We start from the raw sequence: 576,716 nt of genomic DNA, 5'->3' as shown, positions 1-576,716 counted from the left end.
CCTGCAGCAGCATTTGCTGATTTCATGAATCCCCAGAGCAGTGCACCATAGTGAGATGCCGCCCTGGCCTTGCCTATCTCCATCCCTGCAGCAGCGTTTGCTGATTTCCTGGATCCCCAGAGCAGTGCACCATAGCGAGATGCCGCCCTGGCCTTGCCTATCTCCATCCATGCTGCAGCGCTTGCTGATTTCCTGAATCCCCAGAGCAGTGCACCAGAGCGAGATGCCGCCCTGGCCTTGCATATCTCCATCCCTGCAGCAGCGTTTGCTGATTTCCTGAATCCCCAGAGCAGGGCACCGTAGTGAGATGCCACCCGGTCCTTGCATATCTCCATCCCTGCAGCAGCGTTTAGTGATTTCCTGAATACCCAGCAGTGCACCATAGTGAGATGCAACCCTGGCCTTGCACATCTCCATCCCTGCAGCAGCGTTTTCTGATTTTCTGAATCCCCAGAGCAGTGCACCATAGTGAGATGCCGCCCTAGCCTTGCATATCTCCATCCCTGCAGCAGCGTTTGCTGATTTCCTGGATCCCCAGAGCAGTGCACCATAGCGAGATGCCGCCATGGCCTTGCCTATCTCCATCCCTGCTGCAGCGCTTGCTGATTTCCTGAATCCCCAGAGCAATGCACCAGAGTGAGATTCCCTGCAGCAGCGTTTAGTGATTTCCTGAATACCCAGAGTGATGCACCGTAGTGAGATGCCACCCTGGCCTCGCACATCTCCATCCCTTCTGCAGCGTTTGCTGATTTCCTGAATCCTCAGAGCAGTGCACCATAGTGAGATGCCGCTGTGGCCTTGCGTATCTCCATCCCTGCAGCAGAGTTTGCTGATTTCCTGAAACCCGAGAGCAGTGCACCATAATGAGATGTGGCCCTGGCCTTGCATATCTCCATCACTTCAGCAGCGTTTGCTGATTTCCTGAATCCCCAGAGCAGTGCAACATAGTGAGATGCAGCCCTGGCCCTGTATATCTCCATCACTGCAGCAGCGTTTGCTGATTTCCTGAATCTCCAGAGCAGTGCACCATAGTGAGATGCCGCCCTGGCCTTGCATGTCTCCATTCCTGCAGCAGCGTTTGCTGATTTCCTGAATCCCCAGAGCAGTGCACCATAGCGAGATGCCGCCCTGGCCTTGCATATCTCCATCGCTGCAGCAGCGTTTGCTGATTTCCTGAATCCCCAGCACAGTGCACCATAGTGAGATGCCACCCTGGCCTCGCATATCTCCATCTCTGCAGCAGCATTTGCTGATTTCCTGAATCCTAAGAGCAGTGAACCTTAGTGAGATGCCGCCCTGGCCTTGCACATCTCCACCCCTGCTGCAGCGTTTGCTGATTTTCTGGATCCCCCGAGCAGTGCACCATAGTGAGATGCCGCCCTGTCCTTGCATATCTCCATCTCTTCAGTAGCGTTTGCTGATTTCCTGAATCCCCAGAGCAGCGCACCATAGTGAGATGCTGCCCTGGCCTTGCATATCTCCATCCCTGCAGCAGCGTTTGCTGATTACCTGAATCCCCAGAGCTGTGCACCATAGTGAGATGCCGCCCTGGCCTTGCATATCTGCATCCCTGCACCAACGTTCGCTGATTTCCTGAATCTTCAGAGCAGTGCACCATAGTGAGATGCCGCCCTGGCCTTGCATATCTGCATCCCTGCACCAACGTTCGCTGATTTCCTGAATCCTCAGAGCGGTGCACCATAGTGAGATGCCGCCCTGGCCTTGCACATCTCCCTCCCTGCTGCAGGGTTTGCTGATTTTCTGAATCCCCCGAGCAGTGCACCATAGTGAGATGCTGCCCTGGCCTTGCATATCTCCATCTCTGCAGCAGCGTTTGCTGATTTCCTGAATCCCCAGAGCAGCACACCATAGTGAGATGTCGCCCTGGCCTTCCATATCTCCATCCCTGCAGCAGCGTTTTCTGATTTACTGAATCCCCAGAGCAGTGCACCATAGTGAGATGTCGCCCTGGCCTTCCATATCTCCATCCCTGCAGCAGCGTTTGCTGATTTCCTGAATCCCCAGAGCAGTGCACCATAGTGAGATGCCGCCCTTGCCTTGCATATCTCCATCCCTGCAGCAGCGTTTGCTGATTCCCTGAATCCACAGAGCAGTGCACCATAGTGAGATGCCAGCCTGACCTTGCATATCTCCATCCCTGCTGCAGCGTTTGCTGATTTCCTGAATCCCCAGAGCAGTGCACCATAGTGAGATGCCGCCCTGGCCTTGCATATCTCTGTCCCAGCAGCAGCGTTTGCTGATTTCCTGAATCCCCAGAGCAGTGCACCATAGTGAGATGCCGCCCTGACCTTGCATATCTCTGTCCCAGCAGCAGCGTTTGCTGATTTCCTGAATCCCCAGAGCAGTGCACCATAGTGAGAGGCCGCCCTGGTCTTGTATATCTCCGTCCCTGCAGCAGCGATTGATGATTTCATGAATCCTAAGAGCAGTGCACCATAGTGAGATGCCACCCTGGCCTCGCATATCTCCATCTCTGCAGCAGCATTTGCTGATTTCCTGAATCCTAAGAGCAGTGCACCTTAGTGAGATGCCGCCCTGGCCTCGCATATCTCCATCCCTGCTGCAGCGTTTCCTGATTTCCTGAATCCCCAGAGCAGTGCACCATAGTGAGATGCCGCCCTGGCCTTGCATATCTCCATCCCTGCAGCAGCGTTTGCTGATTTCCTGGATCCTCAGAGCACTGCACCAGAGTGAGATGCCGCCCTGGCCTTGCATATCTCCATCCCTGCAGCAGCGTTTGCTGATTTCCTGGATCCTCAGAGCACTGAACCAGAGTGAGATGCCGCCCTGGCCTTGCATATCTCCATCCCTGCAGCAGCGTTTGCTGATTTCCTGGATCCTCAGAGCGCTGCACCAGAGTGAGATGCCGCCCTGGCCTTGCATATCTCCATCCCTGCAGCAGCGTTTGCTGATTTCCTGAATCCCCAGAGCAGGGCACCGTAGTGAGATGCCACCCTGGCCTTGCATATCTCCATCCCTGCAGCAGCGTTTACTGATTTCCTGAAAACCCAGAGCGGTGCACCGTAGTGAGATGCCACCCTGGCCTTGCACATCTCCATCCCTGCTGCAGTGTTTGCTGATTTCCTTAATCCCCAGAGCAGTGCACCATAGTGAGATGCCACCCGGTCCTTGCATATCTCCATCCCTGCAGCAGCGTTTAGTGATTTCCTGAATACCGAGCAGTGCACCATAGTGAGATGCCACCCTGGCCTTGCACATCTCCATCCCTGCAGCAGCATTTGCTGATTTCCTGAATCCCCAGAGCAGTGCACCATAGTGAGATGCCACCCTAGCCTTGCATATCTCCATCTCTGCAGCAGCGTTTGCTGATTTCCTGGATCCCCAGAGCAGTGCACCATAGCGAGATGCCGCCCTGGCCTTGCCTATCTCCATCCCTGCTGCAGCGCTTGCTGATTTCCTGAATCCCCAGAGCAGTGCACCATAGAGAGATGCCGCCCTGGCCTTGCATATCTCCACCACTGCAGCAGCGTTTGCTGATTTCCTGAATCCCCAGAGCAGTGCACCATAGTGAGATGCACCCCAGGCCTTGCATATCTCCATCCCTGCAGCAGCGTTTGCTGATTTTATGAGACCCCAGAGCAGTGCACCAGTGAGATGCTGCCCTGTCTTGCATATCTCCATCCCTGCAGCAGCGTTTGCTGATTTCCTGAATCCCCAGAACAGTGCACCATAGTGAGATGTCGCCCTGGCCTTGCATATCTCCATCCCTGCAGCAACGTTTGCTGATTTCCCGAATCCCCAGAGCAGTGTACCATAGTGAGATGTCGCCCTGGCCTTGCATATCTCCATTCCTGCAGCAGAGTTTGCTGATTTCCTGAATCCTCAGAGCAGTGCACCATACTGAGATGCCGCCCTGGCCTTTTATATCTCTATCCCTGCAGCAGCGTTTGCTGATTTCCTGAATCCCCAGAGCAGTGCACCATAGTGAGATGCTGCCCTGGCCTTGCATATCTCCATCCCTGCAGCAGCGTTTGCTGATTTCCTGAATCCCCAGAGCAGTGCACCATAGTGAGATGCACCCCAGGCCTTGCATATCTCCATCCCTGCAGCAGCGTTTGCTGATTTCCTGAGACCCCAGAGCAGTGCGCCCTGGCATTGCATATCTCCATCCCTGCAGCAGCGTTTGCTGATTTCCTGAATCCCCAGAGCAGTGCACCATAGTGAGATGCCGCCCTTGCCTTGCATATCTCCATCCCTGCAGCAGCGTTTGCTGATTTCCTGAATCCACAGAGCAGTGTACCATAGTGAGATGCCAGCCTGACCTTGCATATCTCCGTCCCTGCTGCAGCGTTTGCTGATTTCCTGAATCCCCAGAGCAGTGCACCATAGTGAGAGGCCGCCCTCGTCTTGCATATCCCCGTCCCTGCAGCAGCGATTGATGATTTCATGAATCCTAAGAGCAGTGCACCTTAGTGAGATGCCGCTCTGGCCTCGCATATCTCCATCACTGCTGCAGCGTTTCCTGATTTCCTGAATCCCCAGAGCAGTGCACCATAGTGAGATGCCGCCCTGGCTTTGCCTATCTCCATCCCTGCAGCAGCATTTGCTGATTTCATGAATCCCCAGAGCACTGCACCAGAGTGAGATGCCGCCCTGGCCTTGCCTATCTCCATCCCTGCAGCAGCGTTTGCTGATTTCCTGGATCCCCAGAGCAGTGCACCATAGCGAGATGCCGCCCTGGCCTTGCATATCTCCATCCCTGCAGCAGCGTTTGCTGATTTCCTGGATCCTCAGAGCGCTGCACCAGAGTGAGATGCCGCCCTGGCCTTGCATATCTCCATCCCTGCAGCAGCGTTTGCTGATTTCCTGAATCCCCAGAGCAGGGCACCGTAGTGAGATGCCACCCTGGCCTTGCATATCTCCATCCCTGCAGCAGCGTTTACTGATTTCCTGAAAACCCAGAGCGGTGCACCGTAGTGAGATGCCACCCTGGCCTTGCACATCTCCATCCCTGCTGCAGTGTTTGCTGATTTCCTTAATCCCCAGAGCAGTGCACCATAGTGAGATGCCACCCGGTCCTTGCATATCTCCATCCCTGCAGCAGCGTTTAGTGATTTCCTGAATACCGAGCAGTGCACCATAGTGAGATGCCACCCTGGCCTTGCACATCTCCATCCCTGCAGCAGCATTTGCTGATTTCCTGAATCCCCAGAGCAGTGCACCATAGTGAGATGCCACCCTAGCCTTGCATATCTCCATCTCTGCAGCAGCGTTTGCTGATTTCCTGGATCCCCAGAGCAGTGCACCATAGCGAGATGCCGCCCTGGCCTTGCCTATCTCCATCCCTGCTGCAGCGCTTGCTGATTTCCTGAATCCCCAGAGCAGTGCACCATAGAGAGATGCCGCCCTGGCCTTGCATATCTCCACCACTGCAGCAGCGTTTGCTGATTTCCTGAATCCCCAGAGCAGTGCACCATAGTGAGATGCACCCCAGGCCTTGCATATCTCCATCCCTGCAGCAGCGTTTGCTGATTTTATGAGACCCCAGAGCAGTGCACCAGTGAGATGCTGCCCTGTCTTGCATATCTCCATCCCTGCAGCAGCGTTTGCTGATTTCCTGAATCCCCAGAACAGTGCACCATAGTGAGATGTCGCCCTGGCCTTGCATATCTCCATCCCTGCAGCAACGTTTGCTGATTTCCCGAATCCCCAGAGCAGTGTACCATAGTGAGATGTCGCCCTGGCCTTGCATATCTCCATTCCTGCAGCAGAGTTTGCTGATTTCCTGAATCCTCAGAGCAGTGCACCATACTGAGATGCCGCCCTGGCCTTTTATATCTCTATCCCTGCAGCAGCGTTTGCTGATTTCCTGAATCCCCAGAGCAGTGCACCATAGTGAGATGCTGCCCTGGCCTTGCATATCTCCATCCCTGCAGCAGCGTTTGCTGATTTCCTGAATCCCCAGAGCAGTGCACCATAGTGAGATGCACCCCAGGCCTTGCATATCTCCATCCCTGCAGCAGCGTTTGCTGATTTCCTGAGACCCCAGAGCAGTGCGCCCTGGCATTGCATATCTCCATCCCTGCAGCAGCGTTTGCTGATTTCCTGAATCCCCAGAGCAGTGCACCATAGTGAGATGCCGCCCTTGCCTTGCATATCTCCATCCCTGCAGCAGCGTTTGCTGATTTCCTGAATCCACAGAGCAGTGTACCATAGTGAGATGCCAGCCTGACCTTGCATATCTCCGTCCCTGCTGCAGCGTTTGCTGATTTCCTGAATCCCCAGAGCAGTGCACCATAGTGAGAGGCCGCCCTCGTCTTGCATATCCCCGTCCCTGCAGCAGCGATTGATGATTTCATGAATCCTAAGAGCAGTGCACCTTAGTGAGATGCCGCTCTGGCCTCGCATATCTCCATCACTGCTGCAGCGTTTCCTGATTTCCTGAATCCCCAGAGCAGTGCACCATAGTGAGATGCCGCCCTGGCTTTGCCTATCTCCATCCCTGCAGCAGCATTTGCTGATTTCATGAATCCCCAGAGCAGTGCACCATAGTGAGATGCCGCCCTGGCCTTGCCTATCTCCATCCCTGCAGCAGCGTTTGCTGATTTCCTGGATCCCCAGAGCAGTGCACCATAGCGAGATGCCGCCCTGGCCTTGCCTATCTCCATCCATGCTGCAGCGCTTGCTGATTTCCTGAATCCCCAGAGCAGTGCACCAGAGCGAGATGCCGCCCTGGTCTTGCATATCTCCATCCCTGCAGCAGCGTTTGCTGATTTCCTGAATCCCCAGAGCAGGGCACCGTAGTGAGATGCCACCCGGTCCTTGCATATCTCCATCCCTGCAGCAGCGTTTAGTGATTTCCTGAATACCCAGCAGTGCACCATAGTGAGATGCAACCCTGGCCTTGCACATCTCCATCCCTGCAGCAGCGTTTTCTGATTTTCTGAATCCCCAGAGCAGTGCACCATAGTGAGATGCCGCCCTAGCCTTGCATATCTCCATCCCTGCAGCAGCGTTTGCTGATTTCCTGGATCCCCAGAGCAGTGCACCATAGCGAGATGCCGCCATGGCCTTGCCTATCTCCATCCCTGCTGCAGCGCTTGCTGATTTCCTGAATCCCCAGAGCAATGCACCAGAGTGAGATTCCCTGCAGCAGCGTTTAGTGATTTCCTGAATACCCAGAGTGATGCACCGTAGTGAGATGCCACCCTGGCCTCGCACATCTCCATCCCTTCTGCAGCGTTTGCTGATTTTCTGAATTCCCAGAGCAGTGCACCATAGTGAGATGCCGCTGTGGCCTTGCGTATCTCCATCCCTGCAGCAGAGTTTGCTGATTTCCTGAAACCCGAGAGCAGTGCACCATAATGAGATGTGGCCGTGGCCTTGCATATCTCCATCACTTCAGCAGCGTTTGCTGATTTCCTGAATCCCCAGAGCAGTGCAACATAGTGAGATGCAGCCCTGGCCCTGTATATCTCCATCACAGCAGCAGCGTTTGCTGATTTCCTGAATCTCCAGAGCAGTGCACCATAGTGAGATGCCGCCCTAGCCTTGCATGTCTCCATTCCTGCAGCAGCGTTTGCTGATTTCCTGAATCCCCAGAGCAGTGCACCATAGTGAGATGCCGCCCTGGCCTTGCATATCTCCATCGCTGCAGCAGCGTTTGCTGATTTCCTGAATCCCCAGCACAGTGCACCATAGTGAGATGCCACCCTGGCCTCGCATATCTCCATCTCTGCAGCAGCATTTGCTGATTTCCTGAATCCTAAGAGCAGTGAACCTTAGTGAGATGCCGCCCTGGCCTTGCACATCTCCACCCCTGCTGCAGCGTTTGCTGATTTTCTGGATCCCCCGAGCAGTGCACCATAGTGAGATGCCGCCCTGTCCTTGCATATCTCCATCTCTTCAGTAGCGTTTGCTGATTTCCTGAATCCCCAGAGCAGCGCACCATAGTGAGATGCTGCCCTGGCCTTGCATATCTCCATCCCTGCAGCAGCGTTTGCTGATTACCTGAATCCCCAGAGCTGTGCACCATAGTGAGATGCCGCCCTGGCCTTGCATATCTGCATCCCTGCACCAACGTTCGCTGATTTCCTGAATCCTCAGAGCAGTGCACCATAGTGAGATGCCGCCCTGGCCTTGCATATCTGCATCCCTGCACCAACGTTCGCTGATTTCCTGAATCCTCAGAGCGGTGCACCATAGTGAGATGCCGCCCTGGCCTTGCACATCTCCCTCCCTGCTGCAGCGTTTGCTGATTTTCTGAATCCCCCGAGCAGTGCACCATAGTGAGATGCTGCCCTGGCCTCGCATATCTCCATCCCTGCTGCAGCGTTTCCTGATTTCCTGAATCCCCAGAGCAGTGCACCATAGTGAGATGCCGCCCTGGCCTTGCCTATCTCCATCCCTGCAGCAGCGTTTGCTGATTTCATGAATCCCCAGAGCAGTGCACCATAGTGAGATGCCGCCCTGGCCTTGCCTATCTCCATCCCAGCAGCAGCGTTTGCTGATTTCCTGGATCCCCAGAGCAGTGCACCATAGCGAGATGCCGCCCTGGCCTTGCCTATCTCCATCCATGCTGCAGCGCTTGCTGATTTCCTGAATCCCCAGAGCAGTGCACCAGAGCGAGATGCCGCCCTGGCCTTGCATATCTCCATCCCTGCAGCAGCGTTTGCTGATTTCCTGAATCCCCAGAGCAGGGCACCGTAGTGAGATGCCACCCGGTCCTTGCATATCTCCATCCCTGCAGCAGCGTTTAGTGATTTCCTGAATACCCAGCAGTGCACCATAGTGAGATGCAACCCTGGCCTCGCACATCTCCATCCCTGCAGCAGCGTTTTCTGATTTTCTGAATCCCCAGAGCAGTGCACCATAGTGAGATGCCGCCCTAGCCTTGCATATCTCCATCCCTGCAGCAGCGTTTGCTGATTTCCTGGATCCCCAGAGCAGTGCACCATAGCGAGATGCCGCCCTGGCCTTGCCTATCTCCATCCCTGCTGCAGCGCTTGCTGATTTCCTGAATCCCCAGAGCAATGCACCAGAGTGAGATTCCCTGCAGCAGCGTTTAGTGATTTCCTGAATACCCAGAGTGATGCACCGTAGTGAGATGCTACCCTGGCCTCGCACATCTCCATCCCTTCTGCAGCGTTTGCTGATTTCCTGAATTCCCAGAGCAATGCACCATAGTGAGATGCCACCCGGTCCTTGCATATCTCAATCCCTGCAGCAGCGTTTAGAGATTTCCTGAATCCTCAGAGCAGTGCACCATAGTGAGATGCCGCTGTGGCCTTGCGTATCTCCATCCCTGCAGCAGAGTTTGCTGATTTCCTGAAACCCGAGAGCAGTGCACCATAATGAGATGTGGCCCTGGCCTTGCATATCTCCATCACTTCAGCAGCGTTTGCTGATTTCCTGAATCCCCAGAGCAGTGCAACATAGTGAGATGCAGCCCTGGCCCTGTATATCTCCATCACTGCAGCAGCGTTTGCTGATTTCCTGAATCTCCAGAGCAGTGCACCATAGTGAGATGCCGCCCTGGCCTTGCATGTCTCCATTCCTGCAGCAGCGTTTGCTGATTTCCTGAATCCCCAGAGCAGTGCACCATAGCGAGATGCCGCCCTGGCCTTGCATATCTCCATCGCTGCAGCAGCGTTTGCTGATTTCCTGAATCCCCAGCACAGTGCACCATAGTGAGATGCCACCCTGGCCTCGCATATCTCCATCTCTGCAGCAGCATTTGCTGATTTCCTGAATCCTAAGAGCAGTGAACCTTAGTGAGATGCCGCCCTGGCCTTGCACATCTCCACCCCTGCTGCAGCGTTTGCTGATTTTCTGGATCCCCCGAGCAGTGCACCATAGTGAGATGCCGCCCTGTCCTTGCATATCTCCATCTCTTCAGTAGCGTTTGCTGATTTCCTGAATCCCCAGAGCAGCGCACCATAGTGAGATGCTGCCCTGGCCTTGCATATCTCCATCCCTGCAGCAGCGTTTGCTGATTACCTGAATCCCCAGAGCTGTGCACCATAGTGAGATGCCGCCCTAGCCTTGCATATCTGCATCCCTGCACCAACGTTCGCTGATTTCCTGAATCCTCAGAGCAGTGCACCATAGTGAGATGCCGCCCTGGCCTTGCATATCTGCATCCCTGCACCAACGTTCGCTGATTTCCTGAATCCTCAGAGCGGTGCACCATAGTGAGATGCCGCCCTGGCCTTGCACATCTCCCTCCCTGCTGCAGCGTTTGCTGATTTTCTGAATCCCCCGAGCAGTGCACCATAGTGAGATGCTGCCCTGGCCTTGCATATCTCCATCTCTGCAGCAGCGTTTGCTGATTTCCTGAATCCCCAGAGCAGCACACCATAGTGAGATGTCGCCCTGGCCTTCCATATCTCCATCCCTGCAGCAGCGTTTTCTGATTTACTGAATCCCCAGAGCAGTGCACCATAGTGAGATGTCGCCCTGGCCTTCCATATCTCCATCCCTGCAGCAGCGTTTGCTGATTTCCTGAATCCCTAGAGCAGTGCACCATAGTGAGATGCCGCCCTTGCCTTGCATATCTCCATCCCTGCAGCAGCGTTTGCTGATTCCATGAATCCACAAAGCAGTGCACCATAGTGAGATGCCAGCCTGACCTTGCATATCTCCAACCCTGCTGCAGCGTTTGCTGATTTCCTGAATCCCCAGAGCAGTGCACCATAGTGAGATGCCGCCCTGGCCTTGCATATCTCTGTCCCAGCAGCAGCGTTTGCTGATTTCCTGAATCCCCAGAGCAGTGCACCATAGTGAGATGCCGCCCTGGCCTTGCATATCTCTGTCCCAGCAGCAGCGTTTCCTGATTTCCTGAATCCCCAGAGCAGTGCACCATAGTGAGATGCCGCCCTGGCCTTGCATATCTCCATCTCTGCAGCAGCGTTTGCTGATTTCCTGAATCCTAAGAGCAGTGCACCATAGTGAGATGCCACCCTGGCCTCGCATATCTCCATCTCTGCAGCAGCGTTTGCTGATTTCCTGAATCCTAAGAGCAGTGCACCTTAGTGAGATGCCGCCCTGGCCTCGCATATCTCCATCCCTGCTGCAGCGTTTCCTGATTTCCTGAATCCCCAGAGCAGTGCACCATAGTGAGATGCCGCCCTGGCCTTGCATATCTCCATCCCTGCAGCAGCGTTTGCTGATTTCCTGGATCCTCAGAGCACTGCACCAGAGTGAGATGCCGCCCTGGCCTTGCATATCTCCATCCCTGCAGCAGCGTTTGCTGATTTCCTGGATCCTCAGAGCACTGCACCAGAGTGAGATGCCGCCCTGGCCTTGCATATCTCCATCCCTGCAGCAGCGTTTGCTGATTTCCTGGATCCTCAGAGCACTGCACCAGAGTGAGATGCTGCCCTGGCCTCGCATATCTCCATCTCTGCAGCAGCATTTGCTGATTTCCTGAATCCTAAGAGCAGTGAACCTTAGTGAGATGCCGCCCTGGCCTTGCACATCTCCACCCCTGCTGCAGCGTTTGCTGATTTTCTGGATCCCCCGAGCAGTGCACCATAGTGAGATGCCGCCCTGTCCTTGCATATCTCCATCTCTTCAGTAGCGTTTGCTGATTTCCTGAATCCCCAGAGCAGCGCACCATAGTGAGATGCCGCCCTGGCCTTGCATATCTCCATCCCTGCAGCAGCGTTTGCTGATTACCTGAATCCCAGAGCTGTGCACCATAGTGAGATGCCGCCCTGGCCTTGCATATCTGCATCCCTGCACCAACGTTCGCTGATTTCCTGAATCCTCAGAGCAGTGCACCATAGTGAGATGCCGCCCTGGCCTTGCATATCTGCATCCCTGCACCAACGTTCGCTGATTTCCTGAATCCTCAGAGCGGTGCACCATAGTGAGATGCCGCCCTGGCCTTGCACATCTCCCTCCCTGCTGCAGCGTTTGCTGATTTTCTGAATCCCCCGAGCAGTGCACCATAGTGAGATGCTGCCCTGGCCTCGCATATCTCCATCCCTGCTGCAGCGTTTCCTGATTTCCTGAATCCCCAGAGCAGTGCACCATAGTGAGATGCCGCCCTGGCCTTGCCTATCTCCATCCCTGCAGCAGCGTTTGCTGATTTCATGAATCCCCAGAGCAGTGCACCATAGTGAGATGCCGCACTGGCCTTGCCTATCTCCATCCCTGCAGCAGCGTTTGCTGATTTCCTGGATCCCCAGAGCAGTGCACCATAGCGAGATGCCGCCCTGGCCTTGCCTATCTCCATCCATGCTGCAGCGCTTGCTGATTTCCTGAATCCCCAGAGCAGTGCACCAGAGCGAGATGCCGCCCTGGCCTTGCATATCTCCATCCCTGCAGCAGCGTTTGCTGATTTCCTGAATCCCCAGAGCAGTGCACCGTAGTGAGATGCCACCCGGTCCTTGCATATCTCCATCCCTGCAGCAGCGTTTAGTGATTTCCTGAATACCCAGCAGTGCACCATAGTGAGATGCAACCCTGGCCTTGCACATCTCCATCCCTGCAGCAGCGTTTTCTGATTTTCTGAATCCCCAGAGCAGTGCACCATAGTGAGATGCCGCCCTAGCCTTGCATATCTCCATCCCTGCAGCAGCGTTTGCTGATTTCCTGGATCCCCAGAGCAGTGCACCATAGCGAGATGCTGCCCTGGCCTTGTCTATCTCCATCCCTGCTGCAACGCTTGCTGATTTCCTGAATCCCCAGAGCAATGCACCAGAGTGAGATTCCCTGCAGCAGCGTTTAGTGATTTCCTGAATACCCAGAGTGATGCACCGTAGTGAGATGCCACCCTGGCCTCGCACATCTCCATCCCTTCTGCAGCGTTTGCTGATTTCCTGAATTCCCAGAGCAATGCACCATAGTGAGATGCCACCCGGTCCTTGCATATCTCCATCCCTGCAGCAGCGTTTAGTGATTTCCTGAATCCTCAGAGCAGTGCACCATAGTGAGATGCCGCTGTGGCCTTGCGTATCTCCATCCCTGCAGCAGAGTTTGCTGATTTCCTGAAACCCGAGAGCAGTGCACCATAATGAGATGTGGCCCTGGCCTTGCATATCTCCATCACTTCAGCAGCGTTTGCTGATTTCCTGAATCCCCAAGAGCAGTGCAACATAGTGAGATGCAGCCCTGGCCCTGTATATCTCCATCACTGCAGCAGCGTTTGCTGATTTCCTGAATCTCCAGAGCAGTGCACCATAGTGAGATGCCGCCTGGCCTTGCATGTCTCCATTCCTGCAGCAGCGTTTGCTGATTTCCTGAATCCCCAGAGCAGTGCACCATAGTGAGATGCCGCCCTGGCCTTGCATATCTCCATCGCTGCAGCAGCGTTTGCTGATTTCCTGAATCCCCAGCACAGTGCACCATAGTGAGATGCCACCCTGGCCTCGCATATCTCCATCTCTGCAGCAGCATTTGCTGATTTCCTGAATCCTAAGAGCAGTGAACCTTAGTGAGATGCCGCCCTGGCCTTGCACATCTCCACCGCTGCTGCAGCGTTTGCTGATTTTCTGGATCCCCCGAGCAGTGCACCATAGTGAGATGCCGCCCTGTCCTTGCATATCTCCATCTCTTCAGTAGCGTTTGCTGATTTCCTGAATCCCCAGAGCAGCGCACCATAGTGAGATGCTGCCCTGGCCTTGCATATCTCCATCCCTGCAGCAGCGTTTGCTGATTACCTGAATCCCCAGAGCTGTGCACCATAGTGAGATGCCGCCCTGGCCTTGCATATCTGCATCCCTGCACCAACGTTCGCTGATTTCCTGAATCCTCAGAGCAGTGCACCATAGTGAGATGCCGCCCCGGCCTTGCATATCTGCATCCCTGCACCAACGTTCGCTGATTTCCTGAATCCTCAGAGCGGTGCACCATAGTGAGATGCCGCCCTGGCCTTGCACATCTCCCTCCCTGCTGCAGCGTTTGCTGATTTTCTGAATCCCCCGAGCAGTGCACCATAGTGAGATGCTGCCCTGGCCTTGCATATCTCCATCTCTGCAGCAGCGTTTGCTGATTTCCTGCATCCCCAGAGCAACACACCATAGTGAGATGTCGCCCTGGCCTTCCATATCTCCATCCCTGCAGCAGCGTTTTCTGATTTACTGAATCCCCAGAGCAGTGCACCATAGTGAGATGTCGCCCTGGCCTTCCATATCTCCATCCCTGCAGCAGCGTTTGTTGATTTCCTGAATCCCCAGAGCAGTGCACCATAGTGAGATGCCGCCCTTGCCTTGCATATCTCCATCCCTGCAGCAGCGTTTGCTGATTCCCTGAATCCACAGAGCAGTGCACCATAGTGAGATGCCAGCCTGACCTTGCATATCTCCATCCCTGCTGCAGCGTTTGCTGATTTCCTGAATCCCCAGAGCAGTGCACCATAGTGAGATGCCGCCCTGGCCTTGCATATCTCTGTCCCAGCAGCAGCGTTTGCTGATTTCCTGAATCCCCAGAGCAGTGCACCATAGTGAGATGCCGCCCTGGCCTTGCATATCTCTGTCCCAGCAGCAGCGTTTGCTGATTTCCTGAATCCCCAGAGCAGTGCACCATAGTGAGAGGCCGCCCTGGTCTTGTATATCTCCGTCCCTGCAGCAGCGATTGATGATTTCATGAATCCTAAGAGCAGTGCACCATAGTGAGATGCCACCCTGGCCTCGCATATCTCCATCTCTGCAGCAGCGTTTGCTGATTTCCTGAATCCTAAGAGCAATGCACCTTAGTGAGATGCCGCCCTGGCCTCGCATATCTCCATCCCTGCTGCAGCGTTTCCTGATTTCCTGAATCCCCAGAGCAGTGCACCATAGTGAGATGCCGCCGTGGCCTTGCATATCTCCATCCCTGCAGCAGCGTTTGCTGATTTCCTGGATCCTCAGAGCACTGCACCAGAGTGAGATGCCGCCCTGGCCTTGCATATCTCCATCCCTGCAGCAGCGTTTGCTGATTTACTGGATCCTCAGAGCACTGCACCAGAGTGAGATGCCGCCCTGGCCTTGCATATCTCCATCCCTGCAGCAGCGTTTGCTGATTTCCTGGATCCTCAGAGCACTGCACCAGAGTGAGATGCCGCCCTGGCCTTGCATATCTCCATCCCTGCAGCAGCGTTTGCTGATTTCCTGAATCCCCAGAGCAGGGCACCGTAGTGAGATGCCACCCTGGCCTTGCGTATCTCCATCCCTGCAGCAGCGTTTACTGATTTCCTGAATACCCAGAGCGGTGCACCGTAGTGAGATGCCACCCTGGCCTTGCACATCTCCATCCCTGCTGCAGTGTTTGCTGATTTCCTTAATCCCCAGAGCAGTGCACCATAGTGAGATGCCACCCGGTCCTTGCATATCTCCATCCCTGCAGCAGCGTTTAGTGATTTCCTGAATACCCAGCAGTGCACCATAGTGAGATGCCACCCTGGCCTTGCACATCTCCATCCCTGCAGCAGCGTTTGCTGATTTCCTGAATCCCCAGAGCAGTGCACCATAGTGAGATGCCACCCTAGCCTTGCATATCTCCATCCCTGCAGCTGCGTTTGCTGATTTCCTGGATCCCCAGAGCAGTGCACCATAGCGAGATGCCGCCCTGGCCTTGCCTATCTCCATCCCTGCTGCAGCGCTTGCTGATTTCCTGAATCCCCAGAGCAGTGCACCATAGAGAGATGCCGCCCTGGCCTTGCATATCTCCACCCCTGCAGCAGCGTTTGCTGATTTCCTGAATCCCCAGAGCAGTGCACCATAGTGAGATGCACCCCAGGCCTTGCATATCTCCATCCCTGCAGCAGCGTTTGCTGATTTTATGAGACCCCAGAGCAGTGCACCAGTGAGATGCTGCCCTGTCTTGCATATCTCCATCCCTGCAGCATAGTTTGCTGATTTCCTGAATCCCCAGAACAGTGCACCATAGTGAGATGTCGCCCTGGCCTTGCATATCTCCATCCCTGCAGCAACGTTTGCTGATTTCCCGAAACCCCAGAGCAGTGTACCATAGTGAGATGTCGCCCTGGCCTTGCATATCTCCATTCCTGCAGCAGAGTTTGCTGATTTCCTGAATCCTCAGAGCAGTGCACCATACTGAGATGCCGCCCTGGCCTTTTATATGTCTATCCCTGCAGCAGCGTTTGCTGATTTCCTGAATCCCCAGAGCAGTGCACCATAGTGAGATGCCGCCCTGGCCTTGCATATCTCCATCCCTGCAGCAGCGTTTGCTGATTTCCTGAATCCCCAGAGCAGTGCACCATAGTGAGATGCACCCCAGGCCTTGCATATCTCCATCCCTGCAGCAGCGTTTGCTGATTTCCTGAGACCCCAGAGCAGTGCGCCCTGGCATTGCATATCTCCATCCCTGCAGCAGCGTTTGCTGATTTCCTGAATCCCCAGAGCAGTGCACCATAGTGAGATGCCGCCCTTGCCTTGCATATCTCCATCCCTGCAGCAGCGTTTGCTGATTTCCTGAATCCACAGAGCAGTGTACCATAGTGAGATGCCAGCCTGACCTTGCATATCTCCGTCCCTGCTGCAGCGTTTGCTGATTTCCTGAATCCCCAGAGCAGTGCACCATAGTGAGAGGCCGCCCTCGTCTTGCATATCCCCGTCCCTGCAGCAGCGATTGATGATTTCATGAATCCTAAGAGCAGTGCACCATAGTGAGATGCCACCCTGGCCTCGCATATCTCCATCTCTGCAGCAGCATTTGCTGATTTCCTGAATCCTAAGAGCAGTGCACCTTAGTGAGATGCCGCTCTGGCCTCGCATATCTCCATCCCTGCTGCAGCGTTTCCTGATTTCCTGAATCCCCAGAGCAGTGCACCATAGTGAGATGCCGCCCTGGCCTTGCCTATCTCCATCCCTGCAGCAGCGTTTGCTGATTTCATGAATCCCCAGAGCAGTGCACCATAGTGAGATGCCGCCCTGGCCTTGCCTATCTCCATCCCTGCAGCAGCGTTTGCTGATTTCCTGGATCCCCAGAGCAGTGCACCATAGCGAGATGCCGCCCTGGCCTTGCCTATCTCCATCCATGCTGCAGCGCTTGCTGATTTCCTGAATCCCCAGAGCAGTGCACCAGAGCGAGATGCTGCCCTGGCCTTGCATATCCCCATCCCTGCAGCAGCGTTTGCTGATTTCCTGAATCCCCAGAGCAGGGCACCGTAGTGAGATGCCACCCGGTCCTTGCATATCTCCATCCCTGCAGCAGCGTTTAGTGATTTCCTGAATACCCAGCAGTGCACCATAGTGAGATGCAACCCTGGCCTTGCACATCTCCATCCCTGCAGCAGCGTTTTCTGATTTTCTGAATCCCCAGAGCAGTGCACCATAGTGAGATGCCGCCCTAGCCTTGCATATCTCCATCCCTGCAGCAGCGTTTGCTGATTTCCTGGATCCCCAGAACAGTGCACCATAGCGAGATGCCGCCATGGCCTTGCCTATCTCCATCCCTGCTGCAGCGCTTGCTGATTTCCTGAATCCCCAGAGCAATGCACCAGAGTGAGATTCCCTGCAGCAGCGTTTAGTGATTTCCTGAATACCCAGAGTGATGCACCGTAGTGAGATGCCACCCTGGCCTCGCACATCTCCATCCCTTCTGCAGCGTTTGCTGATTTCCTGAATTCCCAGAGCAGTGCACCATAGTGAGATGCCGCTGTGGCCTTGCGTATCTCCATCCCTGCAGCAGAGTTTGCTGATTTCCTGAAACCCGAGAGCAGTGCACCATAATGAGATGTGGTCCTGGCCTTGCATATCTCCATCACTTCAGCAGCGTTTGCTGATTTCCTGAATCCCCAGAGCAGTGCAACATAGTGAGATGCAGCCCTGGCCCTGTACATCTCCATCACTGCAGCAGCGTTTGCTGATTTCCTGAATCTCCAGAGCAGTGCACCATAGTGAGATGCCGCCCTGGCCTTGCATGTCTCCATTCCTGCAGCAGCGTTTGCTGATTTCCTGAATCCCCAGAGCAGTGCACCATAGTGAGATGCCGCCCTGGCCTTGCATATCTCCATCGCTGCAGCAGCGTTTGCTGATTTCCTGAATCCCCAGCACAGTGCACCATAGTGAGATGCCACCCTGGCCTCGCATATCTCCATCTCTGCAGCAGCATTTGCTGATTTCCTGAATCCTAAGAGCAGTGAACCTTAGTGAGATGCCGTCCTGGCCTTGCACATCTCCACCCCTGCTGCAGCGTTTGCTGATTTTCTGGATCCCCCGAGCAGTGCACCATAGTGAGATGCCGCCCTGTCCTTGCATATCTCCATCTCTTCAGTAGCGTTTGCTGATTTCCTGAATCCCCAGAGCAGCGCACCATAGTGAGATGCCGCCCTGGCCTTGCATATCTCCATCCCTGCAGCAGCGTTTGCTGATTACCTGAATCCCCAGAGCTGTGCACCATAGTGAGATGCCGCCCTGGCCTTGCATATCTGCATCCCTGCACCAACGTTCGCTGATTTCCTGAATCCTCAGAGCAGTGCACCATAGTGAGATGCCGCCCTGGCCTTGCATATCTGCATCCCTGCACCAACGTTCGCTGATTTCCTGAATCCTCAGAGCGGTGCACCATAGTGAGATGCCGCCCTGGCCTTGCACTTCTCCCTCCCTGCTGCAGCGTTTGCTGATTTTCTGAATCCCCCGAGCAGTGCACCATAGTGAGATGCTGCCCTGGCCTCGCATATCTCCATCCCTGCTGCAGCGTTTCCTGATTTCCTGAATCCCCAGAGCAGTGCACCATAGTGAGATGCCGCCCTGGCCTTGCCTATCTCCATCCCTGCAGCAGCGTTTGCTGATTTCATGAATCCCCAGAGCAGTGCACCATAGTGAGGTGCCGCCCTGGCCTTGCCTATCTCCATCAATGCAGCAGCGTTTGCTGATTTCCTGGATCCCCAGAGCAGTGCACCATAGCGAGATGCCGCCCTGGCCTTGCCTATCTCCATCCATGCTGCAGCGCTTGCTGATTTCCTGAATCCCCAGAGCAGTGCACCAGAGCGAGATGCCGCCCTGGCCTTGCATATCTCCATCCCTGCAGCAGCGTTTGCTGATTTCCTGAATCCCCAGAGCAGGGCACCGTAGTGAGATGCCACCGGTCCTTGCATATCTCCATCCCTGCAGCAGCGTTTAGTGATTTCCTGAATACCCAGCAGTGCACCATAGTGAGATGCAACCCTGGCCTTACACATCTCCATCCCTGCATCAGCGTTTTCTGATTTTCTGAATCCCCAGAGCAGTGCACCATAGTGAGATGCCGCCCTAGCCTTGCATATCTCCATCCCTGCAGCAGCGTTTGCTGATTTCCTGAATTCCCAGAGCAATGCACCATAGTGAGATGCCACCCGGTCCTTGCATATCTCCATCCCTGCAGCAGCGTTTGCTGATTTCCTGGATCTCCAGAGCAGTGCACCATAGCGAGATGCCGCCCTGGCCTTGCCTATCTCCATCCCTGCTGCAGCGCTTGCTGATTTCCTGAATCCCCAGAGCAATGCACCAGAGTGAGATTCCCTGCAGCAGCGTTTAGTGATTTCCTGAATACCCAGAGTGATGCACCGTAGTGAGATGCTACCCTGGCCTCGCACATCTCCATCACTTCTGCAGCGTTTGCTGATTTCCTGAATTCCCAGAGCAATGCACCATAGTGAGATGCCACCCGGTCCTTGCATATCTCAATCCCTGCAGCAGCGTTTAGAGATTTCCTGAATCCTCAGAGCAGTGCACCATAGTGAGATGCCGCTGTGGCCTTGCGTATCTCCATCCCTGCAGCAGAGTTTGCTGATTTCCTGAAACCCGAGAGCAGTGCACCATAATGAGATGTGGCCCTGGCCTTGCATATCTCCATCACTTCAGCAGCGTTTGCTGATTTCCTGAATCCCCAGAGCAGTGCAACATAGTGAGATGCAGCCCTGGCCCTGTATATCTCCATCACTGCAGCAGCGTTTGCTGATTTCCTGAATCTCCAGAGCAGTGCACCATAGTGAGATGCCGCCCTGGCCTTGCATGTCTCCATTCCTGCAGCAGCGTTTGCTGATTTCCTGAATCCCCAGAGCAGTGCACCATAGCGAGATGCCGCCCTGGCCTTGCATATCTCCATCGCTGCAGCAGCGTTTGCTGATTTCCTGAATCCCCAGCACAGTGCACCATAGTGAGATGCCACCCTGGCCTCGCATATCTCCATCTCTGCAGCAGCATTTGCTGATTTCCTGAATCCTAAGAGCAGTGAACCTTAGTGAGATGCCGCCCTGGCCTTGCACATCTCCACCCCTGCTGCAGCGTTTGCTGATTTTCTGGATCCCCCGAGCAGTGCACCATAGTGAGATGCCGCCCTGTCCTTGCATATCTCCATCTCTTCAGTAGCGTTTGCTGATTTCCTGAATCCCCAGAGCAGCGCACCATAGTGAGAGGCTGCCCTGGCCTTGCATATCTCCATCCCTGCAGCAGCGTTTGCTGATTACCTGAATCCCCAGAGCTGTGCACCATAGTGAGATGCCGCCCTGGCCTTGCATATCTGCATCCCTGCACCAACGTTCGCTGATTTCCTGAATCCTCAGAGCAGTGCACCATAGTGAGATGCCGCCCTGGCCTTGCATATCTGCATCCCTGCACCAACGTTCGCTGATTTCCTGAATCCTCAGAGCGGTGCACCATAGTGAGATGCCGCCCTGGCCTTGCACATCTCCCTCCCTGCTGCAGCGTTTGCTGATTTTCTGAATCCCCCGAGCAGTGCACCATAGTGAGATGCTGCCCTGGCCTTGCATATCTCCATCTCTGCAGCAGCGTTTGCTGATTTCCTGAATCCCCAGAGCAGCACACCATAGTGAGATGTCGCCCTGGCCTTCCATATCTCCATCCCTGCAGCAGCGTTTTCTGATTTACTGAATCCCCAGAGCAGTGCACCATAGTGAGATGTCGCCCTGGCCTTCCATATCTCCATCCCTGCAGCAGCGTTTGCTGATTTCCTGAATCCCTAGAGCAGTGCACCATAGTGAGATGCCGCCCTTGCCTTGCATATCTCCATCCCTGCAGCAGCGTTTGCTGATTCCATGAATCCACAAAGCAGTGCACCATAGTGAGATGCCAGCCTGACCTTGCATATCTCCAACCCTGCTGCAGCGTTTGCTGATTTCCTGAATCCCCAGAGCAGTGCACCATAGTGAGATGCCGCCCTGGCCTTGCATTTCTCTGTCCCAGCAGCAGCGTTTGCTGATTTCCTGAATCCCCAGAGCAGTGCACCATAGTGAGATGCCGCCCTGGCCTTGCATATCTCTGTCCCAGCAGCAGCGTTTGCTGATTTCCTGAATCCCCAGAGCAGTGCACCATAGTGAGAGGCCGCCCTGGTCTTGTATATCTCCGTCCCTGCAGCAGCGATTGATGATTTCATGAATCCTAAGAGCAGTGCACCATAGTGAGATGCCACCCTGGCCTCGCATATCTCCATCTCTGCAGCAGCGTTTGCTGATTTCCTGAATCCTAAGAGCAGTGCACCTTAGTGAGATGCCGCCCTGGCCTCGCATATCTCCATCCCTGCTGCAGCGTTTCCTGATTTCCTGAATCCCCAGAGCAGTGCACCATAGTGAGATGCCGCCCTGGCCTTGCATATCTCCATCCCTGCAGCAGCGTTTGCTGATTTCCTGGATCCTCAGAGCACTGCACCAGAGTGAGATGCCGCCCTGGCCTTGCATATCTCCATCCCTGCAGCAGCGTTTGCTGATTTCCTGGATCCTCAGAGCACTGCACCAGAGTGAGATGCCGCCCTGGCCTTGCATATCTCCATCCCTGCAGCAGCGTTTGCTGATTTCCTGGATCCTCAGAGCACTGCACCAGAGTGAGATGCCGCCCTGGCCTCGCATATCTCCATCTCTGCAGCAGCATTTGCTGATTTCCTGAATCCTAAGAGCAGTGAACCTTAGTGAGATGCCGCCCTGGCCTTGCACATCTCCACCCCTGCTGCAGCGTTTGCTGATTTTCTGGATCCCCCGAGCAGTGCACCATAGTGAGATGCCGCCCTGTCCTTGCATATCTCCATCTCTTCAGTAGCGTTTGCTGATTTCCTGAATCCCCAGAGCAGCGCACCATAGTGAGATGCCGCCCTGGCCTTGCATATCTCCATCCCTGCAGCAGCGTTTGCTGATTACCTGAATCCCAGAGCTGTGCACCATAGTGAGATGCCGCCCTGGCCTTGCATATCTGCATCCCTGCACCAACGTTCGCTGATTTCCTGAATCCTCAGAGCAGTGCACCATAGTGAGATGCCGCCCTGGCCTTGCATATCTGCATCCCTGCACCAACGTTCGCTGATTTCCTGAATCCTCAGAGCGGTGCACCATAGTGAGATGCCGCCCTGGCCTTGCACATCTCCCTCCCTGCTGCAGCGTTTGCTGATTTTCTGAATCCCCCGAGCAGTGCACCATAGTGAGATGCTGCCCTGGCCTCGCATATCTCCATCCCTGCTGCAGCGTTTCCTGATTTCCTGAATCCCCAGAGCAGTGCACCATAGTGAGATGCCGCCCTGGCCTTGCCTATCTCCATCCCTGCAGCAGCGTTTGCTGATTTCATGAATCCCCAGAGCAGTGCACCATAGTGAGATGCCGCACTGGCCTTGCCTATCTCCATCCCTGCAGCAGCGTTTGCTGATTTCCTGGATCCCCAGAGCAGTGCACCATAGCGAGATGCCGCCCTGGCCTTGCCTATCTCCATCCATGCTGCAGCGCTTGCTGATTTCCTGAATCCCCAGAGCAGTGCACCAGAGCGAGATGCCGCCCTGGCCTTGCATATCTCCATCCCTGCAGCAGCGTTTGCTGATTTCCTGAATCCCCAGAGCAGTGCACCGTAGTGAGATGCCACCCGGTCCTTGCATATCTCCATCCCTGCAGCAGCGTTTAGTGATTTCCTGAATACCCAGCAGTGCACCATAGTGAGATGCAACCCTGGCCTTGCACATCTCCATCCCTGCAGCAGCGTTTTCTGATTTTCTGAATCCCCAGAGCAGTGCACCATAGTGAGATGCCGCCCTAGCCTTGCATATCTCCATCCCTGCAGCAGCGTTTGCTGATTTCCTGGATCCCCAGAGCAGTGCACCATAGCGAGATGCCGCCCTGGCCTTGTCTATCTCCATCCCTGCTGCAACGCTTGCTGATTTCCTGAATCCCCAGAGCAATGCACCAGAGTGAGATTCCCTGCAGCAGCGTTTAGTGATTTCCTGAATACCCAGAGTGATGCACCGTAGTGAGATGCCACCCTGGCCTCGCACATCTCCATCCCTTCTGCAGCGTTTGCTGATTTCCTGAATTCCCAGAGCAATGCACCATAGTGAGATGCCACCCGGTCCTTGCATATCTCCATCCCTGCAGCAGCGTTTAGTGATTTCCTGAATCCTCAGAGCAGTGCACCATAGTGAGATGCCGCTGTGGCCTTGCGTATCTCCATCCCTGCAGCAGAGTTTGCTGATTTCCTGAAACCCGAGAGCAGTGCACCATAATGAGATGTGGCCCTGGCCTTGCATATCTCCATCACTTCAGCAGCGTTTGCTGATTTCCTGAATCCCCAAGAGCAGTGCAACATAGTGAGATGCAGCCCTGGCCCTGTATATCTCCATCACTGCAGCAGCGTTTGCTGATTTCCTGAATCTCCAGAGCAGTGCACCATAGTGAGATGCCGCCCTGGCCTTGCATGTCTCCATTCCTGCAGCAGCGTTTGCTGATTTCCTGAATCCCCAGAGCAGTGCACCATAGTGAGATGCCGCCCTGGCCTTGCATATCTCCATCGCTGCAGCAGCGTTTGCTGATTTCCTGAATCCCCAGCACAGTGCACCATAGTGAGATGCCACCCTGGCCTCGCATATCTCCATCTCTGCAGCAGCATTTGCTGATTTCCTGAATCCTAAGAGCAGTGAACCTTAGTGAGATGCCGCCCTGGCCTTGCACATCTCCACCGCTGCTGCAGCGTTTGCTGATTTTCTGGATCCCCCGAGCAGTGCACCATAGTGAGATGCCGCCCTGTCCTTGCATATCTCCATCTCTTCAGTAGCGTTTGCTGATTTCCTGAATCCCCAGAGCAGCGCACCATAGTGAGATGCTGCCCTGGCCTTGCATATCTCCATCCCTGCAGCAGCGTTTGCTGATTACCTGAATCCCCAGAGCTGTGCACCATAGTGAGATGCCGCCCTGGCCTTGCATATCTGCATCCCTGCACCAACGTTCGCTGATTTCCTGAATCCTCAGAGCAGTGCACCATAGTGAGATGCCGCCCCGGCCTTGCATATCTGCATCCCTGCACCAACGTTCGCTGATTTCCTGAATCCTCAGAGCGGTGCACCATAGTGAGATGCCGCCCTGGCCTTGCACATCTCCCTCCCTGCTGCAGCGTTTGCTGATTTTCTGAATCCCCCGAGCAGTGCACCATAGTGAGATGCTGCCCTGGCCTTGCATATCTCCATCTCTGCAGCAGCGTTTGCTGATTTCCTGCATCCCCAGAGCAGCACACCATAGTGAGATGTCGCCCTGGCCTTCCATATCTCCATCCCTGCAGCAGCGTTTTCTGATTTACTGAATCCCCAGAGCAGTGCACCATAGTGAGATGTCGCCCTGGCCTTCCATATCTCCATCCCTGCAGCAGCGTTTGCTGATTTCCTGAATCCCCAGAGCAGTGCACCATAGTGAGATGCCGCCCTTGCCTTGCATATCTCCATCCCTGCAGCAGCGTTTGCTGATTCCCTGAATCCACAGAGCAGTGCACCATAGTGAGATGCCAGCCTGACCTTGCATATCTCCATCCCTGCTGCAGCGTTTGCTGATTTCCTGAATCCCCAGAGCAGTGCACCATAGTGAGATGCCGCCCTGGCCTTGCATATCTCTGTCCCAGCAGCAGCGTTTGCTGATTTCCTGAATCCCCAGAGCAGTGCACCATAGTGAGATGCCGCCCTGGCCTTGCATATCTCTGTCCCAGCAGCAGCGTTTGCTGATTTCCTGAATCCCCAGAGCAGTGCACCATAGTGAGAGGCCGCCCTGGTCTTGTATATCTCCGTCCCTGCAGCAGCGATTGATGATTTCATGAATCCTAAGAGCAGTGCACCATAGTGAGATGCCACCCTGGCCTCGCATATCTCCATCTCTGCAGCAGCGTTTGCTGATTTCCTGAATCCTAAGAGCAATGCACCTTAGTGAGATGCCGCCCTGGCCTCGCATATCTCCATCCCTGCTGCAGCGTTTCCTGATTTCCTGAATCCCCAGAGCAGTGCACCATAGTGAGATGCCGCCGTGGCCTTGCATATCTCCATCCCTGCAGCAGCGTTTGCTGATTTCCTGGATCCTCAGAGCACTGCACCAGAGTGAGATGCCGCCCTGGCCTTGCATATCTCCATCCCTGCAGCAGCGTTTGCTGATTTACTGGATCCTCAGAGCACTGCACCAGAGTGAGATGCCGCCCTGGCCTTGCATATCTCCATCCCTGCAGCAGCGTTTGATGATTTCCTGGATCCTCAGAGCACTGCACCAGAGTGAGATGCCGCCCTGGCCTTGCATATCTCCATCCCTGCAGCAGCGTTTGCTGATTTCCTGAATCCCCAGAGCAGGGCACCGTAGTGAGATGCCACCCTGGCCTTGCGTATCTCCATCCCTGCAGCAGCGTTTACTGATTTCCTGAATACCCAGAGCGGTGCACCGTAGTGAGATGCCACCCTGGCCTTGCACATCTCCATCCCTGCTGCAGTGTTTGCTGATTTCCTTAATCCCCAGAGCAGTGCACCATAGTGAGATGCCACCCGGTCCTTGCATATCTCCATCCCTGCAGCAGCGTTTAGTGATTTCCTGAATACCCAGCAGTGCACCATAGTGAGATGCCACCCTGGCCTTGCACATCTCCATCCCTGCAGCAGCGTTTGCTGATTTCCTGAATCCCCAGAGCAGTGCACCATAGTGAGATGCCACCCTAGCCTTGCATATCTCCATCCCTGCAGCAGCGTTTGCTGATTTCCTGGATCCCCAGAGCAGTGCACCATAGCGAGATGCCGCCCTGGCCTTGCCTATCTCCATCCCTGCTGCAGCGCTTGCTGATTTCCTGAATCCCCAGAGCAGTGCACCATAGAGAGATGCCGCCCTGGCCTTGCATATCTCCACCCCTGCAGCAGCGTTTGCTGATTTCCTGAATCCCCAGAGCAGTGCACCATAGTGAGATGCACCCCAGGCCTTGCATATCTCCATCCCTGCAGCAGCGTTTGCTGATTTTATGAGACCCCAGAGCAGTGCACCAGTGAGATGCTGCCCTGTCTTGCATATCTCCATCCCTGCAGCAGCGTTTGCTGATTTCCTGAATCCCCAGAGCAGTGCACCATAGTGAGATGCCGCCCTGGCCTTGCATATCTCCATCCCTGCAGCAGCGTTTGCTGATTTCCTGAATCCCCAGAGCAGTGCACCATAGTGAGATGCACCCCAGGCCTTGCATATCTCCATCCCTGCAGCAGCGTTTGCTGATTTCCTGAGACCCCAGAGCAGTGCGCCCTGGCATTGCATATCTCCATCCCTGCAGCAGCGTTTGCTGATTTCCTGAATCCCCAGAGCAGTGCACCATAGTGAGATGCCGCCCTTGCCTTGCATATCTCCATCCCTGCAGCAGCGTTTGCTGATTTCCTGAATCCACAGAGCAGTGTACCATAGTGAGATGCCAGCCTGACCTTGCATATCTCCGTCCCTGCTGCAGCGTTTGCTGATTTCCTGAATCCCCAGAGCAGTGCACCATAGTGAGAGGCCGCCCTCGTCTTGCATATCCCCGTCCCTGCAGCAGCGATTGATGATTTCATGAATCCTAAGAGCAGTGCACCATAGTGAGATGCCACCCTGGCCTCGCATATCTCCATCTCTGCAGCAGCATTTGCTGATTTCCTGAATCCTAAGAGCAGTGCACCTTAGTGAGATGCCGCTCTGGCCTCGCATATCTCCATCCCTGCTGCAGCGTTTCCTGATTTCCTGAATCCCCAGAGCAGTGCACCATAGTGAGATGCCGCCCTGGCCTTGCCTATCTCCATCCCTGCAGCAGCGTTTGCTGATTTCATGAATCCCCAGAGCAGTGCACCATAGTGAGATGCCGCCCTGGCCTTGCCTATCTCCATCCCTGCAGCAGCGTTTGCTGATTTCCTGGATCCCCAGAGCAGTGCACCATAGCGAGATGCCGCCCTGGCCTTGCCTATCTCCATCCATGCTGCAGCGCTTGCTGATTTCCTGAATCCCCAGAGCAGTGCACCAGAGCGAGATGCTGCCCTGGCCTTGCATATCCCCATCCCTGCAGCAGCGTTTGCTGATTTCCTGAATCCCCAGAGCAGGGCACCGTAGTGAGATGCCACCCGGTCCTTGCATATCTCCATCCCTGCAGCAGCGTTTAGTGATTTCCTGAATACCCAGCAGTGCACCATAGTGAGATGCAACCCTGGCGTTGCACATCTCCATCCCTGCAGCAGCGTTTTCTGATTTTCTGAATCCCCAGAGCAGTGCACCATAGTGAGATGCCGCCCTAGCCTTGCATATCTCCATCCCTGCAGCAGCGTTTGCTGATTTCCTGGATCCCCAGAGCAGTGCACCATAGCGAGATGCCGCCATGGCCTTGCCTATCTCCATCCCTGCTGCAGTGCTTGCTGATTTCCTGAATCCCCAGAGCAATGCACCAGAGTGAGATTCCCTGCAGCAGCGTTTAGTGATTTCCTGAATACCCAGAGTGATGCACCGTAGTGAGATGCCACCCTGGCCTCGCACATCTCCATCCCTTCTGCAGCGTTTGCTGATTTCCTGAATTCCCAGAGCAGTGCACCATAGTGAGATGCCGCTGTGGCCTTGCGTATCTCCATCCCTGCAGCAGAGTTTGCTGATTTCCTGAAACCCGAGAGCAGTGCACCATAATGAGATGTGGCCCTGGCCTTGCATATCTCCATCACTTCAGCAGCGTTTGCTGATTTCCTGAATCCCCAGAGCAGTGCAACATAGTGAGATGCAGCCCTGGCCCTGTACATCTCCATCACTGCAGCAGCGTTTGCTGATTTCCTGAATCTCCAGAGCAGTGCACCATAGTGAGATGCCGCCCTGGCCTTGCATGTCTCCATTCCTGCAGCAGCGTTTGCTGATTTCCTGAATCCCCAGAGCAGTGCACCATAGTGAGATGCCGCCCTGGCCTTGCATATCTCCATCGCTGCAGCAGCGTTTGCTGATTTCCTGAATCCCCAGCACAGTGCACCATAGTGAGATGCCACCCTGGCCTCGCATATCTCCATCTCTGCAGCAGCATTTGCTGATTTCCTGAATCCTAAGAGCAGTGAACCTTAGTGAGATGCCGTCCTGGCCTTGCACATCTCCACCCCTGCTGCAGCGTTTGCTGATTTTCTGGATCCCCCGAGCAGTGCACCATAGTGAGATGCCGCCCTGTCCTTGCATATCTCCATCTCTTCAGTAGCGTTTGCTGATTTCCTGAATCCCCAGAGCAGCGCACCATAGTGAGATGCCGCCCTGGCCTTGCATATCTCCATCCCTGCAGCAGCGTTTGCTGATTACCTGAATCCCCAGAGCTGTGCACCATAGTGAGATGCCGCCCTGGCCTTGCATATCTGCATCCCTGCACCAACGTTCGCTGATTTCCTGAATCCTCAGAGCAGTGCACCATAGTGAGATGCCGCCCTGGCCTTGCATATCTGCATCCCTGCACCAACGTTCGCTGATTTCCTGAATCCTCAGAGCGGTGCACCATAGTGAGATGCCGCCCTGGCCTTGCACTTCTCCCTCCCTGCTGCAGCGTTTGCTGATTTTCTGAATCCCCCGAGCAGTGCACCATAGTGAGATGCTGCCCTGGCCTCGCATATCTCCATCCCTGCTGCAGCGTTTCCTGATTTCCTGAATCCCCAGAGCAGTGCACCATAGTGAGATGCCGCCCTGGCCTTGCCTATCTCCATCCCTGCAGCAGCGTTTGCTGATTTCATGAATCCCCAGAGCAGTGCACCATAGTGAGGTGCCGCCCTGGCCTTGCCTATCTCCATCCCTGCAGCAGCGTTTGCTGATTTCCTGGATCCCCAGAGCAGTGCACCATAGCGAGATGCCGCCCTGGCCTTGCCTATCTCCATCCATGCTGCAGCGCTTGCTGATTTCCTGAATCCCCAGAGCAGTGCACCAGAGCGAGATGCCGCCCTGGCCTTGCATATCTCCATCCCTGCAGCAGCGTTTGCTGATTTCCTGAATCCCCAGAGCAGGGCACCGTAGTGAGATGCCACCGGTCCTTGCATATCTCCATCCCTGCAGCAGCGTTTAGTGATTTCCTGAATACCCAGCAGTGCACCATAGTGAGATGCAACCCTGGCCTTACACATCTCCATCCCTGCAGCAGCGTTTTCTGATTTTCTGAATCCCCAGAGCAGTGCACCATAGTGAGATGCCGCCCTAGCCTTGCATATCTCCATCCCTGCAGCAGCGTTTGCTGATTTCCTGAATTCCCAGAGCAATGCACCATAGTGAGATGCCACCCGGTCCTTGCATATCTCCATCCCTGCAGCAGCGTTTAGTGATTTCCTGAATCCTCAGAGCAGTGCACCATAGTGAGATGCCGCTGTGGCCTTGCGTATCTCCATCCCTGCAGCAGAGTTTGCTGATTTCCTGAAACCCGAGAGCAGTGCACCATAATGAGATGTGGCCCTGGCCTTGCATATCTCCATCACTTCAGCAGCGTTTGCTGATTTCCTGAATCCCCAGAGCAGTGCAACATAGTGAGATGCAGCCCTGGCCCTGTATATCTCCATCACTGCAGCAGCGTTTGCTGATTTCCTGAATCTCCAGAGCAGTGCACCATAGTGAGATGCCGCCCTGGCCTTGCATGTCTCCATTCCTGCAGCAGCGTTTGCTGATTTCCTGAATCCCCAGAGCAGTGCACCATAGTGAGATGCCGCCCTGGCCTTGCATATCTCCATCGCTGCAGCAGCGTTTGCTGATTTCCTGAATCCCCAGCACAGTGCACCATAGTGAGATGCCACCCTGGCCTCGCATATCTCCATCTCTGCAGCAGCATTTGCTGATTTCCTGAATCCTAAGAGCAGTGAACCTTAGTGAGATGCCGCCCTGGCCTTGCACATCTCCACCCATGCTGCAGCGTTTGCTGATTTTCTGGATCCCCCGAGCAGTGCACCATAGTGAGATGCCGCCCTGGCCTTGCATATCTCCATCTCTTCAGTAGCGTTTGCTGATTACCTGAATCCCCAGAGCTGTGCACCATAGTGAGATGCCGCCCTGGCCTTGCATATCTGCATCCCTGCACCAACGTTCGCTGATTTCTGAATCCTCAGAGCAGTGCACCATAGTGAGATGCCGCCCTGGCCTTGCATATCTGCATCCCTGCACCAACGTTCGCTGATTTCCTGAATCCTCAGAGCGGTGCACCATAGTGAGATGCCGCCCTGGCCTTGCACATCTCCCTCCCTGCTGCAGCGTTTGCTGATTTTCTGAATCCCCCGAGCAGTGCACCATAGTGAGATGCTGCCCTGGCCTTGCACATCTCCATCTCTGCAGCAGCGTTTGCTGATTTCCTGAATCCCCAGAGCAGCACACCATAGTGAGATGTCGCCCTGGCCTTCCATATCTCCATCCCTGCAGCAGCGTTTTCTGATTTACTGAATCCCCAGAGCAGTGCACCATAGTGAGATGTCGCCCTGGCCTTCCATATCTCCATCCCTGCAGCAGCGTTTGCTGATTTCCTGAATCCCCAGAGCAGTGCACCATAGTGAGATGCCGTCCTGACCTTGCATATCTCCATCCCTGCAGCAGCCTTCGCTGATTTCCTGAATCCCCAGAGCATTGCACCATAGAGAGATGCCGCCCTGGCCTTGCATATCTCCATCCCTGCAGCAGCGTTTGCTGATTTCCTGAATCCCCAGAGCAGTGCACCATAGTGAGATGCACCCCAGGCCTTGCATATCTCCATCCCTGCAGCAGCGTTTGCTGATTTTATGAGACCCCAGAGCAGTGCACCATAGTGAGATGTCGCCCTGGCCTTGCATATCTCCATCCCTGCAGCAGCGTTTGCTGATTTCTTGAATCCCAAGAGCAGTGCACCATAGTGAGATGTCGCCCTGGCCTTGCATATCTCCATTCCTGCAGGAGCGTTTGCTGATTTCCTGAATCCCCAGAGCAGTGCACCATAGTGAGATGCCGCCCTTGCCTTGCATATCTCCATCCCTGCAGCAGCGTTTGCTGATTCCCTGAATCCACAGAGCAGTGCACCATAGTGAGATGCCAGTCTGACCTTGCATATCTCCATCCCTGCTGCAGCGTTTGCTGATTTCCTGAATCCCCAGAGCAGTGCACTATAGTGAGAAGCTGCCCTGGCCTTGCATATCTCTGTCCCAGCAGCAGCGTTTGCTGATTTCCTGAATCCCCAGAGCAGTGCACCATAGTGAGATGCCGCCCTGGCCTTGCATATCTCTGTCCCAGCAGCAGCGTTTGCTGATTTCCTGAATCCCCAGAGCAGTGCACCATAGTGAGAGGCCGCCCTGGTCTTGTATATCTCCGTCCCTGCAGCAGCGATTGATGATTTCATGAATCCTAAGAGCAGTGCACCATAGTGAGATGCCACCCTGGCCTCGCATATCTCCATCTCTGCAGCAGCGTTTGCTGATTTCCTGAATCCTAAGAGCAGTGCACCTTAGTGAGATGCCGCCCTGGCCTCGCATATCTCCATCCCTGCTGCAGCGTTTCCTGATTTCCTGAATCCCCAGAGCAGTGCACCATAGTGAGATGCCGCCCTGGCCTTGCCTATCTCCATCCCTGCAGCAGCGTTTGCTGATTTCATGAATCCCCAGAGCAGTGCACCATAGTGAGATGCCGCCCTGGCCTTGCCTATCTCCATCCCTGCAGCAGCGTTTGCTGATTTCCTGGATCCCCAGAGCAGTGCACCATAGCGAGATGCCGCCCTGGCCTTGCCTATCTCCATCCCTGCTGCAGTGCTTGCTGATTTCCTGAATCCCCAGAGCACTGCACCAGAGTGAAATGCCGCCCTGGCCTTGCATATCTCCATCCCTGCAGCAGCGTTTGCTGATTTCCTGAATCCCCAGAGCAGGGCACCGTAGTGAGATGCCACCCTGGCCTTGCATATCTCCATCCCTGCAGCAGCGTTTACTGATTTCCTGAATACCCAGAGCGGTGCACCGTAGTGAGATGCCACCCTGGCCTTGCACATCTCCATCCCTGCTGCAGTGTTTGCTGATTTCCTGAATCCCCAGAGCAGTGCACCATAGTGAGATGCCACCCGGACCTTGCATATCTCCATCCCTGCAGCAGCGTTTAGTGATTTCCTGAATACCCAGCAGTGCACCATAGTGAGATGCCACCCTGGCCTTGCATATCTCCATCCCTGCAGCAGCGTTTGCTGATTTCCTGAATCCCCAGAGCAGTGCACCATAGTGAGATGCCGCCCTGGCCTTGCATATCTCCATCCCTGCAGCAGCGCTTGCTGATTTCCTGAATCCCCAGAGCAGTGCACCATAGTGAGATGCACCCCAGGCCTTGCATATCTCCATCCCTGCAGCAGCATTTGCTGATTTTATGAGACCCCAGAGCAGTGCACCAGTGAGATGCTGCCCTGTCTTGCATATCTCCATCCCTGCAGCAGCGTTTGCTGATTTCCTGAATCCCCAGAACAGTGCACCATAGTGAGATGTCGCCCGGGCCTTGCATATCTCCATCCCTGCAGCAGCGTTTGCTGATTTCCTGAATCCCCAGAGCAGTGTACCATAGTGAGATGCCGCCCTGGCCTTGCATATCTCCATCCCTGCAGCAGCGTTTGCTGATTTCCTGAATCCCCAGAGCAGTGCACCATAGTGAGATGCACCCCAGGCCTTGCATATCTCCATCCCTGCAGCAGCGTTTGCTGATTTCCTGAGACCCCAGAGCAGTGCGCCCTGGCATTGCATATCTCCATCCCTGCAGCAGCGTTTGCTGATTTCCTGAATCCCCAGAGCAGTGCACCATAGTGAGATGCCGCCCTTGCCTTGCATATCTCCATCCCTGCAGCAGCGTTTGCTGATTTCCTGAATCCACAGAGCAGTGTACCATAGTGAGATGCCAGCCTGACCTTGCATATCTCCGTCCCTGCTGCAGCGTTTGCTGATTTCCTGAATCCCCAGAGCAGTGCACCATAGTGAGAGGCCGCCCTCGTCTTGCATATCCCCGTCCCTGCAGCAGCGATTGATGATTTCATGAATCCTAAGAGCAGTGCACCATAGTGAGATGCCACCCTGGCCTCGCATATCTCCATCTCTGCAGCAGCATTTGCTGATTTCCTGAATCCTAAGAGCAGTGCACCTTAGTGAGATGCCGCTCTGGCCTCGCATATCTCCATCCCTGCTGCAGCGTTTCCTGATTTCCTGAATCCCCAGAGCAGTGCACCATAGTGAGATGCCGCCCTGGCCTTGCCTATCTCCATCCCTGCAGCAGCGTTTGCTGATTTCATGAATCCCCAGAGCAGTGCACCATAGTGAGATGCCGCCCTGGCCTTGCCTATCTCCATCCCTGCAGCAGCGTTTGCTGATTTCCTGGATCCCCAGAGCAGTGCACCATAGCGAGATGCCGCCCTGGCCTTGCCTATCTCCATCCATGCTGCAGCGCTTGCTGATTTCCTGAATCCCCAGAGCAGTGCACCAGAGCGAGATGCTGCCCTGGCCTTGCATATCCCCATCCCTGCAGCAGCGTTTGCTGATTTCCTGAATCCCCAGAGCAGGGCACCGTAGTGAGATGCCACCCGGTCCTTGCATATCTCCATCCCTGCAGCAGCGTTTAGTGATTTCCTGAATACCCAGCAGTGCACCATAGTGAGATGCAACCCTGGCGTTGCACATCTCCATCCCTGCAGCAGCGTTTTCTGATTTTCTGAATCCCCAGAGCAGTGCACCATAGTGAGATGCCGCCCTAGCCTTGCATATCTCCATCCCTGCAGCAGCGTTTGCTGATTTCCTGGATCCCCAGAGCAGTGCACCATAGCGAGATGCCGCCATGGCCTTGCCTATCTCCATCCCTGCTGCAGTGCTTGCTGATTTCCTGAATCCCCAGAGCAATGCACCAGAGTGAGATTCCCTGCAGCAGCGTTTAGTGATTTCCTGAATACCCAGAGTGATGCACCGTAGTGAGATGCCACCCTGGCCTCGCACATCTCCATCCCTTCTGCAGCGTTTGCTGATTTCCTGAATTCCCAGAGCAGTGCACCATAGTGAGATGCCGCTGTGGCCTTGCGTATCTCCATCCCTGCAGCAGAGTTTGCTGATTTCCTGAAACCCGAGAGCAGTGCACCATAATGAGATGTGGCCCTGGCCTTGCATATCTCCATCACTTCAGCAGCGTTTGCTGATTTCCTGAATCCCCAGAGCAGTGCAACATAGTGAGATGCAGCCCTGGCCCTGTACATCTCCATCACTGCAGCAGCGTTTGCTGATTTCCTGAATCTCCAGAGCAGTGCACCATAGTGAGATGCCGCCCTGGCCTTGCATGTCTCCATTCCTGCAGCAGCGTTTGCTGATTTCCTGAATCCCCAGAGCAGTGCACCATAGTGAGATGCCGCCCTGGCCTTGCATATCTCCATCGCTGCAGCAGCGTTTGCTGATTTCCTGAATCCCCAGCACAGTGCACCATAGTGAGATGCCACCCTGGCCTCGCATATCTCCATCTCTGCAGCAGCATTTGCTGATTTCCTGAATCCTAAGAGCAGTGAACCTTAGTGAGATGCCGTCCTGGCCTTGCACATCTCCACCCCTGCTGCAGCGTTTGCTGATTTTCTGGATCCCCCGAGCAGTGCACCATAGTGAGATGCCGCCCTGTCCTTGCATATCTCCATCTCTTCAGTAGCGTTTGCTGATTTCCTGAATCCCCAGAGCAGCGCACCATAGTGAGATGCCGCCCTGGCCTTGCATATCTCCATCCCTGCAGCAGCGTTTGCTGATTACCTGAATCCCCAGAGCTGTGCACCATAGTGAGATGCCGCCCTGGCCTTGCATATCTGCATCCCTGCACCAACGTTCGCTGATTTCCTGAATCCTCAGAGCAGTGCACCATAGTGAGATGCCGCCCTGGCCTTGCATATCTGCATCCCTGCACCAACGTTCGCTGATTTCCTGAATCCTCAGAGCGGTGCACCATAGTGAGATGCCGCCCTGGCCTTGCACTTCTCCCTCCCTGCTGCAGCGTTTGCTGATTTTCTGAATCCCCCGAGCAGTGCACCATAGTGAGATGCTGCCCTGGCCTCGCATATCTCCATCCCTGCTGCAGCGTTTCCTGATTTCCTGAATCCCCAGAGCAGTGCACCATAGTGAGATGCCGCCCTGGCCTTGCCTATCTCCATCCCTGCAGCAGCGTTTGCTGATTTCATGAATCCCCAGAGCAGTGCACCATAGTGAGGTGCCGCCCTGGCCTTGCCTATCTCCATCCCTGCAGCAGCGTTTGCTGATTTCCTGGATCCCCAGAGCAGTGCACCATAGCGAGATGCCGCCCTGGCCTTGCCTATCTCCATCCATGCTGCAGCGCTTGCTGATTTCCTGAATCCCCAGAGCAGTGCACCAGAGCGAGATGCCGCCCTGGCCTTGCATATCTCCATCCCTGCAGCAGCGTTTGCTGATTTCCTGAATCCCCAGAGCAGGGCACCGTAGTGAGATGCCACCGGTCCTTGCATATCTCCATCCCTGCAGCAGCGTTTAGTGATTTCCTGAATACCCAGCAGTGCACCATAGTGAGATGCAACCCTGGCCTTACACATCTCCATCCCTGCAGCAGCGTTTTCTGATTTTCTGAATCCCCAGAGCAGTGCACCATAGTGAGATGCCGCCCTAGCCTTGCATATCTCCATCCCTGCAGCAGCGTTTGCTGATTTCCTGAATTCCCAGAGCAATGCACCATAGTGAGATGCCACCCGGTCCTTGCATATCTCCATCCCTGCAGCAGCGTTTAGTGATTTCCTGAATCCTCAGAGCAGTGCACCATAGTGAGATGCCGCTGTGGCCTTGCGTATCTCCATCCCTGCAGCAGAGTTTGCTGATTTCCTGAAACCCGAGAGCAGTGCACCATAATGAGATGTGGCCCTGGCCTTGCATATCTCCATCACTTCAGCAGCGTTTGCTGATTTCCTGAATCCCCAGAGCAGTGCAACATAGTGAGATGCAGCCCTGGCCCTGTATATCTCCATCACTGCAGCAGCGTTTGCTGATTTCCTGAATCTCCAGAGCAGTGCACCATAGTGAGATGCCGCCCTGGCCTTGCATGTCTCCATTCCTGCAGCAGCGTTTGCTGATTTCCTGAATCCCCAGAGCAGTGCACCATAGTGAGATGCCGCCCTGGCCTTGCATATCTCCATCGCTGCAGCAGCGTTTGCTGATTTCCTGAATCCCCAGCACAGTGCACCATAGTGAGATGCCACCCTGGCCTCGCATATCTCCATCTCTGCAGCAGCATTTGCTGATTTCCTGAATCCTAAGAGCAGTGAACCTTAGTGAGATGCCGCCCTGGCCTTGCACATCTCCACCCATGCTGCAGCGTTTGCTGATTTTCTGGATCCCCCGAGCAGTGCACCATAGTGAGATGCCGCCCTGGCCTTGCATATCTCCATCTCTTCAGTAGCGTTTGCTGATTACCTGAATCCCCAGAGCTGTGCACCATAGTGAGATGCCGCCCTGGCCTTGCATATCTGCATCCCTGCACCAACGTTCGCTGATTTCTGAATCCTCAGAGCAGTGCACCATAGTGAGATGCCGCCCTGGCCTTGCATATCTGCATCCCTGCACCAACGTTCGCTGATTTCCTGAATCCTCAGAGCGGTGCACCATAGTGAGATGCCGCCCTGGCCTTGCACATCTCCCTCCCTGCTGCAGCGTTTGCTGATTTTCTGAATCCCCCGAGCAGTGCACCATAGTGAGATGCTGCCCTGGCCTTGCACATCTCCATCTCTGCAGCAGCGTTTGCTGATTTCCTGAATCCCCAGAGCAGCACACCATAGTGAGATGTCGCCCTGGCCTTCCATATCTCCATCCCTGCAGCAGCGTTTTCTGATTTACTGAATCCCCAGAGCAGTGCACCATAGTGAGATGTCGCCCTGGCCTTCCATATCTCCATCCCTGCAGCAGCGTTTGCTGATTTCCTGAATCCCCAGAGCAGTGCACCATAGTGAGATGCCGTCCTGACCTTGCATATCTCCATCCCTGCAGCAGCCTTCGCTGATTTCCTGAATCCCCAGAGCATTGCACCATAGAGAGATGCCGCCCTGGCCTTGCATATCTCCATCCCTGCAGCAGCGTTTGCTGATTTCCTGAATCCCCAGAGCAGTGCACCATAGTGAGATGCACCCCAGGCCTTGCATATCTCCATCCCTGCAGCAGCGTTTGCTGATTTTATGAGACCCCAGAGCAGTGCACCATAGTGAGATGTCGCCCTGGCCTTGCATATCTCCATCCCTGCAGCAGCGTTTGCTGATTTCTTGAATCCCAAGAGCAGTGCACCATAGTGAGATGTCGCCCTGGCCTTGCATATCTCCATTCCTGCAGGAGCGTTTGCTGATTTCCTGAATCCCCAGAGCAGTGCACCATAGTGAGATGCCGCCCTTGCCTTGCATATCTCCATCCCTGCAGCAGCGTTTGCTGATTCCCTGAATCCACAGAGCAGTGCACCATAGTGAGATGCCAGTCTGACCTTGCATATCTCCATCCCTGCTGCAGCGTTTGCTGATTTCCTGAATCCCCAGAGCAGTGCACTATAGTGAGAAGCTGCCCTGGCCTTGCATATCTCTGTCCCAGCAGCAGCGTTTGCTGATTTCCTGAATCCCCAGAGCAGTGCACCATAGTGAGATGCCGCCCTGGCCTTGCATATCTCTGTCCCAGCAGCAGCGTTTGCTGATTTCCTGAATCCCCAGAGCAGTGCACCATAGTGAGAGGCCGCCCTGGTCTTGTATATCTCCGTCCCTGCAGCAGCGATTGATGATTTCATGAATCCTAAGAGCAGTGCACCATAGTGAGATGCCACCCTGGCCTCGCATATCTCCATCTCTGCAGCAGCGTTTGCTGATTTCCTGAATCCTAAGAGCAGTGCACCTTAGTGAGATGCCGCCCTGGCCTCGCATATCTCCATCCCTGCTGCAGCGTTTCCTGATTTCCTGAATCCCCAGAGCAGTGCACCATAGTGAGATGCCGCCCTGGCCTTGCCTATCTCCATCCCTGCAGCAGCGTTTGCTGATTTCATGAATCCCCAGAGCAGTGCACCATAGTGAGATGCCGCCCTGGCCTTGCCTATCTCCATCCCTGCAGCAGCGTTTGCTGATTTCCTGGATCCCCAGAGCAGTGCACCATAGCGAGATGCCGCCCTGGCCTTGCCTATCTCCATCCCTGCTGCAGTGCTTGCTGATTTCCTGAATCCCCAGAGCACTGCACCAGAGTGAAATGCCGCCCTGGCCTTGCATATCTCCATCCCTGCAGCAGCGTTTGCTGATTTCCTGAATCCCCAGAGCAGGGCACCGTAGTGAGATGCCACCCTGGCCTTGCATATCTCCATCCCTGCAGCAGCGTTTACTGATTTCCTGAATACCCAGAGCGGTGCACCGTAGTGAGATGCCACCCTGGCCTTGCACATCTCCATCCCTGCTGCAGTGTTTGCTGATTTCCTGAATCCCCAGAGCAGTGCACCATAGTGAGATGCCACCCGGACCTTGCATATCTCCATCCCTGCAGCAGCGTTTAGTGATTTCCTGAATACCCAGCAGTGCACCATAGTGAGATGCCACCCTGGCCTTGCATATCTCCATCCCTGCAGCAGCGTTTGCTGATTTCCTGAATCCCCAGAGCAGTGCACCATAGTGAGATGCCGCCCTGGCCTTGCATATCTCCATCCCTGCAGCAGCGCTTGCTGATTTCCTGAATCCCCAGAGCAGTGCACCATAGTGAGATGCACCCCAGGCCTTGCATATCTCCATCCCTGCAGCAGCATTTGCTGATTTTATGAGACCCCAGAGCAGTGCACCAGTGAGATGCTGCCCTGTCTTGCATATCTCCATCCCTGCAGCAGCGTTTGCTGATTTCCTGAATCCCCAGAACAGTGCACCATAGTGAGATGTCGCCCGGGCCTTGCATATCTCCATCCCTGCAGCAGCGTTTGCTGATTTCCTGAATCCCCAGAGCAGTGTACCATAGTGAGATGTCGCCCTGGCCTTGCATATCTCCATTCCTGCAGCAGAGTTTTCTGATTTCCTGAATCCTCAGAGCAGTGCACCATACTGAGATGCCGCCCCGTTCTTTTATATCTCTATCCCTGCAGCAGCGTTTGCTGATTTCCTGAATCCCCAGAGCAGTGCACCATAGTGATATGCCTCCCTGGCCTTGCATATCTCCATCCCTGCAGCAGCGTTTGCTGATTTCCTGAATCCCCAGAGCAGTGCACCATAGTGAGATGCACCCCAGGCCTTGCATATCTCCATCCCTGCAGCAGCGTTTGCTGATTTCCTGAGACCCCAGAGCAGTGCGCCCTGGCCTTACATATCTCCATCCCTGCAGCAGCGTTTGCTGATTTCCTGAATCCCCAGAGCAGTGCACCATAGTGAGATGCCGCCCTTGCCTTGCATATCTCCATCCCTGCAGCAGCGTTTGCTGATTTCCTGAATCCACAGAGCAGTGTACCATAGTGAGATGCCAGCCTGACCTTGCATATCTCCGTCCCTGCTGCAGCGTTTGCTGATTTCCTGAATCCCCAGAGCAGTGCACCATAGTGAGAGGCCGCCCTCGTCTTGCATATCCCCGTCCCAGCAGCAGCGATTGATGATTTCATGAATCCTAAGAGCAGTGCACCATAGTGAGATGCCACCCTGGCCTCGCATATCTCCATCTCTGCAGCAGCATTTGCTGATTTCCTGAATCCTAAGAGCAGTGCACCTTAGTGAGATGCCGCCCTGGCCTTGCCTATCTCCATCCCTGCAGCAGCGTTTGCTGATTTCATGAATCCCCAGAGCAGTGCACCATAGCGAGATGCCGCCATGGCCTTGCCTATCTCCATCCCTGCTGCAGCGCTTGCTGATTTCCTGAATCCCCAGAGCAATGCACCAGAGTGAGATGCCACCCGGTCCTTGCATATCTCCATCCCTGCAGCAGCGTTTAGTGATTTCCTGAATACCCAGCAGTGCACCATAGTGAGATGCCACCCTGGCCTTGCACATCTCCATCCCTGCAGCAGCGTTTGCTGATTTCCTGAATCCCCAGAGCAGTGCACCATAGTGAGATGCCACCCTAGCCTTGCATATCTCCATCCCTGCAGCAGCGTTTGCTGATTTCCTGGATCCCCAGAGCAGTGCACCATAGCGAGATGCCGCCCTGGCCTTGCCTATCTCCATCCCTGCTGCAGCGCTTGCTGATTTCCTGAATCCCCAGAGCAGTGCACCATAGAGAGATGCCGCCCTGGCCTTGCATATCTCCACCCCTGCAGCAGCGTTTGCTGATTTCCTGAATCCCCAGAGCAGTGCACCATAGTGAGATGCACCCCAGGCCTTGCATATCTCCATCCCTGCAGCAGCGTTTGCTGATTTTATGAGACCCCAGAGCAGTGCACCAGTGAGATGCTGCCCTGTCTTGCATATCTCCATCCCTGCAGCAGCGTTTGCTGATTTCCTGAATCCCCAGAACAGTGCACCATAGTGAGATGTCGCCCTGGCCTTGCATATCTCCATCCCTGCAGCAACGTTTGCTGATTTCCCGAAACCCCAGAGCAGTGTACCATAGTGAGATGTCGCCCTGGCCTTGCATATCTCCATTCCTGCAGCAGAGTTTGCTGATTTCCTGAATCCTCAGAGCAGTGCACCATAGTGAGATGCGCCCTGGCCTTGCATATCTCCATCCCCGCAGCAGTGTTTGCTGATTTCCTTAATTCCCAGAGCAGTGCACCATAGTGGGATGCCTCCCTGGCCTTGCATACCTCCATCCCTGCAGCAGCGTTTGCTGATTTCCTGAGACCCCAGAGCAGTGCGCCCTGGCATTGCATATCTCCATCCCTGCAGCAGCGTTTGCTGATTTCCTGAATCCCCAGAGCAGTGCACCATAGTGAGATGCCGCCCTTGCCTTGCATATCTCCATCCCTGCAGCAGCGTTTGCTGATTTCCTGAATCCACAGAGCAGTGTACCATAGTGAGATGCCAGCCTGACCTTGCATATCTCCGTCCCTGCTGCAGCGTTTGCTGATTTCCTGAATCCCCAGAGCAGTGCACCATAGTGAGAGGCCGCCCTCGTCTTGCATATCCCCGTCCCTGCAGCAGCGATTGATGATTTCCTGAATCCTAAGAGCAGTGCACCTTAGTGAGATGCCGCTCTGGCCTCGCATATCTCCATCCCTGCTGCAGCGTTTCCTGATTTCCTGAATCCCCAGAGCAGTGCACCATAGTGAGATGCCGCCCTGGCCTTGCCTATCTCCATCCCTGCAGCAGCGTTTGCTGATTTCATGAATCCCCAGAGCAGTGCACCATAGTGAGATGCCGCCCTGGCCTTGCCTATCTCCATCCCTGCAGCAGCGTTTGCTGATTTCCTGGATCCCCAGAGCAGTGCACCATAGCGAGATGCCGCCCTGGCCTTGCCTATCTCCATCCATGCTGCAGCGCTTGCTGATTTCCTGAATCCCCAGAGCAGTGCACCAGAGCGAGATGCTGCCCTGGCCTTGCATATCCCCATCCCTGCAGCAGCGTTTGCTGATTTCCTGAATCCCCAGAGCAGGGCACCGTAGTGAGATGCCACCCGGTCCTTGCATATCTCCATCCCTGCAGCAGCGTTTAGTGATTTCCTGAATACCCAGCAGTGCACCATAGTGAGATGCAACCCTGGCCTTGCACATCTCCATCCCTGCAGCAGCGTTTTCTGATTTTCTGAATCCCCAGAGCAGTGCACCATAGTGAGATGCCGCCCTAGCCTTGCATATCTCCATCCCTGCAGCAGCGTTTGCTGATTTCCTGGATCCCCAGAGCAGTGCACCATAGCGAGATGCCGCCATGGCCTTGCCTATCTCCATCCCTGCTGCAGCGCTTGCTGATTTCCTGAATCCCCAGAGCAATGCACCAGAGTGAGATTCCCTGCAGCAGCGTTTAGTGATTTCCTGAATACCCAGAGTGATGCACCGTAGTGAGATGCCACCCTGGCCTCGCACATCTCCATCCCTTCTGCAGCGTTTGCTGATTTCCTGAATTCCCAGAGCAGTGCACCATAGTGAGATGCCGCTGTGGCCTTGCGTATCTCCATCCCTGCAGCAGAGTTTGCTGATTTCCTGAAACCCGAGAGCAGTGCACCATAATGAGATGTGGCCCTGGCCTTGCATATCTCCATCACTTCAGCAGCGTTTGCTGATTTCCTGAATCCCCAGAGCAGTGCAACATAGTGAGAAGCAGCCCTGGCCCTGTACATCTCCATCACTGCAGCAGCGTTTGCTGATTTCCTGAATCTCCAGAGCAGTGCACCATAGTGAGATGCCGCCCTGGCCTTGCATGTCTCCATTCCTGCAGCAGCGTTTGCTGATTTCCTGAATCCCCAGAGCAGTGCACCATAGTGAGATGCCGCCCTGGCCTTGCATATCTCCATCGCTGCAGCAGCGTTTGCTGATTTCCTGAATCCCCAGCACAGTGCACCATAGTGAGATGCCACCCTGGCCTCGCATATCTCCATCTCTGCAGCAGCATTTGCTGATTTCCTGAATCCTAAGAGCAGTGAACCTTAGTGAGATGCCGTCCTGGCCTGGCACATCTCCACCCCTGCTGCAGCGTTTGCTGATTTTCTGGATCCCCCGAGCAGTGCACCATAGTGAGATGCCGCCCTGTCCTTGCATATCTCCATCTCTTCAGTAGCGTTTGCTGATTTCCTGAATCCCCAGAGCAGCGCACCATAGTGAGATGCCGCCCTGGCCTTGCATATCTCCATCCCTGCAGCAGCGTTTGCTGATTACCTGAATCCCCAGAGCTGTGCACCATAGTGAGATGCCGCCCTGGCCTTGCATATCTGCATCCCTGCACCAACGTTCGCTGATTTCCTGAATCCTCAGAGCAGTGCACCAGAGTGAGATTCCCTGCAGCAGCGTTTAGTGATTTCCTGAATACCCAGAGTGATGCACCGTAGTGAGATGCCACCCTGGCCTCGCACATCTCCATCCCTTCTGCAGCGTTTGCTGATTTCCTGAATTCCCAGAGCAGTGCACCATAGTGAGATGCCGCTGTGGCCTTGCGTATCTCCATCCCTGCAGCAGAGTTTGCTGATTTCCTGAAACCCGAGAGCAGTGCACCATAATGAGATGTGGCCCTGGCCTTGCATATCTCCATCACTTCAGCAGCGTTTGCTGATTTCCTGAATCCCCAGAGCAGTGCAACATAGTGAGAAGCAGCCCTGGCCCTGTACATCTCCATCACTGCAGCAGCGTTTGCTGATTTCCTGAATCTCCAGAGCAGTGCACCATAGTGAGATGCCGCCCTGGCCTTGCATGTCTCCATTCCTGCAGCAGCGTTTGCTGATTTCCTGAATCCCCAGAGCAGTGCACCATAGTGAGATGCCGCCCTGGCCTTGCATATCTCCATCGCTGCAGCAGCGTTTGCTGATTTCCTGAATCCCCAGCACAGTGCACCATAGTGAGATGCCACCCTGGCCTCGCATATCTCCATCTCTGCAGCAGCATTTGCTGATTTCCTGAATCCTAAGAGCAGTGAACCTTAGTGAGATGCCGTCCTGGCCTGGCACATCTCCACCCCTGCTGCAGCGTTTGCTGATTTTCTGGATCCCCCGAGCAGTGCACCATAGTGAGATGCCGCCCTGTCCTTGCATATCTCCATCTCTTCAGTAGCGTTTGCTGATTTCCTGAATCCCCAGAGCAGCGCACCATAGTGAGATGCCGCCCTGGCCTTGCATATCTCCATCCCTGCAGCAGCGTTTGCTGATTACCTGAATCCCCAGAGCTGTGCACCATAGTGAGATGCCGCCCTGGCCTTGCATATCTGCATCCCTGCACCAACGTTCGCTGATTTCCTGAATCCTCAGAGCAGTGCACCATAGTGAGATGCCGCCCTGGCCTTGCATATCTGCATCCCTGCACCAACGTTCGCTGATTTCCTGAATCCTCAGAGCGGTGCACCATAGTGAGATGCCGCCCTGGCCTTGCACATCTCCCTCCCTGCTGCAGCGTTTGCTGATTTTCTGAATCCCCCGAGCAGTGCACCATAGTGAGATGCTGCCCTGGCCTCGCATATCTCCATCCCTGCTGCAGCGTTTCCTGATTTCCTGAATCCCCAGAGCAGTGCACCATAGTGAGATGCCGCCCTGGCCTTGCCTATCTCCATCCCTGCAGCAGCGTTTGCTGATTTCATGAATCCCCAGAGCAGTGCACCATAGTGAGGTGCCGCCCTGGCCTTGCCTATCTCCATCCCTGCAGCAGCGTTTGCTGATTTCCTGGATCCCCAGAGCAGTGCACCATAGCGAGATGCCGCCCTGGCCTTGCCTATCTCCATCCATGCTGCAGCGCTTGCTGATTTCCTGAATCCCCAGAGCAGTGCACCAGAGCGAGATGCCGCCCTGGCCTTGCATATCTCCATCCCTGCAGCAGTGTTTGCTGATTTCCTGAATCCCCAGAGCAGGGCACCGTAGTGAGATGCCACCGGTCCTTGCATATCTCCATCCCTGCAGCAGCGTTTAGTGATTTCCTGAATACCCAGCAGTGCACCATAGTGAGATGCAACCCTGGCCTTGCACATCTCCATCCCTGCAGCAGCGTTTTCTGATTTTCTGAATCCCCAGAGCAGTGCACCATAGTGAGATGCCGCCCTAGCCTTGCATATCTCCATTCCTGCAGCAGCGTTTGCTGATTTCCTGAATTCCCAGAGCAATGCACCATAGTGAGATGCCACCCGGTCCTTGCATATCTCCATCCCTGCAGCAGCGTTTAGTGATTTCCTGAATCCTCAGAGCAGTGCACCATAGTGAGATGCCGCTGTGGCCTTGCGTATCTCCATCCCTGCAGCAGAGTTTGCTGATTTCCTGAAACCCGAGAGCAGTGCACCATAATGAGATGTGGCCCTGGCCTTGCATATCTCCATCACTTCAGCAGCGTTTGCTGATTTCCTGAATCCCCAGAGCAGTGCAACATAGTGAGATGCAGCCCTGGCCCTGTATATCTCCATCACTGCAGCAGCGTTTGCTGATTTCCTGAATCTCCAGAGCAGTGCACCATAGTGAGATGCCGCCCTGGCCTTGCATGTCTCCATTCCTGCAGCAGCCTTTGCTGATTTCCTGAATCCCCAGAGCAGTGCACCATAGTGAGATGCCGCCCTGGCCTTGCATATCTCCATCGCTGCAGCAGCGTTTGCTGATTTCCTGAATCCCCAGCACAGTGCACCATAGTGAGATGCCACCCTGGCCTCGCATATCTCCATCTCTGCAGCAGCATTTGCTGATTTCCTGAATCCTAAGAGCAGTGAACCTTAGTGAGATGCCGCCCTGGCCTTGCACATCTCCACCCCTGCTGCAGCGTTTGCTGATTTTCTGGATCCCCCGAGCAGTGCACCATAGTGAGATGCCGCCCTGGCCTTGCATATCTCCATCTCTTCAGTAGCGTTTGCTGATTTCCTGAATCCCCAGAGCAGCGCACCATAGTGAGATGCTGCCCTGGCCTTGCATATCTCCATCCCTGCAGCAGCGTTTGCTGATTACCTGAATCCCCAGAGCTGTGCACCATAGTGAGATGCCGCCCTGGCCTTGCATATCTGCATCCCTGCACCAACGTTCGCTGATTTCCTGAATCCTCAGAGCAGTGCACCATAGTGAGATGCCGCCCTGGCCTTGCATATCTGCATCCCTGCACCAACGTTCGCTGATTTCCTGAATCCTCAGAGCGGTGCACCATAGTGAGATGCCGCCCTGGCCTTGCACATCTCCCTCCCTGCTGCAGCGTTTGCTGATTTTCTGAATCCCCCGAGCAGTGCACCATAGTGAGATGCTGCCCTGGCCTTGCACATCTCCATCTCTGCAGCAGCGTTTGCTGATTTCCTGAATCCCCAGAGCAGCACACCATAGTGAGATGTCGCCCTGGCCTTCCATATCTCCATCCCTGCAGCAGCGTTTTCTGATTTACTGAATCCCCAGAGCAGTGCACCATAGTGAGATGTCGCCCTGGCCTTCCATATCTCCATCCCTGCAGCAGCGTTTGCTGATTTCCTGAATCCCCAGAGCAGTGCACCATAGTGAGATGCCGCCCTGACCTTGCATATCTCCATCCCTGCAGCAGCCTTCGCTGATTTCCTGAATCCCCAGAGCATTGCACCATAGAGAGATGCCGCCCTGGCCTTGCATATCTCCATCCCTGCAGCAGCGTTTGCTGATTTCCTGAATCCCCAGAGCAGTGCACCATAGTGAGATGCACCCCAGGCCTTGCATATCTCCATCCCTGCAGCAGCGTTTGCTGATTTTATGAGACCCCAGAGCAGTGCACCATAGTGAGATGTCGCCCTGGCCTTGCATATCTCCATCCCTGCAGCAGCGTTTGCTGATTTCTTGAATCCCAAGAGCAGTGCACCATAGTGAGATGTCGCCCTGGCCTTGCATATCTCCATTCCTGCAGGAGCGTTTGCTGATTTCCTGAATCCCCAGAGCAGTGCACCATAGTGAGATGCCGCCCTTGCCTTGCATATCTCCATCCCTGCAGCAGCGTTTGCTGATTCCCTGAATCCACAGAGCAGTGCACCATAGTGAGATGCCAGTCTGACCTTGCATATCTCCATCCCTGCTGCAGCGTTTGCTGATTTCCTGAATCCCCAGAGCAGTGCACCATAGTGAGAAGCCGCCCTGGCCTTGCATATCTCTGTCCCAGCAGCAGCGTTTGCTGATTTCCTGAATCCCCAGAGCAGTGCACCATAGTGAGATGCCGCCCTGGCCTTGCATATCTCTGTCCCAGCAGCAGCGTTTGCTGATTTCCTGAATCCCCAGAGCAGTGCACCATAGTGAGAGGCCGCCCTGGTCTTGTATATCTCCGTCCCTGCAGCAGCGATTGATGATTTCATGAATCCTAAGAGCAGTGCACCATAGTGAGATGCCACCCTGGCCTCGCATATCTCCATCTCTGCAGCAGCGTTTGCTGATTTCCTGAATCCTAAGAGCAGTGCACCTTAGTGAGATGCCGCCCTGGCCTCGCATATCTCCATCCCTGCTGCAGCGTTTCCTGATTTCCTGAATCCCCAGAGCAGTGCACCATAGTGAGATGCCGCCCTGGCCTTGCCTATCTCCATCCCTGCAGCAGCGTTTGCTGATTTCATGAATCCCCAGAGCAGTGCACCATAGTGAGATGCCGCCCTGGCCTTGCCTATCTCCATCCCTGCAGCAGCGTTTGCTGATTTCCTGGATCCCCAGAGCAGTGCACCATAGCGAGATGCCGCCCTGGCCTTGCCTATCTCCATACCTGCTGCAGTGCTTGCTGATTTCCTGAATCCCCAGAGCACTGCACCAGAGTGAAATGCCGCCCTGGCCTTGCATATCTCCATCCCTGCAGCAGCGTTTGCTGATTTCCTGAATCCCCAGAGCAGGGCACCGTAGTGAGATGCCACCCTGGCCTTGCATATCTCCATCCCTGCAGCAGCGTTTACTGATTTCCTGAATACCCAGAGCGGTGCACCGTAGTGAGATGCCACCCTGGCCTTGCACATCTCCATCCCTGCTGCAGTGTTTGCTGATTTCCTGAATCCCCAGAGCAGTGCACCATAGTGAGATGCCACCCGGACCTTGCATATCTCCATCCCTGCAGCAGCGTTTAGTGATTTCCTGAATACCCAGCAGTGCACCATAGTGAGATGCCACCCTGCCCTTGCATATCTCCATCCCTGCAGCAGCGTTTGCTGATTTCCTGAATCCCCAGAGCAGTGCACCATAGTGAGATGCCGCCCTGGCCTTGCATATCTCCATCCCTGCAGCAGCGCTTGCTGATTTCCTGAATCCCCAGAGCAGTGCACCATAGTGAGATGCACCCCAGGCCTTGCAAATCTCCATCCCTGCAGCAGCATTTGCTGATTTTATGAGACCCCAGAGCAGTGCACCAGTGAGATGCTGCCCTGTCTTGCATATCTCCATCCCTGCAGCAGCGTTTGCTGATTTCCTGAATCCCCAGAACAGTGCACCATAGTGAGATGTCGCCCGGGCCTTGCATATCTCCATCCCTGCAGCAGCGTTTGCTGATTTCCTGAATCCCCAGAGCAGTGTACCATAGTGAGATGTCGCCCTGGCCTTGCATATCTCCATTCCTGCAGCAGAGTTTTCTGATTTCCTGAATCCTCAGAGCAGTGCACCATACTGAGATGCCGCCCCGGCCTTTTATATCTCTATCCCTGCAGCAGCGTTTGCTGATTTCCTGAATCCCCAGAGCAGTGCACCATAGTGATATGCCTCCCTGGCCTTGCATATCTCCATCCCTGCAGCAGCGTTTGCTGATTTCCTGAATCCCCAGAGCAGTGCACCATAGTGAGATGCACCCCAGGCCTTGCATATCTCCATCCCTGCAGCAGCGTTTGCTGATTTCCTGAGACCCCAGAGCAGTGCGCCCTGGCCTTACATATCTCCATCCCTGCAGCAGCGTTTGCTGATTTCCTGAATCCCCAGAGCAGTGCACCATAGTGAGATGCCGCCCTTGCCTTGCATATCTCCATCCCTGCAGCAGCGTTTGCTGATTTCCTGAATCCACAGAGCAGTGTACCATAGTGAGATGCCAGCCTGACCTAGCATATCTCCGTCCCTGCTGCAGCGTTTGCTGATTTCCTGAATCCCCAGAGCAGTGCACCATAGTGAGAGGCCGCCCTCGTCTTGCATATCCCCGTCCCAGCAGCAGCGATTGATGATTTCATGAATCCTAAGAGCAGTGCACCATAGTGAGATGCCACCCTGGCCTCGCATATCTCCATCTCTGCAGCAGCATTTGCTGATTTCCTGAATCCTAAGAGCAGTGCACCTTAGTGAGATGCCGCCCTGGCCTTGCCTATCTCCATCCCTGCAGCAGCGTTTGCTGATTTCATGAATCCCCAGAGCAGTGCACCATAGTGAGATGCCGCCCTGGCCTTGCCTATCTCCATCCCTGCAGCAGCGTTTGCTGATTTCCTGGATCCCCAGAGCAGTGCACCATAGCGAGATGCCGCCCTGGCCTTGCCTATCTCCATCCATGCTGCAGCGCTTGCTGATTTCCTGAATCCCCAGAGCAGTGCACCAGAGCGAGATCCCACCCTGGCCTTGCATATCTCCATCCCTGGAGCAGCGTTTGCTAATTTCCTGAATCCCCAGAGCAGGGCACCGTAGTGAGATGCCACCTGGTCCTTGCATATCTCGATCCCTGCAGCAGCGTTTGCTGATTTCCTGGATCCCCAGAGCAGTGCACCATAGCGAGCTGCCGCCCTGGCCTTGCCTATCTCCATCCCTGCTGCAGCAGAACTTGCTGATTTCCTGAATCCCCAGAGCAATGCACCAGAGTGAGATTCCCTGCAGCAGCGTTTAGTGATTTCCTGAATACCCAGAGTGATGCACCGTAGTGAGATGCCACCCTGGCCTCACACATCTCCATCCCTGCTGCAGCGTTTGCTGATTTCCTGAATTCCCAGAGCAATGCACCATAGTGAGACGCCGCTCTGGCCTTGCGTATCTCCATCCCTGCAGCAGCGTTTGCTGATTTCCTGAAACCCGAGAGCAGTGCACCATAATTAGATGTGGCCCTGGCCTTGCATATCTCCATCACTTCAGCAGCGTTTGCTGATTTCCTCAATCCACAGAGCAGTGCAACATAGTGAGATGCAGCCCTGGCCCTGAATATCTCCATCACTGCAGCAGCGTTTGCTGATTTCCTGAATCTCCAGAGCAGTGCACCATAGTGAGATGCCGCCCTGGCCTTGCATGTCTCCATTCCTGCAGCAGCGTTTGATGATTTCCTGAATCCCAAGAGCAGTGCACCATAGTGAGATGCCGCCCTGGCCTTGCATATCTCCATCGCTGCAGCAGCGTTTGCTGATTTCCTGAATCCCCAGCACAGTGCACCTTAGTGAGACGCCACCCTGGCCTTGCATATCTCCATCTCTGCAGCAGGGTTTGCTGATTTCCTGAATCCCCAGAGCAGTGCACCATAGTGAGATGCACCCCAGGCCTTGCATATCTCCATCCCTGCAGCAGCGTTTGCTGATTTAATGAATCCCCAGAGCAGTGCACCATAATGAGATGTGGCCCTGGCCTTGCATATCTCCATCGCAGCAGCAGCGTTTGCTGATTTCCTGAATCCCCAGAGCAGGGCACCGTAGTGAGATGCCACCCTGGCCTTGCATATCTCCATCCCTGCAGCAGCGTTTAGTGATTTCCTGAATACCCAGAGCAGTGCACCATAGTGAGATGCCACTCTAGCCTTGCACATCTCCATCCCTGCTGCAGCGTTTGCTGACTTCATGAATCCTAAGAGCAGTGCACCATAGTGAGATGCCGCCCTGGCCTTGCATATCTCCATCCCTGCAGCAGCGTTTGCTGATTTCCTGAATCTCCAGAGCAGTGCACCATAGTGAGATGCCTCCCTGGCCTTGCATGTCTCCATTCCTGCAGCAGCGTTTGCTGATTTCCTGAATCCCCAGAGCAGTGCACCATAGTGAGATGCCGCCCTGGCCTTGCATATCTCCATCGCTGCAGCAGCGTTTGCTGATTTCCTGAATCCCCAGCGCAGTGCACCTTAGTGAGATGCCGCCCTGGACTTGCATATCTCCATCCCTGCAGCAGGGTTTGCTGATTTCCTGAATCCCCAGAGCAGTGCACCATAGTGAGATGCACCCCAGGCCTTGCATATCTTCATCCCTGCAGCAGCGTTTGCTGATTTAATGAATCCCCAGAGCAGTGCCCATAATGAGATGTGGCCCTGGCCCTGAATATCTCCATCTCTGCAGCAGCGTTTGCTGATTTCCTGAATCTCCAGAGCAGTGCACCATAGTGAGATGCCGCCCTGGCCTTGCATGTCTCCATTCCTGCAGCAGCGTTTGCTGATTTCCTGAATCCCCAGAGCAGTGCACCATAGTGAGATGCTGCCCTGGCCTTGCATATCTCCATCGCTGCAGCAGCGTTTGCTGATTTCCTGAATCCCCAGCGCAGTGCACCTTAGTGAGATGCTGCCCTGGCCTTGCATATCTCCATCTCTGCAGCAGGGTTTGCTGATTTCCTGAATCCCCAGAGCAGTGCACCATAGTGAGATGCACCCCAGGCCTTGCATATCTCCATCCCTGCAGCAGCGTTTGCTGATTTCCTGAATCCCCAGAGCAGGGCACCGTAGTGAGATGCCACCCTGGCCTTGCATATCTCCATCCCTGCAGCAGCGTTTAGTGATTTCCTGAATACCCAGAGCGGTGCACCGTAGTGAGATGCCACCCTGGCCTTGCACATCTCCATCCCTGCTGCAGCGTTTAGTGATTTCTTGAATCCCCAGAGCAGTGCACCATAGTGAGATGCCAGCCTGGCTTTGCATATCTCCATCCATGCAGCAGCGCTTGCTGATTTCCTGATTCCCCAGAGCAGTGCACCATAGTGAGATGCACTCCAGGCCTTACATATCTCCACCCCTGCAGCAGCGTTTGCTGATTTCCTGAAACACGAGAGCAGTGCACCATAATGAGATGTGGCCCTGGCCTTGCATATCTCCATCACTTCAGCAACGTTTGCTGATTTCCTGAATCCCCAGAGCAGTGCAACATAGTGAGATGCAGCCCTGGCCCTGAATATCTCCATCACTGCAGCAGCGTTTGCTGATTTCCTGAATCTCCAGAGCAGTGCACAATAGTGAGATGCCGCCCTGGCCTTGCATGTCTCCATTCCTGCAGCAGCGTTTGCTGATTTCCTGAATCCCCAGAGCAGTGCACCATAGTGAGATGCCGCCCTGGCCTTGCATATCTCCATTGCTGCAGCAGCGTTTGCTGATTTCCTGAATCCCCAGCGCAGTGCACCTTAGTGAGATGCCGCCCTGGCCTTGCATATCTCCATCTTTGCAGCAGGGTTTGCTGATTTCCTGAATCCCCAGAGCAGTGCACCATAGTGAGATGCACCCCAGGCCTTGCATATCTCCATCCCTGCAGCAGCGTTTGCTGATTTAATGAATCCCCAGAGCAGTGCACCATAATGAGATGTGGCCCTGGCCTTGCATATCTCCATCGCAGCAGCAGCGTTTGCTGATTTCCTGAATCCCCAGAGCAGGGCACCGTAGTGAGATGCCACCCTGGCCTTGCATATCTCCATCCCTGCTGCAGCGTTTGCCGATTTCCTGAATCCCCAGAGCAGTGCACCATAGTGAGATGCCACCCTGGCCTTGCATATCTCCATCCCTGCAGCAGCCTTCGCTGATTTCCTGAATCCCCAGAGCAGTGCACCATAGAGAGATGCCGCCCTGGCCTTGCATATCTCCATCCCTGCAGCAGCGTTTGCTGATTTCCTGAATCCCAAGAGCAGTGCACCATAGTGAGATGCACCCCAGGCCTTGCATATCTCCATCCCTGCAGCAGCGTTTGCTGATTCTATGAGACCCCAGAGCAGTGCACCATAGTGAGATGCCGCCCTGGCCTTGCATATCTCCATCCCTGCAGCAGCGTTTAGTGATTTCCTGAATACCCAGAGCGGTGCACCGTAGTGAGATGCCACCCTGGCCTTGCACATCTCCATCCCTGCTGCAGCGTTTGCTGATTTCCTGAATCCCCAGAGCAGTGCACCATAGTAAGATGCCACCCGGTCCTTGCATATCTCCATCCCTGCAGCAGCGTTTAGTGATTTCCTGAATACCCAGCAGTGCACCATAGTGAGATGCCACCCTGGCCTTGCACATCTCCATCCCTGCAGCAGCGTTCGCTGATTTCCCGAATCCCCAGAGCAGTGCACCATAGTGAGATGCCGCCCTGGCCTTGCATATCTCCATCCCTACAGCAGTGGTTGCTAATTTCCTGAATCTCCAGAGCGGTGCACCAGAGTGATATGCCGCCCTGGCCTTGCATATCTCCATCCCTGCAGCAGCGTTTGCTGATTTCCTGAATACCCAGAGCGGTGCACCATAGTGAGATGCCGCCCTGGCCTTGCACATCTCCACCCCTGCTGCAGCGTTTGCTGATTTTCTGGATCCCCCGAGCAGTGCACCATAGTGAGATGCCGCCCTATCCTTGCATATCTCCATCTCTTCAGTAGCGTTTGCTGATTTCCTGAATCCCCAGAGCAGCGCACCATAGTGAGATGCTGCCCTGGCCTTGCATATCTCCATCCCTGCAGCAGCGTTTGCTGATTACCTGAATCCCCAGAGCTGTGCACCATAGTGAGATGCCGCCCTGGCCTTGCATATCTGCATCTCTGCAGCAACGTTTGCTGATTTCCTGAATCCTCAGAGCAGTGCACCATAGTGAGATGCCGCCCTGGCCTTGCATATCTCCATCCCTGCAGCAGCGTTTAGTGATTTCCTGAATACCCAGAGCAGTGCACCATAGTGAGATGCCACCCTGGCCTTGCACATCTCCCTCCCTGCTGCAGCGTTTGCTGATTTTCTGAATCCCCCGAGCAGTGCACCATAGTGAGATGCCGCCCTGGCCTTGCATATCTCCATCCCTGCAGCAGCGTTTAGTGATTTCCTGAATACCCAGAGCGGTGCACCATAGTGAGATGCCACCCTGGCCTTGCACATCTCCCTCCCTGCTGCAGCGTTTGCTGATTTCCTGAATCCCCAGAGCAGCGCACCATAGTGAGATGTCGCCGTGGCCTTCCATATCTCCATCCCTGCAGCAGCGTTTTCTGATTTACTGAATCCCCAGAGCAGTGCACCATAGTGAGATGTCGCCCTGGCTTTCCATATCTCCATCCCTGCAGCAGCGTTTGCTGATTTCCTGAATCCCCAGAGCAGTGCACCATAGTGAGATGCCGCCCTGACCTTGCATATATCCATCGCTGCAGCAGCCTTCGCTGATTTCCTGAATCCCCAGAGCAGTGCACCATAGAGAGATGCCGCCCTGGCCTTGCATATCTCCATCCCTGCAGCAGCGTTTGCTGATTTTATGAGACCCCAGAGCAGTGCACCAGTGAGATGCTGCCCTGTCTTGCATATCTCCATCCCTGCAGCAACGTTTGCTGATTTCCCGAATCCCCAGAGCAGTGCACCATAGTGAGATGTCGCCCTGGCCTTGCATATCTCCATCCCTGCTGCAGCGTTTGCTGATTTCCTGAATCCCCAGAGCAGTGCACCATAGTAAGATGTCGCCCTGGCCTTGCATATCTCCATTCCTGCAGCAGAGTTTGCTGATTTCCTGAATCCTCAGAGCAGTGCACCATACTGAGATGCCGCCCTGGCCTTTTATATCTCTATCCCTGCAGCAGCGTTTGCTGATTTCCTGAATCCCCAGAGCAGTGCACCATAGTGAGATGCCGCCCTGGCCTTGCATATCTCCATCCCTGCAGCAGCCTTTGCTGATTTCCTGAATCCCCAGAGCAGTGCACCATAGTGAGAAGCACCCCAGGCCTTGCATATCTCCATCCCTGCAGCAGCGTTTGCTGATTTCCTGAGACCACAGAGCAGTGCGCCCTGGCCTTGCATATCTCCATCCCTGCAGCAGCATTTGGTGATTTCCTGAATCCACAGAGCAGTGCACCATAGTGAGATGCCACCCTTGCTTTGCATATCTCCATCCCTGCAGCAGCGTTTGCTGATTTCCTGAATCCACAGAGCAGTGCACCATAGTGAGATGCCGCCCTGGCCTTGCATATCTCCATCCCTGCAGCAGCGTTTGCTGATTTCCTGAATCCACAGAGCAGTGCACCATAGTGAGATGCCACCCTTGCTTTGCATATCTCCATCCCTGCTGCAGCATTTGCTGATTTCCTGAATCCTAAGAGCAGTGCACATAGTGAGATGCCGCCCTGGCCTCGCCTATCTCCATCCCTGCAGCAGCGTTTGCTGATTTCATGATTCCCCAGAGCAGTGCACCATAGTGAGATGCCGCCCTGGCCTTGCCTATCTCCATCCCTGCAGCAGCGTTTGCTGATTTCCTGGATCTCCAGAGCAGTGCACCATAGCGAGATGCCGCCCTGGCCTTGACTATCTCCATCCATGCTGCAGCGCTTGCTGATTTCCTGAATCCCCAGAGCAGTGCACCAGAGCGAGATGCCGCCCTGGCCTTGCATATGTCCATCCCTGCAGCAGCGTTTGCTGATTTCCTGAATCCCCAGAGCAGGGCACCGTAGTGAGATGCCACCCTGGCCTTGCACATCTCCATCCCTGCAGCAGCGCTTGCTGATTTCCTGAATCCCCAGAGCAGTGCACCATAGTGAGATGCACCCCAGGGCTTGCATATCTCCATTACTGCAGCAGCGTTTGCTGATTTCCTGAAACCCGAGAGCAGTGCACCATAATGAGATGTGGCCCTGGCCTTGCATATCTCCATCACTTCAGCAGCGTTTGCTGATTTCCTGAATCCCCAGAGCAGTGCAACATAGTGAGATGCAGCCCTGGCCCTGAATATCTCCATCACTGCAGCAGCGTTTGCTGATTTCCTGAATCCCCAGAGCAGGGCACCGTAGTGAGATGCCACCCTGGCCTTGCACATCTCCATCCCTGCAGCAGCGCTTGCTGATTTCCTGAATCCCCAGAGCAGTGCACCATAGTGAGATGCACCCCAGGGCTTGCATATCTCCATTACTGCAGCAGCGTTTGCTGATTTCCTGAAACCCAAGAGCAGTGCACCATAATGAGATGTGGCCCTGGCCTTGCATTTCTCCATCACTTCAGCAGCGTTTGCTGATTTCCTGAATCCCCAGAGCAGTGCAACATAGTGAGATGCAGCCCTGGCCCTGAATATCTCCATCACTGCAGCAGCGTTTGCTGATTTCCTGAATCTCCAGAGCAGTGCACCATAGTGAGATGCCGCCCTGGCCTTGCATATCTCCATCCCTGCAGCAGCGTTTGCTGATTTCCTGAATCCCCAGAGCAGTGCACCATAGTGAGATGCCGCCCTGGCCTTGCATGTCTCCATTCCTGCAGCAGCGTTTGCTGATTTCCTGAATCCCCAGAGCAGTGCACCATAGTGAGATTGCGCCCTGGCCTTGCATATCTCCATCGCTGCAGCAGCGTTTGCTGATTTCCTGAATCCCCAGCACAGTGCACCTTAGTGAGATGCCGCCCTGGCCTTGCATATCTCCATCTCTGCAGCAGGGTTTGCTGATTTCCTGAATCCCCAGAGCAGTGCACCATAGTGAGATGCACCCCAGGCCTTGCATATCTCCATCCCTGCAGCAGCGTTTGCTGATTTAATGAATCCCCAGAGCAGTGCACCATACTGAGATGTGGCCCTGGCCTTGCATATCTCCATCGCAGCAGCAGCGTTTTCTGATTTCCTGAATTCCCAGAGCAGGGCACCGTAGTGAGATGCCACCCTGGCCTTGCATATCTCCATCCCAGCAGCGTTTAGTGATTTCCTGAATACCCAGTACCCAGAGCGGTGCACCGTAGTGAGATGCCGCTCTGGCCTTGCATATCTCCATCCCTGCAGCAGCGTTTTCTGATTTCCTGAATCCCCAGAGCAGTGCACCATAGTGAGATGCACCCCAGGCCTTGCATATCTCCATCCCTGCAGCAGCGTTTGCTGATTTCCTGAAACCCGAGAGCAGTGCACCATAATGAGATGTGACCCTGGCCTTGCATATCTCCATCACTTCAGCAGCGTTTGCTGATTTCCTGAATCCCCAGAGCAGTGCAACATAGTGAGATGCAGCCCTGGCCCTGAATATCTCCATCTCTGCAGCAGCGTTTGCTGATTTCCTGAATCTCCAGAGCAGTGAACCATAGTGAGATGCCTCCCTGGCCTTGCATGTCTCCATTCCTGCAGCAGCGTTTGCTGATTTCCTGAATCCCCAGAGCAGTGCACCATAGTGAGATGCCGCCCTGGCCTTGCATATCTCCATCGCTGCAGCAGCGTTTGCTGATTTCCTGAATCCCCAGCGCAGTGCACCTTAGTGAGATGCCGCCCTGGCCTTGCATATCTCCATCTCTGCAGCAGGGTTTGCTGATTTCCTGAATCCCCAGAGCAGTGCACCATAGTGAGATGCACCCCAGGCCTTGCATATCTTCATCCCTGCAGCAGCGTTTGCTGATTTAATGAATCTCCAGAGCAGTGCACCATAATGAGATGTGGCCCTGGCCCTGAATATCTCCATCTCTGCAGCAGCGTTTGCTGATTTCCTGAATCTCCAGAGCAGTGCACCATAGTGAGATGCCGCCCTGGCCTTGCATGTCTCCATTCCTGCAGCAGCGTTTGCTGATTTCCTGAATCCCCAGAGCAGTGCACCATAGTGAGATGCTGCCCTGGCCTTGCATATCTCCATCGCTGCAGCAGCGTTTGCTGATTTCCTGAATCCCCAGCGCAGTGCACTTTAGTGAGATGCTGCCCTGGCCTTGCATATCTCCATCTCTGCAGCAGGGTTTGCTGATTTCCTGAATCCCCAGAGCAGTGCACCATAGTGAGATGCACCCCAGGCCTTGCATATCTCCATCCCTGCAGCAGCGTTTGCTGATTTCCTGAATCCCCAGAGCAGGGCACCGTAGTGAGATGCCACCCTGGCTTTGCATATCTCCATCCAAGCAGCAGCGTTTAGTGATTTCCTGAATACCCAGAGCGGTGCACCGTAGTGAGATGCCAACCTGGCCTTGCACATCTCCATCCCTGCTGCAGCGTTTAGTGATTTCTTGAATCCCCAGAGCAGTGCACCATAGTGAGATGCCAGCCTGGCTTTGCATATCTCCATCCATGCAGCAGCGCTTGCTGATTTCCTGAATCCTCAGAGCAGTGCACCATAGTGAGATGCCGCTCTGGCCTTGCGTATCTCCATCCCTGCAGCAGCGTTTGCTGATTTCCTGATTCCCCAGAGCAGTGCACCATAGTGAGATGCACCCCAGGCCTTGCATATCTCCACCCCTGCAGCAGCGTTTGCTGATTTCCTGAAACGCGAGAGCAGTGCACCATAATGAGATGTGGCCCTGGCCTTGCATATCTCCATCACTTCAGCAACGTTTGCTGATTTCCTGAATCCCCAGAGCAGTGCAACATAGTGAGATGCAGCCCTGGCCCTGAATATCTCCATCACTGCAGCAGCGTTTGCTGATTTCCTGAATCTCCAGAGCAGTGCACAATAGTGAGATGCCGCCCTGGCCTTGCATGTCTCCATTCCTGCAGCAGCGTTTGCTGATTTCCTGAATCCCCAGAGCAGTGCACCATAGTGAGATGCCGCCCTGGCCTTGCACATCTTCATGGCTGCAGCAGCGTTTGCTGATTTCCTGAATCCCCAGCGCAGTGCACCTTAGTGAGATGCCGCCCTGGCCTTGCATATCTCCATCTCTGCAGCAGGGTTTGCTGATTTCCTGAATCCCCAGAGCAGTGCACCATAGTGAGATGCACCCCAGGCCTTGCATATCTCCATCCCTGCAGCAGCGTTTGCTGATTTAATGAATCCCCAGAGCAGTCACCATAATGAGATGTGGCCCTGGCCTTGCATATCTCCATCGCAGCAGCAGCGTTTGCTGATTTCCTGAATCCCCAGAGCAGGGCACCGTAGTGAGATGCCACCCGGTCCTTGCATATCTCCATCCCTGCAGCAGCGTTTAGTGATTTCATGAGTCCCCAGAGCAGTGCACCATAGTGAGATGCAGCCATGGGCTTGCATATCTCCATCGCTGCAGCAGCGTTTGCTGATTTCCTGAATCCCCAGAGCAGTGCACAATAGTGAGATGCCGCCCTAGCCTTGTATAACCCCATCCCTGCAGCAGCGTTTTCTGATTTCCTGAATCCCAAGAGCAGTGCACCATAGTGAGATGCACCCCAGGCCTTGCATATCTCCATCCCCGCAGCAGCGTTTGCTGATTCTATGAGACCCCAGAGCAGTGCACCATAGTGAGATGCCGCCCTGGCCTTGCATATTTCCATCCCTGCAGCAGCGTTTAGTGATTTCCTGAATACCCAGAGCGGTGCACCGTAGTGAGATGCCACCCTGGCCTTGCACATCTCCATCCCTGCTGCAGCGTTTGCTGATTTCCTGAATCCCCAGAGCAGTGCACCATAGTGAGATGCCACCCGGTCCTTGCATATCTCCATCCCTGCAGCAGCGTTTAGTGATTTCCTGAATACCCAGCAGTGCACCATAGTGAGATGCCACCCTGGCCTTGCACATCTCCATCCCTGCAGCAGCGTTCGCTGATTTCCTGAATCCCCAGAGCAGTGCACCATAGTGAGATGCCTCCCTGGCCTTGCATATCTCCATCCCTACAGCAGCGTTTGCTGATTTCCTGAATCTCCAGAGCAGTGCACTATAGTGAGATGCCGCCCTAGCCTTGCATATCTCCATCCCTACAGCAGCGGTTGCTAATTTCCTGAATCTCAAGAGCGGTGCACCAGAGTGATATGCCGCCCTGGCCTTGCATATCTCCATCCCTGCAGCAGCGTTTGCTGATTTCCTGAATACCCAGAGCGGTGCACCATAGTGAGATGCCGCCCTGGCCTTGCACATCTCCACCCCTGCTGCAGCGTTTGCTGATTTTCTGGATCCCCCGAGCAGTGCACCATAGTGAGATGCCGCCCTGTCCTTGCATATCTCCATCTCTTCAGTAGCGTTTGCTGATTTCCTGAATCCCCAGAGCAGCGCACCATAGTGAGATGCTGCCCTGGCCTTGCATATCTCCATCCCTGCAGCAGCGTTTGCTGATTACCTGAATACCCAGAGCTGTGCACCATAGTGAGATGCCGCCCTGGCCTTGCATATCTGCATCTCTGCAGCAACGTTCGCTGATTTCCTGAATCCTCAGAGCAGTGCACCATAGTGAGATGCCGCCCTGGCCTTGCATATCTCCATCCCTGCAGCAGCGTTTAGTGATTTCCTGAATACCCAGAGCAGTGCACCATAGTGAGATGCCACCCTGGCCTTGCACATCTCCCTCCCTGCTGCAGCGTTTGCTGATTTCCTGAATCCCCAGAGCAGCGCACCATAGTGAGATGTCGCCGTGGCCTTCCATATCTCCATCCCTGCAGCAGCGTTTTCTGATTTACTGAATCCCCAGAGCAGTGCACCATAGTGAGATGTCGCCCTGGCTTTCCATATCTCCATCCCTGCAGCAGTGTTTGCTGATTTCCTGAATCCCCAGAGCAGTGCACCATAGTGAGATGCCGCCCTGACCTTGCATATATCCATCGCTGCAGCAGCCTTCGCTGATTTGCTGAATCCCCAGAGCAGTGCACCATAGAGAGATGCCGCCCTGGCCTTGCATATCTCCATCCCTGCAGCAGCGTTTGCTGATTTCCTGAATCCCCAGAGCAGTGCACCATAGTGAGATGCACCCCAGGCCTTGCATATCTCCATCCCTGCAGCAGCGTTTGCTGATTTTATGAGACCCCAGAGCAGTGCACCAGTCAGATGCTGCCCTGTCTTGCATATCTCCATCCCTGCAGCAACGTTTGCTGATTTCCCGAATCCCCAGAGCAATGCACCATAGTGAGATGTCGCCCTGGCCTTGCATATCTCCATCCCTGCTGCAGCGTTTGCTGATTTCCTGAATCCCCAGAGCAGTGCACCATAGTAAGATGTTGCCCTGGCCTTGCATATCTCCATTCCTGCAGCAGAGTTTGCTGATTTCCTGAATCCTCAGAGCAGTGCACCATACTGAGATGCTGCCATGGCCTTTTATATCTCTATCCCTGCAGCAGCGTTTGCTGATTTCCTGAATCCTCAGAGCAGTGCACCATAGTGAGATGCCGCCCTGGCCTTGCATATCTCCATCCCTGCAGCAGCCTTTGCTGATTTCCTGAATCCCCAGAGCAGTGCACCATAGTGAGATGCACCCCAGGCCTTGCATATCTTCATCCCTGCAGCAGCGTTTGCTGATTTAATGAATCTCCAGAGCAGTGCACCATAATGAGATGTGGCCCTGGCCCTGAATATCTCCATCTCTGCAGCAGCGTTTGCTGATTTCCTGAATCTCCAGAGCAGTGCACCATAGTGAGATGCCGCCCTGGCCTTGCATGTCTCCATTCCTGCAGCAGCGTTTGCTGATTTCCTGAATCCCCAGAGCAGTGCACCATAGTGAGATGCTGCCCTGGCCTTGCATATCTCCATCGCTGCAGCAGCGTTTGCTGATTTCCTGAATCCCCAGCGCAGTGCACCTTAGTGAGATGCTGCCCTGGCCTTGCATATCTCCATCTCTGCAGCAGGGTTTGCTGATTTCCTGAATCCCCAGAGCAGTGCACCATAGTGAGATGCACCCCAGGCCTTGCATATCTCCATCCCTGCAGCAGCGTTTGCTGATTTCCTGAATCCCCAGAGCAGGGCACCGTAGTGAGATGCCACCCTGGCCTTGCATATCTCCATCCAAGCAGCAGCGTTTAGTGATTTCCTGAATACCCAGAGCGGTGCACCGTAGTGAGATGCCAACCTGGCCTTGCACATCTCCATCCCTGCTGCAGCGTTTAGTGATTTCTTGAATCCCCAGAGCAGTGCACCATAGTGAGATGCCAGCCTGGCTTTGCATATCTCCATCCATGCAGCAGCGCTTGCTGATTTCCTGAATCCTCAGAGCAGTGCACCATAGTGAGATGCCGCTCTGGCCTTGCGTATCTCCATCCCTGCAGCAGCGTTTGCTGATTTCCTGATTCCCCAGAGCAGTGCACCATAGTGAGATGCACCCCAGGCCTTGCATATCTCCACCCCTGCAGCAGCGTTTGCTGATTTCCTGAAACGCGAGAGCAGTGCACCATAATGAGATGTGGCCCTGGCCTTGCATATCTCCATCACTTCAGCAACGTTTGCTGATTTCCTGAATCCCCAGAGCAGTGCAACATAGTGAGATGCAGCCCTGGCCCTGAATATCTCCATCACTGCAGCAGCGTTTGCTGATTTCCTGAATCTCCAGAGCAGTGCACAATAGTGAGATGCCGCCCTGGCCTTGCATGTCTCCATTCCTGCAGCAGCGTTTGCTGATTTCCTGAATCCCCAGAGCAGTGCACCATAGTGAGATGCCGCCCTGGCCTTGCACATCTTCATGGCTGCAGCAGCGTTTGCTGATTTCCTGAATCCCCAGCGCAGTGCACCTTAGTGAGATGCCGCCCTGGCCTTGCATATCTCCATCTCTGCAGCAGGGTTTGCTGATTTCCTGAATCCCCAGAGCAGTGCACCATAGTGAGATGCACCCCAGGCCTTGCATATCTCCATCCCTGCAGCAGCGTTTGCTGATTTAATGAATCCCCAGAGCAGTCACCATAATGAGATGTGGCCCTGGCCTTGCATATCTCCATCGCAGCAGCAGCGTTTGCTGATTTCCTGAATCCCCAGAGCAGGGCACCGTAGTGAGATGCCACCCGGTCCTTGCATATCTCCATCCCTGCAGCAGCGTTTAGTGATTTCATGAGTCCCCAGAGCAGTGCACCATAGTGAGATGCCACCCGGTCCTTGCATATCTCCATCCCTGCAGCAGCGTTTAGTGATTTCCTGAATACCCAGCAGTGCACCATAGTGAGATGCCACCCTGGCCTTGCACATCTCCATCCCTGCAGCAGCGTTCGCTGATTTCCTGAATCCCCAGAGCAGTGCACCATAGTGAGATGCCTCCCTGGCCTTGCATATCTCCATCCCTACAGCAGCGTTTGCTGATTTCCTGAATCTCCAGAGCAGTGCACTATAGTGAGATGCCGCCCTAGCCTTGCATATCTCCATCCCTACAGCAGCGGTTGCTAATTTCCTGAATCTCCAGAGCGGTGCACCAGAGTGATATGCCGCCCTGGCCTTGCATATCTCCATCCCTGCAGCAGCGTTTGCTGATTTCCTGAATACCCAGAGCGGTGCACCATAGTGAGATGCCGCCCTGGCCTTGCACATCTCCACCCCTGCTGCAGCGTTTGCTGATTTTCTGGATCCCCCGAGCAGTGCACCATAGTGAGATGCCGCCCTGTCCTTGCATATCTCCATCTCTTCAGTAGCGTTTGCTGATTTCCTGAATCCCCAGAGCAGCGCACCATAGTGAGATGCTGCCCTGGCCTTGCATATCTCCATCCCTGCAGCAGCGTTTGCTGATTACCTGAATACCCAGAGCTGTGCACCATAGTGAGATGCCGCCCTGGCCTTGCATATCTGCATCTCTGCAGCAACGTTCGCTGATTTCCTGAATCCTCAGAGCAGTGCACCATAGTGAGATGCCGCCCTGGCCTTGCATATCTCCATCCCTGCAGCAGCGTTTAGTGATTTCCTGAATACCCAGAGCAGTGCACCATAGTGAGATGCCACCCTGGCCTTGCACATCTCCCTCCCTGCTGCAGCGTTTGCTGATTTCCTGAATCCCCAGAGCAGCGCAACATAGTGAGATGTCGCCGTGGCCTTCCATATCTCCATCCCTGCAGCAGCGTTTTCTGATTTACTGAATCCCCAGAGCAGTGCACCATAGTGAGATGTCGCCCTGGCTTTCCATATCTCCATCCCTGCAGCAGTGTTTGCTGATTTCCTGAATCCCCAGAGCAGTGCACCATAGTGAGATGCCGCCCTGACCTTGCATATATCCATCGCTGCAGCAGCCTTCGCTGATTTGCTGAATCCCCAGAGCAGTGCACCATAGAGAGATGCCGCCCTGGCCTTGCATATCTCCATCCCTGCAGCAGCGTTTGCTGATTTCCTGAATCCCCAGAGCAGTGCACCATAGTGAGATGCACCCCAGGCCTTGCATATCTCCATCCCTGCAGCAGCGTTTGCTGATTTTATGAGACCCCAGAGCAGTGCACCAGTGAGATGCTGCCCTGTCTTGCATATCTCCATCCCTGCAGCAACGTTTGCTGATTTCCCGAATCCCCAGAGCAATGCACCATAGTGAGATGTCGCCCTGGCCTTGCATATCTCCATCCCTGCTGCAGCGTTTGCTGATTTCCTGAATCCCCAGAGCAGTGCACCATAGTAAGATGTTGCCCTGGCCTTGCATATCTCCATTCCTGCAGCAGAGTTTGCTGATTTCCTGAATCCTCAGAGCAGTGCACCATACTGAGATGCTGCCATGGCCTTTTATATCTCTATCCCTGCAGCAGCGTTTGCTGATTTCCTGAATCCTCAGAGCAGTGCACCATAGTGAGATGCCGCCCTGGCCTTGCATATCTCCATCCCTGCAGCAGCCTTTGCTGATTTCCTGAATCCCCAGAGCAGTGCACCATAGTGAGAAGCACCCCAGGCCTTGCATATCTCCATCCCTGCAGCAGCGTTTGCTGATTTCCTGAGACCACAGAGCAGTGCGCCCTGGCCTTGCATATCTCCATCCCTGCAGCAGCGTTTGCTGATTTCCTGAATCCACAAAGCAGTGCACCATAGTGAGATGCCACCCTTGCTTTGCATATCTCCATCCCTACAGCAGCGTTTGCTGATTTCCTGAATCCCCAGCGCAGTGCACCTTAGTGAGATGCCGCCCTGGCCTTGCATATCTCCATCTCTGCAGCAGGGTTTGCTGATTTCCTGAATCCCCAGAGCAGTGCACCATAGTGAGATGCACCCCAGGCCTTGCATATCTTCATCCCTGCAGCAGCGTTTGCTGATTTAATGAATCTCCAGAGCAGTGCACCATAATGAGATGTGGCCCTGGCCCTGAATATCTCCATCTCTGCAGCAGCGTTTGCTGATTTCCTGAATCTCCAGAGCAGTGCACCATAGTGAGATGCCGCCCTGGCCTTGCATGTCTCCATTCCTGCAGCAGCGTTTGCTGATTTCCTGAATCCCCAGAGCAGTGCACCATAGTGAGATGCTGCCCTGGCCTTGCATATCTCCATCGCTGCAGCAGCGTTTGCTGATTTCCTGAATCCCCAGCGCAGTGCACCTTAGTGAGATGCTGCCCTGGCCTTGCATATCTCCATCTCTGCAGCAGGGTTTGCTGATTTCCTGAATCCCCAGAGCAGTGCACCATAGTGAGATGCACCCCAGGCCTTGCATATCTCCATCCCTGCAGCAGCGTTTGCTGATTTCCTGAATCCCCAGAGCAGGGCACCGTAGTGAGATGCCACCCTGGCTTTGCATATCTCCATCCAAGCAGCAGCGTTTAGTGATTTCCTGAATACCCAGAGCGGTGCACCGTAGTGAGATGCCAACCTGGCCTTGCACATCTCCATCCCTGCTGCAGCGTTTAGTGATTTCTTGAATCCCCAGAGCAGTGCACCATAGTGAGATGCCAGCCTGGCTTTGCATATCTCCATCCATGCAGCAGCGCTTGCTGATTTCCTGAATCCTCAGAGCAGTGCACCATAGTGAGATGCCGCTCTGGCCTTGCGTATCTCCATCCCTGCAGCAGCGTTTGCTGATTTCCTGATTCCCCAGAGCAGTGCACCATAGTGAGATGCACCCCAGGCCTTGCATATCTCCACCCCTGCAGCAGCGTTTGCTGATTTCCTGAAACGCGAGAGCAGTGCACCATAATGAGATGTGGCCCTGGCCTTGCATATCTCCATCACTTCAGCAACGTTTGCTGATTTCCTGAATCCCCAGAGCAGTGCAACATAGTGAGATGCAGCCCTGGCCCTGAATATCTCCATCACTGCAGCAGCGTTTGCTGATTTCCTGAATCTCCAGAGCAGTGCACAATAGTGAGATGCCGCCCTGGCCTTGCATGTCTCCATTCCTGCAGCAGCGTTTGCTGATTTCCTGAATCCCCAGAGCAGTGCACCATAGTGAGATGCCGCCCTGGCCTTGCACATCTTCATGGCTGCAGCAGCGTTTGCTGATTTCCTGAATCCCCAGCGCAGTGCACCTTAGTGAGATGCCGCCCTGGCCTTGCATATCTCCATCTCTGCAGCAGGGTTTGCTGATTTCCTGAATCCCCAGAGCAGTGCACCATAGTGAGATGCACCCCAGGCCTTGCATATCTCCATCCCTGCAGCAGCGTTTGCTGATTTAATGAATCCCCAGAGCAGTCACCATAATGAGATGTGGCCCTGGCCTTGCATATCTCCATCGCAGCAGCAGCGTTTGCTGATTTCCTGAATCCCCAGAGCAGGGCACCGTAGTGAGATGCCACCCGGTCCTTGCATATCTCCATCCCTGCAGCAGCGTTTAGTGATTTCATGAGTCCCCAGAGCAGTGCACCATAGTGAGATGCAGCCATGGGCTTGCATATCTCCATCGCTGCAGCAGCGTTTGCTGATTTCCTGAATCCCCAGAGCAGTGCACAATAGTGAGATGCCGCCCTAGCCTTGTATAACCCCATCCCTGCAGCAGCGTTTTCTGATTTCCTGAATCCCAAGAGCAGTGCACCATAGTGAGATGCACCCCAGGCCTTGCATATCTCCATCCCCGCAGCAGCGTTTGCTGATTCTATGAGACCCCAGAGCAGTGCACCATAGTGAGATGCCGCCCTGGCCTTGCATATTTCCATCCCTGCAGCAGCGTTTAGTGATTTCCTGAATACCCAGAGCGGTGCACCGTAGTGAGATGCCACCCTGGCCTTGCACATCTCCATCCCTGCTGCAGCGTTTGCTGATTTCCTGAATCCCCAGAGCAGTGCACCATAGTGAGATGCCACCCGGTCCTTGCATATCTCCATCCCTGCAGCAGCGTTTAGTGATTTCCTGAATACCCAGCAGTGCACCATAGTGAGATGCCACCCTGGCCTTGCACATCTCCATCCCTGCAGCAGCGTTCGCTGATTTCCTGAATCCCCAGAGCAGTGCACCATAGTGAGATGCCTCCCTGGCCTTGCATATCTCCATCCCTACAGCAGCGTTTGCTGATTTCCTGAATCTCCAGAGCAGTGCACTATAGTGAGATGCCGCCCTAGCCTTGCATATCTCCATCCCTACAGCAGCGGTTGCTAATTTCCTGAATCTCAAGAGCGGTGCACCAGAGTGATATGCCGCCCTGGCCTTGCATATCTCCATCCCTGCAGCAGCGTTTGCTGATTTCCTGAATACCCAGAGCGGTGCACCATAGTGAGATGCCGCCCTGGCCTTGCACATCTCCACCCCTGCTGCAGCGTTTGCTGATTTTCTGGATCCCCCGAGCAGTGCACCATAGTGAGATGCCGCCCTGTCCTTGCATATCTCCATCTCTTCAGTAGCGTTTGCTGATTTCCTGAATCCCCAGAGCAGCGCACCATAGTGAGATGCTGCCCTGGCCTTGCATATCTCCATCCCTGCAGCAGCGTTTGCTGATTACCTGAATACCCAGAGCTGTGCACCATAGTGAGATGCCGCCCTGGCCTTGCATATCTGCATCTCTGCAGCAACGTTCGCTGATTTCCTGAATCCTCAGAGCAGTGCACCATAGTGAGATGCCGCCCTGGCCTTGCATATCTCCATCCCTGCAGCAGCGTTTAGTGATTTCCTGAATACCCAGAGCAGTGCACCATAGTGAGATGCCACCCTGGCCTTGCACATCTCCCTCCCTGCTGCAGCGTTTGCTGATTTCCTGAATCCCCAGAGCAGCGCACCATAGTGAGATGTCGCCGTGGCCTTCCATATCTCCATCCCTGCAGCAGCGTTTTCTGATTTACTGAATCCCCAGAGCAGTGCACCATAGTGAGATGTCGCCCTGGCTTTCCATATCTCCATCCCTGCAGCAGTGTTTGCTGATTTCCTGAATCCCCAGAGCAGTGCACCATAGTGAGATGCCGCCCTGACCTTGCATATATCCATCGCTGCAGCAGCCTTCGCTGATTTGCTGAATCCCCAGAGCAGTGCACCATAGAGAGATGCCGCCCTGGCCTTGCATATCTCCATCCCTGCAGCAGCGTTTGCTGATTTCCTGAATCCCCAGAGCAGTGCACCATAGTGAGATGCACCCCAGGCCTTGCATATCTCCATCCCTGCAGCAGCGTTTGCTGATTTTATGAGACCCCAGAGCAGTGCACCAGTCAGATGCTGCCCTGTCTTGCATATCTCCATCCCTGCAGCAACGTTTGCTGATTTCCCGAATCCCCAGAGCAATGCACCATAGTGAGATGTCGCCCTGGCCTTGCATATCTCCATCCCTGCTGCAGCGTTTGCTGATTTCCTGAATCCCCAGAGCAGTGCACCATAGTAAGATGTTGCCCTGGCCTTGCATATCTCCATTCCTGCAGCAGAGTTTGCTGATTTCCTGAATCCTCAGAGCAGTGCACCATACTGAGATGCTGCCATGGCCTTTTATATCTCTATCCCTGCAGCAGCGTTTGCTGATTTCCTGAATCCTCAGAGCAGTGCACCATAGTGACATGACGCCCTGGCCTTGCATATCTCCATCCCTGCAGCAGCCTTTGCTGATTTCCTGAATCCCCAGAGCAGTGCACCATAGTGAGATGCACCCCAGGCCTTGCATATCTTCATCCCTGCAGCAGCGTTTGCTGATTTAATGAATCTCCAGAGCAGTGCACCATAATGAGATGTGGCCCTGGCCCTGAATATCTCCATCTCTGCAGCAGCGTTTGCTGATTTCCTGAATCTCCAGAGCAGTGCACCATAGTGAGATGCCGCCCTGGCCTTGCATGTCTCCATTCCTGCAGCAGCGTTTGCTGATTTCCTGAATCCCCAGAGCAGTGCACCATAGTGAGATGCTGCCCTGGCCTTGCATATCTCCATCGCTGCAGCAGCGTTTGCTGATTTCCTGAATCCCCAGCGCAGTGCACCTTAGTGAGATGCTGCCCTGGCCTTGCATATCTCCATCTCTGCAGCAGGGTTTGCTGATTTCCTGAATCCCCAGAGCAGTGCACCATAGTGAGATGCACCCCAGGCCTTGCATATCTCCATCCCTGCAGCAGCGTTTGCTGATTTCCTGAATCCCCAGAGCAGGGCACCGTAGTGAGATGCCACCCTGGCCTTGCATATCTCCATCCAAGCAGCAGCGTTTAGTGATTTCCTGAATACCCAGAGCGGTGCACCGTAGTGAGATGCCAACCTGGCCTTGCACATCTCCATCCCTGCTGCAGCGTTTAGTGATTTCTTGAATCCCCAGAGCAGTGCACCATAGTGAGATGCCAGCCTGGCTTTGCATATCTCCATCCATGCAGCAGCGCTTGCTGATTTCCTGAATCCTCAGAGCAGTGCACCATAGTGAGATGCCGCTCTGGCCTTGCGTATCTCCATCCCTGCAGCAGCGTTTGCTGATTTCCTGATTCCCCAGAGCAGTGCACCATAGTGAGATGCACCCCAGGCCTTGCATATCTCCACCCCTGCAGCAGCGTTTGCTGATTTCCTGAAACGCGAGAGCAGTGCACCATAATGAGATGTGGCCCTGGCCTTGCATATCTCCATCACTTCAGCAACGTTTGCTGATTTCCTGAATCCCCAGAGCAGTGCAACATAATGAGATGCAGCCCTGGCCCTGAATATCTCCATCACTGCAGCAGCGTTTGCTGATTTCCTGAATCTCCAGAGCAGTGCACAATAGTGAGATGCCGCCCTGGCCTTGCATGTCTCCATTCCTGCAGCAGCGTTTGCTGATTTCCTGAATCCCCAGAGCAGTGCACCATAGTGAGATGCCGCCCTGGCCTTGCACATCTTCATGGCTGCAGCAGCGTTTGCTGATTTCCTGAATCCCCAGCGCAGTGCACCTTAGTGAGATGCCGCCCTGGCCTTGCATATCTCCATCTCTGCAGCAGGGTTTGCTGATTTCCTGAATCCCCAGAGCAGTGCACCATAGTGAGATGCACCCCAGGCCTTGCATATCTCCATCCCTGCAGCAGCGTTTGCTGATTTAATGAATCCCCAGAGCAGTCACCATAATGAGATGTGGCCCTGGCCTTGCATATCTCCATCGCAGCAGCAGCGTTTGCTGATTTCCTGAATCCCCAGAGCAGGGCACCGTAGTGAGATGCCACCCGGTCCTTGCATATCTCCATCCCTGCAGCAGCGTTTAGTGATTTCATGAGTCCCCAGAGCAGTGCACCATAGTGAGATGCCACCCGGTCCTTGCATATCTCCATCCCTGCAGCAGCGTTTAGTGATTTCCTGAATACCCAGCAGTGCACCATAGTGAGATGCCACCCTGGCCTTGCACATCTCCATCCCTGCAGCAGCGTTCGCTGATTTCCTGAATCCCCAGAGCAGTGCACCATAGTGAGATGCCTCCCTGGCCTTGCATATCTCCATCCCTACAGCAGCGTTTGCTGATTTCCTGAATCTCCAGAGCAGTGCACTATAGTGAGATGCCGCCCTAGCCTTGCATATCTCCATCCCTACAGCAGCGGTTGCTAATTTCCTGAATCTCCAGAGCGGTGCACCAGAGTGATATGCCGCCCTGGCCTTGCATATCTCCATCCCTGCAGCAGCGTTTGCTGATTTCCTGAATACCCAGAGCGGTGCACCATAGTGAGATGCCGCCCTGGCCTTGCACATCTCCACCCCTGCTGCAGCGTTTGCTGATTTTCTGGATCCCCCGAGCAGTGCACCATAGTGAGATGCCGCCCTGTCCTTGCATATCTCCATCTCTTCAGTAGCGTTTGCTGATTTCCTGAATCCCCAGAGCAGCGCACCATAGTGAGATGCTGCCCTGGCCTTGCATATCTCCATCCCTGCAGCAGCGTTTGCTGATTACCTGAATACCCAGAGCTGTGCACCATAGTGAGATGCCGCCCTGGCCTTGCATATCTGCATCTCTGCAGCAACGTTCGCTGATTTCCTGAATCCTCAGAGCAGTGCACCATAGTGAGATGCCGCCCTGGCCTTGCATATCTCCATCCCTGCAGCAGCGTTTAGTGATTTCCTGAATACCCAGAGCAGTGCACCATAGTGAGATGCCACCCTGGCCTTGCACATCTCCCTCCCTGCTGCAGCGTTTGCTGATTTCCTGAATCCCCAGAGCAGCGCACCATAGTGAGATGTCGCCGTGGCCTTCCATATCTCCATCCCTGCAGCAGCGTTTTCTGATTTACTGAATCCCCAGAGCAGTGCACCATAGTGAGATGTCGCCCTGGCTTTCCATATCTCCATCCCTGCAGCAGTGTTTGCTGATTTCCTGAATCCCCAGAGCAGTGCACCATAGTGAGATGCCGCCCTGACCTTGCATATATCCATCGCTGCAGCAGCCTTCGCTGATTTGCTGAATCCCCAGAGCAGTGCACCATAGAGAGATGCCGCCCTGGCCTTGCATATCTCCATCCCTGCAGCAGCGTTTGCTGATTTCCTGAATCCCCAGAGCAGTGCACCATAGTGAGATGCACCCCAGGCCTTGCATATCTCCATCCCTGCAGCAGCGTTTGCTGATTTTATGAGACCCCAGAGCAGTGCACCAGTGAGATGCTGCCCTGTCTTGCATATCTCCATCCCTGCAGCAACGTTTGCTGATTTCCCGAATCCCCAGAGCAATGCACCATAGTGAGATGTCGCCCTGGCCTTGCATATCTCCATCCCTGCTGCAGCGTTTGCTGATTTCCTGAATCCCCAGAGCAGTGCACCATAGTAAGATGTTGCCCTGGCCTTGCATATCTCCATTCCTGCAGCAGAGTTTGCTGATTTCCTGAATCCTCAGAGCAGTGCACCATACTGAGATGCTGCCATGGCCTTTTATATCTCTATCCCTGCAGCAGCGTTTGCTGATTTCCTGAATCCTCAGAGCAGTGCACCATAGTGAGATGCCGCCCTGGCCTTGCATATCTCCATCCCTGCAGCAGCCTTTGCTGATTTCCTGAATCCCCAGAGCAGTGCACCATAGTGAGAAGCACCCCAGGCCTTGCATATCTCCATCCCTGCAGCAGCGTTTGCTGATTTCCTGAGACCACAGAGCAGTGCGCCCTGGCCTTGCATATCTCCATCCCTGCAGCAGCGTTTGCTGATTTCCTGAATCCACAAAGCAGTGCACCATAGTGAGATGCCACCCTTGCTTTGCATATCTCCATCCCTACAGCAGCGTTTGCTGATTTCCTGAATCCACAGAGCAGTGCACCATAGTGAGATGCCGCCCTGGCCTTGCATATCTCCATCCCTGCAGCAGCGTTTGCTGATTTCCTGAATCCACAGAGCAGTGCACCATAGTGAGATGCCGCCCTGGCCTCGCCTATCTCCATCCCTGCAGCAGCGTTTGCTGATTTCATGATTCCCCAGAGCAGTGCACCATAGTGAGATGCCGCCCTGGCCTTGCCTATATCCATCCCTGCAGCAGCGTTTGCTGATTTCCTGGATCTCCAGAGCAGTGCACCATAGCGAGATGCCGCCCTGGCCTTGACTATCTCCATCCATGCTGCAGCGCTTGCTGATTTCCTGAATCCCCAGAGCAGTGCACCAGAGCGAGATGCCGCCCTGGCCTTGCATATGTCCATCCCTGCAGCAGCGTTTGCTGATTTCCTGAATCCCCAGAGCAGGGCACCGTAGTGAGATGCCACCCTGGCCTTGCACATCTCCATCCCTGCAGCAGCGCTTGCTGATTTCCTGAATCCCCAGAGCAGTGCACCATAGTGAGATGCACCCCAGGGCTTGCATATCTCCATTACTGCAGCAGCGTTTGCTGATTTCCTGAAACCCGAGAGCAGTGCACCATAATGAGATGTGGCCCTGGCCTTGCATATCTCCATCACTTCAGCAGCGTTTGCTGATTTCCTGAATCCCCAGAGCAGTGCAACATAGTGAGATGCAGCCCTGGCCCTGAATATCTCCATCACTGCAGCAGCGTTTGCTGATTTCCTGAATCCCCAGAGCAGGGCAACGTAGTGAGATGCCACCCTGGCCTTGCACATCTCCATCCCTGCAGCAGCGCTTGCTGATTTCCTGAATCCCCAGAGCAGTGCACCATAGTGAGATGCACCCCAGGGCTTGCATATCTCCATTACTGCAGCAGCGTTTGCTGATTTCCTGAAACCCGAGAGCAGTGCACCATAATGAGATGTGGCCCTGGCCTTGCATATCTCCATCACTTCAGCAGCGTTTGCTGATTTCCTGAATCCCCAGAGCAGTGCAACATAGTGAGATGCCGCCCTGGCCTTGCATATCTCCATCCCTGCAGCAGCGTTTGCTGATTTCCTGAATCCCCAGAGCAGTGCACCATAATGAGATGTGGCCCTGGCCTTGCATATCTCCATCACTTCAGCAGCGTTTGCTGATTTCCTGAAACCCGAGAGCAGTGCACCATAGTGAGATGCCGCCCTGGCCTTGCATATCTCCATCCCTGCAGCAGCGTTTTCTGATTTCCTGAATCCCCAGAGCAGTGCACCATAGTGAGATGCCGCCCTGGCCTTGCATGTCTCCATTCCTGCAGCAGCGTTTGCTGATTTCCTGAATCCCCAGAGCAGTGCACCATAGTGAGATTGCGCCCTGGCCTTGCATATCTCCATCGCTGCAGCAGCGTTTGCTGATTTCCTGAATCCCCAGCACAGTGCACCTTAGTGAGATGCCGCCCTGGCCTTGCATATCTCCATCTCTGCAGCAGGGTTTGCTGATTTCCTGAATCCCCAGAGCAGTGCACCATAGTGAGATGCACACCAGGCCTTGCATATCTCCATCCATGCTGCAGCGTTTGCTGATTTAATGAATCCCCAGAGCAGTGCACCATACTGAGATGTGGCCCTGGCCTTGCATATCTCCATCGCAGGAGCAGCGTTTGCTGATTTCCTGAATTCCCAGAGCAGGGCACCGTAGTGAGATGCCACCCTGGCCTTGCATATCTCCATCCCAGCAGCGTTTAGTGATTTCCTGAATACCCAGTACCCAGAGCGGTGCACCGTAGTGAGATGCCGCTCTGGCCTTGCATATCTCCATCCCTGCAGCAGCGTTTAGTGATTTCTTGAATCCCCAGAGCAGTGCACCATAGTGAGATGCCGCTCTGGCCTTGCATATCTCCATCCCTGCAGCAGCGTTTTCTGATTTCCTGAATCCCCAGAGCAGTGCACCATAGTGAGATGCACCCCAGGCCTTGCATATCTCCATCCCTGCAGCAGCGTTTGCTGATTTCCTGAAACCAGAGAGCAGTGCACCATAATGAGATGTGACCCTGGCCTTGCATATCTCCATCACTTCAGCAGCGTTTGCTGATTTCCTGAATCCCCAGAGCAGTGCAACATAGTGAGATGCAGCCCTGGCCCTGAATATCTCCATCTCTGCAGCAGCGTTTGCTGATTTCCTGAATCTCCAGAGCAGTGCACCATAGTGAGATGCCTCCCTGGCCTTGCATGTCTCCATTCCTGCAGCAGCGTTTGCTGATTTCCTGAATCCCAAGAGCAGTGCACCATAGTGAGATGCCGCCCTGGCCTTGCATATCTCCATCGCTGCAGCAGCGTTTGCTGATTTCCTGAATCCCCAGCGCAGTGCACCTTAGTGAGATGCCGCCCTGGCCTTGCATATCTCCATCTCTGCAGCAGGGTTTGCTGATTTCCTGAATCCCCAGAGCAGTGCACCATAGTGAGATGCACCCCAGGCCTTGCATATCTTCATCCCTGCAGCAGCGTTTGCTGATTTAATGAATCTCCAGAGCAGTGCACCATAATGAGATGTGGCCCTGGCCCTGAATATCTCCATCTCTGCAGCAGCGTTTGCTGATTTCCTGAATCTCCAGAGCAGTGCACCATAGTGAGATGCCGCCCTGGCCTTGCATGTCTCCATTCCTGCAGCAGCGTTTGCTGATTTCCTGAATCCCCAGAGCAGTGCACCATAGTGAGATGCTGCCCTGGCCTTGCATATCTCCATCGCTGCAGCAGCGTTTGCTGATTTCCTTAATCCCCAGCGCAGTGCACCTTAGTGAGATGCTGCCCTGGCCTTGCATATCTCCATCTCTGCAGCAGGGTTTGCTGATTTCCTGAATCCCCAGAGCAGTGCACCATAGTGAGATGCACCCCAGGCCTTGCATATCTCCATCCCTGCAGCAGCGTTTGCTGATTTCCTGAATCCCCAGAGCAGGGCACCGTAGTGAGATGCCACCCTGGCCTTGCATATCTCCATCCAAGCAGCAGCGTTTAGTGATTTCCTGAATACCCAGAGCGGTGCACCGTAGTGAGATGCCACCCTGGCCTTGCACATCTCCATCCCTGCTGCAGCGTTTAGTGATTTCTTGAATCCCCAGAGCAGTGCACCATAGTGAGATGCCAGCCTGGCTTTGCATATCTCCATCCATGCAGCAGCGCTTGCTGATTTCCTGAATCCTCAGAGCAGTTCACCATAGTGAGATGCCGCTCTGGCCTTGCGTATCTCCATCCCTGCAGCAGCGTTTGCTGATTTCCTGATTCCCCAGAGCAGTGCACCATAGTGAGATGCACCCCAGGCCTTGCATATCTCCACCCCTGCAGCAGCGTTTGCTGATTTCCTGAAATGCGAGAGCAGTGCACCATAATGAGATGTGGCCCTGGCCTTGCATATCTCCATCACTTCAGCAACGTTTGCTGATTTCCTGAATCCCCAGAGCAGTGCAACATAGTGAGATGCAGCCCTGGCCCTGAATATCTCCATCACTGCAGCAGCGTTTGCTGATTTCCTGAATCTCCAGAGCAGTGCACAATAGTGAGATGCCGCCCTGGTCTTGCATGTCTCCATTCCTGCAGCAGCGTTTGCTGATTTCCTGAATCCCCAGAGCAGTGCACCATAGTGAGATGCCGCCCTGGCCTTGCATATCTTCATGGCTGCAGCAGCGTTTGCTGATTTCCTGAATCCCCAGCGCAGTGCACCTTAGTGAGATGCCGCCCTGGCCTTGCATATCTCCATCTCTGCAGCAGGGTTTGCTGATTTCCTGAATCCCCAGAGCAGTGCACCATAGTGAGATGCACCCCAGGCCTTGCATATCTCCATCCCTGCAGCAGCGTTTGCTGATTTAATGAATCCCCAGAGCAGTCACCATAATGAGATGTGGCCCTGGCCTTGCATATCTCCATCGCAGCAGCAGCGTTTGCTGATTTCCTGAATCCCCAGAGCAGGGCACCGTAGTGAGATGCCACCCGGTCCTTGCATATCTCCATCCCTGCAGCAGCGTTTAGTGATTTCATGAGTCCCCAGAGCAGTGCACCATAGTGAGATGCAGCCATGGGCTTGCATATCTCCATCGCTGCAGCAGCGTTTGCTGATTTCCTGAATCCCCAGAGCAGTGCACAATAGTGAGATGCCGCCCTAGCCTTGTATAACCCCATCCCTGCAGCAGCGTTTGCTGATTTACTGAATCCTCAGAGCAGTGCACCATAGTGAGATGCCGCCCTGGCCTTGCTTATCTTAATCCCTGCTGCAGCATTTGCTGATTTCCTGAATCCCCAGAGCAGCGCACCAGAGTGAGATGCTGCCATGGCCTCGCATACCTCCATCCCTGCAGCAGCGTTTGCTGATTTCCTGAATCCCCAGAGCTGCGCACCATAGCGAGATGCCGCCCTGGCAATGCATATCCCCATCCCTGCAGCAGTGTTCGCTGATTTCCTGAATCCCCAAAGCAGTGCACCATAGTGAGATGCCGCCCTGGCCTTGCATATCTCCATCCCTGCTGCAGCGTTTGCTGATTTCCTGAATCCCCAGAGCAGTGCACCATAGTGAGATGCCGCCCTGGCCTTGCATATCTCGATTCCTGCAGCATCGTTTGCTGATTTCATGAATCCCCAGAGCAGTGCACCAGAGTGAGATGCCGCCCTGGCCTTGCATTTCTCCATCCTTGCAGCAGCATTTGCTGATTTCCTGAATTCCCAGAGCAGTGCACCATAGTGATATGCTGCCCTGCCTTGCATATCTCCATCCCTGCAACAGCGTTCGCTGATTTCCTGAATCCACAGAGCAGTGCACCATAGTGAGATGCACCCCAGGCCTTGCATATTTCCTTACCTGCAGCAGCGTTTGCTGATTTCCTGAATCTCCAGAGCAGTGCACCAGTGAGATGCTGCCCTGTCTTGCATATCTCCATCCCTGCAGCAGTGTTTGATGATTTCCTGAATCCCCAGAGCAGTGCACCATAAGGAGATGCCGCCCTGGCCTTGCATATCTCCATCCCTGCAGCAGCGTTTGCTGATTTCCTGGATCCCCAGAGCGGTGCACTATAGTGAGATGCCGCCATGGCCTTGCATATCTCTATCCCTGCAGCAGCGTTTGCTGATTTCCTGGATCCCCAGAGCGGTGCACCATAGTGAGATGCTGCCATGGCCTTGCATATCTCCATCCCTGCAGCAGCGTTCGCTGATTTCCTGAATCCCCAGAGCAGTTCACCATATTGAGAGGCTGTCCTGGCCTTGCATATATCCATCCCTGCAGCAGCGTTTGCTGATTTACTGAATCCTCAGAGCAGTGCACCATAGTGAGATGCCGCCCTGGCCTTGCTTATCTTAATCCCTGCTGCAGCATTTGCTGATTTCCTGAATCCCCAGAGCAGTGGGGATGGGCAGCCGCATGCTTTAGCAGAGGGTAAGCAGTGTGCATTAGCAGATAGGCAGCAGCGTGCATTAGCAGATGGGCAGCAGGGTGTATTAGCAGATGGGCAGCAGTGTGCATTAGCAGACAGGCAGCAGTGTGGATTAGCAGAGGGGCAGCAGTGTGCATTAGCAGATGGGCAGCTACGTGCATTAGCAGAGGGGCAGCAGCGTGCATGCAGTGTGCATTATCAGATGGCAGTAGCGAGCATTAGCGGATGGGTAGCAGTGTGCATTAGCAGATGGGCAGCAGTGTGCATTAGCAGAGGGGCAGCAGTGTGCATTAGCAGATGGGCAGCAGTGTGCATTAGCAGAGGGGCAGAAGTGTGCATTAGCAGAGGGGAAGCAGTGTGCATTAGCCGATGGGCAGCAGTGTGCATTAGCAGATAGGCAGCAGCGTGCATTAGCAGAGGGGAAGCAATGTGCATTAGCAGAGGGGAAGCAGTGTGCATTAGCAGATGGGTAACAGTGTGCATTAGCAGATGGGCAGCAGCATGCATTAGCAGATGGGCAGCAGCATGCATTAGCAGAGGGGAAGCAGTGTTCATTAGCAGAGGGGCAGCAGCGTGCATTAGCAGATGAGCAGCAGCATGCATTAGCAGGTAGGCAGCAGCGTGCATTAGCAGATAGGCAGCAGCGTGCATTAGCAGAGGGGAAGCAGTGTTCATTAGCAGAGGGGCAGCAGCGTGCATTAGCAGATGGGCAGCCGCATGCATTAGCAGAGGGGAAGCAGTGTGCATTAGCAGATGGGCAGCAGTGTGCATTATCCGATGGGCAGCAGTGTGCATTAGAGGATAGGCAGCAGCGTGTATTAGCATATGGGCAGAAGTGTGGATTAGCAGAGGGGCAGCAGTGTGCATTAGCAGACAGGCAGCAGTGTGCATTAGCAGAGGGGCATCAGCGTGCATTAGCAGATGGGCAGCAGCGTGCATTAGCAGATGAGCAGCAGCATGGATTAGCAGATGGACAGCAGTGTGCATTTGCAGATAGGCAGCAGCGTGGATTAGCTGATGAGCAGCAGTGTGCATTTGCAGATAGGCAGCAGTGTGCATTTGCAGATGGGCAGCAGCGGGCATTAGCAGATGGGCAGCCGTGTGCATTAGCTTGTAGGCATCAGCGTGCATTAGCAGATGAGCAGCAGCATGCATTAGCAGATAGGCAGCAGCGTGCATTAGCAGATAGGCAGCAGCGTGCATGAGCAGAGGGGCAGCAGCGTGCATGAGCAGAGGGGCAGCAGCGTGCATTAGCAGAGGGGCAGCAGCGTGCATTAGCAGATGGGCAGCAGCGTGCATTAGCAGATGAGCAGCAGCATGGATTAGCATATGGGCAGCAGCATGCATTAGCAGATGGGCAGCAGCGTGCATTAGCAGATGGGCAGCAGTGTGCATTAGCAGAGGGGCATCAGCGTGCATTAGCAGATGGGCAGCAGCGTGCATTAGCAGATGAGCAGCAGCATGGATTAGCATATGGACAGCAGTGTGCATTTGCAGATAGGCAGCAGCGTGGATTAGCTGATGAGCAGCAGTGTGCATTTGCAGATAGGCAGCAGTGTGCATTTGCAGATGGGCAGCAGCGGGCATTAGCAGATGGGCAGCCGTGTGCATTAGCTTGTAGGCATCAGCGTGCATTAGCAGATGAGCAGCAGCATGCATTAGCAGGTAGGCAGCAGCGTGCATTAGCAGATAGGCAGCAGAGGGGCAGCAGAGTGCATGAGCAGAGGGGCAGCAGCGTGCATTAGCAGAGGGGCAGCAGCGTGCATAAACAGAGGGGCAGCAGTGTGCATTAGCAGAGGGGCAGCAGCGTGCCTTAGCAGAGGGGCAGCAGAGAGCCTTAGCAGATGGGCAGCCGTGTGCATTAGCTGGTAGGCATAAGCGTGCATTAGCAGAGGAGCAGCAGCATGCATTAGCAGATGGGCAGCAGCGTGCATTAGCAGATGGGCAGCAGTGTGCATTAGCAGAGGGGCAGCAGCGTGCATTAGCAGAGGGGCAGCAGCGTGCATTAGCAGATGGGCAGCAGCGTGCATTAGCAGATAGGCAGCAGCGTGCATGAGCAGAGGGGCAGCAGTGTGCATTACAAGAGGGGCAGCAGAGAGCCTTAGCAGGGGGGCAGCAGAGAGCCTTAGCAGAGGGGCAGCAGTGTGCATTAGCAGATGGGCAGCCATGTGCATTAGCTGGTAGGCATCAGCGTGCATTAGCAGATGGGCAGCAGCCTGCATTAGCCGATGGGCGATGTGTTCATTAGTTGGTAGGCATCAGCATACATTAGCAGATAGGCAGCAGTGTGCATTAGCAGATGAGCAGCAGCATGCATTAGCAGATGGGCAGCAGCGTGCATTAACAGATGAGCAGCAGCGTGCATTAGCAGATAGGGAGCAGCGTGCATGAGCAGAGGGGCAGCAGCGTGCATGAACAGAGGGGCAGCAGCGTGCATTAGCAGGGGGGCGGCAGCGTGCATTAGCAGGGGGGAGGCAGCGTGCATTAGCAGAGGGGCAGCCGTGTGCATTAGCTTGTAAGCATCAGCGTGCATTAGCAGAGGGGCAGCAGCGTGCATGAGCAGAGGGGCAGCAGCGTGCATGAACAGAGGGGCAGCAGCGTGCATGAACAGAGGGGCAGCAGCGTGCATTAGCAGAGGGGCAGCAGCGTGCATTAGCAGAGGAGCAGCAGCGTGCATTAGCAGAGGGGCAGCAGTGTGCATTAGCAGAGGAGCAGCAGTGTGCCTTAGCAGAGGGGCAGCAGAGAGCCTTAGCAGATGGGCAGCAGCGTGCATTAGCAGATGGGCAGCAGCGGGCATTAGCAGATGGGCAGCAGCGGGCATTAGCAGATGGGCAGCCGTGTGCATTAGCTTGTAGGCATCAGCATGCATTAGCAGATGAGCAGCAGCATACATTAGCAGAGAGGCAGGAGCATCCTGGTAATATAGCTCAGCGGGTTGAGCGCTCGCTGCTGCGATCTGAGCGTGATCTGCAGGTCGCAGGTTCGAATCCCGGCAAGGCCAACTCAGCCTTTCATCCGTCCGAGGTAGATAAATGAGTACCAATTTCGGTTGGGTGATATTGTATGTAAACTATGTGCTCTATAAAGCGCTTTGGATTAAGGTGCTATATAAATAACACATCATTATCATTATTATCATGCATTAGCAGATGGGCAGCAGCGTGCATTAGCAGATGGGCAGCAGCGTGCATTAGCAGATGGGCAGCAGCGTGCAGCGTGCATGAGCAGAGGGGCAGCAGCGTGCATGAGCAGAGGGGCAGCAGTGTGAATTAGCAGAGGGGCAGCAGCGTGCATTAGCAGAGTGGCAGCAGTGTGCATTAGCAGAGTGGCAGCAGCGTGCATTAGCAGATTGGCAGCAGCGTGCATTAGCAGATGGGCAGCAGCGTGCATTAGCAGATGGGCAGCAGCGTGCATTAGCAGATAGGCAGCAGCGTGCAGCGTGCATGGGCAGAGGGGCAGCAGCGTGCATGAGCAGAGGGGCAGCAGTGTGAATTAGCAGAGGGTCAGCAGCGTGCCTTAGCAGATGGGCAGCCATGTGCATTAGCTGGTAGGCATCAGCGTGCATTAGCAGATGAGCAGCAGCGTGCATTAGCAGATAGGCAGCAGCTTGCATTAGCAGATGGGCAGCAGAGAGCCTTAGCAGAGGGGCAGCCGTGTGCATTAGCAGAGGGGCAGCAGAGAGCCTTAGCAGATGGGCAGCAGCGTGCATTAGCAGAGGGGCAGCAGCGTGCATTAGCAGGGGGGCAGCAGCGTGCATTAGCAGAGGGGCAGCAGCGTGCATTAGCAGAGGGGCAGCCGTGTGCATTAGCATGTAGGCATCAGCGTGCATGAGCAGAGGTGCAGCAGCGTGCATGAACAGAGGGGCAGCAGCGTGCATTAGCAGAGGGAAGGCAGCGTGCATTAGCAGAGGGGCAGCAGCGTGCATTAGCAGAGGGGCAGCAGTGTGCATTAGCAGAGGAGCAGCAGTGTGCCTTAGCAGAGGGGCAGCAGAGAGCCTTAGCAGATGGGCAGCAGCGTGCATTAGCAGATGGGCAGCAGCGGGCATTAGCAGATGGGCAGCCGTGTGCATTAGCTTGTAGGCATCAGCGTGCATTAGCAGATGAGCAGCAGCATACATTAGCAGAGAGGCAGCAGCATGCTGGTAATATAGCTCAGCGGGTTGAGCGCTCTCTGCTGTGATCTGAGCGTGATCTGCGGGTCGCAGGTTCGAATCCCGGCAAGGCCAACTCAGCCTTTCATCCTTCCGAGGTAGACAAATGAGTACCAATTTCGGTTGGGTGATATTGTATGTAAAATATGTGCTCTATAAAGCGTTTTGGATTAAGGTGCTATATAAATAACACATCATTATCATTATTATCATGCATTAGCAGATGGGCAGCAGAGTGCATTAGCAGATGGGCAGCAGCGTGCAGCGTGCATGAGCAGAGGGGCAGCAGTGTGCATGAGCAGAGGGGCAGCATTGTGAATTAGCATAGGGGCAGCAGCGTGCCTTAGCAGATGGGCAGCCATGTGCATTAGCTGGTAGGCATCAGCGTGCATTAGCAGATGGGCAGCAGTGTGCATTAGCAGAGGGGCAGCAGCGTGCATTAGCAGATGGGCAGCAGCGTGCATTAGCAGAGTGGCAGCAGTGTGCATTAGCAGAGGGGCAGCAGCGTGCCTTAGCAGAGGGGCAGCAGCGTGCATTAGCAGAGGGGCAGCAGTGAGCCTTAGCAGAGGGGCAGCAGCGTGCATTAGCAGATGGGCAGCAGCGTGCATTAGCAGATGGGCAGCCATGTGCATTAGCTGGTAGGCATCAGCGTGCATTAGCAGATGGGCAGCAGCGTGCATTAGCAGATGGGCAGCAGCGTGCATTAGAAGATGGGCAGCAGCGTGCATGAGCAGAGGGGCAGCAGCGTGCATTAGCAGAGTGGCAGCAGTGTGCATTAGCAGATTGACAGAAGCGTGCATTAGCAGATGGGCAGCAGCGTGCATTAGCAGATGGGCAGCCCTGTGCATTAGCTGGTAGGCAGCAGCGTGCATTAGCAGATGGGCAACAGCGTGCATTAGCAGATGAGCAGTAGGCAGTAGCGTGCTTTTGATGCTGCACTCTTTGCATTTGGCATGCTCTGGTTCCTGCACACACTCTCTGGCATCACCCAGTCATGCTGCAAGTGCAGTCACTGCCTGCACTTCATATGGGAGCATCAATGAGAGGAATTCCCTTTTAAGTGGCCGAAGGTTTCCAATCTGAGTTTCCTATGCTTTGACCTTTTGAACTATCTTCACTGTAAATTCTTATGTTGCACTACTGGACCCTTGCATATGGAAGCCTTCTTACCTTCACAACACAAATATGCACTATCACCAGTGTGAGTTGTCTGAAATGGTGATCCATCAGCCAATTCAGATTCAGAGCATGTATATGACTTTTCAGTAGTGTGATTTCTCTGATGCACCAATAGAGGACCCCCCGCCTTCTCAGGTCATAGTGTCAAATCTCAGCTATTGAAATTCAGTGTGTTATGTTATGCCATGTTGCTGGAATGTACACCGTGCACTGTTTCATGTGCATGATCATCGGGTGCTCTGTTGTATCTGGAAAAGAGGAGCATGGTTTAGCTTATTGGCAATAGAGGTAAATCCACATGTCGATGCAATAAGACTGAACATACCCTGAGCTCTGTGTCTGGGTTTCTATCTAGCATAGAGGTTAGTGTCCACAGGAGAGCCCGGTGTGCCTGTGCTGCTAGGAGCATAGACGTTAGTGTCCACAGGGTAGCCCGGTGTGCCTGTGCTGCTAGGAGCATAGAGGTTAGTGGCCACAGGAGAGCCTGGTGTGCCTGTGATGCTAAGAGCATAGATGTTAGTGACCACAGGGGAGCCCGGTGTGCCTGTGCTGCTAGGAGCATAGAGGTTAGTGTCCACGGGGGAGCCCGGTGTACCTGTGATGCTAAGAGCATAGAGGTTATTGTCCACAGGGGAGCCGGTGTGCCTGTGCTGCTAGGAGCATAGAGGTAAGTGTCCACGGGGGAGCCTGGTGTGCCTGTGCTGCTAGGAGCATAGAGGTTAGTGTCCACAGGCGAGCCCGGTGTGCCTGTGCTACTATACTAGGAGCATAGAGGTTAGTGTCCACAGAGGAGCCCGGTGTGCCTGTAGTGCTAGGAGCATAAAGGTTAGTGTCCACAGGGGAGCCCAGTGTGCCTGTGCTGCTAGGAGCATAGAGGTTAGTGTCCATAGGGGAGCCCGGTGTGCCTGTGCTGCTAGGAGCATAGAGGTTAGTGTCCATAGGGGAGCCCGGTGTGCCTGTGGTGCTTGAAGCATAAAGGTTAGTGTCCACAGGGGAGCCGGTGTGCCTGTGCTGCTAGGAGCATAGAGGTTAGTGTCTGCGTTAGTGTCCACGGGGGAGCCCGGTGTGCCTGTGCTGCTAGGAGCATAGAGGTTAGTGTCCACAGGAGAGCACGGTGTGCCTGTGCTGCTAGGAGCATAGAGGTTAGTGTCCACGGCGGTGCCTGGTGTGCCTGTGCTGCTAGGAACATAGAGGTTTGTGTCCACGGGGGGAGCCCGGTGTGCCTGTGCTGCTAGGAGCATAGAGGTTAGTGTCCACGGGGGAGCCCGGTGTGCCTGTGCTGCTAGGAGCATAGACGTTAGTGTCCACAGGGGAGCCCGGTGTGCCTGTGCTGCTAGGAGCATAGAGGTTAGTGTCCACAGGGGAGCCCAGTGTGCCTGTGCTGTGACGGAGCCCGGTGTGCCTGTGCTGCTAGGAGCATAGAGGTTAGTGTCCATGGCAGAGCCTGGTGTGCCTGTGCTGCTAGGAGCATAGAGTTTAGAGTCCACAGGGGAGCCCATTGTGCCTGTGGTGCTAGGAGCATAGAGGTTAGTGTCCACAGGAGAGCACGGTGTGCCTGTGCTGCTAGGAGCATAGAGGTTAGTGTCCACGGTGGTGCCTGGTGTGCCTGTGCTGCTAGGAGCATAGAGGTTTGTGTCCACGGGGGGAGCCCGGTGTGCCTGTGCTGCTAGGAGCATAGAGGTTAGTGTCCACGGGGGAGCCCGGTGTGCCTGTGCTGCTAGGAGCATAGAGGTTAGTGTCCACGGCGGTGCCTGGTGTGCCTGTGCTGCTAGGAGCATAGAGGTTTGTGTCCAGGGGGGGAGCCCGGTGTGCCTGTGCTGCTAGGAGCATAGAGGTTAGTGTCCATGGCAGAGCCTGGTGTGCCTGTGCTGCTAGGAGCATAGAGTTTAGAGTCCACAGGGGAGCCCATTGTGCCTGTGGTGCTAGACGCATAGAGGTTAGTGTCCACAGGCAAGCCCGATGTGCCTGTGCTGCTAGGAGCATAGAGGTTAGTGTCCACAGGGGAGCCCGGTGTGCTAGTTGTGCTAGTCTGCATTGGTATATAAAGGTGGGTGAAAAACCAGAGGGTGTTTCACAGCTTAGTCACCGGGGATCCCATACTCAGGTGGCCAGGGGAGGGCCATTGTTTTTGGATCCTGACCATGGGGGTGGACAAGCAAGGGAGGATCAGCTGAGTAGAAGGTCCTCGGGGAGTGGGGGAAAAGCACCTGATGGTGAGACATGGTATCCCCCTGTTCCTATGCCCCATCCAACCCCTGTCCCTACCTATTCTATGGGAAACTACAGCTCCCATAATTCCTCCCCACTTTTACTTTGACAACACCACTGAGCCGAGGAATATAAGGAATGAGGCCAGAAAAATTACCACTAGTGACTTGCAATGGCGCTGTCCCTTTATAGAGATCAGACAGAGTAAGGCACGTAATCCCAACTACACACACCTGCCAGTTGTTAACAATCCCTGACAGGATAAAAGGTGGTGCGCACACGTACACTCTGAGCGAGGCTGGGCACGAAAAGGATCAACTCTGTCAGGGGTGATGCGAACCAGGCTATGGAAGTTGGAAGGCCAAAGTACGGACTGGCTGTCACAGAAAATGAAAGAAACCCAGGCAAGGATTCCATACTTTCGTAAAGCTGTAAGCATTCCAAACTTGAAAGCGCCTGATGTAAGGAACTCATGGTGAAAACAGTAAAGACAGACAAAAGTGATCACAGTTCAAGGGGTTTATTAAACTATAAACGCAGGGTGGAGAAACACCTACTTTTAACCTAAATCTAAGATGGGAGCAAGCGTCGACCATCAAATGAAAAATAAGGCAGTCCGAGTGGCCTCTTTCCAAAATAAAAGGGCCTATACTAAGAAAAACCTATTGTCAATCCTTACTCTAAATACGAAAAGAAGTGTGGGATAATGTTCTCAAAAAAGAAAGAAGTGTTCCTAAATAATAAGTCAGGATGTGATTGCCAGGGGTCTCCTATCCTCACGTTTTGAGCAAGGGACAAGGCGGAACTCCTGAGCACAGCACACACTCAAAGCTTTCCCAGCGCAAGCCATCAGTTCTGTTACAACTATCAGGTTCTTTGATGCTTAAGTCTCTTTCAATCAAAGTCAAAGTCTCTTGCTTTTGAGGGCCTGATGAATTCAACAAACAAAAAAAGTTCTGTTCCACATATACTTTGGGTGATGACTTCACTCCTGGGTCCCCCTCTTCCGGGTGCAGACCCGTAACAAATTGTATTCCACAAAACAAATCAATAGTTCTTTTCTCACTGGATTTTGGGTATTGAATTTACACCCCTGGATCTCCCTCCGCTGGGCTCGGACCCAACTGACGAGGGGGACAATTCACTTCCCCTGGTCATCTAATACTTCTTGCATGTATAAATCTTAATGTCTTTTTAAACGGTTCTTTGGGCTTTGCCCCGATTATCGGCTTCTCTCTGCCGGGTTCACTCTCGCCAACTTCCACAGACAGTTCACTGTATTTCTGGACTTTAGACTTCACCCCTTTTTGTTAGCATCCCTCCACCAGGTTCGTTCCTGTGAACACACTGTTCATATACTAATTTTCAGCATGCAGGATTCATTTCCCTTAGCTCTCCCAATCAGCTGTCAGTCAAACACTTCGATGGTACAGAGGATTTTACAAGATCCCTCTATGACCACTTTGACCTCTCTTCGCCTCTTCCCAAGGCCTTCTAGTTACGGTAGTTTCTACCATCGGGTAATTACCAAGATTTTCCCATGTGAGCACCCACATGGTGCCGGATGCCTCTGTTGTGGGTTTTCCCCTCTTTCTCAATAGTTCCTTTAAACCTTTCCAAGTTCAGATAAGCTGCTTGCAACTTTTTGTTCAAACACAGTTTGGTTTCTTATGAACTGTTCCCCGACTATGATGAACTGCTTGGCTTTCTTCTCCTCCGAGTCAAGTTTGGTACCACGAAGACCAGTGTTAGGGAGAATTCTCATTCTATGGCTAATTTCCCTTACCTATAGAGTCCCCCAGGAGCTTTGCTGGATTTGAAGGGTTTGTTTTTTTCTCCTGCTAAGAGTGTGACTCTTTTTCCCACTCTTAGGCATATTTGCTATGTGTGTTCTAGGCTATTTTTGTGTTTAATGTCGATGGGGTTTATCTCACCCTCATAGGAACCATCTTTTTACAAATGTGTTACACAGCACCCTCAGTGGAGTGACACAGGGGTGTCGTAGCGACCCCCAAAGATAGACTCCATACCCTTGGACTGACTACTGTCGCCCAGGGCATGTAAAGTCCCCATTGACTTTACTAGTCAATTTTGATTAACTAAACCAGTACAACCCATCTTACTATGGAGGTACTGGGAAGGGTTAATAATTTTTCCCTGGTGTTCATTTTCAAGAGAGTACCGTACAGTCCCTCACTCAAAAGTTTCTGGCTGGTGGCAGTGGTTACTACCAAAAATATTCGACCGCAAATATTTCCCTATGGGATTTTCCCATTGTTCGAGGTTACCACTTTTACTGACAGCCTCTAACATACCACCGGTTTATTTTATTATTAACTTTACTCCAACTAAATCTTTGTGGTACAGACTGATACCAAAGGGGATTTATTGCTCATACCTGTAGTCTTAATCTTCTGTATTGCTCCCTAAGGGAACTGCACAGGATTCTGCCTAACATTGGTGTACAGCAGTGAGGATACAAGTATTGGATTTACATTTTAGTGTGCTGCTAGTGCCTTGGTTCAATTAACCACAAGGCTAACGATCACAAAAAGTTTATTTTAAACAAAGTCAAAGTATGGAAAGTTACAGCCAGGAGACCCTCCTTTCTAATACTGCTGATTATTTAAGGGATCTGTGTAGAGAGAAAGATCTTCCTGTCAAATGCAAGAAATCAGAAATGATTGATAGACTGTTAGAAAAAAAAAGTCTGGATTGTGGTGCTGTAGGGCCTACTACTCCAGCAAATGTAGCAAAAATTGAGGATGATAATGTTGAAAATGTTATTATTGAAGCAGATGAGGAAGAGGAGGATAACGATGTAACCCCCTCTGGCCCTCTGCCTGCTCAAAGGTCTCAGCCTGTGGCTACTGGACCCTTACCAGGTCCTACATTAAGTCCTGAATTTATCACTCTAGAAAAAATGAGACTTGAACTAGAATTCAAAAGAATTAGTGCCCAAACTTAACAAGACAATTGACTTTGGAAAATGCTTAGCTACCCAAATCCTCTATATCTTCCAGTCCAAAAAGACCCTGGATGCCTAAAGAGATTGTGGGTATGTATGAACCTAAGTTGGATGTATTAGATTGGTTAGCTATGTTTGAATACAATCAAGGCTCCAGGATATCACAGGGAATCAGTTGATCCCCTGGTTATTCTCTAGGATCCGCCCTGTTGCATCTGATGTGGTAATGGAGTTGGGGGAGGTGGATAGGATGGATTATGAATGTGTAAAACTAGCTTTAATAGCCAGATTTGGGAAGACTCCTTCCCAGTACCTTAAGAGGTTTAGGACCCTCAAAAAGCATGATAGTACCCCTTGGGCTACTTGGGTGAATGAGTGTTTGAAGAACTTAGAGGGATGGATTAAGGGTTACAGAGTTAACACTTATGAAGGAATGAGAAATCTTGTCATGTTGGAGTATATCTATGATGCCTGCTCTCCTGAGCTCAGACAGTACTTGGCTGATTCAAAAGAACTAGATTCTTAGAAACTGGCTAAGGCTGCTGACTTGTGGGTTGCCAACAGGGCTACTAACAAGGATTCAGGGGTCACTCAGAAAAAGGATGAGGGAAAGCAGCCTAAGAAAGACAACAAAGAGAATTCAAATAATTCCAATTCCAAAGAGGGCCCCAAACCAAATTCTGAGGGTAAGCCCCAAGGGGAACCAAATCAGGCTAGTGTTCCTTCTGGTCCCAGACCAGAAGGAGGTCAGAACAAGCCACCATTCATAAAGACATTTGGGAAATGTTATGTCTGTGGCTCTACTGATCATGTGAAAGGGGATTCCAGATGTAAGGGTAAACCTTCAGGGGTCCACACTTTCTCCTTAGCCTTCGCTCCAGAGGAGGAAGTACATATGGCCAGTGGAAACATTCAACTACTAGCTGAAGACCCCATCAGAGTCTCAGCTAGTTTATCTTTAGTATCCCTAGGGTTGTGGGAACAACAGAATTTAGATGTGTATAATTCTATCCCTCCTATATTAAAGAGTATTATAAAGACAGTGTCCTAGTAAATGGTCAGGAGACCCCTGCAATTAGAGACACTGAGGCCAGCATAACTGTGGTGGATGAATCTTTTTTCAAGGTGGAGGATGTTGCTAAGGCACCCGAACGCCTCACCAAGTTAGCTGGAGGGCCTGTGCAGATGCTTCCCCAATTACCAGCTCTCATCCAGTGCAATGAAATGACTGTGAGGATACCTGTTAGTGTGCAATCTGAAGTACCTGGAACAGTTATTTTAGGGAATGACCTTAAGGAACTCGGAGTAGTGTCCAGTACCCCCGGACCTCCCTGCAAAAGATTGCAGGAGCTCACCAGACCTGCAAGGGAGAGGACCTTGAGGGGCTCTCCTGAGGAGATGATAGAAAAGGAAATCACTCCTACTCCACTGGAGTTACTAACTGATATTTAAAAGCAACCAGAAGCAAATGGGAAACCCAAGACTTCAAAGAAGGAACCAGCAGAAAGCACTCCAGTGCTTCCAACCAGGAAATCTCCTAAATTGTCGAAAATCACACCTGTGATTCCTCCTCCAGCTGAGGCTGAGAGTGAGGTACCACCCTTTGTGGTTGAACTAGAGCCTGAGGACTCATGTCAAGTAGAAGGCCAGGAACTCATTGGAGATCTTGACCCTGTGGACCATCCTGAGCTGCAGTCTTTACTGGCACTCGCCACCAGGCAGCTTCTCAGCTTGAAGAGCAAGAGCCTGGGAAGTATAGGGTACACTGGGAAGATGGCCTCTTCTATAGTGAACCGACAGAGTCAATCCCTGGAGACTACAAAAGACTTGTTGTGACCCAAGAAAACAGACTCCAATTCTTGCAACTAGCCCATGCGATACCTTTGGCTGGTCACTTGAGTTTCAAGAAGACCAAGGAAAGGTTCTCCCTCTACTTTTATTGGCCTAAAATGGGGGCTGAGGTAGATAAGTATTGCAAGAGTTTCCACAATTGCCAAACGTCTGGTAAAAGTGGCTCCAAGAACGTGGCACCCTTAGTGCCTCTCCCTGTGGTGGGTCTACCATTTGAGAGGGTAGGAATCGACATTGTTGGTCTCCTTGATCCTCCAACATCTTCAGGCAACAGGTTTATACATGTTGTAGTAGACCATGCTACTAGATAACCTGAAGCAATTCCTATGAGAACTGTTACAGCTCAGGCTGTAGCTGAGGCCCTCCTTGGTATTTTTACCAGGGTTGGGTTTCCTAAGGAGGTAATATCTGACAGGGGGTCAAATTTCATGTCCCACTACATGAAGGCCATGTGGAAAAACTGTGGAGTTACCTACAAGTTCTCAACAGCATACCACCCTCAGACAAATGGGTTGCTAGAAAGGTTCAACATAACCATGAAGAGCATGATAGGTGCTTTAGAGGATCCCCTTAAGAAAAAGTGGGATCTCCTACTTCCATGCCTTCTCTTTGCATATAGAGAAGTCCCTCAGGAGGGAGTGGGTTACAGTCCATTTGAACTTCTCTATGGCCATCCGGTCACAGGTCCATTGGCCCTGATCAAGGAGGGGTTAGAGAGTGCTCCTTCCCCCACACCAGTTAGAGTTACTGACTACGTGATAGGACTCTGGAGGAGAATGTCACACATGATGGCTGAAGCAAGGGATAACTTGAAAGCAGGTCAGGCTCTGGTGAATCATTGGCATGACCAGAAGGCCAACATGGTTGAGTTCGCTCAAGACCAGCTAGTACTTGTTATGTATTTCAAAAAAGGTAGCAGGCGCTCCTCTCCAGAAAGAACACGGCATGATAACCTGTTCTGAGATGAGAGTTTGCAGCACACGCTTTTTGCTCACTGTACCTTTCACAGATGGGAAATACCCATTTGCATATCAGTCTTTGTCCCGCCCACATGGGCAGTCCAGCACCGAAATGCTAGGGCAATTTCTCTCTGAACAAGAGTACCAACAGCAACCCCATACACGTGTTTAAGACTTGTTGGGCCTCACCAGTGAGGTGAAGCTGTGTCTCTCTGAGCACAGTGAGCAGGGAGTCCATGTCTGGTTGCCCCCAGGCAACTCAGGGTGACCAACCCCAAGTTCCTTGCAACTATTTCAAAAAAGGTAGCAGGCGCTCCTCTCCGAAAAAGAACACGGCATGATAACTTGTTCTGAGATGAGAGTTTGCAGCACACGCTTTTTGCTCACTGTACCTTTCACAGATGGGAACTATCCATTTGTATATCAGTCTTTGTCCCGCCCACATGGGCAGTCCAGCACCGAAATGCTATGGCAATTCCTCTCTGAACAAGAGTACCAACAGCAACCCCATACATGTGTTTAAGACTTGTTGGGGCTCACCAGTGAGGTGAAGCTGTGTCTCTCTGAGCACAATGAGCAGGGAGAGAATTGCCATAGCATTTCGGTGCTGGACTGCCCTTGTGGGTGGGACAAAGACTGATATGCAAATGAGTATTTCCCATCTGTGAAAGGTACAGTGAGCAAAAAGCAGATGGCTGCGAACTCTCAATGTGGTTAATAACCACTGAACAGGTTATCATGCCGTGTTCTTTCGTAAGAGGGGCGCCTGCTACCATTTTTGTATTTTTGTAAGGAACTTGGGGTTGGTCACCCTAAGTTACCTGGGGGCAACCAGACGTGGACTCACTGCTCACTGTGCTCAGAGAGGCACAGCTTTACCTCACTGATGAGGCCCAACAAGGCTGAAACACGTGTATGGAGTTGCTGATGGTACTCTTGTTCAGAAGAGAATTGCCATAGCATTTCGGTGCTGGACTGCCCTTGTGGGTGGGACAAAGACTGATATGCAAATGGATATTTCCCATCTGTGAAAGGTACAGTGAGCAAAAAGCAGATGGCTGCAAACTCACAATGTGGTTAATAACCACTGAACTGGTTATCATGCCGTGTTCTTTCGAGAGAGGGGCGCCTGCTACCATTTTTGTATTTTTGTAAGGAACTTGGGGTTGGTCACCCTAAATTACCTGGGGGCAACCAGACGTGGACTCCCTGCTCACTGTGCTCAGAGAGGCACAGCTTCACCTCACTGATGAGGCCCAGCAAGGCTGAAACACGTGTATGGGGTTGCTGTTGGTACTCTTGTTCAGAAGAGAATTGCCATAGTTCAGTGCTAGACTGCCCTTGTGGGTGGGAGAAAGACTGATATGCAAATGGATATTTCCCATCTGTGAAAGGTACAGTGAGCAAAAAGCAGATGGCTGTGAACTCTCAATGTGGTTAATAACCACTGAACAGTTTATAATGCTGTGTTCTTTCGAGAGAGGGGCGCCTGCTACCATTTTTGTAGTTTTTGTTATGGTTCCAACAAGGCAGAGGGCCTTGCAGGACAAATGGTTGGGACCCTTCAAGATTGTGGGAAAACTTGGAGAGGTGAACTATCTGGTGGACTTAGGCAATCCTAAGGAGGCTCCCAGATTCTTTCACACCAACCGTCTAAAAGCTTATGTCTCGAGACCAGAACTGGGAGCTTTGCTTCTAGCTTCAGCTCAAGAGGAGAAGGAGAGTGAACCTCTACCTGACCTCCTCAGAGGCAAACCTTTAGATGAGAAAGTAGAAGGAGTTAATCTCTCTTTTAATCTGACACCTGAACAACAAGAGGAGTGCAAAGTTTTGTTAAATCAATTTGCCCCTCTGTTTTCTCTAGCACCAGGCTTGACCCCTTGGGGCCAGCATGATATCAATACTGGTGACTGTTTACCTGTCAAAATCAGGGGTTACAGAATGTCAGACAATATAAGAACCCACATCAAAGTAGAGGTCAACAAGATGCTTGATCTCGGGGTATTAGAGCCCTCTACTAGTCTATGGTCTAGCCCAGTTGTGTTAGTACCAAAGGCAGGATCGAAGGAGTTGAGATTCTGTGTGGACTATAGAGCTCTAAATGCAGTCACTAAGACTGATGTCCACCCTTTGCCAAGAACAGATGAGTTGGTGGATAAACTTGGCGCCGCCAAGTTCCTCAGCACATGTGACTTGACGTCAGGCTATTGGCAAATAGCCCTGACTGACCATGCCAAGGAGAAAACTGCATTTTCCACCCCAGTTGGCTTATACCAGTTTAAGGTTATGCCTTTTGGACTAAAGAATGCATCTGCTACATTCCAAAGGATGGTACATCAGGTTCTGAATGGGATGGAGGACTTCTGCATGGCATACTTGGATGACATTGCAGTGTTCAGCCCTACTTGGGAAGAACATGTTGACCACCTAGGATATGTTTTACAGCCTCTTGAACAGGCCCATCTGACCATAGAGGCAATCAAATTTCAAATTGGTCAGAGTAAAGTGGTCTACCTTGGGCATGAGGTAGGAGGAGGTGAAATAAGGCCTTTGCTCAGCAAGATTGAAGCTGTGCAAAATTGGACAACCCTTCTACTCAAACCCAAGTGAGAGCCTTCCTGGGTACTTGAGGAATTTCATTGAGAACTATGGATCTATAGCTTCTCCTCTGAATGTAATCTCCTCTCCAAAATTCCCTAAAAAGGTCAAATGGAATGAAGAGTGCAATCAGGCCTTTGAAAGCCTGAAGAGAGACCTTTGTCAAGCTCCAGTCTCAGAGCTCCTGACTACCACCAACCCTTCATTGTGCAGACAGATGCTTCTAATATAGGTATAGGGGCAGTCCTCAGTCAACTGGATGAGAAAGGTAGGGAGCACCACATGTGTTTCATCAGTAGGAAACTGAAGGAACCTGAAACAAGGTGGGCAACTATTGAGAGAGAATGTTTTGCCATTGTGTGGTCTTTGAAGAAGTTTAGACCATGCTTGTAGGGATCTACTTTCATTATTCAAACAGACCACCAACCCTTGAGATGGTTGATGCAAATGAAAGGGGAAAACCCAAAACTGCTAAGATGGTCAATCTGCCTCCAAGGGTTTGATTTTACCATTGAGCACAGGTCAGGATGTCACCACCAAAATGCTGATGGTCTCTCTAGGATGTTTTTAACCGATTAGAGGTAAGAGACTCCTCCAGGAGTGGATTAGATCCTCCTGTCGCTTAGTCTGGGGGGGGGCGAGTGTTAGGGAGAATTCTCTTCTAAGGCCAATTTCCCTAACCTATAGAGTCTGCCAGCAGCTTTGCTGGATTTAAAGGGTTTATTTTTTTTCGCGTGCTAAGAGTGAGACCCTTTTTTTCCCACTCTTAGGCATATTTGCTATGTGTGTTCTAGGCTATTTTTTGTGTTTAATGTCTATGGGGTTTATCTCACCCTCATAGGAACCATCTTTTTACACATGTGTTACACAGCACCCTCAGTGCAGTGACACAGGGGTGTCGTAGCGACCCCCAAACATAGACTCGATACCCTGGGACTGACTACTGTCTCCCAGGGCATGTAAAGTCCCCATTGACTTTACTAGTCCATTTTAATGAACTAAACCAGTACAACTCATCTTACTATGGAGGTACTGGGAAGGGTTATTAGTTTTTCCCTTGTGTTCATTTTCGAGAGGGTACTGTACAGTCCCTCTCTCAAAAGTTTCTGGCTGGTGGCAGTGGTTACTACCGAAAATATTCGACCGCAAATATTTCCCTATGGGATTTTCCCATTGTTCGAGGCTACCACTTTTACTGACAGCCTCTAACATACCGCCGGTTTATTTTATTATTAACTTTACTCCGGTAGGTTTTATTTGCCAGAACTTTAATATAAAATCTTTCTCGTGTCTCTCTCTAAACTCCTAACCCAGGTCGGGGATCCTTTGTTTGTCCTTTTGGCGGGCTTCTGCCAAGAAGCCCTCCTTTCAGCGCCACTGAGTCTTGTGTGGGAGTGGGAGTAGGACCCCTGGACAGGGTTGCCGCAGCAGCTCATGTTGCACTCTAACCTGATAGGCTGGAGGGTCTCCCGCCAAGATGACCACTCCACTGTGTGAGTGACAGCTAGGCTGTATGAATGGGGATCTTTTTGCATAAAAGTAAGGTCCTCAGTACTGGAAGAGCAAGACGTCGCCACTGGAACTGAGGAACCGAAGAGGAGAGAAGCCAAAGACATTTGCAACGACTGAACCACCGGTGAATCCCTGCTGCAGCGGCTCACCACTTTTCTCCAAACGATGAGAGGAGATCTTCATCTGAAAGAGCCTTCTTCCCTTGAGCTGGTTGGGCCAACCAGTTTGCCAATCGCCTTCTTGGATCTGCCCTGGTGAATCATCAGTGCCCAGCACTTGGAGACCGGATAGCCAGGCAGCCATCCACCCGGACCGCGATTTAAAGGAGCGTACCTTTTATTCGTTGGGCAGCACCGCGGCTGGTTTCATCCCTGGGTAGTGCAGTCACTCGAACCTTCCTCCACGACGAGAGTCCCTCTTCCTCTGCTGGATCCCCCGAACTGCAGGAACTACCAGGAACAACCGCAGGAGCCTCTTCTTCACTTTAAGGTACTTTGTTCCGCCAGGCCTCCCTTTTCGTATGGTAGCTCTCAAGGTGTTTTAATCCTTTGCCTACCTGTTGGGTTGGCCAACCCTATCGTCTAACATTGTCTTTCGCCTTCTGCATCCACCTTTTTGAATCGTTAACCAAAGACTTGACTGCAGCTACAAGGACATTTTGCTCCTGGGCCCTTGCCCTGTACCACTTACTCAGGCACAGGACTATTCACTCTGGCTAAATTTGTTAGAACTGTCTTCTCTAGATTGCTTCTCAACTAGACCTGTGTTGGTGCACCTACTTCTTATAACCACCTTTTCCTTCCCACTTTTAAAACTTGTGAAGTGCCATTTTGCTCGGTTTTCATTTAAGTATTCTCTATGCTAAAGTACTACCTTGCCTAAACTTGTTCACAAACTTATTTGGAAGTGTTGCTAAGGTGCCTAAGAAGATATTCCTGTATAACTTGTCCTTTCCCTCCCTTGTGAGAAATTGCTAGAGTGCCTTTTGTGTTTGGTTTTCACTGTGCCGTTTTGCTCAATTTTCACTCTTGCTCAAACTTGTCTACAATTTAACTAGGGAGTTGTATACTTTGCTTGACTGGTTTTAACTTGCTTTATTAACTGTGATTAATGTGTTGAACTAGAAGTGTGTAAAATAAATATATATTCTTTTTAATACAAAGCTTTGTTCAGTGTTTCCTTGTACCATAGTACTGTAGTCCTATTGTGTAAACCCTGAATACTGCTCATCTCCCTCTTGAGATAAGTCTGACTGCTCAGCCACAGCTACCAACTAAATCTTTGTGGTACAGACTGATACCAACGGGGATTTATTGCTCATACATGTAGTCTTAATCTTCTGTAGTGCTCCCTAAGGGAACTGCACAGGATTCTGCCTAACACCCAGTGTCTCTCCCTGGCTTGGTTATCAGCGGAGGAGGGTCTTGTGTACCATTGACATCTGCTGCAACAAACGCTGGCCTTTGTTCTTGGTCTAATTTTTCCATCTGCTGAGGTTTCACGGGCCTTGATCAGAAAGGCAAGGTTGCTTCCCTCCCTGTCAACCCTTAGTATGCGCCGTCTTTCTCTTCCTCTTGAACTGCCATGCTGAGCTAGCTCACACATTGTGCGGTCTGCCTTGCTCATATTGCACTCTTGTGCTTCACCTTTTATCCCTGCGGGGAAGAGAAAGGGCTGTCAGGTGTGTGTGATTCTGGTTAATTGTCTGACTCTGCCTGACCCTTGGGTTGGGACATGTTAGGTAAACAGTTTTAGCATTTGTCTGCTGTCACAATTTAAGGAAGTGTGCGGGTTGGAAAGGAGGGCGATAGAGTTCCTGAGTATGCTACGTGGTATGATGGAGAAAAAGTGTTATACGGAATCATAGCTCTCGTACTAGGGTTGTGGGTACATTCAGAGGAGTGAGATTGGTAGGGGTTGTGGAATGAATGAAATTACCAGAGTTTTTATTGTGAGCTGAACAAGGGGGATTACCAGATATGGAGTGGTCGTTGGATTTTAATAAGGGAGATCCTTTGGGCGGAAGGGAGGTAGATGTGGAACAGCCTATAAAGGCTTTAGGGACTTTGTCACCATCTTTATCGGTATAATACTGTGTCTCACCAGGGGCATTTCCCTGAGAATAACCCAGGGCTCCCCTACCCAGGTGATCCTCTCTCGCTCGTCCACCCCCAGGGTTGGGATCTGAGAGTGCCAGCCCTTCCCTGGCCACCTGAATATGGAATTCTGGAGGTCTACTCTGGAGAATACCCACAGGTTCCTCACACTGAGAAGAGAGAATATTGCTGTAAAGTACTTCAAAGCGACCCGCTCCCCCCTGGGGTGAGCAACCGAGTCAGGGAGGAGTCGAGATGGAGGTGGTAACAGCCTTGACTCCGAGATCAAAGCTGTTGAGAAAGAAGCACAGTTTTGGACACAGTTGGTGAGTTATCGAAGGCAACAAAAGCCTGGTCTGTGTCAAAGTGAAAGTAAGATGTGTAAAAGTGTAAAGAAGTTTAATGAACTGATTGAAAGTATACAAAGTAACAGAGTGGTCCTGCGAGGTGGAATCACACATTTGAAAGTCTCTGTGAAATGTCTTTGATGTTATGATGATATGAAAAACCAAGACAAGAAAATTATTCACAATTACGAGCAAAGGTTGATTGAATGGAAATTGAGAGATATAAACTTTGAGCACGCCAAGGGTGCAAAATTTGAACTTTGATGTACAAATGACAAAATAAGGATATTACAAATACTAAGAGGCATTGGTTAAGAGTCAAAGGAAGATTGTTAAACTGGTAAAAAGGGAAGTCGAAGTGGTCATGCAGAGGACTGTGTAAAATCCTTGCAGTTTCAAATGTCTTCGACAATTCAAAGCTAACTCAAAGCAGAATAAGAGTAAGAGAATAATGCGTGAATCTTGGGGAAGGGAAACCCAGAAAGTGAAAAGAAAAGACCAGGCTCGAGCACGGCAGAAGTGTAAGAAAGGAGGGGTGGTTTGCCCACCCATACATTCAGCATGGAAAGGATCCTCTGCTCTTACAATAGTGGGGGCACGCCCTACTTACCCTTCTCTTGCACCTATGGAAAGATCCCTGTTAAAAGGGGGAAAGGAGCTACTGTGAGATAAATTTTGACTCCATTTTGTGCACCTCCAGACTCCATTTTTGGACTAGGCTGCATCCCAATCTCTGAGAAGCCTCCTCTCCCCTTTGCAGCACCGCACACAGGGCAAACACTGATAGCCCCCACCTCCTCCTCCCGTGTCTCTGGCACCCAAGCCCATTTCTCACGGATGTTCTGTAGCAAATTGTTGCAAGCGAACAGTGTATTCTTTTATCCTTCCTCTTAGCTCATTGCCCTGTATGTGAACAGGCCGAATCTTAACTTGTGGCTCATCCGTCTTCACAAACCTGCTCCCGCTCCTCTCACCCCCACCTTTGGAAAGTTACTGCACGCACACCCTCCTACCCCTGGTCCTCCTTTAATGTAACAGGAGAGTGACCCTTCTTCGCTGACCACGCTAGAGTGCCCCCAATATAACTGGTCTCATGTTGTCGTATGTCCTGTCTAAACACTTATCAATCGATTCCCTTCAGCTCTGAAGTGCCAGGACAGATAACTCTTAAATCTCGCCCACTGATAAACCACCTGGAGGGCAAGACCCTCATACCCTTCACTTGTACAAAGGCATGAGGCAGGAATATGTAAATAAGTGTGTACAATGTATAGGCCTTTTTCACATGCCAGGTTATGGTGTATGGGTTACTATTTACTGCATGTCATGAGAGAGTGTGAAGCTTAGTTAGACAGAGCATTCTCCTCTCCTAGACCCGAACTGACCTTCACCTTACACTGACCGGCCCAGCTGACCCACGTAATGCCTACCGGGCCGCCAAGCTACCAGCCAATCTCGTAGAGCCCGCCCCTACACCACCATACTGTAGCCACATCATGCACAAATCCCAATGTAACTTCTAGTCCTTATAGAAAACGTCACTAATGATGTTTCAAAAGCTTAAAGTGTAATGTTTCTGTATTGTTTGCCAGAGCGCTCTCGAGGCAGCAGAGTTCTCTGGATGCTGAATTTCATGTAAACCTTTGTTTCACTCACAACCATTCTCCTGGTCTCATTTCCTACTGGGATGTGTCCTTTATTATGAGTTTATAATTGTATTGTTGGGGAATGACCACATTCATTTGGTGACCCCGGCTACGTGAGTGTGGTTGCCCCGAAAAACACCCCTGTGTTGTGTGGCAAGATCCGGGACGCCCCCAGCAAAACCATTGCCACCTACGACTGACCAGTGAGCATACGCACCAAAGAGGTTCCAAGGGTCCCGGCCATTGCAAATACCCGACTGCTCGCCGGAGTGGGCCACGGCTTGGTTGGGGGCCGGGCCCGATTGTGGATAGACCATGAACGGAGGCTCTTGGATCACCCCAGACACGTGAGTATTGGTTGCGAGAAAATTAAAGTAGGGGAAATTTAAAAGGGGGTAAGAAGCTAAAGTGTAACAGTGAGGGAACGACATGGGAGTCCGATCTAGGGTGTAAGGGATTGTTATGACTATTGACTTTTGTGTTTTTCTTCTCTTTTCTTCATATGGCCATTATGTTTTTTATAAAGATAATGGAATAAGAGAAGAGTACGGGAACATAGCTCTGAAAGGGGGTGGAAGGCAGCGCTGCCCAGTAATGTCCCAATCAGTACAGGAATATAAGTGGAAGTAAAAAGGAAACACGTAGGAGTCTTGTATATTGAGTAGACTCAGGAGATATTAGCAAACTCTTTTTCTTGTGTGAACAAACTCTTTTAGGAGTAGGCCCAGAAGGGGCCCAGGGAGAGGTGAGTGTGAAGGGTGTCTGTACGGGTGTGGGGGGAGAATTCAAGAGCATCATAAAGGGGAAAGGATAAAACAGAAGTGTAGTTGTTCTATGTTCTATGTACACTGTTGTTAGTTGAGTATGTCAGTATGTTCTGGTGTGTCCGTTAAATGGTTTATGTTTCATTGGCTTTGATCATGGTCACAAAGTATTTCGAATAAGATAAGGTGTAAGTGAAATGTTTTCAATTGTGATGCTATAAATCTTTATATCAAAAAATCTGAGGTGAACTGACATAGTTTTGGTGGTATCATCGCACACACCCACGCACGCAAACAAGTGACAAGGTATAATAATGGGAGCAGATACATCTTTGATGCATATTTGTCAGCACCTCCCTCTGTATAGTGAAAAAATAAGGAAATATCATGACCAGTGGCTCACCGAGATTAAGGGGGAGGGGTCGTCCCAAGTGTGGCCGGAAGGGGGCATCTTTCGATAAGAGAGTATTAGATCTTGTGACGACATATTTGCTTGTCAAGTATAAAGGGAAACAACTCCAAAACAGACGGGAGGTTCTAGACCTCCGGAGGATGTTCGAAGAAACGCCTCCCACAAACAGCACGGAAAAAGAAGTACCAACTGAGGGGGTGCCCGTCCCAGTAGCAGAGGGATGAGAAAAGGACAGTGGGGAGCCCAAAAAACTGTACCCACTATTTACTAGACCTGCCGAGGGATATAATGACCCGATGTATCTGCCACAGCCAAGCGCGCCCTCCGCACCTGCAGCAGCGACCCTGCCACCTTATGATCTCAGAGGTCTGTACGGTCCCACATGCGCACCACCAGTGAACATTGCACGCTTAACTAGAGATTTTGAAGCACAATTGACCACCACACAAATGGAACTAACGTGGTTAAGATACTATGTGACAAGGACCAAATGTTGCCCGGGGCTTGGGAGCCACCCTCAATGCCAGGGGGCGGGCAGACACCATCACTAGTTTAACCGAAGATGAGTGGAAGTTGGGAGAAATTTTCTTCCACCTTAATAACAAACCCATAAAAGTACTACGAGTAGATCAAGAAAGCAATGGAACAAGTGAAGAACAAGGAAGTGTAGCTTTGGACAGGGAAATAGAAGAATGTTTGAGTTATTTAGATGCATATGAGGAAGGAACAGCGGCGGCAGGCCTGCCACTGGCGCACTGAGACATACCGGAAGAGGGAGAACTATTAAGCGAAAGATGGCAGGGAAGGCTCAGAAGCAGATTAGGGAACATGTCATTGAGTAAGAAAAAGGAGTGAAGGTGAGTAATACAGGAAGAAAAACAAAGATATAGATGTCCCTCATTTACAAAGGAGAAGGGAGGCCTCATTATGTACCCTGGGTGCTGATGGATAAAGTACTGCCTCCACTGTCGTGAGGGGCAGGGAAATTGATATACACCTTTGAGAAAAACACTGCAGGACTCCCACTGGCTCTATTTTTTATTTGTATAATTTTTTACATTTTTTATACAGGATCTTAACAGTTTGTTAGTTTCGGCTGTGGGTGACCAAGCAGACGGGGTGTGGGTAAAGGCGGGGTTCCCGGTAGTGACGGTAGATTGCAACCACCATGACTGGTCATCTTTTAATAACGTGAGAGCACAGGTGTAGCATGCGCTGCGGAGAACCTTTCCTGACACCCCTGATCTACATTCTGTGATGCAATGCACCATGGGGGACGAGGAAGAGGCTGCCCAGTACATTCTCCGGGTGCAGGACCTGTGGAGATCAGAGACGGGCACGGCTTGGGACCAATCAACCTCCCTTTTCTACTTTATCATTAAGAGAGGCCTCCCGAAGGAGGTACAGAAGGTCCTAGATAAAATTGCCGGGATAGAAGCCAAAGGCTGGCCTGAAATTCAGAGTATCATAGTACACCATTGTAGGAGGATCAAAGAAAGAGATAAAGAGATTGCACAGAGGAGGTTGGCAGATGAGGTGAAGCTTGTGCAGAATCAATTGGTGAAGGTCGTGGCGGTAGCAGCAGCTCTACCCACTGAAAGACAGGGGGACAGGAAGGAGTGGTCAGGTGTTCACTGGCAAGGATGGCAGCAGCATGGTCTGCAAACGGAAACGAGCAATGGGCTGGAGAGGAACAATTCGAAGAGCCCCAATGGCAGGGAAGGCCTGGAAGAGGAAGAGGTAGGTACAAGGGACAGAGAGGGGGGGGTATGGAGGACAAAGACCCTGAGGGGGAGGAGAAGGAATGTGTTAGAACTGCAGAAGGTACGACCATTTCTCCAGGGAATGCTGGACCCATCCCATGGGGTACTACTAAAATACACAACAATTCGGTAATGAACAACAGCTTGGCCACCCCCACCCAGGCAGCTGATATGGACTGCCTATAGGAGGAAACGGGCCACATGAACAATGGGCAAACAATTATCAACAAGGGCCCCAAATGCAACAGCAGGGACCACAAGCACCGCAACAAAGCATGCAACAGCGATTAGTGCACCAAAACACAATAGGGAATACACACACAAATCTGTTTGCCACTACAGTGAATGGCGCACCAGCACCCTATTGGGGAACAGCAATGGTAGGGGAAAGTGTTTTCTCCTTCCCAGGTACAAACACCCATCCGGATTAGGACAGCCCACATAGAGCACTTGCGTGTCCAGTCTTAACAACTACCCTACGTCCAGACGAGGAACCACTGGTGGGGGCGGAGATAGGAAACAAGTAGTTAATCTTCATGGTGGATTCAGGGGCGGAATAATTGTGCCTAATGGAAGAACAGTTTCCGCTTTCAGGAAGGAGTTTGGAAACACAGAGATTCTCTGGGGCAATTTTAAAGGTTCCCTACACTAAAGATTTGGATGTGACAGTGGGGGGAAGACAGTGCGAGCACCCCTACTATACCACGAAGACTCGCCAATAAACTTGCTAGAGTGGGACCTCCTCAGTAAGCTCAATATGACCATCTCATTTACCGAAAGGGGTGTGATATGTTAAACTATGGGGGTATGTCCACTGAGAGCCATGCTGATGATCAACACGATAACAAATGAAGTAGCAGTAACGGGACCTCCTCAGTAAGCTCAATATGACCATCTCATTTACCGAAAGGGGTGTGGTATGTTAAACTATGGGGGTATGTCCACTGAGAGCCATGCTGATGATCAACACGATAACAAATGAAGTAGCAGTAACGGGGGTTCTCAAAAATGCAGAAATGTTCGTCTATGGCATACATGTCCTAGCTAGAGTGGTACTGGAAGTAACACGGCAAGAAATGAGAGTACCCTCTGATTTTGTTTTCCGCCCAGTTGTGGCCCCAGAGGTTGTGCCAGGTACCGTCCTATACTTAGACTTGCAACGGGTACAAGTGACAGCCAAACATATTGTGGAAATAGGACTGGACACACATGGATATGAATGGAGAACAGTGCTATGCATAGATCACAATATAGAGCTGCATGATTTACTGACGAAGAGCGGTTCACTGACAATGACACTGATGGGGAAATCATAATGTAAATTTGTATGCCCTGTGACATAATGATTCAAAACAGACGAGTGACTAACCCCCCATGGCCATTGTCAGTGCACCGCCCTCAATGTTTGAGGAAGACATGAACCAAGTACCGCTGAACTTATGGACCATGGGACCACACGATGTAGGGCTCCTGCAGGAGCTTACGCCCGTAACAATAAAACTAAAGCCAGATGCAGTGCTACCCTGAGTAAAACAATACCCCTGGTCCAGGGAAGCAGAGGAGGGGATAAAAGAGACAATACATGCACTACTGCAGCAGGGTATCATCGTACCATCAAACTCCCCTTGCAATACAGCAATTTATCCAATTAAAAAAGCGAAGGGCAGGGCTTGGAGGATGATACAGGATTTACGCCCACTTAATGATGTCATACAAAAGGAGTTTCCCCTTGTCCCGAACCCGGCATCCATTTTGTGTAGTGTTCCAAAAACCGCCACATGTTTCACAGTAGTGGACTTGAAAAATGCTTTTTTCTCAGCACCACTTGACCCCAGCTCCCAATATCTGACAGCATTTACCCTAGGGGGAAAAAAATATGAGCATTACAGTTTGCCTCAGGGATATTGCAAAAGCCCAAGTATTTTTAATAGAATACTGCATGAAGATCTCGGCAACATTGATGTCAAAAGCACAGTAATACAATACGTAGATGACCTTCTAATATGCAGCAGAACTGAAGACACAGCCCACCAGCCCCGAGGAGCAGGAGGTCCATCATCACTGCGGGAGTAGTGTTGTCATCAGAGAGCCTGACCGGAGCATGCTAAATATTTAGGTTAGCCACTGGGCTACACCTCGATTATCTCACTGCAACTGCAAATATTCATCAGGATCGCACCGAAATTGCTGCTACAGATAGCGCGCTGACCTGGATTGCCATCACTACCCTGCACCAACCCTATCCAGCCCGTGTTTTCATTGCTGCCATTGCACCACACGTGGCTAAAACCACACCAAGATGGCCACCACATCACTGTGAGCTGCTTCCCAGCTCTAGAGGAACATCCTCATCGACTACTGCAGCCGGATTGGTTGATTAGCACCATATGTGCTCCAATTCTGAGCCGGTAGGCGTGAGCCGTCCCACCGCTTGAAGGACCACGCTTCAAGAACCCTACCTGTCCTGTGTCTGTCCATTGCCATCCGGACCGTCGGCCGGAAAATTTGCTTCAGCCACCTCCCTATATGAGTGAGGATATGTTGCCAGATTCCTCAAACTGAGGTGCCTTACATCTGTTCATCTACGCCTACTCACAGTGAGTTCAAACGTTAGCAAAACTCTGCTTGTCAGAAAACCCGGCGCACTCTCTAACTTTTCAGAACTTCCGATTTGTATACTGGTAACCACAGCATTTCTCCTGCGTGTCCATACACTCAACCTGCCCTACCATGTTCTTGCATGTGCTCAACATTATCTATCCTACACCCTGCTCATTGTATCCTTCGTCATTAGCAAGCGCAAGCTGCTCCTAATAATCCACTTAGCTAACTGCAGATAAATCACTATACTCGCCTAGCAAAATCTAACTCACCCCAGGCTGCCACTGCTAACCTGTGCACTACTTATCACCCATCAGCACCAAGTCCAAATAGATCATTACTGATAGTGTGATGCTTCTTGTGTTTATTGCGCTTGCAGTGTACCCTGTTATTGCACAATAACCTTGCAGGTCGAACCGCCTGCATATCATAATCCAGCCACTTGTGCACTGCATGACCCCAGTGTATTAGACCAATTGCGTTCTGCTTGCCTATATTAGACCAGTATATTTATGCATTAGTGGTTTAGCCTAATTGTGAACAGCCTGCATACACCAGCCCAACCCATCTGTGCACTGTATGACCTTATTGGATTAGAATAATTGTGAACTGCCTGCCTATCTTAGACCAGCATATCTGTGCATTACTCTAGCGGTTCAGACAAATGGTGAACTGCCGGTTTACAGCAGTCAGTCCAGTCTATTTGTGCTCTTTATGTCCCTAGTGGACTAAGCCTATTTGTGTACTGCCAGCGTATGTCAGTCCAGCCTTTGTTGCTTTGAATTACCTATAGTGCATTAGCCCATTGGTGAACTGCTGGTATATGCTAGACCAGCCTACTCCTTTGTGAATTGCCCTCTTATATAGCCATGAACAGATGTAAGCCCCAGCTGAATCAGCTATTCCTATTTTTACTTTGCCTCTATGCTACCATGGCCGTTATCAAGTTCGCACCATGCCCAACACAGCAGAGAAACCACAGACTAAGATCAAGACTTACCCGTCTTTATGAGATAAAGACTAATAGTAACTCCATCCTAATAAACGACCCTAAACTTAACGCCATCCCCCGAGTTCTGGAACTAATGTCCAAGCCTGAACAGGAGAGGAAGTATAGAATACCAAGCTCTATGCACGCCCCCTCCTCTTATACTCACTCCAGAAGTAACCAACCCAACATCATAGACTCTCACCCCCTTAAACTCAACAGCACCACAACGATAATGGGAGCTCTCATTAATTCCAGATCCCTTGTGGCACATGCCACTGAAATAGCAGGCACCCTATCTAATGGAAACCTGGACTTTCTAGCAATAACTGAGTCCCGGCTTCACGACGCAGCAGGCCCGGCCCTTATGCTAGCTATCCCAGACCATTATCATATACTCAGAATAGACAGACCCAATGCCAGAGGAGGCGGTCTAGCTATCATATCCAAAAATAACCTTGCCTTCACGCCACTAGCATATCATTCATGAGAGGTGCTCACAGCCAAACTACCCATCTCCAGCAACCGGACACTAACCATTCATTTGGTATGCAGACCCCCTGGCCCATTGGGAACTTTCAAGGAGGACCTATCTAGTCTTCTGGCCAATAATATGAAAGATTCCTCACAGATCTGGGTTTCAATGACCAAGAAGACAAACATGCCCAATCAGAAGCAGCCATATTGGCGGATCATGGCCTTACACAAAAAGTTCTCACTCCAACCCATATTAAAGGGAGGATCCTCGACTGGGTGGCCGAGTTGAACTGTAATATCTCCATTACCAACATCACCCCACAATCCTGGACTGACCACCACCTCATCAGCTTCTCCTCTACCCTTGAACTTTACAGCTCTAAAGCTATTGCTATGGAACCCCCTCTCCCAACCAGAAGTAATAAGGATATTACAGCAGAAAAACTACTACCTCACCTCGTACCATCCATCAATGCCCTTGTCAGTAACGCTGACCCTAACCTTCTAGTGGAGGTCTTCAACAATTCTATGATAAAGGCCCTTGACACCATTGCTCCTATCAAACTCCACAAAAGTAGGCAGAAATCACACCTTAATGCTTGGTTTACACCACACCTCAAAGAACTAAGACTCCAAAAACGGAAACTCCAAGCCACATGGCGACACTCTCCCACGGATGAGAATAAAGCAAAGCTAACTAATTTTGCTAACATGTATAAAAAAGAAATAATCCTTACAAAAAAGAACTTGTTCAATGACAGAATATCTAAGGCTAATTCCAACACCAAGGAATCATTTACTATCCTCTGGGGAATGAAAACCCCTATCACCCCCATAGACATGGGCCTCATTACGAGGAGGTAGCCATGGTGCTATTAGCACCATGGCTACCCCCTTACCGCATTCCGGGTCCGGGTTCCCGAAATAGGGACTTACCGGGTCATTCCAACCTTGGAGGACCCGGTAAATCCCCATTCGGGGAACCATTCCCCATTCCCATTCGAGCCCCCATAGGGCTCAATGGGAATGGGGATGGAGCTAATAAGGGTACCGCAATGTGGGTTACATAGGTGCAATTATGTAACCCACATGTGGTGACTAAAGTGTGTCATCTACACTGTACTATTTGTATCTGCTGTAACTAAGTTTTATCTCTGTTACGCCCAGCTACCCAAGGGTTTGGGGTGCATTATAAAATAAATAAACAAACAAACAAACAAACAAGAACAATGTAGAGCTGACTTAATAACATGGTTGAATTTACTGGAACACAAGGGGTACAAGGTGGACAAAGGAAAATTGCAGTACTGCTTGACAGAAGTATTGTATCTTGGACAGTTGATATCAAAAGATGGCAAACGTATAATTCCAGACAGCAGCAGCCATACGCGCAACACTAATGCCCAAACCTGTGAATAACATGCAGAAGTTTCTCGGCATATGTAATTACTGCCGAGCATGGATACTTGATTATGCAGCATGCACACGTCCCCTACTTCAGGCACTTAAAGAAGCACAAAAAGAAAGTATGCCAATCACATGGACACAAGAGATGATCAGAGCATTTTATAAATTGAAAGACCTCATTTCAGGATCACCCGTTCTGGCGACCCCAGATTATGATCGGGAGTTTTACTTATTCTCCCACTGCAACGGTACACTTATGACAGCTGTGCTAACACAAAAAAACATCATTAGGCTACAAGCCATTGGTCTACTACGGCGGCACTCTAGATTCTGTAATGCAAGGGCACTTCGCGTGCGAACAAGCTCTCGCAGCAGCCGCCTTTGCAATTGAAAAAAGCGGCACCATAGTGATGGGGTGCTCTGTGACACTATTTGTCAAACACTCATTGTTTGCAATACTTGAAAGAACAAAATCCACACTCACCACACAAAGGGCCACTGCGTACGAAATAATAATATCAAGCTCAAACATACATGTAGTATGTTGCGGGAGACCGCTGCTGCAGCTGCCCCTCCTACGCTGGTGAGCCCCTCTTGGGGATTTTGTGCCTTTGCGGGCTGATTTCCTTGTTTTCTGGTGCCCCGGGGCCCTGCTACCATCTCTTTCCCTCCCCGATCATTGTTGTTAATTGCCGCCCTCCATCGTGATTGGTCAGTGCCTTATCTTCCTGATCCCCCTGGGCATCCCTCTGACCGGTAGCCCCCTACAGTAGCGGCTCCTGTTGTGTCTGCAGGTGTCCGCAGGGGACCCCAGTTGTCAGTCTATCTACCAGGATGTTCACAAGCTTCCCTGCCAACCCCCCCCTTCCAACTTCAGTCTCTTAACGCAGGGTTTCCCCGCCCCCTATTTGCATTTGTATAATATTCACTTATCAGTATTATATTGCATGGTGAAACCTAGGCCTTTTTCTCCCTCCATTCAGGACTCTCAAACTTAGATGTCTTTTCTTCTGCTGTTTTTATATTATGCACTATATCACTATTTAAAATTTGCATTGTGAAACCCAGGCCTTTTCACCCTCCATTCAGGACTCGCAAACTTGGGTGTGTTTTTCCCATTGTTTTTATAATATGCACTGTATCAGTATTTAAAATTGCACTGTGAAAGCTAGGCCTTTTCTCCCTCCATTCAGAATTCTCAAACTGTGGTGTGTTTTCCCCACTGTTTTTAGATTATGCACTGTATCAGTATTTAAAACTGCATTGTGAAACCTAGGCCTTTTCTTTCTCCCTCCATTCAGGATTCTCAAACTGTGGTGTGTTTTTCCCGATGATTTTATAATTATGCACTGTATCAGTATTTAAATTTGCATTGTGAAACCTATGCCTTTTTCTCCCTCCATTCAGGATTCTCAAACTAGTTGTGCTTTAAAAAAGTACATTTTGTGTGCTCTATAATCCTGTGTGTCGTTGTCTTGTCCTATTGCTCACCCTGCTTGCCTTGCTGTGTCTTGTCTGCCTACTCTATTGTCCATCTCTAGTGCTTCACCCTCTCCCTTCCACCTACTCTATGGTGCTCTCTGTCTCCCCTATCTTTTCTAACTGCTTCTCTATTGACTATCCTGCTCTCTTCACTAAATCTGGTAGGAAGAAGTTTAAAAAGGATATCCTGGTCTCCAACCCAGGCCTCCCTATCGCTGATACCTACACCAGTGCTTCCGCCAAGGAAACTCTCACCGACATCCTCTTTGTCGTTCCTTTGCCTGACCTATGGACCCCTCATATGGTCTCGGTGCTCTCTCCTTTCTCCTCTTCTCCCATTAATGGTGGCACCCATTGCAACGCCCTCCTGGCCTCCTTCCACTCTTCCAAGGTCATCATTAATGTTTACTCGAATGGGACCGTCTTGGTCCAAGGCCCTCAGGCCAACCTTCACCTAATTTTTGGCCATTTTAACAAACACTACTGGATGGATTAACACCACATTTGCAAAAACACACTTTTGGGACAAAGCTGCCGCTACTTGCTTAAGTTTGGTGAAAATTCATCCAGCGGTTTGGGCTGTAGGTGCGAGAAAAATGTTATTTTAATTTTGTCTACAAGGATTTCAAAAATGTTGGGACCTCCCCAATAACTCTGCCCCCCCTGGACGAAACCACACCAAGCATTGCACAATCATTCCGAAGGGCTCATCTTTGCAAAGTTTGGCGAGGATTCGTCCAGGGGCGGCAAAGCCACCCAAAAAGTGATCTTTCTAGGAGCTGAGCAAATTAAACATAACTGCATGGCCGCTACCGCAGGCCGTGTGATATATATTTTTGGGAAAAACATTTTTACAAGAGAGTTGAGGTTAAACCAACAAAAACTTAAAAAATGTAACATCTACAAGCATCAAAACAATAATATGAAGGTAACAAGCGAATACATTTTATTAATGTCAGGAATTGGGGCTGAAGAGCAGCCAGGAAACGTATGGGGCATTAGAGACTACAGTTCCCAGCAGGCTTTGTGGGGAACTGTAGTCCTTTGTGCATAGCGCGAATGAACAGCTGGGGGCTGATTGTCATTCCTATTTCAACGGCCGGCCGCCGTTGTGCAGGTGTGGCTTATTGAGGGTATGCAGCACGGGCGGTCACGGCTGCTTTCAGGAGGTAATTTGGAGATCGGAGGAACGCCGAAGGAATGCTTCAGCACCTTCATTCCAGGCTGCAGCAGTGATGCAAGGCGGTGCTACATTTGGTCTGGGTCTTTTCCCATGGGAGGCCCGGGCCGGCAGTTAAGTGCTGGGAAATCTGATCAGGATGTTGTGATGTATGGTGCACCCGCATTGCTGTAGGCTAATAAGCATTGGGAAGTATCCAGTTATTTTTTCGAATGCAATATTTTCAAAAGACAAAATTTTGAAAATATTATTTCGAAAATCCATTTTTTCGAATACATTTGTTTCTACTATAATATTTAATTTTGAAATACAATTCATCTTTAGAATCTGGAATAATTTATTGAACAGTAAAATTCATTGAATAGAACTGTTAACTATTTTCACCGCTAGATGGCGGTACTGTATAACATTTGTAATTTAACTTAATAATTTTATTTTTATAAACGTAGTTCTTTGCGTAACCCTTACGCATGCGTCACGTGTGCGTATGCGCCATTTTGCGAGTCTGTTCGCTACTGTCGGGCGTCTTTGCTGCTGCTCTTCCCATTTCTCAGGATTTCTCTTTTTATCAGACCGTTTATTTTTTGTATTGCACGTGTTTTTGGGATTGCTTGGTTTCTTTCTTTATGGACCCTGGATTAAACTTATTTTTGCTGGAATGCTTTTTCTTGGTTTTTTTGGAATGCCTCGCGGATCAATTTCATGGATTATGGATTCTCTCCTTGGAATGGTTTTTAATGAATTTTTGCTTACTTTGGACGCATCCTGGATTAATTTTATGGTTTTTGGATACTTTATTTGGAATGGTTTTTAGACTTGTATTCGCAACTTCTGATTTGGTTTGCTTTTTTGGCCTTCAACCTCTAATTTTCTTATGGATTATCGTCGGACAACGTGGATTTTCGAAATGGGATTCCTTCTGAAAGATCGTTTATTTTGGTGAGTACCCTTACGTCCTAACACTTCAGATTATACGCTATTGCTTCTAAAAAGTCATATGCATCTTGTGTTTCAAAATTGTTCACTATACTTTGAATTCGTTGTTCATAGTCTCTATATTTTTTCTTTTTTACTTGTGCATTTTCCAGTGAAATGGTGTGAGGTAACTTAAACTCTTGTGCCGATTGTTTTATAATTAAGTCCCGTAAGAAATGCCATAGTGTTGGGTTGCTGATATTGAATCTCTTGTTTATTCTGTTGTGCCACCCTTTCAGCATGTTGTTCGTTTTCGCTCTACCCTCAATTACTGCAATATCGTTATTTTATGTGCTTTTGGGCACTCATAATGCATATAATTTGTGTATTCGTTGTGGATGGTGCGAGGGTTGCGTGGGTAGGTATCCCTTCCCCATGACAACGTCATTTTATTTAGACAAGTTAACCCTGACATTTAGGCATTGGGTTAACACATTTTTTGTTGTTGAAAATTTTGTTTCGATAAAATGGCCATCTCCATTATATTTATCTAATGTCGACACCTTTACATTCGACATTTTTTTTCGAAAATGTTGTTTGTCAGTAAAATATTTTCGGTAATATCACTATAAACCGCATTGGGAATCAGCGGGCATAAGGCAATTTGGTGGATATAAATGACATTATACGCAGATTCGTTCAGTATGAAACTTGCAGTCACAATTGCCTAAACTGCACGTTCAGCGCCACGTCTGTTTGGGGAGCATTACATGCAGCATTAAGACCCCCTAGCCTACGTTTTCTATTGATGTTTGCTTACGCTTGCCCATAGGGCCATGTGTGTGTCTCACTCATGAAGGGAGCCATTCCCGTGTATGTTACATCTCGCTTGCTTTTGTGACTAAGTGTGGCAATGTACTCGTGTGCTATATGTTACATGTACTACCGCAGTGTGGCAATATGTTAAGTGGAACTCTGTGAATTTAAGTGCACGCTTCATGTTATATATATATGCTTTATGTGCTAAAGCCTGTTAAGGCATCAGGTTGTGTAAGGAGGTACAGGGGAGGAATTAGATGCTGAAACAGACATAAGAAAGGTGCATGTAGGAAATGACTAAAGTCTACAGGCATTATTGCTCACTAGTGACTCGGTAGGCTGGTGTTAGGAGTGTATATCTATGTGTTTGTTCCTTTCCTTGAAAACCCCTTAGCCTGTTTCCCGGTTTCCATAATACCCCTTCCCTATCCACAACCTCTCCCTAATCCCTCCTTCCCCCATTGGCTGCCACGTGGCCCCCTGTGATTCTAATATCAGGAGCCTGTGCCAACCATGGGTGGAGGGGTCGATCTATTCAGCTTCTGTGGTTCGGGGGAGGGTGTCGTACCCTTACCCCCTCTTGTGTGAGTTTTGACAATCAATACATTAAAAAATATTCTATTAAACTAGATACCATGGCCTTCACTTACCTGTTTCTGTTTTGCAATATTTAGTTTTTTCCTCTAAAATGCTTCATAGTGAAAGTAATGTAATGTGTTGTGTGAAAATTCGTTATTAATGTAAAACTGTTTTTACAAATTTATGTTTTTAATGTTTATTACATTTGTGCTGCATGTGTTAATATTTTCAGTTTGCCTTATTTTACTAAATTTAATTGGCACATGTTTGCATTTTTTATGGATTCGTAAATGATTAGAAATGTTGTGTATATATTGTTATTTGTAGAAGTAAATGCTACTAAGCTTTTTCTGTATCTGATATTTAAATACTTTTTTTAGTTGTTTAGTATATGTTTTATTTTTATAATATTTATTGTTAAGCAAATTGTACATATTGACAATGATGTCATTACCAGGTTAAAGACATTTCCCTTCTCACTTTGTTATTTTGTTTGTAGTGTGAGAGTCAGGATAGAACGTTTGAACACAAGGATGGCTTTATTAATTTCAGACATCCTGACACAGAGATATCCTTAGTCTTTGGTTTGTAGGTACGGAAACTCCTTGTTAGAGCAAGGTCAGAGAGGCATTTTCCCAGCCCATTTAAGTTGAATAAAATACTTTAATCAAAAACATGACAAATTTGGTCCAGCTTTAATTTCTGACACCTCACACTTCTAAAGATTACATTTTTGTATGACCGCTGTACATTTTCATATTGAAAGTGTACATTTAATCCATCACTTTAAAACTGACATCAAAGTCTACTGTCACTTGCCTTTTATGTGAGTTTTCAGATGTTAATCGTGTAATGTATAAACTGTAAAACGCATGCGCTCAGCATACAGTTAGTATGAAAACCGTACATTTATTTCATCACTTTAAAACTGACATCAAAGTCAGCTGTGACTTGCCTTTCATGTGAGTTTTCAGGATATGCTAATTATATAATGTATGAAGAGTAAAACTCGCTCTGTGTACAGTCGTATGATTTGCTTTTCATGCGAGAAGAGATGTAATTTTGTAGTCTACCAACTGTCAAACTCATGCACTCATACGCTCTGTGCACATGCTTGCAGTGCATGTTGCAGGCATCTGTGTGGTAGGAGTATGTGTTGTAAGAGTGCATGTCATAGGAGTCCATGTTGTAGAAGCATGTGCCATAGGACTGTTTGTGTGCAGTAGGAGTATGTGTTGCAAGAGTGTGTGGTAAGTGGGTTTCGTAAGAGTGTGTGTGGTTGGAACAGGTGTCATAAGAGCATGTGCCGTACATCACACATGCAATGTTTAGTAGTGTGTGTTGTAGAATCACACGTTATAGCAGCGCATGTAAGAGTGTGCAGTAAATGTGTGTCATAAGTGTGTGTGTGTGGCAGGAGCATGTATCATAGGAGCACGTTATTAGTGTTAATATACTGTGGCGTGGTGGAGTAAAGAGTCGGATAAATGGGTGGCATGTTTTAACAATACTTTATTTTAGAAATGAAGAAAATAACCTACCTCTCCCTAAAGAGTTATCCCTAACTAAACAAATATCAACTGGGGTGCACGTCGTCAGGCTGTTTTTCCAAATGAAATTATCCGTCCTCTATTGAAAAACCTACTGTGAGGGTCCAGAAGTAAGAGACGGACACAAAGGTGTCATGTTGGTTGGTAAAGACTTTTATTAATAACACAAATGGGGGGGTTGGAGGAAATCTTAGCAATCTGTTACGCTCACCTGGCTCCCACAGAGGCGTCGATCTGAACTGGACAGCTGCAGTCTCCACCAATGTGATGCGTAGGGCCGAGATGACGGACTTGACTGGCCCACCTAGCTTCGTTTGCTTGGCCCGTAGGAATAGTCTTCTGCAAATGGAGAAAGGGAATTAACCACCTGTGGAGTTGAGCGTAAATCCCCCCCCACCCCTGCTGTTCTCCCCACAGATCTCCTTTGATGTCCCCTCTTATAGTCTCACCTGATGGTTTGAAAAGATGAGCTCTCCATCCTGCATTGAGCACAGGGGCTTGTTGATAACCAGTTGCTTCATTGGCTCGAAGGGATTGGTGAGTTCCAGAACAATATTGACTCCGAAAAGCAAGTAGTTCGTAAGAGTTCACATGTCTGACTTTCACTCTTGTCCGATTCCTTGCAGTTTGCAGCTTGACCCCAGCGAAGATTTCCTCGTGGTAGCTGACGAAGTTCAGGTAAGGATTTGGCTTATCCTACACAGTTCAATTAAATAAGGCCAGAATGTAATCTGTTGCTTGCTCCCTTATTCAGGTGTGGAGAGAAAATATGAAGTTCGGGGAATAATGCCTCCGGTGGTAAAATTAGGTAAGTCTATTGCGGTGAGAAGAATTCCCCTTGTCTGTCCCTTTGTCTCACCTTGTTGTCCTTTTGTTCCCCTTAGGGGCCGGGGTACGTCGAGGATGCAATGGAGACCCGTGAAGAGGAATAGTACCCCCGGCGGTAATCAGGTAAGTCTATGGGGATAGTTACTATTGCCTCTGTTTATTCCCTTGGCTCACCTTTGCTGTTCTTGTGTTCCCCTTAGGTGCCAGAGTGCGGCGGGAACGTGCAGAAGGATGCGGTGGATCGTGAGGATGCTGTGAAGGCCGGTGAGTTCAGGGCGGCACTGCAGCAGGTGAGGCGGCACGCGTATAATGTTTCTTTCTTCCAGCTCGAAGGCGCGGTGGATCCGGAATTCAGGTAAGGATCGAAGGTTTTGCTCTTATTCTAACCTCTTCTCCTTCTGTTCCTCCCTTTTTCTAGGAGCTGCAGACTCGAGGCGGGCGTGGCAGAAGACTGGATGCAGGCTTGCAGACACGGTGAGCGTTACGCTGCTGGATGCAGAATAAAGCAAAGCATGTGCTGCTCTTCGGGCGTGGTATAAATAGCCTCCAAAGTAGTCCCAGGTAAGTATTCCTCCCCAGCCCCACCCAAGTAAAAAATAGTCCCTAGGTAAAATAGTCCCTTCCAAGCCTCATTTGGCTTGGATCTCTGCAGCATGGTCTGCATCAGGTAAGTTTTACTCTATGAGCCTGGTGCCTATGGCGCCAGGACTGACTCTCCATATGAGCCTGGCGCCATAGGTGCCAGGATCGCACCCAAACAGCCCCTAGCAGGGGTTTTTTGGGCTTGCTCAAAATAACTTGATGCCTGCTTCCGGGGTTGCTGGACCTGGTCTGGTTCCCCGGCGGTAGACATCACGACACAAGCCCTATTTCTAAGATATTGTTGTACATATTCCATGGAGAGGACCATGGACTCTGAGATGGTTCAATGATCTCCTCAGCCACCATCTTCTCCATCTCCTGAATGATTATTTCCCTCCGAGCTTCAGGGATCCGGTAGGGCCTTAGATGTATAACCTTTCCTAGGCGGGTGCAAATATGATGATACACACGTCTTACCCTCCACGGTTCATGTAGAAAAACATCAGGAAACTGAATCAGGAGATCCTGAATATCCTGTTGATGCTGGGCAGGAAGGTCATTAGGGATTTATCCCCTTTTTCAGTCAACAGACTGGCCATTACCGGAGCTGTTGACTCATCTGGATCTTGTTTCCGCTCCTTAAGGATAGGATATATTTTATTTATAGCGTGTCTATTCACAAGTGTTTCAAGGTGCGACAAGGCAAAGGGGGGAACAAGGGAAGACAAGACAACAGTCTTACTAGGCCAAGTGACATTGAGATTGTGCAAGTGCAGGGCAGAGTGAAGGGGAAAAAGTGCCAGGGGAAGGGGAGGAGGATAAGTGTGAGACATAGAAGAAGACATACAAGTAGTGCAGCCAACAAGTGGCAGTGCAATGGGGGTTAAGTGCAGACAGCAAGGGTTTGATAAATACAAGTAGGGGGTGGCGTAGGGTTGCAGATACATCCCCAGTACAGGGGTGCCAGAAGCAGTGCAGGTGTGCAACTGGGAGGGCAGGGACTTGGGTCTGTGATTCAGAGGGTAGTCAGGTATCAGACAGGAGATCAGCAGGGAAGTGGAAGATGGATGGCAGAAGGAAAGAGGAAGGTCTTGAGCCACTTCTGGAACCAGAGATGGCTCTGCTCAAGTTTCAAAAAGGCAGGGAGGCTGTTGCAGAGGGAGGCACCAGCAGAAAAGAGAGATCAACTACCTGCTTAGAAAAACACCTGACTCTGAGGGAGTTAGAGATGGAGGAGTGAAGAGCTTGAGAAGGAAGAAATTGTCATGATCTCTGCTTCCAAAAGGTCAGGGTTTTCCCAACTCCCTTGGAAGCAGATCCATAACCCAGGTTCCGAGTGCCAACCAGTCCGAATTGGGACCTTTTGGACCCAGTCCTGGTGCCAGTGGCACCAGGCTCATAAATATGCCCAGTCCCAGCGCTGGAAGCGCCGGGCTCATAATGCTTGGGTGGACTTACCTGCAGCAGACCATGCTGCTTACTTGCCTGCCAGTTGAGCCTCTGATCCTCTTCTGTTTGGAACTACTTTTCCTGTTGGGTGGGGCAGGAGCCACTCCCTAGATTCAGAACACTGGAACTCTTCTGGAAAGCAGGAACTCTTTTCTTACCTAGGCGTGGCTGTGGAAGGAGACACCTAAGCACTACAGGAGGCTATTTAAACCACACCTGATGGATGAATCTTGCTTTGCGTTATTCTGCATCCTCTGCAGCAGAACGCTCATCGTGTCTTCTGCATCTGATCCTGGGCCTAAGGAAAAAGGCTTACCATCCTGAATCCAGTCTTCAGCAACACCTATAAAGACAAGAAAGAACAGGTTAGCATTACGGTCTTCAGTGACAGCTCTTCACTTACCTGGTCCATCGGCTGTCACCAACGCCTCGCGCTGCATTCCGGCATCTGAAAGACAAAGGCATACCTACTCTTTGTGCGCTCCGGAGGTCTTCACACTGCATTCCGGCATCTGAAAGACAAAAGCTTACCAACTCTTTGCACGCTCCGGAGGCGTTCAGCGCTGCATCCCGCATCTGAAAGACAAAACAAGGTGCGTTTAAAGACATTGGGGAACTTTAATACTCACGTGCCATTACTCCTTTCCACATCTAACCCAGCGGGTATTCCGGCACCCTGCAGCCGCTCCGAACTTGTACCTGCAAAATAAAAAGACAGTTAGAGCGCATCGTGAAGCAGGCAACAAGCGCTTACTTACGTGCTTCCAGGCGATTCTATTCATCACAGGGGCTCCATCTTCAACTCACTTCAGCCCGTCATCCGCCATCGCCGGAACCCTGCAAAACAAGAAACATCATTACTAAAGACTTTAAAGACATTAGAATTACTCGAAACTTACCGTTCGTGCAGTAAACGACGGACAGCAGTCCTCTGAAGTCAAGAGGCCTGCTCCCCTTATCCAGTGAAGAAACTGGTTACAGCACCCTGCCCCGAGGCAGATGGAGAGCACGGCGTTCACTTACCTAAAGTGAGAGCGTTAACCTTTGGGGTTCTACAGGAGAAGAGAAAGGGAAGAAGAGAGAGACATTCAATAACCCAGTTCCTTAATCCCATATTTTCTATCTGCAGACATCTTACCCTCTGAGTCAGACATACAGTGCACAGAGGTCCAGCCCAAAGAGCCAGCCGTGTGTTACACATCACCTTTGAAGATACGGTATACGCCCAGTCAAGACCGGCGCCTCTACGGGAATCAGGTGAGCGTTACAGAACGCAAAGCCTACCACAAAACTCCCGTCCAGGCGCTATGGAAACCTCGGATACCGACCAGCTAGCCCAGTTACTTGGGGAACTAAGGGCAGAAGTGCATGCAGCCCGTCAGGAAACAAACGCTCTAAGAAGGGAACTGATTATTTCCAAGGAGCGAACAGATGATCTCGCTAGACAATTGCTACAGTCACAAGCCGGACAGACCCTGTTACCCGCATCTGGGGGAAATCTTCCTTCTACATCCTCTATGAATCCAGTGCAGATCAACCTACCTGGGAATGTACCTCTGGCTCCGCCCGAACGATTTTCTGGTGACCCAAAGAGGTTTGCAGTATTTATCAATCAGTGCCGGTTGCATTTCTTATGCCGGCCAGCAGCCTTTCCAACTGATCAAGCTAAAGTAGCTTTCGTGCTTTCGTACCTTAGTGGCAATGCGGCAGACTGGTCGATCCCTCTAGTAAATCAAGATGATCCGGTCCTCCATGATTTTCAAGCTTTTCAGCTCAGTATGGAAAAACTGTTCGCAAGACATTCACAGGGGCAGGCCTTGGACAATGAGCTTCTTTCGTTGCGACAAGGTAATCAAGACCTTCTGGCTTATATTGCGTCTTTCAACAGACTGATAGTGGAAACTCAATGGCCTGAGGACAAAAGGATTACGCTGTTTTATAGAGGTCTACGTGGAGAGCTCAAAGATGTGTTAGCCCAAATAGTGAATCCCCCACAAGATTGTTCGGACTATATAGACTTAGTCGTTCAAATAGATCACAGACTGCAGAACAGGAAGGCCGATCGTTCCAAGTTTGATGCTCGAGTATTTTCCAAACCGCCAACTCCTTCCAAAGGAGTAGACTCCGGGGAACCCATGCAAATAGGGGGTCGAAAAGGTCCTCTAACACAAAAGGAGCGGGAAAGGAGAAAACAGTTGCAATTATGCCTCTATTGCGGAAACTCAGGGCACTTTCTTCGAGACTGTCCGGTGAAACCTGCCAAGAAGGCAGTAGGAGCTGCAGTTACCAAAGTTACAAACTCTGAGCAGGGAAACGACCTCGCCCGACAAGAATAGAGGTCCTCTTGCCGAGCGTGAAAACCAGTTCCGTGACCTCGCATTTCGTGATACCTATGGTCCTCATTAGCCCTGATAATCCGGAACGATTACATGCAATTGAAGCTTACGTCGACAGCGGTGCCATCGGCAATTATGTGGATCATGAAATGGTTTTGAGGATGAATCTAACTCTTTGTTCCAAGGCTGTAAAGGACGTCATTACTACGGTGGATGGTACGGAGATAGCCTCCGGGCCAGTAACGCATACCACTCAAGAGGTGACGCTAGTAAGTCAAGATGGACACCATGAGAAGATCGTGTTCGATTTGATCAAGGCCCCTCAGTTTCAGATTATTCTAGGAATACCTTGGTTAGAGAAACACAATCCTCTGATCGATTGGCGAGCAAGAACGGTCCAGTTTCCAGAATGTGTCTCTACTTGTCACCCTCCACCTGGTGTTGCACTGGCAGCAATTTCTTCAGAGACTCCCCAGTTACCTCCCGAATACCTAGAATACCAAGATGTTTTCCGGAAGGATCAGGCTAACGCTCTACCTCCTCATAGGTCTTATTACTGCCAGATAGACCTGATACCTGGATCTACTCCTCCTTGTAGCAGAATTTATGCCCTCACCGAGCCTGAGAACCTTCACCTTCGACAATACCTGGATCAATACCTGGCAAATGGGTTTATTCGTCCTTCCAAGTCCCCTGCTTCTTCAGCTTTGTTCTTCGTTCCAAAAAAGGAAGGAGACCTTAGAACTTGTATAGATTATCGCTCCCTGAACCAGATCACCGTTAAGAATAGATATCCGTTACCTTTGATCCCTGAACTCCTGGACAAAGTCAGAAAAGCATGCATATATACAAAGCTGGATCTTAGAGGAGCTTACCACTTGGTACGAGTAAAAGAGGGCGATGAATGGAAGACGGCCTTCCGCACCAAGTATGGGCTATTTGAATATCAGGTCATGCCCTTCGGACTTTGCAATGCCCCGGCCGCCTTTCAATATTTTATGAACAATATCCTCAGAGAGCTCATAGATGTGTGTGTTGTTGTTTACATTGACGACATCCTCGTTTATTCTTCATCGGAATCTGAACATCGGAAACACGTGAAAATCGTCCTCGAAAGATTGCGTCAACACAAACTTTTCGCTAAGTTGGAAAAATGTGTTTTCAACGTGACTGAAGTTGAATTCTTGGGATTCATATTATCACCTGGCGGAGTGCGTATGGATTCAAAGAAGGTCGATGCAGTTCTCAAATGGCCATCACCATCCTCCGTAAAAGGTGTGCAAAGCATGTTAGGCTTCGCTAACTTTTACCGCAGGTTTATCCCCGAATTCTCTCAAATAGTCCAGCCCATCACTGCCTTGTTAAAGAAAAACAAACGTTTTGAATGGTCTACCGAGGCGGAACAAGCTTTCCAGGATTTGAAGACTAAATTTATCTCTGCACCAATCTTAAAACACCCTCGCCCCGAACTCCCCTACATCGTGGAAACTGATGCTTCAAGCCTTGCCATGGGGGCAGTTCTATCACAAAAGGACCCGGTAACCAATCAGTTGCATCCCGTGGCATTTTGGTCTCACAAATTCTCGCCTCCTGAAATCAATTACACGATTACTGACAAGGAACTTCTGGCTATCAAGTCTGCCTTTAAGGCTTGGCGGCATTATCTGCTGGGGGCCCGACACACCGTTACTGTGATTACGGATCACCGAAACCTGCAATATTTGAAAACCGCAAAAGCCCAATCCTCTAGACAACTCCGTTGGGCATTATTCTTTGCCGAGTTTGACTTCATAATTACCTATCGACCTGGTACAAAGAACGGTAAAGCTGACGCCCTTTCTCGGATGGGAGTGGAAGAACACTTGATCAACCCTAAACCTGTACCAATCATTCCCGAACAAAGAATTCTGGGTGTAATCGCCACAGAATACATAGAGGAAGTTAAGGATAAAGCCAGGCAACTTGTAACTCCAGCAGACATACAGAATTGGCATCTGCAGGGAAAGGACTTTGCAGTAAAGGACAACTTATTGTATTTCCAAGAACGATTATACCTACCCAGCACAGATTTACAGAAAAAAGTAATCTCTTGTTATCACGATTCTTTAATGGAAGGACATCCCGGTATGGCCAAGACCTCAGAAAAGATCAAGCGCTACTTCTGGTGGCCGTCTTGGAAAAAAGATATCAGAGACTTTATAATGTCCTGTGGAGTATGCGCCCAAAACAAGAGTCAAAAGGAAAGACCAGCAGGCCTCTTACGCCCTATTGACATGCCACCTCGCCCTTGGCATACGCTTTCTATGGACTTCATCACCGATCTACCTCCATGCTCCGGATACAATACAATTCTAGTAATCGTGGACTTATTCTCCAAGATGGCGCATTTCATTCCGCTCAAAGGCTTGCCAACAGCAGCAACTCTGGCCCGAGAATTTCTCGAAAACATCGTCCGACTGCACGGTTTTCCTTCGGTTCTAATTTCGGATCAAGGTAGTCAATTTATTTCTCATTTTTGGCGAAGTTGCTGTCGGTCGGCTCAAATTGATGTGAGACTATCGACCAGTCACCACCCTCAGACCGACGGACAAACCGAGAGGACCAATCAAACTCTGGAACAGTATTTACGCTGCATGCTGCAACAAACTGAAAAAACTTGGAAAGACATCCTTTGGATAGCCGAATATGCCTATAATAACTCTGTCCATTCGGGAACTGGGAAAACCCCGTTTTTTCTTTTGTACGGCAGTCACCCTCGAACCTCGGAGTTGGATCCCCTCCAAGATCTTGAAACACCAGCAGTAGACTACCTGCATTCTACAATCACCCAAGCCTTTAAGGAAGCTGTTTCTCACCTTCAAAGGGCTAAAGAACAATACAAGAAAGGAGCAGATCAACATCGGAAGGAAGCCCCTCAATATCAAGTAGGGGATCTATTCTGGTTATCCACCAAATATCTACCTCTAAAAGGGCCACGCACATTCAACCCAAGATACCTTGGTCCCTATTCCATCACTACCATAGTAAACCCAGTAGCGGTCAAGTTGGACTTTCCCCCGCACATGAAGATACATCCGGTCTTCCACGTCTCTCTATTAAAACCTGTGCAACCTCAAACCCGACTAACTAAATCTCCAAAACCTATCCTAGTTGATGGAGAACTTGAGCTTGAAGTCAAAAGCATTCTGGACTCCAAGATCTCCAAATCTAAACTATTTTACCTAATTGACTGGAAAGGCTACGGCCCCCAAGAGAGATCCTGGGAACCTGCTGAATATGTCCACGCTCCTCGCCTAATCAAAAGATTTCACCGAACGTTTCCTGACAAGCCAAAACCCCCGGAGAAGCCCGGTTTGGGAGGGGCCTTGAGGGGGGGGGGGGGTACTGTCATGATCTCCGCTTCCAAAAGGTCAGGGTTTTCCCAACTCCCTTGGAAGCAGATCCATAACCCAGGTTCCGAGTGCCAACCAGTCCCAATTGGGACCTTTTGGACCCAGTCCTGGCGCCAGTGGCACCAGGCTCATAAATATGCCCAGTCCCAGCGCTGGAAGCGCCGGGCTCATAATGCTTGGGTGGACTTACCTGCAGCAGACCATGCTGCTTACTTGCCTGCCAGTTGAGCCTCTGATCCTCTTCTGTTTGGAACTACTTTTCCTGTTGGGTGGGGCAGGAGCCACTCCCTAGATTCAGAACACTGGAACTCTTCTGGAAAGCAGGAACTCTTTTCTTACCTAGGCGTGGCTGTGGAAGGAGACACCTAAGCACTACAGGAGGCTATTTAAACCACACCCGATGGATGAATCTTGCTTTGCGTTATTCTGCATCCTCTGCAGCAGAACGCTCATCGTGTCTTCTGCATCTGATCCTGGGCCTAAGGAAAAAGGCTTACCATCCTGAATCCAGTCTTCAGCAACACCTATAAAGACAAGAAAGAACAGGTTAGCATTACGGTCTTCAGTGACAGCTCTTCACTTACCTGGTCCATCGGCTGTCACCAACGCCTCGCGCTGCATTCCGGCATCTGAAAGACAAAGGCTTACCTACTCTTTGTGCGCTCCAGAGGTCTTCACACTGCATTCCGGCATCTGAAAGACAAAAGCTTACCAACTCTTTGCACGCTCCGGAGGCCTTCGTCGCTGCATCCCGCATCTGAAAGACAAAACAAGGTGCGTTTAAAGACATTGGGGAACTTTAATACTCACGTGCCATTACTCCTTTCCACATCTAACCCAGTGGGTATTCCGGCACCCTGCAGCCGCTCCGAACTTGTACCTGCAAAATAAAAAGACAGTTAGAGCGCATCGTGAAGCAGGCAACAAGCGCTTACTTACGTGCTTCCAGGCGCTTCTATTCATCACACGGGCTCCATCTTCAACTCACTTCAGCCCGTCATCCGCCATCGCCGGAACCCTGCAAAACAAGAAACATCATTACTAAAGACTTTAAAGACATTAGAATTACTCGAAACTTACCGTTCGTGCAGTAAACGACGGACAGCAGTCCTCTGAAGTCAAGAGGCCTGCTCCCCTTATCCAGTGAAGAAACTGGTTACAGCACCCTGCCCCGAGGCAGATGGAGAGCACAGCGTTCACTTACCTAAGGTGAGAGCGTTAACCTTTGGGGTTCTACAGGAGAAGAGAAAGGGAAGAAGAGAGAGACATTCAATAACCCAGTTCCTTAATCCCATATTTTCTATCTGCAGACATCTTACCCTTTGAGTCAGACATACAGTGCACAGAGGTCCAGCCCAAAGAGCCAGCCGTGTGTTACACATCACCTTTGAAGATACGGTACACGCCCAGTCAAGACCGGCGCCTCTATGGGAATCAGGTGAGCGTTACAGAAATGTCTGAAGAGAAAGCTGGAGATATATTGGTCCCAGGCCCCAGAAGGCCTTGTGGGAAATGTAAAGGGTCTTGAATTTGATCTTTTGCAGCCACTGGGAGCCAATGAAGCGATGTCAGTGTTAGGCAGAATCCAGAGCAGTTCCCTTAGGGAGCACTACACCAGATTAGGACTACAGGTATGAGCAAGAAAAATCCCCTTTGGTATCAGTCTGTACCACAAAGATATAGTTGTTAGCTGTGGCTAAGCAGTCAGACCTATCTCAAGAGGGAGATGAGCAGTATTCATGGTTTACACAATAGGTATCACAGTACTATGGCACAAGGAAACACTGACCAAAGCTTTGTATTAAAAAGCGAATATATAGATTTATTTTATACAAATCTAGTTCAACACATAAATCACAGTTGATAAAGCAAGTTAAGTTTAGTCAAGGAAAAGTATATACAACTTCCTAGTCAATTGTAGAAAGGTTTGCGGTAGAGTGAAAACTGAGCAAAACGGCACAGTGAAAACCAACTAGAAAGGGCACTCTAACAATTTAGCGAAAGGGAGGGAAAGCACAAGTTAAACCGAAATATCCTCAAACACCCCCTAGCAACACTTCCCTGAAGTATTGTGAACAAGTAATGCACAGTAATACTTTAGCAGAAAGATAAGTAATTGAAAACTGAGCAAAATGGCACTCCACAAGTTAAAACAGTTGGAAGGAAGAGGGGTTTAGAAGATTCAGGTGCATCAAAACATTTCTCACCTAGTGAGAGCAAATCTGACAAATCAGCCAGAGTCAATAGGCCTGAGCCAGAGTCAGTGGTACAGGACCAAGAGTCTTAGGAGCAAAAATGTTCTTGTAGCTACAGTCAAGTCTTTGGTTAACGAATATTGAAAAGCTAGATGCAAGGTGAAAGACAATGTTAGACGAAAGGGCGGCCGACCCAACCAGTAGATAAAGGATTTAATACACCTTTAGGGCTACCAAGGGAAAAGGGAGGCCTGGCGGAACAATGTACCTTAAACGAAGTGGCTCCTGCGGTGGCAGTTGTTCCTGCAGTTCGGGGATCCAGCAGAGAAAGAGAGGCTCTCGTTGTGGAGGAAGGTTCGAGTTACTGCACTACCCAGGGATGAAACCAGCCACAGTGCTGCCCAACAAAAAAAAAGGTACACTCCTTTAAATCGCGGTCCGGGTGGATGGCTGCCTGGCTATCTGGCCTCCAAGTGCTGGGCACTGGCGATTCGACCAAGGCAGGTCCGAGGAAGCGAATGGTGAATGGGTTGGTCCCACCAGCTCAAGGGAAGAAGGCTCTTGCAAAGAAGATGATCTCTGATCGTGTGGAAGAAAACTGGCGAGACACTGCAGCAGGGCTTCACCGGTGGTGCAGGTGCTGAAGATGTCCGTGGCTTCTCTCCCCTTCGGTTCCGTAGTTCCAGTGGCGACGAGTTGCTCTTCCAGTCCTCAGGACCCTGCTTTTATGCAAAAAGAACCCCATTCATACAGCCTAGCTGTCACTCACACAGTGGAGTGGTCATCTTGGCGGGAGACCCTCCAGCCTATCAGGATAGAGTGCAACATGGGCTGCGGAGGCAACCCTGTCCAGGGGGCCTACTCCCCCTCCCACACAATGGACCCACCCCAGACTCAGTGGTGCCGAAAGGAGGGCTTCTTGACAGAAGCCCGCCAAAAGGACGAACAAAGGATCCCCGACCTAGGTTAGGAGTTTAGAGTAAGACACGAGAAAGAATTTATATTAAAGTTCTGGCAAATAAAACCTACCGGAGTAAAGTTAATAATAAAATAGACCGGCGGTATGTTAGAGGCTGTCAGAATAATTGGTAGCCTCGAACAATGGGAAAATCCCATAGGGAAATATTCGCGGTCTAATATTTACGGTAGTAACCACTGCCACCAGCCAGAAACTTGAGAGAGGGACTGTACGGTACCCTCTCGAAAATGAACACCAGGGAAAAACTATCAACCCTTTCCAGTACCTCCATAGTAAGATGGGTTGTACTGGTTAAGTTCATAGGAATTGACTAGTAAAGTCAATGGGAACTTTACATGCCCTGGGGGACAGTAGTCAGTCCCAGGGTATGGAGTCTATGTTTGGTGGCCGCTACGACACCCCTGTGTCACTGCACTGAGGGTGCTGTGTAACACATGTGAATAAAGATGGTTCCTATGGGGGAGAGAAAATTCCATAGGCATTAAACACAAAAATAGCCTAGAGCACACATAGCAAAAATGCCTAAGAGTGGGAAAAAGAGTCTCACTCTTAGCAGGTAAAAAAACAAACCCCTCAAATCCAGCAAAGCTGCTGGGGGACTCTATAGGTAAGGGAAATTAGCCATAGAATGAGAATTCTCCCTAACAGTCAGTGCTGGGGAGATACGATCCCTGGTTTTATGGCCAAAGACAAATCTCGCAGTCCTGTTCTGGATGAGTTGCAAAGGACAGAGGGGAGAGATGGGTACATTTAAAAGGAGGCTGTTGAGTAGTCAGGCATAGAGAGAACAAGAGCTCTGGAGACAGTGAGCTTCTGGGGGAAGGAGAGGAAAGGAAGAATACCTCTGAGGAGGTGCAGTTGGTAATTTGACTTCTTAGAGACATCGGAAATGTGAGGAGAGAAGGAGAGTGTGGAATCAAAGATAACTCTGAGGTTCTTAGTCTCACAGGTGGGAGGCGGGAAGAGGGCCAATGGAGGCTGGCCAGAGAGTGGAGGGGAAAAGGGGTGCAGGTGTGCCGATAAGGAGGATCTCTGTCTTTCTGGCATTCAGGCAGAGATCATTGCCGGTGCACCACTCTTGGATTGCAAGGAGGTTGATATTGTAAATATGTACTTTTAGTCATCAGTCCGATTGGGAGACCTGGTAGTTGCATGGTCCAGTCTGCTCCAGGATTTCATATGGACCGTACCACTGGAGCAGCATTTTGGTTTCTGATGTAGTAAGTAGGACAGGGACTTTTTGTGCTACTGAGAAAGAGTGAGGGGTTGCCTTTCTTTCATAATAACAATTCTGCCTTTTCTGGGCCTTAGTTAGATAGGAGTTTGCATTGTGTCCCTTGCCAGTGCTATCAGCTACTTAATCCATTGTGCAGTTTGAGACAATGGTAAAATAGTGTCTTCCCCCTCTTCCCACGTCTCCCTAACCAGGTCTAGTACATCTCTGGGATCTCTTCCATAAAGAAGTTCTCAGGGTGAGAACCCCAGAGAGACTTTTTCCTATAGCGAATAAGACCCAGGGTACCACCATATCCCAATTTATTTTGTCTGCCTCCACCAGCATCTTTAATATATTCTTCAGGGTTTGGCTACATCTTTCGACCAGGCTGCCAGTCGTGGGTGATATACAGATGTCCCGGGTGTTTTAATTTGAAGGACTTCCTTCACCTCAGCCATGACTTTGCTCATAAAAGTTGTGCCTTGGATGGTAAGTATTGCTTTGGAGAAGTCGAGCATTGATAAGAAAGGGATTTGTTTTATATCTGTTGAGTGGTATTACTATGCATAGGTAAAGCCTCAGGAAGGCATGTGGCATATTCTAAGATTACCAACATATAACGGTTTCTCAATTTGGATGGCTCCAAGGGACCTACTATGTCCATCCCTATTCTCAAAAATAGTACACTCTTGATGGGCAATGGTTCTAAGCAAACTGGTGAAGGTTTTTGGGGGTCAGTCCTTTGGAACAAGGGGCAGGCAGTGACATAGTTTTAATATCAGCAAAATGCCCAGCCAATAGAATCTGTCAACCACTTGACCTTGGGTTTTAGCTCTGCTGAGATGTCTAGAGGTAAGAGGGGCATGGGCAATCTCAAGGACTACTCTCTGGTGGCTCCTGGGAACTACTATTTGGGACTGTGCCACCTCCTCACTGGTAACCATTCCCCTATACAGTAGGCCAAACAAATAGAAAAACTTGATACCATCAAATGGCAGGTCAACAAATATGGTCCTGTACATTGTACGTGAACTTGGTGGCGTGCATCCATGCTACTTGTCTTCTGTCTGGTAACATGCCCTTGTGAACCCTCAGTGGAATCACCAGTCAAACTTAATGACCTTTTCTGGAGTCAGAGTCATAGCAAGTAGTGAAGCAAACTGAGAAAAGCTTAACTGCTCCTTACACTCCTTTGTTCCTTTCACCAGGCCATCAGTGGTTTTACTTCTATTTGGCAATAGAACGACTAACTGTCTAGCCACTCTTTGTTTGAGACTACAACACGTCATTCACATTCATAATGCATCCTTTGCTGATTTCTAGGAGCACCATATTCAACCAAATTGGTTACCTCACCTGTCTTTTTAAAGGGCATTAGTTGTTTGAGCCAGTCAACTAATGTTTCAAAATCATTTGCTTTCTAGGCATAACATGAGGGCCTCTTGCCACTTTTGGTAACCCGTCAGATTTGTCTTTCAATTCAACGCTTTTAGATCAGTGACTTGTTCAACTATGGATGGTTTTAAGATTTCGTCCAATCCTCCCTCAAAAAGAAAAGGAGAAAATGTGGCTGAACAGAAGAACAAAAGAACTAAGCCAAAATCCCTTCTGCGGTACCTTCATATAGGCAAGCCATAAACAAAGTGGCAGAAGACCACACTTTCCCATAAGAGCTATTCTTAAGCACTCACTTTGCTGTTCAGAACCTTATTAAGGCTCTCTGTTAGACAATTAGTCACGGATGGTAGGATCCGTCACCCCATTCTCCATTCATGTGATCTTCACGTAAGATAAAATTACTTTTAAACTTTACGCAGAAAAACTACTGTGTGGAAACCAGTGGCCATGAAGACCCCAATAAGAGCTTGTATTATCACAAGGGTGATACTACACCTTAGAGGTATAGTTTTCATGATCAAGGATTAGCAAGATAAACAGGTACTCGCCAGTAGTAGGTGGGTGAATGAATTCACCATTGTGGATCCATACCCTTTGAATGGGTACCATTTGTAGTTGTACTAAGGGTGACTTGCTCAAACCGGTCTTGCAGTAACACCCAAAACTCACCCTTATTCTGGTCCAATACAGATGAGGACACATCCTCATCATTGTATTTTTTTACCGCAAGTTGTCCCATTAAGGTAATCCTATCAGCTAGCTACAACAGGAAGGATTCTTGCTCAGGGACAACACAAGCTTCAAGTAGGCTCCTGGCTCAGGGTCATCAGGCTCACTGTACAGTATCCTGTAAAATAATATGGAAACTCCCCTTTATACTAGACAAGTGCCTGCATGTGCAGATTCTCAAGTGTGCAACCTTCTCTTTATCTACTGAAGTATTCTGCCAAATTGCGACCACCCACTATAAGCAGTTCTTGCAGCTCTTCAACCTCTCCCAGGTCAGATGCAAGAGTATTCTGTGATCTTAGTTTCCTCTTTAGCAGGAGCAGAACTGTCTGCAGACCCAGGAGGCGAGTGATCCATGGCAGCACACCACAGTTTTGTTAAAGTTCTTTGCCAGCCTCTCTGCTACAGGAGCATACTCTTCTGCATGCTATTCCCCTGATGTTTTGATCACATCATGTCAGCTGCCACTCCTGTGCATTCAGGCAGCATCATGCCAAGTTAAATCTGGTTGTTCCCCTAGTAAGACTCTACATGAAAGTCTCTCTTGAAGGCTTACCTTCAACAATTCTATCCAGTCAACTTTCTTTCATGGTGGCAACCACAATATCTGACCCCCTCAGCAAGACCTCTGACCAACTTGGTGGGGAAATCATGAAAAGGAAGGACATATTTAGTAACTTAATCCTTTCTATTGCGGAAGAATTCTAACTATGTTATACAGTGATGTATTAGTGACTAAGAATATCCCCAGCTCCTGGGGGGTCTCCATCATATTACTAATTTTTAAAAAGGGCTCACGTATGTGCCCTACTAGCTATAGGCCAATTGCGATGGCAGATCCAAACTCTAGTTGACATACAAGATTGGATTCTGATTAATCACATTCTTGATAGCAAACAAATTGGTTTTAAGAAAAACTGTGGCACAGACTGTGGGGGCCTAATACTGCATTGCTAACAAAATCAATCAATGAGAAAGGGAGCAAGGGCAACGTTTATGGCGTCAATGGACTTGAGTATGGCCTTTGATTTAGTTGATAGAGTTACTTTATGGAAGAGATTGAGTGCCTTGGGCATGCCAAAACATCTCCTTTAAATTGTGATTAATCTTTATACAGACACCAAACTTACAGTACGTCTAAATTCAGAGGGTTTGTTATCACCAGAGATAGCAACATACAATGGCTTACACCAAGCTTGCATGCTAGCACCAACAATGTTTAACCTATATGTAAGTGGTGCTGAGAATGATCTGAAAAATAAGGGTTTGGTTTTGCCTAAATTGGGGAATGTTCGATTATCTTGGCTTGCCTATGCGGACGATTTTTTGTTATTGGGCAATACTAAGGTGGGCTTACAATGACTTATTACCGAATTTGAAAAGTTTATTAATCAGTTACAACTTAAAATTAACCCTATGAAAACTATTATTGTCCGCATGGGTAAACCAAGTAAGAATGCCAACACATGGTACTGCGAGGGAAAGCACATTAAAATTCAACCAGCATTCAAATATTTAGGATAGTGTTTTTCTGGTACAGGTTCAATCTCTCTAATGAAAACTCAGTTAAATGCAAAAATTGAAGTTGCGCTGAGACAAATGCGTCTTATCGAAAATAAATTTGGTAAGTTTACAATGAAACCTCTGAAGGAATACTATACCATGAAATTGATCCCGAGGCTTTTATATGGTATAGAATTATTTGCCTCAGATATTATGGAGTACCTAAAGTTGCTTGAGGGTAGACTATGGAGAGGTATTTTATTTTTCTTACCAAAGTGTATCCCTATTGAAGTCATTAGATATGAATTTGAGATACAATCTTTGCACTCACTTGTACTTGGGAAAATACGCCTTCTACGGAGGAAATGTATTATGCCTTGGGGCAACGATTTATATATTTCTGCTGGCAATGCCACATCTTGTTTGTTTATGAACAATTTGCACATTGAAGGTGATGGGCGAATGCATAGTGTATTTCACTCAATTTGTGAATTCTATCTTCTGTGTTAAACAAGAATGGCTCTGCCACAGAATGAGACATGAACATTCAGTAGCCTTAATATTAAGAGTCACTGCCTTTGTGAAAAATATTTGTGATCTCTCCTAGTGTCACAGTTAGTATTGTCTGTGATGTTTTAAATACTGTATAATATGTGATAGTGGTAACTTTCTTTCTTCTTTCATGAATGTAATTGATGAATGTATATTGCAATTAATTATGCAAGTATGTTGTGTATTTTGTTAAGTCTTTTGTATCATTTTGTAAAGGTTCACTATGATATTGGTATTTTCACCTTCTCTTTTAACGAATGTAATTGACGAATTTATGTTTTATTGTGAAAGTGTACGTTTTTAGATGGATATGTTGTGTTTCTTGATATGCTTTTGCAAAATGCTCTTTGTATTATAGTGTAAAGGTTTACTAAAGGTTTACTATAAACCAAAACAATTAAATAAATAAATATTTAGTTGTGAAGAAGGTATGCTTGGCTATGGCCGTCTTAGCCCTCACAGCGAATACGGCATTCATACTCTGCCCATTGATCAATATACTATACAGTGTAGGGGCATCATGACGTAAGACACAGACAAAGATTAAACAAAAGATAATAAATGTCAGGAAAGTCAAAGAGTTCAAGTTAATAGCCGGTCTCTGTCCAAAACCTATTCTTGCCCTCACCACTGGCGGCAATTCCTCCATTTCAAGGCCAATCTGGGAATTTCCCATTGTGCTAATTCTGCATAAAAAAGTGGGATAACAGAATTACCACCACTTGTTTACCACACTGCTGAACTTGTAATAAGGCACTAAAGTCAAGTAACTGCCGAAACCCTTTTGCAGATAAAGCCTTTTCTGTTTTATGATACCCTGCTTACCATAAATGACAGTAATACTAGGTTATGATGAAACTAGAATTCATAAAAAATCAGTTCCAAATTACTAAGTGTTGCAGTATCTCTTAAACATGGTGCTTTTTTCTCTATTTCTTGAATTCAGTGAAGTGTAGCATTTCGGTATGGAAAGACATTTTCCCAGTAGGGAAGAGGCTTGTTACTCATGTTATCAGAAATCTCTGTTATTATACTCAGACCAAAAAAATTATTACTGTCATTTATGGCAGAGGAGGATCATAAACTAAATGACAGAAACATCACAGGTACGTCAGAGAGAATAACCAGTTATATCATTAATAGGATGATGTAAGATTAATAGTATTTTGTACAATGTAATATATTCTCACCCGAACCCCCACCCACCCCTAAGGATACACCTGAGATGTGAAACCAATGCACATGTAGGCTTGCTTGTTTTTGTCTTTCCTCAATCATGAATTGTTGCGAGATAATATGCTCTGTGTAATACACATTTCAGAAATCACTTCATTGGTTAGTTATAAATTACTTGTAAAAATATAGAGACAATTTAATTGTTGAACTTGTACCATACAAAGACCTTACAACAGGGCAAACCAAATAACACACTTTCCTTTTATTCTATACAAACATCATACTTCAAAAAGTACCGGTCTGATAATAAGGTTTAGTAACATTATCCTCCAAAAACAGTAGGGCTCAGTGAAGGAGACATTGTAAGTTGTGGAGGTTTTGGGCATCCAAATTGTCCATATGTCAACAGCTTTTATGAATTCCGCTTTTCGCCACAGGTCATGGATTTCCATGAAAGTCTTTGTTTAGAACATTTATATGGCGTCACCCTGTGTGATTTTTTTGTGATGTAGGAATAGATCAGGCTTTAGCTTGAAACCCCTAGTGTAAATTCTCTGATGTATCACAAGTTTCTCACTACGTATGGAAGGTTTATTATATAGAGAACATGTAAGAGCAATTTCTCTGTTGCAGCCCTAGTTAACCTTTTTGCTTGATAGACTTTTTGCATTCAGAACATGTTTATGGTGTCGACCCAGTGTGATTTCTCTGATGAATGACAAGTGCACAATTTGTTTGAAAGCCTTATCGCATTCAGAACAGGAGTACAGTTTCTCACCAGTGTTCTTTCTCTGATGTGTCAAAAGATGACTCCTCGTAATGAAAGTTAGTTTCAGAAAGAAAATCCAGAGGGTACAATTTAAAGATCCAGTATCAAAGGATTTTATTAGACCTGATACATTTTTTCTATTATATGAATTGAATCACGATTTAATCTGCACTTGGGAAATAGTTTTAAATAGCAAGAAAATTAAGATCACATCAATTGAATAAAGTTCATACCGTTAAATCATTCAACCATTCATCCACATACATCCAGCATACATCAATCCACTCATACCAAACAACAATGGGTATAAGATAAAAACCTATAAAAGTCATGGCAAACAATTCATCATCAATTTAATTGTTATACAAAAAATGTGCAATCAAAAGCGCATGGCCACAGGAGATTATATAAGTGGTCAGCAGTTGAGATGGGTCCCAGAGATCTTCGAATGCAACCTCATCTCAGATTTCTCTACTGGTTTCAATGTGTTTACGTTATTTAAGTAATGTCTTCATCAGGAGATAAATATTACATTCTTAACACAAAAGGAGAGAAGCAATCCATTGCTTCTTGTTTGGTTGTCTGGAACCACTGCCGTAGGAGTTGACAGTGTCCAGGTAAGGATTACTGCGCAGCTACTTGCTGAGCTAGTTGTGGAACTCCAATCCAATAAGTCCAATTGTTTGGAAAATGAAAGGGAGGATACTCTTAACTCCTCCGGAGATCTTCTCAATGGCCGTGATACAATCACTGGGTCACCCGGGTGTATTGCATCTGTACAACAGATGGTCGAGGTGAGTCGACAGACGGCCCGCGAGTGGAGATCGACAAGCGGGCAAGCTCGTGAGGATGCAGGAGTGTGATTTATCTGATGTGTCATTCACAACATGAGTATGATTTCTCACCAGTGTGATTATCATTTAGAGAACATGTAAGAGCAATTTCTATGTTGCAGCCGTAGTTACCCTTTTTGCTTGAAATACTTTTTGCATTCAGAACATGTTTATGGTGTCACGCCAATGTGATTTCCCTGATGTATGACAAGTTGATAATTTCTGTTGAAAGCCTCATCACATTCAGAACAGGAGTATGGTTTCCCCCCAGTGTGAATTCTCTGATGCTTCACCAGTTGACCACTTCCCTTGAAAGCCTTATCACATTGAGGACAAATGTATGGTTTCTCCCCGGTGTGATTTCTCTGGTGACTGACTAGTTCACTCATTTGCTTGAAAGCCTTATCACATTCAGAACACGGGTATGGCTTCATCCCAGTGTGAGTTCTCTGATGTATGACAAGTGCACCCTTTTGCTTGAAAGCCTTATCACATTCAGAACATGAGAATAGCTTCATCCTGGTGTGAGTTCTCTGATGACTCAATAGTTCACTCTTTTGCTTGAAAGCCTTATCACATTCAGAACATGGGTATGGCTTCATCCCAGTGTGAGTTCTCTGATGTAAAACAAGTGTACCTTTTTCTTTGTAAGACTTATCACATTCAGAACAAGAGTATGGTTTCTCACCAGTGTGATTTCTCTGATGTAAGACAAGTGCACCCTTTTGTTTGAAAGACTTATCACATTCAGAACAGGAATATGGTTTTACTCCAGTGTGATTTCTCTGATGCACGACAAGTTGATCATTTCGTCTGAAAGCCTTATTACATTCTGAACAGGAGTATGGTCTCTCCCCAGTGTGATTTCTCTGATGTGTCAAAAGATTACTCCTCGTAATGAAAGACTTATCGCATTCGGAACATGAGTATGGTTTCTCCCCAGTGTGAGTTCTCTGATGCTTCACAAGGTGGCTACTTCCCCTGAAAGCCTTACCACATTCAGAACATGAGTATGGTTTCTCCCCAGTGTGACTTCTCTGGTGACTCAATAGTTCACTCTTTTGCTTGAAAGCCTTATCACATTCAGAACATGAGTATGGCTTCATCCCAGTGTGAGTTCTCTGATGTATCACAAGTGCTCCCTTTTGTTTGAAAGACTTGCCACATTCAGAACAGGAGTATGGTTTCTCCCCAGTGTGAGTTCTCTGGTGTATGACAAGTGCACCCTTTGATTTGAAAGATTTATCACATTCAGAACACGAGTATGGTTTCACCCTAGTGTGATTTCTATGATGAATCATTACATTATTTGTTTCTGTAAAAGCATTGTAGCTTACAAAACGTTTATGTTCCTTCTCTTTGGTGAGTAATCTCTGATGTTGCCATAAATAACCCGTTTCATTGAAAGTTGCTTCACATTCAGAAAATTCAAAGGGTAACTCCATTGTGAGGGTATTTTTTTAAATAGCAATTTCTTGGTAAGGATCTCCTTGTCCAATTAAAATATGTACATAATGATCTGAATCTCTCGGTTAGTCTCACCAGGTCTGGTGCATTTTTGCACACGTGAAAGTCAAGAAATAACCGCAATCCTCGGCCAGAGCAGGCAAGTCTGAAAATAAAAGAAAGCTTGAGCTTGTAACCTTTCCATGTCCAGAACGTAGTTTCTAGCCTTACGGTCCAGTTTATTGGGTGTTAATCACTGCCAGATGCCACTGGAACATCAACTACTACCGACTAGCACCACAGCAGCGGTGCCATTGATACTGTAACATCAAGTCCAAAGCTGGTGTTAAGCACCTTTTTCATACTGAATGTGGTGCAATGCATGAACATGCACTGCCGCATCTCCACTGTTCATTCATACTCTCTCCAACATAGATTCAGTGGACTGCCATTAGATGGCTCTATGTCCTGAGAGACTTGTCACAGCCAAGACACAACTTCTTTTAAAACCATTTCATTGTTTTCCATGGTTTCTGCTTCTTTGCCCTGTTTGAAAGAAAATGAAAGACAGGGTTAATGTTCCATAAGTGATAAATACTCATTTCTTGTTTCAAATAAAAAAATTGAAAAAGCAAAAAGGCACTTTTCGGCTCATGAAATTCTGAACTTCTACTGAAATTTATGGACACTGAGTTAAATGGATAGAGTAAGGTGCCCTCAATATCATGGCAAGGATTAACACAGATGTCAAGAGCCCTGTGACCCATTGACCATTCCCACACCATGCCTTGGCACATCAATCAATAAAGGAGCGAACCACAATCCCACAGCCATCATTAACACACTGTGGTGGTGTGTGGTCACTGATGTCTGAGAAATGGCCCACATGTCAGCTGTGTAAACAAAGAACTAGACATATACTAATAATATATTATAGACCCCTTACATTATTCTCTGGATGATTCACATTCAATTTATGTCAAGACATGTCTGTATGGAACAGTGCACATTCATTATTTCAAAATGGCAACATACAGTGACAAGTTCACAAAAACATAAAACTAGCGACACAGATATACATTGTGAAATATATTACATGTACATACGGTCCGGACTAAAATACAGAGTGAAGAAATCAAAGGCCTACTGCCCAACACTTGAATGGGGCTCTATGTCAGGTTAGTCAAACAAGTGCAGTAGTACACAGTTCACACTACTCATTCTTGGATTGTCAACACAAAGGTGTTTTGGCCTCAGGAGCAGTTGACAAGTGCTCTGGTTTAAACTCTCAATATTCCCTACTTACAATGAAAGGCGGGTCATGGCTTTAACACTGTAGTGCTCCTGTAATGGCAGCCTGGTGCTGAAACGAGACACAAGTGGTGGAAAAACAACTGGTCACCATTTAGGTCTACCCATTATTATCATATTAATTTTATTAATTTAGGTTCAAGGGGTGATGAAACTCCTCTATTCTCGTACGAATTCTCAGAAGAGTCCTCCTTCATTGTAGTGTAGGGGAATATACCCAACCCATATGGACGGCGGTGGAAGTACCGGTCAAGTGCAAGCTATCAGTGCAGGGAGCTGAATGATGAAGGGTGCTGCAGACCCACAATGCTCTAAACCCTAGAGCGGTGAATTAACCACACACATAAGACTCAAAGTTGGTACCAATCTGCTATAGCTCGTTGCTGTGGTAAGAAGATTCTAACGTGCGTCTCCCCTTGTCGATTATAAGCATTGCCATGCAACCGCAGGGAGCTCAGTCATTCCTGGCGTCAATGTTGTAATGGTCGGCATCATGGTGATACGCACAGACAATGCACTAGTCAACGGCCCGTGAAGTGTTCCAGAGCCAGGCTGCTATAATACTCTTCAGATAGATCTCGACCACAGACAAGTAGATAATCATGGGTTGCAATTCTAAGAACATTTTAAGACATTTTTGGTTTCAGTCCTGTCTGGACCCCAGCCCTCCGATCCAAAGTGGGGGATAAAGTGGAGGGGGGATGTGGTCTAAACAGACCCATACATCGCTACATGGATAGTTGGAGAAACAGCCAAAATAGCTGGGCCCCATCAATGTTACAGGAACATAATGACACGCTCTACCCTTTCTCTTCTCAGTTTACCTATAGGGTGAAAACCACTCCATCGCAATGGTTACACAACTAATTCCCGGGGGGGTGGGGGAGGCGGTAGGATCTGTACTCCTGCTCTCTATATGGCAGAGGAGAGGCACAGAGGAACCCAGCAAAGATTCTCTATTCGGTAGCTATGGTCGAGCAATCAAGGCCTAGCTTCTCAGGAGCTGATGCAGGCTGGTTCTTACATACAGTGTAGTCCCAAAGCACCCACAAAGGAATGTCCACACACTGTATTAGCGAAAACACAGTCTTTATATAATTATGGTTCAAGGTTATATACACAATCACAATAACTCTCTTTGTTTTGTTTATTTGTATAGCGCGGCCGAACCCCAAGGTAACTGGGTGCATGTCTTGGAGCATCAGGATTACAGAAAGTTGCACAAACAGATAAATAACATAGGAAGATGCAGTACAATAGTATAAGGGACCGGGTTACACAGTGGTAAAAAACAAAAGCATATGTACAGTACGAGGATACATGTAGCAGAATATCATACCTGTTGAATACTACTCCTGCTAGATCTCTCCGCAGCGTTGATTTAGTAAATCACCAAACCTTATGCCGCCACCTTAAAACTGCTGCCCACTTCTCAGACAAAGCTACAGCCTGGATCACCTCCTTCCTGGACAATAGGGTCTTCTCCCCTACTGTCACTGCTGAACCCTCTCCAGTCACTTGTGGAGTCCCTCAAGGATCATGTGTATCCCCGACACTCTACAGTGTATTCACAAAACCCCTCTTCGACATCTTGGATCTACTGGGCGTCACATATACCAACTATGCCGATGACACCCACATTCGTATCCCCATCACAGGAGACCACAAAACTGACTCCCTGGCCATCAACGCCATTTATCAAGTCATTCAGGCCTGGATGGCGCAGCATGAATTGTGCTTAAAGCTCCTCATCCTTGGCTCCCACCAAAGACTTAGCAAACTTGACCCATCATTTAAATCCTTCACCATTGATGGTAACATCAAAGTGGCCAAGGATACTAAAACGCTTGATATCTACATTCACTCCACACTCTCACTATCCAGACGTATCATCTGCAGCATCTTACACAGGCAAGCTCATCACAGCATGCCACCCATTCCTTTCACCAGCCAACTGCACTACACTAGCTAGGACCCTGGTCCTATCCAAAATTGATTATTGCAAGGCCCTCTATCTAGGCACCAACCAATGCAATATCAAAAAACTACAAATCATCCAAAACAACACAATCAGTACGGCTCTTAACATTCCTAGGAACCTTCACATTTCAGACTCTAGACGGAATCTCCACTGGCTCTCAGTCTCCCAAAGAGTCTCTCTTAAAGCACTTTTGCTCACACACAAAAGCCTCGCCAACCAAGCCCCGAGCTACCTAGCCAGCAGATTTACATTACATACCGCTGCGAGACCACTCAGAAGTGCCCAAACCAATTGCCTTGACATCCCGCGCTTCAACCTCCAGAGATCGGGTGGACGTAGCTTCCCAGTCCTAGCTGCCAAGTTATGGAACTCGCTACCTAATCTCCTTAGAGCTGAATCCTCCTTCCCAGCCTTCAAGCGCAAACCCAAAGCCTGGTTGTCTATCCACGACTCACCATGACTCTACCTTAGAGTCATAAACTATAGCACTAACTGCCTATTGTTATAACCTGCTTTTGTACATTTGTATATTCCCTGTATTACTTGTATATTTCTGCTTTTGTACATTTGTATATTCCCTGTATTATTTGTATATTTCTGTATATTCAATTCAAATGCTTCTGTCTTGTACCATGCCTGTAACTAAGTGATGCGCCAGGATGCCCTGGAGCCTGATGCGCTTTATAAATAAAATAAATACAAATACCTAGGTGCAGGATAATTACTCATGGTTCGCTAAGTGCTATTGTTGAGTTGAGAGTAGTTCCTTTACCTTGGCTCGGTATGACCAGAACAAGGTGTCAGCCCTGATAGTCATAGGTAAAGCATTCCAGGATTTTGCTGCTAGCACAGAAAAGCAAACTCCCCCAGCTGTTTTCAGGTTGTACCTTGGGATGTTGAGTTGGTGTAGATATGGGGATCTGGTTCGTCTGGTGGAAATCTGTCTCGTGGATTTGTCCGATAGGTAGTGTGGGGCAGTCAGGTGGATACATTTGTGCGTGATGACCAGTGCTCATAGTTTAATTCTCTCACGGATAGGGAGCCAGTGGAATTCCTTTCTAAAGGAGGAGATGTGGGCCCCGAGTGGGAGATTGAAGGCGCATCTAAGAGCATTGTTTTGGAGTACCTGTGGTCTGTTCAGGTTATGGTTCGTGGAGTAAGTGTTACAATAGTCCAATTTGGACAATATGATGGCTCTGGCCAGTGTGAGGTGACTATTGGTGGACAAGAAAGGTTTGCAAGCGTTGATAAATTTATTGGTGTATGCTGTAGATGAAATAGCATCGTTAATTTGTTTTTTTGAAGGAGAGAGTTGGGTCAAGATACACGCCCAGTGTTTTGACTTCTTTAGACACTTTTAGGATGTTGCCGTCAATGGTAAAGGATTGGTACCTGGGGTCTAGTGTTTTGCGACGGGCCAGATTGTCGCAGACCTAGAAGGTTGTTGTCTTCCAAATGCTGTTGTATTTGGAGGTAGGCTACTCTGTCTATTATTTTTAGGAGAAAGGGGACAGTCGTGATGGACCTGTAGTTTGTGGGCATATTAGGGTCAAGATTGGGTTTTTAAGTAGAGGTAGGACCCATGCCTCTTTGAGGTTGTGTGGGACTACTGTGTTTTTAAACAAGGAGTTGATCAGGGTGGTGATAAATGGGGCTAGGTCTTTGGCGCCATCCTTACTGAAGCAGGGCATAGGTCACCTAGACAATTGGATGGTTTTAGGCTAGCAATTATATTGATTACTTCGTCCTCTGACTGGTGAGAAATGGAACGGAAGGCAATTGGTGATGGGTGGGCTGAATGTGTAGCTTTCATGGTCTTTGGTAGCGAGGTTGGATTTTTTAGATTCTATCTTGGCTTGCAAGAGAGCTATTTTGTTAGAGTGCGCTGGTTGGATGTTGTTAAACCAAGTTTTGCCCTTGATGTAGTCATCGGTGTGGGGCATGGGAGAGTCCAGTTCCCTTAGGATGGAGAATAACTCTTTTGTGCCTGATTTGGCATTGTGTATTCTGGTATTGAAGATCTCTTTTTTTGCATTTGTAAAAGCAGTTTTGTAGGTGTGGTCTAAACAGACCCATACATCGCTACATGGATAGTTGGAGAAACAGCCAAAATAGCTGGGCCCCATCAATGTTACAGGAGCATAATGACACGCTCTACCCTTTCTCTTCTCAGTTTACCTATAGGGTGAAAACCACTCCATCGCAATGGTTACACAACTAATTCCAGGGGGGGGGGGGCGGTAGGATCTGTACTCCTGCTCTCTATATGGCAGAGGAGAGGCACAGAGGAACCCAGCAAAGATTCTCTATTCGGTAGCTATGGTCGAGCAATCAAGGCCTAGCTTCTCAGGAGGTGATGCAGGCTGGTTCTTACGTACAGTGTAGTCCCAAAGCACCCACAAAGGAATGTCCACACACTGTATTAGCGAAAACACAGTCTTTATATAATTATGGTTCAAGGTTATATACACAATCACAATAACTCTCTTTGTTTTGTTTATTTGTATAGCGCGGCCGAACCCCAAGGTAACTGGGCGCATGTCTTGGAGCATCAGGATTACAGAAAGTTGCACAAACAGATAAATAACATAAGAAGATGCAGTACAACAGTATAAGGGACCGGGTTACACAGTGGTAAAAAACAAAAGCATATGTACAGTACGAGGATACATGTAGCAGAATATCATACCTGTTGAATACTACTCATGCTAGATCTCTCCGCAGCGTTGATTTAGTAAATCACCAAATCTTATGCTGCCACCTTAAAACTGCTGCCCACTTCTCAGACAAAGCTACAGCCGGGATCACCTCCTTCCTGGACAATAGGGTCTGCTCCCCTACTGTCACTGCTGAACCCTCTCCAGTCACTTGTGGAGTCCCTGAAGGATCATGTGTATCCCTGACACTCTACAGTGTATTCACAAAACCCCTCTTCGACATCTTAATGGTTATATTACGTTTGTTCCTTGCTAGGGATTGCAGTGGGGTGGGCCTTTTTGTGTACTTATAGGCTTAGTGAAGCTGATAAGGTGGTGGTGGTCTGACCAAGCGCAGGGTATAATGTCAGAGATGTCACAATTGACGTTGGCCAGCCAATCTAGAGTTCTACCTTTAGTGTGTGTAGGTGTGTTAATGCGTTGTGTCAGGCCTAAGTGTGTGATAGTGTCATTAATCAAGGATGCGTTTCAGTCATTAGGGTCTTGAAGGCCAAGGTTGAAGTCGCCCAACAATATAATTAGGGAGCCTGGTTTAGTGTTAGAGGTTAGAAGGTGGGAGATGTCCTCCTCGAAGGAGGTGATTGCGCATGTGGGTCTGTATACCAGGTGGGCAAGTATAGTTCTGGAGCTGGACAGTGGGATTTTGGAGGATAGGAGTTCGGCAGAGGATATGTCTAGGTTAGTTACTTCTCAGATATTCAGGTTGGATTTTTCTAGGCTAAATCAACTTGAGCATCACGTTATGAAAATAGATCAACTTGAGCATCAATTTATAGCAATTAGGCTAAATCAGATTGCGCAACGAGCTATAGTGAAGGGCTGGTGCTAGATAATTGTTTGCAACATAGTACAGAGTTCTTAAGTAGGCTAGGAGTGAAGTCTGGGTTTAATGTTCATATGGCCCGGTACTGTTCTGTTTGTCTGGACATTGGGAATACACTGTGGCCTGTGTAGTCGCAGGAGTGAGTCGAGCATTGGCGCTGCGAGTATAATTGGGCAGGCGCTTACTTGTTTTAGACGTGTAGTGATCAGGCAGCGTCACTGGGCTCTTGGCGCCGTAGGCGCTGACAAGCAAGGACAGGAGCGTGCCTTGTGAAGGGGGCCTTAGGGAGAAGTGCCGGATCTCGCCTTCCGGCGCCCTGAGGTTCCGGAAATAGCAGGATCTACCAATGGAAGCGCATCAGCAGTGGGCTTGGTTGCCTAGCAACTGGGACACTAATGGCGCAGCAGCCATTTTGGGATGGCTTCTCGTGCAGGAGTCGGACATCGAACGAAAAAGGGTCAAATAAAGGCTGCAGGCAATCAAATTGAAGTGGATCAGCTTGGATGCAGGTGAGTGAGCAGCGATTCTGCATACCAGGGCCGGGGTGGTGTCTATGGAGCTCAATCATCACGTCTCGGCTGAATCGAGCAGGCGACGGTCACGGCCAGAGTGGGGTCCTGCCCCTCCAGGCTTCTGTGGCTTTTTAGAGATGCAGGCACAGGACGAGAAGCCGTATTTAATGTCCCTTGGGGGATGTGCTGGCTCTCCCCTTCCGGCGCCCTTAGGGTCGGGGATATAGCAGGATCCACCAAAGGAAGCGCATCAGCAGCGGGCCTGGTTGCCTAGCAACTGGGACGCTAACGGCACAGCAGCCATTTTGGGATGTGCAGCATGTTAGAGGGACATTGCGGGTTTAGTAAGAGCAAGATGTCACTAGCATGGGGGAGCATTACCAATAAAACATATGAATAAGGCCCTGCCACTGTTGACAGGGTGGCCAAATATCAGAAGCAGTGGATTGCGGACAGGAGAAGGGGGGGGCCCTGCCCATGGCTAGGGCAGGGTTTCTATAACAAGAGCATTTTGGAAAACATGTCCACATTTTTGGTAGCAAAATATAAGGGGAGGCAGCTACAGAAGAGAAAAGAGATTCAACCTCTGGCGTATGTTTGAAGTTGCAGAGGATCAAGGAAATGGAGCGGTGGCGCAGAGAGAACAAAGAAGTGCAGAAAAGGAGAAGGGGGAGGTGGGGCACAGGTAGGGACTAGGGGATTAAATCCCCTGAGACCATATCCCGCAGAAGGGTACACTAATCCAAGCTATGTACCCGCTATGATAAGGACCCCTCCCACCATAGTAGGGCCCCTGCAGTGTCAGCAACATTACAGGCTACCGCTCCCCCACCTTCATATACCCACCCGCCTGAAGTACCAGTATCAACGGTGTACAGGTCTAGGGAGTTTCAGGATAGGTTGACAAGTTTCCTAGCAGAGCTGCAAAGGTTGCAGACATCCCCAGAAATAGGAAGGGATATAAGTATATTAAGAGAGGGATCGGGAGAGTGGAAATCAGGGGAAATATTGCTCAAGATGGACATTGAAGGTATAAAACGTGTAGGAGTTGAGAAGGGAAAGGGCCCACGTGCGTGGATTATCCTGGGGGAGGAGAACACAGTGTTGGGAGGGGATGCTGGCATGTTCAGCGAAGAAACCAGAGTGAAGATGAAGGTTGGGGTGAAGAGGCGGCCAAAAATTACCGCCAAGTAGAAGGTATATGAGTAGGAGGCAAGTTGAGGAACAGTACTGGCATTGATAAAAAAAGGAGAGGTTGCGAAGAAGGGTGGGGGTAGTAGGGCAAAAACGCAGATGCTCCTCATACACAAAGGGGAAGGGAGGACACAGTATGTGCCCTGGCCCCAAATGGATAAGAATAATTTAATGAAGGTCCTCCCACAGCTCACAGCAAGGGTAATTACGAAAAACAAACGGCAGGGGTGCCCCTGACAATAGGGGATCTTAAGAGCTTAACAGTTGCCATAATTGGGGAATCAAGCTGGAGACGTATGAGTTAAGGATGAATACCTGGGAGTAACCTTGGGGGACATTGCACATGATGGGGCGTCATTCAATGGAGTCAGAGCATTGGTGTGGGATGCACTACGCACAGCCTTTCCAGACACTCCCAATCTGCAGTCTTTGATGCAGTATAACAAGGGTGATGAGGACCCAGCTGGATTTATTCTTAATATGCTGGAGAAGTGGAGAGTGGAGATGAGAAGGCCGTGGGATCAATCAATACCATTCTTCTATTTCATCGTAAAGAGGGGTTTGCCGAAGGAAGTGCAGAAGGCATTGGATAAGATTGTGGGCATTGAAGCGAAGGGATGGGATGGCCGGAACTACAGAGTATAATAGTGCATCATTGTAAAAGGATTAAGGAGCGGGTGAGGGGAAACAGCCCAAAAGGTGTTAGGGAGATGAAGCAAAGTTGGCGGAGAATAAATGAGCAAAAGTGGCAGTTCATGTACCTGTGCCGACGCATGTATAGGTGGAGGGAACAGAGAGTACACAGCAAGTTGTGAGTGCCACTATCGCAACACTCTCTGTGGAAGAAGAACAAGGACAGTGGGGTTGGGTGCAACAGTACCCAGGCCAACAGTGGCAGCAATGAGGGCCTCGGCAGGGAAGAGGGGGATTTCAGGGAGCAAGGGGAGGAGGGTTTGGATCGTCTTAATGTTGGAATTAAGGTGAGGGCATTTTGCAAGTAAGTGCAGGAATAGGTGGGGTGGGGTGGGGTATATTTATGGGCCACAGCAACAGGGCCAAAGGCTCCAAGGACCAAGGGTACGAGAACCATGCGTATCCTTGGGGGCAATACCAGACTTATAATCAGCAGCCGCAAGTGCTGAAGACACAAGTGCGACACCCACTGAATCTGGGTAGCGTTGCCCTGGTAATTAGGGAGCCAGGTGGGGTGGCCACTCCTTTTGGGGGAGCAACAGTAGTAGGAGCTATCCCCCTTCTCTTTTCCTGATGCTTAATCTTGAAGCCTTGCTGGAAGAGAAGAATTGCTGTTGCTCTACTTTGTAGATCTGAAAGCTGCCGAGAACTGATCCAAGAGAGGAACTGGCTGGGAGACCTCTTCCCGAGCTACGAGGGACCATTGTGCACCAGCTGATCTTTGCCAAAGCTCCCTGAACGTCAGACCCTTGAAAGGCTGCCGACCGATGAGGGGGACCGCCGCAGAATCACAAAGAGAAGTGCCCGGACATTGAAGTCCATCACCGTCGACCACCGTTGCCGCCGACTGGAGCGCAGTGCTCCTTTGCCTAAGAACATTTGATCCAAGGACTCCCTTGCTCATCTTCGCCAACCACTTTCGTCCTGCCGGAGAAAGCCAAAGCCGCCGACGACCAATGAGAATTCGCCGGTGGGTTTTCTGCCACCCAAAGACCGCAGAGATGCCGGATAACGCCCTTGCTAGGCCAAAGCTCTTCATCAACTCTTGTGGCAACGAACACTCGTTGTCGAAGTGCACTGCACGCCTCAGCTTGCGGGACGGTTTCGACCGATCGTCAACGAGCACCACAAGAACCGAAGCTGCTGCCGCAACGACAGTGTTCACCCTTTTCTTCACGACTCTCGACGATCCGCGGCTCCTGCCTGAAAGGGAGTGCACTCAGGAAAGGCCTGTCAATGACTCACCGAAAAACTCTACGTAAACAGATACTCTGGGGTCATGGAACCCTTTAGAAGGACTCGAGACTATATTGAGCATAAAATTGGACTGGGCTTGTTAAATACGCTTTATTTACAGGTTGCCCAGTATCCTCGCACAGAACTGTGTCCAGTCGGTAGGGACCCAGTATTCTGCCATTGCTTGATTTAACTTGCATTCTTTCTGTTGTCTATTGTGGATTCATCTTACAAACCAATTTGTATGCTATTTGGGGCTGTCAGCTGTGGGTGCAGTAGTACTACGTAGAGCTGTATATATTTGCCATTATAGTATTACCAGAGTACAAAGTGTGTTCTTGCCGTTCCGATCGAGGGAGGTGTCCTTGGAAAGGAGATACACTCCCCTTTACAAGGACACCTTTTTTGAAGCATTGCTGGGCGCAGATCGGTCGATCCGCGCCCAGCAATGGATTCGTGTTTGAAGTGGGGGAGCTCCCCCTGGTCCCCAGAGCATGGGGGAAATACCCTGGGGCAGATGGGTGATCATCTGCCCCCATGGAAGGGGGACAAAAAAATAATAAAAGAAATAAAAAACAGAGTTTTGGGTGAGGGTGGCCACGGTGGACCCAGTAGCCACCAGGATATGTTTTTAAAGATATCTGCCCCTAGGGAGGGCTAAAGGAGTTGCCCCATCCACTTAGGGTGGGGGGGGAAGTGGACCACCAGAAATATTGCTGCAGGACCCCCCTCCCCCAAGCCTAGGGCAGTACGTTTTACCCCATCTGCCCCTAGGGAAGGGGAAAAACTATAAAAGATAATAATTTAGCCTTTTTCCTTTGCGCCCAGGTAGGTGCACCCACACATGTGAGGTACCATTTTCGTCGGGACACCTGTGGAAACGCGGAAGGTAGGCCATGTGTTGTTGGCGGTGTGTTTCGGTGGGTGACCAGAGTGAAATGAGCGGAAATTGTGTTTTTTTCACCAAATTTCAGACTTTGCCAGAGCTTGTTGGCAATAAATTCTGGTCCGATTTGCGCAAGTCAGACCTCTTTGGATTCCTTGATGCTGGAAATGCATCGGAGGGACCGGGCCTCCATATCCTTATCCTGGATTGCTTTTTATCGTGTGCTCGGTCGTGTTTTCTGCGCAGGAGTTCATGTGGGACTCCTGGCAGTGCAGCGCTCTCTTTTGGTTCAGTTAACAGACGCTTGGGATACCCTTATGGCACCCATGGGTGGGAGTACAACCCTGTACTCCTCGTGTATGTTATTGGGCACCTGTGTGTGGCCCACAGAGCAAGGTATGGGCTGGTGGCAGCTCTGTGCTGAATTGACAGGTGCTCTGAGCATCCTACATTTTGTGATGCCCAGGCACTGTCATTGGAATCTCTGGATTCCTGATGGAGACAAGATGGCCCCCGTGGCCTCTCACCTTCCATCACCTGTTACCTTGGTTTTCCCGAAGTCCCGGGATGCCCCGACTCTGTCAATTCCCCCCGACAGGCTGTTGGATGGAAGTACCATACATGGTAGTGTGGGGAAGTGCCGACCAGACTGGTGGAGCCTTCCCAACGACCGTATGTTGTGGGTACGCCCGTGGGGTGGGACCTGTATGAATGAAGTGTGTGGCAAATACGCATTTCTTGTTGTGGATGTATAGTATCTGGTATGTGACACAAAGGGCCTCATTACGACCCTGGCGGAAAGTTACCGCCAGGGCCGTGACTTTACCGCCATGGTGCTAACTACGTTAACACCATGGCGGTAAGGGGATTTACCGCCCCATTCCGACCTTGGCGGGGCGGTAAATCCCCAATCCCCATTTACCCTTCCCCATTCCCATTTTTGCCCCATAGGGCATGATGGGAGTGGGGAAGGCGTTAATTACGCCACCGTAAATTACGGTGGCGTAATTAACACCAAGTTCCCTTACCGCCATGGATTTTTACACCCGCTAGAAGCAGGTGTAAAATCCGCCATGGCGGAAAGGGAACTCGTGATTGGCGGTAAGGGGTCGGCGCAGCTAACGATGGCGCTAACCCCTTACCGCCAGGGTCGTAATGAGGCCCAAAGACTGAGACAGCCCTGCCCAAAACTGTTATGAATTAAGTGTGGAGTGTTGAATGGCTGGGTACTTGTCCCAATACACTTTACTTGCTGTGAGTGTCTGGAGAAAAGTGAATGGCCTGAATACACTGTGCGCCCGATTGGCTGCCTGAATGCCCTTCTGGATTATTGGTTGCCTGAGTGACCCCAGAATGAATGGGAGATCAACTAGTATATCTGGGGGCCTCTCACTGCTAGAAATCATTTAGAAGCTGAAGTTGAAACGGACATTGAAACTGATGCTTAATCTTGAAGCCCTGCTGGAAGAGTAGAATTGCTGTAGCTCTACTTTGTCGATCTGAAAGCTGCAGTGACTCCAAGAACAGATTCAAGAGAGGACCTGGTAAGGCAACCTCTTCCCACGCTATGAGGGAACATCGTGCACTGCTAGCCCTGGAAGCCAGCCTACGAATGACTGTCCAGACCAGCCGTTAAAGTCGGGACCCGCAAAGGTACCTCGTAATCCGGCGTTAATGGTTTAACAACGCTGACACCTTTTACGGTGCCGTTAAACCCTTAACGCCAGGGTCCTCATGAGGGCCAAAGTATTTCTGTGTTTCTTTGTATGACAATTTCATTTGTACTGTATCTACTGCCCTCTCTTCCTCCTAAAATAAGCCTGGCTGCTCTGCCTACGCTACCATGCACTCAGGTGGTACAGTCTTATACTAAGAGTGGAGTCTTGTATTGCCTCAGTTGATTGGTTTTGAAGAAGCCCTTAGTTGGACTTCAGAAAAACTGTCCTAACAGAGAGGACCTGGTAAGGAGACCTCTTCCCGAGCTACAAGGGACCATCGTGCACCAGCTGATCTTTTCCAAAGCTACCTGGTAGACAGACCTACGAAAGGCTGCCGACCAGGGACAGGGACTGCCGCGGGATCCCAAGGATAAGCGCCCGGACAGTTGTCCGTCACCGCCGTCGACCAGAGCTGCAGTGCTCCCGTTGCCTAAGAACATTTGATCCAAGGACGCTCTCGTCTGCACCGTCGACCACTTTGTCCCGCCGGAGAAAGTCGAGGTCGCCGACGAGCATCCGTCAGTGGGTTTCCCACCACCTAAAGACCACAGACGCCGGACGACTAGACGCCCTTGCTGGTCCACAGTTCAAACTCTTTGCGGTCCTGAACTATCGACATCGAGGTGCCACGCACGCCTCTTCCTTGCAGGACGTCTACGCTCCGTCGTCGACGAGCACTAGTAGGAACGAAGCTACCACTTCACTGCGTAGTTCACCCTGTTCATCTGCGGACGTTCGACAACCCGTGGCTTCTGCCTTAAAGGGAGTGCACTCAAGAAGGGCCGTTGATTTCCCGATGAGGAACTCTACAACACCAGGTACTTTGGGGTTGCAGAACTATTGGAAAAGACGCTTGTGAACAATATATGGACTGGGCTTGTGATATATCTTTATTCTACAGGTTGCCCAGGTTGGGGGGTGGGGGGGGGGGGAATCTCCACACAGAACTGTGGCTAAGTAGTAGGACCAGTATTCTGCCTATTGTTCTAACCAACTGCTTTCCTCCTATATCTATTGTTGGTTTCCTTTACTAACTGATTTGTGTGACATTTAACCGTACAGTTGATGCACTTGAAAGAGATCGAATAGTGATTGTGGTACCACGTACAACTGTAAATATTTGCCATTGTAGATTAACCGAGTACAAAGTGAGTTTTCGTGATAGTGTATATAATCGTGAACCTTAATTATATAAAGATTGTGTTTTAACTAATACAGTGTGTGGACATTCCTTTGTGGGTGCTTGGGGACTACACTGTAAACAGGCCCACATCACCTCCTGAGAAGCTAGGCCTCGATTGCTCGCTCACGTTTACTGAATAGAGAATCTTGGCTGGGGTCCTCTGTGCCTCTCCTCTACCATATAGAGAGCAGGAGTACAGACACCCCCCTCCAGTCTTTACAAGGATCACCTGGATGATGGGACCCTGGGGAATGGGAGGCATCTTGAGGTGGGATGCAGTATCCTGCTTGTTTCCCTGACTTTCCCTAATATTATCTAGGATCTTTACCCCCTACCCCTTTCCTACATACACTACTACACAGACGGAGCGCTATGGGGAAGACAGACTCACAACTGTCTCAACATCAGAATCAGGCACTCGCACAGAATGACTCACACCTGAATCCCATTACCCTTCCCCACTAGGATAAAAGGCAGAGGACGGGAGTACACGGAGACAGAGGTGAAAGGCACGGAGGAGCAAAACTTCCATGGTGGCAGAAGTATCGCAAAGGAGTAGTGGCAGACTTGAATGGGGTAGTGAGAGGGGAAGGCCCTTCACCCTGTTATATGGTGATCAACTATTTCCAAATGGTCGGTTTACAGCAAAAGCGAAAGCTAGCAGGAATACTGAAAAAGGCTACAAACTTTGTGCATGTCGGCTGGAGGCAGAAAGGAGTTACAGCATTTGGAGTATTGTCCTTGGCACGAGGGACGTAGCCAATATAGCAGCTTCGCATAACCGGTGAGTGGGAGGCAACCGTGGTATACCAGTGCACTTTGAAGTCGGCTGCGAGCGGCACGAATGTTGCAACGTGAATAGCTTTTTGAAAGGCCCATATTAGCTACTCTGCTAGAGGCATGGTGTGTTCACTACAGAAGCTACCCTGCTGCAGGTAGACTGTGCCATTCACTAGAGTGTAGTAATGGTGTGGAGAGGGACGAGCATAAGTAGAGTGGAGAGGGAGTATCGGAGAGTAAGATTGGATGGTGGAGGTAGATGGATGAATAAGATAGCAAGAGAGAGAAAGGGCGAGAGAGGAACGTCGGAGGGACAGAAGAGTGTGTGAGGGAGAGACAGGGTAGAGTAGCAAGCAGGAGAGTAGAAGAGAGGGCAAGGAAGAATCGAACATCAGGGTGAAGAGTGCAAGGGTGAGAAAGGATAGACCAACTGCAGCACGCATCCATATTTATCAAGAAACATAGGTCAGGGATCACCTAGACAGAAAGGGTGTTTGTCTTCGGGCCATTAAGACCAGTCAATCAGAACCTTAGATAGTAGGGAATACTGATCACAAGAGCACCGCAAATGTAAGGATGCCTTGGCTAGGGAGGGAACGTCCCACCCTTGACAAGAGAGAGGAACGGCCCTTACTCCAAAGTCAATAATAAAAACCCTTAAACTGTCTTCAAGAGTTGGCGTGTTCTTGAGGCTGTCACACTGGACACCCAATTTGTAAAGACCCTTGCTATTCTACAAAAATGAATACCTAGGACAGAATCTTAGTTCAGTTGATGGAAGTGCCCTCACTGCAGGGAATGTTACTATGCAAATGGTAGTATAGCCGATACCCTGTGCAGCTCGACATTGTGTAACGTTTTAATTTGACATTACTGATACAAAAATGCAGCATATTGAGCCTCATTATGAGTACGAGGACCTGGTTTCCCATGGGGTTTACCCTTTCTATGTTTGTGGCCCTCTTTTGGTTGGATGGAATTTCAATTCTCTTTTCCATCTTTCTTGTGCTGCTTCCCCTCATCCTTTTTTGTGAGTAGCCCCAGAATCCTTGTGAGTGGCCTTGTTAGCAACCAACAAGTCAGCAGTCTTTGCTAACTTCTTGGGATCCTTCTCCTTTAAGGTCAGCCAACTTATGTCTCAGCTCAGGAGAGCAGGCATCAAAAATAGAGTTTAAAAAAACAGATTTCTTATTCCCGAGTTCATCCTTTAACCCTTGACCCAGTCATCTAAGATTTTCAAACAGTAACACACCCAGGTAAGACCAAGTGGTACCATCAGTCTTTTTAAGGGTCCTAAACCTCTTAAGGTACTGGGAAGGAGTTTTCCCAAATCTGGCTCTTAAAGGCCAAGGACAGCCAGCCAATCACCTTTGGGTGCATTCCTGTAACCAAAGAGACTAAGCACAGGTAGTTTCAGGCACCTCCCTCGCCAGACACGCTGGAGCCAGAGGCGGGCTTCACCAGTGAATCCTGCCAAAGACAAAACGAAGAAAGGGACCAGACCTGGTTTGGCGTGCAGAGTAAATCTCAAGAAGGACCTGTCCAACAAGAAATGGCGAAAAAAGAAGACTGGGCCCATTCTGACAAAATGGGCACTCATTGGTGCCTTACTGCAGCTGCAATTGCAGCCCACGGTAGAAACACACAATGGTAGGAAAAACTAAACCACCGCTGCAAGACATTAATTGTAGAAAGGGCAACATAAAAATGTTACATTGGAAACTAAAGAAAGGGGACACCAAGTAACGCCTCCAAGATAGTGTGTGTTGGGTCTAGAAAGTTATACATTTAAGTAAAGTCAATTTCACTTCACTGCTCTTGGAAACAGTTATCCACGAGAAGGTATTTAAACCTTTGGAAATCTGAAAGACTTCCCTGTGGCACTGCACTGAAGGTGCTGTGTGTCACAACGTAAAGATGATGCCCATGGAGTTTGTCAGACTCCCAAGTCAAAAGAAACACAGAGTCCAAATCACAGAAAAGTACATGAGAGATGGGGGGGTGGGGAGGATAGCCTCCCTCTCTCCATGTTAGAAATTAAGTCCTAAAATCCAGTAAAAAGAGCTGGGGGTCTCTAAGGTAGAAGGGAATTAGAACATTTCTGAGCATTCTCCCCAACACCTACTGACCAAGGAAATATGGAAATGGATAATGTGGATGCTAAATCAAAGTCTAACTCTAATATCTAGTCAGAAGAGGGAGAGGAGTCCCAGGATAGGAGCCCACCTACCATCTGTACTGATTTTGAGTGCTTCTGGCCTAGGTGTGTTGTACAGCACTGCACTCTTCTGCACATGTTCTGGTGAATCCGATCTGTTGACTGCTTATCACCTTGCTTGCCTTCTCTGCCTGTCCCTCCTCTCCTGATCGTCATTGTCCGTTCCATCCCGTCCCTTCCCCCCTCTTCTCTCATTCACAGCATCAGTCTTACACTCTCTGAAATGCTGTCAGGCCTCGTACGACAGTCCTGTTCTATATTCTTGTGTCTACCGACTTTATGTCCTCTACAGTGTTCTATGCTTGTACCTTATTATAGCAGTTGCTCATTCTAAAACACTCAAGGCTTAGTAAGAATATTTTTTTCTGCATTTTCCACTGTTCCCTCCCCTGCCTTGAAGGGCTTTGGAACACTATTTTTCTGTGTAAAGGCGCTTTGTAAATGACCAATAAATAAATAATAGTTTCCGACAACATTTATGCCTGCAGAAAAACAAATAGTATAATTAGAAATGCCTTGCTTCAGGTTGCGACTAAGTCAATCACAAGTCTTGGGGGGATAGCTCAGGGGCAACGCACTCGCCTCAGACGCAGAGCAACACTGGTTCGATCCCCGGGTCCGCGCTTAGAAACCTCCATGTATTAAGCGTTATAAATAACCCATTACAATTTCATGGCCACTTTAAACAGTAGTTATTACGTCACCAATTGTTTGCTAATAAAAAGGTGCTTTCCCATAGTGAAACGTAATGTCTAACATCCATAGCATGGAAGGTTCCAACTATATGCTAATCTGTCTCTGTGCAGTGAGTCCTAGCGATTGTCATGCAATACATGACTTATTGGGCCTCATTACGACCCCGGCGCTAAACCATGGTGCTGTTAGCACCATGGTCCATGCCGGGGTCCGCCATGGTGAATGGCGGAATTACCGCCCCATTCCAAGGTTGGCGGGGCGGTAATTCCCCATTCACCATGGGCCCTTCCCCATTTTTGCCCCATAGGGCTCAATGGGAATGGGGAAGGCGCTAAGTAAGGTGCCGCAAATTGCGGCACCGTACTTAGCACCAAGGTCCCTTTGCGGCACCCTACTTTAACGGCAAGGTCGGGTCCCGCAAAGGGACCTCATAATCAGGCGTTAAGGGTTTAACGGCGCCAACACCTTTTACGGCGCCGTTAAACCCTTAACGCCAGGGTCGTAATGAGGCCCATTGTGTGGTTAGACAGTATGTTAAGAGAGGCTGCTGAAGCAAGTACCTCATGTAGGGACCAACATTATTCAGTAATACATGCTTGTCTATATGGCCAACTCACCTGAATATGTCGAGTGTTGTTACCCCTCTTTATTGGTTAGGTTTAATAATCCAATCTTTTATAGTTTGGATATTGTGGATAACAGAAAAAACAAATATCAAAAGTAACTATTTCATGATTTCAGAACAGTGGCTGCTGAGACCTGAATGGCTGTTGGCAGAGCCCATTGGTAATTCGTCAATTGACAATTCTCACCTAATGTGCATATAACCGCCTCTCCCTTGGTTGATAACGCCGCAGCCTAGAAGAGATGAAGGAATCATCCCAAAAGTTCCCATTAATGATCCATGGGTAATGATAATGATATAAAGCCTTACCACTAATGGTTATGAGCAAAGCAGGAGTGAGCCTCCTGTGTATTTCTCCACTAAAAAATAATCGATTATACTCAATTAGCAAGACTGCCCAAGTCCAGTCCAGATTAAGTTCCAAGTCCCTTCAATAACAATTACATTGTATAAACTCAGCTCTTCCTGTAAAGACTAGTAGCAATGGCCACATTATTCAAAGCTCTCCTCAACGCGGACGCCATTTTGTTGAATTATTTATGTTTGCTGTGTGACATCACGCATGTCACGTTCCATGTGCGTCGCCATTGGTCTACGGACTATTGCGGACGTCATGGGTTTTGGCACGCTGTGCTACCATCGTTTACAAATATATCAAATCCATTTTAAGCACCGTTTTCAAGTAATAAAGAGAAGTATGAGGTGTTGATGCCATCAGTTAGAAGCTGCACCGCTAAATGAATTACCCGTGTAGCGGTAAAGGGCAATTCTCATTATCTCTAAATTGCACGGACTAAACACTTAACGTTCAATAAGGTATCAGGGGAGTCACAGTGCCATAAGAGGCACATACAACCAATCAGCTGGTGATGAGGAGGAGAAACAGCGAGGAAAGACTTGTGATATGTATGCAAATGAGAAATTCTGTGATATGAGCCCTGATAGCGAGAGAGTAGACAAGTCCCTAAACAAGAAAAGGGGGGAGTGGCTGAATCCTGCAAACTACCATCCGATAGCAAGAGAGTACATACGTCCCTATACAAGAAAAGGGAGAGCGCCTGAACCATGCAGTGTACATCTAATAGTGAGAGACTATGCAAGTCACTATATGCCAGAGGCCCCAACAAACCGATTGACTTACTAACCCATATTCCCCTTCCTGCTCCTCCAACACAACTGGCGCCACTACACAGACCTTTGGGCTAGCCACAATATACAAAACAATCCAAAAATTAATACTATGTTCACACCCAGCATCCCCAGATGCTGAAGCACACCTAGACTGAACCACCCACATCTTTATATATAAAGCTGTACATATGTGTGTATGATTTTCCGGCGATATAAATCCACACAGTTGAACAATGTGCATGGATTCCTCATTTGTCTGGAGCAAGATTGGAGTATATGTTTGGATGCAAAGCAATTCACTCTGTAGACACTCTCATTCACTGATGCTCACCCAGATTCACTACAGTAGTTACTAGAAGGAGGCAACATTAAGTGTCTGAAGCTAAATGTTCAATGTGTTGGTTATTCTTTTGAAATTGATTACTACTGTATACAGTTTGAAAGTGTTTATTAAAGCATTTTTAAAGGAAATTTAAAAAGAAAATAAATATTTTATCACGCCACTCCAAATATGGGAAATGGCAAGGTTACGGTTTACTTAAGTTCATTTAAGAGAAGAGAGCACAATCAATCTTTCTTGGACATTTTCTCAAATGTGCTGAAGCCAAATAGTGACTGCAACACGCGCAGAAAAAAACGAACATCACTTGCAAAAGCTCCATCTGATGCAAAGCGAAAATCAATATCAAGAGCTTCTGAAACACAACAAGAAACAGCAGGACGACTTGCCAACCAGAGGACGAGAGCAACATCCTCCAGGGCACATGAGACACCACTCGATCAGGACACAGGCAACGCGGGGTACCCAGGCTAGTGATCCATAAAACCATCAACACAATTACACACCAAGATACGATTATCTTAGAGCTACGGCCACCCATGACTCTGGATCCCATCAAACCAGTGAGCACTACCAAACCCACCCAGACCAACACCATCACAAAACACTACCGCACACCCGAGGCACTGAATCTTACCTGTATGGTTACAGTGCACAAGGCCTCTCACACAAACACCCACATGCAAAACAACACCGTTCCACCTGGTTCAGAACCTATCCTCTCACCCTATCCCCACTAATCTCCCCACCCCTCTTTCTATCAGAGTCACACGAGTGCCTAGAGACTGCCCCTGGGTGGTAGTGGTGCGTGGTATAAAACATAACATAACTATACATGAAAAGGGAGATCGGTTGAACCATGCCATGTACCATCTGATAGTGAGAGAGTATACAAGTCCCTATACATGAAAAGGGGGAGCGGCTGAACCGTGCAATGTGCCATCTGATAGCGAGAGGGTATACAAGTCCCTATACATGAAAAGGGGGGGCGGTTGAACCGTGCAATGTGCCATCTGATAGTGAGAGAGTATACAAGTCCCTATACATGAAAAGGGAGAGCGGCTGAACCGTGCAATGTGCCATCTGATAGCGAGAGGGTATACAAGTCCCTATGCATGAAAAGGGGGAGCGGCTGAACCGTGCAATGTGCCATCTGATAGCGAGAGAGCATAAAAGTCCCTATAAGTGAAAAGGGAGAGTGGCTGAACCCTGAAAACTACCATCTGATAACGAGAGAGTATACAAGTCCCTATACATGAAAAGGGGGAGCGGTTGAACCATGACATGTATCATCTGATAGTGAGAGAGTATACAAGAAAAGGGAGAGTGGCTGAACCCTGAAAACTACCATCTGATAACGAGAGAGTATACAAGTCCCTATACATGAAAAGGGGGAGCGGTTGAACCATGCCATGTATCATCTGATAGTGAGAGAGTATACAAGTCCCTATACGTGAAAAGGGAGAGTGGCTGAACCCTGAAAACTACCATCTGATAACGAGAGAGTATACAAGTCCCTATACAAGAAAAGGGAGATAGGCGAAAACCTGCAAAGGCAGAAAACCTGTAAACTACCACCTGAAAGCGCTTTTGGACATTACCAGCAAAATGAGTGCATTTATTTTGCTTGCCGAATTAGGTCAGTAGGATGAAAAAGAACAAGTTTTGCCCCAGTGCGAGATTGGATTAAACACGGGTCTATCCAAATAAACGAATATTATGATGTTTAGCAAACAGAACCAGGATTACAGGAACCAAATCCACTCTGTGCTTTCAGAGATTTTAGGTCTGCATTAGACAGAGCACCTTTGGGCTAGAATGGTAGCAAAACAGTGAGGGACCTGCTACTATAATAAAAGTGAGGGTGGATTTGGATTTAGAGGGAATGTGGACTAGGAATCTTGAGATCGACTCAGGGGTGAGGCCACCAAGAGGGGAGGGGGGGGGAGCAAGAGCCACCAGGAGGGTGGGGTTAGAAGCAAGAGCAGCGGGGGGGGGGGGGAGAAGCATGAGCCCCGGGGGGGGGGGCGAGGAGAAGCACGAGCCGCGGGGGGGGGGGAGAGAAGCACGAGCCGCGGGGGGGCGGGAGAAGCAGGGTCGGCCGGGGTGGGGGGGGAGCAAGAGCGGTCAAGGGGGAGGGCAGGGGTGTGAACATATGTGGAAGAGGCTTGTGGGGCAGACAGGCTCCGGTTTAAACCTCGGGAAACGGATATATTAGCCCAGAACTCAGAAGAAACGCTAGAATTGGGAATATTAAACCTCTTACCTCGGAACCCGGGACTCTCCTCCACGGGCAAAGGACGGGAAAGAAGGAGAGCGTGTCTCTCCAGCGCGCATGCTCGGAGGCTGAACACGTGGTACTGCGCATGCTCTTAGACCCTGAGGCGCATGCTCAGTAGCATCTGCTGAAGTGTCTAACCTGTACGAGGCTCGGAGGCCGAACACGAGGTACTGCGCATGCTCTTAGACCCTGAGGCGCATGCTCAGTAGCATCTGCTGAAGTGTCTAACCTGTACGAGGCTCGGAGGCCGAACACGAGGTACTGCGCATGCTCCTGGTCTCTGAGGCGCATGCTCAGTAACATCTGCTGAAGTGTCTAACCTGTACGAGGCTCGGAGGCCGAACACGTGGTACTGCGCATGCTCCTGGTCTCTGAGGCGCATGCTCAGTAGCATCTGCTGAAGTGTCTAACCTGTACGAGGCTCGGAGGCCGAACACGTGGTACTGCGCATGCTCCTGGTCTCTGAGGCGCATGCTCAGTAACATCTGCTGAAGTGTCTAACCTGTACGAGGCTCGGAGGCCGAACACGTGGTACTGCGCATGCTCCTGGTCTCTGAGGCGCATGCTCAGTAGCATCTGCTGAAGTGTCTAACCTGTACGAGGCTCGGAGGCCGAACACGTGGTACTGCGCATGCTCCTGGTCTCTGAGGCGCATGCTCAGTAGCATCTGCTGAAGTGTCTAACCTGTACGAGGCTCGGAGGCCGAACACGTGGTACTGCGCATGCTCCTGGTCTCTGAGGCGCATGCTCAGTAACATCTGCTGAAGTGTCTAACCTGTACGAGGCTCGGAGGCCGAACACGTGGTACTGCGCATGCTCCTGGTCTCTGAGGCGCATGCTCAGTAGCATCTGCTGAAGTGTCTAACCTGTACGAGGCTCGGAGGCCGAACACGTGGTACTGCGCATGCTCCTGGTCTCTGAGGCGCATGCTCAGTAACATCTGCTGAAGTGTCTATACTGTACGAGGGTCGGAAGCTGAACACGTGGTAATGCGCATGCTCAGTAGCATCTGCTGAAGTGTCTATACTGTACGAGGGTCGGAAGCTGAACACGTGGTAATGCGCATGCTCAGTAGCATCTGCTGAAGTGTCTAACCTGTACGAGGCTCGGAGGCCGAACACGTGGTACTGCGCATGCTCCTGGTCTCTGAGGCGCATGCTCAGTAGCATCTGCTGAAGTGTCTAACCTGTACGAGGGTCGGAAGCTGAACATTTGGCACTGCGCATGCTCAGTAGCATCTGCTGAAGTGTCTAACCTGTACGAGGGTCGGAAGCTGAACATTTGGCACTGCGCATGCTCAGTAGCATCTGCTGAAGTGTCTAACCTGTACGAGGCTCGGAGGCTGAACACGTGGTACTGCGCATGCTCCTGGTCTCTGAGGCGCATGCTCAGTAGCATCTGCTGAAGTGTCTAACCTGTACGAGGCTCGGAGGCTGAACACGTGGTACTGCGCATGCTCCTGGTCTCTGAGGCGCATGCTCAGTAGCATCTGCTGAAGTGTCTAACCTGTACGAGGGTCGGAAGCTGAACATTTGGCACTGCGCATGCTCTTAGCCTCCGGCAACTGAAGGGTTAGTTTTTCGAACCTGCGCATGCACCTCTTTTCCTGTGAGTGTCCGTTAGTAATGGCCAATCAGGACTTGGACTTTCAAAATAAGTTAGGTGCGTCATTTGCATTTTTAATGACGTCACATGAATGGACATCACCCCACGTTTGACCGCCACAGCATCACAGGAGGCGGGAACCAATGCTGCAAGGTTCCCACAATCAATAAAACACAATGCGTGGTTCTGTGCAGCGGTATTTGTGCACGTGTGTCCCATTCCCACATGTATGATAACATTAGTGGTGAAAGCATTTTACACGCACACGTGTAACTAAGCTTCCCAGCCTGTAGGGCTGTCATGCCCACAGGGAACTGACCTGTAAGATTAGCATCAAGGCTCTGTGCAGCAGGAGCCCTGCACCCCCATAGTGTGCATCTGTGTTTACATCATCAAAGTGAAATTACAGAACATAACATTAAAGGTGTTTTATCAGACACGCATGCACACGTGCAAGCGTGCCACACGTATCTAAGCTTCCCAGCCTGTAGGGCTGTCATACCCGCAGGCAGTGCTGGTCATTGGGCCGGCTCTTGGCGGATCCGAGATCCGGCACCAGATGTGAAGCCGGATCTCGGGATCCGACCAGAGTCAGCCGCCCAAACACCAAACCCATGCTCTCCAGCTGGGTTTCGAGGAGAGAAAAAAAAAAATCCCGCAATGGCATGGCGTAGGGTAGGGGGCGGAGCAGGTCATTGCCGCCATTAGCGCTCTTCTGGCTCCGCCCCCCTACGTACCACAACAGCAGGACACGGGAACAGACCTTCTTAAGGAAGGCTGTCCTGCACTTTCACTAGGAGTTCTTCATGCAGGCACCACAGCTGGGCCCGCGAAGGCGGGGGCTGTGCTGCTCGGAGCAGTCTGCATCGAGCAGCACAGCCCCCACCCTCGTGGGCCCGGCAGATCTACTCTGCCCTGTGCGAGGACAGTGCACACAGAGTAGATTACTTTGTGCTCAGTGCTCGCACAGGGCATTGCTTTGAATGCAAAATTCAGGGTTCCTATGGCTTTATTTTAAATGAAACCGCTCCAGAACGGTTTCATTTTAAAATAGTGTAGGATGAAGTTCAAACTTGCACTTTTAGTGCACTGCACTGAACGTTTCCCTAAACAGCAGGTACTAGGGTGGCCAACTCTTTGATAGTCTTTTGCGGGACACTTGCCCACAATGCAGTGATGACATCACGTCATTCACATTTGACCCGCCCCTTTTTTAATGTAAATATTTTTAATGGCTCTTAATTCCTGGGTTAATTGAAATGCAAATGGCTGTCCTTGGGAGGTGATAGTCACGTTTGTAACTGCAAACATGACCATCACGACCCCAGGAACAAAGCATTAGCTTTTGAATGAAGCCAGGAGTCAGAGCATTACAGCTTGACCTGGACGCTCAAAAGGAGCCAGGGCTGTGGAGCCGCCCAGAGAAACAAAGCAGCAGGTGGCAGCGCCGTGCTGTGTACATGGCCACTTCAGTTTGGAGAGTGGCTGTGCTGGAGGCAGGTTATCCCTACGAAACTGCGTCCCGCATAGCCACTCTGCAAACTGCAGGACAGAGTCCCTAATTGCAGGACAATCCCACGAAATCCGGGACAATTGGACACCCTAGCAGGCACATTTGTTTTGGGGTTTGTATTGTGCATGGGAGGGTGCAGGGGTGGTGGTGAGGTTTGTGGGGAGTGGTAATGATATCATATTTTGGGTGCACCAGCACCATGGAAGTGGTTTAAAGTGGAATTGATATGTAGCTTAAAAAAAAGTAGCATGAAAGAAATTGCTGTTTTATACTATTATTTTGGACATTTCCTTTGATCGGAGGTCACCTGCCAGCTCCGCCCCTCTAAACCCTGCCTCCTCAAACACTGCCCACCCCCAAAACTCTGCCCCCATCTCGGGCCTTGTGGGATCCCCCACCATATTTTTTTCATTTCCACCACTGCCCACAGGGAACTGACCTGTAAGATTAGCATCAAGGCTCTCTGCAGCAGGAACCCTGCACCCCCATAGTGTGCATCTGCCATCAAGAGTGAGATTACAGAACATAACATTAAAGGTGTTTTATCAGACACGCACGCACACACACACATGCATGCGTGCCACACGTATCTAAGCTTCCCAGCCTGTAGGGCTGTCATGCCCACAGGGAACTGACCTGTAAGATTAGCATCAAGGCTCTGTGCAGTAGGAGCCATGCAGCCCCCATAGTGTGCATCTGTATTTACATCATCAAAGTGAAATTACACAACATAACATTAAAGGTGTTTTATCAGACTCTGACAAACAAGATGTAGAAAAGTGCATTCATTCAATTGCACCCTATGTGCACTAAAGAATAGCATAGCTCTCAACCATCTGTATCGCAAAAGCGGGTGAAAACCCCCGATTTTATTTTTGGAGGGTGAGAGGCCTATTGAAACGAATGGGCGTGCTGGAGGCTTGGTGGGTGAGTCAGCTGTTTACAAGGCGGGTGACAACCGCCAAAAGCGTGTGAGTTGAGAGCTATGGAATAGTCAGGGGTCTGTGCTATCTGGAAATGCTATTTCATTAATTGTCATAAAGTCTCTCCATAGCAGACACCCGGCTGGTGTGCAAGGTGGTATTTAATGCTCTGATTACTTACCGGTAATCTTCATTACTCCTAGTCATACTCTTCCTCGTCACACTCTTCCTCGTCTGGCTTAAATCTCCCACGCTTTCCAACCAAACCTCGATCTTCTCCTACCACTCTCTGTACGACTCATGCCTCGCCTCGGCTAAACGCTCCTACTGCTCTAACCTTCTCCACACCCAAGCCTCTCACCCTCGCCGCATCTTCCAAACTCTCTCTCGTCTTCTCTCCCCTCATTCCCCTGATCCCTCTACCTCTTCCACCCTTTCTCCTTCTGACTTTGCTAATTTCTTCTCCTCCAAGATTCTTGCCCTTTGGCAAATAATCAATAACTTCTCTTATTCTCCCCATCCCCTTATCCCCTCCCCCCTCATCCTGCATGTCCGACTTCTCGCCTGTCTCTCCTTCCGAAGTCGCCATCCTCCTCACCAAAGCCCACCCCTCTTCTGCTCCAACTGACCCTCTCCCCTCCCTTCTTATCCCTAACATCTACCCTCTTCTTATTCCTTACCTAACGTCCTTCTTCAACACCTGCCTTTCCTCTGCTAGCTTCCCCTCTGCTTTCAAGCATGCCACTATCATTCCGATTTTGAAGAAACCTTCTGCTGATCCCCATCTCACAGCTAACTTCCGTCCTATCTCTTCTCCCATTCCTCTCAAAGCTTCTCGAGCACCTTGCCTACTCTCAGCTTTCTACCTTTGTTTCCAACCTCTCTCTCCTTCCCCCCTCTCAATCTGGTTTCCGCCCTAAACACTCTCCTGAAACGGCCCTTGCCTACATACTTAACTCCCTCCTCTCCGCTCGACACTCTAAGCAATCCTCTGTCCTTATTCTTCTTGACTTCTCTGCTGCCTTCGACACTGTCGATCACCCCCTTCTTCTCAACACTCTTTCTTCCTTTGGATTCAAAGCCTCTGTTCTTAACTGGCTATCTTCCTACCTCTCCTCCCACTCTTTTACTGTTTCCTGAGGAGGCCGGTCCTCTCCTACCCAGCCTCTGGATTACGGTGTACACCAAGGCTCGGTGCTTGGCCCTTTCCTTTTCTCACTCTACACCTTCCTCCTTGCCCCTGTTATCTCCTCGTTCGGCATTTCCCACCATTTCTATGCCGATGATACTCATCTCTTCCTTTCCTTCTCTTCCTTCTCTCCCGACCTCCACCTTAAACTCTCTTCCTGTCTTTCCCCTATACAAAACTGGATGTCCTCCCACTTTCTCTCTCTCAACACTGACAAGACTGAAGTCCTATTCTTCCCCTCCAACTCTATACCCCCTCCCTCTTCGCCACCTTTCATTCAATTTCCTCCTTTTAATCTCCCTATCTCTGCCCACGCTCGCAACTTAGGAATTCACTTTGACTCCTCTCTCACTTTTTCCCACCATATCTCTCTCACCTCTCATGCCTGTCGCTTCCACCTCTTTACCATTTGCAAAGTCTGCCCCTCACTCACCTTCCATGCTACTAAACTTCTAATCTCCTCCCTTATATTCTCTCGCCTCTTCTACTGCTACTCCTTACTCTTTGGACTACCTAATTCCCATCTCGCCCCCCTCAAATCTATCTACCATTCTGCCGTCCGTACCCTCTGTCTCCTCTCCTCCCGTGATTCCATCTCTGCTTCCCTTTCCTCCCTTGGCTGGCTCCCCTTTCACTCCCAACTTAAATTTCACTTCCTCTGCCTAGTCTTTAAATCTCTCCATGGTCTCGCTCCCCCTTATCTCTCCTCCCTCCTCTCTTTCTACACACCCTCCCGCTCCCTTCGTTCTGCAGACCACCTCCTTCTCACTGTCCCTCCATCCCCTTGTGCCCCCTCCCACTTCTGTTCGTTCCAGCTCCTTGCCCCCCTGCACTGGAACTCCTTACCTCTCTCTATCCACTCTATTCCTTCCTTCTCCTCATTCCGCACATCCCTTAAATCTCTCCTTCTCCATTCACCGCCATGAAACCCCTTCCCTCTCCTGCTCCTCCTCCTTCCTTCCTCTTTCCCCGTGATCATCTCCTTCCTCTCTCCCTCCTCCCCACTCTCATCATTTTCCCCTTCCCTTCCTGCCCCCTTCTCCTCCTCCCCCTCCCTCTCGCTTTCAGTTCTACTGCTAAGCTCCCCCTCTTCCCTCCAGTTTAATTGCTCTTCTCACTGTTTTGTTGGACTGATTCATTGTTGTAAGTTGCTTCTACTGTTATTGTTTTATGTATCATGTTGTTATGATGTTCAGCGCTTTGGTGTAAGGCGCTATATAAACAAAATAAATACAAATACAAATTAGACGGTCCCTTTATATTGCATACAATGTACAGAGCGTGTTGGTTAATATTATTTTGGACAAGGTACTGCTTGTGCTGACAGAAGGTTAGTAAATGTAATTGAATTGATAAGACGTGTAGTGATCTAATAGAGCCATGACGTCACAGGATGCCAGGGCAGATTTGGATGTGGCTCTCGACCATGCTAGAACCAGGTACCTTTTGCACGGTCAATGGCAGGTGACTAAGCGAGAGCCCAAATATTCTGGCACAGAAGGGCCCACTAGATGAGGCCGTTCAAAAAGTATATTATAATGATTTGAAGTAATGTCTTTGTAATGATTTGATTTGCTTAGATGTACATTGCACTATTGTTCGAAGTCTCTGTGTGATGTCATTAGGTAGGAATGCATGGGAGACTGGAATGGTGGTGTGCGGGGGATTCTGAGAGAGACGATTGAAAAGAGGGACGGGAGTATTGATGATGGGGGCTGGTGGATGTACATGTCTTAATCTTGAATTGTAACTGAGATCTTAACTTTGGCACTACAACTAATAAAATTGCCCATTTTATAAAGAAATGTATTTGATTTATTACGAGCAGCCAACTTCGTTACATTGGCGATGATGATCCCTGGGTTACCTGTCATCAGCGGTGGCAGCAGGCAGTGAAGACTCACGAAGATTCTTGGTGAAGAAGTGTCTTGCTGAGAAAGGAGTCTCCGAGGCCAGCGGCAACTTAACATAAACAGAAAAGGAACCCACCCTAGAAGGAGTTGCTGTTGGCTCCGGCACCTATTGTGCACCGTCCTGCCTGTTAGGCAGAAACCTGTGCAGTTCCCTCTGGGACCACTGCAAAAGATTTAAGACTACAGATGTTTGGCAGTAAACCCACTTGGTAGCAGTCGGTACCACACAGATTCACTTGGTAGCTGTGGCTGAGCAGTCAGACTTCCCTCAAGAAGAGTTAGGCAGTATACAGAGTATTCACAATACGTCAAGAGAACACAATAGAACAAGTAAACGCTGACCAGGGCTTGGTGTAAAAGAGATATAATTATTTATTTAAAACCACATCTAGAAAAACACACAGGCACTAATAGTAAGCAATTCAAAAACACGGTCACTAAAAGATATACACTCCCTTAAAAGAATATTAGACAAGTCTTAAGTAAAGCCCCACTTATTTTCAGACAGCGGTGAGCGCTTAACGTAGATGGCACTCTAATAGTTCGTTTTAAAAAGGGAGAGAAAAACAGAGAATAAGTGAAACAGATCCCAACACTTTTACAAGAACATAACAAGAGAGGAAGGCAAAGTAAAACCGTGAAGTTAGAGTTCAGTAGGCCGGATCTACTTTAAGAGGATCAAACGAAATGTGTCCAAGGTCACACGGTTGCAATGCACAAAAGTCTTGTAGCGGTTCAAAAAAGGAGTTGGACCAAAGAAAGGGACCAGTTAGAGGGTCAAGGCGGCCAGCCCAGTCCACAAGGTTAAGGGGTTATTATTACCTTGTAGCAATCTTTAGAAAGGGAGTCCTGGCGGACACGGTACCTTAAGTGATGAGAATACTCCAGCGGGGGCAGTTGTTCCTGGCAGCGGATGCAAGTCGGTGCTTCATCCGGGCGAAGAGAGGATCTCGTCGTGGAGGAAGACAGGAGTCCGTTGCACTGCCAGGGAAGAGACCAGCCGCTGAGTTTCTCATGTACAAGGAGCGGTCCGTTGATTCGCGGTTCAGTGGTGAGGGGCTATCCGGCCGCTGCGGTGCTTGGCACGGGCAGTTCGACCACAAACCGGTCTGGGGTGCGAAGAAAGAAGGTAAAACTGGTTGTGCCCACCAGTCAGGGGAAGAAGCCTCTCCAGTCGGGAGATCTTCTCTGTCGTCGGGAAGTGGTGAGTCAGTTCCGCAGGGCTCCACCGGTGGTGTCGTCGTGGTAGGTCGGCTCAGCTTCTCCCTCTTCGGATTCCCAGGTCCTGTGGTGACTTCTGAAGTTCCAGTCCCCAAAGCCCTGCTTTTATGCAGCACACCCCCATTCACTCAGTCCAGCTGTCAATCAAACATGCTAAGTGGTGAGCCGGCCGGCTCACCATTTGGGCCAATCACACAAGAGTGCGACTTGAGTTACCAAGGTAACTCAGTCCAGGGTGCCTAAACCCCTCCCATACCCCATGTGGTACCCAGACAGAGTGGCACCACTTTTGGAGGCTTCTGTGGAGAAGCCAGCCAAAAAGTGGAACAAAGGGCTCGACTTGGGTTGGAGTCACAGAAGAGAACACAAACGCCATTTTAGAATCGAGTCCTGGCAAAAAATACCAACCGGCGAATTCATATTAATTAAATAAACCAGCGGTATGTTCGAGGCTATGAGAATTAAATAATTAAAGTTGGTAGCCTCGAACAATGGGAAAATCCCATAGGAAAATATTTGCGGTCGAATATAAAAAGTAGTTTCCACTGCCACCAGCCAAAACTCGATCAGGGGGGACGGAGGCGTGCCCCCTCGACTAACAGACCCCGGGGCAATCGAATTGCCCCGACCAGTACGTCCACAATATGATGGTTTGTACTGGTTTCTGTTAATAATTTGGGACAAGTAAAGCCAATGGTGACTTTACATGCCCTGGGAGACAGTAGTCAGTCCCAGGGTATGGAGTTTATGCTGGGGTATCACTATGACACCCCTGTGTTACTGCACAGAGGGTGCTGTGTAACACACATAGTAACAACACATGAGACCCTATGGAGTAAAGGACCCCATAGCCCATAAAACACATTAACAGTCAAAGGAACACCATAAATCATGTCCAAGAGTGGGAGAAAAAGAGTCTCACTCTTGGCAGGAGAAAAAAACAAACTCCAGAAATCCAGCAAAGCTGCTGGGGGACTCACTAGGTTAGGAAATTCAGCCTAAAGAGAGAATTCTCCCTAACACTCGCCCCCCCCCCCTCAGACTAAGGGACAGGAGGATTTAATCCACTCCTGGATGAATCTCATACCTCTAGTCGATGACATACATCCTAGAGAAACCATCAGCATTTTGGTGATGACACCTGGACCTATGTCCTGTGGTCAAATCAAAGGTTTTCCTTTGTAAGCTATATGACCTACAAACCCTTTGAGGCACATCAGTCTTTTTAAAGTTATAGAGGATCTGGCTGACCAGTCCCTCAGAAGTTGTTACAACTTCTGAACCTGTGTTAGGCTTTTTCAAGGGTTCCTTATAAAGGATTCCCTTAGATCTAGAGGGGCCTCCAGAGGTCCTCACCACCTCTCTGTTGGGAGAAGGTTGGGTTTTAGGCCTCTTGGTTGGAGGGGATGGAGATAAGCAAGGTACATGCTTCTCCTTCCTCTTAGATCTACCTCTACCTACTTTAGGAGTTTATCCCTTAAGACTAGGAATTGGGTTGGAGTCTTCTGTGGAAGGTCCAACAGTCTGAAGGTTTTTGGCCTTAGACTTGTCTTTCCTGGTTTTCCACCAGCACTGAGAATTACCAGTTCTCTTAGGTCTAGAGAGGGGTCCAGTTGGTCTATCCACCTCTTCCTCAGAAGCAGGGGGAGTCACAGACTCTATAACTGGGGGAACAATGATGGAGCTTGGTTGGGGCTCCCATTTCCCTAACATGTTAGCCTGAAATTTGCTTGGGTCAGAGGTCAACTTACCAACACCAGGGCTTGTAGTGGGGTCCTCAGTAGAGGTTCCCACAGGCTTAGAGTGGCTCCTTAAGGTGGCCTCTCTAGCCAATTTGGTTTGGTTCTGGGTCTCCATACTGGGAGGCCTGGGGGTACTGGATACTACTCCTAGAGTTCTTAGATCATTCCCCAACAGGACTCTCCCAGGCACCTCAGTCTGAACACTGACAGGGATCCTCACTGTCATGTTGTTACACTGAATGAGGGCTGGTAGAATGGGAACCATTTGGACAGGGCCTCCAGACATCTTAGTGTGACCTTTGAGTGCCTTAGCAACATCCTTAGGCCTGAAAAAGCTTTCATCCACTACTGTTCTGCTGGCCCCAGAGTCTCGCCTGGCAGGAGTATCCTGGCCATTGACAAGAACACTGTCCATATAATAAACTCTAGAGTTTTCTGGTATGGCGTTGTACACACTCCTATTCTGATCACTAACCAGACCCATGGACTCTACTGTTACACTTGCTTGAAGACCCAAAGGTTCTTCAGCAAAGACTTAAAAGTGAGCATTAGCCATTTGGACTTCCTCCTCAGGAGTGAAGGCTAAGGAGACTGTGCTGATCCCTGCAGGTTTACCCTTACATCTGGGATCTCCTTTGACGTGGTCAGTTGCCCCACAGAGATAGCATGTTCCAAATGCTCTCTGGAAGGGTGGCTTGCCCTGACCTCCTTCTGGTTGGTGACCAGAAGGTACACTAGCCTGTTGTGGTTTACCCTGGGGCTTACCCTGGTTATTTTGTTGGTTGGGGCCCTCTGTGGTTTGGGAGATATTAGAAATCTCTTGGTTCCCCTTTTGTGGCTGCTTTCCCTCATACTTTTTCTGAGTGACCCCTGAATCCTTGTGAGTGGCCCTGTTGGCAACCCACAAGTCAGCAGCCTTAGCTAGCTTGCTGGAATCTAATTCCCTTGAATCAGCCAAGTGCTGTCTGAGCTCAGGAGAGCAGGCATCATAAATTGACTCCAACATAACAAGATTTCTCATTCCCTCGTAAGTGTTCACCTTGTAACCCTCAATCCATCCCTCTAAGTTTTTCAAACACTCACTCACACAGGTAGCCCAAGGGGTACCATCATGCTTTTTGAGGGTCTTAAACCTCTTAAGGTACTGGGAAGGGGTCTTCCCAAATCTAGCTATTAAAGCTAGCTTCACACATTCATAATCCTTCTTATCCACCTCCCCCAACTCCATTACCACATCAGTTGCAACAGGGGGAAGCCTAGAGAACAACCAGGAAAGTAACTCATTCCCTGTGATGTCCTGGAGCCCATGATTATACTCAAACATTTTCAACCAATCCAACACATCCAATCTAGGTTCATACATACCCACTAATTCTTTAGGCATCCAGGGTCTTTTGGGACTGGAACTCCTAGTAGAACCAGAGGAGAGAGAAGCATTTTCCACAGACAACCTTTTCATTTCTAGTTCATGATTAAGCTCTATTTCTCTGAGTCTTAATTCAGCTTGCTTCTACTCAGCCTGGGCATTCATTCTTCTGAACTCTAGCTCTTGGTTTCTTTCAGATTGAGCAATAAAACATTTGTACTCTAATTCAAGCTTCATTTTTACAAGTTCAAAATAAGCAGGGTTACATGTAGGACCTGGTATAGGCCCAGTAGGTACAGTAGGTAGGTAAGGCAGACAGAGCCTCAGAGTGGCTAACTTCATTAGGTTTACTTTCCTCTTCTGACTCATTATCAAGACTTTGATTCAGATCAATACCATCATTGTTTTCTACATTTGCTGGGGGGGGGAGGTAGATTCCTCTGTACCACCCAGACTTTGGTTTTCTAACAATCTTTCTATAAGTTCCATTTTCTTACACTTCTCAGAGAGATTCTCATGTCTACACAATACTTTTAAGCAATCAGCAGTTTTGGCAGACAATGATTCTAGGGTATAACTCTCTTAGTGCTAAGCTCTGTGGTTAGTTCTCCTAAAGAGTTCAACAAGCACTCTAAAGTGTATACTCATTACAAATCCCACCGCTGTACACCAGTGTTAGGCAGAAACCTGTGCAGTTCCCTCTGGGACCACTGCAAAAGATTTAAGACTACATGTGTTTGGCAGTAAACCCACATGGTAGCAGTCTGTACCACGCAGATTCACTTGGTAGCTGTGGCTGGCAGACTTCCCTCAAGAAGAGTTAGGCAGTATACAGAGTATTCACAATAGGTCAAGAGAACACAATAGAACAAGTAAATGCTGACCAGGGCTTGGTGTAAAAGAGATATCATTATTTATTTAAAACCACATCTAGAAAAACACACAGGCACTAATAGTAAGCAATTCAAAAACACGGTCACTAAAAGATATACACTCTCTTAAAAGAATATTAGACAAGTCTTAAGTAAAGCCCCACTTATTTTCAGACAGCGGTGAGTGCTTAACGTAGATGGCGCTCTAATAGTTTGTTTTAAAAAGGGAGAGAAAAACAGAGAATAAGTGAAACAGATCCCAACACTTTTACAAGGAAATAACAAGAGAGGAAGGCAAAGTAAAACCGTGAATTTAGAGTTCAATAGGTCGGATCCACTTTAAGAGGATCAAACGAAATGTGTCCAAGGTCACATGGTTGCAGTGCACAAAAGTCTTGTAGCGGTTCAAAAAAAGGAGTTGGACCAAAGAAAGGGACCAGTTAGAGGGTCAAGGCGGCCAGCCCAGTCCACAAGGTTAAGGGGTTATTATTACCTTGTAGCAATCTTTAGAAAGGGAGGACTGGCAGACACGGTACCTTAAGTGGTGAGAATACTCCAGCGGGGGCAGTTGTTCCTGGTAGCGGATGCAAGTCGGTGCTTCGTCCGGGGGAAGAGAGGATCTCGTCGTGGAGGAAGACAGGAGTCCGTTGCACTGCCAGGGAAGAGACCAGCCGCAGAGTTTCTCAGGTACAAGGAGCGGTCCGTTGATTCGCGGTTCAGTGGTGAGTGGCTATCCGGCCGCCGGGGTGCTTGGCACAGGCAGTTCGACCACAAACCGGTCTGGGGTGCGAAGAAAGAAGGTAAACCTGGTTGTGCCCACCAGTCAGGGGAAGAAGCCTCTCCAGTCGGGAGTTCTTCTCTGTCGTCGGGAAGTGGTGAGTCAGTTCTGCAGGGCTCCACCGGTGGTGTCATCGTGGTAGGTCGGCTCAGCTTCTCCTTCGTCGGATTCTCAGGTCCTGTGGCGACTTCTGAAGTTCCAGTCCCCAAAGCCCTGCTTTTATGCAGCACACCCCATTCACTCAGCCTAGCTGTCAATCAAACATGCTAAGTGGTGAGCCTGCCTGCTCACCATTTGGGCCAATCACACAAGAGTGCGACTTGAGTTACCAAGGTAACTCAGTCCAGGGTGCCTAAACCCCCTCCCACACCCCTGTGGTACCCAGACAGAGTGGCACCACTTTTGGAGGCTTCTGTGGAGAAGCCCGCCAAAAAGTGGAACAAAGGGCTCAACTTGTGTTGGAGTCACAGAATAGAACACAAACGCCATTTTAGAATCGAGTCCTGGCAAAAAATACCAACTGGCGTATTAATATTAATTAAATAAACCGGCGGTATGTTCGAGGCTATGAGAATTAAATAATTAAAGTTGGTAGCCTCGAACAATGGGAAAATCCCATAGGAAAATATTCACAGTCGAATATAAAAAGTAGTTTCCACTGCCCCCAGCCAAAACTCAATCAGGGGGGACGGAGACGTGCCCCCTCGACTAACAGACCCCAGGGCAATCGAATTGCCCCGACCAGTACATCCACAATATGATGGGTTGTACTGGTTTCTGTTAATAATTTGGGACTAGTAAAGCCAATGGTGACTTTGCATGCCTTGGGAGACAGTAGTCAGTCCCAGGGTATGGAGTCTATGGTGGGGTGTCACTATGACACCCCTGTGTTACTGCATGGAGGGTGCTGTGTAACACACATAGTAAAAACACATGAGACCCTATGGAGTAAAGGACCCCATAGCCCATAAAACACATTACCAGTCAAAGGAACACCATAAATCATGTCCAAGAGTGGGAGAAAAAGAGTCTCACTCTTGGCAGGAGAAAAAAACAAACTCCAGAAATCCAGCAAAGCTGCTGGGGGTCTCACTAGCTTAGGAAATTCAGCCTAAAGAGAGAATTCTCCCTAACACTGCCAAACGGAAAGGAACCCTGTGAGCACAACGTCGGGCAGACAAGAACAATATCTAGTGGCGGAACATCCACCAGCCCCCCACACAGGGTCCCAGGTGAGCGAATGCTCTTTTGTTTGATTTTAGTCCTGAGTAACAACGGTGAGCTGTTGCGGCTGCAGTCGCGGCTGCAGTTGATTTTTGAGCGGCACACATGACGTGTGCATGAACCTGATGTGGCTGAAGGAATCCGTTTTACACAAGGGGTGTAAAGAAACACGATGTGCTGAGGCGATTTGTTTTACACAATGCGTGTAAAGGAAACCTATTGGTTGAGGAATTTGTTTTACACAAGGCGTGTAAAGGAACCCAGGTTACTAAAGCAGTTTGATTTACACAAGGCATGTAAAAGAACCTGAAGGACAGTGGCTGTTTATTTTACACAAGGCGTGTACAAGCAGTGGCTGAATATGTTTGTGGTACACGAGGCGTGTACAACACACAAGGTGTGTAGAGAAAGTGTGTACAGTGTGGCGGTTGAGCACAAAGCTCAGCTCAGCTGAGGGAACTCAGCACTGTGATGACGTCTGGGCGCGAGGATTCAACTGAGATGCCCTCGAGGGACGCATTACAGGTCCTTTCGTCTAATGGAAGGAGGATGGGCAAACGTAAAGGAAGCATTGAGGCGTTGTGTTGTGAGCCAAACGCAGGAAAACGAGAAGATTTTGCGACAGATATTAAACTCATGAATATGCAGGATGCCATCACAAGCACTGCTTGGTATGGAAAGAGGATTAGACTTGCAGATGGCGAAGTGTATGACGTTAGAAAAGGAACAAAGGAAAGCAAAGTTCTTTTTCGTGAATGTCTATTTGTGGAAGCTTCGGTGACACAGAATGAATCTGGGAGTTTGCCAGTAGAAAGTGCAGCAGATCGTATACAATACCCGGTGAGAGAAGTAGGGTGTTTTCAAAACACAGGTGAATACAGACATTCGGGGATCTCTTGGGACTATAAAGAAAGGGGAGTTGCATTGTGTAACGGGTGTGTATGCGCATTTAACGAATTAAAAGTTAACTGGGAAGAAGTATGGGGGTATTGTAGGTCCTGTGGAGAGTCATTGGGCGAAGTAGGGGACACTCGGCTATAGTGCTTGCAGAACTGGATCCAGATTTTTTGAAATTCGTCAGGTGTTTGTCATCTGAGAAGTGGAATGTGAAGCCGCTGTTTATGAGGTATGAGTGAGAGTGTTGAGACTGTGTAAACTGAAGGTGAGACTGGAAGAGTGGTGCAGCTTTCATAGTTTGGGAACTTAGTCAGGTCACGGTTGTATAATGTGCACACAGTAACCATTTTTGGAATTAATTCTAGCAGTCACCAAATCATCGAGCAATTCACGGACTATTTGAAATATGTTAAAGTTTAACCTATTTTTTTAGGTCATCTAGAAGGTCACAGACTTAAAAAAAACATTTTTTTTTTTTACACGATTGCAATGTTAATTTAACATGGAATTCTGTATGTTAACAATGTGTGTGAATAGAACAGAGAACGAAGTTGTGAGATTGAAAAGTTGTGAACCTGTTAAAACTTGTTTAGGAGTATTTGGAAGGCCACATTTCCACTATGTGTGATGTTTCTTAAGTCATGTTAATTGAGTTATTACGTACAATGGTTAACGTGCGTTTTAGGAAGAACTTGTCATATGGAATGTGAGTACACAGTTAGTAATGTTAAAGTAATTTGAGGAGAATGTATTGTTCTGAGTATCGAACTCAGTGAGTTTCGTACTCCGACGATTTTGAGGACAAAAAGTTTTGTTGAGTTATGGTTAAAAACATTAATGTTTGGGGAGTTTAGTACTCCAACTTCATGGCTTACTTAAGGAACCGGGATGTTATGTTAAAATAGTTAAGAAAATGTAGGGGTGAGGTTATTTGGGCACAGTGGGTGGATGGAAGTAGTGTTTCTATTATTTACTGGTGTCTTAAGAGATCTTTGCAGCCTCATTGGACCCTTTGGGGGATTGCGACAGGGAGGGAAGATGGTGTTCTGTTTAGCAGTTGCTACCGGTTAGGTAGTGTTTTGTTAGAATAAAAGTAGTAGGGCATTGGAAGTAGTGACTTTGGTGTGGTTTTGAGATAGATGAGGTTGGAGCTGGTCTCCATTTTACTGTCACTGCAGGGCCCGCAGTGTTTGAGGGTTTGGTGTTGTTGATTTACAAATATGTTGTAATCAGAGCAGGGAGACGTAGGGATCTTACTTTAGTTTGATCTGATTTGAAGGTAGTGTGTTTTTGTTGTTGTGTTATAAGAAAGGGTGATATGTAATGATTTGAAGTAATGTCTTTGTAATGATTTGATTTGCTTAGATGTACATTGCACTATTGTTCGAAGTCTCTGTGTGATGTCATTAAGTAGAAATGCATGGGAGACTGGAATGATGGTGTGCGGGGGATTCTGAGAGAGACGGTTGAAAAGAGGGACGGGAGTATTGATGATGGGGGCTGGTGGATGTACATGTCTTAGGCCCTCATTACGACCCAGGCGGTAAGTTACCGCCTGGGTTGTACCCTTACCACCATGGCGTAAACCATGTTTACGCCATGGTGGTTGGCGGATTTACCACCCCATTCCAAGGTGAGTGGGGCGGTAAATCCCCATTTCCCATTTTACCCTTCCCCATTCCCATTTTCGCCCCATAGGGCATAATGGGAATGGGGAAAGGCGATAATTACGGCACCGTAAATTACGGTGCCGTAATTATCGCCAAGGTCCCTTTGTGGCATGGATTTTAACGGCAGCAAAAAAGCAGCCGTTAAAAGCCATCCCGCAAAGGGAACCTTGTAATCAGGCGTTAAGGGTCGGCGCCGTTTACGGCGCCGTAAACCCCTTAACGCCTGAGTCAGAATGAGGGCCTTAATCTTGAATTGTAACTGAGATCCTAACTTTGGCACTACAACTAATAAAAGTGCCCATATTATAAAGAACTGTATTTGATTTATTACGAGCAGCCAACTTCGTTACATATATCTCACCTCCACAAAGGCTGAGGAAAAACAAAATATTGGGAATTTTCCACCACGCCTTAACTTTTGCCTCTAAAAGATGGAAAATAGGTGAGCAGAGAGCTCACATGAATTGCATCTCTGTACACAAAATACAAAAGAGGCCGTGCAGAATTAGCATTGGTACAAGAAGCCAAAAAGCGCTTAGAGGCCGACCTCACAGACCCGAAGGACATTAATAGCCAATGTATACAGGCACAGAGACATTAATGGCCAAAATAGCTAACCAAGCCATTTATAGTAAAGAATTACTAGATGACGCAGTGAATATAAAAGATTTGAGTGACACAGAGTCGTGCAGAGAATGCAACACTTATAATGACGAAGATTACTCACAGATCAGATATGATCAGCTATACAATGATATACAAATCGTCAAGACGCAAAGATCTCAGATAGCTAATGAGAGGGATGCTGCTATTCAGCAAGTCCGCGCAGCTGACGCGTGCGCAAACCCAGGAGTGCCAGAGTAAGGTAGCTGGACAAGAATTGGTTCAGAGAACAGAGGAAAATGCATGCTGGAAAGAAAACAGTGAGACACTAGAGAGAAATCTTGATGACGCAAAGTCAGAGATTCAACACCTGAAGAAAGAATTGAATACTTGGGACACTCTCAGTCAGGAATCAGAAGATGAAAGACAGATTTACCCACAATAATAAAAGACATGCTACAGAAGAAATTACAGAGTAAGAAAAAAGCACTGGCTTCCAAAATGAGGGCATTTGGTCCTAATCAGGCAAGTTTGAATGAGTCTAGAGAACAGTTAGTCTAGTACAAAGTCAATAGTAGTAGAAATGGATCACAATACTAGAATGAGACAGGAAATAAATTCAAATGTAAAGTGCGACTTTGGTCTCACAGTCTAAATTTAGCAGACAGATCTGTTTCCTGGAAGAGGGGAGATAATCCCAATCCCTGAGCCTACCTCTCCTTTGCCAAACTCTTCCCAGAGTCACGCTAGTGGATTTGGGCCACCTGGCCGTATGCAAGATACCGGGGGAGCTAGACACACCATCTCTTCTTCCCAAACTCCCTCAGATACACAGGAAGACCTGATTTGCATGTCAGATACAGAGGAATGCAATGAAATCCAAGTCAGAGGAAAGGGGAGAGGCTCACGTAGCATGTCATATGGACAGGAGAGGGAGTGAGAGTGCACCCAAACACAGTAAGTGAGTCAAGAGATGAGAATGTATTAAGGGAACCAGAATTACAGTGCCTTGTCTATCAGAGAGACCATTCAGCCTGCTTGCAACCAGAAAGGAGCATTTTAAAAGCACCTACTTTGCCAGGGACTATGGTGAGAATCCATGCCTCTGGGTAGATGGACAAACACATAGGGCCTCATTAGGACCCAGGCGGTAAGGGGTTTACGGCGGCGTAAACAGCGCCGACCCTTACCACCTGATTCTGAGGTCCCTTAGCGCCATGGAGGATTTAATACCTGCTTTTAGCAGGTGTTAAAATCCATGGCGCTAAGGGACCTTGTTGTTAATTACGCCACCGTAATTTACGGTGGCGTAATTAACGCCTTCCCCACTCCCATTATGCCCTATGGGGAAAAAATGGGAATGGGGAAGGGTAAATGGGGATTGGGGACTTACCGCCCCGCCAACCTCGGAATGGGGCGGTAAGTCCGCCAACCACCATGGCGTAAACGTAGTTTACGCCATGGTGGTAAAGGTACGACCCAGGCGGTAACTTACCGCCTGGGTCGTAATGAGGCCCATAGTTTGAGCGACAATACGATGATATGCCATACTATTTTTGTATTCATTATTTATTTTATCTAGTGTGAATTTAGTTTACAAAAGAAACTTTACACACATATGCACACATAGATACATCAATTCCAATTAATAAAACATACATAGACAATATAAAAACAATGTATCACATTATACATACTGGTCCCTAAAAACATATTGTTCTCTAAAAAAAACATTCTTATGGGAAATTTCATATCCAGTCTCGACAAATTTTAGGAAATTTTTCACATTAATTATGAATCTATCATTAGGAGTCACTAAAATTTGCCACCAAAGAGTCTCCCAATTTAACAAGGATTTGTACATAAATAGTTTTTAAAAGTTTCATCACGATAGCCAGATAGAGCCAAACATTCGACAACAACATGTTTCAGGGATTCACACTTGGCATTGGAGCATCGACACATTCGATCAGTCGCAGGATTGGAAGCACGCGCCGCCAGTACATCGTGAGTTGTAAGTATTTTAAATTTTAGGCGTAGCCAGAAATTTCTGGTGACCCTGGATGCATATTTTGTCAAATATTTTTGGGGGCAGTTAAATGGTTTGATGTCCATAGAGAAATGATCAAAAAGCTTGCAACTAACCAATCTGTCCCTGTTAGTAATCCAGTCATTTACAAAAAGTAATTTCTTCATTTTGCCTGGATTATATTCCAGTTCACCCAAAAGAATTGTCCGATTTGAAGCCGCAGTCACGACATTGTTCACCCAATCCTTTAGCACAACGCATTTATTCTGAGTGTATGCTGTGTTCAAATTGACAAGTCAGATTGACACCGGAGGGAACAAAATAGATCTTATCAAAAGAATTATCTCATGAAATATCCTGGCAGCCAATGATGCGATTCCCAGGATATGTCTAACCAGTGGGAAAGTGCTGCCAACTGGGATACACAAAAAGCTTTTCCAAATATTGTCCTCAATCTTGTCCCACTCTAGGCTCTCATCCTGTACCTCTGCCCCAAAGGATAGTTTCGGGACTAGAACTGGGTGGTACATTTTAATCGCTGGAAGAAGTGAAAATCAAGCCTACTTTCTGTCGAGCACACAGAGCTAGCGCAGAAACTGCTTCCAGCTTCAATGCCTGATTAGCAAGCTCCACTGAGCCATTTAATTTAACTCGTATTCCAGAGGACCTAAATTCTGTTACCACTTCCAGCTTCTTGTTGTCAATGTACCAACCAAAATGTGGTCTACCTGATCAGATCTTTCTCCGTTTTATAACCAAAACCTTTGATTTAGGCACATTAATCTTTTGTCCAATGTCCTCAAAGAAAGCCTTGTCCTATTAAGAGATTTCTGTAGGCCTATCGGAATGTAGTCGATCAATACAAGATCATCAGCATACAGAAGATATTGGATTTTCGCAAGTCTCAACCTTGGGGTATTAATACCAAAACCCTCCAGGGCTGCCCCAATACCAAGAATATAAAGGTTAAAAAGGAAGGGTGCTAATATACAGCCTTGACGTAGCCCTCAATCCACCTTTATCCATCCTGTGCACGTACCATTTCTGCCCAACCTTATTTTAATTCTTCAATCCTTATGCATCAATTCAAGTAATTGAACCAAAGTCTCAGGGCAACCCCAAAGTCTAAGCACATCCCAGAGCTTGCTTTGATCCACACAATCGAATGCCTTGGTTATATCCATAAAGGACAGATATAGTGTGCGCTTTGCTTTAGAGGCCTGACACTTTAGGAGCTGTAAAACAAAACAGTTCAAACCTGTACTAGTTCCTTTCCGAAATCCAGATTGATTAGAGTCAAACTTGTTTGCCTGAGCGATCTATCTTTCTAAAGCTTGGAGCAAAAAGGTAGAGAAAATCCTATAAGAGGCGTTGAAAAGGGAGATAGGGCAATCGCTCTATGTCCCTTTTTTAAAGATGACCACAACAATGGCCTCTCTCTAGTTTGCAGGAAACCTGGCCTGACCACCTACATTTGGAAACAGCTGTAGCAGGACATCCGCACATAATTCCGGAGCAGACTTCAAAGTCATAGTAGAGAGCCTGTCTGGTCCCGGGGCAGTCGAAGATCTGGCCCTGCATATAGCAACCCGGATGCACTGCTTGTCAATATCCAACAAAGGCCAGGCCTCCTAACGATACATGGGACCTGTTTCTCAAGATTAACTGCAGTGACAAGATCAGACACTGCACAAAGGTTCGGAAGATGGTCTTCCCAGACCTTACCCGCATTAGGCTTGAACATCCCCACCCCTTGTATTCATCTCCAGAAAATGGAGGTGTTATGAAATACCAATGTTGTGAACATGGCCTCTGCATCATTTTGCAGCGATGCAGACCCTTGACCCAGTTTCCGTACCTTTGTTTGAGCTTAGCAATCGTTACGGGCATGTCATATTAACTTTCTTAATATCCCCCCTTCAAAATTAACTTAACGGCATGAACTTGGACATCAAATGTACGTCTCCTCTTTAAACAACTTTCACCCACTTTAATATTTAAAAAGAGGATGAGTGAAAGCAACGTCGTCTTCAAATAAGAGGGGAATACAGAGGGGCACATGTCAATAAAGAGCCCCTCAACAAATCTTCATCGATCTTTTCGTTATATCTTAACGCGTGAGTGGGATGCCAAATTATTGCCTTATTACACCGGGACTATAGAGTCTGGGATTAACTCAGTAACCAACTCAGTAACCTTTATCATATGAGTATCGCCAAATGATGCCCTCAGGAGTGAGTGATCACTGGACTCTGATTGTCAGCACATGGTCGGAAACAAACATATAATCCAATGTGGATCTATGAAAATGATCAGTCCAAGTAAAGCGGAATATCAGTCTCCGTGTTCCCATTAAGCAAAATGAGATCTAGGCTCTCAAAATAAGACCGAAGGACTGTCCCTCAATCTCGGGCAGAAGGGCAAAAACGCCACCTAGACTCAGGATGGTACCACCAAGAATCCAAACACTCAGAATCCAAATCGTCCATTATAACAAACCCCACATTCTTCAGTAGACAGTTAGAATCAAATACATCAATGTTGAGTGACACAAAATCAATCATAAGGGTCGAGGCTGGGTTAAAATAAATATTCAAAATAATTAAAACATGTAAAAGGTCATTACACTGAGCATTCCAAGATATTTGACATCCTAATATGTCAGGGTGGCCCAGAGCCAGATTTTCAATGGTAGAGCCAACAGATCTATGCAGGGCCTTTCAGACCTTTCCTGGCTGGCTCAAAAATCACAGAAAAACCTTCTCCAGAGGGGCGCCTATGATAAAAGATTCCTGAATACTTATGAGGTCAGCGTCGTTCCAAAGATCCCCATTCAGACGTCGTTGGGCAAATCCTTGTGAATTCCAGGACACCATTCTAACTGGTAAAATGAATTCAGGACCGCTTTGTGAGGGGTTGTGTTGGCGGAGCCGTACTATCCAGCCCCTCAGAAAAGAGATGTGGCCCAAAGTCGCACCACAGCCTGTCCTCTTCATTCCCGAGGACCAGCCCACCACAGCCTGTCCCTCTGCAGCCCCCTAGCATCATCCCACAACAGCCTGTCCCTCCAGAGCCTCCAAGCACCAGCCCACCACAACCTGTCCCTCTGCAGCCCCCAAGCACCAGCCCACCGCAGCCTGTCCCTGTGCAGCCCCTAACCACCAAACCACCACAGCCTGTCCCTCTGAAGCCCCCATTCACTAGCCCACCACAGCCTGTCCCTCTGCAGCTGTCAAACCACCAGCTCACCACAGCCTGTCCCTGTGCAGCCCCTAACCACCAAACCACCACAGCCTGTCCCTCTACAGCCGACAACCACCAGCACTCAAGAGCTTTCCCCTACTCAGTCCTGATACACCAGCCCACCACAACCTGTCCCTCAGCAGCCCCCTAGCACCAGCCCAAAACAGCCTGTCTCTCCAGAGCCCTTGAGCACCAGCCCATCACAGCCTGCCCCTGCAGAGACTCCATGCACCAGTCCGACACAGCCTGTCCCTCTGCAGCCCCCAACCATCAGCCCACTACAGCCTGTCCTACTGCAGCCTCCAACCACCAGCCCAGCACAGCCTGTCCCTCTGCAACCCCCAACCACGAGCCCACCACAGCCTGTCCATCTGCAGCACCCAACCACCATCTCACCACATCCTGTCCCTCTGCAGCCTCCATCCACCAGCCCATCAAATCCTGTCCCCCTGCAGCACCCAACCACCAGCGCAGCACAGCCAATCCTTCTACAGCAACCAAGCACCAGCCTACCACAGCTTGTCCCTCTGTAGCCCCGAAGCACCAGCCCACAACAGTCTGTCCCTCTGCAGCCACCAGCCCACCAGAGCCTGTCCCTCTATAGCCCCTTGCACCAGCCTACCACAACCTGTCCCTCTGCAGTCCACAAGCACAAGCCCACCACAGCCTGTCCCTCTGTAGCCCTCAATCATCAGTAAATTCAAAGCATGTCCCTCTGCAGCCCCCAAACACCAGCCCACCAATGCCTGTCCATCTGCAGCCTTCAAGCACGATCCCACCCCAGCATGCCCCCCTGAAGCACCCAACCACCAGCTCACCACAGCCTGTCCCTTTGCAGCCCCCATCCACCAGCCCACCAGAGCCAGTCCCCCTGCAGCCCCCAACAACCAGCCCACCACAGCCTGCCTCTCTTCAGCCCCCATGCACCAGCCCCCCATAGCCTGTCCCTCTGCAGCCCTCAACTACCAGCCCACCGGAGCTTGTCCCGCCAGAGCCTCGCCAGCCCCCCACAACCTGTCCCTCAGCAGCCCCCAAGCACCAGCCGACCATAGCCTGTCCCTCAGTGGCCTCCAAGCACCAGCCAACCACAGTCTGTCCCTCAGCAGCCCACAAGCACCAGCTCACCATAGACTGTCCCTCAGCAGCCTCCAACCACCAGCCCACCGCAGCTTGTCCCACTTTAGCCCCTAAGCACTAGCCCACCACAGTTTGTCCCTCTGCAGCCCCCATCCGGCAGCCCACCATAGCCTGCCCCTCTTCAGCCCCAACACACCAACCCACCAGAGCCTGTCCCTCTGTAGCCCCTAGCACCAGTCTACCACAGCCTGTCCCTCAAGAGCCCTTATGCACCAGCCCATCACAGCCCGTCCCTCCAGTGCCTCCACGCACCAGCCCACCACACCCGGACTCTCTGAAGCCCCCAAGCACCAGCCCACCCCAGCATGTCCTTATGCAGCCCCTAACCACCAGCCCACCACAACCTGACCTCTGCAGCCACCAGCCCACCACAGCCAGTCCCTTTGCAGCCCCCATCCACCAGCCCACCAGAGCCAGTCCCCCTGCAGCCCCCAACAACCAGCCCACCACAGCCTGCCTCTCTTCAGCCCCCATGCACCAGCCCCCCATAGCCTGTCCCTCTGCAGCCCTCAACTACCAGCCCACCGGAGCTTGTCCCGCCAGAGCCTCGCCAGCCCCCCACAACCTGTCCCTCAGCAGCCCCCAAGCACCAGCCGACCATAGCCTGTCCCTCAGTGGCCTCCAAGCACCAGCCAACCACAGTCTGTCCCTCAGCAGCCCACAAGCACCAGCTCACCATAGACTGTCCCTCAGCAGCCTCCAACCACCAGCCCACCGCAGCTTGTCCCACTTTAGCCCCTAAGCACTAGCCCACCACAGTTTGTCCCTCTGCAGCCCCCATCCACCAGCCCACCATAGCCTGCCCCTCTTCAGCCCCAACACACCAACCCACCATAGCCTGTCCCTCTGTAGCCCCTAGCACCAGTCTACCACAGCCTGTCCCTCAAGAGCCCTTATGCACCAGCCCATCACAGCCCGTCCCTCCAGTGCCTCCACGCACCAGCCCACCATACCCGGACTCTCTGAAGCCCCCAAGCACCAGCCCACCCCAGCATGTCCTTATGCAGCCCCCAACCACCAGCCCACCACAACCTGACCTCTGCAGCCACCAGCCCACCACAGCCAGTCCCCCTGTGTTAGGCAGAAACCTGTGAAGTTCCCTCTGGGACCACTGCAAAAGATTTAAGACTACAGGTGTTTGGCAGTAAACCCACTTGGTCGCAGTCTGTTCCACACAGATTCACTTGGTAGCTGTGGCTGAGCAGTCAGACTTCCCTCAAGAAGAGTTAGGCAGTATACAGAGTATTCACAATAGGTCAAAAGAACACAGTAGAACAAGCAAACACTGACCAGAGCTTGGCGTAAAAGAGATATAATTATTTATTTAAAACCACATCTAATAACACACACAGGCACTAATATTAAGCAGTTCAAAAACATGGTCACTAAAAGATATACACTCCCTTAAAAGAATATTAGACAAGTCTTAAGTAAAGCCCCACTTATTTTCAGACAGCGACGAGCGCTTCACACAGATGGCACTCTAATAATTCGTTTTAAAAAGGTAGAGAAAAGCAGAGTATAATTTGAAACAGATCCCAACACTTTCACAAAAACACAACAAGAGAGGAAGGCAAAGTAAAACCGTGAAGTTAGAGTTCAGAAGGCCGGATCCACTTTAATAGGATCAGAACGAAATGTGTCCAAGGTCACACGGTTGCAGTGCACAAAAGTCTTGAAAAGGTTTAAAAAGAGTTGGACCAAAGAAAGGGACCAGTTAGATGGTCAAGGCGGCCAGCCCAGTCCAGAAGGTTAAGGGATTATTATTACCTTGTAGCAATCTTTAGAAAGGGAGGCCTGGCGGACACGGTACCTTAAAGCAGTGAGAATACTCCAGCGGGGGCAGTTGTTCCTGGCAGCGGATGCAAGTCGGTGCTTCGTCCGGGGGAAGAGAGGATCTCGTCGAGGAGGAAGACAGGAGTCCGTTGCACTGCCATGGAAGAAACCAGCCGCGGAGTTCTCAGGTAAAAGGAGCGGTCCTTTTATTCGCGGTCCAGTGGTAAGTGGCTATCCGGTTGCCGGGGTGCTTGGAATGGGCAATTCATCCACAAGACGTCCTGGGATGCGAGGAAAAGTCAATGGTGACTGTACATGCCCTGGGAGACAATAGTCAGTCCCAGGGTATGGAGTCTATGGTGGGGTGTCACTATGACACCCCTGTGTTACTGTACGGAGGGTGCTGTGTAACACACATAGTAAACCACATGAGACCCTATGGAGTAAAGGACCCCATAGCCCATAAAACACATTGGGCCTCATTACGACCCAGGCGGTAAGGGGTTTACGGCAGCGTAAACAGCGCCGACCCTTACCGCCTGATTACGAGGTCCCTTAGCACCATGGAGCTTTTAACACCTGCTTTTAGCAGGTGTTAAAATCCATGGCGCTAAGGGACCATGGAGTTAATTACGCCACCGTAATTTACGGAGGCGTAATTAACGCCTTCCCCACTCCCATTATGCCCTATGGGGCAAAAATGGGAATGGGGAAGGGGAAATGGGGATTGGGGACTTACCACCCCGCCAAGGTCGGAATGGGGCGGTAAGTCCGCCAACCACCATGGCGTAAACATAGTTTACGCCATGGTGGTAAAGTCACGGCCCAGGCGGTAACTTACCGCCTGGGTCGTAATGAGGCCCATTAACAGTCAAAGGAACACCATAAATCATGTCCAAGAGTGGGAGAAAAAGAGTCTCACTCTTGGCAGGAGGAAAAAAAACAAACTCCAGAAATCCAGCAAAGCTGCTGGGGGACTCACTAGGTTAGGAAATTCAGCCTAATGAGAGAATTTGCCCTAACACTCACCCCCTCCAGACTAAGGGACAGGAGGATTTAATACACTCCTGGATGAATCTCATACCTCTAGTCGATGACATACATCCTAGAGAGACCATCAGCATTTTGGTGGTGACACCCTGACCTGTGCTCAATGGTGAAATCAAACCCTTGCAGGCAGATCAACCATCTCAATAGTTTTGGGTTTTCCCCTTTCATTTACATTAACCATCTTAAGGGTTGGTGGTCAGTCTGAATGACAAAAGTAGAACCATACAAGTATGGCCTAAACGTCTTCAGAGCCCACACAATAGCAAAACACTCTCGTTCAATGGTTGCCCACCTTGTTTCAGGATCCTTCAGTTTTCTACTGATGAAGCAAATGGGGTGCTCCCTACCTTTCCCATCCAGTTGACTGAGGACTGCACCTATTCCTACATTTGAAGCATCTGTTTGCACAATGAAAGTTTGGTGATAGTCATGAGCTCTGAGTACTGGGGCTTGGCAAAGAGCCCTTTTCAGGGTTTCAAAGGCCTGATTGCATTCCTCATTCCACCTAACCTTTTTAGGGAATTTAGGGGTGGGGATGACATTCAGTGGAGAAGCTATGGACCCATAGTTCTCAATGAAATTCCTGTAATACCCACTGAGGCCTAAGAAGGCTCTCACCTGAGTCTGAGTAGTAGGTGTTGTCCAATTTGGCACAGCTTCAATCTTACTAGGCAAAGGCCTTATTTCTCCACCTCCTACCTCATGTCCAAGGTAGACCACTTTACTCTGTCCAATCTGGCATTTACTCGCCTTTATGGTCAGATTGGCCTTTCCAAGAGCCTGCAAAACATATCTCAGGTGATCCACATGTTCTTCCCAGGAATTGCTGAACACTGCTATGTCATCCAAGTATGCCATGCAGAAGTCCTCCATCCCATTCAGAACCTGGTTTACCATCCTTTGAAATGTAGCAGGTGCATTTTTCAATCCAAAAGGCATAACCTTAAACTGGTATAAGCCGACTCGGGTAGAAAATGCAGTTTTCTCCTTGGCATGGTCTGTCAGGGCTATTTGCCAATAGCCTGACGTCAAGTCAAATGTGCTGAGGAACTTGGCTGCACTAAGTCTATCCACCAACTCCTCTTTCCTTGGCAAAGGGTGGGCATCAGTCTTAGTGACTGCATTAAGAGCTCTGTAATCCACACAGAATCTAAGTTCTTTAGATCCTGTCTTTGGTACTAACACAACTGGGCTAGACCATGGACTAGTAGAGGGCTCTATTACCCCGAGATCAAGCATCTTGTTGACCTCACCCTTGATGTGGGTTCTTACATTTTCTGACTTTCGATATCCTCTGCTTTTGACTGGCAGACAGTCACCAGTGAGTATGTCATGCTGTCCTCAAGGGGTCAAGCCTGGTGAAAGTGAGAACAGAGAGGCAAACTGATTCAACATGGATTTGCACTCCTCTTGTTGCTCAGGTCTCAGATTTGAAGAGAGATTTACTCCTTCAATTTTTTCGTCTAAAGGTAAGCCTCTGAGGAGATCAGGAAGAGCTTCACTCTCTTCGTCTTCCTCTGATGATGCTAGAAGCAAAGCTCCTACATCAGGTCTGGAGACATACGCTTTTAGTCTGTTGGTGTGGAAGACTGTTGGAGCCTCCTTGGGATTGTCCAAGTCCACCAGATAGTTGACCTCTCCAAGTTCACCCACAACTTTGAAGAGTCCCATCCATTTGTCTTGCAGCCTGCATCTCTTCAGCCTCCATGCACCAGCCCACCACAGCCTGTTCCCCTGCCGCCCCCAACCTCCAGTGCAGCAAAGCCAGTCCCTCTGCAGCCCCTAAGCACAAGCGAACCACAGCCTGTCCCTCTGCAGCCCCTAGCACCAGCCTACGACAGCCTATCCATCTGAAGCCCCTAGCACCAGCCCACCACAGACTGTCCCTCTGCAGCTGGCAATCATCAGCCCACCACAGTCTGTCCCTCTGCAGCCCCCAACAACCAGCCTACCACAGCCTGCCCCTCTTCAGCTCCCGAGCACCAGCCCACCAGAGCCTGTTCCTTTGCAGGCCCCTAGCACCAGCCTACGACAGCCTGTCCATCTGCAGCCCCTAGCACCAGCCCACCACAGCCTGTCCCTCTGCAGCTGGCAAGCATCAGCGCACCACAGTCTGTCCCTCTGCAGCCCCCAACAACCAGCCCACCAGAGCCTGTCCCTTTGCAGGCCCCTAGCACCAACCCCAACAGCCTGTTCCTCCAGAGCCCCAAAGCACCAGCCCACCACAGCCTGTCCCTCTGCAGCCCCAAAGAACCAGCCCACCATAGCTTTTCCCTATGCAGCTCCCAAGCGCCAGCCCACTACAGCCTGTCCCTCTGCAGCCATCAACCACCAGCCCACCACAGCCCAAAACCACCAGCCCGCCTGAGAGTCTGTCCCTCTGCAGCCCCCAATCATCAGCCCACCTCTGCCTGTCCTTCTGCATCCCCCAACCACCAGCCCACGACACCCTGTCACTATGCAGCTCCCAACCAACAGCCCACCCACCCTGTCCCTCTGAAGCCTCCAAGCACCAGCCCACCAAAGCCTTTCCCTCTGCAACCCCCAACCAATAGCCCAGCACAGCAAGTCCCTCTGCAGCCCCAAAGCACCAGCCCACCACAGCCTTTCCTTCTGATGCACCCAACCACTAGCCCCCCACAGCCTATCACTAGGCAGCTTCCATCCACCAGCCCACCCCACCCTGTCCCTCTGCAGCCCCCAAGCACCAGCCCACCACAGCCTGTCCTCCTGTGAGGAACTCATGGGGCCTCATTACGAGTCCGGCGGTAACCATGCCTGAAATTCCGGCAGGTTACCGCCGGACTCGTATTACCATTCCGCATCCGTGATTCCCGGAATTACCGGGGGATTACGACCCTGGTGACCCGGGAATTCCGGAGGCGGAATTTGGTAAATCCCCATTCCCATTGAGTCCCATGGATCTCGTGACGGTGCCTTTGTTTCCACGTCTGCCTGCAGGCGGGTGGTGTTAAACCCGCCAGGTCAGACCTGGCGGGAATGACACCTCCCGCCTGCAAAACTCGAGATCACCCGGTATGGAAACAAAGGTGGCGGCGGGTTTACCGCCACCGTTATTTCCATACCGGGTGACTCGTAATGAGGCCCATGGTGACAACAGTAAAGACAGACACATGTGATCACAGTTCAAGCGTGTTTATTTAAACTGTTTGAGGCTACAAAAACACCTAATATAAACCTAAATCTAAGATGGGAGCAAGCGTCGACTATCAAATGAAAGTAAGGCATTCCTAGTGGTGTTGTGTCATATAATAAGGGCCTGTACAAAGAAACCTATTGCCAAACATCACAACTAATACAAAAAGGGTGTGGGATAGTTTTCAGGAAAAGAAAGAAGTGTTCGCAAATAATATGTCAGGATGTAGAAGCCTGGGACTCCCTTGAAATTTTGTTTATGGGGTAAAATGGGAGCTTGGTACACAGCACACACTCGAGCTTTCCCAGCACGAGTTAACGGTTCCAATGGCAGCAATCAGGACCGGTGATAGACAAGTCTCGATTCTCTTAAAAGTCTATTGCCTTCGAGGGCCTGATGTCAACGAGTTCAGCATAGCTGGTGAGCCAGGGAGAGCTGAGTAAGCTGGTCTGTGTTGAGTTGAAGGTTGCAATCAGCAACATTATACAAACTCAAGGAACTTATGAACAAAAACCCAGTGAAGGGCCATATGCAGAGTGGTCCGGCGTCACGGAGGCGCTCATTTGAAGGACTCTGGCTGGTTTCCTTTGTCAAAACTACCAATACCAGAAGGCCCTAGCAGAGGCCGGTGGAGGCGTCAAAGTGTTCATACAAGGGTCAAGCAAAACCCCTTGTACAATCGAAAGTCTTTGACACATTGGGCCTCATTACACGGAAGGCGGTAATCCAGGGTGCTATTAGCACCCTGGACCATGCCGGTAAATTACCGGCACCGCCTTGGCGGAAAGGGGATTTACCGCCCCATTCCAAGGTTGGAGGGGCGGTAAATCCCCCTTCCGCCATTGCCCTTCCCCATTCCCATTTCTGCCCCATAGGGCTCTATGGGAATGGGGAAGGCGCTAATTACGGCACCGCAATATTGCGGTGCCGTAATTAGCTCCGAGGTCCCTTAGCGGGTTGGTACTTAACGCCTGCAAGAAGCAGGCGTTGATTCCTCCAACCCGCAAAGGGACCTCGTAGTACGGCGGTAAGGGTTAACGGTCACCGTTGCCATTAACGGTGACCGTTAACCCTTACCGCCGTCCGTGTAATGAGGCCCATTGAGTTAATAAAGTGAACAGTGTTACTGGGGCAAGTGTGAAGCCTACGAATAAGGGTGACCAGTAACACACCCAAGAACATTGTATTAGTAAAATGTTGTTAAAACAGCTGTGTGAAGCCTGGCAGCGGACTTTAAGGAAAGCTTGGCTGAGGGCTTTAAGTAAAGCCTGGCAGGGGGCTTTAAGGAAAGCTTGGCTGAGGGCTTTAAGGAAAGCCTGACTGGGGGCTGAGACCCGAACTTAAATGGAATAAGAGCCTAAGAGGTCTAGAGGGACTTTCTTGTGAAGTATGGCAAGTGTGAACCCAACAGGGGAAGGGGAAACCCCCTTTCTAATGAACTGTGTTAGAATGGCTATGTGAACCCAATGGAGGGATGTCAAACAGGAAGCTAAGGGAAGTAAATCCTGCATTGTGATAGAGCAAAGTGAACTGTGTATCTGGCAAATGTGAAACCACGTGAGGGATGCCTGCAAATCGGGGTGGAGCATAATATACCTAAGAACATTGTGTTGACAAGAGTGAACCCGACCGAGGGATGTCCACAGTGAATGATTATTTAAAAAGACATCGGGCCTCATTACGACCCAGGCGGTAAGTTACCGCCTGGGTCGTACCCTTACCACCATGGCGTAAACTACGTTTACACCATGGTGGATGGCGGATTTACCGCCCCATTCCAAGGTGAGTGGGGCAGTAAATCCCCATTTCCCATTTTACCCTTCCCCATTCCCATTTTTGCCCCATAGGGCATAATGGGAGTAGGGAAGGCGCTAATTACGCCACCGTAAATTACGGTGACGCAATTAGCTCCATGGTCCCTTAGCGCCATGGATTTCAACGGCTGCAAAAAGCAGGCGTTAATATCACCATGGCGCTAAGGGACCTTGTAATCTGGCGTTAAGGGTCGGCGCCGTTTACGGCGCCGTTAACCCCTTAACGCCTGATTCGTAATGAGGCCCATTAAGACTCCTGAATGTTACAAGTTGCTGATATAGTGAATGAAAGGTCGGAGTGAACCTGATTGAGGGAGGCCAGCGTTGCAAGAAGGATCAGAATGCAGCTGAGGAAGATCCAAGAGGCGAAGAGCAATCGCCCAACGTAAAAGATTACCAAAGGAATTTTTGTTTGTTTGTTGTTTATGTTCCAGCAGGCCTTCTAAGGCAAGAGGCTTTGTAGAAAGGAGACCTGGCCCCAGAAGGTCCTGTTATCATTGAAAGGAACTGTAACCTCATGCTGGAGAGGGCCAGGAGTGTGCTGTACTCAGGAGTCCCACCTTGTCCTGTGCTAACAACGTGGGGAAGCAAGACCCCAGCAATACCATCCTGACTTATCATTTCGCGAACACTTCTTTCTTTTATTGTGAACATTATCCCACACTTTCTTTGTAGCATAGCGGTAAGGATTGGCAATATGTTTTTTTAGTAACTGCCCTTTTGATTTGTCTAGACTTCACCTGTACGGTGTTATTATTATTTGATGGTTGTAGCTTGCTCCCAACTTAGATAAAGGTTTAGATTAGGCGTTTAGCTCATCCATTATACAGTTTAATAAACACCCTTGAACTGTGATCACTTGTGTCTGTTTTTACTGTTGCCACATGAGTTCCTTAAATATGGTGTTAGGGTTGGGATGCAACTCACTTGAAACAAATTGGGTACCATACCAAAATGAAGACCAGAATCCCAGGAACACCAGTGCTGAGGAAATAGATCAACCTCACAGAGACTCCACCTTGAGAGTGGGGGTTACCGTTCACCCTTTAAGGCCCCAGGTTATTCCCCCTGAATGGAAAGCAGTGGAGGGCAAAAGTTATTACCTCTTATGTCCTCAAAACTATCTAATACCAGGGAGAGATAACATTGTGATCTCTCTGGACTTAGGTAGGTTGTTCTGCCACTTCAGTCATCTATGTGGTACCACCCGGAAAGGAGGGTGTATATATATTTTCCCTTCTCTCTTGTGGAGATGAGCTAAAATCTGCTTTGCTTAAAATATCTCCTACTCCTAGACATATTGATTGAGGTGAAATACTGGGGACCCTTATATATGAGAACATGTGGAACGCTCCATCTAAGAAAACCACTAAAAACCCAGGTGTGTTTGAGGAGCCTCAGATAGATCATCCCTTCCTCTCCCCACAAGACCGAAATCCCGTAACGCAGGAATTGAAAGCCTGAATAACTCACCATCTCCCTTGGCATAGAAAGTATAAAACTCTATTGCTAGAGAAATTACTCGCAAACTCATTACGGGGGAAAAGAAATTGTGCAAAAGATACACCAAGTGCCAACATCTTAAGGGCAAAGGAGGATGGAAATCAGGGAAGTTTAGAAAACGAAATACCCAGAGAGACCCTAATATCTGAAACCTTGGGGGAAAATATCATCTGATAAAACAACAGGAGAAGGTCTAAAAGCCCCTTATACAGAGAATACAATCCCAGAACCCCATCCTTACTATTTAGAGGGGAAATAGAGGGCAAACACATAAGAGAAGAGCTAAGAAACTCAAATGGGATGATGGAAGTAGAACAACAATTTGAGAACAAGAATGACCCAATATTTTTAACCCCTGAATAAGGGGAGGAGAGGGTCAACATCTACGACATTTCTAGATAAATCAGAAGCCTCTCAATTAGAACAATGATTATTTTGTGGAGATTGGGGGCATATATTACAGAGGATTTCCCTGAATAATTAGAAGAATGAATGGACACCTATGAAAGGGAAAGGAATATAGAGAGAGAAAGGGAGAGGCGAGAACTTTTAAAATCATTTCCTACGCAAGCCCTGATCAACCGGCAAAGGGTTGAAAGTCCCAGCTGCACCAATCCAGGTTTTATGCTGGAATGCTTGGACCAGCAGTCTAGGTGTTCCACAGTGGAATGCCCAAGGGAAACACTGTAGTTCAACCAGCATAGGGGAAGGGTACGTAAGAAACCTGAGGGTATTCCCCTAAGGAAACCCTGGGAATCCCTTATTCAGGTGGCCTGGGAAGGGCTGGTGCTCTCAGATCCCAACCCTGGGGGTGGACGAGTGAGGGAGAATCAACTGGGTAGGGGAACACAGGGTTATGCCCAGGGAAATGCCTCAGGTGAGACGCAATATTACAACAGGGAAAAGGACGAGGAGGACAAAGTCCTTGAGTCCTTTATAGGCTATTACAAATTAACCTCCCTTCCCCACAGTCATTCCCCTTAAAAAAATCCAACAACCCTTCCTTGTCTGTGAAACCAATTAGGAACCCAAACAACATTACTGTGTGTAACTACATCTCCAAGAGTCCCTATTTTCCGGTTACCAAGCCGAGTACTCTGTCATTCTTCACCCGCCTTTCTGATGATCATTTTCCGAATTCCCAGTCGACTGTGACAAAACACTATAGTTCCCACAATCCCTTCTATTCATTTCACAAACCCTAAAAAACTCACCATCCCGAGCTCACCACACCTCTATGACGAGGGATATAATTTCTTATGACACTTTTTCCCCATCTTGCACAGCAGGATATTTAGTATCGCTACCTCCCCCACCCTTTTCTAACACGAAAAACTTTCTCACACCGTGACAGACAACAGACTAACACAAAAGCTGTTAACATGACATGTCCCAACACAAGGGTCAGGCAAAGTCAGGCAATTGCCAATAACTACATACACCTGACTGCCCTTTCCCTTCTCCACAGGGATAAAAGACAGAGCATGAGAGCACACTTTGAGCAAGGCCAACCGCACAAGGAAGCAGCTATTCCAGGACGGCAGTTGAAACAGAGAAGAAAGGCTGTGAGACCTGAAAGGATGACAAGGAGGGAAGTGCCCTTGTGTAATGACTCCTCATTTGCATAGACACAGATGGTCTATGTGGTACCGATTGGTGGCCTCTGGCAGTCTTACACTGCAATCCTGCCAAGATGGGGCTCCCATCAACAGACAGCATTGCAGGCATCCCCCAGGGATCTGCAGTCCTGAATCCGCCCCTTACCTCGGATTGTGTACTTCAGGAGATTTCACTGGAGCAGTCTCGCGTTGCTACTCTCTCAGTAGCCACGTTCCATGAGTGTGTTTGTTCCACTCGAAACTTACTAAACACTTTCCTTGCACAAACTTTCAGGCTAATCTTTCCTTTGTGCCTCTCTTTTATATTTAACGGTCTCTCATCTCCACCCACGACCTGTCTGCATCTCGGTCTAGCCCGCCCACCAAGCTTTCACCACAGGAAACTTCTGCCTACCGGTACATTTCCTTTAATTCATACTTGGAAGCGCAATTGTCTGAAACCTGATCTGACCATATATCTCTTTCCCGAACACAGACATTTACACTCTGCAAACTGCAACATATTACTACAGAAGCAACTCTCCTCAGAGATTGCCGCCTCTTGCATCCTTTTCCACGTCAGCCCTGGCCATCGCCCACACTCGGCGTAACACTTACGGTAGCAAAAGACTTCACAAATCACTTTTCTCATTTCATACATGTTCATATATTGAACCTTCACAGTTTAGTATTTCCACACATAGCCATTCTGATGGATCACGTTTCTTCAGCATTCAAAGGACCCGCAAGCAGTCTCTCCAAAGCCTTTTCCATAGCCACCTGTCGTAGGGTAATTCTGGCTTCAGCTACTTCTGAGCAATGGAATTTTTTTTGCTACTCATTGACCTTTCCCTCTTACCTTGCAGTGCCACCTATAGAACACAGCTGCACCTCACCTGAAGATCAGCTCAGAGTCGAGAATATTACAAAGTCTTCCATTGAGTACAGGGTTTTATTCCCCTTGAGGGTTTCCCTGGAAACTTTACGCTCACCCGATTTCTGTCATAGGGAGGGGTAAATTGACTAGGTGCATTCTCCACTCATCAGACTGCTGTGCCTGTGACAGGTTGATGCCAGGTTTATATTGAACACTAAATGGTATTTTGACCATCAGATTATCACAGTTAGCAAGGCCAAAAAAGAATTATTTTTGCACCGACATGGACCAGGTACAGCAGTTGGTGGCCGCAGTCCAGTCATTGACTGCTGAAGTACAACACCTTAAGCAAGTGAATGCTGCACTACGTCAGCAAATGGTATGCTCCCCCCACAGCTCAGGTAGAGTCTTCACTCATCAGACAGCTGTGCCTGCGATAGGTTGGTGCAAAGTTTATATTGATCACTAAATGGTATTTTGACTATCAGATTATCAAACCTTGTCTTTTCCAACCCAGACCCGCGAAGCCTCCATGAAAAGAATCATAAGATCGGGAACTACAGCTGGCGTGTGGTGTAAGAGATGTCAACGTTGCACAAGGCCCTCCCGCACTGATAGCCAAGATGGGGAGACGTGCCTGCTACCGTGGTACCGTCCTTGATTCCAGAGACAAGAAATTCCTACGAGTTCAGCACAGCCTTCGAGTCGGGGAGAGCTGATAGTAAGCCGGACTGTGTTGAGCCAAAGGTTTCAATCAGCAACATTATATGAACTCAAGGAATTTGTGAACAAAGAATTTATGTGTTTCTGAACTTGCAAGAAAACCCGGTAAAGGGCCAGCTGCAGAGTGGTCCGGCGTCACGGGGCTCTCATTTGAAGGACTCTGGCTGGTCACCTTTGTTGAAACTACCAATACCAGAAGGCCCTAGGAGAGGCCGGTGGAGGCGTCAAAGTGGTCATAAAAGTGTCAAGCAAAACCCCTTGTACATTTGAAAGTCTTAGACACATTAAGGTAATAAAGTGAATTGTGTTACTGGGGCAAGTGTGAAGCCTATGAATAAGGGTGACGAGTAACACACCTGAGAACATTCTATTAGTAAAATGTTGTTAAAACAGCTGTGTGAAGCCTGGCAGGAAAGCTTGGCTGAGGGCTTGAAGGAAAGCTTGACTGGGGGCTGAGACCCAAACTTAGATGGAGCAAGAGCCTAAGGGGTCTAGAGGGACTTTCTTGTGAAGTATGGCAAGTGTGAACCCAACAGGGGAAGGGGAAACCAGCTTTCTAATGAACTGTGTTAGAATGGCTATGTGAACCCGATGGAGGGATGTCAAACAGGAAGCTAAGGGAAGTAAATCCTGCATTGTGATAGAGCAAAGTGAACTGTGTATCTGGCAAATGTGAAACCACGTGTCGTGACTGCGAAAGACTATGGTACTCTCCCATGACCCCTCCTCACCTGATGTTCGAGAAAATGTGCTTTGTGTCTGCGAGGTCTCTCTCCTTCTCGGTGTTGCCTTCTGGGTCTTCTTCTTTCTTGTCTTTACCCTCTTGTCGTGTAGGTAAGGACGGGCTCTGCTGGAGGCCACCTTGGCAGCAGGGGAAACTCCCAGCCAAGTGGGACCCCCAGCAAGCCCGCCTTAGACTCAGGAAAAAAACTTCTATGGCTCCAAAAAACCCTGAAGGACGCTGGCTGCGCAAGGTGTTTGGCTTGGCTTGTATCAGGTAAGTCTTTAGATGGCGTGCGAAGAGTAGACCCAACAAGTCCAAAGGCATGATGTCTTGTTAAGGGATCAGCTGTTGGTATGTACACGGTAGGACGTAGGAAGAGGAATATGTTACTGAGGAAATAATAGAGAGAAATGCCCAGAGTGGCTTTAGAGCGTGCAGAGGCACAGAAAAGGAGAACGCCCCACGGCACTTCCGAAGAGGTAACGTGCGGACCGAAAGCAAGAGGCAAAAGAGAACACTCCGGATACCCGGAAGCGAGAGACAGAGAGGATGCGGAGGAGATGGAGGCAGCAGAACGGGAAGGGCTGGAGAGGAAGGAGGCGGCGGCAATGAGATACCGCCGCGGAAAGGAACGGCGAGAAACTTGCACGGAAAGCTTAGCGAACAGAGGACCAGAACGCCAAACAGGTAATGGAGAGATACAATGAACTGAGCGGACGCTTCAGTGCGTTGTTATAGAAACGCCGTAAACGGCGCCCATTTTAGGGGAAGACTAGACCGCGCATATCGCTTCTAGCTGCTGTTCACTCCTTACACCGGGAAAAGGACCATCTATGCCAAACCTTCCAGGGCCGGAACATAACAGTATGCCCCCTCCTCATTGCGGTCCCCCCCCAGCTTGCCTGGATGTCTTCTGTGAAAAATTTGCAATAAATGAGGTGCATGAATGTGATGCCTGTGTTCTGTTTGTGCCCTCCCTGTCTCACACGTGCAAGGAAATAAAACGGACACTCCCCGGACAGGGAATAAGGCAAAAGAGAGCAGGCTGCGAGAGTTCAAGGAAAAGTTTATCTAGATCTCTGAGAGCGCTCTGACCAAGTTAATGTTACATCACATTACATAGGCACATTGTAATATCTAACATATGATGCTACGTTGGACCCGGATTGGTCAGCCAGTGTGGTGTCTTAGATGTGGGCATCATCTCTTCCTCCTGGTTGGTTGCTTGGTTGGCGGGAGGATGGACGTCAGATATCTGTGCTCCGGATGGGTGAAGGTCAGGTCGCCGTGAAGCAGGGTGGTCACTATCTAAGCTAATGAATACATTTTAAATAATGCATGCACTAAATAATGGTTGATCAAAAGACCCTCAGTAGTTTATCATGTCAATATACAAATCACACAGGTGTCTATATCATCTATAACATTTGGGTTATACAGGTCACAGGTTTAAGGGTCTTGACCACTATAATACTCTCATTGAGCTGTGGGGTTAGTCTCACAAGAATCTCAGGTATGTGGCATTTGTTAGTATTAGGCACGATATACTGCAGCAGGGGTCTAATGTTAGTTGGGGGTCTGTTGGGTGGGCCTCATAGCATGGTCAGCGGTCTGACACATGAAATAAATATCTTGCGGGGACACAGGGTCAGAATGGCAGTAAGTTTCCATTGGTGAGGGTGCGGAGACAAGGACACATTTGTGGAGATGAACAAGCTATGTGCTTAGTTCATGCTGGTTCACATGCAGGACAGTGATTTCAGAGGAAGACTGATGTGATACATTTATTAGTTGTTGCAAATACCTCCGGCTTCAGCGTGAGAATGGAGCCGCAGAGTTTTCCAGTCAGAGTGGGAATGAGGGTGGGGGCTGTGTGCTCTGAGCCTGGCTACTGCGGGGAAAGGGAGAGAAGCATTTTGTACTATGGCAGTGAGGCCTGGTCACCAAGATGGAGTCAAAAGGGGGTATAAAAAATGGATGCCCTGTGTCCTGCTCAGTGGTCCCATCTATGCAAATGTAACCTAAAGTTAACATCGCATAAGGGCAAGGGGCAAACCCACTACTGGAGACACTTGGTCCAAGCTTTGTACTAAGAAGTGAAGGCAGAGAGGGGCCTGCTGGCCCCTCACTCCCACACATTCCCCCCTTTTGTTACATCTAAAGTAACAAATATTTTATTTTGTATTCTTTTCATTCTCCCTTCGGTAGTACTCAGCCTCCACGACTGCTTCGTCCCACGCGGGGGTGCCTTTTATTGGCATCCACACCCTGCACACACTTCTTAGGCTATTCCCTCTTCTGGCATATTCGTCTGGTGTACACATTAAGTAGATCCCACCATCTCCATCCAAGTCCACCCATACCTCTCTGTACCATTGCAGTTCCGTTGGTTCCTTTATTGTTGTGTGGTGTAAATTATCAACCCTGTCCCCATATTGCCTGCAAATGGCTGTCATCCTGTATTGCAGTGTGGTGTATTCCCCTGTTTGTATTTGTGCATCTATCATGGTCCATTGTTACCATCATTATAGCTGAGGTAGGCATGCTTTTTTCACAACACCGGAGTCCCAGTTGACACACACAGAAGAATAAGAGCACACAGACGATGATGGGGACGAGTATTTTCATTGCCACGTTTACCCATGATGGTATCCAGCTGAACAGATTGTCGAACCATGTGCTTTCCTCTACACCTCCTTCTGTTCTCATCCTCTCTCCTAGATTGTGTACTGCTGTTATCACATGTGAGAGTGTCCCGTTATCAGCATCCTCAGTTGGCACTAACGTGCAACACGCCCCCCTATTTTTTGGCAAACACCCCCATCCATCGCCGTGAGGAGATCTAGGACATATCTGTTTTGCATTGTCATTAGGCGCAGTACGCGGAGCTCTATTTTTATAATGTTGAACCCTTCTTCAGTGTCGTTAGCCAGTTGGATGAGCTCCCAGCGCACTATCTGCAACCATTTGGCATTTGTTCGTAATTGCAGTCCTGGGACAGGAAGTGAGGCAAAAAAATGTCTCTGCTGATGAAAAGAGCTTGTATTTCTGCGGGATCTCAGCAAGGAGTTTCGATGATTTGGATGAGATGTAATTGGAGGACCTTTTACTTCGTGTTAATTTTTTCTTTAGTTCATATTCTGACAATAGTCGTAAGTTGGAGCTTCTGTTATTATTTGTTGGGGCGCTGTCGATGGTTCAGCCGATTGCCCTGCTGCCGATATGCCAGCCAATTCTCCCGTTGTCCCTTGGATATGGCTTTCAGGTATTACCATATGTGCTGTATGGAGGGTGGCTAAGGCACATGTACCTTTCCATGCTGTTGGGAGGTGTAGATAGGCTTGTTTGCCACAAATCCAGTACATGTTCATGAGTGCAGTGGTGCCTTTCTTCATGTCAGGTATAATTACCGTCTTGTTGTATCTCCGTGTCTCCCCCATGTTCACTCTTCCTTCCCCATGGAAACATAGTTCATGTAGTATCTCTTTCTGTATTTTGATAAGTTTTTCCAGGGCTGTAAACCCACGTTAGCTTTGTGACATGTTGTGACCAGATGGGGGCACATACTTCCTTTATCCATTGGAAGGTGTTGTTGGATAGCCCTCGGAGCGCCTCTGCTTTGCATTCAATAGTTTCCTCATGCCATTTATTTTCTGCATACCTCGTTCCTTTGATGACAAGAAATGGTTCCTTAAGGCAAATTACTCCTTGGCGTCTGCTTGTGCATGTTCTCTCATTTTCCAGTTTTTCCATTGTGACGGTGTGCGCTTGGAAGGTGCTTTTTATCCTACACAAAACCAAATGAATCAAACACTGAGCCTCCGACAAGGGCACTTCCTGTGGCACTAACATTTTTGGTGTCCCTGATGCATGTGGTATGAGCGAACAAACGTAACAGCTCTCATTTGTCACCTGGTTTGCTGTGGCACTCATGTCCGAATACCACTTGTTTGATTGATCTGGGTGGCGGGGGCCTTCTATCTCATCCAACCCCAGGTCATGATAAATGTCATGCCTTTTCCTTTCTGCGCCCCTCTTCTTTCTCCTTCTCCCTCCCCTCTGTGGCTCTTCACTCTTTGGTAGTGTATTGGGAACATGCCCGCCCAAGCTGTGTCATTACCGTTAAATATGTCATCATGTGTGTATTCATTAGTGGCAGCAGCGTTATATGAGGTAGGCTCTACTGTTATTTGTGCATGCAAGCTTGTGTTATCTACGTTGCTTGGCCAATAGTAGTCGCCATCATATATATTCAATTAATAATCATTACTTATATTTATACTGAGATGTAACAAGGACACACTTGCTGGATCGGCGGCAGAGTGTTCTGAAGGTTTCATTGCATTTGTATCATTAGCATCCATGTTTCTTTCCACATCGTCTTTACCCCAGTCCATATCAAGTGCGACCCTTCTCGTATCAAGTTAGCCCCGCTCAATCCCCTTGTGCATGTCATTAACCAAAGATAGAGGGGTGTAGTACCAGGCCATAAAAAACAACGGGCCTCATTACGACCCTGGCGGTAAGGGGTTTACGCCAGCGTTAGTTGCGCCGACCCCTTACCGCCAATTACGAGGTCCCCTAGCGCCATGGTGCTTTTAACACCTGCTTTTAGCAGGTGTTAAAATCCATGGCGCTAAGGGACCATGGAGTTAATTACGCCACCGTAATGTACGGTGGCGTAATTAACGCCTTCCCCACTCCCATTATGCCCTATGGGGCAAAAATGGGAATGGCGAAGGGTAAATGGGGATTGGGGACTTACCGCCCCGCCAAGGTCGGAATGGGGCGGTAAGTCCGCCAACCACCATGGCGTAAACGTAGTTTACGCCATGGTGGTAAAGTCACGGCCCAGGCGGTAACTTACCGCCTGGGTCGTAATGAGGCCCAACATCACTGAAACAAAACTGCAGCACATTTCAAAACACATTCAACATTGATGAAGCTATTAGCCCTAATAGCGTCCCTATCGCTATCTAACATAATGGTGTTTTCGGTGATGGCACTGCGTTGGTCCATTTGCCACCTGTTAAGTCACCAGAATAAATACAGTTGTATATCTACATATTTACTTTTTCATTATTTACTCATTTCTGCTTTCACTTTGTTCACTGTTATCTTAATTACGTCCTTTGCTTTAAGCATTTCATGTCAATATTGAGAGAGAGAAAGAGAGAGAGATAGTGGTGAAAAAAAGTGAAAGGAGAAAAATGACATGACATAGTTCATTTTAACCAGAGGGCGTGTCGTCACTTTCGCCCTTTACATGTTCTATTTACTTGAATCACATTATCATTGTGTCTGAACCTCATCGTCGGTGCCGCTTGTGCATTCCTGTTCAGTCTGAGGGAGTGCACTATCGCGTGCCCTTCTCACATCTGAGAGGTGCACCCAATATTTCAGTCCCTTAACTTTAACTGCGGTGGGCGTACTATAAATGACCTGATAGGGGCCATGAAACCTCGGTGAATTCCATCTCCTCACAAAGCTTCTAATGTAGATTTGTGCTCCTGGCATCAGTGGCCCGCTTGGGCTGTCTGCAGCTGGCATGGTAGTATCAGTCGCTGCATTCTCAGTAAATGGTGGTGCAATTTGTTATGCTATGCTGCGTACTACGTGCGTCAGTTGGGTCAGGTATTCCTTAAATTCCTCCCCCAGCACTGTGGCAGCTCTGTGCACGTCTGACGCTCTCCTAATCGGGGAGAGCGGTGTGTGTATTCGCCTCCCAGTCACAATCTCATGGGGGCTCAGATGATGGTCCTTGCATGGTTGCGTTCTGAGTTGAAACAGTGCTAGGGGTAAGCAATACACCCAATTCTTTTTCAGCATATTACACAATTTTGATAGTTTACTCTTTAGTAATCCGTTGATCTTTTCCACCCCTCTATTCGCCATCGGATGATAAATGGAACACAGTTTGTGTTTCACCCCCAAGAGTGACGTTACTTCCTTAAAAAGGTCATTCACAAAGTGTGTGCCATTGTCTGATCTTATCACATCACATATTTCCCAGTGAGAAAAGACCTCTCTGTTAGGGAGAATTCTCTGTTTAGGCTGAATTTCCTAACCTAGTGAGTCCCCCAGCAGCTTTGCTGGATTTTTGGGGTTTATTTTTTTCTCCTGCCAAGAGTGAGACTCTTTTACCCTCACTCTTGGGCATGACTTAAGAGTGTTTCTGTGACTTGCTATGTGCTTATGGGCTATGGGGTATTTTTTCCCCATAGGCTATCATTGGTTTTTGAATGTGTGTTACACAGCACCCTCAGTGCAGTAACACAGGGGTGTCATAGAGACCCCCAAACATAGACTCCACACCCTGGGACTGACTACTGTCTCCCTGGGTCTGTAAAGTCACCATTGACTTTACTAGTCTTAACTTAGGAACTTAACCAGTACACACCATCATACTGTGGAAGTACTGGTACTGGGTCTGTTGTCGAGGGGGTACTGTCCCATCCCCCCTCGCCGAGTTTCTGACTGGTAGCAGTGGATACCACAGAAATATTCCACCGGAATATTTCCCAATGGGATTTCCCATTGATTTTAATGCACCACTTTTTGGTGCAATGTTAAAGATACCGCCGGTTTATTTATTTAATATGAATTCACCGGTTGGGATTTTTTGCCAGAACTCGCCACCAAAATGGCGTCTAGGTTCACTTCAGTAACCCTGAACCCGAGTCGAGCCTTTGTTCCACTTTTGGCGGGCTTCTGCACAGAAGCCCTCCAAAGTGGTGCCATTCTGTCTGGGTACCACAGGGGGTGTGGGAGGGGGTTTAGGCACCCTGGACTGAGTTGCCTTGCCAACTCATGTCGCACTCTGGTGTGATTGGCCCAAGTGGTGAGCCGCCCCGCTCACCACTTAGCATGTTTGAGTGACAGCTAGGCTGTATGAATGGGGGTTTGCTGCATAAAAGCAGGGTTTTTGGGACTGGTTCTTCAGAAGTCGCCACAGGATCCAAGAAGCCGAAGAGGGAGAAGCCGAGCCGACCTGCCAAGACGACACCACCGGTGGAGCCCTGCGGAACCGTCTCACCACTTTTCCCAACGACAGAGGAGATCTCCCGCCTGGAGAGTCTTCTTCCCTTGACTGGTGGGGACAACCAGTTTCTGCCTTCTTTTCGCCGCCCTGAAGCATCTCGTGGCCACCTTGCCTGTGCCAAGCACCCCGGCAACCGGGATACCATTTTTTACCTCAACCGCGAAAGAGGGGTAACATCCTTTTAACCGGAAAAAACTTCACGGCTGGTTTCTTCCCTGGTAGTGCAACAATCTTCAGCTTTCCTCCACGACGAGATCTTCTCCTCCTCTGGACGACGCCGCGACTTGCACCCACTACCAGGAACAACTGCCACTGCTGGAGGATCCTTTCTATTTTAAAGGTACCGTGTTCCACCCGGCTTCCCTTGCCACCGATTGTACGGGGTAGATTTAGCCCTCGGCTCTCAACCCTGGGTAAGCCTGGGACACCCTAACTAAACTTTTCTAAACTTGGAAAAACCTTTTCTACTCACCTGTAAAGACTTGTGACATTGTGTGATCTTGGGCATCTTTTCGCCTGGCTTTCCCTAGAGCGGGCCTGGCAACCGAACTTCCTTGCTCCTCAATAGACTGCCTTTCTAAACTCACTGGGCCTCATTACACGGAAGGCGGTAATGGTTAACGGCCACCGTTAATGGTAACGGTGACCGTTAACCATTACCGCCTTACTACGAGGTCCCTTAGCGGGTTGGTGCTTTAACGCCTGCCTTTTGCAGGCGTTAAAAACCATCCCGCTAAGGGACCTCGGAGCTAATTACGGCACCGCAAAATTGCGGTGCCGTAATTAGCGCCTTCCCCATTCCCATAGAGCCCTATGGGGCAGAAATGGGAATGGGGAAGGGCAATGGCGGAAGGGGGATTTACCGCCCCACCAACCTTGGAATGGGGCGGTAAATCCCCTTTCCGCCAAGGCGGTGCCGGTAATTTACCGGCATGGTCCAGGGTGCTAATAGCACCCTGGATCACCGCCTTCCGTGTAATGAGGCCCAGTGTGAATCTCTGAAAAGTGTTTTGCCTTGCTGTTTTCATTACTTTTACCTTTTCCCTCCCTTTTTAACTAACTTGTTGGAGTGCCATCTAACGTTAAGCGCTCACCTCTGTTTGGAAATAAGTGGTGTTAACTTAGACTTGTCCAACAAATAACTAGGGATGTACATATAAGTAATAGTGACTGTGTTTTGACTTACTTACCTTTTCTGTGCTAGTGTAATTTATGAGTGTGTCTTTTTTTTTAAATAAATAATTATATACTTTTATACCTAGCTCTGGTCAGTGTTTGCTTGTACTACTGTGCCTCTGTACCTATTATGTATGCTCTGTATACTGCCTAACTCTTCTTGAGGGAAGTCTGACTGCTCAGCCACAGCTACCAGGTAAATCTGAGTGGTACAGACTGCTACCAAGTGGGTTTACTGCCAAACAACTGTAGTCTTAAATCTTTTGCAGTGGTCCCAGAGGGAACTGCACAGGTTTCTGCCTAACACTCTCGCACCAGGAACTTTGCCACACACCTGGCATCTGGGTGGGGACAGGGACCCGCTTCCACCCACCTTGAAAAGGGACATACCACTACATTTAAATACCTTGCTCTGTTACATCGCTCTCCCATGTCAGCGTAATCTATGTGTAGTTCTCTAAATGGTCCTACCGGTCGTCGCAGGGTGCCACGCAGTGTTCTCAATGTCATTCCTGAATTGTATGTTTGGCATGTTGTGCATTCTACTACAAATTTTGACAAATGTTCCTGTAAATTGGGGTAAGACCAATGTTCCTGGATGTCTGCGGCAATATGTTGTTTTGCTACGTGGGCTGGGAAGTGCAGCTGTTGGAATGCTACTTCTAGCAATTCTACTGGCATCACTACCTTTCCTGTTGTCTCCTGTCTCCAAATTAGGTCTGTGGCTGATTGTTTGCACCCCCGTTCGCTCCACAACTCTTGCTCTTCCTGTGGAGCTCTCCTTTGTAGTTCTATTATCTGTGCTATTGGTGTGTTACTGTACGCCTCTTCCAATGGCTCTGTAATGGCTGATTTTACAACGCACTCTACTGTTGGTGTTGTATTGAAAGACGCGGCCTCCTTCGCTGCTGCGTCGGCTGCCGCATTTCCCAATGAGACTGCATCTGTGTTGTTGGTATGGGCTTGGCATTTCACCACTGCCACTACCGATGGATCTGCTAATGCATCTATCCGTTCAGTAAATAGTGCGGCATGCTGTACTGGTGAGCCATCTGCTCTTCTGAACCCCCTCCTACGCCAGCGGGATAGGCCTGAATGCACTGTAGTTGTTGCGTATGCCGAGTCTGAGTATATTGTTACTGTGCATCCTTTGGCTGTATGCAGTACCTCAATCAATGCAGTTAGTTCTGCTGCTTGTGCGGAGTAATGGGACGGGAGACGCTTCTGGACAATTGTTTCATAGCCATCTTCCTCCATGCGTACTACAGCCATTCCTACATGCTTCTCCCCCGTTTCAGGGTTTATAGATGGTGACCCATCTATGAAATATATCTCTCCTTTCTTCAGGGCGTTTTCACTCGCTTTGGAAATGTCATCGCCCTCCCCTTCATAATTGGCGCAGTCATGTTCTTGCATGTCCTCTGTGGTGCATGGTTCTGTAATAAATGTTGCTGGGTTTACTGTTTTGCACCTGATAACGTGTACGTTGGGGCTCGAAATTATTATCTCATATGCTGTTGCTCTCTGTGTTGTTAATGTTGACTTTGACCTCTCAAGAATTGCAAATAAGGAGTGTTCTGCATATAGTGTTACGGAACATCCCATCACGATTGTGGCACTTTTTTGAATGGCGAAAGCTGCTTCAGCGAGGGACTGTTCGCACGCGAAGTGTCCTTGCATCACTGCATCTAATGTTTCGCTGTGATAGGCCAATGGTTTGTGTCCTAATGATGTTTTCTGTGTGAACACTGCTGTCATCAGTGTTCCATTGCACTGTGTAAATAAGAAAAATTCCCTCTCATAATCTGGGTTTGCGAGTACTGGTGCATCTGCAATGAGGTCTTTTAATCTAAAGTACTATGCCATCATGTCAGGTGTCCATTCTATTGGGGCCCTACTCTTCAGTGCTTCTTTCAATGCTTGTAGCAATGGGCGTGTGTATGCTGCTTAATCAAGGATCCATGCTCGGCAATAATTACATATACCGAGGAATTTTTGCATTTCTTTAACTGTTTTAGGTATGATCATGTTGCGTATGGCAGCTGCCCTGTCTGGGAGTATCCGTTTCACATCTTTTGATATTAGCTGTCCGAGGTATACAACGTCAGCCAGGCAGTATTGAAATTTTCCTTTGTCCACTTTATACCCCTTGGCAGCCAACACATTTAACAGTGTTATAGAGTCTTCTCTGCACTTTTCTTCTTCCTTGCTTCATAATGTCCCTTCCAGTCTGCACGCTGAGTGAGTACTTCCCTCTCTGTCTTGCTTGCTTCATAGTGTCTCTGCCGGTTCACATACTGATTGAGTACTTCTCTCTCTCTGTCTTCCTTGCTTCATAGTGCCCCTTCCGGTTCGCATGCTGAGTGAGTACATCCCTCTCTGTCTTCCTTGTTTCATAGCGTCCCTTTCAGTTTGCATGCTGAGTGAGTACTTCCCTCTCTGTCTTCCTTGCTTCATAGTGTCCGTATCGGTTCACACACTGGGTACTTCCCTCTCTGTCTTCCTTGCTTCATAGTGTCCCTTCCGGTTTGGACGCTGAGTGAGTACTTCCCTCTCTGTCTTCCTTGCTTCAAAGTGTCCTTCCGGTTTGCATGCAGAGTGAGTACTTCCCTCTCTGTCTTCCTTGCTTCATAGTGTCCGTATCGGTTCACACACTGGGTACTTCCCTCTCTGTCTTCCTTGCTTCATAGTGTCCCTTCCGGTTTGGACGCTGAGTGAGTACATCCCTCTCTGTCTTCCTTGTTTCATAGTGTCCCTTCCAGTTTGCATGCTGAGTGAGTACTTCCCTCTCTGTCTTCCTTGCTTCATAGTGCCCCTTCCGGTTCGCACGTGGAGTGAGTACTTCCCTCTCTGACTTCCTTGCTTCATAGTGTCCCTTCCGGTTTGTACGCTGAGTGAGTACTTCCCTCTCTGTCTTCCTTTCTTCATAGTGTCTCTTCCGGTGCGCACGCTGAGTGAGTACTTCCCTCTCTGACTTCCTTGCTTCATAGTGTCCCTTCTGGTTTGCACGCTGAGTGAGTACTTCCCTCTTTGTCGTCCTTGCTTCATAGTGTCCCTATCGGTTCACACACTGGGTACTTCCTTCTCTGTCTTCCTTGCTTCATAGTGTCCCTTCCGGTTCGCACGCTGAGTGAGTACTGCCCTCTTTGTCTTCCTTGCTTCAAAGTGTCCTTCCACTTCGCATGCTGAGTGAGTACTTTCTTCTCTGTCTTGCTTGCTTCATAGTGTCCCTTCCGGTTCACATGCTTAGTGAGTACTTCTCTCTTTGTCTTCCTTGCTTCATAGTGCCCCTTCTGGTTTGCACGCTGAGTGAGTACTTCCCTCTCTGTCTTCCTTGCTTCATAGAGTCCCTTCCGGTTCGCACGCTGAGTGAGTACTTCCCTCTCTGTCTTCCTTGCTTCAAAGTGTCCTTCCGGTTCGCATGCTGAGTGAGTACTTCCTTCTCTGTCTTGCCTGCTTCATAGTGTCCCTTCCGGTTCGCATGCTGAGTGAGTACTTCCCTCTCTGTCTTCCTTGCTTCATAGTGTCTCTTCCGGTGCGCACGCTGAGTGAGTACTTCCCTCTCTGACTTCCTTGCTTCATAGTGTCCCTTCTGGTTTGCACGCTGAGTGAGTACTTCCCTCTTTGTCGTCCTTGCTTCATAGTGTCCCTATCGGTTCACACACTGGGTACTTCCCTCTCTGTCTTCCTTGCTTCATAGTGTCCCTTCCGGTTCGCACGCTGAGTGAGTACTGCCCTCTTTGTCTTCCTTGCTTCAAAGTGTCCTTCCACTTCGCATGCTGAGTGAGTACTTTCTTCTCTGTCTTGCTTGCTTCATAGTGTCCCTTCCGGTTCACATGCTGAGTGAGTACTTCTCTCTTTGTCTTCCTTGCTTCATAGTGCCCCTTCTGGTTCGCACGCTGAGTGAGTACTTCCCTCTCTGTCTTCCTTGCTTCATAGTGTCCCTTCCGGTTTACACGCTGAGTGAGTACTTCCCTCTCTGTCTTCCTTGCTTCATAGAGTCCCTTCCGGTTCGCACGCTGAGTGAGTACTTCCCTCTCTGTCTTCCTTGCTTCAAAGTGTCCTTCCGGTTCGCATGCTGAGTGTGTACTTCCTTCTCTGTCTTGCCTGCTTCATAGTGTCCCTTCCGGTTCGCATGCTGAGTGAGTACTTCTCTCTTTGTCTTCCTTGCTTCATAGTGCCCCTTCCGGTTCGCACGCTAAGTGAGTACTTCTCTCTCTGTCTTCCTTGCTTCATAGTGCCCCTTCCAGTTCGCACGCTAAGTGAGTACTTCTCTCTCTGTCTTCCTTGCTTCATAGTGCCCCTTCCAGTTTGCACGCTAAGTGAGTACTTCCCTCTCTGTCTTCCTTGCTTCATAGTGTCCCTTCCGGTGCGCACACTGAGTGCGTACTTCCCTCTCTGTCTTCCTTGCTTCATAGTGTCCCTTCCGCGTGGCTGCCGTTCAGCCGCATTCCTTCTGGGGCTGGTTTGCAGTTTGGATTGTTTCTTCTTTCTTTCTTTCTTTCTTTCTTTCTTTCTTTCTTTCTTTCTTTCTTTCTTTCTTTCTTTCTTTCTTTCTTTCTTTCTTTCTTTCTTTCTTTCTTTCTTTCTTTCTTTCTTTCCACGCTATGGCGGATGCCACAGGGGCTGCAAGGCCCACAGGGGCTGCTGGCGGAACCCCCCTGGCCGCACGAGCAGTTTCTTCACAGAGGGCTGTGGTGAGGGAGGATCTGCCAGCAGGGCTCTGGTCTCCCCTTTCCTTTGGGGGCAATTGGTACTGCACCCACCTTGTGCTATGTGCACCAGCCGCCCAGCTCCTTTCTCCCTCTCTTCTCGCAGCAGGTGCCACAGGTGGGGACTGCAGGCTGACTCCCACCCTAGTCACATGAGCACCTGCCTCTCAGAGGGATGTGGCCAGGGGAGAACCACTGGCAGGACTGCCAGCATGATCTCCCCTGGCCACCCCGACAGCGATGGATGCCGCTCCTCCTCCTTTCAAACATGGCGCGGCAATGGATGCAGACCGCTGCATTCTCTTCCCCAGCGGGGGACTGCTCCCTCCCTACTTCCTTCACCAAAAAAAAAGGAAAGAGGAAGAAAGAAAAACATAGGAACAGCAGGGACACGGAACCCCACGGGGGGTCTTCCTCATCGCCATTATTGTATGGGGGCCTGCTCTGGGCATCCAGCAGGCCCCATGGGTACTATAGATCATCAGCACCTTAGATTGTTGCAGCGGACACCCGTTCTGAAGTGGAGGCAGGGCGGGCCGTACCCATGAGCATGCAGACCCTTGCCACCTTGCTGGGTTGCAGGTCCCATGGCATCATGGCCTGCAGGCCCGTGCTCACACAGTGTGGGCCTGCAGGCCTAAATGTGAGACAGACTCAGTCGTTCCTCTTTGGGAGTCTGTAGCCGTTCTGATGCACGTGCCTGCAGGGGCTCCTTTTATTAGCTTGGGCCATGACACAGTCATGGCCCACGTTAAAAGGGCAATACATGTTAGGATTGATTTCCTATACTCTGGCCCGGTGGACACATGTATAGAAGGCCAACCTATATTGTGACAGGATAAACTCTGGGAAGTTGTAGCCAAACCACTTTTGGTAGCAGTGACAGGCGGTCTAGGCTAAGTTCTTCAAGGGAGGGGGATTGTAAAGGGTCTACAATGAGGACACAATGGGAATCCCAAATTACACTTAGACACAATGGGCCTCATTCCGAGTATGGCGGTAAGGGATAGCGGCCACCGGTAACGAGACCGGTGGCGGTGATCCCTTACCGCCATACTCCGAGTTCCCTTTGCGCCCTCGCCCTTAACGCCTGCTTTGAGCAGGTGTTAAAGTCGAGGGCGCACAGGGGCCTCCAAGCCAATAACGGTGACCGTAATGAATGGTCACCGTTATTTGCATCTTCCCCATTCCCATTGAGCCCTATGGGGGCTCATTTGGGAATGGGGAAGAGCCTTGGTGAATGGGGAATTACCGCCCCGCCAACCTTGGAATGGGGCGGTAATTCCGCCATCCACCAAGGCGCTGCCGGTCTGGGTACGGCGTCAACCAAGGCGTTAATAGCGCCATTGGTTAGCGCCGTACTCGGAATGAGGCCCAATGTATAAAAATACAGTTATTTAATTATGGCCAAAACACACTATAGAAAAATGACTACAAGCAGGTAGACTTTTCACACAGCACTATCAAACTAAATGCATATATACATTCACTTTGCTATAGGGCATAATACAAGTCAGAAACTCCTGCAAAGGAAGGGTAAGACAAGTAGTATGCACAAAAAGGTCCACAGAGGTGATTCCTAACTAAAACTGCCCAGCTCTAAGTTTCATGGAGCCTTGTGCCCAATTGTTCAGGATACAGTTCCACAGAAAAAAGGATGCAGGAAAAAATGCAGGTAGGGTCTCTGAGGTCCAGTGAAGGGTTCTTAGGGTTATGGTTCCATTTAGACTAATACCCAAAAGTAGCCCCAACAGTCAGATGTCTTGCGCATGCAAGAAATGGCAAAGCCCAAAGTGTTAGAAATAAGCTTTATTATAAGCTCTTTGACTTACATAAGGAGGATAGGGGTAGGTTATAAACTCTGTAACTTACCCACCCCCCATACTCTGATTCTTCCCCAGACTAGGCAGAACAAAGGAAGAGTGTTAGGCAGAATCCTGTGCAGTTCCCTTAGGGACCACTACACACAATTAAGACCACAGGTGGCAATACAAGTTTTACCTTTGGTACAAGCCTGTACTACTAGGTTATCGTGGTAGCAGTAGCAGAGCAGCCAGACTTATCTCAAGAGCAAATGAGCAGTAATCGGAATTACACAAAGGGACCACAATTACTGTGACTCACGCAAACACTGATTCAAGGTCTCAGGTAAAAAATATAAGTACATTTATTTTTAAACCATTTGTTATTAACACAGCACTTCTATTAATTCAAAAACCACACGTACAATATACTACACCTAACCAATTCACTTTGTACAGTACTATTCGAGGTAAGTATCCTGTGTTTGAATGGACCGGTGTTACGAAACAGAACATGTTACCGTGAATACAATTGCGATCACTTTTTGACAGTTCGGTCTACTAGATAAACGCGTATCCGCGGCAAGAAATGCTACCGGGGCAAAAGCACACTTAGCACCCAAGATACCCAGAGCGAGTTGGGGGCAAAAATCACAGGAAATATGTTGGTTAGGCACACAGAATCGAAGAACACACATAGACAGTAATTCAAGGGTCAAAGGGCCAGAGCCAAAGTCAAGTGACACCGGGTGCCTGTTGTCGAGGATCACACAGTTGGACAGTTCGAAATTCAACGTTGCCAAGAGTACTTTGATATTGTCAATGTTCGGAAGCAAAAGTTATAAGAAGGAGGGAAAAGTAAGGACAAGCCTTAAAGTAGAGAAATAGGGATTTCACCCAAAATTCCTCAAACAGGACACAGTACCTTTCTCAAAGAACGAAGCTGGTGCCACGGCAGTTGTTCCTGTTGGTTTCCTGCAGACCCACTCTTTCCTGCAGCTTCAGCACGAAGAAGGACGATGAGGGGGTCCGCACCACACAGGGATGAGTCCGGCAGCAGCGATAATGAATAAAAGGTGCGCTCTTTAAAACAGGAGAGGTTCATCAGGTGACTATCCGGACCACTACAGCAGTGTGCAGCGATTTCGACAACGAAGGTGACCTCTGGCTGAAGAAGATGAGCTGGTTATCCCCACCAGGCTCAAGGGAAGAAGACTCTGGACTGGATCTCCTCTTAGTCGTTGAAGGGTAGATAGCTCAGGACTGCAGCAGGGCTTCACCGGGACGGGATAGTTGCAGCAGTCAACCTCTCCTCCGCTTCTCTTCAGTTCCTTGTAGTTCCATTGGCGACTCTCTGACTTCCAGCCCAAGAGACCTGCCTTTTATGTGAAAAGCCCCCATTCACACAGCCTGGCTGTCAATCACCCAGCAGAGGGGTTGTCCAGCCCGGACAAACACCTTGCCCAATCATGACAAAGTGCGATTTGGATTTCCTAGGATACCCTGTGCAGGGGGTGACTACACCCCTCCCTCACATTCAGCCCACCTAGACACCCAGGTGCCTTGAGGACGGCTTCTAGGTAGAAGCCCGCCAAAAGACAGTGAACAAAGAAGGCAAACCTGGTTTGCCACGCAAAGTGAAACACAAGAAGGAGTTTAACAAAAAGAAATGGCGAATAAACGGCACCGGAGCCAAACGAAAAAGGATTTGGTCAAGCGGGTTTAAGTTTGAGGCTAACACAATATGCTTCAATGTTTCCACGGTTATATAAGATAACCGCGGTAGAAATTTAGGGTAGGTACCACTGCCACCAGCCATGTCTAAGGGCCTCATTACACGGACGGCGGTAAGGGTTAACGGTCACCGTTAATGGCAACGGTGACCGTTAACCCTTACCGCCGTACTACGGGGTCCCTTAGCGGGTTGGAGTTTTAACGCCTGCTTTTTGCAGGCGTTAAATACCAACCCGCTAAGGGACCTCGGAGCTAATTACGGCACCGCAAAATTGCGGTGCCGTAATTAGCGCCTTCCCCAGTCCCATAGAGCCCTATGGGGCAGAAATGGGAATGGGGAAGGGCAATGGCGGAAAGGGGATTTACCGCCCCTCCAACCTTGGAATGGGGCGGTAAATCCCCTTTCCGCCAAGGCGGTGCCGGTATTTTACCGGCATGGTCCAGGGTGCTAATAGCACCCTGGACCACCGCCTTCCGTGTAATGAGGCCCTAAATGTTAAAAGAGCGAAACAATGCTCTAGGAGGTACAGATAAAAAGAGTTAAGAGTTAACCCTTCCAGCACTCCATGTAAGATGGGTTGTACTGGATCTGTGGTTACATTTGACTAAGTAAAGTTATGGGTAACTTTACCCTTTTCTGGGGGACAGTAGTCACCGCAGAAATGGAGTCGGTGTGAAGTCTTAATAACAACCCTGTGCCACTGCACTGAAGGTGCTGTGTGACACACACAAGAAGGGGGCTACTGAAGTGGTGTACTCCAGAGCTCACAATCTTAAAAACAGGCACATAGCAAAATAGGTGTAAGAGTGGGGGAAAAGCTCACACTCTTACCAAGTGGAAAGAAATCACTCCAGAGATCCAGCAAAGCTGTTGAGGGACTCACTATTGGAAATTAGCCATAGAATGAGAATTCTCCCTAACAAAGAGTGACCTATGTTGCTTTTCCCGTCAAAACCCACAGTCCTTGATTCCCAGGGGTTGCAGGTTCGAGCTGATCTCCGATTGGTGTCTTTTACTGTTGCAAGGACTCTCAGTCGAAGGATGTAACATCCCTCTCAGGACATGACTCGGGTCAGCTAAGCAATTTTTGGACAGTGGTCACCGCACACGGCGACAAAAGGGACCCAGCAGCCGGGGTCGGACTTTCCCTCCTATCTTGGGTCCCTGTGATGCTAGGATGCCGGCATTTCGCATGAGGTAGTCTTGCAGAGCCGGTTGAGGATCCCCAAGTTTCAGGTCGGAACTCGTTACGGTTGCGCTGACAGCACGGTAGCCCAAAAACAAACCTGGTCAGCCACAAGACGGTTCCTGGGCACTTCCGAAGGCCATTTTTGTGCTCGGCCCCGAGCAGACGTCAGCAATGGATGGTCCCTCCACTCCAAAGGTCATAGCTCCTTCACAGGGCTACTAAAGATCAATAACAAGGCAGGGCTCCTCCAGGACAGCGGCAGGAGTTGGTTGCCAGGCCTCCTTCACTCGGTTCTCAGGTCTCTTTGTGGGTCTCGCAGCTGGACAGGAAACTTGGCTCCTTCAGGTTTCTCCAGGATCTCTGAAGAATGGGTGCAGGGGTCCTCTTCTTATCTTAAAAGCCAGGTAAGAGCTGAAACTCTCACTAGCCAATAGCAGGACTAGCCCATACACATCCCCCAGCAGTGGTCCAATCAGGACCACTGGTGTGAACATTCATGCAGACCACTCAGACACACTAAAACCAGATTGTGGATTGGGGTCAGACAGACCCAGCCTACATCCTGCCAGCAACCACACACACAGCCCTCTAGTAGCCCGCCAAAAGGCTCCTGCTTTTCGGGCACTGGGAGTCCTTATAAGGATCTTCCTGGATTCTGAGCACAGCAAGAAGGCTAAAGGACAAAATGAGAAAAGAACAGGTGACAAAATCTCGTGGCACGGCCATGTTTGACCAGTAGCCACAGTTAGTAGCCAAGCGAGGTAAACGCAGTAAAGGTAAAACTAAAATCCCCAAAAAGTGGGGAAAAGTCACTGCTGCCACCAGCCCTTCCTTTTAGCATGCCTAGAGATGCCAAAAAATGCTCTGAGTGTTATTCTAGGGTAAAACAAAAATGCACCCGATTGTACTGCAGTGTAAGCTGCTGTGCACAATGATAAAAGTTACCACAAGTGATACAAAAGTAACCAAAAGTAGTAACTTAGTAACATGACTAAGAGTAACAAGCTTTCCCAGTACTGACAGCCTGAAGGACATATCATATGAGCAAAGGCCAGTACAGTGAAGCTTAAGGCTTCACTGTACTGCAAAAAGTACAGGTCAGATTAAAAAAGCAACAAGTTTAGGGGTTCCATAAAGATGGAAGGAAAGGTGCAGTAAAGAGACATCTTTCCCAACAATACACATGGGAGGGTCACATACCACATGGGTCGCAGGCTAACAGGACTGGCATCTGCTCCTGACACTAGTGTGCGACTCCGGTGGAATGTCACATGGTCTGAGGATACTTTCAGACTTGCGCCGGGATTGGCTGAATGTAGTATCCATCCCCACCGAGACACTGGCAGTGGCCATGAAGCCTGTTCTTATATTGAGTCAGGGGGAGGTGTCAACCCTGATAGGTTTCTCTTCTCATTCATAGACATGGGGTCCGGCCTGTGGTGTCTGATGCATCTGAACATGGCTTGGGGTGCAGTTTCTCATACCCTGGGGTTATATTCTACATCCGATGAAAGAAAGGGACCTGTTGGAGGGTGGGTTATCAAGGGTCCTGATCCACCTTCCCCCGTATGCAATAACGCTCACACGGACACCTCGGAAGCTGCATCGGGACTGCTGCACGCTTTGGCGCGGGTCCCCTTTATTCACTTCTGTATGGTGGAATCCTAGTTACAACAGGACCCTGAGGCTGTGGGGCTGCCTCGGTGCATGTCCTGGGAGCAGTGTCTCAGGCTCTGGTGTCGAGCATTAGATTAGTTAATGGGGTTCTGGGGATGTGGCGGGAGGGAGATTTCCACAGGGAAATTGCGAGACGCATATTTCCCAATAGGAATGCATTGGGTAAATAGCAGTATTTTTCACTAAAAAATCGGGATCTCCCACCTAAATTGGGAGGGTTGACATGTATGCATTGGGGCTACAGTTATTTTAGGTGGGAGACTGTGAAAAATAGCAATATTTTTCACCTCAAAATGAAGAGTCTCTGTCTAAATCGGGAGGGTTGGCATGTATGATGTGGGGCTGTCTCTAAGCATGTTCTGGCGACCAGTGTCTCCGGCTCGCAGTATGAACATCAGATTAAATATTGCGACCCTGAGGACGTGGTGCTGCCTCTGAGCGTGTGTGTGTGAGGCTCTGGACTTGTGCATTATATTATATAATGGGGCTCTGGGACTGCCTCTGAGCATGTCCTGGGGGGTGGGTGGAGTGTCTCAGACTCTGGGCTCATTAGATCATGCAAAGGGGTTTCTGCTGCTGCAGTACAGCCTCTGGTCTGGGTGTGCACTGAAGGGCAGTGTCTCATGCTCTGGGCACGTGCATTACATTTTAAATATCGCGACCCTGAGGATGTGGTGAGGCTCTGAACTTGCGCATATTCTGGGGAGCAGTGTCTCAGGCTCAGGGGTTGTCCATTAGATTAATGAATGGGGCTCTGAGTCTGTGGGGCTGCCTCTGAGCATGTGGTGGGGTGCAAGTTGTCAGGCTCTCGGGTTGTGCATTGTTACATGTGTATCTTGAGCACACACACGCAGCCGTGACCCCCCTCCCGGTAACACACCCACACAGAGAGATGCTTCCAGTCGGGCTCCCTGGGCACTCTGGGCGGCCGGGAAACGCCCTGTTTATTTATAGGCACGCGGCGGAGTGTAACGTCACTCCGCCGCATGCTGATCCCTTAAAGCGGCAGCACCACACTCCGCCTTTTTCATGAGGACAACAAACAAACACAACATTACTATACTTCAAATGCAAACCTTACTACAAACTAAAACCACGCATAGACCCCTTTAATGACAACCACCCGGATCACTGCCCCAGCTGTATGACCCCGGGATGTTGCTCCAGAGTCAAGAGTCCAGTACATAGTCACTGAGGTAGACCTCAGGGGGTATCTCCCGCCCGCCTCCCGTATAGGGACTCCTGCACCGGGGCTCGCTCTGGTCTGCCAGACTCCCGGATGGGGGTTCCCTCGGCAGTGCTCGCTCTGGCCGGAGAGCTGGGGAAGAGGTCCACACCCCCACCCTCATCCGGAACCTCCATCATGTCCTGGCTCTGGGTCACCCCCATTCGAGGTTCCCCCAGTTTCTTAAAGAAGCTGGCGTTCCGAGTGACAGACGCAGTTCCATCCGAGGCCGTAACCATCGACCCCTTCACAGCCACCACGTCCATCGTCCCTGGCTCATATGTCAATGACAGCTTCCCGTGCTGTTGCCCGTTTCTTACCAGCACCTCATCCCGGGAGCAAATTGCTGGGGCCTGAGTCCCCTCCGAAGGTTCTCCGGTTCTGTCCGTAGCCTCCTGTCCCTTTCTACTTGCTGGTCATCGATCACTGCCGGCTCCTTCTCTACCACCTAGGGCAACAGTCCGCTTGGGCATCTCTTGAACAGGGCTCCCGCCGGCGCCACCCCCATGGAGGTATGTGGGGTGGACCGATATAGATGCAGAAACTGATATAGCACCATCTGCAGACACTCGCCCTGCCCTTGTGCTATGCGGAACACTTTATTTAGGGTCCTTATCATTCTCTCTGCCTCACCGTTCACCATGGGCCACAGTGGAGTTACCTTCCTGTGATGGCTGCCATAGTCCTCCAGCAGCTTAGCAAAGCTCTCTCCCTGGAAGGGTGCTTTGTTGTCCGAGCACAGTACCTTGGGGAGCCCATGAGCGGCAAAGATATTCTCCATCACCACCGTCACAACCTTGAAAGAAACAGACTCAACGAACTCCACCTCAGGGTACCTGGACCACTCATCCACCATGACCAGAAGTGTGTGTCCCGGGTCGTGGTGCCAAAGTCTGCATGAACCACCTCCCACGGTGTTGTACCATGGGGCATGGTTTCAATGACAGGCTCCCTTTGGGCTGGAGATGCTGCCTGACACCATACACATGATGTGACAAACTCTTCCACGCGCCTCTCCAATTTGGGAAACCAGGCCTTCTGGCGCAACCAAGCTTTTGTTTTCGCAGCACCTTGATGTCCCTGGTGGGCCAACTCAATGACGGCTGTATTTTCACCTGCGGGAACACAATCCGGTCACCCCTGAGTAGAAGACTGTAAAGATACTGGTGGGGAGTGCCTGTACTTCTGCTCTCTATATGCTAGAGGAGAGGCATAGAGGACCCCAGCCAAGGTAGCAATGGACGAGCAATCAAGGCCTAGCTTCTCAGGAGGTGATGCAGGCTGGTTCTTAAGTACAGTGTAGTCCCCGAACCCCCACAAAGGAATGTCCACACACTATTACTGAAAACACAGGGCCTCATTACCCGGTAGGCGGTGAGCCATGGCGCTATTAGCGCCATGGCTCATGGCGGTAAAATACCGGCACCACCTTGGCGGAAAGGGGATTTATTGCCCCATTCCAAGGTTGGAGGGGCGGTAAATCCCCCTTCCGCCATTGCCCTTCCCCATTCCCATTTCTGCCCCATAGGGCTCTATGGGAATGGGGAAGGCGCTAATTACGGCACCGCAATTTTGTGGTGCCGTAATTAGCTCCGAGGTCCCTTAGCGGGTTGGATTTTAACGCCTGCAAAAAGCAGGCGTTAAATCCCCCAACCCGCAAAGGGACCTCGTAGTAAGGCGGTAGGGATTTACCGGTACCGGTATTTTACCGGTACCGGTAAATCCCTACCGCCATCCGTGTAATGAGGCCCACAGTCTTTATATACTTAATATTGAAACGTATGTACACTATCACAATAACGCACTTTGTACTCAGAAACCAACAATGGCAAATATATACAGTTCTAAAGTGGTACCACCAATATTATCAAATCTCATTAAAGTACATCAACTATACGGTTAAAATGTCACACAGATGAATAACAAGGAATCCAGCAATAGAAATAGGAAGGAACGCAAGATGGTTGAAACAATAGGCAGATTTCTGGCCCATACCACTAGACACAGTTCTGTGTGGAGATCCCCCCACCTGGGCAACCTGTAAACTAAAGATATAGCACAAGCCCAGTCCATATATTGCTTAATAGTCTTATTTCTTCCTATAATGTTTTTACCCCCCAATGTAACTGGTGGAGTAGAGTTCTTTGAAGAAGCGTTGACGGATCCTTCTCGAGTGACCCCCTTTCAAGCAGGAACCACGGATCATCGAGAGGCATCGAAGAAGGTGAACTTGCCGTTGACGGCGTCGATGAGAAGTTTGAGGGTGCCGAGACCACGACGTTGATCCAGGCGGTGCTCGTCAGCGACGTCCTGCGAGGATGAGGTGTGCGGGGCACCTCGGCGATTGATTATTCAGGACCGCAAAGATTTTCAGAAGAACTGTTGCCCCAGCAAGGGTTAAGTCGTCAAAGTATTTGTGGCCTTCAGGTGGCGGGAAACCCACTGGCAGATTCTCCTCGGCGCGTCGGCGGCCTTGACTCTCTCCGGCAGGATAAAGCGGTCGTCGGTGCAGACAAGGGAGTCCTTCGATTCAAATGTTCTTAGGCATAGAAGTGGGCGGCTCCGGTCGTCGGCGGCACAGCGTCAAGCGGTCCCCGCGTCTGGGAAACACAACTTCAACGGGCCTCCAGCGGTTACACAAACCTGCGAACCCTGGTCGACGGCAATGGACTTTGACAGCGGCCAAGTCCTGGTGCTTCACTTCGTTCTCCTCAGCGGTCCCGTCTCGGGTCGGCAGCCTTTCGAGGGTCTGACTTCCAGGGAGCTTTGGTGAAGGGTTGCGGTGCTCGATGGTCCCTCGGAGCACGGGAAGAGGGCGCCTTACCAGGTCCTCTCTCGGATCAGTCTTCGACGAATTCGGCAGCTTTCAGATCTGGTCGAAGCAAATGCAACAGCAATTCTTCTTCTTCCAGCTGGGCGTCGAGGATCAGCAGTTCCAGTTACTCTTCAAGTGTAGACACAGCTTCTGAACAATTTCCAGTGGTGAGAGGTCCCCAGATATACTATTCTGCCTCTCATCCACACTGCTGGGTCACACTCAGCAGCCAATCATACAGAAGGGCATTCATGCAATCAGTCAACCAATCAGGCACACCGTGCATTCAGGCCATCCTCCTCCCTCTCAGACACTCACAACAAGGAATGCGGATTGGGAGAAGTACCCAGCCATTCAACACTACACACTGCATTAAGGCCAGTTTCGGGCAGGGCTGTCTCAGTCTTTGGCCCTCATTATAACCCTGGGGCTAAACCATGGTGCTATTAGCACCATGGTTGGTGCCGGTGTTGTAACGAGTCCGCCATGGTGGAATGGGGAAATACCACCCCATTACAAGGTTGGCGGGCGGTATTTCCCCATTTCATCATGGGCCTTCCCCATTCCCATTTACGCCCCATAGGGCTCAATGGGACTGGGGAAGGCGCTAAGTATGGTACCGCAAATTGCGGTACCGTAATTAGCACCGAGGTCCCTTTGCGGCACCCTACTTTAACTGCTGGTAAAACCAGCCGTTAAGGTCGGGTCCTGCAAAGGGACCTCGTAATCAGAGTTGTAATGACCCCATTTGTCTCTCATACCAGAAACCAGAAAGCCACAACAAGAAGTGCATATTGGTCACACACTCCATTCACCCAGGTCCCACCCACAGGGTGTACCCACAACATACAGTCACTGGGAAGGCTCCAGCCAGTCTGGACTGGACTTCACAAGAACATCATATATGGAACTTCCACCCAACAGCCAGTCAAGGGGAAGGGACAGAGTCAGGGCTTCCCAGGACTTTGGGAAAACAAGGTAACAGGCAATAGAAAGCAAGAGGCCACAGGGGCCATCTTGTTTTCCAGCAGAAATCAACTGATTCCAATGGCAGGGCCTTAGTATCCCAACATGGAGGATACTCAGAGCACCTGTCAAATTCAGCATGGAGCTGCCACCAGCCCATACCCTGCTCTGTGGGCCCCCCACAGGTGCCCAAAAACATACACTAGGGGCACAGGGTTGTACCCCCATCCATGGGTGCCGTAAGGGTATCCCATGGGTCTGTTCACCAAACCAAAAGAGAGAGAGCTGCACGGCCAGGAGTCCCACATGAACTCCTGCACGGAAAACACGACAGAACACACAATAAAAAGGCAGTAAAGGACGAGGATACGGAGGCCCTGTCCCTCCGATGCATTTCCAGCATCACAAAGACCAGTTCCACAGAATATCAGCTCATCCCTCACCTTCCACAGCTGTTCGAGGGTGACTTTGGCCTTCTGTGTCCGTAGTGCAAGACAGTTCAGCACAGCCTCCCAATATCCTTGCTGACTCGCTAACTTCAGGATAAGGAAGCATTCATCCTGGGCCGCTGTCAACTCTAGGTCTTCCAGCTGCACTGGGTTAGGAGTCGCCGCCTCTACCACTAGTTCAACGTGGGCATCCGCCTCCTCTGCACAGGTGTCCTCCCGATCATCCGTGACCCCACTGGGGTGGCGAGATAAGTAATCGGCCGCATTGTTACTCCCAGGCCGGTAGACAAGCGAGACCCCATACACCAGTAGTGCTAACATCCAACGCTCAATCCTCGCAGGGGGCTTTGAGGACGAGCCTGCCAGGATGGGCAGCAGTGGCTTATGGTCCGTTACTACAGTCACCGGCCACCCCAGGACATATAGCCTGCCAAGGCCTCCCTCTCGATCTGGGAGTATCGTTGTTCGGTCTCTGAGAGAGCCTTGCTGGCGTACGCCACCGGCCGGACACCCGAATTGGCGTCTACTTCGGTTAGGACTTCCCCCTGGCCAAATGGTCTGGTGTCCACCACAATCTCCAACTGCAGGGCTGGGTCGAAGAAGGCCATGGTGTCTTCGGCTGTAAGGGCTCTTTTTATGTCTTCGAATGCCACCTGTTCCAATGGCCACCACTGCCAAGTGGTGTCCTTCTTCGTGAGGGCTCACAATGGCTCCAACCGAGCGGCCAAGTTCTTAATAAAGCGTTAACAGTATGTGACCATGCCTAGAAAGCTCTGCTTCCTTGATGTCTTTAATGTCTTTAACCTTGCGGGGGTCAGGTGATACGCCACCCTCCTTGAACACGAACCCAAAGAATTCGATAGTTGTCCTGAGGAACTCGCACTTGTCACAGTGCAGGGTCAGGCCTAGTGACTGGAGTCGCTCAAAAGTCTTGGCCAGCCTCTGCAGATGCTCTGCTTCAGACTTAGCAAAGACTAGAATGTCATTACTTATGTTGAAGACGACATCCAGGTCCGCAAGGGCACCACGTATGATGTTTTGAAACACTTCCGCTGCCAAGGACACCCCAAAACTCAGTCTTTTATACCGGTACAACCCCTGCTGGGTGTTAAATGTGGTGATGCACCTTGAATCGGGGTGCAGCACCAACTGGTGGTATCCGGCTCTTAAGTCCAATTTGGAAAAGAAACGGGCACCCTGCAGCTCAGTGAAGATATCATCGCTGATAGGCGCCAAATGCCGCTCTCTCTTGATGGCCTTATTGGGGAGGCACATGTCGGCACAGATTCTCACCGCGTCCAGCTGCTTTGGCTTCCTGGCAATGACGACGAGGGACACCCACAGGGTCAGACCTTCAACCTTCTCGATGATGTTGATGCAGAGCAGATTGTCCAACTCTCGATCGACCAAGTCCCGCAAGTGGAAGGGCACATGTCGATGTTTCAGAGCGATAGGTTGAACCGACTCTTCAATGTGCAGTCTCACGGGGTCCCCTGCCATTTGCCCAATCCCCTCAAACAACCTGGAGTATTTGTCCAGTAACTTTTGAATGTCCTCAACATACACTGAGTATGCAAAGCTGACGATCCCCAGGGCCACTGCTGCCGCGCAGCTCAGCAGGGTATTGCTGCTCATAGTTGTGACGAAGAAGTGAGCTCTTATTTGAGAGTCCCCATGTCCCACATCAGCCACAAAGGCTCCGTCCAGTGGAATCGGTTGCGATCCCCCAAATGTGAATATTCACGCCTTGGGGGCAGCCTACTTCGGGGGAGATTCCAATGTGTTGTAATGTTCTCTTGCCATTACGTTTACCGAGGCGCCAGTGTCTATCAGCACCGGGACAGGAGACTCATTCACTGTGAGCAGACACCTTGGTTGTCGTCTGTTCTTCGATCTCGGGACACCCACACTAGACACCTCCTCCTCTTCATCCTCTTTGAGTTGGGTGCCCTGGGCGACATTGGGCGGACGTGACTAATGAAAGTAGCCAGACCAGACAGGACCTCTCGACACTAACACAGGCAGAGGAGCTTGACACATGCGGGCATAGTGATCGGCCAGACCACACAGACCACATGCTTTCTCCGCAGCCGGGCACTCAGCAGGGTAGGGCAGGTCATACCCACACTTCAGACACGACTCTCCTGGCCTTCCACCTTGGTCATGGAAGTTGCCCCCGGCCTCCTGGCACCTCTGCCAACCGTGCCACGGCCTACGGCACACACCTCTTCTGCTTTGCCAGGACGCACCCCGGCCTCCATCCTGGATGCCCTCACCTCAGAGACCTCCTGACACCGTCCCCGCTCAAGGATGCGTAGCAAGGTGATGCCTGGATCCTGCAGTACCTGTCTGCGTAGCTTGCCAGATTCACACCCCTGGATCAGCTGGTCTCTGAACATCGTGTCAGGGATGTCCCAGGCGCATGTCACTGACAGTCGGCGCAATCGGCCATAGAAGTTGTCCAGTGTCTCATCGTCCTTCTGATGGGTAGACCTCATCACAAAACGCTCATAGGACCTCATTACGACCCTGGTGCTAATGGGTTAACGGTGCCATAAAAGGCTGCGGCGCCGTTAACCCATTAGCGCCTGATTACGAGGTCCCTTTGCGGGACCCGGCCTTAACGGCTGGTCTACACCGGCCGTTAAAGTAGGGACCCGCAAAGGGACCTTGGTGCTAAGTACGGTGCTGCAATTTGCGGTACCGTACTTACCGCCTTCCCCATTCCCATTATGCCTTATGGGGCGAAAATGGGAATGGGGAAGGGCCATGGAGGAAGGGGGAATTACCACCCCGCCAACCTTGTAATGGGGTGGTAATTCCCCCTTTCTCCATGGCGGAGTCGGTAAGTTACCGGCATGGACCATGGTGCTATTAGCACCATGGTTTTCCGCCTGGGTCGTAATGAGGCCCATAGTCCGCATTCGCAAGGGGCAAGAAGTAATTGTGAAGCCGCCTTCGCGGCAACATATGAGTTGTCTGCCGGTTTAAGGGATTCAAAAACGTCATGTACCGCAGGCCCATCAGAATATAAATGGGTTGCCAGCTTACTGTCATCATTTGTTTCCATGGTAGCTCGAAAGTACATGTCCAGTCGATCTCTCCACCTTTTCCAGCGAGGCCCCAGGCTCGACGGGGCACCAGAGATCTTAAACTCAGGAATTGGTTGCAGCGCCCCTGGAGGTCTCATCGGGGCCATCATTTGGGGCTCTGGGGCTGGAGGTCCAGGCGCGGGTGCTCCTTGGTCAGCCTGATCGTTCATGGCTATGAGCGCACAGGCACCCCACCCAAATTACAGATGGGGCCAGAACTCACACACCATTCTTTGCGAATTGGGCCTCTCTCGCCTCGAAACAGGACAACACTGGGTCACTGGAGCCTCCAATGACGTTGCAAAACAGTGAAAAATTATGAAATTCAAGGTCCCAGCCAGTGGAGAAACTTTGCTGAAAATGTTGGGGGGGACATGACTTCTGAAGAAAAGGTGCCCCATTCAAATGAATGGGCACTAAATGGTGTGCCATGAAAGTTGGGGGGGACAAACACCCCCGTCCCCCCTTAGAATTACGCCCATGGTCCCAGCGGCTGTGGTGCTTAGTCTGTGCATGTTCTGGGGCTTTGAGGCTGTGGCTGCACTGTGCGTGTCCTGGGGAGCAGTGTCTGAAGCTGTGGGGTTTGTCCATTAGATTAATTATTCGTGCATGTTCTGTCTGAGGCTGGTGGGCTTCTTCTGTGCATGTTCTGGGGAGCTGTGTCTCAGGCTGGTGGGCTTCCTCTGTGCATGTTCTGGGGAGCAGTGTCTGAGGCTGTGGGGCTGCCTCTTTGAATGTCCTGGCGAGCAGTGTCTGAGGCTGTGGTGCACACTCTGGGCATGTTCTGGGGAGCCGTGTCTCAGGCTGGTGGGCTTCTTCTGTGCATGTTCTGGGGAGCAGTGTCTGAGGCTGTGGGCTGCCTCTTTGAATGTCCTGGCGAGCAGTGTCTGAGGCTGTGGTGCACACTCTGGGCATGTTCTGGAGAGCAGTGTCTCAGGCTCGGGGCTTGTGCAGTACCTTGGGTATGAAGGCCCCTGCCAGACTTCCGTATTTCGGATCGGCTGGTTGCAGCAGTGGGGTCTGGTGTCTCGGGACTGCACCCCTCTTTCTGCTCAGTTCAGTTCCCGCCCCATAAACTCTCCTTTCAGCTGCAGGAAATCACACTCGAGAGCGAAAAGGCCCGGCAGCTTCTGATCAGGTGAGTGATGCGCTGTGCAGTGTGATGGGCTGTGCAAGGTGGGCTGTTTGATGGGATGTGCAGGGTGTGCTGTGTGATGGGATGTGCAGGGTGTGCTGTGTGATGGGGTGTGCAGGATGAGCTGTGTGATGGGATGTGCCTGTGTGATGGGATGTGCCTGTGTGATGGGAGGAAGTTGGGATAATCACTGGAACATGAGTGTGCACGGCATTCATCCTAGTATCACACATGTACACCTCTAGAGCACGGTGTGTACTCTCCCCACTGTATAGCACACTTGCCACATGAGCACACGCTGGGAACTGCATTGAAATGTATTTGGTCCTCCAGCCCCAGATCTGGGGGCGCAGGGGGTAAATTACCTCCACAACACGAGGGTATCTCAGGGGGAAAGTTCCTTGCCCCAAGAGAGGGAGCAGAATAATGGTAATAGGACAAAGTGGGGAAGAGGGGAAGCAATCACCGCTCATTGGCTGCTGAATACATGAATCCCAGTGGCTGGGTCCCAGCCTAATTTCAGTTGGAAATGCACAGTCATTAAACCAATGCACGGCCTGAACCGCTGAAAGGAGTTCCTTAAAGTGTGTGCAGGAGCCGCGAAAATCGGCGCATCCATATGGTGGAGGACAGGGTGCCGCTGCCACTGGAATCCTATATCCATCACCCATGATGCATTTTTTGAAGCTGAGGCAAAACTCCAGCGCCATCCTGCATTTTCACACGACTTAATGGAAGTAGAACTTTGCGGAGCGCAGCGCAGCGCACGGAGTGATGGGTGCTCCACTTAATCCTGACCCAGCTGGGTCACCAGGACAGCCCTCAGCTAGGGCTGGGCGATATAGCGATATATTTTCAAAATCGATATAGGATGAGACAATGGGCCTCATTACGACCCTGGCGGTAAGGGGTTAACGCCAGCGTTAGCTGCGCCGACCCCTTACCGCCAATTACGAGGTCCCTTAGCGCCATGGCGCTTTTAACACCTGCTTTTAGCAGGTGTTAAAATCCATGGCGCTAAGGGACCATGGAGTTAATTACGCCACCGTAATTTACGGTGGCGTAATTAACGCCTTCCCCACTCCCATTATGCCCTATGGGGCAAAAATGGGAATGGGGAAGGGTAAATGGGGATTGGGGACTTACCGCCCCGCCAAGGTCGGAATGGGGCGGTAAGTCCGCCAACCACCATGGCGTAAACGTAGTTTACGCCATGGTGGTAAAGTCACGGCCCAGGCGGTAACTTACCGCCTGGGTCGTGATGAGGCCCAATATAGTTAACATTGAGATATAAATATACATATACATTATTGCATATACTACCATTTTTTTAAATTTACGTTTTGATATTTACACTGCTGTGTGAATTTTCAAACAGGAAGAGAACCCTGTATTTGCACTAAGGCGTCTGTGACATCTCATAGGTAGTTGGCGGCTTACAACTGCGCGCTTAACCCTCATGAACAATACTGAGATATACATCATATGTCGCCATTCAGCCCAAAAATATGGAGATGTGACTTTTTGTCCATATCGCCCAGCCCTACCCTCAGCTCCAGTCAGCTAACATTTGCTTAGTAGCAGTACAGGAGTGATGGATATAACTTCCCAAAAATGCACCCGTACAAGATGGAGATATTATTTATAAACCAAAACCCAAACCCTATGACCCAGTCCTTCTGACTGCAAAGCTTTGGAAATTGCTCAGACCCTAAAGAAGAGGCCAGAAGTCTGGGCATTATGATTGATAATGCCCTCTTTCTAAAGAGCCCCATCAGTGCCCTGTCTCCATGCAACCTATAGCTCTGTTCCTTTCTTTTCTTCCACAGGTTACAGTAATAAATGGACTCATGACTTCTCGGCTGGATTGCAATCATAGCATTCATCTGGGTTTGCCTGAGTTGTTACCCCAACGCCTTGAAAGGATGTTGCAATTGGAAGAACCAGTAAATGCAGTGAAGGAGGAGAAGATGTGAGTGTCTAGAGTGTAGAAACAGATCGGTGAGAGAAGAGAACAGGAAGGGGCGAGGCTGGCAGACATGCAGTCAAGAAGCCACCCTGGTGTGCTCTGCTAGATCTGTGGACCCCCCACCTGGTGTGGGTGTTGGGGCGTCGTGAAGCCGACGTCCTTAGATGCGGCGTGTGGACCCACGGCTCACCCGCACTGCTGGCCCCTAGCAATAAGATGCCCGCCTGGGAGCTGCAGTGGGGAGGGTTGTCCCACCCGGCCCCGGTGGCGGTGCTGAGGGGAGCTGAGCTCCACTTTGTCGTTCTTCGTAGGTGTACCCCGGCGGCCCATGGGGTGCAAGCCGAGAGTGCTGCTCCATCCTGCACAGCTCTGGGGGCGCCCTGCTTGCCGTTGTCCATGCGATGGGGGTCGCACAACCTTGCCCCTGGGTGGAGCAGTGGTCCTGCGCTGGGACGTGCTGAGGAGTCTGCTGCCCTGGCAGCCTTGCAAGAGCCCATGAAGACGCCCTGGCCCGCATCTGCTGGGGTCCTATGGGAGCACAACCCGGGGGAGTGGTGCCAGTGAACTGGGGCTTCACTGGCAGTTACAGCCTGGCGGCACGGAGGTCACACCCTCCACGGGGTTCTACTTGCTCTCTCCACCACGAGGCCTGTCATGAGGTCTTCCCCAGATGTCTCTTTGTTTACACCTGCGCTGACTGCAATGATGGCGTCCTGCGCACCCCACGATTAGAACACCTGTCATCCTGCAATAGAAAATATGTACCACATCACAACTGGAAGAGTGCAGGCAGCTGGGTGTAGTTAACTGAGGGGAACCCTATGTGACTGACAGCAGGATCGAGTTGAGGTACTCGATATTCCCTTTTGGGGACTGCGTCTTGGCTGAGCGCTGAGGGGTGGCTGGAATCATGACAGGGCGCCATGCTGTGGACTCCCCCTTAGTGTCTCAGTGTAGCGCCTGCTGAACTGATTGATGGATCCCTAGCTTGGTCGCCTTCAGGTCCTTGGTTAAACTGGGATATTGGGATTTCTTTGGACATTATTTTTGCATCAATGTCGGGGAAACACAATGAGGGGCACTCCGAGCAGACCACGATGGAGGCGTATGCATGCAGGAATGCAGACAGAGATTACCCTTCGCCCAGCAAAGACTTGGCTGCTGTGGCCTCCTCTTCTAGGGTTCTGGCTGTGATTGCTGCGCTTCAGTCAGCATGAGAGCACAAGATTGAATCAGTGATAGTGGACGTTGGCCTACTCAGGCAGGATGTGCGCATGCTGTCAGACAAAGTGAACGAGGCGGACGCAGCTGCGGGCTAACACTGTGAGTTTTGCTATGGTCCATTCGGAAGTCCAGGAGCTGTCGGACAGGGCCAAGACCCATGGGCAACGGGCTGAAGACCAGAAAGGCAGAGCCCGGAGGAACAACATCCGTGTAGTGGACTTGCCAGAGGGCACGTAAGGTAATGACCCCACAGGATATGTTGATACTTTGATGCTGCAGGAGGTGGGTCCTGGAAGTGGAATGTGCGAATAGATCTCTCGCTAAAAGGCCACCCCTTGGGGCCCTGCGAGGCCCTTGATAGCGCTCATCCTGAATTACAAGGACCAGGAAAGAATACTTGCCTTTTGGCAGGATAGGGGCACGGTCGATAGGGCCTCAGCGAGACTCTCTATTTTCCCGGACTACACCCTTTTGGTGCAAAGAAAACATCTTTGTTCAACCCTCCCAAGGAGAGTCGGGGAAAGGCACATTTACAATATATACTGATATATCCTGCTAGGGTGAAGGTGTGGCACAACAGCAGGGTTCTGTTTTTTGACGATGCAACTGATGCAGACATGATTCGATATGGCATTTATAACGCACCTATACACAAGTGACACAAGCGACGATGCCTGGATGGACGCAAATGGGATTGCACAGCTCCCGGAAGGAAGGGACGACAGATGGTGAACGCCATCAGGCGGAACACAGGATCCTTTTTTACAAATGGTGGCAAGCAACAGCAGTGGATTTACATGATGCGGGAGGCTGGAGCCCTTGCATTATATAGTCGGCCGGCTTTCCTTGGTTGTCTGACCACTGCTACGGCTGGTGCACCCCCGAGACTGTTGACTTTTTTTGCAGCAGTATCGAAGTGCCCGCTTCTGCTCGGTGCCTGGGTGGAGTTGGGGTGGAATGCTTCTGGGAAAATCGTCTGAGACTGAATATGCGGTTTACTATTGGGCTGTTGAGTGGTGTGAGTGAATGTTTCTTTTTTCCTTTTTTGTCTTCTTGGACATTTTCTGTTTTTTGGTTGGTTTGACTAATATGTTATGCCCTTGCCAGTCCCTGTGCCAGGCGGGTGCCCTCCTGCTGGACACCTTTGCAGTGCTGGTGGTGCCTCCTGCTTGAACTGTGCTCCGGACTTGTTTGAATGCTGGCCGGTCTCCCTGGGAGGGCCATGGCATGTGACTCCTCCATGTACTGTTCATGATCCATGGCTCACTTAGTGCGGGCAGTCACATGCAATGTGCGTGGCATCAATAGATTGTTTAACTACCTGCGCAAGAACACGATTGAGGTGGCAATGTTACAGGAGACGCACCTCACCACAGAGCGGCGCAATGTGATGGTTAAGAAATGGGGGGGTTGTCCTTTGGTTCTACTTACTCTGCATATGCCAGGGGGGGTCCTTGTATGAATAGCGCCAACGGTGCAAAGTATTATATGCTAAACGTGATTATTTATTTTATAATTTAAAAACAAATGTTTTTATTGGTTTCACAGGCAATGAACAAATTACATTGTTAACAATGACACAAAACAAACCTTTAACATTATCTTAATCCAACATTCACTCCTTATCAACCAACTTAAAAAGATAAAAAGAACATGAATAGAAGAAGACAGGAAACATAAAACCAAACCTATAAAACTTACAGCCTAAATCTCCTAGACCATTCCATTGTTCCTCATCTCAAAAACATCAAATATCTCTAAACAGTCCCATCTGCTCCTCTTTCCGTCCCCCTTTTTAATACAAATTCCAACATTTTCATTACTGCAATTACCAAACCTGCTTGCTCTCCCAGTAATACCCAAAGTTTTTCCCCACTGAAAGTTATTTCTAAGCTGTTTTAGGGGTTCACAAGCAGTTATCAGAAGCATTGGTGTTTCCACGATTCATTACTCGTGCAGAATCGACAGTGAGGATTTTCTACCCCCAGCATTTTCCGCAGCCACTGCACCTCTCTTGTATCGCGGATATTTAAGCAGCACCTGAGCAGAACATCTCTGTACCTAGGAGAGGGACTTTTTGCAGGTAACGTGGGAGAACATTGAGGCCTTTTGTATCAGCAATCCGTATGCGGCTCAATTTATCCTTCCCACCTCGATGTGTGGTTCAGCTTCTTTTTTACCTTAGACAGATTTCCCACCTCAAGATCTCCAGAGGTCAAGATGTTTATCCTGTCCTCCTTTACTTGAGTCCAAGATGGCAAATGGTGCTATTAGGGTGTCATAGGCGCATTTCCTATAGAGAGCCGTAGCTTTCCAACCCACCATGGATTCCAGTGATTGCAACTTAAGCTCATATCCAATCGCACAAGTTGGAAGTCCATTAAGGAGACTCAACACTCCTCCAAAAAAGTCCCTCTAATTTCTCCCACACTAAACATGATAGGTGGGTGGTGGCCTCTGAGCCGTAGGTTACACTTTGCACCACCTTTTGTTTATAGAAGGAAATTATTGGGATTAGCGGATTAATTACTATCGTCAGCCTAGATCACAAGTGTTGGTAGTGATCCCTTTCGTTCCTATTCCTATTTATAGTCACTCCCAGGTATGTCATAGATTTGACTATTTCTAATGGGATGCCCTCTACCCTCCATGTAAATCCCTCACTCTTCCTTTTGCCCACCTCCTTCATAGTCACATTTCTTGATTTTGCAACATTGATTTTCATGCCATTTTGTCTCAGATCGGCCTCGAAAGCCCTGACGGCCGATCTGCGTCTGATCTATAAAGACAAGATCATCCACAAATAGAATCCACAGCACCTCCAAGCCGTTGATCTTAGCGGGGAAGGCCCTTACCTCTTTTTGTGAGTCTGACAGGCTATATAAAGGCAAAATAGTAGAGGTACTAGAGCACAGCCTTGTTTTAGTTCACAAAAAGTGTGGATTTTTTGGGAGAGGTGCCTTTTTTCTGACAATCGATCCGGACAGAAGTATCTGTATACAAGGCTTCCATGGCTTCAACCAAGTCAAAAGGGCATCCCCAAGCCCTCAATTTGTCCCAGAGTTTCCCGCTGATGACTCCATTGAATGCCTGTTCGAGGTCCATGAAAGCGAGGGATATCGTTCTTTCAGCTTCAAAGTCTCTCTCTTTTAAAATATGAGTGATGAAAAGATTGAGGGCCATACCTACCCCCTTCATGTACCCTGTCTGCCTTGAGTCCAAGATCCCACTCTGCTCTGCCCATGCTCTTAGATCTCTCAGCAGCACAGTCGCAAAGAGCTTCCCAATAGGAATCCAAATATTGGCCTCCCTCCAAGATGCTGGAATCACTTTACTTCTCAAGATTTGGGCAAACATGGTCACTAAAAGGTTCCCCCACTGCTCTTTGTTTTTTTTCAGCTCCAGGTTTGATAGGCCATCTGGCCCCACTGCTCGTGAAGAGTTCAGATTACCTGTCATCATCATTGCATCGTGTTCATCAAATCCAAAATCCCATGCCTGAGGGGAAGGTCCACTTTCCTCACACGTCTCCCACCCTGGATCAGCAAATAAGGAGGGATTATGCTGCATCCAGTCACTCTCAGATACCATACTGAGTGCATTAGCCTCGCGGAAAACTCCACCGTTGTTAATTCATTCCCAGATATTTTTGGTCTTTTTGGCACACACCGCTTTCAGGATGCGTTCCGCATCATTCTGAGCTCTTGCACCAATTTCTGTATTTCTGCCGAGCTGCCCTTATTCTTCCAGATGTAAAGATTTGGTCATCTCTCCTGATGTTTTTAATCTCAGTTCTCCTCCTTCTTCTCCTATTCACTATTTCCGGATCATACACATTGCTCTGGACCCAGTTGCCTTTTCCTTTGGGAACCCCTTTACGATAAAAATCCTTTAGGATTCCCAGATATTCAATTTTGTTGGGATCTTCCACGATTCGGTCCATTTATAGACCAATCCCTTTGGTCAACTCTCGAAGGTTTCAATCTCAGACGGATGCCACCCCATCCTAATTCGACCTCTGCCTTTTTTATTTTTGCGTCAGTGCTCGATTCCCATCCAGTAATGTGGACAGCCAGTAGGTTGTGGTCACTACCTTTCTGAGGCATAATCGAGAACCACTCGACCTTCTCTGAGGTTTTCAGACACAAAGCAGTAGTCTATACATGATTCCAAGTCCCCACACCCGGTATATCCTCACTTGTTTGGCCATTAAGCATGTGCATTTCCCTCATTCTCATATTGGACATCCACTCACGCTCTCCTTCCTTCCATTTACTCTCATTCAATAACTGGCCAGTCTTATCAAGCAACTTCATATTGAAATCACCACAGATAACAATTTTCACTGCATCCCATTGACACATCACTTCATCGATTGTTCTCATTACTGAGTCAATTAGTTTAGTCTCTTTTAACATGTTCACTCGCCAATAGATGTTGATTAGCACCAGTGATGTGTCAGCAATGTCCTCCTTTTGTTTCAGAAAGATAATCTGGATGGATGGGTTAGGGCACCTGATTGTTGTAGCATTCCAGCCAGATTCCACCTTGATTAGAGTTGGAAGGCCGGCAATGGACGACCAGATATTCCCTTGGGGGCTGTATTCAAGAAGGCTAAATAGCCTTCACACTGGGCAACTTCCTCAACCAAGTCTCTTGAAAAAACAAAATTTCAAATAGCTCCAATTCTGGTACTTTTTCATTAAATGGAGACCGGAAGCCTCTGGTATTCCGGCAGCCGATCTTCAGGGGCACCAGAACCCTTACATGTTTAATCTAGGTTGCTATAGGACTGTTCAGAGCTCCAGCCAACCAAGCCCATGAACTCGCCTCACTCCTGCTCCTATCAGGTTTCACCACTTCCCTTTCATTTCCTTTTTTCCTGATTTGAAATTGTGAATTTCAATGGTGTAAGATATTTCTTTACATATATAGGAAATGTTTCTTCCCTTTAATTTCTCCGGTCCATCCATTCCGTTGGATTATTTTTTTTGGGGCTAGTTTTTCAAGGTGTTGCTCTTTGTTTCCCTGGGAATGGTTGCCTCTCTCCAATTTGCTTTGATTTTAGCGTGATAATCACTCAATTCGTATCCCAGCTGCAGAAATGTCTCCTTCAAAGACAGCACTAGTTCTTTTTTAGATTGTGAGTTCAAATGTAAGATGACCCAATTGGTTCTTTTCTCACCCACGAATTCCACAATTTTAATGTGCCTTGAGGCGAATTTATGTGCAGGTATAATGCACTTTATCAGTCTCCGAACATTCCGTCTATTTAACACTGGCATGCTTTGCTCCACCATAATCCTCTCAAGATAGATTTTAGAGCTTGTCTGCTCATTTGCCTTACGGCTAGCTCTTCTTTTTTCACCTGGAAATTTTGCCATATATCCTGTCCACTGCCGTTACCCTCTGTGGTATTTTTCTCTGAGACTTGATATGAACCTGCTGTATACAACCCTTTCTTTTTTCTTCGAGTGTTCTAAATACTACAGAGGGTTTGAGTGGCACTTCAATTGACCTTTTCCCAAACTGATTCTGACCAATCATAACTGGGGGCTTTTGGCCATGGTCGATTTTACTTTCAATCTTTTGCCATTCAGAGATGCTCACCTCCTTCCACCTCTCGTCCTCTTGCACCCTTTCTATTTCTTCAATTAGGTCGCTGAGATCCATAGCGGGGGTAAGACCCATCTCACCCTCTTTCTCCAACTCCTGGGTCTTTGCAGGTTCAGTGTTAGGCTTTGATTCCAACAAGGTCAATTCTTTCCTTGCCTTCTTGGGGGCAGTGGGGTTTTCCATCAGAGGAGGTGATCATCGGTGCCTCAGGAAAGCCCTAGACCCTTTTGATTTCCTTTTAGAGTTTTCTGGCATATTCTTTGTTTTTTTTCTTCTGATGGATAGTTTACATACCGACCCCCTCCAATGTTTTGTTAACTTCCCTCACCCTTTGTAGTTTAAACACTGAGAAGACTTTGCCTTTTATAGGAATACTCTCAGATTTTTGGGCATCCAGGGCCACCACCGCCACTTCATCCACATCAGTTATCACCCCAGGCTCCTGCTGATCTATCACCTTTACTCGGTCTTCTCGAGCACAGCCATTAGTTCCTTAGGGGTCCTTGAAGTGGGCCCTCATCCATTTACAATCCTAAAGTAGAGCCTCCATCATCAAGCTTTTATCAGTCGATTCTCGCCGAGCAAGGTCACAAAGAATTGCAGAGGTCTCCGCTTCTTTATCTAACCTCATCTCCACTCGGGTGACTAGAATTTCCAGTCCCATCAATTTACTGCTCATACCAGTAATCAAAGCAAGATTATCCTGGAGGCTGTTGTTGATTGCCTCATACAGCTTTGTAAAAGGCACTAGCGACGTTGTTAGTAATGCCATCACCAGCTGTTGAAGCTGTGCCATGTCCTCCACTCCAAGAAGACCCCCCTCCCTCTGGTCCATCCTTCTCGCAGGGCCCGGGCATTCAAACGAAGAAGACTCTGAAGAGGACGAGGCATTGGAATCATATCCTTCAGGTACTTTATCCTCGTCCCTTTCTCCATCCAGCTCTCTACTAGCGTATCTTGATCTAGATAGATCTATTCCCTTTGGCATATTCACAGCTAGCAGAGTTTTTATACTCGGGGTGGGGGGGCTTCCTCAGTTCCATGGCTTTGATATTCGTTTCCTCGAGCATACGCTCGATTTGCCATCGAGGAGGGATCTTCAATTCCAACTTTCTTTCCACTTGGGTAATAGTCAGATTATCTCTCACTTCAATCTCAAGCCTCTTCACAAGTGCATCGGCCTCCAGCAGTGATTGATCCAGAATCCTCAAACAGTCATTGGGCCTCATTACACGGTAGGCGGTAAACCATGGCGCTATTAGCGCCATGGTTCATGCCGGTAATTTACTGGTACCGCCTTGGAGGAAAGGGGAATTACCGCCCTATTCCAAGGTTGGGAAGGCAGTAATTCCTCCTTCCTCCATTGCCCTTCCCTATTCCCATTTTTGCCCCATAGGGCATAATGGGAATGGGGAAGGCGCTAATTACGGTACCGCAAATTGCGGTACCGTAATTAGCACCCCGGTCCCTTTGCGGGTTCGTTTTTTAACGCCTGCAAAAAGCAGGCGTTAAATTCCCCAACCCGCAAAGGGACCTCGTAGTAAGGCGGTAAGGGTTTACAGGTACCGGTAAAATACCGGTACCGGTAAACCCTTACTGCCTACCGTGTAATGAGGCCCATTGACTCTGGACAAACGCAAACATTTTTTACGGGCAATTTTCATTGTAAATTCCGCCAATTCATTGGACAAATGAGTTGGCAATGCTTCATTCTCACTGCTGGCTTCCAGCTGGGAAAGGAGTGACAGGGGGTAGCCAGCACAATTAATTGGGAATCGCAATCTCATTTCCTCCATTTCTGATTTCAAGGTTGATCATTATCTGCTTTAGCTGTAGCTGAGGTTCTTTATACAAGGCGGTATTTAACTGGCTATTAAGCAATGACTGAGAGCTCGGGTGGAGGGGTGTGGGGGATGCTCACCGGGGCATAATCTTCACCCACTTCCTCCCATATAAATGAGTTTTCTTATGGAGTTCCTACCAATTCGACTCCTATATCATGTGCGATGTTGGTCGCAGGTGGTTATTTATTCATTGGGATATTTTCCAATGGATTGGGAGGCATAAACACCCTCTCCCCACTTAAGACCAAATCAGGGATCCCCTCTTTGTAGCTCCTCCCCCTTTTTATCTCTCCCTTCCTGTCAGAGGCCTCCTCTCTCATATCGCTGACAAAAAGATCTTTTGTAACATCCATGTCCGGGTAATCATCTTTTTGGAGAATGCAGCCTCCATTGCCAGTAGCAGTCCCTTGCCCCCCTCTCCTTACTTGTTGGCGCGTTCTCGCGCTCCGCAGGCTCTGATCAGTTCTCATTCCGGCAGGCAAACCCCGGACGCTGCACTCCCGCTAACTCCTGCCAACTCCACTTGATAATGAGGGTAGGATGGTGCTGGTCCATGAATATTTATGCACCAAATCATGATATTTGGGGGAGGGCAGTAGCTGTGATAGTGATATAGATGAGGCACTCTCCCAGATCAATCTACCTCATTTGGACTGTGATGCAGTGGCTGCCCTAGACGCCCGCTGACCGTAGAGGAGTTGTAGTCTACCATTCGGTCATTGGCCCTCATTACGACCCTGGCGGAGTGGGTTTACGCCAGCGGTATTCGCGGCGGACCCGTCCGCCCTACTACGAGATTTTTTACCGCCATGGAGGGTTTTACGCCTGCTTTTTGCAGGCGGAAAAATCCATGGCGGTAATGAACCTCGTCGTTAATTACGCCACCGTACTCTACGGTGGCGTAATTAACTCCTTCCCCACTCCCATTATACCCTATGGGGCAAGAATGGGAATGGGGAAGGGTAAAATGGGGATTGGGGATTTACCGCTCCGCCAAGGTCGGCATGGGGTGGTAAATCCGCCAACCCCCATGGCGCTATCGACGGCTTTCCGCCGTGCTCCGCGGTGCATTTAGCACCGCGAAATCCGCCAGGGTCGTAATGAGGGCCATTGTCCTCTGGTAAAGTGCCTGGAACAGACAGGCTGCTAGGTGAGTTTTATAAAGAGTTTGAGGTGGAGCTGTCTCCCTGACTACTGGAGGTCCTGGAGGTAGCATACAGGGGGATGGGGCTTGCTCCGCCTTAGCCTCAGGCAATCCGTTATTGCGCTTGTGCTTAAGCCTAATAAATCTAAGTTGGACTGCGGCTCCTATAGACCGTTGTTGATGATTAACCAGGACTGTAAAATTCTCACTGCCCTACTTGCAAACGGGTTAAAGCCTGTGATTAGTGGTGTGATACACCTGGGCCAGACTGGGTACGTCCCGGGGAGAAGTACTGCCTGGAATCTGAGGAAAATGCATCATATTATTAATAGGACTGCATCCTCTGGTGAGCTCTTGGCAGTGGCCTCGCTAGACGCAATGAAGGCCTTTGATTCTGTCAGGTGGGACTGGTTGCATGCTACATTACAGCAATTTGGTATTGGGCCGCTGGGTGGAGCTGGTATATGCTAAACGAATGACCGAATTTAGAGTGGGCAGACACATTTCCAAGAGCTAGGAGCTGCAAAAGGGTACCACACAGGAATGCCCTTTGTCCCCCATGTTATTTATGCTAGCTATGGAGCCGATTGCTGTGTTTCTAAGGGCGGAATACGCAGACGCTGGTATTTCCGTAGATGGCATAAAACACGTGGTATCTATGTATGCCGATGATATGCTGCTTTATGTGTGCCACCCTGAGGTTAACTTACAATACTTGCTAGAAGTTCTGGACTGTTTAGCGGCGTGTTTCGAAGGGTGGTATACGCAGACACTGGTATTTCCATAGATGGTGTAACACACGTGTTATCTATGTATGCCGATGATATGCTGCTTTATGTGTGCCACCCTGAGGTTAACTTACAATACTTGCTAGATGTTCTGGACTGTTTAGCGGCATGTTTCTAAGGGTGTATACGCAGACACTGGTATTTCCGTAGATGGTGTAACACACGTGTTATCTATGTATGCCGATGATATGCTGCTTTATGTGTGCCACCCTGAGGTTAACTTACAATACTTGCTAGATGTTCTGGACTGTTTAGCGGCGTGTTTCTAAGGGTGGTATACGCAGACACTGGTATTTCCGTAGATGGTGTAACACACGTGTTATCTATGTATGCCGATGATATGCTGCTTTATGTGCGCCACCCTGAGGTTAACTTACAATACTTGCTAGATGTTCTGGACTGTTTAGTGGTGTGTTTCTAAGGGTGGAATACGCAGACGGTGGTATTTCCGTAGATGGCGTAACACACGTGGTATCTATGTATGCCGATGATATGCTGCTTTATGTGCGCCACCCTGAGGTTAACTTACAATACTTGCTAGATGTTCTGGACTGTTTAGTGGTGTGTTTCTAAGGGTGGAATACGCAGACGGTGGTATTTCCGTAGATGGCGTAACACACGTCGTATCTATGTATGCCGATGATATGCTGCTTTATGTGCGCAACCCTGACGTGAATTTACAATACTTGCTAGATGTTCTGGACTGTTTTGCAGCGCCTCTGGCAACACTGTGAGTCTAGATAAATCTTGTATGTGCCCTCTCGCTGGCTTATGGGACTGCCGCTGAAATCAGTTCCCCAGTCGGGGACTGCAATGGTCGGTGGACACCTTTCGATATTTAGGGGTTAACATCAGGCATGACCCCAGTTGCTCTCACGCATGTAACACGTAGGCTGCCCTTGTTTGAATAGTACAGTCCATTGCCTTCTGGGCCCGGCTTCCCCTGTCAATAACCGAGAGGGCAACCCTCTTGAAGGTGGTGGTCCTCCTCTGCCTCCTCCTCTACCACTTTGTAAATGTTCCTTTCGTAATACCCAGGAAGTTCTTCAATGGGTTACATTTGGTGGTTTGGAGATTCTTGTGGGGTGGTGGTATGAACAGGATTGCTCGGGGTACACTGCAGAGGCCTTATGAAGACGGAGGGATCAGGATACTCCACGTCGAATTGTACTACCGCGCAGGACAGCTGCTATTTGTGATGGGATGGCTAGACGATGAACCAACATTGGACATGACGCTTTTACAGCCCTTGGTCCGACAATATTTCTTGAAAGAGGTGCTGTGGGTGCCGTGCACCCAGCTTGGCACAGCCCCGACTCAGGCTGGTGAAGACGTTTTGGAGCCGTGTCTGGCAGCTGGTGGGCACTGCAGATCCATTTTCCATGCATGTACCGCTGGCTGCGGTACTGTCTGACCATAGAAGGGGCGTGATGTGTATCAGGAAATACTGGGAGGTGAACGGGGTGGGTATCATCGGCGACTTGCTTCTCGGGGCAGACTGGTAAGGTTTGAGGAGTTAGTGGAATGGTTTGGGATCACTAAAGGGGAGTTTTGTTATATATGAGGTTGATCTGGTTTATAGGGGATAGATGGCCTGAGCCCCAACGCGAAATGCAGGGTGATCCAGTCTTGTCTGTTATTTATGATACGTCGGAAGGTGAACACGTGATGTCTAGACTCTATGAGCTGCTCCTTACGGCAGACTTGGGGGTACAAGCGCAGTGGGAAGCAGACCTTGATAGAGGATTTACAGAGGCCGAATGCGCGCACACGCATCTTTTTCTAGGAATGGCAAGTGCAAACAAATTCAATTGTACCTCTTACCCAGGGCACACATGACACAGCGCAGGATTTCCCGTTTCCAGGGTGGGGCGGCACAGGGCTGTCCCAGATGTGCCTACTAGGAGGCAGACATCATGCATATATTCTGGTCCTGTCCGATTATACTAGGGGCGGGGTGAGGGACGGCAGTTGGGCACTGTTGGGGGGGCTTTAGTTTGCTTTGAGCATTATTGCTGTCTCCTTAATGGCCCCATGTGGGCTTTGTAAAACACTTTTGGGTGGTTGTTATGCTCTTCTTTTGTTTGCTTGTTTGTATTGTATGTGGTAATAACGCAATAAAGTCTTAAAAAAAAAAAACAGATAAACCTGGAAGAGAATCTAGAGTGATGAGCAGATAGAAGAGCATTGGAGACATGGAGGAGAGCAGTCTGTGTAGAATGACAAGAGCATTGGAGACTTGGAGGAGAGCAGTCTGTGTAGAATGAGAAGAGCATTGGAGACATGGAGAAGAGCATTGGAGACATGGAGGAGAGCAGTCTGTGTAGAATGAGAAGAGCATTGGAGACATGGAGGAGAGCAGTCTGTGTAGAATGAGAAGAGCATTGGAGACATGGAGGAGAGCAGTCTGTGTAGAATGAGAAGAGCATTGGAGACATGGAGGAGAGCAGTCTGTGTAGAATGAGAAGAGCATTGGAGACATGGAGGAGAGCAGTCTGTGTAGAATGAGAAGAGCAGAAACCAGACTGAAGAGAAGGAAGAACAGAGTGTACATTTAGATAGGATGATACCCGAGAATAGACTGCACACTCCAGTAGATTGGAGAAAAAAAGGTAGAACAGAAGTGGGGCAGAAATTAGCGGGAAGAGTGGGAACTGATTTTTTTCTTTTAAATGTTCATCTTCTGTATGAACTATACATACATGTGTAGGATATTATCATTTCATACATGTGACGGGGTGATGGGCTTTAACCTGTCAGGAGGAACAGGGACACTTTCCAACGTGCTGTAGGCGGCCTACATCGATGTATCGCCAGAGCCAATCGTACACCAGAGGTGGGGGTGAGGTAGTTGAGGGTATCCAGTCCGTGACTCCCCTGTGCGTGCCTAGTATCTTTCAACTCTTGGTACCAATGTCTTTTTAGCCTCTATTCTGGCCCAGGTGTTTGCATTTATACTGCAGAACTGTCAATCCCAAAGGTGCTCCAATCACCAATGACGAGATGGAGGGTCCCAACCCATGCCACCAGACTAAACTTACAGCTACACAATGGCACTATCCCCTGGCTGCCAGCCAAGCAGCAGACACCACTGTACAGGAACATAGCACCCCCTGCTGCCAGCCAAGCAGCAGACACCACTGTGCAGGACCAGAGCACCCCCTGCTGCCAGCCAAGCAGCAGACACCACTGTGCAGGACCAGAGCACCCCTGCTGCCAGCCAAGCAGCCGACACCACTGTGCAGGACCAGAGCGTGTAGGACCAGAGCACCCCCTGCTGCCAGCCAAGCAGCAGACACCACTGTACAGGACCAGAGAACCCCCTGCTGCTAGCCAAGCAGCAGACACCACTGTACAGGACCAGAGCACCCCCTGCTGCCAGCCAAGCAGCAGACACCACTGTACAGGACCAGAGCACCCCCTGCTGCCAGCCAAGCAGCAGACACCACTGTACAGGAACATAGCACCCCCTGCTGCCAGCCAAGCAGCAGACACCACTGTACAGGACCAGAGCACCCCCTGCTGCCAGCCAAGCAGCAGACACCACTGTACAGAACCAGAGCACCCCCTGCTGCCAGCCAAGCAGCAGACACCACTGTACAGGACCAGAGCACCCCCTGCTGCCAGCCAAGCAGCAGGCACCACTGTACAGGGTCAGAGCATCCCCTGCTGCCAGCCAAGCAGCAGGCACCACTGTACAGGACCAGAGCACCCCCTGCTGCCAGCCAAGCAGCATGCACCACTGTACAGGACCAGAGCACCCCCTGCTGCCAGCCAAGCAGCAGACACCACTGTACAGAACCAGAGCACCCTCTGCTGCCAGCCAAGCAGCAGACACCACTGTACAGGACCAGAGCACCCCCTGCTGCCAGCCAAGCAGCAGGCACCACTGTACAGGACCAGAGCATCCCCTGCTGCCAGCCAAACAGCAGGCACCACTGTACAGGACCAGAGCACCCCCTGCTGCCAGCCAAGCAGCATGCACCACTGTACAGGACCAGAGCACCCCCTGCTTCCAGCCAAGCAGCAGACACCACTGTACAGGACCAGAGCACCCCCTCTTGCCAGCCAAGCAGCATAAATCACTGTAGAGGAACAGAGTACTCCCCTGTTGCCAGCCAAGCAGCATACACCATGGTACAGGAACAAAACACCCCCTGCTGCAAGCCAAGCAGTATACACCACTGTACAGTAACAGAGCACTCCCTGTTGCCAGCCAAGCAGCATAAACCACTGTACAGGAACATAGCACCCCCTGTTGCCAGCCAAGCAGCATAAATCATCACTGTACAGGACCAGAGCACCCCCTGTTGCCAGCCAAGCAGCATACACCACTGTACAGGGACAGAGCACCCGCTGTTGCCAGCCAAGCAGCATACACCACTGTACAGGACTAGAGCACCCCCTGGTGCCAGCCACACAGCATAAATCATCACTGTACAGGAACAGAGCACCCCCTGTTGCCAGCCAAACAGCAGACACCACTGTACAGGACCAGAGCACCCCCTGTTGCCAGCCAAGCAGCTTACACCACTGTACAGGACCAGAGCACTCCCTGTTGCCAGCCAAGCAGTGTACACCACTGGACAGAACCAGAGCACCCCCTTTCGCCAGCCAAGCAGCATACACCACTGTACAGGACCAGAGCACCATCTGCTGCCAGCCAAGCAGCAGAGACCACTGGACAGGACCAGAGCACCCCCTGTTGCCAGCCAAGCAGCAGACATCACTGTACAGGACGAGAGCACCCCCTGTTGCCAGCCAAGCAGCATAAATCACTGTACAGGACCAGAGCACCCCCTGTTGCCAGCCAAGCAGCATACACCACGGTACAGGAACATAGCACCCCCTGCTGCAAGCCAAGCGGTATACACCACTGTACAGGAACAGAGCACTCCCTGTTGCCAGCCAAGCAGCATAAAACACCGTACAGGAACATATCACCCCCTGTTGCCAGCCAAGCCGCATAAATCATCACTGTACAGGAACGGAGCACTCCCTGTTGCCAGCCAAGCAGCAGACACCACTGTACAGGACCAGAGCACCCCCTGTTGCCAGCCAAGCAGCATACACCACTGTACAGGGACAGAGCACCCGCTGTTGCCAGCCAAGCAGCATAAACCACTGTACAGGAACATAGCACCCCCTGTTGCCAGCCAAGCAGCATAAATCATCACTGTACAGGAACAGAGCACCCCCTGTTGCCAGCCAAGCAGCAGACACCACTGTACAGGACCAGAGCACCCCCTGTTGCCAGCCAAGCAGCATACACCACTGTACAGGGACAGAGCACCCCCTGTTGCCAGCCAAGCAGCATAAATCATCACTGTACAGGAACAGAGCACCCCCTCTTGCCAGCTAAGCAGCATACAGCACTGTACAGGGACAGAGCACCCGCTGTTGCCAGCCAAGCAGCATACACCACTGTACAGGACCAGAGCACTCCCTGTTGCCAGCCAAGCAGCGTAACCAGCTGTACAGGATCACAGCACCCCCTGTTGCCAGCCAAACAGCATACACCACTGTACAGGACCAGAGCACTCCCTGTTGCCAGGCAAGAAGCGTAAACCACTGGACAGGAACAAAGCACTCCCTGTTGCCAGCCAAGCAGCGTAACCAGCTGTACAGGACCACAGCACCCCCTGTTGCCAGCCAAGAAGCGTACACCACTGGACAGGAACAAAGCACTCCCTGTTGCCAGCCAAGCAGCGTACACCACTGTAGAGGAACAGAACACCCCCTGTTTCCAGCCAAGCAGCAGACACCACTGTACAGGAACAGAGCACCCCTTGTTGCCAACCAAGCAGCGTAACCAGCTGTACAGGACCACAGCACCCCCTGTTGCCAGCCAAGCAGCATGCACCACTGTTCAGGAACAGAGCACCCCCTGTTGCCAGCCAAGCAGCAGACACCACTGTACAGGAACAGAGCACCCCCTGTTGCCAGCCAAGCAGCAGACACCACTGTACAGGACCAGAGCACCCCCTGTTGCCAGCCAAGCAGCATGCACCACTGTTCAGGACCAGAACACCCCCTGTTGCCAGCCAAGCAGAATGCACCACTGTACAGGAACAGAGCACCCCCTGTTGCCGGCCAAGCAGCATACATCACTGTACAGGAACAGAGCACCCCCTGTTGCCAGCCAAGCAGCATACACCACTGTACAGGACCAGAGCACCCCCTGTTTCTAGCCAAGCAGCATACACCACTGTACAGGAACAGAGCACCCCCTGTTGCCAGCCAAGCAGCATACACCACAGCACAGGAACAGAGCACCCCCTGTTGCCAGCCAAGCAGCAGACACCACTGTACAGGACCAGAGCACCCCCTGTTTCTAGCCAAGCAGCATACACCACTGTACAGGAACACAGCAGAAGCTAACCGGTCACTGTAGCTGCAGTCGTCTGAATGCCGGTCACACAACAGGAGTCAGGGCTGATAGATCTTGATAAAGACTTGGCAATACAACCCCCGGGGGAAAGGGCAGGAAGCAATCAGTCTGATCGGCAGGTGATAGGAGAAGCCAATGGGAGCCAAGGGGATGGACAGAACAAGGATGCTGGATATAAAAACCCTACAACACAGAGAAGGATACATGGTTTTAAGGTGAGGTCGGGAGGAGAGTTGGTGGACCAAGAGACCAGGGGAAAATTGGAAGTTGGAACGGAGCGCTGAGGAGTTGGTACACGTGTAGATAAGGTATTGGTAACAAGCTAGATATAGTTGGAGTGTTTGTTCTTAGAGTGTATGTTAGAGTGGCATTTTTAGATATGTGTGGTCGACAGGAGAGAGTGATAGTAGAGTGGGAAGATAGATAGTGGAAGGTCAGACTAGTAGAGAGAGAGAGAGAGAGAGAGAGAGAGTGAGAGTGAGAAGAAATAGAAAATGTGAGTAAAAGAGACAGGAGGGTGGTAGGAGACGGGACATGGGTATAGGTGGGGAGGTTGGTGAACCGGAGGAAGACGGAGAAGAGGGCGTGTGAGAAGATCAGAGGGACGGAGAGATAGATAGCAGCAGTAGAGAGGAGTAGGAGAGAGAGAGAGATTGAGACGGAAGAAGAGAATGCATAGGAAGAGAGCGATGACTCATTGAGACCAAAAGGAGAGATGAGAGAGAAACCTAGAGTAGGAAGAGAACCGGAGAGAGAGAAAGAGGGGAAACATCAGGGAGAGAGAGAGATATATTGCTTCCTCTCTGGGGCGCCATCAGATTAAAGAATCCCTGGAAAGCCCCAGACAGAGTAAGGTACTTATGGCTCCAGCATGTAGGCCCTCACCGAGAGACCAGCATAGACCCAGATAGCAGGAGTTAGCCATCAATGGTCTTTAATTACAACCTGCTGGGGAATAGGGAAGCCTAGGATAGAGTGGAGGGAGCCCACCGGAGGGCAAGGTATAGACCAGGGACCCCCCTTAGTCTAACCGTCCTATAGTCATCCACCAGCCCCCATTTGGACTCTGTAAATAAAATACCTAAACCTCATTCCTCAAGTTACTGAAGCCATTGTGACAACGTACAGTAATACACATATGAAAAATCTCATCAAAGTCAGGATTGATGTAATTTTTCCAGAGATGTACATGTGCAAACGGTACAATATTTATAAAGTCACATCAATGTCAGATAGCCAGACACTTACATAGCAAACATGTATACACCTTTTACCACAAACTCTTATGACACACTGTGACACGGTCAGGAACCTTGTGTCACGATTCACTCCCTTCGCTCTCGTTCCCGCCACTTGGATGCCTGATTTGGGGTTTATTCCCTATCAGACTTTCCTTCCCGACACAGGGCTGTGGTGATTTGGGAGCTCTACATCCATATTTTCCATTCAGGATCCATTCCAGTATTTTGGCAGCCAGTATGCTGCTTTAGCCAAAGGTTTATGCTACTCAGAATGCCTGGTCCACTCTTTCATCTCCACCCTTGCAGCTCAAGGCTGGGTGGATGACAAGGATCACCACTACCTGGCAGGCGCGGCAAACGGCACTGGTAATGGTTGCAGTGTTCCTGTCTCTGACCAGTCCCTTGTTCCTGGTTCTTATGCTTAGTGTCTAGTTCCTAGTTTCTTATTTCTTTTTCCTGGATCCCTGGATTCGGAATGTAATGTCCTGATAGAATCCTGGATGAACCAAAACTGGATGTGTCTGAACAAGAAGAAGACTGAACTGATAATTTGTGGCTCCTCCCACTCCCAAGACAAACTCGATCCAAGATATCACTCCTTTAAGATCCATGAATGTGACATCTCTGTAGCAGAGAAAGTTAAGATGTTAGGTTTCCACCTGGAAGCATGCCTCAAAACTGAAACACACATAAACCCGACCGTGGCAGTCTCAAAACTGAAACACACATAAACCCAACTGTGGCAGCCTCAAAACTGAAATGCACATAAACCCGAACGTGGCAGCCTCAAAACTGAAACTCACATAAACCTGACCGTGGTAGCCTCAAAACTGAAACATACATAAACCCGACCGTGGCAGCCTCAAAACTGAAACGCACATAAACCCGACCGTGGCAGCCTCAAAACTGAAATGCACATAAACCCGACGTGGCAGCCCCAAAACTGAAAAACACATAAACCCGACCGTGGCAGCCTCAAAACTGAAATGCACATAAACCCGACTTGGCAGCCTCAAAACTGAAACACACATAAACCCAACTGTGGCAGACTCAAAACTGAAATACACATAAACCCGACCATGGCTGCCTCGAAACTAAAACACACATAAACCCGACAGTGGCAGCCTCAAAACTGAAACACACATAAACCCGACGGTGGCAGCCTCAAAACAGAAACACACATAAACCCGATGTGGCAGCCTCAAAACTGAAACACACATAAACCCGACTGTGGCAGCCTCAAAATGGAAACACGCATAAACCCGACAGTGGCAACCTCAAAACTAAAACACACATAAACTCAACGTGGCAGCCTCAAAACTGAAACACCATAAACCCGACGTGGCAGACTCAAAACTGAAACATCATAAACCCTACCATGGCAGCCTCAAAACTGAAATACACATAAACCCGACCATGGCTGCCTCAAAACTGAAATGCACATAAACCCGACAGTGGCAGCCTCAAAACTGAAACACACATAAACCCGACGGTGGCAGCCTCAAAACAGAAACACACATAAACCCGATGTGGCAGCCTCAAAACTGAAACGCACATAAACTCAACGTGGCAGCCTCAAAACTGAAACACCATAAACCCGACGTGGCAGCCTCAAAACTGAAACGCACATAAACCCGATGTTACAGCCTAAAAACCGAAACACACATAAACCCGACATGGCAGCCTCAAAACTGAAACACACGTAAATCCAACCATGGCAGCCTCAAAACTGAAACACACTTAAACCCGATGTTACAGCCTCAAAACCGAAACACACATAAACCCGACGTTGCAGCCTCAAAACTGAAACGCACTTAAAACCGACCATGGCAAATTGCTCTTATTACTAACGGCTCCTGAAAAACACCAAACCCCTCCTCTCTGAACCCAATGGTGCATCCATCGCTCGCGCTGTGATACTCCCAAGAATTGACTTTTATCACACCCATCTAGGGGCAGCCTACAAAAAGAGCATACAAAAACTCCAGGTAGTCACAAACATCCCCTTACAGCCACTTGGAGACAGCCACTGGTGTCTGGGAATGGATACATGCACAACCTGTTTATAGAGAGACACCCAGAGACGGCTGCTGACACACCGACATGGATAGTCACAAACATCCCTTTACAGACACTCTGAGACAGCCACTGATGGCTGGGCATGGATACAGGCACAACCTGTTACAGACAGATAGAGGGCCTCATTACGAGAATGGAGGTAATGAAAAAAGGAAGGGGGAATGGTAATAGCAGCATCGTTAAAGGGTCCGGGGCATTCCGACCCGACAACCCACCAATACCGGCACCGCCCGTACCATGCCCCCTCATACCGGCATGTGCGCATACATGTGCCCATTCTGGGAGCAAATACCGGCATGCCGGTAATAGGAGGACATCACAAACCACGCGGACATACAAATACCGGCATCCCGGGGCTGCACGATGCCGGCCATACATGCATCGCGGACCACCCACAAACAGCAATCAGCAATCAAGCCAACTGCCACAGGTGCACACAATCACCACAGGTGGACTCAATGGAGTCTGGCCCAGTATAAAAGGAGTACACCCACACACCACACCCCTTCCTACACCAAAATGCTACCACTAGCTGTTGCAATCATGGCGCTGGAGGACATGCCCATACTGCTACAACTACAGCAACAACAGCAACTAAAACAACAGCAGCAACAACAGGCAGCACAGAAAAGACGCAGGAGGAGAAGGAGGGTGAGACAGGCCCAGCAATTACCACCAGTGCAGCCAGTAGTCCCTCGTAGGCAGCCGCCAATCCCTTGCATCAGACCCAGTCCATTCAATCTAACCCCTGAGCAGATCCACACCCTGTACCGCTTGGACTGGGACACCATCACCACCATAGTGGACATGATAGGCAACGACATTGCCAGCCTCATAGAAATACGCACTGCCATCCCCCCACTACTAAAGATGGTGTCTGTGCTCCACGTCCTGGCCACAGGCCCCTACCAGCACACAGTGGCCCAGCTGCATGGCAATTCACAACCACTATTTTCACGTATGCTGACCCAAGTGCTGGATGCCCTCTTGAAGCACCCTAGCACACACATATCCCTACCACGGACTACCCAGGAGATAGCCGACACCAAAGTAGGCTTCCATGCACTGGCAGGCATGCCCAATTGTGTTGGTGCCCTGGACTGCACCCATGTCGAATTGGTTGTCCCCCATGCCGTAAAGGCGGTGTACCGCAATCGCAAGAAATACCACTCCATCAATGTGCAGATGGTATGTGACTCCAGCAAGATCATCACACATTGCTGCGCCCGATATCCCGGATCAACACATGATGCCATGTTGCTGCGTATGTCCACGCTACCCCGTCACATGGAGCGACATGCTGGACCACGTGCCTGGCTGCTTGGTGAGTTGCGTGAGTGGGCCATGTCAGTGCATTGGGGTAGGGATGTGTTGCGATGCATACCCCACCTGGGTGGCAATGGGGGAGAGGCATACCCCACCTGGGTGGGAATGGGGGGGATGCATACACCACCTGGGTGGGAATGGATGGTGAGTGGAGAATGCACGCAGAACTAATAACACCTGACCTGAACCCGCCAACCCCAACAGGACACACCATTGGCACACATCTGACCATTAACGCATATCAATGACCACATGTAAGATGCACAACCTGACCACCATGTGTATGTCAAGCAATGCATGACTAAACAGGATTGCAACTGTGCCAATGTGGCTACTGTGTCCATGCACAGTGTAGTATACACAGCATAAATGGGAGGCTAAACATTGTCTTACAACCACAGTACATCCCCCTCAGCATGCATCATTTCACCCTGCATCATCTGTTGAACGCCATCCAAACTACCACACCTCATAGCAGTATAGTATGCATCTAGATTACATTCGTGCATACGTACAGGGACATGTGCATGTCCACATCAAATAGCTGTGGCCATGACTGCGATTCCTGAAGGTGTCATCTCAGAGTGACACACACCTATTTGTATTTGCTTGCAGGTGATAGAGGATATCCCTTGAGGCTGTGGCTACTTATCCCTGTGCATAACATGCAGAACACCCATGAAGAGGAGTACAATCGGGTACATACCCGTACCCGTGTTGTGATTGAGCAGACCTTTGACCTGTTGAAGGCACGGTTCCGCTGCCTAAGCAGGTCTGGTGGAGCACTCCTTTATAGGCCTGAGAAGGTGGCTAAAATCACCATGGCCTGTGTCATGCTGCACAACATGTGCGTCCGGAGAAATGTACCACTGCCGCCTGACATTGACATGCATGCACCGGGTGAGGATGATGAGGATGGAGACGGAGGTGAAGCAGCACCCCTGCCAGTACGTGATGTACAGGATGGCCATGCAGTACGCCAATCACTGATTCACAAATACTTCTACACCACAGGGACTTTGACAGACATGTGTCAGTGACACACGGGGTCCATGTGGACATGCACACAGGGAATGTTGGGATTTGGGCACTGAACACCGTCATACAATAAATGGATACACACGAAACAACCAATGTCCAGCCATTATGTTTTTTCTCACAACGGGTGTATTGGTTGAAACTGCAAAAATGTGACAACCCCCCCAAAACCCCCCAATGAACTCCCAACCCCCCCAGTGAACTCCCAAACCCCCCCAGTTGACTCCAAACCCCCACAATAAACTCCCACAAATGCTCCCATTCACCCCCAACACCATGTGTCCCACTCCCATTGTCCGCCCACACTACTTGCAGGACTTTTTGCTGTCTGGGGGCAGAATTTTGGTGTGCCTTGTACTCCTTCTGGTAGGACGCACAGGGCTGGTTGGGACTGAGAAAGCAGGTGTGGTGGCTGATGAGGAGTCGGTGGCAATTTCCACACCTGCTGCAACTCCTGGCAGCTGCATGTGCAGCAGGATGGATGTTATTACCTGTGTTATGGCCCCCAGACAGTTCCTCATCAGCACTGCCAACGCATTCACTGCGGCAGTGGTCCCCGCTATGGCTGTGGCTATTTCCCACCTAGTGTCCTCGCCATCCACTATGTATTGCCGCAGGAGCTCCAACATCGACTCCTGTCGGGCCTCCACCCTCGCCAGACGTGACTCAAGGGTGTTGGTGGGAGCAGGAGTGGTGGGGGGTGCAGTCACGGGGCCTGCATTTTCAGGGCTGTCCTCCAGGAAGGGGCTCAGGTCCGAATCATGCAGGCAGGGATCAGCACTGCTGTAGGTGGGTGAGGGCTGAGTTTGGGGAGGGGGTGGGTGGACATGTCACTTTGGTGACTCCCTCCTGGTCCACATTCTCCTCCAAGTCATCTTCAGTGGTGGCCAGTGCTTCTAGGGACTCCCCTTCCACTGGCTGTGGGTGTGGGCTGCGTGGCTGCCCTGGAGGTGGTCGTGGCGGTAGCCCTTTTCTTTGGGCAGGACGTGGATGCCCTCGCGGTGGTGTCTTGGCTGGCATCTTCTCCATCGGTGCCTGGGGGGGTAGAAGAGATGCAGGGCATCAGTGATGGTGTTACATGGCAGAAGCATACTATGGTGCTGTTCATTATTCATTTAATGATGCATTCATGTCTTACAGGTGTGTCACACAGGGTAGTCTGAGGGGGCATTTTGGCATTTGCTGCATGGCAGGTGGCATGCCGTTGAATTGGGGTTTGTGTGATGTATTACATGGGCATGGTCCATGTGGGTTGGCTGTGTGTTGGTTATGGGATGGGCACTCAGCATGCATTTCTGTCTGGCAGGGTTTGGCCTGCCTTCTGGACTTGGATATGTTCATGTGGGTGTTTGGACATGCATTGCCTTGCCTAGACTCTCTTCCACATCACTTGTGCTACGTCATGGTTTTCCCTACAGGGATCTGCAGGGTCACTCACCTCCTTCTGGTGATGATGCCGCACCTGTCTCAATCTCCCCAAATCCCTTGATGGACTCTGGATTTATGAAGGTGCTTGCAGTCTCCTCCCAGGTGGTCATTTTGGCAGGAGAGGGGGGTCCCCCGCCTGTGGCCAAGGCCTCCCTCCTGTTGCTTGCAATGATGTTACGCACCCTGAGGCGGAGGTCGTCCCACCTCTTCCTGCAATCCTTGACACTACGTGGGGTGGTTCCCACAGCGGACACCTTGCAGGTTACCTCCTGCCAGATGTCCTTCTTCTGCTGCTGCACCTCACGCTTCAGGTTCTGGCATTTGATGACATCAGCGTGTGCGGCAAGGGTGTCCCAAGCATATTTAATTCAGCATCGGAAAAGCAATGTTTCCGCACGCAGGGGGTGGTCTTCCGGGTTGCCTTAGACATTATCGAAGTATTGCCACTGAGCTCTCCTGGAAACAAGTGGTGATTTGGGAGGATTGCAATGGATTGTGTTTTTAAAGATGGCCGCCGGCCCATTTCCCGTTCCGACGTGATTACATTATTTCCGAGTCCGGTATTACGAGCCCGGTATTAGCATGTTGATATTACTGGGTCGGTATTTAGGGGTTCCTCCTAGGCGGTTGCGGTATCAGCGAGTCCTGTGATGGCGCTATCAGGGGGTTGGAGGGCCTTTAGCGGCATGCCGGTATGGCCATTACCGGCATGGGGGTTCGCGCATGCTCGCACACTCGTAATCACCCGCTATTAGCAGCGTCATACGAGCACGGACCCGCTCGTTCCTCCATGCCGGTAATGACCCCGTTTTTACCGCGCTACTCGTAATGAGGCCCAGACACTCTGAGACAGCCGCTGACACATTGACATAGATAGGCACAAACATCCCCTTGCAGTCACTCAGAGACAGCCACTGGTGTCTGGGCATGGATACATGCACAACCTGTTACAGACAGACACTCTGAGACAGCTGCTCACACATTGACACGGATAGTCACAAACATCCCCTGGCAGACACTTAGGGGAAGCACTGGTGTCTGGGCATGGATACATGCACAACCTGTTACAGACAGACACCCAGAGACAGCCGCTGACACACCAACATGGATAGTCACAAACATCCCCTGGCAGACACTTAGGGGAAGCACTGGTGTCTGGGCATGGATACATGCACAACCTGTTACAGACAGACACCCAGAGACAGCCGCTGACACACCAACATGGATAGTCACAAACATCCCCTTACAGACACTCAGAGACAGACACTGATGGCTGGGCATAGATACATGCACAACCTGTTACAGACAGACACCCAGAGACAGCCGCTGACACCAACATGGATAGTCACAAACATCCCCTTACAGACACTCAGAGACAGACACTGATGGCTGGGCATGGATACATGCACAACCTGTTACAGACAGACACTCTGAGACAGCTGCTCACACATTGACACGGATAGTCACAAACATCCCCTGGCAGACACTTAGGGGAAGCACTGGTGTCTGGGCATGGATACATGCACAACCTGTTACAGACAGACACCCAGAGACAGCCGCTGACACACCAACATGGATAGTCACAAACATCCCCTTACAGACACTAAGGGGAAGCCACTGGTGTCTGGGCATAAATACATCCGCAACCTGTTACAGAGAGAGACCCAGAGACGGCTGCTGACACATCGACATGGATAGTCACAAACATCCCCTTGCTGACACTCGGAGACAGCGACTGGTGTCTGCGCATGGATACATGCAGAACCTGTTACGGACAGATACTTATCGTAAAAGAACTAGTAGTGCACAGCTTACGCCCAGAGGCATCATGGCGCTAAGCAAAAGAGAAGTATGTCCATTCCAGGGACTAAAACAAGAAGGTCTTAAGCGCTCGTCGGAACCGCAGGTGCGACTCAATATTGCGCAAAGCAAAAGGTACCTGATTCCAGGCCTTTGCCGCCACTACCGAGAATTCACGGCCGCCCAAACAGGCCCGCCTGACCTTCGGGGGCTGTATAGTTTTCAGGTCCTGGGAGAGCAGTGGTCTGGTAGGAATATACAGCCCAAATTTCTTTTGAAGAAACTTTGCACCCAAACCATAGAAGGCCTTGTGTACGATGCACAGTGCCTTGAACCTAATACGCAGCTCCACTGGAAGCCAGTGAAGCTGCCTCAGGAGCGGGGTCATATGAACACCCCATGGTGGGCAAAGAGCATCTCTAGCTGCTGCATTTAAAAGGAGCTGGAGACGCCGTAAGAGATGCTTGGGGAGAGCCAGGTACAAGGAGTTACAATAGTCAATATTATTAATGACTAGAGAGGAGACGACAGGAGCATGGAACTTTACCGGAATACATAGCAAGACTTTCCGGAGCGTCCGTAACTTAAAATGAGCTTACCATTACCTGCACTTGGTCTGCCGGTATTACCGGCTGATTCCGAGTGCTGGTTGAAACGGCAATTCCCCATTCCAAGGGGGGAATGCCGTTATTACCTGCACCAGTGATACCGGTGCTGGTAATACGGCTATATTTTGCCAGTAGGGTGCCGGAATTACTTCCAGCTCTTGGCTGGAGGTAATTCTGGACACCCCTCTGGCAAACTTGTAGTATGCCGGTGCGGAAACATGGCGGTAAATAGAATTACCGGCATACTTGTAACGAGGCTGATGTGTCTGCTGCAACACCATCATTTATACACATCCACCGGCGCTCTTTTATGACGTCATGAACCTGGAGATTTTTAAACCAACCATTGATCACAATCTGGAGGCCAACACACCTCATATGGGCACTCAGACAAAGCTTTTGAGGTTTGGGTACTGACATAGGCATACAGAGATAGGAAGTGATGGGCAGTCACGGACAGCTGAGTCTGGCTATGCATAGGCACACACTTACAGAGAGTTAGAGGCAACCACTGTCTGCTGGACATGGATACTCACAGACAAACATTTGCATACAAACAGCCACACACTGAAAGCCCTGAACCTAACCATTTGCCACTACTCCTAGTCGCTAGTGCATTATAATGCTCCTGACAACAACCCCTTTTCCACTAACCCATACTCTACCTCTATCCACAAAATAGAACAATAGCCCTATCCTTGATGCTTACGTACTAATGTCTATACAGACGCCCCTAGCCTAGGCCTTCACTAACCCCTAGCCACTAACTGTAACCATGGAAGTGTTGATTTTTTTTTAACAATTGTTAAGGTTACAAGTCACTAAACGTTGATCAGGTTTGGATTTATCAGCATGAAGGTATCAATGAGATAAATACTTGACAGCTATAGCAAAACAAAGTGCACACATCTGGCAATGCAACCTGGGAGGAGCCAGGAATGAGACGCAGACACCGAGGACCCAGGTTTTGGCCATGGGGGGGTGGCACTAGAGAGCCCACAGCCAAGATGGCCATCTCTTGTTGATCTCTGCAAGTGTTCCGCCAAAAAGGGAGGCAAGTACCATACCTATGGGGAGAACAAGGGACCCCCGAGGGCGGGGACACACTCCTATATGCACCGTCCATCTGCAACCTGAGCTAGGGTACCTAAGGCAACCTGCAAACAACACCCTTATGGTGCAGGCATGTTGTGCGGCACGCACCGCTGGGAAGGCCTGGGCTGGAGAAGGAGGAGGAGGGACGTGTGAACACTGCCCAGATAACTGCTGGCAATGTGACTATTGGAGCTCGGCAGAACCCGGAACAGCAAGCCAAAGCAGAGTGTTTGGACCTAGGTGCCACGCACCGAGAACGGAGGAGTGAGAGGCAAATATCTGGCCAGCCACACCCCCTTTGTCGACAGCAGCGACATCCACATCTCCTGCGACTGCTGCACCCCTGCACCAGGCAGGCAACGTTACTACAACGGTGGCCCAAAAGAACATTTAATTGGCCAGCAACAATAAGGCCGTGCTGCATTTGGACGTTGCAGCAGCCCTGGCAGCCACTTTGATCCTGGATCTACAGGAGCCTGGGGAGCCCTATTGCACGGGACCTAACAAGGACCAGAGGCTGCTGCACCCACGCAATAACCTCCATGCAGGCATATCCTCAAGCAACGCAAGTGGAACCCACTACTTTCCACATCAGTGTGGATGTTGGTGAGCCCAGGAGGTACTTTTGCTGTTACAGTGCTCACAGCCCCAACAACCAAGCAATAGCAAGAAGCCCGGACCGTTGGCTCTCCTCGGGGTGAGCGCCGCCTTCCCCCCTGCTGGTGCAGACCTCAGTCCATGGGCCCAACACACAACCCCTGGGCCACACCCCAGTAGATTTGCCTTTACCAGACTGACCCCCAACCCTCTGGCTCACAACTGAAGATAGAATCAGCGGCTAAGGGGCCTACTCTCCCAAGAACACGGCAGCTAAGAAGGGGGTGCTCAGACCATCTCAGCCGCCCCCAAAGGCACCTGGAGCGTATAACTACAGTGTTCATCACGCTTAGGTGTAGGAAGTGCAGAGCCCCCCTGGGAGGTACACGGAGGAACAGCAAAAGTGGTGCTATATGGAAAAGGGCAATAAGCGGCAATCCCGCTTGCCTTTCTCCCAGAAGGAGGGACTGAGCGGCCAGGGCATAAAAATGCTGACACCCTGAGAAATCCCTGCTAGGCCATGTCTACCTGGGCAAGACAGTGCCCCCTCTATGTCAGCAGGGGGAACCCCAGCGTCGGGCCTCATTCTGGTACTGGCGGAAATGTGGACAGGTTTTGCATCCATAAATACGAAACTGGACATTAGGTCGACCAAATGCAGGAACGTATCGAGAAGGAGAGCGGGCGGATATCCGAGATGGAGCACAAAGTGGGGACACTGGAGGATACCAGTGGAGAAGTAGCACAGCCGATTTGCTCACTCCAGAGGGAAGTTACGGACATTAAGGAGAAGAATGAAGATTTGGAGGCAAGGTCCTGGAGGAACAATATCGTATTGCAGGCGCCAACATTGTCAACACAATTTCTGGTAGAGAGAGCACACATGTCTCGCAGGTGAACCCTAGACCAGGCCAGAACCCTCGCCCATTAAACTAAATAGACTGTGACACGATTCTTCACAGAGCTTGAGAGATAGAAGACCTAACCTATGAAAATGCCAGAGTGTCCTTCTACCCAGACTTCACCCCATCAGTCCAGAAGGCCCTCATCTTTCCTGGTGGCAAAACGAGCCGTCTGCAACAGTGGTCTTCAATATGCCATGCTCTACCTGTCTAGACTGTGTTTGCAACCAGAGGGATAAACACACTTTTCTACTGACCCAGGGGGAGTGCAGAATTTCCTTGAGACACTGCCGAAGGAATGAGGGATCATCCAAGCCAGAGCTGTGTGCCTGTGTGATGGTGTCTATAAGAGTCTGAATATTGCTGACAATTATGGAAGGTGATCCCCTGGCTGAATGCGTCTGCACCCAGCCTTGTGTTTCTAAATGTCCAGCACATAAAGTTCTCCCTAGTGGGTTATAGATATGCTGAACTGTATGAAAAAAGGCTAGGTGTAAATGCCAAGCCACACCGTCGCTCTCTGTGAGTCCCAGCTTGGGATGTTGAAATATAAAAAATTGTAGATTACTGGTTCCAATAGTATTTTACTTACAATAAATAATAAATAAAGTTCAACTAAGGTTCTGTAATAAATCAGTCTATTCTTTGTTCTTTTGAAAATAAGTTTATATCCATGGGAAGTTTTACATTGATTATTCCGGTTTCCAGACATACATCTCAACATTTACATATCGAGTAGTTTACACGCACTCTTTTGTAGTTTGCGGTGCGCTGCGAGGAAAGCTGGGCGTGCACGTAGAATGTTCTCCGTTGCCATGACAACATACTTTCACAGAACCATGACACACACATATATAGCAGCATTTGGCGCCATGCTCATTCTTGCGCGACGTGACCTCACACTACCAGCTGTAAAGACCGGTAGGGGGTGTCTGTACTTCCGCTCTCTATATGGTAGAGGAGAGGCACAGAGGACCCCAGCCAAGATTCTCTATTATTGGTACGTGGTCGAGCAATCAAGGCCTAGCTTCTCAGGAGGTGATGCAGGCTGGTTCTTAAGTACAGTGTAGTCCCCGAACCCCCACAAAGGAATGTCCACACACTGTATTACTGAAAACACAGTCTTTATATAATTAATAGTCAAAGTTATGTACATGATCACAATAACGCTCTTTGTACTCGGAAGTCAATAATGATAAATATATACAATTCTAAAGTGGTACCACTAATGTTATCCAATCTCATAAAAGTGCATCAACTGTACGGTTAAAATGTCACACAGATTAATAACGAGGAAACCAGCAATAGAGATAGGCAGGAACGAAAGATGGTTGAAACAATAGGCAGAATGCTGACCCCTACCAGCAGGCACAGTTCGGTGTGGAGATCCCCCCACCTGGGCAACCTGTAAAATAAAAAGATATATAGCACAAGCCCAGTCCATGTAATGTTCAGTAGTCTTACTTCCTCCTATTAAGGTTTTACCCCCCCAATGTACCTGGTGGAGTAGAGTTCTCCGATGATGTGTCGACCGATCCTTCTTGAGTGACTCCCTTTCAGGCAGGAGCCACGGATCGTCGAGAGGTGTCGAGGACCTCGGCGTTCGGTGTCGGGGAATCGACGGCCCTTCTTGAGTGCCCTCCCTTTAAGGCGGGAGTCACGGGTCGTCGAACGTCCGCCGGGGAACTGGGTGAACTACGGCAGGGAAGTGGCAGCTTTGTTCCTAGCGGCGCTCGTCGACGACAGAGCCTTGGCGTCCTGCAAGGAAGAGGCGTGCGGGGCACCTCAGTGACAATAGTTCTGGACCGCAAAGAGATGATGAAGAACTGTGGCCCAGCAAGGGCATCGAGTCGTCAGCGTCTCTGTGGTCTTTAGATGGCGGGAAACCCACCGGTGGATGCTCCTCGGCACGTCGACGGTCGGGCCTTCTCCAGCGGGAGACAAGCGGATGACGATGCAGACGAGAGCGTCCGATGATCAATGGAAGTTCTTGGGCAGACAGGAGCACGGCGGCTCAGGTCAGTGACGGCGGTCATCTACAGTGGCGCCCAACAGTCCGAGTGTGTCTCTTTGAGATTCTGCGTCAGTCCCCGTCTCGGGTTGGCAGCCTGTCGAAGGTCTGTCTACCAGGGAGCTTTGGCAAAGATCAGCTGTGCACGATAGTCCCTCGTAGCTCGGCAAGAGGGTGCCTTAGAAGGTCCTCTCTGGGTCAGTCCTTGGCAACACAGCAGCTTTCAGATTGCGAAGGAGAGCAACAGCACTCCTTCTCGTCCAGCGGGGGTTTCAAGGTCACGCGTCAGTGACTCCAGTTACTCGTCGTAGTGGACTTCAGCTTCTGAACGCGATTCCTAGCAGTGAGAGGTCCCCAGATATACTGTTGATCTCCCATTCATTCCGCTGGGTCACACTCAAGCATCCAATCACGACTACTGGCATTCATGCAGGCAGGCAGCCAATCAGGCACACGAGGTATTCAAGCCATTCACTTCTCTCCAGCCACTCACAACAAGTTATGTGTATTGGGACAAGTACCGAGCCATTCAACACTCCAAGCTGCATTCATACCGGTTTCGGGCAGAGTTTTCTCAGTCATTGTGTCAACCACCAGATACCAGACACCCACAACACAGAATGCATATTCGTCACACACTCTATTCACCCAGGTCCCACCCACAGGAGGTACCCACAACATACATCATTGGGAAGGCTCCAGCTAGTCTGGCCGGGCCTTCACAACAACACCATATATGGCATTTCCACCCAACAGCCAGTCAGGGGGAAGGGACAGAGTCAGGGCTTTCCAGGACTTTGGGAAAACAAGGTAATGGGTAATAGAAAGCAAGAGGACACCGGGGCCATCTTATTTTCCATCAGGAATCACTGATCCCAATGGCAGGGCCGGAGTATCCCAAAATGGAGGATACTCTGCGCATCTGTCAAATTCAGCATGGATCTGCCACCAGCCCATACCCTGCTCTGCGGGCCACCCACAGGTGCCCAAAAACATACACTAGGGGCACAGGGTTGTACCCCCACCCATGGGTGCCATAAGGGTATCCCACGGGTCCGTTCACCAAACCAAAAGAGCGAGAGCTGCACCACCAGGAGTCCCACATGAACTCCTGCACGGAAAACACACAGAACACACGATAAAAAGCAGTAATGGACAAGGATACGGAGGCCCTGTCCCTCAGATGCATTTCCAGCATCACACCAGCTCTGTTGCCCGGACAACGGCTGACAACAGAACTTGGAAACGTCCACACGCGCTGTCCAGCTGCCGAACACGGCAGACCCAAGCCTTTCTATTAGGTTGGTTTCGCATCCTGTATTTTTACTTTTCCCACTGAGACACACAGTACGCCACATGAGTCTAAGTTGCTTTAATTTATTTCCAGCATTTATTGAGCAAGCGACACCTCCTGCCGCATGCATATCGAATTATAACAGTGCAGAAGACAGACGTCTTCAGACGGCTACAAGAAACATCGGAATACGGAAATCTTCACGCACGCTTCCCAGCCGCGGTGAAGGAAAGAAACCGCCCTCCAACGCAGGTTGGTTTCACTTATAACATTTTTCAGTTACTTACTCATTTAGGTATTGCCTTTTATATTGACACGCGGTCTATTGAATCCAACAGAGCACATCTCATAGAGGCACACAAGGCCTCCAGCAACAGCGAAATAGAAAAACGCAGACCTAAGGTGCCTTTGACATTTACAGGTCCTGATCACACACAGTCAACTATAACAATAGGTTTCCAGTTGTTTTCTACTCATTAGTTCAGTTTTATTTATTATTTTATTATGCTTTATTTTTAACACTTCACTAATTGCATTTTTTGTATCATTTCTTTTCAACATATGTACTTTGGCGACATTTGACTACAATTGAATATGGTATGTGATGCTTCATTTCCTGTATAATTTCATTTATGTTTACGTAACCATGATGATTTCATAGCATTAAGTTTGACTCGCCCTGATGAAGGAGGAAACTCCGAAATTTCGCACCATGGAAATGGTGGTTGATCCGAGGCGGAGATATGTGATCGTCTTGGGATGTTGGGGGTCTATGTTGGTGATGTTTATTAAAATATATGGCACCAATGTGGATGACCCTTCTTTCTTTGAGTCATTACTTAGCAGATGCCACAAATACCTACACACTAACATCGTACGGGTGGGAGATCTCAATATCACCCTAGACACAGAGAGAACTCGGGCTCGGTCTCCAAGATGAGCTCCATTTGGGAGGCATTCAAGGTGGTCCTGCGAGGGGGTTGCCTTTCCCTAGAGCTTTGAATTTTGAAGACGATACACAGGCAACTAACTGAGTCAGAACTTGAAATCAAGAGCCATGAGAATAGGGCTGAGGAGAGAGAGAGGGTCGACCCAGGAGCCGTCTTGAGGGATGCATTAGACCGCTTTAATAACCTCGCTGAGGACGAGGTTAAATATTTGGCGTGCCCTGCAATGGCACACTGGTATGGAGAAGAGGGCCGGCAAAGTAGACTGCTTGCAGCAATGATCTGATGCGAAAAAGGGACCACAGATATTGCTGCTGTAAGGACCGAGGACAGTGAAGTGGTCGTAAACCCGAAGGCCATACTGGACGCCTTCTGCCAATATTGCAAGTATTTATACACATCTAGGGGTTCGTTGCCAGCAGAACATGCAGAATACGTAGGGAAGCATCCCTGCCTGTATTACAGCAAGAGGCAAATGATGAACTAGCTGAGCCTATTACGTATAATGATATCTTGCTTGCAATACGTGCCTTGCCCTCTGCCAAAGCGCCCGACACAGATGGAATAATGGCGGGATTCTACAAAGTGCTGGGCGCAGAGGTGGTTCAACACTTGTTGTCGCTGTTGGAGGAGGGGATGAAAGTGGGACAGCTCCCCCAACAATGTGAGAAGCCGTGATCGCGCTGATTCTGAAACCTTGAGAAGGATCCCCTGGACTGCTCCTCTTATGCCCTATCTCCCTGTTGAACTTAAATACTAAGATCTTTGCTAATGTCATGCGCAGACCGGCTGCTTCCGTACGTCTCGAACATTGTCCATGCAGATCAGTCAGGCTTCATTCCGGAGAGGTCATCCTCACCGAACCTTGCTCTTTGCAATCCTGGCCCTGATTGACCCCATAGTACAAGCAATGGCAGCTCTACTCGACATGGAGAAAGTATTTCACTCCGTCGACTGGAGCTATCTATTCAAGGTGCTACGACAGGTGGGCATTCCCGAGTGCTACCTTGCAGCAGTGCGTCTGCTGTTTCCCAGAGCGAATGCCCAAATTGGGCTTGATGCCAAGCGATCCAGGGTCTTTGATTTGTGCCGGGGAACCCGGCAAGGTTGTCCACTTTCGCCATTGCTCTTTGTAATCGCGATTGAGCCACTGGCGGCACAGCTACATAAATTCCACTGGACAATAGGTCTGGCAATGGGCAGAGCTAGGCAATTGGTGTCGCTGTACCTGGATGATGCAATTCTATACATTAAAGTCCCCGTGACCAACTTGCACCCACTGACGCAGGAGATAGTAGGGTTTGGGCAGGCCTCGGTGTAAAAACGCCGGTGGGGGGTGTCTGTACTCCTGCTCTTTGTACGGCAGAGGAGAGGCACAGAGCACCCCAGCCAAGATTCTCTATATTGGTCAAACATGGCGAGCAATCAAGGCTTAGCTCTCAGGAGGGGATGCGGACTGGTTCTTAAGTACAGTGTAGTTCCCAAGCACCCAAAAAGGAATGTCCACACACTGTTAGTAAAAACACAGTCTTCATATAAATAAGGTTCACCTTATGTACACAATCACAATAACACACTTTGTACTTTGGCAATACTATAATGGAGAGAAGGTGACAGAATTTCATCAAAAATATTTTAGGAAAAATGTGCCTGTGTGTTGTGGAGTTAGAGTGAAATGAGTTCACTGTATTTCATGCCAATTACTTAAAAGGAAAGATTTGTTACAATTTTACAAAGTCAAGATACACATGTCAGTTTAGCCCCTGACACTTAAATACTAACTGACATGTTGTGGCTGGGTTCTTTCGAGGCATTTTGGTGCAGTTTTAAAGGGAAGGTGTAACCACTTTGTCCACGCCTTCATAGGTTCCACTTAAAGAAATCTTTAGCTATGCCTTCGACTTTGTATTCTCCACTGGCAAGATAGCTAATCAAGTTAAGCGCTCATCTCAGACATCAAACATTGTCCAACTGTAGCCACCCAGGTTCAGATCCCTGCAGGCCTCATTCAGCATTTCATTTTACACCTGTCTGAGTGCCACTTAATTGGGTAATAATAAAACACCTTTTGATTACAATGCTCAAAAGTAAGAGGAATGATGTATGAAGCTCTGTTAGAAAAGTGATATGTGGATTATTACTGTCCTTGAAGATCTCTGTCCACACACTGCCACACTTCCTCTCAGAAAAGCAACTCCTACTCTGATTCCCTACATCAGTTTTCAAAACGTTCCCATTCCCACTGAAATAGACTATGACTATAATTGATATGCACTGTTTAACAGGCGTACACATAATCTGTTGCCTTAACTCCACAGATGGCTGAAGTATGAAGAGAGAAAGCAAAACTGCAATTCAGGGAAATTACCTGAAAAATGAAGACTCTGGAAAGGTTTACAAGAAAGAAAACTGGAGGTGTCCCAGAGCTCTGAGTCTGAAAGTTGTTTCCTTCCATTTAACATTACCGTGTGTAAGGGTTATCAGTAGAATCAATGCACACAGGACATCTGCAAGTACTATATATAACAGAACAATCCATTAAAGAGGACAGATTGTTTTGTGCAAGAAAATAAATACAGGATGATCGTAGATCAACTCAATGCAAACGTGAAAAACGTTAGTTTTATGTTTGTTCACATGCTATATCGGAGAAGACACAGGTAGAATGTGTTGTGTTCCCATCACTGCATATAGGTTAATACTCCTAAATGTTGATGCATTCACCCGTCAGTGTAGTGCTTGCTAGAAAAACTTTGGTCAGACAATTCAGTCTGATTCGTCACGAGAGAAAGCATGCAGTAGAAGTTGTCAGAATTGCGAACTGTGGTGTTCAAGAAAAAGCTGCAGCACAATGTAGATTGTCCATAGGGGTGCAATCATAGAAACCCATAGAAAGAAGCTGTTGTAGGTAAAATGAAGGGTCCCATGAGAGGTTTATAGTAAACATTTTCCAAATATCCTGACTTTAAAATTATGTGAATTCTTGCCATGGCATTTTTGCTCAACAAAACCCAATCTGGAGACACTTGCATCCAAGAACAACTGTATCAGTGTTCTGAATGTGACAAACGATTCAGTCATGAAAGAAATCTAACTCTACATCAAAGAACACACACTAGAGAAAAACCGTATCAGTGTCCTGAATGTCAAAAGAAATTCATTCGGAAAAGCCATCTGACTATACATGAGAGAAAACACACTGGAGAAAAACCTCATCAGTGCTCAGAATGTCAGAAAAGATTCAGTAATAAAAGTGATCTCACTAAGCATAAAAGAACACACACTGGAGAACAACCTTATAAATGCTCGGAATGTCAAAAGAGATTCAGTCACAAAGGCAGTCTGACTCTACATGAGAGAAACCACACTGGAGAAAAACCTTATGAGTGCTCAGAATGTCAGAAAGGATTCAGTCTAAAAAGCCACCTAACGGAGCATGAGAGAAAACACACTGGAGTAAAACCTCATCAGTGCTCAGAATGTCAGAAAAGATTCAGTAATAAAAGTGATCTAACTATACATGTAAGAACACATACTGGAGAAAAACCTTATGAGTGCTCAGAATGTCCAAAAATATTCAGACAAAAACGCAATCTGACTATACATGAGAGAAAACACACTGGTGAAAAACCTTATAAATGCTCAGAATGTCAGAAAAGATTCAGTCAAAAAAGCAATCTAACTGTACACGAGAGAAAACACACTGGAGAAAAACCTTATGAGTGCTCAGAATGTCAGAAAAGATTCAGTGGGAAAGGGGTGCTGACTAAGCATGAGACTAAACACAAGATTCAGTCAAAAAAGCAATCTGACTGTACATGAGAGAAAACACACTGGAGAAATCTCAGCGCGCACCATCATTTAATCATCATTTAACCCTCTGTTTATGCACGGCGTCCTGGCCCGCATGCATCCTCATTCCATATCCGCTGGCTGCTTTCTACTTGGGCTGCAGACCTCGCGCCGTCTGTGCACATCGTCATTTCAACAAGAGCTGTTCTGCACGGTGTGCTGACCCCGCAATCTCCATGATGCCGAACAACCTTGATCAGCTGTTTCCTCTGTTTCCATGATTCGCCACCCACATTCCAATTAGGTAAGCCTCACTGCCCCTACTCCGGCACAGGCACCCCTGAGAATCTTGAGTGCATTTGAAAATGACATTATTTTTTTGTTTTTCCTGGTGAAAAAAAAACAGAAAAATTATTTTAAGATCTCAAAATGTGTATATTTGTTTTTGGTGCGCTTATTAAACACATCGCTTTCTTAGGGAAGCACGTTGAATAACGTGTTTTCCGCCCAGCATTGAGCTGTGTGAGCTTCCTGATTTTTGCTTACTTGAGAACTTTGGGCAACATTGTATTTGTCAGAATACCACTTCCAAGATGGCTGCCTGATTTGCACTTCAGCTGTGCAGCCTTTCCTCGACCCCTGCCAATTGGCTGCCTTTGCATTAACTACCGATCGGGGTGGAACCGGGGCGGGAGCCGGCCTGTTGTCTCAAGGCCCATTTCTAAGGCCCCTATCTGCTACCCACTACCGGGATGCTACATGAAGCTACTACCGCAACCTGACCCTCCCTGCGGCTGCCAGCTCACTCAGCAATGAAACTGGACTATCAAGACTCTATTACCTCCCTCTCCATGGGTTAATTCCCTCCTTCTGTTTACCCTTTCTTTTGCCTTCATTGTCCTTCACTCTCCCCTGGTCTCCGTGTTATGTTCTCTAACGCTCTCATTCCGTGACTCACCTCTAAATCATACCTCATTTCTTTTACCTATTGTGCCTTAACATTTACCTTTGAAAGTCAAATTTGGGTGTGTTTTTGGGAAGTCAAATTTGGGTGTGTGTTTGGGAAGTCAAATTTGGGTGTGTTTTTGGGAAGTCAAATATGGGAGTGTTTTTGAAAGTCAAATTTGGGTGTGTTTTTGGGAAGTCAAATTTGGGAGTGTTTTTGAAAGTCAAATTTTGGTGTGTTTTTTGTTTACCTTTGGCCTAAATGGTAACCTGCTAGCCCAGTGACAGTTCCTATCGCTGTATTTGCATATTTCTACTACTGTCTCCTCCCTCTACCTGCCGATGGTGTTATCCGTTTCTCCTATCTACTCCAACTGCTTCTCTATCAACTATCCTTCCCTTCTCACTAAGTCGGGCAAGAAGAAATTTAAAAAGGATATCCTGGCCTCCAACCCAGGTCTCCACATTGCTGATACCTATTTCAGCGCCTCTGCCAGCCAAACCCTCACTGACATCCTCTTTGTTGTTCCCTCGCCAGATCTCTGGACCCCCCATATGATCTCTCTGCTCTCTCCTGTCTCCTCCTCTCCCATTAATGATGGCACCCGCTGGGAAGTCCTCATGGATTCCTTTGTCTCCTCCAGGATCGTATCTCTCCAGGACTGAAATCTCTGTACTGGCTCCCTGTGACTGCCAGGATTAAGTTCAAAACCTTCTGCATTGTCCACAAGGCCTTCTGGGGCCTGAGGCCGCAATACCTTCAAATGTGTCTTCCTAAATATCTACCTTCTCGAGCTCTTCGCTCATCCGCTTCCAACTTCCTCAGGGTCAGTCACTTCTCCAAGCAACGCATTGGTGGTAGATCTCTCTCTTCGGCTGGGGCCTCCCTCTGGAATGGCTCCCTGCCTCCCTGAAACTTGAGGTGAACCATCTCTGGTTCCGTAAGCACCTCAAAACCTTTCTCTTTGCTTCAGCTTTTTCTCCTCCTCTCCCCTGCTGACTTCCTGGTTGAAACCTAACCTACACTGGTTGCCTGGCACCCTCTGATCTCGGGCGCAGGTCCCCTCCCCAGCCAGTCGCACACCTGCACTGCCCCCCTGGCCACTTGGGGACTGTTCCGTTTCCCCTCAGTCCCACTTCCAACACTTGATACATGTTGTCTGCACTTACCCTTGCCACTTTCTGGCTGCACTTCTACTATTGTTAGTTATTCTTTTATCCCATGTACTGCACTGTCCCTCCCCCTCTTCCCCCTTGCACTCTCCCCCTTCCCTTTCCCATGCACTTGCACGATCTGAATGATACCTGGCCTAGTAGGATCGTTTGTCTGTCTTCCCCCTGTTCTCCCTACCTTGCCTCATCACACCTTGAAACACTTGTGTATAGGCACATTATAAATGCCATATCATATCATATCATCATATCATATCATACCATTAATGTCTACCTAAAGGGCACTGTCATGGTCCAAAGCCCTCAGGCCAATCTCCTCCTCGTTGGACGGCTGTTCCATCACCTCATCAACTTTCTCTCATCTCCAGCTGTCCCCTACTCTCCTCCCTTGGCTACCTTGCCCTCTTTTCCTTCCTCCTCTGCCCTACCTCAAGCTCCCTCTACACCTCAGCAGGGCGTACCCCTGATTTGTACCCCTCCCCGGAAGGTCTTTAAGGCTGGCAACCTTCTTCATCTTGCCACTCTCAGCTCTCGCTCTGCAGCCAAACACTCTTCTGACATCTGCCACCTCCTTGATGAACTGGACCTTGATGTCCTCGGTCTTACGGAGACATGGTTCACGGCCAGCTCTGTCACAAGCTTTGACACTTTCCTCCCAGATGGCTACAAGATTCTCTCCGCCCCCAGATCCACGCAGCCCGGAGGGGGTGTAGCCCTGATCTTCCCTGGGTGGATTTCTGCCTCTATCATCCCCACTCAGACTTACTCCTCTTTCTAATGCCTTGTCTGCAGACTCTCTCAGTCTCCTAGCCACTCTCTTACTGATGCTACTCTCTACCGACCCTCTGGTCAAATCACCTCTTTTCTCTCAGAGTGGGCAGACTTCTCCTCCTCCCTCCGGGCCTCAACCACTCAACTCCTCCTCCTTGGTGACCTCAACATCTATCTTGATTCTCCCTGTTCCGCATCTGTGCTCTTTCGCAACCTCTGCGATTCACTCTCCCTCTCCACCCTCCCCGCTGGCCCGACCCACTCTGCTGGTCACACACTTGATGTCTTGATCTCCTCTGGCCTCCCCCTCTCTATTCCCCTCGCCACTCCTCTCTCCTGGAGTGATCACTGCCTCCTCCCCTCTCATCTTTCCATCTCCTTCCCTCAAGCCAAGCCTACCCCAAGACTGCCTTCCACCTTCTTGGACATCCGGCCCATGAAGCGTGTGTCAGTCAAGGCTTTCTCTGCCACCTTCTCATACCCTCCTCCAATCCTGGCTGACTCACACCCTGACACAGCCCTGTCTCTGCTCTACTCCTCCATTTCTGCTTCTCTTGATGCTCTTGCCCCTGTCATGAGGATCCGCTTGAACTCCAAAGCCAAGTGCAATTCTTGGTATGACTCTGACCTAGCTACACTTAAACGTAAGTGTAGGGCGGCTGAGAGGAAATGGAGGACTTCTTGTTCATCCTCTGACAAACTAGCCTGCCGCCTGCTCCAAACGCAATACCGACTCTCTGTCCGGAAGAGAATCTACATTCAAGGCCATGTCTCTGCGGCATCTAACAACTCGGCTGAACTCTTTAAAATTTGTAAGTAGCTGGCCGACCCTGCTGCCGTCTCCACCCCTCCTCTCGCCTGCCAGGCTCTTTGCAATGCCCTTGCCTCTCACTTTATCTCTAAAACCCAGGACATCTTGTCCACCCTCTCCTCCACTCCCTTGCCTCTCCCCCCTCCTTCTCTGCCTGCTCACGCTCCTTCAGCTAACCCCCACCCTCTTTCTCCTTTTTTCCTCTTTTCTCCCCTGATGAGGTAGCTAGACAAGCCCGATCTATGAAAGCCTCATCAAAACAGGTCCATCCCTGTTCCTCTAAAACCATTAAGGACTACATCAATACCCTTGCTCCGGCACTTGCTGATTTCTGCAACCTCTCCTTTGCCTTTAGATCTTTCCTCTCCCCTCTGAAGCACTGCCTTGTGCATCCTGTCCTTAAGAAACCCACAGCTGATCCTTCTTGTCCGGCTAACTATCTCCCAATTTCCATTACTCCCTTTTTGGGTAAACTCCTGGAAAAGCTGGCCATCTCTCAGCTTAACCTTCATTTTGATTCTGTTAGTTCTCTCCATGATCACCAATCTGGCTTCAGAGCAGCCAGAAGCACGAAACTGCTATCCAGAACATCAGTGAAAACCTGTGGTCCAACCTTGACTCTAACATTCCCTCTGTCCTCACCCTACTTGATCTCTCCTCTGCTTTTGACACGGTCAACCATACCACCCTGCTCAACCGTCTCCGTGACAACCTGGGTATCACAGATCAGTCTCTGGCCTGGCTGACCTCGTTCCTCTCTGATCGTCCCTCCCAGGTACAACTTGGGTCCTTCCTATCTTCTCTCTCCCTTTCTACCTGTGGTGTTTCCCAGGGGTCTAACCTCTCGCCCTGGCTTTTCAAACAATACCTGGCAACTCTCGCCTACTGCATTTCCATTTTCTGCTCAAATTTCCAGTGCTGTGCTGACGACACCCAACTCATTTTCAGGCTTCCCTCGGCAGCCTCCTCTCCTTCCCTCATCTCTGATTGCCTAATCGCCATTCAAAATTGGTGTGCCACCAACGATCTCTGTCTAAATGCCAAGAAGACTGAGATCCTCCTCATTGGTACACCTTCCCCATCCTTTCCCCTCACCCTCTGGCCGGCCTCCCTTGGCCCTCCTCCTACCCCTACCTGCAAGGCTAAGAACCTCAGGGTCTTCTTTGACTCCACACTTTCCTTCTCTGCACACATCTCTGACATCTCTAAAAAGTCAAACTTCTTACGGCACCTCCTCACAGGTACTCTGCCTTTCCTCTCCTTCCCTGAGAAGCTTACTATCTCCCAAGCTCTGGTTCTCTCTAGGTTGGACTATTTTAACAGCCTCTTTCTAAATCTACCTGCCTCAACTCTCCGCCCTTTACAACTAATCCAGAACAGGACTGCAAGACTTGTCCTTGGCCTCAACCCTGGGATCATATCTCTCCAGCTCTGAAATCCCTTCATCGGCTCCCAGTGGATGCAAGGATTACATTTAAAACCCTCTGCATTGTCCACAAGGCTTTGTGGGGCCTGGGTCCAAAATACTTTCAACTATCCCTCTGTAAATACCTCCCCTCTCGAGCACTTTGCTCCTCTACTTCTAACTCCCTCAGGGTCAGTCATTTTTCAAACAAACGAGCTGGGGGTAGATCTGTCTTTGGCTGGGTCCTCCCTCAGGAACAGCCTCCCTGCCACCTTGAAACTTGAGGAGAACCATCCCGGTTCTGGAAGCATCTCAAGACCTTCCTCTTCACTTCTGCCTTTGCCCTTCTTCTCCCCTGCTGATCTGCTTTCTCTCTCAGCACCGTGCACCTGGCCACCCCCTGTCCTTCGGCTCAGGTACCTGCTCACCCTGCCACCCTGCTGCACTGCATCCAGTCCACCCATTTGCAATGGGATCTGTATCAGTACCCATGCAGTCACCCAACCACTTCTCGTCGCACTTATCAAATATACCCTATTTGCTTAGCCTAGCACTTACCACTTGCTGGCTTCACTACCACCTTTATTTATTTATTTGACTGATTTATTTATTCTGTTCTCTCCTCTGTTCCACACTTTCTACCCCCCCCCTTCCGTGCATTTTCCCCCTTTTCCCTTTCCCATGCACTTGGCATTCTCAATGTCACTGGGCCTAGTAAGATTGTTGTTTTTGTTCTCCCCTGTTCCCCTCCCTTTTGCCTGGTAATGCTCTGAAACACTTTTGTACGAGCGCAATATAAATAAAGTATCATATCATATATCATGAGTGCTCAGAATTTCAGAAACGATTCAGTGTGAAAGGGGTTCTGACCTGAGACTAAACACAGTGGAGAAAAATGTTATCAGTGCACAGAATGTCAGAAAAGATTCTGTAATAAAAGTGATTTTACTATACATATAAGAACACATACTGGAGAAAAACCTTATGAGTGCTTACAATGTCCAAATATATTCAGTCGGAAACGCAATCTGACTAAACATGAGACTAAACACAGTGGAGTAAAACCTTATCAGTGCACAGAATGTACAAAAACATTCAGTCGAAGGATGGTCCAAGACAACAGGAAAGAACATGCACTGTCATAAAACCTTACCCGTGCTCTGAATGTCAATCATTTTTCAGTCAGAAATCCAGTCTGAATTACCACGACTCAGCAGAAGTATAGCAAACAGATTGCAATGTCACCACACCTGATACAAGTACTGGAGCAAGTCATGTAATGGACAATTACACACGTGGCTGTTGTAAAGGCTTCATTCGAAATATGATGAAATATCGAATGAACAGCAAAGTCTGAGCAAATCCGCAGTCATAGCCCCAGTTGGCATAGGTGCAGTATGATTGTAGGGTTTTCTTATTCAACCAATTCAAGCATGGCTGTGTCAGAGAGCACTGAGCCAGGGGTTAGATGTGCTGCCTTATGAGATCTGCCAAAAGTCAACGTGAGCAAGTCAGACTCTTACAGACGATTGATAAGTGACTAGACAGTAGGCCTCATTACAATGTTGGCAGTACGGTGTGAATGTTGCCGGTAAGGCACCAGCACCGTTCATACCGTACCGCTGAATTACGAGTTCTGCTCGTGGGTGCCTGACAGCCCGTCATGTCTAACCTGGCAGGCTTTGCGGCACCTGCGCGCATAACTCATAATTGCGCCGACACCGTTATCAACAGTGCCGATGCATCCATGCTCCCCACCCCCCTTCTGTCCTATGGCAATACAGCCACTCGCGAATGGGCAATTACCGGCCCATTCAAAACAGGCTCGGCTACCGCCAAGTTCATAATGAGTTTTTGGATGGCAATGTGATAATGATTACAAACAGATATATTTGACCACAAGGAGTTTGTGGACGATATGTTAATTATGCAATTTTAATGATATGTGTTAATTAGTGACTGAAGAAGTTGCAAAAGGGTTGTTTTATCTTTTTAAGTGGCACTTAAATATCTTGTATGGGTTTGTACATATGAACTGTTTGTTTTTACTGCATATATACATTTTATAGAAAACATTGTGAATTCCAAATAAATATATTATTTGAAGTTGATATTAACTGTTAATATATTTTTTTGGTGCCCAAATCGTAATTGTGTACACTTTTTAGTTTGACCTTGAAAGCACAATGTTCTTGAACATAGATGTTAGATGAAGGTATGTTTTCCGTACTCACCCTAAGGTGGTTGACAGCGAGGGATTTGCTGAACATTTCATGCAGGTCATATATGCGTAGCGCCATCTATTTCTCCAGCCGGTGACATTACCTGTAGCAATGAGTAATTATTGTATTGGCTTTGTGGTTATCCAATGTCGATAGCAGTCAACTGTCACGGATGCGGTGGGTGATGAATCCTGCAGAGTCATCACTGAACCCCATCCTAAGATCTCCTCCCATGTGGCAAGAGGAAGGCAGCCTCTACCTGATCCTAACCCTGGGGGTGGCATCATGAGGGAGGGTCACATGAATCCTGCAGAGTCATCACTGAACCCCATCCTAAGATCTCCTCCCATGTGGCAAGAGGAAGGCAGCCGCTACCTGATCCTAACCCTGGTGGTGGCATCATGAGGGAGCGTCACATGAATCCTGCAGAGTCATCACTGAACCCCATCCTAAGATCTCCTCCCATGTGGCCAGAGGAAGGGAGACGCTACCTGATCCTAACCCTGGGGGTGGCATCATGAGGGAGCGTCACATGAATCCTGCAGAGTCATCACTGAACCCCATCCTAAGATCTCCTCCCATGTGTCCAGAGGAAGGCAGCCTCTACCTGATCCTAACCGTGGGGGTGGCATCATGAGGGAGGATCACATGAATCCTGCAGAGTCACCACTGAACCCCATCCTAAGAACTCCTCCCATGTGGTCAGAGGAAGGCAGCCTCTACCTGATCCTAACCCTGGGGGTGGCATCATGAGGGAGGGTCACATGAATCCTGCAGAGTCATCACTGAACCCCATCCTAAGATCTCGTCCCATGTGGCCAGAGGAAGGCAGCCGCTACCTGAGCCTAACCCTGGGGGTGGCATCATGAGGGAGGATCACATGAATCCTGCAGTCACCACTGAACCCCATCCTAAGATCTCCTCCCATGTGGCCAGAGGAAGGCAGTCTCTACCTGATCCTAACCCTAGGGATGGCATCATGAGGGAGGGTCACATGAATCCTGGAGAGTCATCACTGAACCCCATCCTAACATCTCCTCCCATGTGGCCAGAGGAAGGCAGCCGCTACCTGATCCTAACCCTGGGGGTGGTAACATGAGGGAGGGTCACATGAATCCTGCAGAGTCACTACTGAACCCCATCCTAAGATCTCCTCCCATGTGGCCAGAGGAAGGCAGCCTCTACCTGATCCTAACCCTGGGGGTGGCATCATGAGGGAGGGTCACATGAATCCTGCAGAGTCACTACTGAACCCCATCCTAAGATCTCCTCCCATGTGGCCAGAGGAAGGCAGCCGCTACCTGAGCCTAACCCTGGGGGTGGCATCATGAGGGAGGATCACATGAATCCTGCAGAGTCACCACTGAACCCCATCCTAACTTCTCCTCCCATGTGGCCAGAGGAAGGCAGCCTCTACCTGATCCTAACCCTGGGGGTGGCATCATGAAGGAGGATCACATGAATCCTGCAGAGTCACCACTGAACCCCATCCTAAGATCTCCTCCCATGTGGCCAGAGGACGGCAGCCGCTACCTGATCCTAACCCTGGTGGTGGCATCATGAGGGAGGATCACATGGGAGGAATTGGCTGTCAGAATAAAGTGTTGACTCCCTTAGGAGAGATGTTGTGTTCCTCTTTCTGTGAGTATGAAGACCCTACGGTCCCTACATTCTTGATGGCATGCTGTCACTGTATAACTCCTTCCCCAGCTACAGTCCCAAGAAAAGTGTATGAGAAACCACCTAACCGGAATGAGTTTTCCAACTTCAGAACCTAGGGTCACATATACTGCCCCCTGATTTTAATGGTTTTGTTTTGGAGAAAAGTGTTAACCCCAAGGTCACTACCATCCATGGAACATCTCCTGTCTCTAATGACTTTCAGTTCAATAAACAATCAAAGCAAAATGGCATTGAAAGATCTAAAGCCATTATGGACTTCAAGACATTATGGGATTGAGATGAAGAAGAGTAGCAAAGTGTGAATGATGATTACTAGTGCTGCAAAGGAGACCCAGCGGTCTAGTTGTTTCAATCACAGTCAAAGAAGCAGGACCTTTACATTTAGAAATCACCCACAGGTGAAGGAAATGGCAGTACCACGGAACCCAGAGAAGCGAAGAACGCCAGAGACGCAGGTGAAGCAGAAGCAGAAGTGGAAGCAGCTGCTGAGGCTGACCCTGGGAGAGGAGTCTAGGGGTGCTGCAGAGTGTATGAAGCGGGACGCAGAAACGTGAAGAAGAGCAGTGGGGGAGAAGCCGAGCTGGAAGAGGGAGATATCCCCGAGCCGCAAAGAGCCGCGTCAGTGTACTGGAGCCCCGGGAGATCCAACGAAGACCAGTGTGCTCCTGGGAAGAGCCGGGTGGACAAAGGCAGCTGCAGCAGAGCTGTCTAAGGTATTGTCAGACCTTGAAAGCTTTGATAGTGTTCCAAAGTCCCACCCACACCGCAAATGCACCACAGCCTCCAGAAATTGCACAGAGACGCTGAAAGAATCCAGTGAGTTGGCCTGAGGGAAGAGGTAACCCTGGGGGGCTCTGCAGGGAACAGTTACAATTAAAAGACAATTTTGAATACCAAATAAGCAGAAGAGAGGTGCAAAGAGGCTGCAATGCTCCTGTCCTTCAACTCACCACGGACCCACAATTGAATGTCACATTCATTCTTATCTATAAGCCACCAACCTACGACGCGACCTTCGCAGAAACCTTCATAGAAGCAGTCACAAACCTAGCCATACAGCATGAGCATCTGATCTTTCTTAGAGACTTCAGCATATGGTTCGAAGATGAGAACCCCAATTCTCAGAAAACACTAACCAAACAACTCAAGACCATGAATCTACGACAGATGGTGAAAGGAGCAACACACACAGCAGGGCACACCCTGGACGCAATCTTTGCCAAAACAAATCTGATCACAACATCACCACACATCCAAACACTATGGAGCAACCACCTCATCATCCCTTTCGTCATCCAAACACCATCAAACCAACCTAAAAAAAAATACCTGCCTTTTTGGAAAAGAAACTAGAAAACCATCAAAAACAGCAACCTGAAAGAGTGAATAGAAATCTCAAAGCCAACAATCACATCATTCCATGCAACAGACATAGACGGAAAAGCAAACCTAATCCAGAAATGGATTGCAGAAACCATAAATAACATCTGCCTGGAAAAACGCCTCGTCCCCTCAAAAAAAGAAAGCCGTGGCAAGATGGTAAACACCCCACCTGAAAGCAATAAAAAGAAATAACAGAAAACTAGAATAAGAATGGAGGAAAAAACCTGACTAAGGCAAAAGAGTAAAATACCTACTACAAATCCGAGCATACAAATCTGAAATTCTCAAAGCAAAAAAGAAATACTACAATGACCCGACCGCAAAAACAACCAATGCTCAAAATGAACTATTTAAGAAGGCCATTTCAATGGCATAATCACTAGCATACTCTGAGTCATACAAAGCAGACCAATCGACCAAACAATCCATCAGCTTCCACCAACCCCGGGACCAACAAACAAAATGCACTGCTTCCGCCAGATGTCGAGAGAAAAACTACTAAAAAGATCAACAAATCAGGCTCCCTGAGCCCTGCCCTCCAGACATCTACAAATCATTCCTCGCACAGGACACCATCAGAATACTACATAAACCTCTTCAACCAATCTCTCTCAACAGGAAAATTACCAAGCGATTCCAAAACCACCAACATCAAACCGCTACATAAGGACACAATGGGTGATGTGGAAGACCTCTCTAACTATAGACCAATCTCGAGCATCCCCTACCCAGCAAAAATACTATTGACCTACGTCTACCAACAATTATTGGAGCATGTTGAAAATAACCAACTGCTAGAGCAGGCACAAGTAGGAGTCTATCCCCTGAAATAGCACTAATCTCAATCTGGGATGACCTAAAGATGAACGCTGACTCAAACACCAAATCAACACTGATGTTACTAGATCTCACAGCTGACTTTGACACCGTCAACCACAACATCCTGATAAAAAAGACAGGAAGAAATAGGGTTCACTGACACAGCACTGCTCTGGATCAAGTCCTTCCTCGTGGAACGGACAGAAAGGATCTGGCTAAAGCCTTTCAAATCTACGCCATGGGATCCCTCATGTGGAGTACCCCACGGCTCCTCACTATCCCCGCTCCTCTTCAACATCTACATGACACCACTAATCAAACTCATCAAAAGATACAGACTAAAATGCCACAACTATGCAGACGATGCACAAATCATCTTCAAATTCAGTAACATACAAGAAGGGAATGCAACCCTAGGAGAGTATCTCAAGGAGCTCTACCAATGGTTGACACTAAGCTCGGTTTTAGGCTCCCCTCTGCTACCTCTTCTCCTTCTCCCATCTGATTATCTGTCTGCTATCCAGAAGTGGTGTGCCGCCAACGATCTCTGCCTTAATGCCAGTAAAACAGAGATTCTCCTCATCGGCACACCTGCACCCTCCTTTTCTGTCACTCTCTGGCTAGCCTCCCTTGGCCCTCTTCCTGCTCCCACCTATGAGGCTAAGAACCTCAGGGTCATCTTCGACTTCACACTCTCCTTTTCTCCTCACATCTCTGACGTCTCTAAGAAGTCAAACTACCAACTGCACCTCCTCAGAGACATTCTTCCTTGTCTCTGAGGAGGTGCAGTGGTCTCTAGAGCTCTGGTTCTCTCTAGGCTGGACTACTGCAACAGCCTCTTTCTACATCTGCCTGCTTCTACTCTCCGCCCTCTGCAACTCAACCAGAACAGGACTGCGAGACTTGTACTTGGCCTCAAGCCCAGGGATCGTATCTCTCCAGCACTCAAAACTCTGCATTGGCACCCAGTGGCTGCAAGGATTAAGTTAAGACCCTCTGCATTGTCCACAAGGCCTTCTGAGGCCTGAGCCCTCAATACCTCCAACTCTCTATTCACAAATACCTTCCTACTCAATCTCTTCGCTCCTCCAACTCCCTCAGGGTTAGTAGCTTCTCCAAGCAACGAGTTGGTGGTACATCGCTTTCTTTGGTTGGGGTCTCCCTCTGGAACAGCCTCCCTGCCTCTCTGAAACTTGAGGAGAACCATCTCTGGTTCCGGAAGCACCTCAAGACCTTCCTCTTTGCTTCTGCCTTCTCTTTTCCTCTCCCCTGCTGATTTTCTGCCTGATACTGCACTGGTCACCTGGCTACCCTCTGAGATGGGCCCAGGTCCCTGCCTACCCAGTTCCACACCCGGAATTCCTCCCGACAATCCTTGCACTTAGGTCTGTATCTGCAACCCTACAGTCCCCCTACCTGCACTTTTGGACACCTAATGTCTGCCACCTGCTGGCCGCACATTTTGTAATTTTATTTCATCCCATGTACAGCACTGCCCCCTCCCCTTTCCCCTGGCACTTTTCCACTCCCCCTCCCCTGCACTTAAGCTATCTCAATGTCACTTGGCCTAGTAAGATCGTTGTCTCTGTCCTTGCTCTGTTCCCCCTTCCTTGCCTCATTGCACCTTGAAACACTTATGTATAGGCACGTTACAAATGCCATATCATATCATATCATGAACATTAACAAATTCAAAATCAACCCAGACAAAACTGAAATCATGACCACACCGGAAGAGAAAGGAAATCACCAATACATGCCTTGAGACAGTCTGTTATTGTTTTCTCCTCTTGTTCATCACCGATTTTGTAGTTGATTTGGGTATCATCTGCGTGGTTGTAACAAGTGAAGCCATATCTATTGATGAGGTTGATTAGTGGCATCATATAGATATTGAAGAGGAGCAGGGATAACAAGGATTTTTGTGGAACTCCATAGGTGGTGTCCCGCGGTGTGGATTTGAATGGTTTTATCCGTACTGTTTCTGTTCTCTCAGACAAGAAAGATTTAATCCAGACTAGTGCTGTCTTGGTGATCCCTTTTTCTTCCAGTCTCTTGATGAGTATGTTATGGTTGATAGTTGAATACTACGGAGAGGTCGAGTAGTATCAGTGCCAAGATCATGTTATAGTCTGCGCTGTTCTGTAGGTCAGCTCATATAGGGAGAAGTACTGTATCTGTCCCTCTCATGGGTTTGAAACCAACTTGTGCCTGCTCCAATAGTTTCTGATTTTCTACGTGTTGCAGTGTTTGTTCGTAGACATAGGTCTCTAATATTTTTGCTGGATAGGGAATGTCTGAGATTGGTCTATAGTTTGAGAGGTCTTCTACACTGCCCGTTGTGTCCTTGGGGAGCGGTTTTATGTAAGCAGATTTGAATGGCTGCGGTGCTCTCCCCATGGATAGTGATAGGTTGAAGAGGTTTAAGTAGCATTCCAAGGGGGTATCCTGTGTAAGGATTGATTTATAGATGTCTGGTGGGCAGGTGTCCATTTGGGAGCCTGCCTTGTTGCTTTTTCTCACTAAACTGAGAACAGCTTCTCTTGACATTTGGGCTAAACTGTTCAGCCTGTTCTGTGAACCTGGGATAGGTAGGGGATGGTGCATGGTCTGTTTGATTTTTCTGTGATCCTGGGCTGGGAAGGGGATGATACATGGTCTGGTTGATTTTTCTGTGATCCTGGGCTAGGAAGGGGATGATACTTGGTGTAGTTGATAGTTCTGTGATCCTGGGACTGATTTTTCTGTGATCCTGGGATAGGTAGAGGATGGTGCACAGTCTGGTTGATTGTTCTGTGATCCTGGGATAGGTTGGGGATGATACGTGGTCTAGTTGATTGTTCTGTGATCCTGGGATAGGTAGGGGATGGTGCACAGTCTGGTTGATTGTTCTGTGATCCTGGGATAGGTAGGGGATGATACGTGGTCTCGTTGATTGTTCTGTGATCCTGGGATAGGTAGGGGATGGTGCACAGTCTGGTTGATTGTTCTGTGATCCTGGGCTAGGAAAAGGATGATACGTGGTCTAGTTGATTGTTCTGTGATCCTGGGATAGGTAGGGGATGGTGCACAGTCTGGTTGATTGTTCTGTGATCCTGGGATAGGTAGGGGATGGTGCACAGTCTGGTTGATTTGTTCTGTGATCCTGAGCTAGGAAGGGGATGATACATGGTCTAGTTGATTGTTCTGTGATCCTGGGATAGGTAGGAGATGGTGGACAGTCTGGTTGATTGTTCTGTGATCCTGGGCTAGGAAGGGGATGATACGTGGTCTAGTTGATTGTTCTGTGTTCCTGGGATAGGTAGGGGATGGTGCACAGTCTGGTTGATTGTTCTGTGATCCTGGGATAGGTAGGGGATGGTGCACAGTCTGGTTGATTGTTCTGTGATCCTGGGATAGGTAGGGGATGGTGCACAGTCTGGTTGATTGTTCTGTGATCCTGGGCTAGGAAGGGGATGGTGCACAGTCTGGTTGATTTTTCTGTGATCCTGGGATAGGTAGGGGATGGTGCATGGTCTGGTTGATTGTTCTGTGATCCTGGGCTAGGAAGGGGATGATACGTGGTCTAGTTGATTGTTCTGTGATCCTGGGCTAGGAAGGGGATGGTGCACAGTCTGGTTAATTTTTCTGTGATCCTGGGATAGGAAGGGGATGATACGTGGTCTAGTTGATTGTTCTGTGATCCTGGGCTAGGAAGGGGATGGTGCACAGTCTGGTTGATTTTTCTGTGATCCTGGGATAGGTAGGGGATGGTGCATGGTCTGGTTGATTGTTCTGTGATCCTGGGCTAGGAAGGGGATGATACATGGTCTAGTTGATTGTTCTGTGATCCTGGGATAGGTAGGGGATGGTGCACGATCTAGCTGATTGTTCTGTGATCCTGGGCTAGGAAGGGGATGGTGCACAGTGTGGTTGATTTTTCTGTGATCCTGGGATAGGAAGGGGATGATACGTGGTCTAGTTTGTTGTTCTGTGATCCTGGGCTAGGAAGGGGATGGTGCACAGTCTGGTTGATTTTTCTGTGATCCTGGAATAGGTAGGGTATGGTGCATGGTCTGGTTGATTGTTCTGTGATCCTGGGAAAGGAAGAGGATGGTGCACGATCCAGCTGACTTTTCTGTGATCCTGGGCTAGGAAGGGGATGGTGCACGATCTAGCTGATTGTTCTGTGATCCTGCGCTAGGAAGGGGATGGTGCACAGTGTGGTTGATTTTTCTGTGATCCTGTGATGGGTAGGGGATGGTGCATGGTCTGGTTGATTGTTCTGTGATCCTGGGCTAGGAAGGGGATGATACGTGGTCTAGTTGATTGTTCTGTGATCCTGGGCTAGGAAGGGGATGGTGCTCAGTGTCTGGTCGATTGTTCTGTGAACCTGGGATAGGTAGGGGATGGTGCATGGTCTGGTTGATTTTTCTGTGATCCTGGGATAGGAAGGGGATGATACATAGTCTAGCTGATTTTCTGTGAACCTGGGATAGGTAGGGGATGGTGCATGGTCTGGTTGATTTTTCTGTGATCCTGGGATAGGAAGGGGATGATTTGTGGTCTAGTTGATTGTTCTGTGATCCTGGTAGGGCATGGTGCACAGTCTGGTTGATTGTTCTGTGATCCTGGGATAGGAAGAGGATGATACATGGTCTAGCTGATTTTTCTGTGATCCTGGGATAGGTAGGGGATGGAGCACAGTCTGGTTGATTGTTCTGTGGTCCTGGGATAGGTAGGGGATGGTGCACATTCTGGTTGATTGTTCTGTGAACCTGGGATAGGTAGGGGATGGTGCACAGTCTGGTTGATTGTTCTGTGAACCTGGGAAAGGTAGGGGATGGTGCACGGTCTGGTTGATTGTTCTGTGATCCTGGGATAGGAAGGGGATGGTGCACAGTTTGGTTGATTGTTCTGTGAACCTGGGATAGGTAGGGGATGGTGCACAGTCTGGTTGATTGTTCTGTGATCCCGGGATAGGAAGAGGATGATACATGGTCTAGCTGATTTTTCTGTGATCCTGGAATAGGTAGGGGATGGTGCACAGTCTGATTGATTGTTCTGTGAACCTGGGATAGGTAGGGGATGGTGCATGGTCTGGTTGATTTTTCTGTGATCCTGGGATAGGAAGGGGATGATACGTGCTCTAGTTGATTTTTTTGTGATCCTGGAATAGGTAGGGGATGGTGCACAGTCTGATTGATTGTTCTGTGAACCTGGGATAGGTAGGGGATGGTGCATGGGCTGGTTGGTTTTTCTGTGATCCTGGGATAGGAAGGGGATGATACATGGTCTAGTTGATTGTTCTGTGATCCTGGGATAGGAAGAGGACGGTGCACAGTCTAGCTGATTTTTCTGTGATCCTGGGATAGGAAGGGGATGGTGCACAGTCTGGTTGATTGTTCTGTGAACCTGGGATAGGTAGGGGATGGTGCACAGTCTGGTTGATTGTTCTGTGATCCTGGGATAGGAAGAGGATGGTGCACAGTCTGGTTGATTGTTCTGTGAACCTTGGATAGGTAGGGGATGGTGCACAGTCTGGTTGATTGTTCTGTGATCCTGGGATAGGAAGAGGATGGTGCACAGTCTGGTTGATTGTTCTGTGAACTTGGGATAGGTAGGGGATGGTACACAGTCTGGTTGATTGTTCTGTGACCCTGGGATAGGAAGAGGATAATACATGGTCTAGCTGATTTTTCTGTGATCCTGGGATAGGTAGGGGATGGTGCACAGTCTGGTTGATTGTTCTGTGATCCTGGGATAGGTAGGGGATGATACTTGGTCTAGTTGATTGTTCTGTGAACCTGGGATAGGTAGGGGATGGTGCACAGTCTGGTCGATTGTTCTGTGAACCTGGGATAGGTAGGGGATGGTGCATGGTCTGGTTGATTTTTCTGTGATCCTGGGATAGGAAGGGGATGATACATGGTCTAGCTGATTTTTCTGTGGACCTGGGATAGGTAGGGGATGGTGCATGGTCTGGCTGATTTTTCTGTGATCCTGGGATAGGAAGGGGATGATACGTGGTCTAGTTGATTGTTCTGTGATCCTGGAATAGGTAGGGGATGGTGCACAGTCTGGTTGATTGTTCTGTGATCCTGGGATAGGTAGGGGATGATACATGGTCTAGTTGATTGTTCTGTGATCCTGGGATAGGTAGGGGATGGTGCATGGTCCGTTTGATTGTTCTGTGATCCTGGGATAGGTAGGGGATGGTGCACAGTCTGGTTGATTTTTCTGTGATCCTGGGATAGTTAGGGGATGGTGCACAGTCTGATTGATTGTTCTGTGAACCTGCGATAGGTAGGGGATGGTGCATGGTCTGGCTGATTTTTCTGTGATCCTGGGATAGGAAGGGGATGATACGTGGTCTAGTTGATTGTTCTGTGATCCTGGTATAGGTAGGGGATGGTGCACAGTCTGGTTGATTGTTCTGTGATCCTGGGATAGGTAGGGGATGATACGTGGTCTAGTTGATTGTTCTGTGGTCCTGGGATAGGTAGGGGATGGTGCATGGTCTGTTTGATTGTTCTGTGATCCTGGGATAGGTAGGGGATGGTGCACAGTCTGGTTGATTTTTCTGTGATCCTGGGATAGTTAGGGGATGGTGCACAGTCTGATTGATTGTTCTGTGAACCTGCGATAGGTAGGGGATGGTGCATGGTCTGGTTGATTGTTCTGTGATCCTGGGATAGGTAGGAGATGGTGCACAGTCTGATTGATTGTTCTGTGAACCTGGGATAGGTAGGGGATGGTGCATGGTCTGGTTGATTTTTCTGTGATCCTGGGATAGGAAGGGGATGATACGTGGTCTAGTTGATTGTTCTGTGATCCTGGGATAGGTAGGGGATGGTGCACAGTCTGGTTGATTGTTCTGTGATCCTGGGATAGGTAGGGGATGGTGCACAGTCTGGTTGATTTGTTCTGTGATCCTGAGCTAGGAAGGGGACGATACATGGTCTAGTTGATTGTTCTGTGATCCTGGGCTAGGTAGGAGATGGTGGACAGTCTGGTTGATTGTTCTGTGATCCTGGGCTAGGAAGGGGATGATACATGGTCTAGTTGATTGTTCTGTGTTCCTGGGATAGGTAGGGGATGGTGCACAGTCTGGTTGATTGTTCTGTGATCCTGGGATAGGTAGGGGATGGTGCACAGTCTGGTTGATTGTTCTGTGATCCTGGGATAGGTAGGGGATGGTGCACAGTCTGGTTGATTGTTCTGTGATCCTGGGCTAGGAAGGGGATGGTGCACGGTCTAGCTGATTGTTCTGTGATCCTGGGCTAGGAAGGGGATGGTGCACAGTCAGGTTGATTTTTCTGTGATCCTGGGATAGGTAGGGGATGGTGCATGGTCTGGTTGATTGTTCTGTGATCCTGGGCTAGGAAGGGGATGATACGTGGTCTAGTTGATTGTTCTGTTATGCTGGGCTAGGAAGGGGATGGTGCACAGTCTGGTTAATTTTTCTGTTATCCTGGGATAGGTAGGGGATGGTGCATGGTCTGGTTGATTGTTCTGTGATCCTGGGCTAGGAAGGGGATGATACATGGTCTAGTTGATTGTTCTGTGATCCTGGGATAGGTAGGGGATGGTACACAATCTAGCTGATTGTTCTGTGATCCTGGGCTAGGAAGGGGATGGTGCACAGTGTGGTTGATTTTTCTGTGATCCTGGGATAGGAAGGGGATGATACGTGGTCTAGTTGATTGTTCTGTGATACTGGGCTAGGAAGGGGATGGTGCACAGTCTGGTTGATTTTTCTGTGATCTTCGGATAGGTAGGGGATGGTGCATGGTCTGGTTGATTGTTCTGTGATCCTGGGAAAGGAAGAGGATGGGTCATGGTCCAGCTGACTTTTCTGTGATCCTGGGCTAGGAAGGGGATGGTGCACGATCTAGTTGACTGTTCTGTGATCCTGGGCTAGAAAGGGGATGGTGCACAGTGTGGTTGATTTTTCTGTGATCCTGGGATAGGTAGGGGATGGTGCATGGTCTGGTTGATTGTTCTGTGATCCTGGTCTAGGAAGGGGATGATACGTGGTCTAGTTGATTGTTCTGTGATCCTGGGCTAGGAAGGGGATGGTGCTCAGTCTGGTTACTTTTTCTGTGATCCTGAGATAGGAAGGGGATGATATGTGGTCTAGTTGATTGTTCTGTGATCCTGGGCTAGGAAGGGGATGGTGCACAGTCTGGTTGATTTTTCTGTGATCCTGGGATAGGTAGGGGATGGTGCACAGTCTGTTTGATTGTTCTGTGAACCTGGGATAGGTAGGGGATGTGCACAGTCTGGTTGATTGTTCTGTGATCCTGGGATAGGTAGGAGATGGTGCACAGTCTGGTTGATTGCTCTGTGATCCTGGGATAGGAAAAGGATGGTGCACAGTCTGGTTGATTGTTCTGTGAACCTTAGATAGGTAGGGGATGGTGCACAGTCTGGTTGATTGTTCTGTGATCCTGGCATAGGAAGAGGATGATACATGGTCTAGCTGATTTTTCTGTGATCCTGGGATAGGTAGGGGATGGTGCACAGTCTGATTGATTGTTCTGTGAACCTGGGATAGGTAGGGGATGGTGCAGGGTCTGGTTGATTTTTCCGTGATCCTGGGATAGGAAGGGGATGATACGTGGTCTAGTTGATTGTTCTGTGATCCTGGGATAGGTAGGGGATGGTGCACAATCTGGTTGATTGTTCTGTGATCCTGGGATAGGAAGAGGATGGTGAACAGTCTGGTTGATTGTTCTGTGAACCTGGGATAGGTAGGGGATGGTGCACAGTCTGGTTGATTGTTCTGTGATCCTGGGATAGGAAGAGGATGATACATGGTCTAGCTGATTTTTCTGTGATCCTGGGATAGGTAGGGGATGGTGCACAGTCTGGTTGATTGTTCTGTGATCCTGGGATAGGTAGGGGATGATACTTGGTCTAGTTGATTGTTCTGTGAACCTGGGATAGGTAGGGGATGGTGCACAGTCTGGTCGATTGTTCTGTGAACCTGGGATAGGTAGGGGATGGTGCATGGTCTGGTTGATTTTTCTGTGATCCTGGGATAGGAAGGGGATGATACATAGTCTAGCTGATTTTTCTGTGAACCTGGGATAGGTAGGGGATGGGGCATGGTCTGGTTGATTTCTCTGTGATCCTGGGATAGGAAGGGGATGATTCGTGGTCTAGTTGATTGTTCTGTGATCCTGGGATAGGTAGGTGATGGTGCACAGTCTGGTTGATTGTTCTGTGATCCTGGGATAGGAAGAGGATGATACATGGTCTAGCTGATTTTGTCTGTGATCCTGGGATAGGTAGGGGATGGAACACAGTCTGGTTGATTGTTCTGTGATCCTGGGATAGGTAGGGGATGATACGTGGTCTAGTGGATTGTTCTGTGATCCTGGGATAGGTAGGGGATAGTGCATGGTCTGTTTGATTGTTCTGTGGTCCTGGGATAGGTAGGGGATGGTGCACAGTCTGGTTGATTGTTCTGTGAACCTGGGATAGGTAGGGGATGGTGCACAGTCTGGTTGATTGTTCTGTGAACCTGGGATAGGTAGGGGATGGTGCACAGTCTGGTTGATTGTTCTGTGATCCTGGGATAGGTAGGAGATGGTGCATGGTCTGGTTGATTGTTCTGTGATCCTGGGATAGGAAGGGAATGGTGCACAGTCTGGTTGATTGTTCTGTGAACCTGGGATAGGTAGGGGATGGTGCACAGTCTGGTTGATTGTTCTGTGATCCCGGGATAGGAAGAGGATGATACATGGTCTAGCTGATTTTTCTGTGATCCTGGAATAGGTAGGGGATGGTGCATAGTCTGATTGATTGTTCTGTGAACCTGGGATAGGTAGGGGATGGTGCATGGTCTGGTTGATTTTTCTGTGATCCTGGGATAGGAAGGGGATGATACGTGGTCTAGTTGATTTTTCTGTGATCCTGGAATAGGTAGGGGATGATACATGGTCTAGTTGATTGTTCTGTGATCCTGGGATAGGAAGAGGATGATGCACGGTCTAGCTGATTTTTCTGTGATCCTGGGATAGGAAGGGGATGGTGCACAGTCTGGTTGATTGTTCTGTGAACCTGGGATAGGTAGGGAATGGTGCACAGTCTGGTTGATTGTTCTGTGATCCTGGGATAGGAAGAGGATGGTGCACAGTCTGGTTGATTGTTCTGTGAACCTGGGATAGGTAGGGGATGGTGCACAGTCTGGTTGATTGTTCTGTGATTCCGGGATAGGAAGAGGATAATACATGGTCTAGCTGATTTTTCTGTGATCCTGGGATAGGTAGGGGATGGTGCACAGTCTGGTTGATTGTTCTGTGATCCTGGGATAGGTAGGGGATGATACTTGGTCTAGTTGATTGTTCTGTGAACCTGGGATAGGTAGGGGATGGTGCACAGTCTGGTCGATTGTTCTGTGAACCTGCAATAGGTAGGGGATGGTGCATGGTCTGGTTGATTTTTCTGTGATCCTGGGATAGGAAGGGGATGATACATGGTCTAGCTGATTTTTCTGTGAACCTGGGATAGGTAGGGGATGATACGTGGTCTAGTTGATTGTTCTGTGATCCTGGTATAGGTAGGGGATGGTGCACAGTCTGGTTGATTGTTCTGTGATCCTGGGATAGGTAGGGGATGATACATGGTCTAGTTGATTGTTCTGTGATCCTGGGATAGGTAGGGGATGGTGCATGGTCTGTTTGATTGTTCTGTGGTCCTGGGATAGGAAGAGGATGATACATGGTCTAGCTGATTTTTCTGTGATCCTGGGATAGGTAGGGGATGGTGCACAGTCTGATTGATTGTTCTGTGAACCTGGGATAGGTAGGGGATGGTGCAGGGTCTGGTTGATTTTTCCGTGATCCTGGGATAGGAAGGGGATGATACGTGGTCTAGTTGATTGTTCTGTGATCCTGGGATAGGTAGGGGATGGTGCAAAATCTGGTTGATTGTTCTGTGATCCTGGGATAGGAAGAGGATGGTGAACAGTCTGGTTGATTGTTCTGTGAACCTTCGATAGGTAGGGGATGGTGCACAGTCTGGTTGATTGTTCTGTGATCCTGGGATAGGAAGAGGATGATACATGGTCTAGCTGATTTTTCTGTGATCCTGGGATAGGTAGGGGATGGTGCACAGTCTGGTTGATTGTTCTGTGATCCTGGGATAGGTAGGGGATGATACTTGGTCTAGTTGATTGTTCTGTGAACCTGGGATAGGTAGGGGATGGTGCACAGTCTGGTCGATTGTTCTGTGAACCTGGGATAGGTAGGGGATGGTGCATGGTCTGGTTGATTTTTCTGTGATCCTGGGATAGGAAGGGGATGATACATAGTCTAGCTGATTTTTCTGTGAACCTGGGATAGGTAGGGGATGGGGCATGGTCTGGTTGATTTCTCTGTGATCCTGGGATAGGAAGGGGATGATTCGTGGTCTAGTTGATTGTTCTGTGATCCTGGGATAGGTAGGTGATGGTGCACAGTCTGGTTGATTGTTCTGTGATCCTGGGATAGGAAGAGGATGATACATGGTCTAGCTGATTTTGTCTGTGATCCTGGGATAGGTAGGGGATGGAACACAGTCTGGTTGATTGTTCTGTGATCCTGGGATAGGTAGGGGATGATACGTGGTCTAGTTGATTGTTCTGTGATCCTGGGATAGGTAGGGGATAGTGCATGGTCTGTTTGATTGTTCTGTGGTCCTGGGATAGGTAGGGGATGGTGCACAGTCTGGTTGATTGTTCTGTGAACCTGGGATAGGTAGGGGATGGTGCACAGTCTGGTTGATTGTTCTGTGAACCTGGGATAGGTAGGGGATGGTGCACAGTCTGGTTGATTGTTCTGTGATCCTGGGATAGGTAGGAGATGGTGCATGGTCTGGTTGATTGTTCTGTGATCCTGGGATAGGAAGGGAATGGTGCACAGTCTGGTTGATTGTTCTGTGAACCTGGGATAGGTAGGGGATGGTGCACAGTCTGGTTGATTGTTCTGTGATCCCGGGATAGGAAGAGGATGATACATGGTCTAGCTGATTTTTCTGTGATCCTGGAATAGGTAGGGGATGGTGCACAGTCTGATTGATTGTTCTGTGAACCTGGGATAGGTAGGGGATGGTGCATGGTCTGGTTGATTTTTCTGTGATCCTGGGATAGGAAGGGGATGATACGTGGTCTAGTTGATTTTTCTGTGATCCTGGAATAGGTAGGGGATGGTGCACAGTCTGATTGATTGTTCTGTGAACCTGGGATAGGTAGGGGATGGTGCATGGTCTGGTTGATGTTTCTGTGATCCTGGGATAGGTAGGGGATGGTGCACAGTCTGGTTGATTGTTCTGTGATCCTGGGATAGGAAGAGGATGATGCACGGTCTAGCTGATTTTTCTGTGATCCTGGGATAGGAAGGGGATGGTGCACAGTCTGGTTGATTGTTCTGTGAACCTGGGATAGGTAGGGAATGGTGCACAGTCTGGTTGATTGTTCTGTGATCCTGGGATAGGAAGAGGATGGTACACAGTCTGGTTGATTGTTCTGTGAACCTGGGATAGGTAGGGGATGGTGCACAGTCTGGTTGATTGTTCTGTGATTCCGGGATAGGAAGAGGATAATACATGGTCTAGCTGATTTTTCTGTGATCCTGGGATAGGTAGGGGATGGTGCACAGTCTGGTTGATTGTTCTGTGATCCTGGGATAGGTAGGGGATGATACTTGGTCTAGTTGATTGTTCTGTGAACCTGGGATAGGTAGGGGATGGTGCACAGTCTGGTCGATTGTTCTGTGAACCTGCAATAGGTAGGGGATGGTGCATGGTCTGGTTGATATTTCTGTGATCCTGGGATAGGAAGGGGATGATACATGGTCTAGCTGATTTTTCTGTGAACCTGGGATAGGTAGGGGATGATACGTGGTCTAGTTGATTGTTCTGTGATCCTGGTATAGGTAGGGGATGGTGCACAGTCTGGTTGATTGTTCTGTGATCCTGGGATAGGTAGGGGATGATACATGGTCTAGTTGATTGTTCTGTGATCCTGGGATAGGTAGGGGATGGTGCATGGTCTGTTTGATTGTTCTGTGGTCCTGGGATAGGTAGGGGATGGTGCGTGGTCTGGTTGATTGTTCTGTGATCCCGGGATAGGTAGGGGATGGTGCACAGTCTGGTTGATTGTTCTGTGATCCTGGGCTAGGAAGGGGATGATACGTGGTCTAGTTGATTGTTCTGTGATCCTGGGATAGGTAGGGGATGGTGCACAGTCTGGTTGATTTTTCTGTGATCCTGGGATAGTTAGGGGATGGTGCACAGTCTGGTTGATTGTTCTGTGATCCTGGGATAGGTAGGGGATGGTGCACAGTCTGATTGATTGTTCTGTGAACCTGGGATAGGTAGGGGATGGTTCATGGTCTGGTTGATTTTTCTGTGACCCTGGGATAGGAAGGGGATGATACGTGGTCTAGTTGATTGTTCTGTGATCCTGGGATAGGTAGGGGATGGTGCACAGTCTGGTTGATTGTTCTGTGATCCTGGGATAGGAAGAGGACGGTGCACGGTCTAGCTGATTTTTCTGTGATCCTGGGATAGGAAGGGGATGGTGCACAGTCTGATTGATTGTTCTGTGAACCTGGGATAGGTAGGGGATGGTGACAGTCTAGCTGATTGTTCTGTGATCCTGGGCTAGGAAGGGGATGGTGCACAGTCGGGTTGATTTTTCTGTGATCCTGGGATAGGTAGGGGATGGTGCATGGTCTGGTTGATTGTTCTGTGATCCTGGGCTAGGAAGGGGATGATACGTGGTCTAGTTGATTGTTCTGTTATGCTGGGCTAGGAAGGGGATGGTGCACAGTCTGGTTAATTTTTCTGTTATCCTGGGATAGGTAGGGGATGGTGCATGGTCTGGTTGATTGTTCTGTGATCCTGGGCTAGGAAGGGGATGATACATGGTCTAGTTGATTGTTCTGTGATCCTGGGATAGGTAGGGGATGGTGCACAATCTAGCTGATTGTTCTGTGATCCTGGGCTAGGAAGGGGATGGTGCACAGTGTGGTTGATTTTTCTGTGATCCTGGGATAGGAAGGGGATGATACGTGGTCTAGTTGATTGTTCTGTGATCCTGGGCTAGGAAGGGGATGGTGCACAGTCTGGTTGATTTTTCTGTGATCTTGGGATAGGTAGGGGATGGTGCATGGTCTGGTTGATTGTTCTGTGATCCTGGGAAAGGAAGAGGATGGTGCATGATCCAGCTGACTTTTCTGTGATCCTGGACTAGGAAGGGGATGGTGCACGATCTAGTTGATTGTTCTGTGATCCTGGGCTAGGAAGGGGATGGTGCACAGTGTGGTTGATTTTTCTGTGATCCTGGGATAGGTAGGGGATGGTGCATGGTCTGGTTGATTGTTCTGTGATCCTGGTCTAGGAAGGGGATGATACGTGGTCTAGTTGATTGTTCTGTGATCCTGTGCTAGGAAGGGGATGGTGCTCAGTCTGGTTACTTTTTCTGTGATCCTGAGATAGGAAGGGGATGGTGCACAGTCTGGTTGATTGTTCTGTGATCCTGTGATAGGTAGGAGATGGTGCACAGTCGGGTTGATTGCTCTGTGATCCTGGGATAGGAAAAGGATGGTGCACAGTCTGGTTGATTGTTCTGTGAACCTTAGATAGATAGGGGATGGTGCACAGTCTGGTTGATTGTTCTGTGATCCTGGGATAGGAAGAGGATGATACATGGTCTAGCTGATTTTTCTGTGATCCTGGGATAGGTAGGGGATGGTGCACAGTCTGATTGATTGTTCTGTGAACCTGGGATAGGTAGGGGATGGTGCAGGGTCTGGTTGATTTTTCCGTGATCCTGGGATAGGAAGGGGATGATACGTGGTCTAGTTGATTGTTCTGTGATCCTGGGATAGGTAGGGGATGGTGCACAGTCTGGTTGATTGTTCTGTGATCCTGGGATAGGAAGAGGATGGTGAACAGTCTGGTTGATTGTTCTGTGAACCTGGGATAGGTAGGGGATGGTGCACAGTCTGGTTGATTGTTCTGTGATCCTGGGATAGGAAGAGGATGATACATGGTCTAGCTGATTTTTCTGTGATCCTGGTATAGGTAGGGGATGGTGCACAGTCTGGTTGATTGTTCTGTGATCCTGGGATAGGTAGGGGATGATACTTGGTCTAGTTGATTGTTCTGTGAACCTGGGATAGGTAGGGGATGGTGCACAGTCTGGTCGATTGTTCTGTGAACCTGGGATAGGTAGGGGATGGTGCATGGTCTGGTTGATTTTTCTGTGATCCTGGGATAGGAAGGGGATGATACATAGTCTAGCTGATTTTTCTGTGAACCTGGGATAGGTAGGGGATGGGGCATGGTCTGGTTGATTTCTCTGTGATCCTGGGATAGGAAGGGGATGATTCGTGGTCTAGTTGATTGTTCTGTGATCCTGGGATAGGTAGGTGATGGTGCACAGTCTGGTTGATTGTTCTGTGATCCTGGGATAGGAAGAGGATGATACATGGTCTAGCTGATTTTTCTGTGATCCTGGGATAGGTAGGGGATGGAACACAGTCTGGTTGATTGTTCTGTGATCCTGGGATAGGTAGGGGATGATACGTGGTCTAGTGGATTGTTCTGTGATCCTGGGATAGGTAGGGGATAGTGCATGGTCTGTTTGATTGTTCTGTGGTCCTGGGATAGGTAGGGGATGGTGCACAGTCTGGTTGATTGTTCTGTGAACCTGGGATAGGTAGGGGATGGTGCACAGTCTGGTTGATTGTTCTGTGAACCTGGGATAGGTAGGGGATGGTGCACAGTCTGGTTGATTGTTCTGTGATCCTGGGATAGGTAGGAGATGGTGCATGGTCTGGTTGATTGTTCTGTGATCCTGGGATAGGAAGGGAATGGTGCACAGTCTGGTTGATTGTTCTGTGAACCTGGGATAGGTAGGGGATGGTGCACAGTCTGGTTGATTGTTCTGTGATCCCGGGATAGGAAGAGGATGATACATGGTCTAGCTGATTTTTCTGTGATCCTGGAATAGGTAGGGGATGGTGCACAGTCTGATTGATTGTTCTGTGAACCTGGGATAGGTAGGGGATGGTGCATGGTCTGGTTGATTTTTCTGTGATCCTGGGATAGGAAGGGGATGATACGTGGTCTAGTTGATTTTTCTGTGATCCTGGAATAGGTAGGGGATGGTGCACAGTCTGATTGATTGTTCTGTGAACCTGGGATAGGTAGGGGATGGTGCATGGTCTGGTTGGTTTTTCTGTGATCCTGGGATAGGAAGGGGATGATACATGGTCTAGTTTATTGTTCTGTGATCCTGGGATAGGAAGAGGACGGTGCACGGTCTAGCTGATTTTTCTGTGATCCTGGGATAGGAAGGGGATGGTGCACAGTCTGGTTGATTGTTCTGTGAACCTGGGATAGGTAGGGAATGGTGCACAGTCTGGTTGATTGTTCTGTGATCCTGGGATAGGAAGAGGATGGTGCACAGTCTGGTTGATTGTTCTGTGAACCTGGGATAGGTAGGGGATGGTGCACAGTCTGGTTGATTGTTCTGTGATCCCGGGATAGGAAGAGGATAATACATGGTCTAGCTGATTTTTCTGTGATCCTGGGATAGGTAGGGGATGGTGCACAGTCTGGTTGATTGTTCTGTGATCCTGGGATAGGTAGGGGATGATACTTGGTCTAGTTGATTGTTCTGTGAACCTGGGATAGATAGGGGATGGTGCACAGTCTGGTCGATTGTTCTGTGAACCTGCAATAGGTAGGGGATGGTGCATGGTCTGGTTGATTTTTCTGTGATCCTGGGATAGGAAGGGGATGATACATGGTCTAGCTGATTTTTCTGTGAACCTGGGATAGGTAGGGGATGATACGTGGTCTAGTTGATTGTTCTGTGATCCTGGTATAGGTAGGGGATGGTGCACAGTCTGGTTGATTGTTCTGTGATCCTGGGATAGGTAGGGGATGATACATGGTCTAGTTGATTGTTCTGGGATAGGTAGGGGATGGTGCATGGTCTGTTTGATTGTTCTGTGGTCCTGGGATAGGTAGGGGATGGTGCGTGGTCTGGTTGATTGTTCTGTGATCCCGGGATAGGCAGGGGATGGTGCACATTCTGGTTGATTGTTCTGTGATCCTGGGCTAGGAAGGGGATGATACGTGGTCTAGTTGATTGTTCTGTGATCCTGGGATAGGTAGGGGATGGTGCACAGTCTGGTTGATTTTTCTGTGATCCTGGGATAGTTAGGGGATGTTGCACAGTCTGGTTGATTGTTCTGTGATCCTGGGATAGGTAGGGGATGGTGCACAGTCTGATTGATTGTTCTGTGAACCTGGGATAGGTAGGGGATGGTTCATGGTCTGGTTGATTTTTCTGTGACCCTGGGATAGGAAGGGGATGATACGTGGTCTAGTTGATTGTTCTGTGATCCTGGGATAGGTAGGGGATGGTGCACAGTCTGGTTGATTGTTCTGTGATCCTGGGATAGGAAGAGGACGGTGCACGGTCTAGCTGATTTTTCTGTGATCCTGGGATAGGAAGGGGATGTGCACAGTCTGGTTGATTGTTCTGTGAACCTGGGATAGGTAGGGGATGGTGCACAGTCTGGTTGATTGTTCTGTGCTCCTGGGATAGGAAGAGGATGGTGCACAGTCTGGTTGATTGTTCTGTGAACCTGGGATAGGTAGGGGATGGTGCACAGTCTGGTTGATTGTCCTGTGATCCTGGGATAGGAAGAGGATGGTGCACAGTCTGGTTGATTGTTCTGTGAACCTGGGATAGGTAGGGGATGGTGCACAGTCTGTTTGATTGTTCTGTGATCCTGGGATAGGAAGAGGATGATCCATGGTGTAGCTGATTTTTCTGTGATCCTGGAATAGGTAGGGGATTGTGCACAGTCTGGATGATTGTTCTGTGAACCTGGGATAGGTAGGGGATGGTGCATGGTCTGGTTGATTTTTCTGTGATCCTGGGATAGGAAGGGGATGATACATGGTCTAGCTGATTTTTCTGTGAACCTGGGATAGGTAGGGGATGGTGCATGGTCTGGTTGATTTTTCTGTGATCCTGGGATAGGTAGTGGATGATACTTGGTCTAGTTGATTGTTCTGTGAACCTGGGATAGGTAGGGGATGGTGCACAGTCTGGTCGATTGTTCTGTGAACCTGGGATAGGTAGGGGATGGTGCATGGTCTGGTTGATTTTTCTGTGATCCTGGGATAGGAAGGGGATGATACATGGTCTAGCTGATTTTTCTGTGAACCTGGGATAGGTAGGGGATGGTGCATGGTCTGGTTGATTTTTCTGTGATCCTGGGATAGGAAGGGGATGATACGTGGTCTAGTTGATTGTTCTGTGATCCTGGTATAGGTAGGGGATGGTGCACAGTCTGGTTGATTGTTCTGTGATCCTGGGATAGGTAGGGGATGATACATGGTCTAGTTGATTGTTCTGTGATCCTGGGATAGGTAGGGGATGGTGCATGGTCTGTTTGATTGTTCTGTGGTCCTGGGATAGCTAGGGGATGGTGTGTGGTCTGGTTGATTGTTCTGTGATCCCGGGATAGGTAGGGGATGGTGCACAGTCTGGTTGATTGTTCTGTGATCCTGGGCTAGGAAGGGGATGATACGTGGTCTAGTTGATTTTTCTGTGATCCTGGGATAGGTAGGGGATGGTGCACAGTCTGGTTGATTTTTCTGTGATCCTGGGATAGTTAGGGGATGGTGCACAGTCTGGTTGATTGTTCTGTGATCCTGGGATAGGTAGGGGATGATACGTGGTCTAGTTGATTGTTCTGTGATCCTGGGATATGTAGGGGATAGTGCATGGTCTGTTTGATTGTTCTGTGGTCCTGGGATAGGTAGGGGATGGTGCACAGTCTGGTTGATTGTTCTGTGAACCTGGGATAGGTAGGGGATGGTGCACAGTCTGGTTGATTGTTCTGTGAACCTGGGATAGGTAGGGGATGGTGCACGGTCTGGTTGATTGTTCTGTGATCCTGGGATAGGAAGGGGATGGTGCACAGTTTGGTTGATTGTTCTGTGAACCTGGGATAGGTAGGGGATGGTGCACAGTCTGGTTGATTGTTCTGTGATCCCGGGATAGGAAGAGGATGATACATGGTCTAGCTGATTTTTCTGTGATCCTGGAATAGGTAGGGGATGGTGCACAGTCTGATTGATTGTTCTGTGAACCTGGGATAGGTAGGGGATGGTGCATGGTCTGGTTGATTTTTCTGTGATCCTGGGATAGGAAGGGGATGATACGTGGTCTAGTTGATTTTTCTGTGATCCTGGAATAGGTAGGGGATGGTGCACAGTCTGATTGATTGTTCTGTGAACCTGGGATAGGTAGGGGATGGTGCATGGTCTGGTTGGTTTTTCTGTGATCCTGGGATAGGAAGGGGATGATACATGGTCTAGTTTATTGTTCTGTGATCCTGGGATAGGAAGAGGACGGTGCACGGTCTAGCTGATTTTTCTGTGATCCTGGGATAGGAAGGGGATGGTGCACAGTCTGGTTGATTGTTCTGTGAACCTGGGATAGGTAGGGAATGGTGCACAGTCTGGTTGATTGTTCTGTGATCCTGGGATAGGAAGAGGATGGTGCACAGTCTGGTTGATTGTTCTGTGAACCTTGGATAGGTAGGGGATGGTGCACAGTCTGGTTGATTGTTCTGTGAACCTGGGATAGGTAGGGGATGGTGCACAGTCTGGTTGATTGTTCTGTGATCCTGGGATAGGAAGAGGATGGTGCACAGTCTGGTTGATTGTTCTGTGAACCTTGGATAGGTAGGGGATGGTGCACAGTCTGGTTGATTGTTCTGTGATCCTGGGATAGGAAGAGGATGATACATGGTCTAGCAGATTTTTCTGTGCTCCTGGGATATGTAGGGGATGGTGCACAGTCTGGTTGCTTGTTCTGTGATCCTGGGTTAGGTAGGGGATGATACTTGGTCTAGTTGATTGTTCTGTGAACCTTGGATAGGTAGGGGATGGTGCATGGTCTGGCTGATTTTTCTGTGATCCTGGGATAGGAAGGGGATGATACATGGTCTAGTTGATTGTTCTGTGATCCTGGTATAGGTAGGGGATGGTGCACAGTCTGGTTGATTGTTCTGTGATCCTGGGATAGGTAGGGGATGATACATGGTCTAGTTGATTGTTCTGTGATGCTGGGATAGGTAGGGGATGGTGCATGGTCTGTTTGATTGTTCTGTGGTCCTGGGATAGGTAGGGGATGGTGCGTGGTCTGGTTGATTGTTCTGTGATCCCGGGATAGGTAGGGGATGGTGCACAGTCTGGTTGATTGTTCCGTGATCCTGGGCTAGGAAGGGGATGATACGTGGTCTAGTTGATTGTTCTGTGATCCTGGGATAGGTAGGGGATGGTGCACAGTCTGGTTGATTTTTCTGTGATCCTGGGATAGTTAGGGGATGGTGCACAGTCTGATTGATTGTTCTGTGAACCTGGGATAGGTAGGGGATGGTGCATGGTCTGGTTGATTGTTCTGTGATCCTGGGATAGGTAGGAGATGGTGCACAGTCTGATTGATTGTTCTGTGACCTGGGATAGGTAGGGGATGGTGCATGGTCTGGTTGATTTTTCTGTGATCCTGGGATAGGAAGGGGATGATACGTGGTCTAGTTGATTGTTCTGTGATCCTGGGATAGGTAGGGGATGGTGCACAGTCTGGTTGATTGTTCTGTGATCCTGGGATAGGTAGGAGATGGTGAACAGTCTGGTTGATTGTTCTGTGATCCTGGGCTAGGAAGGGGATGATACATGGTCTAGTTGATTGTTCTGTGTTCCTGGGATAGGTAGGGGATGGTGCACAGTCTGGTTTATTGTTCTGTGATCCTGGGATAGGTAGCGGATGGTGCACAGTCTGGTTGATTGTTCTGTGATCCTGGGATAGGTAGGGGATGGTGCACAGTCTGGTTGATTGTTCTGTGATCCTGGGCTAGGAAGGGGATGGTGCATGGTCTAGCTGATTGTTCTGTGATCCTGGGCTAGGAAGGGGATGGTGCACAGTCTGGTTGATATTTCTGTGATCCTGGGATAGGTAGGGGATGGTGCATGGTCTGGTTGATTGTTCTGTGATCCTGGGCTAGGAAGGGGATGATACGTGGTCTAGTTGATTGTTCTGTGATCCTGGGCTAGGAAGGGGATGGTGCACAGTCTGGTTAATTTTTCTGTGATCCTGGGATAGGAAGGGGATGATACGCGGTCTAGTTGATTGTTCTGTGATCCTGGGCTAGGAAGGGGATGGTGCACAGTCTGGTTGATTTTTCTGTGATCCTGGGATAGGTAGGGGATGGTGCATGGTCTGGTTGATTGTTCTGTGATCCTGGGCTAGGAAGGGGATGATACATGGTCTAGTTGATTGTTCTGTGATCCTGGGATAGGTAGGGGATGGTGCACGATCTAGCTGATTGTTCTGTGATCCTGGGCTAGGAAGGGGATGGTGCACAGTGTGGTTGATTTTTCTGTGATCCTGGGATAGGAAGGGGATGATACGTGGTCTAGTTGATTGTTCTGTGATCCTGGGCTAGGAAGGGGATGGTGCACAGTCTGGTTGATTTTTCTGTGATCCTGGGATAGGAAGGGGATGGTGCACGATCTAGCTGATTGTTCTGTGATCCTGGGCTAGGAAGGGGATGGTGCACAGTGTGGGTGATTTTTCTGTGATCCTGGGATAGGAAGGGGATGATACGTGGTCTAGTTGATTGTTCTGTGATCCTGGGAAAGGAAGAGGATGGTGCACGATCCAGCTGACTTTTCTGTGATCCTGGGCTAGGAAAGGGATGGTGCACGATCTAGCTGATTGTTCTGTGATCCTGGGCTAGGAAGGGGATGGTGCACAGTGTGGTTGATTTTTCTGTGATCCTGGGATAGGTAGGGGATGGTGCAAGGTCTGGTTGATTGTACTGTGATCCTGGGCTAGGAAGGGGATGATACGTGGTCTAGTTGATTGTTCTGTGATCCTGGGCTAGGAAGGGGATGGTGCTCAGTCTGGTTACATTTTGTGTGATCCTGAGATAGGAAGGGGATGATATGTGGTCTAGTTGATTGTTCTGTGATCCTGGGCTAGGAAGGGGATGGTGCACAGTCTGGTTGATTTTTCTGTGATCCTGGGATAGGTAGGGGATGGTGCACAGTCTGTTTGATTGTTCTGTGAACCTGGGATAGGTAGGGGATGTGCACAGTCTGGTTGATTGTTCTGTGATCCTGGGATAGGTAGGAGATGGTGCACAGTCTGGTTGATTGCTCTGTGATCCTGGGATAGGAAAAGGATGGTGCACAGTCTGGTTGATTGTTCTGTGAACCTTCGATAGGTAGGGGATGGTGCACAGTCTGGTTGATTGTTCTGTGATCCTGGTATAGGAAGAGGATGATACCTGGTCTAGCTGATTTTTCTGTGATCCTGGGATAGGTAGGTGATGGTGCACAGTCTGATTGATTATTCTGTGAACCTGGGATAGGTAGGGGATAGTGCAGGGTCTGGTTGATTTTTCTGTGATCCTGGGATAGGAAGGGGATGATACGTGGTCTAGTTGATTGTTCTGTGATCCTGGGATAGGTAGGGGATGGTGCACAGTCTAGTTGATTGTTCTGTGATCCTGGGATAGGAAGAGGACGGTGCACGGTCTAGCTGATTTTTCTGTGATCCTGGGATAGGAAGGGGATGGTGCACAGTCTGGTTGATTGTTCTGTGAACCTGGGATAGGTAGGGGATGGTGCACAGTCTGGTTGATTGTTCTGTGATCCTGGGATAGGTAGGGGATGGTGCACAGTCTGGTTGATTGTTCTGTGAACCTTGGATAGGTAGGGGATGGTGCACAGTCTGGTTGATTGTTCTGTGATCCTGGGATAGGAAGAGGATGGTGCACAGTCTGGTGGATTGTTCTGTGAACTTGGGATAGGTAGGGGATGGTGCACAGTCTGGTTGATTTTTCTGTGATCTTGGGATAGGAAGAGGATGATACATGATCTAGCTGATTTTTCTGTGATCCTGGGATAGGTAGGGGATGGTGCACAGTCTGGTTGATTGTTCTGTGATCCTGGGATAGGTAGGGGATGATACTTGGTCTAGTTGATTGTTCTGTGAACCTGGGATAGGTAGGGGATGGTGCAGGGTCTGGTTGATTTTTCCGTGATCCTGGGATAGGAAGGGGATGATACGTGGTCTAGTTGATTGTTCTGTGATCCTGGGATAGGTAGGGGATGGTGCACAGTCTGGTTGATTGTTCTGTGATCCTGGGATAGGAAGAGGATGGTGAACAGTCTGGTTGATTGTTCTGTGAACCTGGGATAGGTAGGGGATGGTGCACAGTCTGGTTGATTGTTCTGTGATCCTGGGATAGGAAGAGGATGATACATGGTCTAGCTGATTTTTCTGTGATCCTGGGATAGGTAGGGGATGGTGCACAGTCTGGTTGATTGTTCTGTGATCCTGGGATAGGTAGGGGATGATACTTGGTCTAGTTGATTGTTCTGTGAACCTGGGATAGGTAGGGGATGGTGCACAGTCTGGTCGATTGTTCTGTGAACCTGGGATAGGTAGGGGATGGTGCATGGTCTGGTTGATTTTTCTGTGATCCTGGGATAGGAAGGGGATGATACATAGTCTAGCTGATTTTTCTGTGATCCTGGGATAGGTAGGGGATGGTGCACAGTCTGGTTGATTGTTCTGTGATCCTGGGATAGGTAGGGGATGATACTTGGTCTAGTTGATTTTTCTGTGATCCTGGAATAGGTAGGGGATGGTGCACAGTCTGGTTGATTGTTCTGTGATCCTGGGATAGGTAGGGGATGATACTTGGTCTAGTTGATTGTTCTGTGATCCTGGGATAGGAAGAGGATGGTGAACAGTCTGGTTGATTGTTCTGTGAACCTGGGATAGGTAGGGGATGGTGCACAGTCTGGTTGATTGTTCTGTGATCCTGGGATAGGAAGAGGATGATACATGGTCTAGCTGATTTTTCTGTGATCCTGGGATAGGTAGGGGATGGTGCACAGTCTGGTTGATTGTTCTGTGATCCTGGGATAGGTAGGGGATGATACTTGGTCTAGTTGATTGTTCTGTGATCCTGGGATAGGAAGAGGATGGTGAACAGTCTGGTTGATTGTTCTGTGAACCTGGGATAGGTAGGGGATGGTGCACAGTCTGGTTGATTGTTCTGTGATCCTGGGATAGGAAGAGGATGATACATGGTCTAGCTGATTTTTCTGTGATCCTGGGATAGGTAGGGGATGGTGCACAGTCTGGTTGATTGTTCTGTGATCCTGGGATAGGTAGGGGATGATACTTGGTCTAGTTGATTTTTCTGTGATCCTGGAATAGGTAGGGGATGGTGCACAGTCTGATTGATTGTTCTGTGAACCTGGGATAGGTAGGGGATGGTGCATGGTCTGGTTGATTTTTCTGTGATCCTGGGATAGGAAGGGGATGATACGTGGTCTAGTTGATTTTTCTGTGATCCTGGAATAGGTAGGGGATGGTGCACAGTCTGATTGATTGTTCTGTGAACCTGGGATAGGTAGGGGATGGTGCATGGTCTGGTTGGTTTTTCTGTGATCCTGGGATAGGAAGGGGATGATACATGGTCTAGTTTATTGTTCTGTGATCCTGGGATAGGAAGAGGACGGTGCACGGTCTAGCTGATTTTTCTGTGATCCTGGGATAGGAAGGGGATGGTGCACAGTCTGGTTGATTGTTCTGTGAACCTGGGATAGGTAGGGAATGGTGCACAGTCTGGTTTATTGTTCTGTGATCCTGGGATAGGAAGAGGATGGTGCACAGTCTGGTTGATTGTTCTGTGAACCTTGGATAGGTAGGGGATGGTGCACAGTCTGGTTGATTGTTCTGTGAACCTGGGATAGGTAGGGGATGGTGCACAGTCTGGTTGATTGTTCTGTGATCCTGGGATAGGAAGAGGATGGTGCACAGTCTGGTTGATTGTTCTGTGAACCTTGGATAGGTAGGGGATGGTGCACAGTCTGGTTGATTGTTCTGTGATCCTGGGATAGGAAGAGGATGATACATGGTCTAGCAGATTTTTCTGTGCTCCTGGGATATGTAGGGGATGGTGCACAGTCTGGTTGCTTGTTCTGTGATCCTGGGTTAGGTAGGGGATGATACTTGGTCTAGTTGATTGTTCTGTGAACCTTGGATAGGTAGGGGATGGTGCATGGTCTGGCTGATTTTTCGGTGATCCTGGGATAGGAAGGGGATGATACATGGTCTAGTTGATTGTTCTGTGATCCTGGTATAGGTAGGGGATGGTGCACAGTCTGGTTGATTGTTCTGTGATCCTGGGATAGGTAGGGGATGATACATGGTCTAGTTGATTGTTCTGTGATGCTGGGATAGGTAGGGGATGGTGCATGGTCTGTTTGATTGTTCTGTGGTCCTGGGATAGGTAGGGGATGGTGCGTGGTCTAGTTGATTGTTCTGTGATCCCGGGATAGGTAGGGGATGGTGCACAGTCTGGTTGATTGTTCCGTGATCCTGGGCTAGGAAGGGGATGATACGTGGTCTAGTTGATTGTTCTGTGATCCTGGGATAGGTAGGGGATGGTGCACAGTCTGGTTGATTTTTCTGTGATCCTGGGATAGTTAGGGGATGGTGCACAGTCTGATTGATTGTTCTGTGAACCTGGGATAGGTAGGGGATGGTGCATGGTCTGGTTGATTGTTCTGTGATCCTGGGATAGGTAGGAGATGGTGCACAGTCTGATTGATTGTTCTGTGACCTGGGATAGGTAGGGGATGGTGCATGGTCTGGTTGATTTTTCTGTGATCCTGGGATAGGAAGGGGATGATACGTGGTCTAGTTGATTGTTCTGTGATCCTGGGATAGGTAGGGGATGGTGCACAGTCTGGTTGATTGTTCTGTGATCCTGGGGTAGGTAGGAGATGGTGAACAGTCTGGTTGATTGTTCTGTGATCCTGGGCTAGGAAGGGGATGATACATGGTCTAGTTGATTGTTCTGTGTTCCTGGGATAGGTAGGGGATGGTGCACAGTCTGGTTTATTGTTCTGTGATCCTGGGATAGGTAGCGGATGGTGCACAGTCTGGTTGATTGTTCTGTGATCCTGGGATAGGTAGGGGATGGTGCACAGTCTGGTTGATTGTTCTGTGATCCTGGGCTAGGAAGGGGATGGTGCATGGTCTAGCTGATTGTTCTGTGATCCTGGGCTAGGAAGGGGATGGTGCACAGTCTGGTTGATATTTCTGTGATCCTGGGATAGGTAGGGGATGGTGCATGGTCTGGTTGATTGTTCTGTGATCCTGGGCTAGGAAGGGGATGATACGTGGTCTAGTTGATTGTTCTGTGATCCTGGGCTAGGAAGGGGATGGTGCACAGTCTGGTTAATTTTTCTGTGATCCTGGGATAGGAAGGGGATGATACGCGGTCTAGTTGATTGTTCTGTGATCCTGGGCTAGGAAGGGGATGGTGCACAGTCTGGTTGATTTTTCTGTGATCCTGGGATAGGTAGGGGATGGTGCATGGTCTGGTTGATTGTTCTGTGATCCTGGGCTAGGAAGGGGATGATACATGGTCTAGTTGATTGTTCTGTGATCCTGGGATAGGTAGGGGATGGTGCACGATCTAGCTGATTGTTCTGTGATCCTGGGCTAGGAAGGGGATGGTGCACAGTGTGGTTGATTTTTCTGTGATCCTGGGATAGGAAGGGGATGATACGTGGTCTAGTTGATTGTTCTGTGATCCTGGGCTAGGAAGGGGATGGTGCACAGTCTGGTTGATTTTTCTGTGATCCTGGGATAGGAAGGGGATGGTGCACGATCTAGCTGATTGTTCTGTGATCCTGGGCTAGGAAGGGGATGGTGCACAGTGTGGGTGATTTTTCTGTGATCCTGGGATAGGAAGGGGATGATACGTGGTCTAGTTGATTGTTCTGTGATCCTGGGCTAGGAAGGGGATGGTGCACAGTCTGGTTGATTGTTCTGTGATCCTGGGAAAGGAAGAGGATGGTGCACGATCCAGCTGACTTTTCTGTGATCCTGGGCTAGGAAAGGGATGGTGCACGATCTAGCTGATTGTTCTGTGATCCTGGGCTAGGAAGGGGATGGTGCACAGTGTGGTTGATTTTTCTGTGATCCTGGGATAGGTAGGGGATGGTGCAAGGTCTGGTTGATTGTACTGTGATCCTGGGCTAGGAAGGGGATGATACGTGGTCTAGTTGATTGTTCTGTGATCCTGGGCTAGGAAGGGGATGGTGCTCAGTCTGGTTACATTTTGTGTGATCCTGAGATAGGAAGGGGATGATATGTGGTCTAGTTGATTGTTCTGTGATCCTGGACTAGGAAGGGGATGGTGCACAGTCTGGTTGATTTTTCTGTGATCCTGGGATAGGTAGGGGATGGTGCACAGTCTGTTTGATTGTTCTGTGAACCTGGGATAGGTAGGGGATGTGCACAGTCTGGTTGATTGTTCTGTGATCCTGGGATAGGTAGGAGATGGTGCACAGTCTGGTTGATTGCTCTGTGATCCTGGGATAGGAAAAGGATGGTGCACAGTCTGGTTGATTGTTCTGTGAACCTTCGATAGGTAGGGGATGGTGCACAGTCTGGTTGATTGTTCTGTGATCCTGGTATAGGAAGAGGATGATACCTGGTCTAGCTGATTTTTCTGTGATCCTGGGATAGGTAGGTGATGGTGCACAGTCTGATTGATTATTCTGTGAACCTGGGATAGGTAGGGGATAGTGCAGGGTCTGGTTGATTTTTCTGTGATCCTGGGATAGGAAGGGGATGATACGTGGTCTAGTTGATTGTTCTGTGATCCTGGGATAGGTAGGGGATGGTGCACAGTCTAGTTGATTGTTCTGTGATCCTGGGATAGGAAGAGGACGGTGCACGGTCTAGCTGATTTTTCTGTGATCCTGGGATAGGAAGGGGATGGTGCACAGTCTGGTTGATTGTTCTGTGAACCTGGGATAGGTAGGGGATGGTGCACAGTCTGGTTGATTGTTCTGTGATCCTGGGATAGGTAGGGGATGGTGCACAGTCTGGTTGATTGTTCTGTGAACCTTGGATAGGTAGGGGATGGTGCACAGTCTGGTTGATTGTTCTGTGATCCTGGGATAGGAAGAGGATGGTGCACAGTCTGGTGGATTGTTCTGTGAACTTGGGATAGGTAGGGGATGGTGCACAGTCTGGTTGATTGTTCTGTGATCTTGGGATAGGAAGAGGATGATACATGATCTAGCTGATTTTTCTGTGATCCTGGGATAGGTAGGGGATGGTGCACAGTCTGGTTGATTGTTCTGTGATCCTGGGATAGGTAGGGGATGATACTTGGTCTAGTTGATTGTTCTGTGAACCTGGGATAGGTAGGGGATGGTGCAGGGTCTGGTTGATTTTTCCGTGATCCTGGGATAGGAAGGGGATGATACGTGGTCTAGTTGATTGTTCTGTGATCCTGGGATAGGTAGGGGATGGTGCACAGTCTGGTTGATTGTTCTGTGATCCTGGGATAGGAAGAGGATGGTGAACAGTCTGGTTGATTGTTCTGTGAACCTGGGATAGGTAGGGGATGGTGCACAGTCTGGTTGATTGTTCTGTGATCCTGGGATAGGAAGAGGATGATACATGGTCTAGCTGATTTTTCTGTGATCCTGGGATAGGTAGGGGATGGTGCACAGTCTGGTTGATTGTTCTGTGATCCTGGGATAGGTAGGGGATGATACTTGGTCTAGTTGATTGTTCTGTGAACCTGGGATAGGTAGGGGATGGTGCACAGTCTGGTCGATTGTTCTATGAACCTGGGATAGGTAGGGGATGGTGCATGGTCTGGTTGATTTTTCTGTGATCCTGGGATAGGAAGGGGATGATACATAGTCTAGCTGATTTTTCTGTGAACCTGGGATAGGTAGGGGATGGGGCATGGTCTGGTTGATTTCTCTGTGATCCTGGGATAGGAAGGGGATGATTCGTGGTCTAGTTGATTGTTCTGTGATCCTGGGATAGGTAGGTGATGGTGCACAGTCTGGTTGATTGTTCTGTGATCCTGGGATAGGAAGAGGATGATACATGGTCTAGCTGATTTTTCTGTGATCCTGGGATAGGTAGGGGATGGAACAGAGTCTGGTTGATTGTTCTGTGATCCTGGGATAGGTAGGGGATGATACGTGGTCTAGTTGATTGTTCTGTGATCCTGGGATAGGTAGGGGATAGTGCATGGTCTGTTTGATTGTTCTGTGGTCCTGGGATAGGTAGGGGATGGTGCACAGTCTGGTTGATTGTTCTGTGAACCTGGGATAGGTAGGGGATGGTGCACAGTCTGGTTGATTGTTCTGTGAACCTGGGATAGGTAGGGGATGGTGCACAGTCTGGTTGATTGTTCTGTGATCCTGGGATAGGTAGGAGATGGTGCATGGTCTGGTTGATTGTTCTGTGATCCTGGGATAGGAAGGGAATGGTGCACAGTCTGGTTGATTGTTCTGTCAACCTGGGATAGGTAGGGGATGGTGCTCAGTCTGGTTGATTGTTCTGTGATCCCGGGATAGGAAGAGGATGATACATGGTCTAGCTGATTTTTCTGTGATCCTGGAATAGATAGGGGATGGTGCACAGTCTGATTGATTGTTCTGTGAACCTGGGATAGGTAGGGGATGGTGCATGGTCTGGTTGATTTTTCTGTGATCCTGGGATAGGAAGGGGATGATACGTGGTCTAGTTGATTTTTCTGTGATCCTGGAATAGGTAGGGGATGGTGCACAGTCTGATTGATTGTTCTGTGAACCTGGGATAGGTAGGGGATGGTGCATGGTCTGGTTGATTTTTCTGTGATCCTGGGATAGGATGGGGATGATACATGGTCTAGTTGATTGTTCTGTGATCCTGGGATAGGAAGAGGATGGTGCACGGTCTAGCTGATTTTTCTGTGATCCTGGGATAGGAAGGGGATGGTGCACAGTCTGGTTGATTGTTCTGTGAACCTGGGATAGGTAGGGAATGGTGCACAGTCTGGTTGATTGTTCTGTGATCCTGGGATAGGAAGAGGATGGTGCACAGTCTGGTTGATTGTTCTGTGAACCTGGGATAGGTAGGGGATGGTGCACAGTCTGGTTGATTGTTCTGTGATCCCGGGATAGGAAGAGGATAATACATGGTCTAGCTGATTTTTCTGTGATCCTGGGATAGGTAGGGGATGGTGCACAGTCTGGTTGATTGTTCTGTGATCCTGGGATAGGTAGGGGATGATACTTGGTCTAGTTGATTGTTCTGTGAACCTGGGATAGATAGGGGATGGTGCACAGTCTGGTCGATTGTTCTGTGAACCTGCAATAGGTAGGGGATGGTGCATGGTCTGGTTGATTTTTCTGTGATCCTGGGATAGGAAGGGGATGATACATGGTCTAGCTGATTTTTCTGTGAACCTGGGATAGGTAGGGGATGATACGTGGTCTAGTTGATTGTTCTGTGATCCTGGTATAGGTAGGGGATGGTGCACAGTCTGGTTGATTGTTCTGTGATCCTGGGATAGGTAGGGGATGATACATGGTCTAGTTGATTGTTCTGGGATAGGTAGGGGATGGTGCATGGTCTGTTTGATTGTTCTGTGGTCCTGGGATAGGTAGGGGATGGTGCGTGGTCTGGTTGATTGTTCTGTGATCCCGGGATAGGCAGGGGATGGTGCACATTCTGGTTGATTGTTCTGTGATCCTGGGCTAGGAAGGGGATGATACGTGGTCTAGTTGATTGTTCTGTGATCCTGGGATAGGTAGGGGATGGTGCACAGTCTGGTTGATTTTTCTGTGATCCTGGGATAGTTAGGGGATGTTGCACAGTCTGGTTGATTGTTCTGTGATCCTGGGATAGGTAGGGGATGGTGCACAGTCTGATTGATTGTTCTGTGAACCTGGGATAGGTAGGGGATGGTTCATGGTCTGGTTGATTTTTCTGTGACCCTGGGATAGGAAGGGGATGATACGTGGTCTAGTTGATTGTTCTGTGATCCTGGGATAGGTAGGGGATGGTGCACAGTCTGGTTGATTGTTCTGTGATCCTGGGATAGGAAGAGGACGGTGCACGGTCTAGCTGATTTTTCTGTGATCCTGGGATAGGAAGGGGATGGTGCACAGTCTGGTTGATTGTTCTGTGAACCTGGGATAGGTAGGGGATGGTGCACAGTCTGGTTGATTGTTCTGTGCTCCTGGGATAGGAAGAGGATGGTGCACAGTCTGGTTGATTGTTCTGTGAACCTGGGATAGGTAGGGGATGGTGCACAGTCTGGTTGATTGTCCTGTGATCCTGGGATAGGAAGAGGATGGTGCACAGTCTGGTTGATTGTTCTGTGAACCTGGGATAGGTAGGGGATGGTGCACAGTCTGTTTGATTGTTCTGTGATCCTGGGATAGGAAGAGGATGATCCATGGTGTAGCTGATTTTTCTGTGATCCTGGGATAGGTAGGGGATTGTGCACAGTCTGGATGATTGTTCTGTGATCCTGGGATAGGTAGTGGATGATACTTGGTCTAGTTGATTGTTCTGTGAACCTGGGATAGGTAGGGGATGGTGCACAGTCTGGTCGATTGTTCTGTGAACCTGGGATAGGTAGGGGATGGTGCATGGTCTGGTTGATTTTTCTGTGATCCTGGGATAGGAAGGGGATGATACATGGTCTAGCTGATTTTTCTGTGAACCTGGGATAGGTAGGGGATGGTGCATGGTCTGGTTGATTTTTCTGTGATCCTGGGATAGGAAGGGGATGATACGTGGTCTAGTTGATTGTTCTGTGATCCTGGTATAGGTAGGGGATGGTGCACAGTCTGGTTGATTGTTCTGTGATCCTGGGATAGGTAGGGGATGATACATGGTCTAGTTGATTGTTCTGTGATCCTGGGATAGGTAGGGGATGGTGCATGGTCTGTTTGATTGTTCTGTGGTCCTGGGATAGCTAGGGGATGGTGTGTGGTCTGGTTGATTGTTCTGTGATCCCGGGATAGGTAGGGGATGGTGCACAGTCTGGTTGATTGTTCTGTGATCCTGGGCTAGGAAGGGGATGATACGTGGTCTAGTTGATTTTTCTGTGATCCTGGGATAGGTAGGGGATGGTGCACAGTCTGGTTGATTTTTCTGTGATCCTGGGATAGTTAGGGGATGGTGCACAGTCTGGTTGATTGTTCTGTGATCCTGGGATAGGTAGGGGATGATACGTGGTCTAGTTGATTGTTCTGTGATCCTGGGATATGTAGGGGATAGTGCATGGTCTGTTTGATTGTTCTGTGGTCCTGGGATAGGTAGGGGATGGTGCACAGTCTGGTTGATTGTTCTGTGAACCTGGGATAGGTAGGGGATGGTGCACAGTCTGGTTGATTGTTCTGTGAACCTGGGATAGGTAGGGGATGGTGCACGGTCTGGTTGATTGTTCTGTGATCCTGGGATAGGAAGGGGATGGTGCACAGTTTGGTTGATTGTTCTGTGAACCTGGGATAGGTAGGGGATGGTGCACAGTCTGGTTGATTGTTCTGTGATCCCGGGATAGGAAGAGGATGATACATGGTCTAGCTGATTTTTCTGTGATCCTGGAATAGGTAGGGGATGGTGCACAGTCTGATTGATTGTTCTGTGAACCTGGGATAGGTAGGGGATGGTGCATGGTCTGGTTGATTTTTCTGTGATCCTGGGATAGGAAGGGGATGATACGTGGTCTAGTTGATTTTTCTGTGATCCTGGAATAGGTAGGGGATGGTGCACAGTCTGATTGATTGTTCTGTGAACCTGGGATAGGTAGGGGATGGTGCATGGTCTGGTTGGTTTTTCTGTGATCCTGGGATAGGAAGGGGATGATACATGGTCTAGTTTATTGTTCTGTGATCCTGGGATAGGAAGAGGACGGTGCACGGTCTAGCTGATTTTTCTGTGATCCTGGGATAGGAAGGGGATGGTGCACAGTCTGGTTGATTGTTCTGTGAACCTGGGATAGGTAGGGAATGGTGCACAGTCTGGTTGATTGTTCTGTGATCCTGGGATAGGAAGAGGATGGTGCACAGTCTGGTTGATTGTTCTGTGAACCTTGGATAGGTAGGGGATGGTGCACAGTCTGGTTGATTGTTCTGTGAACCTGGGATAGGTAGGGGATGGTGCACAGTCTGGTTGATTGTTCTGTGATCCTGGGATAGGAAGAGGATGGTGCACAGTCTGGTTGATTGTTCTGTGAACCTTGGATAGGTAGGGGATGGTGCACAGTCTGGTTGATTGTTCTGTGATCCTGGGATAGGAAGAGGATGATACATGGTCTAGCAGATTTTTCTGTGCTCCTGGGATATGTAGGGGATGGTGCACAGTCTGGTTGCTTGTTCTGTGATCCTGGGTTAGGTAGGGGATGATACTTGGTCTAGTTGATTGTTCTGTGAACCTTGGATAGGTAGGGGATGGTGCATGGTCTGGCTGATTTTTCTGTGATCCTGGGATAGGAAGGGGATGATACATGGTCTAGTTGATTGTTCTGTGATCCTGGTATAGGTAGGGGATGGTGCACAGTCTGGTTGATTGTTCTGTGATCCTGGGATAGGTAGGGGATGATACATGGTCTAGTTGATTGTTCTGTGATGCTGGGATAGGTAGGGGATGGTGCATGGTCTGTTTGATTGTTCTGTGGTCCTGGGATAGGTAGGGGATGGTGCGTGGTCTGGTTGATTGTTCTGTGATCCCGGGATAGGTAGGGGATGGTGCACAGTCTGGTTGATTGTTCCGTGATCCTGGGCTAGGAAGGGGATGATACGTGGTCTAGTTGATTGTTCTGTGATCCTGGGATAGGTAGGGGATGGTGCACAGTCTGGTTGATTTTTCTGTGATCCTGGGATAGTTAGGGGATGGTGCACAGTCTGATTGATTGTTCTGTGAACCTGGGATAGGTAGGGGATGGTGCATGGTCTGGTTGATTGTTCTGTGATCCTGGGATAGGTAGGAGATGGTGCACAGTCTGATTGATTGTTCTGTGACCTGGGATAGGTAGGGGATGGTGCATGGTCTGGTTGATTTTTCTCTGATCCTGGGATAGGAAGGGGATGATACGTGGTCTAGTTGATTGTTCTGTGATCCTGGGATAGGTAGGGGATGGTGCACAGTCTGGTTGATTGTTCTGTGATCCTGGGATAGGTAGGAGATGGTGAACAGTCTGGTTGATTGTTCTGTGATCCTGGGCTAGGAAGGGGATGATACATGGTCTAGTTGATTGTTCTGTGTTCCTGGGATAGGTAGGGGATGGTGCACAGTCTGGTTTATTGTTCTGTGATCCTGGGATAGGTAGCGGATGGTGCACAGTCTGGTTGATTGTTCGGTGATCCTGGGATAGGTAGGGGATGGTGCACAGTCTGGTTGATTGTTCTGTGATCCTGGGCTAGGAAGGGGATGGTGCATGGTCTAGCTGATTGTTCTGTGATCCTGGGCTAGGAAGGGGATGGTGCACAGTCTGGTTGATATTTCTGTGATCCTGGGATAGGTAGGGGATGGTGCATGGTCTGGTTGATTGTTCTGTGATCCTGGGCTAGGAAGGGGATGATACGTGGTCTAGTTGATTGTTCTGTGATCCTGGGCTAGGAAGGGGATGGTGCACAGTCTGGTTAATTTTTCTGTGATCCTGGGATAGGAAGGGGATGATACGCGGTCTAGTTGATTGTTCTGTGATCCTGGGCTAGGAAGGGGATGGTGCACAGTCTGGTTGATTTTTCTGTGATCCTGGGATAGGTAGGGGATGGTGCATGGTCTGGTTGATTGTTCTGTGATCCTGGGCTAGGAAGGGGATGATACATGGTCTAGTTGATTGTTCTGTGATCCTGGGATAGGTAGGGGATGGTGCACGATCTAGCTGATTGTTCTGTGATCCTGGGCTAGGAAGGGGATGGTGCACAGTGTGGTTGATTTTTCTGTGATCCTGGGATAGGAAGGGGATGATACGTGGTCTAGTTGATTGTTCTGTGATCCTGGGCTAGGAAGGGGATGGTGCACAGTCTGGTTGATTTTTCTGTGATCCTGGGATAGGAAGGGGATGGTGCACGATCTAGCTGATTGTTCTGTGATCCTGGGCTAGGAAGGGGATGGTGCACAGTGTGGGTGATTTTTCTGTGATCCTGGGATAGGAAGGGGATGATACGTGGTCTAGTTGATTGTTCTGTGATCCTGGGCTAGGAAGGGGATGGTGCACAGTCTGGTTGATTGTTCTGTGATCCTGGGAAAGGAAGAGGATGGTGCACGATCCAGCTGACTTTTCTGTGATCCTGGGCTAGGAAAGGGATGGTGCACGATCTAGCTGATTGTTCTGTGATCCTGGGCTAGGAAGGGGATGGTGCACAGTGTGGTTGATTTTTCTGTGATCCTGGGATAGGTAGGGGATGGTGCAAGGTCTGGTTGATTGTTCTGTGATCCTGGGCTAGGAAGGGGATGATACGTGGTCTAGTTGATTGTTCTGTGATCCTGGGCTAGGAAGGGGATGGTGCTCAGTCTGGTTACATTTTGTGTGATCCTGAGATAGGAAGGGGATGATATGTGGTCTAGTTGATTGTTCTGTGATCCTGGACTAGGAAGGGGATGGTGCACAGTCTGGTTGATTTTTCTGTGATCCTGGGATAGGTAGGGGATGGTGCACAGTCTGTTTGATTGTTCTGTGAACCTGGGATAGGTAGGGGATGTGCACAGTCTGGTTGATTGTTCTGTGATCCTGGGATAGGTAGGAGATGGTGCACAGTCTGGTTGATTGCTCTGTGATCCTGGGATAGGAAAAGGATGGTGCACAGTCTGGTTGATTGTTCTGTGAACCTTCGATAGGTAGGGGATGGTGCACAGTCTGGTTGATTGTTCTGTGATCCTGGGATAGGAAGAGGATGATACCTGGTCTAGCTGATTTTTCTGTGATCCTGGGATAGGTAGGTGATGGTGCACAGTCTGATTGATTATTCTGTGAACCTGGGATAGGTAGGGGATAGTGCAGGGTCTGGTTGATTTTTCTGTGATCCTGGGATAGGAAGGGGATGATACGTGGTCTAGTTGATTGTTCTGTGATCCTGGGATAGGTAGGGGATGGTGCACAGTCTAGTTGATTGTTCTGTGATCCTGGGATAGGAAGAGGACGGTGCACGGTCTAGCTGATTTTTCTGTGATCCTGGGATAGGAAGGGGATGGTGCACAGTCTGGTTGATTGTTCTGTGAACCTGGGATAGGTAGGGGATGGTGCACAGTCTGGTTGATTGTTCTGTGATCCTGGGATAGGTAGGGGATGGTGCACAGTCTGGTTGATTGTTCTGTGAACCTTGGATAGGTAGGGGATGGTGCACAGTCTGGTTGATTGTTCTGTGATCCTGGGATAGGAAGAGGATGGTGCACAGTCTGGTGGATTGTTCTGTGAACTTGGGATAGGTAGGGGATGGTGCACAGTCTGGTTGATTGTTCTGTGATCTTGGGATAGGAAGAGGATGATACATGATCTAGCTGATTTTTCTGTGATCCTGGGATAGGTAGGGGATGGTGCACAGTCTGGTTGATTGTTCTGTGATCCTGGGATAGGTAGGGGATGATACTTGGTCTAGTTGATTGTTCTGTGAACCTGGGATAGGTAGGGGATGGTGCACAGTCTGGTCGATTGTTCTGTGAACCTGGGATAGGTAGGGGATGGTGCATGGTCTGGTTGATTTTTCTGTGATCCTGGGATAGGAAGGGGATGATACATGGTCTAGCTGATTTTTCTGTGAACCTGGGATAGGTAGGGGATGGTGCATGGTCTGGCTGATTTTTCTGTGATCCTGGGATAGGAAGGGGATGATACGTGGTCTAGTTGATTGTTCTGTGATCCTGGTATAGGTAGGGGATGGTGCACAGTCTGGTTGATTGTTCTGTGATCCTGGGATAGGTAGGGGATGATACATGGTCTAGTTGATTGTTCTGTGATCCTGTGATAGGTAGGGGATGGTGCATGGTCTGTTTGATTGTTCTGTGGTCCTGGGATAGGTAGGGGATGGTGCGTGGTCTGTTTGATTGTTCTGTGATCCTGGGCTAGGAAGGGGATGATACGTGGTCTAGTTGATTGTTCTGTGATCCTGGGATAGGTAGGGGAGGGTGCACAGTCTGGTTGATTTTTCTGTGATCCTGGGATAGTTAGGGGATCGTGCACAGTCTGATTGATTGTTCTGTGAACCTGGGATAGGTAGGGGATGGTGCATGGTCTGGTTGATTGTTCTATTGTTCTGTGATCCAGGGATAGGTAGGAGATGGTGCACAGTCTGATTGATTGTTCTGTGAACCTGGGATAGGTAGGGGATGGTGCATGGTCTGGTTGATTTTTCTGTGATCCTGGTCTAGGAAGGGGATGATACGTGGTCTAGTTGATTGTTCTGTGATCCTGGGCTAGGAAGGGGATGGTGCTCAGTCTGGTTACTTTTTCTGTGATCCTGAGATAGGAAGGGGATGATATGTGGTCTAGTTGATTGTTCTGTGATCCTGGGCTAGGAAGGGGATGGTGCACAGTCTGGTTGATTTTTCTGTGATCCTGGGATAGGTAGGGGATGGTGCACAGTCTGGTTGATTGTTCTGTGAACCTGGGATAGGTAGCCGATGTGCACAGTCTGGTTGATTGTTCTGTGATCCTGGGATAGGTAGGAGATGGTGCACAGTCTGGTTGATTGCTCTGTGATCCTGGGATAGGAAAAGGATGGTGCACAGTCTGGTTGATTGTTCTGTGAACCTTGGATAGGTAGGGGATGGTGCACAGTCTGGTTGATTGCTCTGTGATCCTGGGATAGGAAGAGGATGATACATGGTCTAGCTGATTTTTCTGTGATCCTGGGATAGGTAGGGGATGGTGCACAGTCTGATTGATTGTTCTGTGAACCTGGGATAGGTAGGGGATGGTGCAGGGTCTGGTTGATTTTTCTGTGATCCTGGGATAGGAAGGGGATGATACGTGGTCTAGTTGATTGTTCTGTGATCCTGGGATAGGTAGGGGATGGTGCACAGTCTGGTTGATTGTTCTGTGATCCTGGGATAGGTAGGGGATGGTGCACAGTCTGGTTGATTGTTCTGTGATCCTGGGATAGGAAGAGGATGATACATGGTCTAGCTGATTTTTTTTGTGATCCTGGGATAGGTAGGGGATGGTGCACAGTCTGGTTGATTGTTCTGTGATCCTGGGATAGGTAGGGGATGATACTTGGTCTAGTTGATTGTTCTGTGAACCTGGGATAGGTAGGGGATGGTGCACAGTCTGGTCGATTGTTCTGTGAACCTGGGATAGGTAGGGGATGGTGCATGGTCTGGTTGATTTTTCTGTGATCCTGGGATAGGAAGGGGATGATACATAGTCTAGCTGATTTTTCTGTGAACCTGGGATAGGTAGGGGATGGTGCATGGTCTGGTTGATTTTTCTGTGATCCTGGGATAGGAAGGGGATGATTCGTGGTCTAGTTGATTATTCTGTGATCCTGGGATAGGTAGGTGATGGTGCCCAGTCTGGTTGATTGTTCTGTGATCCTGGGATAGGAAGAGGATGATACATGGTCTAGCTGATTTTTCTGTGATCCTGGGATAGGTAGGGGATGGAGCACAGTCTGGTTGATTGTTCTGTGATCCTGGGATAGGTAGGGGATGATACGTGGTCTAGTTGATTGTTCTGTGATCCTGGGATAGGTAGGGGATGGTGCACAGTCTGGTTGATTGTTCTGTGAACCTGGGATAGGTAGGGGATGGTGCACAGTCTGGTTGATTGTTCTGTGAACCTGGGATAGGTAGGGGATGGTGCACAGTCTGGTTGATTGTTCTGTGATCCTGGGATAGGTAGGAGATGGTGCATGGTCTGGTTGATTGTTCTGTGATCCTGGGATAGGAAGGGGATGGTGCACAGTCTGGTTGATTGTTCTGTGAACCTGGGATAGGTAGGGGATGGTGCACAGTCTGGTTGATTGTTCTGTGATCCCGGGATAGGAAGAGGATGATACATGGTCTAGCTGATTTTTCTGTGATCCTGGAATAGGTAGGGGATGGTGCACAGTCTGATTGATTGTTCTGTGAACCTGGGATAGGTAGGGGATGGTGCATGGTCTGGTTGATTTTTCTGTGATCCTGGGATAGAAGGGGATGATACATGGTCTAGTTGATTTTTCTGTGATCCTGGAATAGGTAGGGGATGGTGCACAGTCTGATTGATTGTTCTGTGAACCTGGGATAGGTAGGGGATGGTGCATGGTCTGGTTGATTTTTCTGTGATCCTGGGATAGGAAGGGGATGATACATGGTCTAGTTGATTGTTCTGTGATCCTGGGATAGGAAGAGGACGGTGCACGGTCTAGCTGATTTTTCTGTGATCCTGGGATAGGAAGGGGATGGTGCACAGTCTGGTTGATTGTTCTGTGAATCTGGGATAGGTAGGGGATGGTGCACAGTCTGGTTGATTGTTCTGTGATCCTGGGATAGGAAGAGGATGGTGCACAGTCTGGTTGATTGTTCTGTGAACCTGGGATAGGTAGGGGATGGTGCACAGTCTGGTTGATTGTTCTGTGATCCTGGGATAGGAAGAGGATGATACATGGTCTAGCTGATTTTTCTGTGATCCTGGGATAGGTAGGGGATGGTGCACAGTCTGGTTGATTGTTCTGTGATCCTGGGATAGGTAGGGGATGATACTTGGTCTAGTTGATTGTTCTGTGAACCTGGGATAGGTAGGGGATGGTGCGTAGTCTGGTCGATTGTTCTGTGAACCTGCAATAGGTAGGGGATGGTGCATGGTCTGGTTGATTTTTCTGTGATCCTGGGATAGGAAGGGGATGATACATGGTCTAGCTGATTTTTCTGTGAACCTGGGATAGGTAGGGGATGGTGCATGGTCTGGCTGATTTTTCTGTGATCCTGGGATAGGAAGGGGATGATACGTGGTCTAGTTGATTGTTCTGTGATCCTGGTATAGGTAGGGGATGGTGCACAGTCTGGTTGATTGTTCTGTGATCCTGGGATAGGTAGGGGAGGATACATGGTCTAGTTGATTGTTCTGTGATCCTGGGATAGGTAGGGGATGGTGCATGGTCTGTTTGATTGTTCTGTGGTCCTGGGATAGGTAGGGGATGGTGCGTGGTCTGGTTGATTGTTCTGTGATCCCGGGATAGGTAGGGGATGGTGCACAGTCTGGTTGATTATTCTGTGATCCTGGGCTAGGAAGGGGATGATACGTGGTCTAGTTGATTGTTCTGTGATCCTGGGATAGGTAGGGGATGGTGCACAGTCTGGTTGATTGTTCTGTGATCCTGGGATAGTTAGGGGATGGTGCACAGTCTGGTTGATTGTTCTGTGATCCTAGGATAGGTAGGGGATGGTGCACAGTCTGATTGATTGTTCTGTGAACCTGGGATAGGTAGGGGATGGTGCACAGTCTGGTTGATTGTTCTGTGATCCTGGGCTAGGAAGGGGATGATACGTGGTCTAGTTGATTGTTCTGTGATCCTGGGATAGGTAGGGGATGGTGCACAGTCTGGTTGATTGTTCTATGATCCTGGGATAGTTAGGGGATGGTGCACAGTCTGGTTGATTGTTCTGTGATCCTGGGATAGGTAGGGGATGGTGCACAGTCTGATTGATTGTTCTGTGAACCTGGGATAGGTAGGGGATGGTGCATGGTCTGGTTGATTTTTCTGTGACCCTGGGATAGGAAGGGGATGATACATGGTCTAGTTGATTGTTCTGTGATCCTGGGATAGGTAGGGGATGGTGCACAGTCTGGTTGATTGTTCTGTGATCCTGGGATAGGAAGAGGACGGTGCACGGTCTAGCTGATTTTTCTGTGATCCTGGGATAGGAAGGGGATGGTGCACAGTCTGGTTGATTGTTCTGTGAACCTGGGATAGATAGGGGATGGTGCACAGTCTGGTTGATTGTTCTGTGCTCCTGGGAGAGGAAGAGGATGGTGCACAGTCTGGTTGATTGTTCTGTGAACCTGGGATAGGTAGGGGATGGTGCACAGTCTGGTTGATTGTCCTGTGATCCTGGGATAGGAAGAGGATGGTGCACAGTCTGGTTGATTGTTCTGTGAACCTGGGATAGGTAGGGGATGGTGCACATTCTGGTTGATTTTTCCGTGATCCTGGGATAGGAAGAGGATGATACATGGTCTAGCTGATTTTTCTGTGATCCTGGGATAGGTAGGGGATTGTGCACAGTCTGGATGATTGTTCTCTGATCCTGGGATAGGTAGTGGATGATACTTGGTCTAGTTGATTGTTCTGTGAACCTGGGATAGGTAGGGGATGGTGCACAGTCTGGTCGATTGTTCTGTGAACCTGGGATAGGTAGGGGATGGTGCATGGTCTGGTTGATTTTTCTGTGATCCTGGGATAGGAAGGGGATGATACATGGTCTAGCTGATTATTCTGTGAACCTGGGATAGGTAGGGGATGGTGCATGGTCTGGTTGATTTTTCTGTGTTCCTGGGATAGGAAGGGGATGATACGTGGTCTAGTTGATTGTTCTGTAATCCTGGTATAGGTAGGGGATGGTGCACAGTCTGTTTGATTGTTCTGTGATCCTTGGATAGGTAGGGGATGATACATGGTCTAGTTGATTGTTCTGTGATCCTGGGATAGGTAGGGGATGGTGCATGGTCTGTTTGATTGTTCTGTGGTCCTGGGATAGCTAGGGGATGGTGCGTGGTCTGGTTGATTGTTCTGTGATCCCGGGATAGGTAGGGGATGATACTTGGTCTAGTTGATTGTTCTGTGAACCTTGGATAGGTAGGGGATGGTGCATGGTCTGGCTGATTTTTCTGTGATCCTGGGATAGGAAGTGGATGATACATGGTCTAGTTGATTGTTCTGTGATCCTGGTATAGGTAGGGGATGGTGCACAGTCTGGTTGATTGTTCTGTGATCCTGGGATAGGTAGGGGATGATACATGGTCTAGTTGATTGTTCTGTGATGCTGGGATAGGTAGGGGATGGTGCATGGTCTGTTTGATTGTTCTGTGGTCCTGGGATAGGTAGGGGATGGTGCGTGGTCTGGTTGATTGTTCTGTGATCCCGGGATAGTTAGGGGATGGTGCACAGTCTGGTTGATTGTTCCCTGATCCTGGGCTAGGAAGGGGATGATACGTGGTCTAGTTGATTGTTCTGTGATCCTGGGATAGGTAGGGGATGGTGCACAGTCTGGTTGATTTTTCTGTGATCCTGGGATAGTTAGGGGATGGTGCACAGTCTGATTGATTGTTCTGTGAACCTGGGATAGGTAGGGGATGGTGCATGGTCTGGTTGATTGTTCTGTGATCCTGGGATAGGTAGGAGATGGTGCACAGTCTGATTGATTGTTCTGTGACCTGGGATAGGTAGGGGATGGTGCATGGTCTGGTTGATTTTTCTGTGATCCTGGGATAGGAAGGGGATGATACGTGGTCTAGTTGATTGTTCTGTGATCCTGGGATAGGTAGGGGATGGTGCACAGTCTGGTTGATTGTTCTGTGATCCTGGGATAGGTAGGAGATGGTGAACAGTCTGGTTGATTGTTCTGTGATCCTGGGCTAGGAAGGGGATGATACATGGTCTAGTTGATTGTTCTGTGTTCCTGGGATAGGTAGGGGATGGTGCACAGTCTGGTTTATTGTTCTGTGATCCTGGGATAGGTAGCGGATGGTGCACAGTCTGGTTGATTGTTCTGTGATCCTGGGATAGGTAGGGGATGGTGCACAGTCTGGTTGATTGTTCTGTGATCCTGGGCTAGGAAGGGGATGGTGCATGGTCTAGCTGATTGTTCTGTGATCCTGGGCTAGGAAGGGGATGGTGCACAGTCTGGTTGATTTTTCTGTGATCCTGGGATAGGTAGGGGATGGTGCATGGTCTGGTTGATTGTTCTGTGATCCTGGGCTAGGAAGGGGATGATACGTGGTCTAGTTGATTGTTCTGTGATCCTGGGCTAGGAAGGGGATGGTGCACAGTCTGGTTAATTTTTCTGTGATCCTGGGATAGGAAGGGGATGATACGTGGTCTAGTTGATTGTTCTGTGATCCTGGGCTAGGAAGGGGATGGTGCACAGTCTGGTTGATTTTTCTGTGATCCTGGGATAGGTAGGGGATGGTGCATGGTCTGGTTGATTGTTCTGTGATCCTGGGCTAGGAAGGGGATGATACATGGTCTAGTTGATTGTTCTGTGATCCTGGGATAGGTAGGGGATGGTGCACGATCTAGCTGATTGTTCTGTGATCCTGGGCTAGGAAGGGGATGGTGCACAGTGTGGTTGATTTTTCTGTGATCCTGGGATAGGAAGGGGATGATACGTGGTCTAGTTGATTGTTCTGTGATCCTGGACTAGGAAGGGGATGGTGCACAGTCTGGTTGATTTTTCTGTGATCCTGGGATAGGAAGGGGATGGTGCACGATCTAGCTGATTGTTCTGTGATCCTGGGCTAGGAAGGGGATGGTGCACAGTGTGGGTGATTTTTCTGTGATCCTGGGATAGGAAGGGGATGATACGTGGTCTAGTTGATTGTTCTGTGATCCTGGGCTAGGAAGGGGATGGTGCACAGTCTGGTTGATTGTTCTGTGATCCTGGGAAAGGAAGAGGATGGTGCACGATCCAGCTGACTTTTCTGTGATCCTGGGCTAGGAAAGGGATGGTGCACGATCTAGCTGATTGTTCTGTGATCCTGGGCTAGGAAGGGGATGGTGCACAGTGTGGTTGATTTTTCTGTGATCCTGGGATAGGTAGGGGATGGTGCAAGGTCTGGTTGATTGTTCTGTGATCCTGGTCTAGGAAGGGGATGATACGTGGTCTAGTTGATTGTTCTGTGATCCTGGGCTAGGAAGGGGATGGTGCTCAGTCTGGTTACATTTTGTGTGATCCTGAGATAGGAAGGGGATTATATGTGGTCTAGTTGATTGTTCTGTGATCCTGGACTAGGAAGGGGATGGTGCACAGTCTGGTTGATTTTCCTGTGATCCTGGGATAGGTAGGGGATGGTGCACAGTCTGGTTGATTGTTCTGTGAACCTGGGATAGGTAGGGGATGTGCACAGTCTGGTTGATTGTTCTGTGATCCTGGGATAGGTAGGAGATGGTGCACAGTCTGGTTGATTGCTCTGTGATCCTGGGATAGGAAAAGGATGGTGCACAGTCTGGTTGGTTGTTCTGTGAACCTTCGATAGGTAGGGGATGGTGCACAGTCTGGTTGATTGTTCTGTGATCCTGGGATAGGAAGAGGATGATACATGGTCTAGCTGATTTTTCTGTGATCCTGGGATAGGTAGGGGATGTGCACAGTCTGATTGATTATTCTGTGAACCTGGGATAGGTAGGGGATGGTGCAGGGTCTGGTTGATTTTTCTGTGATCCTGGGATAGGAAGGGGATGATACGTGGTCTAGTTGATTGTTCTGTGATCCTGGGATAGGTAGGGGATGGTGCACAGTCTAGTTGATTGTTCTGTGATCCTGGGATAGGAAGAGGACGGTGCACGGTCTAGCTGATTTTTCTGTGATCCTGGGATAGGAAGGGGATGGTGCACAGTCTGGTTGATTGTTCTGTGAACCTGGGATAGGTAGGGGATGGTGCACAGTCTGGTTGATTGTACTGTGATCCTGGGATAGGAAGAGGATGGTGCACAGTCTGGTTGATTGTTCTGTGAACCTTGGATAGGTAGGGGATGGTGCACAGTCCCGTTGATTGTTCTGTGATCCTGGGATAGGAAGAGGATGGTGCACAGTCTGGTGGATTGTTCTGTGAACTTGGGATAGGTAGGGGATGGTGCACAGTCTGGTTGATTGTTCTGTGATCTTGGGATAGGAAGAGGATGATACATGATCTAGCTGATTTTTCTGTGATCCTGGGATAGGTAGGGGATGGTGCACAGTCTGGTTGATTGTTCTGTGATCCTGGGATAGGTAGGGGATGATACTTGGTCTAGTTGATTGTTCTGTGAACCTGGGATAGGTAGGGGATGGTGCACAGTCTGGTCGATTGTTCTGTGAACCTGGGATAGGTAGGGGATGGTGCATGGTCTGGTTGATTTTTCTGTGATCCTGGGATAGGAAGGGGATGATACATGGTCTAGCTGATTTTTCTGTGAACCTGGGATAGGTAGGGGATGGTGCATGGTCTGGCTGATTTTTCTGTGATCCTGGGATAGGAAGGGGATGATACGTGGTCTAGTTGATTGTTCTGTGATCCTGGTATAGGTAGGGGATGGTGCACAGTCTGGTTGATTGTTCTGTGATCCTGGGATAGGTAGGGGATGATACATGGTCTAGTTGATTGTTCTGTGATCCTGGGATAGGTAGGGGATGGTGCATGGTCTGTTTGATTGTTCTTTGGTCCTGGGATAGGTAGGGGATGGTGCGTGGTCTGTTTGATTGTTCTGTGATCCTGGGCTAGGAAGGGGATGATACGTGGTCTAGTTGATTGTTCTGTGATCCTGGGATAGGTAGGGGAGGGTGCACAGTCTGGTTGATTTTTCTGTGATCCTGGGATAGTTAGGGGATGGTGCACAGTCTGATTGATTGTTCTGTGAACCTGGGATAGGTAGGGGATGGTGCATGGTCTGGTTGATTGTTCTATTGTTCTGTGATCCTGGGATAGGTAGGAGATGGTGCACAGTCTGATTGATTGTTCTGTGAACCTGGGATAGGTAGGGGATGGTGCATGGTCTGGTTGATTTTTCTGTGATCCTGGTCTAGGAAGGGGATGATACGTGGTCTAGTTGATTGTTCTGTGATCCTGGGCTAGGAAGGGGATGGTGCTCAGTCTGGTTACTTTTTCTGTGATCCTGAGATAGGAAGGGGATGATATGTGGTCTAGTTGATTGTTCTGTGATCCTGGGCTAGGAAGGGGATGGTGCACAGTCTGGTTGATTTTTCTGTGATCCTGGGATAGGTAGGGGATGGTGCACAGTCTGGTTGATTGTTCTGTGAACCTGGGATAGGTAGCCGATGTGCACAGTCTGGTTGATTGTTCTGTGATCCTGGGATAGGTAGGAGATGGTGCACAGTCTGGTTGATTGCTCTGTGATCCTGGGATAGGAAAAGGATGGTGCACAGTCTGGTTGATTGTTCTGTGAACCTTGGATAGGTAGGGGATGGTGCACAGTCTGGTTGATTGTTCTGTGATCCTGGGATAGGAAGAGGATGATACATGGTCTAGCTGATTTTTCTGTGATCCTGGGATAGGTAGGGGATGGTGCACAGTCTGATTGATTGTTCTGTGAACCTGGGATAGGTAGGGGATGGTGCAGGGTCTGGTTGATTTTTCTGTGATCCTGGGATAGGAAGGGGATGATACGTGGTCTAGTTGATTGTTCTGTGATCCTGGGATAGGTAGGGGATGGTGCACAGTTTGGTTGATTGTTCTGTGATCCTGGGATAGGTAGGGGATGGTGCACAGTCTGGTTGATTGTTCTGTGATCCTGGGATAGGAAGAGGATGATACATGGTCTAGCTGATTTTTTTGTGATCCTGGGATAGGTAGGGGATGGTGCACAGTCTGGTTGATTGTTCTGTGATCCTGGGATAGGTAGGGGATGATACTTGGTCTAGTTGATTGTTCTGTGAACCTGGGATAGGTAGGGGATGGTGCACAGTCTGGTCGATTGTTCTGTGAACCTGGGATAGGTAGGGGATGGTGCATGGTCTGGTTGATTTTTCTGTGATCCTGGGATAGGAAGGGGATGATACATAGTCTAGCTGATTTTTCTGTGAACCTGGGATAGGTAGGGGATGGTGAATGGTCTGGTTGATTTTTCTGTGATCCTGGGATAGGAAGGGGATGATTCGTGGTCTAGTTGATTGTTCTGTGATCCTGGGATAGGTAGGTGATGGTGCCCAGTCTGGTTGATTGTTCTGTGATCCTGGGATAGGAAGAGGATGATACATGGTCTAGCTGATTTTTCTGTGATCCTGGGATAGGTAGGGGATGGTGCACAGTCTGGTTGATTGTTCTGTGAACCTGGGATAGGTAGGGGATGGTGCACAGTCTGGTTGATTGTTCTGTGATCCTGGGATAGGTAGGAGATGGTGCATGGTCTGGTTGATTGTTCTGTGATCCTGGGATAGGAAGGGGATGGTGCACAGTCTGGTTGATTGTTCTGTGAACCTGGGATAGGTAGGGGATGGTGCACAGTCTGGTTGATTGTTCTGTGATCCCGGGATAGGAAGAGGATGATACATGGTCTAGCTGATTTTTCTGTGATCCTGGAATAGGTAGGGGATGGTGCACAGTCTGATTGATTGTTCTGTGAACCTGGGATAGGTAGGGGATGGTGCATGGTCTGGTTGATTTTTCTGTGATCCTGGGATAGGAAGGGGATGATACATGGTCTAGTTGATTTTTCTGTGATCCTGGAATAGGTAGGGGATGGTGCACAGTCTGATTGATTGTTCTGTGAACCTGGGATAGGTAGGGGATGGTGCATGGTCTGGTTGATTTTTCTGTGATCCTGGGATAGGAAGGGGATGATACATGGTCTAGTTGATTGTTCTGTGATCCTGGGATAGGAAGAGGACGGTGCACGGTCTAGCTGATTTTTCTGTGATCCTGGGATAGGAAGGGGATGGTGCACAGTCTGGTTGATTGTTCTGTGAATCTGGGATAGGTAGGGGATGGTGCACAGTCTGGTTGATTGTTCTGTGATCCTGGGATAGGAAGAGGATGGTGCACAGTCTGGTTGATTGTTCTGTGAACCTGGGATAGGTAGGGGATGGTGCACAGTCTGGTTGATTGTTCTGTGATCCTGGGATAGGAAGAGGATGATACATGGTCTAGCTGATTTTTCTGTGATCCTGGGATAGGTAGGGGATGGTGCACAGTCTGGTTGATTGTTCTGTGATCCTGGGATAGGTAGGGGATGATACTTGGTCTAGTTGATTGTTCTGTGAACCTGGGATAGGTAGGGGATGGTGCGCAGTCTGGTCGATTGTTCTGTGAACCTGCAATAGGTAGGGGATGGTGCATGGTCTGGTTAATTTTTCTGTGATCCTGGGATAGGAAGGGGATGATACATGGTCTAGCTGATTTTTCTGTGAACCTGGGATAGGTAGGGGATGGTGCATGGTCTGGCTGATTTTTCTGTGATCCTGGGATAGGAAGGGGATGATACGTGGTCTAGTTGATTGTTCTGTGATCCTGGTATAGGTAGGGGATGGTGCACAGTCTGGTTGATTGTTCTGTGATCCTGGGATAGGTAGGGGATGATACATGGTCTAGTTGATTGTTCTGTGATCCTGGGATAGGTAGGGGATGGTGCATGGTCTGTTTGATTGTTCTGTGGTCCTGGGATAGGTAGGGGATGGTGCGTGGTCTGGTTGATTGTTCTGTGATCCCGGGATAGGTAGGGGATGGTGCACAGTCTGGTTGATTGTTCTGTGATCCTGGGCTAGGAAGGGGATGATACGTGGTCTAGTTGATTGTTCTGTGATCCTGGGATAGGTAGGGGATGGTGCACAGTCTGGTTGATTGTTCTGTGATCCTGGGATAGTTAGGGGATGGTGCACAGTCTGGTTGATTGTTCTGTGATCCTGGGATAGGTAGGGGATGGTGCACAGTCTGATTGATTGTTCTGTGAACCTGGGATAGGTAGGGGATGGTGCACAGTCTGGTTGATTGTTCTGTGATCCTGGGCTAGGAAGGGGATGATACGTGGTCTAGTTGATTGTTCTGTGATCCTGGGATAGGTAGGGGATGGTGCACAGTCTGGTTGATTGTTCTGTGATCCTGGGATAGTTAGGGGATGGTGCACAGTCTGGTTGATTGTTCTGTGATCCTGGGATAGGTAGGGGATGGTGCACAGTCTGATTGATTGTTCTGTGAACCTGGGATAGGTAGGGGATGGTGCATGGTCTGGTTGATTTTTCTGTGACCCTGGGATAGGGAGGGGATGATACATGGTCTAGTTGATTGTTCTGTGATCCTGGGATAGGTAGGGGATGGTGCACAGTCTGGTTGATTGTTCTGTGATCCTGGGATAGGAAGAGGACGGTGCACGGTCTAGCTGATTTTTCTGTGATCCTGGGATAGGAAGGGGATGGTGCACAGTCTGGTTGATTGTTCTGTGAACCTGGGATAGATAGGGGATGGTGCACAGTCTGGTTGATTGTTCTGTGCTCCTGGGAGAGGAAGAGGATGGTGCACAGTCTGGTTGATTGTTCTGTGAACCTGGGATAGGTAGGGGATGGTGCACAGCCTGGTTGATTGTCCTGTGATCCTGGGATAGGAAGAGGATGGTGCACAGTCTGGTTGATTGTTCTGTGAACCTGGGATATGTAGGGGATGGTGCACATTCTGGTTGATTTTTCCGTGATCCTGGGATAGGAAGAGGATGATACATGGTCTAGCTGATTTTTCTGTGATCCTGGGATAGGTAGGGGATTGTGCACAGTCTGGATGATTGTTCTGTGATCCTGGGATAGGTAGTGGATGATACTTGGTCTAGTTGATTGTTCTGTGAACCTGGGATAGGTAGGGGATGGTGCACAGTCTGGTCGATTGTTCTGTGAACCTGGGATAGGTAGGGGATGGTGCATGGTCTGGTTGATTTTTCTGTGATCCTGGGATAGGAAGGGGATGATACATGGTCTAGCTGATTATTCTGTGAACCTGGGATAGGTAGGGGATGGTGCATGGTCTGGTTGATTTTTCTGTGATCCTGGGATAGGAAGGGGATGATACGTGGTCTAGTTGATTGTTCTGTAATCCTGGTATAGGTAGGGGATGGTGCACAGTCTGGTTGATTGTTCTGTGATCCTTGGATAGGTAGGGGATGATACATGGTCTAGTTGATTGTTCTGTGATCCTGGGATAGGTAGGGGATGGTGCATGGTCTGTTTGATTGTTCTGTGGTCCTGGGATAGCTAGGGGATGGTGCGTGGTCTGGTTGATTGTTCTGTGATCCCGGGATAGGTAGGGGATGGTGCACAGTCTGGTTGATTGTTCTGTGATCCTGGGCTAGGAAGGGGATGATACGTGGTCTAGTTGATTGTTCTGTGATCCTGGGATAGGTAGGGGATGGTGCACAGTCTGGTTGATTTTTCTGTGATCCTGGGATAGTTAGGGGATGGTGCACAGTCTGGTTGATTGTTCTGTGATCCTGGGATAGGTAGGGGATGATACGTGGTCTAGTTGATTGTTCAAATCCTGGGATATGTAGGGGATAGTGCATGGTCTGTTTGATTGTTCTGTGGTCCTGGGATAGGTAGGGGATGGTGCACAGTCTGGTTGATTGTTCTGTGAACCTGGGATAGGTAGGGGATGGTGCACAGTCTGGTTGATTGTTCTGTGAACCTGGGATAGGTAGGGGATGGTGCACGGTCTGGTTGATTGTTCTGTGATCCTGGGATAGGAAGGGGATGGTGCACAGTTTGGTTGATTGTTCTGTGAACCTGGGATAGGTAGGGGATGGTGCACAGTCTGGTTGATTGTTCTGTGATCCCGGGATAGGAAGAGGATGATACATGGTCTAGCTGATTTTTCTGTGATCCTGGAATAGGTAGGGGATGGTGCACAGTCTGATTGATTGTTCTGTGAACCTGGGATAGGTAGGGGATGGTGCATGGTCTGGTTGATTTTCTGTGATCCTGGGATAGGAAGGGGATGATACGTGGTCTAGTTGATTTTTCTGTGATCCTGGAATAGGTAAGGGATGGTGCACAGTCTGATTGATTGTTCTGTGAACCTGGGATAGGTAGGGGATGGTGCATGGTCTGGTTGATTTTTCTGTGATCCTGGGATAGGAAGGGGATGATACATGGTCTAGTTGATTGTTCTGTGATCCTGGGATAGGAAGAGGACGGTGCATGGTCTAGCTGATTTTTCTGTGATCCTGGGATAGGAAGGGGATGGTGCACAGTCTGGTTGATTGTTCTGTGAACCTGGGATAGGTAGGGGATGGTGCACAGTCTGGTTGATTGTTCTGTGATCCTGGGATAGGAAGAGGATGGTGCACAGTCTGGTTGATTGTTCTGTGAACCTGGGATAGGTAGGGGATGGTGCACAGTCTGGTTGATTGTTCTGTGATCCTGGGATAGGAAGAGGATGATACATGGTCTAGCTGATTTTTCTGTGATCCTGGGATAGGTAGGGGATGGTGCACAGACTGGTTGATTGTTCTGTGATCCTGGGATAGGTAGGGGATGATACTTGGTCTAGTTGATTGTTCTGTGAACCTGGGATAGGTAGGGGATGGTGCACAGTCTGGTCGATTGTTCTGTGAACCTGCAATAGGTAGGGGATGGTGCCTGGTCTGGTTGATTTTTCTGTGATCCTGGGATAGGAAGGGGATGATACATGGTCTAGCTGATTTTTCTGTGAACCTGGGATAGGTAGGGGATGATGCATGGTCTGGCTGATTTTTCTGTGATCCTGGGATAGGAAGGGGATGATACGTGGTCTAGTTGATTGTTCTGTGATCCTGGTATAGGTAGGGGATGGTGCACAGTCTGGTTGATTGTTCTGTGATCCTGGGATACGTAGGGGATGATACATGGTCTAGTTGATTGTTCTGTGATCCTGGGATAGGTAGGGGATGGTGCATGGTCTGTTTGATTGTTCTGAGGTCCTGGGATAGGTAGGGGATGGTGCGTGGTCTGGTTGATTGTTCTGTGATCCCGGGATAGGTAGGGGATGGTGCACAGTCTGGTTGATTGTTCTGTGATCCTGGGCTAGGAAGGGGATGATACGTGGTCTAGTTGATTGTTCTGTGATCCTGGGATAGGTAGGGGATGGTGCACAGTCTGGTTGATTTTTCTGTGATCCTGGGATAGTTAGGGGATGGTGCACAGTCTGGTTGATTGTTCTGTGATCCTGGGATAGGTAGGGGATGGTGCACAGTCTGGTTGATTTTTCTGTGACCCTGGGATAGGAAGGGGATGATACGTGGTCTAGTTGATTGTTCTGTGATCCTGGGATAGGTAGGGGATGGTGCACAGTCTGTTTGATTGTTCTGTGATCCTGGGATAGGAAGAAGACTGTGCACGGTCTAGCTGATTTTTCTGTGATCCTGGGATAGGAAGGGGATGGTGCACAGTCTGGTTGATTGTTCTGTGAACCTGGGATAGGTAGGGGATGGTGCACAGTCTGGTTGATTGTTCTGTGCTCCTGGGATAGGAAGAGGATGGTGCACAGTCTGGTTGATTGTTCTGTGAACCTGGGATAGGTAGGGGCTGGTGCACAGTCTGGTTGATTGTTCCGTGATCCTGGGATAGGAAGAGGATGATACATGGTCTAGCTGATTTTTCTGTGATCCTGGGATAGTTAGGGGATGGTGCACAGTCTGGTTGATTGTTCTGTGATCCTGGGATAGGTAGGGGATGATACGTGGTCTAGTTGATTGTTCAAATCCTGGGATATGTAGGGGATAGTGCATGGTCTGTTTGATTGTTCTGTGGTCCTGGGATAGGTAGGGGATGGTGCACAGTCTGGTTGATTGTTCTGTGAACCTGGGATAGGTAGGGGATGGTGCACAGTCTGGTTGATTGTTCTGTGAACCTGGGATAGGTAGGGGATGGTGCACGGTCTGGTTGATTGTTCTGTGATCCTGGGATAGGAAGGGGATGGTGCACAGTTTGGTTGATTGTTCTGTGAACCTGGGATAGGTAGGGGATGGTGCACAGTCTGGTTGATTGTTCTGTGATCCCGGGATAGGAAGAGGATGATACATGGTCTAGCTGATTTTTCTGTGATCCTGGAATAGGTAGGGGATGGTGCACAGTCTGATTGATTGTTCTGTGAACCTGGGATAGGTAGGGGATGGTGCATGGTCTGGTTGATTTTCTGTGATCCTGGGATAGGAAGGGGATGATACGTGGTCTAGTTGATTTTTCTGTGATCCTGGAATAGGTAAGGGATGGTGCACAGTCTGATTGATTGTTCTGTGAACCTGGGATAGGTAGGGGATGGTGCATGGTCTGGTTGATTTTTCTGTGATCCTGGGATAGGAAGGGGATGATACATGGTCTAGTTGATTGTTCTGTGATCCTGGGATAGGAAGAGGACGGTGCATGGTCTAGCTGATTTTTCTGTGATCCTGGGATAGGAAGGGGATGGTGCACAGTCTGGTTGATTGTTCTGTGAACCTGGGATAGGTAGGGGATGGTGCACAGTCTGGTTGATTGTTCTGTGATCCTGGGATAGTTAGGGGATGGTGCACAGTCTGGTTGATTGTTCTGTGATCCTGGGATAGGTAGGGGATGGTGCACAGTCTGATTGATTGTTCTGTGAACCTGGGATAGGTAGGGGATGGTGCACAGTCTGGTTGATTGTTCTGTGATCCTGGGCTAGGAAGGGGATGATACGTGGTCTAGTTGATTGTTCTGTGATCCTGGGATAGGTAGGGGATGGTGCACAGTCTGGTTGATTGTTCTGTGATCCTGGGATAGTTAGGGGATGGTGCACAGTCTGGTTGATTGTTCTGTGATCCTGGGATAGGTAGGGGATGGTGCACAGTCTGATTGATTGTTCTGTGAACCTGGGATAGGTAGGGGATGGTGCATGGTCTGGTTGATTTTTCTGTGACCCTGGGATAGGGAGGGGATGATACATGGTCTAGTTGATTGTTCTGTGATCCTGGGATAGGTAGGGGATGGTGCACAGTCTGGTTGATTGTTCTGTGATCCTGGGATAGGAAGAGGACGGTGCACGGTCTAGCTGATTTTTCTGTGATCCTGGGATAGGAAGGGGATGGTGCACAGTCTGGTTGATTGTTCTGTGAACCTGGGATAGATAGGGGATGGTGCACAGTCTGGTTGATTGTTCTGTGCTCCTGGGAGAGGAAGAGGATGGTGCACAGTCTGGTTGATTGTTCTGTGAACCTGGGATAGGTAGGGGATGGTGCACAGCCTGGTTGATTGTCCTGTGATCCTGGGATAGGAAGAGGATGGTGCACAGTCTGGTTGATTGTTCTGTGAACCTGGGATATGTAGGGGATGGTGCACATTCTGGTTGATTTTTCCGTGATCCTGGGATAGGAAGAGGATGATACATGGTCTAGCTGATTTTTCTGTGATCCTGGGATAGGTAGGGGATTGTGCACAGTCTGGATGATTGTTCTGTGATCCTGGGATAGGTAGTGGATGATACTTGGTCTAGTTGATTGTTCTGTGAACCTGGGATAGGTAGGGGATGGTGCACAGTCTGGTCGATTGTTCTGTGAACCTGGGATAGGTAGGGGATGGTGCATGGTCTGGTTGATTTTTCTGTGATCCTGGGATAGGAAGGGGATGATACATGGTCTAGCTGATTATTCTGTGAACCTGGGATAGGTAGGGGATGGTGCATGGTCTGGTTGATTTTTCTGTGATCCTGGGATAGGAAGGGGATGATACGTGGTCTAGTTGATTGTTCTGTAATCCTGGTATAGGTAGGGGATGGTGCACAGTCTGGTTGATTGTTCTGTGATCCTTGGATAGGTAGGGGATGATACATGGTCTAGTTGATTGTTCTGTGATCCTGGGATAGGTAGGGGATGGTGCATGGTCTGTTTGATTGTTCTGTGGTCCTGGGATAGCTAGGGGATGGTGCGTGGTCTGGTTGATTGTTCTGTGATCCCGGGATAGGTAGGGGATGGTGCACAGTCTGGTTGATTGTTCTGTGATCCTGGGCTAGGAAGGGGATGATACGTGGTCTAGTTGATTGTTCTGTGATCCTGGGATAGGTAGGGGATGGTGCACAGTCTGGTTGATTTTTCTGTGATCCTGGGATAGTTAGGGGATGGTGCACAGTCTGGTTGATTGTTCTGTGATCCTGGGATAGGTAGGGGATGATACGTGGTCTAGTTGATTGTTCAAATCCTGGGATATGTAGGGGATAGTGCATGGTCTGTTTGATTGTTCTGTGGTCCTGGGATAGGTAGGGGATGGTGCACAGTCTGGTTGATTGTTCTGTGAACCTGGGATAGGTAGGGGATGGTGCACAGTCTGGTTGATTGTTCTGTGAACCTGGGATAGGTAGGGGATGGTGCACGGTCTGGTTGATTGTTCTGTGATCCTGGGATAGGAAGGGGATGGTGCACAGTTTGGTTGATTGTTCTGTGAACCTGGGATAGGTAGGGGATGGTGCACAGTCTGGTTGATTGTTCTGTGATCCCGGGATAGGAAGAGGATGATACATGGTCTAGCTGATTTTTCTGTGATCCTGGAATAGGTAGGGGATGGTGCACAGTCTGATTGATTGTTCTGTGAACCTGGGATAGGTAGGGGATGGTGCATGGTCTGGTTGATTTTCTGTGATCCTGGGATAGGAAGGGGATGATACGTGGTCTAGTTGATTTTTCTGTGATCCTGGAATAGGTAAGGGATGGTGCACAGTCTGATTGATTGTTCTGTGAACCTGGGATAGGTAGGGGATGGTGCATGGTCTGGTTGATTTTTCTGTGATCCTGGGATAGGAAGGGGATGATACATGGTCTAGTTGATTGTTCTGTGATCCTGGGATAGGAAGAGGACGGTGCATGGTCTAGCTGATTTTTCTGTGATCCTGGGATAGGAAGGGGATGGTGCACAGTCTGGTTGATTGTTCTGTGAACCTGGGATAGGTAGGGGATGGTGCACAGTCTGGTTGATTGTTCTGTGATCCTGGGATAGGAAGAGGATGGTGCACAGTCTGGTTGATTGTTCTGTGAACCTGGGATAGGTAGGGGATGGTGCACAGTCTGGTTGATTGTTCTGTGATCCTGGGATAGGAAGAGGATGATACATGGTCTAGCTGATTTTTCTGTGATCCTGGGATAGGTAGGGGATGGTGCACAGACTGGTTGATTGTTCTGTGATCCTGGGATAGGTAGGGGATGATACTTGGTCTAGTTGATTGTTCTGTGAACCTGGGATAGGTAGGGGATGGTGCACAGTCTGGTCGATTGTTCTGTGAACCTGCAATAGGTAGGGGATGGTGCCTGGTCTGGTTGATTTTTCTGTGATCCTGGGATAGGAAGGGGATGATACATGGTCTAGCTGATTTTTCTGTGAACCTGGGATAGGTAGGGGATGATGCATGGTCTGGCTGATTTTTCTGTGATCCTGGGATAGGAAGGGGATGATACGTGGTCTAGTTGATTGTTCTGTGATCCTGGTATAGGTAGGGGATGGTGCACAGTCTGGTTGATTGTTCTGTGATCCTGGGATACGTAGGGGATGATACATGGTCTAGTTGATTGTTCTGTGATCCTGGGATAGGTAGGGGATGGTGCATGGTCTGTTTGATTGTTCTGAGGTCCTGGGATAGGTAGGGGATGGTGCGTGGTCTGGTTGATTGTTCTGTGATCCCGGGATAGGTAGGGGATGGTGCACAGTCTGGTTGATTGTTCTGTGATCCTGGGCTAGGAAGGGGATGATACGTGGTCTAGTTGATTGTTCTGTGATCCTGGGATAGGTAGGGGATGGTGCACAGTCTGGTTGATTTTTCTGTGATCCTGGGATAGTTAGGGGATGGTGCACAGTCTGGTTGATTGTTCTGTGATCCTGGGATAGGTAGGGGATGGTGCACAGTCTGGTTGATTTTTCTGTGACCCTGGGATAGGAAGGGGATGATACGTGGTCTAGTTGATTGTTCTGTGATCCTGGGATAGGTAGGGGATGGTGCACAGTCTGTTTGATTGTTCTGTGATCCTGGGATAGGAAGAAGACTGTGCACGGTCTAGCTGATTTTTCTGTGATCCTGGGATAGGAAGGGGATGGTGCACAGTCTGGTTGATTGTTCTGTGAACCTGGGATAGGTAGGGGATGGTGCACAGTCTGGTTGATTGTTCTGTGCTCCTGGGATAGGAAGAGGATGGTGCACAGTCTGGTTGATTGTTCTGTGAACCTGGGATAGGTAGGGGCTGGTGCACAGTCTGGTTGATTGTTCCGTGATCCTGGGATAGGAAGAGGATGATACATGGTCTAGCTGATTTTTCTGTGATCCTGGGATAGTTAGGGGATGGTGCACAGTCTGGTTGATTGTTCTGTGATCCTGGGATAGGTAGGGGATGATACGTGGTCTAGTTGATTGTTCAAATCCTGGGATATGTAGGGGATAGTGCATGGTCTGTTTGATTGTTCTGTGGTCCTGGGATAGGTAGGGGATGGTGCACAGTCTGGTTGATTGTTCTGTGAACCTGGGATAGGTAGGGGATGGTGCACAGTCTGGTTGATTGTTCTGTGAACCTGGGATAGGTAGGGGATGGTGCACGGTCTGGTTGATTGTTCTGTGATCCTGGGATAGGAAGGGGATGGTGCACAGTTTGGTTGATTGTTCTGTGAACCTGGGATAGGTAGGGGATGGTGCACAGTCTGGTTGATTGTTCTGTGATCCCGGGATAGGAAGAGGATGATACATGGTCTAGCTGATTTTTCTGTGATCCTGGAATAGGTAGGGGATGGTGCACAGTCTGATTGATTGTTCTGTGAACCTGGGATAGGTAGGGGATGGTGCATGGTCTGGTTGATTTTCTGTGATCCTGGGATAGGAAGGGGATGATACGTGGTCTAGTTGATTTTTCTGTGATCCTGGAATAGGTAAGGGATGGTGCACAGTCTGATTGATTGTTCTGTGAACCTGGGATAGGTAGGGGATGGTGCATGGTCTGGTTGATTTTTCTGTGATCCTGGGATAGGAAGGGGATGATACATGGTCTAGTTGATTGTTCTGTGATCCTGGGATAGGAAGAGGACGGTGCATGGTCTAGCTGATTTTTCTGTGATCCTGGGATAGGAAGGGGATGGTGCACAGTCTGGTTGATTGTTCTGTGAACCTGGGATAGGTAGGGGATGGTGCACAGTCTGGTTGATTGTTCTGTGATCCTGGGATAGGAAGAGGATGGTGCACAGTCTGGTTGATTGTTCTGTGAACCTGGGATAGGTAGGGGATGGTGCACAGTCTGGTTGATTGTTCTGTGATCCTGGGATAGGAAGAGGATGATGCATGGTCTAGCTGATTTTTCTGTGATCCTGGGATAGGTAGGGGATGGTGCACAGACTGGTTGATTGTTCTGTGATCCTGGGATAGGTAGGGGATGATACTTGGTCTAGTTGATTGTTCTGTGAACCTGGGATAGGTAGGGGATGGTGCACAGTCTGGTCGATTGTTCTGTGAACCTGCAATAGGTAGGGGATGGTGCCTGGTCTGGTTGATTTTTCTGTGATCCTGGGATAGGAAGGGGATGATACATGGTCTAGCTGATTTTTCTGTGAACCTGGGATAGGTAGGGGATGATGCATGGTCTGGCTGATTTTTCTGTGATCCTGGGATAGGAAGGGGATGATACGTGGTCTAGTTGATTGTTCTGTGATCCTGGTATAGGTAGGGGATGGTGCACAGTCTGGTTGATTGTTCTGTGATCCTGGGATAGGTAGGGGATGATACATGGTCTAGTTGATTGTTCTGTGCATCCTGGGATAGGTAGGGGATGGTGCATGGTCTGTTTGATTGTTCTGTGGTCCTGGGATAGGTAGGGGATGGTGCGTGGTCTGGTTGATTGTTCTGTGATCCCGGGATAGGTAGGGGATGGTGCACAGTCTGGTTGATTGTTCTGTGATCCTGGGCTAGGAAGGGGATGATACGTGGTCTAGTTGATTGTTCTGTGATCCTGGGATAGGTAGGGGATGGTGCACAGTATGGTTGATTTTTCTGTGATCCTGGGATAGTTAGGGGATGGTGCACAGTCTGGTTGATTGTTCTGTGATCCTGGGATAGGTAGGGGATGGTGCACAGTCTGGTTGATTTTTCTGTGACCCTGGGATAGGAAGGGGATGATACGTGGTCTAGTTGATTGTTCTGTGATCCTGGGATAGGTAGGGGATGGTGCACAGTCTGTTTGATTGTTCTGTGATCCTGGGATAGGAAGAAGACTGTGCACGGTCTAGCTGATTTTTCTGTGATCCTGGGATAGGAAGGGGATGGTGCACAGTCTGGTTGATTGTTCTGTGAACCTGGGATAGGTAGGGGATGGTGCACAGTCTGGTTGATTGTTCTGTGCTCCTGGGATAGGAAGAGGATGGTGCACAGTCTGGTTGATTGTTCTGTGAACCTGGGATAGGTAGGGGCTGGTGCACAGTCTGGTTGATTGTTCCGTGATCCTGGGATAGGAAGAGGATGATACATGGTCTAGCTGATTTTTCTGTGATCCTGGGATAGGTAGGGGATTGTGCACAGTCTGGATGATTGTTCTGTGATCCTGGGATAGGTAGTGGATGATACTTGGTCTAGTTGATTTTTCTGTGATCCTGGAATAGGTAAGGGATGGTGCACAGTCTGATTGATTGTTCTGTGAACCTGGGATAGGTAGGGGATGGTGCATGGTCTGGTTGATTTTTCTGTGATCCTGGGATAGGAAGAGGATGGTGCACAGTCTGGTTGATTGTTCTGTGAACCTGGGATAGGTAGGGGATGGTGCACAGTCTGGTTGATTGTTCTGTGATCCTGGGATAGGAAGAGGATGATACATGGTCTAGCTGATTGTTCTGTGATCCTGGGATAGGTAGGGGATGATACTTGGTCTAGTTGATTGTTCTGTGAACCTGGGATAGGTAGGGGATGGTGCACAGTCTGGTCGATTGTTCTTTGAACCTGCAATAGGTAGGGGATGGTGCCTGGTCTGGTTGATTTTTCTGTGATCCTGGGATAGGAAGGGGATGATACATGGTCTAGCTGATTTTTCTGTGAACCTGGGATAGGTAGGGGATGATGCATGGTCTGGCTGATTTTTCTGTGATCCTGGGATAGGAAGGGGATGATACGTGGTCTAGTTGATTGTTCTGTGATCCTGGTATAGGTAGGGGATGGTGCACAGTCTGGTTGATTGTTCTGTGATCCTGGGATAGGTAGGGGATGATACATGGTCTAGTTGATTGTTCTGTGATCCTGGGATAGGTAGGGGATGGTGCATGGTCTGTTTGATTGTTCTGTGGTCCTGGGATAGGTAGGGGATGGTGCGTGGTCTGGTTGATTGTTCTGTGATCCCGGGATAGGTAGGGGATGGTGCACAGTCTGGTTGATTGTTCTGTGATCCTGGGCTAGGAAGGGGATGATACGTGGTCTAGTTGATTGTTCTGTGATCCTGGGATAGGTAGGGGATGGTGCACAGTCTGGTTGATTTTTCTGTGATCCTGGGATAGTTAGGGGATGGTGCACAGTCTGGTTGATTGTTCTGTGATCCTGGGATAGGTAGGGGATGGTGCACAGTCTGGTTGATTTTTCTGTGACCCTGGGATAGGAAGGGGATGATACGTGGTCTAGTTGATTGTTCTGTGATCCTGGGATAGGTAGGGGATGGTGCACAGTCTGTTTGATTGTTCTGTGATCCTGGGATAGGAAGAAGACTGTGCACGGTCTAGCTGATTTTTCTGTGATCCTGGGATAGGAAGGGGATGGTGCACAGTCTGGTTGATTGTTCTGTGAACCTGGGATAGGTAGGGGATGGTGCACAGTCTGGTTGATTGTTCTATGCTCCTGGGATAGGAAGAGGATGGTGCACAGTCTGGTTGATTGTTCTGTGAACCTGGGATAGGTAGGAGCTGGTGCACAGTCTGGTTGATTGTTCCGTGATCCTGGGATAGGAAGAGGATGATACATGGTCTAGCTGATTTTTCTGTGATCCTGAGATAGGTAGGGGATTGTGCACAGTCTGGATGATTGTTCTGTGATCCTGGGATAGGTAGTGGATGATACTTGGTCTAGTTGATTGTTCTGTGAACCTGGGATAGGTAGGGGATGGTGCACAGTCTGGTCGATTGTTCTGTGAACCTGGGATAGGTAGGGGATGGTGCATGGTCTGGTTGATTTTTCTGTGATCCTGGGATAGGAAGGGGATGATACATGGTCTAGCTGATTATTCTGTGAACCTGGGATAGGTAGGGGATGGTGCATGGTCTCGTTGATTTTTCTGTGATCCTGGGATAGGAAGGGGATGATACGTGGTCTAGTTGATTGTTCTGTGATCCTGGTATAGGTAGGGGATGGTGCATGGTCTGTTTGATTGTTCTGTGGTCCTGGGATAGCTAGGGGATGGTGCGTGGTCTGGTTGATTGTTCTGTGATCCCGGGATAGGTAGGGGATGGTGCACAGTCTGGTTGATTGTTCTGTGATCCTGGGCTAGGAAGGGGATGATACATGGTCTAGTTGATTGTTCTGTGATCCTGGGATAGGTAGGGGATGGTGCACAGTCTGGTTGATTTTTCTGTGATCCTGGGATAGTTAGGGGATGGTGCACAGTCTGGTTGATTGTTCTGTGATCCTGGGATAGGTAGGGGATGATACGTGGTCTAGTTGATTGTTCAAATCCTGGGATATGTAGGGATAGTGCATGGTCTCTTTGATTGTTCTGTGGTCCTGGGATAGGTAGGGGATGGTGCACAGTCTGGTTGATTGTTCTGTGAACCTGGGATAGGTAGGGGATGGTGCACAGTCTGGTTGATTGTTCTGTGATCCCGGGATAGGAAGAGGATGATACATGGTCTAGCTGATTTTTCTGTGATCCTGGAATAGGTAGGGGATGGTGCACAGTCTGATTGATTGTTCTGTGAACCTGGGATAGGTATGGGATAGTGCATGGTCTGGTTGATTTTCTGTGATCCTGCGATAGGAAGGGGATGATACGTGGTCTAGTTGATTTTTCTGTGATCCTGGAATAGGTAAGGGATGGTGCACAGTCTGATTGATTGTTCTGTGAACCTGGGATAGGTAGGGGATGGTGCATGGTCTGGTTGATTTTTCTGTGATCCTGGGATAGGTAGGGGATGGTGCACAGTCTGGTTGATTTTTCTGTGATCCTGGGATAGTTAGGGGATGGTGCACAGTCTGGTTGATTGTTCTGTGATCCTGGGATAGGTAGGGGATGGTGCACAGTCTGGTTGATTTTTCTGTGACCCTGGGATAGGAAGGGGATGATACGTGGTCTAGTTGATTGTTCTGTGATCCTGGGATAGGTAGGGGATGGTGCACAGTCTGTTTGATTGTTCTGTGATCCTGGGATAGGAAGAAGACTGTGCACGGTCTAGCTGATTTTTCTGTGATCCTGGGATAGGAAGGGGATGGTGCACAGTCTGGTTGATTGTTCTGTGAACCTGGGATAGGTAGGGGATGGTGCACAGTCTGGTTGATTGTTCTATGCTCCTGGGATAGGAAGAGGATGGTGCACAGTCTGGTTGATTGTTCTGTGAACCTGGGATAGGTAGGGGCTGGTGCACAGTCTGGTTGATTGTTCCGTGATCCTGGGATAGGAAGAGGATGATACATGGTCTAGCTGATTTTTCTGTGACCCTGAGATAGGTAGGGGATTGTGCACAGTCTGGATGATTGTTCTGTGATCCTGGGATAGGTAGTGGATGATACTTGGTCTAGTTGATTGTTCTGTGAACCTGGGATAGGTAGGGGATGGTGCACAGTCTGGTCGATTGTTCTGTGAACCTGGGATAGGTAGGGGATGGTGCATGGTCTGGTTGATTTTTCTGTGATCCTGGGATAGGAAGGGGATGATACATGGTCTAGCTGATTATTCTGTGAACCTGGGATAGGTAGGGGATGGTGCATGGTCTCGTTGATTTTTCTGTGATCCTGGGATAGGAAGGGGATGATACGTGGTCTAGTTGATTGTTCTGTGATCCTGGTATAGGTAGGGGATGGTGCATGGTCTGTTTGATTGTTCTGTGGTCCTGGGATAGCTAGGGGATGGTGCGTGGTCTGGTTGATTGTTCTGTGATCCCGGGATAGGTAGGGGATGGTGCACAGTCTGGTTGATTGTTCTGTGATCCTGGGCTAGGAAGGGGATGATACATGGTCTAGTTGATTGTTCTGTGATCCTGGGATAGGTAGGGGATGGTGCACAGTCTGGTTGATTTTTCTGTGATCCTGGGATAGTTAGGGGATGGTGCACAGTCTGGTTGATTGTTCTGTGATCCTGGGATAGGTAGGGGATGATACGTGGTCTAGTTGATTGTTCAAATCCTGGGATATGTAGGGATAGTGCATGGTCTCTTTGATTGTTCTGTGGTCCTGGGATAGGTAGGGGATGGTGCACAGTCTGGTTGATTGTTCTGTGAACCTGGGATAGGTAGGGGATGGTGCACAGTCTGGTTGATTGTTCTGTGATCCCGGGATAGGAAGAGGATGATACATGGTCTAGCTGATTTTTCTGTGATCCTGGAATAGGTAGGGGATGGTGCACAGTCTGATTGATTGTTCTGTGAACCTGGGATAGGTATGGGATGGTGCATGGTCTGGTTGATTTTCTGTGATCCTGGGATAGGAAGGGGATGATACGTGGTCTAGTTGATTTTTCTGTGATCCTGGAATAGGTAAGGGATGGTGCACAGTCTGATTGATTGTTCTGTGAACCTGGGATAGGTAGGGGATGGTGCATGGTCTGGTTGATTTTTCTGTGATCCTGGGATAGGAAGGGGATGATACATGGTCTAGTTGATTGTTCTGTGATCCTGGGATAGGAAGAGGACGGTGCATGGTCTAGCTGATTTTTCTGTGATCCTGGGATAGGAAGGGGATGGTGCACAGTCTGGTTGATTGTTCTGTGAACCTGGGATAGGTAGTGGATGGTGCACAGTCTGGTTGATTGTTCTGTGATCCTGGGATAGGAAGAGGATGGTGCACAGTCTGGTTGATTGTTCTGTGAACCTGGGATAGGTAGGGGATGGTGCTCAGTCTGGTTGATTGTTCTGTGATCCTGGGATAGGAAGAGGATGATACATGGTCTAGCTGATTTTTCTGTGATCCTGGGATAGGTAGGGGATGGTGCACAGTCTGGTTGATTGTTCTGTGATCCTGGGATAGGTAGGGGATGATACTTGGTCTAGTTGATTGTTCTGTGAACCTGGGATAGGTAGGGGATGGTGCACAGTCTGGTCGATTGTTCTGTGAACCTGCAATAGGTAGGGGATGGTGCCTGGTCTGGTTGATTTTTCTGTGATCCTGGGATAGGAAGGGGATGATACATGGTCTAGCTGATTTTTCTGTGAACCTGGGATAGGTAGGGGATGATGCATGGTCTGGCTGATTTTTCTGTGATCCTGGGATAGGAAGGGGATGATACGTGGTCTAGTTGATTGTTCTGTGATCCTGGTATAGGTAGGGGATGGTGCACAGTCTGGTTGATTGTTCTGTGATCCTGGGATAGGTAGGGGATGATACATGGTCTAGTTGATTGTTCTGTGATCCTGGGATAGGTAGGGGATGGTGCATGGTCTGTTTGATTGTTCTGTGGTCCTGGGATAGGTAGGGGATGGTGCGTGGTCTGGTTGATTGTTCTGTGATCCCGGGATAGGTAGGGGATGGTGCACAGTCTGGTTGATTGTTCTGTGATCCTGGGCTAGGAAGGGGATGATACGTGGTCTAGTTGATTGTTCTGTGATCCTGGGATAGGTAGGGGATGGTGCACAGTCTGGTTGATTTTTCTGTGATCCTGGGATAGTTAGGGGATGGTGCACAGTCTGGTCGATTGTTCTGTGAACCTGGGATAGGTAGGGGATGGTGCATGGTCTGGTTGATTTTTCTGTGATCCTGGGATAGGAAGGGGATGATACATAGTCTAGCTGATTTTTCTGTGAACCTGGGATAGGTAGGGGATGGGGCATGGTCTGGTTGATTTCTCTGTGATCCTGGGATAGGAAGGGGATGATTCGTGGTCTAGTTGATTGTTCTGTGATCCTGGGATAGGTAGGTGATGGTGCACAGTCTGGTTGATTGTTCTGTGATCCTGGGATAGGAAGAGGATGATACATGGTCTAGCTGATTTTTCTGTGATCCTGGGATAGGTAGGGGATGGAACACAGTCTGGTTGATTGTTCTGTGATCCTGGGATAGGTAGGGGATGATACGTGGTCTAGTTGATTGTTCTGTGATCCTGGGATAGGTAGGGGATAGTGCATGGTCTGTTTGATTGTTCTGTGGTCCTGGGATAGGTAGGGGATGGTGCACAGTCTGGTTGATTGTTCTGTGAACCTGGGATAGGTAGGGGATGGTGCACAGTCTGGTTGATTGTTCTGTGAACCTGGGATAGGTAGGGGATGGTGCACAGTCTGGTTGATTGTTCTGTGATCCTGGGATAGGTAGGAGATGGTGCATGGTCTGGTTGATTGTTCTGTGATCCTGGGATAGGAAGGGAATGGTGCACAGTCTGGTTGATTGTTCTGTGAACCTGGGATAGGTAGGGGATGGTGCACAGTCTGGTTGATTGTTCTGTGATCCCGGGATAGGAAGAGGATGATACATGGTCTAGCTGATTTTTCTGTGATCCTGGAATAGGTAGGGGATGGTGCACAGTCTGATTGATTGTTCTGTGAACCTGGGATAGGTAGGGGATGGTGCATGGTCTGGTTGATTTTTCTGTGATCCTGGGATAGGAAGGGGATGATACGTGGTCTAGTTGATTTTTCTGTGATCCTGGAATAGGTAGGGGATGGTGCACAGTCTGATTGATTGTTCTGTGAACCTGGGATAGGTAGGGGATGGTGCATGGTCTGGTTGATTTTTCTGTGATCCTGGGATAGGATGGGGATGATACATGGTCTAGTTGATTGTTCTGTGATCCTGGGATAGGAAGAGGATGGTGCACGGTCTAGCTGATTTTTCTGTGATCCTGGGATAGGAAGGGGATGGTGCAAAGTCTGGTTGATTGTTCTGTGAACCTGGTATAGGTAGGGAATGGTGCACAGTCTGGTTGATTGTTCTGTGATCCTGGGATAGGAAGAGGATGGTGCACAGTCTGGTTGATTGTTCTGTGAACCTGGGATAGGTAGGGGATGGTGCACAGTCTGGTTGATTGTTCTGTGATCCCGGGATAGGAAGAGGATAATACATGGTCTAGCTGATTTTTCTGTGATCCTGGGATAGGTAGGGGATGGTGCACAGTCTGGTTGATTGTTCTGTGATCCTGGGATAGGTAGGGGATGATACTTGGTCCAGTTGATTGTTCTGTGAACCTGGGATAGATAGGGGATGGTGCACAGTCTGGTCGATTGTTCTGTGAACCTGCAATAGGTAGGGGATGGTGCATGGTCTGGTTGATTTTTCTGTGATCCTGGGATAGGAAGGGGATGATACATGGTCTAGCTGATTTTTCTGTGAACCTGGGATAGGTAGGGGATGATACGTGGTCTAGTTGATTGTTCTGTGATCCTGGTATAGGTAGGGGATGGTGCACAGTCTGGTTGATTGTTCTGTGATCCTGGGATAGGTAGGGGATGATACATGGTCTAGTTGATTGTTCTGGGATAGGTAGGGGATGGTGCATGGTCTGTTTGATTGTTCTGTGGTCCTGGGATAGGTAGGGGATGGTGCGTGGTCTGGTTGATTGTTCTGTGATCCCGGGATAGGCAGGGGATGGTGCACATTCTGGTTGATTGTTCTGTGATCCTGGGCTAGGAAGGGGATGATACGTGGTCTAGTTGATTGTTCTGTGATCCTGGGATAGGTAGGGGATGGTGCACAGTCTGGTTGATTTTTCTGTGATCCTGGGATAGTTAGGGGATGTTGCACAGTCTGGTTGATTGTTCTGTGATCCTGGGATAGGTAGGGGATGGTGCACAGTCTGATTGATTGTTCTGTGAACCTGGGATAGGTAGGGGATGGTTCATGGTCTGGTTGATTTTTCTGTGACCCTGGGATAGGAAGGGGATGATACGTGGTCTAGTTGATTGTTCTGTGATCCTGGGATAGGTAGGGGATGGTGCACAGTCTGGTTGATTGTTCTGTGATCCTGGGATAGGAAGAGGATGGTGCACGGTCTAGCTGATTTTTCTGTGATCCTGGGATAGGAAGGGGATGGTGCACAGTCTGGTTGATTGTTCTGTGAACCTGGGATAGGTAGGGGATGGTGCACAGTCTGGTTGATTGTTCTGTGCTCCTGGGATAGGAAGAGGATGGTGCACAGTCTGGTTGATTGTTCTGTGAACCTGGGATAGGTAGGGGATGGTGCACAGTCTGGTTGATTGTCCTGTGATCCTGGGATAGGAAGAGGATGGTGCACAGTCTGGTTGATTGTTCTGTGAACCTGGGATAGGTAGGGGATGGTGCACAGTCTGTTTGATTGTTCTGTGAACCTGGGATAGGAAGAGGATGATCCATGGTCTAGCTGATTTTTCTGTGATCCTGGGATAGGTAGGGGATTGTGCACAGTCTGGATGATTGTTCTGTGAACCTGGGATAGGTAGGGGATGGTGCACAGTCTGGTCGATTGTTCTGTGAACCTGGGATAGGTAGGGGATGGTGCATGGTCTGGTTGATTTTTCTGTGATCCTGGGATAGGAAGGGGATGATACATGGTCTAGCTGATTTTTCTGTGAACCTGGGATAGGTAGGGGATGGTGCATGGTCTGGTTGATTTTTCTGTGATCCTGGGATAGGAAGGGGATGATACGTGGTCTAGTTGATTGTTCTGTGATCCTGGTATAGGTAGGGGATGGTGCACAGTCTGGTTGATTGTTCTGTGATCCTGGGATAGGTAGGGGATGATACATGGTCTAGTTGATTGTTCTGTGATCCTGGGATAGGTAGGGGATGGTGCATGGTCTGTTTGATTGTTCTGTGGTCCTGGGATAGCTAGGGGATGGTGTGTGGTCTGGTTGATTGTTCTGTGATCCCGGGATAGGTAGGGGATGGTGCACAGTCTGGTTGATTGTTCTGTGATCCTGGGCTAGGAAGGGGATGATACGTGGTCTAGTTGATTTTTCTGTGATCCTGGGATAGGTAGGGGATGTTGCACAGTCTGGTTGATTTTTCTGTGATCCTGGGATAGTTAGGGGATGGTGCACAGTCTGGTTGATTGTTCTGTGATCCTGGGATAGGTAGGGGATGATACGTGGTCTAGTTGATTGTTCTGTGATCCTGGGATATGTAGGGGATAGTGCATGGTCTGTTTGATTGTTCTGTGGTCCTGGGATAGGTAGGGGATGGTGCACAGTCTGGTTGATTGTTCTGTGAACCTGGGATAGGTAGGGGATGGTGCACAGTCTGGTTGATTGTTCTGTGAACCTGGGATAGGTAGGGGATGGTGCACGGTCTGGTTGATTGTTCTGTGATCCTGGGATAGGAAGGGGATGGTGCACAGTTTGGTTGATTGTTCTGTGAACCTGGGATAGGTAGGGGATGGTGCACAGTCTGGTTGATTGTTCTGTGATCCCGGGATAGGAAGAGGATGATACCTGGTCTAGCTGATTTTTCTGTGATCCTGGAATAGGTAGGGGATGGTGCACAGTCTGATTGATTGTTCTGTGAACCTGGGATAGGTAGGGGATGGTGCATGGTCTGGTTGATTTTTCTGTGATCCTGGGATAGGAAGGGGATGATACGTGGTCTAGTTGATTTTTCTGTGATCCTGGAATAGGTAGGGGATGGTGCACAGTCTGATTGATTGTTCTGTGAACCTGGGATAGGTAGGGGATGGTGCATGGTCTGGTTGGTTTTTCTGTGATCCTGGGATAGGAAGGGGATGATACATGGTCTAGTTTATTGTTCTGTGATCCTGGGATAGGAAGAGGACGGTGCACGGTCTAGCTGATTTTTCTGTGATCCTGGGATAGGAAGGGGATGGTGCACAGTCTGGTTGATTGTTCTGTGAACCTGGGATAGGTAGGGAATGGTGCACAGTCTGGTTGATTGTTCTGTGATCCTGGGATAGGAAGAGGATGGTGCACAGTCTGGTTGATTGTTCTGTGAACCTTGGATAGGTAGGGGATGGTGCACAGTCTGGTTGATTGTTCTGTGAACCTGGGATAGGTAGGGGATGGTGCACAGTCTGGTTGATTGTTCTGTGATCCTGGGATAGGAAGAGGATGGTGCACAGTCTGGTTGATTGTTCTGTGAACCTTGGATAGGTAGGGGATGGTGCACAGTCTGGTTGATTGTTCTGTGATCCTGGGATAGGAAGAGGATGATACATGGTCTAGCTGATTTTTCTGTGCTCCTGGGATATGTAGGGGATGGTGCACAGTCTGGTTGATTGTTCTGTGATCCTGGGTTAGGTAGGGGATGATACTTGGTCTAGTTGATTGTTCTGTGAACCTTGGATAGGTAGGGGATGGTGCATGGTCTGGCTGATTTTTCTGTGATCCTGGGATAGGAAGGGGATGATACATGGTCTAGTTGATTGTTCTGTGATCCTGGTATAGGTAGGGGATGGTGCACAGTCTGGTTGATTGTTCTGTGATCCTGGGATAGGTAGGGGATGATACATGGTCTAGTTGATTGTTCTGTGATGCTGGGATAGGTAGGGGATGGTGCATGGTCTGTTTGATTGTTCTGTGGTCCTGGGATAGGTAGGGGATGGTGCGTGGTCTGGTTGATTGTTCTGTGATCCCGGGATAGGTAGGGGATGGTGCACAGTCTGGTTGATTGTTCCGTGATCCTGGGCTAGGAAGGGGATGATACGTGGTCTAGTTGATTGTTCTGTGATCCTGGGATAGGTAGGGGATGGTGCACAGTCTGGTTGATTTTTCTGTGATCCTGGGATAGTTAGGGGATGGTGCACAGTCTGATTGATTGTTCTGTGAACCTGGGATAGGTAGGGGATGGTGCATGGTCTGGTTGATTGTTCTGTGATCCTGGGATAGGTAGGAGATGGTGCACAGTCTGATTGATTGTTCTGTGACCTGGGATAGGTAGGAGATGGTGAACAGTCTGGTTGATTGTTCTGTGATCCTGGGCTAGGAAGGGGATGATACATGGTCTAGTTGATTGTTCTGTGTTCCTGGGATAGGTAGGGGATGGTGCACAGTCTGGTTTATTGTTCTGTGATCCTGGGATAGGTAGCGGATGGTGCACAGTCTGGTTGATTGTTCTGTGATCCTGGGATAGGTAGGGGATGGTGCACAGTCTGGTTGATTGTTCTGTGATCCTGGGCTAGGAAGGGGATGGTGCATGGTCTAGCTGATTGTTCTGTGATCCTGGGCTAGGAAGGGGATGGTGCACAGTCTGGTTGATATTTCTGTGATCCTGGGATAGGTAGGGGATGGTGCATGGTCTGGTTGATTGTTCTGTGATCCTGGGCTAGGAAGGGGATGATACGTGGTCTAGTTGATTGTTCTGTGATCCTGGGCTAGGAAGGGGATGGTGCACAGTCTGGTTAATTTTTCTGTGATCCTGGGATAGGAAGGGGATGATACGCGGTCTAGTTGATTGTTCTGTGATCCTGGGCTAGGAAGGGGATGGTGCACAGTCTGGTTGATTTTTCTGTGATCCTGGGATAGGTAGGGGATGGTGCATGGTCTGGTTGATTGTTCTGTGATCCTGGGCTAGGAAGGGGATGATACATGGTCTAGTTGATTGTTCTGTGATCCTGGGATAGGTAGGGGATGGTGCACGATCTAGCTGATTGTTCTGTGATCCTGGGCTAGGAAGGGGATGGTGCACAGTGTGGTTGATTTTTCTGTGATCCTGGGATAGGAAGGGGATGATACGTGGTCTAGTTGATTGTTCTGTGATCCTGGGCTAGGAAGGGGATGGTGCACAGTCTGGTTGATTTTTCTGTGATCCTGGGATAGGAAGGGGATGGTGCACGATCTAGCTGATTGTTCTGTGATCCTGGGCTAGGAAGGGGATGGTGCACAGTGTGGGTGATTTTTCTGTGATCCTGGGATAGGAAGGGGATGATACGTGGTCTAGTTGATTGTTCTGTGATCCTGGGCTAGGAAGGGGATGGTGCACAGTCTGGTTGATTGTTCTGTGATCCTGGGAAAGGAAGAGGATGGTGCACGATCCAGCTGACTTTTCTGTGATCCTGGGCTAGGAAAGGGATGGTGCACGATCTAGCTGATTGTTCTGTGATCCTGGGCTAGGAAGGGGATGGTGCACAGTGTGGTTGATTTTTCTGTGATCCTGGGATAGGTAGGGGATGGTGCAAGGTCTGGTTGATTGTTCTGTGATCCTGGGCTAGGAAGGGGATGATACGTGGTCTAGTTGATTGTTCTGTGATCCTGGGCTAGGAAGGGGATGGTGCTCAGTCTGGTTACATTTTGTGTGATCCTGAGATAGGAAGGGGATGATATGTGGTCTAGTTGATTGTTCTGTGATCCTGGACTAGGAAGGGGATGGTGCACAGTCTGGTTGATTTTTCTGTGATCCTGGGATAGGTAGGGGATGGTGCACAGTCTGGTTGATTGTTCTGTGAACCTGGGATAGGTAGGGGATGTGCACAGTCTGGTTGATTGTTCTGTGATCCTGGGATAGGTAGGAGATGGTGCACAGTCTGGTTGATTGCTCTGTGATCCTGGGATAGGAAAAGGATGGTGCACAGTCTGGTTGATTGTTCTGTGAACCTTCGATAGGTAGGGGATGGTGCACAGTCTGGTTGATTGTTCTGTGATCCTGGGATAGGAAGAGGATGATACCTGGTCTAGCTGATTTTTCTGTGATCCTGGGATAGGTAGGGGATGGTGCACAGTCTGATTGATTATTCTGTGAACCTGGGATAGGTAGGGGATGGTGCAGGGTCTGGTTGATTTTTCTGTGATCCTGGGATAGGAAGGGGATGATACGTGGTCTAGTTGATTGTTCTGTGATCCTGGGATAGGTAGGGGATGGTGCACAGTCTAGTTGATTGTTCTGTGATCCTGGGATAGGAAGAGGACGGTGCACGGTCTAGCTGATTTTTCTGTGATCCTGGGATAGGAAGGGGATGGTGCACAGTCTGGTTGATTGTTCTGTGAACCTGGGATAGGTAGGGGATGGTGCACAGTCTGGTTGATTGTTCTGTGATCCTGGGATAGGTAGGGGATGGTGCACAGTCTGGTTGATTGTTCTGTGAACCTTGGATAGGTAGGGGATGGTGCACAGTCTGGTTGATTGTTCTGTGATCCTGGGATAGGAAGAGGATGGTGCACAGTCTGGTGGATTGTTCTGTGAACTTGGGATAGGTAGGGGATGGTGCACAGTCTGGTTGATTGTTCTGTGATCTTGGGATAGGAAGAGGATGATACATGATCTAGCTGATTTTTCTGTGATCCTGGGATAGGTAGGGGATGGTGCACAGTCTGGTTGATTGTTCTGTGATCCTGGGATAGGTAGGGGATGATACTTGGTCTAGTTGATTGTTCTGTGAACCTGGGATAGGTAGGGGATGGTGCACAGTCTGGTCGATTGTTCTGTGAACCTAGGATAGGTAGGGGATGGTGCATGGTCTGGTTGATTTTTCTGTGATCCTGGGATAGGAAGGGGATGATACATGGTCTAGCTGATTTTTCTGTGAACCTGGGATAGGTAGGGGATGGTGCATGGTCTGGCTGATTTTTCTGTGATCCTGGGATAGGAAGGGGATGATACGTGGTCTAGTTGATTGTTCTGTGATCCTGGTATAGGTAGGGGATGGTGCACAGTCTGGTTGATTGTTCTGTGATCCTGGGATAGGTAGGGGATGATACATGGTCTAGTTGATTGTTCTGTGATCCTGGGATAGGTAGGGGATGGTGCATGGTCTGTTTGATTGTTCTGTGGTCCTGGGATAGGTAGGGGATGGTGCGTGGTCTGTTTGATTGTTCTGTGATCCTGGGCTAGGAAGGGGATGATACGTGGTCTAGTTGATTGTTCTGTGATCCTGGGATAGGTAGGGGAGGGTGCACAGTCTGGTTGATTTTTCTGTGATCCTGGGATAGTTAGGGGATGGTGCACAGTCTGATTGATTGTTCTGTGAACCTGGGATAGGTAGGGGATGGTGCATGGTCTGGTTGATTGTTCTATTGTTCTGTGATCCTGGGATAGGTAGGAGATGGTGCACAGTCTGATTGATTGTTCTGTGAACCTGGGATAGGTAGGGGATGGTGCATGGTCTGGTTGATTTTTCTGTGATCCTGGTCTAGGAAGGGGATGATACGTGGTCTAGTTGATTGTTCTGTGATCCTGGGCTAGGAAGGGGATGGTGCTCAGTCTGGTTACTTTTTCTGTGATCCTGAGATAGGAAGGGGATGATATGTGGTCTAGTTGATTGTTCTGTGATCCTGGGCTAGGAAGGGGATGGTGCACAGTCTGGTTGATTTTTCTGTGATCCTGGGATAGGTAGGGGATGGTGCACAGTCTGGTTGATTGTTCTGTGAACCTGGGATAGGTAGCCGATGTGCACAGTCTGGTTGATTGTTCTGTGATCCTGGGATAGGTAGGAGATGGTGCACAGTCTGGTTGATTGCTCTGTGATCCTGGGATAGGAAAAGGATGGTGCACAGTCTGGTTGATTGTTCTGTGAACCTTGGATAGGTAGGGGATGGTGCACAGTCTGGTTGATTGCTCTGTGATCCTGGGATAGGAAGAGGATGATACATGGTCTAGCTGATTTTTCTGTGATCCTGGGATAGGTAGGGGATGGTGCACAGTCTGATTGATTGTTCTGTGAACCTGGGATAGGTAGGGGATGGTGCAGGGTCTGGTTGATTTTTCTGTGATCCTGGGATAGGAAGGGGATGATACGTGGTCTAGTTGATTGTTCTGTGATCCTGGGATAGGTAGGGGATGGTGCACAGTCTGGTTGATTGTTCGTGATCCTGGGATAGGAAGAGGATGATACATGGTCTAGCTGATTTTTTTTGTGATCCTGGGATAGGTAGGGGATGGTGCACAGTCTGGTTGATTGTTCTGTGATCCTGGGATAGGTAGGGGATGATACTTGGTCTAGTTGATTGTTCTGTGAACCTGGGATAGGTAGGGGATGGTGCACAGTCTGGTCGATTGTTCTGTGAACCTGGGATAGGTAGGGGATGGTGCATGGTCTGGTTGATTTTTCTGTGATCCTGGGATAGGAAGGGGATGATACATAGTCTAGCTGATTTTTCTGTGAACCTGGGATAGGTAGGGGATGGTGCATGGTCTGGTTGATTTTTCTGTGATCCTGGGATAGGAAGGGGATGATTCGTGGTCTAGTTGATTATTCTGTGATCCTGGGATAGGTAGGTGATGGTGCCCAGTCTGGTTGATTGTTCTGTGATCCTGGGATAGGAAGAGGATGATACATGGTCTAGCTGATTTTTCTGTGATCCTGGGATAGGTAGGGGATGGAGCACAGTCTGGTTGATTGTTCTGTGATCCTGGGATAGGTAGGGGATGATACGTGGTCTAGTTGATTGTTCTGTGATCCTGGGATAGGTAGGGGATAGTGCATGGTCTGTTTGTTTGTTCTGTGGTCCTGGGATAGGTAGGGGATGGAGCACAGTCTGGTTGATTGTTCTGTGATCCTGGGATAGTTAGGGGATGGTGCACAGTCTGGTTGATTGTTCTGTGAACCTGGGATAGGTAGGGGATGGTGCACAGTCTGGTTGATTGTTCTGTGAACCTGGGATAGGTAGGGGATGGTGCACAGTCTGGTTGATTGTTCTGTGATCCTGGGATAGGTAGGAGATGGTGCATGGTCTGGTTGATTGTTCTGTGATCCTGGGATAGGAAGGGGATGGTGCACAGTCTGGTTGATTGTTCTGTGAACCTGGGATAGGTAGGGGATGGTGCACAGTCTGGTTAATTTTTCTGTGATCCTGGGATAGGAAGGGGATGATACGCGGTCTAGTTGATTGTTCTGTGATCCTGGGCTAGGAAGGGGATGGTGCACAGTCTGGTTGATTTTTCTGTGATCCTGGGATAGGTAGGGGATGGTGCATGGTCTGGTTGATTGTTCTGTGATCCTGGGCTAGGAAGGGGATGATACATGGTCTAGTTGATTGTTCTGTGATCCTGGGATAGGTAGGGGATGGTGCACGATCTAGCTGATTGTTCTGTGATCCTGGGCTAGGAAGGGGATGGTGCACAGTGTGGTTGATTTTTCTGTGATCCTGGGATAGGAAGGGGATGATACGTGGTCTAGTTGATTGTTCTGTGATCCTGGGCTAGGAAGGGGATGGTGCACAGTCTGGTTGATTTTTCTGTGATCCTGGGATAGGAAGGGGATGGTGCACGATCTAGCTGATTGTTCTGTGATCCTGGGCTAGGAAGGGGATGGTGCACAGTGTGGGTGATTTTTCTGTGATCCTGGGATAGGAAGGGGATGATACGTGGTCTAGTTGATTGTTCTGTGATCCTGGGCTAGGAAGGGGATGGTGCACAGTCTGGTTGATTGTTCTGTGATCCTGGGAAAGGAAGAGGATGGTGCACGATCCAGCTGACTTTTCTGTGATCCTGGGCTAGGAAAGGGATGGTGCACGATCTAGCTGATTGTTCTGTGATCCTGGGCTAGGAAGGGGATGGTGCACAGTGTGGTTGATTTTTCTGTGATCCTGGGATAGGTAGGGGATGGTGCAAGGTCTGGTTGATTGTTCTGTGATCCTGGGCTAGGAAGGGGATGATACGTGGTCTAGTTGATTGTTCTGTGATCCTGGGCTAGGAAGGGGATGGTGCTCAGTCTGGTTACATTTTGTGTGATCCTGAGATAGGAAGGGGATGATATGTGGTCTAGTTGATTGTTCTGTGATCCTGGACTAGGAAGGGGATGGTGCACAGTCTGGTTGATTTTTCTGTGATCCTGGGATAGGTAGGGGATGGTGCACAGTCTGGTTGATTGTTCTGTGAACCTGGGATAGGTAGGGGATGTGCACAGTCTGGTTGATTGTTCTGTGATCCTGGGATAGGTAGGAGATGGTGCACAGTCTGGTTGATTGCTCTGTGATCCTGGGATAGGAAAAGGATGGTGCACAGTCTGGTTGATTGTTCTGTGAACCTTCGATAGGTAGGGGATGGTGCACAGTCTGGTTGATTGTTCTGTGATCCTGGGATAGGAAGAGGATGATACCTGGTCTAGCTGATTTTTCTGTGATCCTGGGATAGGTAGGGGATGGTGCACAGTCTGATTGATTATTCTGTGAACCTGGGATAGGTAGGGGATGGTGCAGGGTCTGGTTGATTTTTCTGTGATCCTGGGATAGGAAGGGGATGATACGTGGTCTAGTTGATTGTTCTGTGATCCTGGGATAGGTAGGGGATGGTGCACAGTCTAGTTGATTGTTCTGTGATCCTGGGATAGGAAGAGGACGGTGCACGGTCTAGCTGATTTTTCTGTGATCCTGGGATAGGAAGGGGATGGTGCACAGTCTGGTTGATTGTTCTGTGAACCTGGGATAGGTAGGGGATGGTGCACAGTCTGGTTGATTGTTCTGTGATCCTGGGATAGGTAGGGGATGGTGCACAGTCTGGTTGATTGTTCTGTGAACCTTGGATAGGTAGGGGATGGTGCACAGTCTGGTTGATTGTTCTGTGATCCTGGGATAGGAAGAGGATGGTGCACAGTCTGGTGGATTGTTCTGTGAACTTGGGATAGGTAGGGGATGGTGCACAGTCTGGTTGATTGTTCTGTGATCTTGGGATAGGAAGAGGATGATACATGATCTAGCTGATTTTTCTGTGATCCTGGGATAGGTAGGGGATGATGCACAGTCTGGTTGATTGTTCTGTGATCCTGGGATAGGTAGGGGATGATACTTGGTCTAGTTGATTGTTCTGTGAACCTGGGATAGGTAGGGGATGGTGCACAGTCTGGTCGATTGTTCTGTGAACCTGGGATAGGTAGGGGATGGTGCATGGTCTGGTTGATTTTTCTGTGATCCTGGGATAGGAAGGGGATGATACATGGTCTAGCTGATTTTTCTGTGAACCTGGGATAGGTAGGGGATGGTGCATGGTCTGGCTGATTTTTCTGTGATCCTGGGATAGGAAGGGGATGATACGTGGTCTAGTTGATTGTTCTGTGATCCTGGTATAGGTAGGGGATGGTGCACAGTCTGGTTGATTGTTCTGTGATCCTGGGATAGGTAGGGGATGATACATGGTCTAGTTGAATGTTCTGTGATCCTGGGATAGGTAGGGGATGGTGCATGGTCTGTTTGATTGTTCTGTGGTCCTGGGATAGGTAGGGGATGGTGCGTGGTCTGTTTGATTGTTCTGTGATCCTGGGCTAGGAAGGGGATGATACGTGGTCTAGTTGATTGTTCTGTGATCCTGGGATAGGTAGGGGAGGGTGCACAGTCTGGTTGATTTTTCTGTGATCCTGGGATAGTTAGGGGATGGTGCACAGTCTGATTGATTGTTCTGTGAACCTGGGATAGGTAGGGGATGGTGCATGGTCTGGTTGATTGTTCTATTGTTCTGTGATCCTGGGATAGGTAGGAGATGGTGCACAGTCTGATTGATTGTTCTGTGAACCTGGGATAGGTAGGGGATGGTGCATGGTCTGGTTGATTTTTCTGTGATCCTGGTCTAGGAAGGGGATGATACGTGGTCTAGTTGATTGTTCTGTGATCCTGGGCTAGGAAGGGGATGGTGCTCAGTCTGGTTACTTTTTCTGTGATCCTGAGATAGGAAGGGGATGATATGTGGTCTAGTTGATTGTTCTGTGATCCTGGGCTAGGAAGGGGATGGTGCACAGTCTGGTTGATTTTTCTGTGATCCTGGGATAGGTAGGGGATGGTGCACAGTCTGGTTGATTGTTCTGTGAACCTGGGATAGGTAGCCGATGTGCACAGTCTGGTTGATTGTTCTGTGATCCTGGGATAGGTAGGAGATGGTGCACAGTCTGGTTGATTGCTCTGTGATCCTGGGATAGGAAAAGGATGGTGCACAGTCTGGTTGATTGTTCTGTGAACCTTGGATAGGTAGGGGATGGTGCACAGTCTGGTTGATTGCTCTGTGATCCTGGGATAGGAAGAGGATGATACATGGTCTAGCTGATTTTTCTGTGATCCTGGGATAGGTAGGGGATGGTGCACAGTCTGATTGATTGTTCTGTGAACCTGGGATAGGTAGGGGATGGTGCAGGGTCTGGTTGATTTTTCTGTGATCCTGGGATAGGAAGGGGATGATACGTGGTCTAGTTGATTGTTCTGTGATCCTGGGATAGGTAGGGGATGGTGCACAGTCTGGTTGATTGTTCTGTGATCCTGGGATAGGAAGAGGATGATACATGGTCTAGCTGATTTTTTTTGTGATCCTGGGATAGGTAGGGGATGGTGCACAGTCTGGTTGATTGTTCTGTGATCCTGGGATAGGTAGGGGATGATACTTGGTCTAGTTGATTGTTCTGTGAACCTGGGATAGGTAGGGGATGGTGCACAGTCTGGTCGATTGTTCTGTGAACCTGGGATAGGTAGGGGATGGTGCATGGTCTGGTTGATTTTTCTGTGATCCTGGGATAGGAAGGGGATGATACATAGTCTAGCTGATTTTTCTGTGAACCTGGGATAGGTAGGGGATGGTGCATGGTCTGGTTGATTTTTCTGTGATCCTGGGATAGGAAGGGGATGATTCGTGGTCTAGTTGATTATTCTGTGATCCTGGGATAGGTAGGTGATGGTGCCCAGTCTGGTTGATTGTTCTGTGATCCTGGGATAGGAAGAGGATGATACATGGTCTAGCTGATTTTTCTGTGATCCTGGGATAGGTAGGGGATGGAGCACAGTCTGGTTGATTGTTCTGTGATCCTGGGATAGGTAGGGGATGATACGTGGTCTAGTTGATTGTTCTGTGATCCTGGGATAGGTAGGGGATAGTGCATGGTCTGTTTGTTTGTTCTGTGGTCCTGGTATAGTAGGGGATGGTGCACAGTCTGGTTGATTGTTCTGTGAACCTGGAATAGGTAGGGGATGGTGCACAGTCTGGTTGATTGTTCTGTGAACCTGGGATAGGTAGGGGATGGTGCACAGTCTGGTTGATTGTTCTGTGATCCTGGGATAGGTAGGAGATGGTGCATGGTCTGGTTGATTGTTCTGTGATCCTGGGATAGGAAGGGGATGGTGCACAGTCTGGTTGATTGTTCTGTGAACCTGGGATAGGTAGGGGATGGTGCACAGTCTGGTTGATTGTTCTGTGATCCCGGGATAGGAAGAGGATGATACATGGTCTAGCTGATTTTTCTGTGATCCTGGAATAGGTAGGGGATGGTGCACAGTCTGATTGATTGTTCTGTGAACCTGGGATAGGTAGGGGATGGTGCATGGTCTGGTTGATTTTTCTGTGATCCTGGGATAGGAAGGGGATGATACATGGTCTAGTTGATTTTTCTGTGATCCTGGAATAGGTAGGGGATGGTGCACAGTCTGATTGATTGTTCTGTGAACCTGGGATAGGTAGGGGATGGTGCATGGTCTGGTTGATTTTTCTGTGATCCTGGGATAGGAAGGGGATGATACATGGTCTAGTTGATTGTTCTGTGATCCTGGGATAGGAAGAGGACGGTGCACGGTCTAGCTGATTTTTCTGTGATCCTGGGATAGGAAGGGGATGGTGCACAGTCTGGTTGATTGTCCTGTGAATCTGGGATAGGTAGGGGATGGTGCACAGTCTGGTTGATTGTTCTGTGATCCTGGGATAGGAAGAGGATGGTGCACAGTCTGGTTGATTGTTCTGTGAACCTGGGATAGGTAGGGGATGGTGCACAGTCTGGTTGATTGTTCTGTGATCCTGGGATAGGAAGAGGATGATACATGGTCTAGCTGATTTTTCTGTGATCCTGGGATAGGTAGGGGATGGTGCACAGTCTGGTTGATTGTTCTGTGATCCTGGGATAGGTAGGGGATGATACTTGGTCTAGTTGATTGTTCTGTGAACCTGGGATAGGTAGGGGATGGTGCGCAGTCTGGTCGATTGTTCTGTGAACCTGCAATAGGTAGGGGATGGTGCATGGTCTGGTTGATTTTTCTGTGATCCTGGGATAGGAAGGGGATGATACATGGTCTAGCTGATTTTTCTGTGAACCTGGGATAGGTAGGGGATGGTGCATGGTCTGGCTGATTTTTCTGTGATCCTGGGATAGGAAGGGGATGATACGTGGTCTAGTTGATTGTTCTGTGATCCTGGTATAGGTAGGGGATGGTGCACAGTCTGGTTGATTGTTCTGTGATCCTGGGATAGGTAGGGGAGGATACATGGTCTAGTTGATTGTTCTGTGATCCTGGGATAGGTAGGGGATGGTGCATGGTCTGTTTGATTGTTCTGTGGTCCTGGGATAGGTAGGGGATGGTGCGTGGTCTGGTTGATTGTTCTGTGATCCCGGGATAGGTAGGGGATGGTGCACAGTCTGGTTGATTATTCTGTGATCCTGGGCTAGGAAGGGGATGATACGTGGTCTAGTTGATTGTTCTGTGATCCTGGGATAGGTAGGGGATGGTGCACAGTCTGGTTGATTGTTCTGTGATCCTGGGATAGTTAGGGGATGGTGCACAGTCTGGTTGATTGTTCTGTGATCCTAGGATAGGTAGGGGATGGTGCACAGTCTGATTGATTGTTCTGTGAACCTGGGATAGGTAGGGGATGGTGCACAGTCTGGTTGATTGTTCTGTGTTCCTGGGCTAGGAAGTTGATGATACGTGGTCTAGTTGATTGTTCTGTGATCCTGGGATAGGTAGGGGATGGTGCACAGTCTGGTTGATTGTTCTATGATCCTGGGATAGTTAGGGGATGGTGCACAGTCTGGTTGATTGTTCTGTGATCCTGGGATAGGTAGGGGATGGTGCACAGTCTGATTGATTGTTCTGTGAACCTGGGATAGGTAGGGGATGGTGCATGGTCTGGTTGATATTTCTATGACCCTGGGATAGGAAGGGGATGATACATGGTCTAGTTGATTGTTCTGTGATCCTGGGATAGGTAGGGGATGGTGCACAGTCTGGTTGATTGTTCTGTGATCCTGGGATAGGAAGAGGACGGTGCACGGTCTAGCTGATTTTTCTGTGATCCTGGGATAGGAAGGGGATGGTGCACAGTCTGGTTGATTGTTCTGTGAACCTGGGATAGATAGGGGATGGTGCACAGTCTGGTTGATTGTTCTGTGCTCCTGGGAGAGGAAGAGGATGGTGCACAGTCTGGTTGATTGTTCTGTGAACCTGGGATAGGTAGGGGATGGTGCACAGTCTGGTTGATTGTCCTGTGATCCTGGGATAGGAAGAGGATGGTGCACAGTCTGGTTGATTGTTCTGTGAACCTGGGATAGGTAGGGGATGGTGCACATTCTGGTTGATTTTTCCGTGATCCTGGGATAGGAAGAGGATGATACATGGTCTAGCTGATTTTTCTGTGATCCTGGGATAGGTAGGGGATTGTGCACAGTCTGGATGATTGTTCTCTGATCCTGGGATAGGTAGTGGATGATACTTGGTCTAGTTGATTGTTCTGTGAACCTGGGATAGGTAGGGGATGGTGCACAGTCTGGTCGATTGTTCTGTGAACCTGGGATAGGTAGGGGATGGTGCATGGTCTGGTTGATTTTTCTGTGATCCTGGGATAGGAAGGGGATGATACATGGTCTAGCTGATTATTCTGTGAACCTGGGATAGTAGGGGATGGTGCATGGTCTGGTTGATTTTTCTGTGTTCCTGGGATAGGAAGGGGATGATACGTGGTCTAGTTGATTGTTCTGTAATCCTGGTATAGGTAGGGGATGGTGCACAGTCTGTTTGATTGTTCTGTGATCCTTGGATAGGTAGGGGATGATACATGGTCTAGTTGATTGTTCTGTGATCCTGGGATAGGTAGGGGATGGTGCATGGTCTGTTTGATTGTTCTGTGGTCCTGGGATAGCTAGGGGATGGTGCGTGGTCTGGTTGATTGTTCTGTGATCCCGGGATAGGTAGGGGATGATACTTGGTCTAGTTGATTGTTCTGTGAACCTTGGATAGGTAGGGGATGGTGCATGGTCTGGCTGATTTTTCTGTGATCCTGGGATAGGAAGTGGATGATACATGGTCTAGTTGATTGTTCTGTGATCCTGGTATAGGTAGGGGATGGTGCACAGTCTGGTTGATTGTTCTGTGATCCTGGGATAGGTAGGGGATGATACATGGTCTAGTTGATTGTTCTGTGATGCTGGGATAGGTAGGGGATGGTGCATGGTCTGTTTGATTGTTCTGTGGTCCTGGGATAGGTAGGGGATGGTGCGTGGTCTGGTTGATTGTTCTGTGATCCCGGGATAGTTAGGGGATGGTGCACAGTCTGGTTGATTGTTCCGTGATCCTGGGCTAGGAAGGGGATGATACGTGGTCTAGTTGATTGTTCTGTGATCCTGGGATAGGTAGGGGATGGTGCACAGTCTGGTTGATTTTTCTGTGATCCTGGGATAGTTAGGGGATGGTGCACAGTCTGATTGATTGTTCTGTGAACCTGGGATAGGTAGGGGATGGTGCATGGTCTGGTTGATTGTTCTGTGACCCTGGGATAGGTAGGAGATGGTGCACAGTCTGGTTGATTGTTCTGTGAACCTGGGATAGGTAGGGGATGGTGCACAGTCTGGTTGATTGTTCTGTGATCCTGGGATAGGAAGAGGATGATACATGGTCTAGCTGATTTTTCTGTGATCCTGGGATAGGTAGGGGATGGTGCACAGTCTGATTGATTGTTCTGTGAACCTGGGATAGGTAGGGGATGGTGCAGGGTCTGGTTGATTTTTCTGTGATCCTGGGATAGGAAGGGGATGATACGTGGTCTAGTTGATTGTTCTGTGATCCTGGGATAGGTAGGGGATGGTGCACAGTCTGGTTGATTGTTCTGTGATCCTGGGATAGGTAGGGGATGGTGCACAGTCTGGTTGATTGTTCTGTGATCCTGGGATAGGAAGAGGATGATACATGGTCTAGCTGATTTTTTTGTGATCCTGGGATAGGTAGGGGATGGTGCACAGTCTGGTTGATTGTTCTGTGATCCTGGGATAGGTAGGGGATGATACTTGGTCTAGTTGATTGTTCTGTGAACCTGGGATAGGTAGGGGATGGTGCACAGTCTGGTCGATTGTTCTGTGAACCTGGGATAGGTAGGGGATGGTGCATGGTCTGGTTGATTTTTCTGTGATCCTGGGTTAGGAAGGGGATGATACATAGTCTAGCTGATTTTTCTGTGAACCTGGGATAGGTAGGGGATGGTGCATGGTCTGGTTGATTTTTCTGTGATCCTGGGATAGGAAGGGGATGATTCGTGGTCTAGTTGATTGTTCTGTGATCCTGGGATAGGTAGGTGATGGTGCCCAGTCTGGTTGATTGTTCTGTGATCCTGGGATAGGAAGAGGATGATACATGGTCTAGCTGATTTTTCTGTGATCCTGGGATAGGTAGGGGATGGAGCACAGTCTGGTTGATTGTTCTGTGATCCTGGGATAGGTAGGGGATGATACGTGGTCTAGTTGATTGTTCTGTGATCCTGGGATAGGAAGGGGATGGTGCACAGTCTGGTTGATTGTTCTGTGAACCTGGGATAGGTAGGGGATGGTGCACAGTCTGGTTGATTGTTCTGTGATCCCGGGATAGGAAGAGGATGATACATGGTCTAGCTGATTTTTCTGTGATCCTGGAATAGGTAGGGGATGGTGCACAGTCTGATTGATTGTTCTGTGAACCTGGGATAGGTAGGGGATGGTGCATGGTCTGGTTGATTTTTCTGTGATACTGGGATAGGAAGGGGATGATACATGGTCTAGTTGATTTTTCTGTGATCCTGGAATAGGTAGGGGATGGTGCACAGTCTGATTGATTGTTCTGTGAACCTGGGATAGGTAGGGGATGGTGCATGGTCTGGTTGATTTTTCTGTGATCCTGGGATAGGAAGGGGATGATACATGGTCTAGTTGATTTTTCTGTGATCCTGGGATAGGAAGGGGATGGTGCACAGTCTGGTTGATTGTTCTGTGAACCTGGGATAGGTAGGGGATGGTGCACAGTCTGGTTGATTGTTCTGTGATCCTGGGATAGGAAGAGGATGATACATGGTCTAGCTGATTTTTCTGTGATCCTGGGATAGGTAGGGGATGGTGCACAGTCTGGTTGATTGTTCTGTGATCCTGGGATAGGTAGGGGATGATACTTGGTCTAGTTGATTGTTCTGTGAACCTGGGATAGGTAGGGGATGGTGCGCAGTCTGGTCGATTGTTCTGTGAACCTGCAATAGGTAGGGGATGGTGCATGGTCTGGTTGATTTTTCTGTGATCCTGGGATAGGAAGGGGATGATACATGGTCTAGCTGATTTTTCTGTGAACCTGGGATAGGTAGGGGATGGTGCATGGTCTGGCTGATTTTTCTGTGATCCTGGGCTAGGAAGGGGATGATACGTGGTCTAGTTGATTGTTCTGTGATCCTGGTATAGGTAGGGGATGGTGCACAGTCTGGTTGATTGTTCTGTGATCCTGGGATAGGTAGGGGATGATACATGGTCTAGTTGATTGTTCTGTGATCCTGGGATAGGTAGGGGATGGTGCATGGTCTGTTTGATTGTTCTGTGGTCCTGGGATAGGTAGGGGATGGTGCGTGGTCTGGTTGATTGTTCTGTGATCCCGGGATAGGTAGGGGATGGTGCACAGTCTGGTTGATTGTTCTGTGATCCTGGGCTAGGAAGGGGATGATACGTGGTCTAGTTGATTGTTCTGTGATCCTGGGATAGGTAGGGGATGGTGCACAGTCTGGTTGATTGTTCTGTGATCCTGGGATAGTTAGGGGATGGTGCACAGTCTGGTTGATTGTTCTGTGATCCTGGGATAGGTAGGGGATGGTGCACAGTCTGATTGATTGTTCTGTGAACCTGGGATAGGTAGGGGATGGTGCACAGTCTGGTTGATTGTTCTGTGATCCTGGGCTAGGAAGGGGATGATACGTGGTCTAGTTGATTGTTCTGTGATCCTGGGATAGGTAGGGGATGGTGCACAGTCTGGTTGATTGTTCTGTGATCCTGGGATAGTTAGGGGATGGTGCACAGTCTGGTTGATTGTTCTGTGATCCTGGGATAGGTAGGGGATGGTGCACAGTCTGATTGATTGTTCTGTGAACCTGGGATAGGTAGGGGATGGTGCATGGTCTGGTTGATTTTTCTGTGACCCTGGGATAGGGAGGGGATGATACATGGTCTAGTTGATTGTTCTGTGATCCTGGGATAGGTAGGGGATGGTGCACAGTCTGGTTGATTGTTCTGTGATCCTGGGATAGGAAGAGGACGGTGCACGGTCTAGCTGATTTTTCTGTGATCCTGGGATAGGAAGGGGATGGTGCACAGTCTGGTTGATTGTTCTGTGAACCTGGGATAGATAGGGGATGGTGCACAGTCTGGTTGATTGTTCTGTGCTCCTGGGAGAGGAAGAGGATGGTGCACAGTCTGGTTGATTGTTCTGTGAACCTGGGATAGGTAGGGGATGGTGCACAGTCTGGTTGATTGTCCTGTGATCCTGGGATAGGAAGAGGATGGTGCACAGTCTGGTTGATTGTTCTGTGAACCTGGGATATGTAGGGGATGGTGCACATTCTGGTTGATTTTTCCGTGATCCTGGGATAGGAAGAGGATGATACATGGTCTAGCTGATTTTTCTGTGATCCTGGGATAGGTAGGGGATTGTGCACAGTCTGGATGATTGTTCTGTGATCCTGGGATAGGTAGTGGATGATACTTGGTCTAGTTGATTGTTCTGTGAACCTGGGATAGGTAGGGGATGGTGCACAGTCTGGTCGATTGTTCTGTGAACCTGGGATAGGTAGGGGATGGTGCATGGTCTGGTTGATTTTTCTGTGATCCTGGGATAGGAAGGGGATGATACATGGTCTAGCTGATTATTCTGTGAACCTGGGATAGGTAGGGGATGGTGCATGGTCTGGTTGATTTTTCTGTGATCCTGGGATAGGAAGGGGATGATACGTGGTCTAGTTGATTGTTCTGTAATCCTGGTATAGGTAGGGGATGGTGCACAGTCTGGTTGATTGTTCTGTGATCCTTGGATAGGTAGGGGATGATACATGGTCTAGTTGATTGTTCTGTGATCCTGGGATAGGTAGGGGATGGTGCATGGTCTGTTTGATTGTTCTGTGGTCCTGGGATAGCTAGGGGATGGTGCGTGGTCTGGTTGATTGTTCTGTGATCCCGGGATAGGTAGGGGATGGTGCACAGTCTGGTTGATTGTTCTGTGATCCTGGGCTAGGAAGGGGATGATACGTGGTCTAGTTGATTGTTCTGTGATCCTGGGATAGGTAGGGGATGGTGCACAGTCTGGTTGATTTTTCTGTGATCCTGGGATAGTTAGGGGATGGTGCACAGTCTGGTTGATTGTTCTGTGATCCTGGGATAGGTAGGGGATGATACGTGGTCTAGTTGATTGTTCAAATCCTGGGATATGTAGGGGATAGTGCATGGTCTGTTTGATTGTTCTGTGGTCCTGGGATAGGTAGGGGATGGTGCACGGTCTGGTTGATTGTTCTGTGATCCTGGGATAGGAAGGGGATGGTGCACAGTTTGGTTGATTGTTCTGTGAACCTGGGATAGGTAGGGGATGGTGCACAGTCTGGTTGATTGTTCTGTGATCCCGGGATAGGAAGAGGATGATACATGGTCTAGCTGATTTTTCTGTGATCCTGGAATAGGTAGGGGATGGTGCACAGTCTGATTGATTGTTCTGTGAACCTGGGATAGGTAGGGGATGGTGCATGGTCTGGTTGATTTTCTGTGATCCTGGGATAGGAAGGGGATGATACGTGGTCTAGTTGATTTTTCTGTGATCCTGGAATAGGTAAGGGATGGTGCACAGTCTGATTGATTGTTCTGTGAACCTGGGATAGGTAGGGGATGGTGCATGGTCTGGTTGATTTTTCTGTGATCCTGGGATAGGAAGGGGATGATACATGGTCTAGTTGATTGTTCTGTGATCCTGGGATAGGAAGAGGACGGTGCATGGTCTAGCTGATTTTTCTGTGATCCTGGGATAGGAAGGGGATGGTGCACAGTCTGGTTGATTGTTCTGTGAACCTGGGATAGGTAGGGGATGGTGCACAGTCTGGTTGATTGTTCTGTGATCCTGGGATAGGAAGAGGATGGTGCACAGTCTGGTTGATTGTTCTGTGAACCTGGGATAGGTAGGGGATGGTGCACAGTCTGGTTGATTGTTCTGTGATCCTGGGATAGGAAGAGGATGATACATGGTCTAGCTGATTTTTCTGTGATCCTGGGATAGGTAGGGGATGGTGCACAGACTGGTTGATTGTTCTGTGATCCTGGGATAGGTAGGGGATGATACTTGGTCTAGTTGATTGTTCTGTGAACCTGGGATAGGTAGGGGATGGTGCACAGTCTGGTCGATTGTTCTGTGAACCTGCAATAGGTAGGGGATGGTGCCTGGTCTGGTTGATTTTTCTGTGATCCTGGGATAGGAAGGGGATGATACATGGTCTAGCTGATTTTTCTGTGAACCTGGGATAGGTAGGGGATGATGCATGGTCTGGCTGATTTTTCTGTGATCCTGGGATAGGAAGGGGATGATACGTGGTCTAGTTGATTGTTCTGTGATCCTGGTATAGGTAGGGGATGGTGCACAGTCTGGTTGATTGTTCTGTGATCCTGGGATAGGTAGGGGATGATACATGGTCTAGTTGATTGTTTTGTGATCCTGGGATAGGTAGGGGATGGTGCATGGTCTGTTTGATTGTTCTGTGGTCCTGGGATAGGTAGGGGATGGTGCGTGGTCTGGTTGATTGTTCTGTGATCCCGGGATAGGTAGGGGATGGTGCACAGTCTGGTTGATTGTTCTGTGATCCTGGGCTAGGAAGGGGATGATACGTGGTCTAGTTGATTGTTCTGTGATCCTGGGATAGGTAGGGGATGGTGCACAGTCTGGTTGATTTTTCTGTGATCCTGGGATAGTTAGGGGATGGTGCACAGTCTGGTTGATTGTTCTGTGATCCTGGGATAGGTAGGGGATGGTGCACAGTCTGGTTGATTTTTCTGTGACCCTGGGATAGGAAGGGGATGATACGTGGTCTAGTTGATTGTTCTGTGATCCTGGGATAGGTAGGGGATGGTGCACAGTCTGTTTGATTGTTCTGTGATCCTGGGATAGGAAGAAGACTGTGCACGGTCTAGCTGATTTTTCTGTGATCCTGGGATAGGAAGGGGATGGTGCACAGTCTGGTTGATTGTTCTGTGAACCTGGGATAGGTAGGGGATGGTGCACAGTCTGTTTGATTGTTCTGTGCTCCTGGGATAGGAAGAGGATGGTGCACAGTCTGGTTGATTGTTCTGTGAACCTGGGATAGGTAGGGGCTGGTGCACAGTCTGGTTGATTGTTCCGTGATCCTGGGATAGGAAGAGGATGATACATGGTCTAGCTGATTTTTCTGTGATCCTGGGATAGGTAGGGGATTGTGCACAGTCTGGATGATTGTTCTGTGATCCTGGGATAGGTAGTGGATGATACTTGGTCTAGTTGATTTTTCTGTGATCCTGGAATAGGTAAGGGATGGTGCACAGTCTGATTGATTGTTCTGTGAACCTGGGATAGGTAGGGGATGGTGCATGGTCTGGTTGATTTTTCTGTGATCCTGGGATAGGAAGGGGATGATACATGGTCTAGTTGATTGTTCTGTGATCCTGGGATAGGAAGAGGACGGTGCATGGTCTAGCTGATTTTTCTGTGATCCTGGGATAGGAAGGGGATGGTGCACAGTCTGGTTGATTGTTCTGTGAACCTGGGATAGGTAGGGGATGGTGCACAGTCTGGTTGATTGTTCTGTGATCCTGGGATAGGAAGAGGATGGTGCACAGTCTGGTTGATTGTTCTGTGAACCTGGGATAGGTAGGGGATGGTGCACAGTCTGGTTGATTGTTCTGTGATCCTGGGATAGGAAGAGGATGATACATGGTCTAGCTGATTGTTCTGTGATCCTGGGATAGGTAGGGGATGATACTTGGTCTAGTTGATTGTTCTGTGAACCTGGGATAGGTAGGGGATGGTGCACAGTCTGGTCGATTGTTCTTTGAACCTGCAATAGGTAGGGGATGGTGCCTGGTCTGGTTGATTTTTCTGTGATCCTGGGATAGGAAGGGGATGATACATGGTCTAGCTGATTTTTCTGTGAACCTGGGATAGGTAGGGGATGATGCATGGTCTGGCTGATTTTTCTGTGATCCTGGGATAGGAAGGGGATGATACGTGGTCTAGTTGATTGTTCTGTGATCCTGGTATAGGTAGGGGATGGTGCACAGTCTGGTTGATTGTTCTGTGATCCTGGGATAGGTAGGGGATGATACATGGTCTAGTTGATTGTTCTGTGATCCTGGGATAGGTAGGGGATGGTGCATGGTCTGTTTGATTGTTCTGTGGTCCTGGGATAGGTAGGGGATGGTGCGTGGTCTGGTTGATTGTTCTGTGATCCCGGGATAGGTAGGGGATGGTGCACAGTCTGGTTGATTGTTCTGTGATCCTGGGCTAGGAAGGGGATGATACGTGGTCTAGTTGATTGTTCTGTGATCCTGGGATAGGTAGGGGATGGTGCACAGTCTGGTTGATTTTTCTGTGATCCTGGGATAGTTAGGGGATGGTGCACAGTCTGGTTGATTGTTCTGTGATCCTGGGATAGGTAGGGGATGGTGCACAGTCTGGTTTATTTTTCTGTGACCCTGGGATAGGAAGGGGATGATACGTGGTCTAGTTGATTGTTCTGTGATCCTGGGATAGGTAGGGGATGGTGCACAGTCTGTTTGATTGTTCTGTGATCCTGGGATAGGAAGAAGACTGTGCACGGTCTAGCTGATTTTTCTGTGATCCTGGGATAGGAAGGGGATGGTGCACAGTCTGGTTGATTGTTCTGTGAACCTGGGATAGGTAGGGGATGGTGCACAGTCTGGTTGATTGTTCTATGCTCCTGGGATAGGAAGAGGATGGTGCACAGTCTGGTTGATTGTTCTGTGAACCTGGGATAGGTAGGGGCTGGTGCACAGTCTGGTTGATTGTTCCGTGATCCTGGGATAGGAAGAGGATGATACATGGTCTAGCTGATTTTTCTGTGATCCTGATATAGGTACGGGATTGTGCACAGTCTGGATGATCGTTCTGTGATCCTGGGATAGGTAGTGGATGATACTTGGTCTAGTTGATTGTTCTGTGAACCTGGGATAGGTAGGGGATGGTGCACAGTCTGGTCGATTGTTCTGTGAACCTGGGATAGGTAGGGGATGGTGCATGGTCTGGTTGATTTTTCTGTGATCCTGGGATAGGAAGGGGATGATACATGGTCTAGCTGATTATTCTGTGAACCTGGGATAGGTAGGGGATGGTGCATGGTCTCGTTGATTTTTCTGTGATCCTGGGATAGGAAGGGGATGATACGTGGTCTAGTTGATTGTTCTGTGATCCTGGTATAGGTAGGGGATGGTGCATGGTCTGTTTGATTGTTCTGTGGTCCTGGGATAGCTAGGGGATGGTGCGTGGTCTGGTTGATTGTTCTGTGATCCCGGGATAGGTAGGGGATGGTGCACAGTCTGGTTGATTGTTCTGTGATCCTGGGCTAGGAAGGGGATGATACATGGTCTAGTTGATTGTTCTGTGATCCTGGGATAGGTAGGGGATGGTGCACAGTCTGGTTGATTTTTCTGTGATCCTGGGATAGTTAGGGGATGGTGCACAGTCTGGTTGATTGTTCTGTGATCCTGGGATAGGTAGGGGATGATATGTGGTCTAGTTGATTGTTCAAATCCTGGGATATGTAGGGATAGTGCATGGTCTCTTTGATTGTTCTGTGGTCCTGGGATAGGTAGGGGATGGTGCACAGTCTGGTTGATTGTTCTGTGAACCTGGGATAGGTAGGGGATGGTGCACAGTCTGGTTGATTGTTCTGTGATCCCGGGATAGGAAGAGGATGATACATGGTCTAGCTGATTTTTCTGTGATCCTGGAATAGGTAGGGGATGGTGCACAGTCTGATTGATTGTTCTGTGAACCTGGGATAGGTATGGGATGGTGCATGGTCTGGTTGATTTTCTGTGATCCTGGGATAGGAAGGGGATGATACGTGGTCTACTTGATTTTTCTGTGATCCTGGAATAGGTAAGGGATGGTGCACAGTCTGATTGATTGTTCTGTGAACCTGGGATAGGTAGGGGATGGTGCATGGTCTGGTTGATTTTTCTGTGATCCTGGGATAGGAAGGGGATGATACATGGTCTAGTTGATTGTTCTGTGATCCTGGGATAGGAAGAGGACGGTGCATGGTCTAGCTGATTTTTCTGTGATCCTGGGATAGGAAGGGGATGGTGCACAGTCTGGTTGATTGTTCTGTGAACCTGGGATAGGTAGGGGATGGTGCACAGTCTGGTTGATTGTTCTGTGATCCTGGGATAGGAAGAGGATGGTGCACAGTCTGGTTGATTGTTCTGTGAACCTGGGATAGGTAGGGGATGGTGCACAGTCTGGTTGATTGTTCTGTGATCCTGGGATAGGAAGAGGATGATACATGGTCTAGCTGATTTTTCTGTGATCCTGGGATAGGTAGGGGATGGTGCACAGTCTGGTTGATTGTTCCGTGATCCTGGGATAGGTAGGGGATGATACTTGGTCTAGTTGATTGTTCTGTGAACCTGGGATAGGTAGGGGATGGTGCACAGTCTGGTCGATTGTTCTGTGAACCTGCAATAGGTAGGGGATGGTGCCTGGTCTGGTTGATTTTTCTGTGATCCTGGGATAGGAAGGGGATGATACATGGTCTAGCTGATTTTTCTGTGAACCTGGGATAGGTAGGGGATGATGCATGGTCTGGCTGATTTTTCTGTGATCCTGGGATAGGAAGGGGATGATACGTGGTCTAGTTGATTGTTCTGTGATCCTGGTATAGGTAGGGGATGGTGCACAGTCTGGTTGATTGTTCTGTGATCCTGGGATAGGTAGGGGATGATACATGGTCTAGTTGATTGTTCTGTGATCCTGGGATAGGTAGGGGATGGTGCATGGTCTGTTTGATTGTTCTGTGGTCCTGGGATAGGTAGGGGATGGTGCGTGGTCTGGTTGATTGTTCTGTGATCCCGGGATAGGTAGGGGATGGTGCACAGTCTGGTTGATTGTTCTGTGATCCTGGGCTAGGAAGGGGATGATACGTGGTCTAGTTGATTGTTCTGTGATCCTGGGATAGGTAGGGGATGGTGCACAGTCTGGTTGATTTTTCTGTGATCCTGGGATAGTTAGGGCATGGTGCACAGTCTGGTTGATTGTTCTGTGATCCTGGGATAGGTAGGGGATGGTGCACAGTCTGATTGATTGTTCTGTGAACCTGGGATAGGTAGGGGATGGTGCATGGTCTGGTTGATTTTTCTGTGACCCTGGGATAGGAAGGGGATGATACGTGGTCTAGTTGATTGTTCTGTGATCCTGGGATAGGTAGGGGATGGTGCACAGTCTGTTTGATTGTTCTGTGATCCTGGGATAGGAAGAATACTGTGCACGGTCTAGCTGATTTTTCTGTGATCCTGGGATAGGAAGGGGATGGTGCACAGTCTGGTTGATTGTTCTGTGAACCTGGGATAGGTAGGGGATGGTGCACAGTCTGGTTAATTGTTCTGTGCTCCTGGGATAGGAAGAGGATGGTGCACAGTCTGGTTGATTGTTCTGTGAACCTGGGATAGGTAGGGGCTGGTGCACAGTCTGGTTGATTGTTCCGTGATCCTGGGATAGGTAGTGGATGATACTTGGTCTAGTTGATTGTTCTGTGAACCTGGGATAGGTAGGGGATGGTGCACAGTCTGGTCGATTGTTCTGTGAACCTGGGATAGGTAGGGGATGGTGCATGGTCTGGTTGATTTTTCTGTGATCCTGGGATAGGAAGGGGATGATACATGGTCTAGCTGATTATTCTGTGAACCTGGGATAGGTAGGGGATGGTGCATGGTCTCGTTGATTTTTCTGTGATCCTGGGATAGTTAGGGGATGGTGCACAGTCTGGTTGATTGTTCTGTGATCCTGGGATAGGTAGGGGATGATACGTGGTCTAGTTGATTGTTCAAATCCTGGGATATGTAGGGATAGTGCATGGTCTCTTTGATTGTTCTGTGGTCCTGGGATAGGTAGGGGATGGTGCACAGTCTGGTTGATTGTTCTGTGAACCTGGGATAGGTAGGGGATGGTGCACAGTCTGGTTGATTGTTCTGTGATCCCGGGATAGGAAGAGGATGATACATGGTCTAGCTGATTTTTCTGTGATCCTGGAATAGGTAGGGGATGGTGCACAGTCTGATTGATTGTTCTGTGAACCTGGGATAGGTATGGGATGGTGCATGGTCTCGTTGATTTTCTGTGATCCTGGGATAGGAAGGGGATGATACGTGGTCTAGTTGATTTTTCTGTGATCCTGGAATAGGTAAGGGATGGTGCACAGTCTGATTGATTGTTCTGTGAACCTGGGATAGGTAGGGGATGGTGCATGGTCTGGTTGATTTTTCTGTGATCCTGGGATAGGAAGGGGATGATACATGGTCTAGTTGATTGTTCTGTGATCCTGGGATAGGAAGAGGACGGTGCATGGTGTAGCTGATTCTTCTGTGATCCTGGGATAGGAAGGGGATGGTGCACAGTCTGGTTGATTGTTCTGTGAACCTGGGATAGGTAGGGGATGGTGCACAGTCTGGTTGATTGTTCTGTGATCCTGGGATAGGAAGAGGATGGTGCACAGTCTGGTTGATTGTTCTGTGAACCTGGGATAGGTAGGGGATGGTGCACAGTCTGGTTGATTGTTCTGTGATCCTGGGATAGGAAGAGGATGATACATGGTGTAGCTGATTTTTCTGTGATCCTGGGATAGGTAGGGGATGGTGCACAGTCTGGTTGATTGTTCTGTGATCCTGGGATAGGTAGGGGATGATACTTGGTCTAGTTGATTGTTCTGTGAACCTGGGATAGGTAGGGGATGGTGCACAGTCTGGTCGATTGTTCTGTGAACCTGCAATAGGTAGGGGATGGTGCCTGGTCTGGTTGATTTTTCTGTGATCCTGGGATAGGAAGGGGATGATACATGGTCTAGCTGATTTTTCTGTGAACCTGGGATAGGTAGGGGATGATGCATGGTCTGGCTGATTTTTCTGTGATCCTGGGATAGGAAGGGGATGATACGTGGTCTAGTTGATTGTTCTGTGATCCTGGTATAGGTAGGGGATGGTGCACAGTCTGGTTGATTGTTCTGTGATCCTGGGATAGGTAGGGGATGATACATGGTCTAGTTGATTGTTCTGTGATCCTGGGATAGGTAGGGGATGGTGCATGGTCTGTTTGATTGTTCTGTGGTCCTGGGATAGGTAGGGGATGGTGCGTGGTCTGGTTGATTGTTCTGTGATCCCGGGATAGGTAGGGGATGGTGCACAGTCTGGTTGATTGTTCTGTGATCCTGGGCTAGGAAGGGGATGATACGTGGTCTAGTTGATTGTTCTGTGATCCTGGGATAGGTAGGGGATGGTGCACAGTCTGGTTGATTTTTCTGTGATCCTGGGATAGTTAGGGGATGGTGCACAGTCTGGTTGATTGTTCTGTGATCCTGGGATAGGTAGGGGATGGTGCACAGTCTGATTGATTGTTCTGTGAACCTGGGATAGGTAGGGGATGGTGCATGGTCTGGTTGATTTTTCTGTGACCCTGGGATAGGAAGGGGATGATACGTGGTCTAGTTGATTGTTCTGTGATCCTGGGATAGGTAGGGGATGGTGCACAGTCTGTTTGATTGTTCTGTGATCCTGGGATAGGAAGAATACTGTGCACGGTCTAGCTGATTTTTCTGTGATCCTGGGATAGGAAGGGGATGGTGCACAGTCTGGTTGATTGTTCTGTGAACCTGGGATAGGTAGGGGATGGTGCACAGTCTGGTTAATTGTTCTGTGCTCCTGGGATAGAAGAGGATGGTGCACAGTCTGGTTGATTGTTCTGTGAACCTGGGATAGGTAGGGGCTGGTGCACAGTCTGGTTGATTGTTCCGTGATCCTGGGATAGGAAGAGGATGATACATGGTCTAGCTGATTTTTCTGTGATCCTGGGATAGATAGGGGATTGTGCACAGTCTGGATGATTGTTCTGTGATCCTGGGATAGGTAGTGGATGATACTTGGTCTAGTTGATTGTTCTGTGAACCTGGGATAGGTAGGGGATGGTGCACAGTCTGGTCGATTGTTCTGTGAACCTGGGATAGGTAGGGGATGGTGCATGGTCTGGTTGATTATTCTGTGATCCTGGGATAGGAAGGGGATGATACATGGTCTAGCTGATTATTCTGTGAACCTGGGATAGGTAGGGGATGGTGCATGGTCTCGTTGATTTTTCTGTGATCCTGGGATAGGAAGGGGATGATACGTGGTCTAGTTGATTGTTCTGTGATCCTGGTATAGGTAGGGGATGGTGCATGGTCTGTTTGATTGTTCTGTGGTCCTGGGATAGCTAGGGGATGGTGCGTGGTCTGGTTGATTGTTCTGTGATCCCGGGATAGGTAGGGGATGGTGCACAGTCTGGTTGATTGTTCTGTGATCCTGGGCTAGGAAGGGGATGATACGTGGTCTAGTTGATTGTTCTGTGATCCTGGGATAGGTAGGGGATGGTGTACAGTCTGGTTGATTTTTCTGTGATCCTGGGATAGTTAGGGGATGGTGCACAGTCTGGTTGATTGTTCTGTGATCCTGGGATAGGTAGGGGATGATACGTGGTCTAGTTGATTGTTCAAATCCTGGGATATGTAGGGGATAGTGCATGGTCTCTTTGATTGTTCTGTGGTCCTGGGATAGGTAGGGGATGGTGCACAGTCTGGTTGATTGTTCTGTGAACCTGGGATAGGTAGGGGATGGTGCACAGTCTGGTTGATTGTTCTGTGAACCTGGGATAGGTAGGGGATGGTGCACGGTCTGGTTGATTGTTCTGTGATCCTGGGATAGGAAGGGGATGGTGCACAGTTTGGTTGATTGTTCTGTGAACCTGGGATAGGTAGGGGATGGTGCACAGTCTGGTTGATTGTTCTGTGATCCCGGGATAGGAAGAGGATGATACATGGTCTAGCTGATTTTTCTGTGATCCTGGAATAGGTAGGGGATGGTGCACAGTCTGATTGATTGTTCTGTGAACCTGGGATAGGTAGGGGATGGTGCATGGTCTGGTTGATTTTTCTGTGATCCTGGGGTAGGAAGGGGATGATACGTGGTCTAGTTGATTTTTCTGTGATCCTGGAATAGGTAGGGGATGGTGCACAGTCTGATTGATTGTTCTGTGAACCTGGGATAGGTAGGGGATGGTGCATGGTCTGGTTGGTTTTGCTGTGATCCTGGGATAGGAAGGGGATGATACATGGTCTGGTTGATTGTTCTGTGATCCTGGGATAGGAAGAGGACGGTGCATGGTCTAGCTGATTTTTCTGTGATCCTGGGATAGGAAGGGGATGGTGCACAGTCTGGTTGATTGTTCTGTGAACCTGGGATAGGTAGGGGATGGTGCACAGTCTGGTTGATTGTTCTGTGATCCTGGGATAGGAAGAGGATGGTGCACAGTCTGGTTGATTGTTCTGTGAACCTTGGATAGGTAGGGGATGGTGCACAGTCTGGTTGATTGTTCTGTGATCCTGGGATAGGAAGAGGATGGTGCACAGTCTGGTTGATTGTTCTGTGAACTTGGGATAGGTAGGGGATGGTGCACAGTCTGGTTGATTGTTCTGGGATCCTGGGATAGGAAGAGGATGATACATGGTCTAGCTGATTTTTCTGTGATCCCGGGATAGGTAGGGGATGGTGCACAGTCTGGTTGATTGTTCTGTGATCCTGGGATAGGTAGGGGATGATACTTGGTCTAGTTGATTGTTCTGTGAACCTGGGATAGGTAGGGGATGGTGCACAGTCTGGTCGATTGTTCTGTGAACCTGGGATAGGTAGGGGATGGTGCATGGTCTGGTTGATTTTTCTGTGATCCTGGGATAGGAAGGGGATGATACATGGTCTAGCTGATTTGTCTGTGAACCTGGGATAGGTAGGGGATGGTGCATGGTCTGGCTGATTTTTCTGTGATCCTGGGATAGGTAGGGGATGGAGCACAGTCTGGTTGATTGTTCTGTGAACCTTGGATAGGTAGGGGATGGTGCACAGTCTGGTTGATTGTTCTGTGATCCTGGGATAGGAAGAGGATGGTGCACAGTCTGGTTGATTGTTCTGTGAACTTGGGATAGGTAGGGGATGGTGCACAGTCTGGTTGATTGTTCTGGGATCCTGGGATAGGAAGAGGATGATACATGGTCTAGCTGATTTTTCTGTGATCCCGGGATAGGTAGGGGATGGTGCACAGTCTGGTTGATTGTTCTGTGATCCTGGGATAGGTAGGGGATGATACTTGGTCTAGTTGATTGTTCTGTGAACCTGGGATAGGTAGGGGATGGTGCACAGTCTGGTCGATTGTTCTGTGAACCTGGGATAGGTAGGGGATGGTGCATGGTCTGGTTGATTTTTCTGTGATCCTGGGATAGGAAGGGGATGATACATGGTCTAGCTGATTTGTCTGTGAACCTGGGATAGGTAGGGGATGGTGCATGGTCTGGCTGATTTTTCTGTGATCCTGGGATAGGTAGGGGATGGAGCACAGTCTGGTTGATTGTTCTGTGATCCTGGGATAGGTAGGGGATGATACGTGGTCTAGTTGATTGTTCTGTGATCCTGGGATAGGTAGGGGATAGTGCATGGTCTGTTTGATTGTTCTGTGGTCCTGGGATAGGTAGGGGATGGTGCACAGTCTGGTTGATTGTTCTGTGAACCTGGGATAGGTAGGGGATGGTGCACAGTCTGGTTGATTGTTCTGTGAACCTGGGATAGGTAGGGGATGGTGCAGGGTCTGGTTGATTTTTCTGTGATCCTGGGATAGGTAGGGGATGATACATGGTCTAGTTGATTGTTCTGTGATCCTGGGATAGGTAGGGGATGGTGCACAGTCTGGTTGATTGTTCTGTGATCCTGGGATAGGAAGAGGATGATACATGGTCTAGCTGATTTTTCTGTGATCCTGGGATAGGTAGGGGATGGTGCAGGGTCTGGTTGATTTTTCTGTGATCCTGGGATAGGAAGGGGATGATACGTGGTCTAGTTGATTGTTCTGTGATCCTGGGATAGGTAGGGGATGGTGCACAGTCTGGTTGATTGTTCTGTGATCCTGGGATAGGAAGAGGATGGTGAACAGTCTGGTTGATTGTTCTGTGAACCTGGGATAGGTAGGGGATGGTGCACAGTCTGGTTGATTGTTCTGTGATCCTGGGATAGGAAGAGGATGATACATGGTCTAGCTGATTTTTCTGTGATCCTGGGATAGGTAGGGGATGGTGCACAGTCTGGTTGATTGTTCTGTGATCCTGGGATAGGTAGGGGATGATACTTGGTCTAGTTGATTGTTCTGTGAACCTGGGATAGGTAGGGGATGGTGCATGGTCTGGTTGATTTTTCTGTGATCCTGGGATAGGAAGGGGATGATACATAGTCTAGCTGATTTTTCTGTAAACCTGGGATAGGTAGGGGATGGTGCATGGTCTGGTTGATTTTTCTGTGATCCTGGGATAGGAAGGGGATGATTCGTGGTCTAGTTGATTGTTCTGTGATCCTGGGATAGGTAGGTGATGGTGCACAGTCTGGTTGATTGTTCTGTGATCCTGCGATAGGAAGAGGATGATACATGGTCTAGCTGATTTTTCTGTGATCCTGGGATAGGTAGGGGATGGACCACACTCTTGTCGATTGTTCTGTGATCCTGGGATAGGTAGGGGATGATACGTGGTCTAGTTGATTGTTCTGTGATCCTGGTATAGGTAGGGGATAGTACATGGTCTGTTTGATTGTTCTGTGGTCCTGGGATAGGTAGGGGATGGTGCACAGTCTGGTTGATTGTTCTGTGAACCTGGGATAGGTAGGGGATAGTGCACAGTCTGGTTGATTGTTCTGTGAACCTGGGATAGGTAGGGGATGGTGCAGGGTCTGGTTGATTTTTCTGTGATCCTGGGATAGGAAGGGGATGATACGTGGTCTAGTTGATTGTTCTGTGATCCTGGGATAGGTAGGGGATGGTGCACAGTCTGTTTGATTGTTCTGTGATCCTGGGATAGGAAGAGGATGGTGAACAGTCTGGTTGATTGTTCTGTGATCCTGGGATAGGTAGGGGATGATACTTGGTCTAGTTGATTGTTCTGTGAACCTGGGATAGGTAGTGGATGGTGCACAGTCTGGTTGATTGTTCTGTGATCCTGGGATAGGTAGGGGATGATACTTGGTCTAGTTGATTGTTCTGTGAACCTGGGATAGGTAGGGGATGGTGCACAGTCTGGTCGATTGTTCTGTGAACCTGGGATAGGTAGGGGATGGTGCATGGTCTGGTTGATTTTTCTGTGATCCTGGGATAGGAAGGAGATGATACATAGTCTAGCTGATTTTTCTGTGAACCTGGGATAGGTAGGGGATGGTGCATGGTCTGGTTGATTTTTCTGTGATCCTGGGATAGGAAGGGGATGATTCGTGGTCTAGTTGATTGTTCTGTGATCCTGGGATAGGTAGGTGATGGTGCACAGTCTGGTTGATTGTTCTGTGATCCTGGGATAGGAAGAGGATGATACATGGTCTAGCTGATTTTTCTGTGATCCTGGGATAGGTAGGGGATGGAGCACAGTCTGGTTGATTGTTCTGTGATCCTGGGATAGGTAGGGGATGATACGTGGTCTGGTTGATTGTTCTGTGATCCTGGGATAGGTAGGAGATGGTGGACGGTCTGGTTGATTGGTCTGTGATCCTGGGATAGGAAGGGGATGGTGCACAGTCTGGTTGATTGTTCTGTGAACCTGGGATAGGTAGGGGATGGTGCACAGTCTGGTTGATTGTTCTGTGATCCCGGGATAGGAAGATGATGATACATGGTCTAGCTGATTTTTCTGTGATCCTGGAATAGGTAGGGGATGGTGCACAGTCTGATTGATTGTTCTGTGAACCTGGGATAGGTAGGGGATGGTGCATGGTCTGGTTGATTTTTCTGTGATCCTGGGATAGGAAGGGGATGATACGTGGTCTAGTTGATTTTTCTGTGATCCTGGAATAGGTAGGGGATGGTGCACAGTCTGATTGATTGTTCTGTGAACCTGGGATAGGTAGGGGATGGTGCATGGTCTGGTTGATTTTTCTGTGATCCTGGGATAGGAAGGGGATGATACATGGTCTAGTTGATTGTTCTGTGATCCTGGGATAGGAAGAGGACGGTGCACAGTCTAGCTGATTTTTCTGTGATCCTGGGATAGGAAGGGGATGGTGCACAGTCTGGTTGATTGTTCTGTGAACCTGGGATAGGTAGGGGATGGTGCACAGTCTGGTTGATTGTTCTGTGATCCTGGGATAGGAAGAGGATGGTGCACAGTCTGGTTGATTGTTCTGTGAACCTGCGAGAGGTAGGGGATGGTGCACAGTCTGGTTGATTGTTCTGTGATCCTGGGATAGGAAGAGGATGGTGCACAGTCTGGTTGATTGTTCTGTGAACCTGGGATAGGTAGGGGATGGTGCACAGTCTGGTTGATTGTTCTGTGATCCTGGGATAGGAAGAGGATGGTGCACAGTCTGGTTGATTGTTCTGTGAACCTGGGATAGGTAGGGGATGGTGCACAGTCTGGTTGATTGTTCTTTGATCCTGGGATAGGAAGAGGATGATACATGGTCTAGCTGATTTTTCTGTGATCCTGGGATAGGTAGGGGATGGTGCACAGTCTGGTTGATTGTTCTGTGACCCTGGGATAGGTAGGGGATGGTGCACAGTCTGGTTGATTGTTCTGTGAACCTCCAATAGGTAGGGGATGGTGCATGGTCTGGTTGATTTTTCTGTGATCCTGGGATAGGAAGGGGATGGTGCACAGTCTGGTTGATTGTTCTTTGATCCTGGGATAGGAAGAGGATGATACATGGTCTAGCTGATTTTTCTGTGATCCTGGGATAGGTAGGGGATGGTGCACAGTCTGGTTGATTGTTCTGTGAACCTGGGATAGGTAGGGGATGGTGCACAGTCTGGTTGATTGTTCTGTGATCCTGGGATAGGAAGAGGATGGTGCACAGTCTGGTTGATTGTTCTGTGATCCTGGGATAGGAAGAGGATGGTGCACAGTCTGGTTGATTGTTCTGTGAACCTGCGAGAGGTAGGGGATGGTGCACAGTCTGGTTGATTGTTCTGTGATCCTGGGATAGGTAGGGGATGGTGCACAGTCTGGTTGATTGTTCTGTGAACCTGGGATAGGTAGGGGATGGTGCACAGTCTGGTTGATTGTTCTGTGATCCTGGGATAGGAAGAGGATGGTGCACAGTCTGGTTGATTGTTCTGTGAACCTGGGATAGGTAGGGGATGGTGCACAGTCTGGTTGATTGTTCTTTGATCCTGGGATAGGAAGAGGATGATACATGGTCTAGCTGATTTTTCTGTGATCCTGGGATAGGTAGGGGATGGTGCACAGTCTGGTTGATTGTTCTGTGACCCTGGGATAGGTAGGGGATGGTGCACAGTCTGGTTGATTGTTCTGTGAACCTCCAATAGGTAGGGGATGGTGCATGGTCTGGTTGATTTTTCTGTGATCCTGGGATAGGAAGGGGATGGTGCACAGTCTGGTTGATTGTTCTTTGATCCTGGGATAGGAAGAGGATGATACATGGTCTAGCTGATTTTTCTGTGATCCTGGGATAGGTAGGGGATGGTGCACAGTCTGGTTGATTGTTCTGTGAACCTGGGATAGGTAGGGGATGGTGCACAGTCTGGTCGATTGTTCTGTGAACCTGCAATAGGTAGGGGATGGTGCATGGTCTGGTTGATTTTTCTGTGATCCTGGGATAGGAAGGGGATGATACATAGTCTAGCTGATTTTTCTGTGAACCTGGGATAGGTAGGGGATGGTGCATGGTCTGGTTGATTTTTCTGTGATCCTGGGATAGGAAGGGGATGATTCGTGGTCTAGTTGATTGTTCTGTGATCCTGGGATAGGTAGGTGATGGTGCCCAGTCTGGTTGATTGTTCTGTGATCCTGGGATAGGAAGAGGATGATACATGGTCTAGCTGATTTTTCTGTGATCCTGGGATAGGTAGGGGATGGAGCACAGTCTGGTTGATTGTTCTGTGAACCTGGGATAGGTAGGGGATGGTGCACAGTCTGGTTGATTGTTCTGTGAACCTGGGATAGGTAGGGGATGGTGCACAGTCTGGTTGATTGTTCTGTGATCCTGGGATAGGTAGGAGATGGTGCATGGTCTGGTTGATTGTTCTGTGATCCTGGGATAGGAAGGGGATGGTGCACAGTCTGGTTGATTGTTCTGTGAACCTGGGATAGGTAGGGGATGGTGCACAGTCTGGTTGATTGTTCTGTGATCCCGGGATAGGAAGAGGATGATACATGGTCTAGCTGATTTTTCTGTGATCCTGGAATAGGTAGGGGATGGTGCACAGTCTGATTGATTGTTCTGTGAACCTGGGATAGGTAGGGGATGGTGCATGGTCTGGTTGATTTTTCTGTGATCCTGGGATAGGAAGGGGATGATACATGGTCTAGTTGATTTTTCTGTGATCCTGGAATAGGTAGGGGATGGTGCACAGTCTGATTGATTGTTCTGTGAACCTGGGATAGGTAGGGGATGGTGCATGGTCTGGTTGATTTTTCTGTGATCCTGGGATAGGAAGGGGATGATACATGGTCTAGTTGATTGTTCTGTGATCCTGGGATAGGAAGAGGACGGTGCACGGTCTAGCTGATTTTTCTGTGATCCTGGGATAGGAAGGGGATGGTGCACAGTCTGGTTGATTGTTCTGTGAATCTGGGATAGGTAGGGGATGGTGCACAGTCTGGTTGATTGTTCTGTGATCCTGGGATAGGAAGAGGATGGTGCACAGTCTGGTTGATTGTTCTGTGAACCTGGGATAGGTAGGGGATGGTGCACAGTCTGGTTGATTGTTCTGTGATCCTGGGATAGGAAGAGGATACATGGTCTAGCTGATTTTTCTGTGATCCTGGGATAGGTAGGGGATGGTGCACAGTCTGGTTGATTGTTCTGTGATCCTGGGATAGGTAGGGGATGATACTTGGTCTAGTTGATTGTTCTGTGAACCTGGGATAGGTAGGGGATGGTGCGCAGTCTGGTCGATTGTTCTGTGAACCTGCAATAGGTAGGGGATGGTGCATGGTCTGGTTGATTTTTCTGTGATGCTGGGATAGGAAGGGGATGATACATGGTCTAGCTGATTTTTCTGTGAACCTGGGATAGGTAGGGGATGGTGCATGGTCTGGCTGATTTTTCTGTGATCCTGGGATAGGAAGGGGATGATACGTGGTCTAGTTGATTGTTCTGTGATCCTGGTATAGGTAGGGGATGGTGCACAGTCTGGTTGATTGTTCTGTGATCCTGGGATAGGTAGGGGATGATACATGGTCTAGTTGATTGTTCTGTGATCCTGGGATAGGTAGGGGATGGTGCATGGTCTGTTTGATTGTTCTGTGGTCCTGGGATAGGTAGGGGATGGTGCGTGGTCTGGTTGATTGTTCTGTGATCCCGGGATAGGTAGGGGATGGTGCACAGTCTGGTTGATTGTTCTGTGATCCTGGGCTAGGAAGGGGATGATACGTGGTCTAGTTGATTGTTCTGTGATCCTGGGATAGGTAGGGGATGGTGCACAGTCTGGTTGATTGTTCTGTGATCCTGGGATAGTTAGGGGATGGTGCACAGTCTGGTTGATTGTTCTGTGATCCTGGGATAGGTAGGGGATGGTGCACAGTCTGATTGATTGTTCTGTGAACCTGGGATAGGTAGGGGATGGTGCACAGTCTGGTTGATTGTTCTGTGATCCTGGGCTAGGAAGGGGATGATACGTGGTCTAGTTGATTGTTCTGTGATCCTGGGATAGGTAGGGGATGGTGCACAGTCTGGTTGATTGTTCTGTGATCCTGGGATAGTTAGGGGATGGTGCACAGTCTGGTTGATTGTTCTGTGATCCTGGGATAGGTAGGGGATGGTGCACAGTCTGATTGATTGTTCTGTGAACTTGGGATAGGTAGGGGATGGTGCATGGTCTGGTTGATTTTTCTGTGACCCTGGGATAGGGAGGGGATGATACATGGTCTAGTTGATTGTTCTGTGATCCTGGGATAGGTAGGGGATGGTGCACAGTCTGGTTGATTGTTCTGTGATCCTGGGATAGGAAGAGGACGGTGCACGGTCTAGCTGATTTTTCTGTGATCCTGGGATAGGAAGGGGATGGTGCACAGTCTGGTTGATTGTTCTGTGAACCTGGGATAGATAGGGGATGGTGCACAGTCTGGTTGATTGTTCTGTGCTCCTGGGAGAGGAAGAGGATGGTGCACAGTCTGGTTGATTCTTCTGTGAACCTGGGATAGGTAGGGGATGGTGCACAGTCTGGTTGATTGTCCTGTGATCCTGGGATAGGAAGAGGATGGTGCACAGTCTGGTTGATTGTTCTGTGAACCTGGGATATGTAGGGGATGGTGCACATTCTGGTTGATTTTTCCGTGATCCTGGGATAGGAAGAGGATGATACATGGTCTAGCTGATTTTTCTGTGATCCTGGGATAGGTAGGGGATTGTGCACAGTCTGGATGATTGTTCTGTGATCCTGGGATAGGTAGTGGATGATACTTGGTCTAGTTGATTGTTCTGTGAACCTGGGATAGGTAGGGGATGGTGCACAGTCTGGTCGATTGTTCTGTGAACCTGGGATAGGTAGGGGATGGTGCATGGTCTGGTTGATTTTTCTGTGATCCTGGGATAGGAAGGGGATGATACATGGTCTAGCTGATTATTCTGTGAACCTGGGATAGGTAGGGGATGGTGCATGGTCTGGTTGATTTTTCTGTGATCCTGGGATAGGAAGGGGATGATACGTGGTCTAGTTGATTGTTCTGTAATCCTGGTATAGGTAGGGGATGGTGCACAGTCTGGTTGATTGTTCTGTGATCCTTGGATAGGTAGGGGATGATACATGGTCTAGTTGATTGTTCTGTGATCCTGGGATAGGTAGGGGATGGTGCATGGTCTGTTTGATTGTTCTGTGGTCCTGGGATAGCTAGGGGATGGTGCGTGGTCTGGTTGATTGTTCTGTGATCCCGGGATAGGTAGGGGATGGTGCACAGTCTGGTTGATTGTTCTGTGATCCTGGGCTAGGAAGGGGATGATACGTGGTCTAGTTGATTGTTCTGTGATCCTGGGATAGGTAGGGGATGGTGCACAGTCTGGTTGATTTTTCTGTGATCCTGGGATAGTTAGGGGATGGTGCACAGTCTGGTTGATTGTTCTGTGATCCTGGGATAGGTAGGGGATGATACGTGGTCTAGTTGATTGTTCAAATCCTGGGATATGTAGGGGATAGTGCATGGTCTGTTTGATTGTTCTGTGGTCCTGGGATAGGTAGGGGATGGTGCACAGTCTGGTTGATTGTTCTGTGAACCTGGGATAGGTAGGGGATGGTGCACAGTCTGGTTGATTGTTCTGTGAACCTGGGATAGGTAGGGGATGGTGCACGGTCTGGTTGATTGTTCTGTGATCCTGGGATAGGAAGGGGATGGTGCACAGTTTGGTTGATTGTTCTGTGAACCTGGGATAGGTAGGGGATGGTGCACAGTCTGGTTGATTGTTCTGTGATCCCGGGATAGGAAGAGGATGATACATGGTCTAGCTGATTTTTCTGTGATCCTGGAATAGGTAGGGGATGGTGCACAGTCTGATTGATTGTTCTGTGAACCTGGGATAGGTAGGGGATGGTGCATGGTCTGGTTGATTTTCTGTGATCCTGGGATAGGAAGGGGATGATACGTGGTCTAGTTGATTTTTCTGTGATCCTGGAATAGGTAAGGGATGGTGCACAGTCTGATTGATTGTTCTGTGAACCTGGGATAGGTAGGGGATGGTGCATGGTCTGGTTGATTTTTCTGTGATCCTGGGATAGGAAGGGGATGATACATGGTCTAGTTGATTGTTCTGTGATCCTGGGATAGGAAGAGGACGGTGCATGGTCTAGCTGATTTTTCTGTGATCCTGGGATAGGAAGGGGATGGTGCACAGTCTGGTTGATTGTTCTGTGAACCTGGGATAGGTAGGGGATGGTGCACAGTCTGGTTGATTGTTCTGTGATCCTGGGATAGGAAGAGGATGGTGCACAGTCTGGTTGATTGTTCTGTGAACCTGGGATAGGTAGGGGATGGTGCACAGTCTGGTTGATTGTTCTGTGATCCTGGGATAGGAAGAGGATGATACATGGTCTAGCTGATTTTTCTGTGATCCTGGGATAGGTAGGGGATGGTGCACAGACTGGTTGATTGTTCTGTGATCCTGGGATAGGTAGGGGATGATACTTGGTCTAGTTGATTGTTCTGTGAACCTGGGATAGGTAGGGGATGGTGCACAGTCTGGTCGATTGTTCTGTGAACCTGCAATAGGTAGGGGATGGTGCCTGGTCTGGTTGATTTTTCTGTGATCCTGGGATAGGAAGGGGATGATACATGGTCTAGCTGATTTTTCTGTGAACCTGGGATAGGTAGGGGATGATGCATGGTCTGGCTGATTTTTCTGTGATCCTGGGATAGGAAGGGGATGATACGTGGTCTAGTTGATTGTTCTGTGATCCTGGTATAGGTAGGGGATGGTGCACAGTCTGGTTGATTGTTCTGTGATCCTGGGATAGGTAGGGGATGATACATGGTCTAGTTGATTGTTCTGTGATCCTGGGATAGGTAGGGGATGGTGCATGGTCTGTTTGATTGTTCTGTGGTCCTGGGATAGGTAGGGGATGGTGCGTGGTCTGGTTGATTGTTCTGTGATCCCGGGATAGGTAGGGGATGGTGCACAGTCTGGTTGATTGTTCTGTGATCCTGGGCTAGGAAGGGGATGATACATGGTCTAGTTGATTGTTCTGTGATCCTGGGATAGGTAGGGGATGGTGCACAGTCTGGTTGATTTTTCTGTGATCCTGGGATAGTTAGGGGATGGTGCACAGTCTGGTTGATTGTTCTGTGATCCTGGGATAGGTAGGGGATGGTGCACGGTCTGGTTGATTTTTCTGTGACCCTGGGATAGGAAGGGGATGATACGTGGTCTAGTTGATTGTTCTGTGATCCTGGGATAGGTAGGGGATGGTGCACAGTCTGTTTGATTGTTCTGTGATCCTGGGATAGGAAGAAGACTGTGCACGGTCTAGCTGATTTTTCTGTGATCCTGGGATAGGAAGGGGATGGTGCACAGTCTGGTTGATTGTTCTGTGAACCTGGGATAGGTAGGGGATGGTGCACAGTCTGGTTGATTGTTCTGTGCTCCTGGGATAGGAAGAGGATGGTGCACAGTCTGGTTGATTGTTCTGTGAACCTGGGATAGGTAGGGGCTGGTGCACAGTCTGGTTGATTGTTCCGTGATCCTGGGATAGGAAGAGGATGATACATGGTCTAGCTGATTTTTCTGTGATCCTGGGATAGGTAGGGGATTGTGCACAGTCTGGATGATTGTTCTGTGATCCTGGGATAGGTAGAGGATGATACTTGGTCTAGTTGATTTTTCTGTGATCCTGGAATAGGTAAGGGATGGTGCACAGTCTGATTGATTGTTCTGTGAACCTGGGATAGGTAGGGGATGGTGCATGGTCTGGTTGATTTTTCTGTGATCCTGGGATAGGAAGGGGATGATACATGGTCTAGTTGATTGTTCTGTGATCCTGGGATAGGAAGAAGACTGTGCACGGTCTAGCTGATTTTTCTGTGATCCTGGGATAGGAAGGGGATGGTGCACAGTCTGGTTGATTGTTCTGTGAACCTGGGATAGGTAGGGGATGGTGCACAGTCTGGTTGATTGTTCTATGCTCCTGGGATAGGAAGAGGATGGTGCACAGTCTGGTTGATTGTTCTGTGAACCTGGGATAGGTAGGGGCTGGTGCACAGTCTGGTTGATTGTTCCGTGATCCTGGGATAGGAAGAGGATGATACATGGTCTAGCTGATTTTTCTGTGATCCTGAGATAGGTAGGGGATTGTGCACAGTCTGGATGATTGTTCTGTGATCCTGGGATAGGTAGTGGATGATACTTGGTCTAGTTGATTGTTCTGTGAACCTGGGATAGGTAGGGGATGGTGCACAGTCTGGTCGATTGTTCTGTGAACCTGGGATAGGTAGGGGATGGTGCATGGTCTGGTTGATTTTTCTGTGATCCTGGGATAGGAAGGGGATGATACATGGTCTAGCTGATTATTCTGTGAACCTGGGATAGGTAGGGGATGGTGCATGGTCTCGTTGATTTTTCTGTGATCCTGGGATAGGAAGGGGATGATACGTGGTCTAGTTGATTGTTCTGTGATCCTGGTATAGGTAGGGGATGGTGCATGGTCTGTTTGATTGTTCTGTGGTCCTGGGATAGCTAGGGGATGGTGCGTGGTCTGGTTGATTGTTCTGTGATCCCGGGATAGGTAGGGGATGGTGCACAGTCTGGTTGATTGTTCTGTGATCCTGGGCTAGGAAGGGGATGATACATGGTCTAGTTGATTGTTCTGTGATCCTGGGATAGGTAGGGGATGGTGCACAGTCTGGTTGATTTTTCTGTGATCCTGGGATAGTTAGGGGATGGTGCACAGTCTGGTTGATTGTTCTGTGATCCTGGGATAGGTAGGGGATGATACGTGGTCTAGTTGATTGTTCAAATCCTGGGATATGTAGGGATAGTGCATGGTCTCTTTGATTGTTCTGTGGTCCTGGGATAGGTAGGGGATGGTGCACAGTCTGGTTGATTGTTCTGTGAACCTGGGATAGGTAGGGGATGGTGCACAGTCTGGTTGATTGTTCTGTGATCCCGGGATAGGAAGAGGATGATACATGGTCTAGCTGATTTTTCTGTGATCCTGGAAAAGGTAGGGGATGGTGCACAGTCTGATTGATTGTTCTGTGAACCTGGGATAGGTATGGGATGGTGCATGGTCTGGTTGATTTTCTGTGATCCTGGGATAGGAAGGGGATGATACGTGGTCTACTTGATTTTTCTGTGATCCTGGAATAGGTAAGGGATGGTGCACAGTCTGATTGATTGTTCTGTGAACCTGGGATAGGTAGGGGATGGTGCATGGTCTGGTTGATTTTTCTGTGATCCTGGGATAGGAAGGGGATGATACATGGTCTAGTTGATTGTTCTGTGATCCTGGGATAGGAAGAGGACGGTGCATGGTCTAGCTGATTTTTCTGTGATCCTGGGATAGGAAGGGGATGGTGCACAGTCTGGTTGATTGTTCTGTGAACCTGGGATAGGTAGGGGATGGTGCACAGTCTGGTTGATTGTTCTGTGATCCTGGGATAGGAAGAGGATGGTGCACAGTCTGGTTGATTGTTCTGTGAACCTGGGATAGGTAGGGGATGGTGCACAGTCTGGTTGATTGTTCTGTGATCCTGGGATAGGAAGAGGATGATACATGGTCTAGCTGATTTTTCTGTGATCCTGGGATAGGTAGGGGATGGTGCACAGTCTGGTTGATTGTTCCGTGATCCTGGGATAGGTAGGGGATGATACTTGGTCTAGTTGATTGTTCTGTGAACCTGGGATAGGTAGGGGATGGTGCACAGTCTGGTCGATTGTTCTGTGAACCTGCAATAGGTAGGGGATGGTGCCTGGTCTGGTTGATTTTTCTGTGATCCTGGGATAGGAAGGGGATGATACATGGTCTAGCTGATTTTTCTGTGAACCTGGGATAGGTAGGGGATGATGCATGAACTGGCTGATTTTTCTGTGATCCTGGGATAGGAAGGGGTTGATACGTGGTCTAGTTGATTGTTCTGTGATCCTGGTATAGGTAGGGGATGGTGCACAGTCTGGTTGATTGTTCTGTGATCCTGGGATAGGTAGGGGATGATACATGGTCTAGTTGATTGTTCTGTGATCCTGGGATAGGTAGGGGATGGTGCATGGTCTGTTTGATTGTTCTGTGGTCCTGGGATAGGTAGGGGATGGTGCGTGGTCTGGTTGATTGTTCTGTGATCCCGGGATAGGTAGGGGATGGCGCACAGTCTGGTTGATTGTTCTGTGATCCTGGGCTAGGAAGGGGATGATACGTGGTCTAGTTGATTGTTCTGTGATCCTGGGATAGGTAGGGGATGGTGCACAGTCTGGTTGATTTTTCTGTGATCCTGGGATAGTTAGGGCATGGTGCACAGTCTGGTTGATTGTTCTGTGATCCTGGGATAGGTAGGGGATGGTGCATGGTCTGGTTGATTTTTCTGTGACCCTGGGATAGGAAGGGGATGATACGTGGTCTAGTTGATTGTTCTGTGATCCTGGGATAGGTAGGGGATGGTGCACAGTCTGTTTGATTGTTCTGTGATCCTGGGATAGGAAGAATACTGTGCACGGTCTAGCTGATTTTTCTGTGATCCTGGGATAGGAAGGGGATGGTGCACAGTCTGGTTGATTGTTCTGTGAACCTGGGATAGGTAGGGGATGGTGCACAGTCTGGTTAATTGTTCTGTGCTCCTGGGATAGGAAGAGGATGGTGCACAGTCTGGTTGATTGTTCTGTGAACCTGGGATAGGTAGGGGCTGGTGCACAGTCTGGTTGATTGTTCCGTGATCCTGGGATAGGTAGTGGATGATACTTGGTCTAGTTGATTGTTCTGTGAACCTGGGATAGGTAGGGGATGGTGCACAGTCTGGTCGATTGTTCTGTGAACCTGGGATAGGTAGGGGATGGTGCATGGTCTGGTTGATTTTTCTGTGATCCTGGGATAGGAAGGGGATGATACATGGTCTAGCTGATTATTCTGTGAACCTGGGATAGGTAGGGGATGGTGCATGGTCTCGTTGATTTTTCTGTGATCCTGGGATAGTTAGGGGATGGTGCACAGTCTGGTTGATTGTTCTGTGATCCTGGGATAGGTAGGGGATGATACGTGGTCTAGTTGATTGTTCAAATCCTGGGATATGTAGGGATAGTGCATGGTCTCTTTGATTGTTCTGTGGTCCTGGGATAGGTAGGGGATGGTGCACAGTCTGGTTGATTGTTCTGTGAACCTGGGATAGGTAGGGGATGGTGCACAGTCTGGTTGATTGTTCTGTGATCCCGGGATAGGAAGAGGATGATACATGGTCTAGCTGATTTTTCTGTGATCCTGGAATAGGTAGGGGATGGTGCACAGTCTGATTGATTGTTCTGTGAACCTGGGATAGGTATGGGATGGTGCATGGTCTGGTTGATTTTCTGTGATCCTGGGATAGGAAGGGGATGATACGTGGTCTAGTTGATTTTTCTGTGATCCTGGAATAGGTAAGGGATGGTGCACAGTCTGATTGATTGTTCTGTGAACCTGGGATAGGTAGGGGATGGTGCATGGTCTGGTTGATTTTTCTGTGATCCTGGGATAGGAAGGGGATGATACATGGTCTAGTTGATTGTTCTGTGATCCTGGGATAGGAAGAGGACGGTGCAAGGTCTAGCTGATTTTTCTGTGATCCTGGGATAGGAAGGGGATGGTGCACAGTCTGGTTGATTGTTCTGTGAACCTGGGATAGGTAGGGGATGGTGCACAGTCTGGTTGATTGTTCTGTGATCCTGGGATAGGAAGAGGATGGTGCACAGTCTGGTTGATTGTTCTGTGAACCTGGGATAGGTAGGGGATGGTGCACAGTCTGGTTGATTGTTCTGTGATCCTGGGATAGGAAGAGGATGATACATGGTGTAGCTGATTTTTCTGTGATCCTGGGATAGGTAGGGGATGGTGCACAGTCTGGTTGATTGTTCTGTGATCCTGGGATAGGTAGGGGATGATACTTGGTCTAGTTGATTGTTCTGTGAACCTGGGATAGGTAGGGGATGGTGCACAGTCTGGTCGATTGTTCTGTGAACCTGCAATAGGTAGGGGATGGTGCCTGGTCTGGTTGATTTTTCTGTGATCCTGGGATAGGAAGGGGATGATACATGGTCTAGCTGATTTTTCTGTGAACCTGGGATAGGTAGGGGATGATGCATGGTCTGGCTGATTTTTCTGTGATCCTGGGATAGGAAGGGGATGATACGTGGTCTAGTTGATTGTTCTGTGATCCTGGTATAGGTAGGGGATGGTGCACAGTCTGGTTGATTGTTCTGTGATCCTGGGATAGGTAGGGGATGATACATGGTCTAGTTGATTGTTCTGTGATCCTGGGATAGGTAGGGGATGGTGCATGGTCTGTTTGATTGTTCTGTGGTCCTGGGATAGGTAGGGGATGGTGCGTGGTCTGGTTGATTGTTCTGTGATCCCGGGATAGGTAGGGGATGGTGCACAGCCTGGTTGATTGTTCTGTGATCCTGGGCTAGGAAGGGGATGATACGTGGTCTAGTTGATTGTTCTGTGATCCTGGGATAGGTAGGGGATGGTGCACAGTCTGGTTGATTTTTCTGTGATCCTGGGATAGTTAGGGGATGGTGCACAGTCTGGTTGATTGTTCTGTGATCCTGGGATAGGTAGGGGATGGTGCACAGTCTGATTGGTTGTTCTGTGAACCTGGGATAGGTAGGGGATGGTGCATGGTCTGGTTGATTTTTCTGTGACCCTGGGATAGGAAGGGGATGATACGTGGTCTAGTTGATTGTTCTGTGATCCTGGGATAGGTAGGGGATGGTGCACAGTCTGTTTGATTGTTCTGTGATCCTGGGATAGGAAGAATACTGTGCACGGTCTAGCTGATTTTTCTGTGATCCTGGGATAGGAAGGGGATGGTGCACAGTCTGGTTGATTGTTCTGTGAACCTGGGATAGGTAGGGGATGGTGCACAGTCTGGTTAATTGTTCTGTGCTCCTGGGATAGGAAGAGGATGGTGCACAGTCTGGTTGATTGTTCTGTGAACCTGGGATAGGTAGGGGCTGGTGCACAGTCTGGTTGATTGTTCCGTGATCCTGGGATAGGAAGAGGATGATACATGGTCTAGCTGATTTTTCTGTGATCCTGGGATAGATAGGGGATTGTGCACAGTCTGGATGATTGTTCTGTGATCCTGGGATAGGTAGTGGATGATACTTGGTCTAGTTGATTGTTCTGTGAACCTGGGATAGGTAGGGGATGGTGCACAGTCTGGTCGATTGTTCTGTGAACCTGGGATAGGTAGGGGATGGTGCATGGTCTGGTTGATTATTCTGTGATCCTGGGATAGGAAGGGGATGATACATGGTCTAGCTGATTATTCTGTGAACCTGGGATAGGTAGGGGATGGTGCATGGTCTCGTTGATTTTTCTGTGATCCTGGGATAGGAAGGGGATGATACGTGGTCTAGTTGATTGTTCTGTGATCCTGGTATAGGTAGGGGATGGTGCATGGTCTGTTTGATTGTTCTGTGGTCCTGGGATAGCTAGGGGATGGTGCGTGGTCTGGTTGATTGTTCTGTGATCCCGGGATAGGTAGGGGATGGTGCACAGTCTGGTTGATTGTTCTGTGATCCTGGGCTAGGAAGGGGATGATACGTGGTCTAGTTGATTGTTCTGTGATCCTGGGATAGGTAGGGGATGGTGCACAGTCTGGTTGATTTTTCTGTGATCCTGGGATAGTTAGGGGATGGTGCACAGTCTGGTTGATTGTTCTGTGATCCTGGGATAGGTAGGGGATGATACGTGGTCTAGTTGATTGTTCAAATCCTGGGATATGTAGGGGATAGTGCATGGTCTCTTTGATTTTTCTGTGGTCCTGGGATAGGTAGGGGATGGTGCACAGTCTGGTTGATTGTTCTGTGAACCTGGGATAGGTAGGGGATGGTGCACAGTCTGGTTGATTGTTCTGTGAACCTGGGATAGGTAGGGGATGGTGCACGGTCTGGTTGATTGTTCTGTGATCCTGGGATAGGAAGGGGATGGTGCACAGTTTGGTTGATTGTTCTGTGAACCTGGGATAGGTAGGGGATGGTGCACAGTCTGGTTGATTGTTCTGTGATCCCGGGATAGGAAGAGGATGATACATGGTCTAGCTGATTTTTCTGTGATCCTGGAATAGGTAGGGGATGGTGCACAGTCTGATTGATTGTTCTGTGAACCTGGGATAGGTAGGGGATGGTGCATGGTCTGGTTGATTTTTCTGTGATCCTGGGGTAGGAAGGGGATGATACGTGGTCTAGTTGATTTTTCTGTGATCCTGGAATAGGTAGGGGATGGTGCACAGTCTGATTGATTGTTCTGTGAACCTGGGATAGGTAGGGGATGGTGCATGGTCTGGTTGGTTTTGCTGTGATCCTGGGATAGGAAGGGGATGATACATGGTCTGGTTGATTGTTCTGTGATCCTGGGATAGGAAGAGGATGGTGCATGGTCTAGCTGATTTTTCTGTGATCCTGGGATAGGAAGGGGATGGTGCACAGTCTGGTTGATTGTTCTGTGAACCTGGGATAGGTAGGGGATGGTGCACAGTCTGGTTGATTGTTCTGTGATCCTGGGATAGGAAGAGGATGGTGCACAGTCTGGTTGATTGTTCTGTGAACCTTGGATAGGTAGGGGATGGTGCACAGTCTGGTTGATTGTTCTGTGATCCTGGGATAGGAAGAGGATGGTGCACAGTCTGGTTGATTGTTCTGTGAACTTGGGATAGGTAGGGGATGGTGCACAGTCTGGCTGATTGTTCTGGGATCCTGGGATAGGAAGAGGATGATACATGGTCTAGCTGATTTTTCTGTGATCCCGGGATAGGTAGGGGATGGTGCACAGTCTGGTTGATTGTTCTGTGATCCTGGGATAGGTAGGGGATGATACTTGGTCTAGTTGATTGTTCTGTGAACCTGGGATAGGTAGGGGATGGTGCACAGTCTGGTCGATTGTTCTGTGAACCTGGGATAGGTAGGGGATGGTGCATGGTCTGGTTGATTTTTCTGTGATCCTGGGATAGGAAGGGGATGATACATGGTCTAGCTGATTTGTCTGTGAACCTGGGATAGGTAGGGGATGGTGCATGGTCTGGCTGATTTTTCTGTGATCCTGGGATAGGTAGGGGATGGAGCACAGTCTGGTTGATTGTTCTGTGAACCTTGGATAGGTAGGGGATGGTGCACAGTCTGGTTGATTGTTCTGTGATCCTGGGATAGGAAGAGGATGGTGCACAGTCTGGTTGATTGTTCTGTGAACTTGGGATAGGTAGGGGATGGTGCACAGTCTGGTTGATTGTTCTGGGATCCTGGGATAGGAAGAGGATGATACATGGTGTAGCTGATTTTTCTGTGATCCCGGGATAGGTAGGGGATGGTGCACAGTCTGGTTGATTGTTCTGTGATCCTGGGATAGGTAGGGGATGATACTTGGTCTAGTTGATTGTTCTGTGAACCTGGGATAGGTAGGGGATGGTGCACAGTCTGGTCGATTGTTCTGTGAACCTGGGATAGGTAGGGGATGGTGCATGGTCTGGTTGATTTTTCTGTGATCCTGGGATAGGAAGGGGATGATACATGGTCTAGCTGATTTGTCTGTGAACCTGGGATAGGTAGGGGATGGTGCATGGTCTGGCTGATTTTTCTGTGATCCTGGGATAGGTATGGGATGGAGCACAGTCTGGTTGATTGTTCTGTGATCCTGGGATAGGTAGGGGATGATACGTGGTCTAGTTGATTGTTCTGTGATCCTGGGATAGGTAGGGGAAAGTGCATGGTCTGTTTGATTGTTCTGTGGTCCTGGGATAGGTAGGGGATGGTGCACAGTCTGGTTGATTGTTCTGTGAACCTGGGATAGGTAGGGGATGGTGCACAGTCTGGTTGATTGTTCTGTGAACCTGGGATAGGTAGGGGATGGTGCAGGGTCTGGTTGATTTTTCTGTGATCCTGGGATAGGTAGGGGATGATACATGGTCTAGTTGATTGTTCTGTGATCCTGGGATAGGTAGGGGATGGTGCACAGTCTGGTTGATTGTTCTGTGATCCTGGGATAGGAAGAGGATGATACATGGTCTAGCTGATTTTTCTGTGATCCTGGGATAGGTAGGGGATGGTGCAGGGTCTGGTTGATTTTTCTGTGATCCTGGGATAGGAAGGGGATGATACGTGGTCTAGTTGATTGTTCTGTGATCCTGGGATAGGTAGGGGATGGTGCACAGTCTGGTTGATTGTTCTGTGATCCTGGGATAGGAAGAGGATGGTGAACAGTCTGGTTGATTGTTCTGTGAACCTGGGATAGGTAGGGATGGTGCACAGTCTGGTTGATTGTTCTGTGATCCTGGGATAGGAAGAGGATGATACATGGTCTAGCTGATTTTTCTGTGATCCTGGGATAGGTAGGGGATGGTGCACAGTCTGGTTGATTGTTCTGTGATCCTGGGATAGGTAGGGGATGATACTTGGTCTAGTTGATTGTTCTGTGAACCTGGGATAGGTAGGGGATGGTGCACAGTCTGGTCGATTGTTCTGTGAACCTGGGATAGGTAGGGGATGGTGCATGGTCTGGTTGATTTTTCTGTGATCCTGGGATAGGAAGGGGATGATACATAGTCTAGCTGATTTTTCTGTAAACCTGGGATAGGTAGGGGATGGTGCATGGTCTGGTTGATTTTTCTGTGATCCTGGGATAGGAAGGGGATGATTCGTGGTCTAGTTGATTGTTCTGTGATCCTGGGATAGGTAGGTGATGGTGCACAGTCTGGTTGATTGTTCTGTGATCCTGCGATAGGAAGAGGATGATACATGGTCTAGCTGATTTTTCTGTGATCCTGGGATAGGTAGGGGATGGACCACACTCTTGTCGATTGTTCTGTGATCCTGGGATAGGTAGGGGATGATACGTGGTCTAGTTGATTGTTCTGTGATCCTGGTATAGGTAGGGGATAGTACATGGTCTGTTTGATTGTTCTGTGGTCCTGGGATAGGTAGGGGATGGTGCACAGTCTGGTTGATTGTTCTGTGAACCTGGGATAGGTAGGGGATAGTGCACAGTCTGGTTGATTGTTCTGTGAACCTGGGATAGGTAGGGGATGGTGCAGGGTCTGGTTGATTTTTCTGTGATCCTTGGATAGGAAGGGGATGATACGTGGTCTAGTTGATTGTTCTGTGATCCTGGGATAGGTAGGGGATGGTGCACAGTCTCGTTGATTGTTCTGTGATCCTGGGATAGGAAGAGGATGGTGAACAGTCTGGTTGATTGTTCTGTGATCCTGGGATAGGTAGGGGATGATACTTGGTCTAGTTGATTGTTCTGTGAACCTGGGATAGGTAGTGGATGGTGCACAGTCTGGTTGATTGTTCTGTGATCCTGGGATAGGTAGGGGATGATACTTGGTCTAGTTGATTGTTCTGTGAACCTGGGATAGGTAGGGGATGGTGCACAGTCTGGTCGATTGTTCTGTGAACCTGGGATAGGTAGGGGATGGTGCATGGTCTGGTTGATTTTTCTGTGATCCTGGGATAGGAAGGGGATGATACATAGTCTAGCTGATTTTTCTGTGAACCTGGGATAGGTAGGGGATGGTGCATGGTCTGGTTGATTTTTCTGTGATCCTGGGATAGGAAGGGGATGATTCGTGGTCTAGTTGATTGTTCTGTGATCCTGGGATAGGTAGGTGATGGTGCACAGTCTGGTTGATTGTTCTGTGATCCTGGGATAGGAAGAGGATGATACATGGTCTAGCTGATTTTTCTGTGATCCTGGGATAGGTAGGGGATGGAGCACAGTCTGGTTGATTGTTCTGTGATCCTGGGATAGGTAGGGGATGATACGTGGTCTGGTTGATTGTTCTGTGATCCTGGGATAGGTAGGAGATGGTGGACGGTCTGGTTGATTGGTCTGTGATCCTGGGATAGGAAGGGGATGGTGCACAGTCTGGTTGATTGTTCTGTGAACCTGGGATAGGTAGGGGATGGTGCACAGTCTGGTTGATTGTTCTGTGATCCCGGGATAGGAAGAGGATGATACATGGTCTAGCTGATTTTTCTGTGATCCTGGAATAGGTAGGGGATGGTGCACAGTCTGATTGTTCTGTGAACCTGGGATAGGTAGGGGATGGTGCATGGTCTGGTTGATTTTTCTGTGATCCTGGGATAGGAAGGGGATGATACGTGGTCTAGTTGATTTTTCTGTGATCCTGGAATAGGTAGGGGATGGTGCACAGTCTGATTGATTGTTCTGTGAACCTGGGATAGGTAGGGGATGGTGCATGGTCTGGTTGATTTTTCTGTGATCCTGGGATAGGAAGGGGATGATACATGGTCTAGTTGATTGTTCTGTGATCCTGGGATAGGAAGAGGACGGTGCACAGTCTAGCTGATTTTTCAGTGATCCTGGGATAGGAAGGGGATGGTGCACAGTCTGGTTGATTGTTCTGTGAACCTGGGATAGGTAGGGGATGGTGCACAGTCTGGTTGATTGTTCTGTGATCCTGGGATAGGAAGAGGATGGTGCACAGTCTGGTTGATTGTTCTGTGAACCTGCGAGAGGTAGGGGATGGTGCACAGTCTGGTTGATTGTTCTGTGATCCTGGGATAGGAAGAGGATGATACATAGTCTAGCTTATTTTTCTGTGATCCTGGGATAGGTAGGGGATGGTGCACAGTCTGGTTGATTGTTCTGTGAACCTGGGATAGGTAGGGGATGGTGCACAGTCTGGTTGATTGTTCTGTGATCCTGGGATAGGAAGAGGATGGTGCACAGTCTGGTTGATTGTTCTGTGAACCTGGGATAGGTAGGGGATGGTGCACAGTCTGGTTGATTGTTCTTTGATCCTGGGATAGGAAGAGGATGATACATGGTCTAGCTGATTTTTCTGTGATCCTGGGATAGGTAGGGGATGGTGCACAGTCTGGTTGATTGTTCTGTGACCCTGGGATAGGTAGGGGATGGTGCACAGTCTGGTTGATTGTTCTGTGAACCTGCAATAGGTAGGGGATGGTGCATGGTCTGGTTGATTTTTCTGTGATCCTGGGATAGGAAGGGGATGATACATGGTCTAGCTGATTTTTCTGTGAACCTGGGATAGGTAGGGGATGGTGCACAGTCTGGTTGATTGTTCTTTGATCCTGGGATAGGAAGAGGATGATACATGGTCTAGCTGATTTTTCTGTGATCCTGGGATAGGTAGGGGATGGTGCACAGTCTGGTTGATTGTTCTGTGAACCTGGGATAGGTAGGGGATGGTGCACAGTCTGGTCGATTGTTCTGTGAACCTGCAATAGGTAGGGGATGGTGCATGGTCTGGTTGATTTTTCTGTGATCCTGGGATAGGAAGGGGATGATACATGGTCTAGCTGATTTTTCTGTGAACCTGGGATAGGTAGGGGATGGTGCATGGTCTGGCTGATTTTTCTGTGATCCTTGGATAGGAAGGGGATGATACATGGTCTAGTTGATTGTTCTGTGATCCTGGTATAGGTAGGGGATGGTGCACAGTCTGGTTGATTGTTCTGTGATCCTGGGATAGGTAGGGGATGATACATGGTCAAGTTGATTGTTCTGTGATCCTGGGATAGGTAGGGGATGGTGCATGGTCTGTTTGATTGTTCTGTGGTCCTGGGATAGGTAGGGGATGGTGCGTGGTCTGGTTGATTGTTCTGTGATCCTGGGATAGGTAGGGGATGGTGCACAGTCTGGTTGATTGTTCTGTGATCCTGGGCTAGGAAGGGGATGATACGTGGTCTAGTTGATTGTTCTGTGATCCTGGGATAGGTAGGGGATGGTGCACAGTCTGGTTGATTTGTCTGTGATCCTGGGATAGTTAGGGGATGGTGCACAGTCTGGTTGATTGTTCTGTGATCCTGGGATAGGTAGGGGATGGTGCACAGTCTGATTGATTGTTCTGTGAACCTGGGATAGGTAGGGGATGGTGCATGGTCTGGTTGATTTTTCTGTGACCCTGGGATAGGAAGGGGATGATACGTGGTCTAGTTGATTGTTCTGTGATCCTGGGATAGGTAGGGGATGGTGCACAGTCTGGTTGATTGTTCTGTGATCCTGGGATAGGAAGAGGACGGTGCACGGTCTAGCTGATTTTTCTGTGATCCTGGGATAGGAAGGGGATGGTGCATAGTCTGGTTGATTGTTCTGTGAACCTGGGATAGGTAGGGGATGGTGCACAGTCTGGTTGATTGTTCTGTGCTCCTGGGATAGGAAGAGGATGGTGCACAGTCTGGTTGATTGTTCTGTGAACCTGGGATAGGTAGGGGATGGTGCACAGTCTGGTTGATTGTCCTGTGATCCTGGGATAGGAAGAGGATGGTGCACAGTCTGGTTGATTGTTCTGTGAACCTGGGATAGGTAGGGGATGGTGCACAGTCTGGTCGATTGTTCTGTGATCCTGGGATAGGAAGAGGATGATACATGGTCTGGTTGATTGTTCTGTGATCCTGGGCTAGGAAGGGGATGGTGCACAGTCTACCTGATTGTTCTGTGATCCTGGGCTAGGAAGGGGATGGTGCAAAGTCTGGTTGATTTTTCTGTGATCCTGGGATAGGTAGGGGATGGTGCATGGTCTGGTTGATTGTTCTGTGATCCTGGGCTAGGAAGGGGATGATACATGGTCTAGTTGATTGTTCTGTGATCCTGGGCTAGGAAGGGGATGGTGCACAGTCTGGTTAATTTTTTTGTGATCCTGGGATAGGAAGGGGATGATACATGGTCTAGTTGATTGTTCTGTGATCCTGGGCTAGGAAGGGGATGGTGCACAGTCTGGTTGATTTTTCTGTGATCCTGGGATAGGTAGGGGATGGTGCATGGTCTGGTTGATTGTTCTGTGATCCTGGGCTAGGAAGGGGATGATACATGGTCTAGTTGATTGTTCTGTGATCCTGGGATAGGTAGGGGATGGTGCACGATCTAGCTGATTGTTCTGTGATCCTGGGCTAGGAAGGGGATGGTGCACAGTGTGGTTGATTTTTCTGTGATCCTGGGATAGGAAGGGGATGATACGTGCGTGGTCTGGTTGATTGTTCTGTGATCCTGGGCTAGGAAGTGGATGATACATGGTCTAGTTGATTGTTCTGTGATCCTGGGATAGGTAGGGGATGGTGCACGATCTAGCTGATTGTTCTGTGATCCTGGGCTAGGAAGGGGATGGTGCACAGTGTGGTTGATTTTTCTGTGATCCTGGGATAGGAAGGGGATGATACGTGGTCTAGTTGATTGTTCTGTGATCCTGGGCTAGGAAGGGGATGGTGCACAGTCTGGTTGATTTTTCTGTGATCTTGGGATAGGTAGGGGATGGTGCATGGTCTGGTTGATTGTTCTGTGATCCTGGGAAAGGAAGAGGATGGTGCACGATCCAGCTGACTTTTCTGTGATCCTGGGCTAGGAAGGGGATGGTGCACGATCTAGCTGATTGTTCTGTGATCCTGGGCTAGGAAGGGGATGGTGCACAGTGTGGTTGATTTTTCTGTGATCCTGGGATAGGTAGGGGATGGTGCATGGTCTGGTTGATTGTTCTGTGATCCTGGTCTAGGAAGGGGATGATACGTGGTCTAGTTGATTGTTCTGTGATCCTGGGCTAGGAAGGGGATGGTGCTCAGTCTGGTTACTTTTTCTGTGATCCTGAGATAGGAAGGGTATGATATGTGGTCTAGTTGATTGTTCTGTGATCCTGGGCTAGGAAGGGGATGGTGCACAGTCTGGTTGATTTTTCTGTGATCCTGGGATAGGTAGGGGATGGTGCACAGTCTGGTTGATTGTTCTGTGAACCTGGGATAGGTAGGGGATGTGCACAGTCTGGTTGATTGTTCTGTGATCCTGGGATAGGTAGGAGATGGTGCACAGTCTGGTTGATTGCTCTGTGATCCTGGGATAGGAAAAGGATGGTGCACAGTCTGGTTGATTGTTCTGTGAACCTTGGATAGGTAGGGGATGGTGCACAGTCTGGTTGATTGTTCTGTGATCCTGGGTTAGGAAGAGGATGATACATGGTCTAGCTGATTTTTCTGTGATCCTGGGATAGGTAGGGGATGGTGCAGGGTCTGGTTGATTTTTCTGTGATCCTGGTATAGGAAGGGGATGATACGTGGTCTAGTTGATTGTTCTGTGATCCTGGGATAGGTAGGGGATGGTGCACAGTCTGGTTGATTGTTCTGTGATCCTGGGATAGGAAGAGGATGGTGAACAGTCTGGTTGATTGTTCTGTGAACCTGGGATAGGTAGGGGATGGTGCACAGTCTGGTTGATTGTTCTGTGATCCTGGGATAGGAAGAGGATGATACATGGTCTAGCTGATTTTTCTGTGATCCTGGGATAGGTAGGGGATGGTGCACAGTCTGGTTGATTGTTCTGTGAACCTGGGATAGGTAGGGGATGGTGCACAGTCTGGTCGATTGTTCTGTGAACCTGGGATAGGTAGGGGATGGTGCACAGTCTGGTCGATTGTTCTGTGAACCTGGGATAGGTAGGGGATGGTGCATGGTCTGGTTGATTTTTCTGTGATCCTGGGATAGGAAGGGGATGATACATAGTCTAGCTGATTTTTCTGTGAACCTGGGATAGGTAGGGGATGGTGCATGGTCTGGTTGATTTTTCTGTGATCCTGGGATAGGAAGGGGATGATTCGTGGTCTAGTTGATTGTTCTGTGATCCTGGGATAGGTAGGTGATGGTGCACAGTCTGGTTGATTGTTCTGTGATCCTGGGATAGGAAGATGATGATACATGGTCTAGCTGATTTTTCTGTGATCCTGGGATAGGTAGGGGATGGAGCACAGTCTGGTTGATTGTTCTGTGATCCTGGGATAGGTAAGGGATGATACGTGGTCTAGTTGATTGTTCTGTGATCCTGGGATAGGTAGGGGATAGTGCATGGTCTGTTTGATTGTTCTGTGGTCCTGGGATAGGTAGGGGATGGTGCACAGTCTGGTTGATTGTTCTGTGAACCTGGGATAGGTAGGGGATGGTGCACAGTCTGGTTGATTGTTCTGTGAACCTGGGATAGGTAGGGGATGGTGCACAGTCGGGTTGATTGTTCTGTGATCCTGGGATAGGTAGGAGATGGTGCACGGTCTGGTTGATTGTTCTGTGATCCTGGGATAGGAAGGGGATGGTGCACAGTCTGGTTGATTGTTCTGTGAACCTGGGATAGGTAGGGGATGGTGCACAGTCTGGTTGATTGTTCTGTGATCCCGGGATAGGAAGAGGATGATACATGGTCTAGCTGATTTTTCTGTGATCCTGGAATAGGTAGGGGATGGTGCACAGTCTGATTGATTGTTCTGTGAACCTGGGATAGGTAGGGGATGGTGCATGGTCTGGGTGATTTTTCTGTGATCCTGGGATAGGAAGGGGATGATACGTGGTCTAGTTGATTTTTCTGTGATCCTGGAATAGGTAGGGGATGGTGCACAGTCTGATTGATTGTTCTGTGAACCTGGGATAGGTAGGGGATGGTGCATGGTCTGGTTGATTTTTCTGTGATCCTGGGATAGGAAGGGGATGATACATGGTCTAGTTGATTGTTCTGTGATCCTGGGATAGGAAGAGGACGGTGCACGGTCTAGCTGATTTTTCTGTGATCCTGGGATAGGAAGGGGATGGTGCACAGTCTGGTTGATTGTTCTGTGAACCTGGGATAGGTAGGGGATGGTGCACAGTCTGGTTAATTGTTCTGTGATCCTGGGATAGGAAGAGGATGGTGCACAGTCTGGTTGATTGTTCTGTGAACCTGGGATAGGTAGGGGATGGTGCACAGTCTGGTTGATTGTTCTGTGATCCTTGGATAGGAAGAGGATGATACATGGTCTAGCTGATTTTTCTGTGATCCTGGGATAGGTAGGGGATGATACTTGGTCTAGTTGATTGTTCTGTGAACCTGGGATAGGTAGGGGATGGTGCACAGTCTGGTCGATTGTTCTGTGAACCTGCAATAGGTAGGGGATGGTGCATGGTCTGGTTGATTTTTCTGTGATCCTGGGATAGGAAGGGGATGATACATGGTCTAGCTGATTTTTCTGTGAACCTGGGATAGGTAGGGGATGGTGCATGGTCTGGCTGATTTTTCTGTGATCCTGGGATAGGAAGGGGATGATACGTGGTCTAGTTGATTGTTCTGTGATCCTGGTATAGGTAGGGGATGGTGCACAGTCTGGTTGATTGTTCTGTGATCCTGGGATAGGTAGGGGATGATACATGGTCTAGTTGATTGATCTGTGATCCTGGGATAGGTAGGGGATGGTGCATGGTCTGTTTGATTGTTCTGCGGTCCTGGGATAGGTAGGGGATGGTGCGTGGTCTGGTTGATTGTTCTGTGATCCCGGGATAGGTAGGGGATGGTGCACAGTCTGGTTGATTGTTCTGTGATCCTGGGCTAGGAAGGGGATGATACGTGGTCTAGTTGATTGTTCTGTGATCCTGGGATAGGTAGGGGATGGTGCACAGTCTGGTTGATTTTTCTGTGATCCTGGGATAGTTAGGGGATGGTGCACAGTCTGGTTGATTGTTATGTGATCCTGGGATAGGTAGGGGATGGTGCACAGTCTGATTGATTGTTCTGTGAACCTGGGATAGGTAGGGGATGGTGCATGGTCTGTTTGATTTTTCTGTGACCCTGGGATAGGGAGGGGATGATACGTGGTCTAGTTGATTGTTCTGTGATCCTGGGATAGGTAGGGGATGGTGCACAGTCTGGTTGATTGTTCTGTGATCCTGGGATAGGAAGAGGACGGTGCACGGTCTAGCTGATTTTTCTGTGATCCTGGGATAGGAAGGGGATGGTGCACAGTCTGGTTGATTGTTCTGTGAACCTGGGATAGGTAGGGGATGGTGCACAGTCTGGTTGATTGTTCTGTGCTCCTCGGATAGGAAGAGGATGGTGCACAGTCTGGTTGATTGTTCTGTGAACCTGGGATAGGTAGGGGATGGTGCACAGTCTGGTTGATTGTCCTGTGATCCTGGGATAGGAAGAGGATGGTGCACAGTCTGGTTGATTGTTCTGTGAACCTGGGATAGGTAGGGGATGGTGCACAGTCTGGTTGATTGTTCTGTGATCCTGGGATAGGAAGAGGGTGATACATGGTCTAGCTGATTTTTCTGTGATCCTGGGATAGGTAGGGGATTGTGCACAGTCTGGATGATTGTTCTGTGATCCTGGGATAGGTAGTGGATGATACTTGGTCTAGTTGATTGTTCTGTGAACCTGGGATAGGTAGGGGATAGTGCACAGTCTGTTCGATTGTTCTGTGAACCTGGGATAGGTAGGGGATGGTGCATGGTCTGGTTGATTTTTCTGTGATCCTGGGATAGGAAGGGGATGATACATGGTCTAGCTGATTTTTCTTTGAACCTGGGATAGGTAGGGGATGGTGCATGGTCTGGTTGATTTTTCTGTGATCCTGGGATAGGAAGGGGATGATACGTGGTCTAGTTGATTGTTCTGTGATCCTGGTATAGGTAGGGGATGGTGCACAGTCTGGTTGATTGTTCTGTGATCCTGGGATAGGTAGGGGATGATACATGGTCTAGTTGATTGTTCTGTGATCATGGGATAGGTAGGGGATGGTGCATGGTCTGTTTGATTGTTCTGTGGTCCTGGGATAGCTAGGGGATGGTGCGTGGTCTGGTTGATTGTTCTGTGATCCCGGGATAGGTAGGGGATGGTGCACAGTCTGGTTGATTGTTCTGTGATCCTGGGCTAGGAAGGGGATGATACGTGGTCTAGTTGATTGTTCTGTGATCCTGGGATAGGTAGGGGATGGTGCACAGTCTAGCTGATTTTTCTGTGATCCTGGGATAGGAAGGGGATGGTGCACAGTCTGGTTGATTGTTCTGTGAACCTGGGATAGGTAGGGGATGGTGCACAGTCTGGTTGATTGTTCTGTGCTCCTGGGATAGGAAGAGGATGGTGCACAGTCTGGTTGATTGTTCTGTGAACCTGGGATAGGTAGGGGATGGTGCACAGTCTGGTTGATTGTCCTGTGATCCTGGGATAGGAAGAGGATGGTGCACAGTCTGGTTGATTGTTCTGTGAACCTGGGATAGGTAGTGGATGGTGCACAGTCTGGTTGATTGTTCTGTGATCCTGGGATAGGAAGAGGATGATACATGGTCTAGCTGATTTTACTGTGATCCTGGGATAGGTAGGGGATTGTGCACAGTCTGGATGATTGTTCTGTGATCCTGGGATAGGAAGAGGACGGTGCACGGTCTAGCTGATTTTTCTGTGATCCTGGGATAGGAAGGGGATGGTGCACAGTCTGGTTGATTGTTCTGTGAACCTGGGATAGGTAGGGGATGGTGCACAGTCTGGTTGATTGTTCTGTGCTCCTGGGATAGGAAGAGGATGGTGCACAGTCTGGTTGATTGGTCTGTGAACCTGGGATAGGTAGGGGATGGTGCACAGTCTGGTTGATTGTCCTGTGATCCTGGGATAGGAAGAGGATGGTGCACAGTCTGGTTGATTGTTCTGTGAACCTGGGATAGGTAGGGGATGGTGCACAGTCTGGTTGATTGTTCTGTGATCCTGGGATAGGAAGAGGATGATACATGGTCTAGCTGATTTTTCTGTGATCCTGGGATAGGTAGGGGATTGTGCACAGTCTGGATGATTGTTCTGTGATCCTGGGATAGGTAGTGGATGATACTTGGTCTAGTTGATTGTTCTGTGAACCTGGGATAGGTAGGGGATAGTGCACAGTCTGTTCGATTGTTCTGTGAACCTGGGATAGGTAGGGGATGGTGCATGGTCTGGTTGATTTTTCTGTGATCCTGGGATAGGAAGGGGATGATACATGGTCTAGCTGATTTTTCTTTGAACCTGGGATAGGTAGGGGATGGTGCATGGTCTGGTTGATTTTTCTGTGATCCTGGGATAGGAAGGGATGATACGTGGTCTAGTTGATTGTTCTGTGATCCTGGTATAGGTAGGGGATGGTGCACAGTCTGGTTGATTGTTCTGTGATCCTGGGATAGGTAGGGGATGATACATGGTCAAGTTGATTGTTCTGTGATCCTGGGATAGGTAGGGGATGGTGCATGGTCTGTTTGATTGTTCTGTGGTCCTGGGATAGCTAGGGGATGGTGCGTGGTCTGGTTGATTGTTCTGTGATCCCGGGATAGGTAGGGGATGGTGCACAGTCTGGTTGATTGTTCTGTGATCCTGGGCTAGGAAGGGGATGATACGTGGTCTAGTTGATTGTTCTGTGATCCTGGGATAGGTAGGGGATGGTGCACAGTCTAGCTGATTTTTCTGTGATCCTGGGATAGGAAGGGGATGGTGCACAGTCTGGTTGATTGTTCTGTGAACCTGGGATAGGTAGGGGATGGTGCACAGTCTGGTTGATTGTTCTGTGCTCCTGGGATAGGAAGAGGATGGTGCACAGTCTGGTTGATTGTTCTGTGAACCTGGGATAGGTAGGGGATGGTGCACAGTCTGGTTGATTGTCCTGTGATCCTGGGATAGGAAGAGGATGGTGCACAGTCTGGTTGATTGTTCTGTGAACCTGGGATAGGTAGTGGATGGTGCACAGTCTGGTTGATTGTTCTGTGATCCTGGGATAGGAAGAGGATGATACATGGTCTAGCTGATTTTACTGTGATCCTGGGCTAGGTAGGGGATTGTGCACAGTCTGGATGATTGTTCTGTGATCCTGGGATAGGTAGTGGATGATACTTGGTCTAGTTGATTGTTCTGTGAACCTGGGATAGGTAGGGGATGGTGCACAGTCTGGTTGATTGTTCTGTGATCCTGGGATAGGAAGAGCATGATACATGGTCTAGCTGATTGTTCTGTGATCCTGGGATAGGTAGTGGATGATACTTGGTCTAGTTGATTGTTCTGTGAACCTGGGATAGGTAGGGGATGGTGCACAGTCTGGTCGATTGTTCTGTGAACCTGGGATAGGTAGGGGATGGTGCAGGGTCTGGTTGATTTTTCTGTGATCCTGGGATAGGAAGGGGATGATACATGGTCTAGCTGATTTTTCTGTGAACCTGGGATAGGTAGGGGATGGTGCATGGTCTGGTTGATTTTTCTGTGATCCTGGGATAGGAAGGGGATGATACGTGGTCTAGTTGATTGTTCTGTGATCCTGGTATAGGTAGGGGATGGTGCACAGTCTGGTTGATTGTTCTGTGATCCTGGGATAGGTAGGGGATGACACATGGTCTAGTTGATTGTTCTGTGATCCTGGGATAGGTAGGGGATGGTGCATGGTCTGTTTGATTGTTCTGTGGTCCTGGGATAGCTAGGGAATGGTGCATGGTCTGGTTGATTGTTCTGTGATCCCGGGATAGGTAGGGGATGGTGCACAGTCTGTTTGATTGTTCTGTGATCCTGGGCTAGGAAGGGGATGATACGTGGTCTAGTTGATTGTTCTGTGATCCTGGGATAGGTAGGGGATGGTGCACAGTCTGGTTGATTTTTCTGTGATCCTGGGATAGTTAGGGGATGGTGCACAGTCTGGTTGATTGTTCTGTGATCCTGGGATATGTAGGGGATGTTGCACAGTCTGATTGATTGTTCTGTGAACCTGGGATAGGTAGGGGATGGTGCATGGTCTGGTTGATTTTTCTGTGATCCTGGGATAGGAAGGAGATGATACGTGGTCTAGTTGATTGTTCTGTGATCCTGGGATAGGTAGGGGATGGTGCACAGTCTAGCTGATTTTTCTGTGATCCTGGGATAGGAAGGGGATGGTGCACAGTCTGGTTGATTGTTCTGTGAACCTGGGATAGGTAGGGGATGGTGCACAGTCTGGTTGATTGTTCTGTGCTCCTGGGATAGGAAGAGGATGGTGCACAGTCTGGTTGATTGTTCTGTGAACCTGGGATAGGTAGGGGATGGTGCACAGTCTGGTTGATTGTCCTGTGATCCTGGGATAGGAAGAGGATGGTGCACAGTCTGGTTGATTGTTCTGTGAACCTGGGATAGGTAGTGGATGGTGCACAGTCTGGTTGATTGTTCTGTGATCCTGGGATAGGAAGAGGATGATACATGGTCTAGCTGATTTTACTGTGATCCTGGGATAGGTAGGGGATTGTGCACAGTCTGGATGATTGTTCTGTGATCCTGGGATAGGTAGTGGATGATACTTGGTCTAGTTGATTGTTCTGTGAACCTGGGATAGGTAGGGGATGGTGCACAGTCTGGTCGATTGTTCTGTGAACCTGGGATAGGTAGGGGATGGTGCATGGTCTGGTTGATTTTTCTGTGATCCTGGGATAGGAAGTGGATGATACATGGCCTAGCTGATTTTTCTTTGAACCTGGGATAGGTAGGGGATGGTGCATGGTCTGGTTGATTTTTCTGTGATCCTGGGATAGGAAGGGGATGATACGTGGTCTAGTTGATTGTTCTGTGATCCTGGTATAGGTAGGGGATGGTGCACAGTCTGGTTGATTGTTCTGTGATCCTGGGATAGGTAGGGGATGATACATGGTCTAGTTGATTGCTCTTTGATCCTGGGATAGGTAGCGGATGGTGCATGGTCTGTTTGATTGTTCTGTGGTCCTGGGATAGCTAGGGGATGGTGCGTGGTCTGGTTGATTGTTCTGTGATCCCGGGATAGGTAGGGGATGGTGCACAGTCTGGTTGATTGTTCTGTGATCCTGGGCTAGGAAGGGGATGATACGTGGTCTAGTTGATTGTTCTGTGATCCTGGGATAGGTAGGGGATGGCGCACAGTCTAGCTGATTTTTCTGTGATCCTGGGATAGGAAGGGGATGTTGCACAGTCTGGTTGATTGTTCTGTGAACCTGGGATAGGTAGGGGATGGTGCACAGTCTCGTTGATTGTTCTGTGCTCCTGGGATAGGAAGAGGATGGTGCACAGTCTGGTTGATTGTTCTGTGAACCTGGGATAGGTAGGGGATGGTGCACAGTCTGGTTGATTGTCCTGTGATCCTGGGATAGGAAGAGGATGGTGCACAGTCTGGTTGATTGTTCTGTGAACCTGGGATAGGTAGGGGATGGTGCACAGTCTGGTTGATTGTTCTGTGATCCTGGGATAGGAAGAGGATGATACATGGTCTAGCTGATTGTTCTGTGATCCTGGGATAGGTAGTGGATGATACTTGGTCTAGTTGATTGTTCTGTGAACCTGGGATAGGTAGGGGATGGTGCACAGTCTGGTCGATTGTTCTGTGAACCTGGGATAGGTAGGGGATGGTGCAGGGTCTGGTTGATTTTTCTGTGATCCTGGGATAGGAAGGGGATGATACATGGTCTAGCTGATTTTTCTGTGAACCTGGGATAGGTAGGGGATGGTGCATGGTCTGGTTGATTTTTCTGTGATCCTGGGATAGGAAGGGGATGGTGCACAGTCTGGTTGATTGTTCTGTGATCCTGGGATAGGTAGGGGATGACACATGGTCTAGTTGATTGTTCTGTGATCCTGGGATATGTAGGGGATGGTGCATGGTCTGTTTGATTGTTCTGTGGTCCTGGGATAGCTAGGGAATGGTGCGTGGTCTGGTTGATTGTTCTGTGATCCTGGGATAGGTAGGGGATGGTGCACAGTCTGTTTGATTGTTCTGTGATCCTGGGCTAGGAAGGGGATGATACGTGGTCTAGTTGATTGTTCTGTGATCCTGGGATAGGTAGGGGATGGTGCACAGTCTGGTTGATTTTTCTGTGATCCTGGGATAGTTAGGGGATGGTGCACAGTCTGGTTGATTGTTCTGTGATCCTGGGATAGGTAGGGGATGTTGCACAGTCTGATTGATTGTTCTGTGAACCTGGGATAGTTAGGGGATGGTGCACAGTCTGGTTGATTGTTCTGTGATCCTGGGATAGGTAGGGGATGTTGCACAGTCTGATTGATTGTTCTGTGAACCTGGGATAGGTAGGGGATGGTGCACAGTCTGGTTGATTGTCCTGTGATCCTGGGATAGGAAGAGGATGGTGCACAGTCTGGTTGATTGTTCTGTGAACCTGGGATAGGTAGTGGATGGTGCACAGTCTGGTTGATTGTTCTGTGATCCTGGGATAGGAAGAGGATGATACATGGTCTAGCTGATTTTACTGTGATCCTGGGATAGGTAGGGGATTGTGCACAGTCTGGATGATTGTTCTGTGATCCTGGGATAGGTAGTGGATGATACTTGGTCTAGTTGATTGTTCTGTGAACCTGGGATAGGTAGGGGATGGTGCACAGTCTGGTCGATTGTTCTGTGAACCTGGGATAGGTAGGGGATGGTGCATGGTCTGGTTGATTTTTCTGTGATCCTGGGATAGGAAGGGGATGATACATGGTCTAGCTGATTTTTCTTTGAACCTGGGATAGGTAGGGGATGGTGCATGGTCTGGTTGATTTTTCTGTGATCCTGGGATAGGAAGGGGATGATACGTGGTCTAGTTGATTGTTCTGTGATCCTGGTATAGGTAGGGGATGGTGCACAGTCTGGTTGATTGTTCTGTGATCCTGGGATAGGTAGGGGATGATACATGGTCTAGTTGATTGTTCTGTGATCCTGGGATAGGTAGCGGATGGTGCATGGTCTGTTTGATTGTTCTGTGGTCCTGGGATAGCTAGGGGATGGTGCGTGGTCTGGTTGATTGTTCTGTGATCCCGGGATAGGTAGGGGATGGTGCACAGTCTGGTTGATTGTTCTGTGATCCTGGGCTAGGAAGGGGATGATACGTGGTCTAGTTGATTGTTCTGTGATCCTGGGATAGGTAGGGGATGGTGCACAGTCTAGCTGATTTTTCTGTGATCCTGGGATAGGAAGGGGATGGTGCACAGTCTGGTTGATTGTTCTGTGAACCTGGGATAGGTAGGGGATGGTGCACAGTCTGGTTGATTGTTCTGTGCTCCTGGGATAGGAAGAGGATGGTGCACAGTCTGGTTGATTGTTCTGTGAACCTGGGATAGGTAGGGGATGGTGCACAGTCTGGTTGATTGTCCTGTGATCCTGGGATAGGAAGAGGATGGTGCACAGTCTGGTTGATTGTTCTGTGAACCTGGGATAGGTAGGGGATGGTGCACAGTCTGGTTGATTGTTCTGTGATCCTGGGATAGGAAGAGGATGATACATGGTCTAGCTGATTGTTCTGTGATCCTGGGATAGGTAGTGGATGATACTTGGTCTAGTTGATTGTTCTGTGAACCTGGGATAGGTAGGGGATGGTGCACAGTCTGGTCGATTGTTCTGTGAACCTGGGATAGGTAGGGGATGGTGCAGGGTCTGGTTGATTTTTCTGTGATCCTGGGATAGGAAGGGGATGATACATGGTCTAGCTGATTTTTCTGTGAACCTGGGATAGGTAGGGGATGGTGCATGGTCTGGTTGATTTTTCTGTGATCCTGGGATAGGAAGGGGATGGTGCACAGTCTGGTTGATTGTTCTGTGATCCTGGGATAGGTAGGGGATGACACATGGTCTAGTTGATTGTTCTGTGATCCTGGGATATGTAGGGGATGGTGCATGGTCTGTTTGATTGTTCTGTGGTCCTGGGATAGCTAGGGAATGGTGCGTGGTCTGGTTGATTGTTCTGTGATCCTGGGATAGGTAGGGGATGGTGCACAGTCTGTTTGATTGTTCTGTGATCCTGGGCTAGGAAGGGGATGATACGTGGTCTAGTTGATTGTTCTGTGATCCTGGGATAGGTAGGGGATGGTGCACAGTCTGGTTGATTTTTCTGTGATCCTGGGATAGTTAGGGGATGGTGCACAGTCTGGTTGATTGTTCTGTGATCCTGGGATAGGTAGGGGATGTTGCACAGTCTGATTGATTGTTCTGTGAACCTGGGATAGGTAGGGGATGGTGCATGGTCTGGTTGATTTTTCTGTGATCCTGGGATAGGAAGGAGATGATACGTGGTCTAGTTGATTGTTCTGTGATCCTGGGATAGGTAGGGGATGGTGCACAGTCTGGTTTATTGTTCTGTGATCCTGGGATAGGAAGAGGATGGTGCACGGTCTAGCTGATTTTTCTGTGATCCTGGGATAGGAAGGGGATGGTGCACGGGGATGGTGCACAGTCTGGTTGACTGTTCTGTGAACCTGGGATAGGTAGGGGATGGTGCACAGTCTGGTTGATTGTTCTGTGATCCTGGGATAGGAAGAGGATGGTGCACAGTCTGGTTGATTGTTCTGTGAACCTGGGATAGGTAGGGGATGGTGCGCAGTTTGGTTGATTGTCCTGTGACCCTGGGATAGGAAGAGGATGGTGCACAGTCTGGTTGATTGTTCTGTGAACCTGGGATAGGTAGGGGATGGTGCACAGTCTGGTTGATTGTTCTGTGATCCTGGGATAGGAAGAGGATGATACATGGTCTAGCTGATTTTTCTGTGATCCTGGGATAGGTAGGGGATGGTGCACAGTCTGGATGATTGTTCTGTGATCCTGGGATAGGTAGTGGATGATACTTGGTCTAGTTGATTGTTCTGTGAACCTGGGATAGGTAGGGGATGGTGCACAGTCTGGTCGATTGTTCTGTGAACCTGGGATAGGTAGGGTATGGTGCATGGTCTGGTTGATTTTTCTGTGATCCTGGGATAGGAAGGGGATGATATGTGGTCTAGTTGATTGTTCTGTGATCCTGGGATAGGTAGGGGATGGTGCACAGTCTGGTTGATTGTTCTGTGATCCTGGGATAGGAAGAGGATGATACATGGTCTAGCTGATTTTTCTGTGATCCTGGGATAGGTAGGGGATGGAGCACAGTCTGGTTGATTGTTCTGTGATCCTGGGATAGGTAGGGGATGCTACATGGTCTAGTTGATTGTTCTGTGATCCTGGGATAGGTAGGGGATGGTGCATGGTCTGTTTGATTGTTCTGCGGTCCTGGGATAGGTAGGGGATGGTGTGTGGTCTGGTTAATTGTTCTGTGATCCTAGGATAGGTAGGGGATGGTGCACAGTCTGGTTGATTGTTCTGTGATCCTGGGCTAGGAAGGGGATGATACATGGTCTAGTTGATTGTTCTGTGATCCTGGGATAGGCAGGGGATGGTGCACAGTCTGGTTGATTTTTCTGCGATCCTGGGATAGTTAGGGGATGGTGCACAGTCTGGTTGATTGTTCTGTGATCCTGGGATAGGTAGGGGATGGTGCACGGTCTAGCTGATTGTTCTGTGATCCTGAGATAGGTAGGGGATGGTGCACAGTCTGGTTGATTTTTCTGTGATCCTGGGATAGGTAGGGGATGGTGCACGGTCTAGCTGATTGTTCTGTGATCCTGGTATAGGTAGGGGATGGTGCACAGTCTGGTTGATTGTTTTGTAATCCTGGGCTAGGAAGGGGATGATACGTGGTCTAGCTGATTTTTCTGTGATCCTGGGATAGGTAGGGGATGGTGCATGGTCTGGTTGATTTTTCTGTGATCCTGGGATAGGAAGGGGATGGTGCACAGTCTGGTTGATTGTTCTGTGATCCTGGGATAGGTAGGGGATGACACATGGTCTAGTTGATTGTTCTGTGATCCTGGGATATGTAGGGGATGGTGCATGGTCTGTTTGATTGTTCTGTGGTCCTGGGATAGCTAGGGAATGGTGCGTGGTCTGGTTGATTGTTCTGTGATCCTGGGATAGGTAGGGGATGGTGCACAGTCTGTTTGATTGTTCTGTGATCCTGGGCTAGGAAGGGGATGATACGTGGTCTAGTTGATTGTTCTGTGATCCTGGGATAGGTAGGGGATGGTGCACAGTCTGGTTGATTTTTCTGTGATCCTGGGATAGTTAGGGGATGGTGCACAGTCTGGTTGATTGTTCTGTGATCCTGGGATAGGTAGGGGATGTTGCACAGTCTGATTGATTGTTCTGTGAACCTGGGATAGGTAGGGGATGGTGCATGGTCTGGTTGATTTTTCTGTGATCCTGGGATAGGAAGGAGATGATACGTGGTCTAGTTGATTGTTCTGTGATCCTGGGATAGGTAGGGGATGGTGCACAGTCTGGTTTATTGTTCTGTGATCCTGGGATAGGAAGAGGATGGTGCACGGTCTAGCTGATTTTTCTGTGATCCTGGGATAGGAAGGGTATGGTGCACAGTCTGGTTGACTGTTCTGTGAACCTGGGATAGGTAGGGGATGGTGCACAGTCTGGTTGATTGTTCTGTGATCCTGGGATAGGAAGAGGATGGTGCACAGTCTGGTTGATTGTTCTGTGAACCTGGGATAGGTAGGGGATGGTGCACAGTTTGGTTGATTGTCCTGTGACCCTGGGATAGGAAGAGGATGGTGCACAGTCTGGTTGATTGTTCTGTGAACCTGGGATAGGTAGGGGATGGTGCACAGTCTGGTTGATTGTTCTGTGATCCTGGGATAGGAAGAGGATGATACATGGTCTAGCTGATTTTTCTGTGATCCTGGGATAGGTAGGGGATGGTGCACAGTCTGGATGATTGTTCTGTGATCCTGGGATAGGTAGTGGATGATACTTGGTCTAGTTGATTGTTCTGTGAACCTGGGATAGGTAGGGGATGGTGCACAGTCTGGTCGATTGTTCTGTGAACCTGGGATAGGTAGGGTATGGTGCATGGTCTGGTTGATTTTTCTGTGATCCTGGGATAGGAAGGGGATGATATGTGGTCTAGTTGATTGTTCTGTGATCCTGGGATAGGTAGGGGATGGTGCACAGTCTGGTTGATTGTTCTGTGATCCTGGGATAGGAAGAGGATGATACATGGTCTAGCTGATTTTTCTGTGATCCTGGGATAGGTAGGGGATGGAGCACAGTCTGGTTGATTGTTCTGTGATCCTGGGATAGGTAGGGGATGCTACATGGTCTAGTTGATTGTTCTGTGATCCTGGGATAGGTAGGGGATGGTGCATGGTCTGTTTGATTGTTCTGCGGTCCTGGGATAGGTAGGGGATGGTGTGTGGTCTGGTTAATTGTTCTGTGATCCTAGGATAGGTAGGGGATGGTGCACAGTCTGGTTGATTGTTCTGTGATCCTGGGCTAGGAAGGGGATGATACATGGTCTAGTTGATTGTTCTGTGATCCTGGGATAGGCAGGGGATGGTGCACAGTCTGGTTGATTTTTCTGCGATCCTGGGATAGTTAGGGGATGGTGCACAGTCTGGTTGATTGTTCTGTGATCCTGGGATAGGTAGGGGATGGTGCACGGTCTAGCTGATTGTTCTGTGATCCTGAGATAGGTAGGGGATGGTGCACAGTCTGGTTGATTTTTCTGTGATCCTGGGATAGGTAGGGGATGGTGCACGGTCTAGCTGATTGTTCTGTGATCCTGGTATAGGTAGGGGATGGTGCACAGTCTGGTTGATTGTTTTGTGATCCTGGGCTAGGAAGGGGATGATACGTGGTCTAGCTGATTTTTCTGTGATCCTGGGATCGGTAGGGGATGGTGCACAGTCTGGTTGATTGTTCTGTGATCCTGGGATAGGAAGAGGATGGTGCACAGTCTGGTTGATTGTTCTGTGATCCTGGGCTAGGAAGAGGATGGTGCACAGTCTGTTTGATTGTTCTATGATCCTGGGATAGGAAGAGGATGGTGCATTGTCTGGTTGATTGGTCTGTGATCCTGGGCTAGGAGGTGGATGGTGCACAGTCTGGTTGATTGTTCTGTGATCCTGGGCTAGGAAGAGGATGGTTCACAGTCTGGTTGATTGTTCTGTGATCCTGGGATAGGAAGAGGATGGAGCGTGGTCTGGTTGATTGTTCTGTGATCCTGGGATAGGAAGAGGATGATACATGGTCTAGCTGATTTTTCTGTGATCCTGGGATAGGTAGGGGATTGTGCACAGTCTGGATGATTGTTCTGTGATCCTGGGATAGGTAGTGGATGATACTTGGTCTAGTTGATTGTTCTGTGAACCTGGGATAGGTAGGGGATAGTGCACAGTCTGTTCGATTGTTCTGTGAACCTGGGATAGGTAGGGGATGGTGCATGGTCTGGTTGATTTTTCTGTGATCCTGGGATAGGAAGGGGATGATACATGGTCTAGCTGATTTTTCTTTGAACCTGGGATAGGTAGGGGATGGTGCATGGTCTGGTTGATTTTTCTGTGATCCTGGGATAGGAAGGGGATGATACGTAGTCTAGTTGATTGTTCTGTGATCCTGGTATAGGTAGGGGATGGTGCAGAGTCTGGTTGATTGTTCTGTGATCCTGGGATAGGTAGGGGATGATACATGGTCTAGTTGATTGTTCTGTGATTCTGGGATAGGTAGGGGATGGTGCATGGTCTGTTTGATTGTTCTGTGGTCCTGGGATAGCTAGGGGATGGTGCGTGGTCTGGTTGATTGTTCTGTGATCCCGGGATAGGTAGGGGATGGTGCACAGTCTGGTTGATTGTTCTGTGATCCTGGGCTAGGAAGGGGATGATACGTGGTCTAGTTGATTGTTCTGTGATCCTGGGATAGGTAGGGGATGGTGCACAGTCTAGCTGATTTTTCTGTGATCCTGGGATAGGAAGGGGATGGTGCACAGTCTGGTTGATTGTTCTGTGAACCTGGGATAGGTAGGGGATGGTGCACAGTCTGGTTGATTGTTCTGTGCTCCTGGGATAGGAAGAGGATGGTGCACAGTCTGGTTGATTGTTCTGTGAACCTGGGATAGGTAGGGGATGGTGCACAGTCTGGTTGATTGTCCTGTGATCCTGGGATAGGAAGAGGATGGTGCACTGTCTGGTTGATTGTTCTGTGAACCTTGGATAGGTAGGGGATGGTGCACAGTCTGGTTGATTGTTCTGTGATCCTGGGATAGGAAGAGGATGATACATGGTCTAGCTGATTTTTCTGTGATCCTGGGATTGGTAGGGGATTGTGCACAGTCTGGATGATTGTTCTGTGATCCTGGGATAGGTAGTGCATGATACTTGGTCTAGTTGATTGTTCTGTGAACCTGGGATAGGTAGGGGATGGTGCATGGTCTGGTTGATTTTTCTGTGATCCTGGGATAGGAAGGGGATGATACATGGTCTAGCTGATTTTTCTTTGAACCTGGGATAGGTAGGGGATGGTGCATGGTCTGGTTGATTTTTCTGTGATCCTGGGATAGGAAGGGGATGATACGTGGTCTAGTTGATTGTTCTGTGATCCTGGTATAGGTAGGGGATGGTGCACAGTCTGGTTGATTGTTCTGTGATCCTGGGATAGGTAGGGGATGATACATGGTCTAGTTGATTGTTCTGTGATCCTGGGATAGGTAGCGGATGGTGCATGGTCTGTTTGATTGTTCTGTGGTCCTGGGATAGCTAGGGGATGGTGCGTGGTCTGGTTGATTGTTCTGTGATCCCGGGATAGGTAGGGGATGGTGCACAGTCTGGTTGATTGTTCTGTGATCCTAGGCTAGGAAGGGGATGAAACGTGGTCTAGTTGATTGTTCTGTGATCCTGGGATAGGTAGGGGATGGTGCACAGTCTAGCTGATTTTTCTGTGATCCTGGGATAGGAAGGGGATGGTGCACAGTCTGGTTGATTGTTCTGTGAACCTGGGATAGGTAGGGGATGGTGCACAGTCTGGTTGATTGTTCTGTGCTCCTGGGATAGGAAGAGGATGGTGCACAGTCTGGTTGATTGTTCTGTGAACCTGGGATAGGTAGGGGATGGTGCACAGTCTGGTTGATTGTCCTGTGATCCTGGGATAGGAAGAGGATGGTGCACAGTCTGGTTGATTGTTCTGTGAACCTGGGATAGGTAGGGGATGGTGCACAGTCTGGTTGATTGTCCTGTGATCCTGGGATAGGAAGAGGATGGTGCACAGTCTGGTTGATTGTTCTGTGAACCTGGGCTAGGAAGGGGATGGTGCACAGTCTGGCTGATTGTTCTGTGATCCTGGGATAGGTAGTGGATGATACTTGGTCTAGTTGATTGTTCTGTGAACCTGGGATAGGTAGGGGATGGTGCACAGTCTGGTCGATTGTTCTGTGAACCTGGGATAGGTAGGGGATGGTGCAGGGTCTGGTTGATTTTTCTGTGATCCTGGGATAGGAAGCGGATGATACATGGTCTAGCTGATTTTTCTGTGAACCTGGGATAGGTAGGGGATGGTGCATGGTCTGGTTGATTTTTCTGTGATCCTGGGATAGGAAGGGGATGATACGTGGTCTAGTTGATTGTTCTGTGATCCTGGTATAGGTAGGGGATGGTGCACAGTCTGGTTGATTGTTCTGTGATCCTGGGATAGGTAGGGGATGACACATGGTCTAGTTGATTGTTCTGTGATCCTGGGATAGGTAGGGGATGGTGCATGGTCTGTTTGATTGTTCTGTGGTCCTGGGATAGCTAGGGAATGGTGCGTGGTCTGGTTGATTGTTCTGTGATCCCGGGATAGGTAGGGGATGGTGCACAGTCTGTTTGATTGTTCTGTGATCCTGGGCTAGGAAGGGGATGATACGTGGTCTAGTTGATTGTTCTGTGATCCTGGGATAGGTAGGGGATGGTGCACAGTCTGGTTGATTTTTCTGTGATCCTGGGATAGTTAGGGGATGGTGCACAGTCTGGTTGATTGTTCTGTGATCCTGGGATAGGTAGGGGATGTTGCACAGTCTGATTGATTGTTCTGTGAACCTGGGATAGGTAGGGGATGGTGCATGGTCTGGTTGATTTTTCTGTGATCCTGGGATAGGAAGGAGATGATACGTGGTCTAGTTGATTGTTCTGTGATCCTGGGATAGGTAGGGGATGGTGCACAGTCTGGTTGATTGTTCTGTGATCCTGGGATAGGAAGAGGACGGTGCACGGTCTAGCTGATTTTTCTGTGATCCTGGGATAGGAAGGGGATGGTGCACAGTCTGGTTGACTGTTCTGTGAACCTGGGATAGGTATGGGATGGTGCACAGTTTGGTTGATTGTTCTGTGATCCTGGGATAGGAAGAGGATGGTGCACAGTCTGGTTGATTGTTCTGTGAACCTGGGATAGGTAGGGGATGGTGCACAGTTTGGTTGATTGTCCTGTGATCCTGGGATAGGAAGAGGATGGTGCACAGTCTGGTTGATTGTTCTGTGAACCTGGGATAGGTAGGGGATGGTGCACAGTCTGGTTGATTGTTCTGTGATCCTGGGATAGGTAGTGGATGATACTTGGTCTAGTTGATTGTTCTGTGAACCTGGGATAGGTAGGGGATGGTGCACAGTCTGGTTGATTGTTCTGTGATCCTGGGATAGGAAGAGGATGGTGCACAGTCTGGTTGATTGTTCTGTGAACCTGGGATAGGTAGGGGATGGTGCACAGTCTGGTTGATTGTCCTGTGATCCTGGGATAGGAAGAGGATGGTGCACAGTCTGGTTGATTGTTCTGTGAACCTGGGCTAGGAAGGGGATGGTGCACAGTCTGGCTGATTGTTCTGTGATCCTGGGATAGGTAGTGGATGATACTTGGTCTAGTTGATTGTTCTGTGAACCTGGGATAGGTAGGGGATGGTGCACAGTCTGGTCGATTGTTCTGTGAACCTGGGATAGGTAGGGGATGGTGCAGGGTCTGGTTGATTTTTCTGTGATCCTGGGATAGGAAGGGGATGATACATGGTCTAGCTGATTTTTCTGTGAACCTGGGATAGGTAGGGGATGGTGCATGGTCTGGTTGATTTTTCTGTGATCCTGGGATAGGAAGGGGATGATACGTGGTCTAGTTGATTGTTCTGTGATCCTGGTATAGGTAGGGGATGGTGCACAGTCTGGTTGATTGTTCTGTGATCCTGGGATAGGTAGGGGATGACACATGGTCTAGTTGATTGTTCTGTGATCCTGGGATAGGTAGGGGATGGTGCATGGTCTGTTTGATTGTTCTGTGGTCCTGGGATAGCTAGGGAATGGTGCGTGGTCTGGTTGATTGTTCTGTGATCCCGGGATAGGTAGGGGATGGTGCACAGTCTGTTTGATTGTTCTGTGATCCTGGGCTAGGAAGGGGATGATACGTGGTCTAGTTGATTGTTCTGTGATCCTGGGATAGGTAGGGGATGGTGCACAGTCTGGTTGATTTTTCTGTGATCCTGGGATAGTTAGGGGATGGTGCACAGTCTGGTTGATTGTTCTGTGATCCTGGGATAGGTAGGGGATGTTGCACAGTCTGATTGATTGTTCTGTGAACCTGGGATAGGTAGGGGATGGTGCATGGTCTGGTTGATTTTTCTGTGATCCTGGGATAGGAAGGAGATGATACGTGGTCTAGTTGATTGTTCTGTGATCCTGGGATAGGTAGGGGATGGTGCACAGTCTGGTTGATTGTTCTGTGATCCTGGGATAGGAAGAGGACGGTGCACGGTCTAGCTGATTTTTCTGTGATCCTGGGATAGGAAGGGGATGGTGCACAGTCTGGTTGACTGTTCTGTGAACCTGGGATAGGTAGGGGATGGTGCACAGTTTGGTTGATTGTTCTGTGATCCTGGGATAGGAAGAGGATGGTGCACAGTCTGGTTGATTGTTCTGTGAACCTGGGATAGGTAGGGGATGGTGCACAGTTTGGTTGATTGTCCTGTGATCCTGGGATAGGAAGAGGATGGTGCACAGTCTGGTTGATTGTTCTGTGAACCTGGGATAGGTAGGGGATGGTGCACAGTCTGGTTGATTGTTCTGTGATCCTGGGATAGGTAGTGGATGATACTTGGTCTAGTTGATTGTTCTGTGAACCTGGGATAGGTAGGGGATGGTGCACAGTCTGGTCGATTGTTCTGTGAACCTGGGATAGGTAGGGTATGGTGCATGGTCTGGTTGATTTTTCTGTGATCCTGGGATAGGAAGGGGATGATACGTGGTCTAGTTGATTGTTCTGTGATCCTGGGATAGGTAGGGGATGGTGCACAGTCTGGTTGATTGTTCTGTGATCCTGGGATAGGAAGAGGATGATACATGGTCTAGCTGATTTTTCTGTGATCCTGGGATAGGTAGGGGATGGAGCACAGTCTGGTTGATTGTTCTGTGATCCTGGGATAGGTAGGGGATGATACATGGTCTAGTTGATTGTTCTGTGATCCTGGGATAGGTAGGGGATGGTGCATGGTCTGTTTGATTGTTCTGCGGTCCTGGGATAGGTAGGGGATGGTGTGTGGTCTGGTTAATTGTTCTGTGATCCTAGGATAGGTAGGGGATGGTGCACAGTCTGGTTGATTGTTCTGTGATCCTGGGCTAGGAAGGGGATGATACGTGGTCTAGTTGATAGTTCTGTGATCCTGGGATTGGCAGGGGATGGTGCACAGTCTGGTTGATTTTTCTGCGATCCTGGGATAGTTAGGGGATGGTGCACAGTCTGGTTGATTGTTCTGTGATCCTGGGATAGGTAGGGGATGGTGCACGGTCTAGCTGATTGTTCTGTGATCCTGAGATAGGTAGGGGATGGTGCACAGTCTGGTTGATTGTTCTGTGACCCTGGGATAGGTAGGGGATGGTGCACAGTCTGGTTGATTGTTCTGTGAACCTGCAATAGGTAGGGGATGGTGCATGGTCTGGTTGATTTTTCTGTGATCCTGGGATAGGAAGGGGATGATACATGGTCTAGCTGATTTTTCTGTGAACCTGGGATAGGTAGGGGATGGTGCACAGTCTGCTTGATTGTTCTTTGATCCTGGGATAGGGAGAGGATGATACATGGTCTAGCTGATTTTTCTGTGATCCTGGGATAGGTAGGGGATGGTGCACAGTCTGGTTGATTGTTCTGTGAACCTGGGATAGGTAGGGGATGGTGCACAGTCTGGTCGATTGTTCTGTGAACCTGCAATAGGTAGGGGATGGTGCATGGTCTGGTTGATTTTTCTGTGATCCTGGGATAGGAAGGGGATGATACATGGTCTAGCTGATTTTTCTGTGAACCTGGGATAGGTAGGGGATGGTGCATGGTCTGGCTGATTTTTCTGTGATCCTTGGATAGGAAGGGGATGATACATGGTCTAGTTGATTGTTCTGTGATCCTGGTATAGGTAGGGGATGGTGCACAGTCTGGTTGATTGTTCTGTGATCCTGGGATAGGTAGGGGATGATACATGGTCAAGTTGATTGTTCTGTGATCCTGGGATAGGTAGGGGATGGTGCATGGTCTGTTTGATTGTTCTGTGGTCCTGGGATAGGTAGGGGATGGTGCGTGGTCTGGTTGATTGTTCTGTGATCCCGGGATAGGTAGGGGATGGTGCACAGTCTGGTTGATTGTTCTGTGATCCTGGGCTAGGAAGGGGATGATACGTGGTCTAGTTGATTGTTCTGTGATCCTGGGATAGGTAGGGGATGGTGCACAGTCTGGTTGATTTGTCTGTGATCCTGGGATAGTTAGGGGATGGTGCACAGTCTGGTTGATTGTTCTGTGATCCTGGGATAGGTAGGGGATGGTGCACAGTCTGATTGATTGTTCTGTGAACCTGGGATAGGTAGGGGATGGTGCATGGTCTGGTTGATTTTTCTGTGACCCTGGGATAGGAAGGGGATGATACGTGGTCTAGTTGATTGTTCTGTGATCCTGGGATAGGTAGGGGATGGTGCACAGTCTGGTTGATTGTTCTGTGATCCTGGGATAGGAAGAGGATGGTGCACGGTCTAGCTGATTTTTCTGTGATCCTGGGATAGGAAGGGGATGGTGCACAGTCTGGTTGATTGTTCTGTGAACCTGGGATAGGTAGGGGATGGTGCACAGTCTGGTTGATTGTTCTGTGCTCCTGGGATAGGAAGAGGATGGTGCACAGTCTGGTTGATTGTTCTGTGAACCTGGGATAGGTAGGGGATGGTGCACAGTCTGGTTGATTGTCCTGTGATCCTGGGATAGGAAGAGGATGGTGCACAGTCTGGTTGATTGTTCTGTGAACCTGGGATAGGTAGGGGATGGTGCACAGTCTGGTCGATTGTTCTGTGATCCTGGGATAGGAAGAGGATGATACATGGTCTGGTTGATTGTTCTGTGATCCTGGGCTAGGAAGGGGATGGTGCACGGTCTACCTGATTGTTCTGTGATCCTGGGCTAGGAAGGGGATGGTGCACAGTCTGGTTGATTTTTCTGTGATCCTGGGATAGGTAGGGGATGGTGCATGGTCTGGTTGATTGTTCTGTGATCCTGGGCTAGGAAGGGGATGATACGTGGTCTAGTTGATTGTTCTGTGATCCTGGGCTAGGAAGGGGATGGTGCACAGTCTGGTTAATTTTTTTGTGATCCTGGGATAGGAAGGGGATGATACATGGTCTAGTTGACTGTTCTGTGATCCTGGGCTAGGAAGGGGATGGTGCACAGTCTGGTTGATTTTTCTGTGATCCTGGGATAGGTAGGGGATGGTGCATGGTCTGGTTGATTGTTCTGTGATCCTGGGCTAGGAAGGGGATGATACATGGTCTAGTTGATTGTTCTGTGATCCTGGGATAGGTAGGGGATGGTGCACGATCTAGCTGATTGTTCTGTGATCCTGGGCTAGGAAGGGGATGGTGCACAGTGTGGTTGATTTTTCTGTGATCCTGGGATAGGAAGGGGATGATACGTGCGTGGTCTGGTTGATTGTTCTGTGATCCTGGGCTAGGAAGTGGATGATACATGGTCTAGTTGATTGTTCTGTGATCCTGGGATAGGTAGGGGATGGTGCACGATCTAGCTGATTGTTCTGTGATCCTGGGCTAGGAAGGGGATGGTGCACAGTGTGGTTGATTTTTCTGTGATCCTGGGATAGGAAGGGGATGATACGTGGTCTAGTTGATTGTTCTGTGATCCTGGGCTAGGAAGGGGATGGTGCACAGTCTGGTTGATTTTTCTGTGATCTTGGGATAGGTAGGGGATGGTGCATGGTCTGGTTGATTGTTCTGTGATCCTGGGAAAGGAAGAGGATGGTGCACGATCCAGCTGACTTTTCTGTGATCCTGGGCTAGGAAGGGGATGGTGCACGATCTAGCTGATTGTTCTGTGATCCTGGGCTAGGAAGGGGATGGTGCACAGTGTGGTTGATTTTTCTGTGATCCTGGGATAGGTAGGGGATGGTGCATGGTCTGGTTGATTGTTCTGTGATCCTGGTCTAGGAAGGGGATGATACGTGGTCTAGTTGATTGTTCTGTGATCCTGGGCTAGGAAGGGGATGGTGCTCAGTCTGGTTACTTTTTCTGTGATCCTGAGATAGGAAGGGTATGATATGTGGTCTAGTTGATTGTTCTGTGATCCTGGGCTAGGAAGGGGATGGTGCACAGTCTGGTTGATTTTTCTGTGATCCTGGGATAGGTAGGGGATGGTGCACAGTCTGGTTGATTGTTCTGTGAACCTGGGATAGGTAGGGGATGTGCACAGTCTGGTTGATTGTTCTGTGATCCTGGGATAGGTAGGAGATGGTGCACAGTCTGGTTGATTGCTCTGTGATCCTGGGATAGGAAAAGGATGGTGCACAGTCTGGTTGATTGTTCTGTGAACCTTGGATAGGTAGGGGATGGTGCACAGTCTGGTTGATTGTTCTGTGATCCTGGGTTAGGAAGAGGATGATACATGGTCTAGCTGATTTTTCTGTGATCCTGGGATAGGTAGGGGATGGTGCAGGGTCTGGTTGATTTTTCTGTGATCCTGGTATAGGAAGGGGATGATACGTGGTCTAGTTGATTGTTCTGTGATCCTGGGATAGGTAGGGGATGATGCACAGTCTGGTTGATTGTTCTGTGATCCTGGGATAGGAAGAGGATGGTGAACAGTCTGGTTGATTGTTCTGTGAACCTGGGATAGGTAGGGGATGGTGCACAGTCTGGTTGATTGTTCTGTGATCCTGGGATAGGAAGAGGATGATACATGGTCTAGCTGATTTTTCTGTGATCCTGGGATAGGTAGGGGATGGTGCACAGTCTGGTTGATTGTTCTGTGAACCTGGGATAGGTAGGGGATGGTGCACAGTCTGGTCGATTGTTCTGTGAACCTGGGATAGGTAGGGGATGGTGCACAGTCTGGTCGATTGTTCTGTGAACCTGGGATAGGTAGGGGATGGTGCATGGTCTGGTTGATTTTTCTGTGATCCTGGGATAGGAAGGGGATGATACATAGTCTAGCTGATTTTTCTGTGAACCTGGGATAGGTAGGGGATGGTGCATGGTCTGGTTGATTTTTCTGTGATCCTGGGATAGGAAGGGGATGATTCGTGGTCTAGTTGATTGTTCTGTGATCCTGGGATAGGTAGGTGATGGTGCACAGTCTGGTTGATTGTTCTGTGATCCTGGGATAGGAAGATGATGATACATGGTCTAGCTGATTTTTCTGTGATCCTGGGATAGGTAGGGGATGGAGCACAGTCTGGTTGATTGTTCTGTGATCCTGGGATAGGTAAGGGATGATACGTGGTCTAGTTGATTGTTCTGTGATCCTGGGATAGGTAGGGGATAGTGCATGGTCTGTTTGATTGTTCTGTGGTCCTGGGATAGGTAGGGGATGGTGCACAGTCTGGTTGATTGTTCTGTGAACCTGGGATAGGTAGGGGATGGTGCACAGTCTGGTTGATTGTTCTGTGAACCTGGGATAGGTAGGGGATGGTGCACAGTCGGGTTGATTGTTCTGTGATCCTGGGATAGGTAGGAGATGGTGCACGGTCTGGTTGATTGTTCTGTGATCCTGGGATAGGAAGGGGATGGTGCACAGTCTGGTTGATTGTTCTGTGAACCTGGGATAGGTAGGGGATGGTGCACAGTCTGGTTGATTGTTCTGTGATCCCGGGATAGGAAGAGGATGATACATGGTCTAGCTGATTTTTCTGTGATCCTGGAATAGGTAGGGGATGGTGCACAGTCTGATTGATTGTTCTGTGAACCTGGGATAGGTAGGGGATGGTGCATGGTCTGGGTGATTTTTCTGTGATCCTGGGATAGGAAGGGGATGATACGTGGTCTAGTTGATTTTTCTGTGATCCTGGAATAGGTAGGGGATGGTGCACAGTCTGATTGATTGTTCTGTGAACCTGGGATAGGTAGGGGATGGTGCATGGTCTGGTTGATTTTTCTGTGATCCTGGGATAGGAAGGGGATGATACATGGTCTAGTTGATTGTTCTGTGATCCTGGGATAGGAAGAGGACGGTGCACGGTCTAGCTGATTTTTCTGTGATCCTGGGATAGGAAGGGGATGGTGCACAGTCTGGTTGATTTTTCTGTGAACCTGGGATAGGTAGGGGATGGTGCACAGTCTGGTTAATTGTTCTGTGATCCTGGGATAGGAAGAGGATGGTGCACAGTCTGGTTGATTGTTCTGTGAACCTGGGATAGGTAGGGGATGGTGCACAGTCTGGTTGATTGTTCTGTGATCCTTGGATAGGAAGAGGATGATACATGGTCTAGCTGATTTTTCTGTGATCCTGGGATAGGTAGGGGATGATACTTGGTCTAGTTGATTGTTCTGTGAACCTGGGATAGGTAGGGGATGGTGCACAGTCTGGTCGATTGTTCGGTGAACCTGCAATAGGTAGGGGATGGTGCATGATCTGGTTGATTTTTCTGTGATCCTGGGATAGGAAGGGGATGATACATGGTCTAGCTGATTTTTCTGTGAACCTGGGATAGGTAGGGGATGGTGCATGGTCTGGCTGATTTTTCTGTGATCCTGGGATAGGAAGGGGATGATACGTGGTCTAGTTGATTGTTCTGTGATCCTGGTATAGGTAGGGGATGGTGCACAGTCTGGTTGATTGTTCTGTGATCCTGGGATAGGTAGGGGATGATACATGGTCTAGTTGATTGATCTGTGATCCTGGGATAGGTAGGGGATGGTGCATGGTCTGTTTGATTGTTCTGCGGTCCTGGGATAGGTAGGGGATGGTGCGTGGTCTGGTTGATTGTTCTGTGATCCCGGGATAGGTAGGGGATGGTGCACAGTCTGGTTGATTGTTCTGTGATCCTGGGCTAGGAAGGGGATGGTACGTGGTCTAGTTGATTGTTCTGTGATCCTGGGATAGGTAGGGGATGGTGCACAGTCTGGTTGATTTTTCTGTGATCCTGGGATAGTTAGGGGATGGTGCACAGTCTGGTTGATTGTTATGTGATCCTGGGATAGGTAGGGGATGGTGCACAGTCTGATTGATTGTTCTGTGAACCTGGGATAGGTAGGGGATGGTGCATGGTCTGTTTGATTTTTCTGTGACCCTGGGATAGGGAGGGGATGATACGTGGTCTAGTTGATTGTTCTGTGATCCTGGGATAGGTAGGGGATGGTGCACAGTCTGGTTGATTGTTCTGTGATCCTGGGATAGGAAGAGGACGGTGCACGGTCTAGCTGATTTTTCTGTGATCCTGGGATAGGAAGGGGATGGTGCACAGTCTGGTTGATTGTTCTGTGAACCTGGGATAGGTAGGGGATGGTGCACAGTCTGGTTGATTGTTCTGTGCTCCTCGGATAGGAAGAGGATGGTGCACAGTCTGGTTGATTGTTCTGTGAACCTGGGATAGGTAGGGGATGGTGCACAGTCTGGTTGATTGTCCTGTGATCCTGGGATAGGAAGAGGATGGTGCACAGTCTGGTTGATTGTTCTGTGAACCTGGGATAGGTAGGGGATGGTGCACAGTCTGGTTGATTGTTCTGTGATCCTGGGATAGGAAGAGGATGATACATGGTCTAGCTGATTTTTCTGTGATCCTGGGATAGGTAGGGGATTGTGCACAGTCTGGATGATTGTTCTGTGATCCTGGGATAGGTAGTGGATGATACTTGGTCTAGTTGATTGTTCTGTGAACCTGGGATAGGTAGGGGATAGTGCACAGTCTGTTCGATTGTTCTGTGAACCTGGGATAGGTAGGGGATGGTGCATGGTCTGGTTGATTTTTCTGTGATCCTGGGATAGGAAGGGGATGATACATGGTCTAGCTGATTTTTCTTTGAACCTGGGATAGGTAGGGGATGGTGCATGGTCTGGTTGATTTTTCTGTGATCCTGGGATAGGAAGGGGATGATACGTGGTCTAGTTGATTGTTCTGTGATCCTGGTATAGGTAGGGGATGGTGCACAGTCTGGTTGATTGTTCTGTGATCCTGGGATAGGTAGGGGATGATACATGGTCTAGTTGATTGTTCTGTGATCCTGGGATAGGTAGGGGATGGTGCATGGTCTGTTTGATTGTTCTGTGGTCCTGGGGTAGCTAGGGGATGGTGCGTGGTCTGGTTGATTGTTCTGTGATCCCGGGATAGGTAGGGGATGGTGCACAGTCTGGTTGATTGTTCTGTGATCCTGGGCTAGGAAGGGGATGATACGTGGTCTAGTTGATTGTTCTGTGATCCTGGGATAGGTAGGGGATGGTGCACAGTCTAGCTGATTTTTCTGTGATCCTGGGATAGGAAGGGGATGGTGCACAGTCTGGTTGATTGTTCTGTGAACCTGGGATAGGTAGGGGATGGTGCACAGTCTGGTTGATTGTTCTGTGCTCCTGGGATAGGAAGAGGATGGTGCACAGTCTGGTTGATTGTTCTGTGAACCTGGGATAGGTAGGGGATGGTGCACAGTCTGGTTGATTGTCCTATGATCCTGGGATAGGAAGAGGATGGTGCACAGTCTGGTTGATTGTTCTGTGAACCTGGGATAGGTAGTGGATGGTGCACAGTCTGGTTGATTGTTCTGTGATCCTGGGATAGGAAGAGGATGATACATGGTCTAGCTGATTTTACTGTGATCCTGGGATAGGTAGGGGATTGTGCACAGTCTGGATGATTGTTCTGTGATCCTGGGATAGGAAGAGGACGGTGCACGGTCTAGCTGATTTTTCTGTGATCCTGGGATAGGAAGGGGATGGTGCACAGTCTGGTTGATTGTTCTGTGAACCTGGGATAGGTAGGGGATGGTGCACAGTCTGGTTGATTGTTCTGTGCTCCTGGGATAGGAAGAGGATGGTGCACAGTCTGGTTGATTGGTCTGTGAACCTGGGATAGGTAGGGGATGGTGCACAGTCTGGTTGATTGTCCTGTGATCCTGGGATAGGAAGAGGATGGTGCACAGTCTGGTTGATTGTTCTGTGAACCTGGGATAGGTAGGGGATGGTGCACAGTCTGGTTGATTGTTCTGTGATCCTGGGATAGGAAGAGGATGATACATGGTCTAGCTGATTTTTCTGTGATCCTGGGATAGGTAGGGGATTGTGCACAGTCTGGATGATTATTCTGTGATCCTGGGATAGGTAGTGGATGATACTTGGTCTAGTTGATTGTTCTGTGAACCTGGGATAGGTAGGGGATAGTGCACAGTCTGTTCGATTGTTCTGTGAACCTGGGATAGGTAGGGGATGGTGCATGGTCTGGTTGATTTTTCTGTGATCCTGGGATAGGAAGGGGATGATACATGGTCTAGCTGATTTTTCTTTGAACCTGGGATAGGTAGGGGATGGTGCATGGTCTGGTTGATTTTTCTGTGATCCTGGGATAGGAAGGGGATGATACGTGGTCTAGTTGATTGTTCTGTGATCCTGGTATAGGTAGGGGATGGTGCACAGTCTGGTTGATTGTTCTGTGATCCTGGGATAGGTAGGGGATGATACATGGTCAAGTTGATTGTTCTGTGATCCTGGGATAGGTAGGGGATGGTGCATGGTCTGTTTGATTGTTCTGTGGTCCTGGGATAGCTAGGGGATGGTGCGTGGTCTGGTTGATTGTTCTGTGATCCCGGGATAGGTAGGGGATGGTGCACAGTCTGGTTGATTGTTCTGTGATCCTGGGCTAGGAAGGGGATGATACGTGGTCTAGTTGATTGTTCTGTGATCCTGGGATAGGTAGGGGATGGTGCACAGTCTAGCTGATTTTTCTGTGATCCTGGGATAGGAAGGGGATGGTGCACAGTCTGGTTGATTGTTCTGTGAACCTGGGATAGGTAGGGGATGGTGCACAGTCTGGTTGATTGTTCTGTGCTCCTGGGATAGGAAGAGGATGGTGCACAGTCTGGTTGATTGTTCTGTGAACCTGGGATAGGTAGGGGACGGTGCACAGTCTGGTTGATTGTCCTGTGATCCTGGGATAGGAAGAGGATGGTGCACAGTCTGGTTGATTGTTCTGTGAACCTGGGATAGGTAGTGGATGGTGCACAGTCTGGTTGATTGTTCTGTGATCCTGGGATAGGAAGAGGATGATACATGGTCTAGCTGATTTTACTGTGATCCTGGGCTAGGTAGGGGATTGTGCACAGTCTGGATGATTGTTCTGTGATCCTGGGATAGGTAGTGGATGATACTTGGTCTAGTTGATTGTTCTGTGAACCTGGGATAGGTAGGGGATGGTGCACAGTCTGGTTGATTGTTCTGTGATCCTGGGATAGGAAGAGCATGATACATGGTCTAGCTGATTGTTCTGTGATCCTGGGATAGGTAGTGGATGATACTTGGTCTAGTTGATTGTTCTGTGAACCTGGGATAGGTAGGGGATGGTGCACAGTCTGGTCGATTGTTCTGTGAACCTGGGATAGGTAGGGGATGGTGCAGGGTCTGGTTGATTTTTCTGTGATCCTGGGATAGGAAGGGGATGATACATGGTCTAGCTGATTTTTCTGTGAACCTGGGATAGGTAGGGGATGGTGCATGGTCTGGTTGATTTTTCTGTGATCCTGGGATAGGAAGGGGATGATACGTGGTCTAGTTGATTGTTCTGTGATCCTGGTATAGGTAGGGGATGGTGCACAGTCTGGTTGATTGTTCTGTGATCCTGGGATAGGTAGGGGATGACACATGGTCTAGTTGATTGTTCTGTGATCCTGGGATAGGTAGGGGATGGTGCATGGTCTGTTTGATTGTTCTGTGGTCCTGGGATAGCTAGGGAATGGTGCATGGTCTGGTTGATTGTTCTGTGATCCCGGGATAGGTAGGGGATGGTGCACAGTCTGTTTGATTGTTCTGTGATCCTGGGCTAGGAAGGGGATGATACGTGGTCTAGTTGATTGTTCTGTGATCCTGGGATAGGTAGGGGATGGTGCACAGTCTGGTTGATTTTTCTGTGATCCTGGGATAGTTAGGGGATGGTGCACAGTCTGGTTGATTGTTCTGTGATCCTGGGATAGGTAGGGGATGTTGCACAGTCTGATTGATTGTTCTGTGAACCTGGGATAGGTAGGGGATGGTGCATGGTCTGGTTGATTTTTCTGTGATCCTGGGATAGGAAGGAGATGATACGTGGTCTAGTTGATTGTTCTGTGATCCTGGGATAGGTAGGGGATGGTGCACAGTCTAGCTGATTTTTCTGTGATCCTGGGATAGGAAGGGGATGGTGCACAGTCTGGTTGATTGTTCTGTGAACCTGGGATAGGTAGGGGATGGTGCACAGTCTGGTTGATTGTTCTGTGCTCCTGGGATAGGAAGAGGATGGTGCACAGTCTGGTTGATTGTTCTGTGAACCTGGGATAGGTAGGGGATGGTGCACAGTCTGGTTGATTGTCCTGTGATCCTGGGATAGGAAGAGGATGGTGCACAGTCTGGTTGATTGTTCTGTGAACCTGGGATAGGTAGTGGATGGTGCACAGTCTGGTTGATTGTTCTGTGATCCTGGGATAGGAAGAGGATGATACATGGTCTAGCTGATTTTACTGTGATCCTGGGATAGGTAGGGGATTGTGCACAGTCTGGATGATTGTTCTGTGATCCTGGGATAGGTAGTGGATGATACTTGGTCTAGTTGATTGTTCTGTGAACCTGGGATAGGTAGGGGATGGTGCACAGTCTGGTCGATTGTTCTGTGAACCTGGGATAGGTAGGGGATGGTGCATGGTCTGGTTGATTTTTCTGTGATCCTGGGATAGGAAGGGGATGATACATGGTCTAGCTGATTTTTCTTTGAACCTGGGATAGGTAGGGGATGGTGCATGGTCTGGTTGATTTTTCTGTGATCCTGGGATAGGAAGGGGATGATACGTGGTCTAGTTGATTGTTCTGTGATCCTGGTATAGGTAGGGGATGGTGCACAGTCTGGTTGATTGTTCTGTGATCCTGGGATAGGTAGGGGATGATACATGGTCTAGTTGATTGTTCTGTGATCCTGGGATAGGTAGCGGATGGTGCATGGTCTGTTTGATTGTTCTGTGGTCCTGGGATAGCTAGGGGATGGTGCGTGGTCTGGTTGATTGTTCTGTGATCCCGGGATAGGTAGGGGATGGTGCACAGTCTGGTTGATTGTTCTGTGATCCTGGGCTAGGAAGGGGATGATACGTGGTCTAGTTGATTGTTCTGTGATCCTGGGATAGGTAGGGGATGGTGCACAGTCTAGCTGATTTTTCTGTGATCCTGGGATAGGAAGGGGATGGTGCACAGTCTGGTTGATTGTTCTGTGAACCTGGGATAGGTAGGGGATGGTGCACAGTCTGGTTGATTGTTCTGTGCTCCTGGGATAGGAAGAGGATGGTGCACAGTCTGGTTGATTGTTCTGTGAACCTGGGATAGGTAGGGGATGGTGCACAGTCTGGTTGATTGTCCTGTGATCCTGGGATAGGAAGAGGATGGTGCACAGTCTGGTTGATTGTTCTGTGAACCTGGGATAGGTAGGGGATGGTGCACAGTCTGGTTGATTGTTCTGTGATCCTGGGATAGGAAGAGGATGATACATGGTCTAGCTGATTGTTCTGTGATCCTGGGATAGGTAGTGGATGATACTTGGTCTAGTTGATTGTTCTGTGAACCTGGGATAGGTAGGGGATGGTGCACAGTCTGGTCGATTGTTCTGTGAACCTGGGATAGGTAGGGGATGGTGCAGGGTCTGGTTGATTTTTCTGTGATCCTGGGATAGGAAGGGGATGGTGCACAGTCTGGTTGATTGTTCTGTGATCCTGGGATAGGTAGGGGATGACACATGGTCTAGTTGATTGTTCTGTGATCCTGGGATATGTAGGGGATGGTGCATGGTCTGTTTGATTGTTCTGTGGTCCTGGGATAGCTAGGGAATGGTGCGTGGTCTGGTTGATTGTTCTGTGATCCTGGGATAGGAAGGGGATGATGATACATGGTCTAGCTGATTTTTCTGTGAACCTGGGATAGGTAGGGGATGGTGCATGGTCTGGTTGATTTTTCTGTGATCCTGGGATAGGAAGGGGATGGTGCACAGTCTGGTTGATTGTTCTGTGATCCTGGGATAGGTAGGGGATGACACATGGTCTAGTTGATTGTTCTGTGATCCTGGGATATGTAGGGGATGGTGCATGGTCTGTTTGATTGTTCTGTGGTCCTGGGATAGCTAGGGAATGGTGCGTGGTCTGGTTGATTGTTCTGTGATCCTGGGATAGGTAGGGGATGGTGCACAGTCTGTTTGATTGTTCTGTGATCCTGGGCTAGGAAGGGGATGATACGTGGTCTAGTTGATTGTTCTGTGATCCTGGGATAGGTAGGGGATGGTGCACAGTCTGGTTGATTTTTCTGTGATCCTGGGATAGTTAGGGGATGGTGCACAGTCTGGTTGATTGTTCTGTGATCCTGGGATAGGTAGGGGATGTTGCACAGTCTGATTGATTGTTCTGTGAACCTGGGATAGGTAGGGGATGGTGCATGGTCTGGTTGATTTTTCTGTGATCATGGGATAGGAAGGAGATGATACGTGGTCTAGTTGATTGTTCTGTGATCCTGGGATAGGTAGGGGATGGTGCACAGTCTGGTCTATTGTTCTGTGATCCTGGGATAGGAAGAGGATGGTGCACGGTCTAGCTGATTTTTCTGTGATCCTGGGATAGGAAGGGTATGGTGCACAGTCTGGTTGACTGTTCTGTGAACCTGGGATAGGTAGGGGATGGTGCACAGTCTGGTTGATTGTTCTGTGATCCTGGGATAGGAAGAGGATGGTGCACAGTCTGGTTGATTGTTCTGTGAACCTGGGATAGGTAGGGGATGGTGCACAGTTTGGTTGATTGTCCTGTGACCCTGGGATAGGAAGAGGATGGTGCACAGTCTGGTTGATTGTTCTGTGAACCTGGGATAGGTAGGGGATGGTGCACAGTCTGGTTGATTGTTCTGTGATCCTGGGATAGGAAGAGGATGATACATGGTCTAGCTGATTTTTCTGTGATCCTGGGATAGGTAGGGGATGGTGCACAGTCTGGATGATTGTTCTGTGATCCTGGGATAGGTAGTGGATGATACTTGGTCTAGTTGATTGTTCTGTGAACCTGGGATAGGTAGGGGATGGTGCACAGTCTGGTCGATTGTTCTGTGAACCTGGGATAGGTAGGGTATGGTGCATGGTCTGGTTGATTTTTCTGTGATCCTGGGATAGGAAGGGGATGATATGTGGTCTAGTTGATTGTTCTGTGATCCTGGGATAGGTAGGGGATGGTGCACAGTCTGGTTGATTGTTCTGTGATCCTGGGATAGGAAGAGGATGATACATGGTCTAGCTGATTTTTCTGTGATCCTGGGATAGGTAGGGGATGGAGCACAGTCTGGTTGATTGTTCTGTGATCCTGGGATAGGTAGGGGATGCTACATGGTCTAGTTGATTGTTCTGTGATCCTGGGATAGGTAGGGGATGGTGCATGGTCTGTTTGATTGTTCTGCGGTCCTGGGATAGGTAGGGGATGGTGTGTGGTCTGGTTAATTGTTCTGTGATCCTAGGATAGGTAGGGGATGGTGCACAGTCTGGTTGATTGTTCTGTGATCCTGGGCTAGGAAGGGGATGATACATGGTCTAGTTGATTGTTCTGTGATCCTGGGATAGGCAGGGGATGGTGCACAGTCTGGTTGATTTTTCTGCGATCCTGGGATAGTTAGGGGATGGTGCACAGTCTGGTTGATTGTTCTGTGATCCTGGGATAGGTAGGGGATGGTGCACGGTCTAGCTGATTGTTCTGTGATCCTGAGATAGGTAGGGGATGGTGCACAGTCTGGTTGATTTTTCTGTGATCCTGGGATAGGTAGGGGATGGTGCACGGTCTAGCTGATTGTTCTGTGATCCTGGTATAGGTAGGGGATGGTGCACAGTCTGGTTGATTGTTTTGTGATCCTGGGCTAGGAAGGGGATGATACGTGGTCTAGCTGATTTTTCTGTGATCCTGGGATCGGTAGGGGATGGTGCACAGTCTGGTTGATTGTTCTGTGATCCTGGGATAGGAAGAGGATGGTGCACAGTCTGGTTGATTGTTCTGTGATCCTGGGCTAGGAAGAGGATGGTGCACAGTCTGTTTGATTGTTCTATGATCCTGGGATAGGAAGAGGATGGTGCATTGTCTGGTTGATTGGTCTGTGATCCTGGGCTAGGAGGTGGATGGTGCACAGTCTGGTTGATTGTTCTGTGATCCTGGGCTAGGAAGAGGATGGTTCACAGTCTGGTTGATTGTTCTGTGATCCTGGGATAGGAAGAGGATGGAGCGTGGTCTGGTTGATTGTTCTGTGATCCTGGGATAGGAAGAGGATGATACATGGTCTAGCTGATTTTTCTGTGATCCTGGGATAGGTAGGGGATTGTGCACAGTCTGGATGATTGTTCTGTGATCCTGGGATAGGAAGAGGACGGTGCACGGTCTAGCTGATTTTTCTGTGATCCTGGGATAGGAAGGGGATGGTGCACAGTCTGGTTGACTGTTCTGTGAACCTGGGATAGGTAGGGGATGGTGCACAGTTTGGTTGATTGTTCTGTGATCCTGGGATAGGAAGAGGATGGTGCACAGTCTGGTTGATTGTTCTGTGAACCTGGGATAGGTAGGGGATGGTGCACAGTTTGGTTGATTGTCCTGTGATCCTGGGATAGGAAGAGGATGGTGCACAGTCTGGTTGATTGTTCTGTGAACCTGGGATAGGTAGGGGATGGTGCACAGTCTGGTTGATTGTTCTGTGATCCTGGGATAGGTAGTGGATGATACTTGGTCTAGTTGATTGTTCTGTGAACCTGGGATAGGTAGGGGATGGTGCACAGTCTGGTCGATTGTTCTGTGAACCTGGGATAGGTAGGGTATGGTGCATGGTCTGGTTGATTTTTCTGTGATCCTGGGATAGGAAGGGGATGATACGTGGTCTAATTGATTGTTCTGTGATCCTGGGATAGGTAGGGGATGGTGCACAGTCTGGTTGATTGTTCTGTGATCCTGGGATAGGAAGAGGATGATACATGGTCTAGCTGATTTTTCTGTGATCCTGGGATAGGTAGGGGATGGAGCACAGTCTGGTTGATTGTTCTGTGATCCTGGGATAGGTAGGGGATGATACATGGTCTAGTTGATTGTTCTGTGATCCTGGGATAGGTAGGGGATGGTGCATGGTCTGTTTGATTGTTCTGCGGTCCTGGGATAGGTAGGGGATGGTGTGTGGTCTGGTTAATTGTTCTGTGATCCTAGGATAGGTAGGGGATGGTGCACAGTCTGGTTGATTGTTTTGTGATCCTGGGCTAGGAAGGGGATGATACGTGGTCTAGTTGATAGTTCTGTGATCCTGGGATTGGCAGGGGATGGTGCACAGTCTGGTTGATTTTTCTGCGATCCTGGGATAGTTAGGGGATGGTGCACAGTCTGGTTGATTGTTCTGTGATCCTGGGATAGGTAGGGGATGGTGCACGGTCTAGCTGATTGTTCTGTGATCCTGAGATAGGTAGGGGATGGTGCACAGTCTGGTTGATTGTTCTGTGACCCTGGGATAGGTAGGGGATGGTGCACAGTCTGGTTGATTGTTCTGTGAACCTGCAATAGGTAGGGGATGGTGCATGGTCTGGTTGATTTTTCTGTGATCCTGGGATAGGAAGGGGATGATACATGGTCTAGCTGATTTTTCTGTGAACCTGGGATAGGTAGGGGATGGTGCACAGTCTGGTTGATTGTTCTTTGATCCTGGGATAGGAAGAGGATGATACATGGTCTAGCTGATTTTTCTGTGATCCTGGGATAGGTAGGGGATGGTGCACAGTCTGGTTGATTGTTCTGTGAACCTGGGATAGGTAGGGGATGGTGCACAGTCTGGTCGATTGTTCTGTGAACCTGCAATAGGTAGGGGATGGTGCATGGTCTGGTTGATTGTTCTGTGATCCTGGGATAGGAAGAGGATGATACATGGTCTAGCTGATTTTTCTGTGATCCTGGGATAGGTAGGGGATGGTGCACAGTCTGGTTGATTGTTCTGTGAACCTGGGATAGGTAGGGGATGGTGCACAGTCTGGTCGATTGTTCTGTGAACCTGGGATAGGTAGGGGATGGTGCACAGTCTGGTCGATTGTTCTGTGAACCTGGGATAGGTAGGGGATGGTGCATGGTCTGGTTGATTTTTCTGTGATCCTGGGATAGGAAGGGGATGATACATAGTCTAGCTGATTTTTCTGTGAACCTGGGATAGGTAGGGGATGGTGCATGGTCTGGTTGATTTTTCTGTGATCCTGGGATAGGAAGGGGATGATTCGTGGTCTAGTTGATTGTTCTGTGATCCTGGGATAGGTAGGTGATGGTGCACAGTCTGGTTGATTGTTCTGTGATCCTGGGATAGGAAGATGATGATACATGGTCTAGCTGATTTTTCTGTGATCCTGGGATAGGTAGGGGATGGAGCACAGTCTGGTTGATTGTTCTGTGATCCTGGGATAGGTAAGGGATGATACGTGGTCTAGTTGATTGTTCTGTGATCCTGGGATAGGTAGGGGATAGTGCATGGTCTGTTTGATTGTTCTGTGGTCCTGGGATAGGTAGGGGATGGTGCACAGTCTGGTTGATTGTTCTGTGAACCTGGGATAGGTAGGGGATGGTGCACAGTCTGGTTGATTGTTCTGTGAACCTGGGATAGGTAGGGGATGGTGCACAGTCGGGTTGATTGTTCTGTGATCCTGGGATAGGTAGGAGATGGTGCACGGTCTGGTTGATTGTTCTGTGATCCTGGGATAGGAAGGGGATGGTGCACAGTCTGGTTGATTGTTCTGTGAACCTGGGATAGGTAGGGGATGGTGCACAGTCTGGTTGATTGTTCTGTGATCCCGGGATAGGAAGAGGATGATACATGGTCTAGCTGATTTTTCTGTGATCCTGGAATAGGTAGGGGATGGTGCACAGTCTGATTGATTGTTCTGTGAACCTGGGATAGGTAGGGGATGGTGCATGGTCTGGGTGATTTTTCTGTGATCCTGGGATAGGAAGGGGATGATACGTGGTCTAGTTGATTTTTCTGTGATCCTGGAATAGGTAGGGGATGGTGCACAGTCTGATTGATTGTTCTGTGAACCTGGGATAGGTAGGGGATGGTGCATGGTCTGGTTGATTTTTCTGTGATCCTGGGATAGGAAGGGGATGATACATGGTCTAGTTGATTGTTCTGTGATCCTGGGATAGGAAGAGGACGGTGCACGGTCTAGCTGATTTTTCTGTGATCCTGGGATAGGAAGGGGATGGTGCACAGTCTGGTTGATTGTTCTGTGAACCTGGGATAGGTAGGGGATGGTGCACAGTCTGGTTAATTGTTCTGTGATCCTGGGATAGGAAGAGGATGGTGCACAGTCTGGTTGATTGTTCTGTGAACCTGGGATAGGTAGGGGATGGTGCACAGTCTGGTTGATTGTTCTGTGATCCTTGGATAGGAAGAGGATGATACATGGTCTAGCTGATTTTTCTGTGATCCTGGGATAGGTAGGGGATGATACTTGGTCTAGTTGATTGTTCTGTGAACCTGGGATAGGTAGGGGATGGTGCACAGTCTGGTCGATTGTTCTGTGAACCTGCAATAGGTAGGGGATGGTGCATGGTCTGGTTGATTTTTCTGTGATCCTGGGATAGGAAGGGGATGATACATGGTCTAGCTGATTTTTCTGTGAACCTGGGATAGGTAGGGGATGGTGCATGGTCTGGCTGATTTTTCTGTGATCCTGGGATAGGAAGGGGATGATACGTGGTCTAGTTGATTGTTCTGTGATCCTGGTATAGGTAGGGGATGGTGCACAGTCTGGTTGATTGTTCTGTGATCCTGGGATAGGTAGGGGATGATACATGGTCTAGTTGATTGATCTGTGATCCTGGGATAGGTAGGGGATGGTGCATGGTCTGTTTGATTGTTCTGCGGTCCTGGGATAGGTAGGGGATGGTGCGTGGTCTGGTTGATTGTTCTGTGATCCCGGGATAGGTAGGGGATGGTGCACAGTCTGGTTGATTGTTCTGTGATCCTGGGCTAGGAAGGGGATGATACGTGGTCTAGTTGATTGTTCTGTGATCCTGGGATAGGTAGGGGATGGTGCACAGTCTGGTTGATTTTTCTGTGATCCTGGGATAGTTAGGGGATGGTGCACAGTCTGGTTGATTGTTATGTGATCCTGGGATAGGTAGGGGATGGTGCACAGTCTGATTGATTGTTCTGTGAACCTGGGATAGGTAGGGGATGGTGCATGGTCTGTTTGATTTTTCTGTGACCCTGGGATAGGGAGGGGATGATACGTGGTCTAGTTGATTGTTCTGTGATCCTGGGATAGGTAGGGGATGGTGCACAGTCTGGTTGATTGTTCTGTGATCCTGGGATAGGAAGAGGACGGTGCACGGTCTAGCTGATTTTTCTGTGATCCTGGGATAGGAAGGGGATGGTGCACAGTCTGGTTGATTGTTCTGTGAACCTGGGATAGGTAGGGGATGGTGCACAGTCTGGTTGATTGTTCTGTGCTCCTCGGATAGGAAGAGGATGGTGCACAGTCTGGTTGATTGTTCTGTGAACCTGGGATAGGTAGGGGATGGTGCACAGTCTGGTTGATTGTCCTGTGATCCTGGGATAGGAAGAGGATGGTGCACAGTCTGGTTGATTGTTCTGTGAACCTGGGATAGGTAGGGGATGGTGCACAGTCTGGTTGATTGTTCTGTGATCCTGGGATAGGAAGAGGATGATACATGGTCTAGCTGATTTTTCTGTGATCCTGGGATAGGTAGGGGATTGTGCACAGTCTGGATGATTGTTCTGTGATCCTGGGATAGGTAGTGGATGATACTTGGTCTAGTTGATTGTTCTGTGAACCTGGGATAGGTAGGGGATAGTGCACAGTCTGTTCGATTGTTCTGTGAACCTGGGATAGGTAGGGGATGGTGCATGGTCTGGTTGATTTTTCTGTGATCCTGGGATAGGAAGGGGATGATACATGGTCTAGCTGATTTTTCTTTGAACCTGGGATAGGTAGGGGATGGTGCATGGTCTGGTTGATTTTTCTGTGATCCTGGGATAGGAAGGGGATGATACGTGGTCTGGTTGATTGTTCTGTGATCCTGGTATAGGTAGGGGATGGTGCACAGTCTGGTTGATTGTTCTGTGATCCTGGGATAGGTAGGGGATGATACATGGTCTAGTTGATTGTTCTGTGATCCTGGGATAGGTAGGGGATGGTGCATGGTCTGTTTGATTGTTCTGTGGTCCTGGGGTAGCTAGGGGATGGTGCGTGGTCTGGTTGATTGTTCTGTGATCCCGGGATAGGTAGGGGATGGTGCACAGTCTGGTTGATTGTTCTGTGATCCTGGGCTAGGAAGGGGATGATACGTGGTCTAGTTGATTGTTCTGTGATCCTGGGATAGGTAGGGGATGGTGCACAGTCTAGCTGATTTTTCTGTGATCCTGGGATAGGAAGGGGATGGTGCACAGTCTGGTTGATTGTTCTGTGAACCTGGGATAGGTAGGGGATGGTGCACAGTCTGGTTGATTGTTCTGTGCTCCTGGGATAGGAAGAGGATGGTGCACAGTCTGGTTGATTGTTCTGTGAACCTGGGATAGGTAGGGGATGGTGCACAGTCTGGTTGATTGTCCTGTGATCCTGGGATAGGAAGAGGATGGTGCACAGTCTGGTTGATTGTTCTGTGAACCTGGGATAGGTAGTGGATGGTGCACAGTCTGGTTGATTGTTCTGTGATCCTGGGATAGGAAGAGGATGATACATGGTCTAGCTGATTTTACTGTGATCCTGGGATAGGTAGGGGATTGTGCACAGTCTGGATGATTGTTCTGTGATCCTGGGATAGGAAGAGGACGGTGCACGGTCTAGCTGATTTTTCTGTGATCCTGGGATAGGAAGGGGATGGTGCACAGTCTGGTTGATTGTTCTGTGAACCTGGGATAGGTAGGGGATGGTGCACAGTCTGGTTGATTGTTCTGTGCTCCTGGGATAGGAAGAGGATGGTGCACAGTCTGGTTGATTGGTCTGTGAACCTGGGATAGGTAGGGGATGGTGCACAGTCTGGTTGATTGTCCTGTGATCCTGGGATAGGAAGAGGATGGTGCACAGTCTGGTTGATTGTTCTGTGAACCTGGGATAGGTAGGGGATGGTGCACAGTCTGGTTGATTGTTCTGTGATCCTGGGATAGGAAGAGGATGATACATGGTCTAGCTGATTTTTCTGTGATCCTGGGATAGGTAGGGGATTGTGCACAGTCTGGATGATTGTTCTGTGATCCTGGGATAGGTAGTGGATGATACTTGGTCTAGTTGATTGTTCTGTGAACCTGGGATAGGTAGGGGATAGTGCACAGTCTGTTCGATTGTTCTGTGAACCTGGGATAGGTAGGGGATGGTGCATGGTCTGGTTGATTTTTCTGTGATCCTGGGATAGGAAGGGGATGATACATGGTCTAGCTGATTTTTCTTTGAACCTGGGATAGGTAGGGGATGGTGCATGGTCTGGTTGATTTTTCTGTGATCCTGGGATAGGAAGGGGATGATACGTGGTCTAGTTGATTGTTCTGTGATCCTGGTATAGGTAGGGGATGGTGCACAGTCTGGTTGATTGTTCTGTGATCCTGGGATAGGTAGGGGATGATACATGGTCAAGTTGATTGTTCTGTGATCCTGGGATAGGTAGGGGATGGTGCATGGTCTGTTTGATTGTTCTGTGGTCCTGGGATAGCTAGGGGATGGTGCGTGGTCTGGTTGATTGTTCTGTGATCCCGGGATAGGTAGGGGATGGTGCACAGTCTGGTTGATTGTTCTGTGATCCTGGGCTAGGAAGGGGATGATACGTGGTCTAGTTGATTGTTCTGTGATCCTGGGATAGGTAGGGGATGGTGCACAGTCTAGCTGATTTTTCTGTGATCCTGGGATAGGAAGGGGATGGTGCACAGTCTGGTTGATTGTTCTGTGAACCTGGGATAGGTAGGGGATGGTGCACAGTCTGGTTGATTGTTCTGTGCTCCTGGGATAGGAAGAGGATGGTGCACAGTCTGGTTGATTGTTCTGTGAACCTGGGATAGGTAGGGGATGGTGCACAGTCTGGTTGATTGTCCTGTGATCCTGGGATAGGAAGAGGATGGTGCACAGTCTGGTTGATTGTTCTGTGAACCTGGGATAGGTAGGGGATGGTGCACAGTCTGGTTGATTGTTCTGTGATCCTGGGATAGGAAGAGGATGATACATGGTCTAGCTGATTGTTCTGTGATCCTGGGATAGGTAGTGGATGATACTTGGTCTAGTTGATTGTTCTGTGAACCTGGGATAGGTAGGGGATGGTGCACAGTCTGGTCGATTGTTCTGTGAACCTGGGATAGGTAGGGGATGGTGCAGGGTCTGGTTGATTTTTCTGTGATCCTGGGATAGGAAGGGGATGGTGCACAGTCTGGTTGATTGTTCTGTGATCCTGGGATAGGTAGGGGATGACACATGGTCTAGTTGATTGTTCTGTGATCCTGGGATATGTAGGGGATGGTGCATGGTCTGTTTGATTGTTCTGTGGTCCTGGGATAGCTAGGGAATGGTGCGTGGTCTGGTTGATTGTTCTGTGATCCTGGGATAGGAAGGGGATGATGATACATGGTCTAGCTGATTTTTCTGTGAACCTGGGATAGGTAGGGGATGGTGCATGGTCTGGTTGATTTTTCTGTGATCCTGGGATAGGAAGGGGATGGTGCACAGTCTGGTTGATTGTTCTGTGATCCTGGGATAGGTAGGGGATGACACATGGTCTAGTTGATTGTTCTGTGATCCTGGGATATGTAGGGGATGGTGCATGGTCTGTTTGATTGTTCTGTGGTCCTGGGATAGCTAGGGAATGGTGCGTGGTCTGGTTGATTGTTCTGTGATCCTGGGATAGGTAGGGGATGGTGCACAGTCTGTTTGATTGTTCTGTGATCCTGGGCTAGGAAGGGGATGATACGTGGTCTAGTTGATTGTTCTGTGATCCTGGGATAGGTAGGGGATGGTGCACAGTCTGGTTGATTTTTCTGTGATCCTGGGATAGTTAGGGGATGGTGCACAGTCTGGTTGATTGTTCTGTGATCCTGGGATAGGTAGGGGATGTTGCACAGTCTGATTGATTGTTCTGTGAACCTGGGATAGGTAGGGGATGGTGCATGGTCTGGTTGATTTTTCTGTGATCATGGGATAGGAAGGAGATGATACGTGGTCTAGTTGATTGTTCTGTGATCCTGGGATAGGTAGGGGATGGTGCACAGTCTGGTCTATTGTTCTGTGATCCTGGGATAGGAAGAGGATGGTGCACGGTCTAGCTGATTTTTCTGTGATCCTGGGATAGGAAGGGTATGGTGCACAGTCTGGTTGACTGTTCTGTGAACCTGGGATAGGTAGGGGATGGTGCACAGTCTGGTTGATTGTTCTGTGATCCTGGGATAGGAAGAGGATGGTGCACAGTCTGGTTGATTGTTCTGTGAACCTGGGATAGGTAGGGGATGGTGCACAGTTTGGTTGATTGTCCTGTGACCCTGGGATAGGAAGAGGATGGTGCACAGTCTGGTTGATTGTTCTGTGAACCTGGGATAGGTAGGGGATGGTGCACAGTCTGGTTGATTGTTCTGTGATCCTGGGATAGGAAGAGGATGATACATGGTCTAGCTGATTTTTCTGTGATCCTGGGATAGGTAGGGGATGGTGCACAGTCTGGATGATTGTTCTGTGATCCTGGGATAGGTAGTGGATGATACTTGGTCTAGTTGATTGTTCTGTGAACCTGGGATAGGTAGGGGATGGTGCACAGTCTGGTCGATTGTTCTGTGAACCTGGGATAGGTAGGGTATGGTGCATGGTCTGGTTGATTTTTCTGTGATCCTGGGATAGGAAGGGGATGATATGTGGTCTAGTTGATTGTTCTGTGATCCTGGGATAGGTAGGGGATGGTGCACAGTCTGGTTGATTGTTCTGTGATCCTGGGATAGGAAGAGGATGATACATGGTCTAGCTGATTTTTCTGTGATCCTGGGATAGGTAGGGGATGGAGCACAGTCTGGTTGATTGTTCTGTGATCCTGGGATAGGTAGGGGATGCTACATGGTCTAGTTGATTGTTCTGTGATCCTGGGATAGGTAGGGGATGGTGCATGGTCTGTTTGATTGTTCTGCGGTCCTGGGATAGGTAGGGGATGGTGTGTGGTCTGGTTAATTGTTCTGTGATCCTAGGATAGGTAGGGGATGGTGCACAGTCTGGTTGATTGTTCTGTGATCCTGGGCTAGGAAGGGGATGATACATGGTCTAGTTGATTGTTCTGTGATCCTGGGATAGGCAGGGGATGGTGCACAGTCTGGTTGATTTTTCTGCGATCCTGGGATAGTTAGGGGATGGTGCACAGTCTGGTTGATTGTTCTGTGATCCTGGGATAGGTAGGGGATGGTGCACGGTCTAGCTGATTGTTCTGTGATCCTGAGATAGGTAGGGGATGGTGCACAGTCTGGTTGATTTTTCTGTGATCCTGGGATAGGTAGGGGATGGTGCACGGTCTAGCTGATTGTTCTGTGATCCTGGTATAGGTAGGGGATGGTGCACAGTCTGGTTGATTGTTTTGTGATCCTGGGCTAGGAAGGGGATGATACGTGGTCTAGCTGATTTTTCTGTGATCCTGGGATCGGTAGGGGATGGTGCACAGTCTGGTTGATTGTTCTGTGATCCTGGGATAGGAAGAGGATGGTGCACAGTCTGGTTGATTGTTCTGTGATCCTGGGCTAGGAAGAGGATGGTGCACAGTCTGTTTGATTGTTCTATGATCCTGGGATAGGAAGAGGATGGTGCATTGTCTGGTTGATTGGTCTGTGATCCTGGGCTAGGAGGTGGATGGTGCACAGTCTGGTTGATTGTTCTGTGATCCTGGGCTAGGAAGAGGATGGTTCACAGTCTGGTTGATTGTTCTGTGATCCTGGGATAGGAAGAGGATGGAGCGTGGTCTGGTTGATTGTTCTGTGATCCTGGGATAGGAAGAGGATGATACATGGTCTAGCTGATTTTTCTGTGATCCTGGGATAGGTAGGGGATTGTGCACAGTCTGGATGATTGTTCTGTGATCCTGGGATAGGAAGAGGACGGTGCACGGTCTAGCTGATTTTTCTGTGATCCTGGGATAGGAAGGGGATGGTGCACAGTCTGGTTGACTGTTCTGTGAACCTGGGATAGGTAGGGGATGGTGCACAGTTTGGTTGATTGTTCTGTGATCCTGGGATAGGAAGAGGATGGTGCACAGTCTGGTTGATTGTTCTGTGAACCTGGGATAGGTAGGGGATGGTGCACAGTTTGGTTGATTGTCCTGTGATCCTGGGATAGGAAGAGGATGGTGCACAGTCTGGTTGATTGTTCTGTGAACCTGGGATAGGTAGGGGATGGTGCACAGTCTGGTTGATTGTTCTGTGATCCTGGGATAGGTAGTGGATGATACTTGGTCTAGTTGATTGTTCTGTGAACCTGGGATAGGTAGGGGATGGTGCACAGTCTGGTCGATTGTTCTGTGAACCTGGGATAGGTAGGGTATGGTGCATGGTCTGGTTGATTTTTCTGTGATCCTGGGATAGGAAGGGGATGATACGTGGTCTAATTGATTGTTCTGTGATCCTGGGATAGGTAGGGGATGGTGCACAGTCTGGTTGATTGTTCTGTGATCCTGGGATAGGAAGAGGATGATACATGGTCTAGCTGATTTTTCTGTGATCCTGGGATAGGTAGGGGATGGAGCACAGTCTGGTTGATTGTTCTGTGATCCTGGGATAGGTAGGGGATGATACATGGTCTAGTTGATTGTTCTGTGATCCTGGGATAGGTAGGGGATGGTGCATGGTCTGTTTGATTGTTCTGCGGTCCTGGGATAGGTAGGGGATGGTGTGTGGTCTGGTTAATTGTTCTGTGATCCTAGGATAGGTAGGGGATGGTGCACAGTCTGGTTGATTGTTCTGTGATCCTGGGCTAGGAAGGGGATGATACGTGGTCTAGTTGATAGTTCTGTGATCCTGGGATTGGCAGGGGATGGTGCACAGTCTGGTTGATTTTTCTGCGATCCTGGGATAGTTAGGGGATGGTGCACAGTCTGGTTGATTGTTCTGTGATCCTGGGATAGGTAGGGGATGGTGCACGGTCTAGCTGATTGTTCTGTGATCCTGAGATAGGTAGGGGATGGTGCACAGTCTGGTTGATTGTTCTGTGACCCTGGGATAGGTAGGGGATGGTGCACAGTCTGGTTGATTGTTCTGTGAACCTGCAATAGGTAGGGGATGGTGCATGGTCTGGTTGATTTTTCTGTGATCCTGGGATAGGAAGGGGATGATACATGGTCTAGCTGATTTTTCTGTGAACCTGGGATAGGTAGGGGATGGTGCACAGTCTGGTTGATTGTTCTTTGATCCTGGGATAGGAAGAGGATGATACATGGTCTAGCTGATTTTTCTGTGATCCTGGGATAGGTAGGGGATGGTGCACAGTCTGGTTGATTGTTCTGTGAACCTGGGATAGGTAGGGGATGGTGCACAGTCTGGTCGATTGTTCTGTGAACCTGCAATAGGTAGGGGATGGTGCATGGTCTGGTTGATTGTTCTGTGATCCTGGGATAGGAAGAGGATGATACATGGTCTAGCTGATTTTTCTGTGATCCTGGGATAGGTAGGGGATGGTGCACAGTCTGGTTGATTGTTCTGTGAACCTGGGATAGGTAGGGGATGGTGCACAGTCTGGTCGATTGTTCTGTGAACCTGGGATAGGTAGGGGATGGTGCACAGTCTGGTCGATTGTTCTGTGAACCTGGGATAGGTAGGGGATGGTGCATGGTCTGGTTGATTTTTCTGTGATCCTGGGATAGGAAGGGGATGATACATAGTCTAGCTGATTTTTCTGTGAACCTGGGATAGGTAGGGGATGGTGCATGGTCTGGTTGATTTTTCTGTGATCCTGGGATAGGAAGGGGATGATTCGTGGTCTAGTTGATTGTTCTGTGATCCTGGGATAGGTAGGTGATGGTGCACAGTCTGGTTGATTGTTCTGTGATCCTGGGATAGGAAGATGATGATACATGGTCTAGCTGATTTTTCTGTGATCCTGGGATAGGTAGGGGATGGAGCACAGTCTGGTTGATTGTTCTGTGATCCTGGGATAGGTAAGGGATGATACGTGGTCTAGTTGATTGTTCTGTGATCCTGGGATAGGTAGGGGATAGTGCATGGTCTGTTTGATTGTTCTGTGGTCCTGGGATAGGTAGGGGATGGTGCACAGTCTGGTTGATTGTTCTGTGAACCTGGGATAGGTAGGGGATGGTGCACAGTCTGGTTGATTGTTCTGTGAACCTGGGATAGGTAGGGGATGGTGCACAGTCGGGTTGATTGTTCTGTGATCCTGGGATAGGTAGGAGATGGTGCACGGTCTGGTTGATTGTTCTGTGATCCTGGGATAGGAAGGGGATGGTGCACAGTCTGGTTGATTGTTCTGTGAACCTGGGATAGGTAGGGGATGGTGCACAGTCTGGTTGATTGTTCTGTGATCCCGGGATAGGAAGAGGATGATACATGGTCTAGCTGATTTTTCTGTGATCCTGGAATAGGTAGGGGATGGTGCACAGTCTGATTGATTGTTCTGTGAACCTGGGATAGGTAGGGGATGGTGCATGGTCTGGGTGATTTTTCTGTGATCCTGGGATAGGAAGGGGATGATACGTGGTCTAGTTGATTTTTCTGTGATCCTGGAATAGGTAGGGGATGGTGCACAGTCTGATTGATTGTTCTGTGAACCTGGGATAGGTAGGGGATGGTGCATGGTCTGGTTGATTTTTCTGTGATCCTGGGATAGGAAGGGGATGATACATGGTCTAGTTGATTGTTCTGTGATCCTGGGATAGGAAGAGGACGGTGCACGGTCTAGCTGATTTTTCTGTGATCCTGGGATAGGAAGGGGATGGTGCACAGTCTGGTTGATTGTTCTGTGAACCTGGGATAGGTAGGGGATGGTGCACAGTCTGGTTAATTGTTCTGTGATCCTGGGATAGGAAGAGGATGGTGCACAGTCTGGTTGATTGTTCTGTGAACCTGGGATAGGTAGGGGATGGTGCACAGTCTGGTTGATTGTTCTGTGATCCTTGGATAGGAAGAGGATGATACATGGTCTAGCTGATTTTTCTGTGATCCTGGGATAGGTAGGGGATGATACTTGGTCTAGTTGATTGTTCTGTGAACCTGGGATAGGTAGGGGATGGTGCACAGTCTGGTCGATTGTTCTGTGAACCTGCAATAGGTAGGGGATGGTGCATGGTCTGGTTGATTTTTCTGTGATCCTGGGATAGGAAGGGGATGATACATGGTCTAGCTGATTTTTCTGTGAACCTGGGATAGGTAGGGGATGGTGCATGGTCTGGCTGATTTTTCTGTGATCCTGGGATAGGAAGGGGATGATACGTGGTCTAGTTGATTGTTCTGTGATCCTGGTATAGGTAGGGGATGGTGCACAGTCTGGTTGATTGTTCTGTGATCCTGGGATAGGTAGGGGATGATACATGGTCTAGTTGATTGATCTGTGATCCTGGGATAGGTAGGGGATGGTGCATGGTCTGTTTGATTGTTCTGCGGTCCTGGGATAGGTAGGGGATGGTGCGTGGTCTGGTTGATTGTTCTGTGATCCCGGGATAGGTAGGGGATGGTGCACAGTCTGGTTGATTGTTCTGTGATCCTGGGCTAGGAAGGGGATGATACGTGGTCTAGTTGATTGTTCTGTGATCCTGGGATAGGTAGGGGATGGTGCACAGTCTGGTTGATTTTTCTGTGATCCTGGGATAGTTAGGGGATGGTGCACAGTCTGGTTGATTGTTATGTGATCCTGGGATAGGTAGGGGATGGTGCACAGTCTGATTGATTGTTCTGTGAACCTGGGATAGGTAGGGGATGGTGCATGGTCTGTTTGATTTTTCTGTGACCCTGGGATAGGGAGGGGATGATACGTGGTCTAGTTGATTGTTCTGTGATCCTGGGATAGGTAGGGGATGGTGCACAGTCTGGTTGATTGTTCTGTGATCCTGGGATAGGAAGAGGACGGTGCACGGTCTAGCTGATTTTTCTGTGATCCTGGGATAGGAAGGGGATGGTGCACAGTCTGGTTGATTGTTCTGTGAACCTGGGATAGGTAGGGGATGGTGCACAGTCTGGTTGATTGTTCTGTGCTCCTCGGATAGGAAGAGGATGGTGCACAGTCTGGTTGATTGTTCTGTGAACCTGGGATAGGTAGGGGATGGTGCACAGTCTGGTTGATTGTCCTGTGATCCTGGGATAGGAAGAGGATGGTGCACAGTCTGGTTGATTGTTCTGTGAACCTGGGATAGGTAGGGGATGGTGCACAGTCTGGTTGATTGTTCTGTGATCCTGGGATAGGAAGAGGATGATACATGGTCTAGCTGATTTTTCTGTGATCCTGGGATAGGTAGGGGATTGTGCACAGTCTGGATGATTGTTCTGTGATCCTGGGATAGGTAGTGGATGATACTTGGTCTAGTTGATTGTTCTGTGAACCTGGGATAGGTAGGGGATAGTGCACAGTCTGTTCGATTGTTCTGTGAACCTGGGATAGGTAGGGGATGGTGCATGGTCTGGTTGATTTTTCTGTGATCCTGGGATAGGAAGGGGATGATACATGGTCTAGCTGATTTTTCTTTGAACCTGGGATAGGTAGGGGATGGTGCATGGTCTGGTTGATTTTTCTGTGATCCTGGGATAGGAAGGGGATGATACGTGGTCTGGTTGATTGTTCTGTGATCCTGGTATAGGTAGGGGATGGTGCACAGTCTGGTTGATTGTTCTGTGATCCTGGGATAGGTAGGGGATGATACATGGTCTAGTTGATTGTTCTGTGATCCTGGGATAGGTAGGGGATGGTGCATGGTCTGTTTGATTGTTCTGTGGTCCTGGGGTAGCTAGGGGATGGTGCGTGGTCTGGTTGATTGTTCTGTGATCCCGGGATAGGTAGGGGATGGTGCACAGTCTGGTTGATTGTTCTGTGATCCTGGGCTAGGAAGGGGATGATACGTGGTCTAGTTGATTGTTCTGTGATCCTGGGATAGGTAGGGGATGGTGCACAGTCTAGCTGATTTTTCTGTGATCCTGGGATAGGAAGGGGATGGTGCACAGTCTGGTTGATTGTTCTGTGAACCTGGGATAGGTAGGGGATGGTGCACAGTCTGGTTGATTGTTCTGTGCTCCTGGGATAGGAAGAGGATGGTGCACAGTCTGGTTGATTGTTCTGTGAACCTGGGATAGGTAGGGGATGGTGCACAGTCTGGTTGATTGTCCTGTGATCCTGGGATAGGAAGAGGATGGTGCACAGTCTGGTTGATTGTTCTGTGAACCTGGGATAGGTAGTGGATGGTGCACAGTCTGGTTGATTGTTCTGTGATCCTGGGATAGGAAGAGGATGATACATGGTCTAGCTGATTTTACTGTGATCCTGGGATAGGTAGGGGATTGTGCACAGTCTGGATGATTGTTCTGTGATCCTGGGATAGGAAGAGGACGGTGCACGGTCTAGCTGATTTTTCTGTGATCCTGGGATAGGAAGGGGATGGTGCACAGTCTGGTTGATTGTTCTGTGAACCTGGGATAGGTAGGGGATGGTGCACAGTCTGGTTGATTGTTCTGTGCTCCTGGGATAGGAAGAGGATGGTGCACAGTCTGGTTGATTGGTCTGTGAACCTGGGATAGGTAGGGGATGGTGCACAGTCTGGTTGATTGTCCTGTGATCCTGGGATAGGAAGAGGATGGTGCACAGTCTGGTTGATTGTTCTGTGAACCTGGGATAGGTAGGGGATGGTGCACAGTCTGGTTGATTGTTCTGTGATCCTGGGATAGGAAGAGGATGATACATGGTCTAGCTGATTTTTCTGTGATCCTGGGATAGGTAGGGGATTGTGCACAGTCTGGATGATTGTTCTGTGATCCTGGGATAGGTAGTGGATGATACTTGGTCTAGTTGATTGTTCTGTGAACCTGGGATAGGTAGGGGATAGTGCACAGTCTGTTCGATTGTTCTGTGAACCTGGGATAGGTAGGGGATGGTGCATGGTCTGGTTGATTTTTCTGTGATCCTGGGATAGGAAGGGGATGATACATGGTCTAGCTGATTTTTCTTTGAACCTGGGATAGGTAGGGGATGGTGCATGGTCTGGTTGATTTTTCTGTGATCCTGGGATAGGAAGGGGATGATACGTGGTCTAGTTGATTGTTCTGTGATCCTGGTATAGGTAGGGGATGGTGCACAGTCTGGTTGATTGTTCTGTGATCCTGGGATAGGTAGGGGATGATACATGGTCAAGTTGATTGTTCTGTGATCCTGGGATAGGTAGGGGATGGTGCATGGTCTGTTTGATTGTTCTGTGGTCCTGGGATAGCTAGGGGATGGTGCGTGGTCTGGTTGATTGTTCTGTGATCCCGGGATAGGTAGGGGATGGTGCACAGTCTGGTTGATTGTTCTGTGATCCTGGGCTAGGAAGGGGATGATACGTGGTCTAGTTGATTGTTCTGTGATCCTGGGATAGGTAGGGGATGGTGCACAGTCTAGCTGATTTTTCTGTGATCCTGGGATAGGAAGGGGATGGTGCACAGTCTGGTTGATTGTTCTGTGAACCTGGGATAGGTAGGGGATGGTGCACAGTCTGGTTGATTGTTCTGTGCTCCTGGGATAGGAAGAGGATGGTGCACAGTCTGGTTGATTGTTCTGTGAACCTGGGATAGGTAGGGGATGGTGCACAGTCTGGTTGATTGTCCTGTGATCCTGGGATAGGAAGAGGATGGTGCACAGTCTGGTTGATTGTTCTGTGAACCTGGGATAGGTAGTGGATGGTGCACAGTCTGGTTGATTGTTCTGTGATCCTGGGATAGGAAGAGGATGATACATGGTCTAGCTGATTTTACTGTGATCCTGGGCTAGGTAGGGGATTGTGCACAGTCTGGATGATTGTTCTGTGATCCTGGGATAGGTAGTGGATGATACTTGGTCTAGTTGATTGTTCTGTGAACCTGGGATAGGTAGGGGATGGTGCACAGTCTGGTTGATTGTTCTGTGATCCTGGGATAGGAAGAGCATGATACATGGTCTAGCTGATTGTTCTGTGATCCTGGGATAGGTAGTGGATGATACTTGGTCTAGTTGATTGTTCTGTGAACCTGGGATAGGTAGGGGATGGTGCACAGTCTGGTCGATTGTTCTGTGAACCTGGGATAGGTAGGGGATGGTGCAGGGTCTGGTTGATTTTTCTGTGATCCTGGGATAGGAAGGGGATGATACATGGTCTAGCTGATTTTTCTGTGAACCTGGGATAGGTAGGGGATGGTGCATGGTCTGGTTGATTTTTCTGTGATCCTGGGATAGGAAGGGGATGATACGTGGTCTAGTTGATTGTTCTGTGATCCTGGTATAGGTAGGGGATGGTGCACAGTCTGGTTGATTGTTCTGTGATCCTGGGATAGGTAGGGGATGACACATGGTCTAGTTGATTGTTCTGTGATCCTGGGATAGGTAGGGGATGGTGCATGGTCTGTTTGATTGTTCTGTGGTCCTGGGATAGCTAGGGAATGGTGCATGGTCTGGTTGATTGTTCTGTGATCCCGGGATAGGTAGGGGATGGTGCACAGTCTGTTTGATTGTTCTGTGATCCTGGGCTAGGAAGGGGATGATACGTGGTCTAGTTGATTGTTCTGTGATCCTGGGATAGGTAGGGGATGGTGCACAGTCTGGTTGATTTTTCTGTGATCCTGGGATAGTTAGGGGATGGTGCACAGTCTGGTTGATTGTTCTGTGATCCTGGGATAGGTAGGGGATGTTGCACAGTCTGATTGATTGTTCTGTGAACCTGGGATAGGTAGGGGATGGTGCATGGTCTGGTTGATTTTTCTGTGATCCTGGGATAGGAAGGAGATGATACGTGGTCTAGTTGATTGTTCTGTGATCCTGGGATAGGTAGGGGATGGTGCACAGTCTAGCTGATTTTTCTGTGATCCTGGGATAGGAAGGGGATGGTGCACAGTCTGGTTGATTGTTCTGTGAACCTGGGATAGGTAGGGGATGGTGCACAGTCTGGTTGATTGTTCTGTGCTCCTGGGATAGGAAGAGGATGGTGCACAGTCTGGTTGATTGTTCTGTGAACCTGGGATAGGTAGGGGATGGTGCACAGTCTGGTTGATTGTCCTGTGATCCTGGGATAGGAAGAGGATGGTGCACAGTCTGGTTGATTGTTCTGTGAACCTGGGATAGGTAGTGGATGGTGCACAGTCTGGTTGATTGTTCTGTGATCCTGGGATAGGAAGAGGATGATACATGGTCTAGCTGATTTTACTGTGATCCTGGGATAGGTAGGGGATTGTGCACAGTCTGGATGATTGTTCTGTGATCCTGGGATAGGTAGTGGATGATACTTGGTCTAGTTGATTGTTCTGTGAACCTGGGATAGGTAGGGGATGGTGCACAGTCTGGTCGATTGTTCTGTGAACCTGGGATAGGTAGGGGATGGTGCATGGTCTGGTTGATTTTTCTGTGATCCTGGGATAGGAAGGGGATGATACATGGTCTAGCTGATTTTTCTTTGAACCTGGGATAGGTAGGGGATGGTGCATGGTCTGGTTGATTTTTCTGTGATCCTGGGATAGGAAGGGGATGATACGTGGTCTAGTTGATTGTTCTGTGATCCTGGTATAGGTAGGGGATGGTGCACAGTCTGGTTGATTGTTCTGTGATCCTGGGATAGGTAGGGGATGATACATGGTCTAGTTGATTGTTCTGTGATCCTGGGATAGGTAGCGGATGGTGCATGGTCTGTTTGATTGTTCTGTGGTCCTGGGATAGCTAGGGGATGGTGCGTGGTCTGGTTGATTGTTCTGTGATCCCGGGATAGGTAGGGGATGGTGCACAGTCTGGTTGATTGTTCTGTGATCCTGGGCTAGGAAGGGGATGATACGTGGTCTAGTTGATTGTTCTGTGATCCTGGGATAGGTAGGGGATGGTGCACAGTCTAGCTGATTTTTCTGTGATCCTGGGATAGGAAGGGGATGGTGCACAGTCTGGTTGATTGTTCTGTGAACCTGGGATAGGTAGGGGATGGTGCACAGTCTGGTTGATTGTTCTGTGCTCCTGGGATAGGAAGAGGATGGTGCACAGTCTGGTTGATTGTTCTGTGAACCTGGGATAGGTAGGGGATGGTGCACAGTCTGGTTGATTGTCCTGTGATCCTGGGATAGGAAGAGGATGGTGCACAGTCTGGTTGATTGTTCTGTGAACCTGGGATAGGTAGGGGATGGTGCACAGTCTGGTTGATTGTTCTGTGATCCTGGGATAGGAAGAGGATGATACATGGTCTAGCTGATTGTTCTGTGATCCTGGGATAGGTATTGGATGATACTTGGTCTAGTTGATTGTTCTGTGAACCTGGGATAGGTAGGGGATGGTGCACAGTCTGGTCGATTGTTCTGTGAACCTGGGATAGGTAGGGGATGGTGCAGGGTCTGGTTGATTTTTCTGTGATCCTGGGATAGGAAGGGGATGGTGCACAGTCTGGTTGATTGTTCTGTGATCCTGGGATAGGTAGGGGATGACACATGGTCTAGTTGATTGTTCTGTGATCCTGGGATATGTAGGGGATGGTGCATGGTCTGTTTGATTGTTCTGTGGTCCTGGGATAGCTAGGGAATGGTGAGTGGTCTGGTTGATTGTTCTGTGATCCTGGGATAGGAAGGGGATGATGATACATGGTCTAGCTGATTTTTCTGTGAACCTGGGATAGGTAGGGGATGGTGCATGGTCTGGTTGATTTTTCTGTGATCCTGGGATAGGAAGGGGATGGTGCACAGTCTGGTTGATTGTTCTGTGATCCTGGGATAGGTAGGGGATGACACATGGTCTAGTTGATTGTTCTGTGATCCTGGGATATGTAGGGGATGGTGCATGGTCTGTTTGATTGTTCTGTGGTCCTGGGATAGCTAGGGAATGGTGCGTGGTCTGGTTGATTGTTCTGTGATCCTGGGATAGGTAGGGGATGGTGCACAGTCTGTTTGATTGTTCTGTGATCCTGGGCTAGGAAGGGGATGATACGTGGTCTAGTTGATTGTTCTGTGATCCTGGGATAGGTAGGGGATGGTGCACAGTCTGGTTGATTTTTCTGTGATCCTGGGATAGTTAGGGGATGGTGCACAGTCTGGTTGATTGTTCTGTGATCCTGGGATAGGTAGGGGATGTTGCACAGTCTGATTGATTGTTCTGTGAACCTGGGATAGGTAGGGGATGGTGCATGGTCTGGTTGATTTTTCTGTGATCCTGGGATAGGAAGGAGATGATACGTGGTCTAGTTGATTGTTCTGTGATCCTGGGATAGGTAGGGGATGGTGCACAGTCTGGTTTATTGTTCTGTGATCCTGGGATAGGAAGAGGATGGTGCACGGTCTAGCTGATTTTTCTGTGATCCTGGGATAGGAAGGGTATGGTGCACAGTCTGGTTGACTGTTCTGTGAACCTGGGATAGGTAGGGGATGGTGCACAGTCTGGTTGATTGTTCTGTGATCCTGGGATAGGAAGAGGATGGTGCACAGTCTGGTTGATTGTTCTGTGAACCTGGGATAGGTAGGGGATGGTGCACAGTTTGGTTGATTGTCCTGTGACCCTGGGATAGGAAGAGGATGGTGCACAGTCTGGTTGATTGTTCTGTGAACCTGGGATAGGTAGGGGATGGTGCACAGTCTGGTTGATTGTTCTGTGATCCTGGGATAGGAAGAGGATGATACATGGTCTAGCTGATTTTTCTGTGATCCTGGGATAGGTAGGGGATGGTGCACAGTCTGGATGATTGTTCTGTGATCCTGGGATAGGTAGTGGATGATACTTGGTCTAGTTGATTGTTCTGTGAACCTGGGATAGGTAGGGGATGGTGCACAGTCTGGTCGATTGTTCTGTGAACCTGGGATAGGTAGGGTATGGTGCATGGTCTGGTTGATTTTTCTGTGATCCTGGGATAGGAAGGGGATGATATGTGGTCTAGTTGATTGTTCTGTGATCCTGGGATAGGTAGGGGATGGTGCACAGTCTGGTTGATTGTTCTGTGATCCTGGGATAGGAAGAGGATGATACATGGTCTAGCTGATTTTTCTGTGATCCTGGGATAGGTAGGGGATGGAGCACAGTCTGGTTGATTGTTCTGTGATCCTGGGATAGGTAGGGGATGCTACATGGTCTAGTTGATTGTTCTGTGATCCTGGGATAGGTAGGGGATGGTGCATGGTCTGTTTGATTGTTCTGCGGTCCTGGGATAGGTAGGGGATGGTGTGTGGTCTGGTTAATTGTTCTGTGATCCTAGGATAGGTAGGGGATGGTGCACAGTCTGGTTGATTGTTCTGTGATCCTGGGCTAGGAAGGGGATGATACATGGTCTAGTTGATTGTTCTGTGATCCTGGGATAGGCAGGGGATGGTGCACAGTCTGGTTGATTTTTCTGCGATCCTGGGATAGTTAGGGGATGGTGCACAGTCTGGTTGATTGTTCTGTGATCCTGGGATAGGTAGGGGATGGTGCACGGTCTAGCTGATTGTTCTGTGATCCTGAGATAGGTAGGGGATGGTGCACAGTCTGGTTGATTTTTCTGTGATCCTGGGATAGGTAGGGGATGGTGCACGGTCTAGCTGATTGTTCTGTGATCCTGGTATAGGTAGGGGATGGTGCACAGTCTGGTTGATTGTTTTGTGATCCTGGGCTAGGAAGGGGATGATACGTGGTCTAGCTGATTTTTCTGTGATCCTGGGATCGGTAGGGGATGGTGCACAGTCTGGTTGATTGTTCTGTGATCCTGGGATAGGAAGAGGATGGTGCACAGTCTGGTTGATTGTTCTGTGATCCTGGGCTAGGAAGAGGATGGTGCACAGTCTGTTTGATTGTTCTATGATCCTGGGATAGGAAGAGGATGGTGCATTGTCTGGTTGATTGGTCTGTGATCCTGGGCTAGGAGGTGGATGGTGCACAGTCTGGTTGATTGTTCTGTGATCCTGGGCTAGAAAGAGGATGGTTCACAGTCTGGTTGATTGTTCTGTGATCCTGGGATAGGAAGAGGATGGAGCGTGGTCTGGTTGATTGTTCTGTGATCCTGGGATAGGAAGAGGATGATACATGGTCTAGCTGATTTTTCTGTGATCCTGGGATAGGTAGGGGATTGTGCACAGTCTGGATGATTGTTCTGTGATCCTGGGATAGGTAGTGGATGATACTTGGTCTAGTTGATTGTTCTGTGAACCTGGGATAGGTAGGGGATAGTGCAAAGTCTGTTCGATTGTTCTGTGAACCTGGGATAGGTAGGGGATGGTGCATGGTCTGGTTGATTTTTCTGTGATCCTGGGATAGGAAGGGGATGATACATGGTCTAGCTGATTTTTCTTTGAACCTGGGATAGGTAGGGGATGGTGCATGGTCTGGTTGATTTTTCTGTGATCCTGGGATAGGAAGGGGATGATACGTAGTCTAGTTGATTGTTCTGTGATCCTGGTATAGGTAGGGGATGGTGCAGAGTCTGGTTGATTGTTCTGTGATCCTGGGATAGGTAGGGGATGATACATGGTCTAGTTGATTGTTCTGTGATTCTGGGATAGGTAGGGGATGGTGCATGGTCTGTTTGATTGTTCTGTGGTCCTGGGATAGCTAGGGGATGGTGCGTGGTCTGGTTGATTGTTCTGTGATCCCGGGATAGGTAGGGGATGGTGCACAGTCTGGTTGATTGTTCTGTGATCCTGGGCTAGGAAGGGGATGATACGTGGTCTAGTTGATTGTTCTGTGATCCTGGGATAGGTAGGGGATGGTGCACAGTCTAGCTGATTTTTCTGTGATCCTGGGATAGGAAGGGGATGGTGCACAGTCTGGTTGATTGTTCTGTGAACCTGGGATAGGTAGGGGATGGTGCACAGTCTGGTTGATTGTTCTGTGCTCCTGGGATAGGAAGAGGATGGTGCACAGTCTGGTTGATTGTTCTGTGAACCTGGGATAGGTAGGGGATGGTGCACAGTCTGGTTGATTGTCCTGTGATCCTGGGATAGGAAGAGGATGGTGCACTGTCTGGTTGATTGTTCTGTGAACCTGGGATAGGTAGGGGATGGTGCCCAGTCTGGTTGATTGTTCTGTGATCCTGGGATAGGAAGAGGATGATACATGGTCTAGCTGATTTTTCTGTGATCCTGGGATTGGTAGGGGATTGTGCACAGTCTGGATGATTGTTCTGTGATCCTGGGATAGGTAGGGGATGATACTTGGTCTAGTTGATTGTTCTGTGAACCTGGGATAGGTAGGGGATGGTGCACAGTCTGGTCGATTGTTCTGTGAACCTGGGATAGGTAGGGGATGGTGCATGGTCTGGTTGATTTTTCTGTGATCCTGGGATAGGAAGGGGATGATACATGGTCTAGCTGATTTTTCTTTGAACCTGGGATAGGTAGGGGATGGTGCATGGTCTGGTTGATTTTTCTGTGATCCTGGGTTAGGAAGGGGATGATACGTGGTCTAGTTGATTGTTCTGTGATCCTGGTATAGGTAGGGGATGGTGCACAGTCTGGTTGATTGTTCTGTGATCCTGGGATAGGTAGGGGATGATACATGGTCTAGTTGATTGTTCTGTGATCCTGGGATAGGTAGCGGATGGTGCATGGTCTGTTTGATTGTTCTGTGGTCCTGGGATAGCTAGGGGATGGTGCGTGGTCTGGTTGATTGTTCTGTGATCCCGGGATAGGTAGGGGATGGTGCACAGTCTGGTTGATTGTTCTGTGATCCTAGGCTAGGAAGGGGATGATACGTGGTCTAGTTGATTGTTCTGTGATCCTGGGATAGGTAGGGGATGGTGCACAGTCTAGCTGATTTTTCTGTGATCCTGGGAAAGGAAGGGGATGGTGCACAGTCTGGTTGATTGTTCTGTGAACCTGGGATAGGTAGGGGATGGTGCACAGTCTGGTTGATTGTTCTGTGCTCCTGGGATAGGAAGAGGATGGTGCACAGTCTGGTTGATTGTTCTGTGAACCTGGGATAGGTAGGGGATGGTGCACAGTCTGGTTGATTGTCCTGTGATCCTGGGATAGGAAGAGGATGGTGCACAGTCTGGTTGATTGTTCTGTGAACCTGGGATAGGTAGGGGATGGTGCACAGTCTGGTTGATTGTTCTGTGATCCTGGGATAGGAAGAGGATGATACATGGTCTAGCTGATTGTTCTGTGATCCTGGGATAGGTAGTGGATGATACTTGGTCTAGTTGATTGTTCTGTGAACCTGGGATAGGTAGGGGATGGTGCACAGTCTGGTCGATTGTTCTGTGAACCTGGGATAGGTAGGGGATGGTGCAGGGTCTGGTTGATTTTTCTGTGATCCTGGGATAGGAAGGGGATGATACATGGTCTAGCTGATTTTTCTGTGAACCTGGGATAGGTAGGGGATGGTGCATGGTCTGGTTGATTTTTCTGTGATCCTGGGATAGGAAGGGGATGATACGTGGTCTAGTTGATTGTTCTGTGATCCTGGTATAGGTAGGGGATGGTGCACAGTCTGGTTGATTGTTCTGTGATCCTGGGATAGGTAGGGGATGACACATGGTCTAGTTGATTGTTCTGTGATCCTGGGATAGGTAGGGGATGGTGCATGGTCTGTTTGATTGTTCTGTGGTCCTGGGATAGCTAGGGAATGGTGCGTGGTCTGGTTGATTGTTCTGTGATCCCGGGATAGGTAGGGGATGGTGCACAGTCTGTTTGATTGTTCTGTGATCCTGGGCTAGGAAGGGGATGATACGTGGTCTAGTTGATTGTTCTGTGATCCTGGGATAGGTAGGGGATGGTGCACAGTCTGGTTGATTTTTCTGTGATCCTGGGATAGTTAGGGGATGGTGCACAGTCTGGTTGATTGTTCTGTGATCCTGGGATAGGTAGGGGATGTTGCACAGTCTGATTGATTGTTCTGTGAACCTGGGATAGGTAGGGGATGGTGCATGGTCTGGTTGATTTTTCTGTGATCCTGGGATAGGAAGGAGATGATACGTGGTCTAGTTGATTGTTCTGTGATCCTGGGATAGGTAGGGGATGGTGCACAGTCTGGTTGATTGTTCTGTGATCCTGGGATAGGAAGAGGACGGTGCACGGTCTAGCTGATTTTTCTGTGATCCTGGGATAGGAAGGGGATGGTGCACAGTCTGGTTGACTGTTCTGTGAACCTGGGATAGGTAGGGGATGGTGCACAGTTTGGTTGATTGTTCTGTGATCCTGGGATAGGAAGAGGATGGTGCACAGTCTGGTTGATTGTTCTGTGAACCTGGGATAGGTAGGGGATGGTGCACAGTTTGGTTGATTGTCCTGTGATCCTGGGATAGGAAGAGGATGGTGCACAGTCTGGTTGATTGTTCTGTGAACCTGGGATAGGTAGGGGATGGTGCACAGTCTGGTTGATTGTTCTGTGATCCTGGGATAGGTAGTGGATGATACTTGGTCTAGTTGATTGTTCTGTGAACCTGGGATAGGTAGGGGATGGTGCACAGTCTGGTCGATTGTTCTGTGAACCTGGGATAGGTAGGGTATGGTGCATGGTCTGGTTGATTTTTCTGTGATCCTGGGATAGGAAGGGGATGATACGTGGTCTAGTTGATTGTTCTGTGATCCTGGGATAGGTAGGGGATGGTGCACAGTCTGGTTGATTGTTCTGTGATCCTGGGATAGGAAGAGGATGATACATGGTCTAGCTGATTTTTCTGTGATCCTGGGATAGGTAGGGGATGGAGCACAGTCTGGTTGATTGTTCTGTGATCCTGGGATAGGTAGGGGATGATACATGGTCTAGTTGATTGTTCTGTGATCCTGGGATAGGTAGGGGATGGTGCATGGTCTGTTTGATTGTTCTGCGGTCCTGGGATAGGTAGGGGATGGTGTGTGGTCTGGTTAATTGTTCTGTGATCCTAGGATAGGTAGGGGATGGTGCACAGTCTGGTTGATTGTTCTGTGATCCTGGGCTAGGAAGGGGATGATACGTGGTCTAGTTGATAGTTCTGTGATCCTGGGATTGGCAGGGGATGGTGCACAGTCTGGTTGATTTTTCTGCGATCCTGGGATAGTTAGGGGATGGTGCACAGTCTGGTTGATTGTTCTGTGATCCTGGGATAGGTAGGGGATGGTGCACGGTCTAGCTGATTGTTCTGTGATCCTGAGATAGGTAGGGGATGGTGCACAGTCTGGTTGATTTTTCTGTGATCCTGGGATAGGTAGGGGATGGTGCACGGTCTAGCTGATTGTTCTGTGATCCTGGTATAGGTAGGGGATGGTGCACAGTCTGGTTGATTGTTTTGTGATCCTGGGCTAGGAAGGGGATGATACGTGGTCTAGCGGATTTTTCTGTGATCCTGGGATAGGTAGCGGATGGTGCATGGTCTGTTTGATTGTTCTGTGGTCCTGGGATAGCTAGGGGATGGTGCGTGGTCTGGTTGATTGTTCTGTGATCCCGGGATAGGTAGGGGATGGTGCACAGTCTGGTTGATTGTTCTGTGATCCTGGGCTAGGAAGGGGATGATACGTGGTCTAGTTGATTGTTCTGTGATCCTGGGATAGGTAGGGGATGGTGCACAGTCTAGCTGATTTTTCTGTGATCCTGGGATAGGAAGGGGATGGTGCACAGTCTGGTTGATTGTTCTGTGAACCTGGGATAGGTAGGGGATGGTGCACAGTCTGGTTGATTGTTCTGTGCTCCTGGGATAGGAAGAGGATGGTGCACAGTCTGGTTGATTGTTCTGTGAACCTGGGATAGGTAGGGGATGGTGCACAGTCTGGTTGATTGTCCTGTGATCCTGGGATAGGAAGAGGATGGTGCACAGTCTGGTTGATTGTTCTGTGAACCTGGGATAGGTAGGGGATGGTGCACAGTCTGGTTGATTGTTCTGTGATCCTGGGATAGGAAGAGGATGATACATGGTCTAGCTGATTGTTCTGTGATCCTGGGATAGGTAGTGGATGATACTTGGTCTAGTTGATTGTTCTGTGAACCTGGGATAGGTAGGGGATGGTGCACAGTCTGGTCGATTGTTCTGTGAACCTGGGATAGGTAGGGGATGGTGCAGGGTCTGGTTGATTTTTCTGTGATCCTGGGATAGGAAGGGGATGATACATGGTCTAGCTGATTTTTCTGTGAACCTGGGATAGGTAGGGGATGGTGCATGGTCTGGTTGATTTTTCTGTGATCCTGGGATAGGAAGGGGATGATACGTGGTCTAGTTGATTGTTCTGTGATCCTGGTATAGGTAGGGGATGGTGCACAGTCTGGTTGATTGTTCTGTGATCCTGGGATAGGTAGGGGATGACACATGGTCTAGTTGATTGTTCTGTGATTCTGGGATAGGTAGGGGATGGTGCATGGTCTGTTTGATTGTTCTGTGGTCCTGGGATAGCTAGGGAATGGTGCGTGGTCTGGTTGATTGTTCTGTGATCCCGGGATAGGTAGGGGATGGTGCACAGTCTGTTTGATTGTTCTGTGATCCTGGGCTAGGAAGGGGATGATACGTGGTCTAGTTGATTGTTCTGTGATCCTGGGATAGGTAGGGGATGGTGCACAGTCTGGTTGATTTTTCTGTGATCCTGGAATAGTTAGGGGATGGTGCACAGTCTGGTTGATTGTTCTGTGATCCTGGGATTGGGAGGGGATGTTGCACAGTCTGATTGATTGTTCTGTGAACCTGGGATAGGTAGGGGATGGTGCATGGTCTGGTTGATTTTTCTGTGATCCTGGGATAGGAAGGAGATGATACGTGGTCTAGTTGATTGTTCTGTGATCCTGGGATAGGTAGGGGATGGTGCACAGTCTGGTTGATTGTTCTGTGATCCTGGGATAGGAAGAGGACGGTCCACGGTCTAGCTGATTTTTCTGTGATCCTGGGATAGGAAGGGGATGGTGCACAGTCTGGTTGACTGTTCTGTGAACCTGGGATAGGTAGGGGATGGTGCACAGTTTGGTTGATTGTTCTGTGATCCTGGGATAGGAAGAGGATGGTGCACAGTCTGGTTGATTGTTCTGTGAACCTGGGATAGGTAGGGGATGGTGCACAGTTTGGTTGATTGTCCTGTGATCCTGGGATAGTAAGAGGATGGTGCACAGTCTGGTTGATTGTTCTGTGAACCTGGGATAGGTAGGGGATGGTGCACAGTCTGGTTGATTGTTCTGTGATCCTGGGATAGGAAGAGGATGATACATGGTCTAGCTGATTTTTCTGTGATCCTGGGATAGGTAGGGGATGGTGCACAGTCTGGATGATTGTTCTGTGATCCTGGGATAGGTAGTGGATGATACTTGGTCTAGTTGATTGTTCTGTGAACCTGGGATAGGTAGGGGATGGTGCACAGTCTGGTCGATTGTTCTGTGAACCTGGGATAGGTAGGGTATGGTGCATGGTCTGGTTGATTTTTCTGTGATCCTGTGAAAAGGAAGGGGATGATACGTGGTCTAGTTGATTGTTCTGTGATCCTGGGATAGGTAGGGGATGGTGCACAGTCTGGTTGATTGTTCTGTGATCCTGGGATAGGAAGAGGATGATACATGGTCTAGCAGATTTTTCTGTGATCCTGGGATTGGTAGGGGATGGAGCACAGTCTGGTTGATTGTTCTGTGATCCTGGGATAGGTAGGGGATGATACATGGTCTAGTTGATTGTTCTGTGATCCTGGGATAGGTAGGGGATGGTGCATGGTCTGTTTGATTGTTCTGCGGTCCTGGGATAGGTAGGGGATGGTGTGTGGTCTGGTTAATTGTTCTGTGATCCTAGGATAGGTAGGGGATGGTGCACAGTCTGGTTGATTGTTCTGTGATCCTGGGCTAGGAAGGGGATGATACGTGGTCTAGTTGATTGTTCTGTGATCCTGGGATAGGCAGGGGATGGTGCACAGTCTGGTTGATTTTTCTGCGATCCTGGGATAGTTAGGGGATGGTGCACAGTCTGGTTGATTGTTCTGTGATCCTGGGATAGGTAGGGGATGGTGCACGGTCTAGCTGATTGTTCTGTGATCCTGAGATAGGTAGGGGATGGTGCACAGTCTGGTTGATTTTTCTGTGATCCTGGGATAGGTAGGGGATGGTGCACGGTCTAGCTGATTGTTCTGTGATCCTGGTATAGGTAGGGGATGGTGCACAGTCTGGTTGATTGTTTTGTGATCCTGGGCTAGGAAGGGGATGATACGTGGTCTAGCGGATTTTTCTGTGATCCTGGGATAGGTAGGGGATGGTGCACAGTCTGGTTGATTGTTCTGTGATCCTGGGATAGGAAGAGGATGGTGCACAGTCTGGTTGATTGTTCTGTGATCCTGGGCTAGGAAGAGGATGGTGCACAGTCTGTTTGATTGTTCTATGATCCTGGGATAGGAAGAGGATGGTGCATTGTCTGGTTGATTGGTCTGTGATCCTGGGCTAGGAGGTGGATGGTGCACGGTCTGGTTGATTGTTCTGTGATCCTGTGATAGGAAGAGGATGGTGCACAGTCTGGTTGATTGTTCTGTGATCCTGGGCTAGGAAGAGGATGGTTCACAGTCTGGTTGATTGTTCTGTGATCCTGGGATAGGAAGAGGATGGAGCGTGGTCTGGTTGATTGTTCTGTGATCCTGGGATAGGTAGGGGATGGTGCACGGTCTGGTTGATTGTTTTGATCCTGGGATAGGTAGGGGATGGTGCATGGTCTAGCTGATTTTTCTGTGATCCTGAGATAGGAAGGGGATGGAGCGTGGTCTGGTTGATTGGTCTACCTTGTATGGTCCGGTGTATGTCTGTGATTCTATTCTTAAAATGGTTTGCAAGATCATTGCATCATTTTTGTGAAGGCACAGGTGTTTTATTGCATCCAGGGGGATTTCTCATCTAGTTTACGATGTTGAATAGTTCTTTCCGGGTGTCGGTGGCTTTTGTGATCCGGTCGTCGTCGTATTATTTTTGGGTTTTAAGAGTTTGCTTTTTGTATGCTCGGATTTGTTTTTGATAAGTTGTTCTTTTGTCTTGCTCGCAGTTTTTCCTCCATTGTTCTAGTTCGCGGTTTGTTTTTTTCATTGTATTGGGGTGGGGCATGAACCACCATGCCACTGCTTTCTTTTGTGATGGTATTAGGTGTTTTTTTTTCTGAGGAGATGCTGTCAATTGATTCCATGATCCATTTCTGGATTAGGTTTGTTTTTTCATCTAAATCAGTTTTGTCCAATGTTGCGATCGATGGCTTCATGGATTTTATTTCTTCTTCTAAGTTACTGCTTTTGACAGCATTCCAGTTCCCTTTCCAGATCGGGGGTACTTTTGGGGCTTTTTTAATGCCTTTGATGGTAGTTGGGTCATGTACGGTATAATGAGGTGGTCACTCGATAGTATTTGTTTTGGTGGCGCATTTGAGATCCGTTTTTATTCGTGAAGTTTGCATTAAGAGTTTGCCCTGCCTTGTGTGTCGCTCCTTTCACCATCTGTCATAGCCACATTGCCTCAAGCTGCTTAGTTAGTGATTTCTGCAAGTTTGTGTTCTCTTCCTTGAACCATATCTTGGAGTCCACGAGGATGATCAGTTGATCATGTTTGATGGCCAGGATCTTGAAGGTGTCCATGAAGGTTGCGTCGTAGGTTGGTGCTCTATAGATGAGTGTGAATGTGAGGTTTGTTTGCGGTTCCGATGTCAGGTGAAGGACGAGGAATTCGCAGTTCTGGATGTTCAGTGGGTCAGCTGTTTTTATTTTTAGGTGTTCTTTGTAGGCTACTGCAAGTTCTCCTCCCATTGTTCCTTTTCTGTTTACCTGTATGCATTTGAAGTTATCGGGCAGACAGCTGTGTCATATATGCATTCATTAGAAACACTAAAATGTAACAAATGTAATATACATTACACAGCAAGTTATGGTTAAGTTGCAGTTTCCATAGGAAGAACACTTTTTGGGCGGTTTATAACTTTGCTCCCCCTGGACGAATCCTTACCAAACTTTGCAGAAAAAAGTATATGGCCCACTCTGAATTTTTGTGCAAAGTTTGTTGAGGTTTTGTCTGGGGGGGCAAAGTTATTACAGGGGGGGGTCCCAAAACTTCTTTTTTTCCCATAGACTGAATGGGGGAAAAACTTTGCGCATGCCTATAGCCCAAACTGCTGGATGGATTTTCACCAAATTTGCGGCAGGAGCAGGGGCTTGGTCCCGAAAGCGTGCTTTTGTAAATTTGGTGAAAATCCGTCCAGTAGTTTTCTTTAAAACAATCAAAAAGTAGGTCTAAAAAAAATAGTGATATCTATGTCTGCTCCGCAGAGACACTTCCCTGTTCGCTCCGCGGGCAGGACACTGATTGGCTAATGGGCTCGCGTCCTGTCCGCGAACATGTGATGCATTCGCTCATTGGATGGTGAAGAGCATGAAGTGCGTCAGATTGTTCCAATGCGCCCGCCATCTTTGATTCATGTTTTGGTGTCCTCTGACATCGCCGCAATAACATATAAAAAAACACAACATTGCACTTGTTAAAGTTATCAAATACTGTCTCGAAAGGTGAGGGTTGATGAGGTTGGGATGGGCAGCAAGAAGCAATACGATTGTGTTTTTTTGTAACAAAAGTCTTACGGTACATTTGGAGGTGTTCCTCAATATATTGCGCGTACAGTACAGTCGAAGGACTAATGTGTCTGTGTCACAATGTATTTAAAATATTATTAGAGTCAGACTGGCGCCCCCTAGACTTTGGCATCTGAGGCAGCCGCCTGCAGTGTATGATGGAAAGAGCGGCACTGCACGTGTATGCGAGTACGAGTTCTCATGAATGCGTTGAGCCATGTTGTTGCAAAGTGAGAATGTATTTAGATTCTGAGTGAAGGTCACCAGCTTTGATTTTTTGGTTGCAAGCTAACGAAGCCCACACATGGGACAGAAACTATAAGGGTCAATTGTCTTTTGACCTTGAGAGAAAGGGAATATTCCGCAAGGACTGCAGTGAGAGGAGGTTTGTAATAATGAACATTTGATAAGGTTATGCATTCCAAAAGTGTTTAAGGAACATGTAAAATCAGTTCATGAAGATTCTTTGGTGCTAGCACATTGAGTATTACGGTCTGAGTTACGCGAAGAGAATGGAGACGGTGAATATCATGTAAGTTTACTTTTGACGACTGTACACCAGAACAAGCTTTAACTTATTATTTGAAGATTAATTTTGGAAATGTAACTCAAGTACTATCTTTCTGTGTGGTTGTCATTTTTATGTGGCTATTGGGAGTGCAGAATCTAGGTGTATGTAAACTATCACTAGATTCACCCAGGTTCAACACTAATATTTCTTTAAAATGTCATGTATGACCATATCGAACTGTGTATCAGATTCCACGTTCTTTTTGTCTTTTTTGAGATTGTTTGATGTGTGTGCTAATAGTTAGTTTAAACTCTATGCCGAAATAAGAAATCAATCAATATTTTGTAATAAAGGTCGGGTATTGATGCATATTTTCTATTATGTTTTCCAAATAGCTACATGCTGCCTTACTGCGATTGCCATGGATTCCAGATGCCAACTGATGGCTTCTTCATTTGCCAAGTGCACGTAGTCGTCAACGGCTGGATCACCGTGACTGTTTTGTGGGACGATCGCCCAGGGCCCATGTGCCCGTACGCTGCACTAGCGATTAGGAGTAACATAACATCTTTTATGGTGGTCAAGCCCAAGGTGATGCAGATGCCCTGGAATTCACTGTTCGACCCAAGCGGTCCCTTTATCGAAAACGAACACTTTGTGTACGGAAAAAGAACAACGTGTGCCTCACGATTAACATTTTCGATCACGAGCAAAGAAACATTTTGGCAATTTGATTGAATTTGGGAATAGTCGGATATTCTCTGAGAGTTTATTGTGGAATAAAAGTACTTTACAAATTGTACAGTGTTACTGTTTTCTTTTAAAGACAGGTTTAATATTTCGAATTGTGATGTTCTATGTTGTTAGTCGGTGTGTGTTCATTTTCGGGTTCTGCGTCACGTCATGTAGGTGATTATGGGCGCATTTGGCTACGCAGAAGAGGAACGTCACTGAGAAAGGTGTTGAATATCAGTAGGGTTGGTTATGTGAGGGTCAGGGGCGGGGCATATGATTTAGTGACATCAGGGCAGTTTACCTTAGGCAGATGCAGCAATGGATAAGAATACCACAAGATGGACGCGCCTTGCTGCCAGATTTCGTATTTTTCTAAAAGAGGAAAAATGAGGTAAGGTGCAGTTGAAATTTTTGCGATAGATCAAAGTATGTACAAAAATACATGGTCGAACCCTCGGGACAATAACATTTTCTGAGCATTGCACTTGTGAAACTTATGAAATAATGTTTGGGGAGGTGAAGGGTTATGATGATGGGTGGAATATTTCTGACGTGATTTTTAATTAATTTACAAAGTTTGTTGGGATTTTGTTCACAGCTTATACGATTTGTGCATTCTTTTGACAGTTTTGAAAAAATAAAATGTGGGTGGATTTCCAGCACATTTGCGTAAGGCTCATTGGCAAGGATCGAAAGCATGGTTTTGCAAATGTGGCTGTTTTTTCTAAAAATAATAGCGGTATCGCTTTAGTGCCTGAGGGGTAGGCTCTAGCCATGTGCAGTGGCCAGAATGTCGGGGCCATGGTATAAGGTCATGATCCGGACAACGGGGCTACTGGCCATGACCAGAAGGGACAAAAAATAGAATTAAAGTGGTCATGTCCACCTAGGACTGGCTTTGTGGTGAAGTTATTCGCAATTAGGATACATTTGAAAGGGAAGAAAAATGTACACGTGGTAATATGGTCACAGGGATTTTTTTTTGCCTTTTGCAGGCTGTCATGGAAAGTGAAGAGGGGCCCTCTATGGAACTGCCACTTTCCCTTTTTCCTCTTTTTTAGTAGCACGGGTTACCGCTTTGGAAACCTAGGGTGCTAATGGCCTTCATCCCCCATTACAGGGGCTGGAATGGGGGGTAATGGTCCAGATACCTCGTTATCCACTCTCGCTTCGCTTGGGCTGATAACTTGGCCTGCTGGGCCATTATCCACCGTTGCAGTGCCTGGAACGGCGCATGAACGCCACTATATTCCCATTAGTATAACACAAAATGCAAATGGAAATGTTGGAAAATCTTATTGCGTCTATGTAGTTTACTGAGAAATACAAAGTAGATGGAGTGTATTCGTTTTTTTTACTTATATTTTATAACTGTGAAAGGTGGTTTCTAAAGGAACATTTATTTTGTTTTTGGATGGATTGCTTTTGGCAGGAGAGCTAAGAACGAAAGGTGGGAAAGGAAATGAGGGAGGAGGCACCAAACACTAATATGGAGGGGCAGGTGGACAGGGGAAAATGTTGTGTGTGTGTTATTTCTAAGGTAGGGGGAGTGTTTCTCATGCTCCTTGATTACAGCAGTGGTGGTGTCTCTTGGGGAGGAGGGATGGCCTTAGCTGATGTCATTTTAAGATGAATAGCAGTTTTGCTAAAAGTATGTACTGTGTACTAGATTGTTAATGGATGAGTATGAATAGGTGTTGGAGCTGTGCAAGGGAAATGTTGAAGTTGCACATTCCTACATCAGTAGAAAATGTAGTTCCAAACTGTCCACGAAGCACAGACCTTATTGTGAAGTGTGTACGGGTTCTCGGACACGTCATCATGCTGTGCGCCAGCATATGGTCATGTGGCATTCTCTGGAAGGTCTGCAATGAAGTCAGATGTTTGTAGACATTATGGTTAAGTTGCACTAATAAAAACCTATGAAATTCAGTAAAAAAACTTTGTTAAAGGGATGTTATGGTTAAGTTGCGCTACTAAATACCTATGAAATTCAGTAAAAAAACTTTGTTAAAGGGACGTTATGGTTCCAAGTAAAACCAAAAAAAACCTTGAAATTCGTCAATTATGGTAAGCTAAGCAACCATAACCCGCGCCACCACCGTGCACTGCTAAGACTAACACCCAGGACATCAAATATGACATCACAAATGGCATTGATGTCAGTACTGCCACCTGGTGCTACATCTGCCTCAGCACCACCCCCTCCACCACCACCATCTCCCCAAGGGCTTGAAGAGGGGAACAGGAGTGAGGATGCAGAGGAGGATGAAGAGGATGACAAGAATGAGGTAGAGGAACTCCCTAATACCAGCACTCGCCATGAGTCTTGGGTGTGGCGGTTATTTACTATTCATGGTAATGTTCCTAAGGGACGTGCAAAGCGAGTCACCTGCAAAGAGTGCAAAATGGTACTCAGTCGCGGGAGGCCTGGTTCATACAGCTTTGGAACAACTACCATGAAATGACACCTAAAGTCATTCCACGTACAACCTTGCGAGGAGCGTGGTAGGTTGACATCCTCTACTTCATCCTCTGTTTCCGATCCTGTCTCCACAAGGAACACTCCTGTGGGACAGCGTATTCCTCAAACTGCCCCACAGGTCATACTCAATACTGATGACCTTACCTTTCGAGGGTCACAGTTGTGTGTATGTACTGCGACGCAGTACTCTGCAGGGGAGGAGACTTCAAAGTGCTTTTGAGGCTCTGATCTCAGAGCACAAGAAGATCTGCTCACTAACCAAGTAAAACCCACTCTACATCTTCCTCTCTCCACCCGCCCTTTTCTTATCCCCGTGGTTGGTGTCCCCCCTTACCCTCCCTTTCCCTCCTCTCCTAGTGTGTCATGTATAAAAATCAAAAAAATATATAAAACAACAAAAATAAGAAAAAAGGCTCTTTTCAGAGCCACCTTTCACAGTTTAAAAATAGAAGTGAAAATAAATGAATCAGGGCCCTGTGTATTTTTTAGAAGTCCGCGGACTGTCCACGAAAATCTAACATTTTGGGGTGCTGCCCTATCATAACCATTGCAGTTTTGTTTGAGAGGAAGTGGTGGCTCTGAAAAGAACCTTTTGGTGGTGTTTGTTTGTGTTTGAAAAATTTGAAATGCTCAACACCTAATACAAAATGGATGCTGTAATTCCAAAAAAGGTCGCAATGCATTTTGTACATTTCTCAGAAAAATCTGAATGCCAGCATAAGTAAGATGGACTCCATCTCTGCGAAAAATGTATGTGCTACAAAACAGAATATTTTCATTGTGAGAAGACGACATGCCAAAATCTCTTAGAAAGGCACAAACAGCCTTATTGACATTGCGCCTTGCTTTCTCCATTTGTGGACCAAATGAAGAAGAACAAAGCTACATTTGTCTCTGCGCAATCCGTGAAAAAAGTACTTGAGAATTTGGAAACATGTCCATGACCTTCCCAAGTCCTTCTTTCATTGCAAATTGCAAAGAAATTCCAGACACATATCCTAAACTGTTCCCTCCACAATGAATTACAATTATGTCTGGATGTTGCTCTGTCTCCAAAGTAAACCAGAGAGGTAGCAAGTCCAACCACTTCATTCCACGTACTCCATGCCAGTGCACTTCCACATGTGGGAATCCAAGATCTACAGCTACTCCACAGCTTTTTTGCATGCACCTTCAGCCAATGTATCCACGAGTCTCCCAAAATCCAAACAATCTGTTTTCTGAAACACACAGCCATAGCTATCTGTTCTTCTCTCAGCAAAAAGAGTATCTGAGAATCTCTCTCCTGGCACAACACACCCACTAAACTTTACTGACCAATCCCTTGGTCTGCACATTCTCATTTGCATGCCTCACTACCCCAAAATCCCTGGATGTAACACCCGATGTCCGCAGACTACCACGATGTCCGCAGACATATCGTAACATGGACAGTCCTTCTACCATATTCATTTCACTTTCTGTGCTATTCTCTCATTAGATATAGCTAAGAAGTCACACGGCCATCCACCAATCAGATCCAAGACCTGTACATCTAACTGCATCATCATAGATCAGCACTTCAAAAGTACTGTTAATCTCTCTGAGTACAAGTGTCATATCATTGGAAAGCACCTTCTACAAGAAATACTGTACAAGTCTCCAAGATCTCTACTTGCAGCTGCATGAATATATCCATATGCATGAACACAAACTACAGGTATGCATATTTTCTGTATAGTACATGTACAATTCTTATAGATTCATATAAACAGATTAACTGACATTTAGCTTGTATAATCTATAAAATGAATTTACTGTCATTTTTCCATCTCCTATAATCAACTGTCACTTCCAAATCTATCTTCTATTTAATTTCATTTTACACACACATTTGCAAAACATGTTGAACTAACATATTTAAAGTACAATATAAAGAGTTAACATACTCTAACAAAATTGCATGCACACAGTATGTTCAAATATCAAACAACAATATTTGTACAAAAACATGAAAATGTATTTATTTATTTATATTTATATAGCACACACGCAGCCCATGGGCATTGAGGCACTGTTACTTGCAAGAGCTTAGTTACAGGAATAGTGGCATTCAGTGGTACATTATGAATTCCACAAGGCATAGAACTGATATTTTGGTTGGTACAGTTAGTGATTACAATACAGCTTATGCATTAAGAACATATGATATGTATTCAACTGGTGCGACACATCTTATGTGAATAAGATAGTTTTCATGGTTTTGCAGAAGGTGCTGAGGGTCAATGACAATTAAAAAAATCAATGTCTAAATTAAAAACAGTGCTATATTCAAACAACATTACTAATTTGTATCCTTTACAATTGCAGTGAAGACCAGTCTCCTGAAGTGAAGTAGCCGGATTTGAAGTACAAAGAACAACTGAGAAGAAACCTGCTCATTCCAGAAAAAAAGTAAGTTGAATACCAGCATAATATTTGTACTATTACTCAAACACACTGTAAGGTTAACTCATGCGATTTCTGCCCCTAAAAATAGAGATTGTGTGCCATTCTGTCCACAAATCCCCATTTCTTAAACAGAGATTTACAAGCAGAATGGTGCACAAATTCTTTTTTTTCGGCACACAAATGACCCAACTCAGCCCCTAGAATTTTAATATTATAGAACAAGCAACTGTTTTAATTGTATATCATTAGATTTACTATTTATACTTCTCCACACCACTAGCTTACTTTCTACTGTCATCTGCACCCCAGTTTAGCAGCACATACATTCAAGAATACACATCCCAACGAGTTGTAGTTGCCCAATGCATAATCACACACCATCACATACATCTTTATCATCTTACTCAGACACTCATGCACACAGCACACATACTTTGCAGAACACCCCAACCCATACCTTCTTTATTTTTGTCAACATACCCTAAAGAATGCCTACCAAAAATCAAGTACATAGAAAGCAACGCAGAAGCAGAGCAAGTGAAAATAGAAGTGTCCAAAATAAGCATCCATCTCTAGCAAAATGTGTAAAAAAAAGTTCAAACAAAACAGCTAATACAGTAATTTAGCGAAACAAAACAAGCTTCAAGTACAGAAACGTTGCCTCCTCTATCAAAATGTAAAACAAACCAGAAAACAATTAACACAAATTCAGCTACCACTACAGATAAAACTGCTTCTATAAATCTTGATATAGTGCAAAGTAAGCATACCAAAAAAAGTATTTTAGCAAAAATGTGCCATCACAGAGTCCTTCAAAATCTTATAAAAACAGGAGAGAAATCAGGCACAACCCTTAAAACCTATCATAGGAAATGAATCTTATAAGCGTTGATAGACAGTGCAATCCTTCTCAAAAGAAAATTATTTATTTTAGTGGTAAACAAAATGAAACCACTAACAAAACTAATGACTAAATTACAAAAAAGACTTCTCAATAAACGAAATGTCAACAGAAATAAATTCTTAAGTATCTGTGGAGGTGAGTGGAGTCACACTACAAGCACAGAACCATATTTTAATGAAGAAGCATACAAACAAAAGCAAAAAAAATACAATTGCCATACATAGCAGTGGACGAGGTTATGAAAAAGTTTATAATACCATAATGGAACAAGAAATACTGCTTACAAAAGTATCCCCAGAAAACCTAGAATAACCTCTGCATTCAACTGAATCAGAACGTCTAGTATACAAATGGCCATGCACGTCAATGTGTAACATTCCCAAAAAATCTTTCAAGTCTTTACGCCAATTCCTCAATCAATATGTAAAAGGCAAAGACAAAATCAAAATTAAACTACTGCAAAATATGGATACCTGTCCAGTGCGCAAATACACAGGACTACAAGGACATTCATTGGCCTGCATTTCAGGACCTACTTGCAAAACCACCTTCCATGATATCAAAAGAATATCAACACATCATTCAACTATAAGAAATCCAGTCTATAAACTGTACTATGCTAAAAGTCCTGCTTTAGCACTAGCCAATTTAAATAACATCCTTCTACATGGTACAGCGAAAGACCTACTTCAAGAAATCGACTATATCCCCAAAAAATATTTTGGAGGTGAAAGCCACTTACAGAATGAAATAGCTTTAAAATAAATTAGCAACAATGAAATAGCTTTAAAATAAATTAGCAACAATTCTATGCATGGCAACCTTCTACGACACACATACAAAAAAGAAATACTGAAATTTAAAAGTACATCTGCTGAAGTACCAAACCATGTGTGTGTATGTTGCCGTAAAACTTTTTATAAAAGTAACACAAAAACTGTAGGCCTAACATACAAAATAGAAGACAATGAAGATTCTAAATGGTTTGAATTAGCTCTCTACCTTATAGCAGAAATCAAATATGAAATAACTGACCCCTTAATACTTTGCAGTTACTGCACTACAAAACTTGACAACAACCAAACTCCTTCACCTGCTATCACAAATAATTTGGAATTATTTCCACTACCAAAACCTCTACAACAACTCAATTTATATGAGAGCATCATAATTCAAACAGTGCACCCCTTTCAAGCAATAATATGCCTTCAACCAAAAACAGCAAAATTACCTCCCTCTGAATTAGTGAAAGGTATTCGTGGAAAAGTAGTGTATTTACCATTAGATGTAAAACAAAATGTGCACACTCTAGGAGTGCAACGTCCCATGGAGCAATCTTTAATTATCTTAGCAAATGGTGTACCTACAAAAGACAAAAAAAATTGGCAACAACTGGTAGATTTATATAAAGTTAGACAAGCCTTGCAATATCTAAAAGACAATAATGAATACTACAAAGAAATTAATATTGAAGAAAACTTGAAGGATACCACTGAAATAATTCAAGAGACACCAGAAGCTGGTCAATTTGAGCTCCTAGATCCTGCTACAATATCCAATACTTTAGACCATTATACAATTCATCCATTCCACTCTAATGACACCATAGAAGATGCACTGGAAATGTACCAAATGCGTCAAACCAAAGGGTCACCAATGAGCATATGGGAAAAAAGTATAGAAGCACGTGCTTTTCCACTGCTATTTCCTACTGGCAAAGGAGGAAGATACAATGATAGACCTATTCAAATAACAGCATTAGAATACCGCTCATTATAAATGTATTCTGAAGATCCCAGATTTAGACAAAATGTGGAATACATATTCCACCTACTCTTTGAAAGTGAACTAGCAACTTTATGTTATGGAGTTGCACACACATTAAAATCAGAATCCCACTTTCAAAATATGTCACAATTATTACAAAAAGTGCAACAAAAAGATGAGGTTTTACAATCAAATATAACCAATCTATTAGCAAACATGCGTGGTACAAAAGAGTACTGGTTTCAACGTCATGGAGATGTACGTTGTATGATCAGAAACCTTGGACCACCCACTTGGTTTGTTACCTTAAGTTGTGCAGAATATGCATGGGAAGATTTACATGATTTCCTACGCATATCAAACAAAAACAAAACAAACATAGATATACTAACACCTGGAGAACTTTGTTCGGTAGATCCTTTAATGTTTCAAGATATTTTCACCATTGCTTCATTGCTATGGTACACTTTATTTGTAATAAAACTGCTCCTCCCCTCGGAGAAGTGCAACACTTCTTTTGGAGAAAAGAATACCAAGCCAGAGGAGCACCACATATCCACATGCTTTTATGGATTAAAGATGCTCCTAAATTTGATCAAGACAATGACGCAACTGTCTTACAGTTTATTGAAAAATATGTCACTTGTGAAATTCCATCAGAAGCAACAATCTTCATGCACAAATTTTACAATTTCAAAGACACAAATTTGGCAAATATTGTCATTGCAAATACAAAAACAAAGGAAAATACTACACCAAATGCTGCTTTGGTTTCCCTAGACCGGTTACAAAAACAGGTCCAGTAAACAACTTCATGTCTTCAGTTAGACATAGGGCCTCATCACGACCCTGGCGGTAAGTTACCGCCAGGGCCGTGACTTTACCGCCATGGCGCTAACTACGTTAACGCCATGGCGGTAAGGGGATTTACCGCCCCATTCCGACCTTGGCGGGGCAGTAAATCCCCAATCCCCATTTACCCTTCCCCATTCCCATTTTTGCCCCATAGGGCATAATGGGAGTGGGGAAGGCGTTAATTACGCCACCGTAAATTACGGTGGCGTAATTAACACCAAGTTCCCTTACCGCCATGGTTTTTTACACCCGCTAAAAGCAGGTGTAAAAACCGCCATGGCGGAAAGGAAACTCGTAATTGGCGGAAAGGGGTTGGCGCAGCTAACGCTGCCGCAAACCCCTTTCCGCCAGGGTCGTGATGAGGCCCATAGTGTTAAAGGTAAATCACCTAAAAATACATATTACATAAAATGAAAAGAAGAAGAAAAATATATCAATGATTACAATGCAAACATTGCCCACTTATGGAATGCAAGCATAGATGTGCAGTGCATTGCAGACAATTCCACTGCAGTTGCACGATATGTTACTGCATACTTAACCAAAGCAGAAAAAACAGAGCTTCAAGACCTCTGGAATGACCTGTCATCAGACAAAACACTGTCTCAGAAATTATACAGCTTGGGCATAAAAATGCTATCCCATAGAGGATGTGGCTCCTATGAAGCAGCAGATCGTTTAACTGGTACTTAACTTTGTATGTAAAATCTGAAAATATAGTATGGCTAAGTCTTGGTCCTACTAAATCTAGAAAAAGAGTTCTAAAATCATACGAAGATATAGAAACAATAGCCAAACATGATCCCAACAGCCAAGCCATTTTAAAAAACAGTTTACTGGACACATACTACCTAAACAAAAGTACCACTTTGGAAAGCATGTGTCTATACCACATAGCCCAAAACTTCACATACAAAAATAATATAAAACCCGATGAAAAAAGGTAAATACAGAGTGACAAATTGTGAAGGCAGCTTAGTAAAACTCACCAAACCAAATTTAATTAATCATATCAAATTGTCATTAAAGACTCCTCAACATAAAGAGCTATATTACATGTCCCTGCTACAACTCTTTAAACCATGGAGAAAAGAAGAAGAAATACTAGATAACTATGACTCCTATGAAGACGCATTCAAAGCAAATGAAAGTACTATAACTGATGTAAACTTTACACAGTACAAAATAATGTTGCACAATGAACAGCACCACGAAGAAGAACTGCAGGCCCAACTAGATAAGGACACTCTAGTCAACCTTCTGTAACAGGAAGCCAAGAACCACTGGGAGAGCCACTAATAACAAATGAGGCAGAATTTGCTATGACGGAAGTAGAAAACACCATGTGCCAGTATGAAGATAAAGAAGACTTTACTATACTACAATCAAAACTAAACAATGAGCAACGTAGAATTTTTGAAGAAGTAACAAAAGAAATTGCACATGGTGTACAACATGAAAACAAAGAATGCACCTGCTAAAATTACAAACCTATACTACTGTACGTCAGTGGTGAAGCTGGTTCTGGCAAAACATTCTTAATCAAAATCATCAGTAAATTCCTTCAACAATTGACAAACAACAAACTGTCAGCTGTTGTCACTGCCCCCACAGGATTAGCTGCCTACAACATAGGTGGTGTCACTTTACACCGATTACTACTCCTGCCAGTAGAACACCAAAACAAATTAGACTATTACAAACTTTCTACAGAAGCTGCAATGGAACTACGCAGAGTATTAAAACCAATGACAATGCTACTAATAGATGAAGTGAGCATGATCTCCAACCTAATGTTGTCCTTGATTCACCTCAGATTACAAGAAGTACTCAAAACAAACTACAAAGAGCTCTTTGGAGGAAAACACATTATTGTTTTTCGGAGATCTTCTTCTAGGTGAACCTATTTTTAAAACCTTAGGACACAAACTCTGCCGTAAAACTGTTGGCAGCATTGGAAATGTCAACCTTTGGCAACATTTCCAATACAGAGAATTAACAGAAAACAAGTGGCAATCTGCAGATCTCACTTATGCCAACATCTTAAAAAGTATTAGAGTTGGTATATTATCTCAAGAAGCACAAGCAATATTGAAAACCCGGCACATTCATGCACTTTATGGTGATAATGCATGTGCTACGGAAGTTATGGAACAATTAGCCCACAAAAATGTCAATTGTATGGCCTTCATGCCAACTCTTGCAAGCTGTTTCAAATTCAATGAAAAAATGTTAAAAAAAGAAATGCAACCAATAATTGAAATTAGCGCCACAGACAAACTAGACATACATGGTATGACACTACCCATCTGTGAACAAGCCACAACAAGACTAAGGGCCTCATTACACGGATGGCGGTGGACCAAGGTGCTATTAGCACCTTGGTCCATGCCGGTAAAATACTGGCACCGTCTTGGTGGAAAGGGCAATTACCGCCCTATTCCAAGGTTGGTGGGGCGGTAATTCCCCCTTCCCCCATTGCCCTTCCCCATTCCCATTTTTTCCCCATAGGGCTCTATGGGAATGGGGAAGGCGCTAATTACGGTACCGTAAATTGTGGTACCGTAATTAGCTCCCTGGTCCCTTTGCGGGTTGGTTTTTAAGGCCTGCAAAAAGCAGGCGTTAAATTCCCCAACCCGCAAAGGGACCTCGTAGTAAGGCGGTAAGGGTTTACTGGTAAAATACTGGTACCGGTAAACCCTTACCGCCTACCGTGTAATGAGGCCCGAAATAGTTTAGAAAATTCAATCTCCAACACAGCTGGATTGGAAAAAATATTGAAATTATCCTTAAATTGCAGAGTAATACTTAAACGTAACCTTGACGTGGATCAAGGACTAGTTAATGGAGCACTGGGTACAGTAGTTGGCTTTCAAACATACCCACGTGACAACAACATTCAGTTTGTCAATATTCTCTTTGACAAACTTTCATAAGTGAAAAGGATAGGATGCTCAACAGCTTGATTCCTTCTCTTCAAAGACATGTATGTACACAGAGAACAATTTTCTCTAACTCTTGCATACGCAGTCACCATTCACAAATCACAAGGTCTTACCCTAGACAAAGCATTGATAAACATTGGTAACACAGTCTTTAAAGAAGGCATGAGCTACGTAGCACTATCACGCTTACGTACACTTGATGGTCTATTTCTAATCAACTTTGATGCAAGTAAAGTAAACGCTGATATTCCTTGCATTTCAGAATACAATAGACTTCGTTCACTATACACCCCCCATCTACAAACATATCCTGTTCCACAAAAAGTAAAATGTTCTAAAAGAAAACTAAATCAAACAGGAATGCAACAGGATGTCACTGCAAATCCTCCAAAGAGATTAAAAGAAACTAATACTTCATCAAGTACCACAATCAAAAAAGAACCTATTAGGGAAAGTAAACCAGGTACTTCTTCAAGAAAGGAAGACAAACTCCAAAAAAAAGCACTCAGATACAGAACTACCTGGTCCATTTAAACTTTCAAATGTAATTGGTGTAAGTTGCTACGCAAATGTAGCAATGAATATTCTATTTCAATTACCACCAATGGTTGACAACATTTACTTACACAGTACAGACCAATTGTGTTTGCAAATGTTAGTACTTCATAGAAACGCAACAAACAATCCTGACAGCACATATAGTGTTTATGGAATAAGACAACAATTGGACTAGTGTGCTGGAATGGTGAAATTCACTATAAACTCACAGGAAGATCCACAAGAATTTCTAATGTACTTACTACAAGAACTGGAAAACAAAAACATACCTATAAATTAAATCTTCCAGATTTCATACATGTGGAAAAATACATGCACTCTGTGCAACAATGTGACACAAGAACAAATCCCCAGATGGTATGTGACTCCAGCAAAGTCATCACACATTGCTGCGCCCAATATCCCGGATCCACACATAATGCCATGGTGCTGCATAACTCTGCGCTACCCCGTCACATGGAGCGACATGCTGGACCACGTGCCTGGCTGCTTGGTGAGTTGCCTGACTGGCCCATGGCAGTGCATCGGGGTAGTGATGTGGGAATGGCCGGGGATGCATACTCCACCTGGGTGGGAATGCACAGTGAGTGGATTATGCACGCAGAGCACAACACTCCTGACCTGAACCTCCCAACCACAACATAACACATCACTGGCACACATTGGACCAATTACATATATCAATGACAACATGTAAGACACACAACCTGGCCACCATGTGTATGTCTAGCAAAGCATTACTAAACATGATAGCAACTGTGCCAATGTTGCAAATGCAACCATGCACTGTTTAGTATGCACAGCAAAAATGGGAGGCAAAACATCGTCCTGCAACCACAGTACACCCGCAACAGCATGCAAGAATTCACCCTGCATCATCTGTACAACACCATCCAGACTACCACACCTTATAGCAGTATAGAATGCATCTTAATAATATTTTTGCATATGTACAGGGACATGTGCATGTCCACAGCAAATAGCTGCGGGCATGACTGTGAATCCTGAAGGTGGGAGCCTATTTGTATTTGCTTGCAGGTGATGGAGGAGATCCCTTGAAGCCATGGCTACTTACCCCTGTGCGGAACCCGCGGAACAGCCATAAAGAGGAGTACAATTGGGTTCATACCCGTACCCGTGTTGTGCTTGAGCAGACCTTTGGCCTGTTGAAGGCACGGTTCCGCTGCCTTAGAAGGTCTGGTGGAGCACTCCTTTATAGGCCTGAGAAGGTGGCAAATATCACCATGGCCTGTGTCATGCTGCACAACATGTGCGTCCGGAGAAATGTACCACTGCCACCCGACATTGACATGCATGCACCGGGTGAGGATGATGAGGATGGAGACAGAGGTGAAGCAGCACCCCTGCCAGTACGTGATGCACAGGATTGTCGTGCAGTACGCCAATCACTGATTCACGAATACTTCTGAACCACAGGGACTTTGATAGATATGTGTCAGTGACACACTGGGTCCATGTGGACATGGACACAGGGAATGTGGGGAGTTGGGCACTGAACACCGTCATACATTAAATGTATACACACGAAATGAGCAATGTCCAGGTATTGAATGTTTTTTCACACAACGGGTGTATTGATTCAAACTGCAAAAATATGCCACCCCCCCAAACCCCCAGTGAACTCCCAAAACCCCCCAGTGAACTCCCAAAATACCCCAGTTAACTCCCAAACCCCCCCCCTAATGATCCCATTCACCCCCAACACCATCTGAGCCACTCCCATAGTTCTCCCACACTATTTGCGGGTCTTCTTACTGTCCGGGGGCAGCATTTCAGTGTGCCTCACACTCCTTCTCATAGGACGCGCAGGGCATGAGGGTCCAGAGGAAGTGGGGACAGAGGAAACAGGTGTAGTGGATGGTGAGGAGTCAGTGGGGAGTTCCATGCCTGCTGCAAGTCGTGGCCGCTGCATGTGCAGCAGGATGGATGTCAGGACCTGTGTGATGGACCCAGACAGTCTCTCATCAGCAATGCCGAGGCATTGACTGCGGCTGTGTTGGCCGTTATGGCTGCTGTGGTCCCCGCTATGACTGTGGCTATCTCCTGCCTGGTGTCCTCGCCATCCACGATATATTGGCGCATCAGGTCCAACATTGACTCCTGTCTGGCCTCCACCCTCACCAGCCGTACATCAAGGCTGTTGGTGGGAGCAGCAGTGGTCAAGGGTGCTGTCACAAGGACTGCATTATCAGTGCAGTTCTCAGGGTTGGGGCTCAGGTCGGAATCGTGCCGGCAGGGATCGGCACTGCTATAGGTGCGTGAGGGCTGGGTTTGGGGTGGGGGGGTTTGCACAGTGCTTAGGGTGTGTGGACATGCCACATGCGTCACTCCTTCCTGGTCCACATACTCCTCCACATCATCTTCGGTGTTGGCCAGTGGTTCTAGGGCCTCGCCTTCCACACGTGTAGGTGTGGGCAGCTGGGTGTCCACAGTGTCAGGCGCACTGGGTGTAGGTGTTGGCTGCGAGGCTGCCCCGGAGGTGGTGATGTCGGTTGCCGTTTTCTGTGGCCGGGATGTGGATGCCCTTGTGGTGGTAACATGGCTGTCATCTTCTCCATTGGTGCCTGGGTGGGGTAGAAGAGATGCAGGGCATCAGTGATTGTGTTACATGCCAGATGCATTCTATGGTGCTGTGTAGTATTTCATTTACCCTGCATTCATGTCTTACAGGTGTGTCACACAGGGTAGTATGAGGGAGCATTTTGGCATTTTCTGCATGTCAGGTGGCATGCCGTTGTATTGGGGTTTGTGTGATGTATTACATGGTGATGTATTACATGAGCACGCTCTGTGTGTGTTGGCTGTGCGTTGGTAATGGGATTGGCACTCAGCATACATTTCAGTGTGGCAGGTTTTGGCCCTCCATCTGGACAAGAATATGTTTGTGTGTGTTGGGACATGCATTGCCTTGCCTAGACTCTCTTCCACATCACTTGTGCTACGTCATGGTTTCCCCTACAGGGATCTGCAGGTTCACGCACCTCCATCTGCTGATGATGTTGCACCCGTCTCCATCTCCCCAAATCCCTCGATGGACTCCAGATTGATGAACGTGCTTGCCGTCTCTTCCCAGGTGGTCAGTTTGGCAGGAGAGTGGGGACCCCCGCCTGTTGCCACGGCCTCCCTCCTGTTGCTTGACAGGATATTACAGACCCTGAGGCGGAGGTCATCCCACCTCTTCTTGCAATCCTTCACTGTCCGTGGGGTGGTTCCAACAGCGGAGACCTTGCGGGCTACCTCCTGCCAGATCTCCTTCTTGCGCTGCTGCACCTCACGCTTCAGGTTCTGGTCTTTTATCACATCAGCATGTGCGGCAAGTGTGTCTGCAAGCATGTTCAATTCTGCATCAGAAAAGCACTTTTCCGCAGGCGGGGGCTAGTCTTCCGGGTTGCCTTCGACATGGTGTAAGTATTGCCACTGGTCTCTCCTGTAAACAACTGGCGGTTTGGGAGGATAGCAATGGATTGTGTTTTTAAAGATGGCCGCCGGCGCATTTTCCGTTCCGATGCGATGACGTTACTTCGGGGTCCGGTATTACGAGCCCGGTATTAGCATGTTGTTATTACCGGGCCGGTATTAAGGGGTTGCTCCTAGGCATAGGCGGTATCGGCGTGTCTCGTGATGGTGCTCTCGGGGGGTTGGAGGGCCTTTAGCGGCATGCCGGTATGGCCATTACCGGCATGGTGGTTCGCACTCGTAATCAGCCGCTATTAACGTTGTCAAACGAGCACGACCCGCTCGTAACTCCATGCCGGTAATTACTCTGTTTTTACCGCGCTCCTCGTAATGAGGCCCAAAGACACAAAGGGCCTCATTGCACGGTAGGCGGTAAGGGTTACCGGTCACAGGTAATTGTACCAGTGACCGTTAACCCTTAACGCCTTACTACGAGGTCCCTTAGCGGGTCAGAGAATTTAACGCCTGCTTTTTGCAGGTGTTAAAAACCAACCCGCTAAGGGACCTTGGTGCTAATTACGGCACTGCAAAATTGCGGTGCCGTAATTAGCACCTTCCCCATTCCCATTATGCCCTATGGGGCAAAAATGGGAATGGGGAAGGGCAATGGGGGAAGGGGGAATTACCGCCCCGCCAACCTTGGAATAGGGCGGTAATTCCCCTTTCCACCAAGGTGGTGCCGGTATTTTACCGGCATGGACCAAGGTGCTTTTAGCACCTTGGTCCACCGCCTACTGTGTAATGAGGCCCAGAGTGCTTCAGGTAGTTGTATAAGCATTCATTAGAAACACTAAAAGGTAACAACCACAATATACATATATCTAACATCCCTTATGTGAGTAAATGTAGATTCATCAGCCATTTAGATTCACTAGGCCTAGATTTCCACAGAGTAAAATGCACCCAGTTCCAGCTCACATTAGAGAGACACACAGACAAGGTCAGCGTTCACAGACAGGGCGTAAAGTCTCACAGCGATTGTTCAGAGCAGAGAGGTGAGTTTCATTCCCAAGCTACAGGTGAGGAGCAATTACTTAATTAGGTGTTACAACTTTATGAAAGGCACATGAGGAAGAGTTCACGAGATTCATGGGGGATGGGAAAGGAACAGAAAGGCAGCAGGATCTCAGGCCTGGAGTAAATGAAACATGTAACAAGACATATGTGTGGGGAGTCGGTCATATGAGATGGACAAAGGCAGTGAGCTTCTTGCCAAATACTTTTATTAAAATAATAAAGGGGTTGGAAAAACACTTCACTAGCCCTAACGCTATGAGGGGGCTTCCCTGCCTCAACGCCTCCCTAGCCCTAAGTCTATGAGGGGTTTCCCTGCCTCAACACCTCAATAGCCCTAAGTCTATGAGGGGTTTCCCTGCCTCAACGCCTCACTAGCCCTAAGTCTATGAAGGATTTTCCTGTCTCAATGCCACACTAGCCCTAACACTATGAGGGGGGTTCCCTGCCTCAACGCCTCACTAATCCTAACTCTGAGGGGATTCCCTGCCTCAACAAAATGAACTAATGGGCCAGTCATCATCAGGATGTCCAAAATAAAGTTCTCTGTCCTGTGTCCAAAACCTATTCTAACTCTCATTCTCTGAATACTACAAAAGGTGCAACAAGGAGAAAACAAAAGTGTCTTTTGGCTGCTTACCTTTCTCAGCTCCCATGCACAAAGTTCCAATATGGAAAGCAAAATGCAAAAAGTGTTCCAAAGTAAAGTTCCACAGTTCTTTTACTTTTTAGACCGCTTATGTTTGTGGGAAGTGACTTTCTTCCCTTAAAGCAGATCTGGTAATGTCAAGGGGGGAGAATCCACTTCCTCGAGATTGTTACTTGTGAATAATGTCCTCCCCACCTCTGGAAGACTTGCTATACTCTCCTGCCAAGTACTGTCCATTCTTTTTATTCCCAGAATCACAGGGACGAGGAAGAGTAGGCTTCTCACTAACAAAGCATCTCCAGATGCAAAGACGACATTTGCCCTGCACCCATCATAAAGGACTGTGTGGACAAACTGATCCCTTTCATCAATAAATACATCAATGCTGCATGTTCTTCAGGCCTAGTGCCAGCCAACTTCAAAGAAGCATGGGTACTCCCCTTGATCAACAAGCCATCTCTTGATCCTGCAGTCTCCAACATCTACCAGCCGTCACCACCGTCCCTTTCCTCTTAGAAATTCTGGACATAGCTGCATATATACAGATACAACAATTTCTGGAAACCCAAGACATTGGGAGTGTGACAATGTGGAATCCGGACAGGCCACGGTACGGAATCTGCCCTACGGGACCTAAAAAAAACAGATGGATGAGATCAGAGATCAGGGAAACTCTGTACTACTCCTGTACTACTCCTGTTTTGGGACCTCTCAGCTACATTCGATCTGGTCGATCACCAGATCCTCTGCCGGCACTTGACCACTGCAGCATGCTTCTCGCCGGAAGCCACCGCTTGGGTGGTCTCCTTCCTTGAGGACAGATCTAGGAGAGTGTTCCCTAAAAACCCTGGAGGTAAATATACCCACTCAAAGTCAAAACAAAAAATCAGCCGATTTGGCAGAATTACTGCAGCTGTAATTTGCCGTGCTAATTCTGCAAACCAAAAGCCCATTGGGTCCAATGGACCCACATAAATGGGGAATTACACCTCCACCACCACTTATAATCAGGCGGAAATTCCACCTGACCAAGTGGCGGAAATGGTAATTCCTCAGGGCTATTTTTTGGAAGATTTACCTCTGAAATTCCGCCTAACTCGTAATGAGGCCCATCATCTTTAAATTTTCATCTATTACGCACAGATGTCTATCAACACTGCCACGCTTTATTTTACCCAGAAAACCATCAGGGTTCAGTCGAGTAGACTGTGCAGAGCAGCCTACAGCAACAAACTACTGCAACCTAAATTCAAACGCTCCAAAGCGGGTGGTGCCAGCTTCACCACCTTTGCAGCAAAACAATGGAAATCTTTCCCCTGTCCTTGAGAGTGGAGAAATCCTACTTGGCATTCAAGAGATCACTAAATCCTTGCTTTTTGCATAACTAAACACGGTGGGATTCATAAACTTGACCTCAACACTGTAACATTGTACCCTGGACCCTGCAATCACTATTCTTCGTATGTGTAGCTGGTTGTAACCATACCTTGGTGCCCACAGGCTTAGTGTGCTTTATATCTTAATAAATAAATACATACACTGTACTTGTGGCAGGTAGTACAATTAGCAATGAAAACATTTAATAATTATTGAACGTTTGGCACAAACCAATCCTCCTCTATATCCACTGCTTTGACACATGTGAGGGGTAGTGCAACTGTTCAAAGGCAACTGTAATGCACTTTTGGGGGCATAACACCTTTACATGTGATGACCTGTCTCCATATCAGGTCAGTGGGAGATTGCATACAGCCTCTCTTCTGCTATAACACTTTCTCTTCCTGGGATGGCTGGCTTTGTAGATCAATAACCTGGGTAATGGGCAATGCTGTATTTGAAACCTCTATCTGCACTTGCATAGTAGCTACTTAAGGGAAAGCCAGGATTTTAGGCTGCTTGATCTGCTGCTTCGTTGCCCAGAGAGATTGGATCAGTATTGTTAGTATGTGCAGCGCACTTGACGACTGCGACAAGTGTAGGCCGGGAGAGAGCATAAATCAAACTGTCTAACAGTGGAGCATGCTGCACAGAGGACCTGTCGAAACCCCCTCATCCTGCACTGTGATAGTCCAGAATGCACAGTGGTGGTGACATACGCTGAATCAGAGTATATTGTAACCCAACACTCTTGGGATGCCTCCAGTGCCTCAATCAGAGCAATGAGTTCTGAAGCCTGTGCAGAATAATGCATAGACAATCTCTTTTGTTCCAGTACCTCATACTCTCCATCCACTAGGCGGACCACTGCTGCCCCTGTGTGCCTTTTTCCTGTCTCTTGGTCAATAGCTGCTGACATATCAATGAAAAATACTTCCCCCCATCCTCAAGTGCAGAGTCCTTTGCTTTGGGTATGTCATCCTCTGGGCCCTGATATGTGACACAGTCATGCACGTCACCATTCTCAGTGATTAGTTCAGTGATGAATGTGGCTGTGTTCACTGTTTTACACCTAAAAATGTGGATGGACGGGCTGGATAGTATTACCATGTACACTGAGGTCCTTTATATTGTCAGTGTGCATTTAGACCTTTCCAGGATCGTGAATCCTTCATGTTCTACATACAACGTCACACTGAACACCCCATTGTGTTAGTAGCAGATTTTTCAATAGCAAAGGCTGCTGATGCCAAAGCCTGTCTCAAGGAAACTGACCCTGCATTACTGGGTCCAGCATGCCACTGTAGTTTACCAGAGGCTTGTGGCCCATAGTGCTTTTCTGCATCAATACTGCCGTCCTCATCTGTGCGTCTGATTGTGAAAACAAATACAATTCCTGTGCTTAATCAGCGGTCCCTAAAACTGGGGCCATACTAATAACACCCTAGAGCTCCTGGAAACTAGGGAGCATCTCTTCAGTCCATGTGATGGGGATTTTCTGTCTTTTGGGCCTCTTTGAGTGCATGCAGTAATGGTTTTCTGTATGTGGTGTAATCGAATATATCCAAGCCCTACAGTAATTGCACAACCCTAGGCACTTCTGCATGTCTTTTACTGTGACTTGCTGGGGGTGCATGCACTGTAGCTGCACACTCAGGCATTACTTTCTTACCATCAGTGGAATTCAGTTGGCCTAAATATAACACATCCCGTTGACAGTACTGCATCTTTGCTCTGTCTACCTTGTACACTTTGCCTGCAAGCAGTTTCAACAGTTTGATGGAGTCCTCCATGCACTGCTGTTGGCGCTACACACCCATAGGTCATCAACGTATTGAAGGATGGTACTGGGCACACGTATGTTACCTAATTCTTCATAGAGTACCCTGTTGAAGGTACTTGGGGACTCACAGTACCCTTGGGGGAGCCTTGTATGTTAGAATTGTATCCTGCGATAAGTAAGCACATTGAGGTATTGGGAATCGGGATGTAACGGGATGGAGAAGCACACGTTAATTAGATCAATAACAGTGAAATGGGTTGCTGTGGTGGGTCTATTACAGAGTATTGTTGATAGGTTTGGAACAACCGGGAACTCCTGCACTATGCTGTTTACGGGGCGCAAATCCTGAATCATCCTCAACTTGATCCCTTTGCTTTCTTAACAAGGTATATCACCATGTTGCAGGGGGAGTTTGATGGTACTATAATGTCCTGATGCAACAAAGCTGTGATGGTGTCATGTATCCCCTCATCTGCCTCTTTGGACAACGCAGATTCTCGTATTTTGGGCAATACTGTGCCTAGTTTAAGGGTGATGTGTGCTGGTACTACACTGCGTAGGGGTCCTGAGGATTGCTTGCCCACAGGCTGTCGGGCACCTGCTCTATATCACTGAAACACTTGTGTATAGGCACTTTATAAATGCCATATCATACCTTGGGCAATCTGTGGGACATTTCCTGTTAGCATCATGGGACTTGAGACATATTGATACTGAATCATTACTTCACATGGGGCACAGACTGCCAATATTATTATCTCTGTCATTATCCATGTCTTCAGACAGTTGACCATCTGACACCTTCCTCAATTGCTGGACTGGATCAATGCACAAACAGTGTGCCATTCTCCTCCCTCCACATCCGTCCCTATCAGTACAATCCTGTCTTTCAATACCACAACCCCCTCCAAAGCTAGTGTGATAATAGATCCTGTTACATGCTCTTGGGGGTGAGCTGGCCTAAACAAGAATTCTGATGACATGATATTATAAGTTGTTTATAACGTGCTTGTACACAAGTGTTTCTAGGTGCAACAAGACAAGGAAGGGTAGACACAAGAAGGACAAAACAAATGATCTTACTAGGCCTTGTGCCATTCAAATCATGCAAGTGCGAGGGGGAGGGAAGAGAAGTGTTAGGTGGATGGAGGGGGTAGAGTGCAGTGGCAAAACACAGTAATTGCTGCCAGGGTGGCGGCTGAAGTAAGTGCAAGGAGACAGGGGACTACAGGGTTGCAGATACAGTCTGTAAGTGGGTGGGAGGCCCGGAGGCAGTGCAAGGGGCAACTGGTCGTACAGGAGCCCGGTGCCTGTGAGGTTCAGTGGGTGGCCAGGTAACCAGTTTGCGCAGCAGACAAGAGCATCAGCAGGGGAGAGAGAGAGAAAGAAAGTGGATGCAAAGTGGAGGGTCTTGAGTTGCTTCCTGAACCTTAGGTGGTCCTGCTCAAGTTTGAGGGAAGCAGGGAGGCTGTTCCAGAGGGAGGCCCCAGCCGAGGACCCTCAGAGAGTTGGTGGTGGATGAGCAGAGGGCTCAAGAAGGAAGATGCTTAGGAAGAGAGAGTTGGAGGTAGTGTGGTCCCCATCCCAGAAAGCCTTGTGGATGATGCAGAGGGTCTTGATCTTGATACTTGCAGCCACCGGGAGCCAGTGTAGTGATTTCACGGCTAGAGAGACACAATCCCTGGGCTTGCTGCCAAGCACACGTCTTGCAGTCCTGTTCTGGATTAGTTGCAAAGGGGCAAAGAGAAGAGGCAGGCTGTTGAATAGTCCAGCCTAGAGAGAACCAGGGCTCTGGAGACAGTGAGCTTCTGGGAGAAAGTGTGAAAAGGAAGAATACCTCTGAGACGGTGCAGCTGGTAGTGTGACTTCTTAGTGATGTCAGAGATGTGAGAAGATAAGAAGAGGGTGGAGTCGAAGATGACCTCAAGGAAGTTGCGGGGAGAGGGCCCAGGTTGGGCAGCTAGAGTCAAAGAGGGAAAGCGGGAGCAGGGGTCCCAATGAGAAGGATCTCAGTTTTACTGGCATTATGGTAGATATCGTTGGAGGCACACCATTCCTGAATCACAGACAGACAGTTAGGTTTGAGCGAGAGAGCAGAGGAGGCTGAGGAGCGCCTGAAGGAGAGCCATGGGGAACACCACATGTAGAGATAGAGGTGGTAGAGAGCAAGGGCCCAATTTGGACCTGGGAGGGTTGATTGGAGAGAAAGGAGGTCAACCAGACAAGGGCCTGACCTGTGATACGCAGGTTGTCACAGAGACAATTGATCAGGATGGCATGGTTGACCGTATTGAAAGCAGAGGATAGATCAAGGAAAATGAGGACAGAAGGAAGGTAGTGTTGAGATGGAACTCTCCATGATTGTTTGGCTACACCTGGTACTGCATTGAGCAATACCGTGACCCTGTACATAAACAAGTCTGGATGCACAGATACTCCTCTAGTTGCTCCCTCGTTCCCCAATGTGTGCACAATAAGCATTGTCCTCACAAAACATATACCTGGAGTGGAACACACTGGGCCTCATTCCGAGTTGGGCGGTCTGGTAAAAAAGTGCCGGTATTGGTGGCACTTTACCGGACCGCCCAACTGCGGGATTGCTGATGGAGCACCTGGGTTACCTGCAGAGAAATGCTGCTGGTAAGCCAGGTGCCCTACTAGCCAAAAAAGCCCTTGTTATCGCCACTGACGTTTGTTACGTCGATGCTACAGTGCCTGTAAAATCCGAGGTTCAAACCCTCTGCGGCAAAGCCCTCGCAGGACAAGGCCGCAGTGTTGGGCAACGCGGGTTCACAGGATATGCTGCCCGATGACATGTAACATGTTTTTTATGTCCACGCTACCGTGCCTATAAAATCTGAGGTTCGGTCCCTCTGCGGCAAAGTGCTCGCAGAACAAGGCCGCAGTGATGAGCAACGCAGGTTTGCAGGATATGCTGCCCGACGATACGCGACACGTTTGTTACGTACACGCTACCATGCATGTAAAATCCAAGGTTCAGACCCTCTGCAGCAAAGCCCTCGCAGGAGAAGGCTGTGGTGTTGAGGAATGCAGGTTTGCAGGATACGCTGCTCGATGACACGTAACACATTTGTTACGTCCATGCTACCCTGCTATAAATCCAAGGTTCAGACCCTCTGTGCCAAAGCCCTCTCAGGACAAGGCTGTGGTGTTGAGCAATGTAGATGTTTGGCGACGAAGGTGTCTGCTGCGCTGAAAGTGAGTGCAGACAATTCACCCTCCTGTCTGCGGCCGCCAGGTAAGGAGTTGGGGAAGTTAGTTTGCATTGCGCTTCTTAGCTCTTCTCCTGGCCTTTCCCCTTTCTGTGTCCTCTGAAACCTTCACCTCAACCCTGGCCCCTGCCCTTGCCCCTACCCTTGCTGTGTGCATCCCTTCCCTAACATTCCCTACCTGCACTGCCCCCTGCCCCTCCTCCTTGAGTTTCCCTCTCTCCCCCTCCAGTCTATCCCCCCTTTTTTCCTGTCCTCTTCCTGCGTGGTCCCTCGTATTCCCTTAAGCGTGTGCGTCCACGCCACTTCCATCTTTGGCTTGCATGCACTGCGTGTTCCTGACGTGCGGGGCCCCACGCTGCCTTTGATCTTGTGTGCCTCTGTGCCCGTTCCATCCCTGTCTGTTCTGATCTACGTGTCCTCTCCCTGCATGGTCCTTCGCATTCCCTTAAGCGTGCACGTCTGCACTACTTCCTTCCTTGGCTTCTCACGCGCTGTGCATCCCTGACATGCATGACCTCCGTGCTTTCTTTGATCGCCTCTGCGCCCCTCCATCCCTGTCTGTTTGCTCTGCGCGTCCTTGGCCTGCATGGTCCCTCTCATTCCTGTGAGTGCATTGGCATCTGCCACCTTCCATCCTTGGTGCAACCCCCCCTTTGTTTGGCCCCTCGCATTCTGCAATCATGTGTGCCTCCGTGCCCTCTCCTTCCCCGCCTGCCTGTGTTACGCATCCTCGGCCTCATTGTCCCTCGCATTCCCGTGGTCACGTGTGTTCCAGTGCCACCTCCATCCTTGGCCACTTTTTCTGCCTGTGCGTCCTAGGCAGCATGGTATCTCACGATCCTCGATTGCATTGTTTCGCATTCCATTGATCACGTGTTCCCCGTGCCCTTCCCTCTCCGGCTCGCCATTAACCACGCACCCCCCGATTGTCCTTGCACCCCTGCTGGCCCTTCCCTCGCCCTTGCCTTGCCGCTTCTCTGTGCCTGGTGTTTTGTTCTGTGTCTGATTTGCTCTCCCCCTTTACGGTTTCTTTTTTGTTCGGATTGCTCTGGTTCTGCTGCTTTCTTCCTTCTTCTAGGTTCCCTTGTCAACTATCCTGTTTTTGCTGTTTTTTGCCTTGTACTGCCTGTGTTCTGCTTTATATTTTTTCTCCCTCTTCTAGTCATCTAGATCTCCGTCCGCCGTTTTTTTCTTGCTGTGAATTGTCTTTTGCACTGCTGTGCTCATCCTTCCTCTAGGTTATCTTCCTGCTGCTCTGGTTACTGGTTGCCCTGCTAACCTGGTTGCTGTTCATCTTACTGCTCTGTGTTCTTTTGTGCTGTCTCCCGAGCCCTCAATCTAGTTCAGTTTAGTTTATTTATTCATCACTTGTCTTGTCTCGTTATGTCTCTTCTGCTTGTACCCCCTGTGTGTTCTCCCCTAGTGGTCCGCCCACCCCATCTATTCTTCTCTCACTCCCCACCCACACCCCTCTCTTCTCTACTCTTCCCCCTCCTCCACACTGTCTATGGTGCTCTCTCTTTCTCCTATATTCTCCAACTGCTTTTCTATTGACTATCCTACCCTTCTCAATAAGTCTGGTAGGAAGAAGTGATACCTACACCAACGATTCCTCCAGGCAGACTCTCACTGACATACTCTTTGTCGTTCCTTTGCCAGACCTATATACTCTTCAAATGGTCTCTGTTCTCTCTCCTTTCTCTTCCTCTCCCATTAATAGTGACACCTGGTGGGAGGCCCTCCTGGCTTCCTTCCACTCCTCCAAGGTCATCATTAATTTTTACATGAATGGCACCGTCTTGGTAAAAGGCCCTCATGCCAACCTCCTCCTCTTTGAAAGATGCTTCTAGTGCCTTATCAATTTCCTTTACTCTCCTGCTGTCCCTTCTCTCCCTTCTTCGGCTTCCTTGCCTCCCCCCTCTGCCACTTCTATTGCGCCCTCTTCCTCCTCCTTGTCTACCTTGCCCTCTCCTCCTTCCTCTTCTGCCCCCTTCAGGCTTCTTCTACACCTCCGCAGGGAGTACCTCTGATTTGTACCCCTCCCCAGAAGTCTTTCAAGGATGGCAACCTTCTCCACCTCGCAACTCTTAACTCTCACTCAGCTGTCAAACACTCTTCTGACATCTGCTGTCTCATGTAAGAACTCAACCTTGATGTCCTTGTTTTCACTGAGACATGGTTTACAGCCAGTTCTGTCAGAATTTTTGACACTCTCATCCCTGATGGTTACATGATCCTCTCTGCACCCAGATCCTACAGTTCCGGTGGGGGTGTACCTTGATCTTTCCTGAGTGGATTCCTGCCTCTATCATTCCTATGCAGGCATACTCCTCCTTAGCTTAGAATACCTGCTCTGTAGGCTCTTTCTCTCTCCTGGCCGCTCTCTCAAAGTGGCTACTATCTACCATCGACCTGGTCAGATCACCTCCTCCTTCTTCGAGAGGGCAGACCTCTCTTCCTCCCTCTTGGCCTCGAACACGCAACGCCTCCTCCTTGCACACTTCAACATCCACCTGGACCCTTGCGACCATCTCTCTCTCTCTATTCTTCCCTCTGGCCTGATTCACTCTGCAGGGCACACTCTCGATGTCCTGATCTCCTTCGACCTCTCCCTCTCTAACCCTCTCTCCTGGAGTTACCACTTTCTTCTCTCCTCTCGTCTCTCTCTCTACCCCTCAGGCCAAGCCAACCCTCACACTGCCACACACCTTCTCGGTCATCCAACCCATGAAGCTTTCACCGCCACTTTCACTCCATCTCCTGCTCCTCTGGCTGTCTCACACCCTGACACTGCTCTTTCCATGCTACACTCTGCTATTTCTGACACAATTGATGTATTTGCCCCTGTTATGAGGATCCGCATGAAGCCCAAAGCCAAGTGCAGCTCCTGGTACAACTCAGACCTCGTCACCCTTAAATGCAAGTGTATGGTGGCTGAGAGGAAATGGTTGGCATCTTGACATCCTCTGACAAACTGGCCTGCCGCCTGCTCCAAAGGCAATACTGACTCGCTGCCCTCACTAAGTAGAGAGCTTGCATCCGAGCCCAGGTCTCTGCGGCCAAACTCTTTAAAATCTGCAAGGAGCTGCCCAATCCTGCCGCAGTCTCTACCTCCCCTGTTCCCTCCCAGGCCTTCTGTATGGCCCTGGCTTCTCAGTTCATCTCTAAAACCCAGGACATCCTGTCCACCTTCTCGCCCTCTCCTTCTTCTCCCTCCACTCTCTCCACTTCCTCTGGCCCCCCCTGCGGCCAACACCCACTCCCTTCTCTGCCTTTCCTCTCTTCACCCCTGACGAGGTTTCTAAACAAGACCGATCTATGAAAGCCTTGTCAAAACAGGTTCTTCCCTGTTCTTCCAAAACCATCAAGGACCATATTGATAACCTTGGCCGACTTCTGCAACCACTCTTTCACTAATGGAATCTTCCATTCACCCTTGAAGCACACTCTTGTGCACCCTCTTCTCAAGAAACCCTCAGCCGACTCTTCCTGTCCGGCTAACTATCGCCCGATAACCAACACTCCTTTCCTGGGCAAACTTGGTAAAATGGGCCATCTCTCAGCTTAATCTTCACACTGAATCTGTTGGTTGTCTCCATGACCATCAGTCAGGCTTCAGAGCAGCCAGGCTCACAGAAACTGCTATCCTGAACATCCGTGATGACCTGCTCTCTAACGTTGATGCTAATTCCCCTCTGTCCTCATCTTACTTGATCTCTCTTCTGCCTTTGACAAGGTCAACCATGCCACCCTGCTCAACTGCCTCTGTGATAACCTGGGTATCACTGATCAGACCCTGGCCTGGCTGACTTCTTTCCTCTCAGACCGACCCTCCCAGGTCCACCTTGGGTCCTTCCTTTCCTCTATCTCTCTCTTCACCTGTGGTGTTCCCTAGGGGTCTAACCTTTCTCTCTGGTTATTCAACCAATATGTGGCACCTCTCGCCCACCGCATTGCTGCTCTCTGCCCCAACTTTCAGTGCAATGCAGACGACAATGAGCTCACATTCAGGCTCCCCTCTGCCACCTCTTCTCCTTCCCTCATCCCAGATTGTCTGTCTGCAATCCAGGAATGGTGTGCCGCCAATGATCTTTGCCTAAATGCCAGTAAGATGGGAGATCCTCCTCATCGGCACACCTGCACCTTTTTTTCCTACCACTCTCTGGCCAGCCTACTTGTGCCATCTTCCTGCTCCCACCTGTGAGGCTAAGAACCTCCAGGTCATCTTTGATTCTACACTCTCCTTCTCCCCTCACTTCTCTAACGTCTCTAAGAAGTCAAACTACCAACTGCACCTCCTGAGAGGTATTCTTCCTTTCTTCTCCTTCCCCCAGAAGCTCTCTGTCTCCAGAGCTCTGGTTCTCTCTAGGTTTGACTACTGCAACAGCCTCTTTCTAAATCTGTCTGCTTCTACTCTGTCCCCTGCAACTCATCCAGAACGAGATTTATCCTTGGCCTCAAGCCCAGGGATCGTATCTCTCCAGCCCTGAAATCTCTCCATTGGCTCCCAGTGGCTGCAAGGATCAAGTTCAAGACCCTTTGCATTGTCCAAAAGGCCTTCTTCGGCCTGAGACCGCACTACCTCCAACTCTTTCTTTGGCAATATCTTCCTACTCTAGCTACCTCCAACTCCCTGAGGGTCAGGCACTTCTCGAAGCAACCAGTTGGGGGCTGATCTCTCGCTCTTCGGCTGGCGCCTTCCTCTGGACCAGCTCCCTGCCTCTTTGAAACTTGAGCAGGACCTTCCCCGGTTCCAGAAGCATCTCAAAACTTCTTTTCTTCTGCTTTCTCTCTTCCTCTTCCCTGCTGATCTCCTGTCTGATACTGCACTGGTCACCTGGCTACCCTATAAACTTCGGGCTCAGGTCCCTGCCGGCCCAGTTGCACACCTGCACTGCCTTCTGGCAACTCTTCCACTTGGGTCTGTACATGCAACCCTAAAATACCTTTACCTACACTAATCAGACACGTGTTGTCTGCACTTAACCCTTGCACTGCCACCTGCTGGCCACACATCTTGCACTTGCTGCTCCTCGTCCCCTTTCCCTGACACTTTTCCCCTTCCCTCTCCCCTGCACTTGCTCCACCTCTCCTTCCCTCTGCACTTTTCCCCTTCCCTCTCCCCTGCACTTGCTCCACCTCTCCTTCCCTCTGCACTTTTCCCCTTCCCTCTCCCCTGCACTTGCGCGATCTCAATGTCGCTGGGCCTAGTAAGATCATTATCTTGTTCTCCCTCTGTTTCCCCTCTCTTACCTCATCGCGTATTGAAACACTTATGTATAGGCGCATTATAAATGCCATATCATATTGTAACGACAGAGAATCCGGGATTTACACCGGTTTACACCGATTTACACTGTACAGCCGTCACCCGTAATCCGGCGAGAATGCCGCCGGACCGGGTGCCAGTAAAGGTAAGTACCAGATGCTGGCATAGTCTGAATGAGGCCCACTAGTTCTTCCTCCATGAATGAGATTGTCATATTCAGTTTGCTTAGCTCATCCCTTCCCAACAAATGTACTGGCAACAGTGGTGCTTGTATATCCCTATTACCTACATTGATGAGCAGTTCTTCTGTGAATGGAACCGATTGTATTGCCTCAGAGAACCCTTGCGTGTCCATTACCTCACCCTACAAGGGAAATGCCCATCCCTAATACATGATAATTTTGCACCCTTGTCTACCATGAAAACAAATGGTTTACTTCCTATTCTCACGCCCACCAATGGTTCCTCTTCTGGGTTGGCACTGACTGACAGGACTGGGCACGCGCAAGTTCTCTGTAGGCTATCCTCGTATATATAAGTGTTTGTTCATGGGAAGATGAAGGGATTCCACCCCACCACACTGGCTCCCTGATAATTTGACACTGTGATGTGGGTACCACATTACTGTTGGGTACTTGAGGGGCCTGTTGCTGCGTGGGTGTATCACATATACTGGTGTGCCACTGGACACCAGTGCTGACAGCTGCGGGAACTGTGGTGGAGGGGCCATGGGCGGTGGTGCGGCATACAAACCATTTTAGGGTGCTGGGGCATAGGGCTGTGTGTACGCGGTGGGAGCGCATTGCATGTGCGGGGGCAATTGCAGGTTGTATGCAGCTGCATGTCTGCTCCTGCACTCCTGTGAGAAGTGATGCATCCTCCCACAAGTCCAGCCACCCCCGTGGGCCCATCCCTCCAAACCCTTCTCTTCCTCCCGGTGATCCTGAAAAGCCTCACCTCCCACTGGGGTACTCTCCTGGGGGCTCTCTCTGATACTGTCCTTGGTATCCACCATTCCAGTTATACCCTCCTCCTCATACAGGGGCTGCTCATATCTCTCCCACAATCGCCCTCTGCTGCGTCTGCCCTCCTTGTGGTGCAGCTACTACTGCTCCCTCGACTGTCAACTTTTCCAACTTCTTCTGCACTACTTTTGCTTCCTCCTTTCGTGCCCTTGTGCCTTTTCCTTTACCTTCTCTTTCAACCAATTACAATTATGTACAATTATAGAATGTATAGTATAGATTGCTTCAATCCCCACCACCTTATCTAGTGCTTTCTGCACTTCCTTGGCAAGGCTTTTCTTAACCATGAATTAGAAAAATGCAATTGCCAGGGTCCCAAGGAGGGTCCTCTTTTGGCCACAGGCAATTGGGGGTTTAGGGGTACCAGGACTCTGCAGATACTTGTGGGCAGCACAGGTGGCACCAATGCTACAATGGGTTTCATGGAAGAATCAGAACTGGTGGGTAACCTTGGAAAGGGAAGCAACGGGGGCCTCCCTGTAGTGTCTGGGGGTTCTTGGGAACGCGACATAGAGGGGGAGAGTGGACACTCTTGGAAACTACTAAAGCTACTTTGTGGTAATGGGACTAGGCATTACGGGGTAAGAAGATAAAAAGAGGAGGAGGCCCACTAATGCCAATGGCCCATAACCCAGACTTTACTCCAGGCATGCAGCCCCATTTCTGGTCCCGTTGGGAGGGAGGGGGAACACTGACGCTGGGGGAATTTTATTCGGAGGGGGCACCCCAAGCGTTCGAAGGGTGCAAAGGGAAATTTCTGGTACCGGAGACTGAACAATATCATTACGTTCCAATCTGGCATTGGGTCACGAACACGAAGGTGAAGGAGGGAGCATCCTGACCACCGCTGGGGCTGGAACTCTCAATAAAAGAGGATGCCCTGAAAAGGGGGTATAAACAATATACCGATTACTTAGCGGGGTGGGCCCAGAAGAACCCCTACCATACATGCAGAAATGTGGGAAAACCAATATCTTTAGAGACCTGGGGGCGAACATGGAGGTGGGCTGCGAAAAGCTCTAGATGTGTCTCAATGTGTCTCAAAGCTACATCTGAGACTGTATATGACACCACAACGCATACATGTAATTAACTTGAGTTATTCCTCACTCTGTTGGCGGGGCAGTGGGGGCACTGATGACTTAATCCATATGTGTTGGACCTGCCCGCTGCCACAGACATACTGGAAAGAAATCCTGAGTCACATCAAAGAAGTGGTGGGGGTGCATGGAACCAATAGTGGTTCTACTGGGCGAAACAGTGGACGGTAGTCACGCAAGTACTGGGAACAGAGCCACGCTTATAACCCACATGTTGAGTGCAGCTAGAATCAACCTAGCACACATGTGGAAGAACAAACAGGGGCCTGTGGTGGTAATGTGGTGGGTAAGGCTGTGGGGAATTGAGGCCATGGAGAAGGTGACAGCATTGGCATATGGCTCGTATCCCAAATACTTGAACACATGGATGCCCCTGCACGAGTTTACCGATGACAGGGAACAAATGTACTTTAAACCCAGAATCCTTTGTAAAGTCTCCGACCTGTGACCGAGCAAGACCAGCATAGTCTACTTGACCCTGCAACGTACCTAACCGTACAAGAACTACTTTTCAACCGAACAACGCCAAGACCAACAGAGAAGAGGGTAGGGGATGGGGGGAGGAGTTTGATTGGTTAAAAGTTACACCCAAGAGCCTACATCTAAACGAAATGAAAACTGTAAAGAATGTTCAAAGGATTTGCTTGTTGTCATAGAATTGTCGATAACTGCGCTCTTGAGTTGAAAATAAAATCAAGTTTGTAAAAAAAAAAAGAAAAATGCAATTGACCGATCCCACAGTTCCCCCTTTTCTGCCCTCCACATCTCCTGTATCTATAGTATATACTGGCCCGGGTCCTCATCATCCTACATAGTTTGTTGCATTATCGACTTGAGATCAGGCGTATTGGTGTACGCATGCCACAGCGCCACCCAAACTCGGATCCTGCAATCATTAAAATGGGCTCCCCTCTCCATACCCTGGGGTACCTTGCTTTGACCCAGAAGTCGTCGACCTGATCTCCCAACACTGAGGCAAAGGCTTGTAATGTCGCCCACAGCTAGAGTAATGCCTTCTGTCTCTTTCTGGAATGCGTATATACACTTTATGGAACCCGCAGTAAAGGACGGTAGTGCATTTATTAAATTAATTCTGTCCATGTTTGGTCAAGGTACAAATTGTGACCTCCCAGGACCTTGTGTAACAATGGAAACTGTGCCCCACCATCCTTACTACTTTCTTTTCCCCGCTTTGCTTCTCCTTCACTACCGCCATGCACCCATGGCGGGTTCTTAATCTGGCCCCCCACAAACTCTCCACCCATGGCGATATTATCGGCAGGGTCTCCTTGTCCCCAACTCATCCACCGTATCCCATTCTTACTCTTCTACACCTGCGCCCATGTCTGCATCCGACTGATCCGATCCACAATTCCTGCCCTCGACCTTCCCCCATGCAGCCCTTCAGACTTCTGTCCACTGCCTTCTTTCTCCTCATTCACATCCTTGATCGCTGTACTGTCAATTCTGAACAAAATGTCCCACGCTCTCCATTTGTCCATTGCAACAGGTGCTCTGTGACTATGATCTGATATGATAACAGTATGGGCCTCATCACAAGTTGGGCGGTAACCCTTAAAAGTGGCAGTAACAGAATTAGCGCTTCCAATACCGCTCTGCCGGATCAGGAACTGGTGCAAATAACAGCAACTGTAAAAACAACAGGTGCTATCACAGCAGGATCACAAGTCCATGTCCGGTGGTATTAGCACCGTAAACTGGCACTAATGCAGCCGAAAACACAGCACAATTACTTCCAGCTTGCAACCAGAAATGAAGCCATAGGGGTTCCCAATGCAGTCCAGAGGGCTACATATGGCACACCCCTACCCTATGCTGCCATTTTACAGTGTGAGTTGGGACAGGCAGCTGCTCATGCTGCGACTGGAATCAGAGATGCAGGACAACCAGGCCAGGACACAGGGAGTAGAGGGGGAAGGAGGAAGAGGAAGATGAAGAGGAGGAGAAGAGCCCAAGCACGGCACGCAGCCATCCTCAGGGTCAGGCCCTCACCGTGGACCCTCACTGACACCCAGTTGGTGACCCTGTAACACCTCAACACGGAGACCATTACTGAGCTGCTCAGGGCAATACATGAAGACATAGGGAGCAGGATAAACATCTGTACAGCTAGGTACTGGCACCTTCCAGCACTCTGTGGCCATGATGCATGGCATGTCACAGCCCACATTCTGTGCAGTTCTTGACCAGTTGCTAGATGTGCAACACCACATTGCACTGCCCACCACCCCAGCCCAGATAAATGCCATGATGGCAATGCTCTATGCCATATCCCAATTGCCCAATGTGATTGCAGCCATAAACTGCACCCATGTTGTGTTGGTGGCCCCACAGGCCCACAAAGCAGTGTACGGAAATCACAAGCACAACCACTCCCTCAAAGTGCATGTCACTTGCGACCCCAACATGTACATCACCCACTGCTGTGCCCGCTACCCTAGTTCCACGCACGATGCCATGGTCCTACAGAACAGCCCCCTGCCAGGATACATGAAGAGGCACAGTGGACAACGGACCATGCCCAAATGGGGGGTGGGGTGCGAATGACTACACAAAGGATGGCATGACAAGCAAATTCTGTACTTCACCACCTCCCGCACCATTGTCACAGTACAGGCCATGGAGCATGCACATGTCAGACTTACCTGCATGGAGAAGCAGTTGTACACATACAGCAGCAACCATATACACCAACATGACTGCAGGTACCACAATGCAACATGCACTTACCAAAGCAATGCAGACAAATGGCCACATTGCCTCACATGACAATTACCCTGCCAGTACCACAGCCATGCACCCATGTGTGGCCAGCCCACAAGGCCCACCGTTGGCAACAGACACCCAGGGAGGGACCATGGGAAACCTAGCATACGACATGCACATTGGAAATACACTGCCACATGACAGCCACCATGTCCACTTCACATGTCACCGACATACACCTTACGTAACATATGCTGCTAGGGAACAGGGTTCATGTGAAGCACAAACAATGCATGACACGAGTGACACTGCATGCACAGACATAGAATAGACACATGCCGTAAAATGAAGGTCCATGTGCATGCACAAGTAGCCCATTGACCTGATATTGTGTAAGTCCTCCCCCCCACCTTACACTGTCTCTAATGCATGTGCCTCTCCCCCATGCAGGTGACTCCGGATACCCACAGCTGCCCTGGCTAATGACCCCTGTGCGTGATCCACAAACACAGCAGGAGACTGCCTACACCACGCTCACAGCAGGACCCACGTGTGCATCAAGCATACCTTCGGCCTCCGGAAGGCACATTTCCGCTGCCGACCATACTGGAGGAGCCCCGATGTACGCTAAAGAGAAAGTGGGTAAAATTGTGCTTGTTTGTGCCATGCTGCACAATATCTGCCTGAGGAGAAATGTTACACTACCCACACAGGATGAGGATGCAGTGCCTGTGGCTGAGGCAAATGCATGCATTGTCAGAGATTACATGAGCGATGGGAGATTGGCACGCCAAAGACTGATAGGCAATTTTATTTGATACTTCCACTTGGCACAAGCCATGCACAACTGTGTGACACCACCTCAATCAATAAACATGACAACGACACAATCTGTAATGTCCTCGCATTGATGGAGTTCATTGGTTTTTATGGAATTACGTGCCCCAACAATCCCCCCTCCAACCACCAACTCCCCATCACACTATTGCCCCCCCCAACAACAACTCCCCATCACACTATCCCTTCTACCCCCTCCCACCACCAACTCCCCAGCATGGCCACTCATGGCAACCAGTATCTCAGAGTCCCCCCCTTGCCAGCTCCCAATGATCTTGGGTGCTGAAGGTGCTGTGACTGAAGTCTCGGCATGCCCTGCTGTGACTCCTCTCTGGGAGTGGTGGAAGTGGAAGGGATGGAGCCTGTCCCCTGGAACTGTTTTCGTTGCACCTCTGTTCTCTGCCAGATGGCATCTGCCAGTGCAGAGACACCTACTGTCGTCTCCCTGACCCTCTGGGCGTACAGTGTGAGGGCAGCCATACTGGCAGTTGTCTCAGCCCTGTTCCGCAGGATGCCACGCACAATCCTGTCAGTGGCCCCTTGGATGCTGTCCCTTATGGCCTGCAAGAGTTCAGAATGTGTGCGCCCAATTGCATTTATCTCCATCTACCTCTGCTCCATCTCCTCAAGTCTCTGCAACACTGTGCTACCTGTTGGTGTGTGGTGTATGGGAGGGGTGCTTTGCAGTGGGTTGGGGCTGACGTCAGGAGTGACATAGGATGGGGTGTCGACATCTGGCTCAGGTGTGTAGGCACGCTGTCGGTTGTGAGTTGGGCTATGCTGCTGGTGATGAGGGCTCTCAGGAGTTGAGCTGCGCTGCCGGTGGTGAGGGCTCTCATGAGTTGGGCTGTGCTGCTGGCGATATGGGCACGCAGGGGTCTGTGGGCCTTCAGCATGTGGTGATACTGTGCTTGTCCCCCTGTGGTTCCATGGTCACCCGGCCTGAAGGTGTGGCCTCCGTGTTAGACCCTCTGGCTGGGGGAGTGGGTGCATTGAACCTTGCAGTGGATCTGGTGGCCTGTGGGGTGGACGTAGACCTGGCACTGTTGGATTGTGGTGTGTCACGATGGGACATCTGCCTTGGCGTGGACTGTTTGCACCTTTGCATGGTGGCGGGCCTTGAGGGCCTGGATGCCCCACTCCCAGATGGGCCTTCCCCCTTGTCCTCCTCGAATGCCTCTGGCAATGTGTCAGGGCCTGTAGGGGACATATGAAAGGCTGTCATGTATTGTGCCCCCACGTTCATTGATATGATAAATTATTTATAACGCGCTTAATACCCAGAGGTTTCTAAGCGCGGACCCAGGCATCGAACCTGTGTTGCTCCGTGTTGTCTTTCTTCCAAGGCGAGCACGTTCCCGCCGAGCTATCCTCCTGAGACCATTGGCATGCAATGCACATTTTCTAGGGTACAGTGTGGGACCCCACATATTTGGGCAGATGGTCATGGTCGATCGGGGGAAATCGGTTTTGGGTCCAGCATCATGGGGATGGTTGCAGCAATGAGTGTGTGACACATGGCCGGTTGGTCTTTGGCCTCCGTGTGGGGAGGGCAGGGTGTCCATGCTTAGGCAGCTGTTGTTTGACGTGCACGCTTGTGGTCCTTCATGCCGCATACATCCCCTCCCCGGGTGGCTCTGCATTCGTGGGTGTGGGGGCTTACTCAATGGCATGTCTCTATGGGGCACTGCTGTGCAGCCAGCAGGGTTGGGTTGCGCTGTGGTGTACAGTGATTGGCTACCTGAGTCCATGTCAGTGCAGGGGGACGTATGCTTCCGTGTGTGTTGTCTGCCATGCCCACATGGGGCAGGCCAACTGGTCCTGCAACATGTTGGTGTGACTGCTACACAGAGTTGTGGTTGCTTACGTACCACAGTCCCGCTGGCACCAGCAGGGGGGTTGTGTGCCTGGCACTTGGATAGGTCACGTGCCACCCCTTCCTGCTGCTGCAAAGCACAGGGGTGCCCTTGGTGCCCTGCCCCATGACTGCTGTGGAGGGTGGCTGATGTGCCTCCCCCTCACTTCACTCTGTTGGCATGCCTAGCTACTGGGTCTGCTGACATGTGTCCTTGTCCACAGGGGCATCTTATGCTAGACTCATAAGTACATTCACTTGGGGGGAGGGGTGTTGACTCACATCCTGCCACCTCCTGCCTCCTGGCTACTGGTACCGACCTCTGCGCATCTGATTTCCTCGATTTCCTCCATGCCCAGCAGTGTGCTGCACTTTTACTCTCAAGTGGTGAGGACCAGTGGCTCAACAGATCCTCCTCCTGTGGCAAGGAACTCCCAGCGACGTTGCCACAGCAGCCCACACACCCTGACCCTGAGGGCATTCCAACATTTGCAACAGTCCTGCCCATCATGGGGGACGTTGGCCACAGCTATCACTTTCTGGCGGATGCCTTGCCAGATTTCGGTCCTGCGCTGTGCTGAGGTTTTCCTCCTTCTAGTCTGGTCCCAGACTAGATGGAGGTAAGAGCAAACCACCATTCATAAAGACATTTGGAAAATGTTATGTTTGTTGTTCAACTGACCATGTGAAAGGGGATCCCAGATGTAAGGGTAAACCTTCAGGGATCCACACGGTCTCCTTAGCCTTCACTCCAGATGAGGAAGTACCAATGGCCAGTGGAAACTTTCAACTACTAGCTGAAGACCCCATCAGCTAGTGTGTCTTTAGTCTCCTTTGGGTTGTGGGAACAACAGAATTTAGATGTGTATAATTCTATCCCAAATAATACTAAAGAGTATTATAAGGACAGTGTCCTAGTGAATGGTCAGGAGACCCCGGCCATTAGAGACACTGGGTCCAGCATAACTGTGGTGGATGAATCTTTTTTCAAGGTAGAGAATGTTGCTAAGGCACCCAAATGCCTCATCAAGTTAGCTGGAGGCCCTGTGCAAATGCTTCCCCATTTACCAGCTCTCATCCAGTACAATGATAGTCAGAATACCTGTTAGTATCCAATCTGAAGTACCTGGAAGGGTGTTGTTGGGCAATGATCTCAAAGATCTTGGAGTAGTAACAAGTACACCCAGACCTCCTAGAAAGAGATTACAGAGGAGCTCACCAGACCTGCAAGGGAGAGGACCTTGAGAGGCTCTCCTGAGGAGATGATAGAAAAATAAATCACTCCTACTCCACTGGAGTTACTAACTGCAATTTCTAAGCAACCAGAAGCAAAGGGGAAACCCAAGACTTCCAAAAAGAACCCAGTAGAATGCACTCCAGTGCTTCCAACCAGGAGATCTACTAGGTTGTCAAAAATTACTCCTGTGATTCCTCCTCCAGCTGAGGCTGAGAGGGAATTACCACCCTATGTGGTTGAACTAGAGCCTGAGAATTCAGACCTAGTAGAAGGCCAGGATCTTATTAGAGATCTGGACCCTTTGGACCATCCTGAGCTGCAGTCTTTACTGGCAGAAGGTGCCCAACAGGGCAGACTTCAGTAGGGGACAAAGAGAATGTCCAACTCTGGAAGGTCTTCGCCACCAGGCAGCTTCTCAGCTTGAAGGGCAAGAGCCTGGGAAGTATAGGTTACACTGGGAAGATGGGCTCTTCTTTAGTGAACCGACTGAGTCCAGCCCTGGAGACTACAAAAGACTTGTAGTACCCCAAGAGAACAGACTCCAATTCTTGCAACTAGCCCATGAGACACCTTTGGCTGGTCACTTGAGTTCCCATGAGACACCTTTGGCTGGTCACTTGAGTTTAAAGAACACCAAGGAAAGGCTCTCTCTCTACTTTTATTGGCCTAAAATGGGGGCTGAGGTAGATAAGTATTGCAAGAGTTGCTACACCTGCCAAACTTCTAGTAAGAGTGGTTCCAAGAACATGACACCTTTAGTGCCTCTCCCTGTGGTGGGAGTACCATTTGAAAGGGTGGGAATCGACATTGTCGGTCCTATTGACTCTCCAACCTCTTCAGGCAACAGGATCATCCTTGTTGTAGTATACCATGCTACTAGCTACCCTGAAGCAATTCTATGAGGACTGTTACAGCTCAGGCTGTGGCTAAGGCCCTCCTTGGTATTTTTACCAGGGTAGGGTTTCCTAAGGAGGTAATATTCGACAGGGGGTCACATTTTATGTCCCGCTACATGAAGGCCATGTGGAAAAACTACAAGTTCTCAACAGCATACCACCCTCAGACAAATGGATTGTAGAAAGGTTTAACAGAACCATGAAAAGCATGATAGGAGCTTTAGAAGACCCCCTTAAGAAAAAGTGGGATCTTCTACTGCCATGCCTTCTCTTTGCATATAGAGAAGTCCCTCAGGAGGGACTGGGTTACAGTCCCTTCGAACTTCTATATGGCCATCCGGTCAGAGGTCCTTAGCTCTGATCAAAGAGGGGTTGGAGATTGCTCCTTCCCCCAAGCCAGTTGGAGTGACTGACTATGTGATAGGACTCCGGGGGAGATTGTCAGACATGATGGCTGAGGCAAGTGATAACTTGAAAGCAGGCCAGGTTCTGTTTAAGCATTGGCATGACCAGAAGGCCAACATGGTTGAGTTTGCTCAAGACCAGCTAGTTCTTGCTATGGTGCCAACAAGGCAGAGGGCCTTGCAGGACAAGTGGATAGGACCCTTCAAGATTGTGGGAAAACTTGGAGAGGTAAACTATCTGGTGGACTTAGGCAATCCTAAGGAGGCTCCCAGAGTCTTTCACACCAACCGTCTAAAAGCTTATGTCTCTAGACCAGAACTGGGAGCTTTGCTTCTAGCTTCAGCTCAAGAGGAGGAGGAGAGTGATGAGCCAATAGAAGGAGTCAATCTCTCTTCTAACCTGACTTCTGAACAACAGGAGGAGTGCAAAGTTTTGTTAAATCAATTTGACCCTTGTTTTTACTTTCACCAGGCTTGACCCCTTGGGGCCAGCATGACATAAACACTGGTGACTGTTTACCTGTCAAAAGCAGGGGTTACAGAATGTCAGAAAATGTCAGAACCCACATCAAAGGAGAGGTCAACAAGATGCTTGATCTCGTGGTAATAGAACTCTCTACTAGTCCATGGTCTAGCCCAGTTGTGTTGGTACAAAAGGCAGGATGCAAGGAGTTGAGATTCTGTGTGGACTATAGAGCTCTAAATGCAGTCACTAAGACTGATGCCCATACTTTGCCAGGAACAGATGAGCTGGTGGATAGACTTGGTTCAGCCAAGTTCCTCAGCACATTTGATCTCACGTCAGGCTATGGGCAAATACCCCTGACAGACCATGCCAAGGAGAAAACTGCATTCTCCACCCCAGTTGGCTTATACCAGTTTAAGGTTATGCCTTTTGGACTAAAGAATGCACCTGCTACATTCCAAAGGAGGGTTAATCAGGTTCTGAATGGGATGGAGGACTTCTGCATGGCATACTTGGATGACATTTCAGTGTTCAGCCCTACTTGGAAAGAACATGTTGACCACCTAGCATATGTTTTGCAGGCTCTGCAACAGACCCAGCTGACCATAAAGGCTACTAAATATCAAATTGGTCAGAGTAAAGTGGTCTACCTTGGTCATGAGGTAGGAGGTGGTGAAATAAGGCCTTTGCTCAGCAAGATAGAAGCTGTGCAAAATTGGACAACACCTATTACTCAAACCCAGGTGAGAACCTTCTTGGGTCTCACTGGGTATTACAGGAATTTCATTGAGAACTATGGGACCATAGCTTATCCACTGAATGTAATCTCTTCTCCTAAATTCCCAAAAAAGGTCAAATGGAATGAGGAGTGCAATCAGGCCTTTGAAAGCCTAAAAAGAGCCCTTTGTCAAGCTCCAGTCCTAAGAGCTCCTGACTACCACTAACCCTTCATTGTGCAAACAGATGCTTCCAATACAGGTATAAGTGCAGTCCTTAGTCAACTGGAGGAGAAAGGTAGGGAACACCCCATTTGCTTCATCATAAGGAAACTGAAGGTACCTGAGACAAGGTGGGCAACTATTGAGAGAGAATGTTTTGCCATTGTGTGGTCTCTGAAGAACTTTAGTCCATACTTGTATGGTTCTACTTTCACCATTCAGACTGACCACCAACCCTTGAGATGGTTTATGCAAATGAAAGGGGAAAACCCAAAACTATTACGATGGTCAATCTGCCTCCAAGGGTTTGATTTTACCATTGATCACAGGTCAGGGTGTCACCACCAAAATGCTGATGGTCTCTCTAGGATGTTTTTAACCGACCAGAGGTAAGAGACTCATCCAGGAGTGGATTAGATCCTCCTGTCCCCTAGTCTGGGGGGGCGAGTGTTAGGGAGAATTCTCTTCTAAGGCTAATTTCCCTTACCTATAGAGTCCCCCAGCAGCTTTGCTGGATTTGAAGGGTTTATTTTTTTCTCCTGCTAAGAGCGAGACCCTTTTTTTCCCACTCTTAGACAGATTGCTAGTGTGTGTTTTAGGCTATCTTGTGTGCTTCTGGTCTATGGGGTTTTTCTCACCCTCATAGGAATCATCTTTTTAACAAGTGTGGTACACAGCACCCTCCGTTCCGTACCACAGGGGTGTCGTAGCGACCCCCAGCCATAGACTCCATACCCTGGGACTTACTACTGTCTCCCAGGTTATATAAAGTCCCCATTGAATTTACTAGTCAATTCTTATGAACTAAACCAGTACAACCTTTCTTACTATAGAAGTACTTTGAAGGGTTAATAGTTTTTCCCTAACGTTCATTTTCGAGGGGGTACCGTACCGTCCCGCTCTCAAAAGTTTCTGGCTGGTGGCAGTGGTTACTACTGTAAACATTCAACCGCAAATATTTCCCTATGGGATTTTCCCATTGTTCGAGGCTACCACTTTTACTGACAGCCTCTAATATATTGCCGGTTTATTTTAATATTAACTTTACTCCAGTAGGTTTTTATTGCCAGAACTTTAATAATATTTCTTTCTCGTGTCTTTCTCTATAACCCTAACCCAGGTCGGGGATCCTTTGTTCCCCCTTTTGGCGGGCTTCTGCACAGAAGCCCACCTCTCGGCGCCACTGAGTCTGTGGTAGACCGGATGTGTGGGAGGGGGAATAAGCACCCTGGACAGGGTTGCCTACGCAACCCATGTCGGACTCTGCCCTGATAGGCTGGGGGGTTCTCCCACCAGGAGAGCCACCCCACTGTGCGAGTGACAGCTAGGCTGTATGAATGGGAGTCTTGCTGCATAAAAGCAGGGTCCTGAGCACTGGAGGACAAGACATCGCCACAGGAACTAAGAAACCGAAGAGTAGAGAAGCTGAAGACATCTGCAACGACTGAACCACCAGTGAAGCCCTGCTGCAGATCCACACCACTTTTCTCCAATGACTTCAGAAGATCTTCCTCGGAAAGAGTCTTCTTCCCTTGAGTTGGTGGGGCCAACCAGTTCACCAATTGCCTTCCTGGACCTGCCTTGGTCGAATCGCCAGTGCTAAGCACCAGGAGACCGGATAGTCAGGCACTCGTCCACCCGGACTGCGATTTAAAGGAGCGTACCTTTTATTTGTTTGGCAGCACCGCGGCTGGTTTCATCCCTGGGCAGTGCAGTAACTCGAACCTTCCTCCACGACGAGAACCTCTCCTCCTCTGCTGGATCTCCCAAACTGCAGGAACTGCCAGGAACTACCGCCACTGCAGGAGCCTCTTCTACTTTAAAGGTACATTGTTCTGCCAGGCCTTCCGTTTCGCTGGGTACTGCTAAAGGTGCTTTAAATCCTTTACTTACCTACTGGGTTGGCCGCCCCTCTCGTCTAACATTGTCTTTCACCCTCTGCAACAACCTTTTCGAATCGTTAAACAAAGTCTTGACTGCACCTACAAGAACATTTTGATCATGGGCACATTGCCATGTACCATTTACACTGGCACAGGCCTATTGACTCTGGCTAAATCTGTTACAACTGCCTTCTCTAGATTGATTCTCAGCTAGAAATGTGTTGGTGCACCTATTTCTTATAACCACCTTTTCCTTCCCTCTTTTTAAAATTGTGAAGTGACATTTTGCTCGGTTTTCACCTCAGTATTGCATATGCTAAAGTACTGCCTTGCCTAACTTGTCCACAATCTACTTGGGAAGTGTTGCTGGTGTGTTAAAACAGTCTAAACCTGTATAACTTGTCCTTTCCCTCCCTTCTGAGAAATTGTTAGAGTGCCATTTCTGCTTGGTTTTCACTGTGCCGGTTTGCTTAGTTTTCACTCTTGCTCAAACTTGTCTTCAATTTAAATAGGTAGTTGTGTATACTTTTCTTGACTGATTTAACTTGATTTAATAATAGTGATTTGTGTCTGAACATCAGAGTGTGTAAAATAAATATATATATTATTTTTGATACCAAGCTTTGGTCAGTGTTTCCTTGTTCCATAGTACTGTAGTCCTAATGTGTAAACCCTGAATACTGCTCATCTCCCTCTTGAGATAAGTCTGACTGCTCAGCCACAGCTACCAACTAAATCTTTGTGGTACGGACTGATACCAAAGTGGATTTTCTTGCATATACCCGTAGTCTTAATCGTCTGTAGTGCTCCCTAAGGACTCTACACAGGATTCTGCCTAACAACCATATGGATGGCTCTTGGAGCAAAACATCAGGTGGAATGAAGCCAGGAGCAGCAGCGGGAGGTCGGCCTGTGGGTCTGGCTCAGTGGGGGCCAGGGAATCATAAAGGTGGGCCTGGCCGTGTGTGTGGCCCTGTGGGTAGGTAGAGTTGTGGGTCCATGGCCTGGACAACTCTTCCCCCCTCCACTTGGCCACTCTGCTACTGGGTATGAAGAACAGTGGTAGGGCACTACGGTGTCCTGCCCACGCCTCTTGTAGCCAATCAGATGGAGGCATGGGCGGTAGGGTCCGTATTTTGCAGGACTTACCCGCATTGATGGGTTTTGTCCCACGATTTGCAGACACCATCTGCGGGAAGCCAAAGTCCTGACTTTGCCTGGTCCCCGGCCTGATCAAAGCCTTTTCTGCCCTGAGCTCATACTTCTGTGTGTTAGGCAGAATCCTGGGCAGTGCCCTTAGGGACCACAACACAAGATTAAGACTACAGGTGGTAGTACAATTTCACCTTTGGTACAAGCCCGTACTACACAGTTAGAGTGGTAGCAGTAGCGGAGCAGCCAGACTTATCTCAAGAGCAAATGAGCAGTAGTAGAGATTACACAAAGCACTACAATTACAGTGGCTCAAGCAAACACTGACTCAAGGTTTCAGGTTAAAAAGTGAAAGTACATTTATTTTTGACCATCTGTTTGCAAAACACTTCACTTCTAGAAAAATATAACCACACTTCAAATACACTACATGCAACCAATTCCCCTTGTGCAAAACAATTCAAGGTTAGTACCTTTGGATTTGACAGACTGGTGTTGTGAAACCAAGCCGTTACTGTGGGTTATAACGCGATCACTTTTTGACAGTAATGACAGTTCGGTCTTACGAAAGAAAGGCATATCCGCGAGAAGAAATGTTACCGTAGTCAAGCACACTTAGCACATGTTAACACAAGAGAGTTGGGGACAAAAATCATCGGCAATACTTTTGTCAAGGCAGATAGAATCAAGATAGAATCAAAATGTAGATAAAAGTCAATAGGCCTGCGCCAGTGTCAATGGGACAGGGGTCCTGTTGTCGAGGATCACAAGGTTAGAACAGTTCACAACTCGAGATTGCCAGGAGTACTTAGATATTGTCAAAAGGGAGGCAAAAGTTATAAGAGGGGAGGAAGATAAGGACAAGCCTTTGGTGAGAAGAAAAGGGTTCACCCTAGTTCCTCGAGGTCAGACACAGTACCTTATTCGTATGAAGAAAAGCTGGTGCCACGGGTGTTGTTCCTGGTAGTTCCTGCAGACTCACGGTTCCTGAAGCTCCAGTCATGTGGACAAGGAGGAGGACGTCTGGAGCGATCTGCACTACCCAGGGATGAGGCCAGCAGCAGCAAAAGCAACGATGAATAAAAGGTGTGCTCCTTTAAAACAGGAGAGGCTCTTCAGATGGCTATCCGGACCACTACAGCTGTGTGCAGCGATTTTGCCCAAGAAGAGGATCCTCTGTCTGTGCAAGGTGAGCTGGTTGATCCCACCAGGCTCAAGGGAAGAAGACTCCAGACTGGATCTGGACTCAGGAGTTGCAGCAGCCATCTTCTTCTCCGCTTCTCTTTGCTTCCTTGCAGTTCCAGTGGCGACTCTGACTTCCAGCCCAAGAGTCCTGCCTTTTATGCCAAAATCCCCCATTCACACAGCCTTGCTGTCAATCACTCAGCTGGGGGGTTGTCCGGCCCGGACAACCACCTCAGCCAATCAAGACAAAGGCCCTCATTACGATACCAGCGCTAAACCATGGCGCTATTAGCACCATGGTTGGTGCCGGTATCGTAACGTGTCCGCCATGGTGAAATGGAGAAATACCGCCCCATTCCAAGGTTGGCAGGGCGGTATTTCCCCATTTCCCCATGGCCCTTCCCTATTCCCATTTTTGCCCCATAGGACATAATGGGAATGGGGAAGGCGCAAATTACGGTACCGCAAATTGCGGTACCGTAATTAGCACCAAGGTCCCTTTGCGGGTCCCTACTTTAATGGCTGGTCTACACCAGCTGTTAAGGTCGGGTCCCGCAAAGAGACCTCATAATTAGGCGCTAAGTGGTTAACGGCACCACAGTCTTTTACGGCGCCGTTAACCACTTAGCGCCGGGGTCATAATGACCCCCAAAGTGCGACTTGGGTCTTCAAGGAGACACTGTGCAGGGGGTGACTACACCCCTCCCTCACATTCAGCCCACCTAGAAACCCGGACGCCAAAGGAGGGCTTCTGGACAGAAGCCCGCAAAAGGTCGGCGAACAAAGAAGGCAAACCTAGTTTGCCGTGCAAAGTAAAACACAAGAAGGACTTTTACAAAAAGAAATGGTGATAAAACCCAACCAGAGCCGAAATAAAAAGTATTTGGTCAAGCGAGTTTAAGTTTGAGGCTAATACAATAGCCTAAAAGAGAACCAAGTTTATATAGTATAATTACGGTAGAAAAGTTAGGGTAGATACCACTGCCACCAGCCAAGTCTTAGTGTTAAGAGAGCACAATAAAGCTTAGGGAGGCACAGACAAAAAGGGGTAGGAATTAACCCTTTCCAGTATTCCATGTAAGATGGGGTATACTGGGTCTGCAGTTTAAATGACTACATAAATTAAATGGCAATTTTAACTGTTTCTGAGGGACAGTAGTCAGCCCCAGAAAAATTGAGTCAGGGGGAAGTCTCAAAGACAACCCTGTGTCACTGCACTGAAGGTGCTGTATAATACACACAAAAAGTGGGGCTCATGAAGTGGTGTAGCTTCAGAGCCCAAGATCACACAAACAGTAGAAATACACATGGCAAAACACATGTAAGAGTGGGAAAAAGGTTCACACTCTTACCAGGTGGAAAAAAATAAACCCCAGAAATCCAGCAAAGCTGCTGATGGACTCACTAGGTGAGGGAAATTAGCCATAAATGAGAATTCTCCCTAACACTGTGCGATAGTTGAAGCTCAGGGCAGAAGAGCAGCTCTGCCAGGGTGCAGCATTTTACCAAGTTGCTCTGTGTCAACAGAGCATTACAATAGCAGTAATTAGACATCAATAGGGGTCAGGGGGAATACTAGCAGGGACTTCTGTTCCTTAACAAATTTGAATCTGGAGTGATATGATATGATATGATAGTTTATTTATATAGCGCCTATACACAAAGTGTTTCAAAGCGCTTCAAGGCAAGGGAGGGACCAAGGGAAAATACAATGACATTCTTACAGGCCATGAACAGTAAGGATGTGAAATTAACTATCATACTCGGCCTGATGACATTTCAGATAGTGCAAGCGGTAACACATAGATAAGGAAGGGAGGGAGAGAGTGGGAAGGAAATGGAAACAGACAGGGGACTACCGTACTAGGCCTGACGACATTTCTGGTAGAGCCGGAAAAAAACAAGAGGTGAGGGAGAGGGGTGCAGAAAGGTAGGGGAGGAACAAAACAAGCGACTATCACACTAGGCCTGATGACATTTCAGATAGTGCTGGAAGGGTGTGGGGAGGAAAAAACCAGTAAGGGGATGAGGGAGGAGATAGACGAGGTTGCTATCATACTAGGTCCAGGGGCATTTCTCATAGAGCAAGTGCATAGAAGAAAGTAAGGGGAGGAGATAGGAAAAGGGAGAAGGGAAAGGAGGAGAGAATAGAGAGTTACCAGACAAAAAGAGTGGAGAAGTAAGAGAGGAGAGTGAATACAATTACAGAAGTCAGTAGTAACACATAATGTTGCAAGCCAGGATACAAGATGAACAGCATGATCCAGGGCCACCATGAGTACAAGATGCAAAGGAAGTCCAGCATGAGAGCTGAGAAAGGGTGACGCACCGTGGACCAATGAAGTCCATAAAAGTCAAATCCAGCATTGGCCACAATACGGTGATGGTGAAACCAGAATGCATCAGGACAGACTCCTGCAGAAGTAGGCTGGAGTGGGGTGGGGGGGAGCGGGGTAGAAGAATCAAGCAGAAGAAGTATTGATTAGAAGTAGGGAAGGGGGGGTGGATGCATAATGCAGCATGCTGTGTTTGAAATAGGACTGAAAGTCAAGTGAGAATGTTTTGTGCAGGATGGGGAAAATACAGCTAAAGCCAAAGTCATGTTTCTATGAGAATTTATATAGTGTAAGGGCAGTTTATTGTGAGATGCTCATTTTTTTATATTGTATGTGTTTTTTCCAAGGTATTTCTATAAACAAAGCCTTAATAAATATGTGTATCGAGTAAACCTTGAAGATATGTGGTCAACTGCTTACATTGCCCACATCCCATTTTCACTCCCTAACCAAAGTGTGTGATCCTGGGCAAAACATTTAATCTCAGTGTCTTATTTCACCCCCTAACCAAAGTGTGCGATCTGGGGCAAATCATTTAATCTCACAGCGTTTTATCTGGAGTGCCTGTAAGTGATCAGTTCATAGCTTCTATTACTATGCCATTATGTTATAAACTGTTACAAAAAATAACTCCTCACTCATAGTTTTAATAGTTATAGAGCTGCTACCCATATAATAAGCATTGTGCCATTGGTGCATTTCACACCACAAAGACATTTGACACTCAATGAACTCCTGGCAGGTTATTGTAATGTCACTTCCCTCGGTGTCTCAAAGTAGCAAAGACTGGTGATGCGTTTTGCAGTGCTCTTTCTGTGAAGTCACTTATGTTGTCAACACATATGCATATGTGGATGTCTGCATATATTGTGTCCCATATGGACTGGACAGAGCTCTAACAGATGAGTGTCCTGTATGTACAATGGCCCTACTGTTTTTGTTGTGTGCTGTGTATGTGTTTAAATGTCATCTACCACTAATGTTACCAAAATAGTGCATGGGGAGCAGGGGGCACAAATGAGACCACATGGACCTCGCGCACTGCAGGCCGCTGCTGATGCACTACCACGTCTAAAGTGCCCTGCAAAACCATTCTGTAAAGTTGGCCACCCTAATGGGTGGAGTTGCAGTAACTCTGAGCCTGCGCTGGAAACCCCAAAGACTCCACTCTCTTTCCCGGAGACCCAAAGAAGGGAGTAAAAATCCGGAGGCTCTGGGCTAAACGCAGAGATTTGGCAGGTAAGGGTTAAGTACTGTGTCCTGGAGGATGTGGAGATGCCCTCTGCATGTCCTGGGGAGCAGTATCTGAGGCTGGGGAGCTGCCCCCTACATGTCCTTGGGAGCAGTGTCTGAGGCTGGGGAGCTGTCCCCTACATGTCCTGGGGAGCAGTGTCTGAGGCTAGGGAGCTGCCCCCTACATGTCTTGGGGAGCAGTGTATCAGGCTGTGGGGCTGCTTCTGTGCATGTCCCAGGGAGCAGTGTCTGAGGCTCTGGGGTTGTCCATTAGATTAATTATTGTGCATGTTCTGGGGGGCAGTGTCTGAGGCTGGTGTGCTGCTTCTGTGCATGTCCTGGGGGGCAGTGTCTGAGGCTGTGGGGCTGCACTGTGCATGTGTCCTGGGGAGCAGTGTCTCAGGCTCTGGGGAGCAATGTTGTGTGTTGGTCTAGTGGTTCTTTTGCATGAGTGTCATGACATAATAGAAGGTGATGCCAGTGCTGAGGCTGCCCAGCCCGGGTGATCCCAGTGCTGAGGCTGCCCAGCCCAGGTGATGCCAGTGCTGAGGCTGCCCAGCCCGGGTGATCCCAGTGCTGAGGCTGCCCAGCCCGGGTGATGCCAGTGCTGAGGCTGCCCAGACCGGGTGATCCCAGTGCTGAGGCTGCCCAGCCCGGGTGATCCCCAAGCAGCCGATACCGCTCGGTGATCCGGACATGGCAGGGTGCTCACAGCGTGGCAGACTGGTTTGGTGATCCCAACACCATTAGTGGCCCGCCCCGGTGACCGGAGGCGGGCCACCACAAGCAGTGTTTCATGCTCTGGGCTGTGCATTAGATTATTTAATGGGTTGTGGGGCTGCCTCTGTGCATGTCCTGGGGGGCAGTGTCTGAGGCTGGTGGGCTGCTTCTGTGCATGTCCTGGGGGCCAGTGTCTGAGGCTGGTGGGCTGCTTCTGTGCATGTCCTGGGGGGCAGTGTCTGAGGCTGTGGGGCTGCCTCTGTGCATGTTCTGGGGAGCAGTGTCTCAGGCTTGGGGCTTGTGCAGTACCTTGGATTAAAGGCCCCTGCCAGACTCCCGTATTTCGGATCAGCTCCTGGTTGCAGCAGTGGGGTCTGGCATCTCGGGACTGCACCCCTCTTTCTGCTCAGTTACCGCCCCAGACACTCTCCTTTCAGCTGCAGGAAATCACACCCGAGAGCAGAAAGGCCCAGCAGCTTCTGATCAGGTGAGTGATGGGCTGTTTAGGATTCTGCAGTGTGATGGGCTGTGCAAGGTGTGCTGTGTCATGGACTGTACAGGGTGTGCTGTGTCATGGGATGTGCAGGGTGTGCTGTGTGATGGGATGTTCATGATGGGCTGTGCAGGGTGTGCTGTGTGATGGGATGTGCAAGGTGTGCTGTGTGATGGGCTTTGTAGGGTGTGCTGTGTCATGGGCTGTGCGGGGTGTGCTGTGTGATAGGATGTTGAGGGTGTGCTGTGTGATGTGCTGTTCATGGTGTGCTGCTCTGTCATGGGCTGTGCGGGGCATGCTGTGTGACGGGCTGTGTGTGCGGGGCGTGCTGTGTGATGGGCTATGCAGCATGTGCTGTGTGATGGGCTGTGCACAATAGTACTGTGTGATGGGCTATGTGTGGGGGTCTGTGTGATGTGCTGTGCGAGGTGTGCTGTGTGAGGAGCTGTGCAGGGTGTGCTGTGTGATGGGCTGTGCGGGGAGGGGTTGTTGTGTGATGGGCTGTGCAGGCTGTGCTGTGATGGGCTGTGCGGTGGGGGTGCTGTTTGATGGGCTGTGCAAGGTGTACAGTGTGATGGGCTGTGCGGGGTGCTGTGATGGGCTGTCTAGGATTGTACTGTGTGATGGGCTGTGCGGTGGGGGTGCTATGTGATGGGCTGTGTGGGGGATGCTGTGTGATGGGCTGTGTGGGAGTGCTGTGTCATGGGTTGTGCAGGGTGTGCTGTGTCATGGGCTGTGCAGGGTGTGCTGTGTGATGGGATGTGCATGATGGAAGGTGCAAGGTGTGCTGTGTGATGGGATGTGCATGATGGGCTGTGCCGGGTGTGCTGTGTGATGGGCTGTGCAGGGTGTGCTGTGTAATGGAATGTGCATGATGGGATGTGCTGGGTGTACTGAGTGATGGGGTATGCATGATGGGATGTGCAGAGTGTGCTGTGTGATGGGATGTGCATGATGGGATGTGCGGTGTGTGCTGTGCCATGGGCTGTGCAGGGTGAGCTGTGTGCTGGGCTGTGCAGGGTGTGCTGTGTCATGGGATGTGCAGGGTGTGCTGTGGCATGGGATGTGCAGGGTGTGCTGTGTGATGGGCTGTGCAGTGTGTGCAGTGGGATGGGTTGTGTGGGGTGCTGGGATGGGCTGTCCAGGATTGTACTCTGTGATGGGCTGTGTGGTGGGGGTGTGTGTAATGGGCTGTGCGAGGGAAGCTGTGTGATGGGCTGTGCATGGGTGCTGTGTAATGGGTTGTGCAGGGTGTGCTGTGTGATGGGCTGTGCATGGTGAGCTGTGTGATGGGTAGTGCAGGGTGTGCTGTGTAATAGGCTGTGCAGGGTGTGCTGTGGCATGGGATGTGCAGGGTGTGCTGTGTGATGGGCTGTGCAGGGTGAGCTGTGTGATGGGATGTGCAGTGTGTGCAGTGGGATGGGTTGTGTGGGGTGCTGGGATGGGCTGTCCAGGATTGTACTCTGTGATGGGCTGTGTGGTGGGGGGTGTGTAATGGGCTGTGCGGGGGAAGCTGTGTGATGGGCTGTGCATGGGTGCTGTGTTATGGGTTGTGCAGGGTGTGCTGTGTGATGGGCTGTGTATGGTGAGCTGTGTGATGGGTAGTGCAGGGTGTGCTGTGTGATTGGATGTGCATGATGGCGGGGCGGACTGGAGTGCATGAGTCCGTCGAGCAGACCGGAGTGTTTGGAGCAGACTGGGTGCATTGAATGAATAAGAGTACATGGAATGGACTAGAGCGCATAGAATTGCGTGATGTACATAGCATGGTTTGGAATGCCGGGAACGTTTAAAAAAGCTTTTAACCCATCATATCCCACCCCATGCTTACTCTCTTCTTTACACCACCACTCAACTAGAACACAGAGATACTATTCGGTATAACTGTTCTCATACCAACACCCACCGCTCACTCCCCATCATTCTAAGTAAGCACTGCTGGTTACACATCCCCCAGCCAGGCGTTCTCCTCAGGCCTAACGCAGCCACATCCGGTCTGGATAAATCCTGCCAGAACGAATACATACTACTAATCTCTCAACCACCACACCTACCGCTAAAAAGCAGATATTACATGAATGCCGGACCAGCTGCACCCATACCCGGTGCACACATGCACCATTGACTCTCTCTACTCTCTCTACTGACCTGAACTTCGGTACCCAAGGGCGTTCAACCTACCAGCGCCTTCAGACCATACCAATGGTATATAAGGTGCTATATAAATGCAAAATAACATAACATAACATGGGTTGTGCAGGGTGTGCTGTGTCATGGGATGTGCAGGGTGTGCTGTGCAGGGTGAGCTGTGTGATGGGCTGTACAGGGTTAGCTGTGTGATGGGTAGTGCAGGGTGTGCTGTGTGATGGGCTGTGCAGGGTGTGTGATGGTATGTGCATGATGGGCTCTGCAGGGTGTGCTGCGTGATGGGATGTGCAGGGCGTGCTGTGCAGGGTGTGCTGTGTGATGGGTTGTGCAGGGTGTGTGATGGGATGTGCATGATGGGCTCTGCAGGGTGTGCTGTGTGATGGGGTGTGCTGTGTGATGTGGTGTGCAGGGTGTGCTGTGTGATGAGGTGTGCAGGGTGTGCTGTGTGATGGGAGGAAGTTGGAATAATCACTGGAAGATGAGTGTGCACGGCATTCATCCTAGTATCACACATGTACACCTCTAGAGCACGGTGTGTACTCTCCCCACTGTATAGCACACTTGCCACATGAGCACACGCTGGGAACTGCATTGAAATGTATTTGGTCCTCCAGCCCCAGATCTGGGGGCACAGGGGGTAAATTACCTGCGCAACACGAGGGTATCTCAGGGGGGAAAGTTCCTTGCCCCAAGAGAGGGAGCAGAATAATGGTAATAGGACAAAGGGGGGAAGAGGGGGAGCTGCAGGCGTAAGGAGGGAGGTATATTGTATGTACATATATCTTATCACAGTGACTTATCACAGGGCATTACATGCCAGCAGCGTGTGTAATATGTAGCCCGGTGCCATCACGCCAGGGGCTTTGTGCTGGTCAGGGCATTGGTGGGGGAGGGGGTTTCTCACTTTTACAATTTGGGCCCTTCAGGGCTTAGAGTGTAAAGGACGGAATACGATTACCCCAAAATTAAGATTAAATGTGAACACACATAGTTGTGCCCTAGGAGGAGAAACGCGGCAAGTCCCACATCAATTTGATGTATTGGACACACCAAGCTACATGTTTGGGATGTATCCTTTGCCTGTGTGTTGAGCTGTGTATAGGAGTATGAGGACGAGTAGTACCTATAGAAAAAACGGCTCTTTGGAGCAGTTGCGCTCATTACACTTTTCAATAAATGTAATGTTTAACAGGGTAGCAGGCGCCCCTCTCTCTATAGAACATGGCATGATAACCTGTTCTGAGATGAGAGTTTGCAGCCACACTTTAGCTCACTGTACCTTTCACAGATGGGAAATAACCATTTGCATATCAGTCTTTATCCCGCCCACTAGGGCAGTCCAGCACCAAAATGCCAGGCAAACCTCCTTTGAACAAGAGTGCAAACAGCAACCCCATACACGTGTTTCCGCCTTGTTGGGCCTCATCAGTGAGGTGCAGCTGTGCCTCTCTGAGCACAGTGAGGCGGGACAAAGACTGATATGCAAATGGCTATTTCCTATCTGTGAAAGGTACAGTGAGCAAAGACCAATAGCTGCAGACTCTCAAAGTAGGGGAAAACCCACAGAACAGGTTATCATGCCATGTTCTTTCTGGAGAGGGGCGCCTGCTACCTTTTTTGAAAAACATCTCAATAAATGAACACGTTATTATGGGTATAAAGTAATGTTGCTATGAAAAAAGTCGTCAGGTTGGTGACTTTAAAAACAAAATGCATTAATGATGCACCATCCAGGCTATCAAACACTTTCCCCCAAGTATTCTATGACTGGAGGTAATAATATATAATTATTATTATTATTATTTTTTTTTTATTATTGTGAATTTAGTCAACATTTTGACTTTTTACACAAAACATAACAACAAAACTCAATAAACCAATTAATACATTCATCACACAAGATAACAGAGCAAAAACTCACTAGACCAAAATCACAGATAAAAACAAATATGTTATCACTACCAAGAATTAAAAGCTATAAAGGGAGAAAGAAGTTAATAAGAAAGAAAAAAGAAAAAAGAAAACTAAATTCATTTCATTTTGAGCTTTTTCCTACATTTCATTCCATACTTCAGTTTATCTACATCACAACACCAAAAACCTTCAGTACCACCAAGTTCGATTCTTCGAGGTCACAGTAGCCAGCCGTTTAAGTTCTTTCAATAGCGCTGTTACTTCCGCTGTAAGGAAGGTTTCCTGCCCCTGACTCATTCTCTTCCAGAACAACTTCAAATTTAGTATTCTAGGATCATCTACAAATCTTTGTAACTTCTTCTGTCCAATAGACCAAGTCCCCGAACACTCTGATAGCAGATGAACAACAGTTTGTTTCATCCCTTCTTCAAACAAGTTACATATATTAGTAGGGAAGGATATTGGATCTCTAATATGTTGTATTTCTAGGGTTGTAACCAAATTCAATCTAAATCTTAGAAAATCCATTCTAACGCTTGGATTCAAACTTTTTTTAGATAAGCTGGAATTGCTCTCAGTTTATCCAGTTGAGACCAGGAGGAAGATATTTTTGCAGTTCTCATCTTTGCGATTGACTGATTCTTTCACCTTCTGTGGATTCTGCATTAGAATTTCACCAGAAGTCTCAGAGATCTCTAGAATGTTTCCACAATTCAAAGAGAGAGTTTTTAAGAGCCGATTCTTATTCCATTTCAGTTGTTGAGCTACATCTTCATATAAAGACATTTTAGGAGGAACCAAGATTAGCCTATACTGACTTAGCCACTTCCACTCCATAGTTGACAACATAGAGGTAAGACCCAATTCAAATCGGACCCATGAGATTGGAATTGAGGTTGGCAAGGCCAGAACATCTTTCCAACCTGTCCCAATTAGCCTCAAAAGCCTGGGAGTTACATTCTAGAGCATATGTGACGGAAGGAATCACTTTCCCCACATAAAATGTTATTAGGGGAAGCAGTGAAAATTGACAGTGTTTGCGATATATTCTCTTCATTTGCTCTCCCACATTTCTCAGCCTAATCTCAACACTAGACAGAAAATTATTCTGGGCCTCATTACGGCTTTGGCGGCAGCCATGCCGCTATTGGTGGCATGGCTGCCACCAAAACCGGGTCCGGGTTCCCTGAATGGGGAATTATCGGGCCATTCCAAGTTTGGAGGGCCTGGTAATTCCTCCTTCAGGGAACCTGGTCCAGGACCTTCCCCATTCCCATTCGATCCCCCATAGGGCTCAATGTGAATGGGTGCAGGGAGCTAACAACGGGCCGATTACGACCGGCCCGTTGTTAGCTCCCTGAACCCCTCGCGGGACCCGGTAACAACGCCTGGTTTTTACCAGGCGTCCTTACCGAGTCCCGCGAGGGAACCTCGTAATCAGGCGGAATGGGTTTAACGGGTCTGCATCCATTTGCGGCACCCATTAACCCATTCCGCCAGGGTCATAATGAGGCCCTCTGTGTCGGATAGGCCACCATCTGGGTGCCCAAATAAATCACTTCCTTAACAATTGGTATGGGCGTGGAATTTTGTGTCCAAACATAGTTTTTAGTTTGTTTCTTAGGATGTTTGAAAATAACGTTGTTTGACTTGTCTGGATTGATTATCAAGTCATTCAATGAGGCATAATCTGCTAAAGTATTTAGCAGTCGCTGTAAGCCAATCTGAGAGTTGTCCATGACCACAATGTCATCGGCATAAGCCAACCAATTCACACATTAATTTCCAAATTTGGGGGCCACCAAACCCTTCCCCATTAACCATGCACTCAGATCCGCCATAAACAGAATGAAGAGAAACAGAGCCAGCAAACAACCTTATCCAACTCCCCTCTCCGTAACAATCGGGCTCGATAACAGTCCAGATTTTGTCAGCCTTACTCTCAGCATTGATCCTTGATGGAGATGGATCAGAATATTCAATAAACGATCTGCCAGACCCCACCTTTTTAATTTGCACCACAATTTATTCCTATTTATGTCGAATGCTCGAGAGAGGGCCACCCATGCACCAAAAAGCAGAGGACCCCCTTTACTCTAGAAGAGGCGATAATACAGCTCAAGGTCAGTATATTTAAGATAGTTGATGTACCTTTTCTAAAGCCTGTTTGTTCCTTTGGGAGAATACCCTTAGTTATAGCCCAGGCCTCCAATTCCCTCAAAATGAAGCCACAGAAGATCTTCCCATCCGCATCTAACGGAGAGATCGAGCAGTAATTAGCCGCTTATAAAGACCAGGATAATTATTGCATTCTTCCATGAATCAGGATTATTTTACGCTTCTCGGATATTATTAAAAAGGATCTTGAGGGCAGTAGCCCAGGCAGGACGATTTTTCTTCAAAGGTTGCCTCACCCATGTGATGTAAGTCTGTGGAATTAGTCAAGGCATTAATCTCGGAAAAATGATAACCCCGGCTTTTTCTTCAATTGGTGATATTTGCATGGGGTTTGTTAGATTCTGGGCAGAATTAGCAATCAGCCAAAAATTCCTTGAAATTCCTTGAATTTCCCATAGAGACTGCTTTCAGCATTTTTCCCCAACTCTTCCTTGCCTCATCAACCGAACATTGCACTCTCTTCCTCTGAGACTCGACTTCTCTACTCTTCCTTACCTCATCAACTGAACATTGCACTCTCTTCCTCTGAGACTCGACGTCTCTACTCTTCCTTATCTCATCAACTGAACATTGCACTCTCTTCCTCTGAGACTCGACGTCTCTACTCTTCCTTATCTCATCAACTGAACATTGCACTCTCTTCCTCTTAGACTCGATGTCTCTACTCTTCCTTACCTCATCAAGTGAACATTGCACTCTCTTCCTCTGAGACTCAAAGTCTCTACTCTTCCTTACCACTTCAACTGAACATTGCACTCTCTTCCTCTTAGACTCGACGTCTCTACTCTTCCTTACCTCATCAACCGAACATTGCACTCTCTTCCTCTGAGACTCAACTTCTCTACTCTTCCTTACCTCATCAACTAAACTTTGCACTCTTCTTGAGATTCAACGTCTCTACTCTTCCTTACCTCATCAACTAAACTTTGCACTCTCTTCCTCTGAGACTCGACGTCTCTACTCTTGCTTACCTCATCAACTGAACATTGCACTCTCTTCCTCTGAGACTCGACGTCTCTACTCTTCCTTACCTCATCAACTGAACATTGCACTCTCTTCCTCTTAGACTCGACGTCTCTACTCTTCCTTACCTCATCAACTGAACATTGCTCTCTCTTCCGCTGAGACTCGACGTCTCTATTCTTCCTTACCTCATCAACTGAACATTGCCCTCTGGAATGGTCCGACTGAATGCAACAAAATGTCCTTCCTCACTGACTACTTTCATGCCAGCTCTCCTCCCCTAGACCTTCTTGCTATCACTGAAACCTGGATTTCAACATCTGACCCTGCACTCTGGCAGTCCTACAAGACTCCTAACTATCCTTTATTCACTCACCTCGCCAGACTGAGAGAGGTGGAAGCTTTGCACACCTACTCCCTTCACGCGTCACAAATCTCCAATGCCACGTCCTCTCCTGCTTCTTTTGAATTCACCATCACTACTATGGCTCCACCTCTTAGTTCACAGCATCTATCACCCTCCTGGTCCCACTGAACAGCCCATAACCAGATGCTTAGTTGTTTCTTTCGTATCTACCGTGCAACACAACCTGCAGTTTAGGCACTCTCTCCCATCGTTCCAGGTACCAACTCTCTCAAGGGTTGGCAGTTGATTTAGTCAGAAGCGGAGGTATATGGACCTCCTTTTTGGGCACGGAAAGATGAGAATGTACCCTGAGACCTGTTCCCTCTTATAGGCCAGCTTCGCGTATTCCTTGTAGAGACTATGCTTTGCTGCGCCGTCTGATGTTTCCCCCAATCAAATTGGAACAGCTTTTGGTTTAAGTTTGATTGATTTATGATCAGCTCTTCTGTTGAGGAGCCGATTTCATTATGTATCATTTACATCTGTTCCTTCAAGGTGGTTAATGATCTGCCAGAATTACGCGTTTGAGCTTCTCCCCATTTTGCATATAGGGAGTGGCCTGGGGGGTTTAATAGTTTAGCATAGCTCATCATTTTTCTCCACACTGTTCTCATACTCAGGGAAATTAGGCCAAACTCGTGCCGTATTACTAAATTGGAAACAGATTTTGCTAGCCTCAAGGTCTCTTTCCATAACTTGCCTTGGATGGTATTTAGGTTGTCCGCAGGTCGTTGAATCTGCGGTGCCAGCGAAAACGTACACAGCGTGCTTACACTTACCTCATTTTAGTGAGTAAGGGGCCGTATTTAGCAGTAAGGTAGTTTATCCCCCCTATCTTGGATGTGGAGTTTAATACTTCATATCCCAAGTAGGTCGAACCAGATACTCGCTGCAGTGGCTCATCTCCCACTGGCCACATCATCGTTGTTGGAGTTCTCTTTGTTGAGAAGACACACACCCTGGATTTTGTCCCATTCACATTGAGGTTGTTTTCTATAGCATAAGTATGAAAGAGACAGCTCATGCTGTAGGCCAAGAGGGGTGAGGTCAAACAGCACCACATCATCAGCAAAGGCTATGCAGTCCAAAGTTGCTGTACCCAACCTCATTGGATTTATTCGCCCCATCCCAAATCTTTGCTATGTCTTCTGTATGCATGTTATAGAGGGTGGAGACTACCAAACACCCCTGTCTTAAACCCACATGTATAGTAACCTGAGTGGTCACCGAGCCTCCCCTGTCTAACCTCACTCTCACAGAAGTATTTGTATGCAGTAGGGTCAGCATTTTCACTAGATCAGTAGAGACCCCTGCCTGCCTGAGCTTTTCCCGCAATCGAATGCGTTAGACATGTCGATTGAGGCCATATAGACAGTGCCTATTGCGTTCTTCTTAAAAGCTTCCCTCATATGTGCCAGAGTAAAGGCATTTAGTGGGTCCCCACCCCCACTCTAATGCCAATTTGGCAAACAGAACGGAGTTGATGTTTAGTAATCTCCCTTTTGAGGTCTCTCAGTAGCAGTGTTTCCGAAGATATTACTTGAGGAACCCAGCAATGCTATTGGTCTAAAGATTGCTGGATTCTGTTTATCCCCTTTTTTGTAAATTGGGACAATTAAAGATTGTTTACATGTTTCTGGAACCGTGCCTGAACAGTAAACATGTTGGAACCGATCCCAAAGCGGGGAGGCCCACATTTTGGTATTTTCTTCGATGATAACCTGAGGTTTGTTGTCCGGATCCCAGGGCCCAAGAAGATTTGGCTTTACCAATTGCCCAGACTACGTCAGTCCTGTCCCAGGGGCATATTTCCTCCCCGAGAGACTCCTTACTATCTAGATCAAATGAGGGTTCTCTAGGAGGCAAAGCATATTTCTCCCTCAAGTGTTGTTCCCAGACTTGCGCAGGAATTTGACACTCATATGTCAAACTGGAGGTTTTTTTTGCGACTCCCCCCATGGTGGACCAAACATTCCCTGCATCTTTCTTGACCTGTGTTGCCACCATCTCCTGATTTCTTTTAATCTTGGTTTCACTGCTCTCTTGTAGCGAGCCTTCATCTTCCCCTTCTCTTCACAGTATATTTTATGAGAGATGGCTTTGTTACTAACTGGTCTGATGTCAATTCTTTTGCTTGCTTTTATTTGCCTAATTCTGATGTCATAGGGATTCTGATGAGATGCGGTTCCATGCCATGTACCCTTCCGGGAGAGGTGATCCATACATTTTTGCAGCCTTTCGTTGTAGTTCCAGGCTGTTAGTTGTATGTCCAGCTCTCCCATCCCTACCAATTCCTTAGCCCATATGTTCATGAACACCCTAATTGCCCTCATGTTCCATTTTATGACCATCCCTCCCCTCGCCATCGTGGTAAATGCCAGGGACTGCACAGTTTGGTGCTCACTCATTGTCATGTATAGATTATACTTTAGAGGGAGATGATCACTCCCCATTGCCTCCCCCCGTTTTAACCGATTTCTATTTATTAAAATACTCCACACTGATACCACAGTTTGTGTAAGACTGTCCCAAGAAGGTGCAATCACTGCACCCATGCCCACTGTTAGGCAGAATCCTGTGCAGTTCCCTTAGGGAGCACTGCAAAAAGATTAAGACTACAGGTGTTGGCAGTAAACCCACTTGGTAGCAGTCTGTATCACCCAGATTTACCTGGTAGCTGTGGCTGAGGAGTCAGACTTCTCTCAAGAAGAGTTAGGCAGTATATAGAGCATATACAATAGGTACCCAAATACAGTAGCACAAGCAAACACTGACCAGAGCTTTGGTATAAAAGTATATAATTATTTATTTAAAAACACACTTGAAAAATACACTGGCACTAATATGTCAAGCAAGTTCAAACACAGTCACTATAAGTATATACACCTCCCTAGTTAAGACACCACTCATTTGCAAAACAGAGGTGAGCGTGTAACGTTAGATGGCACTCCAATAATTCAGTTAAAAAGGGAAAGAAAAGGCAGAGTATGGAAATATCACAATACCAACACTTTTAAGAAACCACAGCAAGTCAAGAAAGGCAGGGTCTACTGTAGAGCAAAAAGGTCATAGGCCAGGCCCACTCTTGGAGAGAGCAAGGCGGAATGTGCCCAAGATCACACAGTGGAAATGCACTTTAAAGTCTTTGTAGAAAAGTCAAAAAGGAGTTGGAATAGTTCAGAAAAGCACAGTAAGCAGGTCTGGGGCCAACCCAGTATAGAGGACAAGGATTTAGGGGACACCTTGAGCACTCTGTAGAAAGGGAGGCCAGGCAGGACACAGTACTTTAATGGGAAGGAAGCTCCAGCGGGGGCAGTTGGTCCTGGCAGTAGTTGCAGCTCGGTGTTCCAGTCAGAGGAAGAGAAGATGTCGTGATAAAGGAAGTTTGGAGTCGTTGCACTGCCCAGAGATGAAACCAGCCGTGGAGTTCACGATTAAAAGGTGCAGGTCTTTTATTCGCGGGCAAAAGTGGTGAGCTTGGCTATCCAGCCGCCGGGGTGCTTGGCACGGACAATTCGACCCAGTAACACTTCTGGGAGCGAAAGAAGGTGAACTGATTGTTCCTACCAGCTCAAAGGGGGAGAGACTCTTCAGCTGAAGGTCTTCCCTGTCGTTGGAAAGTGGTGAGTTTCGTTGCAGCAGGGCTTCACCGGAGGTGTCGTCGTTGCAGGTGGCTCAGCTTCTTCCTCGTCGGATTCTTAGGTCCTGTGGCGACTTCTGAAGTTCCAATCCCCAAAGCACTGCTTTTATGCAGAAAACCCCCCATTCATCAGCCTAGCTGTCAATCAAACATGCTAAGTGGTGAGCCGGGCGGCTCACCACTGGGCCAATCACACAAGAGTGAAACTTGAGTTGCCAAGACAACTCAATCCAGGGTGCCTATTCCCCCTCCCACACATCCTGTAGACCCAGACAGAGTGGCACCACTTTGGAGGGCTTCTGTGCAGAAGCCCGCCAAAAAGTGGAACAAAGGGCTTGACTTGGGTTAGAGTTTCAGAGGCGAACACAAACGCAATTTTAAAACTGAGTTCTGGCAAAAAGACCCGACTGGTGAATTAATATTAAATAAATAAACCGGCGGTATCTTTAACATTGCACCAAAAAGTGGTGCGTTTAAAATCAATGGGAAAATCCCATTGGAAAGATTCCGAAGGAATATTTCGTGTGGTAACCACTGCCACCAGCCAGAAACTCGACGAGGGGGGACTGGAAAGTGCCCCCTCAAAAACAGACCCAGGGGCATTCGAATTACCCCTCACCAGTACTTCCACAATATGATGGTTTGTACTCGTTCTGTTCACAATTTTGGACTAGTAAAGCCAATGGTGACTTTACATGCCCAGGGAGACAGTAGTCAGTCCCAGGGTATGGAGTCTATGTTTGGGAGTCACTATGACACCCCTGTGTTACTGCACTGAGGGTGCTGTGTAACACATATACCAAAAACACATGAAGCACTGTGGGGTAAAAGACCCCATAGCCCATAGAACACATACATAGTCAAAGGACATACTCAAATCATGCCTAAGAGCGGGAGAAAAAAAGTCTCACTCTTAGCAGGAGAAGAAAATAAACCCCAAAAATCCAGCAAAGCTGCTGGGGGACTCACTAGGTTTGGGAAATTAGCCTTAACAGAGAATTCTCCCTAACACTCACTCCTGGATGAATCTCATACATCTAGTCGATGACATACATCCTAGAGTCCATCAGTATTTTGGTGGTGACACCCTGACCTGTGCTCAATGGTGAAATCAAACCCTTGCATGCAGATTGACCATCTCAATAGTTTTGGATTTTCCCCCTTCATTTGCATTAACCATCTCAAGGGTTGGTGGTCAGTCTGAATGACAAAAGTAGAACCATACAAGTATGGCCTAAACTTCTTCAGAGCCCACACAATGGCAAAAAACTCTCTTTCAATTGTTGCCCACCTTGTCTCAGGATCCTTCAGTTTTCTACTGATGAAGCAAATGGGGTGTTCCCTACATTTCCCATCCAGTTGGCTAAGGAATGCACCTATACCTACATTTGAAGCATCTGTCTGTACAATGCAAGGTTGGTGGTAGTCAGGAGCTCTCGTGACTGGAGCCTGGCAAAGAGCTTTCTTCAGGTTTTCAAAGGCCTGATTGCACTCCTCATTCCATCTAACCTTCTTAGGGAATTTTGGAGAGGAGATCACATTCAGTGGAGAAGCTATGGTCCCATAGTTCTCAATGAAATTCCTGTAGTACCCAATGAGGCCTAAGAAGGCCCTCACCTGGGTTTGAGTAGTAGGTGTTGTCCAATTTTGCACAGCTTCAATCTTGCTGAGCAAAGGCCTTATTTCTCCTCCTCCTACCTCATGCCCAAGGTAGACCACCTTAGTCTGTCCAATCTGGCATTTACTTGCCTTTATGGTCAGATTGGACTTCCCAAGAGCCTGCAAAACCTGTCCTAGGTGGTCCACATGCTCCTCCCAGGAGTGGCTGAACACTGCAATGTCATCCAAGTATGCCATGCAGAAGTCCTCCATCCCAGTCAGAACCTGATGTACCATCCTTTGGAAGGTAGCAGGTGCATTTTTCAATCCAAAAGGCATAACGTTAAACTGGTATAAGCCAACTGGGGTAGAAAATGCAGTTTTCTCCTTGGCATGGTCTGTCAGGGTTATTTGCTAATGCCTGACGTCAGATCAAATGTGGTGAGGAACTTGGCTGCACCAAGTTTATCCACCAGCTCATCTGTCCTTGTCAAAGGATGGGCATCAGTCTTGGTGACTGCATTCAGAGCGCTATAATCCACACAGAATCTCAATTCTTTGGATCCTTCCTTTGGTACTAACACAACTGGGCTAGACCATGGACTAGTAGAGGGCTCTATTACCCCGAGGTCCAGCATCTTGCTGACCTCTCCTTTGATGTGGGATCTCACATGTTCTGACATTCTGTATCCTCTGCTTTTGACTGGCAGACAGTCACCAGTGAGTATTTCATGCTGGCCCCAAGGGGGTCAAGCCTGGTGAAAGTGAGAAAAGAGAGGCAAACTGATTTAACATAGACTTTCACTCTTCTTGTTGCTCAGGTGTCAGATTTGAAGAGAGATTAACTCCTTCAATCTTTTCATCCAAAGGTAGGCCTCTGAGGAGATCAGGGAGAGGTTGACTCTCTTCTTCCTCTTCTGCTGAAGTTTGAAGCAAAGCTCCTACATCAGGTCTGGAGACATAAGCCTTTAGTCTGTTGGTGTGGAAGACTCTGGGAGCCTCCTTGGGATTGCCCAAGTCCACCAGATAGTTGACCTCTCCAAGTTTACCAACAACCTTGTAGGGTCCCATCCATTTGTCTTGCAAGGCCCTCTGCCTTGTTGGGATCATAACTAGAACTAGCTGGTCTTGAGCGAACTCAACCATGTTAGCCTTCTGATCATGCCAATGCTTGACCAAAGCTTGTCCAGCTTTCAGGTTATCACTAGCTTCTGCCATCATGTATGACATTCTCCTCCGGAGACCCATCACATAGTCAGTCACTCTGACTGGCTTGGGGGAAGGAGCACCCTCCAACCCCTCCTTAATCAGGGCCAATGGACCTCTGACTGGATGGCCATAGAGAAGTTCAAAGGGAGAATAACCTATTCCCTCCTGAGGGACTTCTCTATAAGCAAAGAGAAGGCATGGCAGTAGAAGGTCCCACTTTTTCTTAAGGGGTTCTTTTAACGCACCTATCATGCTCTTCATGGTTCTGTTGAACCTTTCTACCAACCCATTTGTCTGAGGGTGGTATGCGAACTTGTAAGTAACTCCACAGTTTTTCCACATGGCCTTCATGCAGTGGGACATAAAGTTTGACCCCCTGTCAGAGATTACTTCCTTAGGAAACCCAACCCTGGTAAAAATACCAAGGAGGGCCTTAGCCACAGCCTGAGCTGTAACAGTCCTCATAGGAATTGCCTCAGGGTACCTAGTAGCATGGTCTACTACAACAAGGATAAACCTGTTGCCTGAGGAGGTTGGAGGATCAAGGGGACCAACAATGTCAATCCCTACCCTCTCAAATGGGACTCCCACTACTGGGAGAGGCACTAAAGGTCCCACATTCTTGCAACCAACCTTACCAGAAGTTTGGCAGGTATGGCAGCTCTTGCAAAACTTATCTACCTCAGCCCCCATCTTTGGCCAATAAAAGTAGAGTGAGAGCCTTTCCTTGGTCTTCTGGAAACTCAAGTGACCAGCCAAAGGAATCTCATGGGCTAGTTGCAAGAACTGGAGTCTGTTTTCTTGAGGTACTACAAGTTGTTTGCAGTCTCCAGGGGTAGACTCGGTTGGTTCGCTGTAGAAGAGGCCATCTTCCCAGTGCAACCTATACTTCCCAGGCTCTTGCCCATCAGCCTGAGAAGTTGCCTGGTGGTGGAGACCTTCCAGAGTTGGACATTCTCTTTGTCCCTTACGAAAAGCTGACCTTCTGGGTCCACCTTTTGCCAGTAAAGACTGCAGCTCAGGATGGTCAGCAGGATCCAGATCTCCAATAAGTTATTGGCCTCCTATTAACTCTTCTTCAGAGTCTAGTTCAACCACACATGGTTGTACCTCCCTCTCAGCCTCAGCTGGAGGTGGAGTTACAGGTGTAACTTTGGACAACCTAGGGGAAGTCCTTGTTGGAAGCACTGGAGTGCTTGCTGCTTTTTTCTGTTTGAAGTCTTGGGTTTCCCCTTTGCTTCTGGTTTTCCAGCTATGGCAGTAAGTAACTCCAGTGGAGTAGGAGTGATTTCTGTTTCTATCATCTCCTGAGAAGAACCCCTCAAGGTTTTCTCTCTTGCAGGCATTGTTAGCTCCTGTAACCTTTTACTAGGGGCTCTGGGGGTGTGTGACACAACTCCAAGAGTTTTCAGGTCATTTCCCAACAGCACCCTCCCTGGTACCTCACATTGTACACTGACAGGTATCTTCACAGTCATATCATTGCACTGTATGAGAACTGGTAACTGGGGACACATCTGCACAGGCCCTCCAGCTAACTTGGTGAGGCATTTGGGTGCCCTAGCAACCTCCTCTGCCTTGAAAAATGATTCATCCACCACAGTTGTGCTGGCCCCAGTGTCCCTAATGTCAGGAGTCTCCTGACCATTCACTTGGACACTGTCCTTATAATACTCTTTAGTATTATCTCGGATAAAATTATAGACATCTAAATTCTGTTGTTCCCACAACCCCAGGGGCACTAAAGAAACACTGGCTGAGACTCCAATGGGATCATCAGCCAGTAGTAGAAAGTTTCCACTTTTCATTGGTACTTCATCCTCTGGAGCGAAGGCTAGTGAGACAGTGTGGACCCCTGAAGGTTTACCCTTACATCTGGGATCCCCTTTCACATGGTCAGGAGAGCTACAAACATAGCATTTACCAAATGCTTTTTGGAATGGTGGCTTGCTCTGACCTCCTCTGGTTTGGCACCAGAAGGTACACTACTCTGATTTGGTTTCCCTTGTGGCTTATCCTTATTGTTTTGTTTGGGGCCCTCTTTGGGATTGGAATTATTAGAATTCTCTTTGGAGTCCTTTTTTGGCTGTTTCCCCTCATCCTTTTTCTGAGTTGCCCCAGAATCCTTGTGAGAAGCCCTGTTGGCAACCCACAAGTCAGCAGCCTTAGCTAGCTTCCTGAAATCTAATTCCTTTGAATCAGCCAAGTGCTGTCTGAGCTCAGGAGAGCAGGCATCATAAATTGACTCCAACATCACAAGATTCTTCATTCCTTCATAAGTGCTCACCCTAACCCTTAATCCATCCCTCTAAATTCTCCAAACTTTCTCTTACCCAGGTAGCCCAAGGGGAACCATCATGCTTTTTGAGCGTCCTAAACCTCTTAAGGTACTGGGAAGGGGTCTTTCCAAATCTAGCTATCAAAGCTAGCTTCACACATTCATAATCCTTCTTATCCACCTCCCCCAACTCCAGTACCACATCAGATGCAACAGGGGAGAGCCTAGAGAACAACCAAGGAAGTAACTCATTCCCTGAGATGTCCTGGAACCCATGATTATACTCAAACATAGCCAACCAATCCAACACATCCAACTTAGGTTCATACATACCCACAATCTCTTTAGGCATCCAGGGTCTTTTGGGACTGGAACTCCACCTGACAAACACTGGGTTGGAGATGGTCGACATTGACAGTCCTTGCTATTTTCTTCATGATGTTAAAGTTGCTTATGTGGGACCGGGTAAGGACTGCCGATAACTTAGTACGCAAAAAATGATATCACGAATGTAGGTCACAGGGTTTTCTACTGATGAGACCTGAAAAAATATGTGCACAAAAATTGAGGCCCTTTATCCTCTATCTACTGTAAAATGTGTTGTCGGTCCTGGAATATACAGAGGCCTGGATAGGTGCACCTTTAGAACACAGGCTGTGGCGATGATGCAACTAAGACATTGAAACTAGTCATCACATACTGGACAGCCATACGTTTGCCCAGAGATACTACTTCGATAGCCACCATAGGTTTTGTGAGTCTATCGAAAGTATAGAAAAAGACCAACGGGTGCTGTTCACGAATCCAACATGGCGGGCGTTTCCAAAAATATAACACACCTCACCCTTTTTATTGACCAATCAGCAGATGCTTCTGATGTCTGCGGACATCACACCTCCCTCTGGGCCAATCAGAAGCCCGTCCGCAGACCAAACCCTGCGGACTGAACCCAGATATCACACATTTTTGTGCACTTTCACATCGTTTTTAAAAAAACGACTGGACGGATTTACACCAAATTTACAAAAACGCGCTTTCGGGACAAACTGCAGCTCCTGCTGCAAATTTGGTGAAAATCCATCCTGCGGTTTGGGCTGAAGGCATAACTTTGCCCCCCCTTAATGAAACCTCACCAATCAATCTGACAGAGCCATATACCTTTTTTGCAAAGACCACCACACTCCGACTCTGCAGGCGGGGGGCGTTACCTCCCGGGCGTAATGGCACCCGCCCCAGAGTTTTCACAGAAGCACTGTTAGCAATGGTGCCGGTGCTTCCGTGCCCCCATTTCAATGCAGTCCTATGGGAATGGGGACTAACATTTTCGGGCGCCTGACTTCCCAATTCACTGTGACTTGTAATGTCCCAGTGGCACCGGGAAGTCAGGCGTCGGAAAAGTGTTACGAGTCCAGCAGAAACCCGCTGGTAGCACCGGCGGGTTACCGCCAGACTCGTAATAAGGCCCAATGCCCCATAAATTATCAAACCACAAAGGCGATTTGGGGGGTAGGGTGCAATAATAAGTAAAATCAGTACAATTCAAATAGCGAAGCTGCAAGCAGCAGACCTGCAATTACCTCCTCTCGCCAATGAATGAAAGGCTGTTTGTGTGTTGTATGGCAGTGGTCAGAAGACGTGACAGTGGACCAAGAGACCAGAGGGAGGGTGGGCGGTGGAGCAGACTGCTGGGAAGTTGGTGGCGTGGACTGGTGCAGAAGTGCAGGTGAGGTATTGGTAGTGGGGGGGAGTAGTACCAATTGATGAGAGTGAAGCAGTGAGTGATAGAGTTTGTAACAGTGTGGTGTAAGGAACTCATGGTGACAACAAGTACGTCAGCCACAAATGATCACAGTTCAAGGGTGTTTATTGAACAATGAAAGGTTTATGCAGGGTGGAAAAACGCCTAATCTAAACGTAAATCTAAGATGGGAGCAAGCGTCGACCATCAAATGAAAATAAGTTAGTCCTAGTGGTGTTGTGTCGAACAAAAGGGCCTATACTAAGAAAAACCTATTGCCAATTCCTTATGCTAAATAAAAAGGATGTGGAATAGGTTTTGAGAAAGAAAGAAGTGTTCTTAAATGTTAAGTCAGGTGGTGGTAGCCTGGGTCTCCCTTCCCCACGTTTTGAGCACGAGGTAAGGTGGAAATGTGGAGCCAGTACAGTCTGAGGCTTCTCTACCACGAGACGACAGTTATTTTCAGCTCTCAGATTCTTCGATGGCCAAATCTCATTTCCTCTTGAAACTCTCTTGCCCTCGAGGGCCTGATATGTTCAAAACAACACAACAAAAGTTACTTTAACAAATGATAATTTTTTCGGGTGATATTAGTTCACCCCTGGGTCCCCCTCTTCTGAGCGCTGACCCTTCTCAGCTTTTAGCTACAGACTATGTAGGGGGATGACTTTCACACATGGGTCCCCCTCTTCTGGGCGCTGACCCTTCTCCTCTCTTTTCTGTGTATCTCTATTCTTTTCTCATTAAACTTTGAGTAATAGCTTCCCTTCTTGGATCTCCCTCGTTCGGGCGCAGACCATTCTCGAGTCCCAGCACGTGGGTGAACGACTTCCCCCTGGATCTCCCTGATTCAGGCTCGGACCTCTCTTGACTGCCAGTATTTAAGTATTAGCTTCACCCCGGATCTCCCTCATTCGAGTTCGGACCCTTCTCAGTTCTCCACCTCCACCTCCCTCCTCCAGGTTCACTATGGTTTTCTCTTCTTAGCAGGATTCAGTTGCCTTGGTTTCTTGATGTCTTTTCAAACAGTTTAGTGGGCATCCCTCTTCTGGCTTCACTTCTGTCAACATTCTGTTTCTTGGGACTTTTGGACTTCGCCCCTCTACCCGGGCATCCCTCCTCTGGGTTCACTGTAGCCATTTTCAATATTTTTTAATGGTTTTGCATGTTCGCGTGATTCATGCCCCTTTCTTTGATTCACAATGCAGGATTCACTTCCCTTTCTTTCAGCTAACTTGCCGATAAAACTATTTCGATTTGTACAGGGTTTTTGCTGGACACTCAGGTATGACCACTTTGATTTCTCTTGGCCATCCTTCCTATGGCCTTCTGGTTTCTGTAGTTCTGTTCTAATGGGGAGTAACCAGACTTTCTCGAATTAGCACCCACAGGGTGCTGGTTTCCCTCTTCAGCTGGTCTCCCCTTAACACCTTTTACAGTTCATTCACAGTTCATGGAATGTGGTTCAAAACTTGCCACTTTGCGATTCTCACTCAACACAGCCCGGTTCTTATCGGTCCTCCACTCAACTCACCGGCTGTGATGAACCACTTGGCTTTTGGCTTCTTTGGAGTCAGAACTGGTCCACACGTGCAGGGTCCTCCTCTGCTCCACCTTATCAGCATAGGCTTGCCCTGTGTACTGTTGACATCTGCAGTAGCACACTTGTGCTATTGTTCGCAGTCTTATATTCCCCTCCAAAAAGGTTCCACGGACCTGGGACGGAAAGGGCAAAGTCACTGTTAGGGAGAATTCTCAAGAATATGCTTATTTCCCTCACCTTTTGACACCCCCAGCAACTTTGCTGGATTTCTAGGATTTTATTTTTTTCCCACTCTTCCATGTATTTTTCATGTGTGTTTTACTTTTGTGTTCTTTGGTTATGGAGTTTTTAAAACAACTCCATGGGCATCATCTTTTCTGTGTGTCACACAGCACCTTCAGTGCAGTGGCACAGGGATGTCTTTCAGACTTTCCAAGGATTAAATTACCTTCTCTGGGACTGACAACTGTCTCCCAGAGCATGTAAAGTTAAATTGACTTTACTAGTCTCTTTAAATGTACAGACCAAGCACACACTATCTTCCTATAGAGTGCTGGAGGGGTTGCCTAGGTTCCCCTGAGTCAAAACACTCATATAACAGTCAGATGTTACCCTTTCCTACATTAAATGGCTGGTGGCAGTGGTTTAGATCAAACTACCATGATTTTTCCCGATCACTAACAACGGTAGCTAAAAATCGGGTCAGCCATGTTTTCCAATAAGGCGCCCAAGACCTATCTTTAAAAACAGACTCCGGTCCACTTTTTTCGCCATTTCTTTTAGGAAAGGTCCTTCTTGTGTTTGTCTCTGCGCGCCAAACTAGGTTTGGTCCCTTCGTTCGTTGGCCTTTGGCGGGCTTCAGTGCTGAAGCCCTCTTCTGGGGCCTCAGTGTCTGGGATGGACAGGATGTGAGGGAGGTGCCCAAAACTCACTGTGCTTAGTCTCCTAGGAGACCTGAATGCACTCTGGCATGATTGGCTGGTTGGCTGTCCAGCAAGGACAGCCACCCTGCTGTGTGAGTGACAGCCAGGCTTGAATGAATGGGGAAAAACTGCTTGATAGCAGGTCTCTGGGACTTAGAAAGCAGAGTCGACCACTGTAATGAAAGAACCGAAGACGAGCCGAAGGAAGACGACTGCTGCAATTCCTGCATGACAGGTGAAGCCCTGCTGCAGGTCCAAATTGCCTGAAACTCCCTCGACAGAGAAGCCCTTCAAGGTTAACTTCTTCCCTTGAGTTTGGTGGGAAAAACCAACTCGTAAGCCACCTGGACACTGTCCCCATCCTGGTCCAATTTTCTTCAGAGTGCTGTTGAAAACCGGATAGCCAGTGGGAAGGAAACCAGCTCGTGGACTTTAAGGCACTCACACCTTAAACCGATGTTTTGCCAAGCTTGTGGCCTCATCCCTGGGCAGTGCAGGAACCACCCGACGTCCTCCTTCTTGTCCTCACGACTGAAGCTGGACTGTCCCGGTGGCCAATGGATGAGGTGCATGATGATGGTTTGGGTGGCTGAGACCGGCAGCTTAACGGATAATAACTCAGCTGATGGAATGAGCTGATTAGGAATGGGTCTAAGGCCTAAGGAACTTCTGGAAATGAAAGCGACGTGGTTAGAGTTTCTATCGCATCTTGTAATGGAGTTACCATTTTGGATGACGAGTGTTAGGCAGAATCACATGCAGTACCCCTTTGGGAACACTACAGGCTATTAAGACTACAAGTTTAAGCACAATTTCACCTTTGGTACAAGCCTGTACTACACAGTAAAGTGATAGCTATGGCTGAGCAGCCAGACTTATCTCAAGAGTTGAGTGAGCAATAGGACAAGTTACACAAAGGACCAACAAATACAGTGATTCAAACAAACACTTTCTCAAGGTTTCTTGGTAAAAGAATATACATTTATTTACACAGTCAGTTTGAAAACATTACACTAGCAATAGCAGCTCAATATCACACACTAATAAACCACAAATACACAACCAATAAGTTACTGAACAAGTTCAGCTCCCCTGAAGTGGGAGAAAAATGGTACTTCAGATTGTTAGGCAGAAACCTGTGCAGTTCCCTCTGGGACCACTGCAAAAGATTTAAGACTACAGGTGTTGGCAGTAAACCCACTTGGTAGCAGTCTGTACCACACAGATTCACTGTGGTAGCTGTGGCTGAGCAGTCAGACTTCCCTCAAGAAGAGTTAGATAGTATACAGAGGATACACAATAGGTACAGAGACACAATAGTACAAGCAAACACTGACCAGAGCTAGGTGTAAAAGTATATAGTTATTTATTGTAAAGGCACACTCATAAATTACACTAGCACAGAAAAAGGTAAGAAAGTCAAAACACAGTTACTATTACTCATATGTACATCTCTAGTCATTTGTTGGACAATTCTAAGTTAACACCACTTATTTCCAAATAGAGGTGAGCGCTTAACGTTAGATGGCACTCCAACAAGTTATCAGAACAAGGGAGGGAAAAGGCAGAAATAATGAAATCAGCAAGGTAAAACACTTTTCACATAAGGTTAGAAAGGCAGTCAATTGTGGAGCAAGGAGAATTGGTTCGGGGCCCGCTTTAGAGGGAGCCAGGCGAAAATATGCCCAAGATCACACAATGTCACAAGTCTTTGCAGGTGAGTAGAAAAGGTTTTACTACGTTTCGAAAAGTTTAGTTAGGGTGTCCCAGGCTTACCCAGGTTCGAGAGCCGAGGGCTAAATCTACCCTGTACAATCGGTGGCAAGGGAAGCCGGGCGGAACACAGTACCTTTAAAAGTGGAAAGGATCCTCCAGCGGTGGTAGTCGTTCCTGGTAGTGGGTGCAAGTCGCGGCGTCGTCCAGAGGAAGAGGTGATCTCGATGTGGAGGAAAGCTGAAGGTCGTTGCACTACCAGGGATGAGGCCAGCCGTGGAGTTCTCCGGTCACAAAGGATTTTACCCCTCTTTCGCAGTTGAGGTAAAAAGTGGTATCCCGGTTGCCGGGGTGCTTGGCACAGGCAAGACGGCCACGAGATGCTTCGGGACGGCGAAAAGAAGGCAGCAACTGGTTGTCCCCACCAGTTAAGGGAAGAAGACTCTCCGGCGGGAGATCTCCTCTGTCGTCGGGAAAAAGTGGTGAGACGGTTCCGCAGGGCTCCACCGGTGGTGTCGTCTTGGCGGGTCGGCTCGGCTTCTCCCTCTTCGGCTTCTTAGGTCCTGTGGCGACTTCTGAAGAACCAGTCCCAAAAACCCTGCTTTTATGCAGCAAACCCCCATTCATACAGCCTAGCTGTCACTCAAACATGCTAAGTGGTGAGCGGGGTGGCTCACCACTTGGGCCAATCACACCAGAGTGCGACATGAGTTGGCAAGGCAACTCAGTCCAGGGTGCCTAAACCCCCTCCCACACCCCCTGTGGTACCCAGACAGAATGGCACCACTTTGGAGGGCTTCTGTGCATAAGCCCGCCAAAAGTGGAACAAAGGCTCGACTCGGGTTCAGGGTTACTGAAGTGAACCTAGACGCCATTTTGGCGGCGAGTTCTGGCAAAAAATCCCAACCGGTGAATTTATATTAAATAAATAAACCGGCGGTATCTTTAACATTGCACCAAAAAGTGGTGCATTAAAAACAATGGGAAATCCCATTGGGAAATATTCCGGCGGTATCCACTGCCACCAGCCAGAACTCGGCGAGGGGGGACGGGACAGTACCCCCTCGACAACAGACCCAGGGGCCATCTAATTGCCCCTACCAGTACTTCCATAGTAAGATGGTTTGTACTGGTTAAGTTCCTAAGTTAAGACTATTAAAGTCAATGGTGACTTTACAGACCCAGGGAGACAGTAGTCAGTCCCAGGGTGTGGAGTCTATGTTTGGGGGTCTCTATGACACCCCTGTGTTACGGCACTGAGGGTGCTGTGTAACACACAGTCAAAAACCAATGATGCCTATGGGGAAAAAATACCCCATAGCCCATAAGCACATAGCAAGTCACAGAAACACTCTCAAGTCATGTCCAAGAGTGAGGGTAAAAGAGTCTCACTCTTGGCAGGAGAAAAAAATAAACCCCAAAATATCCAGCAAAGCTGCTGGGGGACTCACTAGGTTAGGAAATTCAGCCTAAACAGAGAATTCTCCCTAACACAGATACTTTAAAAGGGGGTAAAAAAGACAAGGTTATAAGAATTAACAGCACAAATACTTCCGTTCATAGGCCTGGCCCAAAGTCAATGGTTCAGAGTCTCTGTATAGGATAGCACAATTCTGGTAGTAAACGGTTAAATCTTTGCCACGGATCTTAGAAGAATTTGGTCAGACGAAAAGTTAGATGAATGTTTAGGGAAGGAAAAGCCTTCGAAGTCGGGAAAGTTTCACAAATCTTCGCTGTGGCCGAAAAGAATTCCGGACCGCATTTGCACAGTACCTTTAAAGTGAAGAGGAGCTGTAGCTGCGGCAGTTGTTCCTGGCAGTTCGAGCAGATCTCGCTGTTTCTGAGCTTCAGTCGTGGGGACAAGAAGGAGGACGTTGGGAGGTTCCTGCACTGCCCAGGGATGAGGCCACAAGCTTGGCAAAACATCGGTTGAAGGTGTGAGTGCCTTAAAGTCCACAAGCTGGTTTCCTTCCCCCTGGCTATACGGTTTTCAACAGCACTCTGAAGAAAATTCGACCAGGATGGGGACAGTGTCCAGGTGGCTTACGAGTTGGTTGTTCCCACCATGCTCAAGGGAAGAAGTCAACCTTGAAGGGCTTCTCTGTCGATGGAGTTTCAGGCAATTCGGACCTGGAGCAGGGCTTCACCGGTGGACCAGGAGTTGCAGCAGTCGTCTTCCTTCAGCTCGTCTTCGGTTCTTTCGTTCCAGTGGTCGACTCTGCTATCCAAGTCCCAGAGACCTGCTTTTAAACAGTTTTACCCCATTCATTCCAGTCTAGCTGTCACTCACCCAGCTGGGTGGCTGTCCTTGCCGGACAGAATGCCCCGGCACCCAGCTGATCTCCAACAGCTCTCCTACCCTATCACAGCCAACCTCAGACTGCTTAGGCTATCCAGCTGGCCCTCGCAACCACCACCACCCGAACACCTTCACCTACCAGGAGTCCACATGCCAGCCCATCAACTCTTGCTGCCCAGAAGAAACCACTTAATTGTGCGCTAATCAACCTCAGATCCTTGGGCGCCCACGCTATAGAAGCTCATGACCTCATAATCGACAACCAAATTGACCTACTAGCCATCACAGCATCTTGGCTACATAGTGCCGTCGCCCTAATCCCTCCAGCTCACCTGACTCTGAAATCCCCCTCCTCATAACACCCTTCCTCAAACCAGCCACCGAATGCATAATCTTAGGTGACTTCAATCTGGGTTTCAATGACCCCACTGATCAGAAAGCTACCAGTGTGGTCCAAGCCCTCGACGACTTGAACTTCTCACCACTTCTCTCTGCCCCTACCCACATGAAAGGACGCACCCTTGACTGGATACTTACAACCAACTCGACCATCAACATATCCCTCATCAGCCCAGTCCCAAGGTCCGATCACCATCTGATTGAATTTAAACTACATCACTCGAACCCCACGAACAACAACACCCAACTACCACCCATCCAAATCCTAGCGAGAAGCACTCGTAAACTCACTCATGAAGCTCTTAAACCCACCTTGGTCACTCACATTGCAACACGGCCTCCCAAATGCAAGAGCCCCACTGCCCTCGCCAGCCACTACCACTCTAGCCTCCTAGTCATGCTAGATCAACATGCTCCCTTCAAAAACAAACTTCTCAAACCCACTAACATCTGGTTCACAGAGGAACTAGTTCTGCGCCACCATTGGGCATCTACACAAGAAACACCCGACCCCCAAGAATACCTCCATACTCGCCACCACTTCCAAGACCTACAAGGCTGCTATTCTTGTGTCTAAAGCTGCCTTCTATGACAACAAAATGAGTGCGCCAAGCTCCAACTCCAAGGAACTCTCACAATCTTGCGTGAATTTGAAAACCTTTGTGCACAAACCTCCCTAGTTCAGCCTGACAATGTGTGGGGCATCATTTTACAAACCAAGAAAGCCCTACTTACTGCCAAACCTATGGACCGGTCCATCATAATGCTGCCGAAACCTAGACCCCACAACTCCCCTCCAGAGCCAGTCCCTAGTGTCTCCTTTCAACCTGTATCCCAAAGTCTATTCTGAATACCATCCAGGCCCTCAAACCCTCCAATTGCAAAGGTGATACCTGCCCTGCCAACAGCATAAAGCTCTGCGCCCCAGCCTTACCCCCATCATTGCAGAACGTGTTAACTCCTTATGCAATTCATACAAAATACCCACTACTATTAAATCAGCCTGGGTCACCCCCTTACTAAAAATAAAACTCCCTGAACCCGACAGTACCTACCAACTACAGGCCCATTACCACATTACCCTTCCTGCTCAAAATCCTAGACTGCATGGCTTATTTACAATGCCAGCAAGTACTGAAACGGCCCTTATCGATCTAGAAAACCTGACAGCATTAGAGATGCTGGTAATGCTGCCATCTACACTTCCTAGACCTCTCCACTGCATTTGATCTCAGGGACCACGACCTACTCTGTAAAAACCTTTCCGGGATCTTCCACTTATCACCCGAGGCAGTCCGATGGATCAAATCCTTCCTAACTGACCGTACCTGCAGATTCTTCATTGACAACCACTCAGCCGACCCCACTCCTGTCCCTCTTGGTGTCCCACAAGGCTCTTGCCTTTCCCCGACTCTCTACAACATCTAGACTAAACCCCTCTTTCATATACTTGACACCTTAGGCATCACCTACACCAACTTTGCAGAAGACATGCAAATTCTCTTCCCCCTCTCCAGCAACTACACTAATGACTCGAACAACAATAACAAAGTCTTCTGCATCATTCAGTCTTGGATGGCTACCCATAACCTTTGCCTCAATGATGAGAAGACAGAGTTACTCATTGTAGGCTCACCTGCTCACCTCAAAGCCCTTGACCCCTCTTATGCCTCCTTCACCATTGACGGCTCTACCATTCCTGTCCTCAAACATGCCAAAACCATGTAGGTCTACCTTGAGGCGGAATTAACCATGACGAGGCATGTCAATGCTCTAGCATCCTCAACCTCCCACACCGCCAAACTTACCTCATGAAGCAGACGATTCCTGAGCCCCAACAACTGCCTCACGCTTGCCAGAGCCATTATCCTGAGCAAACTAGACTATTGTAATGCCCTACTCAAGGGCACATCCACGTCCAAACGTCCAATCTAGCTAAGCTACCGCTGCTGCAAAACAAAGCCCTCCGGGCAGCTCTGGGCCTCTGCAAATCGGACCAAATTTCTGCAACTCAATGAGAAGTCCATTGGCTACCAATAAAAGCATGGATTGACTTCAAAACCTTGACTATAGCGCACCATTACATCTACCATGAAGCCCCCATATACTTCGACCATTGCATCACAAAGAAAGCGTACTGTCATTCACTCTGCTCCTCTGACCAGCTCACCTTCGCTCACTCTGCTCTGCTGTTCCACGCTTTAAACTAGCCAGAGCCAAAAGGTCTCATTTCAGCACCACAGCCCCACCCTGTGGAACACCTGACCTCCACAATTAAGAAATGAGCCCTGCTACCTAGCATTCAAGCGACTCTTGAAAGCTTGATTATTCAATAAGTATGACTAACTCTTTAAGTATGAACTGTCTCCTACTTTGCCTGTACTACCTCTTACTAACGCAATGACCTGTACAGCTTCTACTCTGTTACTACTCTGTACAAGCGCCCTGATACCTGTGGGTCTGGGCGCTACACAAATGTTAAAATAATAAATTAAAATGATTAATAAAGTACACATATCTGGCAATGACCCTTAATTCACATTTCTAAAGCATGTATGTTAGGTCATTTAGTGGCGTGAATATGTCTCCTCCCTGCCTCTGTCTTATGGTACCTAGGACTGAAAGGGGCCTATTGGCTCCAAATAAATGGCTACAAATCTCACTATTTCGGATGTTACACTAGATTTCTGCTTCTATTCATAACTTTCTTGGTCCAAAGCACTTGCATCCATATGTGTTTAATCACTTTATGACTTGTTTAAGCACCGTATGACTAGACTGCAGGTTTGGTCAAAAGCACTTTCATTCATGCGTGTTTAAGCACTGTATGACTAGACTGCGGGTTGTTCTGATAAATCTCTTTCACACCAGGTGACAGAATCTCATCAAAAACATTTTAGGCAAAATATGCCTGTCTGTTGTGTAGTCAGAGCAAAATGAGTTAACTGTATTTCATGACATTTATTTAAAAGAAAAGGTTTGTAAAAATGTTACAAAGTCAAGTCACACATGTTAGTTTAGCCCTTGACACTTAAATATGAATTGACCCGTTGTGGCTGAGTTCTTTCGGGGCGTTAATGTACAGTTTTAAAGATAAGGTGTAACTACTTTGCCCGTTCCTTCATTTGTCCCATTTAAATAAATCTTTAGCTATGCCTTCCACTTTGTGTTCTCCACTGGTAAGATAGCTCATCAAGTTAAGTGCTCATTTCAGACATTGTCCAACTATAGCCAACCAGGTTCAGATCCCTGCAGTCCTCATTCAGCATTTCATTTTACACCTGTCTGAGTGCCACTTAATTGGGTAATAATAAAACGCCTGTTTTTACAATGCTCAAAAGTAAGAGGAATGATGTATGAAGCTCTGTTAGAAAAGTGATATGTGGATTATTACTGGCCTTGAAGATCTCTGTCCACGCAGTGCCACCATTCCTCTCAGAAAAGCAACTCCTACTCGGAGTCCCGACATCAATGTTCAGAATATTACATTTGCCACTGAAATAGAGTGTGAATATAATTGCTATGTGCTGTTTAACTGGCATATACATAACCTGTTGCTTTAACTCCACAGATGGCTGAACTATGAAGAGAAAAAGCAAAACAGCAATTCAGGGAGATTACCTGAGAAATGAAGACCCTGAAAAGGTTTACAAGGAAGAACACTGGAGGTGTCCCAGAGCTCTGAGTCTGAAAGTTGCTTCATTCCAGTAAGCCTCACCATGTGTAAGGGCTATGAGTGGAATCCATGACCACAGGACCTTTGCAAGTACTTTCTATAACAGAACAAACCATCAAAGAGGACAGAGCAACCACATATGAACTCAATGCAAATGTGAAAAGTGTTACTTCCAGGTTTGTTCTGATTCTATATCGGAGAAGACACAGGTGGAATGTGTTGTGTTCCCATCATTGCATATAGGTTAAACCTACTAAACTGTGATACATTTGCCTGTCAGTGTGGCGACGGCTAGAAAACCTTTGGTCATAAAATGAGTCTGATTGACACTAGAGAAAGCATGTGATAGACGTTATCATAATTTTGAACTGTGGTGTTCAAGAAACTAGAGCTGCACGGTGTAGATTGTCCATATGGGGTGCACTCATATAAACCCATAGAAAGAATATGTGATAAGTAAAATCAAGGTTCCTCTGAGAGGTTTACAGTGAACATTTTCCAAATATCCTGGCTTTGAAATTGAAAAATTCATGTCATGGCATTTTTGCTCGACAATACCCAATCTGGAGAGACTCACCTCCAAGAACAATTATATCAGTGTCCTGAATGTGACAAACAGTTCATTCATGAAAGACGTCTATCTCAAAATGAAAGAACAGACACTGGAGAAAAACCTTATCAGTGTCCTGAATGTCAAAAGAGATTCATTCAGAAAGAGATTCTAAGGCAACAGGAGCAACAACACACTGGAGAAAAACCTGACCAGTGCTCAGAATATCCAAATAGATTCATTTGGAAAAGCCAACCGACTATACATGAGAGAAAACACACTCGAGAAAAACCTTATAAATGCTCAGAATGTCCGAAAGGATTCAGGAATAAAAGTGATCTAACTAAACATAAAAGAACACACACTGGAGAAAAACCTTATCAGTGCTCAGAATGTCAGAAAAGATTCAGTAATAAAAGTGATCTAACTAAACATATAAGAACACACACTGGAGAAAAACCTTATCAGTGTCCTGAATGTCAAAAGCGATTCAGTAAGAAAGGCAGTTTAACTCAACATGAGGGAAGACACACTGGAGAACAACCTTATAAATGCTCAGAATGTCAAAAAGGATTCAGTCAGAAAAGCTACCTGACTGAACATGAGAGGATACATACTGGAGAAAAACCTTATAAATGCTCAGTATGTCAGAAAGGATTCAGTCAAAAAAGTAATCTGACTGTACATGAGAGAAAACACACTGGAGAAAAACCGTATAAATGCTCAGAATGTCTACAAGGATTCAGTCACAAAAGCAGTCTGACTAAGCATGAGAGAAAACACACTGGAGAAAAACCTTATCAGTGCTCAGAATGTCAAAAGCGATTCAGTAAGAAAGGCAGTTTAACTCTACATGAGAGAAAACACACTGGAGTGCAACCTTATAAATGCTCAGAATGTCAAAAAGAATTCAGTCAGAAAAGCTACCTGACTGAACATGAGAGAATACACACTGGAGAAAAACCTTATAAATGCTCAGAATGTCAGAAAGGATTTAGTCAAAAAAGCAATCTGACTGTACATGAGAGAAAACACACTGGAGAAAAACCTTATCAATGCTCAGAATGTCTGAAAGGATTCAGTCACAAAATCAGTCTGACTGAGCATGAGAGAAAACACACTGGAGAAAAACCTTATCAGTGCTCAGAATGTCAGAAAAGATTCAGTAATAAAAGTGATCTAACTAAACATATAAGAACACACACTGGAGAAAAACCTTATGAGTGCTCAGAATGTCCAAAAATATTCAGTCAGATACGCAATCTGACTATACACGAGAGAAAACACACTGATGAAAAACCATATCAGTGCTCAGAGTGTCCGAATAGATTCAGTAATAAAAGTGTTCTAAATAATCATAAAAGAAAACACATTCGAACTGAACATGAGAGAAAACACAGTGGAGAAAAACCTCATCAGTGCTCAGAATGTCCGAAAAGATTCATTTGGAAAAGCCAACTGACTATACATGAGAGAAGCCACACTGGAGAAAAACCTTATAAATGCTCAGAATGTAAGAAAGGATTTAGTCAAAAAAGCCATCTGACTGGGCATGAGAGAAGTCACACTGGTGAAAAAACTCACCAGTGCTCAGAATGTCCCAAAAGATTTATTTTGAAATGCCAACTGACTGTACATGAGAGAAAACACACTGGAGAAAAACCTCATCAGTGTTCAGAATGTCAAAAGAGATTTAGCAAGAAAGACCATCTGAATCTACATATAAGAATACACACTGGAGAAAAACCTCATCAGTGTTCAGAATGTCTGAAAAGATTTATTTCGAAATGCCAACTGACTGTACATGAGAGAAAACATACTGGAGAGAACACCAGTGCTCTGAACGTCAGAACAGTATCAGTATTGAAGAGGATCGGAACAAATATTAGGCAAACAGCCAGCTGAGAAAACTTCTAAGTGCTCTGAGTATCAGAACAGCTTCCGTGTGAAAGGGGTTCTGACTAAACATGAGACTAAACACAGAAGAAAAACTTTATCAGTGCACAGAATGGCCAAAAACATTCAGTCGGAAGGACGGTCTAAGATAACAGGGAGGACAGGCAGTCATAAAACCTTACCAACCCTTCAAAAACATAGTTCCTATTTTCAAATACACCTTTGGTATCCGGGCCTGTAGAGCCCATTTGATCCAGGATAGTATAGCCTCAGTATGGGTGATAATTAACATCTACTGGAACCACGCCTGCTCAAAAGTACACTTTTTCCTTGAACTTCTGGACTCAGTGTTGGAATTGATCAAAGTAGGCCCAGCGAGCGGTAATATCATCTTGGCTGGCGACCTAAACACAGATGGCTTGCAGTCAAAAAAGGGCCCAAAAAAACATTCCACTTCGAACAAGTAAAAAAATGGGAGGATGTGGGTGGATTTTATGGAACACTGGGAATGTAAGATGGTAAGTGATAGCTCAGAAGGAGATGTGGGGGCCTCCACAACGTTGCATAGAGGGGACTCCTCCTCAAGCTTGGACTACATTTTTGGCTCACAAAATCTGCATACGTTGCCGTCCACTATGGTAGTAAAGCATGATGGAGGGAGTGATCACAGTAGGCTAGAACTATTCTTCCCTGATCTATCCAGCTCTTCCCAAAGTGCAAATAAGCAGTTGCTGAATGGGAAAAAAGGGATCATTAGGCTGGTAAAACAAAAGTTTGAAGGTGCAAACCTAAACATACAGTTGAAAGAGATCCCAATAAGTATTTGGGAAAAAAAATGCCTCCCGCAAACATTTACTAAATTCCTTTGTATTTGTATTTTATTTGTAAAGCGCACCTGGCCCGAAGGCATCTGGGCGCATATCTTGGGTAACAGTCATGGTACACACACAACAAAAGATTTACCAAATTTACATCTGGGCACATATCTCAGGTTACAGTGATAGTGTTACACATCAATAGATGGTGGAAGTCTATACAAACAGGTTTGCATAGAGGCTTATAAGAAGTCACAGTATCATGCAGGCAGGTAGGTAATAGATAATTAGGCTTCTTGGGTAATAAGCCATAACTTGATTTTACGTTTAAATGAAGAGGCAGACGGTTCGGACCTCAGAGAAATAGGAAGTGAGTTCCTGAGTTTATCAGCAAGGACTGGGAAGCTTGTCCCGCCTGCTTTCAGCAATTTGTATCTAGGTATATTGAAACAGTAAGCTTGGGCCGATCTCAATGGTCGAGTAGAGGTGTGATGAGTAAAGCAATTGGCTAAGTAGAAGGGGGCCTGATTGCTCAAACATTTGTGTGTGAGGGCAAGCGTTTTAAGGGAAATTCATTGTGTGACTGATAGCCAGTGTATGCTTCTCCTGATGTTAGAGATGTGCGAGGATCTCGGGAGGTTTAAGGCTGCCCTGATGGCATTATTTTGAATAACCTGAAGTTTGTTAAAATTGCGGTGGCTTGTCCTTAGGTAAAGTGCGTTACAGTAATCAAGTTTGGACATGACCAGTGTTCTCGCAAGGGTGGTGCAGTTGGCGGTGCAGAGGAAGGGACGGCAAGCAGTGATGAGCTTGCATGTGTAGGCGGATGCTGAGATGACAGCATTTGTTTGTCTATTGAATGAAAGTGTGGAATCGAGGTAGATTCCTAATGTTTTGGTGTCTTTGGAGACCTTGATGGTGTTACCATCGATGTTGAAAGCTCCGAACGATGGATCTATTCTGTTGAGTTGGTATTGGGAGCCTAAAATGAGGAGCTCTGTCTTGTCTTCATTAAGACAGCGCTCATGTTGGGCCATCCAAGCCTGGATGACTTGATAAACATCATTTAACGCTTTAGTGTCCACAGCGTGGTCTCCCGTGATAGGGATGAGTATCTGGGCGTCATCGGCGTAGTTGGTATAGGTGACACCCAGATAGTCAAGTATATCAAAAAGAGGTTTTGTGAACACATTGTAGAGTGTGGGCAAAACACAGGAACCTTGTGGCACCCCACATAATACTGGTGATGAGTCGGAAGAAGCAGAAGGGGAGAAGACCCTCATTGACCTGTTGTTCTAGAAGGATCTGATCCAAGTAGTGGCTTTGTCTGAGAAGTGGGCGGCCGTTTTAAGGTGATGGAAAAGGATTTGGTGGTCTACCAAATCAAAAGCCGCCGATAGGTCGAGGAGTAGGAATAATGCCAATTTACCATTGTCTTTTAGGTCCTCAATTTGTGTTTTAAGGTCGATGAAAGCCGTTTCCGTTCCATGCTTTGGCCGAAAGCCTGATTGTCTAATGCTAAGGAGTCGGTTTGATTCTAGGTAGTTCTGAATCTGCAGATAAGCTGCAAGGTCTAGTATTTTAAGTAGAAAAGGGATGGTGTTGATGGGCCTATAGATGGTAGGTATACTTGCATCCAGCGTGGGTTTCTTTAGAAGAGGGAATACCCAGGCGTCTTTGAGGTTGTCAAGGACTGTGCCGGAGTTAAAGGATGAGTTAATAAACGCAGTGATGAAGGGAGTTAGATCATGTGCAGATTCCTTGATGATAGGGGCAGGACAGGTATCACCTCTGGTATGGTAAGTGGTGAGAAGCTGAATGGTGTACATGTACCTGTAGATGACTGAAGTTTGTAAAGGAGAGGGTTGGTTTGTGAGTTGGTCAATAGGCCATTTTGTTTGTCGTTAATTTTCAGCTGGAGAGAAGATTTCTTATCAAGGAGAGCTTTTTTGTAGGCTGGCACACCAAGTACTGTCTTTACTGAAGCTGTCAGAAGGGGAAGAAGATCGGGACTCAAGCTCTTTAAGATTGTAAAGAGCTGCTTGGTGTTGGATTCCGCTTGTGCTATACGTGTATTGTAGGTTTCCTTTTTGGCCTGGAGGATAGCCTCCTTGTAATTAAGGGTAGCTATCGTGAGGCTGTCTTTGTTAGCTTTGCACGGGAGACTTTTCCAGCGAGCTTCGGTGTTGCATTTTTCCTTGCGTAGTACTCTTAATTGTGGGGTGAACCATGAGTTAAGGTGGGCATACTGTTTAGGTTTCCTAGATTTTATGGGGGCAATAGAGTTTATAACTTTAATCATGGTGCAGTTGAAAGTGTCAACCAGGATGGTAGGGTCTGAGCATGTCATTGAAGCAGTGCTTAGGATGGGCAGGATAATAGGTAGCAATTTATCCCTAGTCATGTCCTTTTTGTTCCTAGTAGGGATTGCAGGCGCAATGTCCTGTTTGATGTAGGGGTCGTTAGCTAGGATGTTGAAGGTAATGATGTGGTGATCAGCCCACACACAAGGCAGGTTCGATGTTATCTTGATGTTACAGTTTAGATCGGCTATCCAATCTAATGTTCGTCCCTTGTTGTGGGTAGGTTCGCAAATACGATGTGAGAGGCCGAGGTTGGTGAGAGTACTAGCAATGTCCAAGGCAATGTAGTCATTGGGGTCAAGGAGGCCTAGGTTGAAGTCGCCTAGTAGGATGATTTGGGAATTTGGTTTAGTTTTGTCTACTAAGATGGAAGTAATGTCATCGGCAAATGTAGTGATGGGACCTGGGGGCCTGTATGTGAGGTGCAGTGTAGCGGTGCTTGTGTGAGAGATGGTGATTTTAACCGATAGTAATTCAGCTGAAGGGGATGATTCTCATGTTGATAGAGTCTTTGTGAATGAAGGCAACTCCACCCCCTTTAGAAAGGTTCGAATTGCGGTCACATCTGAGGATAGAGTATCCACTGGAGATGGCTGGGGATAGTAATGGGCCAGAGGCTGCATGTAGCCAGGTCTCTGTAATGGCGAGAAAATCAAGGTTTTGTGCGGTGAGATCTGCAATGTCAAGAGCGTGTGATGGGAGAGATCTGGCGTTGATAAAGGCTCCATTGATCATAGTTTCTTTAGAAGTCTGTTTGCTGCCAATGGGTATGGGGGCAGCTAGTGGTGGTGATACTTTGGAGGACAGGCGGGAATTGCGCGATTGGTCGGGTGCGCGAAGGAATCGGGACCTAAGTCTAGAGTTTCTAGTATGTAGCGCACAAGGTTGGTTAGGTGTGGGTTTGGATGCAAAATGCTCTATCCAGAAGGCTGGGGAGTTCAGATAGGGATTGGTACCTTGAAGAGCGGTGGACAGCAGAGTATTCGGTATGTGTGGAGCTGCGAGGGGTGAGGCGGTCCTGCTAGTGGGTAACTTGTAATTCAGTGGCATGTTGTAATCGATATGGCAGGCCAAGGGCAGAATGTTATGCTTAAGAGGCTTGGTGGTGGTAGTAGTGTTGTGTGAAGTGTTGTGGTTAAGATCAAGGGCGTGAGGCAGTTCAAGTGATGTGATCAGTATGCCAAGGGTACAACGAAGAATGAGGAGCAACAGGATATTGGTGAATTAGCAATGTGAGCTTAGTGATTTGAGCACTAATACGCAGTTAAGAGGGTTAAGAGGCTAAAGACATGAATGGGAGAGAAAGTAGAAGCACATAAAAGGCACATAGGCAATGGAGTCATTTAATAGCATTATAACAATACTTTGGGCCATATCTGCTCCTAATGAGCCAGCAGGGTTGGTTAAACAAAAACACAACCATGCATTTGGCGTAGAAACGCAGAGAAGGAAAAGAGAGCACAGAAAAGCCTTGCAGGGAATTAAGATGGGAGGGCTCTCACCAGAGGTTTATAGAGCAGAAACTAGCAGAGAAAAGACCAATTATAGATCGTGTTCGTCCCTTCAAAAGGCTTCCCGATTACAGAACGACGGGGAGCAGGTGCTTAATCTGCTCAGAGAAGGGAACACAAAAAACCTATGGGCACTAATTAATCAATTTGAGGGTGGAACCGGTAGTTCTTTGTGTAATTTAGTCCCTGAGAAAGGGTGGGTGGAGCATCTAACAGAAGGTTTTAGAAACACTAGTGGTTCCCAGTTTGCAGTAAAGCCATATACATCTTGGCAACTGAACTTTAATGAGAGGGCTATACAGGAGATCATTATTAAGTCATTGGCTTCAAGAGCAGCAGGCCCTAACGGCCTGACAAATCAAATACTCAAAAAAGAGCCGGAAATGTGGTCACATCTTATATTCAGCTTATTTAATGAGATCCTCAAGAGACGTCTAGTCCCAGTATCTTGGAAAACTGCACTGGTTATACCATTCCTCAAGACCAGAGATCGTCGAGCTAATTATCGTCCTATAGCCCTGCTCGACATAGAAAGTAAGATCTTCATGAAGCTCTTGTTAGATGAGATAACACAGTGGCTAGAAGATCATGCATCTTGCCCCGTTTCCAAACAGGTTTTCGGAAAGGCATGGCACCAGCATTAAATGGCCTTATACTAAATTTAGTAAGTGAGGAGGCAGAAGGAGATAGATCACTGCCCCTATTTGGAGCATGGGTTGATCTATCAAACGCCTTCGTCCCTGCTCTGGAATAAACTGAGACAGTGGGGCTTGCCAGAAACACTTCTAGCAATGCTGGTAGAGCTGCACAGAGAGACGAACCTAGGAGCTCTCCTGGATGAGCTGGGGCACCTTTTGGAAACCATAGAGGTAAAAAGCAGGGTCAGGCAAGGGTGCTTAGGAGCCCCCCTTTTCTTTAACCTCTTCCTGGCGGACTTGGGTATCTCTCTGGAGCCATCTGCATTGGCCAGCCCTGTGTTGAACGGGCGAAAGATCATTTGGCTGGCCTATGCAGATGACATAGTGTTGCTAGACAGGCAGCCAATTGGGCTACAGCATCTGTTGACTAAATTAAGTGACTATGAGGAAACTAATAAGCTCTCTATAAATCCTGCTAAATCAAATATCCACAAAAAAAGTTAAATACTCAAACTGGGAACTAAATGGGCATAAGATCCAAAAAGTGGAGGTGGCTAAATACTTGGAATATAATATCCATGCCTCTCCAGCCCTTTACAAAGTTGAGGCCGAAGTCGCAGCAAAAATAGTGCAGCGCAAATGCTAAAACTAAATCAGAAATTCTGCAAGTTCTCAATCTCTCCGTTGGTCAGATATTATTTGCCAAAAGTGGTTCCAGTAATTCTTTACAGATTTGCGGCCAGACCGCGGCTCTGGTCTATTAACTGGGAAGCATTTGAAGGTCGGCTATAGAAGAGGGCACTAGGTCTCCCAGCCTGCACGCCTGGCTGGAGTCTTAGATTTGAGCTCGGCTTAAAATCTTTGGAGTGCATGGTGAGCTGGAAGCTAATCTCCCTATATCAGGAGATTATTGTTGGAAAAGAGGTCACTTTCGATAGTGACATTAGGTGCCATATGTCACATTCGGAATCTACCATTCTGTTGTGATTGGCGAGTAAGGTAAGAGAGTCCCTTTCCATTGACGACCTTGACATAGAGACTCTTATTTCCAATCCTTTGAAAATTAAGAAGAAGTTAGAGTCTATGGACCTCATTACGATAAGAACAACTGAGAAAGTGAGAATGTGCTCTCCTGTAAACCCCTTTTTACGGGGCGAGAAAAGCTAGGTTGCCTTTCAAGCTCCCTTATGAAATTCCCAGACAGTTCATTATGTTATAACGGTTTAAGGATGAGGCCAAACCTGGTCCACTGTGGAGAAGTACTGGAAAGACGTAAGCAAGGGGACAGAGCGAAACAGTTATGCAACGTCCGTATTAATCCAGCAAAACAAACACTCAGACACCTGCGTATGGATTGTGAAGGGACTTGGAATCTACGCCTAGCACATTTCAGGAGTTTTGTGCGAGATGAAGGAAATCTAATCTCAGAATTTTTTTGAGATAGAATAACGTCAGGCTGTAGTGCCACATTAACATCTGCGGTGGGACGTGTGTTAAAAATCTGTGAAATTATCACCTAGGAAATAATGTGGCCCCAAAAACAGTAAGGGTGGAGAACTAAAAAGATAGACCAAGAAATACTTACTATGCATTTATTTACGATTGAAAAATGTACTGGTGGTAAATTTGATGTATTTTCTGTATATGTTTTAATAATTTTGTAAAGACTTGCGAGTCATAAACAAAGAAAAAAAGAACAAAAAAGAAAACCTTACCAGTGCTCTGAATGTCAAAAAGGGTTCAGTCAGAAATACCATGACTCAGCATAGTTATAGAAAACAGATTGCAGTACCAACGGGCTATGCCACTATGTTGTAAAGGCTTCATCCTCCACTGCCGTGTGAATATAAAGACAGAATATGAGGAAATAGCGAATGAACAGCAACGTCTTGAGCAAATCAGCAGCAATAGCCCCAGTTGGCATAGAGGCAGTATGATTTCTTTATTTTGTTATTTACCCCATTCAAGCACCGCTGTGTCAGAGCGCACCGAGCCAGGGGGAGATGGGCTGCCTTATGAGATCTGCCAAAAGTCAACTTGAGCAAGTCAGACTCTTGCAGACAATTGAGAACAGTTGCTGGACAGTCTTTTTGGATGGCAATGTGATAATGATTACAATCAGATATATTTGGCCATAAGCAGTCAGTGGACGATATGTTAAATATGCAATTTTAACGATGTCAATTAATTAGTGACTGAAAAACCTGCAAATTAAATGTTTTATCTTTTTTAAGTATGCTGTACGGGTCTGTACATATGAACTGTTTCTTTTTACTGCATGTATACATTTTATAGAAAACATTGTGAATTCAAAATACATATTGTATTTGAAGTTGACATTAACCTTTAATATGTTTTTTTAGCCCAAATAGTAATTGTGTTCACTTTTTAGTTTGGCATTGAAAGTGCGATGCTCTTGAACATAGATGTTAGATGAAGGTTTTTTTTCCGGAGGGATTTGCAGGATGTTTCATAGCGCCACCTATTTCTCCAGCCGGTGACGTTGCCTGTCGCAATGAGTGCAGTATTGCATTGGCTAATGTCGATATAAATCAACTTTCATGGATTCAGTGTCTCTGGATTAAGAGAATGTACCATTTTTGATTCCCTGATGTCGGCCATAGACGCATTTTATTTATTTATTTATTGTTTGCTTGTTAGGCGCTTAAACAGGAAATACATTCTGTTTCAAAGCGCCCACAGGGCAGCAGGGAGGGGACATGGGGTAGCAGTGCCATTAAATACAGAAAATACAGAAGGGGAAGGGACAACCAAACCCACTACGCCTTGTGAGTATTCAGATCGTGCAAGTGCAGGAAGGAAGAGGGCAGTGGGGTAGGTGCTGTGGTGACCGCGCTCGAAGGTGAGCGGAAGATGAAGTGCAAGAAATATTAAGCGCTACGTGGCCAGGAGCCGCGTTGGGTGGAAAGTGCAAATCTCCAGTGTGGAGGGTGTGCCGAGGCAAGTGCTGAGGAAGCCAGATGCTGGGGAGATTGGGTGTGAATGGTCAGAGGCCCTGAGGATGCATAAGGGTCCAAGACACCAATCACAGCAACTGTGGAATTAGCAGAGGAAGGGAGAAGCGAAGGAGGAGGAAAAGAGGAGAGTCTTGAGGGGCTTTCGGAGCTTCAGAAGGTCCTGCTCAAGACGCAGCGGGATGGGGAGGCTGTTCCCGAGGATGGATGCAGCTGAGGAAAGCGAGCGGCCTCCTGCTCTCTGTTTAGCGAAACACTTTAGACAGGGGGTTGGTGCCAGAGGAGCATAGAGGTCTAGAAGGAGAGTATTTGGTAAGAGAGAGTTGCAGATAGTGTGGACTAATACAAGACGTCTCATGGTAAGGATGGTTGAAGGGCCAATCCAACGTAGGGACACCCCTCTGGCCCTGGGGTAATGAGTACATTGCATTTGATAATCACTATTACCCAGGATCTCCCACCTGGTGACAGTATTGTGTGTCCCATGGTGGTGCTGAATCTTTCAGGGGATTGGTTGAGACATTGGTAAACAAATGCTGGAGCCTATTGCACCCCCAAAGTAAGGGGCAAGAGGGGGATTAAGGCAGGTAGGAGGAGTGGAAGAAAGGATTTGGAAGGTTCCTGGATGGAATGACCACCGTCACAGAATGAGGAATGTGACTAGGAAGAAGGTCTCGTGTAATGGTGATTACATGCGTGATCTATGTGTTATAGGCAGCGCTGCCCATGTGTGAGTCAGCTTAGGGAGACTCTGGGGAAAATGCCAGCGATGACACCCCCACCCCTACAGACGCTGGATATTAAACACCAATCTACCATGACCGACACTGTAAACGGTGAAGAGGCTGGTTTTAGTTTTGGCTGTTAGGGGGTGTGGATGAAACTATGGAGAACATCTAGGAGTGAGATGGATGTGAGGAGGGGCACACAGCTTGTGGGTGGTTGGTTATCCTCCCTCTCATTCCCTGCCCATGGCCATGCTTATCTCTACAGCCACTTCCACCCAGTCCCTCCCCATCCAAAACCCATGCTTCTGGGATCTCTTTGCTTTATCAAGCAGTGCCGTTAATGCCTGCCAGTTCTATTTCAAAGCAGTCTTCTGAGGGATAATGGCTTAATTGAAGCTGTAAATGTGTTGCTGGTATGATAAAAATATCCTAACCAGGTGAGCCTTCAGCCACCTGATTTATTAGCAGTGTGCGTGTCCTTGCACTGAAGTCCTGTTGGAAAGCAAGCATTGGCTGGTGTATGGATACAGGATGGGCATGTGCCAGGGACTGCTGCCATAGGCCCAGGCACTGGCACCATTTTGCAGCTGATACCATATTCTGGGCAGGTAATAGTGCCATTATGGCAGTGCATGGGAAATGGAATGCCAGTGCTAGCTTTTAACCCTTTCATACTGACACCTAGATCTGTGTTTCCATCTTTGTTTATTATGTGAATGAGCTCCTCACTCCCAGAACAGGGGTCAGGCCCACTCCGTGATTAGCCATAGACGCTGCACGGGCTGCTGCATGCCTTGGGGGTGGGATTATTATAGCACACAGGGACATGAGGTCTGAGCTCAGACAGGCTACTCTCTTCGATCAGCAGGTACAGCAACATATATAGGGCGATGAGTGTTAGTGAGAATTCTCACCCAAGTTCTAATTCTCTCTACCTTAGAGCCCTCCCGCTCTTTTGCTAAACTTTGGGGCTTTGAACCTTTTCATTTTTCATGTATTTTGATGTGTGTTTTTCTTTTGTGTTCTTTGGTTATGGAGTATTTAGACAGACTCCATAGGCATCATCTTTTTCTGTGTGACACACAGCAACTTCAGTGCAGTGGCACAGGGATGTCTTTTAGACTCCCCAAGGTTTAAATACCTTTCCTGGTGTTAGGGAGAATTCTCTGTTTAGGCTGAATTTCCTAACCTAGTGAGTCCCCCAGCAGCTTTGCTGGATTTCTGGAGTTTGTTTTTCCATCCTGCCAAGAGTGTGACGCTTTTTCTCCCACTCTTGGACATGTATGTGTGTAATGCCTTTGATATGTCAATGTGTTCGATGGGCTATGGGGTCTTTTACTCCATAGGGTCTCATATGTTTTTCTATGTGTGTCACACTGCACCCTACGTGTCGTGACACGGGGGCGCCCTAGCGGGTCCCCCCACCATAGACTCCATACCCGGGGACTGACTACTGTCTCCCCGGCATGTAAAGTCACCATTGGCTTTACTAGACCTAAATTTGCTAACAGAACTAGTACCAACCATCTTATTGTGGACGTGCTAGTAGGGGTAATTCGATTACTCCTGGATCTGTTACTCGAGGGGGCACTGTCCCGTCCCCCCTCGTCGAGTTTTGGCTGGTGGCAGTGGAAACTACTTGTTATGTTTGACCCCGAGCATAACCCTATGGGATTCGTCCCATTGTTGGAGATTGATACTGTTTCTCGTTAATCTCTGACGTACCACCGATCTACTTATCTTAAATAGGTTTATCGAGTGGTATTTTCTGCCAGAACTCAGTTTGTAAAATGGCGTCTGTGTTCGTCTCTGTGACTCCTAAACCGAAGGTTGAGCCCTTTGTTCCACTTTTGGCGGGCCTCTGGACAGAGACCCTCCAAAGTGGTGCCATTCTGTCTGGGTTACCTCAGGGGTGTGGGAGGGGGTTTAGACACCCTGGACCGAGTTGCCTTGCCAACTCAGGTCGCACTCTGGAGTGATTGGCCCAGGTGGTGAGCCTTCCCGCTCACCACTTAGCATGTGTTGATTGACAGCTAGGCTGAATGAATGGGGGTCGTCTGCATAAAAGCAGGGCTTTTGGGACTGGATCTTCAGAAGTCGCCACAGGACCTAAAGAATCCGACGAGGGTAACCTAGAGCCGACCTGCACGACGACACCTCCGGTGGAGCCCTGCAGAACCTTCTCCTAATCTCCCGACGACAGAGGAGATCTCCCTGCCGGAGAGTCTCTTCCCCTGGCTGGTGGGAACAACCAGTCTTTCTTTGTGCTTTTTGATTTGCCCCAGGACGCAGTGGTCGAATTGCCCGTGCAGAGCACCCGGCAACCAGATAGCCACTACCCCTGTACCGCGACCGAAAGGTGGTGCCTTGTGAAGGAGCACTCCGTGGCTGGTTTCTTCCCTGGTGGTGCACCGGACTACCTTTTCTTCGACGACGAGCGCATCTCTTCTCTTAGCCAAGACCCATCGTGCATCCACCACCAGGAACAACTGCCCCCGCCGGAGCTGCCTCCACAACAAGGTACCGTAACCGCCTGGCTTCCCTTTTCGATCGGTTCGAGTGAGGTATCTGATTCCTCTCCGTTCCGTTGGGTTGCCTCCAAGCTTTTCTCATTCTTTGTGTTCTGAACTGGTTCGATCTGTCGCTAAACAATTTGCTAACAAAGACTTGAATGCATCATCAGTAGAGACTTTCGGGGACATTGTGCCTTGCCTCTCACCGAGTGGGCCTGGCCGCTGAACTTTATGACTATCGTGATTACTGCCTTCCTGCCTTGCATTTTATCCGCTTCAGTACGAACCGTGTTGACTTCATTACCTGCCTGCCTTTTCTCTCCCAACCTCACTAATATTGAGTGTCATCTAGGTTGAGGTATACACCTCTGTCTGAAAATAAGTGGTACCGTTAGAACCTAGAGTTGTCAATAGTTTGTTCAGGGGGATTGAGCGTTTTCCATTCCGCAGAGTAATTGTGTTTTGATTTGTTTGCCGTGGTTTGCCTTAGTGTTTTTCATAGACGTTCTGTTATAAATAAATAACTTACTATCTTTACACTGAGCCTCGTTGCGTGTTTGCTTGTTTTGCTGCGAAGAATTGCCCTATCTTGTATACTCCCTATACTGACCAACTTTTCTTGAGAGAAGTCTGACTGCTCGGCCACAGCTACCAATTGAATGTGTGTGGTACAGACTGCTACCAAGTGGGTTCATCGCAACACCTGTGGTCCTAAATCTTTTGCAGTGGTCCCAGAGGGAACTGCACAGGTTTCCGCCTAACACTGGTGTACAGCGGTGGGATTAGTATCGAGTATACAGTTTAGAGTGCTTTTCGACGCTGTAGGACAACTAACCACAAAACTTTGCACAAAAAGCAACTTTCAAAAAAACATGTCTACGATGGAAGTTTACAGCCAAGAGTCTTTGTCAGGTCAAAATACTGAGAGTCTGCAAGCTCTCTGTAGACAAGAGAATCTTTCTGTAAAAGGCAAGAAGTTAGAACTGATAGAGAGATTGCTGGCGAACCAAAGTCTGGGTACTGGTTCAGAGGAACCAAACTCTCCAGCAACTGTAGACAACAGTAATGGTGTTGATCTGAATCGTAATTCTGATGATAGCGATGAAGAGGCTGACGAGGACAGCGAGGCTAACGAAACTGTCTCTCCCGCTCCTCTACCTGCCTTACCAGCTGTGCCTACGGGGCCCATACCAGGTCCCACAAGTAACCCTGCTTATTTTGAACTTAAAAAAATGAAGCTCGAATTAGAATATAAACGGTTCTTGGCTCAATCTGAACGCAACCAAGAGCTCGAGTTCAGACGAATGAATGCCCAGGCTGAGCAGAAGCAAGCTGAGTTGAGACTCAGAGAAATAGAGCTTAATCACGAGTTAGAAATGAAAAAGTTGTCTATGGAAAGTGCTTCTCTCTCCTCTGGTTCCTCTAGGAGCTCCAGTCCCAAAAGACCCCAGATGCCGAAGGAATTAGTGGGTATGTATGAACCGAAACTGGATGTGATGGATTGGTTGAAACTGTTTGAATACAATCATGGGCTCCAGGACATCACCGGGAATGCGTTGCTTCCCTGGTTGTTCTCTAGGCTCCCTCCTGTTGCGACTGATGTGGTAATGGAATTGGGGGAGGCGGATAAGACGGATTACGAAAGTGTGAAACTAGCCTTGATAGCTAGATTCGGGAAGACCCATTCCCAGTATCTTAAGAGGTTTAGAACCCTCAAAAAGCATGATGGTACCCCTTGGGCTACCTGGGTGAGTGAAGGGTTGAGAAACTTAGAGGGATGGATTAAGGGTTACAGAGTTGACACTTACGAGGGTATGCAAAATCTTTTTATGTTGGAGTCGATTTATGATGCCTGTTCTCCTGAGCTCAGACAGCACTTGGCTGATTCAAAGGAATTAGATTCCAGGGCTCTAGCTAAGGCTGCTGACTTGTGGGTTGCCAACCGGGCTACTCACAAGGATTCTGGGGCAACTCAGAAAAAGGATGAGGGAAAACAGCCAAAAAAAGACTCAAAGGAGAATTCGATTAACTCACATTCCAAAGAGGGCCCCAAACAAAACCAGAAGGGTAAGCCACCGGGAAAACCACAGCAGAATAGTGTGTCTTCTGGTGCCAAACCGGAAGGAGGTCAGAACAAGCCACCATTCCAGAAAGCATTCGGTAAATGCTTTGTTTGCGGCTCGACTGACCATGTGAAAGGAGATCCCAGATGTAAGGGTAAACCTTCAGGGGTCCAGCTTGTCTCCTTAGCCTTCGCTCCAGAGGAGGAAGTCCAAATGGCAAGTGGAAACTTTCTACTGCTAGCTGACGAACCCATTGGAGTCTCAGCCAGCGTTTCTTTAGTATCTCTGGGGTTGTGGGAACAACAGAATTTAGATGTCTATAATTCTATCCCCGATAATACTAAAGAGTATTATAAGGACAGTGTCCAGGTGAATGGTCAGGAGACTCCTGCCATTAGGGACACTGGGGCCAGCATAACTGTGGTGGATAAATCGTTTTTTCAGGCTGAGGATGTTGCTAAGGCACCCAAACGCCTCACCAAGTTAGCTGGAGGGCCTGTGCAAATGCTTCCCCAATTACCAGTTCTCATCCAGTGTAACGACATGACTGTAAAGATACCTGTCAGCATACAGAGTGAGGTACCAGGACGTGTACTGTTGGGTAATGATTTGAAAACTCTCGGAGTTGTATCGCATACTCCCAGACCTCCTAGTAAACGGTTACAGGAGCTAACCAGACCTGCAAGAGAGAGGACCATGCGCGGTACTCTCGGGGAGATGATGAAGAAGGAAATCACTCCTGCACCATTGGAATTGGCGGCCGCTGTCTCTAAGAAAACAGAAGCAAAAGGGAAACCTAAGACTTCTAACCCGAAACCAGCAGCCCGCACTCCAATGCAGCCGACACGGACTTCCCCGCGGTTGTCCAACGTCACACCCGTAACTCCACCTCCAGCTGAGGCTGAGAGGGAGGTACAACCCTGTATGGTAGAATTAGACCCTGAGGAAGAGCTAATGGAAGGCCAAGAACTCATTGGAGATCTGGATCCTGTTGACCATCCTGAGCTGCAGTCGTTACTGGCAGAAGGTGGACCCAGCAGGGCAGACTTCAGTAAGGGACAGAGAGAATGTCCAACTCTGGAAGGTCTTCGCCATCAGGCAGAAGCTCAGGCTGAAGGGCAAGAGCCTGGGAAACATAGGTTGCACTGGGAAGATGGCCTCTTCTACAGTGAACCGACCGAGTCTGCACCTAGAGACTACAAACGCCTTGTAGTACCCCAAGAGAACAGACCACAGTTCTTGCAGTTAGCCCACGAGATTCCTTTGGCTGGTCACTTGAGTTTCAAGAAGACTAAGGAAAGGGTCTGGCTCTACTTTTATTGGCCAAAGATGGGGGCCGAAGTAGAAAAACACTGCAGAAGCTGCCATACCTGCCAGATCTCTGGTAAGGTTGGATCCAAGAATGTGGCACCGTTAGTGCCTCTCCCCGTTGTGGGAGTCCCATTTGAGAGAGTAGGGATTGATATCGTTGGTCCCCTTGATCCTCCAACCTCCTTAGGCAACAGGTTTATACTTGTTGTAGTAGACCATGCTACTAGGTATCCTGAGGCAATTCCTATGAGGACTGTTACAGCTCCGGCTGTGGCTAAGGCCCTCCTTGGTATTTTTACTAGGGTCGGATTTCCTAAGGAAGTAATCTCTGACAGGGGGTCAAACTTTATGTCCCACTACATGAAAGCCATGTGGAAAACCTGCGGAGTAACTTACAAGTTCTCAACGGCTTACCACCCACAAACCAATGGGTTGGTAGAACGGTTCAACCGAACCATGAAGAGCATGATAGGTGCTCTAGAAGAACCCCTTAAGCGTAAGTGGGACCTTCTATTGCCATGCCTTCTCTTTGCTTATAGAGAAGTCCCTCAGGAGGGAGTAGGGTACTCTCCCTTCGAACTACTCTATGGTCATCCCGTCAGAGGTCCATTGGCCCTGATTAAGGAGGGGTTGGAGAGTGCTCTTTCCCCCAAGCCAGTCAGAGTGACTGACTACGTGATAGGTCTCCGGAGGAGAATGTCGCGCTTGATGACAGAAGCAAGTGATAACTTGAAAGCTGGACAAGCATTGGTCAAGCACTGGCACGATCAAAAGGCTAACATGGTTGAGTTCGCTCAAGACCAGCTCGTTCTCGTTATGATCCCAACAAGGCAGAGGGCCTTGCAAGATAAATGGATGGGACCCTACCGAGTAGTGGGTAAACTCGGTGAGGTTAACTATCTGGTGGACTTGGGCAATCCCAAGGAGGCTCCGACAGTCTTTCACACCAACCGATTTAAAGCGTATGTCTCACGACCTGATGTAGGGGCGTTGCTTCTAGCATCATCCGAGGAAGAAGAAGAGAGCGAAGCTCTTCCTGATCTCCTCAGAGGCTTACCTTTAGATGAAAAAATTGAAGGAGTGAATCTCTCCTCCAATCTGACACCCGAGCAACAAGAGGAGTGCAAGTCTATGTTAAATCAGTTTGCCTCTCTGTTCTCGCTCTCACCAGGCTTGACCCCTTGGGGCCAGCACGACATACTCACTGGTGACTGTCTGCCTGTCAAAAGCAGAGGATACCGCATGTCAGAAAACGTACGAACCCACATCAAAGGTGAGGTCAGCAAGATGCTTGATCTCGGGGTAATAGAGCCCTGTACTAGTCCATGGTCTAGCCCAGTTGTGTTAGTGCCAAAGGCCGGATCTAAAGAACTCAGATTCTGCGTGGATTACAGAGCTCTTAACGCAGTCACCACGACTGATGCCCACCCTTTGCCAAGAACAGATGAGTTGGTGGATAAACTTGGCGCCGCCAAGTTCCTCAGCATATTTGACTTGACGTCAGGCTATTGGCAAATAGCCTTGACCGACCATGCCAAGGAGAAAACTGCATTTTCTACCCCCGTCGGCTTATACCAGTTTAAGGTAATGCCGTTCGGACTGAAGAATGCACCTGCTACGTTTCAACGGATGGTAAACCAGGTTCTGAATGGGATGGAGGACTTCTGCATGGCATACTTGAATGACATCGCAGTGTTCAGCAATTCCTGGGAAGAACATGTAACCCACCTGAGAGATGTTTTGCAGGCTCTTGGACGAGCCAATCTGACCATAAAGGCGAGTAAATGCCAAATTGGACAGAGTAAGGTAGTCTATCTTGGGCATGAGGTAGGCAGTGGAGAAATAAGGCCTTTGTTCAGCAAGATCGAAGCTGTACAAAATTGGACAACACCGACTACTCAGACCCAGGTGAGAGCCTTTCTAGGCCTCACTGGGTATTACGGGAATTTCATAGAGAACTATGGGACCATAGCTTCTCCACTGAATGTCATCTCCTCGCCCAAATTTCCTAAAAAGGTTAAATGGAACGAGGAGTGCAATCAGGCTTTTGAAAACCTGAAAAAGGCTCTTTGCCAAGCCCCAGTACTCAGAGCTCCTGATTACCGCCAACACTTCATTGTGCAGACAGACACTTCCAATGTAGGGATAGGTGCCGTACTCAGTCAACTGGATGGGAAAGGTAGGGAGCACCCCGTTAGCTTCATCAGCCGCAAGCTGAAGGATCCTGAAACAAGGTGGGCAACAATCGAAAGAGAGTGCTTTGCTATCGTGTGGGCTCTGAAAAAGTTTAGGCTGTACTTGTATGGTTCTACTTTCGTTATTCAGACTGACCACCAACCCTTGAGATGGTTAATGCAAATGAAAGGGGAAAACCCAAAACTATTGAGATGGTCGATCTGCCTGCAAGGGTTTGATTTCACCATTGAGCACAGGTCAGGGTGTCACCACCAAAATGCTGATGGTCTCTCTAGAATGTATGTCATCGACTAGAGGTATGAGATTCATCCAGGAGTGGATTAAATCCTCCTGTCCCTTAGTCTGGGGGGGGGCGAGTGTTAGGGAGAATTCTCTGTTTAGGCTGAATTTCCTAACCTAGTGAGTCCCCCAGCAGCTTTGCTGGATTTCTGGAGTTTGTTTTTCCATCCTGCCAAGAGTGTGACGCTTTTTCTCCCACTCTTGGACATGTATGTGTGTAATACCTTTGATATGTCAATGTGTTCGATGGGCTATGGGGTCTTTTACTCCATAGGGTCTCATATGTTTTTCTATGTGTGTCACACTGCACCCTACGTGTCGTGACACGGGGGCGCCCTAGCGGGTCCCCCCACCATAGACTCCATACCCGGGGACTGACTACTGTCTCCCCGGCATGTAAAGTCACCATTGGCTTTACTAAACCTAAATTTGCTAACAGAACTAGTACCAACCATCTTATTGTGGACGTGCTAGTAGGGGTAATTCGATTACTCCTGGATCTGTTACTCGAGGGGGCACTGTCCCGTCCCCCCTCGTCGAGTTTTGGCTGGTGGCAGTGGAAACTACTTGTTATGTTTGACCCCGAGCATAACCCTATGGGATTCGTCCCACTGTTGGAGATTGATACTTTTCCTCGTTAATCTCTATCGTACCATCAGTTTACTTATCTTAAATAAGTTTATCGAGTGGTATTTTCTGCCAGAACTCGGTTTGTAAAATGGCGTCTGTGTTCGTCTCTGTGACTCCTAAACCGAAGGTTGAGCCCTTTGTTCCACTTTTGGCGGGCCTCTGGACAGAGACCCTCCAAAGTGGTGCCATTCTGTCTGGGTTACCTCAGGGGTGTGGGAGGGGGTTTAGACACCCTGGACCGAGTTGCCTTGCCAACTCAGGTCGCACTCTGGAGTGATTGGCCCAGGTGGTGAGCCTTCCCGCTCACCACTTAGCATGTGTTGATTGACAGCTAGGCTGAATGAATGGGGGTTGTCTGCATAAAAGCAGGGCTTTTGGGACTGGATCTTCAGAAGTCGCCACAGGACCTAAAGAATCCGACGAGGGTAACCTAGAGCCGACCTGCACGACGACACCTCCGGTGGAGCCCTGCAGAACCGTCTCCTAATCTCCCGACGACAGAGGAGATCTCCCTGCCGGAGAGTCTCTTCCCCTGGCTGGTGGGAACAACCAGTCTTTCTTTGTGCTTTTTGATTCACCCCAGGATGCAGTGGTTGAATTGCCTGTGCAGAGCACCCGGCAACCGGATAGCCACTACCCCTGTACCGCGACCGAAAGGTGGTGCCTTGTGAAGGAGCACTCCGCGGCTGGTTTCTTCCCTGGTGGTGCACCGGACTACCTTTTCTTCGACGACGAGCGCATCTCTTCTCTTAGCCAAGACCCATCGTGCATCCACCACCAGGAACAACTGCCCCCGCCGGAGCTGCCTCCACAACAAGGTACCGTAACCGCCTGGCTTCCCTTTTCGATCGGTTCGAGTGAGGTATCTGATTCCTCTCCGTTCCGTTGGGTTGCCTCCAAGCTTTTCTCATTCTTTGTGTTCTGAACTGGTTCGATCTGTCGCTAAACAATTTGCTAACAAAGACTTGAATGCATCATCAGTAGAGACTTTCGGGGACATTGTGCCTTGCCTCTCACCGAGTGGGCCTGGCCGCTGAACTTTATGACTATCGTGATTACTGCCTCCCTGCCTTGCATTTTATCCGCTTCAGTACGAACCGTGTTGACTTCATTACCTCCCTGCCTTTCTCTCCCAACCTCACTAATATTGAGTGTCATCTAGGTTGAGGTATACACCTCTGTCTGAAAATAAATGGTACCGTTAGAACCTAGAGTTGTCAATAGTTTGTTCAGGGGGATTGAGCGTTTTCCATTCCGCAGAGTAATTGTGTTTTGATTTGTTTGCCGTGGTTTGCTTTAGTGTTTTTCATAGACGTTCTGTTATAAATAAATAACTTACTATCTTTACACTGAGCCTCGTTGCGTGTTTGCTTGTTTTGCTGCGAAAAATTGCCCTATCTTGTATACTCCCTATACTGACTAACTTTTCTTGAGAGAAGTCTGACTGCTCAGCCACAGCTACCAATTGAATCTGTGTGGTACAGACTGCTACCAAGTGGGTTCATCGCAACACCTGTGGTCCTAAATCTTTTGCAGTGGTCCCAGAGGGAACTGCACAGGTTTCCGCCTAACACCTGGGACTGACTACTGTCTCCTAGGGCATGTAAAGTTAAATTGACTTTGCCAGCCTTTTTAAATTCATAAACTCAGCACAAACTATCTTCCTATAGAGTGCTGGAGGGGTTTCCTAGCATCACCTATGTCTAAACACTCATGTAACAGTCAAATGTTACCCTTTCCTCTTGAAATGGCTAGTAGCAGTGGTTTAAGAACAAACTACCATGATTGTTCCCAACCGCAAAGCTAAAAATCGGGTCAGCCATGTTTCCAATATGGGCCCAAGACCCCTCTGTAAAAACAGACTCCGGTCATCTTTATTTGCCGTATCTTTTAGGAAAGGTCCTTCTAGTGTTTGCCTCTGCACGCCAAACCAGGTTTGGTCCCTTTGTTCGTTGGCCTTTGGCGGGTGTCAGTGCTGAAGCCCTCTGGCGCCTGAGTGTCTGGGGTGGGCAGGAAGTGAGGGAGGTGCCCGAAACTCCCTGTGCTTAGTCTCCTAGGAGACCTGAATGCACTCTGGCATGAGTGGCTGGCTGACTGTCAGGCAAGGACAGCCACCCTGCTGGGTGAGTGGCAGCCGGGCTGGAATGAATGGAAGAAAACTGTTTAAAAGCAGGTCTCTAGGACTTGGAAAGCAGAGTAAACCACTGGAACAAAAGAACCAAAGACGAGCTGAAGGAAGACGACTCCTGGACTGTTGGTTTGCCTGGTGAAGCCCTGTTGCAGGTCCAAATTGCCTGAAACTCCCTCGACAGAGAAGCCCTTCAAGGATGACTTCTTCCCTTGACCTGGTGGGAACTACCAACTCACAAGCCACCTAGAAACCATCTCCATACTGGTTGAATTTTCAACAGAGTGCTGTAGAAAACCGGATAGCCAGTGAGAAGGATACCAGTTTGTGGACTTTAAGGCACGCACACCTTAAAACCAACGTTTAGCCAAGCTTGTGGCTTCTTCCCTGGGCAGTGCAGGAACCTCCCGACGTCCTCCTTCTTGTCGCCACGACTGAAGCTCATGAACAGCGAGATTTGTAGGAACTGCCAGGAATAACTGCCTCAGCTACAGCTTTTCTTCATCCATAAGGTACTGTGCAAACGCGGTGTGGAATACTTTCCGTCGCGGTGAAAGTTTGTGAAACTTTCCCAACTTTGGTTCACTCCTAAACCGACCTATAACTCTTTTTCGGGCAAACTACTTCCAAGAACATTGGCAAAGACTTAACCATTTACTACCAGAACTGTGCTATCCTATCCAAGACACTGAACCATTGACTTTGGCCCAGGCCTATTGAATTGTATTGCCTCTTGTAGTGAACTGAAACTATTTGCCCTGTCTAGGAAAATAACTGTGTTTTGATTCCTATAACCTTTGTCTTTCTACCCCTTTTGAAAGTTACTGAAGTGCCATTTTAACTTGTTCAGAAACTTATTGGTTTAGTATTGTAGTCTATTGGTGCGTGATATTGAGCTACTCTTACTAGTGGAATGTTTTCTAACTAAATGTGTAAATAAATGTATATTCTTTTACAAAGAAACCTTGAGTAAGTGTTTGTTTGAACTACTGTGATTGCCAGTCTTTTGTGTAACATCTGGTACTGCTCACATCCCTCTTGAGATAAGTCTGGCTGCTCAGCCACTGCTACCACAAAACTGTGTAGTACAGGCTTGTATCAAAGGTGAGATTGTGCTTACACCTGTAGTCTTAATTGTGTGTAGTGTTCCCAAGGGTACTGCATGTAATTCTGCCTAACAATGATCATGGTTACTTGTTTACAAGCTAGCTGCCAAAGGATCCCATGCCATGTTTCACTGCTACAGCAGTCTTGACTTTTGTTCCCCAAAAGTACTTTGAATTCTGGGACATGTAGTTCTGTTTTTTCCATTGTAGGTCAGGACCTTAACGTCTCATGCAAAAGGCGGATGGGCAAAAGGTTCATAGTGGCTGAAAAAGTCACATGTTACAGGGGACCTCCTAGCAGATATTTCTAAGCATTGCCATCATTTATTGACATGTATTTCTCAAGCAAATCACAGCAAATGAACCGTGGAATCATTTAAAAATGAGGCGAGCCCTCAGAGTGCCACATAACATGGGCTAGTAGCTCACCCGGTTCTGGGCCGAGTATTTTCATTCTGGATTCTGTACTTTCGCATTTACTTTTTTAATATTTTTTTTATTTATTGATGTATGGTTTCAAGTAAACCTTTATCAGAAATCCAAACGTTGCTGCTAAAAGAAGAAGAGCTACACAAAAACAAAAATGACATTAAATTACAATTGCAACTCAGGAATCACAAATCAAAATCCCAAGTAACGGAGGTCCAGGGAATTCATTGGCCAGTTCAAATAAGTCTTTTAAAAAGTTGAACAAGGAAATAGTTGCTGCCAAATTCTCTCCTCTCAAAAAGAAGGACCACATTTCCTTCACTTCAAAGTTTTGTATGGCTCGAGAATTTTTATCACGTGTCTGGTTCTTACATCCGTCTAACCAATAACACGTCCTTTAGTGATTCCATGATTTCTTCTTTCCGACAGAATCTGCATCCTTTCGTAACAGATTTTCCATAGACTTTTAGTTGTAGGGTACAAATCAAATCTAAAACGAAGGAAGGGATCTCTATACCAGCCATTGGGGTCGTTGGCAAGGTATTTGGGGTGCAATCCTCGTGGTTTTATTTATTCACTTAGAGGCTCCATGAGGCGAAGTAGATTTCTTTCCTTTTGGGTGTTAATCCAGTCGTCACGCCAGGGTTTGGTTTTGACCTTTTCTGGGAAATTGCACAATTCCTCCCGATCTGATTGCACATTTTTCAGAATGTGGCGTCAACAGTCAAATCACTGTTTCATTAAAACCTTGTCAGTTCTCTCCTGTTTGGTTTCCAAGATTTAGTATGGCACTGCCAACGCGGGCATTATAGTTTTTTGATAAAGTGCCAACAATTTCCATGTCACACGTGCTCTTAATGAGGTGAGGTCTAATTCAAACCTGATCAAAGCAGTAGAAGCAATCCCAGGAAAGTTCAGGATTTTTCTCCAAAAGGTTCCTTCTTAGGTAGCCCAGATTTCCCAAGAGGTGAGTGGGAATGCCTCAGCTCCGAAGGTCAGTGAGGGGACCACCTTTAGGCTGTAAAATGATGATATCGGCTGAATAGAAAACTTCTGTAATTTTTGTGGATCCTTCTCCCCTGACCAGTCAAGGGTTTAAGTCTGGATTTCAGGTGCAGTTGCCGTGGCTGGTCACACGTACTGTTATTTACCAAGGCTCCCAGGTAAATAATCTCTGAAATCAGTCTTAACCTTTGATCTTCAACGTACCACTTAGATGCTGGTCTTCCCTTGGCTCTTTGTGTTCCCAACGTCTTAATATTGGTCTTTGACGAGTTCATCGAGAGACCATTTTATTTCAGGTACTTGTTCAAAGCTACAAGAAATCTCTGAAGACCAATCAGAGTTGTGTCGACTAGCACGATATCATCTGCATGGAGAATACTAGGAAGTTCCACACCCCCGATGGATGGGGAAAGGATTTTTCTCTGTTTAAATGGTCACCCATATCCAATAGGAAGAGACTGAATAAAGTCGGGGCCAGAGGATATCCCTGTTTTAAGCCCCTAAACATTAGAATCGGCTTAGTCAAGGTTCCCTCAGCATTCAGGCGGTCTTGTGTGGATGTGGAATCGTAGAGATATTTTATTGCAGCCAATAGACGTGGAGGGGGTGTTAGGTAAGATTTCCACAGAGCTGGTAAATCTTCCTTTCCTGGTTCAACTCCAGAACTTTTTGTTTTTCTAGTGGGATATTTTTCATTAATACCTCAGTGAGTGGGAACCTTTTTCCACACTCACCCAATCTTTAACTCTTTTTATGGGTGTCATTTTTAAGACTCATTACACGGATGGCGGTAACCATGCCGCTATTGGCGGCATGGCTTCCGCCGAAATCGCGTCGGGGTCCAGGTCCTCGGAATGAGGACTTACCGGGCCATTCCGAGTTCGGAAGGCCCGGTAATTCCTCCCTCCAAGGACTCGGACACGGTCCTTCCCCATTCCCATTTCAGCCCCCATAGGAGAGGAAGCAAACAACGGGCAAACAACGGGCCATTACGAGATGGCCCGTTGTTTGCTCCCTCTTCCCCTCGCGAGACCCGGTAAGCACGCCCAGGTGTGCTTACCGTGTCCCACGAGGGGAACTCGTAATGCGGCGGTACGGAGTGAACGGCGCCGGAACCTTTTACGGAGCCGTTCACTCCGTACCGCCAGGGGCGTAATGAGACCCATCATGTCTAACAACTTATTTGCAATAAGTGCCTGTTGCTGGGTTGCCCTAGGGGCTCCCCATTTAACTTTCTTGTGCTAACCTTGAGTGAACTACAGTTCCCAAGGGTAGAAAGGATCTTTGGATCCCTTTTACATTTTATTCTGTGAAACCAGCACACCCCACCTTATGTGGAGTGCTGGGGAGATGCAATGTATCCCCTTTCACATTAAAACTGTAATAATTCTGTTACAGTGACAAGCTTACCTTTAATGGCTGGTGGCAGTGATACCTTTTACTAATTTGGTGCACCTTTACCGCGGGCTGTAATCACAGCTGCAGTAAAGGCACCTAAGGGTGCTCATTTTACCAAAATGACCCCTGTCTTCTTTTTCTGCCATTTTAGTGTTTCTTGTCGTTTCGTGTTCCTTCCCCTGACATCCAGGACAGGAAATTCCTTTGTTTGAGTTTTTTCTTTGGCTGGAGTCCCCTGGACACCCCACACAGGCTCCAGTCAGTCTGCAAGTACAGGAAGTGGGGGAGGAGTCCAAAACGTCCCCCTCCTTTGTCTTATGCCTTCCTTCAACTGGGCCAAATCTCAGTGGGGGGTTGGTTGTCCTGATTGGACAGCCAGCCGCCCCTTTCTTGTAAAATGCGGGGAAAGAATGCAGAGGCTTTGATGTAGTTTCTGATAAATACTGGAAACCTGGAAGTTGAGGTCATGTTGACCACTGGAACAGAATACTGAAGAGGATGATGAAGGAAAAGCGGTGGGATTGATTTCCAGCGACCGGAGAGCCTGCTGTGTAACCCAAGCCTGCTGCAGCCCTTCTTTCCGATCGACCTGGGGTCTCCGAAAACGATGACCTGAACCCAGAGCCTGGTGAGACCCACTAGACTCAAGAAGATCTGCATTGTGAGCCATCCCATGGGTTGCTGTGACCTTGCGTTCTTGCAATACCCCAATACCCTGGGACCTCCTGCCACTGTGCGGTGCACGGTCTTCTGAATTCTGAATCTCGCTGAAACTTCGTGGGCATCCTGGTGTATCTCCAGAGACACGAATCAAGCCTGAAAAGTCCCCTCACAAGAGTGCTGGACCTTTGTAACGACGAGAATTCAACCACAATTTTCTGTCTTCTTCTGTGCTCCTTGAAAAGGCGCCAAACCCGCAGAACCGCATTCAGCCATGAGAGAAATCTTGCCTAGAGCCTTCTTCATCGATCCCAGCTGCAAAGTCCCTTCTGAGGTCTTGTGTTCAGTCTCCAGGACAAGGAATCCAGTGACCGGGTATTTGGCTGCAGTCCCTGAAGTTCTCCTGCTGCAATCTCTTCCTCATTGCTGAGGTACTGTGTTGGCTTGGGTATATATTTACCTTAAGCCTGTTGGGATTTCTGTGTAGCTTTGGGGTGTTTTCTGTGATTGGGAGGTCCCTCATCCAGTACACCCAGTCCCACTGCTAGAATCCTGCTGGGGTGTCTTCTGTGAAACCCCTGGACCCTCTTCTAACCCTATAAGTAAAGTACTCACCTGTTTGCCCAGTTTTCCTAAGGAAACTCTGACTTTTGCTACTAAAGAACTTATTCTAACACTGCCTGTGGGACTTCTGCCTAGAAAAGAAATCAAGTGTTTTACTTACTTGTAAAGAGTTGGTGGGTAACTGTAATTCTAAGAGTGAATAGTTATGTAAGTTCTTACTGATCTTGAATGTGTGATGCACTATTCTTAAAAGTATGGTTAACATCTTTCCTTCCTTAGCCACTGTTTTGCCAGTCTAAAAGAAAGTAGATGTAAATGCGTTTTACTCTCCTGTGATTAGGTTGTGCCTCTTTACAAAAGTAATGTGTTGGTTTCACCAGATTATTCCTGTAGGGTAATTGTATGAGTGTCCTCCAACTGTTGGTAACACCAGTTTAGTCCTGTTAGGATAACTGTATGAGTGTCCCCCAACTGGGTCTTGCTTCCCCTGACTTGCTGCTAGCCTGTCCTTAATAAGTCTACATTAGGTTGTTGCCTACCTAGAATAATTATTCAGTAAAGTGTGACATTGGGTTTTGCTTTCCCCTTCATTGTGAAGTTAAAGTATGTGGGTTTTACTTACCTTGTGTTAGCTGTGTGCCATCCAAAACAAGTTACCAGTTATTGCTTACCTCAATCTGGGGTTCCCTGATTTCCAAAGCATCTGTAATTGTACATTACATCTTTAGGTTTTACTCACCTGGTATAACTGTGTGTTATGACAAAAGTAGTTATAGGTTTTTACTGCACCTAGAATAAGTGTTTCACTATTCACCAAAAGTATATTGTCCAGTTGACTGTTTATGTGATTTGTTCCAAGAGTCACTGTACAACTGGAAGGGCCTACTGTCCTTGTATTACCAAAAGTAATCTAAAAAGTAACCATTGGTCTTTTACTCCCAAAGAATAGGCTTGGCATATACTAAATGTGTATAACAAGGTTTTGACTTCCCTAGAACTACTGTTAGGTGTTCCAAATAAGGTCTATACTTGGGTCTGTGTACTTTCAAGTATAGTGGTGTGTTTTATATTGTGATTTCATATAATGTTTCAGTATTTACTTAACCCCTAGATTTATCTGGGCCTACCTGTATTTAAATAAATCCTTTATTTTTACAATACATAGGGCCTCATTACACGGTAGGCGGTGGACCAAGGTGCTATTAGCACCTTGGTCCATGCCGGTAAAATACCGGCACTGCCTTGGAGGAAAGGGGAGTTACTTCCCTATTCCAAGGTTGGCGGGGTGGTAATTCCCCCTTCCCCCATTGCCCTTCCCCATTCCCATTTTTGCCCCACAGGGCATAATGGGAATGGGGAAGGTGCTAATTACGGTACCGCAAGTTGCGGTACCGTAATTAGCACCCTGGTCCCTTTGCGGGTTTGTTTTTAACGCCTGCTAAAAAGCAGGCGTTAAAGTACCAACCCGCAAAGGAACCTCGTAGTAAGGCGGTAAGGGTTAACGGTCACCGGTAGCATTACCGGTGACCGTTAACCCTTACCGCCTTCCGTGTAATGAGGCCCATAGTGTTTCAGTGTTTCTTTGGATCATTTGTATTACAATTTCACTTGTACTGTATCTACTGCCCTCTCTCCCTCCTAAGATAAGCCTGGCTGCTCTGCCTACGCTACCATGTACTCAGGTGGTACAATCTTATAAATAGAGTGGAGTCTTGTACTGCCTCAGTTGAATGGTTTTGAAGAAGTGGGTAGTACTTCAGAAAAACTGTCCTAACGGGGCAATTCCACAATTCCATCTTTCTCCAAAGGCGCTGATGGTCAACACTGTCAGAGGCTTTGCTCAAATCAACAAAAGCTAGGTATATCTTAGTTTTGCTGTTATATGCCTTTCCCTTGGGTATGTTAAGCAGGAAAAGGTTTAATTCAGTACCCGTCCCTTTCAAGAAACCCATTTGTCTGGGGTCAAATCTGTTTGTAGATTGTATCCAAAGTTGTAATTGCTTTAAAAGAAAAGCAGAGAACAGTTTACTCAGGGCACCGAGTAAGGCTATGGGACGATAGTTGGATGGATCGATCCTACTGCCTTGAAGATCGGGACAATGATCGCTTTTTTTTCAAGATTCTGGAATTCGTCTAGATTTGAAGATTTGATGAAAGATGTCCAAAATAAGCTGGATGCAGAGATCTGGTGATTGCTTGATCATATTGTTGTTATCCCGTCTGGACCAGGGGCTCTGGATGGGTTTGCTTTTTTAATAAGAATCTCCATTTTTAGTCAAAGAAAGTCGCTGTTCAGGAGCCACATGTGAGGATCCCCTAAGGTCCATGCGTAAAAGAGTTTTCTATTCTTTGAATGCAGCGTCAAAGGTGGGTCTGTGAGAGAAAGCAGTCGCCTTGTTCTTTCTAGGTATGAACATAAATTCACATAATTAGAGTGGTCCCCTTTTTTCAAATGCTTGGAAAATCGGGCATTCAGGGAAAGAATGGCGTGGTTTTTCAGTCTCAGACGGTTGCAACCGTGCGTGGTCTCGATATTCAAACAAAATTTCTTTCTTGAGGCTTGACGGTTACAGCTCCAAGTGAGGTGCAAGAGAGCATGGTCACTTGTCTCCCGACGAATCACTTAAAAGCCAGACCCTTGGTGAATCATCGCACTCGAGACAAAAACATAGTCCAGTATACTGGTCTTGCCATTACCAGACCATATAGGCTTTGCTGGGGTGTCTCCCCGGGTTTGGCCTTTCAAGATATGCAAATCTTTCTCATTCATAAATTCACACAGTCTCTCTGCTTTCAGGGATCCCAGTAAGGGACTACCCGAGGCCGCCATGTTGGCAATATCTGTTACACGCAGGCAATGACAGTTGAAGTCCCCTCCAATGATGATAAAATGGGAGTTCTGAAGCAACGAGATGTCGTCTATTGAATCCATCATTGTGTTCAAGAAGAGTTCTGTAGTGTTTTTCTGGGGGTTCCAAAAGACATTAATAATTAGGATCGTTTCCACCTCCTCTGGCTCTTCCTTCTGTATTGTTAAAATCACCATTTGCAAAAAGGGCATGGGGAAAAAGACGTCTATAATTGTGATCCCGAAAACCAGCTTCAAAAAGGTCAGCAAACCTGCAGCAGGATGTCCTCTCGAGTCTTTGTATGCAGGGTTAAGAAGTGCTGCATAATCATCTAAAATCGGTAATGCAGTAAGCCAAGTCTCCTGGAGGCAGATGACATCAAGCGAGCCAGAGAGGATCATCGGGTCTGAACGTAAATGTGTAAAACCCTCGTGTTCCAAAATGCCAGATGTAGTTGTGGAACTCGTTGTTACTTTGGGTACAGTGAATGTGTCTCGGAACACCCCAGTCGTTCCTGTTCTCTGAATTGAGCTTTGACAGGGGTTTCCAGAAAAGCGATTGACCTTTTGGGATGAGCCACATAATCGGATCGCTCATGAATGGGGGATTTACAATTTAGTGCCGTTTGATGGTATAACGGTACAGTACATCTCTTTTTGACAGGAGAAGCTTTCGTTCCTGGTCAGGGAAGTTGGATGGTGCGTTGATCGCCGTCCTTTGCCTAGAGCATCCATCAAATCATACCCCATAGGTAAGAGGAGGTGGGCCACCTCAAGCAACATGGTTTTCACACCCCTAGATTTAAAGTGGAGAATCATTCTATCGGGGCAACCTTTTCTGGGAACCTCCACAATGCAAATGTCATCCGAGTTTAGGAGGCGAAGAGTAGGTAACTGATGCATAACCAGTATCACATTGGCATGGTTTAAAATGAAGCCGTCATCCGACGACCATAATCTAGCCAGGAGCGCTTTATATGTGTCATTTTTAATGGCTGATCCTTTCTAAATCCTTTGAATGTTGGACTCTCACCGATAGGTTTGGTTACCTCTGACTGTTTGCTTCTTATCTAACCTTGATCTTTCCTGATCCTGATAGCTTTTCAATGAAAAAGGTCTGCCAGGGAACGTTAGTTTGCTGTTAAGATTGAACTTTTCTCGTCTTTACTCTAAGGTGCAAAATAGATTCTGTATTCCTTTTCAAATGGATTAATGACAGATTAAAAGCTAACGCCACCTCTGGGGTTAGTGATATAGTCAGAGGGGGGTCAGACGTTGTGTATATCTTTATCTTATTTAGACCAATAAGAAAACAATCTAGAATAGGTGCATCATCGAGTGCAAACTTTTCTTCCTCAATCGAGTAGGTTGAGAAATCCGAACACTCCACCAATGAATCATCAGAGGGGGAATCTCTTTTGGAAGACTGTTAGCCTTGGTCTCTTGTTCCTCCGCCCAGGTGGAGGTATTATGCTTAATACTTGTCTAGAGAGGCTTTTGAGTTTGCGGCACAACACTCGGCTGAGTTAGAATCTGAAGCTTTCTCAGCAATGCGCTGCTTGGCTCGGGAGGATAGCTCAGGGGCAATGTGCTCGCCTTGGAAGCAAGACGACACTGAGCAACACAGGTTCGATACACTGGTCCGTGCTTAGAAACCTCAGGGTAAGCACGTTATCAATAACCTATCATATCATATCATATTATTCCTATTCCGGTTTGGAGGTAAGGATAGGTTCTTGGATTCTTTTGTTCTTGGAGCTTCTTTGGGTAGCAAGCTATTTTCTTTCTTTTTCCTATCATTATGAATGATCTGAAAAGGCACTGCGATTTTCTCTGCCCCGTGAGATCTAACGGCAGAGGTGCCAAATGAGTTGCTTGCAAATCTGCCGTCCTGCATGTCTTTTCAGTGATGTTCTTGGTGTCTACGTTAACAAAACTTTCTTCAGACTTGTTGTGTTCTCCTGTCTGACACACTGGTTGGCTGTTTGTCAATAGGCCAGGCTGGGAGCTTAGGTCAGAGGCCTGCTTACCAGGCACCTTTCCGTTGTTTTTAGGCAGATGAATTTCAATACAGTCTGCATTTTTTAAAGGGAAATCCTTTTTGTTGTGAGTAGTAGAGCCGTCTTCATTCCTATTGTGGACCAAGGATTTCAGTTGAAGGAGTTCCAGTACTGGATTTAATAGGCATTTTTTATAGGCTCCCTCCAGGTCCAAGGCATCTTCCAGTTTTTCTGGATTGCGTAGCCACATTCAGCCTCATGATACAGCCTAGACTGCAAGGATGTTAGGAAAGATTGTATTAATATTATTTTAGAATGGATCATGGCCAGCAGGGTGACCTGGTCTTTTACGTTAGCAAAGGGTTTAGATAGAAGTGCACACCTATGGTAAGTAAGTTTAGTAAAGAAATTTGAGGATTATTTTAAATAAATATTTAGGTGCGGGGGAGGAACTAGGGTCATGGCACAAGACCCCGACAATAAACAGTAAAAAGAAAGAGGATTCAACTTGGGAACCCTCCCGTCCCCTGCACACTTTCAAATGTTTGGATTAATCCAATACAGTTGTTCAAATTGAGTTATAGGCATTGTACATATTTTTGTTCACCTTATAATGTTGCATATATTACAACGCATATTATGACATGTTACAACTAACGTCGCTACATTTTGTAAATTGTAAAATTGAATATGTTATGAACAATCTATGAATTGTGCCTACAATATTTTCTTTACTGAATTTGTGTTTTTCCTTTTACATTAAGAGTCCAAGTTTGGCCTCATGAAGAAGAGGAGAACTTCCTCGAAACGCGTCGCCATTTCATTTGGACTCCATTATTCCTCAATTTGAGCTTCATCTATTGATTCCATTTTGTTTCTATGCACTGTAAATTTCTCTCTGAACTATAATTCTTGCTGAAAATAATATAGCTTGGCTATAAATATATATTTGTTTATCTCACACTTCTGGTCTCATGTAGTTTGATGTAAAATGCCAATACTATGGAGAGAGCAGACATAAGAGTCTGTTGCAAAATAAAGGACCCGGGGTGGAGACCATCGCACCACTTCTTCCTTACCTAGAGTTGTTTACATCCTTAACAATGAACCCACCAGTGATAATCATAATAACAACCGTAACTATGCAGCCCTTAACAATGATCACTAGTCAATCCCGGGCACCAAAAATGGTTCTCACCATCACTCAGAACCCAAAAGAAAGAAAAATGGAAGCTGGAGGACTTGTGGTTAAAATACCCCTCTGCTGAAAATAAGAACAAATGGAAAAGGCTGAAAAGATTCATAAACTAAACATCATGGAAGCTAATAAAAACTTCTAAAATGACCAAATCAGTAAAGCACCTAACTCCACTGGGAAACTTTTCAAGATTCTTCAATCACTAAGCAGAAAGCTCTATCGAATACCGTCCAGCCGACAGCTGCGGACTGGGTGGAAGTGCAAGTCGCTTTTGAAGCCCAAACCTCTAAAGGCAGCGATAAAATTCTGTAAACCTTAGCCCGATCCCAACCGACTGCAGGACCTTCGACCGATCATGTCAAGATCCCTGATCCGGACAAACGTATCTTTTCACCGAACACAACCACAGACATGAGAACCCTGTTGTCCACCATGCGACCCACTTCTTGTGAGGAAAATACCCTTCCCCCTAGGATTATCCTGGAAGCATCAAGAGTTGTTCATTCCATTCTTTACTCGCATGGTTAATGGCTCTTTCAGAGACAATGGTAAACCAGAATCCATTAAGGTCGTCACGGTCCCTACCCTATTAAAAATCCTGGGCTAGACCCAAAAGATCGAAGCAACCTTAGACTGATAACTAACTGCAATTTGTTAAAAAATCTCGACAAGTGCACTCTGGGCCAATTCCAATGCTTTGTGGAGGCCAAGAACAACCGAAACAAACAACAGTCAGGAGTCAGGCCAGTACACAGAACTGAGACTTCTCCTATTGATTTGCAGACTCACCTGTTGAACATTGTGGATCAGGGGAAGGCGAGGCTACTGGTCTTGCTTGACTTGTCCGCATCCTTCGACCAGCTGCCTCATGAACAACTTCTATGGTCACTTGAACATGCAGGTAACAGCTCCAAGGGGGCGGTCAAATGGATCCATTTCTTTCCTTTCCAATCAAAGGTCCAAAAACTACTGGGGTAATGCCTTCTCCCCTCTCACCGCCATTACATGTGGTGTGCCGCAGGGCACCAGCTTGTCTCCCGTGCTCTTTAACATTTACTTTTAACCACTCCACTCTCTGCTCAAAGATACCGGCGTATTCTTTCCGAACTATGCCGATGATACGCAGCTGGCCCTAGGGGTGAGCAGCGATTACGCTCCGGATTCCATTAACCTCTCGGGTGACTATGATATCATCGAGGCATGGATGACCAGGAATTGGATGTGCCTAAATGGCAGTAAAACAGAACTACTCATATTCGGATCCTGGCAGGCTCGTGCAAAGCTGAGTGTTGACTATAAAAGCTTTAACATTAAGAGCAGTGTAATCCCGGTACAAGGCAAAGTGAACACCCTATCATTGAGCGCAGAGGCCCATGTGAATCTAATCAGCAGGAACCGCCAATACCGCCGCCGTCTGCTGAGACACAGCAGGCCTCTGGGCAATGAAAAGAATTGTGCCAGCATCACCCGAGCGCCATTCTCTCGAGGATCGACTATGGCAATGCACTGTTAATGGCCTGTTTGGCAAGATGCCAGCCAATTCAGAAGAATGCAGTGCGGATGAATAGGAATAAACCCAGAGGCGAGCACATCTCGGCCAATTAGAAAAGAACTACACTGGCTGCTGGTGAGAGATCGCATCGCCTTCACATCTGGCTCTATTGTGCACTAAGGCCTTTTTGGGACAGCTCCAGCTTACCTGAAGTCACTCGTTTCCCCCTCTGTACCTAGCAGATCCCTGTGCCCAGAAAACCTGGGTCAGATTAATTGCTTAAACTTCAGACGCTCTAACGGCTTGGGGGATCTCTCGTGGTAAGAGCAGCGAAGCTATGGAATTACCCACCAACGTCTATAAGACTGGAAAAAAGAACTTGGCATTTCGCAAAGCCCTGAAGACGTCACTCTTTAAGTAACCTTCGGTCGCAGCTCAGCTCTCCTTCGCTTAGTTGTCCTGTTTTCTGTATGGTGTCTTTGTCTAATTGTTACGCCCCGATGCCTGGGGCACATTATAAATAAATAAAAAGATTCTTTTTTTATTATTCTCCTCTTCCTGCCTGGAAGTGGGATAGGCCTATGGTGGTGTGCAGGCCTTCCCTACTCCCTGTGCCCTGCCTGGCAGTCTATGGGTGGGTCCCTTGCCGTGTGTCCTGTTCCTTATGCCACATGTGGCTGTTAGGCCATCTTGTGCTGGGGTGACCGCTTAGTGGAGTTTACTGCGGGTGTGGGGCTGTCATGCCCGCTCGTTGCCAGTGTTATGCCAGAGGCCCTAATCTGGATGGCCTCCAACCGGGAAAGCTCAGGTGACAGCATGCTGCGCTGTAAGAGGGTGAGCGCAGGAACTGCGCAACTTCCACACGTCAAACCAGTGTATAAGTTGCGTGTAACTGTAGCTTCCTTCCGCCAGAAGTCCCAGCATCCGCTCTTTATTTCACCACATCCCGCACTACGTGGTGACGTGGTGTGAACATAACACTAACGTCCACTTTTAGGAAATTGCTTCCACCCATTGGGCCTCATTACGACCCAGGCGGTAAGGGGTTTACGGCGGCGTAAACACCGCCGACCCTTACCGCCTGATTCCGAGGTCCCTTAGCGCCATGGAGTTATTAACACCTGCTTTTAGCAGGTGTTAAAATCCATGGCGCTAAGGGACCATGGAGTTAATTACGCCACCGTAATTTACGGTGGCGTAATTAACGCCTTCCCCACTCCCATTATGCCCTATGGGGCAAAAATGGGAATGGGGAAGGGTAAATGGGGATTGGGGACTTACCGCCCCGCCAAGGTCGGAATGGGGCGGTAAGTCCGCCAACCACCATGGCGTATACGTAGTTTACGCCATGGTGGTAAAGTCACGGCCCAGGCGGTAACTTACCGCCTGGGTCGTAATGAGGCCCCTTGACATTACTTAGACTGTGTGGGTTATGTTAAAAAAACAAAGTTCAAATCAGCATTTTGCACCATGTTTTCAAACATTACCAGTGGAGTCTAGGCAGAATAGCCGGCATATGAGGCTCCACTCCCCTCCCCCCATCCTCCACCGAGGCACTGGCAGTGGCCAGGAAGCCTGTTCTTATATTGAGTCAG

The 576,716-nt window shown here is 48.8% G+C and overlaps 2 protein-coding genes across 2 annotated transcripts; one reads left to right on the top strand and one right to left on the bottom strand.

Annotated features, from left to right (window-relative positions):
• Positions 1-132,229: 132,229 nt before the first annotated feature.
• On the bottom strand, positions 132,230-157,497 carry LOC138570321 (zinc finger protein 84-like). Its single transcript, XM_069649104.1, has 2 exons — positions 157,341-157,497; positions 132,230-135,576 (listed from the first exon to the last, which is right to left on the bottom strand). Exon 2 carries the CDS (start codon positions 135,027-135,029, stop codon positions 133,755-133,757), a length of 1,275 nt encoding a protein of 424 aa, XP_069505205.1. The 5' UTR covers positions 135,030-135,576; positions 157,341-157,497; the 3' UTR covers positions 132,230-133,754.
• A 65,831-nt stretch (positions 157,498-223,328) lies between these two features.
• LOC138568916 (zinc finger protein 271-like) lies at positions 223,329-549,935 on the top strand. Its single transcript, XM_069646696.1, has 4 exons — positions 223,329-223,520; positions 261,178-262,676; positions 537,612-537,873; positions 540,351-549,935. The coding sequence occupies exons 2-4, from the start codon at positions 261,848-261,850 to the stop codon at positions 542,278-542,280; spliced, it is 3,021 nt and encodes a 1,006-aa protein (XP_069502797.1). The 5' UTR covers positions 223,329-223,520; positions 261,178-261,847; the 3' UTR covers positions 542,281-549,935.
• Positions 549,936-576,716: the final 26,781 nt, after the last annotated feature.

Source organism: Ambystoma mexicanum, chromosome 2q, assembly GCF_040938575.1.
Source record: "Ambystoma mexicanum isolate Mex_15411 chromosome 2q, UKY_AmexF1_1, whole genome shotgun sequence".
Classification (NCBI taxonomy): Eukaryota; Metazoa; Chordata; class Amphibia; order Caudata; family Ambystomatidae; genus Ambystoma; species Ambystoma mexicanum.
Note: the sequence above shows the minus strand (reverse complement) of the source record. Positions and strands in the feature narration are given on the sequence as shown.

Coding starts and splice junctions, on each gene's coding strand:
- LOC138568916 (XM_069646696.1), top strand. CDS start 261,848: ATGGCATTTTTGCTCAACAAAACCCAATCTGGAGACACTTGCATCCAA. Junction 262,677..537,611: donor AAAAAAGCAATCTGACTGTA/CATGAGAGAAAA, acceptor TTGACACCTTAG/GCATCACCTACACCAACTTT. Junction 537,874..540,350: donor CTCAAACATGCCAAAACCAT/GTAGGTCTACCT, acceptor TTGAAATTGAAA/AATTCATGTCATGGCATTTT.
- LOC138570321 (XM_069649104.1), bottom strand. CDS start 135,029: ATGGAGTTACCCTTTGAATTTTCTGAATGTGAAGCAACTTTCAATGAA.